Source organism: Sinohyriopsis cumingii, chromosome 5 (assembly GCF_028554795.1).
Source record: "Sinohyriopsis cumingii isolate HCF-2022 chromosome 5, ASM2855479v2, whole genome shotgun sequence".
Classification (NCBI taxonomy): domain Eukaryota; kingdom Metazoa; phylum Mollusca; class Bivalvia; order Unionida; family Unionidae; genus Sinohyriopsis; species Sinohyriopsis cumingii.
This window is the reverse complement of record NC_142965.1, coordinates 84,783,525-85,360,240: the sequence shown is the minus strand read 5'-3', so window position 1 is coordinate 85,360,240 and position 576,716 is coordinate 84,783,525. Positions and strand designations below refer to the sequence as shown.

The window sequence follows — 576,716 nt, the reverse complement described above, 5'->3', positions numbered from 1 at the left end:
TTTTCAAGGCAACTTCTCAGCTTTAATGATCTTTTAAGGTTGTATGAACTATGTCTAGTGTTGTTTATTGCATATGTTATGAAACAATATTGTCAAGGCTTATCAATTTTTTTTATATGAATCTAGTATCAAAGGCATATCAGCATCATTGGTCCATTAATGAAAAGCTTTTTGTTTTGTTTCAAAGCTGGTCAAAATTCAGCTGAGCAGCTTTTGCACAAGAACTTGTTTAAATATTTTTTATTTTTTTTTACTGATTGCCATTTTTAAAAAAATGTTATGGTGAACTGGAATCACCTATAAACATGTTAAAGCCCTTTATACCAAGGTGCCTTCTCACAAATTTGGTTGAATTCTTTTGAGTGGAATTTGCAAAAGATTCATATTTGTGGTACAGTAGCCATATATGGCAGATTGCAATTATTTGTACAATCTCTGCAGTAGTTACTTTAAAAAAAATAAAGTCATTTAAGGTTTTCTATTGCTAAGAATGGTTCCCATACATGATGGCAGATTTGCGTTATTTGTACAAAAACTACAAACCCTGTATTCTAGGATACTTTCAATCAAATTTTGTTAAATAATCTTTTCATTAATCTTTTTCAGAAGAAGTGTCTTCAATGTCTTCCTATGTTCAGAAGTGAAGAACATGTTTCATGGTGTACTGGCATCATGTGTGCAAATCTAAAGCTCTTCATGCAAATTTGGTGACATTTTTATAAGTTTGTGTAAAGAGGTTGTTAACAGGTTAACCTATTTACTTATATTTACTTATTTACTAAGTTCAGCCATACTTGATCGTGAATTAGCATAATGTTTACAAACCTGAAAGGCCTTTATGAAGGGTGGTTTCATTTAAAGGGTTATCTTGTATAGTAATGGCAGCTCTTTTGAAGGTAAATATCCATCATCTAAACCTATTTCATGCTTTCTTTCATATTTAGTCATTTTGTTGAGTAGTTGTTTAAACGTTTCCCTATCTTAATAACGGCAGCCATAATGGGTGACAGGTCAACATCATATAAACAAATCTGAAAGCTGCCATTAAAATCAGTTCAAGCTGGTCAAGTGGTTTAATAGTTGTAAATAACAATTACAAATGGATGCTGTGAGCTAAACATCATCAAAATTAGTGTACCAGGTAGCATATGCTGATAAAGTACATCATTGTTGATAGTTTATGGATTTATGACAATTATCAAACCAAAAACCAGAATTCTTTTGCAGCTGGGCCAAAAGAAAATAGATTCCAAAATTCTTAAGGAGGCAATTTATACACGGTTGAGTTTTCAAAACAAATACAACTGAGGAATTAATCTTTACCAATCAAAACTGAATTCATTACTTTTTTCTGGGGTAACAATTTTTGTGGATTTCATATTGGCTGTAATCCATAAATTTAAGTACCCAACAAATATCCTTCATTGAAGAGCACTGGATCCTTTCTTCAATCCACAAATTAAAATACCAAAGAAAGTGATCTTGTGTTTGTCTGGAATGAGTATACAACTGTCATATTGTTAAATTTACAATCTATTTTTATTTTGTATTTTCTTTTAATTTCTGTATTGCTGATCAGTACCGAAGACAAATTTTGAAACATTTATGAATTTCATTATGTACTCATGCAAAATATGTGAGAGGAATGAAATTTAACACAAACATATAAATCAAAACAGAAGGATAGATAAAGACATGCGTGCCTTCCTTAACCAAATACAAAGTCAGACACATTAATATAAGTTTATTTTAAAATAAAATACAGATCTTGAATCATATAAGAAAAGAAAATTATGAAATTCAAAGAAATGAAAAATTATTTTACTAACAAAAATGTAAAAGTTGCAGATAATAAACATTAACAATTAGTATGCACTTACTACGTAAATTCACAACATGTAGTTCATAATGCTTATTAGGAATGTCTTCTTGAAAGAAATTTGTACTAAAAGGATTCATTAATGTCAGAACATAAATAAACAAGGCTACCTTGAAGGGACTGATGATGTACTGTCTAATAAAATTCCCAGGAATGCAAGACAGGACTGATTCTTCAATCCAAGTCATTTCAGTTGCTGAGTATTGAAATGATCTCTGATATTCTTGAGAAATTCCAACATACCAAAACCTCTAGCTGAAGCAACCATAATGTGTATGAGTAGTTATAACAGCACATAGAAGATGGTTACCATGGTAGCCATATTGGATGACTATTGGGTACTATATGCATTTATGACTAACCAGATATAACAGAAAGTCTTTAAGTGAAATGGTCAAAATTCTATATTGTTATGACCATACACACAAAGAGAGTATAGAACATAAAAAAGACCACAATGCAGATCATATTGAATGTCATATTGACACCATTAGGAGCAACAATACATCATCTGAAGTCTTTTAATGAAAACCACATGGTATTTCCTTGCACAGCAAAGCTAAATTATCTTGACTGTTTATTATCTAAATATACTAAGTCACTTTTAAGACACTGCTAAAAGAGTCTGGTACCAAATGTTGTATTATCCTATGAATTGCTAATGGCAGAACCTACCATGCCCTTTTCCCTGAGTCAGATAACAGGACTTACAATGTCTGTTATGAGTCAGATACCAGGACTTACAATGTCTGCTATGAGTCTGATAACAGGACAAACAATGTCTGCTATGAGTCTGACAAAATGACATACAATGTCTGCTATGAGTCTGATAATAGGACATACAGTGTCTGCTATGAGTCTGATAATAGAATGTGCAATGTCTGCTATGAGTCTGACAAAAGGAGGACATATAATGTCTGCTATGAGTCAGATAACAGGACTTACAATATCTGCTATGAGTCTGACAAAAGGACATACAATGTCTGCTATGACTGATAATAGGACGTACACTGCCTGCTATGAGTCAGATAACAGGACATAAAATGTCTGCTATGAGTCAGATAACAGGACATACAATGTCTGCTATGAGTCAGATAACAGGACATACAATATCTGCAATGAGTCTGATAGCAGGACCTACAATGTCTGCTATGAGTCAGATAAAAGGACTTACAATGTCTATTATGAGTCTGACAAAAGGACATACAATGTCTGCTATGACTCTGATAATAGGACATACAGTGCCTGCTATGAGTCTGATAACAGGACATACAATGTCTGCTATGAGTCAGATAACAGGACATACAATGTCTGCTATGAGTCAGATAACAGGACTTACAATGTCTGCTATGAGTCTGATAATAGGATATACAATGTCTGCAATGAGTCTGATAATAGGACATACAGTGTCTGCTATGAGTCTGATAATAGAACATAAAATGTCTGCTACAAGTATGACAACAGGACATACAATGTCTGTTATGAGTCAGATACCAGGACTTACAATGTCTGCTATGACTCTGATAACAGGACATTCAGTGTCTGCTATGAGTCTGATAATAGGACATACAATGTCTGCTATGAGTCATATAACAGGACATACAATGTCTGCTATGAGTCAGATAACAGGACAGACAATGTCTGTTATGACTCTGATAATAGGACGTACAGTACCTGCTATGAGTCTGATAATAGGAGATTCTATGTCCAATAGCAGAAACTGGTTTTAAGGCCTTTTAATCTTTCCTAGCAAAGTCTAAAGACATGGTTTTCAAAATGTAATTAAAGGACCTTCCATGTTAAGTTATGAAGGACTCTGACTGGAAGTATGTATCTGAACAGCAGAATTTCTTGACACAACCTTTCCACCAACCAATTCCAGTAAAATGCTATTTTTGTAATACAAAGAAATCATTAAGGGGTCTACCTTCACATTATTATTTTTAATTATGTAATGATGCTGCATTAAGCAATAAATTCTATTTTTGATGCAGAGGTTATTCATGAATGATTAGAGTTGGACATGATTAGAGTTGGACATGATTTGAGTTGGACATGATTAGAGCTGGTCATGATTTGAGTTTAAAGCAGGGTTGAACTGAAAATGATAGTACCAAATGAAGATGAAACATACTGTATGATATCAAGACAGTGCATAACTACACAAATTAAGAAACCCATAACTACTTTACACAATCAACATTCATCCTTTAGGTGTATCTTCAGATAATATTTTACAATGGGACAGGCATATAATGACAGTATTGGTAACGCATATTCAATGCCCTACAAAGTAGAATAAAAGTAGAATAAAAATATGAACATAAATGCTTATTCCATGTCAATATTCTCTTCCAGCTCTGGAATATGTTTTCACTGATTGGGGGGAACTCTACAAAATCTCATCTTGATGGGATTTTTCATTTTCCAAAAATGGCAGCACATTCTATTGTTTGTCAAAGTTATACCAAAATTCAGTTTGATGAAGTTCATAAATTTTAAGTGGTATCACATTCTACTATTTGGGGAAGCTATACCAAATCTCAGCTTGGTGGGATTTATAAGTTTCAGAAAAGGGCAGCAACATTATACCAAAATTCAGTTTGATGAAATTCATAAATTTTAAGTGGTATCACATTCTACTATTTGGGGAAGCTATACCAAATCTCAGCTTGGTGGGATTTATATGTTTCAGAAATGGGCAGCACGTTCTACTGTTTGGTGAAACTTGTTCAAATCTCAGCTAGAGAAGAGCACCTTCTGATTCATTAATTTTTTTTTTTTACAAAATTTTGATCACTTAGAGCATTATGAAAGGACTAATTTTAACATGGCAATTTCATGTACATATTAATTGTCTACATGAAGCTGCATCAGGATACCAACAACACATTAGTACAGTATTACAAACACAAATCATATTTTGTTTCCAAAATATTCATATTTACATACAAACTTATTTTGCCAATCAAATGTTTTAAAAATAATTTGGTGCATTAAAGTTCAACCTAATAGGTAGTTCATGTCACTTGCAATAACAGTGACTTTTAATTTTTCTACAGAAATGCTGAATTTTGTTAAATTTATATTTTCTGTGAGAATACATGTTACTACTATAAGTACTCACTTATAAGTCAAGTCCAACTGCAAACTGCACAGACCCAGATTTTCTCTCACATAATGTACGTTCAGATCTGGGTCTGTGCACTTTGTTAGGAGCAATCAGTAGAACAAACAATATTGATCCTGGTCTGCAGGCACATTATGCTATGGCAGATTATGATCTTTGTTGTTTGCAGTATTGACATGACTTATAAGCGAGTAAATACAGAAATAAAAAAATACAACTAAAACTGACCTGCTTCAGATCCATGAATGCAATGGTAGAGTCCCACGTTTTATACCACATGTTATGACTCACAATGAATCATGACAGTGGTTGTACCCTAATGCTGTTTTGTGCATTATTAATGTCATTAGACATATTTCTCTAACACTAGATATTAAACATGTCACTGTAACTAGTTTTCATATATTTGACCTTTGAACCCATCACAGTCGCAAAGATCCCCTGGTGAGAAACCCCAAATCATTACCCTCTCATATATGGCAATGACATCGGTTGCTCATGTCAAGGTTGGAAAATTTCCACCTGGCAGTTTAGAAGCTGTAGTTACTGACAGACAGATGGAAAGATAATACTATTACAATATCTCTTACTAAAACATGAGGGAATTTAACACTGCAGGCAGAGCCAAGCAAATTTCCAGCTGAAGCATTTTAAAATATTTATAAAAATAATTATTATTAAAAGTTATTATCAACTATTACATGTCAGTAGTCATTACACTCTCCTAAAACCATTGACACTTCAAGTGTTGCATCTTGTATCACCATACCATCCATTTAAAGGAATTAATATTGATTTTCATTCTAAATAACAAAGAAGAGAATGCAATACTCCACTGGAGTTCCCAACAAGGACATTAAGAACATATTTTTAGTAAACTGTAAGTTTCTCAGCGAGTTCAATCGATGCTAATCGATTTACTACCCTACAACAGATACGTCTGCTGGAATCAAATCTTTAGTCAATAACAGTCTGAATTTTGTTACCGTATCAGTTGAATTGTAAGCGCACTTAATTTCTAATGTTTTACACTTTTGTCCTTCTCTATATTCATTTCATATTGATACACAGATAATAAAGTATTTAAAAGAAAACTGGCTAAACCTTTCTTGCACAGACTGGGAAATGAATCTGTACTTTGAATGACATCTCGAGACTTTCACTCTTTTCACTAAAAATACCATAAAAACGATTTCTCCAAAACTGCTGTAGAGAGTACATCAGAATATCAGTTGCCTCAATATATATTCTACCTGGGGTAAATCTGTTATCAGTGATATTTAAAATTTGCTTGATGCACTTCAAGCTTTCATGATACTTTTTAAAAATTAAATCATTCATTCTTTGAGGCTCTCAACTTGGTGTAATATTAACCTAACATGTATCTCATGAATAAATATATACCATCTTTACCCAATATCTTAACCAATCCAGTGGCCTAGTGGTTAGAGTGTCTGCCTCGGACACAGGGGCAGTGTCTCGGGTCATACTCCTGCCAAGTTATACCAAAGACTTATGAAAATGGTACTAACTGCTGCCTCACTAACTGCACAGCATTAAGAGGTTTGTGTTAGGACTGGTCGGCCTTGTGTCAGGATAATGTGACTGGTCGGACATTTTGCTTCAAGTCAGCGGAATGATTCCCCAGTGCTAGACATCACTATAAACTGCCACACTGCAGATATTATACCGATCTGATTGAAAAATTGTTAAAGCTATTTTAAAAATCCAAATGACACACACACAATATTTTTGGATTCCAGAAACTAATTACTTTTTTATGTCTGCAAAATAAATTAAAATGAAAATAATTAGCAAAATAACTCCAAATTTAGAGTTCTTTTTTTTTAGGGGGTCTGGTTTGATCAACAGTTATCTTCATTTCTGGAGTTGGCCAGTTAGCAATTTAAATTTATAATATTTTAATAGATACAACAAGAAACCTCTTCATAGTTTTTATCAATTTCTTTTGAAATATTTTATGTAAATAATATTGATTCTAAAACAAAAAGAAAATACCTATATCAAACAGCAGCTTGTCAAAGTCAATTAAGTATAGAATTTTCAGAACTGCTTGGATTATCAACTAAGATTAGAACATTTCAGCATAATCAGTAGATTTAAGACAGACTGTCAATGGCTAACAAAGCCTTCATTCCAAAAATATAGCTGACTTTTTAATATGTTTCTTCAGTTATTATAAAGTTCCAAATGTGCCCCACACAACTTACATTTTCATACATAACAAAATGGCCAGTCAGTACTTGTGTTGTAATATAGCGCTGCATCAACATGAGGTGCCAATAATATCGGCATGTGTTATTATGGAAATATAGGCTTCATGCTGACATCTGAATGGGCTGGTTGGTATTCAGATGGGTGAACATTAATCATTTTGAAGCATCTTTATACCACTGTCCAAGAAAATATGCTTAAATTAGGAAGAAACAGCCTTCAGTCACAAATATATTAGATTAGTGTTTACCTATACAAAGAAGTGATACAATGTATATTAATTGGCCTGATTAAAATTGGGATTCAAAATTCTTCAAGATCAGTTTGTACATAAGATTAAATGTTAATGCAGATTTTGTATCTATCTATTTAATGGCATTTTTTAGACTGGTAAAACTAATTCAAATTATGTAATACTTACCTGCCATTATTACATTTTCTGTATCTTCTCCTGGTACTAGTTTCTAGTCCACGAAGAAAATGCCTATACTGGAGGTCTAGAACAAAAAACAGCAAACAGCAAGATCCCAGTTTATTGTGACAAAAGGGAATAAATGCCTAAATTTTCATAGTGTGCAACATAATTTAAACAGATTTTCCTTTTGCGATTGATGACTAAAGGTCTCAAAAGATTATTGTAGAAAAGCTAAGAGCCATCTGAAATAAAGCTAATTCCATAATTTTTGCAGCAGACCAATTTTTATTAATGTCATTGTTGGTACAAAACCACATATTTAAAGACCCAATGAACAATGAATCTTTTCTTGATGTGATAGGATTCCTTCCTTACGTCCACAAATTCCAGTACCAATATAAATGTCATTTTTCTCAAAACCAAGAAATTAAGGTCACTGAAATAATTAAATTTCATAGTACCTTGTGAATGTGTATTATATGTTTCTATTATATGACAAATTTACAAATACACTCCGAATTTCACCAGATATGATATATGTAATTATTCATATGTGCGTGACTTTCTACAACTGTGTTATGTAGGTTTGTGCAGTTTGCGTTTGATGCTACGTATAAGTGAGTGTATACAGAGTGTATATAGCAAGGCAATTCATTTTCACCTGTCAGTCAATTTACTCCAGCTTAATGTCATTACACTACTATTTTTAGGATCTCATCTAATAAGTAATATTCCCCTGTCAATGTCAGCTCAGTATACTTCAATGTAATGTCATTACACTACTATTTTAGGATATGGTTCTCATCTAATAAATAATATTCCCCTGTCAATGTCAGCTCAGTATACTTCAATGTAATGTCATTACACTACTATTTTAGGATCTGGGCCTTATTTAATTTACACATACCATAAGATCCAAGGACATCCTGAAGGTCAAACCCTATAGTATTTATATTACACACACACACACACACACACACACATATATATATATATATATATATATATATATATATATATATATATATATATATATATATATATATATATCAAGCAACATGTTCTCACTGGTACATGTATGTACAGTACTTTCAATTCTTGGCTTTTGCTGGAATTGAATTAATTTACATCTTGCTATATGTATCAATGCTAACCTAAAATGTTAGCTTCCTGCAATATGGGCATGCATACCAGCCATAAATGGGGCCATATGATTACAGCTAATTACTGCTAATACTAAAATATATCCAAGCTGTTTATTTCCTTTCTGCTTAACTGTGCTTTTCTCACTTGATTCAAAGATTTTCTATAACATCTACATGTTAAGTAAAACTGAAGTGTAATCAACAGACATGGAAATCATCTTATGTATGGTAATCATCTTGTGTATGGTAATCATCTTGTGTATGGTAATTCTAATTATATATGGTAATCATCTTGTGTATGGTAATCATCTTGTGTATGGTAATCATCTTGTGTATGGAAATCATCTTGTGTATGGTAAGTCTAATTATGTATGGTAATCATCTTGTGTATGGTAATCATCTTGTGTATGGTAATTCTAATTATGTATGGTAATCATCTTGTGTATGGTAATCATCTTGTGTATGGTAATTCTAATTATGTATGGTAATCATCTTGTGTATGGTAATTCTAATTACAGAAGTTGATTTATAAAGGTAATTCATGAAAAATAAATGTAGGAAGTATACTTAGATAACAATGGCTCAATGTAAATTTAAAAGTCTTTTGAAATTACTTCATACACTATGTTTTATAAAATGTGCAATGTGCAGTTACTTACTAGCATTCGACTATGACATGATTTTACTATAGTATGTAAAAAATTGATGCATTTCAATTCTTTAGTACAAAAGAATATCCACCAGTTCCACTGCATTAACATGCTTAACAAAGCTAAAATTAAATTAATGTATACTGTGATGTATATTTAATCTGCATTGTTTGTTAGTTCTTTTTATTTTAATTTCATTGTCTACTATTGCAATGTAAAATTGCTTTGTTCAAAGTCAAGTTTATCTTCTACTTGATCTGAATTATTAGATTTTTATATTCTGTAAACAACTAATACAGAGCTAAAATATTCTCTATGTGTATGAGTTTAATATTAGGATCATTATTAATAGAAGTTAATATGTTTTTTTGGGTCTGGGTCTAGGATTTTGTAATTTCCCTACAATTTACCTGGCATACCTGACATAATCCATGTTATATACTATATTTTTAGTAACAGAATTCTAAATATAACTAACATTTTATTTTGTAAACAATAACAAAGTTCCCAGTGGGATATTTTCCATTAGGTAATAGGCTTTTTTAGAAAATGCTAATTGTGACCAGAGGTCATGTAGAGGACTATTTAATTTTGTCACTGAAAAGATTAATTTGCTATACCATTTGTTCATATTTTTTAAGTTTTACTTTGTATTCTGGGGAAATAAATTATTTGTTGAATTTTACAATGCTTATTGCTTTTCACTCTTTTCTGTTACTTATTTTAAGAGCATAGACTCATAACAATACAAATCCTAAATTGTTATAGAGCAACAAATTATATTCATTAATTATTGATATATACAAGATATGCACAAGATCACATACTCAGTTTGATATCTGACACATCCAACAAATTATAAGATACACAACCTAACATGTCAGAAATACACCATAACATGTCAGATACACAACCCAAGACATCAGATACACAGCCTGACATGTCAGATACACACCTTAACATGTATGCTACACAAAGTAGCATGTCAAGTACACAACCTAACACATCATTAATACACATCCTAACATGCCAGATCCACACCTTAACATGTCAGATACACACAGTAACATGTCAGATGCACAACTTTACAGATCAGAATTACAGCATAACAAGTTAGATAGACCTAAAATGTCAAATATACACACTAACATGCCAGATACACTACCTAACAACAGAGATATAGAACCAAATACATTAGATTTTCAACCTAACATGTCAGATACACAACCTGATGTGTCAGACATACAACCTAACATGTCAGATAAACATGTAACATGTCAGATACTTGGCCATTTATACCGATCAAAAGATGGAAGCTGATTAAGTCACCAAGTATTGAAAACAAATCCATTATATTTTCCCACATTTTCATGGTTTTGTTGAAACTTTTGGATATTACAATTCATAATTTCCATTAGAGCTTTTAAAGATTAGGTGCTATACAAAGTCTTCATTATTATATTTATTATTATTATTATTATTATTATTATTATTTAGGGGCAAAAAGGAATTCACTCCCTTACCCCATGATACATATATATTTGCCAGTAAGTCTTTCAGGAGTATACATCTACAGTAAAACTTGCTTCACACAATATTCACATCACTGTTCAGTAATTTTCTTGGTGTCCAGTAAAACATTACAGAAGGTGAAAATATTGATCTTCCTTAATTTCCTTCCTCCAAACAAATTATACTGTTTGTGATGAAGCTCAGTGGTAGGATGTAAGATAGTACATGTATCATTTTCATCAACAACAAACTGGACACCATTAGTAGACCTTTTGGCAAACATGACCATCCAGTCATCATAACTAGTTTCAAGATTTTCAATATGTTCATAATGGCAGCCATATCTGAAATTGTATTTGCACCATTTTCATTCAGGAACAACTAGATATCATAATTATATCATAATTAGGTTTCTGGAGAAAACCCCATATTGATATCACTTTCCAATTAAGATGAGTAGCAATCTCAAGATTTTCAAGATGACTGTCATGGTAGCTGTATTGGTTGTGAGATCTGCAATTTTCATTTATTACTAACTCAACAGAAAAGTCTTCTGGTGAAAAGCCAATGGTGACACAACATTCCATCTATATGGAGTAGTGCTGCAGTTTTCAAGATGGATACTGTGGCAATCATATTAGATATCAGATTGGCATACATATTTTATTTAAGACCAACCTGAGACACTGTGAAGACTTCTGGTGAAAACCCCATTCTGATATGACTTTCTGTTCAGAAGGAGTAACATAATTTGAAAGACTGCTGTTAAGCTGGCTGTCAGGACCAACTAGACATCATCAGTCTTTTTGTGGAAACCCCATGCTGATATGACTTTCTGTTCAGAAGAAGTAACATAATTTGAAAGACTGCTGTTAAGCTGGCTGTCAGGACCAACTAGACATCATCAGTCTTTTTGTGGAAACCCCATGCTGATATGACTTTCTGTTCAGAAGGAGTAACATAATCTGAAAGACTGCTGTTAAGCTGGCTGTCAGGACCAACTAGACATCATCAGTCTTTTTGTGGAAACCCCATGCTGATATAACCATCGATTCAGGAGAAGTGGCAACAATAAAATTTTCAAGATGTCTGCTATGGTGGCCCTCTAGGATGTCTGAGCAGCACTATTTTCATTTAGGACCAACTAGACTTTAGAATGGAAAGTGCATGCAAAGTTTCATGTGATCCTCCAAGTAGTTTAGGAGGCATGATGATATAAAACTTGTGCAAATGTATGGTCAGACAATGGAAAACTGGCAATTTCATGAGCTCTCCTGTAAACAGAGAGTAGAGCTAAAACCTGAACAGAAAATTAAAGGAATAGCAACAAACAAAACCCAAAAATGAATGAATTTTTTTTTAGTTTTACTAGAAACCATATTCTGATAAAAACAATCAACAAATCCCCTCCTTAATAATATGGGAATTGTACAAGTGTTACATTTTTACACACCATTCTGCCATATCAGTCAGCTCATGCCTCCAAAACCTAAGTGCTCCTATTACAATCTTGTGTTTCTAGAATGAAGAATGTCTCTAACATTCATCTGAGTTAAAAATTCGACTGGAATAAAAATAGGTTTTTGTTTTGCAGGATATTTGTCATCCCAATTTGCTGCCAGTCTCAACATCAACTTTAAGGCTTGATTCTGAGTGAATTATGAATCTGCAGTGATAATTGGACCTGTAAAGCATTCCTTGTGAAAAATTAAAGGGGAAAAAAAATAAGTTTGTAACTGAGATAAACATTTATGGTATTTGGATGACATATAGTCCTTTATTTTAATCTCTTTCAAACTGTGCAATGTACTTTATCCTCGCATTACTTTACACCGATATTGTTTTGAAGATACATTCTATCCAGTTATGTGTACTGGTACATGTATTTTGCGTGTCTTGATAGCAAAGTTTTAGTTTATCACTTTCTTTTGTTTACCACTGTGCAATATATGTGTTTGTTCATTTAAAGCTATCAACTTGCAAAACATTCATTATGCAAATCGCAGATCAGGGTCTGTGCAGTTTGCAGTTGGACTCGTCTTATAAGCAAGTATGTATGTCAGGCTGGAAGAATAAGCTGATAAAAGGGAACTGTTCCTTCACTTAAAGAGAAGCATATTTAATAGTTATTAGAAAAAAAATAAACACTCATCATTGCTTTTCATATTGAGAATGCAAAGCAGATGAGTATTTTGACATACAATGGGACCATATTTGCAGCATGCTTAAAGAGAAGACAAAATTCCATGCAAATATGTAAAATAGTTCTGTACACATACACAACAATTGCAATACCATTGCTATACAAGACACATCCAAGAAAAGGCCTGACTATATTGCCTACAATAAATGCATGATTACATCTACATCACAAATATAAATTGAAATAATTCCCGATGTGGAGACTATTTAATCCTGTGAGGGTGTTTCAGTATTGCTACACTTAGGTTGTCAGCTTACTGCACTCTCCATGACATAAAACTGCAATCAAAATACAGTAGCTAAAAGAACTTCATCTTTTGGAAAAACAGTTTCTTTAACAATTAGTTTCAGGAAGGTTGAGGTTATGACAGAAATAAAACTGCTACAAGCACTAAGTGGATCTTTTAAGCCAAACTCAAAAATCAAGACTTCCTAATCAAATGGTATGAACAATACAGTCAGTCAAACCCTTTTTTCTTTTCTTGAAGCTCGTAAATGGTCATTCATAGATGCTCTCTCTCTCTCTGTTCCCTGAAGTATATGTGTATTGGACAACTGGCAAAAAGCTACTATCAATTAAAAAAACTTTTTTATATAGGTCCAAAAGTTACTGAATATGTTGATAGAAATAAGAAATCAGTCATTACAAAAATGTGAACAAACAACATCCAGTAGATGTTTGAGAAATTCTATTTACTAAATGACTAACACAGCTTGAACAAGACATACTGAATGTTTAATATGACAACCAGATTGTATATGTATTGTTTCATTTCATAAAACTGAATTTAAATAACTTGACACAGGTACCACTCATAAAGACTTTCAACATACTGTGGTCTCTTAAGTTACCTCTTTATGTCACAGACTACATGCAGCATACCTCAGTGTATGTGATCTCAATAAAAATACTATACCCTTTTATAATGGTTTCCATGAGACTCATTAAGAAAAGGTAGTACAAGTACTGCATTTCATATATAAAAAATAATACTCCAATATAATAATAATAATGGATAGTGTAGATTAGCATGTACAATGTATCATCATTGCTAGTAGATCTGTGTGTTTGTTTATGTGTGGATTTTTAACAGAGCTTTAACAATTTTTAAGTCATATCGCTATGATGTATACATTATGGCAATTTATAGTGATGTCTAGCACTGGGGCACCAGGCCAAAGATATGTAGCACGATGTACCACTCAGTCACTTTATCCTGATACCAGGTCGACCAGTCCTAACACTAACCTCTTAATGCTGAGTGCATAGTGAGGCAGCTGTTAGTACCATTTTTATAAGTCTTTGGTATGACTTGGCTGGGATTCAATCCCAAATCCAAGTTGATGCTGTAACCACTAGGCCACCGGAGCGGTCACTAGTAAAACTGAGATTGTGTTTATTTCATTGGTACATCAGTTGGTGCATTTGTTGGATAACTGTTAATGGCATTCTCAGCACTTTACAGGTTATATCCTGCAGAGGAAATGAAAGCTACCTGCCTTTCCTTAAAGACAAATCAGGGCATTTGAATAGAGCTGGCCTGGTCAGGTATCAAACCTAAGATCCTGGGACAGTGAGTCTAAGCTCTACCAAGTGAGCTCCCACAGTTTCTATCAGAATGTTGGTCAACAAAAGCTGCTATCCAGAAAGTGGAACAATTTTTAGAACATAATGATTTGAAATCTGTCAAAACAAATAAGTTTACATCAAGGGATAATTTGGCACAAGCAGTTCTCTCTGTGATCACTTTAGTAAAGCTTTGACAACATCTAAGATTAAAACTGATGGATTTTCGATATTCCAACTGCAGTAAGCAGCTGTTTAGGGAGCTATACAATGGTTTCTAAAATCTGCCTTTATGAGGATCTCAGTGGCAAAAACACATAAAGCCCATTGGCATTTCAAAAATATATTTCCATTACCATATATACTCACTTGTGAGTTGAATCTAACTGCAAACTGCAAGGCCCATGTTTGCCATTAGATAATATTCTGGCATATCTTTTCCTACGCAGTTTGTTAGGATTTATCAGTAGAACAAATAACATAGACATTTAACTGCTAGTACATTATGTGATGGCAGATCACTGTGTTGTTTGAAGCTGGACTTCACTCACAAGCAAATATTGGTGGCATGCAGGTAGCAAAACCACAGGGAATTATGGTTTTTCTATGATTTGGTAAAATTCTTTACTTTCAAATGTTCATAATTTTTTATTCAATTAAAAATGGCCAACAATACTTTCATTTTTTGCAATGTCTTGGAATTTATTTTTTCCTCTATTTTTACCACATATACTCACTTTTAAGACAAGTCCAACTGCAAGCTGCACAGACCCAGATCTGTTGTCACATAATGCACTGGCAGATTGAAGTGTGTGTAATTTGTTAGGTGTAATCAGTAGAATAAATAACATAGACTCTATTCTGAAGGTGCATTATGCTACAGCAGATCAGGATGTTTGTTGTTTGCAGTTGTACTTGACTTATAAACAAGTTTATACTGTATCATATATAACAAAATATTAATAATACCCCCTACTATTAGATAAATGAATAGATTAGTGATAAGATGTCCTAATGTCTTTCAGAACATCTATCAAATATTAGTAAGCAATTACCACATTAATATTTCAGTAGCTCTCCAGGACTCCTAGGGAAGCTACTCTCATACATTGACATTTCCATTAATTAACGACAAAGAAAACAGTTGGGTCTTTTATTATGCTGCAGGAGATAACTACAAAGCCAAGAAAAATAATTGCAGACTGTTCTAAATTTAGAACATGTCAGAAGTCTCGAAAACTAGAATGCGATGTTTGCTCTAATAAGAAGTGGAATCTTCATTTAAAAAATTACGATGATGATCATGGCAATCATGATAATGAAAATAATGATGAAAATAATGGTGATAATAATGGTGATAATAATGATGAAAATAATGGTGATAATAATGGTTATAATAATGACGAAAATAATGGTGATAGTTCTTGTTGTGATCATTGCTGTTGTTACTGTTATGTGTTTTATATGCTCATAATTTTAACCTATGTCTAAGTGCAATAAATATGCAACAGAGAATAGCATCATTTCTATTTTGCAGTCTTATTTCCATGAGAAACTTCATAAGGATACAATCAGGAAATATTCACCAATCAGACATATCAAAATGGCTTGTGCTTAATCTAATCTCCAGAAGTGCAAAAGAAGTTGCATATGGTGACACTGAATAAAAAGGATCAAACCCTTGAGAGAATGACTGTTTATATGTTGAAGTGTGTATGTGTGTGATTTGGATTTTTAGTATAGCTTTAAAAAAATTCAGTCATATTGCTATGATGTCTGCAGTGTGGTAGTTTATAGTGATGTCTAGCAATGGGGCATCATGCTGCACACATGTAGCATCATGTCCCACCCAGTCACATTATCCTCACACCAGGCCGATTAGTCCTAACACTAACCTCTTAATGCTGAACACCAAGCGAGGCAGCTGTTAGTACCATTTTTATAAATCTTTGGTATGATTCGGTCGGGGATCGAACCCACTACCTCCCACATCCGAGACATATGCTCTAACCACTAGGCCACCCGATCGGTGGTTATGTGTTGAAGATAAAGCAATCCTGAAATTATTATTAAACAAGATACTGAAATGGGTCTGAGATTGATCAACTAACTGACATTTTACTTACCACTAAATGCAAGGGCAGTTTGCCAAGAAATCCTGGTAAAAGGCATTGTTACATCTAACTATATTTTTTTATTTCTTTTAGTATTGGCTGTTATAGGGAAAAACAGAAGTGAATTTCTGATGCAAACCTGAAAGGCCTTTTGCAAGGATGTTTTCTATAAAATTATGGTTAAATTCTGCTAAGAAATTTTTATAAGTCATTGTAAGTTTTGTTGTTTATTGTGACCAATGTGGCTAAATTTGATGGCACTCCAGCATCATTTGTATAAAATAAAAAGGACTTCTTGGAATAATGATTTGTCTCAAATTTAGTTAAATATTGCAAATTATGAAAATTTATTCAGTGTTTGTTTTGCTTTTAGTACCAGTGGTCATATTTTTATAGTGGATCAGCATCAATTAAAACACAGTTAAAACTTAGGCCTTCCTTGCCTGAATGCTTTACATTTTACTAGGATTTTGTTGATTTGTTTTAAACTAGTTAGAATCTCCCTAAAATGAGATTTGAATTCATTCAACTGACTTTACAACTCATTCAATCTACTTTTAAATGTGTTCATATAATGAGTTTTATTCTTTTTTTTTCATAAATGCGTTTCAGGGGCTATTCAAATGTGATTTTAGACCATTCAGTTGATTTCAAAAATCACCTGAGCAAGTCTTAAGTAACCTCATGTAAAAATGATTCATGTTAAATCTGATTAAATTCCAAAGTGTGCTTTTGTTGCTTTATACATATGTGTTGTTTATTTTTGTCTGCTTTTAAGGTCTTCATGCAAGACGTTTTCTGTTAAATTATTGGCCAAATTTTATTGAGTGGTTTCTCAGAAGTTGTTTTAAGGAGTTTTCTATTTTTAGTAATACCCTGTAGTGGCAATATTGGATGTCAGATCAGCACCACCTGTACACACCTGAACAATTCTCATGTGAGGACACATTTTACTTTAGTCCAGTTTTCTTGTGCACTTTTTGAGTTGTGTTTGTTGACAGGTTTTGACAAGTGTTCATACTAGGTTGCTTTCATTTCTCAAATTTGGACAAATTCTCTGATGTAGTTTTTGACAAGAAGTTGTTTAAAAGTTTATCTATTCTTAGTAACAGTGACCATATTTGAAGATGGATCAGCATCTTCTGTGTAAACTGGAGAGGTTTTCATTCCATGATACTCTGTGAAACGTTTGGCTGAAATTGATTTAGTGGTTTTTAGAAGCTAACAAAAGCAGTTGTTATGTACTTGACAGACAGCATACAGCAAGTCATGCACAATGGAGAAAGGGACATACCATAAACTCACATGACTTTATGGCCAAGTGAGTTTCAAATTAAAAATAACTCCAAATCCTTGATCTGTGCTTGTGATAATTAACCAATAAAGGTAGTACAATACAGATAATAAATTAAGACACATTTGTGTTTGGGAATTGGAGAAAGATTATGATCCTAAATATGATGCTCACCACAATTTTCCAATACGTCAAGCTCAAACAGAGGACCTAAAAATAACTTCAGGTCATATTGATCTCTTATCTCCAATAAGCAGATGATGAGGATCAAAAACAGCAAACAAGACAGAATAATTGCTATGATACCTATAAATTACATACAAAGTAGTTAATTCAAAATGCATTATTCAAGTGGAAATTGCAGCTCATGCAAGTCTAAAACAGGAAATGTAATAATTTGTTTTGGGGAATCGCATTCAAAATGAAAAGGCAAATTCCATTTTACCAGTTGTTACCTTTTCAATCTGCTATAAACCTGCTCCAGATCTATATAACAATGTACTATGTCATTACTGAAGGGCAAATTGTTTTCAGAAGCTTTGGTCTAAAATTTGCAACAATCTTTCATCAGAAGAAGATATATTTGAAGAATACTATATACAAGTTTAACGAAAGTCTATGACTAATATTTACCTTGTTCCATGTCCTGACTCACAGTGTGTATATCAAAGTCTGTGACTAATATTTACTTTGTTCCATGTCCTGACTGACCATGTGCATATCAAAGTCTGTGACTAATATTTACCTTGTTCCATGTCCTGACTCAGAGTGTGTATATCAAAGTCTGTGACTAATATTTACCTTGTTGCATGTCCTGACTCACAGTGTGTATATCAAAGTCTGTGACTAATATTTACCTTGTTCCATGTCCTGACTCACAGTGTGCATATCAAAGTCTGTGACTAATATTTACCTTGTTCCATGTCGTGACTCACAGTGTGTATATCAAAGTCTGTGACTAATATTTACCTTGTTCCATGTCCTGATTGACAGTGTGTATATCAAAGTCTGTGACTAATATTTACCTTGTTCCATGTCGTGACTCACAGTGTGTATATCAAAGTCTGTGACTAATATTTACCTTGTTCCATGTCCTGATTGACAGTGTGTATATCAAAGTCTGTGACTAATATTTACCTTGTTCCATGTCCTGACTGACAGTGTGTATATCAAAGACTGTGACTAATATTTACTTTGTTCCATGTCCTGACTGACAGTGTGCATATCAAAGTCTGTGACAAATATTTACCTTGTTCCATGTCCTGACTCAGAGTGTGCAGATCAAAGTCTGTGACTAATATTTACCTTGTTCCATGTCCTGATTGACAGTGTGCATATCAAAGTCTGTGACTAATATTTACCTTGTTCTATGTCCTGACTCAGAGTGTGCATATCAAAGTCTGTGACTAATATTTACCTTGTTCTATGTCCTGACTCAGAGTGTGCATATCAAAGTCTGTGACTAATATTTACCTTGTTCTATGTCCTGACTCAGAGTATGCGTATCAAAGTCTGTCACTAATATTTACCTTGTTCCATGTCCTGACTGATCAAAATCAAATACTAATGATATAGTATTTCAGGTTACTTTGACACAACTTCTGTCTGTTTGGTGAAACAAGTGTAAAAAATCTACAACTATCCGTTAAATCTGAAATTTAAATTTGTACTGAAAACTTTATTGAAAAGCCTAACCCGTACAGAACAATCTCACCAGTTTACATGAGCTGCTCATAAGCTGCACATGAGAACCTTGTTAGAAATGTATGCAAATTGGGTAGATTTTGCAGGCTCATGTGTGCAGTTTGTTAGATCTTGTGAGCCAAGGAAAAACTAACCTGATTCTCATGTGAGCAGATTTTGCTCACGTGAGAATCTAAATTGTCAAGCATCTCCATTATTGTCAAATAGACATCATCTCTATTTTGCACTTGCTGTTGCTTTGTTGTATTTTTTAAATTTGAAAACATCTTCAACTTATTTTCTTACAGTGAGTTTTAATCTTATTTTGACCCAACAGGCTCCTTGTATTTAAACATATTAAGGTTCATTTCACTGTTCATAAAATGACACAATTCAGAGTTAAGGTCTCTTATAACCAGACTTCCCATTAAACTTTAACAGCTGTCAAAGAATAGAGTTAATAACTTTCATACTGATCGTGGTTAATGTTTAATAAAGTAATCCGTAAAAAGGTGAAATGTTTCTCTCCCCCAAATACACAGTTTACAAATATAAAAAGGAAATAAAACTTTTGCCCTAAAATGAATCCTATTATCCATAAACATATGATGCAACTCATTTATTCACAAACTTCTAAAACCCCACTATAAAATTGTAAAAAAAATACATAGCCACAGATCTGGAGAAAAAAAATAAACACTGATGCACAGTCCTTTTGGCCTAATAAACTCTCAAGTCATTTTCCAGAAAAATTGGAGAATTACATAAACTACGTCGTTTTCTTCCATGCCTAACGTTCGCACAAAAGCCAATACAATCTTACACTTACTGAATTGTGTAATTCGGCTAAGGGGTCATCCATTTAGTACTTCAGCAAAAATCTGGCAAAGCTTGACCCCCCCCCCGTACGCATGCATACTTTTTTACGCACCCCCCACCCCCGCGTACGTACGCTTGATGCCCCCCTTCCCCATATTCTATAAAACGGCCTATGTTTAATCCACGCAGAAACCATAAAGGATTAATAATATTAACGTGTTTAATTAAACATTGTCCACCGACGTTGAATGTCTGGCATCAAAGAAATACGCGGGTTAACATTAAACATTTTGTCTAGTGTCCGCTAAAATTTAAACGCCGACTTAATAGTCGAGCAGGTTACGTATTAGACAAATTATTATCGAGGTTTCACCCCAACCCCGTTTCCTATGAATATGTACATTATCAGTAAAAAAAAAAAAAAAACAAACATGTACTGTACATAAAATTTAATAAATCCGTAAGAAACTGCAGTCGTGTTTGGTTGTATAGCTGTTTCGCACTGTTTTACACGTGTATATTCTTGGCAATGGAAACTTTTGCTTATTTGCAGCCTTTTCAATGTTCTAATCATGTCATTTCAAAGTTTATAAAAGAAGTTTCCTGTTGAAATAATCACAAAACAAATCACTGACGTTTCCGTTAACTTTTCTGTGACCCAGGTTATCAGAGTACACGGTGGAAGAATAGGCTTGTTAGAACCATTAGAGTGTCCTATGGGGCATGGCTCGGCACAAGCTAGTGTAAAAACATCAAAATTAACTAGGTCTATATTAATTAACTTATTAATGATATGAATTCACTTATAGCTCAGTTTTTATGAAACATCAGATAATAAGATAGCATTTATTTGATATATAAAATATAACATGAAGAAATACCCGAGTACATGTGTACAAAGGAGTGTAAAACCAGAAGGGCTCGCATCGTTGCTTACAATTTAAATGTCAGTTATACAGTAGTATAAAATAATAAAAGTATTATTTTTATACGACATGTATGACTGATTTGTATATTGCAATCAATGATACAAGCACCTATGCGTGCAACAACATGTTTACTAATAATTTACCCTTTATGACGCCTCAGATGAACTCAACAGATGCTGGATGTTGACCTACAGTGTACATGTAAAATAGCACTTTTAAACCGAACAGACAGAAATTTACGCGCGGACCATGTTCTCTTAGCAAGGGCCACGCTGTTTATGGAGAAAATTATTTAATATTCTCCTGCAACATGTTTGCTCTTAAAACATTCTGACAGCAAGAGCGTGGACATTAAAATATAGAAACCAACACCAACATCTAAAGATGTCCGCGTCGGTACTGATGTTAATGTCCAGTACGAAACAGAAGACGTCGACGTACTGTTAGGCAAGATTCAAGGATTATGAAAGACTGGTTCTTTGCCGAGAAAGAGGTAAGTTACTTTTACTCATTTCTTTTTACAATTTTCGCATATAGAATGATCAAAGTGGATAGCCTGAATCATCGACATTATAAGCATAAGCATAAATTCGCATGGTCGTTGAAAATTGAGCCAAGGGTTTGCTTCAGATTTTACTTAAAGATAATAATTCAACCTACTGTTTCTAAAAATGATATCTACATCACACTATCATCGAATATTTAAGCCTTCCACAATTCAACTGTGCAACCATGTCTGGCTCTTACCCCCACCCTCAATAATGCAGGCGCCTCAGTGAGGAGCACTTGCGTTACCGATTGAAACAATTTGTACAAACATAAATGTTCTTCGTATTATTTTATTGCTGATTGGGTGGATCAAGATAAGCATACACGATTGAGAACCAAATACAGTAGCTTAATTCATGATTTTATTCCTAAAAGACGTTTGCCTTGTCTGTCAAATATTTTGATTGGTAAATTTAAAATAGAGATTTAATTGGATAAGGATTACAGCTTTTCTTAATGCTTATATACACTAGGACTCTTTTGCCAACCAAATCGTTTTCTCATTTCAGTGCATTCTTTCTGTTATGCATAGATAAATAAAATGATCATGAAGGTCACAAAATTTAATCAACACAACAAAGTTAGCAATCATTTGAAAGAAGTGCAAAACATTGACAGCAACAGGAATAACCCCATTGCCATGCTAGAGGAAATTCCGACTCCAGTAAAGGGTATGTATAAGGTGCTTCAAATCTTTTGATGTAATACACATGATAACATATGCATTTCAGACTAAAATTTGACCCCCAATACATTTGTTTTTTTAAATATAAAAGTTGGAAACCAGATTCTGAATTTCTTTATATGTTGCAAATGTACATATTTTGGAAAAATGTATCCCAAAAGTTTTGGAGAAATCTTCCAGAGGACTGTTCCAGAGGTAGAGATGTCAATTTTTTTGCAAATTTCTAATGTGTACCCATCATTCCTGACGATTGGTTACTAGAGTATACAATCAAAAGGAAATTGTATTAAATGTGAAGCTGAACTGCTTTGTTATAGGTTCACATGTTCCAACCCCAAAAAGAGCTGTAAGCATACTTATTACTAATATAAGTGGCAAAAATCATAATCTGAGCACAACAAGAGTATAAATTACATGCCATTATTACAGAAAACTGTATGAAAAATGTATATGCAGTTATAATTTTTGTTACAAATCAGCTGAACTCGTGTGGATTAGTAGTATAGATGAGAATAGACACAAAAGAAATTGATAAATTATTTGTGCATAACAGTCATTTTGACTAGTGTACATGTCTACAGTAACTTTTGCGAATCGTCATAAAGTCCATAAATGTTGATTGTTGTATTATCCTCAACCTGCCATGGTTGATCCCAATATGACGGTCCAGTGCAACATGTTTTTAAGTTTAATAAAATATCTTTTCTCTAACATTTTTCAGTTACATAACATCCATCAGTTGCATTGATACATCCCGGGTTATTTTTGTTGTTGTTTTTTCTTCTTTTTGAAAAAATGATATATGGTGCCATTTATTTTCTATTTAAGCTGGACTGCTACGTGTGTAGTATCATAATAAAATGAATCTAGGGCAAATGGTTTCACATTCAAGAACCTGTTTTTTCAAAACTGTTATCAAGTAGCAAACTTTTTTTGATCTTTATATTTCAATCTGTATAGTTGTCCATTTCATTCATTTTTTTTTTGTCTAACATGGTGGTATAAGAAATGCATGTTACAGTAGCCAAGATGTCATACACGTAATTAAAGGGAGGTAATTCATGAAATATTACCACAATACCTAAAAACGTTAAAGGGAGGTTATTCGTGAAATATTACTATCTGATTGAAAAGTTTCATTGTAGAGACGAATATTCATTATTCAAATTTCTGTTAATCAACAAACTTGATCTCTAGCCTTTTCCTGGATAAATGATGAAAGCATAATTATTAACCTTGAACTGCTTATGCAAGAGAAATAGGTTTGCATACCAGCTGTGTACAGGTTTTTATCCTTTCACTTTATCAAGGCATTTATTATGATTTCAAATGATTGTAAAACCAACATTAGTAAGATCAATGTTCCAAATAAATATAAACATGGAGTTCTACAAGATAAATTCTAATATTACAATTCTTTAAAAGGTATAATAAATAAAAGATAAAGGATGAAGAAATCCTTGAAATAAAGGGTCAAATTGTGTTATATAAACCATATTCTTTTAAAGATTCCATTTTCTCAAGTAGTATACACTGTACACTTCTCAGGTATATACTGTACATTGCAGTCACTGAACACCTCCAAGGTATACACTGTAGTCAGTGGACACTTCCAATGTGTACATTGCAGTCACTGAACACCTCCAAGGTATACACTGTAGTCAGTTGACACTTCCAATGTGTACATTGCAGTCACTGAACACCTCCAAGGTATACACTGTAGTCAGTTGACACTTCCAATGTGTACATTGCAGTCACTGAACACCTCCAAGGTATACACTGTAGTCAGTTGACACTTCCAATGTGTACATTGCAGTCACTGAACACCTGCAAGGTATACACTGTAGTCGGTTGACACTTCCAGGATAAACTCTTAGTCAGCGAACACTTTCAAGGTATAAACTGTGGTATTAGACATGTTCAGTGTATACACTGTAGTCAGTGGATACTTCCAAGGTATAAACTGTGGTTAATGGACACTTCCAAGGTATAAGCAGTGGTTAGTGGGCACTTCCAAGATATAAATTGTAGTCAGTGGATACTTACAAGGTATAAACTGTAGTTTTTGGACACTTCCAACATATACACTGTAGTATGTGGACACTTCCAAGGAATATACTGTAGTCAGTGGACACCTGCAATGTGTACATTGTAGTCAGAGGATACATCTAAAGTATACACTGTAGTTAGTGGACACTTCCAAGGTATACACTGCAGTCAGTGGACACTTCCAAGGTATAAACTGTAGTAAATGGTGGACACTTCCAAAGTATACACTGTAGTCAGTGTGCACTTCCAAGGTATATACTGTAGTCAGTGGACACTTCCAAGGTATACACTGCAGTCAGTGGACACTTCCAATGTATGAACTGTGGTTAGTGAACACTTCCAAGGTATAAATGTAGTCAGTGGACACTTCCAAAGTATACACTGTAGTCAGTGTACACTTCCGAGGTATACACTGCAGTCGGTGGACACCTCCAAGGTATGAACTGTGTTTTGTGAACACTTCCAAGGTATAAACTGTAATCAGTGGACACTTCCAAGGTATCCACTGTGGTTAATGGACACTTCCAAGGTATAAACTGTAGTCAGTGGACACTTCCAAAGTATACACTGCAGTCAGTGTGCACTTCCAAAGTATATATAATAGTCAGTGGACACTTCCAAGGTATACACTGCAGTCGGTGGACACTTCCAAGGTATGAACTGTGGTTAGTAAACACTTCCATGGTATACACTGAATTTGGTGGACACTTCCAAGGTGTACACTTTAGTCACTGGACTTAAGCAAGGTATACACTGTAGTCAGTGGACACTTTCGAGGTATAGACTGTAGTTAGTGGACACTTCCAAGGTATAGACTGTAGTCAGTGGACACTTTCAAGGTATAGACTGTAATCAGTGGACACTTTCAAGATATTGACTGAAGTTAATGGACACTTCCAAGGTATAGACTGTAGTCAGTGGTCACTTTGAAGATATACACTGTAGTCAGTGGACACTTTCAAGCTATAGACTCTAGTTAATGGATACTTCCAAGGTATACACTTTAGTCAGTGGACACTTCCAAGGTATATGCTTTAGTCAGTGGATTCTTCCAAGGTATCCACTGTAGTCAGTTGAAACTTCCAAGATAAACTTTTAGTGAACACTTTCAAGGTATAAAATATGGTATTAGACATGTTCAGTGTATACACTGTAGTCAGTGGATACTTCCATGGTATAAACTGTGGCTAGTGGACACTTTCAAGGTATAGAGTAGAAACTTCCAAGGTATACACTGTAGTTAGTGGACACTTCCAAGGTATAAACTGTGGTAAGTGAACACTTCTAAAATCTAAACTGTAGTCAGCAGACACTTCCAAAGTATACACTGCAGTCAGTGGACACTTCCAAGGTATACACTGTAGTTAGTGGATACTTCCAAAGTATATACACTGTACTTAATGGATACTTCCAAAGTATAAACTGTGGTTAAAGGCTACTTCAAGGTATAAGCAGTGGTTAGTGGACACTTCCAAGATATAAATTGTAGCCAGTGGATACTTACAAGGTATAAACTGTAGTTTTTGGACACTTCCAACATATACATTGTAGTATGTGGACACTTCCAAGGAATACACTGTAGTCAGTGGACACCTGCAATGTGTACATTGTAGTCAGAGGATACATCTAAGGTATACACTGTAGTTAGTGGACACTTCCAAGGTATACACTGCAGTCAGTGGACACTTCCAAGGTATAAACTGTAGTAAATGGTGGACACTTCCAAAGTATACACTGTAGTCAGTGTGCACTTTCAATGTATGAACTGTGGTTAGTGAACACTTCCAAGGTATAAATGTAGTCAGTGGACACTTCCAAAGTATACACTGTAGTCAGTGTACACTTCCGAGGTATACACTGCAGTCGGTGGACACTTCCAAGGTATGAACTGTGTTTTGTGAACACTTCCAAGGTATAAACTGTAATCAGTGGACACTTCCAAGGTATCCACTGTGGTTAATGGACACTTCCAAGGTATAAACTGTAGTCAGTGGACACTTCCAAAGTATACACTGTAGTCAGTGTGCACTTCCAAAGTATATACAATAGTCAGTGGACACTTCCAAGGTATACACTGCAGTCAGTGAACACTTCCAAGGTATGAACTGTGGTTAATGAACACTTCCATGGTATACACTGAATTTGGTGGACACTTCCAAGGTGTACACTTTAGTCACTGGACTTATGCAAGGTATACACTGTAGTCAGTGGTCACTTTGAAGATATACACTGTAGTCAGTGGACACTTTCAAGGTATAGACTCTAGTTAATGAGCACTTCCAAGGTATACACTTTAGTCAGTGGACACTTCCAATGTATCCACTGTAGTCAGTGGACACTTCCAAGGTGTACCCTTTAGTCAGTGGACTTATGCAATGTATACACTGTAGTCAGTAGACACTTTCAAGATATAGACTGTAGTTAATGGACACTTCCAAGGTATAGACTGTAGTCAGTGGACACTTCCAAGGTATACACTGGTGTCAGTGGACACTTTGAATGTTTGCACTGTAGTCAGTGGACACTTTCAAGGTATAGACTCTAGTTAATGGATGCTTCCAAGGTATAGACTGTAGTCAGTGGACACTTCCAAAGTATACACTTTAGTCAGTGGACACTTCCAAGGTATACACTGTAGTCAGTAGACACTTCCAAGGTTTACACTGTAGTCAGTGGATACTTTCAAGGTATAGACTGTAGTTAATGGACACTTCCAATGTATATGCTTTAGTCAGTGGACACTTCCAAGGTATACACTGTAGTCAGTAGACATTTCCAAGGTATACACTGTAGTCAGTGGACACTTTCAAGGTATAGACTGTAGTTAATGGACACTTCCAAGGTATACACTGTAGTCAGTGGACACTTTGATGTATACACTGTAGTCAGTGGACACATTCAAGGTATAGACTGTAGTTAATGGACGCTTCCAAGGTATACACTTTAGTCAGTGGACACTTCCAAGGTATCCACTGTAGTCAGTGGACACTTCCAAGGTATAGACTCCAGTTAATGGACACTTCCAAGGTATACACTTTAGTCAGTGGACACTTCCAAGGTATACACTGCAGTCAGTAGACACTTCCAAGGTATACACTGTAGTCAGTGGACACTTTCAAGGTATACACTGTAGTTAATGGACACTTCCAAGGTATACACTTAAGTCAGTGGACACTTCCAAAGTATACACTGTAGTTAATGGACACTTCCAAGGTATACACTTTAGTCAGTAGACACTTCCAAGGTATATACTTTTGTCAATGGACACTTCCAAGGTACACACTGTAGTCAGTAGACACTTCCAAGGTATACACTGTAGTCAGTGGACACTTTCAAGGTATACACTGTAGTTGATGGACACTTCCAAGGTATACACTTTAGTCAGTAGACACTTCCAAGGTATACACTTTTGTCAATGGACACTTCCAAGGTACACACTGTAGTCAGTAGACACTTCCAAGGTATACACTGTAGTCAGTGGACACTTTCAAGGTATAGACTGTAGTTAATGGACACTTCCAAGGTATATACTGTAGTCAGTGGAATTTTTGAAGGTATACACTATAGTCAGTGGAGACATTAAAGGTATAGACTCTAGTTAATGGACATTTCCAAGGTATACACTTTAGTCAGTGGACACTTCCAAGGTATCCTCTGTAGTCAGTTGACACTTGCAAGGTATCCACTGTAGTCGGTGGACACATTCAAGGTATGGACTCTAGTTAATGGACACTTCCAAGGTATACACTGTAGTCAGTGGTCACTTCCAAGGTATACACTTCAGTCAGTGGACACTTGGAAGGTATACACTGTAGTCAGTAGATGCTTCTAAGGTATACACTGTAGTCAGTGGACACATTCAAGGTATAGACTCTAGTTAATGGACACTTCCAAGGTATACACCTTAGTCAGTGGACACTTCCATGGTATACGCTTAAGTCAGTGGACACTTCCAAGGTATTCACTGTCATCAGTAGACACTTCCAAGGTATCCACTGTAGTCAGTGGACAGTTCCAAGGTATAGACTCTAGTTAATGGACACTTCCAAGGTATACACTGTAGTCAGTGGACTCTTCCAAGGTATCCACTCTAGTCAGTAGACACTTCAAAGGGATACACTGTAGTCAGTAGACACTTTCATGGTATAGACTGTAGTTAATGGACACTTCGAAGGTACAGACTGTAGTCAGTGGACACTTCCAAGGGATACACTGTAGTCAGTAGACACTTCCAAGGTATCCACTGTAGTCATTAGACACTTCCAAATTATACACTGTAGTCAGTGGACACTTTCAAGGTATACACTCTTGTCAGTAGACACTTCTCACTGTGGTCAAGGTTCTTGATCATGATGATATCAAGGCATGCACATTACTCATCAGTTTGGTCTATGAATGAGGTATATTACTCCCCAGTGGGTGAGTAGGTTCAGTGCTCAAAGTGAACATCATATAGATCTCCAGATAACAATACATTGATGACAGGCACACTAGACTTGGACAACCCTTAGGCCAACAGTAGACCCACTGACATTAGATTGATATCCTAAATACACTATAATGCAACACATCATACACTATTCAACAGTTCAGACAAGATGGAGGCATGTTTATAGATGTGCCTGATGATCTCAGAATTTGGATCTGCCTGTTGGAGGCAGAGGTAGATGGGTGGTGTGATAGGACTGGAGGAGGCAGAGGTAGATGGGTGGGGTGATAGGACTGGAGGAGGCAGAGGTAGATGGGTGGGGTGATAGGACTGGAGGAGGCAGAGATTGATGATATGTAAGATAAGCATGGGGATGATGATTCTCAAAATTTGTAGCAATTTAAAGGATTTGTTGTTTCATTGCAAGTGTTATCTTCTGGGGTCTTTTACTTCCACATCTACTACAAAGAACGAGGAACATTCTAAAACTTTTGCAAAACTCATCAAACGTTGGAGAGATAAAAATAAAATCTTTTCGTGTAAAAATCTGGCCTTCTTGCAAATAAAACTGGCATTTTAACTTTCTGCAATGCATTATTGGTATTTGAAATGCAAGGTTTGCTTGCCTGTTTTTGCTGCCAGGTTATCAATCATGTCTGTGTCATAGTGGTCTGTTAACAATCAACATGATTATGATGGTCAGAAACAAGTGGACATAAAGCATCAAAAATTGAAAAGTGATGTAATGGGAATTAGTCTAACAGAAATCTGACCACTTTTCACTCACAAGACTGACCTACATTTCCATGATATATGGGAATTAAAGTTATCATCCTCTAAGTTCTTGAACTGGTATCTTTGTTCTCTTTTTCTGACAGCTCCTCAGCAAAATTAGTTAGATTACATTTCCATAATCCTGAGATTTTCTTTGGATGCAGCTCCTGTCAGTCCTCAAGAAAAGCAGATTACAGCATTATTGCAAACCTTGGTCATGTAATAATCGGATTTGTGGCTCTGTACACATTCACCATGAAAAATTAGGTCAATCTGCATTTCTGCCTTAACATACATTTACCTCATCAGCAGTTTATTACCAGAAAAGAAACAAATGCAAAATAATATAGTGAGTATAAATAGTAACATAGCAGAAAAATGTGTAGCATCTCAAATGTGGAAAAAAGAATGACGTGGAAAAAAAAATTGCATTGCATCTGGTGGGAAAATGCTCTAGCTGTTAAACAATTTCTTTGAAAGCTAGAAAAGCTGGTATACTTGAGATAGGATAAGTTGAACATTTATGTCCCCCAATGAATGTGATAAAAGTCAACTAGTACATGAACCAATAAGTCAAGTCACTGTAGTATATCCACCAATATGAAGAACTAACATATATACTCACTTATGAGTCCAACTGCAAACTGCAAAGACCAGATCTGCCTTGCAATATCCACTGGCAGATCTGGGTCTGTGCAGTCTGTTAGGAGTAATCAGTAGACCTTGAACTGCAGGCTTATTGTATAATGACAAATCAGGATCTTTGTTGTTTGCAGTTTGGCTGAGTATATGCTGTAAAAATGTCTAAATTAAAAGATACAATAAATATTCATGGAGTGTATGAGCTAACTGCAAAGCCAGCTTGACACAATCACATTAATTGGCCACGTATACAGCATAAAGACATTGAATCTTGAATTATTTCTCCTGGGATTAGCGATCCTCATATAATATAATCTGTAATTATTCCCCCATGGATTATCAATCTTCATATGGTATAATCTGAAATTATTCACCCTGGGATTAGCAATCCTCATATGGCATAATCTGGAATTATTCCCCCTGGGATTAGTGATCCTCATATGGTATAGTCAGCTGGGAAAAGTAACAAAATTAAGAAAAACACTCATACAAATATTAAATGTTGTTGTTGTTATAGGTATTAACACCATTTTTCAGCACAGGATAGGCTATACATAGCAGCCAGTATAAATGGTGGAGAAAGAACCAGTAAAACCCCAGAAAGAACCACCAACCCATGTGAAACTACCATCAAGCTTTCCCACATACCCACATTGCCTAAGCCTGAGACTTGAACCAATGCAAACAGAGGTGAGATGGCAGTGATCCATAGTGGTGAATGCCTTGGACCACTCAGCCACTTGCGGCCCACTAAATCTTAAATCCTGCTATTTCAAAAACTAGATGAGCAAAAAGTTCAAGAAAGATTTAAGGCAAGTTCTTTGGGACAAATGAGATTCCTGATGGTATAAATAGTGTATTGTTTTCCTTGGATCAATTAATTATTCTTATAAATAATAACCATTTACCATACAAAGAAAAACAAAGAACCAGATCAAATTCTGAGAAGTGGATTAATGATGATATCTTAGTCTATGCATACATGGGATTTCCTACTTGAGAAAACAAAAAAAGTAAATGTAATGATGACTGTACTATTTATAGTGCTTTTAGAAATAAGGTTGTTTTAAAATTTAGAGATGCAAAAAAGAAATTATTTAGATGATGCATTTTAGTTATCAAATAACCAAAGATATGTGGACAAAATTGAACGATTACTGTATGTGGACAAAATTGAATGATTACTGTATGTGGACAAAACTGAACAATTACTGTATGTGGACAAAATTGAATGATTACTGTATGTGGACAAAATTGAACGATTACTGTATGTGGACAACATTGAACAGTTACTGTATGTGGACAAAACTGAACGATTACTGTATGTGGACAAAATTGAATGATTACTGTATGTGGACAAAATTGAATGATTACTGCATGTGGACAAAACTGAATGATTACTGTATGTGGACAACATTGAATGATTACTGTATGTGGACAAAATTGAATGATTACTGTATGTGGACAAAATTGAACGATTACTGTATGTGGACAACATTGAACAGTTACTGTATGTGGACAAAACTAAACGATTACTGTATGTGGACAAAATTGAATGATTACTGTATGTGGACAAAATTGAATGATTACTGCATGTGGACAAAACTGAACGATTACTGTATGTGGACAAAATTGAATGATTACTGTATGTGGACAAAATTGAATGATTACTGTGTGTGGACAAAATTGAATGATTACTGTATGTGGACAAAACTGAACGATTACTGTATGTGGACAAAATTGAATGATTACTGTATGTGGACAAAATTGAATGATTACTGCATGTGGACAAAACTGAATGATTACTGTATGTGGACAACATTGAATGATTACTGTATGTGGACAAAATTGAATGATTACTGTATGTGGACAAAATTGAACGATTACTGTATGTGGACAACATTGAACAGTTACTGTATGTGGACAAAACTAAATGATTACTGTATGTGGACAAAATTGAATGATTACTGTATGTGGACAAAATTGAATGATTACTGCATGTGGACAAAACTGAACGATTACTGTATGTGGACAAAATTGAATGATTACTGTATGTGGACAAAATTGAATGATTACTGTGTGTGGACAAAATTGAATGATTACTGTATGTGGACAAAACTGAACGATTACTGTATGTGGACAACATTGAACAGTTACTGTATGTGGACAAAACTGAACGATTACTGTATGTGGACAAAATTGAATGATTACTGTATGTGGACAACATTGAACAGTTACTGTATGTGGACAAACTGAACGATTACTGTATGTGGACAAAATTGAATGATTACTGCATGTGGACAAAACTGAACGATTACTGTATGTGGACAAAATTGAATGATTACTGTATTTGGACAAAATTGAATGATTACTGTATGTGGACAAAATTGAACGATTACTGTATGTGGACAACATTGAACAGTTACTGTATGTGGACAAAACTGAACGATTACTGTATGTGGACAAAATTGAATGATTACTGTATGTGGACAAAATTGAATGATTACTGCATGTGGACAAAACTGAACGATTACTGTATGTGGACAACATTGAATGATTACTGTATGTGGACAAAATTGAATGATTACTGTATGTGGACAAAATTGAATGATTACTGTATGTGGACAAAATTGAACGATTACTGTATGTGGACAACATTGAACAGTTACTGTATGTGGACAAAACTGAACGATTACTGTATGTGGACAAAATTGAATGATTACTGTATGTGGACAAAATTGAATGATTACTGCATGTGGACAAAACTGAATGATTACTGTATGTGGACAACATTGAATGATTACTGTATGTGGACAAAATTGAATGATTACTGTATGTGGACAAAATTGAATGATTACTGTATGTGGACAAAATTGAATGATTACTGTATGTGGACAAAATTGAACGATTACTGTCTTTACTAAAATTGCAATAGTTTCAATAATTTCCCTTGTAGTATTGGGTTTAATTGTGGTACAGACTTTGATTCCTTATTGGCAGCTACTGAATGCATGTAAAATGAAACTTTCTTTCAGGTAAGAAATATAATAATTTACTCAAACATTTAACTCCAAAAAGGGGCATAACTCTTTTAAAGAATTAAACAGAGCAAGATGTAAATATTAAGTGGACATGATCACCTCATGTGAATAATGTAAGCCATATTTCAACACAGGCAATTGATAGATATGATAGCACTTGCAAAGAATATCAGGAAGTATGTATTCCTGTATGTACATATGGAATGGATGGGCATAGTATGTATTCCTGTATGTACATATGGGATGGATGGACAGAGTATATATTCCTGTATGTAAATATGGAATGGATGGGCAGAGTATGTATTCCTGTATGTACCTATGGGATGGATGGGCAGAGTATGTATTCCTGTATGTACATATGGGATGGATGGGCAGACAAGCCTGGAGCTGTATATCACATTCAGTCCAGGGAAAAAAGACGACCATGACAAGCTGCTAACAATAATTTCTTATTCACTTTAAAATGGGCTTAATTTATGTTAACAATTTATGTTATATGAAATCATCATTCACTCTTATCTATACCAGTGTTATTTTCAGCAATTAATAACAATTATGCACTTTTTAGCAGTAACAAGGATTGACTTTTCAGAAGTCAATAACATGCATTTACTTCAGTGTAATTAATTAGGTAAATGACATCAAATGTACTTAATGCAGAATGCACACAAAAACAATATGGGAAAAATTGTACAACAGTAATGTTTCTGACACATCTTTCACATGTGGCCTGATTGTACATTTCAAAACCAGTTTGATTCCTGCTGGTAGTCTGATTTGTCTATTATACCTTAAAGATTATTAGAGTTTTAAACTTGAAATTTAAGTATGTGAGGTCAGACATAGTATTCAAAAAATCAGCCAGGTTACTGACCAACCAGTGCCTTTTTAGTGGTCTTTTCACTGCCAGAATTTGAAAGAAAATGTCATAGATAAGTTTTAATCCTTCTTTTATAACTCGACTCTGTTGAAATGAAAATGTTAACCCCAGCCATATAATTGTCTAATCAATATTGTAGGCAAATTAAAGAAAATTAGGACATATAAACAAATAAACACTATCAATGCTGGGAGTTCTACAAATGTCATGCAGACAAGATAACAAATACGCAAATCATCTAAAAATATGGTAGGCCTATCACAGTTACCTAACTTCTGGTGTTGAGTGTTTTCTGGCACAACAACACAGGTAGGTTATATAGTGCCATGGCAATAGGAGAAAAGTGCTTTACACAAGGAAACACCATAATCAAAGAAAGGTTTATCCTATGATAGGATTCAAACCCACACCCTTCTGGGCACAAGTCCAGCATGTTAACCATTAATCAACCAAAGCTTGGGGATTGACTAGTCACCTCTTACAACATGTAATGAAAAGCATAAGGACTATTTTACATCTCTCGCTGCAATGGGTACCTAACGTTTGGATAACAGACCTAACTTTTAGATAATTAACTAATATTTCAATAATTTACCTAACTTTTGAATAACTGAGGTAACTTTTGGGTTATAAATTAACCTAACTTTTGGATAATTTACCCAACTCTTAGATAATTTACCTATCCCTTTAGATAATTTACCTAACCTTTGGATAATTGACCTAACTTTCAATAATTGACCTTTCTTTCTATAATTTACCAAATTTTTTGATAATTTTTTAACTTTTGGATAATTTACCTAACTGTTGTATGATTTATCTAACTTTTGTGTGATTTACATAGCTTTTGGATGATTTACCTAACTGTTGTATGATTTACAATCTTCTACAAATCTTTATGAGCTTTTTAAAAAGTAAAAATATTATAAAATTTCAATGATATAAGTTTTAATGATTGATTGTTCATATTTGTTCAACTTAGTCTACCCTTACGCTCTTTGACAGAGAATTAATGTGGGGCTGTATCTTTATTGCTATTGCACTGCATCTCAAAAAGATTATCTTCTCATCCTAAAGTTAGTAAGTAAATGGGTTTAATACTGGAACAACTTTATTGTGTGTAAGATTTGTATGCTCCTTTATTATAACAAGTGTTCTGCCACTTGCAATGTCTTGTGTGAAACATAATCCTGAGACAGTTCTGTTAAAGTCTTTTCAGTAAAAGTTAATGCAAAATCATTTTAGCAATATTCCAAGTAAAGCATCAATAATGATGACATCCAATGCTTTCCAAATTGCTTTCCAAAACAAGAACATTAACTATTTTAATATGTATTTTAGAGTATCTAAACTATTTTATTGCTTCCATGGCCCTATGTTGTACTTTTCCTAATCTGTTTAATCTGTATTTTAGAATATTTTGAACTATTTTTTTATTGTTTCCATGTTCTTATGTTGAACTTTTCTTAATCTGTATTTTAGAGCATTTAAACTTTTTCTTTGCTTCTATGGCCCTATGTTGTACTTTCTAACCATCACCTGTAACTTCCAGTGTAGACGTACTGTGATATTCTATCTAAAAAGTGCCCATGTACTGTGACATCTGATCTAAAAGATGCCCATATACTGTGACATTTGATCTAAAACGTGCCAATATACTGTGATATTTGATCTAAAAAGTGCCAATATACATGTACTGTGATATTTGATCCAAAAAGTGCCCATATACTGTGATATTCAATGTGAAAAGTGCCCATGATTTTAAAATTTCTTTTTAGGCAAATATTTTATAAGTACATTATAGTTCTTATGTGTACCACCAACCACTATATTAGGCTGTGTTAAGAACAGAATAGGCACTCATTAGAAATGTTTAATGGTGAATTTAATTCTTCCTTTAATTTGTGTTGGCTCTCAACTTTCTCCTATTTAATGATTATTATCAGTGTGAAATACTTGATGCTAGATCACTGATCAAGAACAAAGTACACCCCAATACAGCTGGCCAGGGTTGACCTGGGCAGATAACAAAACCATAACTCTTTGATTATGAGTTCAGTACTCTACCAACTGAGTTACCATGGTTACCACACACAGAAAAGGGCCTTGGTCTCTATAGCTTGCTCAGCAGGAACCTAAATAGAAGAACTTTTGTTCAAAAACCAGTTAAGTGTCGTATTGACTGTGACAAGGTTCACTCAGTGATGTGTTTCCATCTTTCAAACTTCACTCTGTTACCAGATTAGCTTGAAATCCAACAAAGCTTTATAAAAGTAATTACTACAAAATCCCAAGTAAGGTTCTTAATGAACTAGAATTAATTATACAAAATTATTCAAGTTATACTCACTGACTACTTCCACCAAGGACATTTATAACAATGTCTCTACTTCTGCTCAATAAAAGGTCATGACAGAAAACTCTATGCCAAGTCCCTGAACTTAACATATTCCATCATGTCCTAAAGTCTGTCATTCTAGTAGATAATGGTGCTGATACTCCACTGATTAATATTCTAATTGTATGTTTATCTATCGTGATTGTGTATAAAAGGCTTGTTTTTTTTCAATCTAATTTGCTGTCAGAATCTCACTTTTAATCAATCATTTCCTGCTGACTGGAATTAATTCATTTGAATGCAAATGCCTTTGCAAACACTTTAGAATCATACCATACATATTTCTTAGTAAAGGAGTACCTTACATCATTGCCTATAAGTTTGGTCCAACTACATTAACAACATAGACAAGCATCTGCCATCACATTATGTGATGGCAGATCAGGGTCTATGTTCTTTGTCCTGCCTACTAAAGCTAACTAACTGCACAGATCCAAATCTGTTGGCACATTATGTTATGATGGCAGATTTGGATCTGTGCAGTTTTTAGCAGCACTTGACTTATAAGAGAGTACATGTAGTACTTGATTCATTTAAAATCTGTCCACACAAAGCGAAATAATATCTGCACATTCAACAAGGAATCTGTATCACATTATTAAATCCTTTTTTGTCCCTTACATTTCATCAGCTATGACTCCGTATTATCCATTCCCACCTGATCCAGCAAGTAGCAACTAGTTTGGGGCACATTTTGTTAATGTTTTCAGACAGCAAAATATCACATGACTGTAACATGTGATCATTTAAGACCATGTGACATGATCTGCAAATGAATTTAAGTTAGGAAATCAAGCCAACACAGCTTGCAGTAACATTTGTAAATTACTACGTGAAGTGTTTTTGAACAGCTTTTCATAAAACTATGAAAAAATCCTCCACACAGTATGTTATAACAAGATGCCAAAATCGTCCTGTGATTTGCAACCTAACTTACAATGACCTTTAAAAAATCAAATATAACTTAGAGCAGTTGGCCAAATAATAAAGGTAAGATGGATCCTACTGGTCCATTTTGGTCAAATTCTTTTTAAGATTTGTGAGAAAATGTAACGTCAAGACTGTTTAAACTATTTTTTGTAACAGTGGCAATATCTTAAATGGAATCTACAACATTTCTAAAAAATGAAAGAACTTTATGCCAGAATAAATGGTTTTTGCTAAATCTCATCAAATTCGGCTGAACACTTTTGAGAATTATCTTTATCAAGGTTTTCTACATTTAGTAATGGCCACCATATTTAATGATGAAATGAGATTAAATTTGACACGTATTCATGAAAGAGTAAAGTTTTTTTTTATTCCCTGCCAAAATTTTGGTTTTCATCAGAAGCTGGACATAGCAAATGTCTGACAATGAACAATGCAAGCAGGGCTATGACATAAACTCACTAAATCACATGACTAAGTCAGCAGAAAACACAAATTCAAGATGATTTTGATAGAAAAAATATTTAATATGGGATCAGTGTAACTAAACACACCACTTATAAATGACTTGCTGGGTCATAACATTGGCCCGAATTCTTGGATAATCCTCTGGTTTTGCCCTTGAGTTCTGAATATTGAGCTGTGTTCATTTTGCAAACTGTGACTGGTCTACGTTATTTTTCTTTATATCATTAATAAATATTTTATATGCTCTCAGACCAGCCTTCCATGCATACCAGCATTAAATGTAAATCACCTACAATGAAGGCTGGGACAAATACAAAAGAAAATCAAATAAGTGAAACTTGATTGTAAAGCAGTAGAACATCTCATTGTGACAATCTCCAAAATAAAAACACCTCCTTATTATGACCTCATTTTTACTGGACCCATTCGCATCTCCTGGTGACCATCCCCAACATAAAAACACTCCCTTATTCCAACATCATTTTGGGCTGGACCCATTCACATCTTGTGACCAATTGCAAAATATAAACACTCCCTTATTCCAGCATCAATTTGGCTGGACCCATTCACATCTCCTTGTGACCATCCCTAAAATAAAAACACTCCCTTATTCCAACATCATTTTTGGCTGGACCCATTTCACATCATAAAATTCCAACTGTAACCTACATATACAACAACAGGCCACTCTTCCACAGTTCTATCAGTGGTATCAACTAGAAGTTTTCACATAGTCTATTTAGGTGTATTAAACCAAAATATTACAACTTTATAAAATTTTGTTCATAGATTTGATTGATCAAATTGATGAGATAAGGAGGTATAATATCTTTCAGAAATGATTGTTAGCATCTAAGTCTTTCACCATCAAAAATTCTTTCTATGGCCTTTTGCCATTAAATTTTTTTCCAAGGCCTTTTGCCATTAAAATTTTTTTCAAGGCCTTTGCCATTAAAAGTGTTTTCTAAGGCTTTCACCATCAAAAATGTTTGTTATCTCAGGCCTTTGCCATTTCAAATGCTTGTAAGCATCTAAGGCTTTCACCATCAAAAATGTTTGTCAGTATCTAAGGTTTTTGCCATCAAAAATGTTTGTTATCTCAGGCCATTGTCATTTAAAATGCTAGTAAGCATCAAATGGTTTCACCATCAAGAATGTTTGTTATCTCATTTCTTTGTCATTTAAAATGTTTGTCAGTGTCTAAGGCTTTCTCCATCAAAAATGCTTGTAAGCATCTAAGACTTTCACCATCACGAATATTTGTTATCTCTGGCCTTTGCTATTTAAAATGCTTGTAAGCATCTAAGACTTTCACCATCACAAATATTTGTTATCTCTGGCCTTTGCTATTTAAAATGCTTGTAAGCATCTAAGGATTTTACCATCACAAATATTTGTTATCTCTGGTCTTTGCTATTTAAAATGTTTGTAAGCATCAAAGGCTTTCTCCATCAAAAATGTTTGTTATCTCAGGAATTTGCCATTTAAAATGTTTGTCAGCATCTCAGGCTTTCACCATCACAAATATTTGTTATCTCAGGCCTTTGCCATTTAAAATGCTTGTAAGCATTAAAGGCTTTCACCATCAAAAATGTTTGTTATCTCACACCTTTGCCATTTAAAATGTTTGTCAGCATCTAAGGCTTTTGCCATCACAATATTTGTTATCTCAGGCCTTTGCCATTTAATAATGCTTGCAAGCATCTAAGGCTTTTACCATCAAGAAAAGCTAATGTAAAGAAATATTGATATTGAAAGTAAGCATGGTATGACCTTGACAACACATATGCTTTTTACAAAATTTAGGTTATTAGACAACATTAATTTTAGATAAACTGAGACAAAGACATAGACACAGATATAGACATAACCATAGACAGGTACAGACATAGACACATACACAGACATAGACACATACATAGACATAACCATAGACACAGATACAGACATAGACATAGACATAAACACAGACACAGATATAGACATAGACATACAGACATAGGCACAGACACAGACATCAATACAGACATAGACACAGACATAGACAGAGATACAGACATAGGCATAGAAACAGACATAGACACAGACACAGACATAGACACAGATAAAAACAGAGACACAAAGACAGAGACTCAAATTTTATTTAAAACCAGTCTGTAGTTACAAAAAAAGAAATATTAGCTAACTGGAGCAATATTACCAATTATAAACAATGAAATAGCAATTAACTTTAACATACATACATATATACATACATAAACACATACATGCATGCATGCTGTTGTTGTTGTTGTGGGGTTTAACGCCATTTTTCAGCACACGATAGGCTATACATGGCGGCCAGTATTAATGGTGGAGGAAGAACCCAGGAAAACCCAGGAAAGAACCACCAACCCACGAGAAGCTACTGGCAAGCTTTCTCACATACCCATGCATACATACACACACACACACACACACACACACACACACACACTCTCTCTGAATCAGAATAATTTAATGACTACACAATTCTGCTAGTTTTCTTTTTCTTGTTATTCAGCTCCGTTGACATCAATATAGCAAGGCTTGGAAAAACTGCTAGATACCAAAGAATTAATGGCAGAAACTGTTGATGCTGCATCTGCACAGATGCCAAGAAGGATGATTTCATAATTCAGTACATTCACATGAAATAGAACTTCTCTGAAAATAAAATTATAAATAAACCAACTCTTAATATTTAAATTTATGTAACTTCACAAAATTATAAATAATGTGGTAATCATATACTTTAATAGTTTCTAAAAAATAAAGATGATACTGTCACATTGCACATGTAATTCAAGTACCGAAATTTTTTATCAAACTTTGGGAAACGATTATCTAAACATATTTTCAGTTTGTTTAGCTGGCAGAAAAATCTTGTCAAGATAACATAATCTAATTAACAAATGCCTTGCTGGCAAATGTTTTACATCACAATATAATAAACCTGAATAATAAAGACCGTAGCTTCATATTTCCATTTTAATTTTATGAGCTATTCAATGCTGCTTTAGTCAATATTACAGTCCTAACATGGTGATATTGTCTCATTTAACCAGACTCTTGTGTGGCTCCGTGTGAGTTATGTAATATCAGTGTCTGTTTAAATGCTTAATTGATGCCTGTTACCTTGAGACAGGAACAGACAAAGTGTTGCACTGTAAATTTCATTTCCAGAATTTGTACATTTAAGTTTACTTTCATTGAATCTGACTGAATGTCTTACATGGGTTTCCAATTTTCCCCAGGTTCTGTGGGTTTCATCTTGCACAGTTTTAAATAGAATAGAGATGGACAGACATAAGCAAGAAGCGTTGTTGTGGATCCACCAACCAGAGACAAAATAGCACCAAAATGTGGGACTGTTTCTGCCACGAATAGTACACATATTACCACTGAAGTTCTTGAGATTATTCTCTTGTACGTGAATGCTGTAAAAACAAAGAAATCATGCACAGATAATGATGAAATACTAATAGATTATTCAGAAAAGTGAACACCTATTTAAGCAAAAACCACTAACAAGTTACTAGACAGATTTGAAACTGGTGCTTTAGAAACTGAAGGATGTTAATTCATACTGTTTAACTAACTGCCATTCATTTTACTGATTGCTTTAAAAATAATGTTGTTTGTGGAAAATTGTTCACATTTAGCTGCTTGAACTTTCTGTGATTTAGGTTTCTCAGAGCCTGGAATATGAGTGCCAACAGAAATTTGGAAGCATAGTTAAGGATACTTTTGATTAAATGTTTAAATATGGTGCTTTTCCACTTCTCTACTGGATAAATTTCAATTATTTTTGAGACAATATAACAAGCATAATAAAGACATTCTTGTAAGGAAAGCCCAGTCAGTGAAATAATATCAGAGATATAACAATACTTACTTTCAGGTATCTTGACCAAATGCTCCACTTCCTGACAGAATGGGTTGATGACGATGATAAACCCAAGCAGCAGATGGACGGTAATCAAAATCTGCACGATGTATTTCAGATACCCACTTGAGACCACATTTAGTACACTGTCCTGCACCAATTGGCCATACACAAAGTAACCCGCCAAGGAGACAGGCAAGTACATGGCCAATACAACTAGAATGGAAAAGACCAACTACAGCAAATTCACTATAACAAGGCAAGCACAAACATTTGACTGCATTATTGTGGAAGATTTGTTGTTTTAGGTTTTCTTTTAGATATCTTTGCTCCATGAAAAGTGATCACCATCGTTTAAATGCGAGGAAGAAAGATAATGCTACCACATTATTCCATGGTTGGTCATATTAACAGTAAAAGTTAATGTACCGAAACCACAAATAACTGAACTGATCTCTCATTCTTGTCTCTATCTATGATACAAAAAGGGCTATCATTAAAATAGCCAAACTCAATGTGTGTGCCTTGGGCAGATCTGATAAATGAAATTATGCCATATTTGGAAGGACGCATACAATGTATAAATTACTTACAAGTTATCATTTGTTAAACTAGATGCTTGCTATCACAAAATGTACTAACAATTTCAGGTAGACTTGAAAAATATGTCTGAAAATTATTCATTTCTCTTAATAAATTTGCACAACAAAGTTTCAAAATATATACTGCTAAACTAATGTTTATTTATGGGGTTGAAACAAACTTTAAAACTTAAATGTTAAAGAAAATATATTATTTAAAGATAACCTCAAATATCAAATAAATATGTTTATCATACTGCATTTTAATTATTTTTTTCTATTTTATCTTCATTTTGAGTTAAATGTCATGCCTATAAATCAAACTTTGCACACTGGTCTAAGTTTCATTCTTAGCTAATAAAAGTAAAGCAATATAACTGAAGTCCTTTGAGACTGATAGCTAATAAAAATGATGCTGTATAACTAAAGTCCTTTGAGACTTATAGCTAATAAAATGATGCTGTATAACTAAAGTCCTTTGAGACTTATAGCTAATAAAAATGATGCTGTATAACTAAAGTCCTTTGAGACTTATGGCTAATAAAATGATGCTGTATAACTAAAATCCTTTTGAGACTTTTAGCTAATAAAAATAAAGCAATATAACTAAAGTCCTTTGAGACTTATAGCTAATAAAAATGATGCTGTATAACTAAAGTCCTTTGAGACTCGTAGCTAATAAAATGATGCTGTATAACTAAAGTCCTTTGAGACTTATAGCTAATAAAATGATGCTGTATAACTAAAGTCCTTTGAGACTTAAAGCTAATAAAATAATGCTGTATAACTAAAGTCCTTTTGAGACTTTTAGCTAATAAAAATAAAGCAATATAACTAAAGTCCTTTGAGACTTATAGCTAATAAAAATGATGCTGTATAACTAAAGTCCTTTGAGACTTATAGCTAATAAAATGATGCTGTATAACTAAAGTCCTTTGAGACTCGTAGCTAATAAAAATGATGCTGTATAACTAGTCCTTTGAGACTTATAGCTAATAAATTGATGCTGTATAACTCAAGTCCTTTTGAGACTTTTAGCTAATAAAAATAAAGCAATATAACTAAAGTCCTTTGAGACTGATAGCTAATAAAAATAAAGCAATATAACTAAAGTCCTTTGAGACTTATAGCTAATAAAAATGATGCTGTATAACTAAAGTCCTTTGAGACTTATAGCTAATAAAATGATGCTGTATAACTAAAGTCCTTTGAGACTTATAGCTAATAAAAATGATGCTGTATAACTAAAGTCCTTTGAGACTTATAGCTAATAAAAATGATGCTGTATAACTAAAGTCCTTTGAGACTTATAGTTAATAAAATGATGCTGTATAACTAAAGTCCTTTGAGACTTATAGTTAATAAAATGATGCTGTATAACTAAAGTCCTTTGAGACTTATAGCTAATAAAAATGATGATGTATAACTAAAGTCCTTTGAGACTTATAGTTAATAAAAACAAAGCAATATAACTAAAGTCCTTTGAGACTTATAGCTAATAAAAATGATGCTGTATAACTAAAGTCTTTTGAGACTGATAGCTAATAAAAATGATGCTGTATAACTAAAGTCCTTTGAGACTTATAGCTAATAAAAATGATACTGTATAACTAAAGTCTTTTGAGACTGATAGCTAATAAAAATGATGCTGTATAACTAAAGTCTTTTGACACTGATAGCTGACAATCAAGATTCTTACTAAGATAGCCAAGAAGAACTGCCCTTCCAAAGTGTTTCAGATTCCTCATGTCGGTTTGAAATGTTGGGAAGGCAGGATGGCCACCAAACCCAAAGCAGATGACACCAAATACAGTGAAGAATGACAGGAAGTCAGGATTGCTATGTTCTATAGTGGGGTAGTTTGGATTGTCTTTTATCATGTTTGCTAACAATATGACACAGGCCACAGCAGTTGCACATGTTGCTCCCACTGCAACAAACCTACAAAGATAGGTTTAATTATACATGTATTTAGAAAATGGTCAATATTTACTGAGGTTGGTGCTGAAGGAATAAGGTTAGGTGCAAAACAATTTGTAGGATATGCAGCCATGTTTCAGAATAGGGCACAATATTTTGTATAAAAAGGTGGGGAAAAGGTTAAATTTACATGCTCTGTATTAAGAATGATCAAACAATTATCCTGATTCTCCTGCCAGAATCCCAGTAAAATCTGACTTCTCCTCTAATTTATTCAATCCATTAATGCTTAAATATAAATATTGTAAACATTAGAGAATAAAATTCATCATATATAATTAGCATAGTTAATTTTCAATAGTGGAAGGTAAAAACATGTATCACGCACACACACACACACACACACATACATACACACATATTTTGTTACTCAATACTCACCTACATATTTTGTTACTCAGTACTCACCTACAAATTGGATTTGACTGAAAACAATATCAACTCGGGTCTTCCATTACATAATACATTGGGAAATCATGGTCTATGTTGTTTGTTATTTATCCTAACAAACAGCATACATACACACTAATTTAATTACAGTATACACATGACTACAAGTTGAATCCAACTTGGAAAAACATAGACCCATATCTGCTGGCACAGTATGCAGTTTGGAGCTGAATCTGACTTATGCATGAGTATATATAGTATGTCAAATCATGTCCCTTGTATTTATTATCTCCTGCCAATTTTTTAAAAAAAATTTATACTAAGATTTTTCTTTTGGTCCAAGAGGTCTTAATATTAATGAGTTTGTACTTTTCTTATCTTCGATAGGAAAGAACAGAATCATATTGATCAGGATAAATGTTTTGAAAGATTCTTCAGTACTAAATCTGCAACATTTTGAGTAAATCATATTGCTCTCACAACAAGGCTGAATTATTAGCAAGTGATTATCATTTGATATATAACCCATTTGCCCAATTGTGCTGGATTGACAAGCCTCAAGGGTCTGTCTGTTGTTTATTAAAAAGTGTTACATTTATAAAGTTTATTTCCATGGAGTGGTCCAAAACACAAACAGTGTATTCCTGTTCCAATGGTTTCACTGAATGCATATAAGATGATTAGAACCATATTTTGTTTTATCAGATTCTGCAAAAAATTATTTGGCTAGTTTGTTAGATAACTTCATATGATTCGAAATCATCTCGTAATTTAATTATATCTGATGTGCAGCTTTAATATTTTCTCTTAATGCACACAGATCTCTATCCTGTGAATTTATTTTCTGAAAACAAGACAAAGCAATCAAGAGGACAACTGTAATTAAAATTTGTTAACAGGCTAATTTACATACTTGACAAAAATCAATAAATGGACAAATACAGACTGATTCAGAAATTTGTATTCAATCAAATTAAGAGCAAAACAAATATCACATGGCCAGTATAAAAACTAAGTAATATTTGTGATTCTAAAATGCAGCCTTGAAATTACAGAACGAAAATTATGTCTAATTTCTTATTAAAGGATTCACAACTTTTCCAAGGACTGAAAGATGGTGTTGCTAAATGTGCTTTGATGAAGTTCATTAAAATGATAATATGTACTATTATTGTGTATTATCAAAAGCGGTGTTCATTCTTGTGAATTCAAAATCTACATATAATTTGCAATTTAAAAAATATATAAATGTTCAAATTAAATACCATGCCATATGTGCATGCACATTTTTGCATTCAAATTAAACCTTTTTTAAAACTGGATAGTGCACTTAGCAATAAAATAATCACCCAGTCATTCAGTATAACAATAACCAAGTCATGCAATATGCAATATAGCAATCACCCAGTCATACAGTATAGCAATCACATCAAGCAATAAAACAATCAAGTATTTTGTTACAATTTCATCTTTACAAAAAAGCCTTTGCCAAAGTCTTCTTGATCAGTGTACTGGTGGACTGAAATATGCTTAAACATTCATAACTATAACAAAATTTAATTCTGCCATCTGTAATAAATGTAAAACAGGAACATTTAACAAAATGAATAAACTTTTCTCCATTTTTAGAAACAGAGAGAAATGATGGAATGAATTCATTCTTAACTGATATTGACAGCCTACATCAAACATCCTGTTGTTTATACTCTAGAAATGGGACCCCGAGTTGTCTAAAGCGCTCTCCATTATGGATCACTGCCATCTCACCTCTGTCAGTGTGGGTTCGAGTCCAGGATTCGGCCAATGTGAGTATGTGAGAAAGCTTGCCAGTAGCTTCTCGTGGGTCGGTGGTTCTTCTTGGGGTATTCCCGGGTTCTTCCTCCACCATTAATACTGGCCGCCATGAATAGCCTATCGTGTGCTGAAAAATGGCGTTAAACACCACAACAACAACAACAATATTCTGAAAGTTAAATGGCAATTCCTAAAAGAACCATTTTTGTCAGCTACAAAATTTTAAAAAGGCTGTCATTAAAATGTAAACATTTTTACCAGTAGCTTCCACAGCTTCAACAGTGATTTCAGCACTTAGGATGGAATGAAAGACAATAAGATTATGCTGAAGTGGATTATCATTGATAAAGTGTGTGAACAATTAACTGCTTTTCCAGTGTTTAAAATCAGAGTGGCTGGCAATATTTTCTTAATCGGAGTGATGGGTAATTTTTTCTTTCTTAATTGATTATCTACAAACAATGAGTGGAAATTTGAAAATACTTGAATCAAACAGTGTCAGTATCTTTTATTGACTTTAAAGAAACCACTCTGTTCACATTAAACTGAAGATTAGGAATAAAGTAATCAGTCCAATATTTATTAAGCATATTATGGAATGAAGCCAACAGTACTTGAATGAATTATTAAGTATGAATCTATCAGTTAATTTGACAGAACCAACCAGTCAATTTTACAATGAAAGAAACACAAAAATACAACAGACAAACTGTCTACTGATTGTGACAAAACCTTCAATAATGAGCAATACTACCTCTGTTTCATTCAGAAAACATATCAAGTTAAATATATGATTGGCAAATATCTCCCTACAAAACTGTCAACCTTGCTAATTTTACTTAAAACTGAAATTTCACTTCCAAAAATTAAATGAACACTTATGGTACTTTATAAAATGGATCAACTGAAAAATGTGTTTGCCATTTTAAGATGTGATGAACGTGTAGCATATAACAACGATTTCTTGAGATAAACATAACACTTCTATTCTTTTGATTTAATATTTTCTGCTTAACACCAAATTTCATTGGTAGGTTCTTGCCTCGTACAGCTTTCCAACCAATGACTGTACTTAATAAAACTTTCAGGGAATCAGATGGAGGCTGCAGATGCAGGCATTTCGAGGTATATGGTGTCACAGCCATTGGTTTTATTCCAGAACACTATGATAGCAGCTGGCTTTAACACAGTTTAATTTGATAATGTTACTGAAAATAACTCTTAACCACAACCATTGCAAATTCCCACTGCGGAAATGAAATGGAGAGGATTTTAGGGCCAATAATTCCACATCTAAACTCTAGGAAGATACATCAATCAATGGATATTAATAATACAATTTAACATTAAGTCTGAAATATTGGAAATAATGATTTTACTTCAACAGGGACTCTCAGCCTGAATTTTAAGTTGGGTTAAAATCTCTACATTCAAATACCAAAATCAAAACAATCAAAAATAGTGTATCATAGTTTGAGAGCAATGGTAAATAAGTCGCCCCCTGAAATGGGTATATTTCCTTAATGTTAATTAAGTAGAATTTCAAACTCAGCATGAATGCCTGAGTAAAATGTTCAACGGTGTGTGCCATCTTCACTGATTGTGTGTCTTATCCCATGAATCCCAACCAAAGCATCAAGAATATTGTGAAATCCCTATCTCCAATATGTCTGTCAGTTTCTAAGTCCCTCCTTTGTCAATCATGTCATCTCCTCCTACATGATCAGATTGTCACAAAGAAAACTTGGAAATATATTTGCAAATGTATCGGCCATTTGCAAAAAAGGTATTATTTTGGCACCACTGAAAAAAAGGAACCATTATTTAGATGTATAAACTATCAATCACACATTTTTTATACTATTTTTTAACAGAATTACTTTGAATCAATTTTATTTGTCAGATACCAATATTTATTGACTGAATGGTTGTTATAAAATATGAATTTAAAGATCTAAAATCAACTTTCATTTAGGAGAAAGAACATGAACCCTTCCTAAATTACTGGCAAAAATGTCATTTTTTTACAACAATGAAAACTGATACACATGAAAATAAATGGATTCACATCATTTAGTTCTATTTGTTTATTTTCCTTTTTAAAGTTTGATTATATGACAGAATGTATGCTAAAAAGTATATATAGCCATGATGGAGACATATTTTATGCTTTCAGAACTGCAAGAAAATTCCAGTGAATTCAGTTTATCCAGTGCCTTATAAAGATACGATTTCACCGTCAAATTACTTGAACATTGCATGAGAATCACCTGGAGAGCAGGTTTCATTAACATAAAAAGGCATTACTTCTTGACATAATTATAGATTCAAATACTCTGAACCTTGCATAAGGATCAGCTGGAAACTAGGGCTTCATTAATATGAAATGGCATCACTGCTAGATATGATTTCACTTAAAATGACCAGAACCCTGCACGAGGGTCAGATGGAAACTAGGTCTTCATAAATATGAATTGGCATTGCTTCTAAGTATGATTTCATTTTCAAATGACCTTAATATTGCATGAGATCAGCTGGAAACTAGGTGTTTATCAGTATGAAAAGGTATTGCTTCCAGTTATAATGTCACTTTTAAATGACATGAAACTTACATGTGGATCAGACAGAGAGCAGGTGTTCATCAATATGAAATGGCATTCCTTCTAAGTATGATGCCACTTCCAAATGACCTCAACCTTGCATAAGGTACAGATGGAAATTATTTCTTAAATTGCACTGCTTCTAAGTATGATGTCACTTCCAAATGTCCTCAACCTTGCATACGGGACAAATGGAAAGTGGGTCTTCATCAATATGCAATGGCATTTCTTCTAGATATGATTTCACATTCAAATTACCAACACAGCTGGAAGCAGGTGATTCATCAATATGAAATGGGCTTTACTTAATGATTCTACAGTCGATTCCATAACATGGTTATGGACCTATGACCATACAGAACTAGAGTACCATAAATGGTACACTGTACACCTGTCACGTGGTAAATAATAATATTGCAATTCATTTACTGAAAATCCTCTTTCATTTCTTACATGCTTGACCTTTTGGCTCTAAAATCAATAGATACTCTCCACATGAAAATGCAAGCCATCTTCAAAATAATGTCAAGGAATCAGACATTAACCTTAGTTACCGTGCTGAAGTCACTTTTCTTTATGTATTCTCAGTGTCTTTGGCATTTGTCCTACTACTTTTAACTTGTTTTCTCAAACAGCGATCTTCCTTGTCTCAAATGCAAGCCATCTACAAAACAAATTAGTCAAAGCATGTGATATCTAATTTAAGCAGTTTATTTAAATCATTTTGTATTGTTTCAGTTCATGTGACATTGACATTTTGATCCCATATGAATAGTTGTGTTCCTCGTCTCAAAAGCAATTTTGGCCTAGGTATATGATACAGATTTCAAGATGTCAGGCAGAAACCATATTTCTTCTTAGAGGTATTGTGACCTTGACCTTTTCACCCCAAAATCAACAGGTGTTTTCTTTGGTACCTGGATGTTTCGCCCCATGGACGTTTCGGCCCAAGACATTTCGCCCCGCTTCAATGGACATTTCGCCCCACATGGTACATGGACGTTTCGCCCCATGGACGTTTCGGCCCTTGGACGTTTCGCCCCACATTAAATAAAGTATGAACCCTCACTCGAGTACAGCCTGTCTCAGTATAATGGTAATGCGAGAAACGACACACATCATCAATCATACAAAACAATATGGTTTATTTGTCGTTTAAATATAATACACTATTTATTCACCCAAATTCTAAACTAAATTTAAAATAAAAACCGGACTAGGATTAACAACCCTATATATTATATACACTAGGGAAATACATAAATACCCCGACAAAATTTTGAATTTTTTTGTTCAGAAATCTTTTATAAAGCAAACAAATCTCATACCTTTGGGGAAAACATACACATATAAAACAACTTTATTTTTTTTATAAGTAGGGGCGTATGTATCTGGTGCCATAAAGAAAACAAATGTTCTGGCGTTCACTATTGCTCCCAGCAAGTGTTAATATGACTTAATTACATCCAGGTAACTTCTTTGATCTTCATATTTAAATAATCTACTAAATGTGATATCAAGGTAATTAAGCTGCAGCCAGAGTTTTGAGTAAGTCGTGTAAGCTTTTATGAAAAGGAAATTACTATTTAGCACATATGGTATGGCGTTCACTAATAACAAAAAATAAACAACGTTTGATCTTAGTATATCAAGTGCATTGTCCGACAGATAGTTTGGTATATAAGCTCGTGCACGTGTTTGCATTGAAATTTATCAGTGGCTCTATAAATTGCAGTCTTTCTTTTTCTTGGTACTAGTTGTTTTAATATCACGTAAATCAATAGATCGAACAATGTCTTCGTGCATTTACTGCAGAAAACCAGTTACCCGTCGTCAGCAAGCCATAGATTGCGATAGTTGCGGCCTATGGCAACACAGAACATGTGGAAATACTGGTAAGTTTATTTATTTATTTATTTCTACATCATATTACGATCATTCCGTAATTGATTGGGCATAACAAAATAAATACATTTTTTATATAATTTTATGTATCTAGTGACCCTTTCTCGCATGTTATTGTTCTTGTTTCAGTATATCAAATGTCTTTCAAAATAAATGTTATCATAAGACGTAGATAGAATTAACTAAATGATACTAAGAAATGGTTTCTATTTACAGGTTTATCAAGCTACAAGTATGGTCTCCTTAGACGTAAAAAGATATCTTTTCAGTTTGTGTGTGACCTGTGCAGTTCTAAACCTGAGGTAAGATTTCATTGCAAACAAAATATTTTAAGAATAAAGACATGTTACAGTAGCTGGTTCCCATTCGCATTCGATGTACTTAAGCTACGGTTAAATACAAATTGCGAACAAAACGTGGATCGCTGCCTACATTCTCCCTGTCACAAATGCTGGAAGATTAGTAAAAATAATTTTTCTTGTATCAAATATTTCGTTGTTTTTCTTGGGCTACACTTCGTTCCATTCTAGTAAGCGTTCTTATGTGTACTATTATAATTTTTTAATATTAATACTGTTTACAGGCAGATGGCTACGATATCGAAATGGACTTAAGCGGCATACCAAATACATCTGACAGATTTGAAATGTATGCCGGTACAGCACGGGAGCAGATGGAGAGCACGAGAAATTCGACGTCGATTTTTATCAATAAAGAGGATATTTCGACAAGGTGAATGTTATTTTATTTATTAGAATCGTACGGGTGCTTGCATACGTCTTTATGTTCAAATACCATATTCGGTATAGTTAAACTTGGTTTTCTCTATATTTGCTTGTATATTTTCAACATTTTCTGACAAGTTCAGACATATTTCTAATTACAGGCTGGATAGAATTCAACAAGTGAACGAGTTTATGGGCAACAATGATGCTGCATCAACACTTGCAGCCGATATGTCTTCATTTGACGTTGAGCGCCCACACAGATCTTTGACACCAGAAGAAGAAGAAGCGTAAGTTAAAAATCGAAGCGGACAAAAAAGCACAGAAAATCGCAACAATTTATTCCAGTAATATTGATGTTATAAATCGTGATAGAGTGTATCTTCTAATCAAATATTGATCATCTTTTACTGAATCTTGTTAAGTATCTTGTAAACATGTTATTTTACTGATGCATATTTTTTGTTCATGTAAAATAATCGTTTTTTGATAATCACGATTTTTCTCCTTTCTTTAGATCAGTTAGGAATGAAACTGTTTATGGAGAAGTGCCAGTGGATTCGGAGGATCGTATAACATTTGAGGTATTAGCCATATGATCCACTCGAGGAAAAAGGAAATTAATATCTAGTGCTGGATATAGTTTTGTTAAGCGTGAGCTGAAGAATGGAACCATCGAATGGCGTTGTAGCGTGCGTGGGAAGACTACGCAATGCCTAACAACCGTGCGACAGACAGAATCAGACTTTCTGCCAAGTCATCAGAGCCATAACCATACTGCCACTCCTGGGTTTTTAACAGCCGTCAAAATCAAAACCGAGGTATTTGGCATGAACATGATTAATCTGTCTAAATACTGGGTATATTCGTATATTCTATCAATATATTATCAACAGTATATAATGGTTAAATTGTAATCAATATACTTATAATTAATGTATGCTAATTCCAGAAATATCGCTTTATTATATACAGTAAAGATCGTCTTCCAAGCTTCTGCTATATTAAATAAGCATTTTTGATAAATTATACGCCGCTGCCAATAATGAACGACATTTCGTTATCCATCCATCCATCCATACAATGATCCGTCCTTACATACATACATACATACATACATACATACATGAATACATACATACAAACACAACATACATTAATACATACATACAAACACAACACACATTAATACATTGATCCGTACATATACTATATAAGGTTTTGTTTTCGTTTAGGCCAAGGCATTAGGGCAAGAGAATTTGTTTGAAACAGCCCATGCACTGGTTAATGAGGTTATAGACGTTCATGCAGAACCATTACAACCTGAGGCATCCAGGGTAGCGGAGACGAACCTAGTTAGAATGGTCAGGTCCGCAACCAGACCAGAAGATCCCAGAGATCTTACGTTTACTGTAAGTGAATGTTTTTTTCTGTATATAATATGTGGTTGCATTGTATATATATATATATATATATATATATATATATATATATATTAATTCCTACTCTACGTGTTATTTATTTATATTTATAAAATTCTGCGAAGTATTATCAAACATTCTCTTGAAGAAGCCAGTGATAGCTCTTCCCGTTCTGTTTCTTGTATCGTTATAACTCTCTCTCTCTCTCTCTCTCTCTCTCTCTCTCTCTATATATATATATATATATATATATATATATATTCCAGCTCGACGACGGATTTCTTAACTCGACCATCAGTGAACCGTTCTTTCGATTTGATGTCGTTGTTGGCAGGAAGCGTCACCTGATCTTTGCTACTAACAAACAGCTGGAGCTTCTCGGAATGGCCAAAACCTGGTATATTGATGGCACATTCAAATTGGTTAAGAAGCCATTTTATCAACTGCTATCTATACATGGATTTGTGAAATCTAGTGATGACTTAAAACAGATACCGCTGTGTTTTTGCATCATGTCAGGAAAGAAGAAGAGACATTACAAAAAGGTGTGTGTGTGTACTGAGGATGAGAGAAGATTATGATAATTACTTTAATATCATAATGTGTAAAATAATGAACAGTATTTTATCACAGAAAATATATTTTCAATTTATTTATCCTAAATATACACGTCCAGATCAAAAAGTGATTTAGAAATTCAGTAATCAAATTAATTATTGTACGAGCAAATAAAAGACACTAAACGATACTGAATAATCAGTATATCCATTAATAGTTTTACTTTTTCTCTTCCATTTTCAGGTTTTTCAGTCAATCAAGGACCTATTGCCTGAAACGAAAGTCCAGTCATTTGTTGTTGACTTCGAAAAGGGTCTTTGGCAAGGGATCAGAGCAACTTTTGAAACCCCGCAAATACATGGTTGCGCATTTCATTTTGGACAGGCCCTTTGGAGAAAGGTTTAGGAATTGGGATTACAGGTAAACACATTTCAGTCCACTCCATTGAGCTGCGATGTTAATATTCATTAGTCTAGTTACGATGTCTTTAAACTTTGGATAGCTAGTTCAAAACAATTTTCGAAATGCTGAAAATCACTTATAACTCAACAATTTTTTGGGAAATTCAATATCTTGAGAAGTCAAAATCTAAATTATTTACGAAAATGTATAAATCTGTTCATCCCAATTCCTTTTTTTAATTAAAAAATAATTGTATTTTCGTTTCCAATTCTAGCGGGTCTATCAGGAACACGACAGTATGTACAAACTTCTGCGAAAGGTTTTCGCGCTCCCCCTATTACCAGCAGACGACATACCACCGTCATTTGCAGAATTACAACGAAGAGTTGATCCAGAGGCAGTGAATTTGCAGTCGATATGTGGAAGACACCTGGATTCACAATGACATATGGACTGTTGACTCCTGGTCAGTTTATGGCAGAAGCATCCGAACCAATAATGATGTGGAAGGGTGGCATAATCGTATGAACAGGAGAGCAAGAAAGGGAAATTTGCCTTTCTATCTCCTCATAACTTTATTTTATAAGGAAGCCAGAGAAGTTGGATCTGTAGTTCGTCTGTTGCAAGAGGGGAAGATAAGACATCAAAAGAAACAGACAGCAAAAGTTCAGGGTCGCCTTATCAAGTTATGGGAGAAGTATGGAAACCACCAAATCAGCACGAACCCCTTGCTTAAATGCTGTGCCAGATTGTATGGTCCGACATAGCAACAGTAAAGCTGGACGGAGTATTGTTTTCCAAAACTGGACATATTTTACACGTGCCTTGTGCGTTGTCCATATGTTGAAAACATTATACTTCAGTAGAGATAATATGTATATTTGTATTTCAGTTTCGTATAGCAGTAGCTGATGTTTTACTTGCATGCATTAAAAAAGAAATCATAGTTACTGTTTAGAAGTATACTTTTGCACATCATAATTTGACACCTATACCTTGTCATGAGATGTAATTTTGATTAGTGATGTGTTTTGATTTAAAAATGCAAATACATGTTTCATATTTCAAAAATATAAATGTCTGAAACCATTTTTATATCTCTTTATTGTTAATTACAATTAACATTCCTCGCCCCTCCTCCTGTCTTTTCATTGCTCGCGATATGTCGGGCTATTCTGTGCACAGCTTTGAAAAGATGTAATGTATAACGATCGGGCTATAGAAATGAAATACATTAATTTGGACTGTTTCTGTCAGCAGTTCAGTCGAGTAATTAGGACCCGATTTATAGCTAGTTTTACAAAATTCAAAGTAACAATGCCAATAAATGGCAGGAGATAAAAAGTCAATTAACCCGAGCTGAATTGAAATAGGACAGAGATATTTGCATACCAATGGATGTACATCATAACATAGTACTCACTGCCATGTACCATTGTATAAAAATGTTTCTCATAAACTTAACCAAGATTTTCAAATTACCATGACCTTGCATTAGCATAAGAAGGATGAGTATGGGTGGATTGATGTAAACGGGTAAAGCTTCATGAGTCCAAACCCAAGTACAACAGCTATCCATTACTGGGTTTTAGACCAATGACAATGTTGTCAAACTTTAATGGTAAAACTTTACCAAGATGTTCAGATGACTTAGACACTACATATAATGAAGAGAGATGTCACAATACATTAATATTAAAGACCAGAGTAACCAGTTCAAATATGACAGATAAGTATTCTAGGAGAAACATAATTTACACACAAAAATGTATTTGTCCTTTGAATACATTCCACGATCACATTAACGTTAGGAGAATGGGTAATAGGAGGAGTCAATGCTGATATGTATACCTCTACCATGGTCACCCTCAAGGGAATAAGGATTACGCCCTGTATGAGAGCAAACCATACTCCTAGTGTCAGGCCAGCACAATTGATGGTCTTGTAAATTGTGACAACAATATATGGACAAGAGAAAAGAAAGCAAAAGAATTTTTCTTACTAAGTAAAACAACCAGATATTCTAGCAAAGTTGTTCTATGACCGTGGCAGGGCTGCGCTGATCAGACACCAGAATTTCTAACGTTTTGCACTAACTTTGTGGCGGCATGCCAGGCATTTTTGTTCACCTTATAAAATGGACAGTTGGTCATACTGACTGCCACAACACTGTTTTCTTGCAAGGACGACAGCTCAGTGCTAATCGACGATGAGAGAAAATGATGTATGCAGATAGCTTTTTGAAAATAAAGTCTTAGAGTTGCCCCATGTTTCATATTAATGAATTTGGCAGTCAAAGATTATATAACCTTTACTGACTTTGGAAGAAGACAGAAAGATGCCTACTTATCTTCCCGGTCAATTAAAGCTTTGACGTTATAGGCCTAGCTTGTAGTTGATGGGTTTCGACACTCTGAAATCAGCATAACTTTAACATTGCATTCGATATGCTCAGTTATTGGATCAGCATACGGCAAGACATCAAAATCATCCCCACATTAATTGTGGGGGTTATACTCATTGGGCATTCCGTCAACATCAAAATAAACCATCCTTGGGTCATGGATGAGGCTGTGCCATCATCCCTATGTACAGTTTGATCTCATCCCAAATGATAAGATATAAAAACTTGAGCCAAAAGTTGCATCAGCGACCAGGCAAATGACAACGTTTGCCTTGCTAATATAAAATGCTGTCTGTTCAGCTCGACTATCAGTCGGTCAGTCAGCTCAGTTCTTTTATCTTCCATATGCAACTGACTCAATACAGTGGTCAATGTGGGCATTGGACGCATCACTTTCATGTTGGAGGGACCCATCAAAGTGTCCCACACCACACTGACCTGTAACAACGTCTTCGGAAGAAAATTTAACATAATACATTCAATATCTCTGAATTTGCTGCATGTATCTCTTGTCCTTAGTCCTCATCGAAGAACCGTGGACCGTGTTTTTTCTGATCAGGATGTACACTGAAAGTCTTCACAAGCCCAAATAATCAATGCTTGTTAATGAATAAGCAAATCAGTATCGTTATTATTCATGAAAAACAAGCAATAATGGACACCAATGATATCATGTTGAAGAACAAGTTAACAAAAAACAACAAACATTAGGTTTGAAATACGATGTATGCCCTATGGCCTATCCAGCAAACGCTAAATACTGGTTAAAGAACCAAAACCTAGTGGTGGTGAGAGGAGGAGGATGGAAGGGTTGGAAAGAGTTTCTTCCCTTTGTCTATACCGAATATTTGAGAAGAAAAGTTGCATTAAGCAATTGATGGATCTTAGATGTAGCAGAGTCTGTTCTGAAAATTAATGTAATCGGAGAATTTCAAAGGAGAATTAAGATTTTCAAATCACCTTGACATTGCCTGGAAGGTAGGAATGCAAAGATATGTAGGCAGCTCTTCTAGATTCTATAATCCAGGTATGACATTTATCCCATGATTTGGAACTTATGGTCACATAGAAAAACCTTAATCAGAAACTTAATCAAAGCTGATGCAGACATTGCCAGGAACGAGTTATAGTTCGATATTGCTTAAGCTAAATCAGTTCAGACAAAATCCTAATGAAAAATCTGCAAACAAGATGAAGAGTTAAATATGCATAACGATGATGTCAGGTGAAGATAACATCCGTCAAATACGAAATAATTCACCTCTCGGGAGCGATGGATTTATCTAGCAAAGGTTATAATTTGGGATTACATTGGCAAGAAAGTTGGTATTTCACTGTAGAAACATATCAGGTGTATGTTTATGATAAGAGTTTTCTCTAACGTGTTCTGAAGCTTTTTGTTCGTCTCCTTCATGCCCTGGTCATTCTTGCTAACTAAGTAAGGTCAGATTGCCGACACTATCAGTATGATGTTGCTGTTTGTCGCCTGTCGTAGTCTGCAAAGATAAAAATATCAGACCGTCTCGCAGATTAGAACTATGATCCAAGCAACGCTTACGCATTCTTCTTGGAAAGTCAATAAGCAGCGAAATTTTCATCATACTAGTATATAAAGATTTATACACATTTACCACTGAGGTTTCATCATTATGTGGGCACGCTGCCATGGTGAATATGACTAGCTCACTATTCAACACGATCCACAAGAATGACTTTCATGCATTTTCATGCATAACATTGTGTCAGTATATATAGTATTAGACCAAGCATCATTGACCATTTTTGGCTTTTGAAAAAGCAGCAAGCGATTATGTACCGGAATCTACAGCTACGATCTCCAGTGTAATTAACAGGGTTACGCACCATTCTATGACTAACGCTCTCTGTATCTTTGCTCATCATAACTCAAACTGCCTCATTCCTTGGTACTCTGTGTGACACTATTTCGGTCTCTGTTACGTTTTGGCGGTTGAATAGAAGAAGTGAGGAGACGCACAGCACAGGAACTACCCTTTGAACTGACCATACCTTCAGTGCATGTGTTAAAGCTTAGTCAATCACATCCTCAACGGAGAGATGATTATCAGCCAAGAGATAAGAGGCTGAAAACTGTCCACCAGCAATAACAGTTACGACTTCAGTCAACTTTTGGGACACAACGTGCTCCTCACTTTAGGGGCCAGTTTTAGAAAGGGAGAGAAGAAACTCGGTTTACATTTCCTATGTTTCATGGCAACTGCCATTGACTTGTCACCTTGACTACCTACAGATAGCCTACAGACTCATTCATTTTCACCCGAGTTAGATCAAACTATTTTCAGGAAATGTAGGGCTTCATATTTTATTTATCTAGAACCCTCCCTTCTGTTGATTAGTTTTTTCGAGAAGCCATTCTAAGGGTTTTCCATTTTCAGATATTTGATAGTAAATTAGATATATTTGCAGGCTCTTTATGTCATGAGGCTTTCTATAAAGTCTGGTTTTATTCTGTTCCATATTTAAATGTTCTATTTACAGTGACATCGGCCGTATTTAATGGCAGATAGGCATCATATGTACATATGTGAAAGCTAGGATGTACAATTTGGTCAAATGCTGTCACTTTAATGCTCAATTTATAATGGTGACAATATTTGACTGCACATAAGTACTGTCTGTACAAAACTGTAGCACATTATGTCAGGTTGTTTTCTGTCTTGTTTTGTAAATTTTGGTTGAGCAGTTCCTAAGAAGTCATTTAAAGGTGTTTCTTGTTTTAATAACGGCAGCCATTTTTAAACATGGTTTGGTATTATTTGTATAAATCTGAAAACCATTCATGTCTGGATGCGTGTCAAGTAAAATTGTGTTGAGAAGTTTCTAATATATTTCATTTGGAATTTTTCTGCTTGTAACAACTGTGGTCATATTGTGATACAAATTGAGGTCACCTATATAAACCTGAACGTTGTCGATGCCAGGGTGCTTGCTGCTGAATATGATCAAATGTTGTTGAGTGTCTTCTTTAGAAGTTATTTATAGCTTTATCCATGTCAAGTGAAATGGCGACCAATTAACAGATGTACAAACTTAAAAAGATATTTTACCCGGATGTTTCTTGCCATGTTTGAAGGAGACATTTTCCAAAGATTTTTGAGAAATAAATGCTGATTGTTGAATGATTCGTGATAGAAGATGCATAGCGGACACGTAACATAAAATCGCGTTGGCATTATGTGCATGTGTAAAGGCAACTAAATCAACTTCTATAACATATGGTTTATTGCTCAATGGTACAGTTAATATGTTAAATATGTCGGTTATTTAGTGTCGATATTATTTAAGTAGGTTGCTTTCCAAAGGAAACATCCCTGTAGTTTACCTGGACTGCTCCTATGATAGTATTGATAGGATTTAAACTCGCACCAATATGGTCACAAGTCTGGCATGCTAACCACTAAGCCAATATGTTCCCAACTTCCGTTGCTTCTTATGACACACAAAAGGTCACACTACTTTACACTCCAGGGCCAAACGTTGGTCTGAAAGATATGGCATTGCAAAAAAAAAATTATGTACACATACAGACTGATCCAGAAGTAAATCATAAAACCACAACTATTCCCCAGCATTAACAGTTTCGAGAACATTACAATTTTTCTGAAACTTAACAACCCATAATAGTACTTCCGTTTCGTTATGAACACCTCAGAAAAACTGAACGGTATATAGAGACGTTATAACACATTCAATGTGTACACAGTAAGTTTGTTAATTTATGTAACTGGTTATTAAGGGAAAAAACATTATTCGTCAAAGTAAAGGGTGCGTATTGCCCCATGACTATTTAAGTGATGTACACTTTTGAACTAACCGTTTATATGCCTAAAATTATTCTATACTTATTTGCGTATGGTGCGAACTTACAGAAGAAAAACTGATCGACGAAATTATGGGACACCAGCTCTAAAAGCGGCTCGTGAAGCAATTTAATCTTCAACTTAACTGAAAGCTGCTGCCAGGAATTATGGAACACCAGCTAAAACTTTACGTAGACATAGAAATTTGAAGGTTTCGTAACCTGGAGTGTCAAAACTGGGAAGTAAGACTACTGTTTTCAAACCTGATTATGAGTTACTTCTAGTTTATTACATCCAGTCCATGGAAAAAGCATTGTTTGGACTTACCACTATTGATGTACAGCGTTTGGCATACGATTTAGCAGTTCATCTGAATATTAAAATTCATCCATTTCAAAGCAATGCAGCAGGTATTGATTGGCTGAAAGGCTTTATGAAAAGGCATCCAAATCTAGCCAATAGTGCTCCAGAAGCAACCAATGCCAGCAGAGCCTTTGGCTTTAACCAGCCACAGGTAGTCAATATTTATTAAGTATATAAGGAATATATTGACGCAACACTTGCTGATGGTCTCAGAATATGGAACATGGATGAAACAGGCATTAGTACTGTCCAAAGCCAGTAAACATCGTTGATTCAAAAGGTGTTAAATCAGTTGGTAAAGTTAAAAATGGTGAACGTGGTATAATTATTACTGTAAGATGTGCCATGAATGCGGCCGGTACCTATGCACCGCCAGCATTTATCTACCCACGTAAACGAATGGAATCCATCAATGATAAATGGCGCATCAGCCGGAGCACTGGGCTTGTGTAGCCCGAGTGGATGGACAGACAGTCATATTTTCTTGCAATGGCTCGAACATTTCACTTGTTTTGTGAAATGTACGAATTAGTCTCCACACATCCTTCTTCTTGATGGGCACCATAGCCATAAAACGTTGGAAACTGTCTTCATTGCACGCGAGAAAGGGATTGTGTTGATAACCTTTCCTCCCAATTGCACACATCAGCTCCATCCTTTGGATGTCAAAGTTTTCAAGGCACTACAAAGTGCGTTCAATTTGGAATCTGGAAACTGGATGACAAGCAATCTAGGAAGACGCAAAAGTACATTTAAAGTTGCTATAAACAATCTTCAGCGTATAACCGATCAGCTAGTTTGCATAATGCTGTCACTGGTTTTGAAGCCTGCAGACTTTGGCCTTTTAATCCAAATAGGTTCACCTATAGTGTGGTGCATCGGCCAGAAATGGTTGAGGCAATTGAGCTAAAACGGATAATTTGTACGTTTAACATCGAAAATATGACTATATACTGAAGGGAAGCCTTTACATGTGTATTTGAGTGAAAGGTATTTGTGCCAACACGGACCGGCTGTGGAAAATTGCATATTTATCTGTCCATTAAAGTTGTGTTCTCCCCTTGTCTCGGTCATGTAAGAACAGTGTTCCAATTTGAACAACCTAATTTTGATTGGATGTGGTGGCTTGCCGAATTTATTGGGATTGCCCTAGTCAAACCATGTTACCTAATTTATGATTGGTTATCTGCTAAAGGACCTGACCTCGTTGACAAGTAGAATATTCTGGAAATGATTATTCAACCCTCGTTCTGGTTCTAAAAACTGCGTCTTAGTCTTCTTTATAAAGGTTCGTTACCTCAGAATTAGTTATTACTTTCTTAAACATCAGTCTTAATGGAGTCATTTAGCTGTGTTTGGTCAAGAGGCTTTATTATTGGATTTATTGCAATTATTCAGTGGAATTACAATGTGCTTATGAACTTCTGGATGCTGCAACTTTGTTGGAACTACTGTGAAGTTAATTAAAGACGTTTTGGATTATATCATTGTTATACATCAATACTGGTAAGTATATCACACGATTCTAGACTATTAGCACATAAGCACAATAGATCGGACTTCATTTAGAACACCACGGGACTATTTGGAATATTCTGTACTTTCGGACTTGAGCTTGAACGTTTAGGACTATAAAGGATTTAATTGTACGTTATCTTTAAATCTTTACTTTCTTTTGTATGGAAATAAATTATTTGTTGAATTATACAAAATGTATTGTTGTTTAGTTTTAGTCTGCTTTGTTATTACGTTTAAAACCATAGAGTCCTAATAAAAAATGTATACAAAGAGTGGTAATTCGAAGATTCAGCGTAAGTACTATACATTTATTTTATTTATATCACACAAAAATGCACATTCTTCCGTTTCCAATGCATCTAAGATTGGCTACAGAATATTGTATATTAACGCAATGAATAAACTCTGCACATCCCTGCTCAGTGTGTCTGCTACAAAATGTAGTTCTTTACCAATTGAGGCTATTCGCATTCCTCTTTGCAAATAAATAAGTTTTTATTTTATTTTTTGAATTTCCTTTTTCATTCATATTGATGAAACAAATATAAGACACACCTGTGATGTAAACATGAAAGATGGTTTAGATAAAGGCAGTAGAATGGGAAATATAAACTAAGCAAAATGACGAACCAACAAGAGGTAATTCAAATATATTAATGTATTTACAGTTGATCTAAGTCACCGATTTTAATTAACATTGCTACCAACCATACACATGTTTCTATCCTTGTTTATATCTTTCCCCTTTTGATTGGTCCATGTGACTGTACATTTTACATTCATCAATGGCAAACGAAAATACGTCACTCTCTTTTCTCAACGGATTTTATCCGGTATTTTCCTACGATGGTCGAGAGAGAGAGAGAGAGAGAGAGAGAGAGAGAGAGAGAGAGAGAGATGTGGTTAGGGTGGGAAAACCTACCTTAAAAATATTTATTTATTGCCCGACCCCCATGTTCTTTAGTGACCGATTAGCCTAACCAACCAGTGAGAGAAAAAGGCTAGGAGGCGGGGGACGTAGCGGCCTTCGGACACAGATAATTATAAAATAAAAGATCAAAATCAAAATAAGCAGCAACAACAAAACACCCATTAAATAGATTATAGTAAGTGTGCCCCTCCTAAACAAGAAATGCACCGTATATTCTCGACAGGCAATTTTGTATCATTAGTATATTGAACACTGTATAAATATCATATGGAACGTGTACACATAACCATTACGATGACCCAGGTTCATGTGATTACTTGCATGTTCAGTTTTCCTTTTGCCTCTCACTCCACTGATTCCCCGTATGTTGTCCCTTATGCACGAGAGAGAGAGAGAGAGAGAGAGAGAGATTAATATCTTTCTATTCATTTTCTTAGGTCGCTAATGATTTTTCAGTAGAAATTTTTCATTGATTTAGAGAATATAGAAACGATTATCAGCTGTTGAAACTTAACCAAAGGCTGAAACAACATTTAGCCTATATATGTATATAATGAGCCATTGACGAATCACAGTTTGATATATCAACGGAATCGGTATATCAAATTGCTTTGTGCAAACACTTTAAAGCCATGTGATAGATAGATTGATTGATTGATTGATTGAGAGAAAGAAAGGTGTGTGTGTATGTGTGTGAAAATTACTATATTAAATGTATAATGCACTTAAGTCAAACGCTATCTCTGTTATTATGTTCATTTTTAAAACGTGTTTCAAATTTTTCAAGGAGTACACTATTTATTTTTCAATGTTCAGATGATTTATTTTTAATCCATCTGCTTTAGTAGAGTTATTTTTTATTTAAGCGAAATTTGTTGATTTCCTAAACAAATTTCAAAATTTTAAAGCAAGAACTAAATAAATTTGGTATTTCAATATTTGTACTTTGATTATTTTGGTTTCTTATATAATGCAACTAATACTATCATGCACGTTATAGAATTTTTCATTCGATCTCTAAGGAAATTCGAACCTAGGTCCACGGGTAAAAGGCACCCATCGCCTTGCCTGCAAGCACCATCCCATATTCCATCACGACTAACATTTGGGTTATGGGAGAAATCCTGTCAGTCATTAAATATTCATTTATGCAAATATGCAAAAAATGACCTTGTTAGAAACGAGGGGTTTCATAGGACATTTTAAAATAAAAAAAGAACCTAGTTCGTTTCGACATTGTGACATGTGCTGCTGGAAAACTATTATGGTATCACGATTCCAATTGGTTTTCCGTTGACCTCAATGCTAATGTTATGTGAAATTAATATACTTTCTGTCCTACCTCAGTATACATGTCACACACTGTCATAGAGAACAATGTTAAATTGTGAATTTGACTAAGACAAAAACCTGGTTCTCTATTGCATTTAAGAAAGACAACTCTGCTGGAACTAGACAGGGGTAAGAGTTATCTATTCACAACAGACATTTTCAGCCATGTGTACCACATTTGTAAAAAATATCATTAAAAATACAAAATAAGAGTTAGATATAAATTAACATAATCTCTCATGTTGCCAACATGCTCAACTTTTCTTAAGCCTAATAGAAAGTACAACTCTTGCATAATGCACCAAACACAGCTAGTATTCTTGTTTATTTATGAAGACAATGTTCCTACACCTTAAGCTCCGTCCACCTGGGGTTGTACAATTGGTACTGTTATACCTATAGCCAACCTTAATTTTTTCAGTAATCTGTGATATAGCTCAGGACTGTGCATGAAACAAGTGTACTTAGTCCAGCTTGTCAAAAACAATTGTCAGGCAGTTCGTCTAGGAAAAGGAAACTGATTCAGAACCCACCAAGTCCCATTAATTGGATGATGGTTCCACTGCCTTGTGGACATCTTCGGGAGAAGGAAAGGCTACGGGAGTAAACCCAGACAGAAAATCCGGAGTGGAGCCCCCAAGGCGGCTGGGTGTCGACTACAACTTCGTTTCGGCAGCTCCTGCATCCAAACTGGTGCTAAATGTCATGCTCAGCATTCCTTTGGATCCCACCAGCAAGGACGAGAGGGGGATCCTGACGTCTGGGCAGTCCAGGATCTCAATACTCCACACCCAGGTTTGCGCCCTGGAGAGGTCACTCCAGTCTCGCTACTGAGTGAGGAAACAACACGGAAGCTGACAGTTTACGGGTTATAAGTGCAACCCAATTGGCGTAAGGAAGGGGCGCCACAGATCAGCTTTGACGGTGGGAGGGATCATCGTGTCCCACTGACCGACTACCGCCCGCCTGAAGCCGGGTAGCCCTTGGTCCCCAAAACTCCATAGCATGATAATCTCTTTCCATGCAGATATGAAGGGAACATTCATGTATGATGGATCCTCCTCAACCTCCTTCCCAGTTAACAGCGGTGTGAAGCAGGGCTGCGTGCTGGCACCAACCCTTTTCGGGATCTTCTTCTCCCTGCTCCTGTACTACGCCTTCGACTTGTCCACTGATGGCATATATCTACACACCAGGTCGTCCGACGAGAGGCTGTTCAACCTGGCACGATTGCGCTCGAAGACTGAAGTGAGGGCTGTGCTCATCAGGAAGATGATTTTTGCAGATGACGAGGTTCTTCTGACCCCCATAGAGGAAGCCCTCCAGAGACTGTGAGACCGTTTCTCTGATGCCTGCATGCAGTTTGGGCTCACCATCAGCCTGGAAAAGAGAGATGTCAGCGTGCAAGATACCTTCATTGCCCTTTCCATTAAAATCGACGGTGTCAACAGTCAAGAACTTAACCTACCTGGGTTCAACCATCAGCAACACTCTCTCGTTTGCTATGGAGCTGGACAGAATGTTTGGAAAGGCAAGCACCATCATGGCACGACTAACGAAGAGGAAAACAACGCGCTGACAGAGTACACCAAGGTAAAAGTCTACCAGGCCTGCGTTCTCATCACCCTTCTATATGGAAGTGGGACCTGGAGTACCTGCACGAGGCAAGAGCGCCGGCTCAACTCCTTCCATATACGGTGCCTAAACGCATCCTGAAAATCAGCTGGCAAGACCGTGTCCCACACAGCGAGATTCTGCAGCGTGCAAGTACCCCCAGCATGTATTCCCTGCTCAGCAAACTCCGACTTCGATGGCTGGGACACGTTCGACGCATGGAGGATGGGAGGCTGCCAAAGGACATCCTATACTGACAGCTGGCCACTGGCATGAGACGAGTAGGCCGCCCCTCACTCCGTTTCAAGGATGTGTGCAAGAGGGACATGAAGGCATGCGACATTTTACCCGATGGCTGGGAAGTGCTGGTCGAGTACCGAGGCACCTGGAGACTGACGGTAAGCAGGGGCATATCAGTCGCTGATGCGACTAGAGGCCAGTTGGCGGCAGAAAAAAGTGAGAGAAAGAAGAACGCGGCAGCAATAACAGTAACTCAGACTTCCCAGTATATCTGCACCAACTGCAATAGGGACTCTCACTCGCGTATAGGCCTGCACATCCACCGCAGACGAAGCCAGCACCCCAGAGACAGATAACACCCCAAGGGCGCTATTCGCATGGTCTCTCGAGACTGAGTCGCCAATGATGAATGGTCTTGGAACAAGTTTTGCTGCTGTTTTAATATCTGTGCATTACTAACAAACTATATTTTGGGAATAAAATGAATCGTTTTAACTATGAGTTGTGTTTTATTCAAATCATCACTTACTGAACTTCACATGGGTGATATGGGATAAATCACATTTTATCATATTATGTAATAACTAAGTCAAAGGTCAATGTACCAACTAGTATGTGCCTCTTCTACTTCAAGAGCACAATTCACCTAAAATAAAGGTCTTTGTATTTGTTTGGTAGATGCAGAATTTGACATCAGAGACAGGTGGACATGAGCCAGTCTTATTATAGAGTATAAGCTTTGAACACTTTACACTGTCTGCAGATACATGAGGTCACTAACCCCAGTCCTCACACAAAGTTCAACCTACCCATCATCTTTGCAACACAATTAGAAAGCTTCCCTCCTATGTGTTGTGAATAAAATTGATTCAATAAGCCAATCAGTCACCAGGTATGGTAGATCACAGCTTCTAAGTGGGTATGTTGGATTGGGGTGAAATTTGCTGAATAAAATACAGAAAAATGCCAACTATAAACAATAAGTATAGCACATCAAATGGAGTTAAAAACAGGAGGAAAGTGTGTATCTAAAAGGTAGTTTACGATAAAGGAATTATAGGAGACAAAAGCAGCAATGAGAAAAAGGAGAACTTAGAATTTGATGACTATACCTTGCACAAATATATGGGGGGCAGGGCTCCATAGGTCCAAGGACAGTTCCAAGGCAACTGTGCCATAACATCACTTACAGGCACCCAAAATTCAGGTGAAGTTGTGTTCATTTCCATCTAATATAAATGAGTGAATAATTTAGATAATATAGATACATATAATGTATATTTCTTCTACGTAAGAAATTAACAATGAAGGGCTTAAGTTAGGCAGAAAAATATCGAAACCAAACAAAACATACTTGAGCAGTTTTTAAACTTGTAAACATTATTAAATTGCTTCTACTTAAATTTGCATCAACACCGAAGGCTAATATAATACTTCTAAAATCTCCTCTTTATTTTCATAACCAATCACTGAAAATGGGTTTTTATTTCTTAAAATGTTATGTATGGTGTAAGGGATGTAAAGTAGATACCATAAGACTTAAGGGTAGCAATAGAACAACCCCTGAATGGCGGAGTTTAAGGTGTAGGAAACATGTCTATATATCGAATAAAACTATGAAAGCTTAATATTTTTGTGACGAATGTTTACAAATAATAATAATAATAATAATAATAATAAAGGATTTTGTGAAGCGCCTAATCTTTAGAAGTTCTTAGCGTTTTACAACATTAGACAACACATATAACATAAAAAAAACTCTGTGTGTGTGTGTGTGTGTTTATGTGTGTGTGTGTGTGATTCGGACTTTTAGCGTAGCTTTAACAATTGTTCAGTCATATCGCTAAGATGTATGCTGTGTGGCAGTTTATAGTGATGTCTAGCACTGAGGCATCATGCCGCAGACAGGTAGCATGATGTCCCACCCAGTTATATTATCCTGACACCAGGCCGACCAGTCCTAACACTAACCTCTTAATGCTGAGCGCCAAGCGAGGCAGCTGTTCGTATCATTTTCCTAAGTCTTTGGTATGAATCGGCAGGGGATTGAATCCACGACCTTCCGCATCCGAGGCGGGCGCTCTAACCATTAGGCCACCGGAGTGGTCTTTAAAACATGTATAATGATATGATGACAAAAAGCAAACACCATGAAATTATAAAACATAAAAACAAGACAAAAATAATTAAGGTAGGAAACATTATTAGGTCCTTAAGTTTGTTCTTGCAGTCGAAATAAGTGTGTTTTAAGTGCACTCTTGAATGGGATCACTGTGTCTTTGTGTCTAAGTTCAGTGGGCAATTCGTTCCACGTTGCTGGGCCCTGGTATGCAAAAGAACGTTGTCCAAATGACTTCATTTTCATAGTGGGAATAATCAGTATACGATTGACAAAAGAGGAGCGTAAGTATCTTGCTAGTGTGTACACATTGGGTGAGATCGGATAAGTATGTTGGACTGGAGTCTGTCAGTGAAACGTAGCACAGAGAACAAATTTTGTGTTTGATTCTCGTTCGAATGGATAACCAGTGTAGGGTACAGAGCAGCAGGGATAAATAAACACGGCAAGAAATTCTGACCTTCCGAAAAGTATTATTATCGTCGTTTATTCAGTTGAAATTTACATATGCAATTAAGTGAAGAAATACGTGTTTGGTGTGTACAAGTAATGAGTTGCAATAGAAATATTGGAAGCAAATCACTAGTTAAAATACCCGTTTCGTTTGACTTATGGTTTACAATATTGCCAATCACTTTCTCTCTTGTAACCACTGTAGCACTAATTGTAGCTCTGGCCTTTCTTGGAGCATACTTCATCCAGCCTGCAACATCTATCCCAGTCTTTATTTAAGTTCACATAACGTCAATGGTAAGTGTCCTTTCCGTCTTCCTGGTGCAGGCCACAAGGATAATTATTAAGACATAGTCCTACTTGGATATCTACCGATCCACCCTTGCAACAGTATTGCCACTTGTCTCCAGAAGAACACCACAGGTATGAAGTACCTTTTTTAAAGGCACAGGAACCAGTGCAGCAGTAATCCCAGTTAATCTTGAAGTCCGTATAGCACCAACTGTATGATGTTCCCTGGTGATAATCGCACTTGTTATCGGATCTACACAGGGTATTTTCAGCTGTGAAACTGTCTTCGGTATTCTTCGAACAAAGGAAACCTTCAGTTCGAATATCTCTGCAGAAGCTTTATAGATCGGGTTTTGGGAACTCAGCAAGCTTCGAAAAACAAGTCAACAAGCCAGGAAACAACGAAGGATAGTGTAGCCAGAAAATATCATCTTTCTGAGGGAAAGGCTTACTTAACGAAGCATGAAATAAAAAGTAATGTCAAATATTTAGTAAAAGAATGTTATAGATAAAAGCGCTTTGGTTTTGATCTGTAAGTCTGTATCAGACTCTGACATAAAAGTAAACGAATTAGAATTAAAATACAAGATGGAATTGGAGTTGAGAAAGCTGGAACTTCCGAAAGTTAAAGAGAAAAAAAAGAAAAACCAAATAAAATTGGATAAAGTGAAAGAACAAATGAAATAGGAGAAAGTGAAATAACAAATGTTAGTACAAAAAGAAGAAAAACAAGTGCAGTTACAATTTGTGAAAGAGGAGAGAGACAAACAGGAAATAGAGAAACAAAGACAAATGCAGTTTCAGAAAGAGATGGAAGTAAGACGAATGCAGTTGCAAAAAGAGAGTGAGAAGCGAGAAAGACAGTAGCAAATGCAAAGGGAAAAGAATGAACGGGAATTTCAAATTCGGTTAAAAGAATTAGACCTGGCAAAAAGAAAACGTTCCCCAACTTTGATCTTTTATGAAATATCAAGTTAGTACCTCCTTTTCTGGAAAAAGAAGTAGGCAAATATTTTCATCGTTTTGAAAGAATAGCGAAAACTTTGAAATAGCCAAGAAAGCACTGGACTATGTTATTACAATGCGTACTCACTGGTAAGGATAGTGATATTTATAATTCACTGACACTAAAACAGAGTGCTGACTATACTGTAGTTAAGGACTATACCAAAATACAGAAACTATAACAAAAAGTCAACTGACCAGACCTATGTCGAATTTGCATGGGAAGAAGGACAATAATATGATAAGTGGTGCTCTTCTAGAAAGGTTAATAAAGATTACACAAGTCTCAGACAACTCATATTGGTTGAAGTGTTCAAGAAGTGTGTTCATAGTGACATTAAGACTTTGAATGACGAACATAAGATCGAAACCTTAAAAAATGCTGCCCGTGCTGCTGATGAGTATTCTTTAACTCATCAAGTTCCTTTTATAAATAAAACTTCCACTCAGCAGTCTTCTGGCAGAAAAGTATTTCAGCCTGATACAAGCTCTTCTAAATCTCAGACCGGCTCAACTTTTAAAATTCAAGTTTTAATTAAGCTCGATCAAAGATCCTTGTTTCTTCCTACGTGTACTTATTGCACGAAGAAAGGACACGTTATTTCTGATTGCTACAAAATTAAAAATAGGCATCAAAATCAAGACAGTCCTATTCCAAACGCTCTTATTTCAGAGAGGTCAAAGTCACGATCTGTATTGAAAGCAATACATTTGTTGGGTCTAATAAACCCCAGTCTGATTTTATTATGGAGAATTATGAGCCATTCATATCGAAGGGTTCTATATCACTCTTGGATGGTTTGGCTAATCGTATCCCTATTTATATTTTAAGGGACACATGATCTTCTCAGAGCCTTTTATTGTCAGATATTTTGCCTTTTCCTGAGAAGTCTACTTCAAACGGGAGTGTTCTTGTTCAGGGAGTAGAGTGCGGCTTTGTTAATATTCCTCTCCATTGTGTAAATTTGTCATCAGACTTAGTCTCAGGACCAGTGATTGTCGGAACAGTGTCAGTTGTACCCGTTGAGAGCATTCATTTATTACTAGGCAACGACCTAGCTGGAGACTAGCTTGTGGTTAATCCACTTGTAACTGACAAGCCTTGTTTGGATCAGAAAGTCGATCCAATTGGAAAAGAATTCCCTGTTTTATTCCCAGCTTGTGCAGTTACCAGAGCTATGGCAAAGAAAGCTCTTGAGAATGATGTAGATAATGAAAGTATTCCTTTAGCTGACACATGTATTGGTCATGCTTTTGATGAGGTCACCTTCACTCCTTGTTTGGATCATTCAAAAGAATTTGATCGCAGTCATCCTTTTTCAACTGCTCATTTTTTTTAAAAGTCTAATCAGGGTGGTAAACGAAATCACTTGACGTTTAACAGGAAATCCAACAAATCTTTGTAAAAGTGTACTACTGAATTCCACGTCAGGAGGATAGGCAATCGGGGGTCATACCTCTGATAAATGGCATGGAATATTGCGCAATAAAACTAATCTATCACCATCATTTTCCAATGATAAATGAACCTTTAAAATCGAAATTCATGCATATGGTCTGGGAAAAAGCCAAAAAATGCCACGAAGCTGTCTACGAGGGCAGGAGTGCTTCTTACATTATTTTCTACATTCAAATGGTTTCCCACATCACGATTTTGTACAAACGTTTCCATAAATGGATCTATATCATTTTAAAATGGAAAGATTTCAACTTCTTGTCTAATCCAGGCAAAGCGTCCATTGGAACAAAGAAAATATACGCCCATATGATATAAGTTGCTTGGTTTATGGAGATTCATTATGTACTTGGATTAATTACACAAATTATTCAAGTAAAACTTACTGTGGTTCAAGTCTTCCTTGGTCAACAGGACACAAATTGTGTCTGCAAATGGAATACACTCCACCCCAGTTAATCTATGTTGTGGTGTTCCACAGGCGTCTGTTCTTGGACATGTTCTCTTCATTCTATACACTCAACCGCTCTCAAGTGTCATAGATCATCATCCAGTGTCTCACCAATTGTACGTTGATGACACCCAAATATAAAACTCTAGCCACCCAACTGAAGTTGATGCTACACTCCAAGGTGTAGAGAGGTGCATTTCTGATGTGATATCATGCATGACATGTAACAAGCCGCAGATGAATGATGATAAATCTGATGCCATTCTGATCACAACACAAAGACTTTCTCATTCACATCCTTTACCTCAAACAATAAATATCACCAACACCAACATTAAATTCACACATTCAGTACGAAACCTAGGTGTTACTCTGGACAGTACTCTCACATTGCACCAACATGTCATGAATATATGCAAAACTGCATATCTTAAGATGACACGTATCAGCTCCATTCGCAAATATCTTTCAGTTAATGCCACTAAAACACTTGTTTGTTCATTAGTACTTTCCAGACTGGACTATTGTAACTCAATTCTGTCTGGTTCATCTCAATATCTACTCCAGAAACTACACAAAGTTCAAAACACAGCTGTTCGGATCATACTTTAGAGTACCACGATCATAGCACACCTCCCCGCTGATCTGTACACTATACTGGCTATCCATTCGAACCAGAATCAAACACAAAATTTGTTCTCTGTGCTACGTTTCACTGACAGACTCCAGTCCAACATACCTATCCGACCTCACCCATGTGTATACACCAGGAAGACACTTACGCTCCTCTTCTGACAATCGTATACTCATTATTCCCACTATGAAAACGAAGTCATTTGGACAAAGTTCTTTTGTATACCAGGGCCCAGCAACGTGAAATGAATTGCCCACTAAACTTAGACACAAAGGCACAGTGATCCCATTCAAGAGTGCCCTTAAAACACACTTATTTTGACTGCAAGAACAAACTTAAAGACCTAATAATGTTTCCTACCTTAAATATTTTCAGCATGTTTTTTATGTTTTCTAATTTCATGGTGTTTGTGTTTTGTAATCATTTCATTATATATGTTGTTGGTTTTTATCTTTTAGATGTTGTTTAATGTTGTAAATGGCTTAGAGCTTCTAAAGATTCGGCGCTAAACAAAGTCCTCGTTATTATTATTATTATTATTATACTCACTCACTAATTCCACCGAGGATATTCATAGCAATGTCTCTACTTCTGCTCAGTAAAGGTCATGAGAGAAAACTCTAGGCTGAGTCCTGAGCTTCACATGTTCCATCATGTTCTAAAAAGACTGCCATTCTAGTATATAGTGTTGCTGATACTCCGATAAATAGTATTCTGATTATGTGTTTATCTATCATGATGGTGTAGAAAAGGCTTGATTTTTTGCAGTCTGATTTGCTGTCAGAATTTCACTTTTAATCAATCACTTCCTGCTAACTGAATCAATTCTTTTGAATGCAGATGCCTTTGTAAAGACTTTAGAAGGATACCGTACATATTTCTTAAAACAAGAGTACCATACATCCTTGTTTGCAAGTTCGGTCCAACTGCAAGCAAAATAGACATATTTCTGCCATCGCATTATGTCATGGCATATCAGGGTCAATGTTTTTTGTCCTGCCTACTAAACATAACTAACTGCACAGATCCAGACCTGTTGGCACAGTTTGTTGTGATGGCAGATCTGGATCGATGAAGTTTGTAGCTGGACTTGACTTACAAGACAATACATATGATACCAGCTTAATTTAAAATCTGTCCACACAAAGCAAAATATCTGCACATTCAACAAGGAGTCTGTATCACATTACCTAATCCTTTTTTTTGTCCCTTACGTTCCGCTATGACTCCATATTATTCCTTATCATATGATCAAACAAGTAGCAACTAGTTTTTGACACATTTTGTTCATGTTCACAGACAGCAAAAAGTATTACATGACTGTAACACATGATCATATAAGACCATCTGACATGAGCTGCAAATGAATTCAAGTTGGGAAATAAAGCTAACACAACTTGCAGTGACATTTTTAAGTTACTATCTGAAGTGTTGTTTAGCAGCTTTTCATAAAACTATGAACAAATATGCTCCGTTCAGTATGTTATAAAAAGAAACCAAATGGGTATGTGATATGCCACCTAAGTTACAATGACCTTTACAAAATCAAATGTAACTTACAGCAGTTGGCCAGATAATTAAAATAAGATGGAAGCTATTGGTACATTTTAGTAAAATTCCGTTTAATATATGTGAGAAAATGTAAACATTAAGACTATTTCATCTGTTTAGTAAGACTGGCAATATATTTAATGACATCTGCAACATTTCTAAAAAATAAAAGGACTTTATGCCGGAATAAATGGGCTTTAGTAATCTCATCAAATTCAGCTGAACACTTTCAAAAATTAACTTTCTCAAGCTTTTCTAGTTTTAGTAATGGCAGCCATATTTAATGGTGGATTGACATTAAATTTGGCAAGTCTTCAAGTGGGGCTCACCAGTTTTGTATTTTGCATGGGTTAGACTTTTAGGGGAAAATAATGTCCACTGGTTTTCTCACTGGATTTACTGTTAAAATCGACCTTGTATATATAAGGTATTATTCAAAGAACCTTTCATTTTTCTTTTTTTTTTTGGTGTATGATTGCTGGGTGTAATATGGGTTATAGGGTATACAGCTTGGCTTTACTTCAAATGTGCATCTCAAAAAACTGCGATCTATGCTTGGTCATTTTCACCTCCTAAACTTAAGATATCAATTGTTAAAAAAGAGCCAATATATTTTATTACAGTTTATATACTGGATAATTCATTCATTGCACTTTCAGAAGGTGAAAATGTCTAGTCGGGCAAAATTATTTTTCAGTAACTGCTAAACAAACTGTACTTTAGGCTAATTCAAGCTGATTTATTTTAGAAAAAGAGAGCACTCATTTTAGTTATCTGTGCGCTTAGATCATTTGCAATTTCCACAAGTACAATAACCAATTAAATCTCAGCCACAGTACTTGAAAGTTACAAAGAGGTCTCCCAACATTCTCTATATTGTACATGATGGTGCAAATGTAAACAACTTCACATTATACCCACTCTCAGAAGTTCATAATATCTGTAGAGCGCTCCCATAATTCATGAAAGTGTAAAAAAATGTATTTCCTTTTTTAAGTAATAATATATGGTGTATTGTCAGCACCAATGTGTGCAAACTTTGAAAGTTCCACATGCCAATATACAAAGTTAAAAGTTAAATGAAATGAGTACTTGGGAATATACTGGAAAATGTATTGGCCAGCTGCAAGAAAGGTATTATTTTGGCACTACCCATTAAAAGAGGAGCCATGTATTTGAATACATAGACTGTCAATCATTTTTGGTACCACCCTGAAAAGGGAGATGTTTATTTGACTTAATACACTATCAATCACTTTTTGCACCACCGTTAAAAAGGGAACCATGTATTTTAACATATAAACTGTCAATCATTTTTGGCACCGCCGCTAAGAAGGGAGCCTTTATTTGGATATATAAACTGTCAATCACACATTTTTAACATTATGTTTAAACAGAATTACTGTGAATTCAATGTAATTTGTCAGATACCAGTATTGAATGACTGAATGGTTATTATAAAACACGAATTTAAAGATCCAAACAAACATTAATTCTTTAAGAAAAAGAACAAGAACCATTCCTAAATCTGCAAATTAAATTGCTGACACAAAAGGTCATTTTTGCAACCATGAAAACTTATGCACATAACAATAAATTGATTTTCATCATTGAGTGCTATTTGTTTATTTATTTATTTATTTATTTATTTGTTTGTTTGTTTTAAAAAGTTTGATTTTATGAAAGAATGTATACTAAGTATGCATAGTGATGATGGAGATTTTATGCTTTCAGCACAGCAAGAAAATTGCAATGAACTAAATTTAGTCTGTGCTTTATAAAGATATGATTTCACCTTCAAATGACCTGAACCTTTCAAGGTGGAGAGCAGGTTTTATCAATATCAAAGGTGTTACTTCTTGATATGATTTCCCTTTCAAGTAACCTGAAACTTGTATGAGTGTCAGCTGAAAACTATGGCTACATCAATATGATAGGGCGTTACTTCAGGATATGATTTCACCCTCAAGTGACCAGAACCATGCATGAAGGTATAATGGAAAGCAAGTCTTCATATATGAATGGGCATTAATTCTAAGTATGATGTCACTTTCAAATAACTTCAACGCTCCTCTAGACAATTTAGAACTACGGCCTACACGTACACTGTGATGTTTAACGATTTCAAGTCAGACGTACCCCTGGAGAAAGCAGAAGGGTTCATCACCGATTTGTGGGATTCTTTGTTAACCGAACTGAAACGACGATGCCAATACAAAGACAATGTCTTGAGACTCTCCATTTATCACGACGGTTTGAAGTCCCCTGTTTGGATCGAGTTTAGCAGCCCAGCAGAATTGTCACTTTCCACGGTCAACGACAAGACTCAACACTTTCAGCAATCCAACGACAAGTTTCACCTCACCGATGGAAAAGCGACACTGTGCATGACCCACGTTTATCTTCCCAAAGGGATCGAACAACGCATAAAAGTGTTATTGGTGGACGAACTTCGCAGCATCAAGCGCATCATCGTTCTAATTAACAACACTCAAGACAAGTTGTGTTTAACCCATGTCATCATCGTGGGACGAATGTATGCCAACAAGAACGACGCGGCAGAATGCACAAGAGCCTGGGAGAGCATTTGACAATCGGACCGAGTCAAACAATGAAGTGCAACAGAACTCCTGTCACAGCAAGACGGCCTATTCAAAGACACACCTTGTGGCCTTCCTGTAACGACAACATTGCAAGACGTCTTGGCTCCACGCTACACGTTGAAAGTGCATCCTCAAGAAGTGCGTAGAGAACTATTACTTCGAGGCAACAATTTCAAAGACGGAAAATACATTCATGTCTATCATCACAGTGAACATTTCGATGCCATTATCAGTATCACCGGTTTCCTGGGATATATTTATTACTGTGAGAAATGTGACTGGCTATAACAATCGAGAGCAACACAAACATTGTGGATAGAAATGTGAGGGAAGTGAAGCCTATAAACCCTGTCTTGACAAAGGACAAGAACGAGTGCATTGCCCTGCTTGTCAGCGAACTTGTGTCAGCCCTACCTGTTGCCAACAGCATCCACAGACGCAAGGTTCACATAAGAAAAGCGCTTGTCAACTGCTGAGATTGTGCCCTACTTGTAGACAAGTCATACTTACCAACAGTGCCAAGGCGCACGTATGTTCAGGAAAGAAACCATGTCCCATTTGTCGCCAAATCGTTTAGCTTTGTCGTACGGACTCGCCGATATTGGCCAGCATATAAAGTGGAAAACTTCCAAGACCGATACGTGATTGTGACTACAAATGCCAAGCGAGAAAGTTGAATCCTTTCACACAGCAATTATCAAGCGAGAGAATACTCGAGTGCGATGCTGTGCCTCACGGTCACGTCACCAATGCAGTACCAAATCTTAGTTGTTTATTTACTAACACCATGGAAAACTATGTGCAACCACTGCGACTTTCAGACTGCAAGGCTTTACCGTATGGACAGCTGATATCACCCAGTATAAAAAGGGACGACTTCCAAGAACGACACTTCATTGCGAGGACAAACGCTGAGAAAGATGAATCACTCCACGCAGATGAGAAAGAGAGAAGGAAAAATATAATTTACCTCGGTCACAACCATATCATCACAGCCAAGTGCTTCCAAGAAGGAAAAGGATTCGGTAGACCCGAAGGAGTATCTTAGCTTCCAAATGACTCAGACAGCGACTTCGAGAAAATTTAGGACGACAACTTACACCTACACGATGAAATTTAAAGACTTCGCGTCTGGCGTTCCAGCCGAGGAAGCACCAGGTTTCATTACGGACATATTTGGCTCACTGTTAGAGGAACTCAAACGTTAGTGTCAAGTCAAAGATCGAAGTCGTTTGAGCCTATCTATGTATCACGACAGTCTGAACTCTCTGGTATGTCTCGGGTTAAGTATACACCTACAGAATTAACTTCTTCCAAACTAGTGAGGGCTATTGAAGATGTGCAGACGATGAGAGAAAATTTGACATCACCGATGGAAAAGTGACCATTCATCTGGCATACGTTGTACCTCCATGGGAAGAAGATAATGACAGTCATTGATCTGCTTATCGATAAATGTACCTAGCACAATGGATATACCAACAGATCTATAAATGAAAGTGAGCACGTGATGGGAAACGTCTATGCTGGGACACAGGTGGTAGCTGACCAGATTTAAACAACGTATGTAACGGATAAAAAGAAAAGCACTAACTTTGTCCTATTTGATTGATTGTTTCTTGTTTTAGCTTTTTCTTAAAAATGGTCGTTAATTGTAGCATGAAAAATGACATTCTTTCATGAAATGCATAAACGTTGTATATGTTTTTTGAAGGTATGAACTTTAATTTTTAATAGTAGTTTTCTAGAACAAAGAAATGGGTAACCTTTGAATATGTTTGCTACATGTCCAAAGTTGTATGTATGTAGACCCGATAGTGCTTAGACCAAAGCACAGGCAATAGATCCGAAGTATATATTTTAATAACTTTTGTACAATAGACTTTTCTTTTGGGAGTCACTATTATGTATGTGAGTCCTTCTTTGGAACATCTATGTTCTCTTTTATGTGTGTTTCCATCGTCTCTGTTTGGATGTATATTTGTTTGTTTCTGGATGTCTATGTTTATCCCTATCAACCCTTTGTCCCAATAAATATATTTCATCCTATGCATAGTTTTGACCATATAAACCACATGACGTCACCAATGCTCGATTACCATTTACCCCCAGGGGGCATTCCCATGTTAAATTCCTAATTACCCTATAATGCAAACCTCCTCTTTTAACATAGAAGTCCCATAGATCCCCAGTCACCCCCATATACTACTTATGTTATTGCGGTACGTCAGGACATTCAAGACTTTTAGTAAATCGGGATATTCAGTATTATTGAAATTCATTCGGAACGTTCTATATTTTTGGACATGATAGAACATTTAAAATTATTAGGGATTTAATTCACAATACTACAAGTGTCTCTTGAATTTTAATTTTGTGTCCTCTGTAAAAAAAATTGTTTTATTGAATTTTGCTTAAATTGTTGTTGTTTTTTGTGTTGTTGTTTTGTTTTGGGGGTTTTTTTTTTTGTTTTTTTTTTTTTGTTCTTTACTGATACATAGTTTAAGACCATAGAGTGCTAACAGTAATCATAGAGTTATGGCCACTGATCTTTAGAGACCATGAGTTTACGTTTTTTGGGCGGGGATGTGCAAACATGAGTCGTCTTTTGAGACATTTTCGACTGGAACTGGGTTTCAATGTGGCAACATTGCTGTGGCTGCTTGTTTACCCCATGTGCAAAGCAAATTTTTCGAAGAATTGATTTAATGTGATCTTTGCCTATGGGATGATATGCGACTGTGAAATTGGTGGTGATACATGATTTTTGTCTTAAAATTCAGATTATTTACTTCTAACATTTTATCTCTCGTTGCAAGAAGCAATGTGGATGTCTGCTAATTTGTATTTAGATCATTGGCCAAATATTTCATTCATTTCATACGGTTATATTTCATTCATTTCATACGGTTCCTAAGAGACAGGCGTGCCATAAATAGACCTATGAATAATAATAAATACAAACATAGCCTCGCTATATCAAATCGTTCAGGCATGGAAAAATATTGTATGGGTCTGACTTGATTAGATACTGAACTTGAATATTTTGATGTATAGTGGTAGTAGTTGAAGTAGATCTAATATTACTAGTAGTAATGGTTGTGGTAATAACAGTAGTTGATTCGGCTGAGGTAGTGGTGGTAGTATGTGTTGCTGTAGCAGAAGAAAGAGTAGTATTACTGGTGGTGGAAGTTGAGATAGTGGTATTGGCGGAATTAAACTTAACAGTACCTGCTAATGATGCATCGTCAACATTATCCTCGAAATCACTCCCATCATCATACTGGTAATTACCATTGTCGTCCTAAATATCTACTTATCTTACTGCATGTTATTATTATTATTATTATTATTATTATTATTATTATTTAAACATTGTTGTCATCGTCCGACTAATACAACGATCATTATCATCATCGATTGTTCTTTAAAAATTGAAAACTTCAAGTCAGTAGTACAGTTTTCATCCCCTTGTACACTGACTGCGTACGTGCCAGTTTTGCTACACAGATATGAAAATAGGAAGATATTCACTATTATGCAGAAGTGGATCAGGGATGGGAGGGTGTGTTCTCACCCGGTCCCCAAGCCTACCCAAAATAGAGCGTAAAACAAACAGAAAGTTTCCTAGAGTAAGTTCCCTTTACAATTAGTATGTTACTAGTGTGCCCTGTTAACGCTCAAAATGCAGGAGATCACGGACACATACCACTTGGACCCCTAATGGTGGTTTCGTCCCACAAACCTCTCGCCTGCCTTGACTACTTGTTTATCCCTCCTTCAAATAAAATACCTAAACGATATTTCTGGATCCGCTCTTATTATCAAGTAGCTCGGCCAAAATATATCTTGCAACATTCTACGGTTCTTATTCTCCGTTCAACATAAACAAAGTTATTTGCTCAAACTGCGTTTATTGAGTGCTCAAAATACTAACAAAAATTGTTTCTAATGACGTTCAAATTGCCTAGAAATGTATTTAATTACAGCAAGGGGATTTGTTTGGGCAAAGCAGAAAACATGAAGTCATAAAATGTATATGTACATTAGAAAAAACAGAGCTCTTCAAATGCACATGGGAAGCGAAAAACATTTTTTTACCTTAACACAGTAAGCATAAAAAACAGATTCTTTTTTTGTAATTTAGACTTCTCTTTGTTAGCATCAATCCAGTCAACTTTTAAAAAATATTTTTTCAGTTCTAAATGTCGAATAAAACTAAGAAAGCTTAATACTATTGGGGAAAATGTTTACAAATAAACAAGGCAGGAAAGATTAAAGGCATGTATTCTTACATTCAGAAAGGTGTTACGACCATCGTGTATTCAGTTTAAATTTACAAATACAATCAAGTGAAGAAGATACTTGTTTGGTATGTACAACTAGTAATGAGCTGCAATAGAAACATTGGAAGCAAATCAGTATTTAAATTTCCCATTTCGTTTGACTTATGGTTTACAATATTTCCAATTCTTATTGTAATCAACGTAGCACCAATTGTAACTCTCGCCTTTCTTGGAGCATACATCACCCGGCCTGCAACATCTATCCCAGTTTTTATTGTGGTCCACATAGCACCAATAGTAATCCACCTTTCCGTACTCCTGGTGCCTGCCGCAAGGAAATGTAGGAAGACACATTCTTGCTTGGATATCTACCGATCCACCATTGCCACAGTATTGCCACTTGTCTCCAGAAGAACACCACTGGTATGAAGTACCTTCTCTGAAGCCACAGGATCCAGTGCAGCAGTAATCCCAGTTATTACTGAAGTCCGTATAGCACCAACTGTATGATGTTCCCTGGTGATAACCGCACTTGTTACCGGATCTACACAGAGTATTTCCAGCGGTAAAACTGTCTGCGGTATACTTTGAACAGAGGAAACCTTCAGTTCGAATATCTCTGCAGAAGCTTGATAGATCGGGTTTTGGTAACTCAGCAAGCTTCGAAAAACGAGTCAACAAACCAGGAAACGACGAAGGATAGTCTAGGTCCAGTGGATTCGACAAAGGTTTATCGTAGCAACGTAGGGCGCAGTTGTTCATTTGCTCCGACACTGCATCATGTCTGATGCACCCAGATGCAAGGCCGATATTTGTATCAATCCAGCTCTTTGCGCACTCTACAAATTCACTTGTCGCGCATGTGAATGTTAAGTTGTTTATCAGTGCTGCTTTCATTGCAGGTTTCTTGGATTCTTGACATAAGCAGCATATATTGGTATCAAAGCAACCATACAAGCAGCCTTGTAAAGTATCATCAAGTAGTTCGCATGTGTGTGTATCAGGATCGTCCCCAACAATACCATGTTTCTCGAGGAAAACTTCGCCGTATGTCTTTGTCTTTCTGTCGATGATTAGCGAAGTCAAATCTGGTTCAACTTTCTGTTTATTCGTGCTCTGAGACGTATATATCATCGGCTCGTTGCACCGTTGTTTCCAATAAAGCAGACTATTTTGTTTTAGAAGCTCTCTGCTGCGATTATTTGTAACTTCTGACATGTACGGCAAATTGAATCCTTCGGAAGTGTATACTATTACCCTATGCCGTACATTTATGAATGGATCTTGACGAAGATGGTTTATTATGTTAATTGTACAATCTGGACAAGGCATGAACCATGAGTACAAGAGTATAAAGTTGGGATTCTGTCCATAAATGTTGCGATAAGCATTCCATAGATTGTTTAACTGGTCCAGCAGAAGACTCTCAGCATGTACCATTGTCCCATCTACTCTTTCAGGTCTAGATGCTATGTAGTTCCCAAAATTGCTGCTGGTCGACGGCGATATAGGATTCGAATTATCAATGATTGGCCTTCCATCTACTTCTGGATAAAAATGTGGATCAAACTCGTTTAAACTTACTATGTTTCCCATATATATGCAGCCAAACTGAAACCTATTGTCCGCACGTTGTTGATAAAAATAGCGAATAATAGTCATCATAAATGAAGTCCACCATGGCATACGCAGTATGCGGGGATTGACCTGAAATGGACTGTCAGAACGTGGCACATTATGAGAACGAAATGGACGATCGTCTGAAGCAGTCAAGTTCTCTCTTGAAGTAGTTGTGTCATTGCAAGCAATCCCTCGTGTTTGAATACTGTTTGACTGGATAAGCAGCACACAGCAGAGTGTGAGGATTGTATAGGCCATCGTGGTTTAGAGCAATACCTGAAAAAACGTAGACCAGTCAATAAAATAAGTTAAAAATAGAATAACCAAACAATTTACCCGCCTAGTACTTATTAATCTGTATAACCATCGATTTATCTAACCAGACATCTATGTGTCTCTCTGTTCATATTTTATGATGTATGTATATACAGTTATCAATCGTTTGTACGTTTTATTGGTCTCTTAAAACAAAGGATAAACAAAATTATTCTGATTCCAACAATTTAAATATTGAAGTGAGATTTTGCGACCACCACTTACGCAATATCCGAGATATTCATCAGCCTAATTTTAAAGAGATATTAATCTTTGAATCTTTATCTTACACCATGTTGCATCATATCATCACATGCAGTGTAATAATCTCGAGTTAATAACCTATGTTGTGATGATATTTTTCTTTATTATTTGCTGTTTAAATTTTCAACTGTAAAAACTTTTAAAAATTACATCGCATATTTCAGATTTATAAATTCCATCCCATTTAACCTGCCAACTATTCTGGCACTTTTCTTTTTCTTATGTTTGCAACCCTAAAATCAGGAGTGAGTGAGGGCGATATCGAATTTAATTCTTGAATAATATCGAAATTTCCAACTATGGTGATAATATCTAGAACTATCTGGTACATAAGGAGTTTATGGCGTTCCTAACCCATTGGCTTTTCATGGAATATTTGTTCCTGCATTATATTGTCAAATGCCAAATATGATGCTAAAAAATCAAGAAAGACGACGAAGAAGAGTTATTTATTGCGAAGTGTGAGGTAACGAATTGTGTCACACGGATTGGCATTCATTTTATTACAAAATAAAAAGATTTTAAAGGTGCAATCTCGGTCAAGAGCGACTTGAAATCTATTATCATATAATAGGCATTTCAATCTCACAAAGAAGTGTAAATTTTTGCCAAATGTTCTACTCTTGCTTGTTTGCCGAGCGATCGTACGGGAAACTAGCCTCTAATCTGTATACTGCTTTTATACTGTATGTACGCATTGAAATCTTTATAATATCAACCTTTCTCGTCATTTTTTCCCGTACTGTTTCTTCCAAAAGTCTCGTGGATATTGTGATACATATGTCATACCGCCTATTTGTGTTTAACCTCTTCTTTTAATCCGCTTTGCTGAAATTCACTAACAGTAGTACATATGTTGTGACAATCTAAGAGAGTGGTTGAAATTTCGCGTTTAGGGGGTCACAGGTCATATATAAAAATTGAAATTTACAGTGCAATTTTTAAACAAATCTGTACCAAATTTTGTACAAGCATTTTTAGGAGTAGTGCACATAAAATGTTTTACAGGTTTGGTATTATAACCCGTGTGTAACGGTCCAGAAGACCATCTGGGAAGGGGATGCGGGTAAGGCGGCAAGCATGTAGTCATTTGTCTGCTCCTGAGCCCAAAGTCTCTGATCAAAGTAAAATTTCAATTACAATGACACTTGCAAATACGTTAAGAATTACTATTATTATTATTATTATTATTATTTTATATATATATATATATATATATATATATATATATATATATATATATATATATATATATATATATAACCAGTAGTATTTGAAAGCAGAATTGTTTACAAATTACAGACCAAAAAGCTACTGTTCTACCAATGAATAGGATATTTCCCATTGACTAGATTGCATTTCAACACTGGATTTGCGATAAAAAATTACGTGTGGTAACATCAATGTGAAGGGGACTGTCTGCATTGCAATAGATGGACGGTCGTTTTACTAAATAGTAAAGTCCTCTCTAGATCATCATATTTTCGCAGAAACACCAATTATCTTGCTTTCTGGCGAGATCGGCTGTGCATTTGAAGCAAATAAAAAGGTCATCAAATCTTATCTTGCTTCTGATCAAAGTTTTCATTGAATTGGATGTCTGCATTTTGAGGCATTAGCCACGAAGAGCTTTTATTATTCATATATCTCATCATTTTTCAAACAATAGCCTTGACATACATTCTATACGCGTTTATTGTAAATAAAATATCTTTTAATTTAAATTATCATGAGTCAATTTAATTTTTTTTTTTTTATCAATGTCATACATATATTGGTCGAATTATAACTAGAATAATGATGTTTCATGCTATGTAGTTCATGGGCTATCTGAAATTTGTTTTTGCCTATTTACAATAGCTAATAGAATTTCTCCCTTTCGTTTGTTTTGCGATACTGTAACGCCATGTTTTACATGATTTTATGATTTTGTCTAAAGGGGTGATCCAGACTAATCCAAAAAAACATAACACCCACCCACGCCTCTTCATCTCGTTAATCAATGTTCCTCTTGGCTGATTGTGCTCCTTTTTAACATATTAGAGGACGATTATTAGAAGACAGCTTTTAATCATTTAAATGATTGAAAATGCATACAGGAGAGAGAGAGAGAGAGAAAACAATTATTTTACACAAAAAGCATTTTCTAGGCATTTCAATTATTATATGCAATTTTCAACTCGTTTATTGCGAGTAAAATTATTACTCAGGGAAGATTAAATGCCATAATAATTAACATATATTATTATTACAATACAAACACTCGTCCAGGAATATAAGCAAAGTTGTAAAATCTTACTTCTGGTGTAATTGCTCTGTTTTATCCGCTATTTTCCTGCTGAATCCGCTATTTTAATGGTTTCGCTCAAAAGTTTGATATATTTTTAACCATGTGGTTGATACGAGATCCAAACCACAAATGGAAGTGTTTGACAACTTGAACACTATTTATAGCAGCATTGCACAATGTCACATGATCTAATCTAAGCATACAGTACCGAGTGTATGTTCGCAACCAGTCACAGTTGCTGCTACTCTTCATGTTATGCGCATATATAACAATTGTCACGCAATATCTAAGATATTAAACGCCACGGCACGGCCGACTTAAGGATTCACAGTACTAATTCAGTTCCCATAGTAAACCTATGCAAACACCATGATATTAAAAATTCAATAACTTAACATTCTGGAGTGCTCATGATCAAACCTATATTTATCAGCATAGAAGAAACCTGGATGCCAGCTTCTCTGTTGAGGAAAGGATATGAGCCGCGGCATTTTCTTGACCCGCTTGTGCTTGAAACATGTGCTGTCAATTCTGCACCAAAAAAGTCACGTGCTAATTTTAGTAATGAGTGTTCCAAACTCAAGACTGTTAAGGGACTGAAATTCCATCAATAAAACAATGTCTCTATTTTTGTTCACTTACAACTAGGATAAGCTCTCAAAAGATTAATTTTCCTACAACATGACTTACATTATTAACCAATCCTGGTCAGCCAATCCCATATATAATCTATTTTATGTTCACCCATTTCCAGGCTGGTTCCCATTTTTCCATATCATTAGTACCATATGTCCTATATTCACCCTTGATTTTCTTGACAGTCGTAGGACTAGTAGTTCATCAATACATAAGTAAGCAATGTGCATAGTTCTGCTAGTCAAAGATTACACTAGTGATTATTGCATTACATTGCAAGATCTTCTTCACCTAAAGACCAATGATGCATTTCAGGCAGCATTTAAATATTTAAGCTTTATTTAAGAAAATGAGAAAAAAAAATTAAAATAAAGCTGTCATAAAAGAATCATCTTTTTTAATAACACCATTTATCTCTCTTCAAGTTAATGCTGAAATATATTACCAGCTTTTCATATTATGCAATTATTGAGTAAAAGGTCAAGGTGACCATTTATATGTACATGTATTATTACCGAGAAAGATATTTAAATGACAAAAATTACCTAAAATCCCCCCCCCCAGAAGACGTATAATTTTAAAACTAAAGTGAGATAGACATAAGTCCATTAAAATGCAAAATATGAACTTTCAAAACATTCAATGAAAGAAATTAGTGGGATGAAAAATCATGAGAGTTCATCACCATTAAACACTGGTGGAAGACACCTAACTGATCATATATGAAGCATTATGTTTCAAAACACAACTAGGAACTATCATATTGCTTACTGTAATTACTGTATAGATGGTAAATTGTATAAATTGTATATATGTATTGCTTAGATATAAACCAAAGTGCAAAACACTCCACCTAACATAGTCAAATCTACACACTGTTCCCCTCACCCCTTCTTGGCAACAGTTGATATATCTGAATATGTGTATAATATCCCACTGAAAGTCACTCTGTGGTTTACAAAAGGTATTAATTTTGCTTGTTATTCACAAACAGCACCATATGATTGCATTTATAGTAAAGTTGATTGCACTTGCATGTGAGGAGACACTGTTTTGTAGTGGCCGTCTATAGGACTCATGATGCTAATAACGTAGAACATGCATCCCTTCATACACTCGTACCTCTAAGGCGCAATACGTAGAATTACAATAATACAAAATACAATACAATTAAAACAATGAAACGAACCGTTTTCCATCAGAAGTTAAAGTTTTTCCTCCATGCTGTATTTATATAATGGCAATTACGAATAAATACTGACGTATTAATGGACACCTCTATTCTGGTCTTTGTTCTTTATCTCATATCTAGATAATAATCAAAAAGAAATTCCTGGTCATGTAACATTCAACTTTCTAGGGATAGAACCAACATCGCTGTGTGGTCTGCGGAAGTTTTCATGAACCAGAACAGATGTATGTATGTATGCATGTATGTATGTATATACGCATGCATGCAACTATGTATGTATGTATGTATGCATGTATGTATGTATGTATATGTGTGTGTGCATGTATGTATGTATGTATGTATGTATGTGTAAATTCTATTCTGGATTGAATCTATCTTTTTGCACTTGTGAAGACTCTATGTATTGGCTGCATACTAGTTTGAAATTAGAAAACATTTTTGATAATACCAGGATACCGTTGATTACATGCACCATTGTGCAACATTAAATCTTCAGTTGATTGAAACATAGCATTACATATTACACCTTTGCTTGAACATCCCATAAGACTTTAAAATTCAATAATTTCTAGTAAACAATATACTTAACATAAGTGCGTATAAGGCTACTGGTTGCAAGATAATAAACAGAACTCTTGACGTAAGCGTTATTTATCTTACGTATTCATTATTCCTTTCGCATTAAGTACTTGACTAATTCAGGCAATTAGTACCTTATCATTTCCTTCCAGAAATCTAGCACATTGTTCACTCCCTAAGAAGATCCTGGAAGCTTCGACCGACCATTCACCAGGATATATCACATAAACTGTATTCGATATTAGAAAACTCGTAACATGTCCTACAGGTATAAACTACACATAAAAAATTTGAGCATGATTCTTTGTCTAAATGTTAGAATTGTTTCAGCAAATTAGGGAGTTATGGGATGGTCAAGGATGCTTTAAACAGTTAACATTATTAATACATCAAACTGTATACATTGACACTGCTTTCATAATTATCCTCTACTTTTGAACTAAGATAAATGTTGATTAGCTTAAACTATCTCGACCATGATATCTTGTGTGCATCTCGTCGTAAGTGGAAATTGTATGTCCGTCATCCATATGCATTTTAGTGTGTTTGTTTGCTTTGATGTGTAGGAAGGTGGGAGAGAGATACAAGAAACCTTGAACCTTTCCTAGGCTAGAAGCTCTCCTTATTTAAACCCATTGGGACGTTTTGGCAATCTGAATTTTTTCGGAATATATCTTCAACTCTTATTACAATTGGCATTGCCGTTTGATTTAATTAATGTGGTCTTTCCCATATGTGACGTGTGTGGGGCGTGATGGGTTTGGTGGTGTTGAAGGTGATAAACCGCAAAAGACTTTGTTATTTATGACTGCCATGAATGTTATGATCTATGCGTAATATTCTATGTAATTTAACAAACCTTTCGGACAAGTCAATCAAGAATGCTTATCATCCACTTATCTACTTCATTATGGCCAGTGATATGATTCCTGACCTGGTGAGAGTACTTGCATCATGCTGCATAACATGTGAAAACATTTGGGAAACCGTTCGCACATCTTGAATCAAAACTTTAAAATATTGAGTAATTTAGAACCACAGCATCGCCAAAACGACTGCTCAACTTTCCTCGACAGTTGAAGGTCACGTTTATTTTAATAGTGTAATTTTTAAATCTATACAATATTGTGATTATGATGCATTATAAAAGAAGTTGTTATTCAAATGAAGGTTGGCATGACTTAGAGCGGAGATCGGTAAGGTCTTTAGCATCAATGAATCCCAGAGATTAAATGCTGTGAAGTAACATCAACTCTCATGAGATCTTTACTTCTTGTTCAGCCCTTTTCCAAAAACACATCCCATGTTTGATATACGCAGCAGTAATAAGAAGAGATCGCTTAAAATGCAGCGCATAGAAATTGTAGCTACTTTTGATACCTTTCATGTTTAACTGATTTACGTTCATTGCGTATTACTTTTACTAGTACCGCATACTTAATAAGAAGCATACACCATAAAGAATGCTATATAAGAGTGTGATAGTGAGCGACAGGTATAGAGACAGATATAGAGGGTACGAGAGATTATTTTGGCAAACTTTAAATTAAGATAGATAGTCAGTATATTGGACAATGCGTTAAAAACGTGCTCTAGATAGAATGTGCATGTTATCCGTAATAGAGAGCTATTACTATAGAGGGTGGGATATTTTTGTGATAGTGTTTAAAACGGAGATCGTCGGCTATTCTCAAAATAAAGTTCCAAGAAACAGAAAAAATAAAAAATGGTACAAGTGAATGTGTGTATGAATTATGAATAATCATTTCCAGAATACACCAAAGGATATAAAGGTTCGGTCAATGTATTGAAAGCAATACATTTGTTGGGTCTAATACACCTCCAGTCTGATTTTGTTATGGACAATTGTGAACCATTCTTATCGAAGGGTTCTATATCACTCTTGGGTGATTCAGCAAATTATATCCCTCTTAAAATTTTAGGGAACACAGGAGCTTCTCAGAGTCTCTTATTGTCATTTAATTTCCTTTCTTCTGAGAATTCTTCTAATAAAAGTGTTCTTACTCAGGGAATAAAGTGTTGCTTTGTAATTGTTCCTCCCCATAGCGTAAATTTGTCATCAGACTTAGTCTCAGGACCCGTGACAGTCGGAACAGAGTGTGCTGTACCCGTTTAGGGCATTTATTGTTTAATATGCAACGACCTAGCTGGAGACAAGGTTGTGGTTAATACATTTGTAACTGACCAGCCCTGTTTGGATCACAAAGTCAATCCAATTGAAAAAGAACTCCCTGATTTATACCCAGCTTGTGCAGTTACCAAAGCTACGGCAAAGAAAGCTCTTGAGAATTATGTTGATAAGGATATTATTCCTTTAGCTGACACATATATGGTGTCACATAATAAGGCAAAGAAATAACTTGGTTTTGTCTTAAAACAATTAGACTATTTCTCGTTGTACATGTGTACAACGCTACATAGGGTGAATATGTTTTTCCAGGTAAGCGACTGTATATCATGTACCTAGCCACAGATTACTTGTGTCGGGTATCATGACTGACATGAGGTGCACGGGTATTCTACCCCGACTTGTATTCACTCTCCTATGGATTTAAGTAAGACGAATCACGAAAAACCACACTGGTCATTTTTGGATCACGTCAAGGAGTTATGCATAAAATATTATGTCCCATTTGGTTTTATTATAGCTGTGTATGTGAATCTGTAGCTGCGTCTGCGTCTGTGCGTCTGTGTGTCTGTGTTGGCAGCTGTGTCTGTGTTGGAAGCTGTAACTGTGTTGGAAGCTGTTTCTGACTGTGTTTGAAGATGATTCTGACTGTTTGTAGCTGACTGTTATAGTAGCTGTCTATTATGGTAGCTGACCGTGTCTGTAGCCGTGAATGTATATGAAATGTTATTGTGAATATAACTAGAGCGGTCCGAAGCTGTACGAAGCAGTCTAAAGTTTCTTGGAGTCATCTGGAGCTTCCAGAACAACGCTGTCTGTTGTGATAAGATTATTGTGAATCTTAGTCGTGATAAGATTATTGTGAATCTTAGTCGTGATAAGATTATTGTGAATCTTAGTCGTGATAAGATTATTGTGAATCTTAGTCGTGATAAGATTATTGTGAATATTAGTCGTGATACGATTATTGTGAATCTTTGGGTGTGTCAAAGATTATTGTGAATCTTTAGGTGTGTCAAAGATTATTTTGAATATTTAGTTGTGTCAAAGATTATTTTGAATCTTTTGTTGTATCGAGATTATTTTGAATCTTGAGGTGTGTTAAGAGTATTTTGAATCGTGTGTAAGATTATTTTTGAATCTTTATAATTTTGTTCTTGTTGAACAACACCCTGTTTAAGGGGTATGTGCAGCCCATGAGGGTTCTTGGATCTGCACTTCATTTTATTCAATATTTGTTTTGTTTATTTTCAATTGTATTTTTACATCATATATTTATCATTAACTCATTCATAAATTTCCATCTTTCTTACATTGTGTTTGGCTTGTTCATTTCGTCCAAAAACCCACTCGGTTACAATTCTGCGACAATGGTGTCAGAAGTGGAATATTTGGATTAAGTGAACCGTCATCACAGTAGTTGTGAAAGTAAACTCTGATCGTTTATACTCGTGTGTGACCTTCTTGAGAAAACAAGCAAGTAGGTGTTCATTTTGTTAAGTAGTTCTAGGTCTGTGGGTCTAGTATAAATACTTATTCATTTTTGTTTTGAGTTGCCTTCATTAGGAATAGTTTCTTTTGTTAAATTAAATTTTTGTTACTATTAATCATGTCATCACTTAAGGACTTGGTCGCCTTAGGTAAAGAACTTGGGTATGAGGGTGAAAGTTTAAGGGAATTTATTAAGGAAGAACAAGCCAGGGAGAGGGATGAAAGGGTTAGGGCGAGGGAATTAGAAAGGGAAGAACAAGCCCGGGAGAGGAATGAAAGGGTAAAGGAGATGGAAATGACCAAACAACTTGAAATGGAAAACAGGGAAACAGAGGAAAGGCGGGCAGAATTAGAAAAACAGTTCGAAAGGGAAAAGATAGAACTAGAAAAACAGGCCGAAAAAGAAAGGATAGAATGGGAAAGGGGAGCTGAGATAGAGTTAGAAAAACAAGCAAGGTTAGAAGCGTTGGAGGTAGAAGAAAGATTAAGGCAACGAGATCATGAACGTAAGATAGAGTTAGCAACAGCTAGAAAAGGAGAACACGATTCTGCCTCTAGTAAATTAAAGGGTCCCAAACTACCCCCCTTTGACGACGAGAAAGATAACATGGATAGTTATCTTCATCGGTTTGAGCGTTATGCCGAGAACCAGAAGTGGAGTCGGAATGACTGGGCACTGCATCTCAGTGCTTTATTAAAAAGTAAAACGCTGGATGTGTACTCGCGACTTCCTAGAGACGATGTGTTTAAATACGACGTTCTGAAGGAAGCACTTCTAAAAAGGTACGAGTTGACTGAACAGGGTTTTCGTAAAAAGTTCAGGAGTAGCAATCCCGAGAAGGGAGAAACCTTTGATCAGTTCATCGTTAGAATAGCGAACTATTTTCAGCGGTGGATTGAATGCGGCAAAGCGGTGAAAACGTTTGAAGGGTTGACTGATTTCTTGCTCAGAGATCAACTGTTGAACACAGTGGGGCGGGAACTAGGTCAGTTTCCGAAAGAGAAAGTCTATTCAAACGTTTAGGATATGGCTAAACAAGCCGATCTCTATGCCGAGGCTCAAGGGGAACCCAGAACGTGGTTTCAAAAGATTTTATGTCTGGAAACTAGTCTACGAGACCGATACCTAGGGAGCTTGTGAAATCATCTGAGGCAAGTTGGTCAGTTAGGGACACAGGTCGTCAGGGTGTACAATGTTTCTTGTGTAAGGAATGGGGTCATATTCAAGTAAAATGTCCTAAAAGAAAGGTAGCCGTGGCTATACAGAATAAAAGTGTATCTGGTAATATGGTGCAGGTAGAACCAGGTATTCATACACTTGGCACGTGTCTTTTTCCCGAAGCGCGAGTACCAACCGCGAGAGGTTTCGTGAACGGTCGAGAAACCGTAGCATTACGTGACACTGGTTGCACGGCTGTAGTGATCAAACGCAGTCTCGTGCAGGATAACCAAATGCTCGGGTGGGAGTCCCCATGCATGCTACTCGATCAAACGATCGGTCGCATCCCCGTAGCAAGGATCACGGTAGAAACACCTTTCTTAACCGGAACTGTAGATGCCCTTTGTATGGAAAACCCTATTTACGATCTGACGATCGGTAATGTTGAAGGTTCCCGTCTTCCAACCATGGCAGATTTCAGGATACCTTTGGCCCAGGCAGTCGAAACGCGAGCGCAAAACAGGCGAGAGAAAAACTCGTTTCAGAAATTAATAGTACCTGAATCGATCTCCGGAATTTCGCGTGATGAATTCAAACGAGAACAAGAACGTGATGAATCCATCAAGATTGTCATTGAGAAAATCGCGTCCGGCGCAATTAGACAGTGTAAGGGTGGGGGCAGCTCGAGATTCGTTAGTAGGAACGGGCTAATTCATAGGGAGTTTATCACGCCGGAGGGTAAGAGGTATTGGCAAGTGGTCGTACCCCAGAGATACAGATCTCAAGTACTTAGGGTGGCCCATGAGTCTAGCATGGCAGGACACCTAGGTAAGGCGAAGACCACCAGTAGAATAGTCGCTGAATTCTACTGGCCTAGTGTTAATGGCGATGTCACACGGTTCTGTAGGTCTTGTGACGTATGCCAGAAAACCGTATGTAAGGGAAGGGTTACAAGGGTACCATTGGGACAGATGCCATTAATAGATACACCGTTTAAAAGAGTGGCGGTAGATATTGTAGGCCCAATACAACCAGTTACCGAAAGGAAGAACCGGTATATTCTTACTCTTGTGGATTACGCAACCAGATATCCCGAAGCTGTAGCGTTACCAACTATTGAAACAGAACGGGTGGCTGAAGCATTGGTTGACATCTTCAGTAGGGTAGGGGTGCCAGAAGAAATCCAAACGGATTGTGGTGCCCAATTCACCTCAGACCTCATGGGTGAAATAAGTAGACTGCTATCAATCAAACAGCTAAACACTACCCCATACCATCCGATGTGCAATGGACTGGTAGAGAAATTTAATTGAACCCTTAAAAGTATGCTACGAAAGATGTGCGCGGAACGTCCGCAAGACTGGGACCGTTATTTGAACGCAGTTCTGTTCGCGTACCGTGAAGTACCGCAAGAAAGTTTAGGGTTTTTACCCTTCGAATTGCTGTACGGAAGAACAGTTCGAGGCCCGATGCGATTACTACGCGAACTGTGGACAGGTGACGTCGCGAGCGAGGAAATAAAAACTACATACCAGTACGTGTTAGATCTGCGAGAGAAACTGGAAAGTACATGCCAGATGGCACGCGACGAATTAATGAAATCGGGACGTAGATATGCCAAGTATTATAACCGCAGAGCGCTAAATAGGAAATTTCTTGTAGGAGATCAGGTTTTATTGCTTCTTCCTACCAGCACAAATAAATTACTAGTCCAGTGGAAAGGTCCCTACGAAGTTAAGGAGGTCAAGAATGACATGGACTACAAAATTGACGGCAATTTAAAGACATTCCATGCTAACATGCTTAAGTTGTACATCAAGAGACAGAGCGACAAAGTAGAAAAAGGAGTCTTGAATGTCGTTTGTACGGCAGTCATCGACGACGACTTGGGAGAATCAGAACACGAGGTTCCCCTTGAGTGTCCCTTGGGTGTTGCAAGGGAAGGGGTAGATCAAGTCGATGTGAGTGCAGAGTTGACCAATGACCAGCGTCAACAAATTAATGCGCTTTTGGTTGAATACTCTGATGTATTCACCGACAGACCAGGTTGTACAACCTTAGTAGACCTCAAAATTAAACTGAATACATCTGACCCCATTAGAATCAAAGGTTATCCGGTACCATACAACGCACGAGAAGCTGTGGACGAAGAGGTGAGTAAAATGTTAGATCTGGGGGTGATTGAACCCTCCAACTCGCCATATTCTTCTCCTGTAGTGCTAGTCAGAAAAAAAAGATGGGACGAACCGATTCTGTATCGACTTTCGACAGTCAAATAAAATCACGGTGTTCGATGCAGCACCAATGCCAGATATGGAGGGTCTATTTGCGAAGTTGTCGGGCAACCGATGGATTTCCAAATTAGATCTGTCCAAGGGATATTGGCAGGTTCCCATTGTTCAAGAGTCCCGTACATTGACAGCATTTGCGACCCAGAAAGGATTATATCAATCCAAAGTAATGCCATTCGGGTTAGTAGGTGCCAGTGCCACCTGTTGTCGTTTGATGCGCAAGTTGCTAAGGGGTTTAGCAAGCGTTGATAGCTTTGTAGATGACATATTTGTGTACACGAATACTTGGAGTGAGCACGTGTCCGTCTTTTGAACTCTTCGATAGACTCCGCAAAGCCAACCTCAGTCAGACCCACTAAATGCAGTATTGTCTATACAGATTTAGATTGTTTGGGTCATAGGGTCAGTGGTTTGGATCAGTTGAAACCTCACCCCAAGCAAGTGGAAGCGATTGGTAACGCACCTAAACCGGACACCAAAACGCAAGTTCGTTCGTTTCAAGGTCTAGTAGGGTTTTATAGAAAGTTTATACCAAACTTTGCAGCCATTGCTAGCCCACTGTCTGATCTGACAAAGAAGGGGCAACCCAACAAAGTAGAGTGGGGACCACCACAGGATATAGCTTTTTGCACGCTTAAAGAAAAACTCGTCAGTGCACCTATATTAATATTGCCAGATATTAGCAAACCCTTCATTTTAAGAACAGATGCCTCTGAAACTGGGTTGGGAGCAGTTTTACTGCAAGAGCAAGATAACAATAAGTTACCCGTAGCTTAATCGAGTAGAAAATTGCTACCCAGGGAGAAAAACTATTCAGTTATTGAGAAAGAGTGTTTGGCCGTAGTGTGGGGAATTGGGAAGTACCATGCATATCTTTTTGGGAGAGATTTTGTTCTCGAAACTGATCACCAACCCCTATTGTATTTAAACAAGGCCAAGGTCGCTAACGCCCGATTGATGCGTTGGGCGCTGACACTACAACCATATCGCTTCCGTGTAGAGGCAATAAGAGGGGTTGAGAATATGGGGCAGACGACTTGAGTAGGACATGATTAAACATTTGGATAAATTTTTTTAATATAGAAAATCCAAATTGCGGTATTGCCGGTGTAAATATCAAAAGTAGTTATTTTTCTTTTATTCTGTGAGGGTTTTTATAAAAAAAATGTGTGCATTTTTTTTCTTCTGAGGGGGGAGGTATTGTCACAGACTAAGGCAAAGAAAAACTTGGTTTTGTCTTAAAACAATTAGACTATTTCTCGTTGTACATGCGTACAACGTTATATAGGGTGAATATGTTTTTCCAGGTAAGCGACTGTATATCATGTACCTAGCCACAGATTACTTGTGTCGGGTATCATGACTAACATGAGGTGCACGGGTATTCTACCCCGACTTGTATTCACTCTCCTATGGACTTAAGTAAGACGAATCACGAAAAACCACACTGGTCATTTTTGGATCACGTCAAGGAGTATACACTCTCCTTTATCCTCCAGCCATAGGGGTAAGTGTTAAATTTACATTCTATTTATTTGATAGGCGAAGCTTATTCGGTTTGTACTGTGTTACCACGTAATAATGTTTATTACAACGCAGATTTTTAAAAGTAATATCATATATATAGAAATTATGCATAAACTATTATGTCCCATTTGGTTTTATTATAGCTGTGTATGTGAATCTGTAGCTGCGTCTGCGTCTGTGCGTCTGTGTGTCTGTGTTGGCAGCTGTGTCTGTGTTGGAAGCTGTAACTGTGTTGGAAGCTGTTTCTGGCTGTGTTTGAAGATGATTCTGACTGTTTGTAGCTGACTGTTATAGTAGCTGTCTATTATGGTAGTTGACCGTGTCTGTAGCCGTGAATGTATATGAAATTTTTTTGTGGAACTAGAGCGGTCCGAAGCTGTACGAAGCAGTCTAAAGTTTCTTGGAGTCATCTGGAGCTCCCAGAACAACGCTGTCTGTTGTGATAAGATTATTGTGAATCTTAGTCGTGATAAGATTATTGTGAATCTTAGTCGTGATAAGATTATTGTGAATCTTAGTCGTGATAAGATTATTGTGAATCTTAGTCGTGATAAGATTATTGTGAATATTAGTCGTGATAAGATTATTGTGAATCTTTGGGTGTGTCAAAGATTATTGTGAATCTTTGGGTGTGTCAAAGATTATTGTGAATCTTTAGGTGTGTCAAAGATTATTTTGAATATTTAGTTGTGTCAAAGATTATTTTGAATCTTTTGTTGTATCGAGATTATTTTGAATCTTGAGGTGTGTTAAGAGTATTTTGAATCGTGTGTAAGATTATTTTTGAATCTTTATAATTTTGTTCTTGTTGAACAACATACTGTTTAAGGGGTATGTGCAGCCCATGAGGGTTCTTGGATCTGCACTTCATTTTATTCAATATTTGTTTTGTTTATTTTCAATTGTATTTTTACATCATATATTTATCATTATTAACTCATTCATAAATTTCCATCTTTCTTACATTGTGTTTGGCTTGTTCATTTCGTCCAAAAACCCACTCGGTTACAATTCTGCGACATATGGGTCGGCTTTATTTATTCTCTTCTGTCTCAAAATACCACTGTTACGTCATAGTGGGATCATGTGTATAGATGTATGAAGTGTTTAACGCACTCCTATCATTTTCCTTGGTGTAAGGAATCTTGCTCACTTCCACAGTAATATAGTAATAGTTGGGTGTTTGATAGTATGTAAAAGTAGGTAATGGATCGTATATAAAAATGGGTAGTACTTAAAAAGTGTTGGTTAGATATTAGGCTGTGTGCGAGATTGTAATAACAGTAGGTGTTGGTTATAATATTAAACATAGGTGTTCAATATTATAGTTGATGATAGTATGTGTGGTCATTTTAGACATTACACAAGGCGTTTCGAATAGTGTTTACAGGATATTAGTTCGTAATGGTGATATGTTGGATAGTATGTTTGTGTGATTTCATCACTTCCATTACATCACACAATTTTCTTCGGATCGTAGGTGTGGGGATTTTAGACACTACGCAAGGCTTTAAGGGGTGTTGAATAATGAATAACTAAGCAATTGGATTGCCAATAAATTTTTCCATGTAAAATTCCCCAAGCTATATAATTTCAACTCTTTTTCCTATTTTAAATTCACGTGGACCCTTATATGTTTAAACTTAATGAAATAGCAAGTGCTGGATTGTATATGTTTAAATAGTAAAACTAGATTTTCGATTGTGGGGATGTATATTGTGATACTGATCAAATAGTGGGTTCTGCGTTGTATATGTGGTGTTTAGATTGTAATCAAAAAGTGGGTACTAGATAGTAAATTTGTGTTTGAACTTGAATCAAAGAGCTGAAGCTGGATTTAAGATCGGTGTTTGGATTGTAATCAAAAGATTGGTTCTGGATTGTATATGTGGTGTGTTGATTTGTAATCAAAATGTGGGTGCTGGAAAGTACTCATAATTGTGTGTGGTGGATAATATCTAACAAAGTCAACACTCTATTTCAATTACGACGCCATAAATTATTCGACAAAGTAACAATCCATAACAGTCACAAAATTATCATTACAGTTCCCGTGAAACTTTTCAAATAATTTTGTCCGCAAAATCAATTTTGACCCTTTAAACACATTTGACTGTGATCCTATAACAAATGTCTAACAAGTTTCCAATGCTATCCAAGATAAACAGCAGCTGATGCATATATTATTCTTTCGTTAATGTAGCACTTTACTAAATTTTTCTTGTACATGCTGAGTTTTCATTCTAACAATCTGATCTCTGTCGGGATTTAATAGCCTCAATTTCAGTTAGGAAGGATCTAAACATTTATAGCAGTGTCAACAGATTTAAAACAATTTTCAGTCCTCATATTTTTTTCTCAGATTTTATTCGTTTGTGTAAAAAGACCACAAAAAATGAACTGTAATTTGCAACATCTTGAAATATTTGACAAAAAATTAGGCGGAACATTTCTTTGTCATTTTCCAGACGAGTAGTAGATATGAACCACTTTGCAGTTTAAAATTTATATTTTTTGACACTTGTGATCCTTTTTCTTTGTACCTTTCTGGCAAAAGCTACTGTTCAGCATATTTAAGTTATATATTTTATTCTTCATTATATGCAATTGTAATGTAACATGGTATGTTAGACTTGACCTTGTCCAAAATTAAGTTCATTTTCTACTTTAATTGAATTATTTGGTTTTTCTATTCTGTAAACAACTATTACATAGCTAGTATATTCCTTCTGTGTACATTAATGTTAGGATCATTATTAAAAGACGTAATCGTATTTATCTGGCTCTGGGTCTAGTAAATAAATAAATATACCTAGAGTACGTGCAATATTACAAATCTTATATGATAATTTTAGTAATAGATTTGTCATAATGACTGCCATTTTATTTTGTAAACATTAACATGTTTCTATAATTTTCCATTAGGTAATAGTTATGGGTTTTTGGGGTTTTTTTTGAGAAATGTTAATTGTGACCGGAGGTCAGGTAGAGGACTATATAATCTTGTTTTTCTAGTAATTATATATTCGTGCCTTAAGATCTTGACACAGAGTCAATTCTTTGTGTTCAGTTTTTCATTTAGGATGGAATTTGTTTCTTCAAATTATTTCTTCTCTGGAAATACAAAAGTGCGTTGATAACATTCCTGGAAATAGATACTTGAATTTACAGTTAAATTTAAAGTAAGGATTTAATTCTTGAATTGTATTATTCTGTTCCAACAAAGACTGTTGGTAGATCGACACTTTTCGAGCCATTACAGACACATTGACACTTTCAGCGTTGGATTCAATTTGGACTTCCACTAAAGTTTATTATTAATTTTTATAGGAATCGTGTCTGAAATTCTATAATTATTTTGGGATATAATTCGCAATACCGTAAGTTCTTTTTGTTTTCTCTATCACATTGTATCCTAAAGAAATAAATTATTTGTTGAATTTTATAAAGCTTATTGCCTTTCACTTTTTTCTGTTACTTATTTTAAGAGCATAGACTCCTAACAATACACCGATCCTAGAAAATACATAATTTTGGAAAAGTTATAATTGAATGTTAATCATGTTTCCAGTTGGTCAGACCCTACTATGAAGGTGGAACCTCGTCCTTACTTATGCAGATGAAAAATTGATTTTATTGGTATATTTTGTAAACAATTGCTTGTGAAACATTATATTCCCTGCTATGGCATCATTATCTTTAAGCCTTTGCAATGTCTCGCCCATTCTAATTTCGACAGTTCGTACTCCCTTTTCTTCAGTTCTAAGTATTTTTCACCCTGATTTTTGGCAAATTATCCATTTGTTATCGTCAGCGCAAAGGCGACAAGTGAGACATTAAAGTTGAAGCGTACTGCATTCATCAGTTATCATTGCATGAAAGAAGTGAAGGAAAGTACACGATAACTGCGACACGCTGATGTTCATCTCGCTGAATTACATACTGGATAAGTTAACTGCTTGCATGCAAAAGCGGTTGCATACTTAATCCGGTGGCAGACACAACTGCAGTTTCAAGTTATCTTTTGACGTAATTAAAGCTTTGATGCAGTTTTTGATTCAAATGAGCTAATTAAAGGAGACCAGAAATAAAACTTTTCCTTTTATATATGCAATTCTCTAAAACAAATTTAGTTCGACTGTAATGTTTATAAATTAAATATGGTAGGCGGGTAGTGATCATACTGCGCGGAAGATACCACGATTCCGTAAGTTGCCGAGTTTTTCCGAGTTTTGATGAGACGACAGATCACGTGGTTCCGTGACGCGACGCAATACTAGCCAGTCCTCGAATACAAACAGAAATATGGCGAGTGAAACCGACAGGAGGAGACCAGATTTGGGTTGCATATTCAAATGTTGAATCTGCTTCCGAGATATCCTCATAAGTATATCGTTGAAATGTGTGTTAACAATGTGTTTAAGACCTGAAAGCAGAAAAGTACAACAGTAAGAAGGTGATCGTTTGTAATTTTAAAAAAAGGCAATGTAATTTTAAAATAAATATTTATACATTGTGTGCTTTGACAAAAATGTGATAAGAATTAAGTAACGGTGCCCAATGTAAAAATTAGAAATTTACCACAATGCAATAAATTCATTTAAGAAGGATGAGGTTCAATAGTACTATATGTAAATGGCATATGTATTACCTACTCCCAACACACACACACACACACCACCTAAGCACTAATATCTTGAGAATATACATCCAACACAGAAACACTGAGAGATAATACTGAATTATTGGGCAAAGACACTTGAACGGGGACCGATTTGTGTGAAACAATATCCATACTGGGGAGGTGTAAAAGGCACTGAGAACGGTTTTCATCGGTCGCAATTTCAGCATTAGTTTTTCAAAAGAAAAACCCACACAAAGAAATCCGCAAAGCAGAAATCATAAGTAATTAAATTAAATATTAAGAAGCTTCTTTCTTATGATTCAATTACAATGTATTGTACACGCAAGCTACAGTTAGCGTATTAACAAATCTGATAATTTATACATGTTTGGCATAAGGATTTATGTGCTGTACTGGTCAGTGCTCAAAGAAACAATTTAGGCTCAGGCCCCGGGCAGGTGACTTAAATAAACTCACAAGCCCTGACTGAAATTCTACAAGCCCGGACAATTCATACCTGTCAGCTCACAAGCCGGGAGAAAAACCTCCCGATTTTTAGGCTATTTCCACATCAACCTCCCGATCTCATAATACCTCCGGATTTTTCGCAAAAAACTCCCGATTATTACATTATGTCTGTCAATTTTCATTTCTCAGAAGAAGAAAGAAAATATACATCAATAGATATAACGTATGCAAGCCACAGATGGCATATCCTATCACCTGTGAATATAGAGATGAAATCAGTGCCATATTTAGGCGTAAGCTAAACAAGCTACCGCTTAGGGCCTCACAGTCTGAACTCAGTCTGAAGGGGTCTCTGAATTTTATTTTATACCAAATAGGGCTATGCTTCACATAGCTAAGGGCCTCGCTATGTCTAAATCCGGCACTAGACGAAATAATTAATATTGCATTACATTTTTTGTCTTCAGTAAATAGAATGTTAAGATTAAACATTATTTACGTAAATTTCAGATTTTTTTAAACCACTACAACTGTGCTATAGTGAACAAAAAGTACTTTTTTTAAAAAAAAAAAAACATTATCACCAATTAGCTTAAATCCCGTTAATTGTCATAATGATCACCGTGAACGCTGTGTAGTTTTCTCTGCAAGCAAAATCGCATCTCCATTTCCACCAAAGAAACTCAGCCAATTAACACCTGGTATGTGCCCCCAAAGAACTAATTCAGAATAAATATTGTATTCAGTAAACAGTGTTGCATGCCTTAAGACTTAAATCTTAGGACATAAAGGTGGGACGTAAAACGTGGGAAAAACAGTTGCCACATGTACGGTAAGTTGAAACTGCAGATTTGAACTATTAAAATGAAGTCCTTGGCATCGTAAGTTACAACAAATAGGGCATCGTTTATTTGCCAATCAATTGCTGGTGCTTACATACACACCGTGTCGAACATGGTTTCTTTTTGAAGTACGTCTGAAAGGCAGTCCTTTTCACAAGATAAATGCTAGAATAAGGATTAACTGTTAATTAGTCACACTGGCTTTATTGCTTGTGTACTTAAGTAAAAACTTTAGCCATTTTGCAGTTTAGCCACAAATGAACAGAATATGAAAAGGGGGCTTGTCCAGGGAAATAATAAGGCATATCAAAGGGAGAAATGGCATGTCCCATGGGCGCTCGCACATTTGGGAAAGGGGATGGGGTCAATAATAGTCCCCCCTCCTCATTTCTGTTGTCAGTCAGTTAATGTGGAACTTTGATTTTATACCTGACCTCTTTTCTTTTAATTGCTGCTATGTAAACTGACCAATGGATAGTTTTAAATCAGTTCCAATCATTACAGATTAACGTTTATACATACTACATGTAACAGGCATAAACTGAAATGGCTTTGATTTAGATTATGCAGTGTTAAGGCATGTATGTTAACATCTTGAAAATACACTTACTCATTTCATTAGCGCAATAAAATTTTCCTCAGGCAAACCATTCTTTCATTCTTTTTCGACAAGCCCGACGTGCACCTCACTTTTAATACAGGATAGACCCGAACTAAAATTAGAGGCACCCCGGGTGTCAATCTATCGGAATTTTTTAGCACTGTTGGTGTAGATAAAAGATCTGTGAATTGTTTGTTGCATTTTGTGGTCATTTACTCGGCCTTCTGTCTATATTCGTAACTCACATGTTTAACACTAGCATTTGCGTATCCTCGAGCTGACATACTTCCAGAATCCCAATCGTAACATTCCTTTAAGAAATTTAATGAGCACAGAGTGTTGTATGGTGTTGCTATGAAATCGACTCGCTTGCAATAATGTATCCATACTTTCTTTATGTCTGTATCTTTTAGGGGGGAAAAGAAATGTTGTCCACAGCCTCTTCTTGATGTGCTGTTACACCCGTAAGCGATTCAAAGCTGCATTGTCTTTTACTCTAACAACTGCCAGACGGGATGCTGAACAAATACATATGTATCAGTGTGGTTTTTTCTGACTTTTTCTTGCTAAATTTGATTCCAATTATTTAACTGTATACAATACAAAATGTAGAATGGTGGGGAAATAACCACTTCTAATCAATGCTCATAATTTCTAAGCGACCTGCTTTTAACTTTTTCCGTTGGGTGACATTTACTATTTTGGTACAGTTTTGAAATAAATATAATATTACCTTTCATACCTACATCGCATAGAAATATTCGTCCATTTTCCTTTTCAATGTTGATTCATTGAAAATGCAAAATAAAACAATATTTGTACATTTTAACCCTGGTGTCCATGGTTACACCGCCATTTGTTATAGTTATAGAATAGTTCGATCATAACAAAATATCTGACCAATTGTAACAAGTTATGACAACTGGTCGCCTTAAAGTCATATCTGAAAGCCATATTAGCGATAAGCCATTCCAGTATTATAAAGTATTTTCTAAGAAATATTGTTTAAAGATTTATATTATAAGATCTTAGACCGATTCAATAATTACCAGATTGTTATCATTTCGTTTCTGTTATACTCCAATCTTCAAGCGCTATATTTGCTGTCAATGTCATACAAGTAAATGCCAAACTCATTTTAGTGAATGAAAATGACCTCAATAATATGTAATCGCTCACAATCAACTGAGAATCGGCTAACGTATATGACCATCTTGCAAAACATTTTTCATTCGATTGGATACAATTTACTGTAATGGTTCATTTTTATGATGTCTGACCAATGGGACTAAAGGCAAAATCGGATCGTTTTATACAATGATGTGGCCTTTCAGACACATACAGTATCTAAATGGCTATTGAACTTTAAGCAGTTACATTTTAAAACTGTCTAACCAAATGCACCGTGAATGTTGCAATATAACAAGATATTGAATCAGGTGCAAGGTCAAGAAAATGTGTCACATATTTGTTTCAGCATTGCTCTAAAGTTGCCATTGACTTAGCACACTTACATGATGCTTCTTACATATTACCCTACGTATGACCACGCTATATAATCAGACTGACGAAATGAAGATTGATTACTAAATTAAACGGAGATAAAAAATAAAGTCCGCGTTTCTAAAATTTATTATTAATGACATTAAACGTTTCGAGCAATCCACAATGCACTAGGCGAAGTGCAAATATAATTGCAACATCCAAGGAAGTATATTTGGAGAGTATTATTTTGTGAGTGTAAGAGAGTAGAACCAAGTGTATCAAGAACTTCTTGTACCGTGTTATTGCTTTATATCAAACACATTTTCTGTTCTTTGGACGTGCCGGTTTAGAATTATTCAATCTGCTTCATGGGAACTTCAAACTTATATTAAGTCATACTAAGTTCCTATTTCGTGTCTTCCGAGAATTTTGTAATTAAATAGACAACGAGAAAAAAATAGCATGATGAGACACATATCCCTCTCACCCATGACATGCACGATCTACAGCTTGTCACATCGGGCCAGATGATGATGCATTCCGTTTCCTTTCCAAATTTTATTCAGCCATTAAGTGGGTACCATGAATCTGACAAACGTCAGCACAGGACAACATGCAAATCGGATGCTGACCATTGCGATAACCATGCAAAAATTGCTTCGTGAAGCATGCAACTTATCCACACATTTCTATTCTAAACTTATGTTTGTGTAAATGTGACTATCATTTAGCAAAACACTTGTTTTTACGTTGGAATAATCATTAAAAGAAATGAAGATAAAAGGCAAAAGGACAAACAATCCTTGGAAATAAATACATATCGTTTCAGCTGATATATTTCTCTAGCAGAACGATGTTTATCGATAATTATTTCACATCAAGATATTATGATTTCAGTAAAGTTTTGTTTCGTCTTATCGTCTACTAATCAAAACGTATGATAGAGTATCCACACCTGATACTGCCATGAAGCAATCATAGCATCATCCTCTGATTACATTTGATGACATTATTCCATGGGTTTATTTGTTGTTCGTTATTGCTGGACTTTCCTTGTCTTTACGTCATCATAAATTATACGCTTAAAGGTCTATTGCCCTATGTTGACTTTTCTTCTCTTTTCTTTACACTATCCATTCCAGTATTATAAAGTATTTTCTGTATTTGACTGTTTGTTCAAATATCGTGTTAGTGTCCATTTGTATGTGCCTTGGGTATTACTCTGCTATAACACAACTCAATGTTGGTCGTTCTGTATCAATTTCAACCTTTATTAGCAGTATTCATAGAACAGTGGTAAACGTCTCAGTGGTAATCAGATTTATACCAGCATGTCATGGTCTCTACACACAAATATAATAAGAATATTATAATCGTTTCTATTTTGGAGTCAATAAATAATATTACTACACTGAGTTGTCAAGAAATGGGGATCGTGAGAATAGAGATGTATTAAATGTTCTGAGGAACAAAAAGTATTCAATATACTTTCTTTAAGACACTCGCTTTATTTTTCTAAAAATGGAAAAAATTCCGTACGGGCCTCCCGGGACATGGATGGTTTTTTATATTTCATACTCTGCTAATTCAAGAGCCTATATTACATAATAATAACTTCCAGTTCACATTCCGTGTCATACAAAGAGATAATATGGACAAAAAGCTCATCATAGATGTAAGAATTCAAAACTATATATTTACACGTATTAATACATATGGACTAAAATACAGACGATTCAGATCTTTACCTTGAGATAAAAGCAATATACATTGCATGTTTAAGATGTTTTTCTTTTAATTTGGGGAGGATTTCAATCTTTTGATGGACCATGACAGTGATACTTTCATTTATAATACTGTAAATAACCCATGAGTAAGAGATGTTGTTTTAGGGATATGTATAGCTCATAATTTAGTAGATGTATGAAGAGAACATAATATATGGATTCACACACACACACACACACACACACACACACATGTATGTATATATATATATATATATATATATATATATATATATATATATATATATATATATATATATATATATATATAGATAGATAGATAGATAGATAGATAGATATATAACAGTAAATGTTCAGTAGGGAATCCAATGATCTGTTGATGACTAAAATACACACAATATTGTCCATTCTCGATGGAATCTTGTTTTGTTTAGCACACATTTATTGAACTGGGTCAAAACTGGAGTAATCTTTTCGGAGTCACTAAATCTTGTTGTCATTCCGAAAGTAGACAACGACGTAATGTGTTCATTGTCGAAGGCAGTCGCCGGTTACGATGACATCGGAATGTATTTGCGTCTTTGATGATAGAATTCGTCTTTCTCAAAGCCAGATGGAATGAACTAAACTGTATAGGAATTGTGAATCTTGAGGTAATTAATTACCCAGATGTTTATTCTTAGTCCAAATATATTGTTTATGGGAAATTGGAAATTTTACTTTTTATAAATTGATCCTTGAAGAATATTGATTGCGAAGAAAAGATTCATTCTCTGATGCAACATGGCTTAGGTGCTGGCTTAAGTTGGTTGAGAATGGTGGGAAGAAGTCATTAGAGCACCTGCTCAAGATCTTTTCTTGGATGGGAGTCCAAGCTTCCTCCAGATAATTATCCAACTTTCCTTCTTCACACATCTTCAGACCTTCTTTACCGATCAGTGACTTGAATATACCAGAGAAATAACAGCATAGATAAATACAATACAGTTAATTTGGTTGAATGAAGCAATTCGTAATTTTGAAATTGTAGATTGTATATATCGATAATTTTAAGAATAAATGTACAAAATAAATAATCAATAAATCTGTTTCCTAACTCAGAACTGTATTTATTTGTTTTCATTGGGTTTTTCGCCTTGTAAGAGATACAGACCTGTACGATTGAGTTCAACATGTTTTGTAACATAATATTTTCTACAAAGATGCAGAAAATATGGATACACGGTCTTCTTCTGCATATTTCTTTATTAATAACGAACACATGTTTAGAACATATTCTCCAGGAACCCGTAAACCAAATAGGAAATTGTTAGAAGCAACGTCTGTTTGCAAATAATATTTTTCATTCAGTAGTTACACGTGATGGTCACTTTTTACAGAGTAAGACTTGTTTTTTAATTCAGGAACCGTGATATAACAATGAATGTATAAAATTATGTGGGTTATTTGTGGTCATATTTTGCAATGCAGAGGTACATCCTGGAATCGAAAGAGGATTGTTAAACAGATCGATTTAATCTGTAGATAACCTATTCATAAATGGATTAGAGAGGTCAAATAACATATATATGTGAGTATCATCAATTACAAGATTTCCTAATGAATACATATTTGTATGCAACAGTTATATTCATGGAGATTAGTATTTCTGTGAGTTATCAAGAATTATTTTAGATGACGTCTTTCTTTAAAGCGTCTTCTTTTCCAACTTGCTAAAAAATGTCATTCTTTCTTCATCCTCAGTTTCATTTAGTATTTGTTTCTAAATTAGGATTTCATCATATTTGTCATCAGACTGATAACTGTCATGCAAATTTTTAAGTTTATCCTCTATATATCCTTACCATGTTCATCTGTTTTTTTTTCTTGAAGGATAATAAGATATTGTTTTAACAAAGATTACCCGTGACAAATACGGATCTTGAGATTATCACATCAAGCCAGATGATGATGACTTCTGTTACGTTTCCTGTTATTGTTAGGCCGTGAATCTAACAAGTTACCGAAATTTTAAAGCAGAATGACATGTAAACCGGAAGCTAACTATTGAGTTAGCCAGGCAGGATGCCTCCTAATGAAACATGAAACTTATTTACACATTGCTATTATATAATTATGTTCGTATACATGTGACCATAATTTAACAGCAGTGACTTTAACTTTGCCTTTATACTTTTCAATAATTGTTAAAATAAATGTAACAAAACAAACAATTCCTGAAACTAAATGATTACCATTTATGCTTATATACTTGTCGAACGTCAAATACATAAAGATTATCGGCGATTAGTTCACATGAAAATATTTGGATTTCAGTGGACTTTATTTTAGTCTAATAATCAGAGAATGTCACGGAAACGTGTCTGACGCGATTTCTCTTAAATATATTCATTCAAAACACTCATATTGTCTTTGATGGACGTGATCTGTGTGCAATATTTATTTCATCAAACTGACCATGAAAAAGAAATACTATTATGTAAAAACTGACAAATATTTAAAGGCTGTACACTCGATGTGTTAAGAAAGACAAGCCTGGCAAACTTATCTGACAGACCATTATAATTTCGTTTTCAGATATTCTGGATATAAAAATTTAAACATATAAATACTTGTTCGCGATTAATATCTAGTGTTAGGCCTAAAAACATAATGCTTGCAACATTCATAATTGAAATAATATATTATTGTAGAACAAGTTAGATTTGTTATCAACAGAGAGACAAGGAATATAACTGGATTTTTCAAAATAGACACATCTAAGCCATTTTGATGAGGAAGTCAATTCCTATTCATATTAGTGAATAGGCGCAGTCTTGTTCCAATTGTAATTCATTTTGTTTTAGAGGCATAAAAATGATAAATCATTTAACTTCAAATAAAGTGCATTTGAGAGCATTTGACAGCAAACGCAACAACATACACTTGTGTTAGCTGATTTTGTGGAATTTGCATATAATTGAGACTAATTCATGTTATGGAATCCTTTCAGGAATGCAACATATGTAGCCGAGATACTGTAAGTGGTAATCTGGATAGCCCGATTTCTATAATCCTATGTTTGAATGAGTCTTTTCATGCACATTTGACATATTTATGGTACATTGAAAGCAAATGATATTATGAATATATGTGTGTGACTGTGTGTTTACAGAGAGAAAAATGAAATTTTGAAAACTTTCTGGAAAACGACATATGTTTCTTCAGCATGGAGATTTCATAAATCATTAAAACTAACATTTAAACATTTGCTTTTATGCATTTAGGTGTTGTATGATCTCCCATTATGTTCTCTGAGATTTTGTTTGGTATCAAAGAGACTTTTTATGTCAAACTGAATTTCCTATACATAAGACACAGACAACTCAAACGAATTTTAGTGTATTTCCAATACGAAATCACAAAATTTCATTTGTATTAGAATAATATTCTGTTCAACATGACATCTAATTGGATGGATATGGGATGTCTGTTTCCAAAAGATATGTCTATGCGGATATGGAATGAAAATCTTAATGATGGGCGTGAATCACGTTATTGAAGTACTCATGCGGCTTTTAGTCACGTTTATTCTAGGGACGCCGAACCTCACCAATGACGATTTGGACATTGCATAAATGTATCGCAAGTACGAAAATGTGTTTAAGTCGATATAATCAATAGTATTGCTGTAGAGAGCAATATAAACTTTGCACCAAACTGTTATAATATATTTAAAATCCCTGAGCAAGAAAATCACAATGCATTTCTTCCCGTTAGCCAATCCTTAAAGTACTAACAGTTGAATTGTAATACGTATACAGTGCTAAATCTTTCTTAATCATGATTAGATATAAATTTGTCCGTGCTCGCGTCGTGCTGGGTCCGCCTTTTAGACATGTTCTTTTGTATATAACCTGATCCAGGCATTAATGACAAGTTGTGAATATCAATAGTTCATGGAGCAGTTTGGGCTAATTCGGTTGAGCTACGGGAATATAACTTGCGGAGAGAAATGTTTTAGTTTGTTAGCAGTGGGAGATAAACGCCATTTTTCAGCACATCATATGCTACACACGACGGCCATTGCATCTGGATGAGGAAAGGAACCGAAACCATCCCTGGAAGACCTACCGACCCACGGGAAGTTACTCACAATTTTTCTCACATGCTCACACTGGCCAAGCCTGAGAATCTAACTCACGACAACAGAGGCAAAATGTCACTGATGTGCAAGGCCAGCGCCTTAGATCACTCGGGTCACCAGTGTTTCAATGAAATGTCTTGTTTTCCAATAACAAAAATGCTTATTCTTTTTGTAATCCTTTTCTTTCAATTTCCTGTTGTCTCGGTATAACACCATTCAGGTTTTTCTACTTTACTACCAGTCAATCTTGTTTCTTCTTTCAAGTTTTTATTCCATCTTCTTCCCCTGTTGGTCTGCTCCTCTGTTTCTTCTTGAAAGATTAAAACAATATTGATTTTCACACCCCGGAATGACTGATTATAAATAAAAACATTCAAGGTATCCAAATTTCAATATTCATTCAATGTATCTATTGCATTGTTTATTGAACACACCCATTCATCTATTTCGATTTTAGCTGTATTTACCTCATGGCAATCATCAATAAGATTCAATGAATGCTATATATCTTCGTGCATAATTAACTGGGTCCATATCTTGACTATGATGGTCTACTTTGCATTCATAATAACGTGGTAGAGTAGAGTGATTCATTTAGCTCCGTGTTGAGTCTAGGAAAACATTTCAGCAAGCTCAGGGCTTTCTTATGTCTGTATCATCTTGCCAATAATGTTTTTTCTTCACCTGCATCTACATTCTTTCCTTCCTCTCCTATCAAGTTGTCAAAGTGTGAATTATCTTTTCACTTCAATGTTGCTTTTCAAGTATCAACGGAAACCACAAGGAACTGAAAATATAGGCAATTGAAAGGCTTGAACCAAAACATCAGCGTTAATGCTACTAGTAGATTATAGGATTTCTGGCGCCAGAAACCCTCTTTTTATTCCAACCAAATAACAATTGGTCATTTTGCCACATCCCTTATAGCACCCCCATGAAAATTCATTGCCAAAGGTTTCCCAGGTGGAGATATATTGTAGTGGCAAACTTTTGGTCGCCTTCGCTAATGTATTTGTTTGGAGTAAAATTAGGCTTACTGGGCCAAAAATTACCAGATATACTTACTAATATCATTGCTATCATCGGATAACTAAATATTTTTAAAGTTTAGATAAAATTTTATATTACTGATTATTGAACCTTCTCAAGTTCAGCTCGACTGTCACTGATACATTCCACCTAATATCGCCGCTGATAAAAGTGTTCGTATTTGCTAATTCTCATTGGCAAGATGTCAGTTAACATGCTGTCAATAATCCTGAATTCACGTGTTAAATCGTCCATATCGTATTTAACACCACGCAAATAAGATCGTATTTGATCAAGCAGCATTTCATAAGCTACACTAGCAGTTTTACAAGCACTTTTTTGTCTCAGATCGAGACCCTATTTTCTTGCATGCGGTTTCCAGGGAAACTCCAACACCCGATATTATCGACAACAACAAAAAAACAGATTTAATGCTGCTCCACTGGTGATAATACCAGATCCTTTCAACACCAATGGAATATAAGAAATTATTCGCAATATTTTCTTGTAGTATTTATAGCAATGATTTACGCACCAGAATTTTGTGGTAGTATACGTATTTTTGTGGTAGTATTTGTAATACTGCATTAGCGCATCAAGTTCGGTTTTTGAAATATATTCCGAAACATGATTTAAATCTATGATTAACTTCATTACGTGATAGTAAAAGCTGTAATACCAACACCTGAATCAAGTGACTAACGAAATTTATTGTTCTCAGGACCAGCGAGAAAATTTCTGTACTTGTCATAAACATCTGAGGATGTGTCATCATATCTTCGATCTGCTAAACCTTCATATTTTATTAGCCAGCTGTATGGATTAAAATTATTTTTTATTTCTGTCACATAATTTGCCAGATCTGCGTAATCTTTTTCTGTTTCATCAATAAATCCAATTACTAAACCTATATTTGGTGTACTAAACCTTTTAATTACAAGATATCTAAGAATTGCATATGCCGTTGCAAAAATATTCAGTATAAATTTCTTGATAATTGCCTAAGTTAATGTGGTTTCAAGAATGACCCAAATTTTAAAATAAATGGTGTAATTTATTTGATTAGATTGTGCTATGAAATTGTTGATTTCACTGAAATAATATTTCAACATTAATTTTCTAGATTGTTCGAGTGATGGCAATGGAACATCCTCAAATTCATTAATACCATGATACAAATATAAATTTCCTTTAATATTTACGTCCATCAACTCATCGAAATAGCATATTTTTTTAAAATCATCATATACACCAATCTCAGGATAAACATATGCAATTTTTTTCAGTGATTTATTAACAATAATAGGATCAAAGTTATTAATATGAGTTTGATCAGATTCTCTAATCTCCTTCATCAACATTGCTACCATTGTATTAACATATGTTTTTATTACAAGTTCATCATTACCGTTTCTGTAAAAAAAAATTAGCAACGTCTTTTTATCATGATAATCCATACCTAGCTCACGAAATACACGCCATTTTAAAAATTCATCTCTAAGTTTTGTATTTCTACTTAATCTTTTTTTTCTAGATTCGGCTAATTTGTCAAGGTCATCATGAGCTTTTCGTATTCGAACTTGTTCCGGTTTTATTTTCCAGCATGAATGCGAGATTTTATTAAATTTGATTGATTTATTCAAACTGTATTTTTCTTATTAAGTTCAACCAACACATTTTTTAACAAGTTTTCAACCTGTTTTGTTCTTCGCGACAATCATCAGTATTTGATGATAATATCAAAATCTTGTATTGAATCTTTTAGTTGAGGTCCTTGCATACGCATAACAAGAATAAAATTATCTTGCTTTTTTGTCAGTGTTGCACTGATGTAGTTTAGTGTCTCCAGTTTTAAGTTTTTAATTTTGTTGATTGCATTTGCCATATTTCCCTATGTAGCTGACAAAACATTTCATTGGTTATTTTTATTAAAATGCTATCGTAAAATTCTTTAGCGACTGTTATGATTGCTGTGTCTGAAATTTTATTCTGCAGCGTCAGATTAAATTTGACCATCGAGCGTATATATTTGAAATGCTGTAAGACCAGGATAAGTAATTTCTTCAGCAACAACGTATAATCGGAAATACAAAATATTTGTTGACAGTGTTAGCGGTTGGAATGGTAAAGAATGTTGTTGCACCAACATAAGTGTTAGTTGTGCTATACAAAGGTGTTCCCCAATTTACATTGTTGTTATATCCTTCCAACCACTAGTTATAAATGCACCCAACTCCAGAATTTAATCTTCCGCGCAAATGAAACTGCCAACTAGATACCGCAATAGGTTATTTAAACTTAATCGAAAAGTTAGAGGTTTCTCCGTTAGTCGTCCATTTCTGCGCACCAGCCACAACAAAACTAAAACGAACATCATGGTTTGGATTATTTACTTTGCATTGTGTGGACGCACTTGCGACAAATCCAACTCGGTTATCAGATGATTCAACAAGTATTGGCATATATCCGACATTGTTTTGAGTTCGTTCTACTCCACCACCTCATACACTGTCGACGTAAGCTTTGTTTGTTAGCTATTCTAGACTTTTGGACTTTAATTTTTTTGTTATGTTGTTGACTTCCATGTCAATAGAACAATTTTTAACGTCTCCGGCTTTATTGACGTACGCGGCATTAACTGTGGTATATACAGCTGTAATTGCTGCTGTTTTACTATCATGAACGTACTCTCTGTTCGCTAAATCTTCGTCTGCATTAGGAACAGAGTATGATTTTACTTTGTTAACGCCCATATTCAGCGTAACAGACATTGTGTCACCATTTAGTTAACAAAATTGTTTTTAACGAATCTGACATTAGTTGACCAAGTATCGTTGTCCAGCGTTATATTGTCGAGCTGTGTATTAAAAATTAACTTTTTCATCATGTCAATGCTTCCAGTCATTGATCTTCCAGACAAATGTAAATACGGGATTAAAGCGCCTTTAAGCTGATCATAACTTACTGCATCAGTATAATAGGCTGGTGATGATGTTATTGCTAGTTACTTTTGCCTTATTGCTCATCACCAAATTGCTGGACATTGCGTCACTGACTTTCTTCACAAAGGCATCATAGACTGACTTTAGTTGATTGTAACTTGTCGCTTGACTTTGATTTACATTTACTGGTGGAATATCATGTTCTAATCCAATATTCCTTTTGTTTGACTCCACTGTTAAATCACCTTTAAGTGTTCCACCAGACAGCGGTAACTTGTGCATAAAGTGCCGTTTGCATTTGCTAGCGGGTATGCAGTTCCTAAATGTATAATTATTTTCCTGTCCGTATAAAAGTTACCGGCGAATTTTTCGCCAGACAACGACAACTTGTTATCGTCGACGGTTTTCAACTGTGCATAACTTACTGCCTGCGTATTCTTTACGTTTACAGGAGGATATGCTGTTTCAAGCTCTAGTACACGCTGATTTGACATAAGCAAGTTGCAGGTCATTGTATTTTTTAAGGTATCCTGATAAATCTACAGTTCCGTTTGTCTGTTATGTCATTAGTAGTTGATCCGGTACTGCTGTTCCGAATAATAACTCATGTTTATTATTACTAACTGATAAAGTTCGTCCGACCTGTTTGGTAAGGAATTGTATCAGCTGCGTAAATATAAAACAAAGATGAGCATAATCAAAGTTGATATCGAAAGGCTAATCAAAAATGAACATAACAACGAACTACCAGGTTGCGGTTACTTGATTGTTGGTCGTACAGGATCTGGTAAAACTAATCTACTAATGAATTTACTTCTTAATGATAACATCAACTACGACCGGGAATATATTTACACAATAAATCCACAGCAGGCTAAAACCGGTTTGTTAAACGATTAAAACGAAACACTGCGCGATGAATTTAGTGCTGGTGAAGATATATTTTCGATCAAACAACCAGAAGATCTAATTGGTATAAATGAACTTGATTCCGACGAACAGAAAATAATCGTATTTGACGATATTCCGTTAAATAACAGCGAAATTAATAAAATTAGATCACATTTCTCATTGTTGCGTAATCGTAAATGTAACGCGCAAATTGTTTTATAAGGTTGACAGATTTATTTGACGTAATACTGGCTGTTTTATATCATTTCCAGGATTTCACAACGTTGATGTGCGATATATAGCGAACAAGCGATTCGAAGATTTGACCAAATATAAGTTTATCGAACTTTATCATCAAGCAGCCAAAGACAAATACAACATTTTAACTTGCACGAGATCCAGGGGAAAATGTTTAGATGTTGTATTAAGAAATGTCTGTAGACCACAGTTTTATCTGACGTTGTAGAATAAAAATCAACCAAGCGAAAGTTGATTTACTAAAGAAATTTGAGGTAATAAGATCCGCGTTTCAGGAAACGTTAAACAAGAACGACAAGGATAAGTGACCGCAGCTGAAGAAACCGCTTAACGTTTTTAACTTATTACCGAGACAGCACTTGGAAAACAAACTGATATAACAACAATATCTGCCGACAAACTTAACAAAATAGGAGAAAAATGTTTGTTAAGTTAACTTGGAGAACGACAACATGTGGAAACATTAAAAATTATAGAACAAGCTACACCGTATCAGCAATTATTGGGATGATTAGAAGATTCAACAGAAAACAAATAAGAAGTAGCTAAAGAAATTAAGCGTGAAATTGTTTTCAATAGTTAGATTAGTGGGTTATACAACAAAATTAAAGATTACGAGTATGATAATTTTGATGGTGGTTATAATACGATATATAAAGCCACTGAAATTAGAAGAATGAGTGAAGATTCAAATACAGTAATCGAGATGTTGGAAACAATACGCGTAAAAAATAAAAATAAAAATGAAGAAATCGAATCAGCTGGTCAGGATAAGATGCCTGGATTGTATAAAGATTACAGAGAAGTAATTATTTCCGGACTCAATATTGCGACCATTAGTAAGAGATTTTAATGAAGATTTTACAGATGGTAGTTAAGTTTTACAGCATTAGCTAACATCGTCGATGAAGATCGAGTTGAGAAAAAAAAGGGATATTGTATTAAAATATTTACATCAGCTGCGGAAATGGTTGACAGAATTATGTTACTGATATCGTCAAAAGAAACTGGAAATAAAAGCATGGAAATCGACAATGAAATTGTTGACATACTTGATCATCTTCGCGCAAACAGGTCATTGACAACTTTCGAGTATGAGATTTTACATAACGATCTCATTTAAGTTTTATATCGCCATGATAAATAAAAATTATGTCAACAACACTGCTACCTGATTCCTCACAATCAACTGCCGAAAGTTATAATCCGCCAATCCAATTTCCATAAAGGCTACAATTTTTCATTTCTAAAAGGCCCATAATGCCATCCAAATACTATATTTCCATGACGCAGATAATTTCCATAATGTTCAATTCACATAGTACAACGCCTGATGTTCATTTCTATTGGGAAGTGGGATCCATTCATAATCATAAACTGCATAAGTTTCATACGAGCATCTTTTGGTTCATATTACAACCCTATTTCATTCATATTTTCCACTGTTATTTACTTTCCATTCGAACATTGTAATCGCATACAAAGTGGGTATACACTGGTAACATTATTAAAAGTTAATGCAAAATAATAGCACAACATTGACGTGATGAAAATAAATTTTGACAGACCCAATGACCTTACAATTTCATCGCATTTCACCGAATTATTACACAAGGTATTTCAAATGATAAACTCCATTACAAATCGCATTGTTTGAAAACTTGACTAAAAATTACTTTGCTACAATGGATGCCAAACAACTAATTTGATTGGCTTGGAAAGAAGCCTAACTCTGATCCTACATGCCATGTCGACGTTGAAGTGTAAAGCAAGACTATCTGAGGACCGCATAAAAGCCATACTTGTTGGAGGGGGGGGGGTTGATTCTTCTATGAACTTTTACTCACTTCTGCAAATGCTTCCATGACAACTATTTGCGGGTTCAGATTGAAAAAGATGGTTTAATGATCTATTTTGCTTCGTGTAACACAAAATACAAACTAAAAGTCAGCATGCAATATGTCGTAATATCAAACGCATTCCATTAGCAAAAAGAACAGATGAACATACAAAATCGTTCTAATGTATGATAATGAGAGTACATTTATCGAGTAACTAGATCTATATATTATACTGGAATATAAAAAAGGTTCAGACTGCATCACTTATAACCTTTGGCACAGGCAACTATTGTCAACGTTTATAACAGCACCATAATGTAGCACGAACATTTGAAATAATTTTAATTTAATGCTGTATATCATAATATATCAGTAACCTTCCATGTAGACAAAAACAGATTTGTGGGTAAATGACTTGATAAACTTTATTAAATGAAACCTTCATATGTACATAATCTAATAAAACAACAAGTTTGGAGCTGATTGGTGTTTTACGACACAGCATCATAAATATGTGGTTTTTAGTGCAGAGGCAATCGTTGTAAGATGTCTTGCCCACGCATGGGCTAATATGAGAGTAGCGTTCGAACCCGCATCCAATTAGTTCCAAGTCTGGCATGCCAAAGACGGAGTCACCTTCACTCCTGTCTCCAATATCTTCCTCTTACGACACGAATGATGGTTTGATGATATGCCTCAGGGCCTACAGGGTGTTATGGTGGGAGTAAGTAACAATCACATGTTTATTTTATGAAGTCTACGAAAGTATATTAACAGCTTGTTTCATTTCTTTAGACGCACATGCATAGAAATCTGTCATATATGAATGAATAGAATTTCTAAAGTTTCAGTAAGGAATATTTTCCATATAATTGTTCACCTTTGCATGACATTAACAGTAATTACATTGAAAACAACACTGAATCTCACATATTACAAATACTACCTAACTTGACATAACAGTGATTAGACTGAAAACAACACAGTATCGTACGTATTCCAAATTATGCTTATCTTGACAGTAACAGCGATTAAACTGAAAACAACATAATATCGTACGTATTCCAAATTATGCTTAACTTGACAGTAACAGCGATTAGACTCAAAACAACATAATATCGGACGTATTCCAAATTATGCTTAACTTGACAGTAACAGTGGAATGCTAGACTTCTCGGCCCATGACGAAGTCGGCCTACCCAAATCGGCACATAACAAACCCGTTCCACAACATACTAGGCCCACATAACGAACTCGGCTAATTACGTACTTGGCCCATTATACGTTCCGTCAGCCTTTTTGTCCACGATTTATAATTTTTGGGACATCATTCAAAATATTCCTTTTTATTTTGCAATATTGTACGTTTATCGAAAATTACTGCATTTCTATTTGACAGCAATATGTATGATTGCTGTTCAACTTCTCTGTTCTGTCTTTCGATATAAACCAGAGAAGTTCCAGCTTTATTTTGTTTTTCGTGCTTTGAGGGCAATAAATTTCCAATATAATCTATGTATCATTTCGATGAAGTAAATATCCTTATCGACAATTAAAATCAGATTTTTATCTAGAATATATGTAATGACTAATGTTGACAAAGGCTTGTTATGGAATCAACACGGAGGCGCAAGGTGCACGAGCGTTGCATTGTGGGTATTTGCGTACATAATCTTGACATCTGGGAAAAGAGACCATGCAAACAGTACTTATATGTTTTATTTATATTTATTAATTGTCAGCGGTAAATATTCGACGTCCTCTTATCTTGATCCAATTTAGTACCTGTCCATATGATGAACAATGTTCGTGTGCTAGATTTTGGTGACATTTAAGGTGCCGAACATTCCACAATCAGGTTTTGATTAATTTGACTTAAGTATATTAGTATTAATATGTCCAACAAGTAATATTTAATTATTCTGCGCATTTGCGTATGAATGAATACGTTGATACATACTTTACTTAATTCCAAGAGTAAACTGTTGACAAGAAAAATAAAAACATACGACATCTTTACGTTTAAATTTCAGTGATAAATAACAATAAATAATTTTTAATTCAGTCGTTGGATGGACCATAGATTTGAGCGCACTGCTTCAGTAGTTTTGAAGCAGTTACCTCGCCCTTGGTATAATCCGCCCAATACTGGTGAAGTCGGCCCTCCATGTCCTTACATCGGTTACGCCGCTGAAGTCTCACTATTTGCTCTTCGCACATATATAAGTCACGACATGTGCAATATTTCTTCTTCCTGATGACCAGATGCCGGAAAGTACACTGTTCAGTTCATATCAATGACATGCGTGCATAATTTACAAGAAAAAAATAAAGTGTTATCACACAGTTCGTTCATTCTGGAGGTAATTTACAAGAAAAATTATTTTATAAACAACAGAACAGTAAAAAGAGAGCTTGAAATGCAAAGGTGATACGCATAAATAATAATTAATCGAAGTGACTAATCATTTCTATATCTTCTTAAGCAAGTTTCGTATTTTCTTCTTATCAATGCAAATCACCCATTGTACGAATGGGCATAATTATAAAAGAACTAATACAATTTCAATAAATTTTTATGTAACTTACATGCATAAATAGTACAAACGCACTTATATTTAAAATGTTAAATGACATCAACATAACGTAGAACATGTGTCTCTTCATACACTCGTACATCTTAGGCCAAAAACGTAGAACTACAATAATACAAAATACAATATAATTATAATTAAAACAACAAAAAGAAATGTTTCCCATCAGAAGTTACAGTTTTTTCTCCATACAATCTTTATATAATGGCAAATACTAATAAATACTGATGTATTGATGGACACCTCTACTCGGGTCTTAGTTCTTTATCTCATATCTATATAATAATCGGAAAGAAATTCCTGCCCATGTAACATTAAACTTTCTAGGGATAGAACAAACATACCTATGCGGTCTACGGAAGCCTTCATGAATCAGAGTAGATGTACGTACGTATGTATGTATGTATGTATGTATGTATGTGTAAATTCTGTTCTGGATTGAATCTATCTTTTTGCACTTTTGAAGAATCTATATATTGGCTGCAAACTAGTTTGCAATTAGAAAATATTTTTGATAATACCAGGATACCGTTGATTACATGCACCATAATGCAACAGTAAATCTTCAGTTGATTGAAACATGGCATTACATAATACATCTTTGCTTGAACATCCCATAAGACTTTAAAATTAAATAATTTCTAGTAAACAATATACTTAACATAAGTGCGTACAAGGCTACTGGTTGCAACATAATAAACAGAACTCTTGGCGTATTCATAGTACCGCATATTTAAAAAGAAGCATACACCATAAAGAATGCTATATAAGAGTGTGATAGTGAGCGACAGGTATATATACAGAGATAGAGAGTAGGAGAGATTATTTGGGGAAACTTGAAATTAAGAGAGACAGTATGTTGAATGTGTATTTTCCTTTGAGTCAGTATATTGATTAATGCGTAAAAAAATGTGCACTAGATTGACTGTGCATGTTATCCGTAATAGAGAGCTATTGCTATAGAGCTGGGATATTTTTGTGATAGTGTTTAAAACGGAGATGGTCAGCTGTTCTCCAAATAAAGTTCCAATAAACAGAAGAAAATGCAAAATGAAATTCTTGGGAAAAAATTTATTTGATAAATTTTACAACGCTTGTCATCTTAACTTTTTTCTTGTTACTGTTAATATGAGAGCCTCAATACGTAACTATATATATATATATATATATATATATATATATATATATATATATATATATATATATATATATATATATATATATATATATATATAAGTGATGAGACTGAAAACAACGCAGTATCGTACGTACTCCAAATACTCTTTAGTGACGTTCAGTTGCACATGCTTCTTCAACCTCACCTAACATTATTAACTAATAAATGTAGATTTTCTAATTTATGGACACGTTTATTATACATCTATAATAAATTGGGTAAAATTAGTAGCTTCAAAAATTTGTAAAGGACGCTTGTGCAGCATAAATATACACATCTTGCACATTGAAATTGTAATAGTAAAGTATGAATGTGAAAGTATAATGTGTAATAACATTATAAAAACAATTTCAGTAAGACATGTACGTAGAATTAACATAGCAAGTAGTAGAGAGGGTGAACAGAGCACCTTTTATAAGGTCCCATTGTGAAAACTAACGCTTCCTACGAAAATGAACAAAAATACGCCGATAACGTGAAACCGAAGCTTTTAACTTTCGAGAGTCACTCTCTACCGGTTAACTTTTTTGTTACTTTTTCACATCGGTGTTTTCGAGTAAATACGCGCGCGAGTTTACCCAGTGACACATATCCGTAGCTGCACTTACCCTGCTGCTATAATTAAATCATTGTTATATCAATAACGGCACCAGCGTTGGAGTCTCATACAGCTAGATTAGCTCGAGAACGACTAGAAGCAATTAAAAAATATCTTCCCGTGAGAGATTCTGTTAAAGAAAAGTTACAAGCGCGACAAGAATCTCAAGTTGAATTTGCAGAAAGTGCAGAAAAATTATTTAAACCCGTTCTTGCCCCGTTGGAGCAAACCGCTAAAGCAACTAAAAAAATAGCAAAAAGAACTAAGAAAACAGAAGAGATTTTACAAACACTTCCAGCTGATATAACTGCCGCGCAACCTCCACCTGAAGAAACACCTGAAGGTGATGTTGAAGAACCAAAAAAGGGAAAAGAAATTGGTTTTACGGAGAAATGTACTGAAGACGGTACACGAACAATAAAAAATAGATTAACGAAAACCAATAGGGATCTAATCGAGTTTGGTGCGTTTGCTGCTTAAAGTTATCGCTCAAGAAAACCATTTTAAAACCTGAACATGTTAAAATGTACGTCGTGAAATGTGGATCGATTGGGTGTTTAAAATAAACCGGAATATTAATCAGGTAGACAAACAAGATTATATTTATAGCAAATGTTTAGATGGGGTGGAACTTCTTGATAAAATGCAACAAAAAGAAAAAGGAAAGAAACAAAAAGAAAAAGAACACAAACGAGAACAGGAACAAAAAGAACAAGAACAGCGAAAACAAAAACGACAACAGCAAGAGCCTTCCTATCAACTTCCTCCACCTCTGCAACAAACAGAAGAAACGGATGAAGAATTTCGTAAACTATATGGAGAACCAGAAGAAGAGTTTTACGATGTACCTGATATGCGTGCAACTGGAAGTGGTATTACCCCGCGAGCAAGTTGTCTTACTGCATGCCCTAATAATATCCTCGATGACGTGCAACGACTAGAAGTTCTCATAGGTGGGAAACGAGCTGGTAATAATTATCCAGAAATTAGTAATGAAGCAGCTATTATTTGTCAACGATTATTTCAAGGCTCTCATCCATATTTCTATTTACCGGGAACTTATCAATGAACTCGTTGATGACTATCACAGTGATTAGATAAATGAATAACAAATAAGATGATCGTACACAATTCTCAGCGTAGACGCGTAATGGTCAGAGTAGTAAATTCACGATTACTCGTTTGTAAAGCGTTTTACGGAGATGGGCTCGGAAATGTTATCCAGGGATTATTTCCAAGTATGGCTCCCAAAGCAGCACCAATCGCAAAACAATTATCAAAGAAAGCTATCGACGTTATTTGAGAAAAAGCTGCTGGTGCAATCGGTAACGTTGCTGGTAAAGCGTTCTCGGCAATCAAAGACAGAATAGCACGATTAATGCGACGAAAACCACAACCAGTGACATTACCAAGCACCGAAGTTATGCCCCCGGGTATCAGTAAGATACTAAATCAGGCCGCAAATCAAAAACTAGCAGCCTTGGTAAATCAAGGCGAACTTTTACCTAAGGAGGAAAAAAAACACATGTTTTATTTCAGGAAGTGGTCTTCGTCTTGTAACAATGGCAATATCTTAAATGGTATCTACAACATTTCTAAAAAATGAAATGACTTCATGCCAGAATAAATGGGTTTTGCTAAATCTCATCAAATTCATCTGAACACCTTTGAGAAATGTGTTTCTCAAGGTTTTCTACTTTTAGTAATGGCAGCCATATTTAATGATGGATTGAGATTAAATTTGACAAGTCTTCATAAAAGAGTAAAGTTTTTTTTTATTTCCTGCCATATTTTTGGTTTTCATCAGAAGCTGGACATAGCAGATATCTGACAATGAAGAATGCAAGCAGGGCTATGACATAAATTCACTTAGTCACATGACTAAGTCAGCAGAAAACACAAATTCAAGATGATTTTCATAGAAAAAACATTTAATATGGGATCAGTATAACTAAACACACCACTTATAAACGACTTGCTGGGTCATAACATTGGCCCGAATTCTTGGATAATCCTCTCGTTTTGCCCTTGAGTTCTGAATCTAGAGCTGTGTTATTTTTGCAAACTGTGACTGTCTACCTAATTTTTCTTTATATCATTAATAAATATTTTATACGCTCTCAGACCAGCCTTCCATGCATACCAGCATTACATGTACATCACATACAATGAAGGCTGGGACAAATACAAAAGAAAATCAAATAAGTGAAACTTAATGGTAAAGCAGTAGAACATCTCATTGTGACAATCTCCATTTAAAATGCTTTTAAGCATCTAAGGCTTTCACCATCAAAAATGTTTGTTATCTCAATTCTTTCTCATATAAAATGTTTGTCAGCTTCTAAGGCTCTCACCAGCAAAAATGTTTGTTATCTCAGCCTTTGCCACTTAAAATGCTTGTAAGCACCAAGGCTTTTAACCATCAAAAATGTTTGTTATCTCAGGCCTTTGCCATTTAAATGGTTTGTCAGCATCTAAGGCTTTCACCATCACAAATATTTGTTATCTCTGGCCTTTGCCATTTAAATTGCTTGTAAGCATCAAAGGCTTTCACATCAAAAAAGTTTGTTATTTCAGGACATTGCCATTTAAAATGCTGGTAAGCATTAAAGGCTTTCACCATCAAAAATGTTTTATTATCTCACGCCTTAGCCATTTAAAATGTTTGTCAGCATCTAAGGCTTTTGCCATCACAGAAATTTGTTATCTCAGGCCTTCGCCATTTAATAATGCTTGTAAGCATCTAAAGCTTTCACCATCAAGAAAAGCTAATGTAAAGAAATATAGATATTGAAAGTAAGCATGGTAAGACCTTGACAATAATGCAGTAAAAATTAAAAACAAGCTACAACACATATGCTTATTAAAACATTTAGGTTATTAGACAACATTATTTTTAGTTAAACAGAGACACAGACATAGACATAACCGTAGACAGATACAGACATAGACACAGACACAAACATAGACACATACATAGATAAAACCATAGACACATATACAGACATAGACAGAGACATAAACACAGACACAGATACAGACATAGACATACACAGACATAGACATATACATACAGACATATGCACAGACACTGACATCAATACAGACATAGACACAGACATCGACACAGACATAGACACAGATACAGACATAGGCATAGAAACAGACAGACATAGACACAGACACAGACATAGACACATATAAAAACACAGACACAAAGACAGAGACTCAAACAAATTTTATTTAAAACCAGTCTGTAGTTACAAAAAAGAAATATTAGCTAACTGGAGCAATATTACCAATTACAAACATACATACATATATACATACATACACACATACATACATACATACATACATACATACATACATGCATGCGTACATACATACATACTTACATACATACATATTTTGTTACTCAATACTCACCTACATATTTTGTTACTCAGTACTCACCTACAAATTGGATTTGACTGAAAACAATATCGACTCGGGTCTTCCATTACATAATACATTGGGAAATCATGGTCTATGTTGTTTGTTATTTATCCTAACAAACAGCATACATACACACTAATTTAATTACAGTATACACTTGACAACAAGTTGAATCCAACTTGGAAAAACATAGACCCATATCTGCTGGCACAGTATGCGGTTTGGAGCTGAATCTGACTTATGCATGAGTATATATAGTATGTCAAATCATGTCCCTTGTATTTATTATCTCCTGCCAATTTTTAAAAAAAAAATTATACTAAGATTTTTCATTTGGTCCAAGAGGTCTTAATATTAATGAGTTTGTACTTTTCTTATCTTCAATAGGAAAGAACAGAATAATATTGATTAGGATAAATGTTGTGAAAGATTCTTCAGTACTAAATCTGCAACATTTTGAGTAAATTATATTGTTCTTACAACACAGCTGAATTATTAGCAAGTGATTATCATTTGATATATAACCCATTTACCCAACTGTGTTGGAATGATAAGCCTCAAGGGTCTGGCTGTTGTTTATTAAAAAGTATTACATTTATAAAGTTTATTTCCATGGAATGGTCCAAAACACATACACTGTATTCCTGTTCCAATTGTGTCACTGAATGCATACAAGATGATTAGAACCATATTTTGTTTTATCAGATTCTGCAAAAAATTATTTGGCTAGTTTGTTAGATAACTTCATATGATTCGAAAACATCTTGTAATTTAATTATATCGGACATGCAGCTTCAATCTTTTCTCTTAATGCACACAAATCTCTATCCTGTGAATTTAATTTCTGAAAACAAGACAAAGCAATCAAGAGGACAACTGTAATTAAAATTTGTTAACAGGCTAATTTACATACTTGACAAAATCAATAAATGGGCAAATACAGACTGATTCAGAAATTTGTATTCAATCAAATTAAGAGCAAAACAAATATCACATGGCCAGTATAAAAACTAAGTAATATTTGTGATTCTAAAATGCAGCCTTGAAATTAAAGAACGAAAATTATGTCTAATTTCTTATTAAAGGATTCACAACTTTTCCAAGGACTGAAAGACAGTGTTGCTAAATGTGCTTTGATGAAGTTCATTAAAATGATAATATGTACTACTATTGTGTATTATCAAACGTGGTGTTCATTCTTCTGAATTCAAAATGTACATCTAATTTGCAATTTAAAAAATATATAAATGCTCAAATTAAATACCATGCCATATGTGCATGCACATTTTTGCATTCAAATTAAACCTTTTTTAAAACTGGATAGTGCACTTAGCAATAAAATAATCACCCACTCATGCAATATAACAATAACCAAGTCATGCAATACGCAATATAGCAATCACCCAGTCATACAGTATAGCAATCACCCAGTCATACAGTAGAGCAATCACATCAAGCAATAAAACAATCAAGTATTTTGTTACAATGTCATCTTCACAAAAAAGTCTTTGCCAAAGTCTTTATGATCAGTGTACTGGTGGACTGAAATATGCTTAAACATTCATAATTATAACAAAATTTAATTCTGCCATCTGTAATAAATGTAAAACAGGAACATTTAAGAAAGAGAATAATCTTTTCTCCATTTATAGAAACAGAGAGAAATGTTGGAATGGATTCCTTCTTAACTGATATTGACAGCCTGCATCAAACATCCTGTTGTTTATATTCTAAAAAATAAATGGCAATTCCTATAAGAACCATTTTGTCAGCTACAAACTTTTAAAGAGGCTGTCATTAAAATGTAAACATTTTTACCAGTAGCTTTTACAGCTTCAACAGTGATTTCAGCCCTTATGATGCAAAGAAATACACTAAGATTATGCTGAGGTGGATTATCATTGATAAAGTGTGTGAATAATTAACTGCTTTTCTAGTGTATAAAATCAGGGTGGCTGGCAATATTTTCTTAATCGGAGTGATGGGTAATTTTTTCTTTCTTAATTGATTATCTACAAACAATGGGTGGAAATTTGAAAATACTTGAATTAAACAGTGTAAGAAGCTATTATTGACTTTAAAGAAACCACTCTGTTCACATTAAACTGAAGATTAGGAATAAAGTAATCAGTCCAATATTTACTAAGCATATTATGGAATGAAGCCAACAGTACTTGAATGAATTATTGAATATGAATCTATCAGTTAATTTGACAGAACCAACCAGTCAATTTTGCAGTGAAAGAAACACAAAAATACAACAGACGAACTGTCTACTGATTGTTACAAAACCTTCAATAATGAGCAATACTACCTCTGTTTCATTCAGAAAACATATCAAAATAAATATATGATTGGAAAATATCTCCCTACAACACTGACAACCTTGCTACTTTCATTAATTTTACTTAAAACTGAAATTTCACTTCTAAAAATTAAATGAACACTTATGGTACTTTATAAAATGGATCAAATGAAAAATGTGTTTACCATTTTAAGACGTGATGAACGTGTAGTATATAACAACGATCTCTTGTGATAAAAATAACTTATTTTCTTTTGATTTAATATTTTCTGCTTAACACCAAATTTCATTGGTAGGTTCTTGCCTCGTACGGGTTTCCAACCAATGACTGTACTTAATAAAACTTTCAGGGAATCAGATGGAGGCTGCAGATGCAGGCATTTTGAGGTATACGGTGTCACAGAAAACTATGATAGCAGCTGGCTTTAACAGTTTAATCTGATAGTGTTACTGAAAATAACTCTTAACCACAACCATTGCAAATTCCCACTGCAGAAATGAAATGGAGAGGATTTTAGGGCCAATAATTACACAGCTAAACTCTGGGAAGATAAGTCAATCAATGGATATTAATAATACAAATAAACATTAAGTCCGAAATATTGGAAATATTGCTTTTACTTCAACAGGGATTCTCAGCCTGAATTTTAAGTTGGGTGATTAAAATCTATACGTTCCAATTACCAAAATCAAAACAACCAAAAGTAGTGTATCATAGTTTGAGAACAATGGCAAATAAGTCGCCCACTGAAATGGGTATATTTCCTTAATGTTAATTAAGTAGAATTTCAAACTCAGTATGAATGCCTGAGTAAAATGTTCAAGGGTGTGTGCCATCTTCACTGATTGTCTGTCTTATCCCATGAATCCCAACAAAAGCATCAAGAATATTGTGAAATAACTATCTCCCATATGTCTGTCCGTTTCTAAGTCCATCCTTTGTCAATCATGATCAGATTGTCGCAAAGAAAACATGGGAATATATTTGCAAATGTACCGGCCATTTGCAAGAAAGATATTATTTTGGCACCACCGAAAAAAAGGAACCATTATTTAAATGTATAAACTATCAATCACACATTTTTTATATTATTTTTGAACAGAATTACTTTGAATCAATTTTGTTTGTCAGATACCAATATTTATTGACTGAATGATTGTTATAAAACATGAATTTAAAGATCTAAAAAACAACTTTCGTTTAGGAGAAAGAACATAAACCCTTCCTAAATTACTGGCAAAAATGTCATTTTTTACAACAGTGAAAACTGATACACATGAAAATAAATGGATTCACATCATTTAGCACTATTTGTTTATTTTCCTTTTTAAAGTTTGATTATATGACAGAATGTATGCTAAAAGGTATATATAGCCATGATGTAGACACATTTTATGCTTTCAGAACTGCAAATTTTTCCAGTGCTTTATAAAGATATCGTTTCACCTTCAAATTACTTGAACCTTGCATGAGGGTCAGGTGAAGAGCTGGTTTCATTAACATAAAAAGGCATCGATTCTTGATATAATTAAAGATTCAAATAGTCTGAACCTTGCATAAGGGTCAACTGGAAAATAGGCCTTCATTAATATGAAATGGCATCACTGCTAGATATGATTTCACTTAAAATGACCAGAACCCTGCAGATGGAAACTAGGTCTTCATAAATATGAATTGGCATTGCTTCTAAGTATGTTTTCATTTTCAAATAACCTTAATATTGCATGAGATCAGCTGGAAACTAGGTGTTTATCAGTATGAAAAGGTATTGCTTCCAGTTATAATGTCACTTTCAAATGACATGAAACTTACATGAGGATCAGACAGGGAGCAGGTGTTCATCAATATGAAATGGCATTCCTTCTAAGTATGATGTCACTTTCAAATGACCTCAACCTTGCATAAGGTACAGATGGAAATTATTTCTTAAATTCCATTGCTTCTAAGTATGATGTCACTTCCAAATGACCTCAACCCTGCATAAGGTACAGATGGAAATTATTTCTTAAATTGCACTGCTTCTAAGTATGATGTCAGTTTCAAATGTCCTCAACCTTGCATAAGGTACAGATGGAAATTATTTCTTAAATTGCACTGCTTCTAAGTATGATGTCACTTCCAAATGACCTCAACCTTGCATAAGGTACAGATGGAAATTATTTCTTAAATTGCACTGCTTCTAAGTATGATGTCACTTTCAAATGTCCTCAACCTTGCATAAGGTACAGATGGAAATTATTTCTTAAATTGCACTGCTTCTAAGTATGATGTCACTTCCAAATGACCTCAACCTTGCATAAGGTACAGATGGAAATTATTTCTTAAATTGCACTGCTTCTAAGTATGATGTCACTTCCAAATGACCTCAACCCTGCATAAGGTACAGATGGAAATTATTTCTTAAATTGCACTGCTTCTAAGTATGATGTCACTTCCAAATGACCTCAACCTTGCATAAGGTACAGATGGAAATTATTTCTTAAATTGCACTGCTTCTAAGTATGATGTCACTTCCAAATGACCTCAACCTTGCATAAGGTACAGATGGAAATTATTTCTTAAATTGCACTGCTTCTAAGTATGATGTCACTTCCAAATGTCCTCAACCTTGCATAAGGTACAGATGGAAATTATTTCTTAAATTGCACTGTTCTAAGTATGATGTCACTTCCAAATGACCTCAACCTTGCATAAGGTACAGATGGAAATTATTTCTTAAATTGCACTGCTTCTAAGTATGATGTCACTTCCAAATGACCTCAACCTTGCATAAGGTACAGATGGAAATTATTTCTTAAATTGCACTGCTTCTAAGTATGATGTCACTTCCAAATGACCTCAACCCTGCATAAGGTACAGATGGAAATTATTTCTTAAATTGCACTGTTCTAAGTATGATGTCACTTCCAAATGACCTCAACCTTGCATAAGGTACAGATGGAAATTATTTCTTAAATTGCACTGCTTCTAAGTATGATGTCACTTCCAAATGACCTCAACCTTGCATAAGGTACAGATGGAAATTATTTCTTAAATTGCACTGCTTCTAAGTATGATGTCACTTCCAAATGACCTCAACCCTGCATAAGGTACAGATGGAAATTATTTCTTAAATTGCACTGCTTCTAAGTATGATGTCACTTCCAAATGACCTCAACCCTGCATAAGGTACAGATGGAAATTATTTCTTAAATTGCACTGCTTCTAAGTATGATGTCACTTCCAAATGACCTCAACCCTGCATAAGGTACAGATGGAAATTATTTCTTAAATTGCACTGCTTCTAAGTATGATGTCACTTCCAAATGACCTCAACCTTGCATAAGGTACAGATGGAAATTATTTCTTAAATTGCACTGCTTCTAAGTATGATGTCACTTCCAAATGACATCAACCTTGCATAAGGTACAGATGGAAATTATTTCTTAAATTGCACTGCTTCTAAGTATGATGTCACTTCCAAATGTCCTCAACCTTGCATAAGGTACAGATGGAAATTATTTCTTAAATTGCACTGCTTCTAAGTATGATGTCACTTCCAAATGACCTCAACCTTGCATAAGGTACAGATGGAAATTATTTCTTAAATTGCACTGCTTCTAAGTATGATGTCACTTCCAAATGACCTCAACCTTGCATAAGGTACAGATGGAAATTATTTCTTAAATTGCACTGCTTCTAAGTATGATGTCACTTCCAAATGACCTCAACCCTGCATAAGGTACAGATGGAAATTATTTCTTAAATTGCACTGCTTCTAAGTATGATGTCACTTCCAAATGACCTCAACCTTGCATAAGGTACAGATGGAAATTATTTCTTAAATTGCACTGCTTCTAAGTATGATGTCACTTCCAAATGACCTCAACCCTGCATAAGGTACAGATGGAAATTATTTCTTAAATTGCACTGCTTCTAAGTATGATGTCACTTCCAAATGACCTCAACTTTGCATAAGGTACAGATGGAAATTATTTCTTACATTGCACTGCTTCTAAGTATGATGTCACTTCCAAATGACCTCAACCTTGCGTAAGGGACAAATGGAAAGTGGGTCTTCATCAATATGCAATGGCATTGTTTCTAGTTATGATTTCACTTCAAATGACTTGAACCTTATTTTAGCGTCTGATAGAGAGCAGATGTTCATCAATATGTAAGGGCCATGTTTCTTAAAATGATTTTACCTTCAAATCAACTGAGCCTGCATAAGGGTTAACTGGAATACAGGGATTTATAAATCTGAAAAGGGACTGCTCCTACTGATATTCTCATTTCAAATGACCTGAACTTTACACGAGGGTCAGATGGATCTTCATCAATATGAACTGGCATTGCTTCTAGATATGATTTCACATTCAAATTACCAACACAACTGGAAACAGATGATTCATCAATATGAAATGGGCTTTGCTTCATGATTCTACAGTCCATCTATAACAGCTATCCCTCTCATGGTTATGGCCCTATGACCATACAGAACTAGAGTACCATAAATGGTACATTTTACACCTGCCACGTGGCAAGTAATATTATTGCAATTCATTTACTAAAAATCCTCTTTCATTTCTTACATGCTTGACCTTTTGGCTCTAAAATCAATAGATAACTCTCCATATTAAAATGCAATGACGTCACTTTTCTTCTTCTATTCTCAGTGTCTTTGGCATTGTCCTAGTCCTCTTAACCTGTTTTCTCAAACAGCGGTCTTCCTTGTCTCATATGCAAGCCATCTACAAAACAAATTAGTCAAAACATGTGATATCTAATTTAAGCAGTTTATTTAAATCATTTTGTATTGTTTCAATTCATGTGACATTGACATTTTGACCCCATGTGAATAGTCGTGTTCCTCATCTCAAAAGCAATTTTGTCTAAGTATATAATACAGATTTCAAGATGTCAGGCAGAAACCATATTTCTTCTTAGAGGTAGTGTGACCTTGACCTTTTTAGCCCAAAATCAACATGTGTTTTTCTTTACACAAATACAAAACATTGATAAAGTTTGGTCTAGGTAGCTGATGCACAATTAAATTATAGCCTTTAAACAGTTTACTTTTTCATTCCTTGTTAGTCTGACCCTTGATCGTTGGATCCCAAAATCAGCTGGGTTTTTACTTGACCCGAAATGCATGCTACTTACCAAGTTTGGTCATGGAAGATGATTTATAATTTGATGTTATTGAGCTTAATTGAAATAGGAAATAGAGATATTTGCTTATCGATGGATGCACATCATAACATAGTACTCACTGCCAGACGCTATTGTATAAAAATGTTTCTCATAAACTTAACCAAGATTTTCAAATTGCCATGACCTTGCATTAGCATAAGAAGGATGAGTATGGGTGAATTGATGTAAACAGGTAAAGCTTCCCGAGTCCATGCCCAAGCCCAACAGCTCTCCTTTACTGGGTTTTAGATCAATGACAAAACTGTCAAACTTTCATGGTAAACTTTACCAAGATTCTCAGCTGACTTAGACCAGGGGTGGGCAAACTAAGGCCCGCGGGCCGCATGCGGCCCGCCAAGGGCTTTCATGCGGCCCTCCAAGGGTTTTCATGCGACCAAGTCATCATTCGCACTGACTCTATTTATGTTACTCTGTTTATCAAATAAATGTGCTTCTTTTGAAGTTTAAGTTTAAGTTTTAAAATATTAACAACATATAAGCAACTGAAAATTAATTAGATGTTATTTAGAAAAACCTTTTGTTTTTCCTATATCAAATATTAATTATTTTATTTAATGAACTATGCGGCCCGCGACAGGGTGTAAATTTATGTACGCGGCACTTGCACTGGAAAGTTTGCCCACCTCTGACTTAGACACTGCATAAGATGAAAAGGGATGTCACAATACATGAATATTAAAGACCAGAGTAACCAGTTCAAATATGACATATACGTATTCTAGTAGAAACATAATTTACACACACAAATGTATCTGTCCTTACATTCCACGATCACATTCACGTTAGAAGAATGGGTAACAGGTGGAGGCAATGCTGATCTTTATACATCTACCATGGTCACCCTCAAGGGAATAAGGATTATGCCCTGTATGGGAGCAAACCATACTCCTAGTGTCAGGCCAGCACAATTGATGGTCTTGTAAATTGTGACAACAATATCTGGACAAGAGAAAACAAAGCAAAAGAATTTTTCTTACTAAGTAAAACAAACAGATATTCTAGCAAAGTTGTTATATGACCGTGGTAGGGCTGTGCTGATCAAACACCAAAGATACAAACGTTTTGCACTAACTTTGTGCGGCATGCCAGGCATTTGTGTTCACCTTATAAAACGGACAGCTGGTCATACTGACTGCCACAACAATGTTTCCTTGCAAGGACGTCAGCTCAGTGCTAAACGAAGATGAGAGAGAATGATGCATGCAGATATCTTTTTGAAACTAAAGTCTTATAGTTGTCCAGATTTCATATTAATGAATTTGGCAGTCAAAGATTATATAACCTTTACTGACTTTGGAAGAAGACAGAAAGATGCTTACTTAGCTTCCCGATCAATTAAAGCCTTGACGTTATATGCCTGGCTTGTAGTTGATGGGGTTCAACACTCTAAAATCAGCAGAACTATGTAGATTTCCTCCATAGCCATTTATAAATTGCATTCCATATGCTCAATTATAGGATCAGCATACGGCAAGACATCAAGGTCATCCCCACATTAATTGTGGGGGTTATTTTCATTAGGCATTCCGTCAACATCAAAATAAACCATCCTTTGGTCATGGATGAGGCTGTGCCATTATCCCTATGTACAGTTTGATCTCATCCCAAAGGGTAAGCTATAAAAACTTGAGCCAAATGTTGCATCAGCGACCAGGCAAATGACAACGTTTGCCTTGCTAATATAAAATGCTGGCTGGTCAGCTTGACTATCAGTCGGTCAGTCAGCTCAGTTCTTTTATCTTCCATATACAACTGACTCAATACAATGGTCAATGTGGGCATTGGACGCATTACTTTTCATGCTGGAGGGAACCATCAAAGTGTCCCACACCACACTGCCCTGTAACAATGTCTTCGGAAGCAAATTTAACATAATACATTCAATGTCTCTGAATTTGCTGCATATATTTATTGTCCAGTTCTCATCGAAGAACCGTGGACCGTGTTGTTTCTGATCATGATGTACACAAATAGCCAATGCTCCAGTGCTTGTTAATAAATAAGCAAATAAATATCGTTAGCCGTCATGAAAAACAACCAATAATGGACACCAATGACATCATTTTGAAGAACAAGTTAACAAAAAACAACAAACATTAGGTTTGAAATACGATGTATGCCCTATGGCCTATCAAGCAAACGCTAAAGACTGGTTAAAGAACCAAAACCTAGTGGTGGTGAGAGGAGGAGGATGGAAGGGTTGGAAAGAGTTTCTTCCCTTCGTCTATATTTGAGGAGAAAGATTTGCATTTGTTTAAGCAATTGATGGATCGTAGCAGAGCCTGTTCTGAAAATTAATGTAATCGGAGAATGCATTCAAAGGAGAATTAAGTTTTCAAATCACCTTGACATTGCCTAGAAGGTAGGAATGCAAAGATATGTAGGCAGCTCTTCTAGATTATATAGTCCAGGTATGACATTTATCCCATGATTTGGAACTTATGACCACATAGTAAAACCTTAATCAGAAACTTAATCAAAACTGATGCAGACATTGCCAGGAACGAGTTATGGTTAGATATTGCTTAAGCTAAATCAGCTCAGACAAAATCCTAATGAAAAATCTGCAAACAAGGTGAAGAGGTAAATATACATAACGATGATGTCAGGTGAAGATAACATCCGTCAAATACGAAATAATTCACCTCTCGGGTGCGATGGATTTATATAGCAACGGTTATAATTTGGGATTACATTGATAATAAAGTTGGTATTTCGACTTAGGTGCAGGTGCATGTTTATAATTAAAGTTTTCTCTAACGTGTTCTGAAGCTTTCTGTTGTTCGTCTCCTTCATTCCCATGTTATTCTTTCTAACTAAGTAAGGTCAGATTGCCGACACTATCAGTATGATGTTGCTGTTTGTCGCCTGCCGCAGTCTGCAAAGATAAAAATATCAGACCGTCTCCCAGATTAGAACTATGATCCAAGCAACACTTACGCATTCTAATTGGAAAGTCAATAAGCAGCAAAATTTTCATCATAATAGTATATAAAGGATTGATACACATGTACCATTGAGGTTTCATCATTATGTGGGCACACTGCCATTGTGAATATGACTAGCCCACTATTAAACAAGATTCACAAGAATGACTTTCATGCATTTTCAAACATAACATTGTGTCAGTATATATAGTATTAGACCAAGCATCATTGGCCATTTTTGGCTTTTGAAAAAAGGAGAAAGCGATTATGTACCGGAATCAACAGCTACGATCTCAAATGTAATTAACAGGGTTACGTACCATTCTATGACTAACGCTCTCAGTATCTTTGCTCATCATAACTCAAACTGCCTCATTCCTTGGTACTCTGTGTGACATTCTTTCGGTCTCTGTTACGATTTGGCGGTTGAATAAAAGATGCGAGGAGACGCTCAGCACAGGAACTACCATTTGAACTGACCATACCTTCAGTGCATGTGTTAAAGATTAGTCAGTCACAGCCTGAATGGAGAGATGATTATCAGCCAAGAGATAAGAGACTGAAAATAATCCACCAGCAACAACAGTTACGACCTCAGTCAACTTTTGGGACACAACGTGCTCCTCACTTTAAGGGACAGTTTTAAAAAGGGAGGGAAGAAACTCGGTTTATATTTTATGTGCCTCATAGCAACTGCCATTGACTTGTCATCTTGACCACTCACAGATGCCTACAGACTCATTCATTTTCGTCTGGGTTAGATCAAACTATTTTCATGAAATGTAGGTCTTCAGATTTTATTTATCTAGTACCCTCCCTTCTGTTGATTAGTTTTTTAGAGAAGCCATTCTAAAGGTTTTCCATTTTCAGATATTTGATAGTAAATTATAATTATTTGCAGGCTCTCCGTGTCATTTATGTGGCTTTCTATAAAGTCTGGCTATATTCTGTTCCACAGGATTTGAAATCTTATTTAAATGGTCTATTTTCAGTGACATCGGCCGTATTGAATGGCAGATAGGCATCATATGTACAAATGTGAAAGCTAGGATGCACAATTTGGTCAAATGCTGTCACTTTAATGCTTAATGTTTAGCAGTTTTTGAGAAGTCACTTTAATGCTCAATTTATAATGGTAACACTATTTGACTGCACATAAGTACTGTCTGTACAAAACTGAATCACATCATGCCAGGGTGTTTTCTGTCTTGTTTGGTAAATTTTGGATGAGCATTTCCTAAGAAGTCATTTAAAGGTGTTTCTTGTTTTAATAACGGCAGCCATATTTAAACATGGTTTGGTATTATTTGTATAAATCTGAAAACCATTCATGTCTGGATGCCTGTCAGGTCAAATTCTGTTGAGCAGTTTTTAATATATGTCATTTGGAATTTTTCTGCTTGTAACAACTGTGGTCATATTGTGTAGCAAATTAAGGTCACCTATATAAACCTGGAAGTTCTCGATGCCAGGATGCTTGCTGCTGAATTTGGTCAAATGTTGCTGAGTGTCTTCTTTAAAAGTTATTTATAGCTTTATCCATGTCAAGTAAAATAGCGACCAATTATCAGATGTACAAACTTAAAAGGATATTTTACTCGGATGTTTCTTGCCATGTTTGAAGGAGACATTGTCCAAAGATTTTTGAGAAATAAATGCTGATTGTTGAATGATTCGTGATAGAAGATGCATAGCGGACACGTAACATAAAATCGCGTTGGCATTATGTGCATGTGTAAAGGCAACAAAATCAACTTCTATAACATATGGTTTATTGCTCAATGGTACAGTTAATATGTTAAATATGTCGGTTATTTAGTGTCGATATTATTTAATAAAAAAGATTCAAGATCTTGTGATACGTATTAGTGACTCCTGAATAACCAGCCAAGGGAGTTTCATAGGCCACACATAGAATGTCCTGTCGATATGACATCGGAACAACAATTTAATAGCTCACTGACCAAACGTCACCAGATGGTACGTCAAGTGGTCTCCACTTTCTCATATGTACATATTGTTTCACAAAATACAAGCTGGTACTCGTATGGCTTCAAGTTCGCTAATAACTCTCTGAAACAAAAAGGAGATCACGGGATGTTGTTCCTGTTTGACAATTAGTGGTTATCATTTGTTACCCTGGTTAGCAAAAGAGAGAATAAGTAGTAAAAAGAGGACCACTTTGAACAAGATGTATTGATTAATCAATACTGTGAGCAAAGTTGACCGCATCAAAAGACTGACCAATACATGTGTCTGTACAAGCAATATTTTCATGATCAACATTATTCTCGAGAGCTCTTTTGCCATTGCTCTGGTACCTTAATAAGTAGGATATAAATCAGCTATTTAACTCTCAGCAGGATCAACCTTTTTATCCAAACACGGCTTGTCAGCTAAATTAATCACCATTTCGTCTCCAGCAATTTCATGACCTAATACAAATTGGATATCCTCAATACCCAGAGAAGTCAGTGCTCCAACAGTCATGGATCCTGAATCCATGACTGTTGGAGCATTGTCTTCTCTGGGTATTGAGGATATTCAATTATTATTAGGCCATGAAATTAGTCTCAGGGACTATAGAGTCCTAATGAAAAATGTATACAAAGAGTGGTAGTTCGAAGATACAACGTACGTACTATACGTATATTTTATTTATATCACACACAAATGAACATTCTTGCGTTTCCAATGTATCTAAGACTGGCTACAGAAAACTGTATATTAACGCAATGAATAAACTCTGCACATCCCTGTCCAGTGTGTCTGCTACAAAATGTAGTTCTTTACCGATTGAGATTATTCGCATTCCTCTTTGCAAATAAATACGTTTTCTATTTAGTTTTTGAACTTCCTCTCTCATTCATATTGATTAAACAAATATAAGGTTTAGATAAAGACAGTAGAATGGGAAATACAAACTAAGCAAAATGTTACTTAAGTTACTGTTATGATTTTAAGTAACATTGCTCCCAACCATACACATGTTTCTATCCTTATTTCTATCTTTCCCCTTTTGATTGATCCGTGCGACTGTACATTTTACCATCATCAATGGCAAACGAAAATCCGTCACTCTCTTTTCTCAACGGATTTTCTCCGGTATTTTCCTGCGATGGTCGAGAGAGAGAGCGAGAGAGAGATGTGGTTAGGGTGGGAAAACCTAACTTAAAAACATTTATTTATTGCCCGACCCCCATGTTCTTTAGTGACCGATTAGTCTGCAGCCTTACCAACCAGTGAGAGAGAAAGGCTAGGAGGCGGGGGACAGAGTAGCCTTCGGACATAGATAATTATAAAATAAAAGATCAAAATCAAAATAAGCAGCAGCAACAAAACACCCATTAAATAGATTATAGTAAGTGTGCTCCTCCTAAACAAAAAATGCACCGTACGTTCTCGACAGGCAATTTTGTATCATTGGTATATTGAACACTGTATAAATATCCTATGGAACGTGTACACATAACCATTACGATGACCCAGGTTCATGTGATCACTTGCATGTTCGGTTTTCTTTTTGCCTCTCACTCCACTGATTCGCCGTATGTTGTCCCTTATGCATGAGAGAGAGAGAGAGAGAGAGAGAGAGAGAGAGAGAGACGGGGATATTAATATCTTTCTATTCATTTTCTTAGGTCGCTAATGATTTTTCAGTAGAAGTTTGTCATTGATTTAGAGAATATAGAAACGATTATCAACTGTTGAAGCATGACTAAAGGCTGAAACAACATTTAGCCTATATATGTGTTTAATGCGCCATTGACGAATCACAGTTTGATATATCAAGGGAATTTGTATATCAGATTGCTTTATGCAAACACTTTAAAGCCATGTGATAGATAGATAGATAGATAGATAGATAGATAGATAGATAGATAGATAGATAGATACTTTGATAGATAGATTGATTGATTGATTGATTGATTAATTAATTGACTGATTGAGAGAAATAAAGATAGGTGTGTGTATGAGTGTGAAAATTACTATATTAAATGTATAATGCACTTAAGTCAAACGCCAACTCTGTTATTATGTACTTTTTTAAAACGTGTTTCAAATTTTTCAAGGAGTACACTGTTTTTTTTTCAATGTTCAGATGATTCATTTTTTAATCCATCTGCTTTAGCAAAGTTATCATTTGTTTAAGCAAAATTTGTTGATTTCCAAAACAAATTTCAAAATTTTAAAGCAAGAACTAAATAAATTTGGTATTTCAATATTTGTACTTTGATGCACTAATACTATCATGCAGGTTATAGAATTTTTCATTCGATCTCTAAGGAAATTCGAACCTAGGTCCACGGGTAAAAGGCACCCATCGCCTTGCCTGCACGCACCATCCCATATTCCATCACGACTAACATTTGGGTTATGGGAGAAATCCTGTCAGTCATTAAATATTCATTTATGCAAATATGCAAAAAATGACCTTGTTAGAAACGAGGGGTTTCATAGGACATTGTTGATTTTTAAAAAAAAGAGCCTAGTTCGTTTCGACATTGTGACATGTGCTGCTGGAAAATTAGTATGGTATCACGATTCCAATTGGTTTTCCGTTGACCTCAATGCTAATGTTTTGTGAAATGAATATACTTTCTGTCCTACCTCAGCATGCATGTCACACACTGTCATAGAGAACAATGTTAGATTGTGAATTTCACAAGGACAAAACCTGATACGCAATTGCATTTAAGAAAGACAACTCTGCTGGAACTAGACAGGGGTAAGAGTTATCTATTCACAACAGACATTTTCAGCCATGTGTACCACATTTTTAAAGAATCATAAAAATACAAAATAAGATCTTGATATAAATTAACATAATCTCTCATGTTGCCAACATGCTCAACTTTTCTTAAGCCTAACAGAAAGTGCAGCTCTTGCATAATGCACCAAACACGGCTAGTATTCTTGTTTGTTTATGAAGACAATGTTCCTACACCTTAAGCTCCGCCCACCTGGGGCTGTACAATTGGTACAATTGTTATACCTATAGCGAGCCTTAATTTTTTCAGTAATCTGTGATATAGCTCGGGACTGTGCATGAAACAAGTGTACTTAGTGCAGTTTGTCAAAAACAATTGTCAGGCAGTTCGTCTAGGAGAAGGAAACTCTGATTGCTGCCAAATGTCATGCTCAGCATTCCTTTGGACCCCACCAGCAAGGACGAGAGGGGGATCCTGACGTCTGGGCAGTCCAGGATCTCCATACTCCACGCCCAGGCTTGCACACTGGAGAGGTCACTCCAGTCTCGCTACTGAGTGAGGAAACAGCACGGAAGCTGACAGTTTACGGGTTATAAGTGCAACACAATTGGCGTAAGGAAGGGGCGCAACGGGTCAGTTTTGACGGTGGGAGGGATCATCGTGTCCCACTGGCCGACTACGGCCCGCCCAAAACCGGGCAGCCCCCGGTCCCCAAAACTCCGCAGCATGATAATCTCTTTCCACGCAGATAAGAAGGGAATAGTCCTGTATTATGGATCCTCCTCAACCTCCTTCCCAATTAACAGCGGTGTAAAGCAGGGCTGCGTGCTGGCACAAACCCTTTTCGGGATCTTCTTCTCCCTGCTCCTGTACTACACCTTCGACGTATCCACTGATGGCATATATCTACACACCAGGCCCGACGGGAGGCTGTTCAACCTGGCACGACTGCGCTCGAAGACTAAAGTGAGGGCTGTGCTCATCATTGAGATGCGTTTTGCAGATGACGCGGCTCTTGTGACCCATGCCGAGGAAGCCCTCCATAGACTGGGAGGCCGTTTCGCAGTTTGGGCTCACCATCAGCCTGGAAAAGACAGATGTCAGCGTGCAAGATACCACCATTGCCCTTTCCATCAAAATCGACGGTGTCACCCTGGAAGCAGTCAAGAACATGACCTACCTGGGGTGAACCATCAGCAACACTCTCGCGCTTGATATGGAGCTGGACAGAAAGCGTGGAAAGGCAAGCACCATCATGGCACGACTAACGAAGAAGGTGTGGAAAAACAACGCGCAGACAGAGGACACCAAGGTCCAAGTCTACCAGGCCCGGGTTCTTATTACCCTTCTATATGGAAGTGAGACCTGGAGTACCTACATGAGGCAAGAGCGCCGGCTCAACTCCTTCCATATACGGTGCCTAAAACGCATCCTGAAAATAAGCTGGCAAGACCGTGTCCCACACAGCGAGATCCTGCAGCGTGCAAGTACCCCCAGCATGTACTCCCTGCTGAACATACGCCGACTTCGATGGCTGGGACACGTCCGACGCATGAAGAATGGGAGACTGCCAAAGGACATCCTTTATGGACAGCTGGCAAGGATGTGTGCAAGAGGGACCTGAAGGCATGCGACATTTCACCCGTTGGCTGGGAAGTGCTGGCCGAGGACCGAGGCACCTGGAGACTGACGGTAAGCAAGGGCATATCAGTCGCTGATGCAAGGAAAGGCCAGTTTTCGGCAGAGAAACGCGAGAAAAAGAACGCGGCAGCAACCACAGTAACTCAGACTTCCCAGTATGTCTGCACCAACTGCAATAGGGACTGTCACTCGCGTATAGGCCTGCACAGCCACAGCAGACGATGCCAATACCCCAGAAACAGACAACACGCCAAGGGCGCTATTCGCATGGTCTCTCGAGACTGAGTCGCCAATGATGAATGGTCTTGAAACAAATTTAGCTGCTGTTTTAATATTTGTGCATTACTAACAAACTACATTTTGGGAATAAAATTAATTGTTTTATCTATGAGTTGTGTTTTATTCATATCAGCACTTACTGAACTTCACATGGGTGATATGGGATAAATCACATTATTTCATATTATATAATAACTAAATCAAAGGTCAATCTACCAACTAGTATGTATCTCTTCTACTTCAAAAAGTACAATTCACCTAAAATAAAGGCCTTTGTGTTTGTTTGGTAGATGCAGAACTTGACATCAGAGACAGGTGGATATGACCCAGTCTTATTTTAAAGTATAAGCTTTGAACACTTTACACTAGCTGCAGATACATGAGGTCACTAACCCCCAGTCCTCACACAAAGTTCAACCTACCCATCATCTTGTGTTGTGAATAAAATTGATTTAGTAAGCCAATCAGTCACCAGGTACAGTAGATCACAGCTTCTAAGTGGTTATGCTGGATTGGGGTGAAATTTGGTGAATAAAATACAGAAAAATGACAATTATAAACAATAAGTATAGCGAGTCAAATGGAGTTAAAAACAGGATGAAAGTGTGTATCTAAAAGGGAGATGTAGTTTACGATAAAGGAATTATAGGAGACAAAAGCAGCACTCAGAAAAACGAGAAGTGCAAATTTGATGAATATACCTTGCAAAAATATATGGGGGGGCAGAGCTCCATAGGTCCAAGGACAGTTCGAAGGCAACTGTGCTATAACACAGGCGCCAGAATTTCAGGTGAAGTGGTGTTCATTTCCATCTAACATAAAAGGGTGAATAATTTAGATAATATAGATACATATAATGTATATTTCTTCTACATAAGAAATTAACAATAATGGGCTTAAATTAGGCAGAAAATATCTAAACCAAACAAAAACATACTTGATCTGTTTTTAAACATGTAAACATTACTGTGAGAAATTAATAAATTGCTTCAACTTAAATTTGCATCAACACCGAAGGCTAATATAATACTACTCAAATCTCCTCTTTATTTTCATAACCAATCACTGAAAATGGGTTTTTATTTCTTGAAATGTTATGTCTGGTGTAAGGGATGTAAAGGAGATACCATAAGGCATAACGGTACCAATAGAACAGCCCCAGAATGGCGGAGTTTAAGGTGTAGGGAACATGTCTATATATCGAATAAAATTATGAATGCTTAATACTTTTGTGAAGAATATTTACAAATAATAATAATAATAATAATAATAATAATAAAGGACTAGCGCCTAATCTTTAGAAGCTATTAGCGGTTTACATCTTTAAAGGCAACACCTATAACATAAAAAACATGTGTGTGTGTGTGTGTGTGTGTGTGTGTGTGTGTGATTCGGACATTAAGCGTAGATTTAACAATTGTTCAGATATCGCTAAGATGTCTGCAGTGTGGCAGTTTATAGTGATGTCTAGCACTGGGGCATCATGCAGCAGACATGTAGCATGATGTCCCACCTAGTCATATTATCCTGACACCAGGCCGACCAGTCGTAACACTAACCTCGTAATGCTGAGCAACAAATGTTCTTATTTCAGAGAGGTCAAGGTCACGGTCATATATTGAAAGCAATACATTTGTTAGGTCTAATACACCCCGGTCTGATTTTATTATGGAGAATTATGAGCCATTCATATCGATGGGTTCTATATCACTCTTGGGTGATTTGGCTAATCCTATCCCTATTTATATTTTAAGGGACACATGAGCTTCTCAGAGTCTTTTATTGTCAGGTACTTTGCCTTTTCCTGAGAAGTCTGCTTCAAACGGGGGTGTTCTTGTTCAAGGAGTAGAGTGCGGCTTTGTTAATATTCTTCTCCATTGTGTAAATTTCTCATCAGACTTAGTCTCAGGACCAGTGACAGTCGGAATAGTGTCAACTGTACCCTTTGAGGGTATTCATTTATTACTAGGCAACGACCTAGCTGGAGACTAGGTTGTGGTTAATCCACATGTAACTGACAAGCCTTGTTTGGATCAGAAAGTCGATCCAATTATAAAAGAATTCCCTGATTTATTCTCAGCTTGTGCAGTTAACAGATCTATGGCAAAGAAAGCTCTTGAGAATGATTTTGATAACGAAAGTATTCCTTTAGCTGACACATGTATTGGCCATGCTTTTGATGAGGTCACTTTCACTTCCTTGTTTGGATCAATCAAAAATTTTTGACCGCAGTCGTCCTCTTTCAAATACTCATTTTCTTTATTCTAATCAGGGTGATAAACGACAATCAATTGACGTTTAACAGGAAATCCAAAAAATCTTTGTAAAAGTATACTACTGAATCCCAGGTCAGGAGGATAGGCATTCGGGGGTCATACCTCTGATAAATGACATGGAATATTGCGCAATAAAACTAATCTATCACCATCATTTTTCAATGATAAATAAACTTTTAAATTCGAAATTCATGCAAATGACGTGGGAAAAAAGCCAAAAATGCCACGAATCTGTCTACGAGGGCAGGAGTGCTTCTTACATTATTTTCTACATTCAAATGGATTCCCACATCACAATTTGTGTGCAAACATTTCCATAAATGAATCTATATCATTTTAAAATGGAAAACTTTCAACCTCTTGTCTAATCCAGGCAAAGCGTCCATTGGAACAAAGAAAATATACGACCATATGATAAAAGTTGCTTGGTTTTTTGGAGCTTCTTTATGTACTTGGAAGAATTACACAAATTATTCAAGTTATACTTAATGTGGTTCAAATCTTACTTGGTCAACAGGACACAAATTGTGTCTGCAAATGGAATACACTCCAGCCCAGTTAATCTCTGTTGTGGTGTTCCACAGGTGTCTGTTCTTGGACATGCTCTCTTCATTCTATACACTCAACCGCTCTCAAGTGTCATAGATCATCATCCAGTGTCTCACCAATTGTACGTTGATGACACCTAAATATACAAATCTAGCCACCCAGCTGACGTTGATGCTACCATCCAAGGTGTAGAGAGTTGCATTTCTGATGTGAAATCATGGATGACATGTAACAAGCTGCAGATGAATGATGAGGCCATTCTAATCACAATACAAAGACTTTCTCATTGACATCCTTTACCTCAATCAATAAATATCAGCAACATCAACATTAAATTCACAGTGTCAGTACGAAACCTAGGTGTTACTCTGTACAGTACTCTCACATTGCACCAACATGTCATGAACATATGCATGGCCGCATATCTTGAGTTGAGATGCATCAGCTCCATTTGCAAATATCTTTCAGTTGATGCCACTAAAATACTTGTGTGTTCCTTAGCACTTTCAAGACTGGACTATTGTAACTCATTTATGTCTGGTTCTTCTCAATATCTACTCCAGAAACTTCAAAAAGTTCAAAACACAGCTGCTTGGATCACACTTTAGAGTACCATGATCATAGCACACATCGCCGCTGATCTGTATCCTACACTGGCTATCCATTCGATCCAGAATCAAACACAAAATGTGTTATCTGTGCTACCTTTCACTGACAGACTCCAGTCCTACATACCTATCCGACCTCACCCATGTGTATAAACCAGGAAGATACTTACGCACTCTTCTGACAATCGTATACTAATTATTCCCACTATGAAAACGAAGTCATTTAGACAACGTTCTTTTTGGATTCCATGGCCCAGCAACGTGGAATGAATTTGCCACTAAACACAGTGATCCCATTCAAGAGTGCCCTTAAAACACACTTATTTCGACTGCAAGAACAAACTTAAAGGCCTAATAATGTTTCCTACCTTAATATTTTCAGCATGTTTTTTATGTTTTCTAATTTCATTGTGTTTGTGTTTTGTAATCATATCATTATATATGTTTTTATGTTATAGGTTTTGTCTGATGTTGTAAAGCGCTTAGAGCTTCTAAAGATTAGGCGCTATACAAAGTCCTCATTATTTGTTTTATTATTATACTCACTAATTCCACCATGGATATTCATAGCAATGTCTCTACTTCTGCTCAGTAAAGGTCATGAGAGAAAACTCTAGGCTGAGTCCTTAGCTTAACATACTCCATCATGTCCTAAAAAGACTGCCATTCTAGTATATAGTGCTGCTGATACTCCGATAAACAGTATTCTAATTATGTGTTTATCATGATGGTGTAGAAAAGGCTTGATTTTTGCAGTCTGATTTGCTGTCAGAATGTCACTTTTAATCAATCACTTCCTGCTAACTAAATCTTTTCATTTCAATGCAAATGCCTGTGTAAACACTTTAGAAGGATACCGTACATATTTCTTAAAATAAGAGTACCATACATCTTTGTTTGCAAGTTCGGTCCAACTGCAAGCAAAATAGACAAATATCTGCCATCGCATTATGTGATGGCATATCAGGGTCTATGTTTTTTGTCCTGCCTACTAAACAGTTTTTGTGATGGCAGATCTGGATGGATGAAGTTTGTAGCAAGTACATGAAGTACTTGATGTTTACAATCTGTCCACACAAAGCAAAATAATATCTGCACATTCAACAAGGAGTCTGTATCACATTATTAAATACTTTTTTGACCATTACGTTCAGTTCTGACTCCATATTATTCCTTCTCATATGATCAAACAAGTAGCAACTAGTATTGGACACATTTTGTTCATGTTTACAGACAGCAAAATATCACATGACTGTAACACGTGATCATATAAGGTCATCTGACATGAGCTGCAAATGAATTCAAGTTGGGAAATCAAGCTAACACAGCTTGAAGTAACATTTGTAAGTTACTATCTGAAGTGTTGTTTAACAGCTTTTCATAAAACTATGAACAAATATGCTCCGTTCAGTATTTTATAAAAAGAAACCTGTGATGGGCCTGTGATATGCCACTTAAGTTTGAATGACCTTTAGAAAAATCAAATCGAACTTATAGCAGTTGGCCAGGTAATTATGATAAGATGGATGCTATTGGTACATTTTAGTAAAGTCCGTTTAATATATGTGAGAAAATGTAAACATTAAGAATATTTCATCTGTTTTAGTAAGACTGGCAATATATTTAATGACATCTGCTACATTTCTAAAAATGAAAGGACTTTATGCCAGAATAAATGGGCTTTAGTAATCTCATCAAATTCGGCTGAACACTTTCAAAAATTAACTTTCTGAAGCATTTTTAGTTTTGTAATGGCAGCCATATTTAATGGTGGATTGAGATTAAATTTGGCAAGTCTTAAGGTGAGGCTCACCAGTTTTGTATTTTGCATGGGTTAGGCTTCTAAAGGATAATAATTTTCCCTGGTTTCCTCACTGGATTTACTGTTAAAATCTACCATGTCTATCTAAGGTAATTTTCAAAAAACCATTCATTTTACCTTTTTTTTTTTTTTTTTTTGGTGTATGATTGCTGGGTGTAAATACTGTATAAAAGGTATTATTTTGGCACTACCGATGAAAAGAGGAGCCATGTATTTAAATACATAGACTGTCATTCATTTCTGGTGCCACCCTGAAAAAGGAGATGTGTATTTCAATTAATACACTGTCAATCACTTTTCGTACCACCGTTAAAAAGGGAACCATGTATTTTAATATATGAACTGTCAATCATTTTTGGCACCGCCCCTAAGAAGGGAGCCATTATTTGGATATATAAATTGTCAATCACACATTTTTAGCATTATGTTTAAACAGAATTACTGTGAATTCAATGTAATTTGTCAGATAAAAATATTGAATGACTGAATGGTTGTTATAAAACACGAATTTAAAGATCCAAGCAAACATTAATCCTTTAAGAGAACCGTTCCTAAATCTGTAAATTAAATTGCTGACAAAAAATATCATTTTGCGACCATGAAAACTTATACACATAGCAATAAATGGATTTTCATCATTGAGTGCTATTTGTTTATTTTATATTTATTTATTTTTTATTTTTTTTCAAAAAGATGGATTTTATGAAAGAATGTATACTAAGTATGCATAGTGATGATGGAGACACATTTTATGCTTTCAGCACAGCAAAAAAATTGCAATGAATTAAATTTAGTCTGTGCTTTATAAATATATGACTTCACCTACAACTGACCTGAACCTAGCAAGGCGGAGAGCAGGTTTTATCAATATGAAAGGTGTTACTTCTTGATATGATTTCCCTTCAAGCAACCTGAAACTTGTATGAGTGTCAGCTGAAAACTATGGCTACATCAATATGATAGTGCGTTGCTTCTATATATGATTTCACCTTCAAGTGACCAGAACCATGCATGAGGGTATAAAGGAAAGCAAGTCTTCATATATGAATGGGCATTGCTTCTAAATATGATGTCACTTTCAAATGACTTCAACTCTCCTCCAGAAAATTTAAAACTGCGGCCTACACGTACACTGTGATGTTTAAAGATTTCAAGTCAGACGTACCGCTGGAGAGAGCAGAAGGGTTCATCACCGATTTGTGGGATTCTTTGTTAACCGAACTGAAACGACGATGCCAGTGCAAAGACGATATCTTGAGACTCTCAATTTATCAAGACGGTTTGAAGTCCCCTGTTTGGATCGAGTTTAGCAGCCCAGCAGAATTGATACTTTCCACGGTCATCGACAAGACTCAACACGTTCAGCAATCCAACGACAACTTTCACCTCACAGATGGAAAAGCAACACTGTGCATGACCCACGTTTCTCTTCCCAAAGGGATCGGACAACGCAGAAAAGTGTTACTGGTGGACGAACTTCGCAGCGCATCATCGTTCTAATCAACAACACTCAAGACAAGATGTGTTTAACCCATGCAATCGTCGTGGGACGAATGTATGCCGACAAGAACGAGGCGGCAGAATGCAAAAGAGCCTGTGAGAGCATTTGACAATCGAACCGAGCCAAACAATGAAGTGAAACAGAACTCCTGTTAAAGCAAGCGGGGCAATCCAAAAACGCATATTGTGGCCTTCGTTAAATGAAAACAATGCAAGACGTCTTGGCTCCACGCTACACGTTGAAAGTGCATCCTCAAGAAGATCGTGGAGAACTATTGTTTCGAGGCAACAATTTCAAAGACGGAAAATACATTCATGTCTATCATCACAGTGAACATTTCGATGCCATTACCAGTATCACCGGCTACCTGGGATATAGTTATTTCTGTGAGAAATGTGACCGGCTAAAACGATCGAGAGCAACACAAACATTGTGGAACGAAATGTGAAGGGAGTGTAGCCTCTAAACCCTGTCTTGACAAAGGACAAGAACGAGTGCATTGCCCTGCTTGTCCGCGAACTTGTGTCAGCCCTACCTGTTGCCAACAACATCCAAAGACGCAAGGTTCACAGAAGAAAAGTGCTTGTCAACTGCTAAGATTGTTCCCTACTTGTAGACAAGTCATACTTACCAACAGTGCCAAGGCGCACGTATGTTCAGGAAAGAAACCATGTCCCATTTGTTGCCAAATCGTTTAACTTCATCGTACGGACACGCCGATATTGACCAGCATATCAAGTGGAAAACTTCCAAGACCGATACGTGATTGTAACTATAAATGCCAGGCGAGAAAGTTGAACCCTTTAGCACAGCAATTATCAAGCGAGAGAAAACTCGAGTGCGATGCTGTGCCTCACGGGAACTTCACCAATGCAGTACCAAATCTTAGTTGTTTATTTACTAACGCCATGGAAAACTATGTGCAACCACTGCGACTTCCAGACTGCAAGACTTTACCTTATGGACAAGCTGATATCACCCAGAATAAAAAGGGACGACTTCCAAGAACGACACTTCATTGCGAGGACAAACGCTGAGAAAGATGAATCACTCTACAAAGATGAGAAAAAGAGAAGGAAAAATATAATTTACCTCTTTCACAACCGTATCATCACAGCCAAGTGCTTCCAATAAGGAAAAGGAATCAGCAGACCTGAAGAAGTATTTTTGGTTCCAAATGGCTCAGACAGCGACTTCGAGAAAATTTAGGACAACTTACACATACACGATGAAATTTAAAGACTTCGCGTCTGGCGTTCCAGCCGAGGAAGCACCGGGTTTCATTACGGACATATTCGACTCACTGTTAGAGGAACTCAAACGTCAGTGTCAACTCAAAGATCGAAGTCGTTTGAGCCTATCTATGTATCACGACAGTCTGAACTCTCTGGTATGTCTCGGGTTAAGTATACACCTACAGAATTAACTTCTTCCAAACTAGTGAGGGCTATTGAAGATGTGCAGACGATGAGAGAAACATTTGACATCACCGATGGAAAAGTGACCATTCATATGGCATACGTTGTACCTCCATGGGAAGAAGATAATGACCGCCATTGATCTGCTTATCGATAAATGTACCTAGCACGATGGATATACCAACAGATATACAAATGAAAGGGAGTACGTGATAGGAAACATCTATGCTGAGACACAGGTGGTAGCGGACCAGATTTAAACAACGAATGTAACGGATACAAATAAAAGCACTAACTTTGTCCTATTTAATTGTTTGTTTCTTGTTTTAGCTTTTTCTTAAAAACGGTCGTTAATTGTAGCATGAAACATGACATTCTTTCATGAAATGCATATACGTTGTATATACATTTTTTTAAGGCATGAACTTTGATTTTTAATAGTTGTTTTCTAGAACCAAGAAATAGGTAACCTGTGAATAGGTTTGCTCCATGTCCCAAGTTGTATGCATTAAATGGATAGTACTTAGACCAAAGCACAGGCCATAGAGCCCAGGTATATATTTTAATAACTTTTGTACAATAGACTTTTCTTTTGGGAGTCTCTATTATGTATGTGGGTCTTTCTTTGGAACATCTATGTCCTCTTTTATGTATGTTTCCATCTTCTTTGTTTGGGTGTATATTTGTTTGTTTCTGGACGTCTGTCTTTGTCCCTATCAACCCTTTGTCCCTATAAATACATTTCATCCTATACATAGTTTTGAATATATAAACCACATGACGTCACCAATGCTCGATTTCCATTTACCCCCAGGGGACATTCCCATGTTAAATTCCCAACGACCCTATAATGCAAACCTCCTCTTTTAACATAAAAGTCCATAGACCCCAGTCACCCCTATATACTACTTATGTTATTGCGGTACCTCAGGACATTCAAGACTTTTAGTAAATCGGGATATTCAGTATTATTGAAATTCATTCGGAACGTTCTATATTTTTGGACATGATAGAACATTTAAAATTATTAGGGATTTAATTCACAATACTACAAGTGTCTCTTGAATTTTAATTTTGTGTCCTCTGTATAAAAAATTGTTTTATTGAATTTTGCTTAAATTGTTGTTGCTTTTTGTGTTGTTGTTTTTTGTTTTTTTTCGTTTTTTTTTTGTTTTTATTTTTCTTTTTTTTTTGTTCTTTATTGATACATAGTTTAAGACCATAGAGTGCTAACAGTAATCATAGAGTTATGGCCACTGGTCTTTAGAGACCATGAGTTTATGTTTTTTGGGCGGGGATGTGCAAACATGAGTCGTCTTTTGAGACATTTTCGATTGGAACTGGGTTTCAATGTGGCAACATTGCTGTGGCTGCTTGTTTACCCCATGTGCATAGCAAATATTTCGAAGAATTGATTTAATGTGATCTTTGCCTATGGGATGATATGCGACTGTGAAATTGTTGGTGATACATGATTTTTGTCTTAAAATTCAGATTATTTACTTCTAACATTTTATCTCTCGTTGCGAGAAGCAATGTGGATGTCTGCTAATTTGTATTTAGATCATTGGCCAAATATTTCATTCATTTTATACGGTTATATTTCATTCATTTCATACGGTTATATTTCATTCATTTCATACGGTTATATTTCATTAATTTCATACGGTTCCTAAGAGACAGGCTTGCCATAAATAGACCCATGAATAATAAATACAAACGTAGCCTTGCCATATCAAATCGTTCGGGCATGGAAAACTATTGTATGGGTCTGACTTGATTAAATACTGAACTTGAATATTTTGATGTATAGTGGTAGTAGTTGAAGTAGATCTAATATTACTAGTAGTAAGGGTTGTGGTAATAGCAGTAGTTGCTTCGGCTGAGGTAGTGGTGGTAGTATGTGTTGCTGTAGCAGAAGAAGGAGTAGTATTACTGGTGGTGGAAGTTGAGATAGTGGTAGTGGCGGAGTTAAACTTAACAGTACCTGTTGATGATGCATCGTCAACATTATCCTCGAAATCACCCCCATCATCATCCCGATAATTACCATTGTCGTCCTAAATATCTACTTATCTTACTGCATGTCATAATGCAGAGTATTATTATTATTATTATTATTATTATTTAAACATTGTTGCCATCGACCGACTACTACAACCATCATTATCATCATCGGTTGTTCTTAAAAGTTTGAAAACTTCAAGTCAGTACTGCATTTTTCAGCCCCTTGTACACTGACTGCTTACATGCCAGTTCGGCTACACAGATATGAAAATAGGAAGATATTCACTATTACGCAGAAGTGGATCAGGGATGGGAGGGTGTGTTCTCAGCCGGTCCCCAAGCCTACCAAAAATTGAGCGCAAAACAAACAGAATGTTTCCTAGAGTAAGTTTCCTTTACAGTTAGGTTGTTACTAGTGTTCCCTGTTCATGCTCAAAATGTAGGAGATTACGGACACATGCCACTTGGGCGCCTATTGGTGGTTTCGTCCCACAAACATGTCGCCTACCTTGACTACTTGTTTATCCCTCCTTCAAAAAAAATGCATAAACGATAGTTCTGGATCCACTCTTATTATCATGTAGCTCGGCCCAAATATCTTGCAACATTCTGCGGTTCTTATTCTCCGTTCAACATAAACAAAGTTATTTCCTCAAACTGAGTTTATTGAGTGATCAAAATGCTAATAAAAAAATATTTCTAATCACATTGAAATTGCCTAGAAATGTATTTCATTACAGCAAAGGGATTTGTTTGGTCAAAGCAGAAAACATGAAGTCATACAATTAATATGTACATTAGAAAAAACAAAGCTCTTCAAATGCAAATGGGAAGCGGGAAACTTTTTTACCTTAACACAGTAAGCATAAATTACAGATTATTTTTATGTAATTGAGACTTCTCTTTGTTAGCATCAATCCAGTCAACTTTTAAAAATGATTTTGTCAGTTCTAAATGTCGAATAAAACTAGGAAAGCTTAATACTATTGGGGAAAATGTTTACAAATAAACAAGGCAGGAAAGATAAAAGGCATGTATTCTTACATTCAGAAAGGTGTTACGACCATCGTGTATTCAGTTTAAATTTACAAATACAATCAAGTGAAGAAGATACTTGTTTGGTATGTACAACTAGTAATGAGCTGCAATAGAAACATTGGAAGCAAATCAGTAGTTAAGTTTCCCATTTCGTTTGACTTATGGTTTACAATATTGCCAATTCTTATTGTAACCAACGTAGCACCAACTGTAGCTCTCGCCTTTCTTGGAGCATACATCATCCGGCCTGCAACATCTATCCCAGTTTTTATTGTGGTCCACATAGCACCAATAGTAATCCACCTTTCCGTACTCCTGGTGCCTGCCGCAAGGAAATGTAGGAAGACACATTCTTGCTTGGATATCTACCGATCCACCATTGCCACAGTATTGCCACTTGTCTCCAGAAGAACACCACTGGTATGAAGTACCTTCTCTGAAGCCACAGGATCCAGTGCAGCAGTAATCCCAGTTATTACTGAAGTCCGTATAGCACCAACTGTATGATGTTCCCTGGTGATAACCGCACTTGTTATCGGATCTACACAGAGTATTTCCAGCGGTAAAACTGTCTGCGGTATACTTTGAACAGAGGAAACCTTCAGTTCGAATATCTCTGCAGAAGCTTGATAGATCGGGTTTTGGGAACTCAGCAAGATTCGAAAAACGAGTCAACAAACCAGGAAACAACGAAGGATCGTCTAGGTCCAGTGGATTCGACAAAGGTTTATCGTAGCAACGTAGGGCGCAGTTGTTCATTTGCTCCGACACTGCATCATGTCTGATGCACCCAGATGCAATGCCGATATTTTTATCAGTCCAGCTCTTTGCGCACTCTGCAAATTCACTTGTCGCGCATGTGAATGTTAACTCGTTTATCATTGCTGCTTTCATTGCAGGTTTCTTGGATTCTTGACATAAGCAGCATATATTGGTATCTAAGCAACCATACAAGCAGCCTTGTAAAGTATCATCAAGTTTGCATGTGTGCGTATCTGGGTCGTCCCCAACAATACCATGTTTCTCAAGGAAAACTTCGCCGTATGTCTTTGTGGTTCTGTCGATGATTGGCGAAGTCAAATCTGGTTCAACTTTTTGTTTATTCGTGCTCTGAGACGGAATTATCATCGGCTCGTTGCACTTTTGTTTCCAATAAAGCAGACTATTGTTTTTTAGAAGCTCTCTGCTGCGTTTATTTGTAACTTCTGACATGTACGGCAAATTGAATCCTTCGGAAGTGTATGCTATTACCCTATGCCGTACATTTATGAATGGATCTTGACGAAGATGGTTTATTATGTTAATTGTACAATCTGGACAAGGCATGAACCATGAATACAAGAGTATAAAGTTGGGATTGTCTCCATAAATGTTGCGATAAGCATTCCATAGATTGTTTAACTGGTCCAGCAGAAGACTCTCAGCATGCACCATGGTCCCGTGTACTCTTTCAGGTCTAGATGCTATGTAGTTCCCAAAATTGCGGCTGGTGGACGGCGATATAGGATTCGAATTATCAATGATTGGCCTTCCATCTACTTCTGGATAAAAATGTGGATCAAACTCGTTCAAATTTACTATGTTTCCCATATATATGCAGCCAAACTGAAACCTATTGTCCGCACGTTGTTGATAAAAATAGCGAATAATAGTCATCATAAATGAAGTCCACCATGGCATACGCAGTATGCGGGGATTGACCTGAAATGGACTGTCAGAACGTGGCACATTATGAAAACGAAATGGACGATCGTCTGAAGCAGTCAAGTTCTCTCTTGAAGTAGTTGTGTCATTGCAAGCAATCCCTCGTGTTTGAATACTGTTTGAATGGATAAGCAGCACACAGCAGAGTGTGAGGATTGTATAGGCCATCGTGGTTTAGAGCAATACCTGAAAAAACGTAGACCAGTCAATAAAATAAGTTAAAAATATAATAACCAAACAATTTACCCGCCAAGTACTTATCAATATGTATACCCATCGATTTATCTCACCAGACATCTATGTGTGTCTCTGTTCATATTTTATGATGTATGTATATACAGTTATCAATCGTTTGTACGTTTTATTTGACTCTTAAAACAAGGGATAAATAAAATTATTCTGATGCCAACAATTTAAATATTGAAGTGTGATTTTGCGACCACCACTTACGCAATATAAGAGATATTCATCAGCCTAATTTTAAAGAGATATTAATCTTTGAATCTTTATTTTACACCATGTTGCATCAGAGCATCACATGAAGTGTCATAACCTCGAGTTAATAACCTATGTTGTGATGATATTTTTCTTTATTATTTGCTGTTTAAATTTTCAACTGTAAAATCTTTAAAAATTACATCTCATATTTCAATTTTATAAATTCCATCCTATTTAACCTGCCAACTATTCTAGCACTTTTCTTTCTCTTATGTTTGCAACCCTAAGATCAGGAGTGAGTGAGGGTGATATAGAATTGAATTCTTGGATAATATCGAAATTACCAACTATTACGATAATATCTAGAACTATCTGGTATATAAGGAGTTTATGGCGTTCCTAATCCTTTGGTTTTTCATGGAATATTTGTTCCTGTAGTATAATGTCAAATGCCAAATATGATGCTAACAAATCAAGGTTCCAATGTCTCAAGAAAAAGGACGAAGAATAGTTATTTATTGCGAAGTGTGATGTAACGGACATTGTCACAGGGATTTTCATTAATTTTATTACCAAAAAAAAGACTTACATTCCTATAACATGTAATGGAATAACAAAATATTTAAACTAAGAATCAAACATTTAATTTAAAACAAATATGCATAACAATATATATAATCAAGAGCGACTTCCAATCTATTATCATATAACAGGCATTCCAATCTCACAAGGAATTTTAAATTTTTGCCAAATTTTCTACTCTTGCTTGACCGTACGGGAAATTAGCCTCTAATTTATATACTGCTTTTATTCTGCATGTACGCAATGAAATCATTATAATACCAACCTCTCTCGTCATTTTTTCCTGCACGGTTTATTTCAAAAGTCACTTGGATATTGTGATACTTATGTCCTACCGCCTGTCTGTGTTTAAGCTCTTCTCTTAATCCGCTTTGTTGAAATTCACTAACAATAGTACATAAGTTGTGACAATCTAAGAGAGTGGTTGAAATTTTGCGTTTAGGGGGCCACAGGTCATATATATAAAAAATTGAAATTTACAGTGCAATTTAAACATTTCTGGATCAAATTTTGTACAAGCATTTTTAGGAGTACTGCATATAAAATGTGTTAGGGTTTGGGGTTATAACCAGTGTGTAACGGTCCTGAAGACCATCTGGGAAGGGGATGCGGGTAAGGCGGCGAGCATATAGTAATTTGTTTGCTCCTGAGCCCAAAGTACCTGACCTAAGTAAAATTTCAGTTACACTTTCAAATACGTTAAGACTTATTATTATTATTATTACATATATATATATATATATATATATATATATATATATATATATATATATATATATATATATATATATATATATATAGTTAGACAGACAGACAGACAGTCAGACAAACAGAGAGTGGATAAGGACTATATATATGGTACGAGTTGAATAACTTCCACCTTTCTGCAGACCTAGGAGACAATCGCTGGAAAATATTCAACAAGTTTCATAAACTGAGTATTAAATACTTCTCCATTTGAGATACAATTTATCACATAGTTTTTATTCTTAGTAGACAAAGAGTGTTGATAGAAAAAGGCTTAAAGGCTGTACTTTTTCCATTCTTGAGTGTTACCAAATAACCCCTGATGCGAGTTCAAAAATCTTGCACAATTATATAACACAAAAAGCATTTTCCAGGCATTTCAATTATTATTTGCAATATTTTCAACTCGTTTATTGCAAGTTAAATTATCAATCAGGGAATGTTTAACGCGATAATAGTTAATATATATTATTATTACAATGAAACACACGTACAGGAATTTATGCAAAGTTCTAAAATCTTACCTCTGGTCTAATTGCTCTGTTTTATCCACTATTTTTCTGTTGAATCCACTATTTTTATGGTTTCGCTCAAATTTTAGATATATTTTTAACGATGTGGGTGATGCGATATCCGAACCACAAATGGAAGTGTTTGACAACTTGAACACTGTTTATAGCAGCACTGCACAGTGTCACATGATCTTATCTAAACATACGGTGCCGAGTGTATGTTTGCAACCAATCACAGTTGCTTTTACTCTTAATGTTATGCGCATATATAACAATTGTCACGCACTATCTAAGATAATGAACGCCACGGCACGGCCGACTTAAGCAATCACAGTACTAATTCAGTTCCCATAGTAAACCTATGCAAACACCATGATATTAAAAATTCAATAATTTTAAATTGCTGAGTGATCATGATCAAACCTATATTTATCAGCATAGATTAAACATGGATATCAGCTTCTCTGTTGTGGAAAGGATATGAGAAGCGGCATTTTCTGGACCCGCATGTGTTTGAAACGTGTGCTTTCAATTCCGGACCAAAGAGTCAGGTGCTAATTTTAGTAATGAATGTTCCAAACTCACGACTGTTAAAGAACTGCAATTCCATCAATAAAACAATGTCTCTATTTTTTCATTTACAACTAGGATAAGCTCTCAAAAGATTATGTTTTCTAAAACATGACTTACATTATTAATCTATTTGATGTTCACATATTTCCAGGCTGGTTCCCATTTTTCCATATCATTAGTACCGTGTGTCCCATATTCACCCTGGATTTTCTTGACATCCCTAGGAATAATAGTTCATCAATACCTAAGTAAGCAATGTGCATAGGTCTGCTTGTCAAAAATTACATTAGTGAATAGTACATTACATTGCAAGTTCACCTTCACCTAAAGACCAATGGTGCATTTCAGGCAACATTTAAATATTTGAGCTTTATTAAAAAATATCAGAAAAATATTAAAATAAAGCTACCTAATAAGAATCGTCTTTTTTAATATCGCCATTCGTCTCTCTTCAATTTAATGCTGAAATATATTGCCAGCCTTGTCAAATTATGTAATTAATGAGTAAAAGGTCAAGGTGACCATCTATATGTACGTGTCTTATTACCGAAAAAGAGATTCAAACGACAAAAAATTACCTAAAATTACCCCCAGAAGACATATATTTTAAAACTAAAGTGAGGTAGACATAAGGCGATTAAAATGCAAAATATGAACTTTCAAAACATTCAATGAAAGAAATTAGTGGGATGAAAAATCATGAGAGGTTATCACCATTAAGCATTGGTGGAAGACACCTAAGTGATCATCTCTGAAGCATTATGTTTCAAAATACAACTAGGAAATATGATATTGCTTACTGTAATTACTCTATAGATGGTAAATTGTATTAATCTTATATATGTATTGCTTAGATATAAACCAAAGTGCAATACACATAACCTAACATATTCAAATCTACACACTGTTCCCCCTCCCCCCTTCTTGGCAACAGCTGATATATCTGAATATGCATTTAATACCCTACCTAAAGTCACTATGTGGTTTACAAAATGTATTAATTTTGCTTGTTATCCACAAATAGAACCATGCGATTGCATTTATAGTAAAGCAAATTGCACTTGCATATGTGGAGTCACTGTATTGATGTGGCTGTCTATAGGACTCACGGTACTAATAACGTAGAACATGCGTCCCTTCATACACTCGCACCTCTTAGGCGCAATACGTAGAATTACAATAATACAAAATACAATATAATTATAATTAAAACAACAAAAAGAAATGTTTCCTATCAGAAGTTAAAGTTTTTGCTCCATGCTATATTTATATAATTGCAATTACGAATAAAAACTGATGTATTGATGGACACCTTTACTCTGGTCTTTGTTCTTTATCTCATATCTAGATAATAACCAGAAAGAAATTCCTGCCCATGTAACATTAAACTTTTTAGGGATAGAACCAACATACCTGCGGAAGTCTTCATGAACCAGAACAGATGTATGTATGCATGTATGTATGTATGTATGTATTTACGCATGCATGCAACTATGTATGTATGTATGTATATGTGTGTGTGTGCATGTCTACATGTATGTATGTATGCATGTATGTATGTATGTATGTATGTATGTATGTGTAAATTCTGTTCTGGATTGAATCTATCTTTTTGCACTTTTGAAGAATCTATGTATTGGCTGCAAACTAGTTTGCAATTAGAAAATAGTTTTGATAATACCAGGACACCGTTGATTACATGCACCATTATGCAACATTAAATCTTCAGTTGATTGAAACATAACATTACAAAACACATCTTTGCTTGAACAACCAATAAGACTTTAAAATTAAATAATTTCTAGTAAACAATATACTTAACATAAGTGCATACAAGGTTACTGGTTGCAGCATAATAAACACAACTCTTATCGTAAGCATTATTTTAAGTATTCATCTTTCTTTTCCCATTAAGTACTTGACTAATTCAGGCAACTTTTGCTTATCATTTCCTTCCAGGAAACCAGCACATCGTTCACTCCCTAAAAAGATCCTGGAACTTCGACCGACCGTGCACCAGGATATATCAAATAAACTGTATTCGATATTAAATAACCCGTAACATGTCCTACAGGTATAAACTCCAAATAACAAATTTGAACGTGATTCTTTGCTTAAAAGTTAGAATTGTTTCAGCAAATTATTGAGTTGTGGATGGTTAAGAATGCTTTAAACAGTTAATAGTATTAATTCATTAAACTTTATAAATCAACACTGCACACATTATTATCCTCTACTTTTGAACTACAATAACTGTCGATTAGCTTAAACTATATCAACCATGATAGCTAATGTGCATCCCGTCGTTTTTAATTGAAATTATAAGTCAGTCATCCGTATGCATTCTAGTGTGTTTGTTTGCTTTGATGTGCAGGAAGGCGGGAGAGAGATACAAGAAACCTAGAACCTTTCCTAAGCTAGAAGCTCTTATTATTTAAACCCATATGGACGTTTTGGCAATCTGAATTGTTTCGGAATATATGTTCAACTCAGATTACAATTGGCATTGGCGTTTAATTCAATTAATGTGATCTTTCCCATGTTTGAAGTGTGTGGGGCGTGATGGGTTTGGTGATATTGAAGGTGAAAACCGCGAAAGACTTTGATATCTATGACTGCCATGAGTGTTACGATCTATGTATAATATTCTATGTAATTTAACGAACCTTCGGACACGTCAATCAAGAATGCTTATCATCCACTTATCTACTTCATCATGGCCAGTGATATGATTCCTGACCTGGTGAGAGTACTTGCATCATGCTGCATAACATGCGACAACATTTGGGAAACTGCTCGCACAACCTGAATCAAAACTTTAAAATATTGAGTACTTTAGAACCACAGCATCGCCAAAACGACTGCTCTACTTTCCTCGACAGTTGAAGGTCACGTTTATTTTTATAGTGTAATTTTTAAATCTATACAATGATGTGATTATGATGCATTATAAAAGACTCAATTGAAGGATGACATGACTTAGAGCAGATATCTGTAAGGTCTTTTAGCATCAATGAATCCCAGAGATTAAATGCTGTGAAGTAACATCAACTCCCATGAGAACTTTTCTTCTTGTTTAGCCCTTTTCAAAAACATATATAGGGGTGTGATAGTGAGACAGACAGAGAAAGAATGTGTGTCTTTTGCATACTTGAGATGAAGATAGATACTATGTTGAATGTGTATTTTTCTTTGAGTCAGTATATTGGACACTGCATAAAGAACGTGCTCAAGATAGAATTTGCATGTTATCCGTAATAGAGAGTTATTAGTACAGAGTTGGGATATTTTTGTGATAGTGTTTAAAACGGAGATCGTCACCTATTCTCAAAATAAAGTTCCAAGAAACAGAAAATAATGCAAAATGATACAACTGCGTTTGTGTATGAATCATGAATTATCATTTCCAGAATACACCAAAGGGTATAGAGATTCTGTCGTTTTAAGACTTGTTGTTACGATCAAAGGAAGTGGAGAGGGTTGAAAGAAAAGGGTAATTAACGTCATATATGACCCTGAAATAAACGACCACGTAAAATCACAATAAACAGTATATTTTGTTCATTTCCAATGGACACAAACTATTACAAATTCTGTGTTGCCATCAGCTGCATGAATCGCAAGCAAGTGCCTGCTGCTTTGCAGTTACAACTCTTGAACACTCCACACAATGGTCTGGAAACCAAGGACGAGTTGATATGGTTATTTAAATTTGTGAGAATATATATATATATATATATATATATATATATATATATATATATATATATATATATATATATACTGTTATGTATATTTGCTTTAATTGTTTTATTCTTAGTTTAAATTTTTTGCTATTTCATTACATGTTATAGTAATGAAATTTTATTTACTAGAATTGCACATTTTTTAGCAATTAGTTTGAAGTGATTGTTTTTACGTAAACACCAAATGATAGAATTTGTATCTAAAAGCTGACCTAGTTCCTGACCTTGATACAGAATTAGTAAGAGCTGAAGTAAACAACTTCTTCTTTTCTTCGTTCTTAGTGTGGATTTATAGGGTGGAATTGAGTCTGAACTGGGTGTACGTAACTTTGCACATGTGAATAGCAACTATTTCAAAATTCTGGTTTTACTGGAATTGCACAGAAGTCAGATATAATACTGATGTTTCGAGAAATAATTTTATTTGGGATTTTAAACACTTCGACGTCAAGGTGGTGTTTTTTCTGTTGTCACCAGTTGGAGTTTAATACTTTAATTTTTCTTTAAATTATTTGGATTCTAACAGATTAATTCTTTTCCCTGAGAATATTTAAGTGCTCATATGTAATTCATGGACAAAGACATTTATTGAAATTTTATTCGGAATTCAAACAGTGGAATATTTTTTCTCTGTTACAACAAAGAACTGTTGACACGTCAATACCATATTGGCTGGAGTATACGTCATCGCCTCCCATTTTGAATTTTCTTTGGGACTCCAACTCAACCTCATCAGAACATTTTATTACTAGGACTTCTATATAAAAGTGATTAGACTGAAAACAACACAGTATCGTACGTATTATTTGAATAATGCTTAACTAGACAGTAACAGTGATTAGACTGAAAACAATACAGTATCGTACGTACTCCAAATACTCTTTAGTAACATTCAGTTGCACATGTTTCTTCAACCTCACCTAACATTATTAACTAATAAATGTACATTTTCTAATTTAAGGACACGTTTATTATACATCTATAATAATTTTGGTACAATTAGTAGCTTCAAAAAAATTTTGTAATGGACTTTTGTGCAGCATATATATGCACATATTGCACAACTGAAATTGTAATAGTAAGGTTTGAATGTGAAAGTATAATGTGTACTAACATTATAAAAACAATTTCAGTAATACATGTACGTAGAATTAACATGGCATCAATCTCGTGTGCTAACAAACGTGAAGTCTCATGAAAAAAACAGAGCATCGTCGTCAACAGTCGCCTTTGCATTTATGTCTTTTAAATACAAAATTGTGGTCAAAGAGCGCGCATCTTAAACATTTGGGGGAAAATAACATTGTATTAATGTATGAGGAAAAATTAAGTGTGTAGTACAAACGGGATTAGGCAAATGCTTCATTTAAAACGTATCAAAATAAGCAGCCGAATACAAACACAAGCACAAAGTACTGAAACTATAAACAATCAACTTTGGTTCCACTTATATTATATGTTGTAAAAGGTGTGCTTGAAAAGATAAAACAGTATCTGACTTACATAGAATGACTGTAATCTCCATCCCGCCTCGGCTGCACCAATGTTTACTTATCCTACGAATAGGAAATATAATATATCTTATATATTTTTCTTTTGTACACAAACATAGACCGTAATTTTGGGATTATTGGATTATACATTTAGGTTAAGACCAATATTGTAAAAAATGAGTCGCTGAAAACGCAGTATGCAAATTTAGGTTTTTGAAGAAGTATCCAAGTTTCCAAACCAACAGTAACTGAGACAATTTGTCTGTGTCAGAACTTTTAACGGAGCCCATACAATATTGTTATCATGTGTAAACGATTGTATGAACGGCAGGTTATACAATAACTGGTTGAATTGACTAGAAATAGATTACAAAAGTCAGTAAAATCCCGTATGTATTTCATTTAAGTTTTGATGAGTCGATATTTTGCTACTTGGTGTATAATGCCAATATTAGGTACAGATCACTTATCAATGTAATCACAATGGCTCAAATCTAGATATATGAGTTTTTATTATTAACACGATAATAACACTCAGCAAACTTACATCCTTTGTTTGTTGTTCTTTTTTCTTATTCTGTAAACATTAAAATATTAAAAATGTCACTTTATAATAACAGTTTTTTTCTACATTGTCAGCATCACGAGTATTGAAGTTATCATTGGCGTTTTAGCCTTTTCACTTTTCATATCCATTCATATATATATATGTTGTTGTTGTAGGGTTTAACGCCATTTTTCAGCACAAAATAGGCTATACATGGCGTCCAGTGTTAATGGTGAAGGGAGAACCAGGGAAATTCCCGGAAAGAACCACCGACCCTCTAGAAGCTACTGGCAAGCTTTCTCACATACCCACATTGGCCGAATCCGAGACTCGAACCTACGCAGACAGAGGTGAGATGGCAGTGATCTGTAACGGAAAGCGCTTTAGACCACTCCGCCATATATATATATATATATATATATATATATATATATATATATATATATATATATATAATTGGGGTACGTGTGTTAAATGTATAAATGTATATATAATTCTAGAATGGAAATCTTAACAATTTCATTGTTATGAGCCAGAATCAAGTTCCCAACATCAGGGTCACAACGTAGCTTCTGTGCTGGACACAGTTAATTTGTTTCCTCCTGCCCTTCAAACCTATATATAGCTATCGACCGGGAACCTCAACAGATTCCAAATGATGACCAAAGAGCAAGCCTCCTTCGTTATGGTCTATACTGGAAACGTGTCGGATTTCTTCTCATGTCATTCAACCAATATATTGTTAGGTGTAGATTTCTACTGTTTCCAAGCAATGTCTTAGGGGCAAATTCATAACCCATTGTCCATGCCCCACTGTCTGTATTGGATATACCAGTATGTCAAGCTCAACGGCCTGTCCATCAGAACGATATAATTTTGTTAACTGCTGATTTCAGCAGTTTCCAAGTTATGATCCCAGGGAGGTATACCCACAGGAACGTGAGGGTGAAGCACAAAAGCCCAATGCATATGTCTTGGCCCTGGCCTTGAAGAAGACACAACCAATGTTTGGATCTCCATTAACAAGACATAAAATACTGAGAATTTTTTTTTAAAAGACAATAATCTTTTCAACCTTTGATGCTATACCTAAAGTCATCATGAATTTTTTTAAAATACTGATTTTAAAAACTAACCGAACCACGCCCACCCCCAATCATATTTCAAAGTTTCCAGTCTGTGTCTCTCTAATGGTAATGGAGATACATTACATTACAAATGGTTAAAGCTGGGTACCGCGACATATTTTGTACCGTGTTATACCTTGGTATTTATCACTATACCACGATACGTACCACAGTATGAAGCAATTTTCTAGGATAGAGGTCCGACACTTGTTTTAAATTTCCATCTGTCAATAGCTGGAAAAATGTTTTGCTCTGAATTATACCAAAATGACTTTGTATTACATACATTAGATTATTTGAAGAAAAACTTAATTATCGTAAGATAAACGAAATTAAATATCTTAGCTCAAAAGAAAATCTACCCCTCTCCCATGTCAAGTGGTCAGTTCCTGAAGTAAATGAATTTGCTACATGTATGTTAATTTTTGTATAAGTTGTAATCTGAAAACTGTAACTAAAGTAGGATGATTAACCTTGCACCAAAAAACAAGAAGTGTCGACGCTAAAGGCTACAATTTACTAGCTACATTGTTGATATAATAAGCAGGGAAACTTTGAGTGGGATATCAACACCTAGGCAAGATACTATCAGAGAGGACCAATAAATGCAAAACAAACTTAATCAACAAAGGAGAAAGTATTTAGTGCACTTGAGAAATTACATAAAATTCAAAACGAAAACAGACGCTCTCCTAAAAATCTTAGCCTGCTTTATAGTCTTAGAAAGAAATATATTAACATACACTAGTAATAGACAAATATACATTTTTTAATTCAAAATTGCTCCAGAATTTGGATTTGACTGGAATATCTTTCACTATATTCCAATTGGCCTCCACGTTGGTATAGTGACACATGTCAAACGTGTGATTACAAGATCATTAATGTAATTATATTTGTAATATTCAAAATTAATTTGTGGTAAATACGACGGTTTCATATAAAAATCTTGATAATAACGTTTTGAATTATTTTGTAATGAAAACTGAAAACATGCTGTTTATCTCATTAAATTCGTAACAAGATTAATCGGGAATTTCCGTTCATTCCTTACAGACGGAACCAAAAGAAGTACCGGTACAGTGAAAAGGCACCTTAGTACGTACCACCAGAATAGAAAAGTACATAGAACCGGTATACCGGTAATACCGCTTACCTCTACTAATAGTGAGATAAACTGACAAACAAGAAGACAATCTCAAATTTTTTAAAAATAGTCATGAGTATACAAGTCACTGTTATTTTTAACTTAAATATTAGGACTCGCAATGATAATTATAAAACCTTTCAAACAATATCAAAACATACATATCTTTTGTGAAACACCTTTTAATGACATGATAAACACAAAACAAATTTATATTCATTTGATATAATCATACAACTAAAACCCACACACATAACTAAATCAGCAATACTTTTCTTTTAATTTACAATCCTAACTATACTTTATAACAACTATACACAACAGAAACTCTAGCTAAAACATTATTTTCCATCTACCATATTCATATGATGTTCAAACTATCCTCAATGTTTTATAAAATCTAATTGTCATGTCAATAGTCTTCTCTGGAAATACAAAGTGTTCTGCTACAGTATTCTTGCAGAGAAACATTTACTGTGAATTATAGTGAATTCGACCAAGCAAACCTTTGCTTATATTAATGTGATTCAACGAAAGGATGTTGCCTCATCATTACAATTTAGGTCATTGGTACATTGGTACATTAAAGACTACAGGCCACTACAGTCACATCAACACTTTCAGCGTTGGAACTTTTTTTAAATATCACTAAAATTTATTCAGAACTATACATGATTAAGACTCATGTGTAAAATGTTTGGTAGAAAAGAATATTTGGATAAAAGAGAGAGTAAATAAAAATAAAATTAAAATTGTAATGGACATACAAGCTTCTCAGAGTCTTTTATTATCAGGTACTTTGCCTTTAGCTGAAACGTCTTCCCCTAATGAAAGTGTTCTTCTTCGAGACGTAGAGTGCGGCTTTGTTAATGTTCATATCCACTGAGGCTTAGTCTCAGGACCCGTGGTACTCGGAACAGTGACGTTTTGATCCTTCGAGGGTATTCATTTATTACTATGCAATGACCTAGTTGGACTAAAGGTTGTGGTTAATCCACTGGTAACCAACAAGCCATGTTTGGATCAGAACGTCGATCCTACTGAAAAAGAATTCCCCCATGTATACCAAGCTTGTGTGATTTCAAGAGTTATTCCAAAGCAAGCTCTTGAGAGTGGTGTTGATTACGAAAGTATTCCTTAAACTGGCACATGTATCGTTCTTGCTTTCAATGAGCTCACATTTGCTCCTGGTATGGATCAAATCAATGGTATTGATCACAGTGATCTCCTCTTTAGTACTCATTCTATTTACTCTGATCATGGTGACATACGCCAATCACTTGTAAGAAGTACCGGTTTGTTATTATGTTAAAAAATGGGTTCCTTATGAGAAAATGGATGCCACATGAGGTAACCGCCTGTCACGAGTGGTCACGAGTGGTCAGTGAGCTATCAGAGTGGTCAGTGAGCTATCAGATTGTTGTTCCTAAGTCGTATAGACAGAAACTTCTTAGTCAAGCCGATGAAACTCCTTTGGCTGGTTATTTAAGGGTCTATAAGACTCATGACAAGATCTTGAATCATTTTGGTTGGCCAAAAATTAAAATTGGTGTTTGTAAATACTGTAGATATTGTTGCACTTCTCAAATGGTATGAAAACCCAATCATAAGATACTTACGGCACATTTGCAACCTATTCCTGCATCTGACGAACCATTTCGCAGAAAAATGGTACTGTGTTGGTCCCTTACCTAAGACCAAGTCAGGCAACCAATACTTGTTGACAACAATGTGTGCATTCACCACATGACTCCCAGAGGCTATTCCTTAGAGCAACATTAAAACTAAAACAATAATAAAAAACTTTGATTAAAAAAAAAAATTGCACAATTTGGCCTTCGCAAATGTGTCCAACATCATGGGCCAATTTTTGTCTGTAATTTTTCAGCAAGTTATGCATGAATTAGGCAATTTTAGTAATGAATGTTACAAACTCAAGACTGTTAAAGGACTGAAATTGCATCAATAAAACAATGTCACTGATTTTTTCATTTACAACTAGGATAAGCTCTCAAAAGATTATGTTTCCTAAAACATGACTTACATTATTAATCTATTTGATGTTCACATATTTCCAGGCTGGTTCCCATTTTTCCATATCATTAGTACCGTGTGTCCTATATTCACCCTTGATTTTTTTGATAGCCCTAGGAATAGTATTAGTTCAATACAAAAGTATGCAATGTGCATAGTTCTGCTTGTCAAAGATTACACTAGTGAATATTACATTACATTACAAGTTCATCTTCACCTAAAGACCAATGGTGCATTTCAGGCAACATTTAAATATTTTAGTTTTAAATTAGGAAAATCAGAAAAATGCTAAAATAAAGCTGTCTAATAAGAATTATCATTTTTAATATCACCATTTATCGCCCTTCAATTTAATGAGGAAATATGTTACCAGCTTTGTCAAATTATGTAATTAATGAGTCAAAGGTCAATGTGACCATCTATATGTACATGTATTATTACCGAAATAGAGATCAAAATGACAAAAATTACCTAGAATTCCCCGAGAAGACATATATTTTAAAACTGAAGTGAGGTAGACATAAGTCCATTAAAATGTAAAATATGAACTTTCAAAACATTCAATGAAAGAAATTAGTAGGATGAAAAATCATGAGAGGTTATCACCATTAAGCACTGGTGGAAGACACCTAAGTGATCATCTCTGAAGCATTATGTTTCAAAACACAACTAGGAAATATCATATTGCTTACTGTAATTACTCTATAGATGGTAAATTGTATTAATCTTATATATGTATTGCTTAGATATAAACCAAAGTGCTAAATAATCCACCTAACATAGTCAAATCTACACACTGTTCCTCCTCCCCGTTCTAGGCAACAGTTGATATATCTAAATATGCATTTAACATCCTACTGAAAGTCACTCTGTGGTTTACAAAATGTATTAATTTTGCTTGTTATCCACAAATAGAACCATGTGATTGCATTTATAGTAAAGTAAATTGCACCTGCATATGTGGAGTTACTGTATAAATGTGGCTGTCTATAGGACTCACGGTACTATTAACGTAGAACATGCGTCCCTTCATACACTCGCACCTCTTAGGCACAATACGTATAATTACAATAATGCAAAATACAATATAATTATAATTAAAACAACAAAAAGAAATGTTTCCTAACAGAAGTTAAAGTTTTTGCTCCATGCTATATTTATATAATGGCAATTACGAATAAATACTGATGTATTGATGGAAACCTCTATTCTGGTCTTTGTTCTTTATCTCATATCCAGATAATAATCAGAAAGAAATTCCTGCCCATGCAACTTTAATCTTTCTAGGGATAGAAACAACATACCTATGCGGTCTGCGGAAGTCTTCATGAACCAGAGTAGATGTATGTATGTATGTATGTATGTATGTATGAATGCATGTATGTATGTATGTATGTATGTATGTATGTATGTATGTGTAAATTCTGTTCTGGATTGAATCTATCTTTTTGCACTTTTAAAAAATCTATATATTGGCTGCAAACTAGTTTGCAATTAGAAAATATTTTTGATAATACCAGGATACTGTTGATTACATGCACCATAATGCAACATTAAATCTTCAGTTGATTGAAACATAACATTACAGAACACATCTTTGATTGAGCAGCCCATAAGACTTCAAAATTAAATAATTTCTAGTAAACAATATACTTAACATAAGCGCATACAAGGTTACTGGTTGCAGCATAATAAACACAACTCTTATCGTAAGCATTATTTTAAGCATTCATCTTTCTTTTCCCATTAAGTACTTGACTAATTCAGGCAACTAGTACTTAGCATTTCCTTCCAGGAAACCCTAACATCGTTCACTCCGTAAAAAGATCCTGGAAGCTTCGACCGACCGTGCACCAGATATTAAATAACTCGTAACATGTCCTACAGGTATAAACTCCAAATAACAAATTTGAACGTGATTCTGTGCTTAAAAGTTAGAATTGTGTCAGCAAATTATTGAGTTGTGGATGATTAAGAATGCTTTAAACAGTTAATAGTATTAATACATTAAAATTTATAAATTAACACGGCACACATCATTATCCTCTACTATTGAACTACAATAACTGTCGATTAGCTTAAACTATATCAACCATTATAGCTAATGTGCATCCCGTCGTTTTTAATTGAAATTATAAGTCAGTCATCCATATGCATTTTGGTGTGTTTGTTTGCTTTGATGTGCAGGAAGGCGGGAGAGAGATACAAGAAACCTAGAACCTTTCCTAAGCTAGAAGCTCTTCTTATTTAAACCCATATGGACGTTTTGGCAATCTGAATTGTTTCGGAATATATGTTCAACTCAGATTACAATTGGCATTGCCGTTTAATTCAATTAATGTGGTCTTTCCCATGTTTGAAGTGTGTGGGGAGTGATGGGTTTGGTGGTATTGAAGGTGAAAACCGCGAAAGACTTTGATATCTATGACTGCCATGAGTGTTACGATCTATGTATAATATTCTATGTAATTTAACGAACCTTCGGACACGTCAATCAAGAATGCTTATCACCCACTTATCTACTTCATCATGGCCAGTGATATGATTCCTGACCTGGTGAGAGTACTTGCATCATGCTGCATAACATTCGACAACATTTGGGAAACTGCTCGCACAACCTGAATCAAAACTTTAAAATATTGAGTACATTAGAACCACAGCATCGCCAAAACGACTGCTCTACTTTCTCGACAGTTGAAGGTCACGTTTATTTTTATAGTGTAATTTTTAAATCTATACAATGATGTGATTATGATGCATTATAAAAGACTCAAATGAAGGATGACATGACTTAGAGCAGATATCTGTAAGGTCTTTTAGCATCAATGAATCCCAGAGATTAAATGCTGTGAAGTAACATCAACTCCCATGAGAACTTTTCTTCTTGTTTAGCCCTTTTCAAAAACATATATAGGGGTGTGATAGTGAGACAGACAGAGAGAGAGTGTGTGTGTTTTGCATACTTGAGATGAAGATAGATAGTATGTTGAATGTGTATTTTTCTTTGAGTCAGTATATTGGACACTGCATAAAGAACGTGCTCAAGATAGAATTTGCATGTTATCCGTAATAGAGAGTTATTACTACAGAGTTGGGATATTTTTGTGATAGTGTTTAAGACGGAGATCGTCACCTATTCTCAAAATAAAGTTCCAAGAAACAGAAAAAAATGCAAAATGATACATGTACGTTTGTGTATGAATCATGAATTTCCAGAATACACCTAAGGTTATAGAGATTCTCTCGTTTTAAGACTTGTTGTTACGATCAAAGGAGGAGGAAAGGGTTGAAAGAAAAGGATAATTAACGTTATATATGACCCTGAAATAAACGAGCACGTAAAATCACAATAAACAGTATCTGTTATTCATTTCCAATGGACACAAACTATTACAAATTCTGTGTTGCCATCAGCTGCAAGTGCCTTTGCAGTTACAACTCTTGAACACTCCACACAATGGTCCGGAACCATGGACCAGTTCATATGGTTATATATATATATATATATATATATATATATATATATATATATATATATATATATATATATATATATATATATATTGTTATGTATATTATATTTGTTTTAATTTAATTGCTTGATTCTTAGTTTAATTTTTTATATTCCATTACATGTTATAGTAATGTAATTTTGTTTACTAGAATTGGACATTTTCCAGCAATTAGTTTGAACTGATTGTTATTTCGTAACACCAAATGATAGAATTTGTATCTAAAAGCTGACCTAGTTCCTGACCTTGATACAGAATTAGTAAGAGCTGAAGTAAACAACTTCTTCTTTTCTTCGTTCTTAGTGTGGATTTATAGAGTGGAATCGAGTCTTAACTGGGTGTACGTAACTTTGCACATGTGAATAGCAACTATTTCAAAATTCTGGTTTTACTGGAATTGCACAGTAGTCAGATATAATAGTGATGTTTAGAGAAATAATTTTATTTGGGATTTTAAACACTTCGACGTCAAGGTGGCGTTTTTTCTGTTGTCACCAGTTGGAGTTTAATACTTTAATTTTTCTTCAAATTATTTGGATTCTAACAGATTAATTCTTTTCCCTGAGAATATTTAAGTGCTTATATGTAATTCATGGACAAAGACATTTATTGAAATTTTATTCGGAATTCAAACAGTGAAATATTTTTTTCTCTGTTACAACAAAGAACTGTTGACACGTCAATACCATATTGGCTAGAGTATACGTCATCGCCTCCCATTTTGAATTTTCTTTGGGACTCCAACTCAACCTCATCAGAACATTTTATTACTAGGACTTCTATATAAAAGTGATTAGACTGAAAACAACACAGTATCGTACGTATTATTTGAATAATGCTTAACTAGACAGTAACAGTGATTAGACTGAAAACAATACAGTATCGTACGTACTCCAAATACTCTTTAGTAACATTCAGTTGCACATGTTTCTTCAACCTCACCTAACATTATTAACTAATAAATGTACATTTTCTAATTTAAGGACACGTTTATTATACATCTATAATAAATTTGGTACAATTAGTAGCTTCAAAAAAATTTTGCAATGGACTTTTGTGCAGCATATATATGCACATATTGCACAACTGAAATTGTAATAGTAAGGTTTGAATGTGAAAGTATAATGTGTACTAACATTATAAAAACAATTTCAGTAATACATGTACGTAGAATTAACATGGCATCAATCTCGTGTGCTAACAAACGTGAAGTCTCATGAAAAAAACAGAGCATCGTCGTCAACAGTCGCCTTTGCATTTATGTCTTTTAAATACAAAATTGTGGTCAAAGAGCGCGCATCTTAAACATTTGGGGGAAAATAACATTGTATTAATGTATGAGGAAAAATTAAGTGTGTAGTACAAACGGGATTAGGCAAATGCTTCATTTAAAACGTATCAAAATAAGCAGCCGAATACAAACACAAGCACAAAGTACTGAAACTATAAACAATCAACTTTGGTTCCACTTAAATTATATGTTGTAAAAGGTGTGCTTGAAAAGATAAAACAGTATCTGACTTACATAGAATGACTGTAATCTCCATCCCGCCTCGGCTGCATTAATGTTTGCTTATCCTATGAACAGGAAATGTAATATATCTTATTTATTTTCCTTTTGTACACAACCATAGACCGTAATTTTGGGATTATTGGATTATACATTTAGGTTAAGACCAGTATTGTACAAAAATGTGTCGCTGAAAACGCAGTATGCAAATTTAGGTTTTTGAAGAAGTATCCAAGTTTCCAAACCAACAGTAACTGAGACAATTTGTCTGTGTCAGAACTTTTAACGGAGCCCATACAATATTGTTATCATGTGTAAACGATTGTATGAACGGCAGGTTATACAATAACTGGTTGAATTGACTAGAAATAGATTACAAAAGTCAGTAAAATCCCGTATGTATTTCATTTAAGTTTTGATGAGTCGATATTTTGCTACTTGGTGTATAATGCCAATATTAGGTACAGATCACTTATCAATGTAATCACAATGGCTCAAATCTAGATATATGAGTTTTTGTTATTAACACGATAATAACACTCAGCAAACTTACATCCTTTGTTTGTTGTTCTTTTTTCTTATTCTGTAAACATTAAAATATTAAAAATGTCACTTTATAATAACAGTTTTTTTCTACATTGTCAGCATCACGAGTATTGAAGTTATCATTGGCGTTTTAGCCTTTTCACTTTTCATATCCATTCATATATATATATGTTGTTGTTGTAGGGTTTAACGCCATTTTTCAGCACAAAATAGGCTATACATGGCGTCCAGTGTTAATGGTGAAGGGAGAACCAGGGAAATTCCCGGAAAGAACCACCGACCCTCTAGAAGCTACTGGCAAGCTTTCTCACATACCCACATTGGCCGAATCCGAGACTCGAACCTACGCAGACAGAGGTGAGATGGCAGTGATCTGTAACGGAAAGCGCTTTAGACCACTCCGCCATATATATATATATATCATATATATATATATATATATATATATATATATATATATATATATATATATATATATATAATTGGGGTACGTGTGTTAAATGTATAAATGTATATATAATTCTAGAATGGAAATCTTAACAATTTCATTGTTATGAGCCAGAATCAAGTTCCCAACATCAGGGTCACAACGTAGCTTCTGTGCTGGACACAGTTAATTTGTTTCCTCCTGCCCTTCAAACCTATATATAGCTATCGACCGGGAACCTCAACAGATTCCAAATGATGACCAAAGAGCAAGCCTCCTTCGTTATGGTCTATACTGGAAACGTGTCGGATTTCTTCTCATGTCATTCAACCAATATATTGTTAGGTGTAGATTTCTACTGTTTCCAAGCAATGTCTTAGGGGCAAATTCATAACCTATGGTCCATGCCCCACTGTCTGTATTGGATATACCAGTATGTCAAGCTCAACGGCCTGTCCATCAGAACGATATAATGTTGTTAACTGCTGATTTCAGCAGTTTCCAAGTTATGATCCCAGGGAAGTATACGCATAGGAACTTGAGGGTGCGGCACGAAAGCCCAATGCATATGTCTTGGCCCTGGCCTTGAAGAAGACACAACCAACGTTTGGATCTCCATTTAACAAGACATAAAATACTGAGACTTTTTTTTAAAAAAGACAATAATCTTTTCAACCTTTGATGCTATACCTAAAGTCATCATGAAAATTTTTAAAATACTGTTTTTAAAAACTAACCGAACTACCCCCCAATCATATTTCAAAGTTTCAAGTCTGTGTCTCTCTAATGGTGATGGAGTTACATTACATTACAAATGGTTAAAGCTGGGTACCACGACATATTTGGTACTGTGGTATACCTCGGTTTGTATCACTGTACCACGATACGTACCACAGCATGAAGCATTTTTCTAGGATAGAGGTCTGACACTTGTTTTAAATTTCCGTCTGTCAATAGCTGGAAAAATATTTTGCTCTGATTTATACCAAAATGACTTTGTATTACATATTTTACATTATTTGAAGAAAAACTTAATTATCTTAAAATAAACGAAATTAAATATTTTAGCTCAAAGGAAAATCTAACCCTCCCCCCATGTCAAATGGTCAGTTCCTGAAGTAGATGAATTCCCTACATGTATGTTAATTGTTGTACAAGTTGTAATCTGAAAACTGTAACTAAAGTGGGATGATTAACCTTGCACCAAAAAAACAAGAAGTGTCGACGCTAAAGGCTACAATTTACTAGCTACACTGTTGATATAATAACCAGTGAAACTTCGAGTGAGATATCAACACCTAGGCAAGATACTATCAGAGAGGACCAATAAATGCAAAACAAACTTAATCAACAAAGGAGAAAGTATTTTAAGCACTTGAGAAATTACATAAAATTCAAAACGAAAACAGGCGCTGTCCTAAAAATCTTAGCCTGCTTTATTGTCTTAGAAAGAAATATATTAACATAATAGTAAGCTATGAGATTGTTGTTCCTAAGTCGTATAAACAGAAACTTCTTAGTCAAGCCGATAAGAGATCTATAAGACTCATTATAAGATTTTGAATCATTTTGGTTGGCCACAAATTAAAAGTAGTATTTGTAAATACTACTTCTCAAATGGTATGAAAACCCAATCATTAGATATTTAAGGCACATTTGCAACCTATTCCAGCATCTGACGAACCATTTAATGTTACTGTGTTGGTCCCTTACCTAAGACCAAGTCAGGCAACCAATACTTGTTGACCACAATGTGTGCATCCACCACATGATTCCCAGAGGATATTCCTTAGAGCAACATTACAACTAAAACATTAATTATAGCTTTGATATAAAACAATTACACAATTTGGCCTTCACAAATTTGTCCAAGATCAAGGGTCAAATTTTGTCTGTAATTTTTCAGCAAGTTATGCATGATTTATGCTTTCAGCAATTTATGTTTCCTACCTATCACCCTGAAAGCCATGGGGCTTCAGTATGATCTCATCAAACTTTGAAAAACTATGATTCGGTCATCTTGTTTTGGTACTGGAAAATATTTTGATGAAGGTGTTAATTTTCTGTTGTTTGCTGTTAGAGAATCAGTTCAAGACTCTTTAGGAATTAGTCTTTTCGAGCTAGTTTTGGGGCATAATGTCCGCTGACCATTGAAGTTATTACAAGGGAAACCTCTATTAAATAAAGACACAGAAATTAATCTTCTGGACTATGTTTCTAAATTCAAAAATACGTTGTAAAAGGCTTGTTAAATTGCAAGAATTCATCTGCACTCTACTCAGTCAAAAACGAAAGTATGGTTGAAAAAGGTAAAACAACAATACCAAGGGAAGTAGATTAAAGTCGATGATAGAGCTTTGTCTATCTTGCCTATACCTGAAAATCATTCTTCAGGCTAGGTAATATGGTCCTTACACAGTTGAAAAAAAAGTGAGTGATATTAGATCATTAATACTCGTAGGAGGCTAACAAAAGCAAGTTTGCCATATTAATATATTAAAGGAGTATGTTGATAGATAATAGCCATGTTAATCACGCAATCAGTTTAGTTATACCTGTCTCTCACAGTGAGGATTCAAGCGATGGAATGCAATCGGACTATAGTGACTTTGGGGTAAAAGGTCTCCGGAATTCAGAATCTATGAATAATCTGGACAAGAAACTTCCACATCTGCAGCAACACGAAAAGAATGAATTAAAACGGCTATATTTGCAAATGAGTTATTGTTTCCAGATGCTCTAACACGAACAAATAGAATCTACCATTACAGTGAAATTGTAGGTTTCATACCCGTGAAACAGCATCCTTACAGGATGAACCATCTCAAACAAGAATGTTTGAAAAAAGAAATTCGGTATTTCCTAGAGAATGATTTCGTTGAACTGAGTAACGAGTAAAAGTGACTGGAGTTCACTATGTATTCTTGAACCAAAACCAGATAATACTTTCCGCATGTGCACAGACTATAGCAAAGTGAATAGCGTGACCAAAACATATTCAATTCCATTACAAAAAATCGATGACTGCATTGACAAAATTGGAAATTTAAATGTCACCAAGTTTGACCTTTAGAAAGAATTCTGACAAATTCCACTGACGAAATGGGCAAAGGAAATTTTGACATTCGTAACTCCAGATGGACTTATCAATATAAAGTGAAGCCACTGAGGATGAAAGGTTCGCCTTGTATTATTCAATATTTAATTAGTATCTAGTCTAGATAATTGTGAGGCTTACATGGATGATGTCATCATCTACAATAACACCTGGAAAGATCACTTAGAGACGATTCGGAAATTGTTTATAGATCAAGTGATGCAATTTGACAACTAATTTATCCAGGAGTGAGTTTTCTGTGCCTGTGTTATATTTCTAGGACATAGCGTGGGACACGGACAAGTTAAACATATCGATGCTAAGGTCAATGCCATCTCTGAATTGCCTAGGCCTGTCTGTAAAAAGCAACTGATACGATTTTAGATATGGCTGAATATTATCGGAAATTTTGCTCAAATGTTTCCATAATCTTTGAACCACTGAAAAATGTGTTCAGTAAAAAGACCGAGTTTTATTGGTCTGGAAAATGTCAGGAGGCTTTTGTTAATGTAAAGACAAGACTTAACAGTGAACCAGTTCTTCCAGCTCCAAATTTCAGTCATTTAAAATGTCTGTTGATGCAAGTGATGCTGGGGTTAGTGCAGCATTGGTTCAAGAAGACAAAAATGGTGTAGATCATCCAGTGTGCTATTTATTCAAGAGTTTAAACAAAGACCAGATAAATTATTCCACAATCGAGAAGGAATGCTTGGCTTTGCTAAACTTTCAGGTGTATATTAGTTCAGTTCCTTCTCTGATTATTGTATTTAGTGAACACAACCTCCTTGCTTTCATTGGCATGATATATAAAAAAAATATTAAAGATCATTAAGGTCGAGTTTGATGTTACAGGAATACAACATTGACATCAGGCACATCAAAGGAAATGACAATTTAATAGCATATGTACTTTAACATTAGAAATATGATATTGTTCAATGTATACTTTGTGTCATTCATTAGGTTTCATCTTATGTAATTTTTTATCACATGTACATTTTACTATTAGTTAAAAGAAAGTTTTATGGCATAAGTCATTCGTTTTCTTTATGAGGGAAGGTGTGATGTATATTTAATTTGCATTGTTTGTTAGGTTTTTTATTCATTATATGCTATGGGTAATATAAAATTGTATCTAATAGCTAACCTTGTCCATGACGAGTGACATTTTTTTAAACAAAATTTGGTTATTATGATTATTATTTTACACCAAGTCCAGGAAATTTGTATTTTTCACACAGCTCGCTCTGGTGTACACGATGATTATCACATCATTTATTGTAACAGACCTTCTAAATATACTTAAGATTCTTCTAGAAAAATGAACTTTTAACCCTCATCTGGGTTATTCTTTTAGGTCTTAGTTTTCTTAATATAAATCTTGTTTATCTGATTAGTCGTTCGTGCAATAACATCTGGGCAAAAATAGTTGTTGTGTACAGTGTTTGATTTAGGCTGAAATTATTTAATTCAAATTAACCTTCTCTGGAAACACAAAACTGCTCCTCTATAATACTCCTGGAAAGAGACATTAACTGGGAATTATCACTATTCAAACATGGAAACCTTGGATTATAATAATATGATTCAACAAAAGTCTGTTGGCTCATCATTACAATTCAGGTCATTGGTCACCCCAGGCACTTCTACACTTTTAGCATTGAAAATTATTTGGAATATCACTAAAGTTTATTCAGAACTTGAATCATTACTACTTGTATTAGAAATTTTACGACTATTTGGGATTTAATTCACATTAACAAAAGATTTTTTTTTAAGGCCATAGAGTTGCAATAACTTGGAATCATAAGCTTCTACGGTAACAGTCACAAGTTGTTTGAATATGCAAACATTATTCCTGTATGCTATTTTTAGAACTCAAAATGCCATCACCACTTTTCAATTCTGGACTTTGTCAGATTATCTATGCAAGTACAAAAGTTTCCCATGTACTTTATTTGGCAAAAAGTTGTGTTTTTAGAAGGATACCAGACCTTTTGAGTTTCCTAGAATTTTATACATTTTCATATCATGCAGCAGTGCTTCTTTAATACCTACTAATTTAACATCTATGAATATAGATTTTATAATTGGGATTTCTGTTACAATACAGAAATCATGAATGTGTGCCCTTAGTAAATAATAATTCATTATGAATATGTATGTCTTATTATTTCAGTCATCACTTTTTGTTGGTAAATTTTCTTTGTTCTCAGGCTTTTGATCTAAATGATTGTTAAATCTTGTATTACTTTAAATGTTTGGTCAGATGCTGTGATTTCTTGTAATTCTTTTTCAATAAATGTTTTTATAACCAGATACTACATGATTTGTCAGAACAAAAAACAAATATTAAAGCTTGTGAATGTGCTGCGTTATTTCTGTCTACATTTACACTACATAATTTCTTGTAAGAAAAATATATTTTCTGAGACTCATATTCCTCCTTTATATCTTCTTGTATGACTAATATACAACAAAGAAATTAAGCATGTCAAATACTGTTACATCATAAATTAGATTAAAATATGGATGAAGATCTAGGAATAATTCATTTCCCCAGTGTGTTCTTAAAATAAGGTCATTGCAGTTAAACATTGTCAACAGCAACATTATTATCTCTGATGACCTTGCAGTAATATGTTGGGCTTTGAATCCTGTAGTCACAGATGCCACATTCCACTTCTAGTCTTTTGTACAAGATTTAAACCCAAGGTCAAATGGGATTCTGGCAAAGTGGTGTAAGACGTATGTCTTATGATCAATTGTCTCTCATCGTGCACGTTCAGATGCCAGTCGTATATAAGAATAGTGCCAGTTACTTGTGAAAGGTCTATGGTTCTACCCAGGTGGTCTTTGGTGCCATAAAAGTAATTGGGTTTATCTCCAACAGTAAAACTGGCTGCCATATATATATTCTATTTAGCTGAAAAGTATGTAAAACCCATAATGATCTACCAACAACCCATAGTCTCATCTCTAAATGACCTTGGGTGTTGGATAGACCTAAAACACCAAATCAACCAGTGCTTGCCTTTACAGATCACTTATACATTTCACCTCTGTCCATGTGAGTTTGAGTTTTAGTTCAACCAATGTGGGTATGTGAGTTGGTGATCTTTATGGGTTCTTCCTCCCTTGCCAAAATAAGGGGGAGGGAATAGTCAACAAAAAATAAGGGAGTAGGTGGAGGAGGTGGCCATAGTTAAAAATTTACCTAATACTTAAATAGTAGCAGTCTACTGATCATCAATGTGACATCATTGGGCATGGTCACAGGGGGGCTCTCCTGGTCTGGTTGACTCCATATTTGATGACTAACTGTGATGCTGTCAAGCAAACTATATCTCTCTTTTTCTAATCATTATTTAATCCAATTCAGATTACAAACTTGGTTTAATGTCAATAAAATTGGTTCTAAAACTGACAATGCTTTTTTTGGAGTGCCCATTCCATCAGATTCGAATTTTTATATATTAAAGCTGAAATTAATATGTTTTATCCTAAATTACAATGATGAATAAATGTTTTAATGTGAGACTTTAATGCCAAAACCCATAACGTCAGTACTTTTGGGGAGAAAAGATTAATTCCTTCTCAAATAATTCAATTTTAGTGCTGACTAGGTACATTTTTTAAATGATACCATGAAAATTCTTGACATGTATAAACTGCACAAGAAACAATATTAAAACAGGAAACTAATACCACTGGGAAAATACTGACAAGAATATGTACAAATAATAATCTTTTTTATATAAAATGGAATATGTGGTGAAGACATGAGTGCTGCTTCTACAACTTTCCAAAATACATTTGTTTACTATTCTGTTGTTTCTAGCAACACTGTGAAATATGACAATAATTTCTGCATACAGAAGTTGAACCACTTTCTACGTAGTTGCTTCTTGTTAATTACTAGTTTTAGGTTTTACTACAACATCAAGCAAATTTTACCTACTGACAATAATACATTATTACAAAAACTGAAAAGGTAAATAAATAGAAGGAACAATTTTATTAAAAATACTGGCACCAGTAAACTAGAAGAGATATAAAGAAAATTCAGGATGCACGTCATAGTATATAATCCATATTTCAGAACGACAACAGCCTTTATTCATCTCATTATTTAATGACATTGCTCCAAAACGTTTTGTGATAGATCATAGCAATCCAATTTTTAATAGAAATAACAAACAATGGTTGGAAACCAAAAGCCAAAAGGCTTGCTAAAATATCACCATGTGAGAAATATACATAACAATAACCAAACACAAGCAGGACAAATATTATCCATCCCGATTCAAGTTTACACACATCAGTCAGTCTTTATCATGTTTAAAGCCATAACTTTTGCATATAGCGAGCATGTTCTTCAATGGGTAATATCTCTGCATAATGTGAAAGTTTGTCTCATTCCATTGCTGCCATAGTGGTTCTACTAATTAGAGCTCTGCATTCTTAATTGAACAGGGATTCCCTGTTGATCCCTTTAAGCATTAATCTATCAATTTTTTTCTGAATTTAATATGATCCTCATCTGTGTATGTACTGAAAACCCTCTTTTGCAGTATACTGTCTGAAAAGGGATATGCACAACTAGATTAGTCAGTTTAAGCAAGTTATGAAACTGTTCTTTAGGATTATATACAATTTTTCACATCTCTTAGGTACTGTCTCTCGGATATCTCTGTTCCAAAATACAATTTTTCACTAACAAGAACTCTGCCAAAGTTTCACTTTCTTGAATCAGTGCTTTGCTGCCTACTATGCCAGATTTCTTTATGTTCTATAATGCAGTGTTAGGGTTTTAAGTCTATCAATGCTATTGTCTGCATGTTCAGACATAGGTATTTTAATCAAATAAACATGCCTTCTTTTAAATTTCTTTTGATATTCTTATTTATTAAATTTATTTCAACCCTTACCCTAAGTGCTGATTTTTTACAAATGAAATGAAAATTGCACTCTACTTTAATTTCTGTAATTTAATTTAGACAACATGCTGTCTGCTTGTCCATCCAGCATGTACATCCAACTTATATTCAACATCAATTCTGGCCTAAATATCACACGCTGATATATCCAGTAACACTTTCCCAAGTTCCAAGAGAATGACATACTTCAAAACTTTCAAAATCATTGTCATCACAGGTATAATCAACCAGTACTTCCAAATGAAATAGTCATTTGAAGAAAAACTATACTGAGATTTGGAGATTTGGGGTTTTCTAGGTGGCCTGTCTATTAAACACATATTTGTAAAATTTCATTGATGAATTTAAGGTTATACTATGAAGGAATGCATGTGCCAGGGCCCGATATACCAATCAAATTAAGTTTAATATCCATTCATGTTAAGCCAATGTATCCAGATCCATAGCCTGAACCCAGCCAGGTTTTGGCACTATGCAGTAAAAACCAACCCAGACCCCACACCCAGCAAAATCCTTACCTGTCCTTTCCTAGAAATATATGACTTACTTTTGATTTATGTGTAATAATCTTCTAAAACATTTACATACCAGTTTATGTGACCCAACAAGTAATAGTGTCTGAGAAATTACCCGTTATCCAAAATACAACTCTAACCTAGAAAAATTGAGCTTTGTTCTAATGTGAGCAGAAATCAATTATTAAATAGAGGTCACAGTGACCTAGTTTTCAAAGTTGGCTACAGCATTATTCATGAAACATTTACATACCAAACTAAGTAATTATGAGAAAATAAAGTAAACATAAACACTAACATCAGTGTTGACAGATGACAGACTTATGGATAGATATCCATAAACCAGAATTATTTTGTACACTGGCCAAAAATAGATTACAAAATTCTTAAGAAGTAATTTATAGAAAATACAGTATTCCAAATTTAATACAAGTCAGTAATTCACTCTTACAAATAAAAAACTGAATTCTCTATTTTTTCTGGTTACCAATTTTTGAGGGGATTTCATGTTAGCTGCAATCCATAAATGTAAACACCCAACAAACAAATATCCTTCACTGGAGAGCAATGGACTCTTTCCTCAAGCCAGAAATTAAAATACCAAAGAAAGTGAGCTTATTTTTGCCTGCATCAAAGCAGTATAAAGTCTAACTATCTAGAGTTGTTTTGAAGTGTCTTTGAAATTCCATGACTTTCAGATGGTTTCAAAACAATTAAAAACTGCAAATGAAAAAGAAAGTAAATAGAAGGATCTTGGATGTGCTTTGATTATCAAAAGTATCACATCTTCTTCAAGATTTGTATCATGTTTGGCATTTGAACTTCCACTATCTTCCATATATCCATCATATTTTCAGATGTCTTATAACTGATACATATTATAAGTCATAAAAAACATCCATTATTGTGGCATTTTAATAAAATAGCTGACAGCTATACAAAAATGACAATAAATCAACATTATAATGATACATGTCATCTCTTATTTAGTGACATACATTCTCAAAAGAAAGTAGTCTTTAAGAAATATTTTTAAAGTTTAACCCATCATGATGTCATAATCCTATTTATAAGTTATTTCAATAAAAAAAATGTTGGATTGTGCAGTTTTCAAAAGGTAACAACCTCATATTTAAAGAATCCAGAGTCACAACAAGAATGCTTTCTATGATAGCAGATCTAATCTACTGGATAACTGGTGTGGTTAGTTTTATGTGAATGTTCAAAAGTAAAATAGTCATTAACCATTCTAGCTGTCTCATAGAAGCTAGTGTTATGTATATCTATACTGTGTGTTTAACTTTTGTCCATGACTGTAGATCGTACTTTAAGATAATGGTCATCTGTAAACAATATCTTTACATTGCTTACTTTTCTCCATGATTGCAATTCGTAAATAAGCTATTCACATAGCTTTCTGAGTTAAGAATATTCAACAAACAAACTCATTTACAATTTGATGGAATGTTCCATTAGAATGACTGATATCTAGGTCAAGGAAGGGTGTGTGTGTGTGTGTGTGTGTGTGTGTGTGTGTGTGTGTGTGTTGTAATCAAATAATACAAAGTAGTACAGGTAAATATATAATTCATAGTAGTACAGCAGGACATTCAAGACTACTGAAATTCATTAGGAACATTTAATACTTTTGGAGTGTAATAGGACATTTAAGATTATTTGGGATTTAATTCATAATATTGAGTCTCTTAAAATTTCACTTTGTAACTCTGAGAACAAAATAAAGTGTTGCTTTTTCTTAAACTGTTGGCTTCAAATCTTTCTGTTACTTAATTTAAGACCTAGAGTTCTAACACTAGTCTCATGCAAATATTTCTCGCCATCGATCTTATTCAAACCATGCATATCTATCAAGAAATCCAGTATGAACAAATTAAATAAAGTGATAACATTGGCAAACAATATAATAAGCTTGTGAGGAGAAAAAAAAATTAGCAACAAAAGATTAAAAAATATTGTCAATTCACTATTTTCAGTTGGGTAGCCATTTTCATGGTATTTTTTGTGTTTCCTATAAATCACCAATTCAAACACTACTTTGAAATCATGGGTCCTTCTTCATTTGATAAATTTAACTAACAACTGTAAATCCTTACTTGACAACAAAAATTGTTATCTAAAAAATAACGAATTCAATGTAAAAACAACAGCATAAGTTACTTACAACATGTGTCACAAATTGAACTTTTCCTAAATGCTTTGTTACATCTCCAAACTCTATTTTTACAAGGGCTGTGGTTTCATTATATATTTAATGTTTTCAATATCTTTATTTTTCAATCAACAATGAAGACATTTTATGAAACTTTCATGAATTTAATTAATGCACTCATGAAAAATAATTGAAAGGAACAAAATTAAACATACACACACAAATCAAAACAAAAATGAACAGTTAAAGATACCTGTGCCATGCTTAACCAAATACAGAGGTTGGACATATATATATAGTTTATTTTAAAATAGAATACAACTCTTGAATCATACAAGAAAAGAAGATTATGCAAATCAAAGAAGTGAATAATTGCACTGATACACAAAAATGTAAGAGGTGCAACAGATAAATAATATAAACAATTATTATTCAATTACTATGTATATATTTGCAACATTTATTACATACTGTTAATTAGGAATGTCTTGTTCAAAACAAATGTGCTGAAGGGGTTTCAATTAATATCAGAACATAAACAAATAAGTCTCTCCAAGGGACTCATGCTGTACTGTCTCACAATTCACAGGAATGCAAGATATAACTGTTTCTTCAACTCTTTTATTCATTTCAAGTGCTGAGTATTTAAAAGATCTCCGATATTCTTGAAAAATTCCAGCATAGCAAAACCTCAAGATGAGGCAACCATCTGGTTCTGAGAAGTTCTAACAAACTTTTCAAGATGGTCACCATGGCAGCCATACTGAATGAATGGTAGGCACTATATTCCTTCTGGACCAACAAGACATCATAAGCATCATTTACTGATCACATAATCCATGTGACCATCCATTCAGCAATAGTAGCAATAACAAAATTTTCAAGATGTCATTGTGACAGTTATATTTCAAGTCATATCAGCACCAATTCCACTTAGGACTGCACATCACAAGACATTTTTAAATGAAGGCTCCATGTCAATATGACCATCCATTCAGAAGACGTAGCAAAAACAAGATTTCGAGATGATCACAGTGGTGGCCATTTTCATTTAGAAATAACTAGACATCATAAGAAGTCTTTTAGTGAAAACCTCATGTCAATATGACCATTCCTACAGGTGTACTGCTAACAAGATTTTCAAGATGGCCACCATTTTGACTTTATTAGGGCACTATTTTCCTTCAAGACCAACCAGACATTATAAAAAGTTTTTTGTGTAGATATGACCATATATAAAAGGAGCATAGATAATAACATTTTCAAGGACGCCACAATGCAAGTCATATTGAATGTCAAACTGGCATCATTTTCATTGAAGACCAGCTAGACATCATGAGAAATCTTTTAGTAAAATTCCCATCTCAATATGACCATCTGCTCAAGAAAAGTAGCCAAAAGATTTTTTAGAAGACCACATGTCAGCTGTCTGAAGGGAAACTATTTTCAGGACCAACTAGATATTATAATAAATTCTTTTTTGAAAATCCCATGTTGATATGACCATCCATTCTTGAGTAATGATAGAAAGATTTTAAAATTTGCCACAGTGGTGGCCACAATGAATGTCAGATTGGCACCATTTTCATTCTGGTCCAACAAGACATCATCATAAGAAGTTTTTTGTGTGGATATAACCATCTGTTTAGGAGTGTTATCAGATATACTATTTTCAAGATGGGCAATATGCTGGCCATAACTGAATATCCAAGGAGCATCAGTTTTGTCAGGACCACTTAGAAATTTGGATGAATGTGTATGTGTAAAGATTCATGCCAATCATCCCAGTAGTTTAAAGGGAGTGGCAATAACAAAAGTGTACTAATGGATGACAGACAAAAGGTCATTGCATAAGGTCTTTTGGCTTATGACCAATAAAGCTAATAACCACCTTGTCTTTAAGCAACAGTGAAGCAGAAGCAGTTAATGGTGTATATATTATTCTGCTGGTCAAATTGAATCAATGTACATTATAATATTGTGTCACTACAAAGTTCCAATGAAGCCCTGTTAAGGTATAGTTGGGCAGGATGTCACGGTCATAAACAAACTATCTTGGAATTATATCTTGGAAAGAAAGCAAAATACAATTAGTGACACTTTGAACATTTGCCTTGGGTAGCACAAGTGACTATTACAAATCTGCAAGTACAATGGTCTAGTGTTCTGGCAGTCCATGACATGGTGTGATGACCATTTTGATACATCAATGTGGACTGTCACCTTGCAGATGGTTGTGGTTCCACTGATTGCTGCAGTGGATCCTGTAGTAAACTGTTGGTAGTAGATGAGCCAAGCACAACAGGTACCTTACTAAGACGTACCAACTCTTGTGACATAGCTTCCAGATCCTGCAAAGACACAACACATGATACAGACAAACTTCTTTTCCATTTCCTACAATTTACAGTTTCAATTATCATGATAAAAACGATGCATGAAAAAACAAGATAAACAAACAAATCTGTTTTCTGTAAATCTGTTTGCACACAGTAATGTTCACATAGCACATACAGAAAAATGCCACCTGCCAGAACAATGTACCAGGATTAATATTTTCCCCAGGTCTATAATACCTACACATATACTACAGCATAATTTACAGATTAAAGACAATGTCAGCTCCGTGTACACAAGAATTAAACATTTACAAACTTCCTTATAAACATGATGACCTGGCCTCCTTCTATATATATATATATATATATATATATATATATATATATATATATATATATATATATATATATATATATATATATATATATATATATTCTCTTCTTCAAGAAGTGGCACAAATTATCTTGACTATGAGGCCTATTAATCCAAATATACAGAGTCATTCAATCTCTCCTAAAATAGTCGCATACCAAATATTTTGTTGTCCTATGAAAGCCTTCCCTGTCCTTTAGCCAAGTCTGATAACAGCACTTACAATGTCCACTGAGAGTCTGATGATGAGATATTCTATGTCCACTAGCATAAAACTGTTTCTGGGGACTTTGCTATTTCCAGGTAAAGTGTATTGACATGGTTTTCCATTTTCCCAGTGAAGGTCTAAAGATAGACATTCAATGCTATGTTAAAAAAGATATCTGATAGGAAGTCTGCATCAAAATAGCAACGTTTCCTGACAGACACTTTCATTACACCAGCAGTAAAAACCCTATTATTCTAATACAATGCATTCACTGAGGGGTCTCTAAAGGCCTTGTGTTAGACCCTCTCATCTTTCTTTATGTAAATAAAGTTCCATTCAGAAATGAATTCTAGTTTTAATGCAGAGGATACTTAGAATGATTAGACTTGGACATTATCTGAGTTTAAAGTAGGTTAGAACTAATAATGATAGTACCAAATGAAGATGAAACAAAATGTATGATATCAAGACAGCATATAAATCCAAAAGTTGGGGAACATATAGCTATTTTACACAATAAATATTCATCATTTTGGTTTTTGGGGAATCTAAACTAAGTCTTAGCTAGAGGGCAGTGCATATTACTTGAGATGCACATCACTGTTTATAAAACCAATCTTTCTTTCACCATATGAAAAGACCTCTTTAAACAAGACAAGTGCATGTGCATACCAAACATCTACATGAAGCTGCATCAGAGTAACTACAGGATTTATTAGGCCTTATCCTACACTAAATTTACCACTTGAGGACAAGACCACACTGAAACCTTCATCAACCATAACCAAGAAGAGAGCAATTGAACGAAAGATTTGAGTACTCTTGTATAATGCCACTGAATATTGTTCCAAGTCAAATTTAAAAACAATACTTATTTAATATTTAATGAAAGATATTATAAGCATGTGCATATTATTAATAGATTTAAACTTAATTTAGTATTTATATTACAAAATACATCTTAAATTAAATCACAGATACTATTAACTTCTTTTATTATGTACAGAGAAGGTATTTGCTTGAAACAAGTGACTAACATGAATTTCATCAAGTGGATGAAAATACCTAAGTTTTTCACCCATGAGATGAAATATATCCATTATTTACTGATAGCAAACAAATTTTCTTTTTATTTGATGCTCAAATGTATTGGCTAGCAAGATGTACAACAGACTGAAGTAGCCGATTCGTACTGGATCCTTATGTCATGTCAGTGGTTTAACGCTTATGTTCTGTGTTTTCGACAAATGGCCATGCAGAACAAGAGTACCGAAATCGTACATTCTACACCAGCTATGTGGTAAACTGTATCATGTATTTTACAATTTTGATGTAAAACCCTCTTTCACTTGTCATATACTTCATCTTCATCTTAAGTCACTAAGTATTCTCTATATCTTAATTGCAAGCAATCTGCAAAATCTCGTCAAGGTAACAGGCATAAACTTAGGTGACTTTTTGCTGAAACAATTTTTCTTCTCCAGTCTCAATGACCTTGACCATTTATCTATTTATAACTGACCCTGAATTTTGACCTACGGACTTCAATTTAATTGAAGCATTTTCTTAACTCAAATGCAAGCCATCCATAAAGTTTGGTCACAGTTTGTGGCACAGAGCTTGAGTTATGTTGTGCAAACCATTTTTGTTTTGGAGTCACACTGACCTAGACCTTTAACCTGTAAACCAAAAAATTATCGGCTGTCTTCCATGTCTCAAATGTAGGCCATATACAAAATTTAATCAAGGTATCTTGTACAAAATCTAAGAATTTTTATGGAAATCATTTTATATTCCTTAAATCCATGTCACAATGACATTTTGACCCCCTATGAATAGGTGTCTTCCTTGTCTCAAATGCAAGCCATCCATAAAGTTTGGTCACAGTTTGTCGAACAGAGCTTGAGTTATGTTGTGGAAACCATTTCCTTTTTGGAGTCACTCTGACCTTGACCATGAACCTGTAAATCCAAAAATTATCAGCTGTATTCCTTAAATCCATGTCTCATTGACATTTTGACCACCAAAAGAATAGGTGTCTTTCTTGTCTCAAATGCAAGCCATCCATAATATTTTGATCAAAACATGTGATACAAAGCTCAAGCCATCAGATAAAAACAATATTTATTAAAGGCATTATGATCAGACCTTTTCACCCCAAAAATCAACAGGTGTCTTTTCTAATCACAAACACAAGACATTGATAAAGTCTGGTCAAGGTATACACAAGTAAAATTATTTTGTGAAAATAGTCTTCCTTCTTAAATCACTGTGACCTTGACCTTTCACCTTTAGAGCCCAAAATTAACAGGTTTCTTCCTTGCCCCAAATGAAAGGTACTTACAAAGTTTGGAAATGGCAAATGATGGAAAATTCAAGTTACTGTGATATTAACCAGGGAATAGACAAGTGTACAAATAGTTGGATGAACATCATCACTTGATATGCTCTTCCTTATATCAGGCATATAAAACCTTTTACTGTAAACCAAGATTCTCAAATGTCCTTGACCTTACATGAGCATTAGAGCATACAGGTGCATCGATGTGAAAGGAGAGAGCTTCCTTATCTGACAGTACAAGTATGATAGCTATCCATTACTGGGTTGGAGACCAATGACAAGAGAGAAAAACATTCATGGAAAGCTTGACCAAGATTTTCTGATGACCTTTACGTTACAAAAAGATGAAAGGGAAGTCAGAGGTATATGGATATTAAAAGACAAATTCTACAGTCAAATATGATAATCCCTCCAAGTGTATAAAACATATAGTATAATAGACAGACTTGAACTGAAAACATCAAGGTTTCATCAAATTATGTTTCTCAAAGAATGTTTATCTGATCACATTAACATTGGGAAAAAGCTCCTCTACCGCTCAAATCCATTTCATCTTTCCAACAAATTTTTGATAAAGACATGGGTAGAAACTATTCCTACCATTCCCCTTTCCTCACCTCACCACCACAAGGCAGCTATGGCTGCTTACTAAGTTTTAGCTTAAGCTTAAAATTTGCACTGAGTCATGGGAGGATTTAGGAATGTCATCAGTTAAGTATTCCAAGAGAAACATAATTTACAAACAAATGTTCTTTATCCTTGTAACATATTCTCTGATCACACTAAAATTAGGAGAATAGGTAATAGGAGCATGCAATGCTGAGCATCCTACCTATACTTTGGTCACCCTCAAGGGAATAAGGTGTGTCTGTGCACATGTGTGCATGTGGGGTGGGGTGGGGGTGGGGTGTATTTTTAATGTAGCTTTAACAATATTCTAGTCATATTGCTATGATCTCTACAGTGTGGCAGTTTATAGTGATGTCTAGCAATGAAGCATCATGCTGCAGACATGTAGCACAATGTCCCACCCAATCACATTATCCTGACCAGTCTGTACACTATCTTCTTAATGCTGAGTGCCAAGCGAGGTAGCTGCTAGTACCATTTTTATAAGTCTTTGGTATGACTTGGCTGAGGTTCAAACCCACAACCTCCTGCATCTGAGGCAGATGTTATAACCACTTAGGCCACCAGAGCGGTCATCAAGGGAATAAAGATTCTTAATATCATACCAGAACTCTTTGCTTGCCTGTTGATGGCAGCCTGTCCTTCACTATAATGCTTAGTTGTACCATCAAAACTATGGAACCATTTGCTCTGAACATATGGTTCAGGTCCACGGAAAGGGCATGTAACTCACCCTGCATGCTTAAGTTAAAGAAATCAAGAAACACATTTTGTGTGATAGCAGCTTCTAGGAGGTGCAATACAAGGGCTCAAACTGATTTGAATTCAGCCACTTCATCACCCATAACAAATTCTGCTAGAGAAATAGGGTAAGGTACTTTGGCCAATTAAACTCAAACTTGGCTAATATGTCTGATAAATCCTTTGTGTGGCCTGTATCTGCTCTAAAAATGATGCCTAAATGTGTCTGAGGTCATTAATCAGAAGCCTAAGACCAAAGTAGGGATTAACATATTTCCTCTAAGGACCACACACAAATGTTAACCAATTGTCAGATTCATGTACTCGAAGAAAGGACACTGTTGCTGTTACACCAGTCCCTGTAAATCTGCCACTTCCCCTGCTCATCATATTCTCTCCATGACAGAAGTCTTGAATTCTTTTCTTCACTGGACTCTGCTGACAAGAGCCAGGTATGAAGGAGTAGCCTGTCTGGACATCGATGAAACACAAGCAGCAGTGGCAGTAGCTGTTTGATCAGGTTGGGCCTTGGTGATGAATTTTCCTGAAAATATCTCTTTCTAGACTGACCAGACCATTTCCCCAGGACCTGTTCCACTTGACAGGGGCTATTAGGATCACTTTGCATGCATGATCCCACACTTCTTGAATTATTTTCAGTACCAAGACTATAGGGGACATAAGCATATCCCCAAATCCCTCCAAAATGACTGTGAATACATCAATGGGCCATGTATATGGGTCAGGATGGGTGAGATGATGGTGGACAATTTTGTGAATCCACCTTATCATGAACAGATCTATCATCAGGTAGCCTCAAAATGCACAATTTGCTGAAGGATAGATGGGTCTTTGGACCACTCTGTGTGAAAGGTCTGGCCCCTTCTTGATAACAAATCAGCCAGGACATTGAGCTTGCCTGGAATATATCTGATTTGGGCACACCAGTGGAGAAAATACCAAAACGGAATGTATAGGTCTCGTAATTGGACACACACCCCAACACCACCCTCATTTCAGCAAGAAGGCCACCACCAAAGAAGTGTCCTGACCCTTCCAGAAATGAAGCTTGTAAGCTATGACCTTCAATTTTCGTAACTCTTCTGGATCCCATTCACCAATGCCCACAAAGAAACTGAACAACAGATAGGTGTTACAATCATTTAAGCAGATCTAAGTCTGATTGATCTTGCCATTAATAATAATAATGAGAACTTTGTATAGCGCTTAATCTGTAAAAGCTCTCAGTGCTTTACAACATTGGACAACACATAAGGACATGATTACAAGAAAGAAACACCATGAAATTAGAAAACAGAAAACATGCTGAAAATATTTAAGGAAAGGAAACATTATTAGGTCTTTAAGTCTGTTCTTGCAATTGAAATAGATGAGTTTTAAGAGTGCTCTTGAATGAGATCACTGTGCCTTTGTGTCTAAGTTCAGTGGGCAAGTTGTTCCACATTGATCGGCCCTCGTATGCAAAAGAACATTGTCCATATGACTTCATTTTCATAGTGGGAATAATGAGAATATGAGTGTCAGAAGAGGAACGTAAGTATCTTGCTGGTGTGTACACATGGGTGAGGTCAGATAGGTATGTTGGACTGAAACCCGTTAGTGAAACGTAGCACAGAGAACAAATTTTGTGCTTGATTCTGGATCAAATGGATAACCAGTGTAGGGTACAGAGCAGGGGGAGGTATTCTCTGATCGTGGTACTCTAAGTATGATCCGAGCAGCTATGTTTTGAACTTTTTGAAGTTACTGGAGTAAATATTGAGAAGAACCAGACAGAAGAAAGTAACAATAGTCCAGTCATGAAATTGCTAAGGAACACACAAGTATTTTAGTGGCATCAACTGAAAGATAATTGCAAATGGAGCTGATGCATCTCAGCTCAAGATATGCAGCCATGCATATGTTCATGACATGTTGGTGCAATGTGAGAGTACTATCAAGAGTAACACCTAGGTTTCGTACTGACTGTGTGAATTTAATGTTGGTGTTGCTGATATTTATTGTTTGAGGTAAAGGATGTCAATGAGAAAGTCTTTGCATTGTTATTAGAATGGCCTCATCATTCATCTGCAGCTTCTTACATGTCACCCATGATTTCACATCAGAAATGCACCTCTCTACACCTTGGATGGTAGCATCAACTTCAGTTGGGTGGCTAGATTTGTATATTTGGGTGTCATCAACTTACAATTGGTGAGACACTGGCTGGTGATCAATGACACATAAGAGCGGCTGAGTGTATAGAATGAAGAGAATAGGTCCAAGAACAGACCCCTGTAGAACACCCCACATAGTTCAACTGGGCAGGAGTGTATTCCATTTACGGACACAATTTGTGTCCTGTTGACCAAGCAGGACTTGAACCACAGTAAGAATGTATCATGAATGCCAAATACATGCTGGAGACGGTGAAGTAATATATCATGGTCATTTGTGTCAAATGCTGCAGACAAATCAAGGAGGGTGAGGACTGTAATCTTTCTGCTATCCAAAGCAGAGAGAAGGTCATTAACTACTTTCAAAAGAGTAGTTACAGTACTGTGGCAAGGGCAATATGCGGACTGTACATTGCTAAAAAGACGGTCTGAATTCAGATGAGATACAAATTGGGATAGAGCAACTTTTTCTAAGATTTTTTACATGAATAGGAGATTAGAAACTGGGTGGTAGTTCTTTAAATCACTATGGTCAAGTGTTGGTTTCTTCAGCAGAGGCTTTACAATGGCAGTTTTAAAAAATTATGGGAATTCCCATGGATGAGAGAGAGGTGTTAATAACATCAGTTAGTGAAGGCAATATTGGATCTAAAAACTCAAGCAGCAGTGACGTTGGAATTGGATCAAGTTCACATGACTTTGGTGCACTCTTCATCACGATTGTATATACTAAATCATAGAGACAGGTTCAAATGCTGCTAACGGTTGCCGCTGAAATTCTGTTTCGTAACTGTATGGTAACAATGAATCAATTGAAATTGTGTTGTCAAGATTATCCCTAATGTTTTGTACTTTGTCACATTGTCACAGAAGAAATTTGCAAACAGGTCTGGAAGGTCGACTGGAGAGAAGGTAGTTGGAAGTGGTGAACATTTGTTCCTTGACATCAGCTTATTAGTAATCTCGAAGAGCTCTTTGCAGCTGGAACTTTCTGAGATCTTAGTACTGTAGTGGGCTGATTTCGCTGCATGGACTATGTTTGTGACATTCTTCTTAGCTCTGCATATATTTGCTTATGAAAAGTGAGTCTGGTGGAAAGCCAAAACGTCGCATAAAGCAAGTCATCACACATTCACTGTGGAGATTTTCATTATCATGCATTCTATCAACATCAGAGTAAAACATATGGGTCAAGGCCACTGTCTCAGTGTACATTTTGATACCTCTCCAATGAATAAACTGTAAAGATGTAAGCCAACAGTTGCCATGGCAGCTGTGAAAGTGCCAAGGCTGCCCTTGCCCAGTAGAAAATGTTGGTAACTGTGCTAGCTGGTCTGCTTGGCTCTCAGATGGCCAGTCAGCTCAGCTTTTGGCTCTTCCATCTCCAGCTGACCCAACACAAAATTCACTGTAGGCACTGGATACATCACTTTTAATGAAAGAAGGACCCAACAAAGTCTCATCAATTACACTGGCCTGTAACAATATTTCTGAATGCAAACTTAGTAGCATTTCAGTCTACCTACCTGAACCTGCTGTATCTATCTTTTGTCCTTAGGAATACATGTTCTCTGATCATGATGCAAAAACACTGCATGTAGCTGTATAAAAACATTTGATATGCATGGCAGATCCCATGCATGTCCTCATTTGCCTTAAATCTTTTGTATTTTATGCATTTAATTAACATGGTTTATCAATGTTCAGAAACACGAGAATGCAGAAGAAGAAAAAATTCAGGAAAGAATAAACTGAAAATATCCATCTGCACAGATAATCAATACATGTTAATAAATAAGCAAATAAATATCAGAAGCAAGCATAAATGCAACCACTGGTACAAATGATACCATACTAGAGCACAAGGTTAAAAAAAAAAACATGAGACCCTTTAAGAAACTGATGTTCTATGAGCTGAAAAGAATTGCCAGGAATTCAAGATATGGCTATTTCATCCTTTTAAATGCAGATGGTTAAAACAATCTTTGATTCTTTACTAATAACAAAATTTTCATATCAGCTGCCCTGGTGAATATACTGGATGTCAACTTGGCACCCTTTTCATTTCAGACCAACAAGGCATCATAAAAAGTTTTCTGGTGGAAATCCCATATTGATATGACTTTCTGTTTTGGAGGAGAAATGAAACAAGATTTCAAGATGAATGCCATGGAAGCCATGTTCAACATCGTATCAGCACCATTTCTATTTAGTACCAACTAGACAACATAAGAAGTCCTCTGGTGAAAGCACAATTCTGATATAACCAGCCATTTCAAGACAGCCCCTGTGGAAGTCGTAAGTCAGATCAGCACCCTTTTCATTTATGACCAACTAGACTTCATAAGAGAACCCCATGGCAATATTACTTTTCATTCAGGAGGATTATCAATAATAAGAATTTCAGGATGGACAATGTGGTCGACATCAACTCAGCAGCATTTTCATTTAGGACTAACCAGACATTTTAAGATATCTTCTGATGAAAACTAATGGCAATATTACATTTCATTCAAGAGAAATAGGAACAAGAAGATTTTCAAAAATGGCCACTTTGGTGACCATATTGGAAATAACCTTGGTGCTGTTTTCATTAGGACCAACTAGACATCTGGTGAAAACCCCATGTCAATATGACTTTCTATTCATAAGGAATAGTGACAATAGGATTATTAACATGGCCACTGTGGCGGCCATAAAGACTTTGAATAAACCCTATTTACATGTAGCATGACTAGACATCCTTTTTATAAGTGAAAACTTCATGTTGACCATCCACTCAGAAGGAGTAACAATAAGATTTTCAAGCTATCAGATTCGCCCTATTCTGAGTTAGGATGCGTTAGGATCAGAGTTCATTTTTAGGTGAAAACCCCATGCTGATATGACCAGCCATTCAGGAGGAGAATTGATAAGATTCTCAAGCTGACTGCTGTGATAGCCATACTGGATATAAGAGCAGCACCATTTTCACTTTGGATGAAGCAGACCTTGGATGAATGTATTTGCAAAGTCTCATGGCAATCCTCCAAGTAGTTTTGAAGGAGTAGTGATAACAATTGTAACGGAGAGACACGTGATGAACCAGTACAGCCAAAACTGAGATATGAGATATGACATAGATCTTACTGAGCAAAAGCTAAAGACTTGGTAAACAACCAACAACTAGTGGTGGACAGGGGAATTAAGTTGAAGGGCTGGGAAGAGTTGTCTATATGAAGATAAATGGGAAAGATTTCATTTTTCTTTCTTTCCATGATTGCTGGATTCTACAAGTAACAAAGCATCTTCCTCAAGTTAATGAGATCAGTGAATGTATTCAAAAGGAGAATCAAGATTTTCAAATAAATGTGATCACTTGATATTGGTTTAAAGTCAGAGGGAAGATAGTGGTTCATGGCTGTAGAGCAGACCTTCCTGGTTCATTTATATAGTCCAAGTAAGACCTGTATCCCACCAAGAGTTGGGAATTTATCAACATAGTAATTTTAACTAAAACCTTAAAAAATGCTGATGCCAACACTACCCATGGAATGGATGACATCTAGATCTTGCCTAAGCTAAAGCAAGCCCGACAAAATATTTAAAGATAATGAAAAATCTGTATACAAAATACAAGGTTAAATATGCATATCAATAACAACAGGCAAGATAACAGTCACACATGAAATTATTTACCCCTAAGATGGGATGGTTTTACCTTCACAATTAATAACTTGAGGTAACTGTGACTGCTGGGCAAGAAAATTTACATTTCACTGTAGAAACAAACAGACCTACCTTCTGCAGATGCATGTTTTTGGTAAGAGTTTCCTCTAACATGTTCTGTAGTTTTTTGTTCATCTCCTTCATGCCCTGGTCATCCTTGCTAACCATATCCAATACTTTCTTCAACGTCAGTTTCTCTTCACTATAAGAATGATGTTGCCGTGTGTCTGAGGAAAGAAAAAGCAAAGTTTTTGGCATACTTATGCTTCTCTGATAATACTTACCTCATCACATTAACCAGGAAAATAAACTATGCTACCTCCCATGTACAGCATTATAAAAAATGAAAAATCATCTATCCTGTCTATCTAAATGAAACATATGTAAACTTTTATATATTATCTCATATTTACCACTAGTTGTAAGCACAACAATACATTAACTAAGATACATGCATTCAGAGGGAGGTTGGAAGGGTTTTATAATAATGTGAATGGCCTAAGTGGTTACAGCATCTGCCTTATATGCGGGAGGTTGCAGGTTCGAAGCCAAATGGACAATTCGAAAATAAAACAGTGTAATTGCATGGACCTTCTTGCACTTCAACACTCACCCTTTCTGTCAAAGAAGGCATATGGCATGCTTTAAAAGCCAATCTTTGGAAATTATTGCATTTCAGTTCAACAACATGTTACAGCAAGTGTTATTAATGGTCAGGGTTAATATGGCAAGCAAAGGATCTCACTACAAATGGACACAATTTTGTTTTTGAAAGATCAAAATGTGTTTAAAGTAACAACAACGAATGCTATAACAACATGTGCCATACACAAGTGTAATTTACAAAAAAAGGAATAGCCAGGTTTAAACAGCATCAACCATATATATATATATATATATATATATATATATATATATATATATATATATATATATATATATATATATATATATTACAATAATGATCATAACAATATATCACTGGCAACACCCGCAATGATACTGTACCCATTATTACTGTAAAAAGAATTGATGACTCATGGCTAGCGAAGATTGGGCTACGTATTCTGTCACAGTTAAGAGACTAATGAAAGAAAACTTTGATCTACATAAAGGTGACTGTTTTGATGATGAAACTTGCTGATCTGATTAAAGAAGGGATGTAACTTGGAATTCTAATGATTAAATGATCATGGTTGGGTATTAATTGATGTGTAAATTTTACCTAATCACTCATGAAGTAAATAAAGTCCTTGTGAGTGATTAGGTAAACTTTGCACATCGATAAATACCCAACCATGATCATTTAATCTATAAAAGGAATGCAGATATCTCCTATGTAGCATACCTGTGCGACTGTCCATCACATAGTGCTCAATAACTTTAGCTTTCTGTAACAAATCTTCTGCCATTGCTGAATTGCTGGTCTCCAGATGTGAGACCTAAAAAAAACATATCTCTTTACTTCACTGATATATCTAATGCACCATGATTATTTTTTTTATGGGTATCAATTTTCATGGTTTTATGAAAACTTACATTTTCATCTGTATTTAAATTTGACAACTTGGGAAGTAGTCCTATTGTTTCCATAGAAGAATAACCAATCACTGGCTCCTGAAATTCATGATTAGCAACGATAAAATCCATGAAATTTGATGCTAATGATTCAATATGGCCAAGTATTGTGTCTTTCTCCAACGATAACTGTGTGATGGCTGAATATAACAGCACACAATTTGCAGACAATCACAAAATCACTACAATTCTGCAGTAAATATTTTTCTATTTTTAGTAACAGCAGCCATGTCTAATTGCATTTTTTTAAAAGTCGCTTTTTACTTCTTTCTACACATTACTAAACACACAATATTTTCTATCTCTCTCACATACCTTTTCCTCTAGAGTCCATTTCTCTTGCTGGAGCACTGCCAGCCTGTTAAGAAGTTCCTGATGCTCTTGGTCTAAATCACTTGGAGAGTCAGGACTTTTTGATCTGTTTGGTGATACGGGGACCTGAAAGTATACATAAATTTGTGTTTGGCTTACATGCACTACAGGCCATAATCAAAACTTTTGAAATACATAAATTATTTGAAATATATTTAAACCTAAGATTTCTTGCTTGCTATTTCATCTTTGCAGATTTTCATGGGGAATCTGTCCAATACACAATTTTTTTTTTTTAAATATAAAATATGTAAGTAGTGGTAGAACTGAAAAATTTAATAGCATCCAAAATGTCTGGCATCAGAAAAATGCAAATTTTTGTACACTTTTAATAAAAGTAGGTTCACAGCACCATCACTAATAGCTAATTTTATTTAATGAAAAGCACGTGTTTTACATCAAAATATTTTAGAAACAGAATTTTCATGAATTTACATTTGATTTGTGAAACAAAAGTGTAACACAAAAAAGAAGCTTTCTTTAATCAACCAGAGCCACATTCTGTGGTGGATGTATATTCTGTGGTGGATGTGGATGTATATTCTGTGGTGGATGTATATTCTGTGGTGGATCTATATTCTGTGGTGGATCTATATTCTGTGGTGGATCTTTATCAACTGTATAAATTAAAAAGAACTTTTTGCCAGAATCTTTTCTGCTAAATTTAGTCAAGTCCTATCGAGCAGATTTTCAGAAGAAGCCATTTCAAGGTTTTTCTATTTTTAGAAATCACTACCATATTTGCTTCCTATAAAATCAGGAATATTGAGTAGTTTTTTAGAAGAATTATCAATTTTTGTATTTTTAGCAACAGAAGTTATATCTGATAGGGTAGATGGGTATAATTTGTACCAATATGAAAGCCCTTCATGCCAGGATAGCCCTTCAATGAATGCCAGGATGTCAAACTGGGAAAATTCTGTTCAGTGATTTTGTTTTAGAAGTCACTTCATGGAAGGGGGTTATGGTGACAATATTAAAATGCACCTAAGTATTGTTTGAACAAAACTGAAGCACTTTATGTCAGGATGTTTTCTGTCGACTTCGATTGTTGTTGTTGTTGTTGTTGTAGGGTTTAACATCAGTTTTAAGCACAAGATAGGCTATACATGGCGGCCAATAAAAATGGTGGAGGAAGAATCCTGGAAAACCTGGGGAACCATAAACCCACAAGAAGCTAATGGCAAACTTTCTCACGTACCCACGTTAGTCAAGCCCAAGACTCGAACCCATGCAGACACAGGTGAGCACTTTAGACTACTCAGCTACTTGGGCCCCCATCAAGTTAAGTAAAATTTGGTTCAGCAGTTACTGACAAGTCATTTAAATGTGTTTCTTGTTTTAGTAAAGTCAGTAATATTTAAAAATAAATTAGCATCATTTATATAAATCTGAACACCATTCAGCATTTTTTGAGATATCATTTGATGGTTTTTCTGCTTGTAGCAGTTGTGGCTATATTGTGTGGCAGAGTGGCATTATTTATGCAAACCTGAAAGTCTTGTCTGGGTTCTTTCTGCTAAATTTAGTCAAATTAGTTGATATTTGTTTTTAGCAGTTGTCTAAAGTTTTTTGTACTTTATCTAAACAGCAACCATATGTCAGATGTACAAAGCTTGAAAAGTCTTATTCCCAGGATGCTTCTTGCCTTTGTCTGGATGAAAGTGGTCCACAGCAGCCTTGGTGTGTCCAAGTGAAAGGCACAAAGATCCCATTTCTTCAACATGATTTAGCCAAATAATGTGTTAAAAGTGCTGTCATAACCAACAAAACAGTCAGAGATACCTCATATAAGTTTCTAATGATTCATACACAGCTGGATTGGGATTTGTCAGCAGTCCAGAAATTGGAAAATTAATTATGAGAAAAGATAATGTTTAAGAGCTTACCTGTTGACTGCTTGCCAGAGAATTATAAGTACCAGCCCCACTGACTGTGGGACTCCATGATGATACAGAACTGGAAGTACAAATTACATTACTTTAATAACTCAAGGATAGGAATGCACGTTATATTCTTTATTCTAAAATGAACTCATTTAGTCTCCCTTAACAATGTAGGAAGAAAAACAGACATTTATCTTACACAATAGCACTTTGTATGGTGTTTGCAAGCAGCATTAATGCTCAGAATGATTCAACAAATGTGACATGTTCACCAATGTACTCAGCCATGGTTTAGCAGATGTTCATGTCCTGCAGAACTACATCAACACAAATATGAGCCAATTTTTTAGCATTTTTGTTTTTTTAGAATTAATTCATTAAACCTGTGTGCCACATTTACATATCAAGAGTTTGTACCCTACTTCACAGTTCTGTACCACTGATACAATTTAAGATACACCAAAATGGGTGGTATTACTAAAAAGTAGACAAATGTAGCTTTACAATGATACCAAATAATGTAGACTTTTTCTACATGCATTACAAGATTACAGTGGAAAAAAACTAAATTTTTGAGACTTGATTATTTTAGGCCAAAAAATTACCAGGTGTTGGAATCAGAGTGTGTGTCTGGGTTTTATACTTTTTTGGTCCAAGATCTAAATCTAAAGCAGACTTGTCTGAAATGCACAATGACAGGTGAACCATTGCATAAAAAATGTCTGATAAGTTTGAAATTGGGAATAAAAAGTGGCCAGGACATGAAAATGATGGGTCCAATAAGCTGAAACAAAGAAGTCCAATTTTAACCCTTCTCCACATGCACAAGCAAAATAACCAATCCAAAACAACATCTTTAACACAACTAGGCACCCAGCTAAATGAAAAGCTCTTGGAAGCAGATGTATTTGCATGTATTCAGAAGTATCCCCAAAAATGTGTTTCATACACCCATTTCAGCCAAAAATGACAAAAATCTCCAGGGGTTAAATAGTTACAATATTGACTTGAAAAGGTATATATATTTCAAAAGATAAGTGCCTGGTTTTATTGTTGCAACTTTTTAAACAATCCCCTTATGTTTGTACATTGAGAAAAGGTATCTATCAACTGAAATGGACACCTCTTTTAAAGTCACTACTTTTTAAGAGTTAGTCTTATATTATTTGAACACTCCTGCTTTAATGTGTCTTACAAGTGCAATGGGGTAAGAGAAGATGGTGCTCAATTTATCCAAAGTGACAAAATAATTACTATTTTTGGGAAAACAGTGAGAGAAAAAATGAATGACAGCATTAACATTGCAGTATCAACCTATGTTTAGCATACACTGGTCCAGTGAAAACAATTCATGTACAAAGTAACATAGTTCAACCCATGACAAAATGGTGTAATAATCAGGATAGAAAAGTAAAACATTGTGTGATAAATCTGACAATAACATAAAACAGAAAGCAGCACTGAATTTCATGATTATTAAATATATATTAATTTCAGTGAACAGCAATCTAATTAAATTTAGTTGCAGAAAATGCCACATTACAAACAGAACAGATAAATGATTTTCATCCATTTAGGGATCCCATAATTAGGAGTTATCTCCCATTCTCTAAGTTCTAAGTTATCAAGTGAAACAGCTTGATAAAAACAAGTCGATATATATCTCACAAAGCATATTGACTAAATCACACCATTTTCATTTTTTTAAATGGAAAAATGACACAAAACAGAAATACCTCCGACTTCCAGTCTCCTCCTTATAGGAGTCATCGGGAGATCTAAAGAGATCCTCCATACCTGCAATCATATACAAACTAATATTAATCATATAATCACACCTTAAAAGTGTGCTGCTAGAATTATGCAAGATGTTGATTGCATCAAACATATTTCCATCCTAAAAGTGGCTTCCTTCTGACAAAAGAATCTTATCTCAGAAATGAATAAAGATTTTCAAAATGTAACACCCTTTTACCTAAGTATCTGCTAATCCAAATACCATTCAAATGTACTTGTTAAGATCAACATCAGATCTATGTTTAAAACTACTAAAAACTAACACTATGAAAATGTCATTTACATATACTGAATCTACTAACTGTAATCAGCTACAACTTGAACTAAAGCAAGCTAAGAATATTACCATATTCAAAACAGAATGTTTTAACTACCTAATCATATACCTCACTAAGTAGTAGATCAGTTTCTCTTTTATTTTTAAGGTTATGCAAAGATCTATTATGAACACAAATATATAGTATCAATGTGTGTTTTATTTGGATTTTGAACATAGCTTTAACAGTTTTTCCACCACCATTTTAGGGTTACAAAAAGCCAATTTCTCTATAAATGTCACCTTCTAGTAGTGCTATCTGATGCAAATTCCAAGAATTCATCCTCACTGTCAAATAAATTTCTGAAATCCTCCATCATTGTCTAGACAATTTTCATGGTCTAGTCATCATAAATATCATCCATTTCTTTAATTTCACTGTCTTATGCAGTTGTTTAAGTAGACAATGAGCTTGGGCTCTCTAACACTTTGATCATACAGTCTGTGAAATCTATTAAAGGTTGTAACTGAACACTTGTCAATTGTGTGGCTAGATCAAAGGAAGTTCAAATAACCACCCTCTATTACCTGGCACTAAGCAAGTATCAAACCTGCTGCTCAAAGGTTGTCACATGGGAAAATAAAGAGCGTGATGCCTTTACATGCTGAAAAGGAGCAAGGTCAAACATTCACTGGAAGATGTAGAACCTATTTGACACCAACCATGTACATATAATAAATTCATGGCTTGGTCACAAGGATTGTCAAGTTGAAGACAAATGAGTGAAGACTTTACAAACTACGGGCATACTGTGTCACGTACACTGACAGAAAACCTGGGAAATATCACTTGGGAATTAAAAATATAACTTGTGGATAAGAAAATATACAACTTAAATCAGAACTTTTACTGCATCAAACACAGTGTTTATACTGTAAGACACAAATATTAATACAAATACAGGTTGTTAGGACTTACTTGAAAATGGAAGCAATATACCCATGGTAATCAACACTGACAGACACGTCACTTTGCAGTGGGTAGTATTTAATTTATCCATAATATTTTTAAATCAAAATAACTGTAGATATAAGTCATTTATAATGAATACTGTCATGAAAATGGTAAACACAGTATATACAACATTTTTGGATGGAATAGTGGCACAGAAATGTAAGCGTCTTTGAATTCACAGTGTTTCTGTGTACTGCAAAAATCTCACATTTCCAACATTACCCTTTCATTATCTAATCTTTTTCATGTCACATTTATAAAATGACCTCTATTCTTCATGAATCAAATTATTTGTATAAAAGGTTGACTTATCAATACATATATAAGGTATTCTTCTGTTAAAAGAACAGGACTCCTTTCCAATTCATTAATTTAAAATACCAAAAACATTCATTCAAAATACATCAAACCACATGCATTAAATTCAAAATATTTTGTAAAAATAAAATTTGTGCACATTTCCAAACATTTTATTCACACTGGGTGCACAATAGTTTTAAAATATCCATATTTCCATGGAGTAAATTTCAACTATTTAATACTGTTTGCTAAGCTTGGTGAATACACCAAGATGAAATGAAGGTAATATATCAAATCAGTATTCTGATAACCTGTTAAGACAAAAGCACAAACTAAACTAAGCATCTACAATTTTTGTCACTGCTATTGGTGATGTCATAAATATAAATTTCTTTACATTTTTCTTCATATACTTCTCAAAATAATTACTCCTTACCTCTGGAATTCTTACTATCTGACAGCACTTCCTGTAATTTCTCTTGCAATTTTTCTGCCCTTTTCCGTTCTGCATGTAATTGCTTTTTCAGATCTTTTAGCTAGAAGAAAAAGCATTGACTGCTGTTCTATTAAAACATTCCCAAAGAAGGCAATATTAATATGATTACCCAGAGACGAAATTTATGTTTGTATCTTATTCATATGAACTCTTTGCGTTATTAGAGTAACCTGGCAAAGAGTTCTGAAATACTGTCTTCCCTGTATGTTTAAATGGAACAATCCTGATCAGCAAGGTAACAATTTATCTGCTAAAAATATCAATCTAAAATCTTACAAGTTACTGATAACTGTTTTGGCATCATACCAAACAATTTCTTTTTAAATAACCATGAAAATACATGTATAATCGCAACAGTGTACTTTGTGAGATTATGATCCTATATTTTGTAAAAATTAGCAAATGGCAAGAAACTTGTTTTTATATACATCCAGGATAATAACATGAAAAGTTTTTTATACAAAACATACATACTGTAAGGTCAAGATCTAATGAAGCCCATGGACAAAAAATGTATTATCATAACTGAATTTCATTTTAAACAGGAAAATAATAAATAAAACACAAGTGGTGACCTTCTTAGTAACATTCAATAATTTGCTACATCTGATCTGGTAATAAATAGTATTTAGAGTAATCAAAATCCAGCACACTAATTATGCAGAAAACTGAAGCCTAACTTATTCATAATTACCTACCCTGTATCCATGAATACAAATGCCAGTGAAGAGGAAAACAGCTAACAATATTAGGTACCACTTTTAGTGTACTCTTTATTTCCTTTTTGTGTTTCATCTATGTATTATCATCTCACTGTTTCTTCCCCCATCTTCCTAACTTTTTCTTTCTTCCTATCTCCTATTATTATTATCTTTTTATTTTTATGACAACTTATAACTCCACTGTGCACATTTCTCTCTCTACCTCTTACCACAGACTGGCCTTTCTTCTCATGCATTTTTTTGGCATATACACCATCTTTCACCTCCTGGAAAATTCAAAGAAGGACTTAAATAACAAAATGGATATATGGGCACCCAACATGGCACTAGTCTATCTACCTTATAATGATTTCATCTATGCATCTACAAAGCAAAACTTTTGAAGGAAACCCGACTATGGCATAATGGTCAGGGTCCACATCGTGTTATGAAACATATCCTGCAATCCTCAGACAAGTCAGTTAACTTAAGAAAATGTGTATCCTGTATGTTATACAGCTCTCCTACATTATAACGTGTCTCATTATAGCAGGATTCCAGATATAATGCAGTAGTCCTATTGACCCATGATGAAATTCATTCCAATGAATACCTATATGGGTTGAAAGGAAACAAGGTGAAACTTAGTCATATCTACATTTCCTTTTCAAAAGACCATCACTGAACAAAAATAAATAGTGCCTGCTATACCATGGTTCTGTATATTATGCTGTTCTCAATATATCACTGTCCCATACATATCATGGTCCTCAACATAATGTAGTTTGGGACATAATGCGGTGAGTGGTTATGGAGCCCAACTATTGCATGATAATGAGGGAAAGCTATATGAGGTAGGGGTAGGAGTGGGCACAAAATAATGGGCTTCAATGACATTTACTCATTTATATTGATAGATATTAAATGACAAATAGTGAACACAGTGATTATATCGTTATGAAATAGTTGATTTTATGCAGAAAGCCAGGTATTTTTACCATACATGTACATGAAAATTGGCAACTCTATAGCCTGACTTGTCCAAGTACACAGGTATTTCAAGGATATCTAAATTTTTGAGAAGATATATGAAAATATTTCATATGTGAAAAAAATTCCTTCCAAAACTGTTTCCATTTGACCAGTGAAATATTTCCATATATCTACTCCAAAAATATAGATTTTGTTTATTTTATATATTTCTTAATGGAAAAAAAAACATAGACTTGCACAGATTTTCTGCATTCTGTACAAATGCAATTAACAGCTGCATTACTAGATCAATAAAAAGAAGTTACAATTTACTATAATTTTTAAAACATGACATTTTAAAATATTTTTTGAACATACAGTGTATCATGCTTTGAATTGTGCATTTTGTCAAATAATGGCTATTTTTAACACATTCCATGTACAAACTGATACTGTTGGTGTGGGGTAATGTACAAATATCACATTGCAATTATATCTAACAGATGTCAGAGTTTAACATCTTTAAAGCCCCAATGCTACCATTTATCATAAATTTCACCATTCTTTGAATCTAACTAAAGTCTGGAAGGAAGGAAATGATTTGTAAGAAAAGTTATCTGACATAAACCATTTTTTTGAGATAATCAAGATTTTAGGTTTAAACAACATTCAAATATTCAGTTTAGAATTAAGAGTTGCCACCCCTTATTTCAGTCAAATGAAGTCACTCATAATTTCAATCTATTTTCCTGAGTGCTCCAAAAGTAGTGATGATGTGATACTTTCAACAAATTCAATTGACTAATCTAATAACATATGATGCATACACTAATTCAAGAAGAAATGAAGAGAGGCAGACAAGCTTTTTAAAGCACATCTCAGAATCTGAGAAGAAGTGTGCATTAGATAAAAATAAGATGAGTGAATAGTGATTATCAGCTGGGGTACTGGAATAACACAGTGAAGGGCAAACTTGGACAATCTGACTGAAATCAGCTGTTCCACAGATATCATCAGTCAACATTGGATTCATTCATACACGTGGAAATTGGTAGGGTATCTCAGTTCAAGTGAGAAATTACATGGCTCATAATGTAACAAAACTTCAACATAATCTTTTTTTAATGAAACCCAATGATGTTTAGTACCAATATCTTTCAAGATTCAGTGTTATTCAAATGATTTAGTTTATAAGACTTTTGCATGTAATAGTGACATTGGGTCTTTAATCAAAATATTTTAATAACTGTGAATATTTTGTGAGGATCTTCATTCTTTATCCTTTTCATTTCTACAATCAAACATGCGGTTCAGTAGCAAATACTACATTCAATTTTCAATTGTCATTTAATTCTGGTTTGCAAACAACACTAATCAACACCCAATGTATCCATCATTTTCAACCATGATTACTTAAAAAATGTTATTAATATACTCAATCACAAGTTTTTTCTCTTAAAAAATGTGTACCATTTGTCATATAGTATTACAGATATACAATACTATAAGAGTGATACATATCAACAGGTTATATAGTTCTGTCACTGACAGTTTCCATGATTCATGAATAAAAATTTAACGTTTTTGCTGTTTGGAGTATTTTTTGGCATTTCTTGTTGGCAACTCATTGATTGCATAAATATACACAAAAGGATCTACAAGTGATTGCATTTTAAGATAGGTACATCCTAATATGGAGGGAGAGAGGAAGGGAGGGAGGGAGGGAGAGAGAAAAAACAAGAAGAAAAATTAAATAGGCCTAAATATAGAAATACAGGTCTGAATAACATACACAAGAAAGACAGATTTCCTAAATGTGAAAAAAAAATCAAAGTGCACATGCTGAAAACTTTGGGATAATCTCTCTGTAAATTATTTTCCTATGTTCCTAATGCATTTTTAAAGTGTAATCAAAGTGCACATGCTGAAAACTTTGGGACAGTCTTGCTGTAAATCATTTTCTTATGTTCCTAATGCATTTTGAAAGTGTAATCAAAGTGCACATGCTAAAAACTTGGGGAGAGTCTTGCTGTAAATTAGTAAAATGTTCTCTATTGGATGTATGTACTTATGACATTGCATTTTACAGCACCTCACTACAATAGTGGCTATATGGTGCCAATTCATTCCACATGAATTTAGGAAGATAAACCCTTCTAAACATATGCAAACATTAAGTACAAGATAAAGTGTGCTTTAATGGAATAACAAATGCATAAAATGCATAAGACAGCACTAAATTAAGGATAAAATATAACCACAACTGCTTTAAGTGTAAAAATGTAATTTTTTAAAGTAAATTATGTAAATCGAACAACACTTATCCAATCACATTAATAGTAGGAATATAAGCTCACTAATACTTGAATCCATCCCTTCTAAAGATGAAAAAAATTGTTTCCATATTTATATAAAACAGAGACAAAGGGCAATAACCCTTGCATATTATCTCCCCTTCATACCACCGAGTGTAGCTTGTTTCAAGCTGAGCAATGGATCAATGAGTATGCTCACATGGCAGTAAGGATGGGAGGGTGTTAAAGTAATGTCATAACACTGCACAATATACACTAATAGACAAGTATTTTCACAGAAACATAATTTACTTAAAAATTTGCTTTCTCCTTTGAATATTTCTCCAATCACACTGCATTAGAATAATCATTAAGAGGAGAGGATGCTGAGCATCCGACCTCTACATCGGGTGTCCTTCTGGTGATGAGTAGCTGAAATGAAAGGTAACCCATTCTCCTAATGACACAAGCAACACAGTCCAGGATCCCAGGATCTGGGACTCTTATATATGGTTGAGAATGTGAAGTTGAGACCTTCTTACCAACTTAAATTTTCACTGGTGAATCCAACAAAGCTAACTGGATGTGTCAATTGATTCAGTTGGGTCTTGTGGCCATCTGTGCTACTGCCACTGGACCCACCAGATTCTAGGTTCCCTCTGTGGCACCAAATCTCTGAAATGAAGGCTTGTGAACATTGGCTCTGCCTACAGCCAACAGCTTCTATTATATCTCGGGTTGGAGCATTGCATCTGAATGCAAGGATTACAGAGATTGCTCAAAACTTCTGAGCAGTAAACTACGTGAGGTTACTCTGATCTGGTGAGACATCAGAGTACATGACCCACTTCAGCCAGGAATAAAGGGCAAGAAGCATGATATCCTGAGTTCTGGCAAACAGACATTACTCAAAAAATCAGAACAGTAAGCTACATCAGGCAACTCTGATCTGGTAAGATGCCATAGTACACCAGGTGTACAACCCACTTCAGATCCAAAAAAAGGGCTTAAAGGGTGATATTATGTGTTCCAGTTCACACTGAAAGGAAGAAGCATTTGCATGTGCCACAATATATGTGTGTGCTGCAAGTTAGTTCTTGAGAGCGTAAACAGGATCTTCCATGGCTGCTGTTCTTGACCCGACTACTGACTGTTTGACTAGCTACCAACAGACAGTAACCTATTTTGGACTACAAAGCCCAATGGTGTCATGAGAACCACCGAACCCTCCAATCTGAACTGATGGGAATTTGGGTCAACATAAAGGGATACACAGCTCCCTTAACCTGCATGCAGAAGCTAAAGCTATCAGGAAACATGGTCTATATGATAGTGACTTTAGCAACATGTAGGTTAGAAGTTCAAAGGGATTCAAAAAGAGCCATGTTAAAACCCAGGATAGGATCCTTTTAGAGACAAAAAGAGGAATACTGGTCAATGAGACCAATATAGTCTAACAGATCAGATAGATCTCCATCCCACCCAAAAACATGTTTGCCATGATGCCGGATTGTGTCCAATATCATGGGGTGGAAGCCTTTGTTAGTGATTAGGGCCCAACTGTTTCTCCTCAAAGTGCCAGAGAAAAGTCAGCTGAGGGATAGAGGCACACAGAGATTACTCTTGAGTGTCTCTCCACAACGGAAGGTTTGAATTGTTTGACTCACAAGGCTGTCCTGATAAGAGCCAAGCATGTAGAAAAAGAGGGCAGTCTGAGCAGAATTACCACCCATGACAGTTGATGCTGGAGAAGATTCAGGTTGTCCAGAATCTTCCTGGGTGTACTATTGCTAGAAAGAGTGGATCAGTGACCCAGGTCTTGTCCCATCAGAGAGGGGCTATCAGAATCATCTTGCCATTCTGACCCCGTAACGTCTGGGTTATTTTCAGTATCAGCACCGTGGGAGGGCAGGCAAAGGTCCATAACTCCTCACAAATGACTGACAGTGCATCCACGGCCCAATATTTTTGGGTCTGAAACTGGAAAGCTGAAGTTGGGTAGCTTTTGATTTCATCTCGTCATGAAGAGGCTGATCGTTGGATGCCCTTGAAGTACACAAATCCAAGTGAAGACCAACTGATGTAGGGATCATTCTGTTTAAAAGACATGACCCCCTCTGGACTGAATCTCAGCCAAGACAGTGAAGTTGCCATGAGTGCATCTGATTTGTATGTTGATACAGGGATTGTTGCACACAAATAGAAAAAGCCAAATAAGAACACACAAAGCGAAGTGATGTGGTGCTTCCATGTTTGAGGAGACAGGTTACCACCACAGAGATGTTTGACTGAATGAGGACCGTTATCGCCTCAGCAGCATCTTTTCAAAAATGAATGGTATTGATGACAGCCTTAATTTCTAGGATGTTGATGTGCAGAGGCCATTCCCCTGGCTCCATGGTGTTGTTGACTGTAGTCAAGGTCAGCAACTGGTCGCACCCCCAATAGTGTGCTGGCAAGGCCTGCAGAAAGAGACGCCCAAATGTGATCAAGTCCACTGCCATATAATAAACCAAGGAGTTGCAAGAACTCTCCCACTGAAATCCAAGTCCTGTTGGAAATGGACTTGATAAGTTCAATGACTCTGGTAACATCAACACAAGGGGTCGCACCAGATTCCAGTTCATTAAGAACTCCATACCCAAATGGATGGAAGATGGATGGAGGTCTGACTTTCCCAGTTCATTAAAAGACCTAGATAATCTAGAAGAGAGGGAAGGTTGTTCCTGCCTTGCAGTAGGATAGAGCATGTGTTTCTGTAGGATGCAGCCCAGGTACACTGATGTTGATGTAGAAGACATCAGCCAGAACAGGGAGATGACACAATCTGTAGTCTGAGTGAAAGCCCTGGTGCTGATGTTGAGGCCAAAGGGAAGAACAGTGAATTTTTATAAATGTTGTGATGGTAAGCAAAATGGAGAAACTAGCGAGAGATGGGGTGGATAGGGATGTGAAAGTATGTCTTTCAGATCGAGACTGATGGCATACTGACAGCATATTTGCCCTGTCTGATGGAGAGGTGGACTGACCTCCCTGTCTCCACCTTGAATTGGGTGAGGCGACTTCAGTCTATGGTGGGCCTAAACCTGCTGCCTGCATTCCCTAACAAGAAACAGCCTCGAGTAAAACGCTGGGGATTATGAAATTTACACAAGTTCCTGCTTTCAGTTGGTGTTTTTTGTGTGGACGACCGTACGTATATTCTGTGATAGAAATGCATCCATCTCCCAATCTGACAGTGTATTCATGAAGGGCAGAGAGGTGATTGTTGATAAACAAAACCCAAAGACCTTCAGAATGAGGTGAATCAGCCCCCCCCCCTCGCTTCTGTGGGAAGAGAGAGGTCCTGTGAGCTCAAAAATCAGTTTCATACTGCTACTGTATGATTGCAAGCTAGATGCATCCTAGGGATCAATGTTGGAGCACGTGTAACGAAGATGATCCCCTGTCTTGAGGTCGCTAAACATCCCTTAACACTGATGGGGACTGAGTGGTACAAATGCCCATGGCTTGAGAGTCAAGGTGGAGGAGCAGTTCCTGAGATGCCTGCCTCCAAAATTCCCCTATTCTTCCTCGAAAGCAGTGGTGACCCAAACAGGTTCATCCAGAAATGGTGGATATGTTAGGGTGGGAGCAATATGGATCACACACATGCTACACGTTGTATTAAGAGTAGACTGACCGAACCCATCAAAGAGTTGGCCATGGCATGGTAAGCAGCCCTGGTCAATGACTCTAGCAATTCTGGCCATTACCTCCCAAGCATGGCTGTTGCTGGGTGTCTGCAATGATACCCCTAACCAGCTCTGAGAGGTATGGAACAGATTTGTCTGCCCTAAAAAGTCAGACAAGCATACATGTGAACTGCTACTACATTCTTGTCAAGTGCAGAGAGATTGGTTCTGAAGGAATCTGTTGCCATAAGTCCATTTCTTCCAACTCAATGAGATCTACCAATTCTTTAGAACAGCGGTAAGGATGGAGGGATTCTGAAGTAGCCAACATCCAAAAAAAACAAAAGGTCCTTGATGGCAGTTTGAAAGCTAACATCAGTCCATACCAAGGTGGATTTGAGGAATTCCGCTGCACACACTGTGCATCGAGGCCTAAATGCATCTACTTGCAGCACTAGAGAAGACATACCAGGTGGTATGAAGACTCAATCACATCCTCAGTAAAACTTCACTAGCTCTGCCTTGTGGAAAAGCAGTGAAAATATGGAAGTCCAGCTGGTTTGCCAAGTGAATGGTCGGCCTGGAAGCTGGTGGTATAGGAGACAGTCAGGCTATCACTGGTACAGGTCGTTACAAAGGAATGGCTGGACAGACTGATTTCTCACTGAAATCTCCATCACAGAAAGAGCATGTCACTGACAGTAAGTTGGACACTAATATCCCCGTAAATCATATCTGGCTAGACCCCATGTTGGAATGGCTGGACGGATGGTGATAATTCATGTATAATATACATTAGAGCCAATGGATTGGGTGTGAACTGCATGGGGTCAGCTCGGATGCTGGCAGTATACAAAGGATCTGGCAATCACCAGAAATGGCCGCAACAAAGGCCTGGTTGAATAGACATAGTTCTCATTAAACTCTACAGTACAGTAATGATAAGATACCAATGGTGCGGCCAGACAGATGAATCTATCACTAAGATCCCCATATGAACTATCTGGCTGGACCATCTCAACAAAAAGGTTCCCATGCTGCTATGGCTGGACTGCTGGTGTCGGCTGGGTGGTCAGCAATATCAGGACGGCTGCTGACTGTTGGATGGCCAGTAATGATACAGAAGTATTAAGAGTTGAATTTAAAGGATCTGGCATGAACCCCATGCGCCCAGACTTACATGCCCAAAGGCCATGCTCTGACATGCAGAGAGATTTACGCCTCATGGACTGCCTAAAATTGGGGAATACTCCCCAATGTGCCAGGATCTTCAACAATGAACCGTAGGTTGTCTTCCTTAATTTATTCCTTCCTTCCATCCCTTCAATGCCAAAGGGACGATCTCTGTTGACGTGCATGTTATGCATAAAGTAAACATTCCTCCTGAAACAACACAAGAAGAATTAGCAAAGTAGTATGTGACTAACTAGCTAACTGCCAGTAAGTATATGAATAATTACCCTGACTTCCACTGACTATGCATTATAGATGCTGCATATCAGAAATAGTGTATACATTTTATAAACAAAACAGGAGTCATGGAGACTTCCATACTCTGAAGTTGCATATAGATCATTCAAACTGACATTCTGCTGAAATAATACAAAAAAACACAAACTAAAGCAGAAACTAGTAATGTGTTGAAATTATTAAGTCACTTAAACACTGTCAGAACTAACAGATCAGTGACACTGTTGTATCAGAAATCTATGACCCTGTTATAAACTTATGCACAATGCTTAGTTAATAATTAAACCATAATTCTATCAAAACAGTGTGAAAGAGGAATAAACTAACCATAATTATCAAGCAGCACAACAGAATTTTGCTAATAAGAGTTCTGTAACAGAGTAAGCAAACAATGTCAAAGGTACACTTACTCGTAATGACCTTGTATAAGGTCAACGATAGCATGGTGGGATGGTGATCTTACAAGACAAAGTCGCAACAAGTGACAAATCACTCAAAAATTGGCAGAAATTGTAAAATAAAGCATACAACCTACAGTATATCAATAAATCAGCATAATAAATCCAAAATGAACACTAAATGGGCCATTAGGAACACAATAAGGGCTGGACTGTCAGAGGCTATTGCACTACATATGCTCTGCACAGCAGCAAAGTTAAAAACTAGAAACACCTGGTGGTATCAAAGGATGGTTATGGGCAAGAGTTACTGCCCTTTGTCTACTTAAAAACAGGATAAGATGTTGTCTTTTAGCAGGCTAATGTTCCTAACGTTATGTGACTGAGGAACATATTCGAAAGATAAATATAAATTCTCAAATGCATTCATGTTCCATTCTTTTTTCAATTATCATTCATCTCTGTGTTCTGCATTTGTGCACCCTGATTTCATTTGTATTATCCTGCATTCTGTTTGGACTCATTCTGCATTCATGTTGCATTAGTCTGCATTCCATCTTTGTTTCAGTGGCAAAATTACCCATTTTCGGATATGTACGTAAAACATACATACCGGGACAGAAAGACAGATAGGAGATATACTAAAAATCCCAATTATCTAAAGCAATAATTACTATCTTAAAACATTGCATGCAGAAGGTCTGGAAATAAACATTAAACATTTTACAGGTTTTCAGTTGAGGTCAGTATGTTAGCAAAGAGATAATTAATGACACAACTGCATGGATAGATTTACAAAACAAAGACAAGTATAGAAGCATACATAATATCATTTGTCTAGATTTTTGTATAAATACTGCAAACTATTTCCCAGTAACTATATGAATTCCATGCATCCAGTAAGATACATAATGGAGTTTTTAAATCATATTTATAGGTTTAAGTCAAAATTAAAAGTGGTATAACAACTTACCTGTTCTAATTTCTTTATCTTTTCTGTCAATTCTTTAATCATGGCCTCTTGAGATTCTTCAAGTTTTTTACATTTCTATAAAGTATAAACATTTCAAATACTATTCCATGCATGTTTAACTCCATAATTTCAATTATTTTAATACAATACAAACTACATATCACTAAAGATTTATGTTTTAAGGAAGCGTCTGTGAGTATTCAATTTTCAACTTCCTCATTAAACCTATAAAACATGCATAATTAAAACAAAACTTTGATAAATCAAACATCAATCAGCTGAATGTTTGGCATTACTTTAATGACTTGCTAAGTCCTAGCACAGAGTTTTCTCCAGTCTGTAACACTCAAAAAACTTTGAACAGCCCCCGCCCCTTCTCAGGCTAACAACCCTCAAAACACTTCAAACTGCCCTCGCCCCTTCTCAGGCTAACAACCTTCAAACAGCCACGAGGACAAGGTATGGAGTAGGAATGACGAGACAATGGGGTGAATAAATGATTGCTCACATCAAGATAACTCCTCCTACATGCTCTGCCAAATCCCCTTCCTACCCAAAAGAAAGGATGAGTTTATATTAAAATAAGTGCATATTTTGTCTGAAAATAATCAGAGTATAATAACTGATCAACATATATGAATATTCTGATAAGGACTATATTATGTACTATGTTTTACAGTCATATGGTGAAAACTTGACTGCAGTTGCAGTCAGAAAATTCTGTCATATATCCATCTGTAAGACAAAAAGGGAATAACTCTTAAATTTGTACAAAGATTTATCAATATCAACATCTTTACATGAACATAAAAAAGACAAGTTGGATTCAAAATTCTAATTTATACTGCATTCGACTGAAGTAATTTGTCAAATGTGCATAATCAGGGCCATAACACGTACAAAGTCTCATGGAAATCCGTTGAAAAGTGTGAGACTAGTTGTATTCACAAAATTGTCTCATACACAACATACAGCTGCAAGACAAATTGGTTAAATCTCTGACGAAACTCAAATGAGCACAGTGATTTGTTGATATGTGCCTCTTTAGATAATAACTATAACATGTACCCAGTTCAACAGTAAGCCATCAAAACCATGTGACTTGCTGCATTTATGTGATTCTATCATACATTGCATTCATCTACAAGGGCAAAAATACAATAACTCTGACAAAAATTGTGGCAAAAAAGTGCTTTCTCAATATATGCATCTGATGATGATGATCCTAACATTTACCAAATACCATGGTGAGGCAGTGAAGCTACATTCACAAGATTCTTCCATATCCTTAACCCAACTGGAAGTATAAAAAAGCCAAAAAGCTAATATAAGATTAAATGCTCATGGTTGGGTATTAATCAAAGTTTACATTTTCACCTAATCACTCACTAATAATATTAAGTCACAAAATTCTTTATGTTAACTCTGTGAATAATGGTTACACAAAGTGAGAACAGGGGATCTCACTGAAAATGGATACAATTTTGGTTTTGAAAGATTGAAATGTGTTTAAAAAGCAGGAGCAACAAATGCTAAAACAACAGGTGCCAGACATACACTTAATGTTTAAAAAAAACAAAAAGGCAATAGCCAGGCAAAAACAAAGAGAAAAAAAAACACCTAGTGACAATGTTCTTCCCATTACTGCTATGACCAGCAATGATGTTCTACCATATCTATACTGATGACCCTTGGCTTGCCAAGATGGGGCCAGGTGTTCTGGCGCAGTGTGAAGAGGTTAATGAAAGAAAACCCAGAACTATCTAAAGTCACATATTTTGTTGATGAAATTTGCTGATCTGATGACAGAAAGGAGGAAAATTATTTATAAGGATTAAACAGTCCTGGCTGGTTATTATCAAAGTGTAAATTGTTACCTTTTAACAGTGGTGAAACATATTGTCCAAGCAAAAATGCATTAATTTATGAGGTGGGGGGCTTGTAAAGCCTGCCATAAGTATTATTTGGCTAAAGAAGTAAGTCTTGGAGTGCAGGAAGACTGTGCAACGACACTGTTTAAACTTCTGACTGCCAATTTTAACTGGAGCTGCAAATTTGATCTTATGTTGTGGGGTTGTGGGGCTTGTTATTATCCTGCTATCTGGAGTTGGTATAATAAACAAAGCATCACTTAAAGTATTGTGGAAACTGATTTGGAACCATAAGTATTTACTGATGTAAAAAACATCCAGATCAGTATCACATGACCATTTATATCCAACTGCACAGCACCAATATCGGTCAATTCATAACAACTGGAATAATTAACACTTACTACATTATGGAGCAATAATTTGTTGATATGCACATCTTCAGGTAATGACCATAATATTTATCAAGTTTCATCGCATATTCTCAAATTCTGCCTTAGATGATTCCTCACTGCAATTAAAACTCACCAAAAACAAGTTACATAAGTACCAGTTAATTATATAAGTACCAGTTAATTGTATAAGTTATTTTATCCTACAGAGAGGTTGATTCTTCAAACAACACTGGAAGCTCTGTTTTTTCATTTACCATATTTGCTGGCCTATAAGTCGATGCCGAATGAAATACGTTTTAACATTTTTTTTGTACTTTGGGAGAATATTTTTTGTACAAAAAATGATGTGTCATATGATAAGCGATTTGGATGACAAAATCCATATATAAGTCAATTCGGAGTATAAGATGAAGCTAAAATTTTCTGGTCAAAAAGTATCATCTTATAGGCCAGCAAATACAACATTCCCTTCTTGTAGCAATAACATGTCTTCACCAGAGTAACAAAAGAGTACAATCATGATGTTGTGTACAAAATACACTCACTTATAAGTCGAGTCAAACTGTATACAACAAAGATTTTGATCTGCCATAGCATAATGCACCTGCAGATCAAGGTCTATCTTGTTTGTTCTACAAATTACTTATAACAAACTGCATAGACACAGATCTGCAAGCACCTTATGCACCGGCAGATCTGGGTGTGTGCATTTTGAAGTTGGTTTCATCTTATAATTGAGTATATACAGTATATACCTGTATTTCTTCCATGTGAGATTTATTAAGATCATCCATTTCTTGAGTATGATTAGATGTAAGCTGAGATAACTCCTCATGATGCTCAGTCTGAAGACATGATATAGTGCTGTCCTTCTCATCTAGGGTCACATTCAGAGAATCCTGCATGAAAACTCAGACTGATAGAATATTTAAACTTTAGCAAATTTATGTAGACTGTACAACATATAACATATATTAAAGTAATTTCAATATGGTCCAATATCCGTAACTTGAGTTTTCTTAAAAAATGTCAGCTAATTAAATAATATACATGTAACAACAAAACATTATCAGGAAAGTTCTACTATTTTGGTTGTTGTTGTTGTTATTGTTGTTGTTGTAGGGTTTAACGCCATTTTTCAGCACATGATAGGCTATACATGGCGGCCAGTATTAATGGTGGAGGAAGAACCCGGGAAATCCTCGGAAAGAACCACCGACCCTCGAGAAGCTACTAGCAAACTTTCTCACATACCCACATTGGCCGAATCCAAGACTCGAACCTACACAGACAGAGGTGAGATGGCAGTGATCCGTAACGGCGAGCGCTTTAGACCACTTGGCCACTTGGGGCCCCCTACTATTTTGGTCAGGTACAGTTAAAATATAAAATTTATAGCAGCTGGTAGAAGATGTGGATCTTTAAACTTACCGACAGGACACCAAAGACAAAGGTTATTTTTATTACAAAGCAAGCTGACCTCGGAAGCTGACTTTGGATACTTTGAGGCCAGTTTTTCTGTTTTCTTTATTTATTTGTTTACAGGAGATCAATGCAAAGGTTATTTTATTGCAAAGCAAGCTAACCTTGGAAGTCAACTTTGGATTCTTTCTTTTTTTATATACAAAGATGTCCAAGATATGGAAGCTAACTTTGGTTCCTTTTCACTGGTATTCATGGGAATTTTGAAAATAAATTGAAACAATGTAACTATTCTTAAAGTGACACATTATTTCATGGATGGACATCAATGACCCAGCATCACTAAGATAAGTTGGAGAAAATGAAATCATTTGATGAATTTGTGAAGGTCAGAAGAGAAGCAGATGATTTTGCCAACAATATGATCATTAACATGGATGAAATTCTAGTGTACTTTGATCTCATTCCTGGATGGACTGACGATAAGATGGGGGGGGGGGGTCAAAAATGTGAGAGTTAACACAACTGATGCAGATTTTGTGAAAAAAATCTGACTTTAGTCATTGCAGTTTCCACTTCAGGTGATGTGTTCCCTCTACTGATAATTTTTCACTGTATCAGGAAGTTAAAGAAAAATATTCCTGCACCGAAAGAATGGACTGTACGTGTGCAGGAGATTAATTAATGAGATGATGATGCAGTGGATTAAAGAGTTCTATCTCAAGTACAGTTTTATATTTTTTTAAATAAAATTTCAGTTGGATTGCATTAACTGACACTTAATTTTCGAATGATTTGAAAGGCGTCCTACAACTTACAACTCGAAAAAAAGTGAGGGAAAAAAAAAATTACTTTCAAAATTAATTTATGGTATCCTAACAAATATGATGTCCCAACATATACAGTAAATACGATAAACCATAAATGCTTAAGCATGCACCAGCATACAAAGGACAGCCAATAAGACTGCTCAGGTAATGACAATATACATAATCTGAATTATGTACAGATGATAGCTTCCAGAGTGATACAAAACAGATCAAAAACTAATCCACTCATATCTCTAAAATTAAACAAGAATAAAATTAATGAAATAGCCCTCAATTTAACTTGATACAGAATTGATTTTCATTTCCTAAATAATAACAAGAAGAGGGGATTAAAATATAACAATTGCAAAAATGACTTTTTTTTAAACTTGAAAAATGACTTAAAAATCAATAGCAAGATCAATTGGTGCCAAAGATAATGTTGGCAATACACTAACTTCATCCAATGCACATTTTAGGATGTAAATGTTTTGCTGTTATGTTTATTGTGAAATAATGCTTTAGTGATGATGGAAATCAGGGTTTTTTTTATGCCAGTCTGTGTGCAATATGATTAGCAGAAGGTCAGCTAATTAAAGACAACAGTCCAATGGATAAAGCTTTATTCCTTATCATTGTTCCACAATGGAAAACATGATTACACACATGTAGGAATGTGACATGCAGTGTCCCACAAGGATTTCTCATATAGATACAAAAAGCTGGCCAAAGCCTGCATGTCGAGCCCACCTTTAAATTTCAAAATGAAATATAGGTCATATTAACCTTCCTTTGGTAAAAAGGAATTTGCACATACCAAAATACACTGACATATCAATCTAAATGACCAAGAGTACTAAGAAACTGACCAAAATGCAAACATTAAGCTTAATGAAGCTTGGATTCTAGGCCAAGCAAACTTTATGTTAATGATTTGGTACTTTACCCAACAAGATGCATCCAGAAACCAATTTGCATGACATAAGAAGCTGAGGTAGACCAAAAAAATAACTCTATGACCAACGTGCTTGAAAAACTGACCAAATTACTGAAGTATAACAAAAGAAAAAAACTATAATCTCTCACTGAATGGGTAAACACTTTGAAAAAAGGATAAACTCGCACCCTAAGGATAACCCATAAACCAACATAATAGGAGATAAAGTTAAGTGCATCCTTAAGTTTTATTCCAAATCTGAAGAGGATGGGTTAAAAAAATGGTATTGAAATAAAAATGAAGGAACAATACTTTAAGATTGAGGTTAATCCAGCATGTAGATGGATGCAGAGAGTATGTATGTCGGGAAGACAGATGTGCAAATGGAGATGCATAAAGACCCCAAACTGATAACTATGTCAAGCTTCCACCAAAGCAGGTTCAATAAAAAATATACCACACATGCTTCACAGTGAGAGGAAGCAGTCCAAATCACCTGCAATGAGTTGTTTCCCTTGCAGTGTCATATTCATGATTAAAATTGGTTGGTTTCACACACGTATGTGTGTGTGTGTGATTTGGATTTTTAATGTAGCTTTAACAATTTTTTAGTCATATCGCTACGATGTCTGCAGTGTGGCACTTTTAGTGATGTCTAGCACTGGGCATCATGCCGCAGACATGTGGCATGATGTCCCACCCAGTCACATTATCCTGACACCGGGCCGACCAGTCCTAACAATAACCTCTTAATGCCGAGCGCCAAGCGAGGCAGCTGTTAGTATCATTTCTGTAAGTCTTTGGTATGACTCGGCCGGAGATTCACACATGTAGACTGTGTTAAAGAACATCACTTATTCAACAGATACTCCAGGACTCTTAAAGTAACCTTACATTCAGTAATAAAATTTCTTAATAAACCCTCAAACTAAACAAAAATATTGTAAAAATGTTCATCTGATGTGGTATTTGTAATTATTTTCACTGCAAACACTTACTGCTTGTAAATTTAAAGAGAATTTCTGACAACTAAACTGATACAATACCACACAGATGAACATATTCTGTAACTGCAAGTACATTTATGTAAACTGCAATCTAATCATTAGATCTTTTATATGCCTTGAATCCTGTCATTTTAGAATTGCTATTTTATCGACATTTAGTATATGGTATTTTCACAGCCAAAACACAAGGATTACCTCTGTTTCATTCAGTCTTCTTTCCAACCAGCCATTCTTTTCCTCAAGGGAGGAAACTTTAGCCTGTAACTCTTCAACCACAGGTTTTAGCCTCTCTAACTCTGTTGACCTCTTCTGCAGAATTAAAAATAGCAATCTGAAGCACTTTGAAATTGATTTGAAATATTAAGTCATCCAAATAAGGAAATTTCTTCATTTCAGATAACTTAAAGTTCTGCTTAAAGAAAATTTGAACCCTTTTAGCTCATTTAAGAACAAAAGGCTTAAGTGGGATTGCGAGTGCTCACCTAGCTGACATCTGCTTAATAGCCAAAACATGATCAGCTGCTCAAGACATCAGGGTCTGTAGAAGGCTTTCTGTTGAAATTTCTTTTATTATATTCATTATATATGTTATGAAAACAATTTACTAAAGGCTGCTCTAATTTTGTCCTCTCATCCATCAACATCTTTGTTCGATAATCTTTATGCCAAGATGCTTGCTGTCAGCTTTAGTTCAGTACTGCTGAGAGTTCTTTTGCAATAAATTAACAAAAGGACTTTTTTATTTTTTATTATTTGTGGCCATATTTGACTGTGGATCAGCATCATTAATGATGTGAAAAGCATTTAAACTACAATGGATTCTTTTGGCCAAATTTGATCAAATTCTTCTGTGTGGTTTTTGAGAAGTCACTACAAGTTTCTTTGGAGGTGGGTTGTTTTTTAAGTGGCAGTCATATCTGACCTATAGGTGTCATTTGTACCAAACTGAATGGCCTTCTTGTCAGGATGATTTCTATCATACTTACTTTAATTCTGTTCAGCAGTTTGTGAGAATAATTCTTTTTTCTTTTTTAAGTAATGGTACCCATTATTTTCTGGGAGACCTGCATCATTTGGACAGATTTAAAGCCATCATGCTGGAACCTTTTGTCATCTTTATCAAATCTGTTCATTAGTTTTTATGAAGTTGTTTAAAGGTTTTTGCTTTAGTAACAGTGTTCACATTTATTGAAGGATTGGCATCATATTAAAAAACATGAAAGGTATTATGCCATAATGCTTTGCACCATATTCAGTAAAACTCTGTCAAATTTTAGGAATTTGTTTTAAGATTTCCTATTTATCGTACTGGTGGCTAAGTTTGATGCAAGACTGACATCATTTGTAAAAACGAAGAGGCTTTGATGCCAGGTGGCTTTCTTTCAAATTTTATTAACCTCTGTTTAGTGGTTTTGAGTTGTTTAAAGCTTTATCATCTTTTGGTAATAGCTGCCATATATGATGGCAGCTTGGCATAATTGGTACAAACCTGAAAGCCTTCATACCATGATGGTTTTTGCTAAATTCGGTCCAATTCTGTTTAGTGGTAATTGGGAAGTCGTTGTATTGTTTTTTTATTTTTTTTTTAACAATAGTGATATTTGATGACAAATCTGCATAATTTTACAGACTTGAAATGACTTCATGCCACAATGCTGTCAAAGGTCAAATTCTGGTGATAAGCAGTTCCTGAAAAGTTACTTGAAATGGATCTTCATCATTTGTACAAATATGAAAGACTTTCTGCTAGAATTCTTTGTGTTTAATCTTGTAAAATTCTGTTTAGCAATTGTTGTGAAGTAATCTGAAAGTTTTTATATTTTTAATAGCAGTTACTGTATTTGATGAAATAGGTGCATCAACTGTACATAATTAAGAAATTTTACATCTTGATGCTGTCAATTCTGGTCAAAATTATTATAGGATTAAATTATCATGGTTGGGTATTTATTGATGTGTAAATTTTACCTAATCACTCACAAAGTAAATAAAGTCCAAAGGTAAAAGTTACACATCGATAAATATCCAACCATGATCATTTAATCTTTATATTTCCAATTTACTTCCTTTCTAACATCAGATCAGCAGATTTAACCAACAAAACATTTACTTTTATGTACATCAAAGTTTTCTTTCATTAGTCTCTTAACTGCGATAGAATACATAGACCTATCTTTGCTGGCCAAGATCCATCGATTCTTTATACAATGATATGGGGTTGAATGTCATAGCGGGTCATGCCAGTGATATACTGTTATGATCATTATTTTAATATATAAAAAATGGTTGCTGCGGTCAAACTAGGAATATTCCTTTGTTTTGTTTTTTTAAATTACGCTTGCTAATAGCACGTGTTGTTATAGCAATGTCGTTATGTTCTACGCATTTCGATCTTTCAAAAGTAAAATAGTGTGCATTTTTAGTGACATCCCTTGGTTGACATATGACCCTGACCTTTAATAATCGCTGTTGTAACATGTTATCGTGGAGAAATGCAACAATTTCCAAAGATCGGCTTCTAAAGCCTGTCGTATGCTTTCTTCGTCAAAAGGGGTGAGTGTCAGAGTGCAGGAAGGTCTGTGCAATTACATTGTTTTAACTTCTAATGGTCGCTTTTAAGCTGTAGCCTGTCATTTTAGATTGGAAATCACAGGAGTGGGTGGGTGGGAGCTTGTTGTTATTATTATTATTAGGGTGTAAGGTGTTGATATAGATAAAACTTCACATCAAATGATCTGGTAAAAGGGAATCAAAAGTAGTCCGCAGAATTTATCAATGTGTAAAAAATTCCAGATCAATATCACATGATCGTTTACATCCAATCAAAGCGAAGAAAATGCAATCAATTTATAAAAATTGGAATTATATTTAGTTATCGTAAGAAGTTGTTGAAAGTTCATCTTTGTTTTTAGTAACAATGGCTAAATTTGTTAGCAGATCATCATAATTTGTACAGCCTGAAGGATAATTTTCCATGACACTCTTTCAAATTTGGTTTAAACTGGTTCAATGGTTTTTGCAAAGAAGTTGAAAATAACAATTGCAAACACATGATGGATTATGCATGATGCATGATGGACAATGCACAATGCATGACATAAAATTATGTTCACTTTGACCTGTGAGCTAACAAATACAAACCCTCAGAAGACAGTGCCCATCCAGTTGCAAACAACTTAACCTTAGCTATGCTATCACATTATGCGTGATCAGATCAGGGTCTACATTGTTTATTCTTAAGTTTTTTTTTGTGTGTGTGTGTGTGTGTGTGTGTGTGTGTGTGATTTGGATTTTTAATGTAGCTTTAGCAATATTTCAGTCATATCGCTACAATATATGCAGTGTGGCAGTTTATAGTGATGTCTAGCAATGGGACATCATGCCGCAGACATGTAGCATGATGTCCCACCCAGTCACATTATACTGACACCAGGCTGACCAGTCATAACACTAACCTCTTAATGCTGAGTGCCAAGCGAAGCAGCTGTTAGTACCATTTTTGTAAGCCTTTGGTATGACTTGGCCAGGGATCGAACCCATGACCTCCCACATCCGAGGCGTTCTAAGTTTGTATTTAAGCAAACAGCATAGACCCTGATTTGCTGGTCAATCATGTAAGAGCAAATGAAAAATTTAATCACCCTACTTATCTTTTGCCCTCTTCAAATGCTTTGTTTCGATGGTGCTCTGATAATCAACACAAACCATTATAAGCTGGCCGTGTTTTATACCCCGGTTGTGATTGTGTGATGTCAAATGTTAAGCCAAAATCTTTTCTATATCCTCTTTGGAGCAGTTAAAGAAATCAAGATAAGTTTGGGCAATATACAAGGCATTCTACTTGAACAATGAGTATTTTCACCTCTACATTGTTACAATGCTTCATCCAATACAACTGACCAAAGGTCAACTGAGTACTGACAACTGTTCTTCAACTTCTGCCCATGCTTTTTATATTGACATCACAGGAGTACTGAGATGGGGAAAAAATTACTGCAAAAAATGTACAAGTACCCAAATGAGTACTGACCTTCTCCTCTTCCAACTTTTGCTTGAGCATTTTGACCTCAGCATCATAGGAGTGCTCCATCTTGAGCATCTGTTCGCGATGAACATCACAATCCTTTTGGTATTTGATGGCAAGCTCATCCAACAGTGTTTTTCTCTTCTCCGCAACCTGAAACATTAATAAGGCCAATTTACAGAGTGAATTCAGAAGCTTTAAATACTTTAACACTGGGTCAGAGCTTGTCATAATAAGTAAAGAATAAATTAGCACCATATGCTTTACATGATCCACAAAGGTATAGACGTTCTTACATGTTAAATCACTCAATCCTTATACGTATTTTACACAGCAAACAACCTGTGCTCCAGATGATTGCAAATCATGAACAGCAAACAGTCTGATTTGCCACCCCATAATGCTGTAGCAGATCACAGATCATGAACAGCAAGCAACCTGATCTGCCATCATATAATGTTCTTGCAGATCACAGCTTGTGAACAGCTAGCTATCTGACCTGCAATCCCATAATAATATCTAGATTCCAAAGTAAGAACATCAAAGAAACTGATCAGCCATCCCATAATGATCCAGCAAATCATGGACTGTAAATAGCAAACAACCTGATCTGCCATTCCATAATGCTCTGAAGGAGAAAAGACCGCAAACAACAAAGAACCCGATCCGCCATCCCATAATGCTTTGGCAAATTTCAAACACCAAACCATCAGGCTGGACATCCTACAAAATGTAAATCAGACTCTGTGCTGCTACCATAACAATGTCAAGTCCTGGGACAGGAAAGAATAAAAATTGTGTCTCCCAAGACTTATATGGACAGAACAAATGTAATATTTTCAGTATCCGAATACTCAGAGACACAAAATTGGCAATATTAACCATTTGTCATACAGCAGTAACCAGTACTTGTTAAATTATGATGTCAATAAACAACTATAAACTACTAATTGGTTGTATGTTATTTATTTTGCATGTACATATTTTCTGATTTCTGCAACATTAAGTAAATTAAGACAAATAAAGACATCATAATTTGCAGGCCACTTAACGTTTACCAGAAGACCTGTACTATAGTGAACAGTACCTACACATCGCATATCGTGCTTAGCTTCACTTGTATCCTAGTTTATTCCTAAATATATTAGATGCAGATTTTGATTTATTCATGGTTTTTATCAAACCTCATTCTTTTAGCTATACATACATTGCTGTTTTATTTACTTTGTTTCATGCACTCGAGATTTACTGTTTTCAGTGATTTAAACAATCCAACAAAGTGATGTAATTTATATGAAAAGACATGTTTAATAAATATTTATAAATGTATTAGGCACATCACCAGCAAATTATTACCAAAAATGTCACATATTTATTTTAAAAAATTACCAAAATTGAGGTTAAAATTTTATATATAAAACAACTACAACATGATCAGTCCAATTAATTATGTACTCCACTTCCGACTTTGGCAGACTGGTTGTTTTGGCAGCTCCTCTTTTGTTTTCTGACAGAAATGCCAACCAATTAACTGTTTATGTAAAGAGGCAATGCCAGTACCCCATTGTTCTAATACATTATTCCTTTTAATCACCATGGACAGGATAAAATTAGCACAATTACTGTGGCTAAATAAACATGTACCACTTCATTATTATTGCAATCATTATAAATGGATTATTTTGGAAATTTCTTAATCATGCTTTAGAGAGATTACTGAAGTTTAGTACAGTGGTGCCTTTGATACAAAACCATGTACCTCATTCAGCACAAGTCAAAATCTTCAATGTACATCCAGTGGCACCATGATGTAAGCAATGTCACTATACAAGTCATGTGACCAATGAACCAAAACATTTTGTATTGTTTTAATACTTGTACCACATTTTATTGAGTTAGGTATTTAAATTTTCAAACTACAAAATTAATCACTGGTGACTTTTGACTATTTTAATGCAATAATGCATGAACTGACAATAGTCAACTAGAGCAAAACTTCAATACAAAACCTGATCATAATACCTTTTAAGAATAGATAGAATGTGGAGCAAGTTACATCGCCTTACCCCTTAAAAGGCCCATCTTCATTCCCACTAAAGGCATATGAGGCAGCTTTAACTCATGAGATATAACAATCCTGGAGTAGTGACTCCATATACCTTGATGCGGCTGACCAAGAACAAATTTTCCACTGCAGATCTCACAGAAACCACTGAGACATATCACTAAGAAACTGCCAAAGACCTGGAAATAATGTCTGTTGTGTTGCTGCTATAGGTCCCACAAGACAATCTGAGCCCTCTGGGATGAAAGATCTCAGAGGCCAAGCTAGAAAATGTTGTCTCTAATCTCCATCCCATGGTTAGTATAATATCAATTAAAGAACAGTTGCATTTGAATTCAATGCTGGTGGCAACTACTCAGGAGAGAATTTATAATAATAGTATTTAAATCTTGGATTAGTTCTCTGTATGCAGAGTGAATAATCCATCTTATCCAGGGCAATAAGGCTGAGCTGAAATATATCCCTCTTTCACTGGTAATAACAGACAAGGTCTCCCTCTTTGTACCAACTCAGCATCACATGAAGAGTCGAACCTAAAAGAGGTCACCACTAAAGACAGAATGCCATATGTGGAAGCCTGTTCTCAGTAATGAAAGTTGGGGTCATCTTGTGAAATCAAACCATCCTGATGGAACTGTAGATAGCTCAGGTCGACTGATAAGGCACACTGATCCTTCCTGCTATAGCTAGAATGGCCAGGTCCTATACAAGAACTGAACCAATGATACTCTAGACAGCGGTTCAAATGGTACATTATTCAACCCTGTCATAACCGATGGTAGATCCCCTTCTGGAAACAGGTCTAAAACCTTCAGTCATGACAGGTCAAAGGTCACCAGCTGGTCGGAGAGCTATCTGCCATATGCAGCAACAATTTTATCACTCATTCACTTTAAAAAGCAAGAGAGGAAAGTCAGCTATCTGGGATAATGATGCCTGAAGTAGACCTTGCTCAAACCACTGAGAAAATTATTCATTACTCATACACTTTCAAAGTGGTAGGCCTCCTCCCCCAAGTGATTCTCTCCACTACTTGTTCTGAGAGATGTTTGCCCTTAATGACTTGTTTGATATAATTTATATATGCATGTTCAACAGATCTGGGTTCAGATAAAGTCCTGGTGTCAAGGTTGTTTAAGCAGATGAGAAACAGCCATGATTTCCTTAAAATTCCCACTGCCCAATTGAACAAGTTACTTTTCATTGATTTTCCTCCTTTAGGGGAGCAATCAGGCCAAGATGGCACTCCAATTCCTTCTCTTTCTACAAGATCTTTGGGATCAAAAGTGTTGGACGATAACTGTAGGAGGTCATACCATTCCAATCATTGGAAAAAGTTTTCACTGCCCAAGTCTTTGGATCTGGATCTGGAGCGACAAAGGTTGGGAGTTTGTGTTCCACATTGTGTCAAATAGATCAATAAGTGGGTGATCCCAGCTTGTACAAATTTAACAAAATACCAAGGGGTGAAGCAATCAATCAGTTTAGATTAAGTGACTCTCGATGAGTCTGCTAATACATTTTGCCTGCCCATAATATGAAAGACTTGACTGAATTTTTTGTTGATGACACCACCTTAGAAAATCACATGCCAGGAGGCAGAAGTCTGGGGATCTGGTTGTCCCTCGCCTTCTCGTATAATTCAGCACAGTGGAGTCGTCAGACTGAATGGTGTGTCTTTCCATATAGCAGCTCCATCACATATGAAATGCTGTCACTACAGTATTCATCACTAGAATACTGATGTGTAAAATTCAGTCCTGAGGTCACAATCCACTGGCTTCTAGAAATGATGTTAGGGAGTGTGCATCCCAGCTTTCTGTGATGACATCTGTACAAAACTGTGATTCTCTGAGGATGGACATCCAAGGAAACACCTGGCATAAACCAAGCTTGGTTCTCCCATTTACTGAAATTGGTTTAGTTGTTCCTGCAGGCCAAGTTTTGGTCACCAATGGGACAACCAAATCCTTTGCAAGGGCTTTATAGGCCCAGGATACCAAGATACCACCATAAGGTGGAGACACAAATGGCAAGGAATTCTTGGCCTGAGATGTGATTCTTGTGAGGATTGAAGACTACATTGAGATCATTTCAAGACATGTTCTTGAGGAGGAGAGACCCTGGTACTTCTAAAGAAAGTTGGCCAGAAAGATGGAAATCACTGATGTGGAGGTGGCTGTAAGAGCAACATTATTCTGTTCATAATACGTTTCAAAACCCTGAAACTGATGTTCAAACCAGAGGGAAGTGCCCTGAATAGGTATATAAGTCCTTAAATGTCAGAACATACCATGAAGCCATATGATATGGGTCCATGATGGAAAGGACTTGGACGGATTCATAAAAGTCATGGACTATAAACATGTTATGGACTGAAATGGTTCCTAATGGTACATGGGTTTGAACTAGTACATAAATATTACCTTTATCTTTATTGTTTTCTCTTTTGTTTTGGTTTTTAAGGTATTTTTGAAACACAGTACCAAATAGATAATTTATCCCAAGGCTGGATAAATTTATCCCAAGGTATTGAACCAACAACTCTTATTAAAAGTCTGATGGTCTACAAACAGATCTACCATGGTTCAAACTGAGGTATAAAACTGGCCATGAACCAGAATGGGTCTCTTTTGGAACCTGGGTCTGTCATGGTACTTGAATAATGTGGTACTATACTGGCATGGGTCTGCTGTGGTACCTAGGGACAGTTATACCATTAGCCATGGACCAACATGTGCCTATGCTGGGTAGAATCCATGTGATCGGCAATACTGCAGCCAGTGTTATGGTGCCAGGCTGGGATATGTGATATTGGATAATAATCACCCATACCCTCTGGCATAAGATGACAAAGTCCAGTACTGATGGAACTCAGCCATCATTTTCTTCTTTCAGTGCCAAGGTCAAAATACCTATCATTGCATCGCTCTATGTCTGGGCAACCAGGACTGGAACATCGTGACAGATCATTATGGTGCCATTCAACATTCGTTGTTGAAGGCATTGGACTGCAAAAGATACATAAAGTAACCGGTAAATCGTGGCTATAGATTGCCCTGGGGAGATAGTAGGAACAGGACACAATGGCACTAAACTGGAAATGGACTGACATGAGACCATCTGACACTGTAGTGGATGACTCTTCCCTGTGAGTGCCTATGTTATTATGCCAGAACAGAATATATGACATTAGATTATCATAAGTGGTCCCCTCAGGCATATCTGAAGCCTGGATCAGCATTGGCATTGACCATGAGCAATCTATATCTAAAGGCAGAGTCAGGTCTCGACTGAACAGGGTCATTCCATTTGGGGGCAGGTTAATCAGCCTGTCCCTCCCTGCATTAGGTGAGGCCATGTCTGAGCTGGTGTTTACCACTGCTGATCTACTTTGAATATCATACGAAGTATAGACGGGTTGTCTTAACAGTACCACTGAAAATTTTCCAATCGAGATTCATGATGCTGGCATGGATAAGAGATACTGGATTGCATACAAGTCCAAACTGCATCGGATGAACCATGTCTAAGCTGGTGTTAAGCACTGTTGCTCTACCTCAGCTGTCATAGTACGTATAGATAGGATGCTGTACCAATGCAGAATCAATAGTAGTACTACTAATGGCATCATCCTCTTTCACTGATGTGCTATTTGCCTGTAGACCCATGATTCTCCATTCAATCTTGCATGTTACATGTCTGTCCCTGAAATGGATCCCAAACATTCCAGACATACTTCTGATTATCCTTATCCAGTCACAGCACTTAATCCTGGCCATTATGTTGAGTTTATATTGACACCTGTGAATACAGAGCAAAATAGAAAGGTGAGATCATCCAAGCATCATGATGTGGAATCTAATAAACAAAATAAACATCATTAGGAATTATCTACCTGATATTCCTGGTCTGTAATATTATGCCGTCAGTGACCAAATAGCCTAGCATTAACTTACAATCTACAGAAATTTATGTGCACTATAATAACATCCTGTCAATGACTGCAAAGTCACATGAATATTACTTAATGAATGTACTAGTTACCATGGCAGCAATAACAAAAAGGCGCTGATATGTATATCGTATGACAAGTCTGCTTCAATAACATTAGAAAACATTGAGACAGAAAAGATTGAGAAATGATACTCCAACTTATTCAGTAGTGTGGAAAAATACCAACTGATACTGGATATTTGTGAGGTGTCTAAAAGGGCATGCTTCAGAGCAAGAATAGAATTAGTAAGTGGAGCCTGGTCGGAATTTGATGACAATCCCTATATCCTTGTGGAGATCACTCTTATCTCCCACATATGTTGGTAGAAAACATTTAACTTTTGTAAAGCTAAAATTTAACTTGGGAGGGCTGGATTTAGGAGGTAGTGGTTGCACTTCTAAGGTATTATGAACCACTAAAGAATCTAAACAAGAAATAAGTTAAGAAATTGCTTAACTTGTGCAGTTTCTAGCATAGATGCCACCAATGAAGTGATTACAGGTGAGATAAAAACAGATACATGTGACCTAGTTTACTGACCTTGTTGGCTTCTTGGACAGCTTGAATCTGTTGATCTCTGTCATATTGTATTGCACATAACTGTTCTGAGGCTTCCTGACTAGCTTTCTGACTTTCCTGAAATATACACATGTAAAACAGCTATCACTTTCTGGTACCTTGAATGTTTGGGATGTGATGTTAGGTTTGATTTTTCCTGTCACAGGTTCTTGAGAATCATGTCTCTTCTACATCAGTCATGTACTCAAATGAAACTTTGGAATAACATTACCATGTGCAATTTGTATCCTAATATGCTGGGGTTCCTTGTCTTGTCTGTGACTGAGGCAATGATAGTGTTTTTAAAGACATATATTTCACACATTAGTTGTTGTATTCAACTGTAACTTTGGTGTAACATGACTAAATGCCAGAAGATGATACCCAGTTTGAATCCTGGTATGCAAAGGCTTCCCATGTCACTTGCTTGGACAGAAAGTTGTGTGATCATAGCAATTGAGTCTACAGGCAGAACACCACAATCTGCAGACAAGCTAAATTCTGATACGTACACATGCTGTATGCTCTGGAATCCTAACTGCAAGGCCTCAAGATTGAACCTCATTTCAGACTGGAATCCTAACTGCAAGGCCTCAAGATTGAACCTCATTTTAGACTGGAATCCTAACTGCAAGACCTCAAGATTGAACCTCATTTTAGACTGGAATCCTAACTGCAAGGCCTCAAGATTGAACCTCATTTCAGACTCATTTTTTGCCCTAGATATGGGAGATTATACATAAACTAACTTCCTTCATCTACCTCACTGTACATGGTGATTATATATTATTATTATTATTATTATTATTATTATTTATATTTTTATTTTTATTATTTCTGGCAAATGGCACAATTTCCTATACAGAATTCACCATATAAATTTATCACCCATTAATTCTGGTGGAAACGGTTTTATTTATACGTTTCTTGGAGCTTTCCCTCTAATTTTCATTTAACAAATATTTGCTTATACATATGGTAAGGAGATAGCTAGCTCAGATAAATATATATATATATATATATATATATATATATATATATATATATATATATATTGGAGCTGGCTGTCAAAAGTAACATGCTTTGTCCAAATAAAAAAGTGTCAACCCAATGACTGTCAGGTCAGATACTTGTGATGTCTTGTATGCTGAAACACTATCATCTATTTACTGTGCATGAAAGGAATTGTAGACACAGATGTACCTTTGTATTGCATATGAGCATAAATGTAAATGGGTTTCACTGTCGCATACAGCATTACAAATGGTGCATGGTTTTAGACCTAGTGATTTCAAAATACTGACTTCTGTTCATTCATTGATAACTGCATAAAGTGCAGGAAGTGGTGGGGTTGTTTACCCTTAGTTCTAAGGCTGTGGATCTGACCATGTCCATAGTACTTATAATGCTATTTTTCTCAACATCATGATAATGAAGACAACCTTTGTCAGGAAACTGTCCTCGTTACAGAAGTAATCTTCTGCTGTTGACTCAGGTATATGAAAATTCAAACTTTATCCTCTCTTACCATCTATTCTATGTGATAAACTTTATCCTCTCTTGCCATCCATTCTATGTGATAAACTTTATCCTCTCTTGCAATCCATTCTATGTGATAAACTTTATCCTCTCTTGCCATCCATTCTATGTGATAAAATTGTTTAATTTACTGATTGTTTTCAAATTTATTCTAAAATTATAGAAAATCAGACCTATGTCACATAGTGCTATGCTATCAGACCAAACATAATCTGTTTTAAGTTGGACATTTTACTGATGGACTGACAAGCTGAATTTGATCAAATGCTGTACATAATGAACAAATGAACAATATTCAACTTTTTATAATCCAGTTTGATTTTTTTGTTGTACAGATTCATGTATGAACATGATTATAATAATAACTGAATGTGTTTATAAAATTCAATTCATGAACAAGCATGCATGAAGTATATCATGGTACTAACCCTCAAACATGGCTCATGTATTACGCAGCTCAGTTATTGTATTTATAGCTGCTACAGGAAGTCATCAAGCTTCATGGGGAGGTTTAACCAGGCTACTAGGGTCAATGGTGACATTGGTTTAACATTGGTTCAAGGAACAATAATGATTAAAGCTGTGCGAGGAGCCAATGGTTCTGGACCAAGGAGTCTGCAGGTTAGGGAGGTTCCAGAGGGATCCTTCAGCAGGCTGGGAGGAGTAGACTACATGATATTATTTATCCAACCTTCATCAAGAATGGCAGATAATAAGTATTCATGCTACTTGCCTGGATGCCAAATGATAATGGCATCATATATGTTGATGGAATATACATTAAGCTTTGAACCAAAAGGTCAATGGCATTTTATGTTTGACACACTAATGCACCATCATACATACTGATGAACAACAAGATATTAATCATATTTGTTCAAAAATCTATATATGAATCATATCTGTTGACTAATTCATACATCAATCATACATGTTGACTACTTCATACATCAATCATATCTATTGACAAATTCATACATCAATCATATCTGTGGACTACTTCATACATTAATCATATATGTTGACTACTTCTTACATCAATGATATATGTTGACAATTTCATACATCATATCTGCTGACAAATTCATACATCATATCTGTTGACTACTTCATACATCAATCATATCTGTTGACTAATTCATACATCATACATGTTGATTAATTCATACATCAATCATATCTGTTGACTAATTCATACATCAATCATATGTTGACTAATTCATACTTCATATATGTTGACTAATTCATACATCATCTATGTTGACTACGTCATATATCAATCATATTTGTTGACTACTTCATACATCAATGATATATGTTGAAAATTTCATACATCATATCTGCTGACAAATTCATACATCATATCTGTTGACTACTTCATACATCAATCATATCTGTTGACTAATTCATACATCATATATGTTGATTAATTCATACATCAATCATATCTGTTGACTAATTCATACATCAATCATATCTGTTGATAAATTCATACATCAATCATATCTGTTGATAAATTCAAACATCAATCATATCTGTGGACTAATTCATACATCAGTCATATCTGCTGACTAATTCATACTTCATATATGTTGACTAATTCATACATCATCTATGTTGACTACTTCATACATCAATCATATCTGTGGACTAATTCATACATCAATCATATATGTTGATAAATTCAGACATCAATCATATCTGTTGATAAATTCATACATCAATCATATTTGTTGACTAATTCATACATCAATCATATCTGCTGACTAATTCATACATCAATCATATCTGTTGATAAATTCATACATCAATCATATCTGTGGACTAATTCATACATCAATCATATCTGTTGACAAATTCATACATCAATCACATATGTTGACTAATTCATACATCAATCATATCTGTTGACAAATTCATACATCAATCACATATGTTGACTAATTCATACATCAATCATATCTGTGGACTAATTCATACATCATATATGCTGACTAATTCATTCATCAATCATATTTGTTGACTAATTCATACATCAATCATATCTGTGGACTAATTCATACATCAATCATATCTGTTGATAAATTTATACATCAATCATATTTGTTGATAAAATCCATATATCAATCATATATTTTGATAAAATTCATGTACTGAAAACATTTAGTTACAAAAACAACATAATTTGAAATGGAAATGGAAATGGCTACTGTGACCACTACCACAATATAAAAGTAACAATTACTGCAGATTTAACAGTATAAACTGATTTCTATTTGCTTGTAAGAAAGAACATGACAAATTTAGTTTACACTAAACAATTAAGTGCAAAATCTGAGACCTGATTGAAACAAAGGTAGATAAACTTCAGTTCTAAAATCAAGCTGACAGAGAAATCATAGATGATATGTAGATGATTGTGTAGAAGACATAAAAACAGAATAAACTAATCAAAACATTATTGTGGCATCATGTGATGAAGGTTAACAGTCATATCTGAAGTTGGATAAGGCTTCTTCTGCATGGGTATTCTGCTTGGAAAAACTCTCTCGACACTGATAAGTGATGTGTTTTCATCCTATTATTGATAATAAGTCCATAAGTACCAGTATCAGTAATGTAATTTGCTTGTAGCTGAAACTTAATTTGTTAAAGAAACAAGAGTCCCTAGAAGTGACTGGCTGAAAATCATTGCAAGGAAATTGAAATAAGACCATTTTTGCCTTTTAACTGCTAAGTGTTGAAACCATCTCTTACATTATTCAACAACGACAAGAGTTTATAATTAGCTGCTGTGAATGTAAGGTTGGCACCATTTTCATTTAGGACCAACAATACATCATTTAAGACCAACAAGATATCATAATCTGGTGGAAACACCATATTGATAACAGTTTCAATTTTGGAGAAGTAACAATAAAAAGGTTTTCAAGATTGCTGCCATGGTGGCCTTAATGGACATCAGATTGGCACCATTTCAATTGCAGACCAACCATAAGAAGTTGTTTGGTGAAAGCACAATATCAATAAAATAAGCCATCAAGGAGAAGTAGCCATAACAAAGCTCTCAAGAAGGCCATTTTGTAGTGGCCAAAGTTTCATTTACAACCAACCAGACGTTATAACAAGTGTTACTGTGAAACTCCCATGTTATATGACCATGTTTTTCAGAAGTGACAATTAATATTCAAGATGGCCACTGTGGTGGCCATACTAGATATTTCATTTAGGGTCAACAAAATATCGTAAGAAGCCATTAGTAAAAAAAAAACATATTAATACAATGATCCATTCAGAAGTAGTGATAATAAGACTTTCATGATGGTCACTGTGGTGGCCATAATGGATGTGCACGAGGCACCCTTTTCACACAGGACAAACTGGACATCACAAGGCCATATTAGACATAGGATCAGTAGAGGTTTTCTAAGACCATGTAGACATCATGAGAACATCCATTCAGGAGAAGTGGCAATAAGATTTTCAAGATGGCCACTGTTGCAGCCCTAACTAACATCATATTACATAGTTTCACTTAGGATCAATAAGACATCATAAGAAGTTATCTGCCAAAAACCCAATGTCATAAATGCCAATCCCAAGAGAGGTATAAGTGTAATTACCACTAATATTGGAGGCAAAAAGGTGTAACTTGAGCATAAAAAGTGTAATCTATATATTACATGCCATAATTATGGTATATTGTATGAAAAATGTACATTTCTTTTTACTACAAACCTGGACCTGCTGCTGGTCAAAATTCTTGTGACAAATTGGCAAAACCCATTTTGATTAGAACCGAAAGACAAACACAAGACATGCCAATGAATTTTTTATATTCAAAATCACTTTAACTAATCTGTTATGTCCAACGTTCACTGAATGATGATGAAGTTCACAAGCTCTGCAATAAGCATGACAATGTGCTGAATCCCAATGCTGTATTACATCAGTCTCATAATCTCCTTTTCATATTTGTAAAGTTGATCTGTTGATTTTCTGACATGATTTGAAGTTGAAAAAGATCCATCTCCTCTAAAAATTTTCATTATAATATAGCATCCACAAGTCACACAGTGAAAGCATGCTTCACTTACATCTGGCACCATTTTCTTTAAAAGACTCATCTGCTACCTAACTATATGATAATATAATTAATCTGTCAAGCAAATTTTCATATTAAAACAACCCATCTGTTTTTGGGAAATTTGTCATATACAGTTGTTATAAATAGAAAATAAGGAAAACACTAAATGTACTCTTCCACAGCAGTCTTCTGTTTTAGAATATTTGCAAATTTATTTGAGTGGGTTTAAAGAGATAATAATGAAAATGACAAACATCTTTTCTTGCTTTTACTAGTAATGTATCAGAAACATGTTATAAATTTACAGGCAAACATAAGATGCAATTAGGTGAAAAAAACATAATGATTATGCCAAAAGCAGTGGTTAGCATGTATGCAATATGACTTTCAGTTCAGGAGGAGTAGCGATAACATTTTTAAGATGGCTGCCATGGTGGCCATAATGGATATCAGATCAGTACCAGTTTCATATAGGACCAACCAGGCATCATAAAAAGACGTTTAGTCCAAAACTCATACTGACAGAATCATGGTCATATTGGATTTCAGAGTGGAAACCTTTTCATTTAATATGAACTAGACCATGGCATGAATGTTCGTGTGTATAGTTTAATGGCAATTCTCTATGTGTTTAAAAGAGTAGTGATCATAAACTTGTGTTAGTGGACAGCTGGACTATGGACAGCAGTCCATTTCATAACAAGTAGAACTAAAACTTTAGAAACAAGGAGAGATAATATTTCTACGGAACAAATTTGTCTGTCCATCACTATTTCTTTCCCTCTATTTGTCGTTCCAAATGTTAAAGTAAGTGCAGTAATGTAGAAATTAGTCCGACCTATAGCTTAAAATCATCCCTCTGATGACTAAGACTAAGCTGATACTGGCATCCCCTCACCTGATGTAAATAATACCATCCATCTGTCTATAAAAAAAAACTTAAAGCACAGTAAAACATTATCTGGAGTGATGAGGAGACATGAATTTTGTCCAGATATTATTTGGTTGTCAACATAACTAATCAATTTACATAGAACAAGAAGGACAGGTCCTGCATATCGATCAGTGTAATCCTGTAAAACATATGACACTGACCCAAGGTCAAAAGCTTTTTTTAAAAAACATGTCACAGAATAAATTGTCTCAGTTTCATAATGATTCATCCAATGTATTAAGAAATTCCATCAAGGAGTTTAGGAAATATAAGCAAATTCTAAATCTTTGACCAATACCTTAAGGAAGATTTTCTAAGAGTGTGACCTTGAACCCTAAGATCAAAAAGGTTTGAAAGCATGTTGTATGTCCTATTTTAGAAGAAGATAAAATCCATTAGGAATTTAAGAAACATGAGCAAATGAAATGTTTTTAACTATACAATTAACACATATGTCCTGGAATTGTATAAATCCTTTAATTTATTAAATACGTGTACCCTGGTTTCATTTTTTTGTGTAGAACAATGCTTGAGAAAGATTTAAGTATATTGTACAATATTTCAAAACAGTGAGTTGGGTTCATCCTATGCGGCATGTTCGAAGTGCTTTCGATGGGAAGAACCAAATACTTCCAGTGCACAGACAATGTAGGGCAGCATCGTCTGTGTATAAATGCCTCACCGTAAAACTAAATCTACACATTACGGCATGTCTTGTCAGTGAGCAGTCTACTTTAAGGACTTGCACATCTTCAGCTGTAGAGGTATGTGAGTTATTTATTAATTTCTTGTGTATAAGTTATAACTATTGTACTACCATGTTTATTTTTTTATATTTTCTATGTAGTTTCGGCCTACGTGGTATAATGCAAATATTTTCTATTCTGGTTTGTGACTTAGCAAGAGATTTATATTAGCAAAATAAAGTTGCATTTTTAAGAAACGTTTAGTACAGTAGGATTCTTATCAGGCATGGGTTCGCTTCTGAACCTGTGTATTGTTTTGTACTTATTGTGCCAATAATGTAATGTGTATAGCTTACTGAACCTAATGTCATTATGTTTTATGGTATATGCCCATATCATGCATAGTACACGGTGTTAGATGTATTTTCAGCTGATTGGTGTTGCAGCTGTTAAGCTGATTAGAGTCGCAGCTGTAGAGCTGATCGGAGTTGCAGCTGTGGTGCTCATCGGAGTCAACATGGTACCAGCTGTAGAGCTAACCACAGAAGTTGACCATAGCAGCTGTAAAGTTGAACATAGCAGCCGTAGAGCTGAATTAGAAGTGTTGCTGGTGATAAGCAGGTGATCGGGTGTTGCTGACTGATTGGTGGGCACTCATTGCTTGATTGACCAAGGAAATGAATGGTGGTCAGTGACTACCTGGAATAATGACTACTTGACTGACCAGTGTGACTGGTAGCCAAGTGTGCTGGTGATGGAGTGTGTAACTCCATACAAGTAATCTTTTAGCCGTGGGCTCATTTTTGGGGGTTTGTAATACCCAGTGTTTTGGGATTGTTAAGATATTTGGTATATAAGTCCCTTTGTTTTCATTATTTTACTATTTGAGTAAAATAGCTCATTTTTTCACTAGTTGAGTAAATACATTTTACTATATGAGTAAAGTACAGTACACATCTTTCACTATCTGAGTAAAACACATCATTCTTTTCATCGTGTGAAATCACTGTGAATCATTCACCTTTGTCCTTGTACTGTGTAAGGTTGTTTATTTGTATTTTCATTTGCTGCATTATTAGATTCGTGCGGATCATGTTAATTCATCCAATATTTGGATCTTATACATGCACGTATTAATCATAATTCTTTCCTCATTCAAGTCATTCATCATTAAACATTGTATCTGTATCACCATCAAAAGTGTTCTATTGTAAATCCCAAATCCAACCTGGTTATCTTGTTTCAACAAATTTTTAATCACTGTGACCTTGACCTCTAGGTAAGAGGACAAGCATGACAGAATGAACTGTGTTAGCTTCATAATGATTCACCCAAAGTATGAAGAAAATCCATTAAGGTGTTTCAAAAATATTTAAAAAAAACGAATGAAAAATGGATAAGAAAAATTTATGAATGTGACCTCAACCCAAGGTTAAAAAAGGTCAGGCGCATTGGTATATGCAAATCAAAAACTGTAACTAACACCAGAAGAAAGTACTGACAGGAAAAGTAACTGCTATGTCTCACTTCTAACTAATGTGAGCTTGGGAATAACTCATGTCATCAGTGATTCTTTGTCATTCCACAAGACTGAAAACTATAGTAAAGTGTCATCCAAATAATCAATGCTTTACTGCAATGTGTAAAAGAGTCTCACCTGTAACTGAACCTGTGTAAAAGAGTCTCACCTGTAACTGAACCTGTGTAAAAGAGTCTCACCTGTAACTGAACCTGGAGGTCATCCCTATGTTGTGTAAGAAAGAGAAGCTTGGACTGAAGTTCTTTCACCTGCTGCTGATATTTCTGAGTCTGTTCTTTCAGCTGCTCATTACCTACGATGCTGGCTGCATCTACCTGGAGTTGACATAATTCAATATATGACTACTTGCCATCACCATAATTTTGAAAAGTGTGTGTGTGTGTGTGTGTGTGTGTGTGTGTGTGTCTGTTTGTGTGTGTCTGTATCTGTATGTTTCTTCTTATTTTGGTATAAATTTAAAGAACTGTGTAGATATGGCCTGGTAAGAGATGAATTTGCATTTAAAAGACAAGCAATTACTGGCTTTCAGAGATGGATGATATCAATACATGGGTATGGTCAGATTACTAGTGATAAGAATGCCTTAAAATATATTATAAAAAGTAAATCTTTCTGTGAGTACAATAATGATATATTTCCTTATATGTTTATACATTTGATCTTTGACCCCCTCCTCAATAGATGGATAGAAAGAAATGTAGAAAGATAAGTGGAATGTATCATAAAATACCAGACCCTGAAGTGTAGAAGTAATATTAATGCTCCATAGTGTACTAGTTCTAATACTATATTTAATACTGTACAACGTACTTTTCCTTTGTATATTTTAATTATCATTTTCTATATTCTCTGGTGAATAAATTCCAAGGTGAATGTGAAATACATAAGTTCAAATGATGTAATAGTCTAATTTTTTCAGTTTGTAACAAAACTGTATTATAATACATGAACTTGATGGCTGGAGTAAAACATTAAGAGTGTAACTTGCATGCTGCTGTAATGTTGCTGTTTTAGCCTCCAACTCTTTAATTTTCTGGTCCCGACTAGCTACTGAATCTTCAAGGCTCTGTAAGAGATATTAACAGCTAAATGAAACAAGGAGCTCACTTGTTAAGTAAAAAAAATATTCTTAGTTACCTAAAGTAAAACAGTCAAGCCCATGTGTTAGAATGAACTGTCATAGTTTCATAATGATTCATGCAATGAATGATGATCATCTAACAAGGAGTTTAAAATACATGCAAATCACAATAATGTAACCAATACCTGATGATCATCTAACAAGGAGTTTAAAATACATGCAAATCACAATAATGTAACCAATACCTGATGATCATCTAACAAGGAGTTTAAAATACATGCAAATCACAATAATGTAACCAATACCTGATGATCATCTAACAAGGAGTTTAAAATACATGCAAATCACAATAATGTAACCAATACCTGATGATCATCTAACAAGGAGTTTAAAATACATGCAAATCACAATAATGGAACCAATACCTGATGATCATCTAACAAGGAGTTTAAAATACATGCAAATCACAATAATGGAACCAATACCTGATGATCATCTAACAAGGAGTTTAAAATACATGCAAATCACAATAATGGAACCAATACCTGATGATCATCTAACAAGGAGTTTAAAATACATACAAATCACAATAATGTAACCAATACCTGATGATCATCTAACAAGGAGTTTAAAAATACATGCAAATCACAATAATGTAACCAATACCTGATGATCATCTAACAAGCAGTTTAAAATACATGCAAATCACAATAATGTAACCAATACCATTAGAAACTAATGACTGATGCTGCCAGAAAATTGACAGCTATGTCTTGCTTTCAACTACTGTGGGTTGACAATAATATGTGTATCAAAGGAGCTGGAGAATGTCATCTCTGACCTCCATACCATGGCTTGGATGCTATGAATTATTGAGCAGTTGCATTCAAATGCTATGCCATCGGCAAATCCAATTACCTCACAAGTCAATGAGTAGAAAACTCATCTGGTCTTGGGTTAGTTATTTGCATGCTGAGCAGAAAACACAACATATCCAAGTGGCTCAAGACAGTGGTTTCAAGTGTGTATTTTTCAACCATCCCAAACCAGGGATGGTTCCATTTTGGACAAAGAGAAAGTCTTTGTTCTAGCCAATATCCTCCCTTTGAAGATGATGAATATATCTGGAATGATGGAACAGTACCTCTTCATAGTGATAGGGGCTAACTTCCCATGAATAACTATGGGAGGAAGTTACCAGGTAAATGTGATACTGGGGCTTTTAAGGGAGGTATGTCATTCTGCTAGCATCAATGGGACTCAAATTTCCTCCTCATAAGCTTTCAAAGTAGTGCATCTTGTGACTGAGTAATTCTATCCATCAATTATTTTTTTAGACATGAGCCAGCATCATTGGAAAATCTCCATTTGCAGTTCAGCTTGTCAGCTAGTGGAGAGAAGACAGCACTGTACTGAAAATCACACTGCTAGGTTCAAGTGGTCATTAACCTTTGATTAGTAAGATCTGATTCCCCTGCTGTTTGGAAGACTCTGGGAATAAGAGGGGTTAGACATGAGGCATATGAATCAAGGCTATTCAAAAGTGTGTGTGTGTGTGTGTGTGTGTGTGTGTGTGTGTGTGTGTGTGTGTGTGTGTGTGTGTGTGTGTGTGTGTGTCTGATTTGAATTTTTAACTTAGCTTTAAAAAAAATTCCATCATATTGCTACGATGTCTGCAGTGTGACAATATATAGTGATGTTTAGCACTGGGGCATCAGGCCACAGACATGTAGGATCATGTCCCATCTAGTCATATTATCCTGACACCGTGCCAACCAGTCGTAACACTAACCTCTTAATGCTGAGCACCAAGGGAGGCAGCTGCTAGTACCATTTTTATAAGTCTTTAAAATGACTTGGCCAAGGTTCGAACCCATGGCCTCCTGCATCCAAGGTGGATGATCTAACCACTATCCAAAATATAGAATGAAGGCAAGGAGACTAGTAGCAGGGTTCATACAGAATTCTGAATGAAAAATTCAAAGACTTTTCCCAAACTTTCAAAGACCACAAACAGCGATTTCCAAGACCTATTTTTGCTAACATTTTGTATACAAGTTATGTTATATGAGAAAACAACCAATGCAAAATACTACAATATTGTTTAATGATGAAATTCAAACTATAATTAATGTAAAGAAAGAAAACAGGAAAACTTGATTGCATCTGAATCTAACAACCTTGGGGAATTTTATTTGTGATTATGGAAAGAAATTAAACTGTCTGGGTTTATTTCAATTTTTAAAACTTTTAAAGACCTCAGGGTAATCTGCTCGATTTTCCCAAACTTTCAAGGCCTTGTAAGTGCTACCTCATTTTTCCCAAACTGTCTAAGACCTTCAAAGACCATAAGAACCCTGTAGTAGTATTAGTAAAAGGGATTTCTGGACAACTTAAAATTAACACTATATTTTAATATTCTTTCAAGGTTAAATAGAAGATGGTTTTGCATTACAGAGGCTCAAAAATGATAAATTTTCACATTTTAGAGGGTGAAGAATGGTATAGCAATGGTGTTTTTTAGGTAAAGGAAGGCAGTTTTATATTGCCAGGATGGTTTAAAGTATGCCTGTACATTTTAAAGGAGAATGACATATGTTTTCAAAAGTATTCTAATATGATTTTGGAGATTTTGTAATTCACTTTATCTTTTTTTCAAAAAAAATTCTTGTCGACATTTTGTTTTAATTTTTTCAAAGTTTTGTATAACTGATATTGAGGATACTGAGGATGTTGAGGATATTGAGGATATTGAGGATTTGTATGTTTTCTATGTAGATATACAAAAATATTTCACAAGTGACAAAACAATGTTTCCATTTTACACGTAAAATATTTCCATATATCTACTAAAAACATGTACCTGTTCTTTTTATTATATATTTTTAAAAGACAAAAGCCATCAATTTACATGGGTTTTCTCCATTCTGTGCCAATGTGACTAACAGCTGCATTACTACATTGATAAAAATAAGTTACTAAACCTTAAAATAATTTTGGAACAGCAACATTTTAAAAATTTTAGGATGTACATATGATGTTTCAAATTTTGTATTTTGTCAAAAACATGACAATATTAACTTCATAATGAAGAGAATTTTTGTTAGCACATATCATGCATAGACTGATATTTTTGGGGTGGGGTAACTAGAAACAAAACAGAACAGCTGTATCTAACAGAGTTCAGACCATAACATCTTTAAACAAGAGATTTTAATGATTGTGAGTTTACTTGGACAGATTTTGGTTCTTCATTTTGATCATTTCTACATTAAAATATAAATATTTGTGCAGACTTGGCAAACCTGCAGTCTAGCTAGGTTGCAGAAGATGTATCCAATTTTCAACTGTCGCTTAATTTTGGTTTGTAATCAACATTAATCAATGCCTGATTTATCTATCATTTTCAAACTTGAATATGATGTGACTTAAAATTGTTACTTAAACATGTTTAGGAATATTATGCTCACAACTAGGTGCATACAATGTATTTAACTGTAAAATCGGCTGAAAACAATTTTTTTGAGCAATATGTTTCTTCATAGTTATCTAATCATAATAAATTAGGACTACATCTACTTTGCAAATCCAGTACTCCCTAACGTTTTCAGCCACAAAGGTCCCAAAGTTGTCTCCCAAACTAGGTGATAGAAAAGAATTATATCCCCTTGTGCAGAGGGTCTGGCACAAACTTCTGTTTATATATTAGTTACTACTGAAGTGATGAGCATACTCTATCAGGATTTTATGAAACTCCTGAGAGATTGGTGGGGTGTGCCCTTATTACAATGATGAAAACATTATGGAAGAAACGTATTATAATCCAAAAACTGGTTTCTTCTTCAAATACAATTATCTTATAGTACAGTAAGAGAATAGGTAAGAGGTGAAGGGAGTTGAATCCCCTTACCCAAAAGAAAGTCCAATCTCCTGTTACTTAATGTACATGAAGTAGATTCAAATTTTGTGAATGAAACAAGCTAGGGTTAGCATAACAATATGTTTGATTGCTGTTTGTAAAAATAAAATTCAGTAATGTAAGTTTAGTGACCTTATTGTCTTTCCTTCTTTTAAAGGTAAAAATAATCAAGGTCTAGTAGATACCCTTCAGGAAGAGATTTTCAAACAAAAAACTCCAGTTTCAATAAGCAGTAGCCTATTCCTAGTAAGGAAAGCAGAATGAATGTGTGAAATGAAACCATCATGGCACAACTGCAGACAGTTTGGATTGACCAATCAAGTTCTATCTCACTGGTTCTTCCTGCTGGAAGTAGAACAACTTGGACTTTGCTTTGAGACCAGCAATAATTCCATTTGCTTGAAAGTTGAGTCAAATAGGTTCTAGACACAGGTTCAAAAGGTATTTTAATTGCCAAGTCAGAACCCATGATAGATTCCATTTTGGACTCAGTGACAATGCCTTCAGTTATTCAGGTATTTGTTTTGGACTCTCTATTCACCTCCATGATGATGAAAATGTTTGAGATTGCAAAACAGTACTAGCCCGTGGGCCTTCTTACCTGAATGATTCTGTCCAGAACTTATTCTGAAACTTATTTTGCCCTGTGGGATTGATATAATCCAAGTAAGTGGATTCAATAATTCTAGGTTTTACTGAAATACCTGCATTTGTTGTTGCCTGAGCAGGTTAGGAAACACCAAGATTTTCTGGAAATCTCTACTTATAAGTTTAATAAATCATTTAGCCATAATTTTTCACACATGAAGATGCAATCAGAACCTGGTGGCACTTTCTACAAGACTTCTGAGACCAGACATGACATCAATTCCTCTGGATGGAGACTAACAGGGAGGGAAACTAGAGAGAAGTGATCCTTCTCTCACCATGTTTTGCTTTCCTTAGCCCTAGGAAACTGTGTTATCATGAGAAATGGGTTTCATATAACTGTTTCCCCATTTGACATACACTTGGATAATCAATGCTGTTTCTTGGGTCTCTCCTTTGAAACAAGGCCTGTGTGAGGCCTGCCTCTTTAAGTACCTTTTTACATACTTATTCTCCTTTGAAACAAGAGCTGAGCTCTATCTATTTGGTCTGTGTGAGGCCTGCCTCTTTTAGAGCCTTTTTACATACTTACTCTCCTTTGAAACAAGAGCTGAGCTCTGTGTATTTGGTCTGTGTGAGGCCTGCCTCTTTAAGTGCCTTTTTACATACTTACTCTCCTTTGAAACAAGAGCTGAGCTCTATGTATTTGGTCTGTGTGAGGCCTGCCTCTTTAAGTGCCTTTTTACATACTTACTCTACATGACCGTGGGAGAGCATGTTGAATAACATTAGCTGTGATCTAAGTATGGTCTTACAGTGGTCTTTAAAGATGGCAGATATGGAGAGAAAGGCATCTCTTTCTACAAGCTGTGTTTTCACTGACATCCTGTGGAATTGACAAGGATGTGTTCTGCTGATCTGTAAAGAACACATGCCATCCACAACACTGATTTCCAAGTGTAACCTACAGGATTATTGATAGAAAAGCCTGGGCTGTGTAATGATCTAGCTAAGTTGAGACACCATTATCTCCAAAATGTTCACTGGGCAAATTGTTGGTCTAGGATGGGTTCAAGGTACAAGCATTCAGACTGATGCACTGACTTAGACAGTTCATTCAATTGATACTATAACCCTATGAATTTTATATTACAACCTAATAAAAGCAAAGTTCCATTTGGTTGTTGTTGTTGTTGTTGTAGGGTTTAATGCCATTTTTCAGACACAATAGGCTATACATGGTGGCCAGTAATAATGGTGGAGGAAGAACCCGGAAAGAACCACTGACCCACAAGAAGCTACTGGCAAACTTTCTCACATACCCACACTGGCTGAATCCGAGACTCAAACTCATGCAGACAGAGGTGAGATGGAAGTAATCTGTAATGGAAAGCACTTTAGACCACTCGGGGCCCCCGAAACTCCCATTTGGAAAGAAATTATAAATTTCACAGGTCCAGTAGAATTTTTTCATTTTTCCCCCTGAAAGACTGATGATTGCATCAATCAGTGTTGTTCAAGTTGTGATAGACTGACTTGTAGCATATAAACTCCCTTGCAAGTCAGATCTGCCATCTCATAATGCACCGGGAGAACTGAGTCTATGAAGTTTGTCAGGAGGAATCAGTAGAAGAAAAAACATAGACTCTGATCTGCCAATTATTATGCATTCGTAGATCAGGATCTATTTTATTTGCACCTGGAATTATATGTGAGTAGAGGTGGTAACCAGATGGAAGTAATGACAATATATTTAATGTGGCTATACCCATCCACTGACCTTTTTAAGCTTGTCAATCTCTTGTTGCAGCTTATTAATTTGGTCTATGTAATATTTCTGATCTCTTTCCCTTGATGACTGAAGCTCTTCTATCTTTTTACTGAAACAAAATATATCACAGAAATATTAAAATGGGAATTGAAAAGCTGAGCCCAAAGCATAAAGCTAATATTGTATAGGAATTATTCATTGACATCTTTCAATATTTCTTTCCTGATATCATGTCAATTTAATCTGTAGTTCATCAAAATCCACAGATGAAAAAATACTTTTATTATCAAATCAAATTTGTTGAGGCAAATGAATTACCCTTGTGCTTGCAATGATTTTTTTACAAGTCTGCACTTTTTCAAGCACATTATGGAAATTGCTGCTAGGATTTCAGAATATAATTTCTTTTAAAATTATTTTGCTGCATTTTCCTGCATATTTCTGCAGAATGATTCTCAAAGCATTTCCACAGATTAATAGCATCATCTTGCACATTTTAGGAGTGGGGTACCTGATGACGAATAAATTAATTTTATGTGACTTGGGGAATAAATTATTGTAGCCCAGAAAACATAGTACATACTGAAGAAAATGATCAATGATTATGAAAAACAGGTTATGTTTATTGTGATAAGCCAATTTTTCTAAAGCAATAAATCTGTTCATGAATCAATTTTTATAACTAGAAAAGTCTAAATAATTATAGCTAAAATCAGGTCAACTAGAACCAAACAAATATTGACTTTATTTTTAAATATTTATTTTCACAGGTATCAAATTTCATGATTTTGCACAAATTACATTTTCACTGTACTCAAATTCAGATATAGCAGGTGCTTCTATTTTCTTTCTAGTCCATAGCTTTTTGATCAGTCTTTAAATTTCATGGTTTGTAGCAACAATATAAAACAAGAAGACTGGAACTCAAAAAAATATTATAGAATTCATGATAACATTTCTATATCAAATGCAATTCAAAGACCAGGGTGTAAATGTAAGACCATCTGTAACAAATATTCATTCAGAACTAGTCTTTCTGTAAATATTAACAACATAAACATAAAGTGTATTTTGGAGTAAGAGACATGTTTTGTGTTGAGTTTTAATCTTTGAAGAAACATGGTTCCCTGTCCCCTCTTAAACTTCCAAGAAGTTCAGATTGTTGAAATGAAGTAAGACAGGGAAGCTTACCCTCACATACGTTACAGATCACTGCCATGGATGTGAAAGGTTTGTATTTATAAAAGAACATGATCAATAGTGAATGATGACGACAACTGAACTGATTGATGTTAAGTTGCACTGACCTACTTGGTATGGTCATGCATTACTTCTCAGGATGAAAGCTCATATCCAGTTTCGTGACATACAAGCAAGATTGTCCCAGAAACATGAAAACTGTATGTAATCGCTAGAGCTATAAAGTTAATTAATGTGACCTACTCTTGGTATTGTGGTGAAGTACTGCTCAGGATGCATGTATATGATAAGCTCAATGATTGTAAGGGCAAGTGACTAAAAATTAACAAACATAAAAGATGTACATGATCACCAGAGCAAGAACAGTAGGTCACAATGACCCATTTTTGGTATAGTGGTATAGTACTTCCCAGAACGCATTTAAAAGTTTGAAGAATGTAAAAGCAACAGTATCTAACAAACTGACCAAAGCAGCATAAGAAGTTTACCTAATCAGTGGAATGTATAAAGTGACAGTGACCTACATTTGATGGTGTAGTACTCCTCTGCTGACTGTCGGTACAAGCAAGTAACAAAGAACAAATCTAAACATGAATAACACTGATGACTGATAAGAACATGGTAATTTATCCCTGATTGTGACACATCAATGCAAACAGTTCATCTTAAAATGCCCGAATGAGTGTGTCATTCTATTGCATAAATAAAAAACCTACATAAATCTTATGTATATAAATGAATGATGTGTAGACAAACCAAATATAAATATGACAAAGATAGTTAGTCCGTACAAATAGTAATGATCTGATCCTACCAGCTTTCAGAATTTCACCTTAAAAGAAAAACCACTTACTTGCTATCCTTGAATAATTGCTCTTTTTCTTCTTGTAACTGAACATAGCTGGAAAATAGTGCTCAACATAAACATGTGTAGAAACCTCTATTTCTTTTGTTTCATTTTTCAAGTTCAAATTTTTTTGAAAGTTTAAAGTTTGAGAGCTCTACTTTTCAGAAGTTAGAAAAAAATTATCCACATTAACAGGAAATTTACATGTCTGATGTGCCTATTTTTCCCTTTTTGATGTTAATTGGAAATGTTACAGAATGCACTTTGAATTAGGGTTTTATATATAGATGAGGAACAGACAGAATTTCTTGTGGTCTAAATGAAAATAGACAAAACCAGATGCACCCTGATTTCTGATTATACAAAGAACAAGTTTGATAAGGAATGTAATTTTTTGTAAAGAACATTCATTCGTCAAATCAAACAAGTTTGTTTTCCAGACAAATCAACTTTTGATTAGTATTTATTTAATTAAAAAAATTGAGATTTATAAAAGTCTCATACTGTGTATCAAAGAATAACTGATGTGCTGATGTCAGCAAAAACAGTGAAACCCTTAACACTTTCCATCTGGGTTGTGCTCATAAAATATTGATCAAACATCAGTATCAACAATGTAAGATTAAATGACTTAATTTGATAATGGTGTTTTATGGCACAGCAACACAAACAGTTTATTTAGTGCCAAGGCAATCAGAGTATAGTTCTTAGTCTTGGATGCACCATGGTAATCGACCCAGATGGAAACAAATGTAGGATTCAAACTCATGCCCTTTTGGTTGCAACTCTAGCACACTAAACTTGGAGCCATAACAGCACCTGCCTAGAACAGACATCTTTTATGACATGCATCAGAGTGAGACTATACTATATCCCAAAGCCTGCAGGAGATTAAATTGAAAAAATTAAAAAGTGTAATAAATGATTTGAACCTACCTTTCCTGCTTTTTCTTCAATTTGTCTGTTTGCTACAAAATAAACGGCATTTTCATGTTCGATTACTCTGAAACATATTGATAAAAACAAAAGAAGTTTTGCTTTCTGTGACTTTATGCAGTTATTTCAATTTAAAAATGTACAGAATAAATTTAATGAATGTACTTCAAAGTATATTAAAGAAACTGAAGCATGTTAATCGTACAAGACTTCACTCAATATATGAAATTATTCAGGTTTTGCCTAAGGCAAGCATGAACTTGATTTGTGTCCAAAAAACATCTGCTACCACTGCCAAGAAACAAGAACAAGTCCAAAAACATATTAAAACATGTCAAAAAGGGAAAAATTTCTTTCACCTATCTAAATTTTCATATACACATGCCTACCAAATTTAATTTGTCTAAATTATGTAGTTTTTCCTTAACTGTGCAAAACAAAGGTTTTAATTTAAACATTTTGAGGCCCCGAAAGTTCAAAATTATATTTTAAAAATTGAAAAATGGCTACATCTACTTACATCATTTACATATGCATACAAAATTTCATTTGTCAATGTCATGTGGGTTTTGAACAAAGCTGCTAACAAGCTTCTGAAGAAAGAGGGACAGATGTATGGATGTACAGATGTATACAAATTCATCAAGATGCATACAGATCGATACAGACCCATCAAGATGCAAACAGACTGATAGAAACCCATCAAGATGCCCTTGCTGCAAGCTGGGACTTCATAAAAACTGCAAACTTCTTCAAAATTTTGAAATGTGTTCTTGTGGAAATAGCCTGGAATGTGGTGATGCTTAAATGGTTATCTTTTAATACATGCCACATATATACTTATAGGAACATAATCTCAATCAGTAATTGTTATGAAAGAAAGCAGTCTACTTATACAATATTCCATAGATAAATAAAATAATAAAAGTTGCACATAGCCAATGTGAACCTAATTCAATAAAAATAAAAATATGAGGTGATCTCTGACCTCCTCCTCCACTCTACTCCAGAGGGATGGGGTTAATATGGATGACAAAAAGCAATCCCATTCCCTAAACATCAACTGCAGCAAGTTTCATCACATTCCTAGTGGTAGTTTATCAGTGAACAGCCTGCACAAAACTTTAAAACTGATCTGATGCCACCACTGCTATGAACAAAATCTGAAAAAAAAAGTGAGACAATAATTGTGGTATCTCACCTTTGCAACCTCATCCTTAAAGGTAGCTTCTTTCTCCAAATAATTTTTTTCACTACTTATAATTTTATTTTTTAATATCTTTTTCTCTTCAAGTTCTGTATCAAGGTTTAATCTCAACTCTGAAAAAAAAAAGAAATAAAATGAGTAAACTGAATAATGCAGAAAACAGACTCAACATAATAATTTGAATAATGCAGAAAACTGACTCAACATAAATTCCTTCGAATATGAACATGAAACTTATATTACCAGTATTCTGTCAAGGATTTTTTTATAAATCTTTACAATCAGCTATGAATATGTTATATTTTCCGCACAAACAGTCTGTGGCATGTTGAAGTATGAATTTCAAGATCTAAGTAGAGTACTTGTATTTTCTGTAACTTGGGAATGATACAAAGTTGAAGCTCTTGGTGTGCATTGTGGTACAGTTCACAAAGTCAGAAACAAAACTATAATGGGACAATTTAACTTCAGTAAGAATGGTACAAAACGACATTAAATACTTCAGTTACAGTAAAGGCTTTTAAAACACTATAAAAATGTCAAAACAAAAAGCTTCAAAATGGTATGCAAACAAAGGAACTGTTGGAAACCTGTAAAACCGTATTGCAATGGAACACAACCAAATGTTATACATCTGGCACATTACACAAATAACATGAAAAACGATTGTACTTTATAAACATCATTAGAGAAACTAATGGCTGACATAAGAAGTACCTTATACACTAGATGATAACTTGGGTCCTATTGCAAACAACATAGACCCTGATTTACAAACACATAATGTGACTGCACATAGACTTGAAATAAGTTTGAAAATCTTTTTATTGTTTAATGTATGTTCTACTGATTACTTAAAAAAACTGCATAGACCCAGATGTGTCAGCACATTATCTCATGGTAGATCTATGTCTATGCCGAGTACAATACAATTGCTAGAGATTCCATGACTCACCATTGAAACGCCACACATTTTTTTATCACTCTTACCCCTACCACACTACAGTACCCAACACCCAGACTATGACCAAACAAATGCATGTGTAAAGTATGGTCAGCATTTCTCTGAGCCGAGAACTTTGATAAATAGCCACTAAATCAATAGGATTCTTTCTTAACAACTTTGTAAAGACATCCACAAACTATGGTGAAAGTACATGGTTGATGACATTCTGTGCAACAAACATCTTTCTTCTTTCAGTCAGTGACCTTGTCATTTGAGCTTTTGACTCCAAATCCTTAACCCATGTTCAAGCCATCCACAAAGTGGTAATTGTAGATGATGGACCATTTTTGAGTCATTGTGTAAACTCCTGTAAGAAGCCTGCACTCATCACCTGAAATCATATTCTTATTCCTCAGGTAAAAACTAAATCTTTCACAGTTTGACAGCAGTGGTAACTAATCTGTCAGCAATGTGAGTGAAATCATAATGGGCCTTGCTGGAAATTTTCAAATCATCACCTGTACAAAGAATTGCAAGACTAGATGCATTCACTATGTCTTTCTTTCCTGATTTTTGTCTCTCTAATATAAAATATACACATATATTGCACACATCTATGCACACGCACACACACACATGCACACAAACACAAATGCATGCATGCACACAGACCAAAACTAATTCATACACACAATAATGATTGCAAATACCCATGTATCTACAAAAACAGGAGTCTCAAATGTGGCACAAAATGATTGGTGTCACAAGGTGTCATAAAAAAAAGTGCAGGCCTTGGGCCATCAAAAATTCCCTCATGCGGCCATCAGGGTGGTTTGAGTTTGAAACCTCTGTACTAAAAATAAGCATAAGAGACTGGCCTAAACCTGACTGAATCTGGCACATTACTTTTCTTTTCCTTTAAAATTCCTTCATTTACAGTTTGAAACCTGTATATTTTTTTAAAGGTCTTGTAATCGACCCTTATAAATGCTAATGTCCACCTGACAACTAAAGATTTAAGCCATAAAGTTATCACTTTGCACAAATCATAGTAGACAAAAAAGGAGTAAGTTTACCTTCTATGTGATGCTTTGCAAATTTCCAATAAGGTCCACTGCATAAAACTGCTAGAAATTAAAGTCTGATTTATGATGTGTATAATCTTACTTTCTATAATCTTACTTTCTATAATCTTACTTACTTTCTATAATCTTACCTTCTATAATCTTACCTTCTATAATCTTACTTTCTATAATCTTACCTTCTATAATCTTACATACTTTCTATAATCTTACCTTCTATAATCTTACTTTCTATAATCTTACCTTCTATAATCTTACTTTCTATAATCTTACCTTCTATAATCTTACTTTCTATAATCTTACCTTCTATAATCTTACTTTCTATAATCTTACCTTCTATAATCTTACTTCCATAATCTAACTTTCTATAATCTTACCTTCTATAATCTTTCTTTCTATAATCTTACTTTCTATAATCTTACTTTCTATAATCTTACCTTCTATAATCTTTCTTTCTATAATCTTACCTTCTATAATCTTACATACTTTCTATAATCTTACCTTCAATAATCTTACTTTCTATAATCTTACTTTCTATAATCTTACCTTCTATAATCTTACCTTCTATAATCATCTTACTTTCTATAATCTTACCTTCTATAATCTTACTTCCATAATCTTACTTTCTATAATCTTACCTTCTATAATCTTTCTTTCTATAATCTTACCTTCTATAATCTTTCTTTCTATAATCTTACCTTCTATAATCTTACCTTCTATAATCTTACTTTCTATAATCTTACCTTCTATAATCTTACTTTCTATAATCTTACCTTCTATAATCTTACTTTCTATAATCTTACCTTCTATAATCTTACTTTCTATAATCTTACTTTCTATAATCTTACCTTCTATAATCTTACTTTCTATAATCTTACCTTCTATAATCTTACTTTCTATAATCTTACCTTCTATAATCTTACTTTCTATAATCTTACTTTCTATAATCTTACTTTCTATAATCTTACCTTCTATAATCTTTCTTTCTATAATCTTACTTTCTATAATCTTACCTTATATAGTCTTATAGTCTTACTTTCTATATTCTTACCTTCTAGAATCTTACCTTCTATAATTTTCCTAAGACTATCTACATCACTATCTAGAGCACAGTTTGTCAAGTCATCTGTCTTTTCTGAAAAAGAAATGACTGTTGAAAATATGTCATCACTAATATTTTTAACACTCCAACTCGCAATAAACCTAAAAGAAAAATAGTTATTGCTGGAAAGCTACTTAAGTAACTCTCCTAATATTTTCTTTTCTTCCTTATCATCTAAATCATCCCCATATTTTACTATTATTACCACCTTAATGTTTGACTCCTGAAAATCAGACAAGTACAATAAGGAAGTAATTGTATAACATTGTGATAAGCTATTATTATATATACATTTTTCCCACCTGTTGGGAGCAATCAGGCAAATGTGGTGATGATTTCTTTGCTGCCTGTAAGACTTTAGCAATCAGATTGGTGGGAGGGAAGGTGAATGAATCAGAACATTCAGGCTCATGCAAAGTGTACCGACTACTCAGGCATTTGGGTCTGGGATTGTAGAGGCAAATGTGGGCAGCTTTACATACCTCACTGAAAACTGATGAATTTTCATTGGAATACCTAGGGGTGCACAGACCATTTGGTTTTGAGTTGGCTTCTTTTGCCAAGAGAGTGTGGTTGTTAAACAATTAGGGCAGACTTGAATGTGGATTTGTCATTAATAACACCACCTGAGAAATCCCACACTACAGAACAAAGAGCTGGTCCCTCCTTACCTCCTGATGTAATTTAGCACAATGGAGTTGTCAGACAGAATTATAGTGCCCTTTCCAGACAACATCTAATACCATGACTGAAATGCATTCACTGTAAATTCTGTCTCATAGAGAAATGTTAAGCACAGTCCTCCAAGATGTGCAAAAAAGGGTGGCATGAGTATGGGATCATTCTACCAAGAGGGAGGTTGATGGGGAGATAAACTGGGACAAAAGTGCTATCACCCCTCTTTGCATCACCAGAGGCCATTCAAAACTGTAACCTTAATGCATGAAGGGCTTATATGACTGCTTCGTTGTTTGTCATTTCCTAAGGGGGTCTGTCTTGTTTCTCTGCTTCCTGGTATGAAACGAGGGCCAAGGTCACAGTACTGCCTTCTGGTGATACTTCAGGAAGGTAGTTTTTCTCACTCTGTCTCTCTGGATCTCTCTCTTTGCCAGTTGTAAATTCACAGCTCTCTTTGCCAGGTGTAAATTCAAAGTTGCTGTAATGGAAGTGTGTGTTCACTGCCCCATTAACAACATGTGCCATCTGGAGACTGAATGGCTCGGCCAGGCTGTGTTTAGATTGCTGATATACAGCAATGGATACCCATTAAAGTACTGACCCTGCCACAACATTTTGAACCAGTTCTTGTGTGTTGAAGGAATGACTTCTGGTCCATATGAATCTAGGAGGATTTTGACATTCCAAAGAATGCAACATCTGGGACCTCTGTTTGAAAGACAGGCATGTATTCTATATTAAATATCTGGGTAAAGTTAGGATGTAGTCTTTCTTGTGAGAAACAAAGTTTGTTCATGCTTGAGTCTTCAAGTTACCTCCCTAAACAGTGAAATAAATCAATGACTCTATCAGACATTGGAAGCTGACTGCCAAAGATGGAGTAAGAGGCAAAATTCTGGAGTCAAGAGATGGAACACTTCCTCAGTCAATGCATGGAAGGCTTGTGAGCACCAGTCCTTAAATGCGAATGATCAGGATAACATTGAAGCCCCATATAACACATGTGAAGCTAGAAAAGTTGCCAAGATGGGCAGCAGAATAGAACACTGTGGTCTCCAGCCACTTCCTGAGTGAAACGTCAATTGTCAGAGAATGGTACTAGCAAGACAGGACTACACCTCTGCCACAGAAGGTGTCAAGATGTGATAGAGCTAGGCCTGGCACTATGGTTATCCAGTTAACTCTACTGGAGACCAGAGCTATATATAAGCCATTCTTTCACTGATGCTCGTACCAGTCATCTGATGTCAAGATGGGATAAGATGGGATATTTTATCATAATACTAAGTCCATTTAGACATGAGTTAAGGCTCTGTCAAAGCCTGTACTGACCTCAGCCAATCCACCTCTGACAGCAAAGTCCAGTTCTGATGGATAAAAGCAAATTGCTTTTCCACGCCAGTTCTGGTTTGCATGATGTAAGAGTTTGCCAAGATGGGATACTGCTCACTGTATCTGGTATCCTTGGGAAAATGTTGAGATTGTTCCAGAATCAGTACTGACTGTGGCCATTTAAACTCTGACATCATCGCTGGTCCAGCTGGGCCACCATACCAAACTGGAACTGGTTTTATAGGCAACACCAAGAAAATCTGTTCTTATGGTGGAGCTGTATGTGACGCCCATGATAATATGGCTTATACTGATGATATCCACATTCTTGATCCTGCTTTTTCATGCTTTCTCACTTTCCCAGGTACTTTGTTTTGCTAAGATGGTCACACATACATTTTCCATCCAATGTGCAATAAATGTGGCATATATAGCCTGAAATGCACCTAATACAAGTCAAACAGGAATCATGGTTATCTTCTGCCAGCTTAAAATGTTTGCACACAGTGTGCTTAGTCCTGCCAAATGTGCTGATACCTGTAATTACAAAGAACAAAACAAAAGCACATACAGGTGAAGACAGTGAAGCATCACATGAACTTACTGCAAGAGGACACAAACAACTGACATGAATGTCTAATACAAGTATATTAATGACCTTACAGCATGTAATACAAGTCAATTACTTTTAAAAATGTACATACTGAGTCAAGTACTACAACTGATTTAATGTACCCAAGAACTGGTTATAAAAGTGGTACTAATATGTGTCTCGAAAGACAAAGTTAAACCAATACATTGTGAATTCTTTGTCTCAGAATAGAGAGCAAAATATAAAAAAATATAGCTGAAGTGTACTTCCAGACATTAGAGAACTCTTTAAAATCAATCCAATGATGCAAGGGCACAAGTGGAAAATTGTTTTGAGAGGTCTCAACCAAAAATAAGAAAGCTTTGCAGCACTGGCAGAAGTATTAAATGAATTATGGATGGGATTAAGTGTCACCCTCCATCATAAGGGAGATCAGTCCTGTTTGAATCCTAAGGAAGGCAGCCAAAATTTGCACCTTTTATTGCCGAAGACTGACTTGAAATGGCTGAATTTAAAAGATAAAGGACATACTCCAAATGTATTTTGATTGGGTAGTGTATCTGAAGAGGAGACTCAAAGGCAAACCAAGTCTCACAATTCTGATTTCCAACCTGTGTGTTTTATTTCAGGATGACCTTAAACTGCTGCACTGTTTGATTCTTGTTCATAAATAATGTCATTTATGCCAGCAACAGAATTCAAACAGTGCATTAGACCTACCTTTTTCTGATTTTCTTCTGTCAGATTCAGGTTGATTTTCTTCATCTTGAGTTTCAACATCTTCAGAATAACTGAAAAAATTTAAAACCACCAAAATTATATCATTGATGAAATGTCTTTTCATACACTCATATATCTGCACAGCTTTGTATATGTATATGTAATTATATTTATTTATTGAAAACCTAAACAAACTGTTGGAAGTTGTAATAATAATAATAATAATAATAATAATTTTCTGTCCTGTACATATAACTAGTCTGTCACTAATGCAAAGATCAACTTAGTTATTTACATGTTTACAAATACAGCACTTTTCATGTTTTATGAAATAACAAATTTATTTTATTTTAAGTTTACTACAATTTATCAAAGATCTGAAAGATTACTGCTTGGTATATCTGACTGATCCATGACCAAATACAACAGGTCCCAGACCTCTAACAAAAATAATTTTCAGACTAAGTACTCAAAACTATCAATTACAACCTTTCATTCCTAGACTCCTGTGTTTCTGGTGTAGAGATTTGGTATGATTCATGTGAAGTTTCCTCACTTAGGCCACTGGAATGTATCTGTTCCCTCAAGTTAGCTACCTGTTTCTCATATTTCTCTTGGCAAGCTAAAAATAAAATTTTGACAAAATGTAAGATCAAACTCAACAGGTTTAGATACTAGAATACGTCTAATTTTGTCAAATTGGGCACATTTATTTAGGACCTGAAAAAGCACATTCTGACAGAGATGGCAGATGTATGATTCACAACATAAAAATGACAACAATGTATCATGTGTTCGCTATTATTTTTGAAAGACCAGTGCGTTTTTTCTTAAAACTCCTAAACCTGAAGCTCTGTATCAGCAGGCACATGACAACAATAATTAACTCTAAGTACAATTACATTTTTTAAATCAGAGGCAAGCATTATGAGCTCAAATCTTTCATGACATATCTTCTTCACTGGAGTATTTTCTTGCCAAGTCGTGAGTAAACGAACAAACTGGTGGTGTTTTTCAAGCACTCTGATTTTAAAATGGTAGAAAATATATCCCACGTGACACTAAGTAATTATATGGAACATCAATTCAAAGCCTGAGTTCAACTAATTCTAAGTTTTGGTTCTCTTTTTAAAAAACTATGAAGAAAAAAGTCTGATACAAAGTTTTCTATAAAAAAAAAAACACAAAGAAAACTGTTGTGTATATTGTCAAGGTTACTAATCCTTCCTGATTAAAGTATCTGTTTTAAATGAAAAGATCTTTTTCTAACTAAATGAATGTCACAAAAAAGCCAAATTCCAACAGGTTTTATTTGTTAAAGTTGACTGGATGAACACCTTCAGTGACCACTGGCATGGCCGATATCTACTAAATGGTAGAAAAACCAACAGTAAAAGTCATGTTTTATATATTGCCAATTCCTCCCTTTGTTGAGAGAATGAGTGAGATAAATTTCACTCAAACTTCAAACAGATGTTTTATACTTAAATTTCACTTCAATAAAAAAACATTCACAAAGACTGCTTCAGTGTGTAACCTGTCCAACATACCGTGGTGAAAATGCCAACTTAATTACTCCCTTATTCATACTTAACTTATTCTTACCTTATTTACACTTAATATACTAGTCAGTTTATGAGTAAAGAAGAGCATCATGAACTGTACATTACATACCCACCAAAGGTTGAATAGGCAGAATGCATGGATTACTGACCAAAAGGTCCCTATGTCACTGACCATGACTGTGAACACTGACCCTTAGACTTCAAAACCTATTGGTTTCTTTATTATGGTAAATGTGATTTATCCTTTAAGTGTGTTCAAAGAATTTACTTTATAGCAAAGATTATTCTGCAAAACTTGTTTTCCTTTCAGTTACAATGACTATGGCCTTTGACCTTCACACCCCCAAATCAACAGGCTTCTTCCACAAGTCAAGGCCACCACAAACTTTGGTCAAGGCATGTGATCAAGAACTGACGATATCATGCAAAACCAGTCACAGTGACAGTGACCTTCAACCTTTGGATCCCAAAATTGATAGGCATCAGTGTCATCCAAAGCATCAGACATTCCAAAGTTTGGTAACGGTAGATGATGGAGTTTCCATGTTAGGATAAGGAAACAAAACAGGAAATAAATGAGAGCATATATGGAGGGACAGACAAAATATAACAAAATATGCTTGCTGTATGGCCTGAGAAAAATAAACGTATTAAGTATTTTAGGTACACCAACACATACTAAAATACAGATCTAAGAATGAAACATATTTAGAAAATTAACATGGGCAAAACTACCAAAAATATGAACATATAAATAGTCTTGTTGTATGATGGTGCTTATTTGCAATGTAGTGCAAATATGTATGCATACAGTAATGTTTACTGCACCTCATTTTAACAAGTGGCTATGCACTGCCAACTAAAGGAAAGTATTAAAAATGTCAAAATTAACTGCACAAAAATTTAGAAAGATAAAGTTTTCCAAATAAATATAACATTAAGTATAAGATAAATACCAAACATAACAATGTTAAATTTCTGTAAAATGTACCCAAATTACATAAAAAAGTAACACATGTGAAATCCTTAAAATATGAATACACTGTAAAATAAAAGAAAAAATAACTAATTTTCAAAAAATGATATTTTTCTATATTTCTTTTTGATCTTTTTAACACAAAATACAAAGATTGGGTGTTAATGTATATTTGATATCAGAGACTTGTCTTATTGTGTGAATGATTAATCACAGGACATTATTTTATCTCTGAAAGTCACCAGTTATATTGACAATGGGGTCTTTAAGACTACAAGTCCAAGTTATACTGATAATGGAGACTTTAGGGCTACTAGTCCCTAGTTAAATTGACACTGGGTACTTATGGGCTACAAGTCCATTGTTATACTGATGATGGAGACTTTAGGACTACAAGTCCCTAGTTATATTGATGTTGGAGACTTTAGGGCTACAAGTCCCTAGTTAAACTGGCATTGGGTACTTTAGGATAAAAGTCCCTAGTTATACTGATGATGGAGACTTTCGGGCTACAAGTCCCTAGTTAAACTGACATTAGGTACTTTAGGGTTACAAGTCCATAGTTATACTGATGATGGAGACTTTAGGGCTACAAGTCCCTAGTTATATTGATGATGGAGACTTTAGGGCTACAAGTAGCTAGTTAAACTGACATTGGGTACTTTAGGGCTACAAGTCCCTAGTTATACTGATGATGGAGACTTTAGGGCTACAAGTCCTTAGTTAAACTGACATTGGGTACTTTAGGGTTACAAGTCCATAGTTATACTGAGGATGGAGGCTTTAGGGCTACAAGTCCCTAGTTATATTGATGATGGAGACTTTAGGGCTACAAGTCCCTAGTTAAACTGACACTGGGTACTTTAGGGCTACAAGTCCCTAGTTACAGTGATGATGGAGACTTTAAGGTCAAAGTCAAATGCATAGTGCTTATGGCAACCATATTTAAAAATGTTTCCTATCATTGAATACTTAACCAATTTTTGTTGCTGTACAGTGCTTAGAATCCACAACAAGGCTAGTACCAATGATCATGTAAGCAACCCAACCAGATTCTTGATGAATATATATGTGACCCAACACTGAATTAAAACTTCAGGATGATCAGATTTCTAACTTCTTAATGAATCTTCATTTTCTTTCTTGATATTTATCTCATTAAATAAATGTTTTTCAATTAAATACATTTATTTCAAAATTTAAGTATTTTTCAAAGACATCTGAGCATTTTTAAGTTTCATTCCAACCAGTTTTCAAACACTACTGAGTTTTTTCAAGCACTTTTCCAAACGTTTTTGGCGCTTAGCTCAAATTTAAGTACTTGTTTGTGCAAATCCTGTATGACCATTCATTCAGGAGCAGCAATGTCCAATGTGGCCACCACAGGGCCATCTTGAAAATCTTATTGCCATTCATCCTGAACATTTGGTTTGATTCTTAATTATATACTGTGCAACATAAGGCTATTACTAGTGTACAAAAGGTCCTCACAAACTGTGTGATTATTTATGGTAAAGAAATATATATGTCAGAGGTAATCAACCATACTTAGTGTAAATATACACATCATTTAGACAATGCTGCAAAACAAGAAGACAGATTTATACATATTATCACTATTATGCATACTTTGTGCAAATGCAGAATTTTATATGTATCTCTTTTTGACAGTCAGCTTCATGGTGGCTAATCCACAAAAATGTGTTCCATAAAGGGGAAAACCATTGGCTGTTTTAATCATCAATTTTCTTTATTAAAAGTGATCCGGGATAAGAATTAAATATACATTTTTGGAAAAGAGAGAGCGACCTCTTTTATCTGTAATAATTTCATAAAAATTTGATGGGGTGCCACAACCAGCCCTTATTAAACCTTATCCTTTAATTAATGCCATACCAGTCAACTTTTTCTGCAATGCTGCGTTTTGCGCCTGAAGTCTACGGATCTCATCATCCAGTTCTGCTGTAGCTACAGGTTTAATGGTCTCTGAAAATATCTGACTTCCACCCCGGTCCTTAACCTGCTTCTCGAGTTCCTCGTTCGTAGAAACAAGCTGTTGAGATTAAAATGGGTTAATTTCTCACAGTTAATCAACTTCTACAGAATTTTATTGAATGCTACATGCTGAAAACTATAGGTTCATAATTCTGACTATCAATCTTTCCTTATTCTGAGGTGTTCAAGTGAAAGACATTGGCTTAATCAAGTAAATAATGATCTCAACTAAAAATGTTAAACTTAGGAATGTATCACAGACCAATAGGAAATTCAGCATCAATGCTGAAAGTTTGCTATAACAGTATATCAACTGGAATAAAAAACCTTCATCATGCTTATGCTGCAGTTAATATATGGTCAACTCTTGTGACAATGACCATGTTAATTTCCTGCCATTTTTACTGCTGCAACAAATCTGAAGTGTAATGATGATACTTGGAATTTCTGGATAATTTCCTCCATTGTCTTCTAGGTTTCCAACCAGCAATTTGTCAATGAGAAGAAAAAAGTCAACAACAAAAAATCTTGATTTCTTATTTAATGTTACTGTCATCATTATCAAAATCTCTTTTATAAATGTTCTCATATTTAAAATACAATTTTCCAAAACCTAAAATCAAAATACAGGAGGAAATGAGTGATAATTAATTCAATCTCCAAGTGGAGTATTCCCTTTCTAAGCTCAAAATTTACCAGTTAACAAATTTGTCTCATGTTTTTTATGGAATTCATAATATTGACTGCCATTGTAATGAGATTTCACTGCATGGATGTAATCATCATCACAAATGACAAATACAGGTAAAAAGGAAACATGAAAAAAGCTTAATTCAAACATTTATTAAATACCCATTTAATTCTACATGATTGATTTGGCATTTGATACAAATGTATCCATATTTCTGCATCACAAACCAAGATGGAAACTACTTTGGTGTTTTCTTTGACACCCATGCATTAATATTTTTTGACAAAGTCAATCAAAGATTTTATAAACCCCAACCCATTTGTAAAAGAGGTTGTATGTATAAAAAATATTTACAAATGCATTCATATTTTGTTCCGAGTTATGGAAAAGAAAAGAACTTGTTTGATATAGCTTATGAATATGTCTCAGCTTGATGGCCTTAACATATACCTACACCAAATCCAACTCGTTCTTTCTGCCAACTCAAAACACATGCAGTTTTATGAATATATATGACTATAGTTAATCTATAATAGAAATTAGAAATTATTATATCCACTATGGATATCAACACGGCAAGAAAACTTCATTTTAGAAGGAAGTTTCTCATAAATTAATTGATATGGTGACTGATTATGCCAAAATTATTAGAATAAACAGTTTGAAAATTTCAGGTCTTTGCAAAAGCAGTTCTCAAACAGCTGGAACCCACAGACTATTGTTCCTAGTGTTCTGGCAAATGTTTAAAAATGGTCCATGATCTCTGTCAAGTAAAATAACAATTATATGTGTGTCCTTTCTCTTCACATTTCATGATAAGAATTTCAACCTACTGTACAATTTATTCTCTATAAATTCATCAATTATCAAGACAATCAGTGAACCAGACAACCAATTATCCAAACAACCTACTATCCAAGCAACCAATAATTATCCAAACAACCAATCATCCAGAACAAAAAACCATGTCTTTTGTATAATTGCTGCATTACTGCACTCGAACATGCTGCAGAGGCAGGATCTTACCCTGGAAAGTTCCTCCATCAGCGTCTGGTTCTGGAGACGGAAGTCTTCCTCCTGACTCTGTAGCTTCATCTGCAGACTGTCATTCTCTTGTATCAATGCCTCAACTTCCTATAAAAAACATACTTATTAAGGTGGCGCTCACCAGATAATATGTACTTTTGAGAGAGTGACGTATGTAAGGTGAAGTAGTTCGCATTTAAAACATGCACAGTGGAGAGAACGTTTGCATACCTCTATGCTACATTAATGTAATGTGGATGATATTTCTTTTGGATATTGTACTTTTGGAAATTTTACATGATTTAAGCACACTGCTAACTAAAATGACTGCTCCCTTGTGTTAAAAAATCAGTCTGAATTAGTCTAAAGTACACTATACATAGCAGCTATTAAAATAGGGAAAATGAATTTTGCCAGACTAGACAATACCAGCTTCTGAAAGTGCAATGAATGAATTACCAAATATATAAAATGTAAAAAAAGTTATCGGCTCTTTTTTATACAATTGACCTCTGAAGTTCAGGAAGTGAAAATGACCAAGTAGAGCTAGCACTTTTTTGAAAGGTGCACATTTGAAGTAAGGCCAAGCTGTATACTCTATAACCCATAGTACACCCATCAATCATACACCAAAATAAAGGGAATTAAAGGTTCTTTGCATTATACCTAAGATATACAAGGTCTTTTTTAAATAGCCAGTATAACCAGTGAGGAAAGCCGGGGACATTCTTTTTCTTTAAATTCCTAACCCTATGCAAAATGCGAAACTGTATAGCGCCACCTTAAAGAAAATAAAAAAATGTTTGCAATTATTTTTTTTTATTTTCATATAATTATGTATGATGTTCTGAATAAAATGGTACATTCATATTGCATTTAAGCATGAAAATAAGCTAATTATGATCATTTTTCTCTTGCTTACATAATTTGCCATGAGGTATATTTGTGTGAGTAGTGACTTTAATTATGGGGAAATTAGAAGACTTAGAATATAGGAATAGAGTCAACTTAAATTTAAAACTGTTGCAATAAGTGACAGAAATATATGGTGAAAATGTTTCTTTTCATTTATTTGCAATGAAATAAAAAAATAAATGAAGAGAAAGTGAATTCGCTTCTTCCATATTAAACAATAGGCAAATATTTTACACTTTGACCTTTGACCTTTATGAAGCTGATGAGTTACCTCCCTTTTCTAATTGTAAAATTCATTGTTGATATCTCAGAAATAATTCTGGCTAGTTTCATGTTCCTGTCATTCAGCATAACATTGGTTGCTATGTTTACAAAATGTAATGTGCATTCTTAAAATAGCTCACTTTTATCATGGGGGGGTAGGCTGGACTTATTAGAGACTCTGACTCTCATAAATACTGTTCTGTGTGGAAAAAGGCAGGAGAATTATTCATAAGGATTGTTTTGATGCTTGCGACTTAAATGTTTCAGCCATATAAACATAATTAAATCATAAAAAATAATACCTACATCTTCTTTATGGTGGCGCTCACCAGATAATATGTACTTTTGAGAGAGTGACGTATGTAAGGTGAAGTAGTTCGCATTTAAAACATGCACAGTGGAGAGAACGTTTGCATACCTCTATGCTACATTAATGTAATGTGGATGATATTTCTTTTGGATATTGTACTTTTGGAAATTTTACATGATTTAAGCACACTGCTAACTAAAATGACTGCTCCCTTGTGTTAAAAAATCAGTCTGAATTAGTCTAAAGTACACTATACATAGCAGCTATTAAAATAGGGAAAATGAATTTTGCCAGACTAGACAATACCAGCTTCTGAAAGTGCAATGAATGAATTACCAAATATATAAAATGTAAAAAAAGTTATCGGCTCTTTTTTATACAATTGACCTCTGAAGTTCAGGAAGTGAAAATGACCAAGTAGAGCTAGCACTTTTTTGAAAGGTGCACATTTGAAGTAAGGCCAAGCTGTATACTCTATAACCCATAGTACACCCATCAATCATACACCAAAATAAAGGGAATTAAAGGTTCTTTGCATTATACCTAAGATATACAAGGTCTTTTTTAAATAGCCAGTATAACCAGTGAGGAAAGCCGGGGACATTCTTTTTCTTTAAATTCCTAACCCTATGCAAAATGCGAAACTGTATAGCGCCACCTAAATGAGTGTTCTTTCAATTAGAAATGTGCCCAGTGGACACAGATACCCTGATCTTTCTGGCAAATAGTTCACCCATTTTGTGATCTATACCTAATTAATGACAGGTGTAGACCTGAGTAAGATTTCATCAGAATATATATTGGAATTGGAAAGTGATAGACTGAATAAGAAAACAGATGCTGGCCATATGTCACCCTGGCCTTGTGGGCAGGACTATAAATGAATAAGCAAGGCATTAAGTTTCATTAAAATATCCTAATTCACAGACTGGAAAACTGAACTATCCCTTGGGAAATTTGAGTTTGCCATCAAACATAATATCCAAACAAGAGTAAAAAATAAGATAAAATATGGGATCTTTTAAGGAAATCACACTATATTTATTTTAACTTTTGTTTCCTATTTATTTTTGTTGGCGCCTCAAGTCCAAGGCAAAAAAGTGAAGTTATAAAATATATATATGTCAGTAAAAGATGATATATATATATATATATATATATATATATATATATATATATGAAGATAAGAAAGTTTTCAGAATGCTGAAAATTAAGAAGTGCAAAAAGAAGCAAGTATATAGACAGATAAATGGAAAGACAGGAAAGGATGTGAAAATAGCTATATTTTCAAGAGTAAGAAAGAGCACAAGATGTTTATGTAAACCAATAACAATATTTTAGCCTGGGGTACTCAATAATCAATGATGACTGGAACTTTCTTACACATTTCAAAGCATCACGCTGGGGTTTTTTCTCTCCTTAAAACAGGTTCATAAAAGCTAGAAACTTCATAAAGTCTCCATTTATTTGCCTAGACAACATAAAATATTTATTTCATCAGCTACATCAACAATAATGAAAGCATGACTGTTTGTAATGATTTATTCATACTTACAAATGAAGTGTTTGTTAATATTTATTTAATTCACTTACTAAACAATTATCATCACATCACTTTGAAATAGTGACATGCATAGAAATATTTTACAAGCCAACTTTGAGATTGAAAACTACTTATTTTAATCCACTGTTGTGTATATAGTGTCTTTAACTTTTGGTCCATGACTATAGGTTGAAATGAACTATAAATATGTTGTTGACAAGTTTTAAACTCAGTCTTAATAATAAACCTGTAAACAAGTTTGGGATAATTTTCCATTGGATGATTAAGTCAGGTGGGTTCTGTTTCAACTTGAGGATGGATTGTGAAATATGTTGCATCTGAGATATTGCAACATAGATCAAGTAGGAAAATAATGTGATATAGAGCAAAAAGGTGTATATAAGGACAAAGAAGTCAACAATCAGTTCATTTCTATATCCTATGTAATTGTTTAAAAATCAGTTCCTAAGATTTTGTTTTAAAATCAGTCTGCAGATGTATTTAATGTTGTGTTTATATATAATTTGAGGAAACATTTATTTAAACTATTTACTGGAATTACAAAGTGCTTATATTACCAGATTTAAGCAATATTTCAAGATTATTGTAAATTCATTCAAATGAGTTTTTGACAATGCCATTGTGATACATCAAGCCATTTGACACTTCAGCATATTCAAGGATATTGGTACATCAGCACATTCAAGATTTTATATTTATTTGGAACACTCTATTATTTTGGACTTTATAGGTTTATTTTGTATTTAACTGACAATACTGTAAGTTCCTCTTAAAATTTAAATTTTCATTTTACAACTTAGAGAATTAATTTTAAAATTATTTGTTTGGTTTAAACAAAATCTTGTTGGTTAGGCTTCGTTCTGTTATTTAGTTGAAGACCATATAGTCATAACACCATTAAATTTTTTGCCATACAGAAAGTATGTATCAGTCTCCTGTAATTATCACGTAAACAACTGATCATAAACACCTCAAGTGGGTGTTACATTCTTGGTACGCAGATTATGCTTTGAACAAAATTCTCCTGGCAGTTAATTAGTTATGAATGCCTTTTATTTCCAACTATACCTGTAAAAGATATTTCATAAGTTACATTATTAACTCCTAAAAATCGGCAACATGCATCAAAACAATCTTTGACAAGCCAACTGTTTATAGAGTTGGCAAGCTCACACACTGCATGAGGCTTGGTTAGGCCATGAAAGTCCGAGAATCTTGGATACATATGAAAATGACAAGTAAAATGTAACTAACAAGTTGAAAAATATATATATATTCCTCATTTATCAAAACCTGCATAGGTTTTAAATAGCCAAATAGTAAATATTCACATTATCACATCTGCACAAAAACATGCGAGACTGACCTTGACACTGACTACAAGAGGAAAACAGCATACAATAGATGAAAGACACTGTGACAAGTTGTGTAATAGAAGACTGCTGTACATATAAAATTAAATAAAGGTATATATGTACTGTGGCAAGATCGCATGGTATAAAACCTGCAAAACATAAGACATTACGAGCAAAACATGATCCCTTTCTCTCTCCTCCTCTCTATCTCAATTTTTGGATTCAAGTTATGAGGCATGACTGTCTATACATGATGTGCAATGGGTTACAGTCTAATTGAGTATTTTTAGTGGTTAAAAAAACGTTACTCCTGAAAAGAGTATGAGCCACAAAATTACATTTTCCCTTGCCATGACTTTGACTGTCAGGAAGCACACACCATCTTTTCATGATATATATTTTGGCAAAGTTTATTAGTGGTTCAAAGATCAGACTCAGGTCAAGGGTTCAAATCTAAGAGTTACATTTCCCTTGCCATGACTTTCATCTTGAAGTAGGGGGCATGGCTACTGTGCATAACACACAAACTCGTCATGATATACACACGGGCAAAGTTTGATGCAAATCTCTCCAACCGTTACATAAGTATGGGCCAGACAAGCAAATGCCATAACATAATACACCAATCTTTTGATGACCATATAACTGCAAGAATTTAATAAAACATCATTTTCAGGATCAACATGGATACCAGTATTCATCCTCTTCACAGACAATGATAGAGGCACAAAGGGGCCATAACTATGTTGTGATATTTTGAGTGGAAAAAAAACAATAAAGAAATATATGAACTATTTCAATTTGTAAAAAAAGATACCTAGGCCTGAAATCAATATGAAAACAAAATGCTAAAATACAGCTCAGATGTATTTAAATCTTAAAGGGATAATTAAAACTTGATGAATGGTTGTGATTAAACAGGTGAAGTCTGAAGAACTAACTACTGGTATACTAAAAATTATTTTTACAGTTAATCTATGTCTAAACATGGATTTGTGTTTGATAATGTTTCAACTCTTAAACCACATACATGTACACAATAAAAATAGGAAGCTAACGTGAAGCATTTGTCTTCATACTAAAGACTTCATCAGCAGACTGATATATTCTCTATTGAGTTTGTAACAGACTCCATCCCTGTTCGGCATCAGTTTGTGCGCACAGATGTAGGCAGATTCTTAAACCCCAGCTCAAACCAGCCTTAATCTCAATCTAAGACTTTTACTGAGTTAGAAGATACAGTATGGCCAGGGCAAACATTGTGGATGTGCTGTGGTACCTCAGACAAGCTTGAATTTGGTCTTCTATGTTCATTAAATCTCACTTTCAATATCCTTTCCATTTCTCATATATAGTAAACAGACTGTCCCAGATATGTGGGATATAACAATATGCTGCACATCTGAGACAATCTGTTAACACTGCTCACTATTCCCTTAAGTGAAGTCAACCGTTAGTAGAGACTAGATCAGTCTGCTGATGAAGTCCTTAGTACACGGACAAAGCTTTCGGTTAGCTTTCTATATTTATTGTGTATGTGATTTAAAAAAAGTTAAAAACATTATCAAATATGAATAATACTACTCAGTTAAATTTTCACCAAATATATGGATTTGTGTATTTACACACTAAAATGTAACCTGAAAACAAGAATCTACATACTAGCTGGAAAAAAATATTGTTCTACCTTAGGATAAAAATAATTAGAAATGTAAACGAGAATTTCTATAAACACAACAGTGCATTATCATTCCCTACTTACATATATGTTGAACTGAACATTGTAAATGCTCACTAAAAGCAAACTTTTAAAAGATTTCTTTCAAAATAAATTTAGCTGGAGTATTACCTTGGCTTTCTTACTTTTGTTGACAGCCTGCAAAAGATTAAAAATGAACAATAAAATATTTAATTTTGTGCAATTTATATATATAAAGCTTAATATTACTGCCATCTCTTGCTTATTTCTAATGTCACTGGACCAATGACCAATCTTATCACAGACAATCAGTGAATAATTATGAAATTGCATCTGAAGAACTAAGTTTGACCCACTTCAGGCAAACACAGTTGCCTCTTTCCAAAACAAAATAATAAAAAATACATGTATCCCAAATGTCAAAATTGGAATATATCACACTAATTTGTTTAACTACATGGTACTATTTTCTGTCAGGAAGCTGATTATGGCTTACATATTTGCCTGCCCTCTAGTTTTAATTAATGTTAGGGGATATAAGCCTGCTACCTCATGAATCCAACCCTACTGGACAATAACTCTTGCCCATTACCTCCCCTTGCCACCACTAGGTTTGGTAGTTTTTAAGTTAAATGGTACACTAATGACTGGAAAAGTTTTCTCGGAGAAACACAAAAACATTTGGTTTCTCCTTCAAATACATTCCCAATTCACATTAACACAAGGAGACTGGGAAACTGGAGGGAATGCTAAGCATCTGACCTCTATCTTGGGTATCCTTCAAGGGAATGATGGCTGGATTCCAAATGCTAATGATAACATGTTCTCCTAATTACATAAGCAACAAAGCCTAGGGCCACTTGATCTGTGACCCCTACATATGGTTATGAAGATAATTATTAAAATCTTACTGACAGAATTTCACTGGCAAATGCAGTAAAGCTGATAAACTGTGTTGATTCTTTTAATTGGGTCTGGTGGTAATCTGGGCTGCCGCCACCAGACCTACAAGATTAAGAGTTTGCCTCTGCGAAGCTGAATCTCTGAGATAAAAACTTATGACTCAACAAAATTATTTGTCCTAAAATATAGAGTGCAAAAAAACTACTTTAAAAAGTAATCTATGGTGTCCCAACAAATACAGTGTACCAACATATATTGTAAATATGGTACATCTTTTGATAGGGCTGGATTTACGAGGTAGGAAGCTTATATCCCCTAATGTTAACTTTACTGGGGAGAGTAGTTAAAAGAGAAAAGAATCCTTCAACTTTTTCAATGGCCCACTGTGGATGCTCATACATCTAAGGAAAGTCAATGATAAATGCTGCATAGGTAAAAGTGATTTACTCTGGGCAAAATAGAGTTAAATTCATGCAAGCTGCATGACACAGTGCCAACAAAGGACTCAAAACTGACAGAAGTCAAAGAAGCATAAAATATAGGTTGCAGCTGCATACTTTTGGTAGAAAGATATACCCACTAAGACACATTGACATATCAATTTCGAAGATTCTATGGCCAATAATACTAACAAGAAAAACTGACCAAAGGACAAAACTTAAAGCCACAGTAGAAAGAAACCTAGGTCAAACTACTTTTGGCAGTTTGTTTTTTGTATCCACAAGCTAAGTTACGTGACCCCTTAACCAACTGTGCATAGCACACAGAGTTAAATGAAAATCTTAACTAAAATCAGTAAAGGGTGAAATGAAGGTCACACTGACCTCCTATTGGTAATTTCGTGTTTTTTTTCACATTAAGAAATATCCACATACCAAGTAACATGACTCTATGGACAACCGTACACAAGAAACTTACCAGATTACTAAAGTATAAGCAAATTTAAAACCTTTTACATCAAGATTAATATCTACCTGTAAGTGCTAACACTATGAAAAAAAGAGAAAAATCATAAACCCTTTCGATGTCCCACAATATGGGATGGAAAAATCATAAACCCTTTTGGATGTCCCATGAACCAGGATAGAAAAATCATAAATCCTTTGGATGACCCATGAGCCAGGATCAAAACAAAATCATAAACTCTTTGTATGACCCATGAAACAGGATGGAGAAAATCATGAACCTTTTTGGATGACCCATGCAATGGGATGAAAAAATCTTAAACCATTGGGATGAATCAAGGAACAGAATGGAAAACATCATAACCCTTTGGGTGACCCATGAACCTTCTGGATGACCCATAAACCAGGATGAAATATAATTCTACAATGAGCAATTGCAGGATTCATGCTAATATTTCACAAATGGCCAAAAGATTAATGGAATGCTCTAAAATAGCGCATTATGTCTGCAAGCCTCATTTTCATTTCTTTTGTTCTAAATGAGTTATTTAACTCTACTGGTTCTTAGTGCAAAAATAGTTTTGATATGCTGACAAAATAATGATCAGGTACCTTCTGTGCTTTGTTTAATTCTTTCTCAAGATTCTCATAGGATTCCTTAAATCCAACCAATTCTGGAAATAAAAGGAGACTTTTGAATTAAGTTGTTCCCTGTAATGATTTTTGGTAATGTTTTAGTAATGTGTTAGCACCTTTCTGGATGCTAACACCAGTAAAAGTTACCTATGAGATAAAAAATTGCATTTTGAGAAATATTACAAATTTGAAACATTGATTAATTACATTAAAAACACTATCCTATTAAAATAAAAAAGACTTGAATGAGCAACTTTATTCATGGGATGTCACTCAAAAAATCAAATACTGTTAACTGGAACAATTTAATGACAACTTCACTGTATTTTAACCAAAGTATGCATACAAACGAGTTTTGCCATACGAGCTGACTTTCTGTACATTAAGAAATAGGTTTCCAAGGTAAAAGACATATCAAACATCAATAACATTGAAATACTAACCTCTTTCCTGTTTCTTGCACTTAGCATCTAATTCATAGTTGATAGTCCTTAATTCAAGAAGATGTAGCTGTAAAAGCAAGCAAATGTAATTTTGAAATTACAATAAAGCTGGGTAAATATCAATTTAGATTGAATTATTTTCATTAAGACAAAAAATATCCACAAAATCTCCACCTAAATACAATTGTGTTCTATGCAAGTGATGCAATGAATCATCAAATTATCATATACAGTATATGAACCGGGCAGCCGAGTCATCTAAAGCACTCGCCATTATGTATAACTGGCATCTCACCACTGTCTGTGTGGGTTTGAATCTCGGGCTTACCCAAAGTGGGTAAGCAAGAATGCTTGCCAGGGTCTTCCAGTGGGTTGGTGGTTCTTCCCAGGGTTTTCCTGGGGTTCCTCCACCAGTCATACTGTCCTCTACCACAGCAATAATGTCACACATTTGATAAACTAATTCAAATTGATAGAAGACTGACAGAAGAGAAAAGTTTAAATTTCTTATAGTGATTGATATAGTCTTTTTTGACTGTTCGAATGTCTGTTGCTCTAAAACCCCAAAAAGATTTCTAAAACGTGTTTACCAAGAAAATGGTTGAAATGCATGTTATATGCCATCAATTGCATAGCAACAGCCCAAAAAGACATTTAGAATCTAGTCTTGTATGAGCTGGTGCCAAAAATGGCAAGATCACTTGTCTGGCAACATTTGAGGCTGAAATTCTCTAAGAAAGCTGGAAACTAATTGTTAACCATATCATTTGATAGGAATGTACTTCAAGTTTGTTCAAAACTGGATCTGAAATGTAGCTTTCAGAGTGGCAAAAAGCAAGATTAGGCAAACAGTTTATGTGCAACTCGTTCTCAAATTTGTCCAACATACATACCTATATTCCAAGTCTGGTTTAAATCCATGTTCATGTTCTTACAAATCAATCAATATTAACTATGCCACTGGGACATATTCTGGAATTTTCATGTACTTTAGAAATGAGATAACATGTTCATGATGATTGCAAGAACACTCATGCAAACCGAGCCACATAATTAAATTCACCTTAACTGAATTAGTCTTGGTCATTAAATCATTTTACATCTTCTAAAAGACTACAGTCAATTAAGTTCTTTGTTAAGACCAGCCTTTTTGTTAGCTATAAAATAACCAGCTCAAAATGAGAAGTTCAAGGCTAATTCAGTGCAACAATTTAACAAAAAATGTTAACAGTGCTGTAAAATTAGACAAATACATCATTAAAATTTGTACAAGTAAAAAAAAATTGAACCGGCTGCCAGCAGCAAATGAGATGGATTGATTAAGACTCAGTCTAGTATTGCAAGTTTGTGTCATAAATTCTTATTAAATGCAAATTTCCAAACAATCAACCCTAAAATATGCTGAATGTAGAAGGCTTACTCCCAAAAAAAAATTTCAAACCCCATACCCCAAATACATGCTAAAAAATTAAATTTAAAAAATACCAATTAAACATTTTGAACTGACCCAAACAGCATCCACCTTTTTAACCAAAAACTATTGAATGTAACCCACAACCTTGAGTTTCACATGACCAACATGAACTTAACTGCATAACTGCATCATCCTCATGCTTTTATTAATTAATATATTTAGCTACAATTCACAAAGAGACACTAGAAACTGGGGGTTCTGTTTTGAAAAATGGAGTGTTGGTTAAGTATTCTCCTCAGCCTAAATGCAGATTCAAACTCAGAATTTGATTCTTTGGGTACCATTAAAACATCTTTTATTTCCTTAAAACTCTTCTCCATATTTAAAAACATTCATCTGGGTGAATCACATCTCTGAAATCTCTTATATGCATATCAGTTCTGTAACTAATGAGAACTAAAATCTGTGTCAAACATCAGTCATTTATTTGTATGCATTCTCCCAGCATTTCTGCTATTTTCTTACTATCTTCTCTTGATCAAATTTATAACTGAACTCTATCCTGTCATCATATAATTTCTGATCTTTTGGTGGCGGCTGGATGCCTTGCAAAAACTGACATCTTTCCACTTGTCACCATGCAATTCACCAAATGCTTATCAGTGATATCAATATTAAAATACATTCTATATAATTCTTGATTATTTGTTGAGTCAGCCAATGTGACCTTTCCTGACTGAACTGTACTAGCCTGATGTTCTAGATACCCTGTTATGATTCATCATCAGTAATGAAATCAATATTCAGGTCCAGTACACTTGACTAGTTCCACATGCACAAAGACTGTTTTGAAAATAACAACACTAATTTACTTTCTGTGTTGGTAACACAGAACCATTTCAGTTGGAAGCATTTATTGTACCCCATCAAGTGCAGTATGTTGGTAGGTACTCAAATAGTATAACAAACAGACCAATTAACCATGAAAGGGAATTTAGTCTCATGTTTTACATAAAACATCTGACACAAGACGACTTCTTAACTGTTAAACAATTATATTTTGTAATTTCAACAAGTTGGAAGTCCAAGTTACCAGTTTGTGACAATCCTTACAAATCATGGACATCTATATGACATGGAAGGACCATTTCTGTCTGTGTGTTGTGACACTCCTTACAAATCATGGACATCTATGTGACATGGAAGGACCATTTATGTGTGTTGTGGCACTCCTTACAAATCATGGACATCTATATGACATGGTAGGACCATTTCTGTCTGTGTGTTGTGACACTCCTTACAAATCATGGACATATATATGACATGGAAGAACCATTTCCATCTGTGTGTTGTGCTCATCAAATCAGATGCCATGTTCAGAATGGTGGCGTATTATGCTTCAACTGTTTAGAGGACACTAATAATCTTTTTCAGTAAGACCTCGAGTTTAATGTTAGCTGGAAAAATGCATGTGTGCACTGTTATGAACATGAGCAAAGTGGGGGCCAAAAACACCCAGGTGTGAGCCACACCCAGCTGCTCCATGGATAAATAATGGATCCAATCAGTACCCCTTTGATGAAAAAAGTAAGCATGTTAATATCAATACTAGCTAATTATTCTGACTTCAACTGTAAGAAATTTTCGCTGCTCAAATGGAGTAGTGACAGCCAGCGTTTTAGTGATCTATTGGCAAAATCACTTACCTCATGTTAGGACGTTTCATATGTAAGTAAAAACAAGGCATATATTCACTGAAGACATAGCTATTTCTCCCAATCAACAAAAAATATATATATTGAAATCGAAAGGAGAAATTCATTGGGGTTTTTCTGTTCCTTTGATATTAATTTAATACAATGTATGATTTTAATTTAGAATGGGAGTTTTACTACGTATTTTGTATCTTTCGTTTTCATTAGAAGTGTTATAGCTAACCACATTCTCTAACCTAGATAAGTACACCTGGAATTTACACCGACGACACGGCAACTCTTCCTATTCATTTGATCTCGGTGTTAAACAGGTTACGGACAATATCATCTCCTGTCCCTTTACATTATTCCCAATTGATGTTGGATCTTATTATTTTCTTTAGTTTTTCCATAAAATCTATAATTAAAACGTAAGGTTCAGTCATGCGTATTATTAGATTATTTGTATCAGGAAAACTTCATCGAAGTCTGTTCAGACCTTCGTTTGTCACTGCAATGATAAATTTAAACATTAACAACCTGCATCCGATGAAACTCCTCCTCCGACAAGGACGACGCCATTTTGTTGTTTTGACGTTTAAACATTCAAGGGAAGAAATCCTTCCCGAAACTTCGTCACGGATTATTTGAGCACAAACGCAAATAACGTAAATCTGGCAAATAGAATTCCATGTAAATCAACAGCTGTGACAGAAAATGCAATTAATTTTAATGGAGATTATTGTGTTTACAAATCTTTTCTATTAGATGATGATAAAAACACAAGAAAATTGATTTTAATTACTTTCATTTTGTTATTGTATTTTTGTCACATCAAATGTGGAGATTTAATACAAACTTTTATGGGATTAAAATACAAGAAATGAAAACCAAAAACATAAAGGTAAAAATTACTGTGTGCATACATTCTGCTTTATGCTATCTAATGGTAATGCAAATAAAAAATGTAATATTATAAGTTGTGATGAACAAAAATAAATCTTGGAAAACTTGCGTCCATGGAGTATAGTGAAAATAACTGTCTGGTATATTAGCAGGTGAAAACTGTCATATCATGCAAATATGTGAAATTTGTAGGTCACAGTCACCTATTAAAATATGGACCAAAGTTATCTCGATGAAATTTAAAGTACGACGAACAAACTTAAAGACCTAATAATGTTTCCTACCTGAAATATTCTCAGCATGTTTTTCAATTTATTGTTTTAAATGTTTTTCTAATTTCATGTTGTTTGTTTTTGTAATAATATTATTATGTTTCTTATCTTATAGGTGTTGTCTAAAGTTGTAAAGCGCTTAGAGCTTCTAAAGATTAGGCGCTATACAAAGACCTCATTATTTTTATTATTATTATTATTATTATTATTATTATTATTACTATTATATAGCATGCAAATAAAGGAGTACATTGGATAAGAATGTAACATCAGGAGAATATGGGTGATGGGTGCTTAATGTTTAAACTGAAATACACATACACGCATTATATATTATTAATCTAAAAATTAATCTTCACACACACACACACACACACACACACACACACACACACACACACACATATATATATATATATATATATATATATATATATATATATATATATATATATATATATATATATATATATATATATATATCAGAGGAACATATAATTCAAATAGTTTCAACTGCACACTAGAAACGGATGCACACTAGATTAAACAGATAAATGACGTATACATTCAAAACAAGATAGAAAAATATTTTAGCCAAAAATAGAGAGAAATGCAGTGCATTTGTCAGTCACGCAAACGAAACGAGTGAGCCATGTACTCGGAGTGTAAACTAGTCTATGATCTGAGGTCAGTGAGTCTCTGACTTATTAGTAAACATTCAGCTATCTTCATTTACTTACCAACTTTATTTACACATCTCGCTCTATGTACATGACGCTCTTGCTTAGCAACAAGGCTTTCAGTATAGATCTATGACGAAACATTGGGTCATAGACCTTCTACAACCTTACCAGTATAAGACTAGGACATTATACATAACAGTGACTCTTTACAAATAGACAGTATTTTACCACCAGCTCAAACACTGTTAGCTTTAACAAAAAAAAAAAATAATTAGAATGCAGTGAGATGCTGAAACACAAGCAGACAGATAAACATATAATACGTTGATACCTGATCGAATTAATTCAGCATAGCGTACAAGCACGCGTGCAAATAAATTAATATTCACATAGACTAGAAGTTACAGAAATAGAAACTTAATACATAGATCTGGTCACACAAAAAACAAAGATCAAAGCTCCAATACTTTCAAGACAAATCCTGATAAAGTAGGACAAGAAAATAAATGGTATGTCAAATCATAAATAAATCATAATGCTGACTTCTTAAAAAGCAAGACACTGGAGGCTCGTGTAAATAAAGGAGCCTGAATGTGGATAGCAACATGAAGAGAAAAGTCCGAAAAATGAATTGCAGCCTCACTCTGTAGGTAATAAGTGGCTTCTTCATGTCTTATCTAGGTGGGGACGAGGCTTTAGGTATTCTTGCAAAAAAATTGTAATGCATCTTTTTCACGCACATTTTAAGATTTCTGTTTCTGATCTACCTCTTCTAAAATGTAAGAAAATCATCAGAAGGATCCTTTAATATCAATACGAAATAAACGTATGAATAAGCAAATAAGCAGGAGTATATATAGCAAATAAGCAAAATTGAAACAGAATCATCACGAGAAAAAAGCTTGTACATTGCCTCAAGGAAATATAAACGAGTTCAGATTTTTATTCCCGTAGCAATCCAGACAGTATGATTTTTTTTTTCCAGTGGCATTGAAAACTACGTGGGGAGAAAAGGTGGTATGTATGGAATTTTACACAGAACACGTTTTATGAACATGATAATTATATAAAAAAAACAGTGATGTAACTTAACGTTTGTTTTACATTTGACATACTATATTTGTCAGGAAATACGCTACAACGAGGTGGCTGTTTCATAGTACTGAACTGCAGAGTCACTTTTTGTGGTAAACATCCTGGGATGTAGATTTGGGGACTTGCAGCGGATATGCAGCAAATCATTCATCTCAACAAAAGTTCAAACGAATTTTAAGATGAGCTTATCCGCCCTTATATTTTATGAGAGTTACTGACCATTATTGAATTAGAATAGGCATCCGGATGGCCTGTAAACATCCTTGTATCGGCCACGACAAATGCCACACATTCGAGTAGTTGCATCCTCCGTGTCCGTCCGTCCGGTGTAAGGTTTTTGATTTAGCTGTTTTAAATGGGGAATATCTCTTGTTTTGTTCCATGGGTCATCATTAAACTTTGCACGCCGGGGGGTGAGGGTGGGGTGGTGTAAGGGAGGAGTGTCTCTTGAAATTAAGGTAGGAAAGGTCACGGTCACTGGCAGTACTTTTTAAATTTAGATAGCTGTTCAATGGTTAATAATTTTGATCCGATAATACTATTTATCATTGTCAAGGACAAATTGACAGTAGACAAAAAGTTATATAAATACTGATAGTGGTGTGGAGGCAAAAAGATCATAGGTTAAAGTCGAAATGATCGTTTACTTATTGGGGGTGAGGGGAGAAAAACATATAATAACAATAAAGCACCATCGTAACGCGAAAGAGTCCGATGATGGCCGTAATTAACATAGTTATTACTACTAGTAGACTAAAAAAATAGGCATTCAACTGGCTTGTAAACAATAGCATTAACATTTTGTGGTTTGTTTTCAAGCCAATTTGCTGTTAAACTTCACCTCATCAAGGCCTTAGACGAAGTAAACTGCTTTGTTGACAGAGCAGACAAAATTTATTTCTAACCCCAAAAAATACTTTCTTAACATCTTTGATTTTGCTAACAATCATTCATCAGTTTGTTCAGATTTACCAAATTCTCCACCCTGTACAGAACATGAACTAAATAAATACTTTTTCCAGTTTATTTTGTGGCGGTAAAGCAGAGAGGCGAGACTCGTATAGCTTCTTTCAAACGCATTAGTGTTACATGCAATTTTCCTGGATTATGTGTCTTTTCTAAATGAAGATGATTTATGACACAATTAGTTTCTAAACAAACATTTGGAATTTCAAGGTATACGATTCAAGCTGTGGAAAATAAAATTGAAAGAAAGTTATTTTATCCAATAAAAATACATTTTTGTACAATGTTATTTGTGCCATATCACTATGTAAAAACGTATCATCAACTGTTTAAGAATGCTTGGCTCAGTGGAAGTTTCATTTAGGCAATATAGACAATTGCAAGTCATACGAAAAATGGAGAACGAAATAGTGTTGTACTTATTCAAAATAGTTTGAATGCGCAGGGACATCCAATAAGCTTTGATGAGATAAAATGAAGAAAAAGAAAAAAATAAATAATAAACAAATAAGACAATACAATAAATAATTTGATACAGCACTTTGCTCTTACCTCAAATATATCAGCCAAGTGTAAAAAAAGAATTATGCTTTGTTTTGAAGTGGAAGTTGTTTGCTTGCAGTTTTAAACAAAGTTTCACTCCTCAGGGCAAGAGAACGTAGCACACTTATTAATAAAGACCTGATAAGAATTAAAGTACAAAAGTCAAATGGTCAAACGTGCAATTTTGTCCAGGCACAGAGAGCATGTAACTGGTACAATGAATGGACAAAAGATACCAAACTGACAAACTTTAATTTTAGATTTCTCTATGGACACCTTGCTTCCAAACCATTTTTGTAGAAACGTTTCTTTAGGTGAAAATGAAAAATACTCCTTTCTGTTACGGATGAATAGAACAGACTTGGGCCTTTTATGTGTGGACTTATGACTCTCCAGTTGCTGAGCACTCTCTGGGGTTATTTCTGGAGTGATCCGAAATTATAATTCTAAGTTTAGAATTACACGAAAAGATGGAGTTTATTGGATCTTTTTTTTTTTTTTTTTTGTTAATTATGTGTTATATACAGATCAGGTAGTGCATTAAACGTTCCTAATCTTACCAATTACGAAAAATTATATCTTCTCATGTAATTAAAACGATGGAAAATATGCAGCCAACGTAATCAAAGAACTGATGAGTTTAAGAAAAAGTGGACTTTTTGTCAACTTTTGGTATGTTATGGGTTTCTTTTATTTATATGCAATCATAAAGCTGTCTCTTACTTTAACGTGTGTTATATATGTTTTTATTATGTGTGTGCGCAATGGATATAATATCACAATTCAAGAAATGTAGTTTGCATGCGAGGATATCTTTATTTAAATGTGTGTGAATGCGCCCCCGCACGTATGTGAATGCATGTGGGCGCCCGCACACCTCTAAACATGTTTTGGCTTTCATCAGAAGAACTTAACAGCTGGTAAATGGCTGATTTAGGCTATGGCTGATTCGGACCAGGCTGATTCGGACCAGACTTCTGGCTGACTCGGACCAAATACCGGCCTGATTCAGACCATGTGAAATATTATTAAGTTTCGTCTGGGGTTTAAATATGTTTCAAAAAACATTTGTTTCAAGATGATATTTCTCATTTTCTCACAAGTAGGTTGAGCAATTCAAGTATGCATTTGAGGCAACAAAACCCCGATAGTACGCGTGATAATGCGCTTGTAATATATAATGAAACGAAATAACGTAAGACTGTTAGCAGCAGTGAGGGTGAACAGACCAAGTTTGTTTCCACATTTGAGGGTTCCTACGAAATAATTATTTTTAGAAATCTTTATTTTCAAAATTAAAAGCTGCTACGAGATGTTATTTTTGATCGAAAAGACGTATGTGACATTCTATAGGTACTCACCCTCACTGCTGCTCCTAGTAAAGAAAATTTTAAAATATTTGGTCAAGATCGATCCATAATTATCTTGTTATTATAAATTGAAATTATTTGCATATAAATAATGACATGTATCGGAGAACCACATTCTGCTTGATTAGCACGAGAACGATTAGCAGCAATAAAAAAATATCTTCCTGCGAGAGAATCTTTTAAAAGAAAAATAAGAGCAGTTGAAGATGCTAAACAGGGATTTACTGAGTCAAACGAGTCATTATTCAAACCAATAACTACAACCACAGAAAAAATCCTACTCGGAGATGTTGAAGATCCAGATGTGAGAAAAACAGGTATTCTTCCAATATTGAAAAAAATTGAGGAACAAACTCGACCTCAAGCTCAAGCTCAAGCTCAGCTTCAGGATCAAGATATATTTGAGAAATATGATGATGAAGAACCACTATCTGCAGCTATTTTTGCTTTAGCTAATAAATTTAAACCTGGCGCTGTTGATCAAATAAAATCAGTCAGGGATATGAATAATTTAGTTAAATTTGCTTATGAAAGTCATCGTGATAAAGGCAGATATGTAAAACCAGCATATACTGATAAATTTATTAATCCAGAAGATTGGGGTAAATGGATATTTCGTATCAGATACGATAAATATCATGCTAAGGGTGATAGTTATGATATATTTAAAAATATGTACGCTAATTATGTTCAATCACTACGGGAACAACAATTTCCTCCACCTCCACCACAACCTTCTCCACGACGTCCTAGACAACCTTCTCCACCACCTTCTCCACAACCTTCTCCACAACGTTCTAGACAACGTTCTAGACGACCTCCTCCTCCACCTTCTTCACAAAAACATCCTAAACAACGTCCTAGACTACCTTCTTCACCACCTCCTCCGCAAAAAATTCCACCACCTTTTTCACGAACACCTTTTCCACCTCCTAGAACACCACTCCTAGACCACTACTTTCTCTATCACCACCTAGACAACCTCCACCACGTACTCAATCACCTTCTCCACCACCTACTCCATCATCTAGATTATATTATCCACCTCCGCGACTTCCTCCACTACCTCCTCAGCAAGAATTAGAGGAAATAATCACTGAAGATGAACCTCCTGTTACTGGTAGCGGTTATAATTCTATTTGTCCTGATAGTGTTGTTAATGATGTATCTCGGCTAGAAGTTCTTATTGGGGGTAAGCGAGCTTTAAATAATTCACCAGAAATAATTAACGGGGCAGCTGACATTTATCAGCGATTATTTCGCGGTGGTATCGTGGACGTTCACGTTTACAGAAATCTCATCGATGAAATCAAAGACGAATACAGCGATTAGTTGTTAGATAAATAATTAATTAAATAAAATGATCGTTCACAAACATCATCGTAGACCTGTGCAAGCTCGAGTAGTAAATGTTCGGTTGCCCATGTACAAATTTACTCACGGTAACGGACTTAGTGACGTTGTTAAAGGTTTTATTTCAAGAATAGCTCCTAAAGCCGGATCTGTTGCAAAACAATTATCGATGAAAGCTATGAGCTTTGTTCGTGATAAAGCCGCTGCTGCTGCTAGTAATATTGCTAGTAAAGCTTTTGGTAACGTCAAGGATAAAATATTAAATTTAATACACAGAAAAAAAACAACCTGTTGAATTACCTAGCACCTCGGTGATGCCCAGCGACGTCAGTAAGATTAATAAATGGCGCGGCAAATCAAAAACTAACAGAATTAGTCAATCAAGAAACAAATAAATTAGTCAATCAGGAAGTTAATAAATTAATCATTCAGGAAGCTAATAAATTAACAAATCGAGAAATCAATCAAATAATAAATACTAGCGCGATATCGGGAAGTGGTCTTCGTTTTAGAAGGCAATCTTTATAATAAAATGTTTGCGAGGACATCTAATGAAGCATTTGACATGGATGAACCCATAAGCAAAGATACGTCAGTACGTGATTATCAGTATTTTTCGTACGACACAGTAACGCCAAATTGCGATAATAGAGTTGAAATTCAGGTTCATGATACAACCAGATATTTTCTACCATCTGAGGCGTTTATCGAGGTTGTAGGTGAAATTGTAAGAGTCGTACCAGCTGGTGGTCCTCCAGCTGTTGACACGTTCGCAAGTGATTTTAAAATAGGATTTGTCAATAACGGTATTATGGCGTTATTTAAGAGCGCCGCATACATGATTGATGGAAGAGAAATTGAGTCAATTACCGACAATGTTGATCTTACTACGACAATTATAGGCCTAGGTAGATACTCAGATGATTTTACTAGATCAGCTGGTCCAAGTATGATGTTTGCCAAGGATAATACTGACAAAGCTGATCATGAACAATTTCTTAGTGTACAATTAGCTGAAACTGCCGCTCATGATCAAGTACCCGGAACAATAGCTAAACCAGCCGCCCCGTTTTCATCGTTGCAAAAATATAATCCCGATTTTAATCTGGGATTTTCAACACGTAGAAATATGTTAACAAGTCTTCGTAGAAGATTTTCATGTGCAATTCCATTATCACATATATTTGGATTTTGTAGAAATTTTAGAAAGGTAGTTTTTGGAGCCAAACACACAATTGTCATTTATCGAAAAGGTAACAGTAATGATGCAATTTGGCGAGAAGCTGGTGCTGGTGATGGCGATAATGGCAAGGTGGTATTAACTAAAACTTACCTTGTGGATGCCAGCAATACCCCCATCAATATCTGAAGAACAAAAATTACTTTCCTTCATGGATCAAGGTGGTAAATCAATAATGTCGTGGTTAACAACAACCACCGATGCTAGTACTCCAAGTAAAATTGGAAGTAATTTTACCTGGCACATGGCATCACAGCAAGGTGTTTCTGCACCTAGACATATCTTTGTTGTTCTTCAAAATGTTAGTAGATATGATCAGCAGCATAGTCACATGATATTTGATCAATATAACGCCAGCGAAATATCATTGCGAATAAACGGACAACAGGAACTATCTGAAGAAATATCGATAGTTTTTTTTTAATTATTCAGTGGTTCGTGCATATCATCGATTGTTAAGTTTTATGGGGCGAGATCAAAATACTGATACTGGATTACAAATATCACAGTTAGATTTTGTAAATTTATATCCAATTTATTATTTTTAACTAGAACATCTCGATTTAGTAAAACAATCTGTCGTTGATATACATTTCAAAACCAAAATATCTAATCCCAAACAATCATGATATTAGAGCAGTTGCAGTCATACTGAGCGATAGAACTATGAATCTCGAAGGCATTAGCGGTCGAATGAGAATCGTTGACGCACCGGCGGAAAAAATGTAATCTAAATTTAAATCAACCATTTAACTATAAATGCCATACGATCATGTTAGTGTGACTCTGACTCCGGGTCAGATAAAAAAAACTTCAATCAAATATAACAAAAACATGCGGAGTAAGATTAACGTTAAAAAATGCTCAAATTCAGGGTGGACCAAATAAATTAGCGTTAACTAAAACTCAACATGGACATTTTACCAAAGCTAAATCAGCAAATACTGGCGTCAATGTAATCTTTCTGCGGGTGCCATTAAAGATATGGTTAAAGTTGGTGGATTTTTTTCCACTTTTAGGTTTATTACCGGCGTTAATTGCGAAAGTAGCTGCCGCTGCTCCGATAATAGCACCAAAAGCTGCTCCGATATTAGCGAAAGGTGCCTTATTAGGCGCTGCTGGCTACGCAGGTAGCAAAGTGGCAGAAAAAATAACCGGGGGGAGATATGGTAAAAAAAAGGTCGCGGCCTAAGATTGGGACCACCAAGAAACGGAAGAGGCCTTCGATTAGGACCGCCGCCATGGCAAGGAAACGGTCTAAGAGCTCGTTAAATATCACACCGATGTCAAATTTGATTTATCTAACGAGGTTAAAAATAAAAAAATAAAATTCTTCAGGGCGTATTTATGCGAGATCAGTTACCAGCTCGATCAAATTCTAACGAAACGGGAATTATAAATCTCGATGACAGTATTGGTCCAGGAACACACTGGGTATCTTACGCGATAAATCCGCGTGAAATTATTTATTTTGACTCGTACGGGTTAGCACCACCGAAAGAATTTCTAAGCTATGCAGGACAATTAAATGTTCCAGTTTGGTATTCAACATTACCAACACAGACATTAATTGATCCACCGATATGTGGCAGTGAAGCAATTAATGTTCTTGATGAAATATCAAAGTCGTCCAAACCGTACCATAAGGTCGTACTTGGGTACACATCTGATAAATTAAATCAATCGCGATTAAATAATGGTTGATATTTACGGAAGATCTTTGATATAAAAAAAAAAAAAAGGACTGGTTGACGTCGATTTGTCAAAATACGCAACAAAAGACGACCTTAATAATTTATTAGCAATATCAGGAATAGATCCTAACGAGGTTGTTATTTTTCAAGATCAACATGGGAAATTAAAAACGAGCAATATTAAATTAACTGATATAATTCGACGAATTGAGTACAGCGCACATGTGAGTCATTTTACAAAAGCTCAAGAAGAAATTAATGAGATCAATGAAAGAGATAACCAGGTTAACAAAGACGCCGCCAAAATTGTCAAAGATATCGTTGATGCTATCAAAAATATTAATGAATCTATCAGGCAGATTAATCAGGTAGCTGTCGAAACAAGCTCGGTAACTAACGTAGCTATTAGGCGAGTTGATGAAACAGCTGCTGATACAAACAGAAAAATATCCGACATTAACAAAAAAATTATTAACATCGAAGTATTGAAACACTAAAAGGATTTGAGGTTATGTTACCCGAGGTCATCTCGAAAACTAGTTTTATTAAGTTTCCTAGAGCAATAACGTCATCACAGGTTAATAATATGATATTTATCGCAGCAACGGGATCAGCAACGTGGACACCAGAAAATAACATTTTCAAATACACAGCACCAGTCACCGGCGTGTACCGGTTATATATATTCTCCAAGGCGAGATTTAGAATGATAACTAAGGAGTACGATTGGCGGCATCCCATAGATAGATTTCTTGGGTTTTTAACTATTTTAATGAATAAAAATGTCAAAGAAATATTTACGTTAGAACCTTTTGTTCCTGAGCGAGAAAAAGAAAAGTACGTAACACCGACATCATATTGGTGGTGTATGGAATTTATCGCTGAGACACCCAAATTGTTCATGTTGTAATAATATAATGACCGCGTCCGAGTACAGATATAATCAGGCACGCACATGGCAAGATTCGCTAAAACTCATCATAGATACGTACCAGGCAAAGATAAAAAAAATATCAGCGAAGATTAGTTATCATCGACGTAGTTGTTTATTCGGTATCAGCCGCTGTTGCCGGAGCCGGAATAATATTATCCGTGGTAACAATGATGGCGCCCGTCGCTGTTACAATTTGTGTTTGTGCAACTACGACGCTAGCAGGTGTTCTTAATATTATTGCGAAAAAAATATCCTCGTGCACAAATGAAAAATTATCCTCATATGTACTTAAATTGCACACGGCAACGACCGCGTACACAAAATTATCATCGCTGCTGTCAGAAAGTCTCAACGACGGGAATATATCTGATTTTGAGTTTTCCGCGATGATAAAAATTTACTCGCAAGCCGATATTAAAGCTACGAATATTAATAATGTCGGAGCTGCAACAGATTGTGACGAACACAACTCCCCATAGAACAATAATGATTTCGGCAAGCTCGACTAAGCCAGAATTTAGCATTAATTTTCCAACAGCAATTTTCGTCGACGAAATCGCGCTATCACATTTGCGAGTTTATTACAGTTGGCCCAATATCAGGTCAAAATCATTTGGCGGTTTATTATCAAATAATTCGCTCGTTTTTGCCAATAAAGATAAACTAGATGGTACTCCCGATTGGAACGTCGTTGGACTACCAACAGGTAGTTATGAGATCGAACAGATTAATGACGAATTATTTGTACAAGATAAAAAATATAACTGGAGATAGCGAACCCGGAATAAAAATATCTGTACACGAACCGACGTTAACTTCGACTATCGAGGTAAAATCACCATATGTCGTTGATATTTATGCTAGTTCAATCAGAACTGTACTAGGATGGCCTGAGATTGCGCGCCAGTACAACCAGCGCCACCAGAACCTAAAAAATCCGATTATTATGACCCAAATAATTTTCAAACAGACAATAGGATTAAAGCACTAAAATATAACGAATATTACGATAAAATGCAGATCAACGGACTTAATAATTGTATTGTCAGAAATAAAGACGATATATTATTTAATTATCGTTATTTTAATGTACCAAAATATAGCGATGACGGACTGAGTGTAACTATGCTTCATGGAGAACTATCTCTTGAATTAAGTGAAATTACTGAGTTCTTTAGAGAAATTAAACAATTTATTGAAGATGAAATACAGTTAATACGATAATATTTTCAAGAATGTATTTTTAACGTATCAAGTTCATGTAGGGAAATTTTACTTTCGTCATCGAAAATAAATTTTGTCGCAATATATATGAATTTGATTAACGAGAGAATAATTCAGACGATAATCAGCAATGAAACACCACAAAAACAAAAATTTTTAGACATATACGGGTTGACCGAAGCGACGCTGCCAAATTTTAAATTTCCCGGTTATGTTTCACCTGATGAATTAAGAAAATCCGTCACTGACATCATTGATGAATTATTTTCTCAACTAATCGCCTCGTGGAGAAGAACATTACCGCTTGCATCTGTACTTAGGCATGATAATAGTCAAGAAGGACTCGGAGGCATATTTCAACAGATATCGTAAATATAACAAACGTCGTCGCGGTTAATCTTCACTGTGACGTCGTCGAAAACAGTTATAGCGCGGATGCGTCTGTGTCAAATCAGGCTCAGCAGGGATTTATTCTTTACTCGTTCTCGCCAAAAGTATCACCGGGATATTTAATTATACAAGAACAGATTAATCCGATCTATCTGCGGTGTCATAATCGATTATTGTCAAGAATTAATTTCAGATTGACCGATCAGGAAGGAAATTTACTTGATCTATGAGGTGAAACGTTAAATATTAATTTATTAATAAAATCTTCAAGATACCTTACCGCCGTGAAAAAAATAACAAAAAAAAAAACAGATAAAAAAAGGTAAAAATTAACAAAAATAATATTTTTTAATTTTCAGGCAACAAATTACAATTTTTCGTTAGGTCAAACACCGAGCGGTTCTTGATTGATTTATCGATAAATTGTAAAACATGACGATTTTTTTCGAAAATTACCGGGAAAATCAGTAAAAATCGTATTAAAAATCTTATTTTTGAGCTAAATTTGCTGGGTTTTTTTACAATTTATCGATAAATCAATTTGAAAACCGCTCGGGGTTTGACCTAACGAAAAACTGTAATTTGACGACTTTTCCTTGACAAATCGACTAAAAATGACAAAAAAGCCCTTAAAAATTAAAAAAATATTACTTTTTTTTACAAATTTACAAATTTCATTTACCATTTACAAATTTTCATTTACTAATTTTCTTAACTCTCTCGCGCGAGTATTAACAATTTTTCTTGATTCGTACTCGTCAGACAACTCTGATCTGATTTTCTCGACGGTGCTTGATAATGTAACAAAATCCTTAATCTGTGATTCATTGACTGATGCTAACGACTGGTACATTGCCTGCTGAATTTTCCTTATATATTTATACTCAGCCGGCAGAACGTATCTACCTTCGTGTTTGTTTTGTACAAGCGTGTCAAAATCCGCGACGATTTTGTCAGTATGTAACTCGATTGAGAGTGATATTTTTTCTTTTTTAATTCTTCGACGGCGTCAATTATATTGTTGATATTTTCCTCGTTCATTATACTGAATATTATGTTTCTAAAAGTAAAAAAAAGGTATTTTTTAATGTTATTTATTCATCTAAAATCAGAAGAACGTAATAAAGTTCAATCCACTCATCAAACTTGTATGAAAATGCTGATTTAATTATTTTTTTCTGCAACATGTTGAACTGAGTGTGGATGAATATTAAAATATTTACCAGCAGCGCTTATGGACTGAAATACCATCTCCTCGCCAGTTTCTACGTTAACTGATTTAACTGCTTTGGCGCCGCTACGATGACGACGACCGGCATTACATCGTAAAGAATTTTCACTCGGAGTAACTGCTTGGAGGTTAGATAATTTATTATTTAATTTATCTCCATCAATATGATCAATTACAAGATTATCTTTGATTGGTCCGTTAAAACACTCGTATACAAATCGATGACAAGAATAACGTTTCTTTTCGTGATTTACAGTAAATCTGAGGTAACCAGCATTATCAATATTACCAACTGGATTTTTTTGTTTTGAAGCTTCTGACAACACCGTCGCACGATGCCTCGTGGTTATCGACTGTTGGATGCTTCATGAATACCGGATTCATATACTAAATATTATTTGTCTAAATCAAGGTTTGCTTGAAAATCTATTAAGATAATCTTCCTCGCATTTGATGGCATTATCACTAGTAATATTTTTTTGTCATAATGTCTCTTTAGTTCTCGATAGCGTTTGCCGCCGCATTTTATACATAAACGAGTTTTTCCTCGTAATCCAATGCTACATTTTATGCATCTAGTTGGTCCTGAACAACCCTTACGGATAGCTTGCATATGTTCGCCACAAAATTCATTTCTGCATGATTTATTGCAACAAGTCAACGAACCAACTAATATCCATCTGCATCGGTTCATTATTATTTAGATATTTGTCTAAAATATAATATGAAATTATTTGACCTTGACGAAGCTGAATATGATATACCCGACGCTGATAAAGCTAAGAAGGAGTTTTTTGATGATGGAGCGGTTCATACTTGGTCAACTTGGAAAACAAATTCCGTCGATAATACAATGACCGAAGAACGAGCAAAAAAAATAATTGATTATTTTCGAGTTAACCACGCTGACGAGAAATTTATATTTGGATTAAAATTTATCGCACAAATGTCCGACGAAGTTTGGGTTATTCGTGATAAACGCGATCCCATAATTGGAGGGAAAAAAATGTTATTTTAGCCGCGAGTAGTCGACCTGGATTATTAACCGGCGTAGATAAACCGTATTATGCTAGATCTTATCCGGTAACTGCGGTTGTTTATGGAATTTATCGGCTAAATAATAAACCAGATGTTAAAAATATGTCCTTGATGAAAGTGTCTTCGGTAATAAATTGTGTAGCTGAACGAATAATGGAATATTTAAAAAATACAAAACGCGGATCAGGTTTAACCTCGTTACGGTTAACAAAAATAAATACTTGGGCAAAATCTGTTGTTGATGGTGCATCGATAAATGACGTTGCTGCGTTATCAAGTAAACTAAAATTCCCAATAGTAGTAAAGACATTATCAGGATAAATTTTATACGAATCAGCTTATAAATCTCGGGGGGCGTCGATTGACATTGTTGATCATAATTCACATGCGTGGACATCCGCGGTAAGAATATTCCCACGAGATCGTGTTGTTAAATTCTATCCCGAGAATTCTGAAATGTTTGAATTTATTCACAAAATAAGTAAATCAGATCCAGTATCAGTGTGGTTATTTCGCAGCGAAGATAAATATGATCAGTTTGTGCGACCTAACGGTGACGTTTATAGGAATAAATTATTACACGATTCGATGAGTGAATTAGCAGAAAAATATTCAATAAATTCCGAGCAATTATTAACTAATTGTTTCACTGTTCCATCTGTTGCTGCTCACGCTGCTAGAGAAAAAAACTCATGGAAGCCAACTAGAGGTGAATTTCTCAAAGATATTCAGGATAGTTGTGTCGAATACGGACACGGCGGATTGTGGAACACTAAATATGACCACGATAATATGATATCTGTTGACATGGCCGCATGTTATCCTGGAAGTTTTTTGGGATACGGCGAGTGTGCAAATTATTTTGCTCAATTTGGGCATCCCTGCAGCGAAATGACTCTAGTGTCAATCAATGGTACTTTACCGGATTTTCCTTTAACCGGATTCGCTCGTGTGGTATCATTCGAATTTGCTGAAAATTTACATAAAATCTGCTACATTTGGTTTGGAAAACATTTTTCGTATCGACGTTGGGTTCATACGACGTTGTTAAAATATATGTTAGTTTCATCCATGTTAACGTCGTTGATAGTTAGTGAAGCAATTATTTCGTATAAAAAACAAACTAGCGTCTGGTTGCCAACTGATCACGACGAAAAAAACTGCAAAGGATTTAGGTAGAAAAATAATAGGTAAATTTACTCAAGGTGGCGCATATGATCATAAGCGACATCATTCTAGGTTAATCATGGATGATGCTGAATTAGATTTTATAATTGCGGATACAACATCGAGAGGTATATTTTATAACCAAGAAAGTATTTACCTCAACGACGAAACAAAATTAGGTACCGTAGTTAATTATCTTGACGGAGAATCACCACAATATACTCATTTAAGATCGTCGATGCTAGCATATGTAAGCATTAATCTACTTTCGATGATAAATAAATTTCCCGATCACGCAGTTAGAGTAGCAACTGATTCGTTCTACTTCATTGGTAAATACTCGTCGCTGTTGGAAAATTTGGTTGGCAATGGTGCATGGGGAACTTGGAGAATAAAAAATGAAGATATTCTTTGTTATTGTGAATCAGCTGACGTCGTTGACGATGAGGAATATCATCACGGTACAATACCAGAAATTTCTTCATCACCGTGTGTTTATGATCCAATTTCACGATATAAATTTGTGTACGTGAGATCACGGGCAACTAAATCCAATTGACGGTGAATCACCACATAACTGGCTAAAGAATTTTGTTGATTATTATGAAGAAGTTAATACCGATTATAGATCTCTTGATGTATCATTGACTGAGTTTAAGAAATTAATTCGATTGCAACCAAATAAAATTCAGTGTGACGTTATGAGAGAAATAATTAATGAAACATCGATGAAAAATTTCTTAAATTTATGGAGACCAGGTCATTTGGTAGTTGCAAGCAGAAAAATAGTTCGTGATAATCTTCAACGAGAATTTTTTCAACTACAATGTGAGAAATTTTCGTTATTACCGGTGCCGTTATGTTATCGACCAGCAGATACTCGACGACAAAATATTGACGTTGATGTACCGGGAAGAGGAAAAAAGAATTTGGTATTAAATGATATTGTCGCCGTTGATATTAATCTCGTCGAAGAGGCGTTAAATGCAGAAAAATCACCGTGGAAATTAGGATATGCTATGACAATTCACTCATCGCAGGGATTAACTATTTCATGGGAAAACAACAAAATAATCACTGCGCGATTTGTAATTGTATGATGTCATGGAAATTTCAGAAAAATGATCCCCGACAATTTACTGTCGACAGAAAAAATAATAATCTTGGTCATGCACGAGAAAATGTCACATTAGCGTGTTTAGAATGTAACAGACGTGTTATTTCAGTGATTTAGGCGGTAACTGAGTATCAGCGGAAATTATTTGTAATTCTTCGTGAGTAATTCCACGTTGAGGAGCCAACGAATCAAGAACATAAATTGCTGGCCTTCCCGATGACCTTGTCACGGTGGATATTTTATATGATGTTACGCTCCAAACTGGATCAGTTGCTCTTTTTCTGCCACCTTCAGCCTCACCTGGTGTATACAAATATCTCACAGTGATACTACCTAGCACGGGTTGTGTTGAAAAATTACGCCTTATTATTGGTATAATTGTTTTTGTAATAGCAATTGCTGGTCTCATTTTTATTGTTCGTGTTATTTCGTTATTAATCGCGCTAATTACGTCTGGTAATCTTTCTACCCACTCCTGAGATCTTTTGTCAGAAATAAATTCTCTCGCATATTGATATCCAAATAATCGCTCAGCTAATGTTCTATTAAATCGCTCATCAATTGCTTGATCTCGATGAATTCCAGTGTGACCGTGCCGTATATTAGTATTATCTTTTTTCATCAGCGATGAAACAGCACCTAAAAATTCTCTGCCGGGATCAACTTGAAGTAAATTTGGCCACGTTAGAACACGTTGATAAATTCTGGTAAATGCATCTGCAACCTCAGCAGCTGTTTTAGTTATTAGCGGCTCTGCTTCTTTGTATCTGCTAGCGATATCAATAACCGTCAACACATATTTGTAGATTTTACCGTCAACGGTGTCATGTGGAAGAAACATAATATCGGCCTGATGAACCTCATTAGGTACACTAACGTGAAAATGTGCGTGTTCAATTTTTTTTTAGGCGGAGGAAGATAAATTTGCCAAACAGCTTGTTTAGATAACCACGATGCTGCCACGGGAATTTTTACATGAGCAGCTTTTGCGAGCTTGCTAATTGCTGCTTTACCTCGCCAAAATCCTCATGGAGAATAATAAATCGATTCCATATTATTAATTACCACTCCGATACTTAATTTACTTTTCATCGCGCCCTTAATCAACCAACTAGCTAATCTTTCCCTGATAGATTTTCCTGGAATAGAATTTAACGCGTGAATTAAATTTACATCCGCGAGATGCCTTTGTTGTAAATCACCAATTCGGTAAGCAATATCATGAATATAACACGCATTATCGATAGCATTTACCGGATTTTCGTTTAATTTTGGTTTATCATTGCTGTCAAGTTTAATATCTAATCGAGTACCAGGACCACAATAATTATATCCGGGAAGATGTTTTTCTCCAGGATACTTTGCCCAAGGAGCACCAGGTATTCCAGCTAATTTTGCGGCGATATCACCACCGTGTTCCTTTTTTTTTTTAGATTGCTGTCCAGAAATAAATCTAAATTTTTTTCTGCAGCATCTTGCGCACTCACCTGTCATTGCTAATCTGTTATTGCGCGTCGTAACTTTAGTTAGGCCTATCGTTGAAGTGCGTGAACGACATTTTACACAATATAAATCCATAAATATTATTATATCATGAATGTAATTGATTTTTCAGCCACAAAAAACGAGAACAGGTTAAACATCACGCAGCGCTACCAAATTCCATTAGAATGATAATAATAGGACCATCAGGATCTGGTAAAACGCAGTTATTGTTAAATTTAATAATGCGGTGGCTAAAGTGAGATAAATTATATTTAGTTGCACCATCCGTCGACGATCAGCGATGTTATGAGGTACTAAAAGATTTTAACGAAAATGCATCCGCGATAAGCGATAACGTTATTGAATTTATCACAGATATCAATGATGCACCAGGCGTCGATGATCTTGACGGAGAAATTAATAATTTAGTTGTATACGACGACGGAATGTTAGACAAACAAGCAAATCCAGCGAGAATATTTTCTAGTGTAAGACATAAAAATACAGACGTTATTTATGTAACTCAGCGATATACACAAATACCAAAGGTAATTAGAGATAATTTTAACATTTTAGCGGTATTTAATGGTGTTGACACACACACGTTAAGGAATATTTATCAAACATGGTGTAACGGTGACATGGATATTGTTAAATTTAAAAATCTATTTAGTCGTGCTCAGTCAACTCCACACGGATTTATAACAATACATTTACATGATCCACGATCACGATATCGAGTTGGTCTCGACCAAATATTTTAAAATTTTCTTTACTAGGAGCAGCAGTGAGGGTGAGTACCTATGGGATGTCACATACGTCTTTTCGATCAAAAATAACATCCCGTAGCAGCTTTTAATTTTGAAAATAAAGATTTCTAAAAATTTCGTAGGAACCCTCAAATGTGGAAACAAACTTGGTCTGTTCACCCTCACTGCTGCTGACTGTTTATTTTGCATCGGCAATTTAGCAGTCAAATATTTTTTTAAAGCAGCTCATTCAACTGTGTGCAAACTTTAAATAGTTTATTTTATTGAGAAACAATAAAATTACGAACACTGCCAACAAGATTCCAAACAAAACTAGTATGAAATAGTATTCATGCAGTTCGAATTTTTGAACGGAAACGGCTGTGTGATCGTAGTCGAAAGATGTAAAATGTTTTAGCTATCGTTTAAAGCGCATCATTTTATTTGTCTTCTTTAATTTATATTGAATCATTTAATTGTATGCATATTACGGAAGGAAATAAAAAACGTGAAAACATCATCAGAACAGTAACATTATATATATATATATATATATATATATATATATATATATATATAGAGAGAGAGAGAGAGAGAGAGAGAGAGAGAGAGAGAGAGAGAGAGAGAGAGAGCAGAACTATGCTCTTCGTCTGGTTGTTTTCCCAAGATCACAGAAAGTATAAATGATAACAAATGAATAAAATAAATCATAGATCTAATATTTTTAAATTTACAAAGAAGGTATTTTTACATATTATCATATATATTCATATAGTTTTATCAGGATTGGAAATGGATGTGTTAATGGCTATTTTTTACCATTGTTATGGTCGATCAAGAGAGCAAATTTTTTGCTGTCATTCCCAATATAATAATGGGACATCCTCGGATAGAAAGAAAGAGAGAGAAACGATGCTAGCCTCTTTAAAGCGGCGGTGTCACTCTAGCAATGTAGGTGTTACATTGCTAATATGTGCGAAAAGTTACTTGGATTCGAACTGGAAATAGGAAGTCATAATCTAAAGTCTGCATATAGCAATTCTTTATTCAAATTAAACATCACTCGGTATAGAAAAAAAATGACACAAATCATTTAAAATATATAATAAAAATGTTATATTTGATTAGAGCTAACCAACTTCACACAATTCTATAATTTCTATATTTTGGAATTAAAAGCCGAATAAATTACCAGCAATGCAAAACTTCATAAGTAATACACATTTTTTATCAAAGCATTTCATCGAATGTTCGTATTAAAGAAAAACCTAAATTATTACTTTTTGCAATTTAAAAGTATTTTGTTTCTAAATAAATTATTTTGTATCATCAAGTTGGTAGCAAGCCATTTTTACAAAAACCAATCTTAATATTATAAATTAACACATATTCAAAATAAAGGAATATTCAACCTAGTGATAAGAGTGCTCGCCCTCTTGCTTACATCTCAAAATCCTCTTCAGGCTAAGTACTATGGTCCTTATACAGTTGAAAAGAAAGTAAGTGAGAAATTGTTTCATTAACACTCCTGGGAGATGAACAAAAAAAACGGCTTTGCCATATAAATATGTTAAATGAGTATGTTTATAGCGATAGCCCTATTAATCATAGTCAGTTTAGCTGTACTTGCTCCACATTGCGAGGATTTAAACGATGGAATGCAATCAGACTGTAACCAATCTTTGGAATTCAGAAATATTAAATATGGTAATCTGGACCAGAAACTTTCACATCTTCAGCCACAAGAAAAGAGTAATCTAAAACAGCTATTATTATTTGAATATGAGCACTTATTTCCAGATGTTCCAACATGAAGAAATAAAATATATCATGATGTTGAAATTATAGATTCCACACCTATGCAACAGCACCTGTACATCATGAATCCTCTTAAACAGGAATGTTTGAAAAAAGAAATTCAGCATTTGCTAGAGGATGATTTCATTGGACGATGTAAAAGTGACTGGAGTTCACCATGTATTCTTGTGCCGAAATCAGACTATAAAAATGTGAACAGTGTGATGAAAACATTCATTTCCATTGCCAAGAATCGATGACTTTATTGACAAAACAGAAAATGCAAAATATTTTACCAAATTCACCTTTGGAAATGATTCTGGCAAATTCCACACCCTGAAGGACAAAGGAAATTTCTGCATTCATAACTCCACATGGACTTTATCAATATAAAGTGATGCGGTTTTGAATGAAAGGTTCGCCTTCTACTTTCCAATGTTTAATGAACAGGATTACATCTGGTCGAGATAATTGTAATGCTTACACTGATGATGTAATCATTTACGACACCTGGAAAAGTCACATGGAAACAATTCAGAAATTCTTTGATAGACTCGGTGATGCAAATTTGATAAGAAAAAGTGAATTTTACCAAGCTTCTGTTACATTTCTAGGACATATCATGGGGCAAGGTCAAGTTTTTGGGTACAGCTGTATATTACAAAAAATTTTGCACCAATTTTCCCACAATTGCCGAATCCTTGACCAATTCGTTGAAAACCACAAAAACCAAGTTTCATTGGGTTTAAAAATTTCAGGAGGCCTTTGATGAGCTAAAGGCCATACTGAAGAGTGCACCAGTTCTTCCAATTTTCAATCATTTAAAATATCTCTTAGTGCAAGTGATGATGGGGTTAGTGGAGTGTAGATTCAAGAAGACAAAAATGGATCATCCAGTGTGCTATTTTTCTATAAAAAAAATTAAATAAGCACCAGAAAAATTATTCCACAATTGAGAAGGAATGTTTGGATTCAATATTGGCTTTGCAACTTTGAAGTGTATATTAGTTCAGCTTCTTCAATTGTTGTATTCAGTTAGCACAATCCCTTACTGTCAATAGCAAGATAAAACACAAAAAAAAAAACAGAGACTGTTAAAGTATTGTTAGATGTTGCAGGAATACGGTACTAACATCAGGCACCTGAACGGAAAAGGTAATATAACTGCAGATGCACTTTCAAATGTATAAAAGTATTATATACTTCATGTATATCTTCTGTCATTCATAAGACTTCATCTTGTGTAATTTTTAATATGTATATTTATTTGACTAATGTTTAAAAGGAAGCTTTCTTATATAAATATTTTTATTCTTTATGAGGGGAGGTGTTATGTGTATTTAACTTGTTTGTTGTTTTTAAAAAGTAATCTTGTTTTATATATCTGTATTTTATACTTTTTCGTTGTCCAAAATCAAATTATTGGTGTACCTGAACAGAGACATTTATTTTTGAAACATCATAGCTAATATTTATTATAGTATATATTAAATATTCAGATTATTATTAGCTGTAAATGGCACAGCTCCTGTGGCCTAGTGGTAAGAGCTTCCACCTTGGATGCTTGTTCGAACCCCAACAGAATCATCCCAAAGACTTACAAAAATGGTATGAACAGCTGCCTCACTAGGTGCTCAGCATTTAGAGGTTAGTGTTAGGACTGGGTAGCCTGGTGTCAGGATAATGTCACTGGGTGGGACAGGATTCTACAAGTCTGCAGCATGATGCCCCGGTGCTAGACATCACTAGAAACTTCCACACTACAGAAATTTTAACAATATGACTGAAAAATTGTTAAGGCTATGTTAAAAATCCAAATCACACATATTCACTGTAAACATGTTTACTTCAGTTTGAGGTAAAGATAGTCTTGATTCTGACCTTAGAAACTTCCACAAAGGAAATTTGCTATTAAGTTGATTATTTCCAGAAAATTGTAATTGCAACATAGGTCAAGTAGAGGGGTATATAATCTTGTTTACATTAGAATTATTTATTCTTGTCTTAACATCCAAAGCAGAATCAAGTCTTACTTTTGTGTTCAGTTTTTAAATTGGGTGGATTAATTTATTTATATTATTTTTTGCTGGAATTAAAAAGTGCTCAATAACAGTCTTGAACTAAAACATTAATTTGGAATAATAGTGAATTCAGACAAGGTCATTTTGGATTATATTATTGTGATACATCAAAAGACTATTAACACATCAACATATACAGACTATTAGCAAATTCAAGACTACAGGGCATATCAACACATTAAAGATCAGAATTTATTTGGAATACCATTGGAATTCAATTGGAACTTTATTCATTTGGACTTTTGATAGAACTCTGAAGACTATTTTGGATTTAAGTCATAATACTTTGAGTTCTTTTTAAATTTTCACTTTGTATTCTCAGGAAATATATATTATTTATTGAGTTTTACAAAACTTGCTGGTTTTTGCTCTTTTCTGTTATTTAGTTTTAGACCATGGAGTCACAACGGGCGTCATTGTAATGTATTCATTTATATGAATGTTACTGATATCTGTATCTGTTGATGGACTAAATTTACTTAGTGACTAGTCGTTTATCCTCTCTTCGCTGTTTTTTAACAGTATGTCATTATTTCTTCTTCATTATTCTTGAATTCATAATTTGGCGATGGATTGTTTTCATTATGTCAAAGGCAGTAATAGCCAAACATTTAAAGCACTTTAGCTTCATCAAGTCTGTAAAGCAATATTAAAGAATGTATGCTGAAGTGTGAACTGCAATAGCAGTAACTTTACTATGCTTTGGTATAGCTATTGAAGTGTGAACAGCAAAGCCATGCCATTATAGCAGTAACTTTACTATGCCTTGGTATAGCTACTGAAGTGTGAACAGCAAAGCCATGCCATTATAGCAGTAACTTTGCTATGCTTCTGTATACCTACTGAATTCTGTTTCATATCTATATACAATCTTCACTGAGAAGAGGCTTGCAGCAACAATCATGGAGTATGTTATTATTGCATCCTTAATTCTGATATCTATTGATCCTCAACTTGCAGTTTCATTTTTTACTTCAATTAAATGTTTCCTCAGTCTTGTTGTCCTACCTGATGTACACATACACACCTAACGAGAAAGTGATAATTAAACTGATACTCTGTCTATCAATCTGTTGGTCTCTCCAAAATATTTTCCTGGCCAAATATGTCTGATATATCATTGGAAAAAGTGACATAAAAGTTTGTCTCATTTTTTTCTCCTCTTTCATTAAATCATAATCACTATTCATAACTAAACATTTCAAGCAAACAATGATACAATTTTGAAAAAGGTGGTCAAGAACATTTAGAAGGCAACAAAAATGCTGGACATATTCATTCAGCCATTTTTTAAAGTTATCAATATAACAATTATTATACTTAATATTCTGGTGCAATTTATAGTCATGTGACTGAAAAATCACTTACCACAGTCTAATCAAACGATACAAGTAAAATCATAAAAGTTCATTTTCTAAAAAATCATTTTCATCACAAAGTTGCTAAACACATAATTTCTCCCCAACTACATACACCGGTGTGCATTTCTTTTATCTGTCAATTAGAACAACTGTTTTTTCAACATGAAGATGCTGACCTCCATTATTGTACTAACAGATTGCAGTCAAATGTTGTCTTATGGCACCAAGGATGTTACACACATTTGATGTGCCAGAATTCAGCTATGGGTAAAGTACTATGTAAAATCACATTTTTTCATCTCCGTCTTGCAAGAAGAAAAAATATTTTTCAACTCAAGGAGCTCATATAATACAAGTTATATATATGCCGAACTTAACTTTTAAATCAACTGGTAAATTCCAGTAATAGTGCATAAGTTCTGTGGTCATCAATGACAATACTAAATAATATGATCACCATTCTCTGCTTCGTGACAGAATCTTATTGCCATACAAACATCAAATTCAAGCTGAACTGTCTACAGAGCACCTGAAAAGACTTGCACTCTGAATCATGTTTTAAAATGGGAGCTATTGAGTACCATTGTACATGCCAAGTTATCATGTGCAATAATTATATTTTATACAAATTAAAAAGGATTTTGTATATTTTAGTGTGAGATCTTCAAGTTGTCTAATAGCTTTATTTTTGCCATATGACTTTGAAGATGATACAATTTCAAATAAGATTTGCATGAAGAAAACAATTATAAAAACAATCACCATATTCCACCCGTGACCATGCAATTAGTAAATTCAAATGACACTGTTCAAAGTCATCATGTGGATCAAAATTTATATTTGACATACATCAAATTCCATTGATCACTTAAGGACTGATAGAGAGCACACACACAGGTTCCAGTTTGTATCAGCTTCAGACAGCTACAAATGTGGAAAGTGGAAAAAGAAGTGTAAAGAATAATAATAATATAGCATAAACAAAATTAATGGAGTCAAATGTTACTAATTTTTATTTGATTGAAACAATCAGTCCACATTAGCCAATACTGAATATTAACAACTCTCTCAACAATCTCAAAGAAATTAATTACATGTAACTAGCTACAAGGAATAAGAGTGGATACTTCAAAATGGCACCATATAATGTAAGTGAATGTAGATAAAGAATGATTTTCATGACATCTACTATTGACAAAATATGATAAGGTACCGTACTAGCGTTATAAACACCTAGTTTGCTTCCTTAAATACAAAATATTACTTACACCAACTGCTTGCCTGTTAACTTTTATGTAAAACAAATTTGTATACTAAATAAAAATACTGGAACCTTCATTTCAATGACATCTCCAATGATAAGGGTGGAAAGGATTCTTGTCCTTAAAAGGTGGTTGACATAAAATATTGAGCAGTGACCTTGACCTTGAAGATAGCAATCACAATATGGTTACTACACATCTTCTAATGATGACGCTCTAGTATAATACATTTCATCCCTTCATCTAAATAATCTTTCAAGTTATAGAGTCGAAGAGAAAGTATGATGGAAAATGTAAAATACTGAGTTCTTGACCATGATGATAGGACGCCCAATATGGTATGCAAGAAGCCTCGTAATGACAACATACAAGTATACCAATATTTTTACCTTAATCACAAACATCTTTAAGGAGTGGATGAGAAAGCGTGATGGAAATAATGACCCTAAATGTAGCATCTGACACACCTTCTACTGTTGATGTTGTGTAAATATACCAAATTGCATCCAATAATCTCTAACATTATTGAGCTGAAGGAAAAGTATGGTCCAATGGACGAACAGAAGCAGAGAGAAGGAAGGGGACCAAAAAAGTTCTGTAAAGACATGCCAGAGAATTTACATTCAATCTTCAGACCTACAAATGGATGGAATGATATCAAAAGTTATCTTGTAACGCAAGTACCATTATCACTTATCAAATATCATGATGCAAAATGTTAAAATACAAATCATAATTAAATATTTATAGCTAATGAACCTTCAAGCACTTAATACTTAATGAGAAGCAAATGAGGTCAGACAGGGTAGGAAATGATTCCTGACTGGATTTACTGAAAATGAATTCAGACTATCTTCAAATGAATTCAGACTATCTTCAAATTCAGACTATCTTCAAATGAATTCAGATGCATTTGTGACTTTAATGACCCATTTTCCTCCTTCCCGATGTCTCCTGCCAGTTTACTACTGTTCACTGATGAATTTAGAAAAAAATTAAAACCAGAGAAAAATGGAATAAATGAATAATAACTAATTCTATAACAAGACATAAATATTATACTTTAATTTTTAATTTGACTTTTGATATGTTTAAGATTAACAACAGTTCATAAGAGATATGAAATATAGGTTACATTAAACCCTTTTAAATAATACATCAACTGACACTTCCACCAATTGATCCAGGTACATTCTCACTTGCATAGGAAAATCATTAATGCACACAAACTAACTGTAATGACTTAGAATTCAAAGAAGAAAATAAGCTTGTTCAAGTCAATACTATTTTTTTGAGTGAACTAAACACAAAGTTACCATATGTTCTCAATATTTCAGCACAAGAATAACACATCATTAGCACTATATATGTTGTGGGACACAAAGAAATTGTCATAAATTCAGGAAACATTTCTAATGATAACTATTTACTACACGTATAAATATGTGACTAACAAACATAAATAAATAGATAATAAATTAAACTAAAAACATGTTCTAATGTTTAAATATCTCAAATATGATTGCACACATTAACATATTTTTTAAAACATGTTCAATTCCACAATAAACTATGCATCCAACACTGAAAATACATTTCATTCTCAAAACCAACAACTTCCAATCACTCGAGTTTATACATGGTCATAGGTATCTGACTATAGAGACATACATTAAAAGCAAATTCAACAAAACTCTTTCCGTCCATAAGACATGTTAGTACAACTGAAACAAATATCCAAACACTTGAATAAGAACAGTTTTGGGTGAACATGGAAATAGAAAATAGGTAATCAAATAGTTGTTTACCCAGTTGGTTTGGTAACATTTTTATAAATAAAAAATCTAAGAAGGTGAAATGTAAACTATGCAATGCAAATTTAGTTTACAATGGAACAGCTTCAAACCTACTATATTTGTTGAAATTCAAATCCCAACTCACGTTCTTCACATCACTGCTAGTTACATTTGTGATATTCTTGAGAGGATAATGTATAACAAGTTTACGAAGAACAAAGTATTAACTATAGGTCATATCAAAAGTCAACAAAGCCAAAATAAATCCATCGACCAGAGCTCTAAAATGTTTTAACACTTTTGTTGGACTCCCTGTACTCCCCCTCCATCTTACCATAGAAAGTTAACTCCAATATATTGTAACATTTGGTGTCTTGAATTAATCCATTATGCAGCTTTTGTTTTAAAAGTGCTTTAAATCTGTCACAATCATTTTCTTGAAAGCCTCTAAAGTTAGTAATGCAGATTTCAGCTTACATATCAGCAAGATGTTGAACAGAATCATTTAAGTTGTAGAGGTAGCGAGTTTACTTTGTACTCTCAATGTTGCTGTTCATTAGTACAAATCCAAAATTATCAACATGTATTCCAGTTGGTGCAGGAATTATTTCGCCTTTTTCTTCTTGTGTCTTTTTTGATAATGACAACCATTTCTTGCTAATCACTCTTTTCTCATGAAAGCAAATGATCTACTCCCAGACTTGGCTGAGGCAGGGAACTAATTACTATGTACCTGGCCCTGGTATTGCTTGCATCACACTATTTACAGAACCTACAATGTCATTCCACACCTATTGCAGTCTACAGCTTGTGTAAAAAGTTGAGACAATAACAATGTAAAGGTTTCATTGGCACCCATTATTTATCAAGTATGAATGTGTGTTTAGTATGGCTTAACAGAATAACTGTATGCTGATTCAGGCAAAAAGTTAGCCCTGTCAGTGAAAACAAATCACTTCCCTGAGAAATTTTTCATATAGTGCCTGCTTTAATGGGACAGTTAATGAAGTTTCAGTCATTTTCCATATATCTTCAGCCCTAAAAAAAAAAAAAAAAAACAGTTCCATTTGTACTGAGTTTGAAGATAAACTGGGAAAATAACACTTAACATTGATTTAAGTTTTCATGTGAATCATGAAATTGTTTACTCAAGACCCTACGCTGTCATTTAATTGATTTAGGTGACTTAGTTCAGTTACAATGTGGTCTGACTTGGAGTGGTAGGTGGGTGTCAATAAATACCAAATGAGACAAAGGAAAAAGGATGGATTTGACATCAATAAATACTCAAACCCTATTTGGGCCCCGAGTGGCCGAGTGGTCTAAAGTGCTCTCCATTACGGATCACTGCCATCTCACCTCTGTCTGCGTCGGTTCGAGTCTCGAATTCAGCCAATGTGGGTATGTGAGAAAGCTTGCCATTAGCTTTTCGTGGGTCGGTGGTTCTTCCCGGGGTTTTCCCCCGTGTTCTTCCTCCACCATTAATACTGGCCGCCATGTATAGCCTAACGTGTATTGAAAAATGGTGTTAAACCCCACAACAACAACAACAATCAAACCCTATTCTGACTAATTCAACAAAAAAAAAGAACAGCAAAATTAAACATTTGTTTCAGCTCTACACCTGTCTAGAAATTGGTGTTTAATGTAAACAAAAATCCACTCACCAACAGATGAGTAGCTGGATAATATACAGACTAGTAAAGAGGAAAGTACCAGATTCCTACATGTCTGCAAATTACCTGTCAGTCACAGTGACTTATTTTTGGGATGGCTGATTTACTCTCGGAACTGCATCCACAAACTAATTTTTATAAGTGTATGTTAAATAGGGTTCAAGATATTTAGTGAACAGATGACTAAAAATGCAAAAGTCACAAAGGCATGAAAATTAGTTAGTGTCCTAGTTTTGGTATCGCTGAGTTATCTCATTGAGATACCTATACATATACAAGATTCATGAGTGCCGGTAAAATAGGGTCCAAGCTGTTGATTGTGTAACAAATGCATACACAAACACAAGTCACTTTAGTCAGAATAAACTAGTTTTTACACAAGATTACAAAACTTGATATGCGATCACACAGACTATGATATTGTGAATGTAATGAACAGATGGCCCAAAATAATTTTTAAAAAAGTCACTAATATGGGAATATATGGTTAGAATGAGTGTTCATTTGGAAGAGTTAATCTTGTTCAGATGTATTCACATACCAAATTTGTTTAGGCTGGGAAGATAGATTCCTATAAATTGAGGCTGTAACAGAATAATTGCTCAAAAGTTTAAAGTTACTAGTTTGAAAAACAGATTACATTAAACTAGTTTTTATATGGTTAAGTTACCTTTGTAACATGCAAAAACATACCAATTTTCCTATGTTGGCAAAATAGGGTCCAAATATAAAGTATACAGAAAAAGGAAAACTGAAATACAAAAGTCACTAAAGTGTGAAAATTTAGTCACACTGATTTGATTTTGATATAGCTCAGTTGCTTCTACTATAGTGCCCCCATACAAATGTGCATGAATGCTGACAAAGTAGGGTCCAAGATATTGTGTTTAATGAATGAACAGCTGAAAATATAAAAAGTCATTCAAGTATGAAAATTGGGTCAAGCTGGCCAAGTTTTTATATTGTTGAGATACTTTTCGTATGTGTGTGTGTGTGTGTGTGTGATATTTGGAATTTTAACATAGCTTTAACAATTTTTCAGTCATATCGCTATGATGTCTGCAGTGTGGCAGTTTAGGGATGTTTAGCACTGGGGCATCATGCCGCAGACATGTAGCAGGATGTCCCACCCAGTTACATTATATTGACAAAAGGCCGACCAGTCCTAACACTAACCTCTTAATGCTGAACACCAAGCGAGGCAGCTTTTAGTACCATTTATGTAAGTCTTTGGTATGACTCGGCCAGGGATCGAATCCACGACTTCCCACATTTGACAAGGACGCTCTAACCACTAAGCCACCAGAGCAGTCGATACTTTTTTTGAGTTGAATCCACATACCGATTTTCATGAAAGTATGTTAAATATGGGTCTTATATATTAGGAGCCATAATAAATGAATGTTCAAGCTGAATATAGAAAGTGTTTCTCATTCCTAAAAATTAGATCACAATGACCTAGTTTTCAAACTGATGAGTGTGCAATCCATGACATGACTCTACATATCAATTTTCAATGATGCTGATGATAGAGGGTTAAAAATATTGAGGGTGTGATGAACGAGCAGCTGAAAATAAGTCATAAAGCATGAATATTATGTCACATTGACCTAGTTTTTGTATGGTTGTGTTACTTAATGTCCAGCTGTATCTACACAGCAATTTTTATAAATGTATGTAAAATAATGTCCCAGATAATGAAAATGTAATGAACAAATGGCTGTAAAGTTAATCTTGGGTGCAAATCAGGTCAGACTGACCTGGTCTTGGTACAATTAATTTCTTCAAGAAGTACTGACATGCCAATTTGTATGTGAAAGTGAAAGAGACTGAGGATAAAATGAACAGCTAAAATAAAAATGTTGCTCAAGTTAGGTCATTCTGACCTTGTTTCAGTATGATTGAGCTAATGTCCTTGAGATTAGCCTAATTTTCAGGAATGTTGGTGAAATTGGGTCTAATATATTATATGTTAATCATTCATGTATGAAAATTAGACCACACAAGCCTAATTTAGCACTGTTGCATTACTTTTGTCCAAATGTATCAACATACCAATTTGCATAAGTGGAATAGGGTCCGAGGTATTGAGCATACAACAATACAAGTCACTTAGGCATGTAAATTAGGTCACAGTGATCTAGTCACTCTTTTAAGATGCATCCAAATAATAATGTTTAAATGTGTAGGTAAAATAGGGTCAGAGATGGGGGGGAGAGCAAAAAATGTTGTGAGGGTAATAAATGATCAAATGAGCACCTGAATGAATGGGGATAAAAAAATATAAAAAATAATGAAATTATAGTGACCTAATTCTGGCACAGCCCATGTGACCAAATATTTCTTTCATATTAAATGCCATGATGTATCATAAACCAATGTCTGAATAAATAGTACTGCAACTGTATTATGGTACATTTTTATCTTAAGATTATAAATTTCACAGGTCTGCTTGTTCATTAAATAACAATGGATACAAAGTGTTAGATGCATCTGACAAACATATAGTCATATAGTCCTGAACATGCTATGATACAAAAGTCAAGATACTGTAACAATCACGGAGTACATTTATCATAAAGCACTATATATTCAAATTAGTCACTGGCTATCTGAACTAAAATGAAAATCAAAAGGCTATGGGACTGAATCATGAACTTCAATGTATACTTTTAATGATCTAATACACCACAACAATTTAAAGACCTATACAATTATACAAAATTATCAATGAATCCACATATAACTCTTAATTCAAACTAGACATTTTCCATACAAACTATGAGTGTACAACTGCAATTCAAACACACATGTACATACACAATGAATCATGAATTTTTTGCATGAAAGTTCACAGCTATAAACATGTAACAAATGTTTTATAAGTAAATGAATTTGGTTTTGTGATATGACTAATAAAGATGTGTTACATGTCTGGGCAAATTCATTTTTTAAAGATACTGTTTGGAATAAGAATGAAACATAATAACTAAACTTCAAGCAAATAGTCAAGTACAAGTACCCTACTAAAAAAGTCTGAATCCTAAATCCACCATTATAAAACTTTTCTTGACTTCAATTCTTACTTGAAAATATTCAGATTGATCAATACACTGCATTTGTATAATTTATATTTTGAAGTAACACTTACCATATGTACTTGTTTATAAGTCAGGTCCCATTACAAACAACACAGACTCTTATCTACTGAGTAATGCATTGACAGATCACTTTGACCAAACTTATAATGAAGTATATACAGCATTACTCAAACCATGGAGTAAGTTTTATGACAGAGGGTCCAGATCTATTTGCAGGACAGACAAAAATATCAAGGTATATTCTCTTTTCCCAAAATCATATGTAAATGGAACAACTATGACCCTGATCTGTCATTGTGTTATGGGACAACCAGTCTGGGTCTACATTATTCACATTTAGGTACATGGCTAAATACAGTATAGTACATACTTGCATATAAATCAGACCAAATTGCAAACAGCATAGATCCAGATCTGCTAGCACATAATACACCAGCAGATCAATGTTGTGTTCTACTGATTATCTAAACAATCTGCATATATCCAGATCTGCAAGTGCATTGCGTGACAGCAGATTTGGGTCTATGAAGTTTGCAGTTGGATCCAACTTATAAGCAGGTATATATGGTACTCATCCCAATTTGAAACTCCGCTTCATGTCTTCATTACAATGAACATGTTGAGCGAGAATATCAAACACAATCATATGCATAAACAAGGCTGCAATGTTTACCAAAATGTCCAAATATGTACATGGTATATAATAACCCAAATGATGTTGTTAAATCAAAATGGTTCAAAACTCAGCCCTTCCATCAACCTCCATGTTACTCTTACAGCTGACGGCTATTTATATGTAAACCATTGACAAAGTACAAGCCAAACCTTCCACAACTTTCAATGATTTCATTTACTGCAAATAATATAACAGCAGAAATCAGTTTTCAAAACATGTCTTTGATGAATGTATCTGACAATTTAAATAAAGCATCTAAGGACTGTAATATTATTTCATGAATCCTTGTACTGAAAAAAAATCAAGTACGCAACTGGATGAACATCATGGTCATATGCATGAGATGCCTCTGTAGGATTTACCATGACTACAGAAAACTACAGTGGCTTGCAGACTTAAAATGTTGTTTCTTTCAAAAAAACTTGACTCATTAACAGCTCTGTTAGCAAACATGCTTTTCAAAGGTTAATAATGTTGCTTAAGAATACTGTGGGCAAGAAACTGATGCGTAACATGTGTTACAACTAATTCTCAACAAATCTGGCTTTTTCCAAGTTATGTCACATTCATTATGAATATATTACTTCAGTAGAATAGTTAGCTCCTGTGTCATTGACAGTTGCATGCATGTTCATTTATATCGTTACTAATTCTGTAAACTTTTACAGGCAGTAAAGTACACTAAACCATTTGCACATGTAAACATTGCAGCCTTCATTAGCAGTATAATGTAAAATGACATGCCATGATGGGTCAGGATTAACACTTGATTGTGGATCTATGCAGCTGGCACTGTAATCAAAGTTCCAGAAAATCCTTCAAGAGGGTCTGTCGCCTTTTCTCTGCTATATCCATTTGATTTTCAAGGTCCTGTTTATAGAAATATAAAGACATGTGAGTTTAACATCAGACCAGAAAGCTTGGGAAAAAAAGTAGTGTTCAAACTAAAATCTGAAAAGACAAGGTGCCAATCCCACAAAATGGGCACAGAGCATGTGAAATTCTCAGCTGTACAAGGGCACCTGCCATGATTTCATGTCAATGAACAGAAGACAATACATATTCAGATATACAATTTTATCAACTGAAAAATATACCAAATAGCCATTTTAAACTAGCTTTACATAATTTAGCTATCAAACATAACAAGAACCTTATTTACAACTGCTAGATATTAAGATTGTGACTAATTCATATAATGCATCAAGAGTAAGCAACAGTTAACATCACCTGGGGTTATATCTAATTCCTAAATATTTACAAGTGCTCTGATATGGGTTTCTGTGGAGTATCTTGAGACTTTCCCCAAATCTGTTCCAATTCAGACTTTACTTGAACTATAGAGATGATTTTTTAGGATCAAGTCACCAGTTTGTACAAAATAAGTTGATTTCCAAATTCCTCTATTGTGACCTGCTTTGAACAAATTCTGACCCCAGGTGCACATCACTTATTATTGGCTGACTTATCTACCCCTCAATTGTAAATTCTGTTTATAAAATGGTACAAAGAAAACATGCCAATCCAGAAGGAGCAAGATATCAGGAAAAAAAACAAGTACACATTTAACTTTACTATTCAAAATGACTTTGGTTTACAAAAGTAAAAACTGATAACATGAGAAAAAATATTAGCATAAAATGTCTTATTGCCCACACTGTTTGCAGAATGTAAACCTTTCTTATCAGCACTTACAATTGACTTTTTTCTTGATTTTTTATTAAAGTCAAGGGTATGTTCCCCAAACTATTATTTGCTACACAGAGATGGATATATCTATGTTTCAGGTTCAATAACAGCTGAATCAAAAGTTTGCCAACAAATTCAAGGTAACAATACCAGCATTTTTAAAAACATTTGTTCTGTGAAAAAAGTAGGCCATGAGAGATGCTGGGGAAAGTAGGCTATGAGAAATGCTGGGGAAAAGAGATGCTGGGGAAAAGAGTCACGGTAAACATAGGAACAACTGATTATAAACACATCTACAAGGAATAAACATCACTAAATGTTGTTGTTCTAGGGTTTAATGCCATTTTCCAGCACAAGATAGGCTATACATGGCGGCCAGTATAACTGGTGGAGGAAGAACCCTGGAAAACCCAAGAAAGAACCACCGACCCACGAGAAGCTACTGGCAGGCTTTCCCACGTACCCACGCTAGCCGAGCCTTGGACTTGAACCCACGCAGACAGAGGTGAGATGGCAGTGATCCGTAACGGTGAGCGCTTTAGACCACTCGGCCACTCAGGGCCCCATCACTGAATGTAAACATAGCACCTGCAGAATATTGTCAATAATCATTCAAGCATGAAAAGTTGATCCAAGAAGAAAAAATATGTTAGTGTAGTACATATCCAGATAATTTCACCCATATCTGTATGTTTCTTCATTCCGCTAAGTGTAAGCCATCAACAAAGTTTGGTCAAGAACTCACTCTAGAGCAAAGGTTATTATTTAAAAACTGTTTTTCTTTGAGCAGCAGTGACAATGACCTTAGACCTTTTGATGCCTAATCAAATGGTCTCTCCCATATCACAAGTGCAAAACCTCCAAAATTTGATCAATTTAATAAATTATTAAATAACTAAAAACTTTCAGCATACACAATTTTTCTTCTTTCAGTCAAAGTGATCTTGATGTGTGATGTTTAGACCATAAAACTGTTGTCTTCTTCCTTTCTGCAAACACATGCAACATAAAACGTTTAGTCCAGATCTGCAACACAGAACTAATGTTGTTGTGCAGACACCATTATTCTTCTTTCAGTCAGTGGCCCTGACCTTTGAACCGCTGACACCAAATCAATAAGTTTCTTACTTAATCGATGTACAAGCCATCCACAATGTTTGGTCCATGTCTGTGACATGGAAGTAATGTTTTTTCTTTTCTTCTATCAGCCACAGTGGTCTTGACCTCTGACATATTGACCACAAAATTGACAAGATTCTTCCTTATCCCATGTGCAAGCCATCTACCAATTTTATTAACTACAAATGGTGGAGACCTTGAGAATTTAGTGAAAAACATGTTTCTTCTCTAAGTCATAGTGATCTTGACCTTTGACATTTCGACACACAAAACTGAAAGGGTTCTTCCTTACCCCAAGTGAAAGCATGCACAAAGTTTGATAATGGTTGATGACTAGATACTTTAGCTATCTTAGCAAAGATGAAATTGATAACAGACAGATGGACATAAGAATGACTAGATGCGTGCTGGAAAACACCATAACATTATATGGTTCTCGTATAAAAACGGCAAACTTATCAATATAAAAGTCTTGCAGTTAATACTAAAAAAAAGCATCTGTTGATTTCATATTCGTTTTAATTTATTATAGCTACTGGGTTTGATATACATTTTTGTATATGGTTCCATCCACAGGCTGAAACCACATTTGTAGACATGGATATAATTTTCAATAATGATATCCACAAATATGAAAAGAAAATAATTCTAGAAAACCCAACGTTTCCATAACAGTTGCAAAATCTAGCATTCAATATATCAAAATCAGCATAATTCTATTTTTACAGAGAAATGTGTTAAATATTTTACAACACCAGTGACTAAAATCCACATCAAATTCTAATTCCGGTCATCTATTACAAAAATTTAAGAAAGAATCTATGAAATTCTTCTATCACGAAGAATATCAATGTTCTCACAAGAAAATATATAAAAAAATTCTTTCATACTGAAACAACAGATGAAATGCTATTATATGAATCAAAAGTCACAAAACTTAGGATTATTCCTACAAAGACTGATCCATCTGCCTACTATGATGTTTCCCCCAAGATCATGGACACAATAACCAGTGCAGACAACTCAGCTGCAATTTCTTTTCAGTTAAAAATGGCAGTTAAGTTACATTATTAGTACTGATAACCTACAGCTTATCCCAAGTTCCATTTAGAGCACAAAATATCTCTTGTTCAAAAACTCACATTATATTGTGAGGCCAAGGAGACTTTGATCAACATAAAACAGTCTTGTTTCACTAGATATTTACTGACTTGCAACTTCAGCCTTATGTTTTAGGAAACCAAAATAATGCTTTCACTTTTCTCTACATCTACACTATGCTGACAGACAGATTTCGTTGGGCATTTACATGTTTCAAACACTACATATATTTAAAATTTTGTTTACATTACGGGTTACGTAAAAGATTTTGTCTAAATTTAAGTTTTACTTTTAGAGAAGTATAATTTGACAAAATCTCCATGCAAGCCTGAGCAAATTCTGACCCATTAATTTAAATTGCATCCATGGCCATGCAATTATTGTAATTTCCTAGCTATGCTCCTTCATATTTTTTTTAGTTCAAAACTGAGCAATATGTGTATGATAATTCCAATTATAACATACTCCTCTGTCGGTAATTTCAGCCCGCTCAACCTTCCAGGACAAGTTCTCAACTTCTGCTTCTAGCTGAGCTTGCTGATATTCAAACTGAAAAAGAGAAGTATCCATTCTATGTGGCTGTCACAATAATACCTAATACTCATTCCACCTAGGTATAAAAACTTTGAAACTGCAGCAATCACACAAAATATACTCTGAAATTTATAGCTATAATTGTGCACAAAGGCTGCAAAGTAATATATTTCTAAATTGTATTGCTAGAAACAAGCTCCTCATCATCCTCTTTACATGTGATCCAGGAGCCCAGAGTGGCTGAGTGGTCTAAACCGCTCTCCGTTACGGATCACTGCCATCTCACCTCTATCTGTGTGGGTTCAAGTCTCAGATAGAGGCAAGATGTCAGTTATCTGTATTGGTGAGTGCTTTAGACCACTCAGCCACCTGGGGCACACTTTTAAGTAAGACCATATAGTTTGTTGCTATTATAAGCAATACAAACAATATTTGGTAAAAAAGAATAAACACTCTGCCATAAACATTGTGGGACTGAAATTACCCCAAGCCAAAAATATACCAAACTTTTTGCCTGTGAAGCCTATTATTAATATAATTTCCTACTTACCAGCTGTTTTCTGGCACTCTTTTCCATGTAGTATGCATAAGGATATGTATACTGAAGAGTATATCGACACTGAAACGGAATAAAATCAAAGTATTGAGAAACTGATGGCTTGCAGAGCTGCTGTGATATTAATTTATATAATATCAGATGGAAGAAAATAACTCCTAATGTTCTTAATGTATACATAATGAAATAAATAATCCTTATTATACTTTCCAAATTGTTTTTATGTTACAAAAGAATTTATATTACATTTGAAACATTATTTGAGAAATCATTGTAATTTCCTTAAAAAGCATTTTCAAACAAATTTTTTTAAAAGTGTTACCATCAGTGGAACAATTTCTAAGAACAATAACAATAATCTGGTCTAATAATTTACCTACATGTGATTTGCATACCTTGACATAAAATTGACATCATAGGCCAATGGCTATAATTTTGTTACTAATTTTAGTAAGACTATAAAATTTTGTAATTATTTTTAGAAATACAAACCTTTTGATAACAAAGAATGGATAATACATCATAACAGTGTGGAAAATTCGATTAAACTCCAGGAACCATATTGTTATAATACTGGAAGAAACATTACCTTTTTAATTTGTTTATTCACACTTCTACGTATTAATTCAATGGGTTCATGGTACATGGACTTTCCATTACAATGTCTGAAAACTGACCTAAAATGCAATACTTAAAAAACGTGCAACTGAATGATAGATGGTCGGATGGACAAGGAAAATACTGTATGCCCCTACCACTGGCATGCTGAGTATTTGCTCACATAGTCTCATTCCACGGGTCCTATACCAACACATATGATGGAATACTCATCTCTAATTTCTCGCTCAGAAATGATGTTCAACAAATCACATCACTGGTATAGACTCAGCAATAGGAACACACGAAATTTTTTGCAAAAAATGATAACTCATTAAGAAAAAAGCATAAAAAGTTTTACTTAATACAAAGTTTTATTTAAAACAAAGATTTTGTTATACACAAGAATAACTGTTAGTAAACCAGTAAATACTGTCTCTTCTACATTAAATCTGCAAAAAGTAGTTGCAGACATTCATGACATAAGCAAAATAACATCACCTTCACTGTCAAAAATTAAACTGTTGTGTATCCCACAAGGCTTTCTCAAATGGGCAGACTGTGTCACACATATACAACAATAAGAGAACAGAAATTCTCATTTCTATACATATATGATACAGCTTGCCCATTTGAGAAAGTCATGTGAGATCATCTATCCCATGTGAGTGTACTCACTGACAATGTAGATTTTGTTCATGATGTCAGCAACGTTTCTTGCAGTTTTAATATCTAAAGGAAACATTTTGTTAATTATTGTTTAGAATAAACTCTTTGCAGTAATGTAAACCATATTTACTGATTTATAACTTGGATCAATTACAAACTGCATAGACCCAGATCTGTCATAACATAAGATGCTAACAGGTCTGGGTTTAAGCAATTTGTCTGGACTAATCAGTATAACAAACAAAATAGACCCTGATTTGCTTACACGTTATGCAACAGCAGATCTGAGGTTGTTTGCAGTCGGACCCAACTTATAAAAGATTATATACTGTATATCCATACCATAGACAAGCCATATTATTTCCCAACACTATTTCCAAGTAAGAAGTGTCACCAAAGATATCTATCATATGCATTGGTCTAGAAAAGGCAAAAGCAACCCACAGGATCAAATCTGTGGACTGGAACTCTGCAAGACCTCACTCATACCTACAAATGCTGACCATTTGGTGGGATATCCCTCTCCCAGACAGATGCCGACCCTCAGTAGGGATTTTCCTATCCCAGACAGACACTGACCCTTAGGTGGGATTTCCCTATCCAGACAAATGCTAACCCTTAGGGGGGATTTCCCTATCCAGACAAATGCTAACCCTTAGGGGGTGGGGATTTCATTATCCCAGACAGATACTGACCTGGCCTTAGGTGGGCTTTCCCTATCATAGACAAATACATATCATAGTTATAGGCACCTTTTACCTTTGCTATGATCTACACTCCCTAATCTTGATGTGGATGACAGTTTCAACACATCCATTTCCACCGAAGGTGCTAACAATGTTTTAGTAAAAATCTGTTTTTGTCTGGTGTTTTATGGTGTTTGGTGTTTCATGGCACATCACCTAATGAAGACTGTAATATGCCATGCCCATGGACACACAAAGATAACTGATCCAATGGTGGGAACTTGACCCACATAGTCCAATGTCTTGTTTTACTATTGGCTAATGCAGGCAAGATATACAGTGTGGATAAGAACCAACCTTTTTAAGAAGGTGAGCAGCATCCAAGAGGTACTGCCAGTCAATCCAAGTCCCTGTGTTATTCATCACTTTATCATGGATCCGAGATGTTATCTTATGCAGTGTTTGTTCTTCCAACTGCAGACTCTTAGCATGATTTTCCCACTAAAAAAGAGACATTATTGCCTGATTATTTGTGAAAAAGGACAAGATCAGCATTTTAATGAAAAAAAGTAATCCGCTGAAATACAGTTTTAATTGAAGTCTGCAGGGGGATTCTGGGAATGACAGGGATCACAACGAAAAAACAATTTTGAAGGTGGTTTGGAAAGCGCAAACAAAATTAGAATTCCTGTGATTTAAAATTATGATGACAAAAGTATCTAAGTAATATCTATAAATAATTAAAACATAATTTTTTTTAAAGATATAAGATAAAATATTTGTTGTTTGACATACTGACTGCATGGTTCACATCCTTTTCTAATGATAGATTTCCGGGTCATTTCCAGTTCATTTCCAGGGTGAAATTAAGTTTTTCAAGGTTCACATATGACCATTACTGAATGGAATTAAAGAACATTTTTGAATGTAAAACATGCCTTTTCTGAATCTAAAGATGTTTCTTTCTCCAAAACATCTAAGTCTGAAAAGATGATTGTGTACAAAACCACAAAATGTATCACATGGAACAAGTTTGATTATATTCCTATAAATTGGCATGTGAAGTCATTTCAATGCAAAGAATAAAAATTCTAAGATTATTTTGCTGACCTGCATTATGTTGCCAAGTGGGAACTACATCATGAACATAAATTAGTTTTGTTTCCTTTTAAACCTTTAATTCTAAAGAATTCTATAGCAATATATATATATATATATATATATATATATATATATATATATATATATATGCGCCTTAAAGAAAGTAAACATTTCCTATTACAGTATATATAAAAAACAATGAAAGCAAATAATTAAAATCTTGTCTTGTAACAAAAAGAGTCTAACCCTAAATTTATCTGTGCCAATAAAATCCCAAACTAGATTTTTCAAACAATATAATCTGGTTAAAAATCCATCATTTAAAAACATTTTCAAATCGGTTGATTTAAATTTCGACACAAGGTCTTCAAAATTATATACTGTTGTATAAACAAGGACTGAATTTTCTGTAGAATCAACTTGTCTTCTTGTAATTCATTAAACTCGTTAAATCAATCCCCAAGCCTGTATTGATACAGGGGCTCGTATCATTTTTTAATATATACTACAAGGGATGACAATTTCTCATTACAGCTCTGAGATACAACAATTTGGACTACAAATCTGGCTTAAAATGAATATCAGTTTGTTTTCTAATCTGGGTTTCCTCCGAATATTCCCACCCCATTTTTCATATTTAGACATTTAGGTTGGGGTGTGTTGTCATTGCAATTGCATAACGAAAATTTGGAATTTGCTGCCACCGTGCATAGCGACATATGGTAGTCGCTTACCAGTGGGCCTAGCAAATTTAACCTTATGTTATATCGACTCATACCTCCATGAAATCAATAGGAAAATATTTATTTTCTCAGAAATGGCAAGTATTATAAACGTTATGTCTTTAATCTGCTGACAGACTAGACGAAACTACAGCATAGATGAAACCTGATCCTGTACTTGCCATTTGCACTACTAGTCACATGACTTCACAAATCTCAAATGATGACATCGGAAGTCCAATAGTCATGTGATATCAACAACAAACTCCTTTTTAGTGTTGTACAGAAATTCAATTATATTAAATGAAAGTCAGATACATTTTTAAAAACCAGCAATCTGCCCAGTCTTATTTATTAAGGAGAGAGCACATGATACAACAAAACTTCAGAAGTTGTTTTCAGAATATATAAATATGGAGAATTTTGTGTTCTTTCATTTTTGTATTTTTATTACAACCAGCATAAGACTTTCATTAAAAAAAATTCTCTACAACATTTGAAAATGTGGGTTGTTAGATTTGTGTACTCATGCGACTAACAATGCAAACTGTGAGTACCAGGTAACACTACATCAATGCCGTAGTTTTATCTTGTCTTTCAGCAGATTAAAGACATAACAATTTTAACACTCACAACTGCAATTTCCGAGAAATCTTACAATTTTTAAGTTTGCTCGGCCATCTGATAAGTGGCAACACCTTGCCATGACCATGTTGGCCTCTTGTAATGCTAGACTGGTTTTCATACCTTCTATGTAACGAAATATATGGATATCAAGCTGAGTTTGAAAATAAAAGTCTAATATATGAATCTAATCCACTGAGCAATTGGATTGACACAGCATATATCTTTATTCCAAGCACCCAAATGATCTGTACTTCACCCTCCAAATGTTCTGGTTAGAACTTGATAAATTTTACTCACAATCAGTTTAGTTATGACTCAATTATGTCATTGTTTCGAGCGTTAGATGGTGGCAGAAAATTCCCAGGTTTTTCTTGATTTTTATCAATATTTGTGAAATTCAAGGACTTTTCACGATCAGGAAAACAATTATCATTTCTCCCAATTTTTTCCCAATTTCCCGGTAGCGTGGGAACCCTGTGACTGTAATGATGCATATTTACCTTTAGATCATCTATTAATGAGATGTAAATTATTACTGTTGCCAGAGAAAGATGACTGACTGCCTGTATTGTGAGTTGGGGAAATGTCTGGTCTTAGTTTTTGTTGGTTTTAATAGCACTTTTAACACATCAACTGCCACATCATGTTAAGGATATAAGGAGCAAATTGCCTTTCCCAAGGACACAATGACCTGGACTGGGCATGCAAATAAAATTAAGAATACTTTCCATTATGTATTTCAGATTAAAATACAAAGAAAACTGTAATGCTTATGTGTAGATACTGCAGAAGTTATATCAAAGGAACAGCAATGTAATGTATTTATGACTCTTGAAATACATTTTTATACTCTCTCTTTGCAGTGAATTGCAGCAATGAACAGAACAACTTCTTTTAGCCAAAATAGCCAAAAATTTGAACGTTTTGCTCTAGATTTGTTGTTGCCAAATCTCTAATTTCATTATGCTTTTGACACAAATACCAAGATCTCATCTTATTTTTAAGCATATTCTTTCAATGCAACCAAATAGACACTGCCAAACTTAATGTGCATCACTGTGATTATGTTTAATAAAAATCGATGAATGCCAAGTTGCCAAATAACATGGAACAATGAAATCTAAAGGAACTTGAAACTAAATTCAGAACAAAGTACAGTAAGACTAAAAAAGCTTGAATGATCCTTCACTTTCTTTTTTTTATGTTGTTCATTGAGCAATAATTTGTGTTTAGAACATTTCAGCTTTTCCTCTGCGCACCACTGCCAACATTATAACTATCACATGTGAATTAACCAGAATGTTATCAATGATTACATAGCTCACGCCTATGAAGCTCCTAGCAGTCTCCAGCATCCATTGTAAACACTGATATTCATGCAGAAAATGTATTCAGACTAACATGATCTTGACCACAAAATGTTGGACCTTTATCTAAGATTTTTAAAAACAGACATAGACTGAGCATAAAAACTAAAAACAGTATTAAAAAAACATTCTTTGCTAAGTCAAACTAGAGTACCATAATGAGTGAAGAAAAGAAAAGAGATTAATTGTTTTTAATTTTTTTTTTATTTGCTTGCATTGTAATAATAGCTAATTATTATTGTCCATCCCTAGAAATCCAGATTTTGCTTAGTGAATGTCACAGGCTCTGAGTAACCTTGGAGTGACAGCCTGTGATACAAGTGACTACCTTGATTAGCCACTTCAGCTGACACCTCACATGAAATGCATGCAATCCACTAATCTAATTTTATTCACATGTACAATACAGTTAACCTGCTGAAAGTAACCTATCACGATTTACACTGCACACTTATTAATATGGAAAGTTTATTCCTGAAAAAAAAAATATTTATACCAACTTCCAGCAGTACTGGTCAAAAAGGACCATCTGTGAAGGCTAGGAAGTACAGAGCATGGAAAAATCTATGTGGTCATGAGCTAAATACAAATCCTTATCTATGTTAGTAAAGCATAAAATGTAGGTTACAGCAATCTTTGGTTGTACTGGGGTAGTACTAACAAAGATGTGTCCAATTATCAAGTTTCCTGATTCAAACATGAGCAACACTTGATAAATAAATTTTACACCCAAACTTGCAACAAAAGTTTCATGAAGGGAATGATGTTCTACTAACGAAAAGAATTTCCAGGAATTCAATATAAAGACCATTTCTTCCTTTTAACTGCTGAGATGAAATCATCTCTGATTTCTTCAGAGATGACAAGATTTTAAAATTAGCTGCTGTGGTGAAATTGCTGTAATAAGTGAAATCTAATCAGGTCATCCAAACAAGCATGTAAATATGCCAACCAAATTTCATTTGTCAATCTCAAGCACTTCTTGCTTAATTATAATAACATGGCTTTTTCCAAAATGATCCAAAATCTGTAAAAAAAATGTTCTGGGGGTGGATATAAATACATTCGGACATAAGGACAACAGCAATGCAACATTCCCCCTTTTCCTTTGACAGCGAGAGCATAATTCAACATATCGCATATCTTACCCTCTCAAAGTAGAAGAGGTATTTCTTCAAAGCTTCTCTGGCCTGAGCATGTACTGACTCATTGGCAATGTTTGGATTCTCCTTATATCTGCTGCACTCATAATACTCGCTACCATGTGTCTTCCAGTCTCCCAAACACATCCAACAAAAGTCATATTTACACTTGGAACATTGCTGTAACAAGAAAACACTTCGCAAATGCAGTTGCAGATACTGTCTATACTTGCTTATAAATTGAGTCAAACTACAAACAACAAAGATCCTGATCTGCCATAGCATAATTCGCCTAGAGAAGAGCGTATATGTTGTTGGCACTACTGATTACTCCTACAGTAAAAGTTATATAAGTCATGTATGCATTCAGTAATGGGTGTCAGTTTTTAGAATTTATTGCTACATAACTTAAAATGGCAGTTATACACTTTATTTAGATCATTATACATTCACATTCCTTTGGAAAGTCATTTGGCAGCATCTGTGTTAACACTGACTTAATGTAAGGAGTGTTTGCTTTGGTTGTTAATTTCTAACCATTACCATAGTCTATAACACATAAATCTTAACAATTCATCAGATACCTATAACATGCCAAGTCATATGATCTACTTATCTTGTTCTGGGCAGCAATTTTTAATTTGGCCATTACCTCAACAACAGACTCATCATATGTACATTTTTGCTTTACAGTGGGTGACAATATTTTCTAATAAATTACACTGCACAATCTGCATTAGTGAAATAAGAAGCCACTACACTCATCTTGCATAACATGGTCACCTAGGTAGTTACGTAAACGAACAAACAATATCACTGGATAATGATGTACTCAGCAACTCATGGCTGTGCATCTTGGTCTACAAGCTGCTCAATATGCAGTCTAGCAGACTAGAGACAAGCAGCCAGTCAATAATGATTACAAATTTGCATAAGCATATGGTGTCAACTTTTTAAAGTGTGCCAGAAATGTTTTGAATGTTTGCTACAAATTTGATAATGTATGTACAGAGCTTACTTGATGCACACACCCTCTGATTTCTGTATGTGCAAATACATAGTCATCTTTTGAAGCCTATACAAAATCAATTTTTGCACATGAATTAGATACTGTAGCATGTGAATGAAAATGTCTAGCAGCAGTAGCAGTAGTTGTGGTGGTAGTATTCCTTCTGATATTTTGGTTTAAATAATGTTCTCCCAAACTAAATGTTTTATTCCAATTCACTATATTTTGTGTTGATCTTATTTAAATAATGACAGTTGCATGGATTTAGAAATATGTAACATATCTAATAGCATAATGTTAACCTTTCAACAATATATTTATAGATATACTGAAAATACTCATGAATTTCCATAAAGCATTTCAATAATAAAATGTCATTTTAAATCAAGAACTTTTTGCTAAAGTACTGTTTAAATCCTCCATCTAATATACTCACCATATGATTACAACCACCATTCTTTTCTATACACACATGACACTTTGGACACTGTAAAAAAAAGACAAGAATGGGTATGTAAACTGTAAAAATAAAATTTATGCAACACAAAATTATTAGCAACAAACATTTTCAGCCCATCAGCTCAAGTTGATGACAGTGTTCCAGCCAAAAAGATATAGATGGGCACCCCAGCACTCAAAGGCCCTCCTATCTGCCCATACTTTTGTGTCCCTCTGCCCTCTTTAGAACATCTTTCTCACTCATATACACCCTTAAGTGCCCCGTTCTGCCTTCTTAAAACGGCACAATTAGAATCTTATAAATACTGTCATTTTCTATGCCTCATTACAAACCACACTGTAATGCTGTCAATATTTTTCCATACGTTAGACCGATTTTCTGCACTTGTATAAAAATATAATTTACTTCTATTGTCAATTTGGAAAACATGCGTTTAAAAAGATCAGAAATATGATCTGGGGCTGCTTAAGTTTGTAAAGTACACTTAAACCCTAATCATCCCATGTACAGATTCACAAACTGCAGTTTTAAACCCTATGGAGCTAAATGGCTTTCTAATATCTCTCAACTTGACACAATCCTTAGCTTTTCTTTTTTCCATTTCACGTGGCAATGACAATAATCTCTCCTGTCATAAGATATGCTCAAATCAACACATGATGTAAATTAATGCAGATATTTCTTTATATTCTTCCATGCTGTGCGTTTAATCTTGAGAGGCTAATAGTCCTGTTCATCTTGAACTTGTATCTATATGCAACAGTTTGATCATCAGTTTGATCATTCAGATGTTTTGTATGAAACAATAAGTGCAGTTTAAAGTGTCTGAGGTACTCCTGTAAAGTTAATCTGCTTCCCTGACAATGTCCATTGAATCTAATATGAAACTCAGATCAAAATCATGCCAGTATCTGGATTCTACTGTAGCAATCATATTTCTGTATTTTAAGGGTCATTACCATGAGACTACCAGTCGAGTCATAAGGGTTAGTAGGTCTGTTGTTAGTTTAACTTTTTTTTCTTCAAAATTGTAGCACTTGACTGATTGATTGCTGATCAAATTCTACTCAGATTAAACACCTATTTACAGATGCGTGTTAGCCTGGGCATAAATTTAAGATCAAAGGTGTTGCTGCAAGCATCCTGGCATAAAAGTGTCTGTCCCATTAAAGATCACTAATCTCAAAGATGACTTTGTTATTTCTGTCACAATGAGTAAAAAATCTTCAAGCCTAAATATACAGAGTATAAGCCACTTTTACAATAAAAACCCAAAGCAACTACATGTATAAACCTTGCTATTTCATAAAGGTTGCTTGAGGGATTTATACAATCATGCAGAGTGAAAAACTTTCTAAGTCTGAAAATCAGATAGGTTTCTCTGAAGAACATCCATTCAAGAATCTCCTACTTTAAGGTAACATCTCTTCCAACTATTTTATTTATTTTCAATGAATTTCTTATCTAGTTCAATACTGTCACTATTTATCAATACCTACCATGTTAGCTGAGACACAACCCAGCTGTCAGCCTAGTTTTCATGTAGAATGAAGAATAAGGCTGAGGCTATATATAAATCTGACGTATGACATATTACATTAATAAATATAAAGGACTGACATATTACATCAATTTTTTTACATTTAAAAACAGTTGTTAATGATCTTGATATATATTTTTGACATTACAACTGATGTTGCGAGTGTTGATTGTGAAGAATAATTCCTGTGTAATGTGAATACCTACATCACACAACTTATAAATAATATAAGTACCATGCATAATCTATTATTATATACTATATCATTGACATATAGTATTTATAAACAAATTTTAAGCAATGATATGAGCCCCTGTGGTACAACTTGTCCCTATTTCATCACCAATAACAACAGCATCTCATATACCTGACCTTTTTAAGAAACTTTTATGATGTAGTCACACTAGTCTTAAATGTCTTATTCAATTTTGGAGTTTGTACTTTGAGGTAAAATGTCATTCTTGAAAGCTCCCTCTTGCACATTTCATACATGTAACAAATTTAGCAGGGGCCCCAAGTGGCCGAGTGGTCTAAAGTGCTCTCCGTTATGGATCACGGCCATCTCACCTCTGTCTGCATGGGTTCGAGTCTCGGATTCAGCCAATGTGGGTATGTGAGAAAGCTTGCCAGTAGCTTCTCATGGCTCGGTGGTTCTTACCGGGGTTTTCCCGGGTTCTTCAGCCACCATTAATACTGGCCGCCATGTATAGCCTATCATGTGCTGAAAAATGGCATTAAACCCTACAAAAACAATAACAACAACAAATTTAGCAACTACATGGTTAGAACAATGTATACAGTACAAACATAAGTGCCACAGGGTAGACAATTTCTATTTTTGGTCTAGCTCTGTTAAAAGGAAGCTACAATATGCAATCAGTACAGAGTGACCCCGCTATAACATGGTGATTTTGGTCCATAGAACCTGTTTTGTATACCAAACCCTGTTATAACCAACCAAATCAGTTAGCTAAAGAAAATGTGGCATGTACCAAATAACAAAAAGATGAATGAGGGTGGTGAGTTGGGGGGGGGGGATAATAAAAGTGAGCACAAAAATGTGATTTTGATTAAATGATAACAAAACTACTCTGAAATACATCTGCATATTGACAACTTACATTTGTGTAGTATATTCAATAATGTCTTAAGTACTGTACATGTGTATTAAAAAATTCCATGAAATTAAGTACAGATCACATATTATAAAATTGGGGCCCCGAGTGGCCGAGTGGACTAAAGCGCTCTTTGTTACAGATCACTGCCATCTCACCTCTGTCTGCGTGGGTTTGATTCTCGGATTCGGCTAATGTGGATATGTGAAAAAGCTTGCCAGTAGCTTCTTGTGGTCGGTGGTTCTTTCTGGGATTTTCCTGGGTTCTTCCTCCACCATTAATACTGGCCACTATGTATAGCCTATCGTGTGCTGAAAAATGGTGTTAAACCCTACAACAACAACATATTATAAAATTCATGTTATCAGTCACATTCCATTAGAAAACACAAATAATACATACATAAAGAGTGTTAATCCTCATTTGATCTATAACCTATTGTCAACAAACACTTGTCACTAAACAATTCATGACAATATTGTTGCCAGTAGCACAAGGTTATAGTTGTTTACATGCTACATGTACATGTACTTAAACTGGTCTAGATTTTGGTCAGCTGGAGACAGCTATCATCTTGCTGAGGCTACCCAAGGGATCAGGCTATTAATTGAGAAACGAAAACATTTAAACAAATTTAAAAGTAACCCGACAGCCAGATATTTATGGTTTCAAAAGACTGGAAAATTACTTTGCATTTTATGCCACTACTGGTAGTGATCATAAGCATACAAGTTTTTTTCATACTTTTAAGAAGAAATATTTTTTTTTTGCGTACGAGAAAAATACATGCATACACAACCATGTTATATCCGAAGCTGTGTTATAATGAAGCCTGCTATAACGGGGTTACACTGTACTTGCTAGCCTTTACTGCATATATCAAAATGAAGACATACAATATAAAAAATTAATGATGTAGACAACTTGCTGACATCTATTAACAAATACATATTTACCAATAATTTTGTAATGGTAAATAAATCCTTTATGTAGAACCAGTAAACATGTAAACTGGTCATGGTTGGAACTTAATTTGCACTGAATATTCTCTGTTTCTTAATAAATACTATTAATTACTTTATAGCTACTGTTATATCCACAATGTTAACTCAGCTTTGCTTTATTTTATATATAAATTCTTTTAATTTAATTACAATTTGAGATGAAAACAAGTCACTGTAAAAATTACAAATATCATTATAACAATGCAACTCTTGACAAATCCCGTTCTAGTAAAAAAAGTGCCCTGACAGCATTAAGTGTTCTTCACCCCCACCCAACCCCATTTTAAATTTCTGGCTTAACACTGAATGACATGGAAACATATGGGAAGTTGCTAATCAAGTACATCATTCTCACACATCATTGGGAATCCTGAAATCTTGATTTTCCTAGAAGATAAGTGAAACAAAATATCACTACTATTAGTTCACAAGTATATGACTTATGCTTGATGAATGAGAAATAGACAAGCAGCAGTTAGATGGGAAAATTAAAGAACAAAATAATTGGAAAAAATACTTCTTAGGTAATAAGCATCAATGCTGAGAATTCACGGGCCAAAACTGGAAGGAGCCATTAAATTCTCCAATATATTAATTTCACTGTACCCAAGGAGTAAACTGACACTTAATATTATATAGTATGCACAAATGAGTGAAAACCAGGACTCTAACTAATTCAGTGTAAAAAAAAGCAAAAAGGGAACAAATTTGAAAATGGTTGCTTACATCTTTTGTATGAGCACTAATGTAGTTGGCTGTCTCTGAGTCATCAGCACACTTTGTCAGCCACTTCTTGATCACATCACAATCTGTTGGAGCATGATATTCTATCCCACATTTAAAGCTGTAAGCATAAAAAAGTGAACTATTTTCCAAATGTAACAATCATTTACACCAAGATACTCTGTGTTCTATTTAATATATCCATTGAAAACAAAAACTCTTGATTTAACATATAGGTTGGAACACTGTATACCATATACATGGTACACTCAACTTTACCCTAAGATTCATGATAATTATTAACTCATTACTACCTGGTAATTGGCAAAATAAATTTTACATAAATATTATAAAATGAAAAACTAAACATTCTGCCATGTTTTTAATGATGGGATACAGTATTTTCCCACCCATCCAATAAAGCAAGGTTATCTGATGGCTTGGCTGTCATTGATGCAATACCAACACTGTACAATTATTACCTGGGTAAATTTTGTGAGGATGAAGTGACCCCAGATTGTAATAAAGACAGCATGGGTACAAATCGTACCAGCTGACCAATCCAGTGTGGCTACCATGGTATACTTGGGCAAATAAGTGTACTCCATGCGCACCAGCACTAAATAACCAACTTGTGTTAATGTGCCATAAATAAGGAAATCAAACCAAACTGTCATAATCAGCACCCACTAATAATATCATCTCACTCTATCACATATATGTTAGTTCCCTTTAGAAGCTGCATTGTCTCTTTCCCAATAAGGTCAAAGTAATAAAGCATTATGTACGATTCATATCTGAGACTGGCGTAAACCATTGATTTGAAGTAAAGTGCCACTGTGACATCCAAAATGTATAGTTACAAGTTGAAGAAAACAATAGTCCTACATGGGTTTTGCTATGTTTACCTCCTAAAGTTTGACCCAAAAAGTGGGGGCTGCTCTTACGCTGAACAAATTACTTATCCGCAAAGGCAGAGGATAACTGATCATTGAGTCACCTCTTCCAATGAATGAAAAATTAATTCTGACTGGTTATTGCCCTGTTATTGATATCCCCAATGAAGTCTGGCTTATACTAGGGAAAGTGTATTGTTTGAAAATGAGTGTTGTACTTGGATATAAGCCAAAGTCCATAAAGGGACACAACTCATAATAGCTTCTTCAAAATTCTGTTTATGTAATATTAGATCGAATATTATCTGTATCAGCATCAAAATTTTGACATAAAAATTTAAATTAATTCTAACAAATCTGCAAATGTAACATGTAATCTGATCAGTAGAATATTATATTCTAACAAAATGATACACATAACGTGACTTCTCATTGGTAGAATATTAAATTCCGTAACAGTAAAATCCAGACTGCACTGTTGGAAAGTCTAAGTCAATAGACTTCATGAATTCTCTTGTGACTCAGTCATATCGACATCAATATTTGGCTTTATTTCAATTTTTTGTGTTTGTGGACTGAATGATTTAATGATGATTTCAATGCCAAGTAAATTTGTTTTTACTGGTTGTACTGACTGGTCAAAAATAAATCCATTTTACTCTTTATGCTGATTGGTCATAAATAAATGTTTTCCTGGTTGTGCTGTCTGGTCACCAGCATATCTGGTTTTTGAAACAGTAATACCGTCATTTGCAAGCTTCAAACTTTCAAACATTAGATTATCATTTAATGGAGTCTACACTTCTAGATTAAGGACCAGTCAAAATATATTTCTTAAAAGAAAATAAGACACCCCCCCCAAATCAACAGGCACTAACATACAACTCTCTCCCCCATTATAATGCCATAGTTGGGGTCCATACCTGCCAAATGCATTATGTACCAAACAGACATATAGTGAAAATGAGCAAAAATGTTGGGTGTTTTTGTGTATTCGGGAGGGTGTAAACAAAACACTAGTCAAATGTATAGTAATACTGTCAGTTTATGTAAATTATATTTATTTCACTGCATGGTATTTATGCATTTAATTATGTCCTATAATAATATTAAAAAAAGTAAATTAAAATATTCCAAGCTTTAGATTGCTTTCTTTCAACCCATCTTTTCATAAATATGATGAAGAACAATGCTAAAAACATCTCATTTTAAGAAACATACTTGCCAGCTTACCTGAATCAAGATTAAAGTGATCAAAAATGTTGTAATCATATGCAAAAAATCATTAAATTTAGGCTGATATCAGACCAATGCATCCAGACATTCTTTTTTAATTAGGAGATCACAATCACACATTTACCACTTCAACACCCATTTTGCAATTAATTATATGAACACCTACCTGTCTATAACAAGTGCAATGTGTAATGTAGTCAGTGACTGAGTAACATCATATTATTTGCAGCACACTTTTAGTTATTCCAGAACATGGAATAACAGAAGAAAAAAGTTACAAACTTAAAAACATGAATGTAATCCATTTATAATCCAAATACTGTCCCAAACAAACATATTTGTACATAAAAAGTACTAATCCAAGTAGAATAACTCTATTCACTCATATGATGTGCATTTCCAACTAGAAGTATTTCATGGTTTTAGCTTTTTTTTATATACCAGATCGTTTTTCTTGGGTATTTACATTTATTTTGTTAGCAAAGTCTATGATATTTTTCAGCTGCATAATGTTCATAGTCACATCAGTCCTTTCCCGAAGGCAAATATGGCTTTGGAAACAGCGTTTGGTGTTTCTGGCAGGTCCTGCTGGCCACTGCCAATAGTAGTTCCAACTTCCTGTTGATTGGGATCTAAAATTTCTCTTTTGGTGCCTAGGAAGAACTGGATGATACCCACATCAGTCTAACATTTAACAGTGAAGCAGTCCTCATAAATTTGATCACATGCTGAACATCGTCAAATGAGTTAAAATGTCCCCGTAGCAAAGCTTTAGCCTCTTCGACATCCTCCTCCATGAATCCCTTAAAATCACAATCCTGTTGACAAAATAGGCTTTCCTGGGCATCTTCGTTGCCAGATTAAATGTCTTAATTCAATCATAAATACTCATAAGATCAAACTCACTTTTAAATATGATTTCACAACAAGCTGTATGAATAATCCTTTTTTGTACTGCAGCTACAATATGCAAATGAACATTTATCTCTTCTGGAAAACACTGCAACAGAAAACAGAAAGCAGCAGAAAGTTCAAACGACATGCTGTTACTACTGCTTTCTGTGATCTGTTTCCATGTGTCAATAAGCAAAGGTTGAAAATAAGCTGGTCTTCTGTGTAATCAGTGAGCTGTGTTTACAAGGTAAAGTCACTGATTTGCTGTAGTGGCTTTAATGTGTACTTTAGCCAAATACAATAGTTGATATGGACCAATGACAATTATGGCTTATCAGAGACATGGGTACTTTCAGGTGTTCAATTGCTTGTTAGGAATACAATATTTTACATTGCCTGAATACAACAGAGATTAACCATAAAGGTAAAAACATGTTCTGGTAATTTCAAAATAAAGTACAGTAGTTTTTTATTATGTAAAGGTTTCAACTTTCTTTTTTTATAAATTACTATTTTTATCATTTTGATTTTGTGGTCCATAGCGCTACCACTTTACATCTAGAATTGTGTCATAGCAAAGAACATTATAAAGGAGATAGCTGTATATCCTATATAGGCAATTAGAATCCAGATCATAATCAGAATATATACATAAATACCTACACATCTCAGTTTTGAGTCATTTAACATGATCTAATTACAATGTTAAAAAAATCTGCATATGAAATTATCCTACCAAAATGTAGTTTTACACCTGGAACATTCCACTTTCTTTGCTTTGCACACTGGAGCTCGCACAATTATGGGACAGTTTGCTCCTGGACAGAATCGTAGATCAGGGTGACTCTGAAAGTATTTAAAGACATAATGTGTAGATGTTTTTCATCTGACATCTGAATGACTTCAAAATCAATGTCTGCGATTAAACCAAAAATGTGTGTGCTAGATATGGATATGCATAACATCATGGTACAATTTAAGAAATCTTGATTCAAATACACCATTTATTCTTCCTTGTAAGTCAAGTCCAACTGCAAAATGCATAGACCAAAATCTGCAATTGTATAATGTATAATCAATTATGGGTCTATGCATTTTGTTAGGAGTGATCAGTAAAAAAAAAACAACACAGACCTTGATCAGCCAGTGAATCCTGTGAGGGCAGATCAGGGTATGTACTGTTTGCAACTGGACTTGACTTTAAGCATGTATATATGTTACAAGTGTGTGTGTAGAGATATTAAACCAGATACCATATTTGGTTTGAATCAAAAAAGTCTTCAATCCATCAAGTTTAGAATCTATTAAGTTTTTAAAAAGTTAATGTCATGAGTAATACCCATAGAATATAACTGAAGCATACTAATGTGTAGCAGAAATCATTCCATAAAATATCTCATTATCTCCACGAACCCATGACTTAAAATATATACTACTGTAAATGTGTGGTCAAGGATACCTTCCAATTATACTGTATTTCTATAACTCATTCACTCTATTCTCATTACTAACAATACTACAGAAGAGTTTACCCTGAAAATGACCAACACTTTTTTCCCCAAGGTAAATCAAAATGTAACCAGACATATTAGCGTGGAGTTTGTGAGCTTCTTAGTTTCCTTCTGAATCTTTTAAGAAGCAGCCACTGAAAAATGAAGTACCAGATACTGCTGGTTTTTTTTGGTTCAAATTACCATTTAAATAAAAAAATCTTAATTTACAAAAATGTATCTCTTTTATCAACTTTTAATAAAAAATATGATGATATTGTCAGTTATTTCTGTGTATAAAATAGTGACAGACCAAGCTCAAAATTTCATATCAAAGTCAGAACTTTGGAGATTTTATTGGTCAAACTTACATTGTATCCATCTAATATCCAAGTTTCTAAACTTAAGTGTACTCAAATTCTGTCATTGAAATCCTGATGAGATCTATAATAAGTCTTAAAATGATTAGCAATGATTAATATCCCAACCCTTCTGTCTTCCTGTCCGACCAAATTTCTCCTCTCACTCCCCAACTACCACAACAACCCTAATCACTAAACTGAATCGTTTGGTCATGTTATGCCCTTCTACAAATGAAATACAAAGATTTAAAGAATGTACATAAATTGTGTAGAAGCTTTGCAAGCCACACTTGCACACAAACACATTAAACGGAATGATTCTGAGTTACCAGCATTGCTGATAGGTTGCTGGTAAGGCTCCACTGGTAATAGTAACACCATCCATAAACGTCTTCCTATTTTTTAATACGAGAATATGATTTCTATATTGTGTTAGAAAAAAGAAATGTTTATTGTAAATTATAACATACTTACCCAATCACATTAACATTAGGAATTATGCTGCTTCCTCCAGAATCCAGCCCTTCCATAGACTTGTAAAAGTTTCTGTCCAAATGTGTACAGATAAGGGAAGTAACTCTTACATATTACCTCCCCTTAACCTGCTAGGTGGCACTCTATATACCAAGTGAGGACAGTCACTTGCAATGGGCACATGTAGAAGCAGGCAAGATTCATAAGATTCACTGGTGCATTCAAGAGGCTGGAGACTTAAAGGAACTCCCTTTTTGAAGAAGTTCTTTCCAAATAAAGTCTTTGCATTTGGGTGGAAGACACAGCAGGTTCATCTTGGTAAGGAACTTCATCCCAAATGAATGTTGGGAAGGGACAAGCACTGACTTTTACATATTTAGTATCCACCCTAAATTTCAAATGGGATAGAGAAGGTTGTGCATGTCATGAAGTAAAACTGAACTTCTGTAGGATGTCATCTAGGTACTTAAGTCCCCGATGAAGATATCCAGAAAGAGTGATGATGGTGTCCAATGTTTAGGTAAAGACCAAGAACCGAGGTTGAGGCTGAAAGGTCGGGCACAAAACTGATATATTGCTCCCCTGATGGTATAATGAAGGTATTTTCTTGATATTACATGGATAGGAATGTGGAAGTATGCATCAGACAGGTCCATAGTTATTGTGTACTCATAGGGTCATATGGACAAATTGACTAACCTAGCCATTTCCATTTTGAACTTTGTGGCTTTTTGAACAAGATGGCTTAAATCTATAATTGGGTGCAATTCCTGCTGGCTTTGTGGACAGTCTTGAAGAGAAGCATAGTCTTCCAGTTTTCAAATGATCTCTACTGCTAATTTGCCTAATAATGCTTTTATCTCCTTCTGCAATACATTGGTTTTTATGGGGTCAGTCAGAGTATCTGTCATGAAGGGGATAGTTGGGCTGACTGAATGTGACGCAAAGCCCCTTCAAAACCAACTGTATCAACCACTCATCATGAAGGAATCAACAGGTCCACGAGCTGCGGGACAGATGGAGTCTGGCACCCAACCGAGGGTTGCCGGGGGGTGGTAAAGAAGGTATGTCTTTATCTGTTTTCTCTCTCCCCTTCTGCTTGTCTGTAGAAAGCTGGGTGACATGATCTCCTGCTTACTGTCCCATCTCTAATGATGCTCATGATGAAGGTAAGCTGAGAAGAGACTTTGTACTGACAACTGAAGAGGCAACTCATGTGCAGTCTGTTTTCTGATTTCATCAATATGTCACCCAAACGTGAGTGGGGACACAGAAGGAAAGGACCACAAAGTCACTAAATGGTGCGGCTGAGTGATGCAGTAAGCAATAGAGTATCCATTCATATTAGATATATATTTGAGGAGGCTGTTAGGGCATTAGCCATAACATGAGAGGTTGCCCTAATAATCTCTTTGGAGATAAGACTGACTGCATTCAGAGCACAACTGTTCTCAGCCTCCTGACATTCGTGGCTGTGAAATCATTGTCAAGGCTAGGAACTATGATAGCTGTTTCCGTGCAACCTGTATCATTACCAATAAAGGTGGCTAACGTTGACTTGTTAATAAAAAAAGGGCCTTGTTATTATCTGGATCACTGATTTCTGGTTATTTCCACAATCTTCAAAGACTGAGGTAAAAGTCTTTAGGACTTCATCTTCATCCTTATCAACTAAAATCTTGACTTTCTAAGGTGTAATAATAACCAGCAGTGGGGAACATTCTGTAGAGGGTATGATAAGAAAAATTTCTTCAATGGCAGCTTTGAAATTGATCCAGTTCCCTCCATGATAGGATCAGAATTATCATGTGTCTCAAAGTTGGGATGGTCACTGACTCTGAGGGTCATCGACCTCCAGTTTGTGAAAGGATATGTTACACCAGATAGAAAAGATGACTGTTATCCCGTAAGCATCCATTACCAAATATATTCCAAACTGTAAGGCTATGAAAGGTAGTTTTGGGATGTCTTGGACCGCTTGTTAACAAATATGATTATTTGGCATGGCTGACTGCACTGGCTGGTATAACTGGAATGGGGTGGAAGGCTTAGTCAGTACAGCTAGCCAGCTTGGCTGGATAGACTGCTTTTATTTGTGGGTGTTAAGCCAGTATTATGTGTGCAGCCAGGTCAGACCAGAAGATGACATAATGGTTTTCAGATATCAAATTGGCAGTTTTCAGCAAAAGTTAAAACTAAAGGGGGTTGGGGGGGGTGAGAGGAGATAATCAGCATGTGTTACATCCCTTTTTGTATACAAATGTAGACAGATTTTTCAAGTCGAATGAGGAGAAGCTGGGTTTTGGAGGTAGCAGAAGTAATTCCTAATTTTACCATGATTGGGTAATGCATCTGATGGAGAAACAATCTTAGTTTGAAAAATTCAAACATTTCTGAGAATGCTATGGAATGATCTGCAAATTTCAAACATTCTCTTTCATGCAATAAATTTTATTTGAAGTTCTTTGAAATCTTCCCTCATGTGCCTGAAAAAACAGGAAATCTCAATATCACATATGATTTTTATATAACCCATGTACATTCCCCAAAATATTTGTTCAATAATTTTATGAAATGGTGACACATTTGCTCTAGATTTGGATTTTTAAAAATTTGCTGTCATAAAAATGTTTTTCCATCTAATCTATCATACCTTAACATGATCTGAAAATGAGAGCTGGGAATATCTGTCTCGTAGCTCTGGCTTCTGCATAACACTACACAAGAAATCCTCAGGGACAAGAATGTTACAGTCTTTAGCCATGCATTCAATACCTGAAATGCAAAATGAAATAAGTGTACCATAAAACAAGAAATGTATTCATAGACCATGGATGCCCCACCCCAGTTCCACAAAACACATCTAAATGTAAAAGGGTGTGAACAACTGAGAAATGTTGTATACACTCACTTACAAGTGGGATTAAACTGCAAACAATAAAGATCCTTACCTGCCATAGCATTATGCGTCTGCAGATCAGGGTCTATGTTATTTGTTCTACTGATTACTCCTAACAAACTGCACAGACCCAGATCTGGTGGCACATTATGTGAGGTCAGATCTGGGTCTCTGAAGTCTGCAGCTGGACTTGACTTGTAAGCAAGTATATACAGTAAAGGTATGAACCTATGGATGGATTGAAGAACAGATGGATGGAAAAGGGTAACATTATGTCCCAACAACTGTCGTGAATGGGCATTAAAAAAATACTTTCCACACATTTTTGACTCTTAATATACAGACTTATGTTCAAAGTTGATATCTTTAGTTACTTTTCATATACAGACTAATGTTCCAAAATCATATATTCAGTGACTTTAAACATATAGACTGATGTTCCAGATTTATATATTTAGTGACTTTTAACATGCTGACTATAATTCCAAATTGATATATTTAGTAACTTTTAACATACTCACTGGTGTTTCAAATATATATTTTAGTGAGTTTTAACATGCAGACTGATGTGCAACATTCACATATTTATTGAGTTTTAACAGACCAATGTTACAAAAAACACTGAACATACATACTAATGTTTCAAATTTATATATTTAGTCATTTTTAACATTTTGGATTAAAAAAACAAACACAAACTCCAATAATTCCGTGCAACTAGTTTCGCATTTACTGTATGCTTCTTCTGGCACAAAATGTTTTAAAACATACCAAATAACATGGTTTAGTTTCTTAAAAATTGGAAAACAATTTTTACAAATTTAGTTTCAAAACAATTTAGTTTTATAAAAAAATATAATTGTATCTATGACTGTTTGTCTCTATTTTATTGTTTTACTGAGTCATTTTTAACATAAAGACTGATGTTCACCATTCATTAATTTGGTGAATTTTACCATACAATTGTTCCAAACTCATATATTTAGTGACTTTTAAAATAGTGACTATTGTTCCAAATTCATATATTTTGTGACTTTTAACACACTAGCTGATGTTCCAAATCCATATATTTTGTGACTGTAATTGGAAAAAAGCTGCTCTATTACAAGTAAGTACCGATCAGTATTGCCCATTGCAACAACAGCCCTTGTATGATCTTCCTGAAAAAGATTTCCAAAAAAAAGTTCCACTTTAAAAATGGACATTTCACCACAAAAATGGTTACTCTCTTAAACGAAAATGGTTAGACCACACTATCAAACTTCTGTAGCAATATGATGTTCTAATTCACAATTTAAGTGGCTATTTCAAAGTTTAATGGTCATAGGCTAATAAATTGGTTACCTTAGAAAGTAAGGCTGATATCCATTTAGTAATTAATGGAAGATAACAAATGGTTAAGATTATGTCAAATTAAACAGTAATTACAAAAAAGCATTATGCTGCTTTTATTAGTATACCAAGATCTATCTGATAAAACAATAGTCAACTTCAACATTAAGAGACACTATCTGGAGTTCTAACCATCCCTCTGGCCTTAAATTCACTGATAAAAGGACCTTGAAGGAGACCAGAAACCAATGGAAATATAGAATAATAATAAAAGTACTATGGCAGAAAACCTTATTCTGAAGTATCATCTGCGACTATAATGCCAATATTTAAATATTGGCCTATCTTCTAGGAGCTGAATTTCCGTGACCTCGTATGCAAAATTTAAGTGTCTATTCGGTTACTTTCAGGATGTGACGTCATAGTAGCGACTCCAGCAGCCCAAGTGGGAGTGGCCAGAGTAAAAGACAATGCTGTTTTGTGTTGCTTACAGGTGTAATAGAACATTAAGAAAAGCCTGTGGACAACATTTTTTTTCTTTTCCGAAAGATAAAGGCATAATAAAAGAATGGATACATTATTACAAACGAGTCGATTTCAAAGCAACACCATACAGCACTCTGTGCTCGTTACATTTTTAAAAGGAATGTTACAAGAGGGATCATGAAAAAATGGAAGCTCAAGGATATGCAAATGCTAGGCCTAGACTAAAAGTTGGCGAAACATGCAAGTTACGAAAATAGGCAGAAGGCTGAGTAAGTGACCACAAAATGCAATAATCAATTCACAGATCTTTTATCTACACCAGCAGTGCTAAAAACAAATCTGATAGCCCGACACCCTGGGCCCCTCTGGTTTTAGTTTCGGCCCATCCTCCCATCCTGTATTCAAAGTGAGGTGCCCGTCGGGCTTGTCAAAACAAAAATTGTTTGCCTGAGGAAACTTTGATCGCACTGGTGAAATGAGTAAATGTATTTTCAAGAGGTTGACATACATGCCTTAACATGGCACACTCTAAATCAAATCACCACTGTCCTATGTGAACTTTAGATCTGATTTTAATCAAATGGAAGCTTTGCTAAAAATTATGATTCTAAACCTGTCGTGTTTCGAGAAAACACAAAATTCAGTAATCTTAAAAAATTAATAATTAAAAACAAAAAAATTTCAGTGTATGCCTGTTACATGTAGTATGCATAAACGGTAACCTGTAATGATTGGAAATGATATAAAACTATCCCTCTGGCAGTTTAAATAGCAGCGATTAAATGAAAAGAGGTAAAAGTTTCACATTAACTGGCTGACAATATAAACTGGGGAGAGGAGGAGACTATTGACCCAACCCCTTGCCCCAATGTGCAAGCGCCCATGGGACATGCCTTTTCTCCCTGTGATACGCCTTATTATTCAAACAGGTCAAGCCCGGTTTGCATATTCTGGTCAGCTCTGGCTAAATTGCAAAATAGCTAAAATTTTGATTTAAGTAAGCAAACAATAAAGCCGGTGTGACTAATGAACATAATCCTTATCCTTGCATTGATCTTGTGAAAACGACTGCCCTTCAGACATACTTCAAAGAAACCATGTTCGACAGTGTGCGTATGTAAGCACCAGCAATTGATTGCCAAATAAACGATGCCTATTTTGTTGTTACTTACGATGCCATGGACTTCATTTTAACTGTTCAAATCTGCAGTCACAAGTTACCGTATGTGTGGCAACTGTTTTTCCCACGTTTTATGCCCCACCTTATTTCCTTAGGTTTAAGTCTTAATCCATGTAACACTGTTTGCTGAATAAAATATTTATTCTGAATTAGTTCTTTAAGGGCACATATACTGTGTGGTATATTTTGTTTTATTCCTTATTTTAATTTAATCATAGTGATTAAACTTTACATATACGGTAGAGGAATGTCAGGTGTTAATTGGCCAAGTTTCTTTGGCGGAAATGGAGATGTGATTTTGTTGGCAGAGAAAATTTCACAGTGATCATTCGTTTAAGCTAATTGGTGACAACTTTTTTTTATATTATTTTTTTGTTACTATAGTACTGTTGTAGTTGTTTAAAAACATCTGAAATTTACTTGAATAATGTTTAATCTTCACGTTCTATTTACTTAAGAAAAACAAAACTGTTGTGTGAGGTTAATTATTTCGTCCAGTGCCAGATTTAGAAGTGTGTGCGTGTGTTTTTAACTTTTAACGTAGCTTTAACAATTTTTCAGTCAGATCGCTACGGTGTCTGCAGTGTGGCAGTTTAGACTGGATTGCATACATTATGTCTATTTATAAATAGTTTGGGGTTGGGCTTTTTCTTCTGACAAATGAAAAATTGACAGACATAATGTAATAGACTTCGCTGAGAAAAATCAATGAGATAATATGAGATCGGGAGGTAGATGAGGAAATACCCCAAAAATCGGGAGGTATTTCTCCCAGCTTGAGAGTTGACAAGTATGAACTGTCCGGGCTTGTGGAATTTCAGTCAGGGCTTGAGTTTATTTAAGTCACCGGTGCATGTGCCTAAAAAAATTTGTTTAGCACTGACCAGTACAGTACATAAACTATTATATCAGACAGCAGATTCAACTTTTGAATGTGCAACCCAAATGTGGTCTCCTCCTGTCTGTCTCGCTCGCCAAGTTTATGTTTGTATTTGAGGACTGGCTAGTATTGCGTAACGGGACCACATGATCTGTCATCTCATCAAAACTTGGAAAAACTCGGCAATTTACGGAATCGTGGTATCTTCCACGCAATATAATCACTACCCGCTTACGATATTTAATTTATAAACATGACAGTCGAATTAAAATCTCTAGAGAATTACATATGTAAAAGGAAAATTTTGATTTCTGGTCTCCTTTAACCTTCATTTTCTTTTGATGATGGTTTATATTAATAAAACCCTAAACAATAACCACATCTATGTTAATTGGATTAAGAGTAATTTTACTGCTGACTTTATTTCTGTATCTGTCTCCAAAAAATGAATTTTTCTGTTTCTTTTCTAAAGATTTGCAAGTAAACTTTTAACCACCATGTCAACCTCTATACTTAAAAACAAACTTTTTTTCTGATATTGAGAGATGTCTTAAAGGATAATAAAAGGCAAGCAAATTTCCAAACTAAAGGAAAGAGAAACAAACCTGTTGTAATGCCCTGCTGGATCTGAACCTGACAAAACTCATCCCAGCATTCTCCACAAAAGGAATGACCACATGACAAACTGTAGAAGTAATCCTGGGGCCTTCTCAAAAGACAGACTGAACAAACAGCTGAATTCCCGACTATCTGTTCCTGTAACATAATTTTAAATTAATAAAACACAGACTCAGATGAAAAGGACAAACTATAAAACCAAACATACTAAACAAATTCATGTGCTGTCATCCCTCACCATATTTCCATCTATGTTAGCCATAAAAATGTACTGTGCTACTGGTCAGGTTACCTTATACAATGGTAAATTACAAGGAAAAAGCAATTTTTAAACTATTTGTCTCAGAGAATACTTACCCAATCACATTAAAAATAATATTGTGGATTTTGGACTAAGCTTAATCATTAGAAGCTCTAAGCACTTTACAATATTGGTTTAAAAAATTAAGGGCAATAATATATATATATATATATATATATATATATATATATATATATATATATATATATATATATATATATATATATACTCAAACAAGATTGCACACAAAAAAACAGTAAATTTTTAAATTAAAACTTGCTCAGAATAATTAACATAAAAATAATTTCTTAAGTCTTAAATCTGTTCTTGCAGTCAAAAAAGGTGAGTTTAAAGAACATTTCTGAACAAGGTTATTGTCTATAAGTTCCAGAAGCAATTTGTTCCAGGTAGCTGAGCTCTAGTAGGCAAAACAAGGTTGTCCATAGGACTTGGTTTTGATAGTGGGAATAATGAGAATATGAGTGTCAGAAGAGAAGTGTAATTATCTAGAAGTGGGGTACATGTAGGTGAGATCAGAAAGGAATCTTGGACTGGAGGCAGTCAATGAAATGCAGCATAAAGATCTTTTTGATTCTCAAGTGGACTGGCAGCAAGTGGATGATAGAGAGCAAGGGGAGGAGCATTTAGTTCTTGGTACTCTATGGATGATCCAAGCAGATGTGCTTTGAACTTTTTTGAAGTTTCTGTGCTAGAATTGGAGATGAACCAGACTGAACAGTATGACAGTATTTTCTCTACGTACTTAGGTTACCATTAAAGAATCAAACCAGAGGGCTGACATCTGTGTCATCCCTCTGTCCACTCTTATATCTTTAATGCAATTAAGAAGGGTTCATCATAAAATAAATGTGTAGAAAGGACAATGTCATACAATGTTGGCATATCCAATGTCAATTACAGTCAATGGGGCAAGACTGGGAAAAAAATCTAATAGTTCTGTTTCAAAAGAAGCAGATGAAGAAACACATTCCAACAAAACAGCCAATGCATGATAAATACAATAACATAGAGGAAGACATTCAACGAACACATATATCATTAAAAACAGAACAAAAATCAGGAGTAGCTGGCGCAAGCCTGTTAATCAATCGTGGCCATTCCAATGAATGAATTAATTAATGTTAGGAAAAAAGCTCAGCTACCTCAAATCCAGTAACTGTGAATTGAAGGTTTGCAGAGATCGCTCTAATTTCATAAGCTTCTTGAGGCATATCTGATTTTTTTAAACTTCTGAGTATGCAAAGAAATTAACCCTCTTCAGCCATGATACTCAAGTGTGTGTGTGCTTTACATTTTTTAACATAGCTTTAACAATTTTAGTGATATGCTATGATGTATGCAGTGTGGCAGTTTATAGTTATGTCTAGCACTGGCACATCATGCCACATACATGTAGCGTCATGTCCCATCAGTCAAATTATCCTGATACCAGGCCAAACTAGTCCTAACACTAACCTCTTAATGCTGAGTGCCAAGCATGGCAGCTGCAAGTACCATTTTTACAAGTCTTTGGTATGACTCAGCTGGGGTTTGAACCTGTGACCTCCCACATTCATCCAGTTAGACCAATGGAGTGGTCACCTTGATGCTAAGTCTGTTGGGTTATATCCTCTTTCCCAGACTCCACCAGAACATAAAAGAAGTGCTGTATGACTCTTTTTTTCTTCTTCTTCCTACGAGCTTCAAATAATGCTTGAGAGGATGAACACAGTCATGCATCACTGACTCTCTTGATGCATCAATTGAAATGAGAGAAAATACGACCACTCTCTGATTGCCAGCCAATGGCCACATATTCTTAGCTACAAAGCCTGGTTGCATCAATAGGAACACTATAATATTCCATCTAAACTGGGGATAGTTTACGTTCATTAAAAGGTCATGCAACTCACTCACTCTGCATACTGAAAGTTATCAGAAAGCAAACCTTGTTGGGTACTGGATAAAAGACTAGAACTGAGTGACATCAGAAGCCATGGAAGATTAAATAAAGGGCATAGGGTGAGAATTTCTGGCCTATTAATGTCAAAACTGGCTAACAGATCTGACATATTTTTATCATGACCAACATCTCCTCTGCCTTAATGCCTGAAAGTGTCAGATACCATGGATCAGTAACACTTGACAGTAATAAGAGCTAACTCTTATTTGTCAACAAGCCTGAGGAAAAAGTCAGTCAAATGTGAAATCAAGCACTAAAAGGAATGATACTGTTGACCTATTTGATGTTCACTGACTGCTGTAGTAGACAGAATGAATGATGTTCATCTTCATCTTCCAAGTCTACCAAATATTTTTTTCATATACACTTGGCTTGCATTCCAAACCTAACAAAGCTTTCATCATAGAGATTTGGCTTGCATTCCCTGCCAAAACTTTCATAATAAAGATTTGGCTTGCATTCCCTGCCAAAGCTTTCATCACATAGTCTTAGCTTGCATTCCTTGTCTACCTAAGCTTTTATCATATAGCCTTGGCATGCATGCCAAGTCTACCTAAGCTTTTATCATATAGCCTTGGCATGCATGCCAAGTCTACCTAAGCTATTATCGTATAGCCTGGCATGCATTCCAAGTCTAAGCTTTTATCATATAGCCTTGGCATGCATTCCAAGTCTACCTAAGCTTTTATCATATAGCCCTGGCATGCATTCCAAGACTACCTAAGCTTTTATCATATAGCCCTGGCATGCATTCCAAGTCTACCTAAGCTTTTATCATATAGCCCTGGCATGCATTCTAAGTCTACCTAAGCTTTTATCATATAGCCCTGGCATGCATCCCAAGTCTACCTAAGCTTTTATCATATAGCCCTGGCATGCATTCCAAGTCTACCTAAGCTTTTATCATATAGCCCATTGATGCATTCCAAGTCTACATAAGCTTTTGTCAGATAGGCTTGGCTTGCATTCCAAGTCTACCAAATTTTCTGTCATATAGGCTTGGCTTGCATTCCAAGTCTTTCATCATATACACATTCCAAGTTCTGCCAAAGCTTTCAACATATAGATTTGGCTTGCAATCGAAGTCTACCAAAGCTTTCATCATACAGGCTTGGCTTGCAGATGACAGAGTTGGGCACACATAGATTAGTTAAACTATAAATTTCTTCAAAAGCCACAATAAAGCTGAAACTCCATTTGTTTCATGGTAAGGCAGGTGTACACCGACTGAGATTATCCCTGCATATCCTATGGGGCTGTCCACATCAGGCATGTTTCCAGGTACAGCATGGTGTCTAGCCAACAGATATGACGCAAACAACTGGCCTGTGTATGATTTGGTGTCTCCCCCATGGGTAAGCAATAAAGAATTGAGTGAGCTATTACATCGGTGGCCAGGCAACTGCTGCAGTTTGTCTTACTGGTATAATGGTTGAAAGGCTATTCTGGCTGGTCACAGTTGCAGAGAGTTTCCTAGCATCTGTATGCTACATATTTAGGAAAGACTAAAATGTTTGTTTCCACTCTTGTAAATTAGGTGGATTGCTAAAAAGGGAATGGATTCAATTTCTCATCAATGTAAAGATCCATACCAAATTTGGTTGAAATCCAACAAAACTCAGTCAAATATTGTTACAGAAACTACACTTAGGAGAACAATCTTGGGGCATAACTCATGCAAATGTTATCACAGATTGCTGGAGATGGAAATCAAGATCTCATAAGTGTAAAGCTCCATACCAAATCTGGTTGAAATTCAATAATCTGCAGACAACAAAAAGGAAAAGATGGGCAATCAAGGGGAATAACTATTCTAAAGGAAGCTATGGAATACTGGATTCCAAACTCATTCAAGGTCTAATCAACATAAAACTCCATACTAAATTTACCTGAAATCCAACAAAAGCTGGTATATTTATACGGTGAAAACCAAAGTGAAGACAACTAGCAATCAGGGGGCATAACTCGGTAAATGATTTAATGGATACAGGAAATCACTCTCATTCAAGGTCTTATCAATATAGATTTGCATGTCAAATATGCTTAAGCCCAACAATCCTTAGCAAATATAAACTGCAGAAATGAAAAGTTAATGGTGACTGGCAATTATGGTCCATAATGCATGTAAAAGATGACACAGAAGGCTTGAAATCTAAATCTTTCAAGGTTGGATCACTGTAATACTGAATACCAAATCTGGTTAAAATCCAAGAATTTATAGTAAAATTATCTTGCAAAAACCAAACTAATGACAGATATACAGATAGTCAGACAGGATTACTATAGAGCTCTGCTGACTTCACCAAGACAGGCCACAATTAACCTTTTTGTGTGTTTCAAATATCATTTGTGTGGACAAAATCAGGAGGCAATACATAGTCACTATGAATGGATGAACTTGTAAATCACACATGTATGAACTTGCATAATGGTCAAAAATTGAGGTTTCCATTTACACTTGGTACTGAATCCCCCATATACTGGTCAGAATGTCCACCTCAAATACGAGGTTGCAGGTCTGAAACTTGGCCGAGTCATACCAAAGACTCATAAAAATGGTACTATAGCTGCCTCACTTGGTGCTCAGCATTAAGAGGTTAGTCTTAGGACTGATTGGCCTGGTGTCAAAATAATGTGACTAGGTGGGACACGATGCTAAACGTCTGCTGCATGATACCCAATGCTACACATCACTATAAACTGCCTTACCACAGACAACGTAGTGATGTCACTAAAATTGTTCAAGCTATGTTAAAAATCTAAATCACACAAACACATTACACAGTTAATGATCTACTGCATTTCAAACTGTTACTCTCACTTAGGCTGAAACAAGCATTACCTCCCACTGATATGTATGCAGAAGTGACATCAGTGGAACATTAGAGATTTGAAATAGGCAATGGAACGTACAGTGATCATGTGGAAATTTAAGAACATGAAACAACCAATGCTACAAAGTGTTCATCTCTCTGTCTCTGTTTCCCTCATATCATCTTAAAGTTAAGGTGACACCAAAGTTTTGTTGAAATTAATGTCTAAATCCATTTTAAAAGTAGAATAAGAATTATTCACAATGCTCTTTATACACTTCACAGTGTGAGTTTCTTTTAAAATTTCTTATCAACTGATTTCTCCAGAATACACAAATACCTCCTAAATTTTAGGAATCTGCCTTAAAAATGAACTACTGCAAATAAATTCCCTGCAGTCATTTTGGTGTGAGTGTAATGAAATCTGAAACATTTATTACAATTAATAATGCCCAGTCTGATCATGTGAGCACTTCACTTCAATATCAACCCTGATAAACAAACGTTTATTAAGCAACTTTTTGCAACCGACCAATGAGATGCTTCATTGATTTATCTAGTTACTATAAGAAATTGCTCATGCCAAGATCGCACAATGGCAGAAGTGCATGAGGAACTGACTGAAAATCCTGAGGAAATTAATGAATCAGTTTTTCTGTTTGCCTTTTTTCCTCAAGAGATTTTCAAAAAATATACAATTGTTCCAATGTAGTTTTGATTCACAAATTGTGACCACAAAAACAATTATTTTCATTTTAAATGATGGTTCACCAATAATCTTCTACAACAAAATAACACTCATTCTTATGTAATACGTAACATCAAACCAATAATAAATCTTTAACCAATTTTACCATTAAATTTCAGGAATTTCATGGAAATGAATCAACCAGGAGAAGCCGATTTTTAGTTTACACATATTTATTGTACTAAAAGTATGAAAAACATGTAAATGGTAATTTCCCCTGTATTTGATCTTGTAAATAAACGTAGCAAGACAAAAAAAGATCCTGCAATATAGTGAAAATGTACAAGCAGTTTTCATATCAATGTCTTCTAATACTTACAGTTACTTTTCGTTCTGGCATGAGTTTGGAATCAATTAAAAGCCTATCAGGTTCTTTCTTGCATCTGAAACAAAAATGTTTGGACAACTGTGCTTTATATATATATATATATATATATATATATATATATATATATATATATATATATATATATTACACAAGGGCATTAAAATTTTTATAAAAGTCAAGGTGATTGGAAAACTTGCCCAAAAATAATATCTCAACTTGAGTAAAACAGTAAGATAAAATATGGTATATTTTAAGGTAAGTGCATTATCTTTTGTTTCCTTTAAATCTCTGTCGGCTGATAGCTAAAGTTTTCTAAAAAAATATGGAAATAATACATGTGGAGAATGTAGATGGAAGAGCAGATAGAGACATGTACACATATACATTTTTAAGAAAGAGAGAGAATATTAAAGCAATACTGTAATGATTTATTTTAACTCACAACTCAAGGATTTGTGAACATTAATTTTATCCATTTAAAGAACAATTATCATGCAGTCACCTTCAAATCAGTGAAATGCATCAAAGTATTTGCAACTCTCACATCTGAGAGTGATTAGAGAACACAAATTTTTCTCCATTTAACTGTTTGCCTAGCAGTCTGTATCCTGTAATTATTAGCTATATAAGGATTATAAATGCCACTTGTGGATGCTACATTTTCCTAATATCAATCACTCTCTCAATGACATACTCTTGATATTTAATCGTTAGAGATTAGCGCCTTTAATTTCCAAGAATACACCTATCAAAGAAATCTCACGAGTTGTATCTATAGCAATTAACACCTATTTCCTAAAAATTTGGCGAGAGGCATCAAAATAGTCTTTGAAAAGCTGATTGTTTAGAGCTGGCAATTTGACAAACTGCTAGAGGCTAATGTAGGACCGGAAACATGGCAAATCTTTGATACAAACAAATTTCTTGTAACTTGTATCCCTCTCTCAATCTTATGGACATTGCCTGTGGGCTAGTGTGTTGCAGATCTGAGCTTACCCACATTGCACTGAGCCTAGCCCAGGAGTGAGCAAGTAGATTTGGGTAACTCCTGAATATATACATACATATACATACAAACATCACACCCACCCACCCCCAACACATAAAATTTGGAAACTGCATAGAGTAAATAACAGTTTCCCTTCATTTTTACCTAAAGCAAGGTCTTCCTCATATTTTTACAAGTAAAAAAGAATAATAATCACCAGAAAAGCAACTAGAACTTTTCATCTGGAGAAAAACATTGAAACATTACCATGCAAGTATTCTTTTTGGGAAAGCAAGGATTTAATCCATGTGGTTTCCTGCCCTAAACACTGTACTTGCCAGGATCATTGACACACAACTGTGACGAATAAAGATATTACGTTTCCTTATGATGTTCATGAAAACTGACAAGTTTTACTGGTGCATGAATTATCCAGACAGACCAAAAAGTATTTTTTTATAGTGTCCAGATATTTTGGTCAATAAGAGAACCTTAACTTAAACGTACAGGCAATTTAATCTCCTGAGTATACACTACCATGTAATTTTATCCATATCCTTGTCATCCTATGCCTCAACAGCTGACCACACTGTTGCTCTAATGGTTAGAGCATCTGCCTATGATCAAGATAATTTGAATGATGTATTTTAAGGAAAACTGTTAACATTTTTGGATTTATTCTCATTATTACATACTTATGTTTTTGTTTTCTTTTTCCACTCTTAAACCTTAAGATATTATGCAGAAAACATTTTAAATATTTAAAGTACAATTTTCCCAGACTTTGAAAATTTGCAAATGTTAAAAATATAAAGACTTTTTATAGTACACTAAAATAAATTTATGATATCCCTACATTTCTTCAAGTGAATTAAGAAGACAGCGAAAACATATATCCCTATTCACATGTGCTCGACAAGAGCTTCATGCTGAGAGAAAAAAAAAAAACAATATTCTGAAGGAAAATAAATTAAACAGAGTGACAAAAAAATCTTAGATTACCCCCATGACCCGTTCTGACATAGGACCCTCTCTATCATACTATATAGTATATATTATATTCTTATATAGTATGATAGAGAGGGTCCTATGTCAGAACGGGTCATGGGGGTAATCTAAGGTATTTTTGTCACTCTGTATGATTTATTTTCTTTCAGATTATTGTTTTTTTTCTCAATATCAAGCTTGCGTCAAGCACCTGTGTCCCCATTTTATTCCTATCTTGGATCAAATCTGGTGGTAAATCATCCCAATTGTACATTAGACTTCACCTTGCATTGATTTACTCCAAAAAATATAATCCATGTGAATCAAAGAATATGAATCCGTGTTACTATTCATTGTTTAAATCACACTCATTCTTCTACCTGGAAGCTAAGGAGTAAATAAAATATCCAGGCAATACATTAAAACACTCCTCAAGAATAAGACTGAGTTAATCTGTGTTTATAAATCCAGAGATATTTGCTTTTTTGTTGTTGTTGTTGTAGGGTTTAATGCCATTTTTCAGCACACGATAGGCTATACATGGCGGCCAGTATTAATGGTGGAGGAAGAACTCGGGAAAACCCCAGAAAGAACCACCGACCCATGAGAAGCTACTGGCAAGCTCTCTCACATACCCACATTAGCCGAATCCGAGACTCGAACTTATGCAGACAGAGGTGAGATGGCAGTGATCCGTAACGAAGAGCGCTTTAGACCACTCGGGGCCCCCGAGATATTTGCTAACAATTGCCAAATGAATAGTAAAGAAGTTGGCACCTTGTATGCTGGTGATCAGACCTATTAAAATTACATATCTAGTGTTTGAAAAGTTATGAATTTGTTTATGGTGTGCCGAATTTGGTCAAAAAGTTGACATAAATTTGCAGTGTAACATATTTTCAAGCTTTCAAAATGATGCCCATTCTGGTTCTGATTATATGCGTGACCCACTCAAATCAAAGCTCAATTGCAGTAAAGCTGCATAAACTAAAATTCTCACTTTTAACACTTTTCTAGCTCCAATAATTTGATGTAATTCATAGCTTTAAAATAAAATGCCATCACTATCATCAGCCAGTAGGCCTATTTGCCAGACTGAATCAACCAGTATGAACCGCACTAGAATTCTACCTTGAGGACTGTCTAGGTATCCTGTATTGTAAACATGTATTTGTAAAACTTTCTCAATGCAAGGCTCAAACTACAACAGAAAGTCTTGTCCAGGACCCAATGTGACAGTTAAACTTAGTGAAGGGAAAGAATGTTAATGACATCATGTGAAAGGGAACAACGAAAATTTAAGACTTTTTCCAGATTTTTAAGTCATTTTGAAATTTTTCCAGATCTTTTCGAGGCCTGGAAAGCAATTTTAAAATTTAAGACTTTTTCCAGAAATCTAGACCCGTGCAGGAACCAAGCTGATGTCATGATAATGTGACTGGGTGGGACATGATGCCACATGTCTGCTGCATTATGCCCCAGAGCTAGAAATCACTATAAACTGCCACAGTGCAGACATCACAGCAATATAACTCAAATTGTTAAAGCTACATTAAAATCCAAAACACACTCACCTTGACAGCTACTAAAAACCAACATTCAAGTATAGCTTCTTCGCACACAAAAAGATATAGGGAATGAAGAACATCAGTAGACCAGATACTAAAGCAAATTCCACATGTAAGGCTTATAACTGAGAAAGTACTCAATAAAACATGTTTATTAAGTAAATTATACCTGTCTATTATATAATCTTTCCTCCATCCATGAGCAAGAAGTAGCATTTTGGCAAGCCCTGGTTGAATCTGAAACAAAGAATTGTTATCTTTGACACAAATTGATACAGGCATCATTTATTAGAGAAATATTAAAATGTCAGAGCGAACACTTTGTACAGTTTAAAAATCTGTTATCTACTACAACTTTGTTGATCATAAACCAGAGCAACTGCAACGGCTAACCATCATAAATCCACACTCTTTTCACTGCTTTTTGCAAAACCACCACTCTCAACTCTTCCCCATACAGAATACTCACATCCACCTCAAGACCATGACTCATGGTCATAATCCATCACACAAATGATGCATCATTCTTCTACATGTAGGAACTCTGCAAAATATTTTAAATGTCATATTAACTGACATTTCTGCACATCTGGGAGGCATGGTACCCCAGTTGATATAACAACAGACTTGCAATCCATGAATCACAGGTTCAATCACTCACCAAACCCTGCCCCAGTGAAAGGCACTTAGCTCCCATTTCCTTGACATGATATCCATAACTAATAATGTGTTAAAAGTACCATTAAAACCAACACAATTTTTATTTATTTTCATAGCCTAAAGGGATTCAGCAAGATGAAACTCCTTTTGCACATGGTTAATATATGAACATAAGTACAATGTTGTATGCATTTCAAAAGCAGTTTAGAACGAGATGTGGTATTGTACCGATGGAGGTGGGGTGGGAGTCACAAAATACAATGATGCTTTGGTTTTTTTTAAAGTGTGGGGATAATAAGTTGAACAATACAATAGATACAATAGGACTTGAATCCAGGGCATGAAGTCTACTATGACATCTCTGTAAATATTATATTAGAAGTACACTCAGAAATTAACAGCCAGTCAAAGACAGCTTTTACTGCATCAATACAGTGCTAAAATTTTTGCAATAATCTGATGGCCTGAGGCAAGTAAATTTCCTGTCTTAATAGCAGTTTTCATAATATCATTAGTCTAATAGCTAGTTGAGTTTTAGTTGTCACAAAGCAACTAGTGAAGAAGGAATAGTGAAGATTCAACAGGATTACTTATTTCTAAACCAATCTACTCATTCTGGTTTTAAAATATCCAATGTAGTATGCTAGGTAAATACCGTGGGCAAGAATACTTCAACTTCAAAGTTGGTGACAGAAATTGGACACACAAACAAATTAATAAGCTGAATATTTACCTTTGCTAACTATAATTTTGAGTTAAGAAAGTAATTTTATAACATACCATAATAAAGTTAAAGGTCAACAAAAATCAGTATTTTGACACACACACAAGTCTATATGCAATCAGATTCAGATGAAATGCAAATCTGCTAACAAAACTAGTTCATTCTTTTTGTCACAAATGACTCATCAGATCATGTACACATGGTGAAATTAAGAAATATTTTGACTGGTGGCTCAGAACATCTATAGCTTCAGGAAACATCACTCATGATCAGCTGTCTAAAATGCAGCTGAAATTTGTTTCATGCATAGTAACCTACCATCTATATTTGCTTATGAGTCCAACTGTAAACTGCACACACATCTGCCATCACATAATGCACTAGCAGATCTGGGTCTGTGCAGTTTGTCAGGAGTAATTGGTAGAACAAAAAAAATATAGTCCCAGATTGTCCAGTGCATTATGCTATGGCAGATTAGGATTTCTGTTGTTTGCAGTTGGACTCGATTTATAAGTCAGTACATATGGTAGGTGTATTTGATGTTTTCATAAGCTGGTCAAGGACTTTGAAACCTAGAAAAGTTGGAGACCAAGCAAAAAACTTGGAGTCATATTTCTAAAACTGAAATGCCAAATCTAGTTATCAAAAGTGATTTTCGCATACACGAAATTGCTGAATATAAAGGTGGGGGAATGTAGTAATCCTGGCTTAAGTTCATCTTTCCATACAGCACACAATATAATTAGGACAACTAGTCCTGCTTTTTTTTTTAGATGGCCATGAAACTTATAAAATATTATGGTTATCACCTGATGATCCACAAAGCCCTTTTAGACTTGCTGATAGCAGTGCAAAACAGAATCTTGCAAAAAAATACAACTCGCCTTACAGATTTCAATGGACTGCCATGAAACTTTAGAAATGTTATGATCATCATTTGAAGATGTGCACATTATAGAAATTGTGTCCCAGAACTTTTTGCAAGAGTTATTGCCCTACTTAATTCTGTACCTTCATTAGTGACACAATTAAGTGGACAATAACTCTAAGAGAATCTTGTACAACTAATTAGTCTGTTTTCCATGGAACATAGGGAAACTTTGAAAACATTATAGTCATTATTTGAAGACAAACAGATGAACAAATTACTTTCCTAACTCCTATTTAGATAGAGTTATTGCCCTTTTTGTACTGTAGCCGAATGCAGTGTAAGACATGATCTTGTTAACACAACCAGTCCTGAAGTTTATGGTGCATCAATGTTAAACTTGCATAGTTAGGTCATCATAGCACATAACAACAAATCAGTGTCCCTGAGATTTATTATGGAGTTACTGCTCTTTGTAACTTGAAGCTGGATGTAGTATATATGATAGAATATTGTGCATGCCACTAGTATCAAATTTTCAATGGACTGCCTTCTCTTTCAATTATTTGTTAGTGTTATTTCCCATTTTGTCATGCTGCTGAATGCAGTGCAAGACAGAAACTTGTGAATGGAAAATGTAAAGCAGTTTTTTTTTAATGGTTCACTACGAAACTTGACACATATTAAGGGGAGGTTAAAAAAATAACCCCCATCTGCTTATCCAATGTCAGTGATTTATTTTAAATGGACCATGACTGGGAAAAGATGTAAAATTAAACCAAGAAAATATCAAAGCATCAAAGAGGAGAGAACAAACTGCAAATGAAAGGATTCAAATTGGGGACTGAATGACTGGATGCATGCAGTCTCAACGTTAATAAAACAATTATCAAAAAGTATTGCTTTCATTATCAGCTGAAAGTCAACTAAAAATACCACTTACTGAATCCTCAAATTTGTTTGCGAGAGACCTGTATGCAGAACTGCTAAATACAGACTACTACGTGATTGCACTTATTTTCACTACCATCTTGGATAAAATGTACGTAAAACAGTCTGGATACTGGTTCTTTTTCTTGGCAGAATCTAAACACATACATGCACTGACATATGTTTGGAGTTTTGCAGCACAGGAAAAAATGAATTCAAGGCAGGGACATAGACTGGTGGTCTAGCACCATCCCCCTCCTAAAATTCCTGGCAATTTCAGATACCAGACAGTTGTCATTTGGAATGTAACTGACCATATCTCATTGTATTACTTTACCTTTGTAATAATGGGATAAACAAAAGATGTGCCTCTCATCAAGTCAGTGTATACAACATAAAATTATTTTAAGTGTCACTGTTCATTATTTTAAATTTTTAGGCTAAATTGTTTAAACTGATATAGAAATTTTTTACGTTGGCAAAAACTTCAAATATATGTTGTGTATAAAAACAGAACAACACATATGAACTAATTACATGACTCATTGGAAAATGGATTTTTTTGGGTCCAATTATCCACATAAAGACAATTGAGTCTTTGTTTGGTATCCAAGTGAAAATCACTTGGACATCATATTCTTTCCATGGCTGATTTCCATGCATTTACTAAATGTCAATCAATAATGTATACCAGTCCAATCAACAGTGGAGTAGCACAACATAACCATGCCAAGCTGAAGTGGTGATATGCAAAGTAATTACCCATCTCCCATAGAACTTCACAGTGGAGCAAGCATGGAGATATTAAATGCCCCAATGCATTATGTCAACAAATAAACAAGAGTCCCTCAATGGACTGACACTCTACTGGATGAAGAAAAAAAAGAAACTACAGAATTTGTCCAGAAATTCAAGACATGACCAGAACTGCTGAACATTGGAACCATCTTTGATATTCTTCAGCTATAACAAGATTTTTAAATTAGCTGCTTTGATGGACATATTTGGATATCAAATTAACACCATTTACATTTATGATGAAGCTAGCATCATTATATATCTTGGTGAAAACCCCAACAGTGACAAGTTTTTCAATAAGGGTGTCATGGCAGCCATATCAGATATACAACTGGTGGTACCATTTTCATTCAGAACCAACTAGATATATCACAAGAAATCTACTAGTGAAAACTCCATGTTAATATAGTCATTAATTTTTAAGGAGCATCTATAACAACATTTTCAAGATGGCATACATGGTAATTAACCTGAGGGTCAGTTTGTATCATTTTCATTTCAGACCAACTAGATGCCATACAAATTCTGATGAAAAACCCAAATAACTTTCCATTTAAGAGGATTAGCAATAATAAGATTTTCAAGATTGACACCATGGTGGCCATATTGGACATCAGATCAGCACCATTTTAATACAGTCTTCGGGTGAAAACCCAATTATGAGATGACTTTCCATTTTGGAAGAGTAACAATAACAAATGTTTCAAGGTGGTCAACATGCTGGCTATACAGGATATCAGATTTGAACTTCTAAGCATCATAACAAGTGTTCTGGTGAATGCATTATACGATATGACTTTCAAGATGGTGATTGTAGCAGACACATCAAAAGACATAGTTGCCATTAACAATTAGGACCAACTAGACATCATATGAAGCTTTTCGGTGAAAACCCCCTGTTGATAGGACCATCTATTCTGAAGCAGCGATAACAATATTGTCAAAATGGCCAATGTGTTGGCTGTACTGGACATCAGATCGAAACAATTTTTATAAAGGACCAACTAGACATCATAGGAAATCTTACAATGAACATCCCACATCAATATGCTCTTTCATTCTGAAGGGGTAGCAATAAAACTTTCAAAACAGTTGCTGTGGCAGTCATATTGGAAGGCAGATTAGAACTATTTTCATTCACAACAAACTAGAAATCATAAGAAGTCTTTCAGCAAAAACATAAAGCTGATATGATCATCCATTCAGGAGGAGTAATGACAACAAAATTTTCAAGATGGCCATGGTGGTGGCAATATTGGACATCAGATCAGAGCCATTTTCATATAGCACCAACAAGACATCATAAGAAGTCTTATTTTTAAAACATCATGTCAATAACTTTCCACCTGAGAATTGATAACAAGATGTTCAAGATGGCTGCTGTGGTGACCATACTGAATATCATATCAGCACCATTTTCATTTAGGACCATCTAGATACCATTAGAAGTCTTTTGGTGAAAATCCCATAGTAATATAACCATCCATTCAGGAAGAGTAGCAATAACAAGATTTTCAAGACTGAAACTGTTATCACCAAAATGGATGTCCATGTAGCACCATTTTGATTTAAGATAAGCAGACCATGGGTGTGTAATCCTCCAAGTGGTTTTGGAGGAATTGTTGTTGTTGTTGGGTTTAGCGCCATTTTTCAGCACACGATAGCTATACATGGCGCACAGTATTAATGGTGGAGGAAGAAACCGGGAAAACCCCGGAAAGAACCACCGACCCATGAGAAGCTACTGGCAAGCTTTCTCACATACCACATTGGCAGAATCCGAGACTCGAACCCACGCAGACAGAGGTTAGATGGCAGTGATCTGTAACGGAGAGCGCTTTAGACCACTCGGCCGTTCGGGGTCCGGTTTTGGAGGAATAGCAGTAACAAACTTGTGATAACAGACAGACTGGCAATGGCAACAGACCACACCATAAGCTCTCATTGTTTATAACCAGTAGAGCTAAAAAATTCAAATAAAAGGACAACCAAATTGTGGATCTTACTTGAAAGCCATAACATTGTTTCAATGTTAAATCCCTCCTGTATTTGGAAAATCCCACTCCTTTCAAAATAAGAAATATAATTTCCCCCAACATTTCAGTTTTAAAGCAGACCCTGGTTAAGCACCACCCTGCTTTTTGCAGTTAACTGTACTTACAAAAATCAATTCTTCAGTTGATTTGAATATGAAAAATTTCAATATACCAAATTACCTGCAAAGTACTGTGCAGTACTTCCACTTCCTCGTTGAGAAATCTCTCTACATCTTCTATCTCTAACAGTTCATATTCAAAATACTCTGGATCATCACTTTTCTTAGGTTTATCAATGTCAAGGTCACCTGTGTCATTGTCATAGTAACCACCATAATCATCATCGTCATCCATGTGATCAGACTCTTCTAAATCAGAATCATTATCAGAATCCTGACTCTTCATTTCCTCCGACATTTTTTACAGCCTCCTTGCAGCGGATGTATTGTTCAATTAAAATCTCCTCAAACCTGAAATAAAAAAGCATAAATTAAAGGCAAAGATTTAACAGTAATAATTAAAATATAAACTGGAGAATAAGAATTACTTACTATGCTTTGCAGAGCTTTCTATAGGATTTTAAAAACAGTCAAGTAACACTTTCCACAAAATGGAGAGGCTACCATATTGAAAACTGAAGGCAAATTTACAAAATCTGAGGGTCTTAAAAACTGCAGGATCTGTAAGCAGGGACTCATACTATTGAGAGTTGACTATGGGGCAATATGGTGTGTAGTCTGCACACTGACCTTCCTCATATTTTATGTAGTGAAAGACTCCATACTTTCCTTTGTCCCTACGAGTTTCATATGAAAGAACCTTCTTAATTTACTATTGAAGTCATAAATGGATATTTAAAAAAATTAAATATTAAAAATTAGTACAATCTGATATCAACTAAGACTATAGGCCACAAATATCAAGCATATATGATAATTAAATCCCATTTATGTCGTGCTTGGAAAAGGGTAATTAATTATAGGCATGGCATGCTGTCCAATTCTGGCCTTTTTTAAAACAATATAAATCCATCAATCAATCAATAAATCAACACATTAACTGAGCCAAACTGGAAACAGTGTGAACACATGCATGAGGCATTCAAAGTACCTAGACATGGATCTTTTTCATACTATCTGGACCTAGATGAGGCACTGTATGTTTCAAAGAGTAAGTGTAAGACTCATGTCAGAAGTGTTGCCCCCAGTATAATAGTCATGCTTCACCTCATGGATACAAGCGCTACAATGGAATTTTCATTTCTTTCCAAGAATGTTCTTGTACAAAGTTGCACTCATGAAAATTATAGTTAATGATTAACAGCAACACAGAGTGAAATTTTAAAATATCCAAATATTGATATCATTAATTTCTTCAAAGTGATGAATGTTATCTGCAATTTCAAATACTGCAAGACATACATACCAGAACATGATGCCTATTTTTCTGTCTCCATTCAAAAAAAAACAAACATTATAAAATGGAAAAACTACTCCATGTACATATATCATACCATATATACTTGCTTATATGTCTAGTCCAACTAAAGTAAACACCCAGATATGCTGTAGCATAATATACTGGTAGATCAAGGCATATGCAGTTCTTCAGGATTTTTATACCAATGAGATGATAACTCCTGGGTGACCAATTCTACCCGAAAGCATGTCTTTGATCTCCTTAATTTTATCCAACTGGGGAAGAAACCGAAAGGACGGTGTTTCTTCCTCCTCCTCAAAATCTACTGATGCTTTAACTTTATAGTCTCAAGTAGCAGTAGGAGGGGGAGAGCACTCTGAAATTGTCAACATCCTATACATTTCCTTGACTGCAGCCTGAAGCTAAATTCAGTCCATTCCATGGTCAGATCTGAGTAAAGCTGATTTGTTCGAGCTTATCACATTCACTGTGTGTCAAGTCATGGCCTGGTTATGCTTACAGTTCTGGATAAGCCATACCAGGTGGCATCAACAACTCAATTCCACCCTCTAGTGTATGGTCAGCCTGGATGCTGGCCGTATAGAAGACAGTCCAGTTATCAATGGACAGATCTGTCACTAAGATCCCTGTAAATTCTAGATGGCCAGACCATTTTATCAAAAAAGTCCCCAAAATGGGATGGCTGGACAGCCAATGATGGTGAGGCTGTATTATGAAATGGATCACATGGTTCCAGTGCGAACAGATTTATAGGCCCAAAGGCCATGCTTGGACATGCAGGGGGACTTATGCCCACTGGGCAGCCTAAAACTGGTGGGACATTCCCACTTATGACCACTGAGTCAGAAACTGCAAGCTACAAACTTTGGGGGCGGGGGGACCACAAGACTCACAAAAGAGGCTGACTGTATATATAATGAGGATGTCAATAATATCTTTCCTTGACAATCAGTCTTTCCTTCCCTTCTGATGTCTTCTGGACTATTGATTTGAATCATCTGTATTTCATGGATTTAGATGAGAAAACAAAGCACAAATTAGCAATTCAGCATGTTGCTAACTCACAGATACAGTAATCAAGACTACCTCTGTCCACATATTACACATGCTGCATGGCACAGACAATGTATACTTAGTACTGTACACACCATACAAGAATCTACATGGCACAGACAATGTATACTTAGTACTGTGCACACCATACAAGAATCATGGTTGTCTTCGTTTGCTTTGAACTTTTTGCATTTCATGCATTTAGTTGACATTTCAACAGAAACAACACAAGAAGAGAAACAAAGCATAAATTATCAAGTCAGCATGTTACTAACTTGCTAATACCACCCCTGTTACTAACGAAGCAAGTGAAAATAGTATCCCGCTAACTCATAAATGATGACATCAGTTCAATGATAGTATGTTGCAATGTGGTCTTAAATAGACAAAGTCTGTTGACAAAGTCACTCAAATTTGGACAAACTTGAGCATGTGTGGTTTTGATTTTTAACAAAGCTTTAACAAATTTTAGTCATATCACAATGTCTAGCACTGGGGCATCACACTGCAGACATGTAGCATGATGGTCAACCCAGTCCCATTATCCTGACACCAGGCCGACCAGTCCTAACACTAACCTCTTAATGCTGAGTGCCAAGCAAGGTAGCTGCTAGTACCATTTCTGTAAATCTTTGATATGACTCAGCTGGAGTTCGAACCCATGACCTCCTGCATCAAAGGCAGATGCTCTAACCACTTAGGGAACCGTATTGGTTATGTTAATAATTGTAAAAATAATGTAAACAACCTGTAGAAGAATGATTGTCCAACACAATATATCCAAATTTAAAGCTGGAAGGTCCAATATTAACACTAAGATGGCTTGGACTGCTGGAGGTATAAAGTATGTGTTATTAGTACAGCAGCAAAGCACAGAATCTGGAAACACTTGGCAGTGACAAGGGGAGGAAATAAGCAAGTTAGTGCCCTTTGTCTATATTAGCTAGACAGGAAATGACAATTTTTGTCTTTTAGTAGGACTGGAATTGCAAGGCAGCTGGCGTATATCCCCTCATGTTAATGTGATTGGGGAACATATTTGATGGAGAATATGAAGAAAGTCAAGTTTCATCTCACTCAACAGTTAAAATGGTTGCTTTGGTTGCTTCTTTTAAATGGCACTTTGAGCACAGCACTGGTTTATGTACTATAATTTTCCTTCATCTCTCTAAAATGTCCCCAAAATTTTGATGGTGGAGGATACTGTCACCAGCCCATGGGATTCTGTGTGCAACACAGTATCACTGTATGTGATATATTCTCTTATCATATTAAAAAGTGCATTTTCAAATAATTCTGAAGGTCATCACAGATACCCATTTGACCATTTTTTTCACCAATTTCTGAATGTTTAATCACAAATATGACCATCTTAATCACAACTTGGAGTGCTGTGAATTTTTAACAATAAATTCTACAAGTTTCTCACTGTGAATGACACAAGTACTTTTCCCTACTTTCCGATTCTCAATCTGGATAGCAATAGAAATGATATAAACACACATAAACATATACATACAAATCCACTCAGAGAATTTGCAGTCTTGCTGTTTTACTTTCACACATTACATACAAAGAATTGACTTTTAATGAGAATGGATGATGGCATAAATAGATTGAATAAAGGTTTCGCTCATATATATAATAAGTACAAAGGTACATACATTAGAGACATAAAATGCATTACATGTACATTGATAGGAATTTTATGCAAAGCTTTAATTCTTTATATTTAAATAAATACAGCAATTTACTTTAACTGCAAGTTTTTGACTTAAATTTAAAATCTGACTGTTCCAATCTAGGATTTGACTGTCCAATCTTAGACATTTGGATATATGACCTCTGTGTGTGTGTGTGTGTGTGTGTGTGTGTGTGTGTGTGATTTGGATATTTTAACATAGCTTTAAAAAAAATTTAGTCATATCGCTACAATGTCTGTAGTGTGGCAGCTTACAGTGATGTCTAGCACTGGGGCATCATGCCACAAACATGTAGCATGATGTCCCACCGAGTCACATTATCCTTACACCAGGCTGACCAGTCATAACACTAACCTCCTAATGCTGAGAACACAGTGAGGCAGCCGTTAGTACCATTTTTGTAAGTCTTTGGTGTGACTTGGCCAGGGTTCAAACTCACAACCTCCTGCTTCCAAAACAGACTCTCCAACCACTAGGCCACCGGAGCGGTTGATATATGACCTGCCATCCCAATATGTATCAAGATCATTGACTGAGGGTGTTAGAAAATGAGACTATTGACAAGGAGTTACAATTCAATGAGAAGTGAGTTAGGTACCTTTTGTTGACTGGAGATGGAAAAGTAACTGTCTGGAATTTTTGCATATTTTACGGAAAGAGACAACTATCTGTGCAGTAACATTAGTTGTTAATGTTCTTGTATATAAATTAAAGTATTATATACATAAAATTTCAACCCCTAAAACATGAAATGCATATGCGATCTTAAATGAATCTTTATTTTACTTGGGGATTCAGTTATCTGAATATTATTATAAGTCATAAGTTGCTGGCAGATGCACCCTTAGATATCATACAGTAACTTAATTCTATGCAAAGGGTGCATTTAACAGTTAACAGAGTTAAGTTGTAACAAAGAAAGAATTGGTATAATAAAGAGCAAGATCTATAACTAAAAGATAAAATGGACTAGGATTTTGGAGGAAGAAAATGTTTATTTACACAGCCACTGTGTACGAATTTTTGGAAAGACTATCTGCACAGCACACAAGAGACAAGACAATCCACACGGCAACCAGAGGTCTCACTAGGATTTTAAAAAATGGGAGTCCAGGACTCCTATTTTGGGACAAATAGGAGTCTCATCAGCAAAAGCTGCAGACCCTTCCAGAAGCATGCTGAAGTGACTAAATGTCTATTATAATGCCAGGACACAAACACTTATCAGTTTTATTTATTTGTAATTCTTAAAATATTGATATGTAAAATTTTATATCATGTACAAATTTATTATTAACTAAAATGTAGTTCACTTTTGTCTATTCTCATTTTGCAAAATCTTCTGATGTTGGCTTTGGGTCATATTCCTCCACACTAGGTGTCTCTTCTTTCACTCAATCAACTGAATTAAAGTCTCTGTTCTGCACAATTAAGTCCCTCTCCCATGCCACAGATATCACTGGTGACACTAACACAATTGCAGCTAGGACTGCATAGTCTAGAAATACATCTCTATTCCTTTGCAGCAGACTTGTATGGGCTACTATCAGTGTGCAGTTCAATGGTTTTATAACTGCCTTCACTTGGTAGAAACCAGCTTGTGCTCTGTTACTATCAAGAACTCTACCCTCACCACCATAAATGTTGATAATTTCTGTAGTTCATTTTCACCATGTTCATCAAGATTGCTGGAATTTCTTGGGACTCTGGATGGGTTCAGTGCAATGTTCAGAAGCTGAAGGTTCATTGATTGTTCATGAAGCCTCTCATCTAAGTTCTCAAGAAGCTTGTCCAGATAGTTGTTTACAGCACTCTGAAACTTCACTCTTGAGTTGTTCTCTGTTGGTTACCCTCACCCTATGATGTAAAGACTTTGATTTTGAGTTCATCATCAACTTTGGCTAATTTTATCTCATTCTTGGTTTTGAACTGGGTGATTTTCAATAGAGTAGATTCCACCATAATGTTCAAAGTCTCAATGCCAACACTGTCTCGATGAAACTCTTTAGATAGTTTTCCTACTAATCCAAGAACGCCTTTAAAGACTCCTGAAATGAGTACCAATGTCACACACATCACCCTATTTAAATGTCTTTTTGCCTCAGAAACACCCTTTGCAGCATCATGTTCAAGGATGGCATAAACAAATGGGTAACAGTATACATCTGCTCTCACTGCCCACTGCAGAGAAAGAGTCATCATAAACTTGCTAGTTCCTTCAGTCACATATTTCAAATTTTCATTCTCCATAATTTCCACCATGGCTCTCAGTTCACTGTAGAATACTGCAGAATTGATGAAACACCTATAGACCTTCTCAATACTCTGAGAGAGTGCTGATATTCATTAAAGAGTGTAATGTCCCTACATGATTGGCCTGCAGCAACACAGTGTATCTACATTACATGCTTGGAGTGATGTTGTTTTAGTATAGCTCCAACACCACTAAGTATGCCAGTCATGACAGATACAATGTCACCAGCTAAGGTCATCAGCTTGCTCAGTGGGATTTTCTTTCTCTCATACAACTTCACTAATTCACAAACAATCGCTGTGGCTTTTCCATCTATAACTCCAATGCAATCCACAAAATGAATCACTGATGTATTGTCACTACTCAGACACTACACATAAACCTTTAGCTTTTTGTCGACAGTCACTTCATTACTTTCATCAATAATAAGTCCCAAAAATTCAGAAACAGTCATGTTGGTGTCTACTACTTCTAAAGTAGAGTTTATGGCCTCCAACATGTCTATCCTATTTCTTCACTAGTGTACAATTTCTGGTCTTGAAGGTCTGGACATTTGCTCTGGAAAACACCATAAAAAAGGAAATTGTTCCATAGTATCTGATTCCTATGTCAGCCATGAGCTAAATTTCACAAAACCATTCACATGGCTGACACTTGCTAACAATATTCAGACCATGACTAGTGTCTTTCTCATAGTTTGGAGTATAATAATTAAGAAATAGTGTGCAAACAATTAGACACTAGTCTGTGAATCAGTTGTTTTCCCATGAGAAAAAAGTTTGAGAAAACAATTTAAGCGTAACAGTCCAGAAATTTTGTATCAATAGACAGCCATAACATAAGCGAAAAGATATATCCCCTTCCAATGTATTAATCACTGTAGTCAGCGAAAACATGTCATACAAAAGATCCAGGATCTAATTTGAATGTCTGCTTTGTTTTGCTTGAATTACTATAGAATTATGCTACTCAGATTTACTGTGCTAATGAACAAAAAAACAATGCACCTGACATTACCATAGAAATAGGCTATTTTCAAACTCTTCTACACTTGACCTATCTAACTCATCTGACTAAAAAATAAAAACATAATGTTTTTGTTCTGAGATAGTAGGATAAATAAAATCAGGATCATTTTCTTCACAAATATAATATTTGTTGATGTTAATATTAATGATTTTTTTTTTCATTAATATTTAGAGACTTCCATCGTGTGAATTGGACAGTCCGATAAAATAATTTCATACATAAGATCATATATGATTATTCACTGACATCATATATATAAATATTTATACAGAATTTATATCTAATTCAAAACTGAATATTTGTTTGTACAATATTAAACATGCCAGTTCCAATCAAAATGAATAAATGTAAATGCATCTTACAAGGATCATTAAGAATTTAGTGATAAAAGCTGTTATGGAAAATACTGTGGCATACATAATCAATCAATCAAGAAAGGTTGTACAGGACCTAGACCATGTCTAGGTTGTGGAAAAGGTTTACAAGGTAAGTTGGATATTTGTAAAAAAGTGTGGTGGAAATAAATACAGAACAATGCTGATTTATTATGAAAAAAGGAATCCAAACTATTTTAGATCAAAAGTAAAACCCCTTACTGTTGAAGAATTTCCAAAAATATCCAAAAACACACCAGAAAAACGAACAAACGGATTGTGGGTCATTATAAAATAAAATATTATTGATTTCCATGTATCGCACGTTTTATCCGTAAAGCAACATAGCTGTTGTCTCTTTTTGTCTGGAAGACTTCTTACTGCGTGTTCAAATACATCAGTGAAAGGACCAGGCATCCAGTCTTCTAATTTCTCATCATCCACCCGAAAAACGATCCAAAATGATTCATCGAATGTTCGAAAATAATCATAACTGCCAGACGACTTATCAATTGCACCTATAATAACACCAAGATAAGCAACTGTTGGTTTCTTTGACTCAAATTCTACAATCTGTTTCTTCATCTGATTTAAACATATCATCTTAATACGGTTATCAGGAAAGTCACCATATGATGTTTCTCTAATTTTTCCTGACCAGTATCCTGGTGGAGCCACCTTATAATTTGATCTTAAAACATCTTGCGCAGACTGCAAATGATTTTGCTCTCTGGGATAAAATATTCTCTGCCATAACCAAATGCCGTAACCAAATGACATTTATTCTATTTTGTTAAATTTATCCCTTCAATTCTGATGGAAACTGCTTTATATCCCATATTTGCTGATAAAAAACTATAAGGTGTCCTAGTACCCAAAAAATCCTAATTCTTCTCCTGGTAGTAGATGTTATTTGATGAAAGAAAAGGTTTCTAAACCTGGGTGAGCCAGAATTGGCATATCATCATAGTTTTTCATCTTTTCTTTCCTATATGAATCATGACTGGTGAAACGAGATAATATTATAATATTACAGTAATTGTCTCATTTCACCATCAACAATAGAAGCCTCAGAATAAATAAATAACTGTTTTATCACGACATTTTACCTGCCTTGCACAAGGATGGTAATGGTATTATTGATTTTATCACCGATATTGATGAAGCCCCAGCTGTAGATGACCTTGATGGATTTAATAATAATCTTGTAGTATATGATGATGTGATGCTGGACAAACAATCAAATCCAGCTCAGATATTTTCTCAAGGCAGACACAAAAACATATATGATTTACGTTACTCAGCAGTATACACAAATACCTAAAGTGACCAAAAATAACTGGAGTTGATACACATACTCTGTGAAACATTCATCAGACTTAGTGTTCAGGGGATATGGATATGATTAAATTAAAAACTCTTTTTCAAAAGCACAAGCTACCCCCCACAGATTTATCACGATAAATTTGCATGATCCTGTCATGATAATGTAGGTCTTGATAAAAAAATAGCAGCAGGGAGGGTACGACCAAAACTGAGTGTCTGAAAGGTAAACAAAACACACATACAAATTTGAAAACACAAGCAATAAAGTAACAAAATGAGCTAATACAATTAGAGAAAATCTTGGTCAGTTAGAGGCTTCTGTTTGACATTACTGACCTTGTATTTTCATTTTTTTCATAAGAAGCTTTATTTTCAAAGAAGACTTGCTTCAAAATTGGTCTGTCCACCCTACCCTCCCTGCTGCTCATCAATTTCAGTATGTTAGAAAATTCATGCACTGGACACATCCCACCAGAGATCACATAAACAAAAAACAGTAATCATTTGATTTGTATTCCATAGTCAATGAACATGTGTCACTAAACAATTCAGTGTGATATTCATCTAATTTACATTTTTTGATGCAGTTGGTGGCCATCATAGGCATAAATAAAGTTACTTTATTCCAGCAGAAGAGGAAACTTTCATGGCATAATAAACATGTTCCAATCACCAATCACTTTGGAAAATGGGACAATCAATCTGATTCCACTGCCTTTATTCCTTTTAAGAAGTTTGCAATTTTTTTTTATTTTTTTTAAGACTGAAGCCAGCTTGCTCTGATAAAGGGTGGATGTGTAACTGAAGTTGCCATGAAAGGTAAACTTTGAAGGACCAGTGCTAAATGAAAAACTTTTCTGAGCACAGACTCAGGGTTGGTTACTTCAAAAAAAATCACAAGCTTGATTCAACTTCCTTAAGCCCTTGACTACAAATAACGTATGCCCAAAATTGTCCTAATGTTTTTTTAACTATTATTTGTCACAAATCATTGCAATTGTTGTACTTCAATTATGAAACAACAAAAAAACTAAATCATTAAACTGACTTTTATGTTTATTCAAATCTCAATATATTTCATGTACAGTAATATTTTCCTTAATGTCCTGTTGTTGTTGTTATTGTTGTAGGGTTTTACGCCATTTTTCAGCACACGATAGGCTATGCACGGAGGCCAGTATTAATGGTGGAGGAAGAACCCGGAAAAACCCCAGGAAGAACCACTGACGCACGAGAAGCTAATGGCAAGCTCTCTCACATAACAATATTGGCTGAATCCTAGACTCAAACCCAAGCAGACAGGTGAGATGGCAGTGATCCATAACAGAGCGCTTTAGACCACTCGGCCACTCGGGGCCCCTCCTTAATGTCCTGAGGTCAGGTATTGTCTAAATGCTCTATCAATGTTGTCTTTATTCATCTAGCCAGCAATGTTTATGTTCACTAGCATATGAAGCATGCCTTGCTTTATACCGTTTCTCATTATACTTTTGATATTGCACATAGGTGCCACTTACGTTTAACCAATGTTGTATTACACTAGTGTAAACATGAGCAAGACACGGGTCAATTACTATTCATTAAACTTTAACTTGAAACATCTTGAGGTTGAACAAAGCAACAGCAATTATACAAGACCATTTTTTTTAAAAATGCAAAATATTTATTGAAGTATTCTTGTTGAAATTATTTTTAGGTGGTCTTTCCTTTTATATTATACTTGTGTCAATGGATGGCCAGTTTTTAGTTAAAGACATATAATACCTCAAAATACATCCTACATTTGGAATAAACTCCTGATTATAACAATAAAGCAATTAATTAGTATCTTGTTGTAAATACATGCAAGCAATAATTCCATTACTCTGTCATGCATCATTGCACCCATTGCAAGAACTCCTGGAACAGTTCCAGTATCATTAGATTGGTTCTGGCTGGTTTCTGTACTGCACATAAATAACCAAAATGGTATTTTATCCCCTCTCCAGTAGAATCAAATGTATGTAAAGTCAAGCGAGCATTAGCTATTGGTAATCCAGGTAATCTGTTCCCCATTCACAGTTCAAATGCTTCACTTAATACACAAGGTTTACAGCTTTCAACAGAAGTATAATCCTAAGTGGCATGCAGCTTTTACTGAAACAGACTATTCTAGAAAATGGAAATGGAAATCAAGCAGTCTGACTGCTTGTTTACATCATAAGCTTCCTTTTGCATTGAATCACCAATAATTTTACGGTTCTGGGACCTCCTTGTGACAATCAGGTTAGACATTATAAATCAATGAATGTATTATACTCTTGATGTTTTCGTTTTTAAAATTGGTATGAGATACAAACAGGAGGGTATGCAAATACCATAGTATTTCAATCTGGAAAATAAAAGTTTGCATTTCATCAGCAGGACCAACCTTTTCTCAGGTAAATTATTTGTTGGGCCAAGCCCGAAACACAACTCACCTGGAATACAGGAAGCGCATGAGCTCAAATTAGATGGGACACAGGTGCTGGGCTATCGGATTATTTTGAGCACTGACGACCAAATAAACACCCGTTTGTTAATGTGACAGCATCAGCAAAGTATGGCAACAACATCGAATAATTGTAGAACAAAATATGGGTCGGAAATGGCAGCTTGTCAATATAAACAATTTTTTTATAAAAAAATAAAACATCAGTTCAAGGTGTGACCTACGACAGGACTTCTGTCGACACGCACGTCATTTTTTTTTTTTTTCTCTACTTCGATACAAGATAAATTTGATAGCACAATTGACAATGGGCCCGGGAATGTGCACTTCGTCGACATAAGTAGTTTTTCGACATAAGTGATGTCGATATAATTGTTTAGGAATGTATATGTATAGTACACGAGTATGTAAATGTAAGCAACTACACGAGCCCCCTGTTCAGGCAAGAACGAATTAGGTCCAAAACTTACATCAGAAAAGCCTTTAAAAAATGTTATATTAAAAAAGAAAAAGGCTTTCTCACAAATAAAGATCACGTAAATAAAGTTACCGAAGCTGAATAAATAAAACTGAAATAGGCTTCTTCCAACCACACAGATCAATTCACTTACGGAGAACAACAAAGACAGGTCATGTAACACCGGAAGTGACGTTAAAACAGCCCCTCCATTTACGACACAAGTAATGAAGAGAGAATAACATTTTCTAAATTATTTAAGAATATAATATAGTAATATACCATAACGGATACTGAATACTGAATAAACGTAACATTATATTTCAATTAATGTTGTCATAAAATGTTCATCTCATTATGTTTATCCTGAGGTATATTATTAAACAAATCCCAATACAAGCACCGGCCAAAGCACCGGATTCTCATTGGCTCGTTCGCAGGATGTTGTTGACTGGCAAAGCCGCTGAATCACAAGACGCTGAGGAAAAAAATATATAGAAAAGTAAGAGGTAAAATAACGACGATAATTGTTTCAACTAAAGTCTTGCCAGTCCAGATTATTTACTGGTCTGCACCTTAACTGTCATCAAGAAACTGACAGATTAAACTTATATATCGCTGTCGTCTGTTACAATTGTGACCGAAATAGGCCACACAAAACAACGGGTCTTATTTAATCATCACAAAATAGGGTAGTAGGAATTTGTTTTATCACAGGTACAGATTGTGACATTACAGCGTACGACATTCAATCCGGATTGTATTGTATCACACCTTCAGGTTGATACCGTCCAAAAATATACTTTAGTATATATTTTGACCCGTGTACTTGGCGCATGTAAATATTGATCTTTGAAAGGAATATAGATGTATTTAGGTTCCACTGAAGCGAATAACTTAAATTTAAATGCATGTAGAACCAAATTCTAAAAATTTACACGTTACCGAAATAATCAGTCTTGAACACATACATGCCCAGTATAAATTTTGCTATATAAAAAAAAAACGTTTTACAAATGTGATGCTAATCCACATAAAATATAATGTACAACTTCTCAGATTTTTGCACCATTTCATCATAATTGATATCAAACATTCTAACACAAGGCCTTTCCGATTGTACGATGTGGTCTATGTGCCCTTATACAGACCATTTTCTCTCTCAAAAAGAAATATATGAACAGCTGAATAAATTGAATTTTTGAGAGCATCTGATTATTTAAAATTTCTTTACTAACTTCATTCATTTTGTGTTAAAATTTATATTAGGTACGCAAACTCAACTGAAATGACAAAATTAAGTAGAATTGGACAACTATTATGTGAATATTTCATATTTTTGCTTTGTCAGATTCCTGAAAATGTCTACTAGTGCAGACTAGTGTTCCAAGGTAAGTTTGTTTTAATACTTCATGTTCAATTTTAATTAGTATATAGGCCAAGTCTGTCTAGTGTCTCATTATAAATTCATGCCATTAAAATTCATCCTTTGAGAAAAAGTAATGATTTTTGCTGCATTTTTACAACCCTGATCATTTTGTCAGTTCCATGAACATTCTATTTATAACAACTTGTAACATATTTTATTGTTCAAAAGTTGTTGCATGGGATTTATTTTAAAAATAGGTTAGTATATGTATGGGTGTCATGTTCTTGACATACTAGAACATAGGATTGCAGTAGAGTTTTTTTGTTTTGAGAGAGACTTTCAGTAAAGAATTCATTAAAGAATGGATTGTCAGGTAGGCTGGGTAAAATCCCTCACTAAAAGAGCTGTAGGGTGCTGAAAACAATTTGTAAATTAGTTGGTGATGATACATTCATATATTTATAACATGGTTTTTCTATGTATAATTTTTTTTAAATAATTGAAAACAAAATATAATGCACTGATCAGCAATAATGTTTTCCCTTTTCCAAAACTTTCCTATAGTTATGGTTACATTTTTGGTCATTAAGTAATTACTGTAGAATATGTCTTTATGTCAACATTGTTGAAATTTATTTTGCTGGATAAGGCAAATCAGACACTGGCTGAAAATGAAATGATTATCGTTAAGGTGGGTGATCATTATGCCGGTGTGAACTTTCTATTTTCATTTCTGGTCTTTAGCCATACAGTATTTTATTCTTTTAGTGAAAAATAGTCTGAGATCGCAGCATAAGATTAAATTTTGAATGGCACATAAACTATACAACTTAATGAACAAATACAAATGTGACTTTCAGTTAATAAAAGCTGAGTACCTCTATGAAGATTCTGTTTTGACAGATAATATGCATTATAAATTTGTTTCATTTTTAGCCTGTACAATACAAATGTAGAACAGAGTGGTACAGAGATCCTATCTCTCTTGACGGCACCGTACCATACGACCTTGATAAAATTCCATTGAGGAGGAGACGTCATGTTAAGAGGGAGACAATATCTCCACATGCAACTAGAACAAACAGTTCAGAAATATCAGCCATATTGGAACCGTCACAGGTATATATATATATATCTCATCTATTGTTTAATTGCTCAGAAGGGGGCCCCGAGTGGTCTAAAGCGCTCACCAATACAGATCACTGCCGTCTCACCTCAGTCTGCGTGGGTTTGAGTCCAAGGTTTGGCTAGAGTGGGTACGTGGGAAAGCCTGCCAGTAGCTTCTCATGGGTTGGTGGTTCTTCCCTGGGTTTTCCAGAGTTCTTCCTCCACCAGTTATACTGGCTGCCATGTATAGCCTATATTGTGCTGAAAAATGGCATTAAACCCTAAAACAGCTACAAAAACAACAACAATTGCTCAGAAATGTTGCAGTCATTAATTGTTAAGTTCATCTGAACTTGTTACATGTTGTTTCCTTGTCTCACATGATTTTCTTTTCTTTATAAATATTCAAAATAGAGGTGAGTGTAAGGCATCCCTGTCCAATGGACACACAGAATTATGTTTCCAAATATTTGTTTATTCATCATTTTATCCTTTACATGCTTGAGCCATATGCTTTGTTTAATCAAATTTATATGTAACACTTGCAAATCATTTCCAGACCATTATCTTAGGAGACATTCCTATTACACCAGATGATGAGGATGAAGGATGGCTTTACAGGCACACATTGAAACATGAGCATGCCTATCAAGAATTGGATGAGAGAATGAAGGTTTTTGCAGTGGCTGGATGGGATGATAGTAAGAAGACTCTACAAGTAGGTTTTACTCCTAGAATATTGGTTGCATTTCATTGTTCTAGAAATAGTTCTTTTGTAATACTATTATCAGTGTTGTCTCTGTTAATAAATTATGTAATAAATTAGAGGGACCTTATTATAGTGTACCCAGCTGTACTGATAATTAAATTGCTTATGTACAAGGTGAAATACAAAATGTTTTCAATTAAATCTGTCTTAAGTAATCAATTTATGGAATGCAAAAATTATGGCAACATGTGATAGGTAGGTATTTAATGGTGGTTGATTTCAACAGAAATTTTGGTGTATATGACTGTGATTGACATGTAGCAGTGACCTTCCTGTTTTTAAAACAAATATTCAAGATGTATGTTATATACACTGATTTATTCTCATATATAATGCCATTAAACTTTACTTAAATACATGGATTTTTGTTAGAGAAGATAAGCAATAATGCAGTGGATTGCATTTTTTTGCCAAACCACAGAACAATTTGGCCCTTCAGTGTGAAACTATCATGCTCAAACTGCCTCACTATGTGCTTCCTGCATACATTTTTTTCAAAAGGGACAACCTGATGATCTGTATTCAGGTTGTTTTAAGTACATTTATAGGTTCATTTTTCATTCTGATTTCAAGTGAAGGACATATTTTATAACTTGTTCATTTTCTGCACCAATTGATGATTTCATGAAGCTCTTATAATGCTTGTAATTGCCACCATGATTATGGAATGCAACAGTTGATATTTACACAGTGACAAATTTATATGTACATATACTTGAAGGTACATTGTAATATTTGGCAGAAAAGTTACTTAAGTTATTTCTACCCAATTTACTGTTTACAGAATGAGTTATCAAGGTTTATTGTATGATGTAGATTGTTCATTGTTGTTGGATAAAGCTTCTTTATTTTTAATTTTGAAATAGTTTTATTAGATTTGAACAATTGTTTTTTTAAATAATTAGAATTTAGTCAGGTTTGGTACTGCATTTGTGATAGGGTCCCCAGGTGACCAAGTGGTCTTAAGTGCTCACCTTTACAGACCACTATTTTGTCACCTCTCTGCGTGGTTTTGAGTATTGTGCTCAATCTGTGTGATTATGTGAGAAAGATGACACTACTTTCTCTTGGCTGGTGGTTCTTACTGGGTTTTCTTAAATTCTTCCTCCATCAGTTGTACTGGCAGCCATGTGTGTCCTATCTTGAACAGAGAGATGGTGTTGAACACAAAACGGCAACACAGAGTGACACCTGTCAACAAGAATGGGTTAAATGACTCAATCTTTTATGATGCGAAAAAACAAATGCAAATCTGGTATGAAACTTGTGTAGATTACAAGTTAAATACACATATAAATAAAGTCCATAAAAGTATGTACTATTATTGAAAAGATTAATTATGCTATTATGAGCTTCCATGATTACTATTAAATCTTTATCCATAGAGGTCTCTGCCAGTATTGATCAACATCTGTCAAGATACATGTAATGAAGAAGTTTTGTTAACCTGCAGCTGTGACTTGGGACGGGTTTCTTTTTGCAACCTTTTACATCGTGGTCATTCCAGACAAGGTGCAGAACTTCCCTCATATCTCAGAATATTCTTATAAGTAAAGTTTTCTTATATATATATATATATATATATATATATATATATATATATATATATATATATATATTTTTTTTCATCCAGTACTGATAAAATGATTTTTACTAAAGTAAACAATGTGGAATTAAATGTTACAATAAACCTTATTTGAATCACCACAATATAATTCATTAAATATAAGATATAAGATACTTTTAAACATTTGTAATTATTGTTGCATTTATTAACATAATGTAATACATTTAATTTTGTTCTGCCTACAAAGAAACTATCAGTACTAGTAGATACATAAATTCAATTTCTTACAATTTTATTCATGAACATACCATAAATTAATTAGTTAATAAATCTAATACTTAGGTAATACTGAGTCTTTTGAGGATTTTAGCATTGTACAATATTTTTGCTTTGTTTATTACGTCAAGCTTATATAAGGATAATGACTTGTTAAAAAAAAACACAGATGAAGAATTCTCATTCTGTTATCATGAGCTGTAACATGTTAAGATATTGAATTAAGTCCAATTCTTTAAATTCATTACATGCGTTGTGTTAGGACTTTTTTCCAACCATTAGATTTATTACTATCAGATATAGATTCTTTGCATCCACCCTGCATCCATATCAATGCTTTTAGAGCTGTGTTTAATGAACTACCAGTTTATACAAGTTTAAGCACAGAAGGTAATTAATAGTAAACTTTTTCTGAAACTGTAAAGAAGGTTCTGGAACCCCGAGTGGCAAAGTGGTCTAAAGCGCTCACTGTTACGGATCACCGTCATCTCACCTCTTTATGTGTGGGTTTGAGTCTCGGGCTTGGCCAACAGGCACATGAGAAAGTTTCTAAGTAGCTTCTCAGTGGTTGTTGAATCTTCCATGTGTTCTCCAGGTTCTTCCTTCAGCAGTTATACTGGCCGCCATAGCCTATCATGTGCCAAAAAATGGGATTAAACCCCATAACAAAATGAAAACAGCAAAGAAAGTTCCATATACAAAGATTAAAACTGCATATGTTGTCTATTATTCTTTACCTCACTATTATACCAGCCTTAATAAATGTAAAATAATTTTCTTGTTTGTCTAATATCTTGTATTCATGGTTCATTACTATGTTTCATATTGTCTTTTTCTGCAAATAAATATACTTCAGATTATATTCCTCATGTGTATTTTATGTTCATGCATTTATTCTATGAAAGTGATCAAGAGTACTTAATTTGTTAATCTTTTCACAGGTAGTCACAAATGTTTCCCTTTTTTCATTAATGGATGCTATCTATAACATTATTCATTTTTGTTCATTAACTTCTTTACATCAGTGTTAAAATATTATACTCTAACAGATTGAGAGAAAGCTGTAATAACTTCTTTGCAGTCATCAGAAAGATCAATGTCCAAAATATGTTAATTGAGTTTACCAATTGTGCATTATGTTTTGTCACATACTAACCAATTATGATGCTGTTTTTTTAGAGTTCTGAGCCCTTGGTCTTGCTACCTGCTTTGTTATCAACATTGAATGAACTATTGTAAATTATGCTGTTGAAAAACTAACATTTCATGGCATGTTTCTGAAAGAAGCTCTTTGAGTATATCCTAGCCATTGTCATTTAGTACTCATTTTACAGCTATGTTTTACAGTCTATTTAATTATTACATGAGTATCATATTATTTAGTATTATGTCCTAATCTTTGTATCTGCAATATGTCTCATAACACCCCATGATGTCACAGATGACATCACAATATTATGTACAGCACAGATGCAATGTCTGGCTTTTGTGTATTACATCAGTCGTTTTACGAAACTGATTTTTCATCATGTCACAAATGTGTAGAAGAAATTAGCTTGAAATTTTGAATAATCTATATATTTTACTTAAATTTTTCGCCCATGAGATGAAATATAACTTATTCACTCATAGCAAGCAAAGTTTCTTTTTCATTTTTAATCAAACATATTGACTAGCAAGGTTTATTATGGTACAAAGGCTTTTTACTGGATATTACATGATGTGCATGGTTTCTTGTTTATGTTTGGCTGTGGTTTGTGACTATTGGCACAGAAAATATAAGCAGTTATGGTGTTGGATTTTAACTTTGTATGTGGACATAAGGCATCCATCAATACCACTTGGCCATGTATGTATCTAAGAACAACTTTGAATTTTGAGTTTATCTTTTTATCGACTTGGCAGTGAAATAATTGCAGTTGGCTCCAGTGAATTATCACAATTATTCTGCATGGAAAATTCAGTAATTACAGACTATTATAACATAAACCCTTATGTTTTTTTTTGTTTCAGTTGAAATTTATGAATATTATTGAACAGTTTCAATCTCTAGCTTGCTTATACTCACAAAAGATTGAAACTTTTCAAATCATTTGATAACTTCTTATTTGACACTTATACTTTTGTAACATTCTCTATATATGCTTTCAGATGACCATGCTTACTTTGAGCAATCCTTCAGGGAATCTGATGTAAGTATTCTACATTCAATTAAATTGCTAATTATAATTTGTGTCATTATTTCATATGTGTCTGCAGTCATTTTATATACTATTTTTGGTACATGTTTCTTTGACCTGTCATATTATTTGTTTCCTGACTAGGTTTTAAATCATTATGCTTGTGTTCCATTGTCACAGTTTCATAAGGTATTTTGCTGCAGGTACTTACATGCTGCAGCATTAACTGAAACTTCACCATTTGCTATTTTCATGACATGGTGCATCATTTGAGCTTAAGACTCAATTTTACATTTTACACACCAATTAAGAGAGTTTCATGCTTTATTTACTATAACATTGGTAACAGTTATTCATATTCCAAAGACCATTATGAAAAACAAATAATCTGTTTTGACTTAAATCTTTACATATTGTTAATGATATAATTTAACCTGAATACAAAATAGTTTGGTGGCATCTATTTGAATGATACCTTGGTCATTATGCTTTCCATTGCATGACATTTCATTTGTATGCCTTGAGATTATTACACGTTACATATTTTCAATTTATTATGTTGTATTAGCATGAATAACAGTAGGCATGTAATGAATGAATAAATTATTGTCATTATTAAGAAACAATGATATAAAATGATTTCTTTGACATTATAATCATACTACTTGACAAATTATCAATGACTCAGTGTGAACTCAACATCATCACATATTGTATTATTTCATTTTGAATTCCATATTGAGCACATGCTATCTGATGTAGTATTTCCAAATAATCAATGAACAGTAAATGTCTTTTACATGTCTCTGTTTTGCTGCAGTTTTTCAGCTCAAATTCAAATATATCTATTACTTATTTAATCATATATTTACAGTGTGCAGCTATACAAGAGATTTTTTTTGCTCCAAACTGTTTTGCAGTTCATGTACCGTTACATGGTTATGCTGTAATAACAGTTAGAAACAAGTCACTGTTCTGCCTTCAGTGTAAAAAAATATGTCTACATGTGCACAGGGTGGAGAACCTTATTACCGACAGTTTGGACAAAGACATGCCAGATAGTGTGGATCGTATACTTGAATTGTTGGCGTATAAACCAGAGTACAGCCAGTACATGCTAAAAGTAGTATCTAGTAAGAAAATTCCATTTAACCCAGATGAAAACATGAAAACAAAACTATGGCAAAATCCAAAGAATTTATTTCCTGCAGCTGCTGGTATCCTTCAAGCCATACCATTAGATTTACATTGCCCTAAATGCAGTGGTCAACTCCATAATGAGGAAGTATATATGTCTGGTGCTAGGGTCTAGGAAGTATGTTCATCTGGTGCTAGGTTCGAGGATGCATGTTTATCTGGTGCTAGGGTCTAGGAAGTATATATGTCTGGTGCTAGGCTCTTTGATGAATATACGTCTGGTGTTAGGGTCTATTAAGTGTACATGTCTAGTGCTAGGGTCTTGGACGCTTATACGTCAGGTGCTAGGGTCTATGAAGTATATTCATCTGGTGCTAGGGTCTTGGATGCTTATACGTCTGGTGCTAGGGTCTAGGAATTATGTTCATCTGGTGCTAGGGTCTAGGAAGTATATGTCTGGTGCTATCATCTATGAAGTATGTATGTCTGGTGCTAGGTTCTAGGATGCATATACGTTTGGTACTAGGGTCTATGAAGTATATATGACTGGTGATAGGGTCTAGGAAGTATATATGACTGGTGATAAGGTCTAGGAAGTAAATACATCTTGTGCTAGGTTGTATGATGCATATACGTCAGGTGCTAGGGTCTAGGAAGTATATTCATCTGGTGCTATGATCTTTGAAGTATATATGTCTAGTGCTAGGTTCTAGGATGCATATACGTCTGGTGCTAGGGTCTATGAAGTATATATGACTGGTGCTTTGATCTATGAAGTATATATGACTGGTGATAGGGTCTAGGAAGTATATATGTCTGGTGCTAGGTTATATGATGCATATACGTCTGGTGCTAGGGTCCAGAAAGTATATACTTTTGGTTCTAGGGTAGAGATTGATTCGGCTCTCTGTGGTTTGTGGAATCTGTCAGATATCATGCAGAATATTGCCTTAACTTACGATAAAATATTGTTATAAAGTGAAAACTGAAAGAATGTGGTGCCTACCCCCACCCACCCTATCTGCTGATATGGTTGATACATTTCTTCAACTAATCACTTTATTTTGTCAGCGAGAGGTTTATATACCCCCTTGGTCGCCGGTGCAGACGGTATTAATACATGTTATATAATATGAAAATCATATTGATGCGTCCTTTTATTGCAGCATCTGGGTTTTGAATGATACCATTTGTCTTGCAGCAATGATTTGGATAAAATGATGGATAAAACAATTGAAGATGACTATGTTTAAATAAGGGTATAAACAAAGAAATGACTAGGAAACACGTTTGAATTTTTAATTTAATTTAAATTACAATTGCTTTGTTTTCTATATTGTAGTTAAAGAAGAGGGCATAAATTGAACTGTGGTATATTTTATAAAATTTCTAGAGGTCATCCTTTTTTGGAAGATTTTATTAACAAATTTGTTTAAATATTGTTACTGTACTAAAGCAGCAGAGGGGGCGAATCTGACATTTTGTCCAATCGTTATTTGGCTTAATTAATACTTTCTGCAACTCAACGATCTAGTGTCGTCAGCGCCTGGTAAAAAAAAAAACGACGTCGTCGTTGGGGGATCGTCCAATCGTCATTTGGTTTAATTAACACCTTCTGCGCGCCGATCCCCAGCGTCGTCAGCGTCCGGTAAGCACATCGACGACCGCGTCGATGTCATCGCCCCCTCTGCTGCTAAGGAGTTATTTACAATAAAGATCTTTATGATCTTACAAACAGAGTGATCACTAACTCCTCCTCCTGTAGATCAATTAGGTTATTTGACTGATCGGTAAGTCTAAAATTAATTCTCGTTAAAAACCGATTATGGCATCTCATATAGACCGGATTAATCGGACTCTCAACGATTAAAAATCCTGGAGGGGCTGTTGGTGAAAATGAATAAAGGATATACCCCTTTTGAGCTTGATTTGATTGCTTGGTATCCACCTGGTAACTCCCTTCGATAGCATCACACACTAGATTAATTGCTATCACCGATGCGATATTTACGTTGTATGGAGCAATATGCCTACCATCATCTCCGTTATCGTGTCTGAGGATATGAGTTGATGAACTGAGAAAATCATTAAGAGACTTTCTTAGTTCTGGCGCGTTGTATCCTGGAAACCTGAAATCGGGTAAATCGGCTTCTGCGATATTATACTCGGTTAGGAATTGTTGTTTATTATCATTGCTGTTAGCGTATGTTACTTCAAGGATTCGTTCATTGATATATTCCATGTCTGATATAAGTTGATTTAACACCTCAACGTGTTTTCGTGCTTTTGTTTTCCGTAGCTGTTCTAGTTGTAATTGGTAATAATGATTAATCTCGATAAAAAACCTATTAATATCACTTAAACTAATTACGAATGTGGCGAGCAATTCAGGAGTTTTCCTATACTGAAAATACCATTGTATGATATCTCTGTTTTGAAATACAAATATACTGGGTAATAATGCGTTTTTTATAGTCGACAAACTATCTCGATAACTGGGATCAATCTCATGATACGATTGCGCATTCGTGTGCAAGTCTGCGGCGATTCCATGAGGTGGATTCTCAGGCCATCCTAGTATGGTTCTTATTGAACTGTTATAAATATCAACCATATACCCCGGTGTGCTTATTTCAATCGTGGACGATAACGTCGGTTCATGAACCGTAATAGCGATTTTTGATTCCTTTCCTGTGATCGGTTTTATCCTGCATTGAAATTCTTTATTGATTTGTTCTATTTGGTATGACCCAGTTGGTATTGTAACCTCCTCCCAGTCTGGGGCCCCATCGGGTTTATTTGTCCGTGCAAAAACCAGCGAGTTATTAGGTTGTTGTCCGTTAAATGCGTCCGCTCGGATATTAGGCCAACTGTGATATACTCGCAATTTTGCCAGCGCTATTTCCTTCACTGGAACCGGTGATGGAAAGTTCACACTGAATTCGGGTTTCGTCGACGTTATCGATATCATACTTGTTTGTACCGGAGTGGTGTTCTCCGCGATCCGTTGAAGCAAGTGAAACCCTTCGGGGTTCAGCGACATTATTATTATTCGTTGTTTTTAGTGTTTAATATTAATAACCAGAGCCCATTGAAGTGGTTCCGGCTTCCAGTTGAAAATCCTCAATTTTTGACATCGCGGAGCTATACAACTGGACCATCATGGAGAATTCAACATCGGATACGAACAAATTATCAATCGACAACGAGATCAACCCGGATAATTTCGAGTACGCGTCGGATACTATTTGATGTTTTACTGTATACTCGTTGAGTTTTTTCTGAAAACACGATGATATCTTCCTAGTGATTGCGTTGGCGACTCCAGCAATTGTTGTCATCGCGGAGATAGCGATTGGAACAGCGATCGGGGCTATCGTGGTCACCGTGGATAAAATAACACCGGTACCGGCTACTATACCTGACACCGAGTACACGACCGCGTCGATGGCGGTTATTTTTCGGCGGTATTTTTTTATTTTTGCACGGTATTGTTCGGAAAGCGTTTTCAAATTCGCGGAGAATTCTTTTGCGGTATCGAATCGATATTGATGTGACGTTGGTGATACCTCTGATTCAATTACCCTGGTGGTCATTTTTATTCTAAAAGAACTATTGTTTTCAATTACTCGCTTAGATCCACTACAAATTCCGCATACCATGTGATGTTTGCCCTAAATAGACTGCTATCAACGGCTTCAATTATAAACCGTTCGATTGTATCCTTGTCAATGATTGTTGATATTGTATTGTTAAACCCGGATGAACTCGGCGATGATATACTGAACTGCATCGCCGAAATCAATGTCAATCGATAAATGCCCTTAACAACTGCGGTGACATCTATTGCATTACGCGTAGGAGTCCAATCGAATGATCCGTATTGAACCGTGTATACGCCACTGCCGATGATCCCATGAGGTGTTTTCATTTTTTCGAGTTGCTCTGTCATTCTAGGTAGTCTGTCCTTAATCGCTTCAACATCAGTTTTGATTGTTTTTATTTCCCCTCCATACGCGTCCATATTCCTTCTGTTTGCTTCAATATTAGTTTTGATTGCTCTTATTTCCCCTCCATACCCGTCTATATTCCCTTTGTTCGCTGCAACATTATTTTTGAGCGTTACTATTTCCCCTGTATGCGCGTCTATATTATTCTTGTTCGCTGCAACATTAGTTTTGATTGTTTCTATTTCCCGTGTATTCTCGGTCATACTTTTTTTGTTCGCTGCAACATCAAGTTTGATTGTTCCTATTTCATATGTATGCACGTCTATACCTTTTTTTGTTCGCTGCAACATCAGTTTTGATTAATCCTATTCCCCGCCAATACGCGTCTACATTTTTTTTGTTCGCTTCAATATCGGTTTTGATTGTTCCTATTTCCTGTGTATGCGCGTCCACACCCTTTTTGTTCGCTTCAACATCAGCTCTGATTGTTCCTATTTCCTGTGTATGCGCGTCCATATTATTTATGATCGTTGTAACATCAGTTTTGATTGTTTCTATTTTCCGTCCATGCGAGTCTACATTATTTATGATCGTTGCAACATTAGCGCCGATTATTTCTATTTCCCGTTCATGCGCGTCTACACTCCTTTTGTTCGTTGCAACATCAGTTTTGATTGTTTCTATTTCCTGTCCATACGCAGTGATATCATTTATAGTTATTGTGATTTCATCCGGTGTGGCATTTTTTTTACCAAGGAATTTATCAAAGTTGTCATCGATCCTGTTAACATTTTTTCGTAACGAGATAAATTGGCCCGACAGCGTTGCAAAATCCAAAATAGCACCCCCTATTGTTGCAAGATTCGGTTCGGTCACCGTCGGGGTCCCAAAAAAACTAGCAGTAGTGAGTTGTATATCGGTGACAGATTTTTTCACCTCGGTGACAGATTTTTTCACCTCGGTGGCAGATTTTTTCACCTGCGCGTCGAGTTCGGCCACCGATCTATCCAACTTTATAAAACCGCTCTGGGCTAATCTTACCGCCGATATATGTTCACCCGGTTTGAGTCGTCCGTCGCCGGTATACAACGCGATAGTGTTCTCGGCGGCATCACGCTGTCGTATTAAAACGTCATTCAGCGACACATTACCGGATTTCAATTTACCCTGGCGGTTTTGAAATACAACTATTTCGCCCGGGTCAACACTTGTTAGATTCAACGTATCAGCGATTTCATCCTCGATTAGTTTTTTTATGTCGGCGGCGGCCGTTTCCGTGGATTCTTTCAGCGCCGAAATAGGTCGTCCCCAAATATCAATCATCGTTATTGTAAAAAAAAACGGTGTTTTTAATTAACCCGCCGGGCCTCTACGACCCCACTAGTGTATTCGTTTACAACCACATGAGGTGGTTTCCGCGCTGATGAAATCGCCGCGAGTACGTTCAATACCTCACGGCCACATATCGGTGGGTCACTTAACTGCTGTGTTGGCAGCGTGGAATAAAAAACCCGGGCTGAACACGCCCGGATATACCGCATGAACTCGTTTGGCGGGGCTAACCCGTATGAATCAAAATAGACGATCGCACGCGGATCAATCGCGTATGCAACCCAATGAGTTCCCGCTCCGGAGGACCCATCGAGGTTAATTATGCCGGTTTCAATATTCCTTGGTGCCGCCGGTAATTGATCCCTCATAAAAACACCTCTGAAGTTTTTTATCGCTAGCGCGTTTGCGGCGTCTATTAAATCAAAATTAGACATTGGAGTCATAGACTCTTGAGTTAATAAACGGTTCCCGGTAGTCTTAGACCCTTTTCCCGAGTACCATGAATACGGGGTTCCCGGTAGTCTTAGACCCTTTCCGGCCACGGGTCGTTTTTTTTTTTTGTAGCCTTTCCCGGTTGCCTTCTTCAATGCCATCCCCGCCGCGGTACCAACGGCCCCCAACGCCGCCGCCTTCGCCACTGCTGGGGCCGCCGCGGCAATCAACGCTGGAATCGCAGCTAACAGCGGAAATATCCCACCGGTCTTTTCCATGTTTTTAATCGCTGCGGCTGAAAAATCTATTTGAACACCCTTTTTATTCTTCATCGCATCATTGAAATGTTTTATTTGACGCGCCGTCAACGATATCTTATGATTACCACCCGCCATCTGTGACGGCTTCAGCGTTATTGTGGTTCCGCATTGTTTAGCCGACTTTGATCGTAATTTCTTGACTTGACCATCAGTTAGTGTAACGCCGACAACACTATACGACATTTTATTGTAAACGCGTTTGTGTTTTCAATTACATGTTTTCCACTGGTGCATCAACGATTCTCATTCGTCCACCAACGCCTTCTAGCAGCATTGATTTATCGCTGAGAATGACAGCAACCGCTCTGTAATTGGCACCAGCCGGGACTATACGAGCTCGGAAGTGTATATCAACGACGGATTGTCTCGTTAAATCAAGATGTTCCAACGAAAAGTAATAAATCGGATACAGGTTTTTAAAGTCAAGTTGTGATATTTGCAAACCAGTGTCGACGTTTTGATCACGACCCATATATGACAGCAATCGATGATACACACGTGCGATATGGTTGTCACCGTAATTAAGCTGTATATCCTCGGATGGTTCCTGTTGTCCGTTTATTCTCAGCGAAACATCCCTGACTCCTAATTGATCAAATATCATATGGCTGCGTTCTTGATTACCCAATCGTTCCCTATTCTGTAGCGCTATGAATATATGACGCGGGGCTGAAACACCCTGTTTTGATGCCAAGTGCCATGTAAACGTATCGGCGACGTTATCCTCTTTAGCATCAGTTGTTACCGCTAGCCAACTCAACAACGATTTTCCTCCCTGTTCCATAAATGATAACAATCGTGCTTCCGTGGTAACTGATGGAGTCAACACCGGCATCCACAATGCCATTTTAGTTAAAACAACCTTACCGGCAGCGACGCCAGCAGCACGCCATATTGCATTGTTATCATCGCCCCTTCGCGTTAGCGCGATTGTATGCTTAGCCCCATAGATAACTTTTCTGACATTTCTGCAAAACCCAAATATGTGATGGAGTGGAATCGCGCATGAAAACTGTCGGCGTGGTCTTTTCAACATCATTACTCGTGCTGCGAATCCTAGATTGAAATCATTGTTGGTGCTTTTTATAATATTGAAATTAGCGCCTGGTCTTGCTCTGCGGTCTGGGTTATTTGCTTCAGCCTGTGGGTCAACTGCGGTATCTCTTTCCGCCAGCACGTTAACGTACTGAAGATGATCAGCGTTATCGGTGGAGTCCTTTGCGAACATCATAGATGGGCCCGCCGATCTTGTATAATCATCCGAGTATCTCGCTAACCCAATTATCGTTGTTGCAACATCAACCTCGCGTTCTATCGATTCAATTTCTCGCCCGTCAATAAGATATCTGGCGCTCTCAAATAACGCCATGATACCGTTGTTAACGAAGCCAACTCGAACACGATCGTCATCTGCGTATGGTGCATTATCGGCGGCATTTGTCACGAGTTCTCCCTCAATTTCGATAAACGCTTCACACGGCAAAAAATATTTACTGGTATCTTGGACTTGAAGTTCAATTCGCGATCGTAGGTCAGGTTGCGCTGCATAATAAGAATAATATTGATAATCACGGACAGAATCATCCCTGCGCACTGGGGCATCCATATCAAACGCGGGATCAGCGGTTCGCGCAAACATTTTATTATTATTCATGTCGGTGTTTTCAATTGAAATCCATCAACGTCGTTTTCGTCGTAGACCACTTCCCGCTATCGCGTTAATGATCGCGTTGGTTGACGCATCGGTGGATGGCGAAGTCGCCATTGGCGAAGTCGTCGCCGCCAATGACTCTAGTTTTTCTTCCACGGCGTTATTTATTAATTTACTGACATTTGCAGGCATTACTGTCGTTGATGGCATCTGTTTTCGTTTTGAAAATCTCCTGGATTTCACCAACGACATTAGTTTGTCCCGCGCGGCTGAAAGCGCCTTTCCGGCAACATCTCCAATAGCACTAATACCCCTATCACGAATAACATCAATAGCCTTCATTCCTAATTGTTTGGCTAACGGCGCTACTTTTGGAGCCATTCTTGTAAATAACCCCGCAATGGTGCTACCAAGACCATCTCCATAGTACGCGCGGTAAACAGGCAATCGCGAGTTTACCACGTAGACGAGTACTGGTTTATCGTGGTTGTAGTGTATGATCATCCTTATTATAAAAACACCAGTTTTCCAATTAGTGATTGTGATCACCAGTGATTGATCACCCCCCCCCCCCACCGAATCAAAAACCGGAATAAATTTTGATAAAATTTCCTTGGGTTTTTGCCCTCGATAAAAATCCGGTTTTTTCTGGTTTTTTCTTGATTTTTAGTCATTTTTGGTCGTTTTTTGTTGCCTATAGTCGTTTTTTTCTCGATTTTTCAGAAAAACATCGATTTTCTCTAAATGATTTCCTTGGGTTTTTGCCCTCAAAAAATGGCAAAAAACAGTCAAAAAATGGCAAAAAATGGCAAAAAACAGTCAAAAAATGGCAAAAAAATGGCCAAAAACAGTCAAAAAACGGTCAAAAATTAACAAAAACGATAATTTTATAATTTTATAATTTTATAATTTTTTTAATCATCCACGAGTTCGTCTATGAGCGTTCGATATGCATTAATGTCCATGATACCGCCTGCAAATAACCGCTTGCAAATATCAGCGGCCTCATTGATTATTTCCGGAGAGTTATTTCCGGCTCGTTTTCCTCCAATTAGTACCTCTAGCCGTGATATATCACTGAGAACACTACCAGGACAGGTAACGCCGTAGGATTCTTTACCAACAGAGTATCCTTTTCCTTTTTTTGGTCTTCTGCTTTCAACTTTCTTGTGGAATGCGTCGTAATTGGGATCACCACTATGTGGTAATGCGTCTCTATGTTTACTCGCTAAATACACCATTCTTGTCCAATCCTTTAACGTCTTTATATTTTTCTCGTAACCGCTATTGATATGCTTTTTATCTCGTATGCCCTTAGTAAAATTTGTATCGGCAAAATCAATTAATTCTTCATCGCTGAAGGCCCTGATTTGATCTATTGCGGACTTTCTAAGCACATTACGGGGTATATTCCCCTCTTTCTGTATTTCTTCCGATGCTTCTTCCGGTATTTCTTCCGGTATTTCTTCTTCTGGTTCTCTTGCGGTGGCGCCTAGTTCTTCCTCGTCGGCCATTGTAACATAAGGTTCTTGTGGTTCGGTTATAGCGAGTGGTGGTGGCCTCCGTGTTGTAGCAGCCACTATTTTTGCAGGGAGTGTTTCTAAAGACCTTTTTGTTTGTTTTGTCTCTGCCGCTATCTTTTCAAGCGCACCAAGAACGGGTACAGTTGCCGCCGTAACATCCTTAGTCGCTTTAGTTACCGGGGCAAATAACTGTTTACTTCCAACAGCAAAATCAGTTTGCATTTGTTGCCGCGTTTGAAGTTTCTCTCTCACTCTGTCTCGTAACGGTATAAACGTTCTAAGCGCTGCTAGCCGCTCTCTGGCTAGCCGAGTAGTAAGTGATTCACCTACCATTATTGTAAATTGATCCGCAATTTCAAATAAAATTTTCCGCCGGGTCTTTCCATGGTGGCAGAAATATATCAAAGCAAAAGTTGTGTCATTGTGTACATCACATATATATAATGTTACATTGGTATGCCGACTTCGTCACGCGACGTGGGCACAGGTAACTTCAAGCTGAGGCTCCCCACAGGGGTTTCGTCTATGATCCTCCTAATGTTTTTAATCTTACTAGAGATCTCGCGGCGTTTTTCATAAAGCTGCCCGAGTTTTTTTCGTATTGTTTCAACGGCAGTGAATAACCCAATGAATACGCTTACGTCATTACCATACAGGTTCTCATTAATTGTATGTTGTAATCGTTTTATAAAAGAATACTCGCGGGCTAGCGTAAAACGCCCCCGCTTCGATTGCTCGTTTATAACCTCATAATCGGATAATATTTCCTCGCTGTTGAGCCTATCAGATAATACAATTCCTTGATTTTTTAATTTTGAAATCTCAGTTAATATATTATTGATGTCTTGGGGATCCATATTCTTATAAACATCTTATTTCTAATATCAAAAATTTTAATAAAATTATTGGGGGTCATTTTTGACCCCGTTTTTTGTATGGACAGTACAATGCCGTAAATCTCCACTCGAGTGTTGTGGCAGATTGCAGGCATACATGGACAGTACAATGCCGTAAATCTCCACTCGAGTGTTGTGGCAGATTGCAGGCATACATGGACAGTACAATGCCGTAAATTTCCACTCGAGTGTTGTGGCAGATTGCAGGCATACATGGACAGTACAAACAATGACGGGGGCGTGGTTTGCACTCAACCGAACCAAAACGCAACCCATAAAAATCAATCATGGTTGCGTAGTTGGAAAAAACCAACCGCGCACACTATGAATGATAGTGTGGGCTGCGTTTTGGTTCGTTTTGAACTTCAACGAAGGGGGCTTTATCCCCTCCCCTCCAATTATATAGAAAAAAAAAACATCTAACCGTTTCCCGCCAGGCAGTTGCCCGCTGCGAGGCGCGAACCCGTAAATTGTTGACTCGAGTTTCATAGTCAAACATGTTTGCATCGGACTACGGACGCACCTAACAAATAACGAGTTTTTAAAAAATATAAGCACGTGGTGCGTTCCAGGTGAACGCGCATAGGTAACTCATTTACATTGAAACAGACGACTATTTGCAATCACGTGACAGCATAACTCTATCATGGTGACTTCGTCATACCCTCACGAGTTATCCCCCTTCAGATATGAAAATCGAATTCTATGTCCGTTTTTACTTGAGAAAGCTGTTTGATATACTCGTTCTGCAACAAATCGTACTGAGGCGCTACAAATGTCAAAATATTTTCCTGCCTCATTCATTGACTGAAATATTTTTTCCTCGTGCGTTGACGTATCAAATGATTTGACGCCCCTTGCTGCTTTTGAGTATTTACCAGTCTGGCCTTTTTTAATATTTTCACTCTGAGAGATAGCTTGCAGATTACACAGTCTGTTATTTTGATAATTAGAATCAATGTGATCAATAACGAGACTATCTTTGATCAATCCGTGGAAACATTCATAGATGATTCTGTGACAGAGATATTTTTTCCCTCCAGCAGTAAACATTAAATACCCGTGATTGTTTTTCCATCCAACCGGTTTCTTCAGTCTGCGGTTTCTAACAATGCCGTCGCGAGATGCCTCGTAATTGACGAGCAGGGGATGCGGCTGAAATTCTTGGTCCATTTATATAATAATACTACTTGTCTAATTTATTATTTGGTTTAATTATAAATCTTTCAACATAGTCTTGGGGGGTTTTGATGACGGAGTCAGCGGTGGGGTCAATGACGGCGTTTTTAATTCGTTTGTCATAATAGCGTTTTAGTTCCCTGTATCGCTTTCCGCCACAATTAATACATAACTGCGATTTTCCTCTTACACCAACGCGGCAAACCAAGCACGGGAGGGGGCCAAGAGAACCATTACGAACGCTTTGTAAATGATACCCGCAGAATTCACCTCTACATGATTTATTGCACGGGGTTGTCGACCCAATCATCAACCATTTGCATTTATTCATTATACTATAGTCTTTTATTTAAATACTTGTTTTATTTATATGGATGAGTTCAAGAGATTAGCAGCAATTAAGTCCTGGAAAAATATTAAATTCAATCTCGATAGAGTCCTCAAGGACGTACCAAAAGCGTTAATAAACGATAGAACCCTGTTGAATAAAATACGCGATTGTATCGATGAATTCAAGCGTGATGGTGCATCTCATAGTTGGTCAACATTTCGAATTGATGGTGTTGTTGATGCTACCATGAACGACAACCGCGCAGCAACGATAATATCACAACTTGATGGTAAAAAGTATTTCTTCAGAGTAAAATTCATTGTCCGGGTGGAATCAGGTGATTGGATCATACGTGATAAATTTGAACCAGTTCTCAGCGACAAGAAAACAGTCATTGTCAGCCGCGACTCCAAGCCGGGGTTGTTAACCGGAATTGACAAACCATACTATGAACGAGCGTATCCTGAAACAGCAGTTGTTTATGGAATATACCCGTTAAATAAGAAACCTGATATCGGAAAACTGAAACCAATGAGACAGTCAACGGGGATAAATTGTGTAGCAGAACGAGTAATAGAGCATTTTACAAATGCATGTCGAGGAAACAAATTGACTGATTTACGACGTAGCAAAATCAACCAGTGGGAACTAACCGTAAAAGAGCGTGGAGCAACCATCAGCGACATAGCGAGATTAGAAACATCGCTGAGATTTCCAATAACCGTTACAACGATAACCGGTGAAGTATTATACGAATCAAAGTACAAATCAAATGGAGCCCCAATCAAAATTATTGATCATAACGAACACGCATGGACGCCCGCGATCACAATATTTCCACGGGATAGAACAGTAAAGTATATACCCGAAGAATTCTCCAAGGATGGTTTTCTCGCGGAGAGGAAACTATTTGATGCTATTGCCTACTTGTGTAAAAACGACCCTGTATCAGTGTGGTTACTTCGCAGCGCTAAAAACGATGCGGATACTTTGATCAGTTTGTAAGACCAAACGGTGAATTATATCGCACTGAAGCATTTCACAACAGGATGAAAAAAACCGCCATAGAATTTGAGGAGCATGATGAACAACTGCTAACAAATTGTTTTACGATTCCATCGGTTGTAGCTCATGTTGCAGCAAGGAAAAATGCGTGGAGACCAACGCGCAAGGAATTTCTACCAGATGTACAATCCAGTTGTTTGGAATACTATCACGGTGGACTATGGAACACTGAATACAACCGCGACGCTATGATCTCGGTTGATATGGTTGCCTGTTATTCAGCGAGTTTTCTCGGGTATGGATCCGCCGCTGAGTATTTCAAACGATTTGGACACCCCAGACATGAAATGACTCGTGTTGCTATTAATGGACCACTGCCTAATTTTGATTTAACCGGATTCGCTCGCATAGTATCATTTGAATTCGCGGCAGGACTTCATCGCTGTTGCTATATTTGGATCGGTAGACACATGGCTGAAAAGAAGTGGCTGCCAGTAGCGCTGCTATGGTATATGATTGATTGTAAAATGCTAGTTTCGTTGATTGTCAGTGACGCGATTATATCATACCGGGCGCAGACTGAAGTCTGGTTACCAGAACCGGAGCGTCTAGATAGCATAATTGACGAATTCAGAAAACACATCGATGCCGACGAGGAATATATCATCGAATGGTCCAGGAGGATATTCAACCAACGAAACAGAGAGGCAAAAGATCTCGGTAGAAGAATAATCGGTAAGTTCACACAAGGTGGAAAAAACTGCGATTACAAACGATATTGCTCACGGCTGATTATAGATGACGCAGAATATGATTTCGTAATCAAGGACGCAGTGGCGAAAAATAGATACGTGAACTGTAAAACAGCTTTCTTGTCCAATGGAACAAGGTTGGGTACAGTTGTTACCTACAGCGATGGAGACAGCCCGGCATACCCGCATTTGAGGGCGTCTATGCTGGGTTACGCCGCTATCAATTTATTCTCGATGATAAATAGATTTCCCGACACCGCGGTTAGAGTAGCCGTTGATTCATTTTATATTAACGTAAAGTATAAGGGAAACATAGCCGAGTTTACTAGTCCGGACGAGAGTTGGGGTACATGGAGAATTAAAAAAGAAATACGACGCGATTATTCCCCGTCAGCAGATGTCACCGTTGAGAATGACTACTTACGCGGTAATGATCTATCAGAATGGTCTAATGCACCACCGTGTTCTGATCCAATTTGTAGGCACAAAACAGTTTATTTAAGCGGCTGTGGCGGGTCAGGAAAGACGACTCGGGCAATTGAATTATTTCGAACGCGGGCAAGTATAATCGTGCTTACACCGACCCATAGACTAGCGCGAGAGATAAAACAACGAAATGTTGACGCCGTTACTTATCACAGCTTTTTTCGATACAGCGGCGGTGAGTGGACTCCTGATCGAATGGGGGAAAAATTTATTCCTGAGGTTATCATCTGGGATGAGATATGTACTGTTTCGTTAGACGTTTTACAAATGTTTCTTGAGTGGTTGCTGCTCGCGAATACAGCGGTAATCATGTGTGGGGATCATGGCCAACCACCACCATTTGTCGGCGAGGGTCCACATGATTGGTTGAGCGGGTTCGTGGACTATTATGAAGAAACCGATACTGATTACCGAGCACTTGATGAACAACTGCGCGAGGTTAAAAAATTAATCAGATTACAGCCGGATAGAATTCAGTGTGAAATAATCCGCGAGGTGATTCCGGAAACGCCGTTAAATGAATTCTGGGAAACATGGAGACCAAACGATTTGATTGTAGCGAGCAGAAAGAGAGTCAGAGACACACTTCAGCGGAGGTTGTTTACGTTGCATAAGGAAAAGTTTCCAACGCGTCCAGTGCCGTTATGTTATAGACCCGCGGACACACGGCAGCAAAACATTGAAGTTGAAATCCCGGCCCCGACAGCGTCAGGGACAAAAAAACAAATTCTCGTGCTGAATGATATCGTGCTCGTTGATATCAGCGTCGTCGAGGACGCGCTACGTGCTGATAAATCCCCGTGGACGCTAGGATACGCAACAACAATACATTCCTCGCAGGGACTAACCATCACGGACACAATTGTTTGGATGGTTGATAATCGCATCGAATGGTCGAATCTAGTCTATCTTGGAGTGTCCCGAGTACGAAGGATAAATCAGCTTCGAAGAATTGTTGTTGACGAAGTCAGTGACGGAGTCACCAACGACAACGACATCATCGATGCAAGCGTCATTAATAGAAAACTCTCGGTTTACCGCCAACAAGATAAAAAAAAACAGCGGCGTTTTGATATTGATGCCGAATTAATAATTGCGTTACGACAACAACAGAATAATCACTGCGCGAGTTGCAATTGTATAATGAGTTGGCGCTATTCGGATAAAGACGCTCGCCAATTTACCATGGACAGAATCGATAACAGTCTCGGTCATGTTAAAAACAATGTAAGGTTGACCTGTCTTGAGTGCAATAGACGCAACGGCGCTAGTTAAGACCACGCGGGGGTAATTGAGTATCGTCAGGTATCACTTGTAGTTGCTCGCGTGTAAACCCGCGCTGAGGAGCAGTTGAATCCAGTCTATAGATCGGTGGTCTACCAGTTGATCGTGTTATCGTTGATATGTTATGTGTGGTAACACTCCAAATAGGATCAGTAGCTCTTTTTTTACCGCCCTCAAGCTCTCCTGGTTCATATAGATATCTAACAGTGACATCGCCGAGAATCGGCTTGGAAACGCTATCTATTTTTGATCTTCCGGGTATATACTCGTATTTAATCGCGTCGCTGGGCTTCATGTTGATTGCTCGGGTAATCTCGTTATTTAACGCGGCAATTACGCCTGGCAACCTTTTGACCCATTCACGAGATCGTTTTTCTTGGATGAATTCCTTCGCGTATTGATATCCAAATAACCGTTCAGCAAGAGTCCGATTGAATCGTTCAACAATTGCCTGATCACGATGTAGCGCAGTATGACCTCGTCGTATCGCGACGCTATGATGTTTCAGCGTTGATAAAACAGCGCCGCGAAATTCACTACCAGGATCAACTTGTAATAGATTTGGCCAGCGCAGAGGGCCTCTTCGATAAATTCTTTCAAACGCAGCGGCTACTTCAGTTGCTGACTTTGTTTTTAACGGCTCCGCTTGTTTGTATCGACTCGCAACATCAACTACGGTTAGCGCGTATTTGTAACCGTTGTCATGCGGCAGAAATAGTATATCAGCCTGATGAACTTCATTAGGTACGCTGACATCAAAGCGCGAGAAGTTAATTTGACGGGGCGGTGGTAGATAAATTTGCCATATAGCCTGTTTGGATAACCAATTAGCCGCAGTGGCCTTTGTTACTTTTGCAGCGCTTGCAAGCTTACCAATTGCGGCCTTCCCCTTCCAGTATCCTCTCGGAGAATAATAGATGGATTCCATGTTGTTATTAATTACCAGCGCCCATCATTAATTTACCTTTCATAGCCGATTTTACCAACCATGAGGCCAATTTTTCTTTGACGGATTTATCAGGAATAGCATTTAATGCGTGAATTAATTTTACGTCCGCGATATGACGCTGTTGCAGATCGCTACTTTTGTAAGCAACATCATGAGCATGACACGCCTTATCAATAGCGTTTATTGGATACTCACCGGGTTTGGGCTGATTTTGATCATCGAGTCTGATATCTAATCGTGTTCCGGGGCCACAGTAGCTATATCCTGGGAGGTGCTTTTCTCCTGGATACTTTGCCCACGGTGTTCCGGGGAGTTTTGATAACCTGGCTGCAATATCACCTCCTCGCTTTTTTTTAAAACATCCCCGGGTTTAATAGAAATAAATCTAAATTTCTTTGTACCGCATTGTGCACACTTACCAGTAAGGGCCGATCTGTTATTTCTTGTTGTAGCGGTTGTCGTATCATTTGTGCCAGTACGTACTCTACACTTCACACAATATAGATCCATAATTTATGTATAGAGATATGAATATAATTGATTTTTCGGCGACTAAAACAAGAGAACCAGTTAAGCATGTTGCAGCGTTACCAAACTCGATCCGGATGATTATCATCGGACCATCTGGATCCGGCAAGACGCAATTGTTACTCAATTTAATAATGAGATGGATGAAGTGGGATAAGTTGTATTTGGTTGCTCCTAGCATAGATGATCAACGATGCTACGAGGTGTTGAAAGATTTCAACGAGAATGCATCAGCGATCGCTAAAAAAAATGTTATTGAGTTTATTACAGATATCAATGATGCACCAGGTATTGATGATATTGATGGCGACGTTAACAATCTAGTCGTGTACGATGATGTTATGTTAGACAATCAAAAAAACCCAGCTAGGATATTTTCCAGAGGCAGGCATAAAAACACTGACGTGATATATGTCACTCAACGATACACTCAGATTCCAAAAGTAATCAGAGACAACTGCAATATTCTTGCTGTATTCAACGGCTACGAAATATTTGGCAGACATGGTGCGGCGGTGACATGGACTTCAATGTTTTTCGAAACTTTTTTAGTCATGCTCAGTCGACCCCACATGGATTCGTAACGATAAATTTACATGATCCTCGGACACGATATCGTATCGGACTTGACCAAATATTCGGTTAGTTGTAAATAATTTTCATTGTAAATAGCCACTTAGCAGCAGAGCGGGCGATGACATCGACGCGGTCGTCGATGTGCTTACAGGACGCTGACGACGCTGGGGATCGGCGCGCAGAAGGTGTTAATTAAACCAAATGACGATTGGACAATCCCCCAACGACGACGTCATTTTTTTTTTACCAGGCGCTGACGACACTAGATCGTTGAGTTGCAGAAAGTATTAATTAAGCCAAATAACGATTGGACAAAATGTCGGATTCGCCCCCTCTGCTGCTACTAAGACCCATCTATATTGCATTTTGATGTGTAGCAGTCATGATGCAAATTGACAAAGTATTCAGTAAAGTACTTGGGTAGTCATTGGAGGAAAATGTTTCCCCATAAGGTTTACACTCACTTCCAGCAATTAACTATAGGACCAAAACATCTATACATCTGGTTCTAATATTTGGTAAGTTCATAACTCTGGTGCTAAAGTCTAGGAAATAAATAAGCCTGGTGCTAAGGTGAAGGTACGTGTCAGGTGATAGAGCGAAGTGTCAGGAAAGGATATTTGTATAGTGCTAAGGTCAAGGATTATAAAATTGTGTGAATACATTTCAAGAACATTTTAATGAGTATAAATGAATGATGAGCGAAATTCACTTTAATATTTTTAATCCAGTTTTACATTCAAATTAAACACACCCCATACCATCTTTGGTCCTCTTTTGGTTAAGGGTTATCCTGAAATATATGAATTTGATAAAAGTTATAGAACATCAAACTGTTATGTCTTTCTCCCTGTTATTCTCAGGTCGCTCTGTTATCATAACAATATAAAATATGTAAGTATAAATATTCATTCATACTGACATTATTGGACAGAAGGTGTAGAATATGATGGATGGTTACCAGTCTTTATGTACTGACCTTTATAATGCTATAGAACATATCCATTATAATTATACCTAACACCATGTCACTTGGATAATTATAAAACAGAGTAATATTGAATTGAAATTAGCATAAAGTCGGTTTCCTGATGAGCAGGTGTAAACAAACTTTTGTAAGTGGTATACAATGTTATGACTGTATAATATAAGTATGAGGCAACGAAAGACAGTAGTGCGCCCATAAAAGAATACATCAGCAGGAAAATGTAAATTGAGAAAATATAGACATACAACTGAAAGCATTAGCAGACAGCAAAACAGATAAACAGAAGATATACCTGGATGGGAATCAAGGGAACAACATGCCCCACCTCATCCCCAGCTTCATTTATCCACAGGATATGAATTGGATCCTTAGTAATTGTCTGCTGCTGGCAAGTACAAGGGTGAATGCGCTCATTGTACCCTTTAAGTTTGTTGATTGAGTGCATTTGGATCTTCTGATCCAGGTAGCCTGCCAGAAAACGCACCTGAATAGGCCCTATGAAAAAAATATTAATATAATTTAACTGGAGAGTGGTCTGTTTCATTATTAGTATTTGACATCAATACATACATACATACATGCATGCAAATTGATACATGCATGCATAGTAAAGATTATACAACTATAATCAAACATGCTCATTTGACTGGATGTTAAGGCATGATCATTTTTTATATTCAACTGCTTTAGTTCATAACAGGTAACTGGTTAAATTGCATGTCAAAAGCTAGTTACTGAATATTAATTTCAACAGAATTAGGAACTGATATATGTACTTCAAGCATATGATAAGTTTACTTGACATGTAAAATGTGACTATTGAACTCTGATACCTATTTTGTGTGACACTAAGGATTAATTTTTAAAAAGAGTGAAAACCATCAAAACGAAACGTGTTATACCATATAAATATAAATCTTTACACATATGAAATCCTAAGTGAATGGAAACCTTCTCAAAACAAAAAATACTTTTTTTTTTCAAGTGTTTTACTGTATCAACCAGAGTGTAAAGATAGTAAACATTGTGTAGATTTATGTTACATTTTGAAGTAAATATACTGAATGGATTCTATTCAAAAACGAATTAATAATGAAAGAAACTAAAAGCAATAAAATTTAAAAAGTGACACTATTAATCATAAATGTAAAACAAAAACACGAAAAGGCACACAATGAACAATAGAGCCATAAAATGACAAAATGGAAAGACAGAAAAGTGAAATTATCAGCCACTTTTGTAATAGCCATAATAGTCAAAGTTAATATTCACATTTAACAAGCTACAGCAACAATAAGAAAGAAATAAAAATAAAAAATCATTGTAATGTTGACAATTTTTGTACCACTCTCTGGAAAAATGTAGGAGTCAAGACATTTGTTGCTATCTACATCAAACACTAGTACTTAACACAACTCAGCTGCTCTCCAGCCATCACACACCTGCATAACAATTAGGTTTTGCTGTTAATCTTGCCTCTTCTTATAATAAGAATGTCAATAATTGTTCTGGATTCTCTGTATCCATACATTTCTGCCGCACTTCTTCTGGGCAGAAGCTCTCCATCAGCATCCTCACATCATCAACGGAAGAGAAACCTTCAGAGATGAGCTAAGAAACAAGGAAAGAAAGATAAAATACATTAGTACATATGTATCTATTGACAAAACTGTACATAAATGTATAATTATATTAACTGATCAATGTGATAACAAATTGCATCAAGAACACGTTTCCTTCACGAAAATAATGAATGCAATGTGCCACAGATATAGGAAGTGAAAAAGCAGCACATAAAATGGATGAAATTTATCATAAAGTCTGTAAATTAAAAATAAAATATAACGAGTGCTTAAAGTTAAACAAGGTTAACATTAAACAATTAGTGACTTCATTTGTGGCTGATGGCCTCAATGAAAACAATTTTCTTTCCCCGAGTTGCCAAATCATTGTAGCAACAAAAAGTATACCATTTTGTTACACAAATGTAAATTTTCAAGTTCTTTTTGTGTTACTGATAAATGATGCACACACACTTAACATAAACATCACGTTCAACAGTCTGAGGTCTGATTTTCCTATGCCAATATTATCAGGGATTCCAAATTTTGGAGTAAAAAATGTTTCTTTCACAATACTTGTCTGATCCTAATACCTTAGGATCATAAACACTAACTCACCCACCCACCCCCAGGCAATAAGTTTTAGTTATGACAGCTAAAAGTTGTCTGCTCACCTAGGTGGCACTCAGACAGTGATCTTCAGACCAACTGCTATGTGTCATTATACAGCTTCCAGTATATTACTGCTGAATTAATTTCAATGATGTTCATGTAAAGGTTGTTGTTGTTGTTGTAGGGTTTAATGCCAATTTTCAGCACAAGATAGGCTATACATGGCCAGTATTAATGGTGCAGGAAGAACCCGGGAAAAACCCAGAAATAACCACCGACCCATGAGAAGCTACTGGCAAGCTTTCTCACATACCCACATTGGCCGAACCCAAGAATCGAACCAATGCAGACAGAGGATGGGATGGCAGTGATCCGTAACAGTGAGCACTTTAGACCACTTGGACACTAGGGACCCCTCATATAAAGGTTAAGAACTGATGAAAAATATCACAAAGAAGAACAAATGATTGCCTGAAAATTGTATCATATCCTATACATATGTATATCAACATGTCTACAGAATTTAATTTAGCCATTTACAATACTTGCTAAGTGTATTTACAAGGAACACTTCCAAAAAGTATTAGTAAACGAAATATTGAAAACCATAACAAAAAATTGTATAAATTGCAGAATTTGCCTCAGAATGTAGCCAAGGCATTTACATATTCATCACAAATTGCATTTGTCTGTGTTAGGCATGTTTTGAGCAATTGCGTTCACAAAGTATTCTGGATGTTATATGATGATGTACAATTCTCATGATGCAGTGTACAGTGAGGATATATATGACCTATGATCAGATGCTTCATGCTGTTATTATTTAAGCAAACAGATAAAATTACTGAATAAAATGTATACTTCAAATACCTTATAAACTCCAAACAAATAGCATTCTCCTTAGGTATACTCTTTATGAATATTTGTATGTTCTGAGCAACATTAACAAAACAATAAATACAATTTGTAATAAATTATAAAACAAATAAAAGTAATATAAAAAACAAACAAATACCAAACAAGATCAGCAGTATAACTGCTCAAACCTTTCTTAAATGATGATCAAGATGCAATGCTGCATGTGCTGCAGCCCCTATTCTTAGTTCATGAACCATCTGGCTCATATCGCCGGTCCACAAATAGGATATTGATGAAAACAGGCAATCTCCCTGCGTGAGACTGTAGCCTGGAACGAATCCAGGAATATGGACATTTCTGAAATGAATGAAATCATTATGGAAAGGACAATTATTGGAAGCAGGCAAAGTGTTTTCAACTTTTGACAAGTCAAGCGCCACAAAATGAATGTGGCTTTTCATACTAAGAGAAATTATCAGACACTGGGTTACCTAAATAACCTCCATACTATGGTTGTTGCAACCGTGTTGAGAGAAATTTCATCTGCTTGATATCTAAACATTTATACATCTGGATAAATTATACTTTTATTAAATACCTCAGAGGTCTTAATAATAAGCACAGATATAATATCTTTAACAGCTATTAGTTCCAATAATCCTCTCTGGACCGTACTACACTTGTAAGAGAAGAAACCTATAGCCAGTAAAAGATTTTTGTGTACTAAAAAGAGCTTTGTTTTATAATTCAGCAACCATATTGAACATTAAAGAAAATAGCTTCTTATCTTTACTGCCAAACATGTTAAATTGCAATAAACATGTTAAACAATTTTTACAGAATATTTCGTTTTACAGCATCCTAAAAATGTGATAAAATACATGTCCCATGAAGAGCTGTGAAATGACAGCTTTGACTTCAAACATGTCGTGCTTAGATTATATTTCATTTTGAATTTGACTTTGAAGATGATACAGTAAACAAAAAACAATGAACAGACACTGTATGACAGAGTAACATTATATATAATCAAACCTAAAAACAATAAAGTAAATAAGCTATCAATCTTTGAAACGCAAAGACTTTTTTGAAGTCTTATTTACAAACCATAGCCTTATGAATATGGTTACATGTGTGGCATGGGGTTGTCCATAAAGGACGTCTGCAGATAACACCTGTTTTCCTCCCATTCTTTCCCCCTTGTCCGCATGTGGCTTACCCACCCCCCACTGTGGAAGTCCCCTTCTAGCATTATACACTGCTCTATGGTCTGGCAGTGTAATAGCTGGTGCTCTCAAAATAAAATGCTTACTGATCTCATCACAACATGTAGCTCAAAACAAAGAAAAATCAAACAGAAAGTTCTTTCTTTAAAAAAGTCTTTACTCAGGACATAGAATTAAAGTTGTCATCTCACAGAAAGCTAAGTTCGATAGACTGTCAATGTCTTACTCCACTTCAACAAACGCAGACTGTAGAAAGTCAAATAAGTTGCAAACAACTGACAGACTATAATCACTGCTTTCAGTTGTGGAACTGGATGATGCAGTTGACAGAATAGCGCTAACAGATTCAGGTTCCACAGCACATATGTCTGCCACTTCAGCTTGTGTACTCACTTCTGCATGCCTGTGAATATGGGCATGACTGCGCTTCGCAGCCAGATATGGAAAGTACATGACACACTGATTACAAATGCGCTTCTTTTATTAGCTGGAAAAATAAAGATATTAAAAACTCTATTAAACAGTAAATTGCACATGTTACTGATTAACACACAAGTGTGCAGAATGCAGCTGGAGTCAATGCTTTCAGATGTACTGTGTGTAGCAGCAGTGTAGTGGTGGCTACTGGAGCCAGTCACCTGCTTCGAGGGAGGCTGTCACTAGCTCTGCAATCGCATGGTCAGTCTGGCTCTTCATCACAGGCCAGGCACTGTATTGTCTGAATTGAGAGCATTATACAGGCAGTGGTGCATCTTACTTGGATATTTCTATACTCGCTCAGGTCTGCAGGGCCGCTGTGTGGGCCATGTAATCAACCTCAGGCACTGGGAGTCAGACCTATGTATTAATACAAACCCATTCATATATATTATGTGGCACGAATCGTACAAATTGAAATTGACAAAACGTACTGGAATACATGCAGCAGGCATAAAGTAGCTGTTCAGCACAGAATATCTTAACAAATACTAGCTTGCAGAAGTCCACAAGGTCCTTTACACACCCTCCCCCCCCGTCCGCATTTGATCAACCTCCCCATCCCCCATCTTTGCGCATGTTCTTTATGGATGATACCCATGGCAACTGGGTTTTTTGAAAGAAGCATTACCTGCTACCAAAACAATATATTTCATTTAAAAAAATCCAGAACTATCATTATTATTATAACACTATCCTAGTTATGATATTGTGTGTGATGTTTTACCCCAACCCCTTGTATTATACATGTATTTATAAGTCTGTAAGTGGAGCCAGGTAAGCTTTGTTTTTCCAAGTACCTACGTCGGCTAATCCTCTTACGTAACCCAGTCTTTGTTTGAGCTCTTGAGTGGAAATCTGGCGGGAATCTTTGTACATGGGAACACGTGACGTAGACAACTTCAAAGAGCCGGAAGCCAACAATGGTAGGCTGGACAGTACATGGGGACACACAGACTGACATTTTTATGATTGACAGTTCGATCAAATGACCAGAGTCCGTCGCCATCCAATCGGGATGCGTTGTAGGTGGGACTTGATTCGAGAAACTGGCACTTCAGCTTGTGTACTCACTTCTGCATGCCTGTGAAACTGGCATTTAACTGTCGGCATTGCTGACTGGGGGCTCGTAGCCATAAATATATTTAGTCAATAAATAATATAGTGTCCAGAATTAACTTTCTGAATAAGGACCAGGGGAATTCTCATAATTCGTTAAAGTCTATAAGAAGAACCCCACCCCTAGACAACCACTACACCTTTACAGTGGGCGCTTCGTCCGGGATATGAATTAGACATATATATTATTTTGGGACTTAAAGTTATTGGTAGAAGTATTAGTGAACAGTGTGAGATATTTTCCATTCTTTGTATTTGAAATTTTGTGATTTTCTCATCTTGTATTTTTATCGTCATATGTGCAGGCTTTGTAGATCTTCCATTCATAGCAGTACGTGTGAAGCAGATATCGAGCAAATATCTTACCTGAACGAAACTAGTTGTTGTCGACAGGTAAGTATTTAAACGGGTATTACAAATATCTGTATATTGTTTGAATTTTGAGACAAGGTATCACTTTACATTAGTATAATGGCTACCAAACGACAAATGATAAAGGAATACCGCGCCATGGGGTCGGAAGATCTTGGATACGAGGGAGATCGCCTGGCAACCTTTATAGAAGAAAGGATCAAGGAATGGAAGGCCGAAAAAGCAGCGGAAAGAGAAGCCCAGAGAGAACTAGCCAAGATAGCAGCAGACCAAGAGTTAGCCAAGATCGCAGCGGATCAAGCCAAGATAGCCGCGGACCGAGAAGCAGCGGACCGAGACGCCCAGAAAGAGCTGGAGCTAGCCAGACTCGCTCACACTCTGGAGATGGAAAAGGTCAGAGTTGAAGCTAGGACCAACGGACGGGACGACGCCAGTACAAGCTCTGGAACAACCGGCCGACCTTTCATCGACCACCGGATAGTCCAGATCAACATGTCACGCTTCAATGATAGGGAGGAGGCTATTGACGATTTTCTCGTCCAGTTTGAGAAACTCGCACGCGCTCATCAGGTCCCTGAACAGCACTGGGCCATTAATGTCTCAGCCTTTTTGCAAGGTGCAGCTCGGGAAGTCTACCACGGCTTAACTGCAGAAGAGGCTGATGACTACACTGCCCTCAAGAAGGTGCTTCTCTGCCATTACCGGCTGACCGCCGAGACTTACCGGAAACTTTTCCGGGACTCGGTGAAAAAGGTAACAGAGACCCACTCTCAATTCCACAACCGTGTTCGAGGTTTATTTGAGAAGTGGATGAAAATGGCCGAAGTCGAACGCACGTACGAAGGGCTACGCGAGGTAATACTCAAGGAACATGTCCTGGGTACTTACCGTCACGAGTTGACAGTTTTCTTAGCAGAAAGAGAACACCGGACGCTCGAAGAGATCGCTAACATGGCGGAGCGATACGAGCAGGCGCACTCGAAGAGTGGAGGTTCCGGGGTTGCTGACCGACCCCGACCCTCTGAGTCGCGTCGTATGGGGGAGGTTGAGCCGTCTGTCCGTAACCGTCAGGGCAACGGGAAGGTCGGAGGGGCATCTACAGGTAGGGATGCCGCCTATCGACCTGGACAGGCCTCACCCACGAAACCAGGACTTGCAAGTCGGCGAGGGCCGCCGACATGTTTTAATTGCAAGCGCCTGGGGCATTTTGCCAGGGACTGTCCCAAGGGCAGGCAGACCCAGGTGAATGTCGTAGCTAAGAAGGAATGTGTGCCGGAAGCGAGTCGCAACCCAGCCAACCTTGCGGCCGCAACTGTCAATGGTGAAGGCGCCACCATCTTGTATGACACTGGGTGCAGCGTCCCCGCGCTTGTCGACAAGAAATATGTCAAGCCGGAGGACTATACAGGGGAGGTAATAGAAGTTCAGTACGCGAACTGCGCGCGTGACTCATTACCAGTAGCTGTCATTGACCTCGATTCACCATACGTGAAGGGGAAAATTGAAGCTGCTTGCTTGGAGGGGCTATCACATGACGTCATATTGGGTTGCCGTTATGTGTTACTCCAGCCGAACCCCGAAACCTGCACACCTATGCCAGTGAGTGCTGTTGAAACCAGGGCCATGAGTCGACAGCCGAAACAAAAGCCAATCCAAGTTACATCGACACCGGTTAGTAATGTTATTCCAGCGGAGTTAAGGAAGCTGCAACAGGAGGACGCAACTCTGGCGCAGTTGCACAAACACGCAGAAGCGGGAACAGAAAGGGAAACTCCGAACGGCGCGGTGAAGTTTGTCTACAAGAAGGGAATCTTGTATCGCCACGCCTGGAAACACAACGAACACTTCAAGCAAGTCGTCGTGCCAAAGGAAAAGCATTGCGAAGTACTGAAACTTGCACACGAGAGTCTCATGGGTGGACACATGGGAATTGCTAAGACGCGTGACCGTCTTGTAAAAGAGTTTTACTGGCCAGGGGTCCAGGGAGACGTAAAACGGTTCTGTCTCTCCTGTGACAAATGCCAGAGAATGGCACCGAAAACGGATCAGCGACCCATCCCTTTGGGGAGTACGCCCCTTATCGATGAACCATTTAGACGTGTTGCCATGGATTTAATCGGACCGATAAAACCCGCGTCTGCGCACGGAAATCGATATATTTTAACGGTTGTCGATTATGCTACACGCTATCCGGAGGCCGTTGCGTTGCGTAACATTGACACGGAAACCGTTGCGGAAGCTCTGTTTGCGATCTGGTCAAGAGTTGGAGTGCCCGACGAGATCTTGACCGATCAAGGAACACAATTTATGAGTCGTGTGATGGCGGAGGTGAATCGTCTCATGTCGATTAAACACCTCACGACTACACCATATCACCCCCAATGTAACGGATTGGTCGAACGGTTTAATGGGACCTTGAAAAACATGCTCAAGAAATTGTGCGAAGGCCGCCCCAAGGATTGGGACCGGTATATTCCGGCCATGCTTTTTGCATACCGGGAAGTACCGCAAGCGAGTTTGGGGTTCTCTCCCTTTGAACTCTTGTACGGGAGAACCGTACGCGGCCCAATCGCCGTACTGAGACAGCTGTGGACAGACGACCACGCTGTAGAGGAAGTACGCACTACCTACCAGTACGTCGCGGACTTGCGCAACAAACTGGAGGAGGTTTGTTCTCTCGCGCAAGAAAATCTCAAACAAGCTAAGGCGCAACAGGCGAAAAATTACAATAAGCGCGCAAAACCACGTCAGTTTGAGGTAGGGGACAAAGTGTTGTTGTTGTTGCCCCAGGAACACAACAAGTTGCAAGTTTCCTGGAGGGGTCCATACGTCGTCACCAAGAAGGTCGGAGGTCAAACCTACCGGATACAGCTACCAACGAAAGAGAAATTGTACCATGCCAATTTGCTCAAGAGGTACCGGGAAAGGGAGACCGCCAGCGATTTTGTTGTCGCAGCGATAGTCACCGAGGATATCGAAGGCGATACGGAAGGTGCTAACACTGTCCCGAGCTGTCCATTAACGAGGGCCGAGACTCCGTCGGACGTGGAGTGTGACCCCATGTTAACTGAAGGGCAGCGGAACGAGATAGAGACCTTGCTGGCCGGATATTCCGACGTGCTAACCCGGGAGGACGACACTTGTCGAGTTCGGGTTAAAGATGGTGGACGACCGACCAGTTCAGTGTAAACCCTACCCCTTGCCCCACGCGAAACGACAAGTTGTAAGGGAAGAAATCGGGCAGATGATTGCTCTGGGAGTAATCGAACCTGCCGACTCTCCGTACAGCTCACCAGTAGTCTTAGTGCAGAAGAAGGACGGCACCCATCGGTTCTGCGTCGACTACCGGAAGCTGAATCAGGTGACAGAATTTCAAGTTGAAATGCTACCTGACCCCGAACATATCTTCGCTTCGGTCTCGAAAGCGAAATATTTTTCCAAACTGGATTTGTCCAAGGGGTATTGGCAAATTCCGGTAAGGAAAGAAGACCGACCGAAGCTTGCTTTTGCTACTCCCGACGGGACATACCAATGGTTGGTGATGCTGTTCGGGGTACAAAACGCGCCCAGCGTCTTTACCAGAATGATGCGGAAGTTGTTGGAGCCCTTGCGCGATAGGGGTGTCCACAACTTCATGGATGACCTCTTGTTAGCTACAGAGACATGGGGTGAACACCTCGCTCTGTTAGCTGACGTTTTGGAGCGGCTACGTCAGGAGGGCTTGACAGCCCGCCCTTCCAAATGTCACCTTGGTTTCAGGACATTAGACTATTTAGGACATACCCTGAGCCAAGGCACGCTGTCTCCAGAGAAGTCGAAGGTGGAGCAGTTGAGAAACGCCGCACGCCCCACCACGAAAACGGAAGTGAGGTCATTCCTGGGACTGGCCGGATATTACCGGAGGTATGTCGCTAATTTCAGCGCGATTGCGGGCCCGTTGTCTGACCTAACCAAGAAACGGACCCCGAGTAAGTTCATTTGGACAGATGCGTGTGAGCACGCATTCCAAACGCTAAAGGATAGACTTACATCCGACGCAGTTGTTCGTCTACCGGACTTGGATAAAGAATTCGTTCTGCGCACCGATGCATGCGACACGGGACTGGGAGCAGTACTGCTCCAGGAGCATGACAAGACGCTTTTTCCTGTCGCATACGGCAGCCGGAAGTTGTCTGCTGCCGAGAAGAATTACTCAGTATCAGAGAGGGAATGTCTCGGAATCGTGTTCGGCATATCACGGTTCGAGCGATACCTATATGGACGTAAGTTCATATTGGAGACCGACCACCAACCACTCGCCTATCTGGCGCAGGCAAAGTTGTCCAATGGTCGATTGATGCGATGGTCGCTGTTTTTACAGCAGTACCAGATGCAGATCAGATACGTGAAAGGATCTGAAAACGTAGGCGCAGATTTCATGAGTAGAAGCGCCGAAATGATATAGATCATTTGTTATATTTTCGTGTTCATACTCAGTTTAGCATTTAGTTCATTTTGCTGATTTTGTTCTTTATATCGTGTAACACTTTTGCTTTTGTAGTTTGAGTGAATAAAATCCTGATTTTATTCTCAAGCGTGGGGGGATGTGATGTTTTACCCCAACCCCTTGTATTATACATGTATTTATAAGTCTGTAAGTGGAGCCAGGTAAGCTTTGTTTTTCCAAGTACCTACGTCGGCTAATCCTCTTACGTAACCCAGTCTTTGTTTGAGCTCTTGAGTGGAAATCTGGCGGGAATCTTTGTACATGGGAACACGTGACGTAGACAACTTCAAAGAGCCGGAAGCCGACAATGGTAGGCTGGACAGTACATGGGGACACACAGACTGACATTTTTATGATTGACAGTTCGATCAAATGACCAGAGTCCGTCGCCATCCAATCGGGATGCGTTGTAGGTGGGACTTGATTCGAGAAACTGGCATAAGACTTGTACAAGCCTGAAATTCGTCAGTTGGTGTTTAAGAGTCGCAGTGACACACACTCCGTTAGCCATTCGTAAAAATTGGTGGAATTTAGGAAATTCATGAAATAGCTTCGATCAGGTAAGTTTGATGTTACGTTGATTCTGCTTGATACGACTGCTGTTAATTGAAGAGAATTTGTCGTATGTATACATTTTACTTGTATTGAAGTATGAATAGTTAATTATGACCTTAATATTTTGCATTTTTTTCATGACTTTAGCTAGTACTTTTGTTTACGATTGATTACGATGTTGATTCGTTGCATCATTATTCATAATGTTACTATGTACACCTTATTTTGTGAGGCGAAAATGTTCTCTCTTTCGCTAGTAATATGTGTGCATATTATTTCGTGGATTATTACGTTTACGCCCTTTTGAAAGGACGATTTGTATTTGTGAAGAATTGTATTGCTCGCTAGCCGCTATAAGAATTAATATTGTAATTCTTTGCGTAGTTATATTTTGGTAGACAAGAAATTTGTTTACGTAATGATAGATTTTGCCATTGAGTAACGGATTGCCGTTTATCACCATTTGAATGTGAATATTGTGGATTTGGTACGCTTGTGTAGGAAATATATATAAATATATATAAATATATAGATAGTCATATTACTAATCGTAGTAATATTTTAGTACAATCATATTTGAAATATTTTGTATGTATATACTGATAGGGCTCAGTATGTAGATATTGGAATCCTTTGTGTGATTGTGTTATGGCGCCATTTTTGTAAGCGGCGGAAGTGTATGGGAATTTCGATGTGTGCGCATGCGCGACCCAAATGTCCCGCCTTAAACTGATGGTTCAGTTCAGTGATGTAGTGTGAGGGAAGATTTTTATAACCCTATGCTAATGCATTATACCTTTCAACAGGAAGCTTTCGGGGGACGAAAGAATTTCAGAGAATTTCGGGGGACGAAAGAATTTCAGAGAATTTCGGGTGACGGTGAGAGATACTGAGTGAATTTCGGGTGACCTCAAGGGATACCGTCAAGGGTTCCGGATACTAGAAGAGGAACCGGAAGTCAAGATAACGGCAAGGAACAAGGATTATAGAAGAGGAAGCGGAAGTGGAGATCACGAAAGGAGAGAAAGACAAGGGAACGAAGAGATTTAGATGAGTAGCACTCAAGAAGGGAAAAATCTCCTCACACTGTGAACTCAAATGATGATCAAAGGGATCATTGGGGGAAAGAGAGACATTGATTACTGTAAATTCTTTTAAATTTCATTTATTAAATTGTTATTGTTTAGATTTCATCCTTGTATTTCTTTTAATTTAACTGTCGGCATTGCTGACTGGGGGCTCGTAGCCATAAATATATTTAGTCAATAAATAATATAGTGTCCAGAATTAACTTTCTGAATAAGGACCAGGGGAACTTCTCATAATTCGTTAAAGTCTATAAGAAGAACCCCACCCCTAGACAACCACTACACCTTTACATTGTGCTTGTCTCTCAATTAAGGGCTGTTATCTTTAAACATAGATGGTACCATAAGAAGAATGTTTAAAAATGATGCCAGGGTACTTTCATTATTCAAAAGTTCAGATGAAAATGATACAAAAACTAAATCGCATCCTGCTAACTCCTACGTACTGAAAGTGACTTCCATGCACCTCGTGTAAGTTTCACTGGAACAGCTGGAACAAGTAATGGTAACCTTTAGCAAGAAATATTACTTTCTATAAAATAATACTGTAAGCAAATAACTTACACACAGTTATCATGTTCCATGCTACTCCTCAGTCTTTCCATAACGTTTGGCAGCATTGTGGCAATCACCTGGGCCAAATTTAAAAACACTTCCCATGTGGCTGATGACAACATCCTTCCCACTTCTGCATAGTTCTTATGCTGAGAATAAAAATGAAATCTTTAATTAAAAAAACTAATAAATATAACCCAAGCCTATTAAACTGAAATATATATATATATATATATATATATATATATATATATATATATATATATATATTGGGGACATTGCATTTAACAATAAGTCAGCAACTGTATTTTAAGTATCTGACAGTTACAATATTTTAATATTTTGTATTGGCATGAAATGAGATTAAACAGTTAGAAATGCTAAATTCATGAATGAAATAACTAAGTATTGTGAAATGTTATATCCTTGATGATTTTCAACTTTGAGGAAGATCGCAACAGGCATATAAAGTACTCGGGGGAGGCAAATATTAAATTGCTCATTATAACTGTCTTATAATGCACTATAGTAATGATCTTATTTTGAATTGTAATTGTACATTACAAACTTGTAAAAATTCCTGTATGTCCATTGTCCTCGGTCGTGATTGGACACTACTAAGCAGTCTTTTTTTGGGTGCCAACTTTCTTAAGGCATCATTCTGCGGTGGCTGGATTTGGCCATGTCTCTGGATTCCTCACAATTTTGCTGCTGCTGGTCATTGGTGGTGATTAATTGCCTATACCCTCTATAGGCATTGATAATCTTTCCCAGATCTGCATGATTTAAACTGCATCCTAAATATAAAAAGATCAAAACAACATGTTAGCAAATGTATATATGCATCTGTCAAGTCTTACCTGTCCATACATAATGATTTCAGGTACTAGTTTTTTATTTTAATTTGAAAAACATAAATGTATTTTAATTAGAAACAAAACTATATATCCCACAAAAATTGAATCACAAATTAGCTACCAAGACATTTTGTAAGATAAAGCTAACTTATACACACCTATTAAAAGTATATCTGATGATTTAGCAGAAAAGTGGGTTACTAGTTTCAATGAATTATGAACACTGAATTATGAACATCAACATCAATGATGTGAACATCTGTAAGCCAATGAAATGTGGATGTGTGCTTGTGTGTAATTTAGATTTTTAAAGTAGCTTAAACAGTTTTTCAGTCATATTGTTACAATGTCTGTATTGTGGCAGTTTAAAGCTGACCATTCCTAACACTAACCTCTTAATGCTGAGCGCATAGCAAGGCAACTGACAGTAACATTTATAAAAGTCTTTGGTATGACTCAGCTGGGGTTCAAACCCACAACCTCACACATCTGTGGTGGTCACTCTAGCCCCTAGGCAACCAGAGCAGTAAGTCAATGAAGTTAAGAACACTGAAAGGAGAGGAATAAAACCCACAAAGAATCATGCCTTTATTGCACAATAATACATAATAAAATTAAAATATTGTTTGATTTCAAAAGACATAATCTGTGTTACAGGTTTTAGATTGATCTTATAATAACATTGAGAAAGATAAGATTCATAGGATGGATGACACACTCACCTTTTGTCCAATTTCAAACATTTTTCTTCACTGATCAAAAGAAATGAACATTTGCTCTTATAGTGACATTGACTGTCATATATTTTCATATTGTTGTATTATATAAGTAGGGTACAAGAACAAAGATGCACTAAATCATTTGAAGTGTACTTAACAACAAAATGCAAAAACAATGGTAAAAAACATACAGTATCTATTCGCAAATAGGCATGTTTGCATATATAGGCCTACCACACCAAACACAATAGGAAAAGTGCACAACCCATGCATAAGCTGATCCATAAGTCCAGCTGTACTGAAAATCTTGTTATTGCTAATCCGAGAGGATAGTCATACCAACATGGAGATGCAGTACAGGATGTACTAGAGTTCAGGTAAGGTATGTGATATAATTCTGGGTTAACTACAACAATATATGCCAGTGGTAAAGAAGAAAACATAAATCTTCAAGTTTGGACCATGTCCCACAAATAAGGCAACCTTTCTTCTCACACAGATTTCTTTTGTTCTAAATTCTTTGGCTTATACACACAATTATAATGTGAATTAAGATACTTATCTGAACAGAACTCAGCAAAGCATGCAAAACAATATAACTGACTGGCAAGAAAGGCTGAAATGAAAGACAAAATTACACATAAACATTGGGATGAATAAACTATAGACATGTATGCCATTTAAAGTGTTACAAGTCGAATCATCAAAGGTCTCTCATTAAAGCCGACTGTCTTTGATCTTAGTGAGTTTGAGCAACTGCTTCAGCCATCAACTTTTGAAGTGTTAACACATATTTTCATGCCTAATTACAGTAGCTGGCTTAACAAAAAGTCTCATGTTTCCCAATCACAGGTTATGCTTTGGATGCAAGTTAAAGGAACTGCTAATAATTAATCAAAACTTTGACAGATGTGACAATGATAGGAGAATCAGTGATGATGTAAAATACATTAGGGATTGGAGTAAGCATACAGTAATCTTGTGTATAACTTTATCTGTTATTACTTTGTTAGTTTTGCTAAATAGCTACACCAAATACTGGTCTTTTGATAGCATAATATTAATGTTAATAATAATGCATACAAAATAATAATAATGATACTGTTACTACTACTAATAATAATGCAAATGCTATTCAGTTTATAGTGCATGCATTTGTCATGCACCTAAAGTTTTTTTTATATAGCAAAACCTGTATTCAATGGTCAATGTGTGTCTGCTGTAGTAAGGTTTGACTCTCTCTCTCTCTGTGATATATATGTATATTATGTGTGTGTGTGTGTGTATATATAGAGAGAGAGAGATGCAGAGAGAGAGAGAGAGAGTACACATATTAATAATAATAATGAGGACTATGTATAGCGCCTAATCTTTAAGCGCTTTACAACATCTGTAAGATAAAAAAAATAATATTATTACAAAAACAAACAACATGAAATTAGAAAAACATTAAAAAGTAAAAAGACTAGCTGAGAATATTTCAGGTAGGAAACATTATTAGGTCTTTAAGTTTGTTCTTGCAGTCGAAATAAGTGAGTTTTGAGAGCCCTCTTGAATGGGATCACTGTGCCCTTTTTTCTAAGTTCAGTGGGCAATTCATTCCACATTGCTGGGCCCTGGTATGCAAAAGAACGCTGTCCATATGACTTTGTTTTCATAGTGGGAATAATGAGTATACGATTGTCAGAAGAGGAGCGTAAGTATCTTGCTGGTGTGTACACATGAGTGAGGTCAGATAGGTATGTTGGACCAGAGTCCAACAGTGAAATGTAGCACAGAGAACAAATTTTGTGTTTGATTCTGGATCGAATGGATAGCCAGTGTAGGGTAGAGAACCGCGGGGAGGTGTGCTCTGATTGTGGTACTCTAAGTATGATCCGAGCAGCTGTGCTTTGAACTTTTTGAAGTTTCTGGAGTAGATATTGAAATGAACCAGACAGAATTGAGTTACAATAGTCCAGTCTTGAAAGTACTAATGAACACACAAGTGTTTTAGTGGCATCAACTGAAAGATATTTGCAAATTGAGCTGATGCGTCTCAGCTCAAGATATGCAGCCTTGCATATGTTCATGACATGTTGGTGCAATGTGAGAGTACTGTCCACAGTAACAACTAGGTTTCGTACTGACTGCGTGAATTTAATGTTGGTGTTGCTGATATTTATTGTTTTAGGTAAAGAATGTGAATGAGAAAGTCTTTGTGTTGTGATCAGAATGGCCTCAGTTTTATCATCATTCATCTGCAGCTTGTTACAAGTCATCCATGCTTTCACATCAGAAATGCACCTCTCTACACCTTGGATGATAGCATCAACTTCAGTTGGGTGGCTAGATTGGTATATTTGGGTGTCATCAGCGTACAATTGGTGAGACACTCGATGATGATCTATGACACTTGAGAGCGACTGAGTGTACAGAATGAAGAGAACAGGTCCAAGAACAGACCCCTGTGGAACACCACAACATAGATCAACTGGGCTGGAGTGTATTCCATTTGCAGATACAATTTGTGTCCTGTTGACCAAGTAGGACTTTAACCACAGTAAGGTTGTATCATGAATGCCAAATACATGCTGGAGATGGTGAAGTAATATATCATGGTCTATTGTGTCAAATGCTGCAGACAAATCAAGGAAGGTGAGGACTAATCGTTCCGCTATCCAACGCATAGAGAACGTCATTAACTACTTTTAGAAGAGTAGCTTCAGTACTGCGATATGCAGATTGTACATTGCTGAAAAGACTCTTTGAATTTAGATGAGATACAAGCTGGGATAGAACAACCTTTTCTAAGATTCTTTAAATGAATGGGAGATTAGAAACTGGGTGGAAGTTCTTTAAATCGTTATGGTCTAGGGTTGGTTTCTTCAGCAGAGGCTTTACAATGGCAGTTTTGAAAAATGATGGGAATTCCCCAGATGAGAGAGAGGTATTAATATCATCAGTTAGTGAAGGCAATACTGGATCTAAGCACTTAAGCAGCAGCGATGTTGGAATTGGATCAAGTTCACATGACTTTGGTGCACTCTTCGTCACGACTGTACGTACGAAATCCATAGAGACAGGTTCAAATGCTGCTAATGGTTGCTACTCAAATTCTGTATCCCAACTGTATGGTGACGACGAGTCAATTGAAATTGTGGTGTCAAGCTTATCTCTAATGGTTTGTACTTTGTCACGGAAGAAATTTGCAAACATGTCCGGAAGGTGGACTGGAGAGAAGGTAGTTGTAAGTGGTGTTTATTTGTTCCTTGACATTAACTTGTTAGTAATCTTGAAGAGTTCTTTGCAGCTGGAATTTTCCATGATCTTAGTAGTGTGGTGGGCTGATTTTGCTGCATGGACTATATTTGTGACATTCTTCTTAGCGACTTCATAGATTTGCTTATGAATAGTGAGTCTGGTGGAAAGCCAGAGCCTCTCAGCTTTATGGCAGTCTCTTTTAGCAGTGCAAAGCTGGTCCCTAACACTGTTATACCATGGAGAACACTTTTGAATTGATACTCTGCACTTGGTAGCTGGGGCATGTTTGTCAAGTAATGAATGCAGAAAGTTATCGAGTTGCTCTGTGGTAGGAGGTAAGCAAGTTGTTAGGTTAGCTTGGATGTCGTGCATTAGTTTGGTTCTTTTTATTATACGGAGGTTTCTCTTAGTAGCAGATAAAGGTGGAGGGTTAGAGACTGATACGTCAAGATGGCATATAATCCTGAGGTGATCTGATGCAAGGTCATGGGATACCAAGGAGGACTGCAGAATGTTATCATCAGGTCTATGTACCAAAGAGAATTGAAATTGTTATCATTTGATTTTACAGAGCAATGCAGGATAATACAAGCAGATGTTTTATAAAATAAATACATAATATTATCATACACATTAGAGATTTTTGAATTGGTACTCTACAGAGATTTGAACCTGACTGTGGGTCAACAGAACAAATCCAAATATCATCACAGCCATATAAATAAATATAGACACATTTTTGGGTCAAAATCAGATCGAAATTGTGGACTCATCTATGTTAACCTATTAAAACAATGTGATGTAAAATCATCTAATAAAGATCATATATTTCACTGATTATTGAACTTCAACAATATTACTATCATCTTAAAAAGTTTAATTGAAATCAGAGATATAGCCGTTTGAGTGGTAAGTAGTAACAGCTAATAGGCATTCAGATACTCTAGACTATAACAAAACTGAGAAAAACAGGTGGTAGCCTTTCTGCACTTACATTCATGCATTGCAAAAAGTACCAAACAATTACTGCATATTAAATACAAATACCTTTTCGTCTCTCATGTGGGGACTGGAATTTCACATTATCGGGCCACCATTCTGGCCTATAAATGGAAATCCCCCAAAAATCTCGACTGACTCCATGCTTGAAAGAAACTAGTATTGAAAGAAAATAATAGCTGTGAGAAAATTACATGATTTCTCTGATAAATAATAATAAAAGATTTTAAATATATGGAACAAAATACTGTTGCTGAGTGAAAGTCTATAATATTATTTACTACAATGAAAGAATCAGTTGTAACGGTTTGAGAGAAGGCTCATGAAACAAAATGATAATGCGCAAACTGTAGCAACAGAAATTCTGGAACTAAAAAATCATTTGCTTTATTTCGTAATTATGTATATAACTGTTTTCATTCTTGCTATGACATGTGTGTGTCTTAGTGACAATAATGGGTCAGATTTTCAAACAATAATCGATTCGACATAACCAACTAATAATCAATTATAATCGGTTAATAAGAGCAAATTTTAATGTTTGTTTGCTATACTGTTATATATTTGCTTAAGAGTTCAAAAGATTCATAAATGTACAGGAGTAATCTCTTTTTAATGGCATGCATACTTTAACCTGATAAAAATAATTTTAAAACTAATATTGTGTTTTGTTACCACATAGTCAGTATAGATTTCCTATAATATGTGCAGTTTCATACTTTTTATATTATAACATATGAACATATCACTTTATGTGATTCTGATTGGTCCAATAAAGGCCCTGAAATTATGGAGAAGCATTCTATTTACTGATTGACTGTGATTGTGGAGAAACTCTTTTTAACTCCACATTCTGTAACTTTTTGTGTTCAATGAAATTTTATGGCTGTCATGGTGTCCTGTTTCAATATGGTTAATTTGGTTTGTTATATCAAATATAACATCTCATAACATGAAAAATGGCTAAAACCACCAAAACATGAACAATAACAACAAGTACAACTATTGGTATTGCTCAGTTGATATCAGGGATGGGTGGGTGGGTGGAGGTAAATTTGTAGTATGGAATCCACCCTGCAAATTGCCTACAGAAATGTTATAATCAGCAGTCGGGTGTCTTCTGTGGTCAATGGCCATGTCACTATTAACCTATTAACCAAATAGTGGTTTCACCTTGTCTTCCATTGGTGGCAGCCCGGTGTTTCTTAACCAAACAGTGGTGTCACCCTGCCTTCAACTATGTGTTTGTGTGGGTGTGTATATATGTGTCTGTGTGCACAACAATTTTTTAAAAAACCATCATATACAGGCTGAAGCTTTATCAAACAAAATTTCAATAAAGTAGCAATATCTGATTACACCAATGCTGCTCATTATCAATAATTATTAATTATTATTTTCCAGTTGTATTAATTCCTACTACTTGCCAATTAGAACGTGATTTAAAGTGATATAATGTACCATTAAAACATGTCTACCATTAAAAGATATCTAACAAAATACAATGCCAGTAATAATATGGACAATTAACCAATGTACCTGAATCAAATCGATGAAAAAATTCAAAACATTTGTATCAAGCAAAATTTTCATGGATTACTTAAAAATTTCATTCTACAACCTACCTTCTTCTCTCACCAGACAGCTTGCAAAGATACGGAGATCATCCATTGTGTATGTGTCCGGCTCACGAGGATGAAACACTATAATGAAAATGAAAACGAAAAAAGCTCAGTTCCAAAAAATACATAATGCTTGTCTTTTTGGTACAAAAATCTTTCAACTGCTCCAAATTTCTATCATATGCAGACTTGACTCAATGAAAGTGTCATAATTATTTAAGATCATTTCACCTTACACTCAGTAAATAGTGATAAGTTATTTTCTCTTATTTTTAAGTGCAATTGGCAGTGTAAGAAATGTCAAAGATTTTAATTCTGTACTTTAAAACTTAAATCATTTTTAATACAATAAAAACAAGTATAGGGACTATGGAACATAAATTTAACAAATAGATTAATGTTCCACCAAAATGCAGGTAAAAGAACCATTAATGCTACGAATAATGTGATACATTTTCAAGTTTAGAAATATGGCATACATGCCAGGTTAGACATAGGTTTTCATACACTTGTATTTGAGAAATTAAATGATATCTGAAGACAGTTTTGATTGTATAGTAGTCCTTCTCTTATATATATATATATATATATATATATATATATATATATATATATATATATATATATATAGATATATAGAGGCACCCAATTGGCACCAGAAAAGAGAGAAAGGGACTATATGTAATATGTAGTAAGAAAGCTATATGTTGTTGTCGTAGGGTTTAAAACCATTTTTCAGCACTTGGTAGGCTATACATGGTGGCCAGTATAAATGGTGGAAGAAGAACCCGGGTAAACCCGGAAAGAACCACCGGCCCACGAGAAGCTACTGGCAAGCTTTCTCACATACCCACATTGGCAGAGCCTGAGACTCAGAACCCATGCAGACAGACGTGAGATAGCTATAACTAACTTCAATGCATTTAATATCTTTGTTTCAAAGGAATATTAAGTATTAAAAGGTTCTTCCTGTCATAAGAACAGACTTATTTCAACCAAACATACATTAATAACTTAAGTTTTAAGCATGATAAGCAGGTGGAGATTTATTTGCATGTACATTGAAAAAACCATTCAAAAACTCCATGTAAATCTTGGTACAAACATCAGCTGGCATTTAGAATCATTCTCTTTCCATTTACCCCCTATTACTCGATACTGCTTAATAATCTTACCTGGTACACTAATGTTTATTGGAGTCTTTCCAACATTTACATTGTTCATAATTCTTCTACAAAAACTATCAAACTCTCCCGATTGTTGAAGAGTCAAATAACTTTAACGTTTTCTATTAAATTATTGCTTTTCTGTTTACATGACGAAATGTACAAGTTTTGTGATGATTTATTCCTATACTGCTAACTGTACAGTAACATAATTTAATCATGTCGAGCTACAATCATCAAAGCAAAATTTTCATAGCTGTGCAAAGACAATTATTTTATCACAACATTGCTGAACCAACTCCTGTAAATGGATCTTTTTTTAAAATAGAATTTGATATAATTATATAATAATAACCATTTTTGGTACATGTTATAATGTAGTTTGGAAAACAATTCTTTAATTATTGATAACCTGAAATTGGGAAACAGACATCAGTAACTAATAGGATTAATTACCTTAATTAACAAATTAAGATTGGTTCTGGACACATTGAAATAAAAATTGGCTGCATGTGAGTGAGAAATTGAGCCTAAAATGATGACCACATGCTTCAGCAGAGGGAATTTTTGTACAAAAAATCTTAACTGCTGAGAAAACTGGCCTTGTAAAGGAGGTGGCCATTGGTGATGGTGGGAGTCATATATGGGGAAGGGGGTCATTGTATTTCTTTTTCATTAATGAGTATAACATTTTGTATGCCTAGTACAGAATCGAGAGTTAGAAAGGTATTTATTTAAGACACATTACCTTTAAGCTTTTTAGGTTCTTCAACTTCAATGGGCTTTTCACAAGCCTCAACAAACTTAGTTCGCACTACTACATCCTCTACGAATTTCTTCATGTTGGATGAACCTGAAGATAGTGTATATGATATTGTTTTTAATAAACCAATACCTTCAAACCTGGTGGTAATATAAAAAAAAAAAATGAATGCAATTTATAGCCCAGTTTGATAACATTATTTACCTCACTGAAAGAGCAACTGCAGAGTTATCATTCTTGCATGAGCGAACATCAGTCACTTCTGGAGAGCATTGTAACAATGGATTTAAACAAAGGAAAAGGCCATCCATCAAAATGAAACATTACGAGTACGTAACATAAACGCTCTGAAAAATACCATTCTTTACTTGAATCATAAAACGTTGATTGATTTAAAACCTCTGATGCTTTTGAAATCTTCTTTCAACAGGAAATAAATTCTAAAATGTTTCATTTGCTGTCACTTTACAATTTTAAGTTGAATGAAACATGATAATTTATTGCTACCAAACTTAATCACGTTCAGACAATTGGGACTTCACGCTTAATAATATGAATCTTTGAACTAGATTTAAAATGTATTTTAGTAGAATTGTATGTGTAGTTTGGTTGCTTACATAAATGTTTACCATAGTTTTATTTCAAGTAATGGAAAGTTTACATACTCTTGAGGGGCTGAAAATTTTAAATATGTGGGAGAAATAAAGAAACAAACATCATTGATAAATATACCAAAGCAATTATCCTTCCTTTTGGGCAATGAAAAAACAGATCTTGAAAATACTAATTACCCAAGAACAACAATAACATAGCAAACTTGTGAAGAAATATGGGGTTCGAATTTACATGAGTACATCAAAGAAAACTAATATACATTATGATGGTGTGTATATATATATATATATATATATATATATATATATATATACATTCATAATACTACATTGTAGATACAAATTAAATCATAGCTATGTGCATATCTTTTCTAATTTTTCATGATTATTTCCACAATAGCCCGACATAAAAGTTCATAGCAGTAATTGATATTTTTAATGTAAGCATCCGTCTATAAATAATTTATACAATCTGAAAGTTTTAATCTTGATTTGGAGTTTTGTGCTCAGGAGATTGATACGTATTAGCCATTGTTGCGGCTGAGAAATCATGCAACTCGTATTGCTTCCTCTCCAACCCCTTTAAATAGGGATGTAAGCCATGTGTTCCTGTAAGTCCATCTATTCACTAGGCTATAGGATATTTGTTTGATATATATGATGGTATTTTTCGCCCAAGATATACCTTTGATAAGTAAAAAAGAAAATCAGTTTAATATAATTTGTGTTATTTCCAACAAAATTGTTCCTATGTAAGCATAAATAATATAAAAAGTAAGTATTCCTCGAACATGTGTAATTTTTTCCTTTTCACACAATATAATGCTTAGATTGTTTTCGTACAATGTCTCAACACAAAAAATGAATATCATGTACACTTTCTGTGTGTTATCATCACTCTAAGGATGAATAGTCTTGATGGAATGGCTTACCCTCTATGAAAATTAGAAGTGCTGTTACTATTTACATAGTGTACAAAATATGTAAGCTGTAGAAACTACAATATAAACATTAAAACTTACAATAAATATAACTTATTTGTATTTTCACTCTAAACCACATATTAAATTTAATACATACATACTTGTGTGCATGCCTTTTTTGTAGGATGGGGATACTCAAATTTACTTAGAAATTTTATAGCATTTAGATGCTAAACTTTATGACTCTTCAATAAGATGGAAGCTCATAATAAAGAATAACAAATATGCCAGGTATGACACTCTTATAAACTAAAAGATGATTTAACTGACCGACATATATAAGACCTCTAAATATATGAGATTAAATACAATCCTAACATAACCACTTACCAAAAAATTTAATTTGTGGTACTGGCCTTGTCTTGTTTGGCTTTGGCAAATACAACATCACAAAGCTTGGCTCATCATCTGAATTTTCCATCCAAATCTTAGCCTGCAAAAATAAAAGGCACATTATTAGCATACATCTTTCAGCTATTTAAAAATATAAAATAAAAATAATTTTAAATTAAATATAAATTGTTCTTTAAAAATTTAACACTACCTTTCTTTAACCAGTCTTTTCAATCCTGATTTTAGAATGATCTGCATCTTAAGTGTCACCAAGAAACATTCCTGATGAAAATGATTCATCTCTATGAGTTTTTTTTTACGATTGTGGCCATGTACTAAAAATTGGATGAAGAAAAAAGGACTTTGAGTGGAATCATCACAATATAGAGCAGTAAGAATTTGAATATGTGCAGCATTCACTGTGACATACTAGCATGCAACATTCAATCAGGACTATATTGGATCACACCTTCAGCTTCATTTCGTCCAAAAATGTCTATGTAATAAAACATTGATTTTGCTACATGAACTTCTAGTGGTGTCTAAATTATAACCTTCCAAAGAAACGTGGGTGTACAAAAATCCAAATGAAGTGAACACTTGCCACTTAAAGGTATGTAATCAAATTCTATAAAATGACACCCATTTCTGAAATAATCAGTGTTGAATGTCTACATGACCTGTGTGACTTTTACTATACTATAAAACATGAGTATGAAAAATCCAGGGGACCATGAAATATTATTTTAAGCTATAGATAAGGAAGGGGCCCATCAGTACGATTTGCATCGGTGCACAAATATCCTAGCTATGTCAATGATTTTAAGACTTGGATTTGCCAAGAAAATGATGCATCAGTTACACGGCAATTTAATATAAACAAATTCAACCAATGTCATCTTATGCCTAAACCTGTGTTATACAAGGCACAGCAGTGTTCTGTGGGGATCTGTGAAGAGACCATTAATATTTTCCTATGAACTTGTGACTTGTCCCTTGGGCCACAGGGGCTCGTATCGTTGTTTAAAATTGACCTGTCATACATGTACTATATAATAACTACAAAGGCGGGAAAATGATTTGGCATTCATTAAAGGTACGATGTGAAGTCAAACTTTTGATAGGGATACATAGTCGAATGCCTGAGCTAAACATTGGTACCAAATGTATTACGCTACGAGAAATGTGGCTTGAAATAACTGCGTTTATTTATTAATGGGTCGCGCGCGAAAAGAGAGAAGTGTCCTCCCTTGTAGTTATTATATAGTACATGTATGACAGATCAATTTTAAGCAACGATTCGAGCCCCTGTCCCTCGGCAAGCTACCTGGAAAAAAAACTGGAATAACAGTACATTGGTCAGATACCTTTAATGCTCCTTGACAAGCATAAAAACACAAGAAATAAGTTAAGCAAGAAGGAAAACAAAACAGTTTAGTCATTTAAATCGTTTATATGGCATTATGTACAGATCAAAAAATAAACTTGTAGCTTGTTTTCTTTAACCATCTTATACTAAAAATTATAACTGTTTAAAACAGTGTTTTATCCTAACAATTATATAATATTATTGATAAGAAGAAATACTACTGTACCTTCTTCTCCAAAGCTCTCCAAAATCTAGCGTCCTGGTTTTCCATTGTTTGACTTCTGCAACACTTAAACTGAATATGGTTAAACGAAAAAATTCAATATTTGACAATTTCTTTCTTTAAAGTACATGAGCGGCTTTGCCAGTCAACAACATCCTGCGAACAAGCCAATGAGAATCCGGTGCTTTGTCCGGTGCTTGTATTGGGATTTGTTTAATAATATACCTCTTATCCTGCCAGCGATAGCCGTAGATTTTAAAGTTGGCGTCTTTCACAAGTTCAGTCTTCCATTTTATAAAACGCGCAGACATTAAAGAAAGTTTTATACGTTGCAACCACGTGTGTGCGCGCGTGTGTGTGTGTGTCTGTGATTTAACATCGGCATGATTTAAAACAGCAATTGATCATAAACTCTAATGAGCTTGTCAAACTTTTTATGCAATTTTATAACTAATAACATTTAAAAGCACATTTTATTTTACAAATGAAAATTCAAAGAGCAACTGTCCTTTCGAATAAATAAAACATTTCACTCAGACATCATTTTTCAACACAGAATGTTCAATGTAAGTTTCGTGTGATGTCATACGGCTTGATTCATTTCAGTTAGATGATCAATGTAACAATGTTTACACCTAAGGTATTTCAGTTTTACTGCTGGACGTTGTTGGATACTCATGTGAAAAGATGATTACTGGATGAAGAATTTCCATATTTACTGTAATGTATTTGTGACCGGATATTTGATTTAGTTCATTTGGCAAAGGAGACAGTCGGAATTGCATCACATAAGAAACATTAAATTGTTGTACTGTTGTGGATTGAGCCAACGTCCTGTCAGTTTGGGAGACCGGTTTATGTCCAACTTCATATATCCTATTCGTCTTCGCTAGCCAAAGCTCCGTTATTTTTACCCTGTCTACAACGTGGCGTATGGAGCTGTGCTTCGGGTTCATGAATTTCATGGCTGCGGCAGCAAGTCACTGCATGCAATCAGAATTATCAGAATTATTTTGTTCAGATTTGATCGAGATAAGGGGAGCACACAACTTGAATGAACTCGTGAATAAGCGATTTTCCACTGCCGGTACAAATATCTTTCACTCAAATAAACCTGTATGACTTGTCTCTGGTACGTAGTCATACTTTCGATGATAAACTTACAAAGTATTCTGTTTGAAGTCAATTGCCTCCACCATATTTGGCCGATGTACAATGCACCGCTGTTACACGCTATTGGTTAGTTGGTGTTACATAATAAGGGAGGCAACTCTTAAAATCCAATAGATGTTGCTTGATCCGCCAAGGTGTAGATAGGGTTAACATTTCAGAACCTTGGCTAACGAAGATGTCTTCCATGACCAGAGGTGGATTTATTTACTTCTAGAAGTTAACATTTAAACCACTGTTATATACAGGGCGGATTCCATATTACAGGATTACCGCCCACAACCCACTCACGATCACTATCAATTGACCAATAATTTTGTTTCATTTGTTGTTGTTTGTGTGTGTGTGTGTGTGTGTTATTCCTGTTCTTGTTTGGGGTTTAATGTTATTTTACAGCCCATGATAGGCAATACATGACGTAACGAGCCCCTCTGGGGTAAATTCGCCATATTCAGAAAGATGTCACCTTTTTCCCTAATTCCCTTTGAACAGTCAATTCGGAAATGGCCGCCAAAATATCCATAGTATTAGTTAAAAAGAAAAAGTTCCATAAGACGGGATAAAGAAAATTTTCCCAAGATCGCAGACAATCATTGTAGAGAATACAGCGCAAGAATTTCATGGGCTTATTTGAACCTATCATAACCACAAAAAATATGATATGTTAATGTATTGAAATTAACTGTTTGACATTATGGTCTGGAAATTATATGCTAGGTATAAACTTCACGGTATTATATGCTAGATAGTATGTTCTTGGTACTATCTATCGGATATTCCGGCTATTATTTATTGCATAGTATCTTCTGGATACTATCTGTTGAATATTATATTGTCTATCGTTTGAATATTAATTTCTGGATATTATCGGTTGGAAATCATCTTCTAGATTGCATGTTCTGGACATTGGATATTTTGCTTTGGGTATAACTTTTATGTTATTTTTATTTGGGACATTATTAATTATCGAAATTTGTGAGAATGCGTATCTCGATCTGCAAAAGCAGTAGTCTAAATAGCTGAAAAAGTCTGAGTGAGCTATTGTTTTTCGTTAAAGAATAATTTAGTTAGAGTCATCGTGGCCAGTGATTTGGATCGTGTTTTTATCGTGTGTGGGTAGGTCGGTAGGTGGGTATGTGCGGAAAAATATTTTAAGCACAAAAAAGTGACCCAGTTAATTGATGCATCTAACTACTTCCATTGTTGTACTTATAACATGATTTCATACCAAGAATGTCTGGCAGACACTCGCTTTCCATGCGACTAACTTGGACCTTTTTCTCAAACAAATATTTTCTAGCTCGCTTCTGTAGTGCATGAGTAGATCGTTTATTTCACCGTTTTATCAGAATTTCTCCTAGTAATTGTACTTTAACCACTGTTATATCGGTTGCTCTTCAAAGTCCCCAACACAATTTATTTAAAACAGTATATATATACGCACCCATTGAATGCACATAACAAATAGTCTATGGGCCTTATTAACAACCACTGAGACATCCATGGACATATGAGGGGAAGCTTTGTTTCAGCAATTTGCAACGTTTTTCCATTCCTTTAAACCTTTACTGTACAGTTATGTTTGAAATCTTGCAAATAAAACATTTATACTCTATTGTATCTTGATTTACAACACGACTAGCTTTAAAAACGCTTTTACTCCATCAAAACTTATCTCTTGTTAGTGAGATTTTTGTTTACCTTAAATTCATTAAACATTTATACCACCTCCACGAAAATCGAATCTTGATGACTGATTAACAAAAATAATTCATATATCGAATCGAATAGGCTGTTCTAATTCAAGTTTGTTTTCTATCATTTCTATCTCCGTTTGTTTCCGAATCATTTTAGATTGGTAACGTAATGTTTACAAAATCATCTAATTATGCTGTAAATTTAGCCCAACACATAACCATGTAATTACTAACATCAAGGGGACCCTGATGGTCGAGCTGTCTAAAGTACTCGCCTTTACCGATCACTGTCACATCACCTTTGTCTGCGTGGGATCAAATACTTCATTTATTCGCTCTGCGTACCCTGCTGAATGATTAGTCTTGATACTAGAATTTATTAATCTTGATATTAGAATTTACTATTCTTATTTCGATATTTTCATTACTGAATGCAATTGGTACATTTTCATTATTTTTAAACATTGTGGGACATCCTGTTTGATGTTACAAATCGACAAATACATTATTTTATTCTCTTTTGCTGTTTTGTAATCTCATTTAGCCTTGACCACACGTTTATGCCATCCAAACTTGTAAACAAATACACGTTATCTCTTGACGCCGAGACTATAGCTTTCATATCGAGCTCGTTAGAGATTTATATCACCTGTAGGGAAACGGTACAGTTTATCACACTGTTTTTTTGCTGTGCAAAACAAACACACACGCGCACGCACATCACAATCTAGAGACCAGAATGCGTCCTATGACTATACGCAGTGCCGGATTTAGGACAAATGAGGCCCTGTGCTAGTTAAGTTATGAGGCCCCTTACTTGGGCCCTGAAAGAGGTAGGCCCGGAAGGCCTACACAGGTAGTCAGGCATACATACTCAGGGCCCTGAAAGAGGTAGGCCCGGAAGGCCTACACAGGTAGTCAGTCATACATACTCAGGAAGTTTAGGAGTAGTTAAAATAGTACGTGTTACCTGATCAATCATCATTTTACAATGATGATTGATGAAGAAGTTTACTGTTTACACAAAACAGTCAAATAATCAAATTGCCATGTTTTTGTATTACCCTGTTAAGGCCTGTTTACATTTTTACAATAGGCTATTTAATGTCAGAACATCTTCCTTCGAGCTTTCCTGACTGCAAACTCATCAATGATTTCACCAAAATCAATAAGTCGCAGTTTATCATTCTCTATACAGAGAATACTCAGACCAGACAGCCGCTCTTGTGACATTGTTGAACGAAAGTCACTTTTGATCCTTTTCAGCCTAGAAAATGATCTCTCTCCAGAACAGTTAGTGACCATCAAACAAAGGAACAATCTAAAAATTGTTTCCACATTTGGGAAAGCAGCCTGAATTTTCTCCTGTTTTATTATCTGGTACACGTCTTGGTGGCTGAAACTTTCTTTTTCTGCATGATCCTGTTTGACATACAAGTGGAAAGTCAAGTTCATCAACAAGACTGAGATCAACATCCTTTGGATATTCTTGTTCAAGTCTATTGACACCATGGAGAATTTGTTCCCTCTGTAACATCCTTTGGATATTCTTGTTCTAGTCTCTCGACACCCTGGATAATTTGTTCCCTCGTTGCTTGCAGATCATTTAAAAACGAGAAATTGTCAGTAACACTCCTATACACAATATCTCTTCTTTCTAAATTTGAGTGAATAGCATCATTTACAGGGATAAATGAATGTATCCTAAACTTATCTTTTGGAGGAATTTCAATTTCATTCAAGGCTTCAGTTGCACTGCCATCATTGTGTTGTCGTTTTCGTACTCTACGCCTTCTTTGGAGAGTTTTGTACTGTACATTAGGTAGAGTAGTTTTTGCTTGCTCTTCAGTCTCATCAAAGTTTTCCCTCGTGTTGGAAACAAATTGCAGAAGTGATCTGTATAGGTTTGCACACGTGGTCAATGAAATATGTGTACTTTGAAGGGCATTACTTACTTTGTGAATCTGCTCAAGCAAACCTGTTCATAGATGAAGCATGAACACAAATTCAAATTCTTCCATTTTCTGCAACAGATTTTGAACTTGTCGTTTAGTATCATCCTTTTCAGTGTCATCATCATGGCTGTGACTGAGTGCTTCAAGAATGTGAGCATAGCTTTCACTGATGGCTGTCGTAGCTCTGGCATGGGCCTCCCATCTTGTGTCAGATAAATGTTGCAAAACATTTGACTGTGGTGGCAAGAAGTTTTTCAGCACTGCCCACCGTCTTGTAGAGGCTGCGAAAAAGCAATAAAGTTCATTGACCACGCCAAAGAAATTCACTGCATCCAGGCAAGAGTCATCTGCAGCTCTTCCAACCAGATTTAAAGAATGTCCAGCACAGGGAATACATTTTGCAAACTTATTCTTTTCCAGAATTTTCTGTTGAATGCCATTATACTTTCCAGCCATGTTAGATGCATTGTCATATGACTGACCCCTGCATTTACTGAAATCAGTTTCAAGTTCTTCAAAGAAGTTCAGTATCAATTCAGCCATTCCTTTACCTGTGTGATACTTCAGTTCAATAAATGTCAAAAATCGTTTAACTGGTATTCCATCAAGGGGAGAAATATATCTAACAATTACAGTGAGTTGATCAACATTGGAAACATCAGGTGTTGAATCGACCGATACACTAAAATACCCTGCTTCTTTGACTTCTTTCACTATTTCGTCAAGAACTTTTTTAGCCATTAGCTGGATAACTTCTACACATATGGTTTTGGATAGGTATGGTGGATGGCCAGATCCTTTATTTCCATACTGGTTTATGTGGGTACTAAGAAGGGATCAAATTTGGCAATCAATTCCAGCAAACCGAGAAAGTTTCCGTTGTTTGGTGAGCCAAAGGTTTCATCATCTCCTCTAAAAACCAATCTGCGTTCTGCCAACAGACAAATCACTGCCATCACTCGTTGAAGTACATGCCTCCAGTATTCCTGTTCTGCTTTGACTTGCTCATCAAGTTTTGTTGTAAGCGTCTGACCACGTTTTCTTGTTAAGTAGGTCAACATAGAGTCCATATGACTTTTTGAATTTTCATGGGTCTTAATAATTTGAGGATGAGACCAGTTATCAAATCCTGAAGAAGCTAGAGCTGTATTTGAAGAAACATTCTTAGAGAATTTTGAGAAACATTTCCACACAAAACAGCAGACTTTACCTTCTGTTGGAGAATATACTAGCCATTCCCGAGGGTAGGTTTCTCCATTTATTTTAGTGGAGAAGAATAAACTTCTTGAGCATGAACGAGTTTGGTTTTTGTAGGTTCGCTTCGAAGTTGTGAAAGGTTTATCCCAGTGTTGACATTACAAAGAGCCTTTCTCAATCCAGTATGAAATTTCTTCATTGCTCAATGTGGTCCATAAACCTATATCATTCTTGACAATGAAATCAGTAGAAGAGCCAACACTTGCTTCTGTACATTTGGTGGTGGAAACTGAAGCTTCCGTGTCTGTGGATCTACTTGTACTTGGAGTTACTGACAAATGTTCCTGGGTGCCACTGATACTTGGAGTTACTGACGAAGGTTTTTGAGTGCCACTGGTACTTGGAGTTACTAAAATATGTTTTTGGGTGCCACTGGTAATTGGAGTCACTAAAAAATGTTCCTGGGTGCCAAGTAACGCATCTGAATCTTCTGTATCTGCTGCTGATCTTGTTTGTCCCGGGTATGCAAAGCCAAATGATGTGATTGGCTTTAAATGTTTGACTATATATTTTTGTTCTTTCTGGCGTTTTCTTTTACTTGTACCACTTTCATATCGTCTACTCATTGTTAGGATTAAAGAGCTGGAGCAGTAATATCAGTTGTTTGGATTCGATTCTGGGAACTGAATAATACAAATTTAAAATCAATATGTAATAAATTAACAAAAGAAATTAACAATATAATATCAAAAATTAAAACAGACGGTTGGATAAAAACATGCAACAAACTAGATCGAACTTACAAAAACTACACCAGAAAATTTTGGCACCACTTTAATATCATTACTCAATGAAAAACAATGACACACACAAACACTCCTATACAACATAACAATCATAGATTCATAAATCATACCGCATATTCTTCGCAGCAAAAAAAGCCATCTTACTAGCAGATTTCTGTAAACAACTATCTACTCCGGCTATACTTCACAAAAGAACAACATAATAACATAACCAAACATATAAATCAACTATCCTCAGCACACAACACAGACACAATACTAACAGACCCAATCACTACATCTGATATACAAGAAGCAATACAAAATCACAAAGACACCACGCCAGGTTCAGCCGGAGTTAATCAGACCACTCAGAAAAGCCGCCACAGGTGGTACTGCACCCAAACACTACAGACCAATTTCACTTTTATAACTTTTAGGAAAAACATTTGGACGTTTTGACTTTTGAAAAACATTTGAAAAATTCATCGTAAAATTTAATTTTTTGCCAGAAAGATGGGGCCCCCTGGCCAACGGGGCCCTGTGCTTAAGCACACCTAAGCACAGTGGTAAATCCGGTACTGACTATAGGGTATTTATTTTTTAAGTAGTAATGAAAATAATAATGATCAATCTTTAAAATAATATAATGAGGTCAAAAGTTGAGCGTAATTTCTTTGTAAAATATGGCGGGTTCAACTATTAAGTAAGGTCAATGACCAATGCTATGCTTTTTTTTTTGTCCTTTTTTTTTTAGTGGCTAGATTTTCTTGTTGTAAATAAATAATTGGTCAAGATATTCTGTCATACAGGGTCACGAGATTTAAAAAAAATGGAATACAGCCTCATTAACTATCACATACTATGAGCATTTAGCGTCATGTGCAGAACATATTTTTAGTATAAAATTTGAGCTTTTCTTGGCTCGCAATCTTTGCACTTCGATGTGCATGCCATTGTTTCAGTAATGTACAGCTGCAAGTGGAAAAAAGAAAGACTGCTCGTGTGGACATACTATTGACTCAAAAGACAGGTTGAATCTGACATTACGTAACCATTATTAGTAGTTGATGATACAGGCACACGCATGTCATTTTATTTTCTAAAGCTGTTGCTGTTATTATTATTATTATTATCGACACCATCATGAATGTCCGTAGTAAAACAGACATGCGACTATTCCTATGATTCACACTAAGTGAATGAATCACAAAGAGTACACAATGCCTAGAACTTGTACATTTTAAAAGATGGATCCATTCTGCTCGATCGGAAATAACAAGAAAATAAACGAACCTGAATATGTCATCACAAAAGTCAATTACAGGTAGAAAATATGCAATTTGCCAAAGGTCAGTATTTTCAAAAACAAGTAGTTTCAAATACACATTCAGGAATAATCGTGATCGTGAAAAATACTTTTTTATGGGTGTGTGTGTGTGTGTGTGTTTTTGGCGTGTGTGTGTGTGTGTGTGTGTGTGAGGAGATTAAACTTTAAGAAACATTGCTTTACTCATTTATGCAGCTTTATTAGATCATTATTCATAACAAACTCTATATCAACGTAATAGGTGGATGAATAATGGAGATATGAGTCATCTGCAAAGAGACGGGTGAGAGAGCTCATACCATCGGGAATATCGTTCACATTAATAGAAGCAATAAAGGCCCAAGTACGCATACTTGTAGCACACCAGCATTAATACTCTTTTCTCGTGAATAAGTATCGTGCAAAAGGAACGTGTGTTTTGTATTATTTAGATCCTTTTCAAGCCATTTTATTAGATTATCTGAAACACCGAATTTGTTGAATTTAAATAATAAGCCTACGTGCCAGACCCGATAAAAAGTTTTCGATAAATCACAAAATACAATGCAAGAAATTTTGAATTATTCTAGTGACTTGCATATTTCTGTAAATAAGTTTACACTTGTTTAAAAATGCATCTTTGAAGATTTTCTGTGACACAGCTAAGTACAGAGATTGGTCTCTAATTAGCAACCTCGTGTAAATCACATATTTAGGAATGGGAAGAATGTGTGCAAGTTTCCATTTATCTGGAAATTCGCTTTCCTTCAAAGATCGATTCAAACGAATTGTTATTAGTGCTCCTGGTGTTTAACTGACGCCTTTAAGCATTCTATGATTTATGTCATCATGCCAAGTGGCTTTATTGACAAAAATGGAGTTATTTAATCTTTAATTTATTTTTCAGAGGTGAGGAGGAGTTGTGGGTGCTGTATGAAGATGCGCTCTCTTGACAGGGGAACCCTCTTTCCCCATAAATTTGTATCATGTGTGCAGAGATTTTAGCCCACATGATAAGAAAAAAAATAAGGATATTAGGTAAATGAATAAATACAGGTGACATTCAGTCTTTCTCAATATGCGGATGATATGTCACTTACTCTTGATGCTTCAAAGAAATCTGTAATGTCTGTTTTACATCTTTTATATCAACATTCCAATTTTTCCGGCTTTAAGACAAATATTTAAACAAGAGGTGATTGCGATCGGAAGTTTACCTGATAGTAATATGAAATATTGTTCGGAATATAAACTTAATTGGGGATATACTAAGTTTGATGCCTTAGATGTTAAGTTTTCAACTAATTTGGAAACAATTACATCTTTTATTTACTCATCTAAAGTTCGAGAAATGAAAAACCTGCTAGTTCAGTGGAATAAAAAGTTTTTAACATCATTTGGAAGGACAATAGTAATAAAAAGTTTAATCATCTCCGGAATTAATCATTTTTTATTCAGTAGAAACTAACAGGGGCCAACGATTTTCCTTCGACTTAATTTTTAAACTTGGTGAGTTAGAAGCACAAAAAAAGATTGTCAGTGTTGTTTCTTATTACAATATAAAACTAAAAGACGTCCAAATCTTAGATGGTTGTAGTTTAAAATGCTAGATATAATTTTGTCTATGAATGTATTTCTCAAAAGAATTACAATTATTTAAAACGAGCTCTGTTATTGCTGTATGTTGCGTGAAAGGCAATATCTCATATATTTTGGGATTGGCGAGTAGCAAAGATTTTTTCTTCTCCATTTCACCCAATGATGGATAAAACGTAAGCATTGTCACACGCATAATTTGGAATTAAAAACATATATCATCTTTCATCTTCGGAAATAAAGACAACGCTCAGACTTATGATATAATAAACTTAATAAATATATATGCAAAATAGTATATCATACAGGTTAGATAGTTTTTAATTCTTACTCTACAGAGATTCCAACCCACGTCAGCACTGGTGTGTGCAGGCAAGGCGATGAATGCTGTGTATCTGTGGACCTGGGTTCGAATCTCCATAGAGTACGAATTACAAATTCTCTAACCTGTATGATATTATTATTTGTATTAAATATATATTCTGCCTTCTATTATCAAGCAGTCTCATATAGAATCCAGGGATAACAATTTCCATTTTGTCTGGTGTATATTTATAATATTTATAATTCTCTCTGTCTCTGTCTGTCTGTCTCTGTCTGTCACTTTATATATATATATATATATATATATATATATATATATATATATACACATTTATTTAGGATGCAGGCTCGAATCTTTACATCAGTTCAGCCTAGGTGGACTACATTGGTGTGTCTTTGGGTATGTCGCCTTACCTCAATTGCCTCAGCACCAAATAAGCCACGTGTGATGCTTTGCTGTAAAACACCACCCCAACCGAAAAATGAGCCAGATTTTCGTCCAGGATGATGGAATGCCTTTGAGTGGAGTACATGACATCTATAAGGCGTGTTAACAATATCAGTTGATAGACTATAGGAATATAAAGAGCGCATTAACTCTATTTCATTAGGATTGAAACATCGTGCATATTGGCATTTCGGCAGAACAAACATCCAATTTATATATATATATATATATATATATATATATATATAACCATCTTTTGTCAGACTTTTCCCATTTACAGTGTCTATAAACATAATATTTTTCCACAATGAAATTAAAAAGAACGCTCATTTCGAACTGTAACATGGCTTTAAGCTCTCTTTCGCGCCACTGTAATTACATCCGGGGATCTCACTTGTCGTAAATATTATCACTGATTTATTGTAATGAAAATATACTTATATTATTGTTATGTTTACTACTTCTTTGTTCAGTTTGTAACGGATTATGAATTTTCGTACTTCCATTTTGATATTAATTTTTTAGTTTAATTGCCATTGGTTGTCATTACAAATTCATTTATTTTTTTAATTAAATATTATCAGCATTGTTGTTGTTCTTGTTACTGCTGCTGTTGAAACTGCTTGTTACTGACGTTGCTTACTTTTTATTAAATTTTGAAGTACATGTAGTTGAAAATTTATTTTTCGAAGTAATTTTAAATATGAAACATTTACTAGTAGTAACATCAAATTACGTCAGTAAACGATAACTGCAAAAGACACCCGAATCGTCCACAAGAAGCTCTTGCGTTCGTTTTAAACAGCGTGAGAAACATTTTTCCTTTCTTTCTCTCTTTGATTATGAAAAACACGATATGATCTCTTTGATGAACAAATTTTAACCCATAGTCAGCATTTTGTTTCGTTACTGAAATTATACACTTCTGGTGTTATTAGCTCTGTAAGTTTGAATGTTTTAGCTGGCGTTTAGAGTGTAACATAATTTGGAGTCGTTGAGTAGCTCGTCAAGGTTAGTTCCTCACAGACAAAGAGGTATAAGAAGAAGTAGGTCTTTATGTTATCTGAATACCCTTAACCTTAGTGAAAAAATAATTGTTACTGTTCTATATAAGGTGAATTTTTACCACCCCATCAGTCTATTGTCTCGCTAAAATATAGAATAGATGCATAATATCCAATTTTCATGCAAACAATTTACTTCATTTTTAATACTGTTTGAGATAAGGGTGAGAGAATTTTTTATTTTTAAAAAATCTGATTATCGGACCTCATGCGTCTGTCATCTTTGACCTTATAATGTCATTTATATGTCAATATTTTAGAACAAAGCTTAATAGATAGGTGTAGTCCTCTAATGTAAGATGCCTCCCCTGATGTCTGATGTCTTTTTTCTCATAAATCAAATTCATACACAAGCAAAAAATGTGTTTATAAGTTCTGTTATCCTACAGTTCAGTTGGCCGGAATGTGATGGAAGCAGAGAATGCCAATTTTTTTTAAAAAGTATGATAAGTATTTTGAATGAAACAAAGCTGTAATAACACTTTATTCTATATTAGTATATTTTTATTCATTTGAATGAAACAAAGCTATATGAACACTTTATTCAATATTAGTATATTTTTATTCATTTGAATGAAACAAAGCTATATGAACACTTTATTCAATATTAGTATATTTTTATTCACTTGAACGAAACAAAGTTATATGAACACTTTATTCAATATTAGTACATTTTTATTCATTTCATAATAGAAACATACTTAAGCTTAATCTGATTTCAGCATTCCTGGCTTCCATCACAACTGAATTGTAGGTCAAATGAAATTGAACATATTTTTTTGTTGTTGCTTATATAGATCAGCTGAGATAATCATCAGTCTATTTTCCTTTTGTGGTTTTGCTGAACAAAATCATAATTTTCCACACAGTGGAAAGTTGGATGTTTCTGCATCTGCTTTGTTTATAATTTGCAGATTTGTCATTTGTTACCCAACAGCAATACAGGCCAGTTAATCATTAAAACCCTGTTGAGAGGGAATTTTCACGGGTAACTATACCAGTACTTTGATGTGTAATTGCCTCTCTTTCTATAATATAAGCATGACTACCATAGTTTTGTAAAACAGGGTGTAAGGTCGCTTACATCAAAGCAAACTACAACTCAATTTTTATGGTATTAGTATAATTTTCAAAGCATTATTTCTGAAACTTCATTATTGTATTTTGGAGATATCATTAAAGTTTAGTGCAGTGGTGCCCATGATTCGAGTCCAGGGATGTACTTCATTCAGCATGTGCCCAAACCTACAATGTGCATGCACTCGTGCCATTGTGTAAATACGCTATCTAGACTAATTGTGAGCATTGAATCAAACCCTATTGTTGTTTATCGTTATCATACTCGGATCACATTTTAATTAATTAGTTATTTACAATTTCAAGGCAGTACAAAATAATAATTACTAGTGCATAAACAAACAATAATTGGGTCAAAAAATGGAGAGGTAGTGTTACAGCAACCTGCGAATGCTCATTTCTTGTCATCATCCGATCAAGTTATACACAAATCTGAATTAAGCAAAAACAATATGAAAACAGAAAATTAAATGAATTTCTTGACTTTTCAAATAAATTTATACTGTTTCTTTGTAATAATCAAACATGCCAACCCCAAGAGCGATATGCATGTAATTTTTGCCAATGTAAGTTTGCCTAAATAAATGCATTTGGAACTTACCACATGCATTTTGTGATCTCATCTCTGACTTGTGGGTTGGCTTATACGCGGGTCATGTACTTTATAGTGTTCATACCTGTTCAGTTTGGGAGGATGGCTTATATACGAATGGGTTTATATGTGAGTAAACGCAACATCATTGCTGCTCTTCATAAATTAGTAAGTTGTTAAATTGAAGAATCTGATTTTATTTTGTTCTTGTTATTTTGTTATTATATCATCTTTAAACTTCTAATGTAGCTGAAATGTAAAATGTAATTGTATAGTCAACGTTAGAATTGTTCACTATTTCGAACTTGGTGTGTTGTTTGAAATAGGAAATGAGTTTTAAAATATTGCTAGAACATAGTAACATGACTAAGAATCAAATTGTATTATAAGCAGACATATATGCTCCACATGTATTGTGTGGTAGGGAAAAACTTGGATAACTCAAAGGCTCTATTAACTAATTTATGGAAAGCCTGAACAGTACTGCAGCGTCAGTGCCCATATATAAGCCTGTGGTCATTGTACTTTAGCATCATTACCCATATACAAGCCTGTGGTCATTGTTTCTATGAAGGCAAAACCTAGAATCAAATAAAAAAGTATATTGTTGCAATAACTAATGTTCTGAAGTATTAGCAAAAAAAGAAGAAAATATGTCAGAGGTCAGACCAGCATTATGCAAGCTGCATTGGCAACATTGAACGATAAAGTTCATGTACTGTTGTTTACTCAAAAGAGTATATATACAACATTTGATCATACTGTTTCAGTGGCGATCAGACCTGGCACTCCTTATGGTTTGATTACATCTTACAGAAATGACCCTTAAAATATGGACTTAAAGGGTTAAAGCAAAAATTATAGAAATATTCATGTTGTGGTAAAATCAGGATACTGGCTTGTCTTTGTTTGATTTGGAGTTGAGTTTAATATTAGATTCAATGGAATTGGTCAGGGAACCAGGCTATCTTTATTGGAGCACATCAGATGCTTTAAACTGCACATATATTTTCATGCAAAACATCTGCATGATCAAGCTGTCGCTTAGGTGTCACTCCACATATGTACTTCTGGCATTGTGACAGGTGTTTGCATTTGCAACATGCAACATGCACAATGGAGAAACTGTTAGCAATCCTGTGCTACTTTTATGTATAGTGGCTGAAATTTCTTACAAGTTGTTGTTGTAGAAATCACGCATGATCTGAGCACATGCTCATGACAGTGGCTGCTCCACTGTGTTCAAAACACCAGCATGAACTAGTCCAAAGTACTCTAACTAAAGCAGTTTTTAAGATAGGGAAAACAAATTTTGCTAGTGAAAGCAATATGAGCTTCTCAAAGTGCAGTGAATGAATTATAAAATATGTAGAAAAATGTTATGGGCTCATTTTTTGTAAACAATTTACCTTTAAAGTCCAGGTAATGAAAATAGCCAAGCGGAGCTAGCAGTTTTTTTATATATAGATGCATATCTAAGTAAGGTCAATCTGTCCTTGGGATCTGATGGCATGATAAGGCTACCAACCTAGAAATCATTAATGTAGCCAAGACAACAACTATTGAGGCAATGCTGCTTAAGACCCAACTTCACTGGTCAGGCCACGTCATCAGAATGGATGGCACCCACTTGCTGAAATATATCTTCTTTAGGAAACAGGCACAAGGCAGAAGAAACAATGGCTAAAGATTCCAATGGGTACTCCATTGATAGTAACCTGGGTAATAAAATGGGCAACCAGATAACCCTTAAAAAAAGTTTCAGGTTCAGATCAAGACACAGAATAATGATAACAGTTCAAGACTCTTCTTGTGTGTGGATTTATTCATTGTCACAGGGGCATGTAACATTGCTTACAATTTACTTGTCATGCATGTACTATATAATAATACAGGGGAGGATACTTTTCTTCTTTCTCATGTCACCTATTTAAGAATCAACACTGAAATTTCAAGCTAGAGTACATAATACATTTAGTACCAATGCTTAGCTCATTCATTCGACTTTGTATTCCTGTCCAAAGTTTGACTTTCTATGATACCTGTAAGGAAAGCCAGACAGTTTTCCCATGCTGCCACTTGACATTGCCATGATTGCACCCACTTAGCATGCAAGTGCAGCTCACTGAATGGAATACTGCCTACTCATTGGCCAAAAGAAAATGATGTTCCAAACCTGTTTACAACTTATTTTTGTATTATTGTATAGTACATATATAACTGATCATTAAATTGGAAACAACGATACAAGCCCCTGTGTTCATTATTAGACCTCCATCTAATTTCCTTATTTTCTGCTTATAGTATGTACATAAAACAGTTCCAAGAAAACAGATGGGTTTCTTGAATGTGATACCACGAGTCAGAGATTCATTTTATTTTGATACCACATACGTATCAGACCAGTCCAAATTGAAAATAAATGGCACCAGATATTGTAATAAATGGACTTTATCGATGTGACTGATAGATGTTATATGACTTATAAATTTTAGAGGCAAGGGATTTTGTTAAATTTAAAACCCTATTGAATCCGGAAAAGGACAAATCAATAGCACTTTAAAAAAAATTGAAATAAGAATTTTGATAGTCATGTTTGTGAACTTTACTACTATTTGCAAAAGTTACTGTAGACATGTAGACTAGTTAAAGTGAGTGTTATTCATAAATAATTTATCAGTTTCTTTTTGTGTCTGCACTCTTATACTAACTACTAATCCACATGGATTTAGCTGATTTGTGAAAAAAAATTTAACTGAAGATCCACTCAAGTAGCAAAAATAAATGTACATTTTTGACACAGTTTTCTGTAATTATGTCATGTAATATATAGATTGCTCTTTTATTGCTCAGATCACGCTTTTTTGCCACTTATATTAGTAATAATTATACTTATTCCTTTCTGGGGGTTGGCATGTGTGAACCTACAACAAAGCAGTTCAGGTTTACATTAAATACAATTTCCCTCTGATAGGGTATCCAGGTAACTGTTTGTTAGGATCAATGGATAACTGGTAGAACTTTCCTAAAATTTTGAAATCTCTATCAAAGGCCGATCATGCAGGTGCTAAATTGAAAGACTGCTAATGTGGTGCAGCCTCAAACCTTCGAAGCTAGAAAGAACAGCAAAAGAATGAACCCGCTGACCTTGAAAATGAAAGCTGAAGCCAGCTGGAGGCAGACCAGGAGAGTCGCCACAGGTCAGCATCCGTCGCTGTAACTACAACAGACTTCCAATGTTCCATCTGTCATCAAATATGCAAATCAAGACTGGGACTTCAGAGACATGACCATAGATTACTGCACAGAACCCATTCTTTTTCAGTCACGAAGGACTGCTTTATTTTGAACAGCCAGAATAACCAGTGAGGAAAACCAGGGCAATTCTTTTCTTTAAAAAAATTGAATTCTCTGTAAAGTATGAAACTGTAAATTGTAACCTTATAGAAGTTGATAAAAATGGCATCAAACAAGCAATACATGGACATGTTCATATTGAAAGGGACGAGAAGCCTCTTAAATAGTTTTAAACAGAATATTCAGATTCTGGGGGGGGGGGAGCAGAAAGGGCAAAAATTAAGTTCATTGGATATCATGTGTTGATTGGAGTAAGTCTCAAGATGGGAGATATGATTATTGTAACCACATGAAATTGAAAAGCAAAAGCTGAGGATTACATCAGGTTGAGAGATAGCAAAAAGCTATAGCAATCCACGTACAGGTTCTATTAAATACTTTTATTTTAAAAAGATCCTTGGAAAGAAATAACCCATATGTCTGGCAACATGTCAAATGCCGCAACTGTGATTTGAAACTAGTGTGTGGATAAGTTGGCTTTTAATTGAAGATTGCATGACCCTCTAAAACAAGCCATGGGCATTTAATGCAAGTCACTGGTGGCAATTTAAAACAATCCATGGGCACTTGCAGTGTAAGCACTGGTGGCAATTTAAAACAATCCATGGGCACTTGCAATGTAAGCACTGGTGGCAGTTTAAAACAATCCATGGGCACTTGCAATGTAAGCACTGGTGGCAATTTAAAACAATCCATGGGCACTTGCAATGTAAGCACTGGTGGCAGTTTAAAACAATCCATGGGCACTTGCAATGTAAGCACTGGTGGCAATTTAAAACAATCCATGGGCACTTGCAATGTAAGCACTGGTGGCAATTTAAAACAATCCATGGGCACTTGCAATGTAAGCACTGGTGGCAGTTCAAAACAAATCATAGGCACATACAATATAGGGCACTGGTGGCTTTTCAGAACAAAACCTGCTGCATGTGTGGGACATTTAGAATTGGTTGTATAAATGCTGAAATTGCATGATGCCATTGGGATTTCTTGCTCATTTTTAACTTGTGCAATGGAAATGAAACTAAGTTATATAAAATATCCATAAATTTTTTTTTGTACAACTCTCCATTTTTGGCATGACAAAAATAAATTTTGTTTGCTATTTATAGCAGCTTAAATGTTTTCAAAAAACTATTTGGTGATTGTGGTGTAAATTCTGAATCATTCCAATCAATTTATTTAAGGTTTCAGCTTTTTTGTACAAGGCTGTTTTCAAAATCTCCATATATACAAAGTATTGGTTGACAAAACAATTTCAAATTATTCTTTCTGGAGCTTTGGATAAATGCAGTGTTGGCATTAATACTCTCCAAAATCACCCAAAGAGCATTAAACAGTAATCAAAATGGTAATTTATTTTACAGGAGAAGAAAAATTCAATGTCAAGCAGCCTTGGACAAGTCCAAATCTTGATATGTAAAATTTGTTGTTATTTGCCAAGAATAAGATATAGGGTATAAAGAAAAAGTCCAGACTTTTATTGCCTTTCATATAAATCTTGGTTCTGGGCAAATAGAATATATTTGGATGATTTCAGTCATTATTTAGTTAAAACTACAAATCTGGTATTGTGAGGCTTGTTCTCATGTAACAAAAATCCATTTTAGCAGGCTCAGTAAGTTACACATATCTATTTTCAAAAAAACATATTTCACTGAATTCAGTATGAACATTACAAACCATCAAACAAGGAGTCCAGTAGTGAGCAATATGAACACTGTGAACCTTAACAAATGGTTTAGTATGAATAATAAACTTTAACAAACATTGAGTCCAGTAATTTTATACCAGTAAATTTATTTTAAACACAACAGAAATTCCTATATCATTTGGTACCATTTGTATATTCACTGGTGGATAGTTTTCAGTAAGGAATTATTGACTGGCAATAGGTTATCATTGCTAATAATTTTGGTGAGGTGCTGGTAGCCAAAATCAACCATGACACCTATTTTGCCACAATATCTTGCTGACAGTTACCATAAAAACTGTTGAAAGTGGCCAGTTTGTACAGTAAATTATTTGCTTGCCTTCATCCACTGCATATCATACTTCTATGCAAAATTGAAATGTATTTACTTTCTCAGATTAATTGGGTCTCTTATTTTTGAAACTTGTAAATATAATTTTGAATTTGAAGGATATGTATTTTTTTAAGAGATTTTTGGCCATGGGAATACACTAATGACCACCGGTGTAACATTTTCAAGGTTGTGAAGATGTGAAAGGGGTTACATTACCAACAAAAACATGTTGCACATAATGTAGCATAAAGCCAAATACTAGTTAGTTTTAAAATAATATAAATTAGAGAAAGGGGAATTATTGAAGGAAACACTAGTAGATTATAGACAAAGATTACAGCTAAATGAGGGCATGATTCGGAACAGATAATGCCTTAAGGAAGTCCTTTTCCTGTACACTGAATAATCAAACATTTTGGGGCAAAATTTGATTACTTATAAAATTTTGTGCCAATTCAGATATGATTTAATGCATACACTATCATAAAAGCTTATTTCCACTTAGGCTGCATTTGCACTCAAGTTGCACTTGAAATGTCTTTGTAGGAAACACATAAGTGTCTTTTTTTTCGTCCTTGTTATCTGCTATCACCATCAACTACCAGCATGAGATGGATCTTGTCTGTATTCATTGTCAAATTTAGTGTTACACACCAACTCCCATGTACCCTTAAAATGAAAATTAAGCAATTTTCCACAACTTTTCACACAAGTAATCTACATTTCCTTTGATAACGATTTACTCTGAACAGGTTTCTTTTTCTGTATGTTTTGACAAAGTATAGAACATGGTCCACTACACTATATACACTACTACTACACTACATAGTATACACTTTTAGTAAAGTGTATATTTACTAGCAATACATCTTTTTCTGTGAACAAGACAAAGTATAGAACATGGTCCACTACACTATATACACTACTACTACACTACATAGTATACACTTTTAGTAAAGTGTATATTTACTAGCAATACATCTTTTTCTGTGAACAAGACAAAGTATAGAACATGGTCCACTACACTATATACACTACTACTACACTACATAGTATACACTTTTAGTAAAGTGTATATTTACTAGCAATACATCTTTTTCTGTGAACAAGACAAAGTATAGAATATGGACCACTACACCATATACACTACTACTACACTACATAGTATACACTTTTAGTAAAGTGTATATTTACTAGCAATACATCTTTTTCTGTGAACAAGACAAAGTATAGAACATGGTCCACTACACTATATACACTACTACTACACTACATAGTATACACTTTTAGTAAAGTGTATATTTACTAGCAATACATCTTTTTCTGTGAACAAGACAAAGTATAGAATATGGACCACTTTTTGGAAAGTGCATATTTTCCACATCTGCAGTTGCATAACAAGTAAAAACTGCATATTATATATGTCACTGCTTTATTTATATCTTTTTTCAAGAAACCCAATTTAAGTGGGATATCAAAATCTTATATTTTTGTTTCTTCTCGTTATTGTGTGTAATTTGTTTAATTTGAAGAATCAGCCAATTCAGCCATGGTACATTCAGTTTTCTGTAGTGAATTAAGAAATATTATCGACTGGAGATTATTTGTCTGGTTTTTTATTTTGATTTGTAAGTTTTCCATTTCTTTTTTTTTAGAGAAAACCACTATGTTCAGTGCTGTTGGAAAGTTAGTTGGCTATTTCTGGAACAAGGAAGAGAAAGAAAGTGTTGTTGTTGATACTTCAGTCAATGGGCAATCAGACTCTAGGGATTCTCATGCAGATAAAAATGGTTGTCAAAAAGAATTAGATGGCAAGATCACACATATTTTTTCCACTCATGGGATGATTAATGATGAAATTTACTTCTCCTTTGAAGATGTGATTGGTGGAGTCCGACCAAAACTTGGTGCTTCTGTTAGTCTTAAAGCTGTTCAGGAACATAAAGGTGGAGGTTGGCATGCAGAAAATGTTTATATCACAAATAAGTGGAGTGATGATGAAGACGAGCCAGCTGATAATGGCAGACCAACAGATGTCGTTGGAATTATCACAGAATTTGATGGCAGAATCTGGTATGTCAATGACTGTCACATATCTTTTTGTCTTGAGGATTGTGAAAAAGGTTTCCTGCCAAGTAAAGGGGACTGGATAAAAGCTGATCTGAAGTACACAGACTCCCCATTTCCACTAGCGTTAAATGTACAGCCGTTACGAGTGAAGCACACAGAAGGAGTTGTGTCAGCATTCCAGCATGATCACGGTTATATCGATGGTCAAATATTCTTCACGCCTGATATGTGTACTGATAACTACCAACCTCGAAAATGGGACCCCGTTAAGGTTAAGGCCATTGAGAGCAACCAAGGGGGTTGTAACTGGAGAGCTGTTTCAGTCACTAAGGCCGATGTTACATCTACAGCAGGGTAATTTTTTTTCTGTCTTTGCTTGCTAATGGCAGGACATAGATCGGGGTCCATGCTAGGCAAAGTTGCATCTTTTGATTCTGTCATCTTATTTAAACTTGCCCAAAAGAGTGGAGTTCATTTTGTCTTAACTTGATTTCTTGCCTTTTTCTCAGTCCATGAATATGTGGAGAAATCTCTGCTCTGGTAACACTGTAAGAAATACCCACCCTTTAAAGAAGTCAAGTGATATTAGTATTTTAATTTTAAATTTTAATTTACTTTCACTGTGTAAACATGAATGTGATGTGTCTTCTATTATTCAAATGAGAATAGAGTCAGTCAGCTGTCAGCTTCGATAAAAAAAAACCTATTTAGATTCTTGCTCGATGCCAAAGCTGGATTGATTTAGTAACTGTGAAGAACTTCATGGTTCTTTGGCATGAGCTGATTACAATATATGTTAAGTGCTGACATCTTATGAATATCATTGTGTGCAGTCAGTGCAATATCTTGCCTAACTCGTACATCATACCATGCAAATACAGAATGCTTTCCTTTTATCAGTACAGATATTATGATTGTTGTCAGTCATTGTCGTGAGGTATCGATTAAGAAGTATAGGATTGCTATCTTGAGGAACTCACCCATGCAGAGATATTGATGAATTTGGCACCAGTGATTTATGAATGTAATTCTTGTTTTTAAGCTGTAGTTCATGTTTACTTACAATAGAAACATAGTATGACTTTAAAAGGGAAGCAACTCTAACTTTGCTGTCCCATGAAATTGTGAGTGTTGCATGTCAATTTGATTTATGATCAAAGTTTCATAATTTTGCTGACTTGAACTTCGGCCAATATGGGTATGTGAGAAAGCTTGCCAGTAGCTTCTTGTGGGTCAGTGGTTCTTCTCGGGGTTTTCCCAGGTTCTTCCTCCACCATTAATACTGGCCGCCATGCATAGCCTATCGTGTGCTGAAAAATGGCGTTAAAGCCCACAACAACAACAACAACAAGAAGCTGACTTGAACTGAGTCCTTGAGAATGGATATTGTTAAATAGTAAAATACATTATTTGTGTAGGACAAGGGAGGTAATAATTTTGATTTATCAATGTAAGTTGAAGCACACATAGTCAGTGTACAAAACTTGAATCTCCATTGCTGTCTTGTGAGAGGTCTTAGTATGCCTTCATTGACAAGTTTATGAATGACCTCTTATTCCAGTCATAAGTTCACCCCAATACTACTACAACCATTTTGGAGGCTTGCATCCTGTTCGTCCTTGTAATGGTAGCATTCTTTATGTTTTTACCGGGTATATGCATTTTGAAGGTTTGATTTGCACCATTTTGAACATTTTGAGAGCACATGAACAATACCCAAGTCTGTTTTCAAACCAAAAGAAACAACATTGTATATCAGACCCAGTAAATATAGTCACACTATAATAATCCAAATGTCTCTTTCTAATATCAGTTCGCCATCTGAGCACACCAGCCATGTTTCCATATTGGTACAGCAAATCATTGACTTTTAGTTAAAAGAATTTTAAACCAGTGTTTGTTATCAGTAATACAGCCCCTGTCCGTATTGTGTTGCTTACCTTTATACAATGCAAATTATCCATGTAAGAAAATTCCATACCCACATTAGATGGAATGTTCTAGATGTCCGGAACTAGAAAGAAGACAGACCAAGACTGCTGCCAATTGTCATAGGTCCATGTCTTATGGATGACATCCTGTTCAGTTGAAATTTCATTACATTTGTAGAAAATTTGTCTTTGTTCATCTAAAGATTTGTTCTAGCGTTAAATTATGCCCTTGCCTATTGCTAAAGTGTTTTTGCTTCAATCTGTTGTGTTTTTAATCATAATATAAGCTGTCTTGTAGAGTTCTGCGCATTGTTTTGTCAGTAGTGCATTTATGTTACCCTTCCCCTTCGATGATACGGTAGGCCATAACTATTATAACCCTAGTTCATTACTTATTGATTTTTTTCTCTCAGTCTTCTGGTTAGGTATTTATCATTCCCTTCATATCCTGAATTGGTCTTGACCTCCATTTGTCATCTACATTACATTTTTTGAAAAATCTTGTTTGTCAGTTGACTGATATTACTTTATGAGTTGTAAACTTTCATGGTAGGTCTCATACCCTCAGTATCATAGTGAATTTGTGTGGTCGTACACCAGTAATTTAAAAATTGTAGTGAGTTTTGGTGGCCACATAAAACTTTTTATTAACCGTTATCTTAATGGTGATATTTGCTGGCCTCACATCGTTCATTATCGTCATATGACATAGTGTTGATGGTATTGATTGTGTCAGTCATCAGGAAAATCAGCATTTTTGAGTGTCGTTTTTTTCTTTCGTAGATTTTTGTTTTTACAGCAACAATTGTCACAGCATGAGCAGATTCTCGTATAGGAAAGATCCATGGAATTCATATTCAACCTGTCTTTCTTGTACTAGCTGAAAATGTCTGTCCTGTTGATTATGGTCAGAAGAGATATGGGAAGAAACTGAAAGCAGATGAACTTACAAGGGATGGAGGAAAGACCCTTATTTCTCCTCATATCTGGAACACATGGGATCCTTCTCTGAGTCCCATGTGACTCAGAAGAAGATAATAACTTCTCAATTCCAGGAGAAAATGGGGTCCTTCTATGGGCCCATTGGGTCGAGAAGAAGATGATCTCTTCACTGGAGAAGAGCATTCTCAGATCCCAGGAGGATTTGGGATCATTTTCTTCAGAAAGATATAAGGCCCTTTGATCCAATTCGATCAGTGCTGATGAGGATTCAGTCCAGAGTCCCTCCCAAGGGAAGAAATACTAGGGTGGAGAGTGAGTCACACCCCACACATAAGGGATGAACAGCATCCTGTCCGATGTCCATAGCCCAGTGTTAACAGAGAGTTAGTTGCAAGCTCCTGTTGGGGAGGATCATCATCCTCAACAAGTCCATAGCCAAGTGTTAACAGAGAGTTTGTTGCATGCCCCTGTTGGGGAGGATCATCATCCTCAACAAGACCATAGCCCAGTGTTAACAGAGTTAGTTGCATGTCCCTCTTGGAGAGGATCATCATCCTCAACAAGACCATAGCCCAGCAGTGATCCCACTCAATAGCTTGAGTAGAGCTCCTTCATCAGTTTGCAGTCACATTACTGGTCATTGCCCAGTGAATGGTCACCATTTCAGTGCATAACTGGCACTGGGCATGTGTCACAGGTCGTAAAGTACTGGGAAGCGGTCAATAGAGCCCCATTGGTACAGGGACAGGTATTGGGTCAAGACCCCCTACCCACCCACCCTTCCATGATAATAATAATAATGAAAACAATTTATGCTTGTTATTACTTAATATACTTTATCACAAGTAAATTTACTTCTCCCTGAATTCACAGATATTATGTGCTTGTAAACATTTGGCTCATTCAGTTACCATAAACAGATATATCTGTTTATTATTTACATTTAAGCTTGAAACTGTTTGGTGGTCCTCTGCAGAAGTCATTCATACAGGAACTGTGTGCTGACAAGAAAGGAATTAACATTACAAATGAGGTAGATTTTGGAGATGTTGCCATTGGCAATCAGCATACACTTGTTCTTTGGATCACCAACACCAATCCAGACTCTGCTTGGATCCTCAAAAAGTGTCACCTGACAGCTGACTGTTCCCAGATAGAAATTGTCCAGATTCGACATGGACGGGGAAAGAATTTTTCATTGGCAGAGGGGTGCAGGATATTTGAAGAGGAGATAACCTTACACCCTCAAATGCCACTTGCTGTTGATATTAGGCTAACAGGAAGGTATTACTGAGATTTATTGCTTGAAATTTGAAAGAAGTTTTCAGAGTCAAATTTGCATTATTAGCACATTATAGATGATTCAATCAGTGTTATAAATTGCTCAAGTGAAACTTAGTATTCTTTGCACATTATTATTGTTTTGAAATATTAGTCAGTGTAACTTGCTTCAGTGTACCCTCTCATTTTTATCCAGTGTCTAGTTAAACAATGTTTTAGTTTTAAATGGGAATTTTATCTCCCTAAATAGCCATGTCCTTTAAATAGCCACGTGTTTTATTCCAGTGTGTGGCTGGTCAAGAGGTTGCTATTTCAGTACCTTATATACTGTCTTATAAGTCCAACTGCAAGCAACATAGACCCTTATCTGGCATCACTTAATGCATTGGTAGATCATGGTCTGTGTTCTACTGAGTGCTTCTTACAAAGTGCATTCATCCAGATTTGCCAGTGCATTATGTAATGGCTCTATACAGTTTGCAGTTAGACTTAAATTATAAGTGAGTATATACGGTATATAAAAAATAGGATCCCTCTTCATTCAAAAAAATATTCCCATGTGGTGTCCAATATTCTTTTTATAATTATAATTATTTATATTATTTGCACAAAACAAGAACTCAGTTTACCTTGTGTAATAAAAAATTTCATGTTTACCATATATGTATGAACCTGCTAAACATTAAAAAAATATTTTTGGAAAATTTTAATTAATATAGAGAATTGTATTAAGTGATTTATGGTATATTTTATTGTTTAACAAGATTAATAATTTCATGCTAAATAACTCTTTTTGCATTACTCTCTGTGATTGTTATGTGACATTGCTGTATGTTATGCCATAGTGTGGCATATGCTTTTTCTGAGATGAGGTTATGATGCAAATAAGGTAATTATTTTGTGATAATCATTGTATCATGTCTTGGAAAATGTGCACAAATGCAGTTGTCTCAAGAAGTTTTTTACTACTTTTATTTCATAATTCATGCTACTATTTAAAAACCTGATACTTTTTTGGGGCCATTTTTTTATACAACTGTCATGTGTTGAGGTTATTATGTTGTGATGTTATCTGTCCATATGTCAATCTCTCCATCTGTTACCTGTTTTTTTTCTGCACAATAACTTGGGTTCTTTAGTATATTCAGTTACCAAACTTTGCAAACAGTTTGCACAAAAAGTAAGGAAGAAGCCTATGTAATAAAAATGTTTAACTTTCAGGAACACAGATTGTTGTTGTTGTTGTTGTAGGGTTTAACGCCATTTTTCAGCACACGATAGGCTATACATGGCGGCCAGTATTAATGGTGGAGGAAGAACCCGGTAAAACCCCAGGAAGAACCATTGACCCACGAGAAGCTACTGGCAAGCTTTCTCACATACCCACATTGGCCGAATCCTAGACTCTAACTCACGCAGACAGAGGTGAGATGGCAGTGATCCATAATGGAGAGCGCTTTAGACCACTCTGCCACTCAGGGCCCCAGGAACACGAATTGTAAAAAAATGAAAAAATGAAGGTTCTTGAAATTCAGTTGTGACACTGGAACCATTTCTGCATTAATTTAAAGCCATATACCATGCAAAATGAAGTCAGTGACCAGTTTAAAACTGTTTATAGTATTTTCCAGTTATACAGAGAAAATATTCCATTCACAATTGGTGATTTACATAGATACAACTGTGGCAAGAAAGTGAGAATGCTTGACTTGTGTGATTCTAAAAACATAAAAACATGTGCTTTGTATGATGTTGAGCTATTGTAAATGGGTAGTATATAACTTTCATAGAATGAACACTGATGTAAACAAATTTGGAAAATTATGTTGGAAATTCTATTGGAGTTATCCTTTTACAGCATCAGGAATTTGGTCAACATGTACCTTTCTTGCAGTGTCCAATATGGTCGGAAGTTTAAGAGATTGACATTGAATTTATCTGATTTTGGGATGTAACACATATAACATGAATGTCACATCCAAACATTGTGAAGAATACCTGATAATTTATTGTTTATTTCATTCTGAGGATCTCTGCATGATTTTAGATGTGCATATTTATACATTGAATGCCATTACTGTTCACTAATTCCATTGACTGTTTCCTAATACCACTGACTGCTCACTTCATGCCATTGACTGCTTACTTCATGCCTTTGACTGCTATCTTCATGCCTTTGACTGCTATCTTCATGCCATTGACTGCTCTCTTCATGTCATTGACTGCTCTCTCCATGCCATTGACTGCTCACTTCTTGCCATTGACTGCTCACTTCATGCCATTGATTGCTCTCTTCGTGTCATTGACTGCTCTCTTTGTGTCATTGACTGCTCACTTCATGCCATTGACTGCTTTCTTCATGCCATTGACTGCTCACTTCTTGCCATTGACTGTTCACTTAATGCCATTGTTTACTTAATGACATTGGCTACTCACTTCATGCCATTGACTGCTCACTTCTTGCCATTGACTGCTATCTGCATGTCATTGTTTACTTAATGCCATTGACTGCTCCCTAATACCATTGACTGTTCACTTAATGTCATTGACTGCTCACTTCATGCCATTGGGTGTTCACTTAATGCCTTTGACTGCTCACTTCATGCCATTGACTGTTCACTTCATGCCATTGACTGTTCACTTAATGCCTTTGACTGATGTCAACAGCTGGGCATTATGATGGCAAGTAATCATGATACCGGTATTTTGGAAATGATAAGACTTGAAAAAGTCCTTAACATTTTCCTTGAATATTTTAGTTTTTAAATTTGTTTTACTAATAATTAAAAAGATATTAATGTTATCTGTCTACTATTGACTATAAATGGCATAAGCATTTGTTGTCTAGTTCAGGAAATAATGACATACTGCCATTTTTTACAGACATGACACTTATTTTGTGATATTGAATTCTGTACCATATTTGAGTTGTTCTTCTTTGCTTCACATTCATTTAAGAAAACCTTCTGAGGCTGTGTCATCATCTGCCTTCCTTTTTGAAGTAATGGTGCAATTTTTCTTCCTAATCTCAATCTCTCCTATGTTTTTCTAGGTCTCCAGGCAAGGAAAAACAGCTCATGGTCTTTACTTTTGATGATTTCAAGATTGGCCGATACATTACTGCTAATGTATTAGACAGTATGCAGGTTATGGTAAACTCTTTCAGTCAGTACACAGGGGGACAAAGAGGAGGTTACTCCAGATACAGAGAGGCAGCAGAAAAAAAGACAACACCATGGGTGGTCCCTGGGGAGAGAACGAGGTTATTTCAGTTTACAAATTGGAAATGGAAGAATACATTCTCAATGAGTGTGTGTGTATGTGTGATTTGGATTTTTAACGTAGCTTTAACAATTTTTCAGTCATATCGCTATGATGTCTGCAGTGTGGCAGTTTATAGTGATGTCTAGCACTGGGGCATCATGTCACAGACATGTAGCGTGATTTCTCACCCAGTCATATTTTCCTGACACCAGGCCGACCAGTCCTAACACTAACCTCATAATGCTGAGCACCAAGCGAGGAAGCTGTTAGTACCATTTTTGTAAGTCTTTTGGTAAGACTCAGCCGGGGATCGAACCCGCATCCGAGGGAGACGCTTTAACCACTAGGCCACTGGAGCGGTCAATCTCAATGAAAGTAATGTTTGAGGAAATGGATATACAGTGTAGTGGATATTATTCATGGGTACAAAATTTGGCAGTTTTGTTCATGAGATTTTAATTTATCAATTATAATATTTAAGATGGTAACATTTTGATGGAAGTTAGTTTTTCAATCCTACTTTGAAACTTATTAATTGCTTAAGTTCTTCACCACTAAACATTCCCACTATATATGTTGCACATAAGTAGATAAGTGTTTTACTTCAATGTATAAATATTGTTTTTTTGTTGTTGAGAAGTTAAGTTAAAAATATAAAGGCATATGGTGGCATGTGAATTTTAAATGAAATCTTTACCTTGGAAATATATATATCTTATGTGTACAGCTCTCTGTTATGGATAATTTCTTCATAAATACTGTTTGCAATTATAAATAGATGATAAGTTATGGAAGGGACAAATCACAATAGAGAAGATTTGGCCTGTATATAATGCATGTAGGTACTACAGTGTTTCTTTTCTTTAAGTAGATTTAAAAGGAAGATCCAGCTCCCACAATTTCCAATTCCACCACATTTGAGAGACTGTGTATTGCAGAGGGAGGACCTGGTCACAATTTCTCCAGCCCTTGGAAAGGTAAGATAAATGTTCGAGGACACATTTGATTTGACTAAGTGTTAAAACATAAATGTAAAGTTTCCCATTCAAATACCAAAACGCTTCATGGGGAAGCATTGCCAATATTGACTTTCTTTAGAAATGCCAGCCATTCTTGGCATAATTATTCCCATTTTTAACCTTGAATTAAACCATTATTATTACTTCTCTCAATTTCCAATGTTCTGATTAGACAAAATTGTATATAGCAAACATCATCATTAACAGCAGTAAAAGTGCCCAAGCTTTTGTATCGTGCAGTTAGAAATCATATTAACTTAGCACAATGATCTACCAGAGAAAGTTAGAGATGTTGGAACAAATGGCAGCTGATTACACTTCACTGAAAATGTGTATTTTAGAAATTCAAAATGGATTATGAATTATATAAAAATTGGATGAATCTTATTCATCTGCAGTCTTTTCTAGATGGACTTGATTGTGTCACATGGCAAGATAGCTGGCTGCAGATGGTATTTTCAAGCAAAAATGTACTTTGAATCATTAAGGTCTTGTAAACGAAAAACATTGATAAAAATTGCAAGTATTTTTTATATATTTAAATTAAGTTTTTATAAATATGGCATTTGTATTTCATATTAGTTGGGGTTGGTATTGGCTGCTAGCTTAGCACAGAGGATGCATGGAAATGTTGTGTCAAAATTAGACTTTTTGCATTTGTATAAAATGTGAACTTGTTGCATCTTGAAACCTCACCCTATGACATTGTTAGTTTTGAGTATGGTTTAGGATGCCATGATGCCACCTTACATCCAACCAATGTACTAAGTGAGGATGGTAGTTATGTTGGTCCAGCTTGAATTGGACAATCAGTGCATTTCAGAGATGCTGCAAACAATGTGTGTACTGCACTCACCACAAATGCTATTGGATTTGCAAACATGAAGACTTGTACAAGAAATGATGTTGCAAATAATGGCCCAGGCAGTTGGCAGAATGTATACCCTTCCATTGTTTGAGTCTGTCCAATGAAGGTATGAAGTTAATGGGCATCAGTACCCCCATCCGATCCACACCCTCAGCATGTCTTAGCATGACCTTTGGTCCTGCAAGCCTAGGTACATGGGGTATGATACCAATCTTGATGGTCTGCTTCATCAGTCTTCTATACAATATACTGCCACTCTAGTTGGTGTCAGCTGTCCAGTCCAGATTTCCAGCTGCTCAGTTGGCTGTGCTTTTGGACTAGTGACCAGAGGTTCACCACATTGGCAATCTGTTCTGCATACAGACTGATTGTTGTTGTTGTTGTTCAGGGTTAAATGCCATTTTTCAGCACAAGATAGGCTATACATGGCGGCCAGTATAACTAGTGGAGGAAGAACCCTGGAAAACCCAGGGAAGAACCACCGACCCACGAGAAGCTACTGGCAGGCTTTCCCACTTACCCATGCCAGTCGAGCCTTGGACTTGAACCCATGCAGACAGAGGAAAGATGGCAGTGATCCGGAATTGTGAGCGCTTTAGACCACTTGGCCACTCGGGGCCCCCAGACTGATTGTACTTTTATATGTGAAGTCATGTGGATCCATTGAATCAGTATGTCCATTTCATGCCTGTGCCATACAGCTGACCTCAGATCCAACCATCCAGCTACTGATCCTGAAGCTTTCTGGCCATTCCTCCAGCTGTCTGTACCACTTGCTTAATTGCCAATTCAGCTGGCATGCCCAGTGTGCAAATCGTATCTGGTGGATGGATACCATACTTTACATAGTGACAGTGGCACAGCCATATCCATGCTGCTAGGAATAATTGACGAGGACAGCCTCGATTAATTGACTCACTTTGACCCACCGTATAGCATATAGAGTTTAGTGTCTAGTATCAAAGTAGCTGGTTAAGAAATTTACAGGATTTATCATCGTCAGAATGCTTACAACTTACCTTCTGTCTTCAGCCCAAGACAGTATAGGATAAAGAAATCACTGATCATCATTTGGACAAGGTCAAGGACCAGGAAAATTATTATGCTTTGCTTTCAGAGAAAAGTTGGCAGCATTGTGTTTGTCCCACTGATACCACACGCACCCAGATGTGTATATTGTAAACTTTCTAGGCTTGGATAAAAAAAATCAGGGTGGTGAACTTTTGCCCGACATATTGGATGCATCAGGGACATATGTTAAAAGTCCTGGATTTAATAAAAGAATTAACAAATACAGATTAGGAAGCAGATTGGAAGGTTTTTCCAGTACATTTCAGCATTATGGTAAAGAGGATAAGGATCAGTCAGACTTGAATTGGCCACAGTCACTCACCTTGTTCCACACGTGGAACATCTCATGGGCTCTGACATGGCTCAGCTCAGATAAGTTCAAGTCCTTGGCCAGAACCTTGCTGGAGATGCTATCTTAAATAACATAATTTTTTTTTTGCTGCTTTATCTTCAGCATGCATTGTGAGCAAGTTGAATGTTCTTTTGATGGACCTCAACTATCTTTAGTATGGATCAGACTTTTCTCAGTTCCTAATGATGTAGCCAAGGCTCCTAGCCTGGAATGGGGTACCGTTTTGCAGGCAATCAGAAGCTGGTCATTGGCTCACTCTTTTCATTTGAAAACCAAAAGAGGCTTCAATCCCAAATCTTATCTGTGCTTTTATGCACAACCTGAAATGCATGGAAAATGTGTGGGATCAGTTAATGCTTCATTCCTCAGGTGATGGCTGGGAAACAACAGTGTAATCATTTAATACTTGGCAACTTGGCTTAAGCAGGAAATATGATCAGTGACTCTGATCAGGACGAGATACACTGCATGATTTAAGTGGTCTCTGCAAGACTCAAATTCTAATTTATCATTTCAATCTGAGACATCATTGAAACTGTTAGCTGGGATTCACAGTCAACCTTCTTGAGTTTCTTTCTTCAGATTTAGGGTTACAAAGAAGGGAATTGAACCCGTAGGGTCCAGTGGTGGTGGCAGCTGAGACAGCCACCAAACCCATTTAATGATAGCACAATTTTGTTATTGTCTTGGGTTTACACCTTTCTGTGAGGTAACAACTAGAAAATGTCATTCATTTCGTATGGTCATTGTATTGGTATAATGTGACCATTTGTTTTGCTGCTTTGACATTAGGGTGTGGTTATCATTTATAGACTGAATCCAGCCATTATTACCTTGAAGGGTACCTAGGGTAGAAGTTGGATGCTATTACATTTTCCTTCTCCTTTTATCTATTCTCCTAACATTAATATGATCAGGGAAAGTATTCAATGGAGAAAGTATGTTGTTTTTGTAAATTATGTTTCTCCAAATATAATGACCTGATCATACTACTCTATAGCCACCACCCCCCATCCCAAAAATATGAGCATCGTAACTGGTATTTTACTCAAGTTTACCCTAGATAAACATCATGCATATAGGTGAAGGAATAAAAGGTAATTTGTGGGAGTTTCATTCCTCATTCCATGAGGGCTGAATTGAAAACTAAGAGAATTTATTTCCTAAGATTAATATGATCTGATAAGTATTCTCAGAGAAACAAAATTTTAAAAAATTCTACTATGTTTTAATTTCTTTAATGGATGTGTCTCAGTGAAGGTAGACACTTGCTTAGACCCCCGAAAAATATATGTGTTCTGGTTGGATAACTGTCCCTGTTTTTCATTGCCATCTCTAGCAAATTTTTTTGCCCATGGTTAAAAAAAATCCCAAATTTGATTTGTGCATATAATTGAGCTAGTTTACCCCAATATTTAAAGTGCCTAGTACATTATATATACTAACCATTATAATATATATAAATATTTAAATAAAACAAAGAAGACCCTAGCTACCTACCCTAATTTTAAAACCAGTGCAGCAGAAAACACATTTTTTTTCTTCTTTTAATTAAGGGGAGTGGTGTTGAGGTAGGTCATATGCATTTTAATAATTAGTATTTGGAATTATTTAAGCATTCTTTGTCCCCTGACAAGTGATATTATTGATTTTTCACTCTATTTCTTAATGTTTTAGATTTTGTTTAGTTTATATTATTTTATAAAATCAGTTTTATTTATAAGCCTTAAATGTTAAGTGTATAAGTTAAAATGGATTAGAGGATATTGAAATATATCAAGGTAATTTTTTATATGAACTGAGCTGTAAGCTGCAGATAGATTGGACCTTTATGCTAATGTTAAACGTCCAGAAAAAGGGGGCAAAGGTCAAAGTGTAACATTAGGGCATCCTCAGCATTCCAGAAAGGATACTAATAAACAAAATATTGTCCTTAATGGATAGGTATCCTTTGCATAGCAGTGAAATATTTAGGTAGACTTAGGAAAATGGGTTTAAAGAGTATACATTATACTCCTGTACCTTAGTAATTTATAAATATCTTTGTTGTGTGATTATGTATATTGTAGGAGCTGAGTTTTGAGAATTATTTGGAGAGGTTTCATGATTTGCTTCACCTTGAGGAAATACAGAATGAGATAGACATAAGGGACTTTGATATGGACAGGGTAAGGAATATTAATGAAAATACTCGGCAATAAATAAATGAATTGGATTGCCAATCTATACACAAAACTTCTTATGTGTTTCAGTCCAAGCTGGCAGAAAGAAGAGTTTGATATGGCTTCAGACAATGTCAAAGCCTCGATGCTGAGACAAATAAATCAGTTGTGAAAGATAATTACCTCATGACAAATAGATCAATTGTGAAAGATAATTACCTCATGACAAATAGATCAATTGTGAAAGATAATTACCTCATGACAAATAGATCAATTGTGAAAGATAACTAGCTTGTGATAAGTAGATTGACCGTGAAAGATAAATACCTTGTGATATAGATCAATTATCTTGTGACAGATCTATTCTGAAAGATAAATACCTCATGACAAATAGATCAAATATAAATGAAATATTCCTTGTGACTAACAGATCAATTTTGAAAGAAAAATACTCTTGACAGATGGATCGATTGTGAAAGATATATACCTCATGACAAATAGGCCAATATTTATGCATGCAAAGAAATGTCACTAAAGACTACAAATATTGAGTGTATTTTCTTATCTGTTGCAGGTGTGTATGAGGAGAGTTGGAGAGTACCTGGGGCTCAAGGTCCCAGGTCTGGCCGAGGGGAGACCATCAGTGCTAATAGGGGACAAGATTCTTCTTACTGATCCCACAGATCCTGACGGTCCCTGTTTTGAGGGATTTGTACATGAGGTATGTTTTATTGTTGGATCTAGAATAGAGGTGTGTGAATGAGAACTCTATTCATAAAATAGGAATTATGAATATTATAGAATAATTGTCCTGTTTTCCCATACCCAGCAAGAAGGCAATTGAAATTAGTAATTGAGTTTTATAAATTTCATAGAAAATATATAAAGTTGTATAATTCTGTTTAACACATGCTGTATACTGATTCAATTAGTAAAATGCAGTACTTTGATTTTGATATAATTTTTAGGATGCCTTGGACATTATGCTTGTACCAGTTTGGCATAATAATGTCATACTACTCATGCAGTGATTGTATTTCATTTGGCATAATAATGTCATATTACTCATGCTGTGATTGTATTTGATTTGGCATAGTAATGTGATATTACTCATGTAGTAATTGTACCTGTTTTGGCATAATAATGTGATATTACTCATATAGTGATTGTACCTGTTTTGGCATAATAATGTGATATTACTCATGTAGTAATTTTACCTGTTTTGACATAATTAATGTGATATTACTCATGCAGTAATTCTACCTGTTTTGACATAATTAATGTGATATTACTCATGTAGTAATTCTACCTGTTTTGACATAATAATGTGAATACAAGACCTCCAAGCATAAATATAGTACCACCCCACTAGATTGCATTAATTCGGTTATAATGTGGTTTTGTTATGGCTCCTGTACTTTTACAACCTCCTCACAAATTTCTCCTGACTGATTTTTGAATTACTAAGAAGCCTTGCTAATGAAAGTCAATGAGACCTGGATTTCTTAATTTTAGAGGTGTGTTGAAATGTTAATAAAATATTTGTCAGTGAACATTTTCTTTCAGTGAATAAAGATGTTTCAATTTTCATGAATGTTCATTGAAATATGTCAATAGTTTGTCTCTGTTTTTTGTTAACGTTTGAATTTTAAGAGACATCAGCACTGGAAAACCTGATAATTGTTGACCATTTTTGGACTGACCTTTAACAGTAAAGCTAATAAGTCTTCCTTGTGCTCTTGTAAATAATATGGAATTTGATGTCACAAATTCTTGCTACTTTATTTTGAAACGACTGACTTGGGGCAATTTATTTCCATATGGATGGAGATCATTCTTCATAGGTATCGCATACAAAATTAAATTTTTTGTTCAGCTAAAAATGTAACATAAGACACCAATGGGATTTTGGTTCAACAGTTTTACCAATATCATTGGAAATATCCAACTGATGTAATTTGTGATAAGAGACAGCAGAAAACTTATCTTATTTGCTACATTGAACAATAATGTCAATATTCAAAAATTGTAATTATTTGGTGGGTCGAAGCAATGGGAGGGGACACTTAAGATTATGAGACAGTGGATGGTTCTCTAAATGAATAATCATCAGATGGAGAAATTTAATGACAGAATTTGTTAACATCCATGTTTAACTGAGTTAATGTTCTTAATTTGGGCAATTATAATTTTTTTTGTTATTTTTAATGTGAGGTCAAACACACTTACATTTTATCTCTTTATTGTACAGAGTTATCTAGGTGCGAGTCAATAAGTTGAATTTTAATGTGTATATAACAAACTTATATGCATATTGTATGGAAACAGTAAAAGGAAATTTGTGTCAACCAATCACCAGAGAGACAAAATCTATTGAAAGGTCTATTATGCAAATTATCCAGTGGATAATTGATCATGAAGTGATTCTAAAGTGAGTCCATTATGATTTAAACAGTCACTATGATCAAAATACAAAATACTCAGGTGCTAGATTATGCTGGTTCCACTTTAATGTGAATTATTGCATAGGATACTTTAAAACAAAAATGAAGTCCTTTTTGTGATTAATACCTGAGTAAGATTTATCACAAACACTTTGCAATACATAACAGTAGACATACAGAAACTAGTTACCATCTGTGCTCACTTATAAGTCAAGTCCAACTACAGAGACTCAGATTGGCCAGTACGTTATGTACCAGCAGATTGAGGTCTGTTCAGTTTGTTAGGAGTAATTAGTAGAACAAACAACATTGACCATGATCTGCAGGTGCATTATGTTGCATCATATCAGGGTCTTTGTTGTTTTCAGTTTCTACTTGACTTATAAGCATGTATATATGATATCAAGTAGGAACAAAGAACTGGAAAATCCAGAATTCTTGAAAATCTATTGTGACACTTGAAGAGTTTCCACAGGTACCTTGTAAAGTGAAATTTTTCCATAATTTATTACTATTGATACCATTTTTTTTTTTTTGTTTTTTTTTTTTTTGTCCATGTTTACTGAGCAAAAATTCAGTTCAGAAATGTTGTTTACACAGATGTAGCTGTGGCAAGAAAGTAGACATGCATTACTTCCATCAGCCAATGAACAAAAGTTTTTGCTTTGTCTGAAGTCAGGATGTCATAAATGGATAGTTTATAAATTTCTTTTAAAAAGTACCGCTGTTACCCATTACAACACACCTCATTATAATGTGAATCCAGATATAATGCGGTATTACTATTGACACCATGACAACAATCATGCTGATCTGATGTAGCATAATGCACCTGCAGATCATGATCAGTGTTGTTTGTTCTACTGATTACTTCTTACAAACTGAACAGACCTCAATCTGCTGGTAAAATAATGTACTGGCCAATCTGAGTCTCTGTAGTTGGACTTGACTTAACAGTTAGGGTTGAAAGAAAACAAGGTGAAGCTCATTCTTTTTTCTTCATTACTTTTTCTAAATGCAGTTATTTATCAAATTCTGATAGTTCTCACTATACCATTGTCCCATATCTTAACATATTTTTGTACACTGTATTATACAGTTCAATACATAATGTGGTTTCTTGGTGATGGACCGCAGCTAATGAATTATAACAAGGGAGAGCTTTATGTAGATAATGCCTCCTATTTTTCCAGTTCCTGCCAGTGTTTCATAACATTATGGCACCAAATCAATTTACAAAACTTGAAACATTTTGTCAAAATTCCATCAGGTTTCATATAAAAAAATTGTGTCATGAATTGGGTCAACAAATGTACTTTCCATACAAGGTCACACTTGGTCAGGATCTTATGATTTTTGGATAAAATTGGTCTGATTTTGGGATATATATATATATATCTCTGTGTGATTTAGATGTGCATTGTTATGCTTAGGCAACTACTATGTAAGCTAAGTCAGCAGGAAATGGCAATTGTATATACCTTCATGCTTTCTATGGTCATATATGAAACTGTCATAATGATCATATTATGTGGAACATAATGGCACCTTTTACAAGTACAGTAAAATATTCATTTTTATGTCTTATATGGAGAGACTACTCTGGTGGCCTAGTTGTTAGAGCATCTGCCTCAGATGCAGGAGGTCACAGGTTTGAACCCCAGCCGAGTTATACCAAAGGCTTATTAAAATGGTACTAACAGTTGCCTTGCTAGGCACTCAGCATTAAGAGGTTAGTGTTTGGACTGGTTAGCCTGGTGTCAGGATAATGTGGCATGATGCCCAAGTGTTAGACATCACTATAAACTGTCACACTGCAGGCATCAATATGACGGAAAATTATTAAAGCTACATTAAAATTCCAAATCACTCACACACACATATACCCTTATTTGGAGACTTGGATTTTGTCAAAATGATTGAAGTAAAGGTGTGTGTGTGATTTAGATTTTTAAGGTAGCTTTAACAATTTTTCAGTCATATCGCTATGATGTCCGCAGTGTGACAGTTTATAGTGATGTCTAGTACTGGGGCATCATGCTGCAGATATGTTGCACGATGTACCACCCAGTCACTTTTTCCTAACACCAGGCCAACTAGTAGTGTTGAAATAGCCCTGCTATATTGCTGCAAAATAAATGTTGTTATTAATGATGATTAGTATAATTAATAATAATGATCTATTTAATTGTTTTAAGTTAATTAATGATAACCAATATAATTGTTTTAGGTTCTGAGTGATGAAGTTTTGCTGAAGTTCAATCCTGAGTTTCAAAAGTCATATACAGGCAAGGACTACAATGTACAGTTCACTTTTAACAGGTAGGAACCTGTACTATTGAACATTCAAGTCTCTCTAATCAGAAGTTCAGTACCTTTTAACAGGTAGGAACCTGTAGTATTAAACAGTCAGGTCTCTCTGATCAGAAGTACAGTACCTTTTAACAGGTAGGAACCTGTACTATTAAACAGTCAGGTCTCTCTGATCAGAAGTACAGTACCTTTTAACAGGTAGGAACCTGTACTATTAAACAGTCAGGTCTCTCTGATCAGAAGTACAGTACCTTTTAACAGGTAGGAACCTGTACTATTAAACAGTCAGGTCTCTCTGATCAGAAGTACAGTACCTTTTAACAGGTAGGAACCTGTACTATTAAACAGTCAGGTCTCTCTGATCAGAAGTACAGTACCTTTTAACAGGTAGGAACCTGTACTATTAAACAGTCAGGTCTCTCTGATCAGAAGTACAGTACCTTTTTACAGGTAGGAACCTGTACTATTTTAAACAGTCAGGTCTCTCTGATCAGAAGTACAGTACAGTATCTAATACTATGCATTAGGTGGTTTTGATTTCTTTAAAGTCAGTTAAAAATTAAAGTAGATCAGTTCATCCTTCTGATGGTCTTAAGTTTTCAGAACAGTTTCTGTTCAATTAAGGAGACAATGCCTCTTATTTTATATTATTGTATAGTAAGGTAGATGCCCTGTCCTACAGTTGGGTTGGGATTGCAATGGCTTTATATTTTATATTATTTTATATTAAGGTAGATGCCCTGTCCTACAATTGGGTTGGGATTGCAATGGCTTTATATTTTATATTATTGTATAGTAAGGTAGATGCCCTGTCCTACGGTTGGGTTGGGATTGCAATGGCTTCATATTTTATATTATTGTATAGTAAGGTAGATGCCCTGTCCTACGGTTGGGTTGGGATTGCAATGGCTTCATATTTTATATTATTGTATAGTAAGGTGGATGCCTTGTCATACAATTGGGTTGGGATTGCAATGGCTTTATATTTTATATTATTGTATAGTAAGATGGATGCCCTGTCCTACAGTTGGGTTGGGATTGCAATGGCTTCATATTTTATATTATTGTATAGTAAGGTAGATGCCCTGTCCTACAGTTGGGTTGGGATTGCAATGGCTTCATATTTTATATTATTGTATAGTAAGGTAGATGCTCTGTCCTACGGTTGGGTTGGGATTGCAATGGCTTCATATTTTATATTATTGTATAGTAAGGTAGATGCCCTGTCCTACAGTTGGGCTGGGATTGCAATGGCTTCATATTTTATATTATTGTATAGTAAGGTAGATGCCCTGTCCTACAGTTGGGTTGTTATCGCAATGGCTTCACATTTTATATTATTGTATATTAAGGTAGATGCCCTGTCCTACTGTTGGACTGCTCTGGTGGCCTAGTGGTTATATATGACTGAAAAATTGTTAAAGCTACGTTAAAAATCCAAATCACACACACACACTCTGTCCTACGGTTGGGTTGGGATCGCAATGGCTTCATATTTTATATTATTGTATATTAAGGTAGATGCCCTGTCCTACGGTTGGACCGCTCCGGTGGCCTAGTGGTTAGGTATGACTGAATTTCTTTTAAAGCTACATTAAAAATCCAAATCACACACACACACACACTGTCCTACAGTTGGGTTGGGATTGCAGTGGCTTCATATTTTATATTATTGCATATTAAGGTAGATGCCCTGTCCTACAGTTGGGTTGGGATTGCAGTGGCTTCATATTTTATATTATTGCATATTAAGGTAGATGCCCTGTCCTACGGTTGGGTTGGGATTGCAATGGCTTCATATTTTATATTATTGTATAGTAAGGTAGATGCCCTGTCCTACAATTGGGTTGGGATTGCAGTGACTTCACATTTTATATTATTGCATATTAAGGTAGATGCCCTGTCCTACAGTTGGGTTGGGATTGCATTGGCTTCACATTTTATATTACTGTATAGTAAGTTAGATGACCTGTCCAACGGTTGGGTTGGGATTGCAATGGCTTCTCGTTCTTTTCAGGTTTAATATATGTCATAGGTGATCTAAGGCAGAACATTTAATGTATGACATAAATTAATGTATTCCATAAGGTTTAATGTATGGTATAGGGTAATGTTTGGCATAATGTGTAATGTATGACCAAGTTAATATATGCCATAACGTTTAATGTATGGCACAGGGTAATGTATCGCATAATATTTAATGAATGACCTTAATTAATACATACCATAAGGTTTAATGTATGGCATAGGGTAATGTATTGCATAATGTTTAATGTATGACCTAAGTTAATATGCCATAAGGTTTCATGTATGGCATAGGGTAATGTATGGCATAATGTTTAATGTATGACCCAAGTTAATATGCCATAAGGTTTAATGTATGGCATAGGGTAATGTATGGCATAATGTTTAATGTATGACCCAAGTTAATATATAAGGTTTAATGTATGGCATAGGGTAATGTATGGCATAATGTTTAATGTATGACCCAGGTTAATATGCCATAAGGTTTAATGTATGGCATAGAGTAATGTATGACATAATGTTTAATGTATGACCCAAGTTAATATGCCATAAGGTTTAATGTATGGCATAGGGTAATGTATGGCATAAGGTTTAATATATGGCATAGGGTAATGTATGGCATAAAGTTTAATGTATTTCATCGTGGCCATCTTGGAAATCTTGTTATCAGTAATCCTCAGAAATGGAAAGGTCATTTTGACATGGGAGTTTGTATGGTTTGTAGCTTGCACAAAATGGAAAATGATGCAAATTTACCCTTACCATGATAGCCATCTTGAAAATACTATCTCGGGGGTTTTCACAAGTATATTTCTTAAGATACCTAATTAGTCTTAAATGTGAATGGTGACATTTGCACATCCAGTATAGCTGCCGCTATGGTTGTCTTGAAAATCTTCTTGTCACTACTCCTTCTGAATGGATGATCATAATGACATGGTGTTTTCAGTTGTCCACCACAGTAGTTAATGTGAAAAGCTTGCTGAAAAATATCAGAGATGGTTTCAACACTTAGCAAGTAAAAGGAAGAAATGGTCTTATCTTTAATCCATGGAAATTTTTATGCACATTAGAGCATTATTTCCTTTGAGGGACTATTTCACTTTTGTTATCAATATAACCTAACACTGATAGACTGTTGTAGAATTTCAAGAAGGAATCTTCAATTTGCCATATAATTACTAATCACACCATCATTATAGTGGTGGTTAATTTGGAGAGCATAATGAAACAGCTTTTATAGCAACTCCATTTAACAAATGCTTCTTCATGAGAAAATTTTGGTTGTTTTTTTACATAACTTAGGAAGGCTTTTGAAAGGGGAAGTAACTATATATTTACCATTTGCCTTCAGATTTTTATTTTAAATGCAGGGTTATGAGAGATCATAGGAATGCAGGCGTGCTTTCCTAATTGTCAAATAAAATCTAGTTATTCCAGATATGATCAGTCTAATTTGGAAACAATTATGCAAACAAAGCCCTGAACAGTAAACATTTATGAAAATGTTAAAGCATTTAATCAAATAGGTAAGATAAATATGACCCTAATTTGTATCATGTATTCAGGAAATGTATCCTTCCATTTTAATAGAGTAACAGCAATAACATTGTTTTACTGTAGAGACATTAACAGTTGATGAATGTTTGGGAACGATTAAATGTACTATGTCTGATTAATTTACAGACAGTTAGACACCAATTGGAGATTTAATTTGGGTGATTTTATTTTGTGAATAAAATATTTTATGTAAACTGATGTTGAGTGCAGAAAAGATTCTGAGACAATAATATTTTGAAGTTCAAAAAGAACTTTATTTCCAAACATTTTGTCCACATCTCTTTTAAATATATGTGTCTGTTCCCTAGATTGTTTCGACAGGATAACTCAAGTTTCCACTATCTGCTTTTTCCAATCTTTGTTATGGTTTGCATTTGGGGTCAAGAAGAAGCCTGTACATTTTGGGGACAAAAATTGTATAATCTAGGCCAAAGTAACTTTAGTAAAATAGTTTCCATACAATAACATATGTTTGGAACTACAGACCTGGAGCAGACTTTGTGGATATCTTGCATTTTGGGTATGGAAAAAGTCTATAAATTTTGGGGTCAAAAGGTTAAATATATGGGTCACTGTGCCTTAAGAAAGAAAAGTGGTTTCCATACAGTACATTTGTTCCACTTAACAGACCTGGACTACACTCACTTTGTAGATGACTTGTAGTCACTTGTACTGGGGAAAAGGAAGACGCTTGGGTATTGTGGGTGGATAAATAGTCAGAAGCTAAAATTAACATGTCTGAAAAACGAAACATGGTTTCCATTTAAAACAATTCAACTCTCAACCATGTACCTTAATCAGAGTTTGTCAATGACTTGAGCTTTGGGTAAAAACGAAGCGTACTGATTTGGTGGTGAGAGATCAAGGTCACAGTTATTGAAAGGTCAAGGTCATGATGACTTAGAGAAAAATGGGTACTGGAAAATAACTTGTCCTAGAGTAAGTTCCTTGATGGAGCTGTTTGAATGGGTTTCACATAGAACAATATAGAAACCTATTGATTTGGGGATCAAAAATCATGGCAATGGTAATTCTAATAAGAAAATAATGGTTTCTGCACAATATTAGTTCATGCCACATGCCTTGACCAAAGATTCAGGTCATTGAGACGTATTGGTCATTAATCTCTAGTCAACCATAACCTGCTATTGCTTTCATAGAGACTTACTAAGTACAGGGCAGGCACATAATGTACATTCACGGTACTTTGGTTAAGTTTTAGAAGCCATGTGGACTTTTATAATCCTTTTCTGGAAAATTATTATTATTATTATTATTATTATTATTATTATTATTATTATTCCCCACCATGACAGTAGTAGCATTATATTGTGTCCGCCACACTGATCCACAAAATCTATTGTGTTTTATCCTAAATGCATATCAGACGAAATTGGCAATAAGGGAAAGAATAGCCAGTAACCAAATTTTTATTGAGAGAAGAGCATGAGTGACATACAGACATACTTTATTTGTATATTAGTCCCTCGTTATATTGCTGTTTATAATGAGGGAACTTTAAGCTGAGGGATGTCCCAACAAGACTATCTTGATATTACATTGAAACTAAACAATGGAGTATATAAAGATGTGAATTATATTACATTTGGTTCTCATGAGCTGAGAATCAGGCTAAAGTGAAATGAATAGCAGTGATAAAGGAAAATTTACCAAGTTAATAATTGTAATACTTGTGTTATAATAGGGGTAACAGTATATAGAGGGATTTTTAGAGAGCAACATACATACATCCATTATTTTCATTTTTTGTAGTTATCACTTTTTTAATTGGGTAGTTGTGTATACTTATGAGAATAAGCTAAAGCCATCATAAATTCTGTGCTTTTGTGTTACTTGAATACTCTTCAGTCTGTCTTATGAATAGGAAATTGAATGGTGAATAATGATAAATCAATAATCCTATTGTACATTGAACAAATATGAATTAATTATGATAAATATGTGTCAGTTAACATTTAATGCAGGCTATTTGTACTGCCATTATACATTTCACAATGAATAACACATTCTACTGCCACTATGCATTTCACAATGAATAACACATTCTACTGCCACTATGCATTTCACAGTGAATAACACATTTTACTGCCACTATGCATTTCACAGTGAATAACGCATTCTACTGCCACTATGCATTTCACAGTGAATAACACATTCTACTGCCACTGTGCATTTCACAATGAATAACACATTCTACTGCCACTATGCATTTCACAATGAATAACACATTCTACTGCCACTATGCATTTCACAATGAATAACACATTCTACTGCCACTATGCATTTCACAATGAATAACACATTCTACTGCCACTGTGCATTTCACAATGAATAACACATTCTACTGCCACTATGCATTTCACAATGAATAACACATTCTACTGCCACTATGCATTTCACAATGAATAACACATTTTACTGCCACTATGCATTTCACAGTGAATAATGCATTCTACTGCCACTATGCATTTCACAGTGAATAACGCATTCTACTGCCACTATGCATTTCACAGTGAATAACGCATTCTACTGCCACTATGCATTTCACAGAGAATAACACATTCTACTGCCACTGTGCATTTCACAATAAATAACACATTCTACTGCCACAATGCATTTCTTAAGGAAAAGTGTTGTATGCATTTTATCTTCATAATAAAACACTTGTATTTAATTTATAATAAAGGTATGTAAATTATGAAGATGGGGATTACAAATGTGTTTGTGTTAGGTGAAAATTTGTCTTATCCAAGTTCTGTAATTTTCATACAAGTTACAAAGAGTTTGGTCTTGGATTTTTTCATAATAAGCAGACATTTTCATTTTCGATGAATTAAATGGTGTAGATTGATTGTATGATGCATTTGTTAAATAATGCCCTTTTTATTGTTCATTCTTTTGTCAGAGGTCCAATGAGGAGATGTCATCAGGCTGTGGATTTTGCAATTCAGTTGGGTGAAAATGGTAAGCAATAAGTTGACAGATGATGGTTTCTGTTGTTTACAATTGGACTGGACTTGTAAGCAAGTATATACAGTAGATATTGTCATTGTTATGGTTGGATAGAGATTACAGTATAACTGAGTTGGCAGGATGATGCTAAAGAAGAGGTTAAACCCTGTGGGTCACTCCTACTTTAGGCCAAACATTGTAACTTCAGACATATATATATAATTTCATTGATTATAGGTGCTTTTCATTATTATGTTGAGCAAACAGAACACAAGAGCACATTATTATTACTAAATATATTTCATAAATATAACTAACTGCTGGAAAAACAATCTGTGGACTAATCCCATTTTCTCACCTCCATTTCAGGGTTGCATCTAGGATGCACAATTGTGCAATTCTCCTCCTCCCCTCCCCCCCCCCCCCGATTTTTAATCCTATGTGGGCAAAATCGTGCAAAAAATAAGAATTGTGGGCCTTTTTTTTAAGAATGCATTATTTTATTATTATTTTTGTGCTGTAAAATTCCTGGTTGTCACTTTCAGCGAATGTGTTGTACTTGTATAGTTGTAAATATGTCATATTTCTTTGTGTCATGTGCTCAATTCTGATTTGTTAATAACAAAGGTCAGAAGAGCATGTTTGATACAGAGGCTGGCTTGGCGGGACGTGTTAAATGGCTAAATCAGTTAAAACTGTCATTTTTTCATTATTTTAGCAGTAACACTTCTAATAAGAGTCAAGGTGCAGAAGTTTCTGTCAATAGGCACAATGACAGCGAACAAACACTTCCTCAGGCTAATCCCGTATCGGACAATGCTAGCGATGATGTGCTTAAAGATGGTGGCGATGAAACTAAGGGTCCATCTAATGCCAAGAAAAAAAAGTACTCTTTCAATTCAGACTGGAAACAAAATCGACCATGGCTGGAAATGAATAAAAAAAATGAGATGCTTTGTAGATGGTGTGTAAAAATTGGCAAAAAGTTTCTTTCACACTTGGAAATGCTAATTTCAGGACATCAATTTTTTACAGACATGTGGAATTACCAGCTCACAAACAGGCGATTCAGGATTTGAAACTAAGTGAAAATCTTAACACTACATGCATGGCAGCTATCAGCAAGAAATCTGAATCAATTATTCATGCTATGTCAATTGCCTATTACTTGGCAAAGGAGAATATTGCTTTCTAAAATATGTCTCACTGTTGGATTTTGTTGACTTTCTGGTTGTGTTATGTATATTTGATTTAATTATATCTAATTTAATATATATATATTTATTTCAATTTAATTGTTTGTCAGTTTTTAAAAAAAAATTATGTTTCATTACATGCTATTGTAATGTTAATTTATTCACTAAAGATGATACTTTTTCCAGAAAATAATTGGACATTGACTGTTCGTTTTGTAAACAACCAGGTGTTTTGTAGCAACCACCAAGTAAACAAGTTCTGTTTTTATTTTAAAATGATTGGTTGTTGTCAAGGTCATGATGGGACTACATGTTTAAGATGTGAACAATATTTTTATAGTTTATTTTTTTGAGTAAAATGATTGGGTTTCATCAGGGCCACACTAGGTGTACATGATCTTTAACAAATACCTAATTTCTACAGGATTCTGGAGCATGATCATGTGATCCCCTTTTTGCATTTTAGAAGACGAAATAACCTTTGTTTTGGAGAGCTATTCTTAGTAGAAGCTGGGCTTTTTCTTATACTGGAAGGTGTATGTTGTGCTGTTTGGAGTTATTTCAAATTACTTGGATTGGAGTTATTTCAAATTACTTGGATTCAAAAGGATTGATTATTTTTCTTGGAAAATACATGTGCTCATGTGAAATTGTTGAACAAGGACAGTTTTTATAAAAATTTATTCAGATTTCCAAAACCAGAGTGATAATTCTTGTTTCTACAAGGAACTGTAGACTTCAGCGCTACAGGTTACAGCATACATCATCGTTTTCCATGTTGGATTCTTCATCGGGACTCGAACTTAAAATTATTAGAACATTTTGTTATTAGGACTTCAAAATTATTATTCGTGGATTATTCTTGGATTATTTTTGGATTTGATTCTTAAAACCGTAACTTCATATATTTTTTTCATTTTTACAGAATTTTCCAGGGAAATTAATTATTATATTTTTTCATAGCTTGTTGTTTTCACTCTTTCTTGTGTTACTGTTTATTCGAGCCTAAACACGTAATGTAAGAGGGTGTTGGTGTTGGCAACATGAGAGTAGGAGGAAACGCAACATATTTCTCAAGGGCTTCTGAGAGGAATTTCAGGTAAGTTCTTTTATTATATTTACATTTTTTCTCTTGAAATTTAGATGGAGAAATGGTGTATACTAACAAGCAACCAAAACATGATCAGTTAGGTTCCGATCAGTGCATATCTTGAGAAATCCCTATGTTACTAAAAATAGCACCTAGCATCATGATTGGCCAGTGAAATTGCGTTCAGTAGCTAGTTTTCATAACTTCCTGTCAATGTTTAATGGTGGATAACGTTTTTCTTCTTTAATCAATCTGGATTATTGGTACTTATTTCTTTTGTCATGAAATTCTTTCCTGTCTAGACAGGTCACATTTCACTATCACTGTAACGAGTTTTCGTGTGTTTGAAATGATGATACAGTCGCTGTTGTTTGAATAATTTCATGAGCATGTAAGGTGTTGCTGTCGACATCGTGATACAGTAAAGTAGTCAGACAAATCCCACCGCTTGAAACTTATATAATGCTTTAGTAAATAAGTTATTATTATTATTTGCTCTGAAGATCATTGCAGCAAATGACATTGACCCTGATCTGCTTATATCACAACTGTGCATATGTAGGGACCCATCAATGATGTATATAATACCAACATTTTTTGTTTTTAAAATCATTTTATATAGATAGGCATAATCACTTCCTTCATTACTATAATTGAATGACTTTAATTAATGGAGAGAGAGACTGTAGTGCCATATTATTTTAGCATTTAAACACCTTGATGGGATTTCTTAAAACAACCGAGTTATCACAAGGCAACATCCTTGGACACTTCATAGTCTTAGGTTAAGGTTCATGCACAATTTGCATCTGATTCTGGTCATTTTACTTTGGGTTTTTTAAATAATATATTTGTTTTACATTTCTCAAATACTTTAATAATAAAATAATAATAATGATAATAAAATACTTTTATACTTTTATTGAACTTTATTTTTTTCCAGGATTGCATAGCAACAGTGATAGAATCTGAGTTAGTGCAGAAAGTATGATGTAGTCCATTCATTAGCATCTTAATTGATGAGAGTACAGACATTTCAAATACCAAGAAGCTGGTCATTTATGCCAGAATCATTGAACCAACCATGTTTTGTTTCTACAACTCATTTTCTTGGTAATGTGTCAGTGGAAGGCCAATCACACACTGCTGAAAGTCTTTTCAAAGAAGTTGTCCATTTCTTGGAAAAGAAGGAGATTCCTCTTGAAAAAGTTGTTGGTTTTATCAGTGATGGGGCATCAGTGATGACAGGTCGCAAAAGTGGTGTAGCAACACAGTTCAAGGAGAACAGCCCTCACTTGATCAGCATTCATTGTATGACTCATAGATTGAATTTGTGTATCTATCATGCATCGAAAAACCTTCCATACCTCAAGGAAACCATTAAAGGCACAGTTAAAGACCTGTACAATTTTTTTAATAAATCTGCCAACAGAACAGCTGAATTGAAGGAAATCCAGAATGTTCTAGACAGTCCTCAACTGAAAGTCAGAGAGGTGCATGAAATAAGATGGCTGGCATTTTATGATGCAATTTTTCACAGCTGGGGGGGGTTTGTAAATTATTTCAGAAAGAATAACAAGAAAAAAGAGTGTCAAGACTTGTTGAATAAACTCATAGACTACAGATTTGTGGTATGCATGAATATTATGTGGTATGCACGAATATTATGATGGATATCATATCTCACTTAGCACAGCTAAATATTCTTTTACAGAAATATGACTTGGATATAGCAGCTGTGTCACCGGCACTTGATATTTTGAATTCTATCTTACAGAAAGCAGACACGGGAAAATCCTATCACCAGACCTGTATGTCTGAAAAATTTAAATCATCTAAGGATGGAGATAAAACTAAAATCACTTACAGTGGTGTTGAACTAAAGTGACATAGGAGCACTTTAAAAAAAGTTTCAGATGATATGTCAAACATTTGCCACTAGTTTGTTACAAATTTGCAGGCGGAGATGGCTGCAAGATTTCCAAAGAGCAGCACACAGGTGGCAACAGCATTTGAGGTTCTTGGTCTACGTGACCTCACATTCCTATCTTCTGAAGAACAAGAAATGTATTGTTATGACCAGATAAAAATTATCTGTGATCATTTTGGTCAGGAGAAGAAATCAGAAGAAGTTATCAGTCCCCCCTTTGTGTGACCCAAAACATGTTTTGACAGAGTGGTCTCTTGCTAAGACTATCATGTAAAAGAAATGTACCCTAGAGACAAAATGTGTTGACTCTGGCAGATTTTACATCAACATCATGCAGACACATTTCCAAATCTTCTTCAGTTTGCATCAGTGGCCATGATTATGCCACACCAAACTGCTGACAGTGAGAGAGGATTCAGCAATCAAAATCAAACCAAAACTGCAGGAAGAAGCTGTCTAGAAGAAAGGGTTCTCAACAGACTCTTGATGATTTCAAGTATCAAGACCTCTTCTGAGAGACTTCATCTTTAACAAGGCGTTGGTAGAGGGGACGATGAGGATGGACAGGAGGCTATGTAGGAAATAGTGATCATATTTGCAGAATAATGCAGTCACAATTACAGTCTGTCTGGATGCAGTTGTATATATGTTCCAGTAAAAAGTTAACTATTATAGAAACTGTATATATACATATACTTTTCCTAATTCATTTTGAGCTTTGGACTTTTCCTTAAAAATTATTTTTTTGTCATCCATGAAAGGAAAAATGTGCTCGTCTGATCTTTCTTAGTATGGATTTGTGACCAATCAGAATTGAGCATGTGACATGCAGGAAGTAGATGACACTTTTTTAAGATTGGCCAGAGGAGTGACACTATTTGCAGTCTATGGTTTGATTTTTTAATGGTTAGTGTGTAGACAGAATGTTATTAGAAACCATAAGACTTTTATTTCAGTTTTAAGTGTTATACCATAATATACAGAAGACATGATATGCATTTATCAGATTCAGTGGGGGCAAGTACCCACATTTATCAAATCCTAGATGCAGCCCTGCATTTTAGTCATGTCCTTTCATGTGTGTAAATTGTCCACAGCATGCATTGGGTAGATGTTTTCAGTCATTTTTGTATTATCTTGTCTAAGAGTATATATCCACAGTTCTCCCATTCTGTTACTTGAGCAGTGGCCCAATGCCATGACATAATAGCCCCATGCCATGACATAATGGCCTAATGCCAGGACATAATGGCCCATTGCCATGACATAATGGCCCAATGCCATGGCATGGAAATCAGATGGCAGATGGCATCGTAGTATTATGCCAATTAGGCAAAACAAGATTTAGAAAAATGCATACATGTGAATTTCAAGCTATCAAATTTTTGAAAAAAGATCCAACTAATCTACATGATTCCATGACCTGAATGTAAAATGCATGTTGCAAACTATGTATGCAATGAAGTCACTGTGACCTCACTTTTGGACTTTTAATATGTATCATGTACTTTGGTAGCTAGCTTTTTGGGATTTAGTATGTCTCAATTATTCTATGGAGACCTATCACCAGCTTTAATAAAACAATGCTTCTAAAATGCTATATTATGGGAATTCCTTCATGACTATTATCAATTTAAACAATAAAGATCATTTAAGTGAAGTCAAAGATATTCTTGCAGTTTCAGTTTTTAACCTTGGGTTTTTTTTAACAACATGGGGGGGGGGGGCATAAGAGTTTAGATTCCACATAAGCAGTATGCATTTGAAAGGAAGTAAGGATGAATCATTGTTCAGAATGTTGCAAATATTATTGTTACAGCCAAAATTGTATAGGTCATCAGAACTGTTGTTTGTAGATGTGTATATTCAACTTGTTTCTTACACATTGCAGTATTATTTCCAACCAGTCTTATACCAAAGCTACCTCGGGATTGCCAACATGCAGACAGACAGACATACAGAAACCATTGCAATGAATCCAGTCTAAACAAATCCAACTTAGGTCACAAGTTTTTCAATGAAAGATTAAATGATCGACAGAAAGCAGCAGTCAGACGGATTATTCAGGGTCAAGGCAGGCCACTACCATACATTTTATTTGGACCACCAGGTAAAGCATGGATATTTACAAGGTCTATTCTAGGATGCACAATTATAGGATTCATGTTTATTCCTTAAAAAAATAATTACACTCAAAAATCAATCTAAATTGGGAATTATAGTTTCAAGTCCTACCTATATTCATTAAACCACTCCTAAATAAATTTTAAAAAATTCTTTGTTTTTCTTCAAATGGATGGGGCAGTTTTCCCACTTAAATTTTACATTTCTAAAGTAGATTCTTCATTTATTGAAAGAAAATAAATGACATCTTTGAAGAAAATTAAAATCATTATATCATATATTTTACATTTATTTTCTCAGTTCTATTTTCTTTGTTATTCTTTTTAAACTTTGATTTTCTCAATAGTCCTTTACCAGGGAATGCAAGTTTCTTGTAATTTATCCATTTTGCTTCAGTGAGAACCTTAGTCACAAAATATAGGGCACATAATATGGTCTATTCTCATTAATCAGAGTCCATTATATTAAAGTTCATAAGGCTACAGATTGAGTAATGGAATAGACCATATTGATTTTGGTTGCATTTAGATTGAATAGTGGAATAAGCCGTATTGATTTTGGTTATACACAGATTGAATAGTGGAATAGGCTGTGTTGATTTTGGTTATACACAGATTGAATAGTGGAATAGCCTGTGTTGATTGTGAAATTTATTGTTCATAGGTTTAATTTTGCATTTTTCTAGGAACAGGCAAGACAATGACTGTGGTGGAATCTATACTTCAGATATTCACTTTGATACCATCAAGTCGTATAATTGCTTGTACACCTTCAAACAGTGCTGCTGATCTCCTGGTAAGGTATAGTTTGTAATGCAGTATGAAACAATAAGGTTGATAGGAACAACTCATAAGGTGATTTGCCATCAGTGAATATTATTCACCTGTTTTCAGGAAAAGTTACCAGTCTTTAAGGTCTCTGTTTAATGCTTTTAACAGATTCATTCAGCAGTTTTGTAGAGTTAAGATGGAAAGTTCTTGATATTTTTATAAACCGTAATGAGTATTTTGTGTATTGTAATGCTATTTTACCTGCAGAGTCAGCAATATTTTATATTTTCTTATACTATTTGACTTGCAGAGCCAGGAGTATTTTGTATATTGTAATACTATTTGACTTGCAGAGCCAGGAGTATTTTGTATATTGTAATACTATTTGACTTGCAGAGCCAGGAGTATTTTGTGTATTGTAATACTATTTTACCTGCAGAGTCAGCAATATTTTATATTTTGTTATACTATTTGACTTGCAGAGCCAGGAGTATTTTGTATATTGTAATACTATTTGACTTGCAGAGCCAGGAGTATTTTGTGTATTGTAATACTATTTTACCTGCAGAGTCAGCAATATTTTATATTTTGTTATACTATTTGACTTGCAGAGCCAGGAGTATTTTGTATATTGTAATACTATTTGACTTGCAGAGCCAGGAGTATTTTGTATATTGTAATACTATTTGACTTGCAGAGCCAGGAGTATTTTGTATATTGTAATACTCATTGACTTGCAGAGCCAGGAGTATTTTGTGTATTGTAATGCTATTTGACTTGCAAAGTCAGGAAAATACCAATTGTTGATGAACTTATTTTGCCATTATAATGTTTGACCCCTGAGTCACTTTTACCATTTCCTAATTACTTTGGCCTATTAACATAAGAGGGAAAAGTCATTCACTTGAAATTTTGAGTCCTGCTTGACCTCTTTTGGTCAGTCAAAATCATAGTGAACAAGGTCAGGTGATGACATTATTTGCAAGTAAGACAGTATTTCCATCTGAAAAATTCATAATGTTTTGTTACAGACTGAACGACTTCTGCAGAGTGGTTTGCTAAAGAAATCTGATCTGGTCAGGCTTAATGCAGTTCAAAGATCCAATGAGGTAAAGTTGGTTTATGTGTCCTGTTCAATATGTGACAAATAAAAAAATAGAACTTAAAAATTATGACTGACAACATTACTCATTTTTTTAAAACTCTTTAAAAGAAATGTTGTATTGATTCCTGAATGAACCAACACACAGATTATTATTCGCTTTATTTATGCATGCATAACATGTATGTTGTAGATGTAAATATACCTTTCAATGTTTTTTTATCTGTTACTCTTATTGTTGTCATTTCTATCAATGGGCCATTGGGATTCTAGAAGTAACTGAATAAATTGATTATTTTAATAAACAAATAAATCGCTGGTTAGATAAAACTGTCCAGATTTTGATCTTTATTACGGATTCAACATTTATATTTTTCCATTGCAGTTGTTGTTTTATCCAAACAGAATTGGCCGTTAGTAGGTTTGGTTACATGCAGTTTTTAAATATTAATGTTTTTGTTTCACATAGAAATATAGTATCATGGATAAAGTTAGAAATGCTTGCTGAATGATGGCTTTGGTCAGACTGATATGTGGATTGAGAAAAAGATAAACAGGAAGTTCCTTCAATGGCACCAGTAGGGCACCTAAAAAAGACCCAAGAAAATAAAAATAAAAGATGATTACTGTGGATTTTAAAGGGAATGCATGAAGCTCATCATCCAAAGAAAAAAAGATGCTCAGTTTCACTAATTGACAGAAATGTCTTGCTGATTTTGATTGACGTATGTCACAGATTTGAGAGTACATAGTTATGATCATTGATAGACTGTGTAAGATAAAATCTTGAGCATATCATTGATAGACTGTGTAAGATAAGATCTTAAGCATATCATTGATAGACTGTGTAAGATAAAATCCTTAGCATATCATTGATAGACTGTGTAAGATAAAATCTTAAGCATATCATTGATAGACTGTGTAAGATAAAATCTTAAGCATATCATTGATAGACTGTGTAAGATAAAATCTTAAGCATATCATTGATAGACTGTGTAAGATAAAATCTTGAGCATATCATTGATAGACTGTGTAAGATAAAATCCTTAGCATATCATTGATAGACTGTGTAAGATAAAATCTTGAGCATATCATTGATAGACTGTGTAAGATAAGATCCTTAGCATATCATTGATAGACTGTGTAAGATAAAATCTTGAGCATATCATTAATAGACTGTGTAAGATAAGATCTTGAGCATATCATTGATAGACTGTAAGATAAGATCTTGAGCATATCATTGATAGACTGTGTAAGATAAAATCTTAAGCATATCATTGATAGACTGTGTAAGATAAAATCTTAAGCATATCATTGATAGACTGTGTAAGATAAGATCTTGAGCATATCATTGATAGACTGTGTAAGATAAAATCTTAAGCATATCATTGATAGACTGTGTAAGATAAAATCTTAAGCATAAACACTGCATTTATTTCCAAAGTAACATACATGGAGGATAAAAAGTAGATTCTGTTATGTATATCTCTATTGTGTGTTTAACATTTCTCCATGATTATAGATTGTACGGGTCATTTGTAAGCAACATTTCACATAGCTTTTGTCCATGATTGTAGATTATATTTTAAGATAATGATTATTTGTAAACAACATGTTTACTTGGATTTGAGTTCAGAACATTGGATTTCTCCTTGGAAATTCTTTGGACTACCTGATTTCTATCAGTTTGTTTGCTAAAATGTAGGTAAACAGACCTGACCTTTTTTTATGAATTTGACGGAAATTTCCATTTAAAATTACCCACATTCTGGTCATCTTATTGTGTATTAGTTTTTATATATGTTTTGTTTACATAAGAAATTATTCATTAATTTTATAAACATCTGTCAAATGGAATCACTTTTAGTTGTGTTCAGTTATAATTTCCGAGGAATAATTTTTTCAAATTATTAACTGGACTTACAAAGTTCTTACTGACATTTTGGACTAAAATATATTTTGGGATTATTGTGAATTCATTCAGAGACATTCTGGATTATATTATTGTGATACATCAAGACTCTTGGCACATCAGCACTTTCAATGCACTTGGCACATCAGCAGGTTCAAGATTGGTATTCATTTGGAACACAACTAGATTTCATACGGAGCACTCTGTGCATTTGGACTTGTGATGAAACTGTTAGATTGTTTTAGATTTGATTCACAATGCTGTAAGTTCCTTTTAAATTTTCATATTATAAATTACTTAATTAAAATTTTGATTTTGCTAATCTTGTTGGTTTTGCCTCATTTCATTGCTTCGTTTAATACCATGGTGTCAGAACAATTCAAATGTCCAAAATGAAATCTGGAAGGGAACGGTTAGTCAGGTTTGGGAAATTCAAATCCCAGTATATAAAGCTCTCAATAGAGGTGGCTAATAATGATCACAGGCACTTGACCATGGATTTATTAATTGCTTTAATAAATTTTCAATTATCCAGGATTATATATGTTGAAAGCATTGGTTGCTACACTTCCATTATACCACTAAAATAACTGTGTCCATAATAGTGGACAAAATTGTAGAAATTGTACTATATTCTTGACTCTGCAATGACTGATGTAAAGCATATAATGCTTGTTACATGAATATTCATTGCAGAAATTAATTAATCCACAACCTTAGTGCGTTTGATAATGATATGCCCTTGAACTTCTTGAATATACACGAAACAAGTAAGATAGATTTATGACCATTGCACTTTTTTCTAAATGACTCCACTTTTGTAGTGGTAGGAAATGGAAAATATTTCTTTTCTGGAATGAAAACTGGATTTGGTTAGACACATGCAGATGAATGGATAGGAACTGAAGAATCACTTTATCAATAGATGGACATATTTTGTGATAGACAATGACTAATTAATGATATAATTTTACAAAGTACATTTTATTTCACACAGAACATCCCTGAGATCCTGAAGCCCTACTGCTCTACTGGCGAGAACCTGGACATCACATCACATTACAAGATCCTTGTTTGTACCTGTGTGACAGCTGGAGCACTCTTTAGCAATAGAATACGGGCAGGACACTTCTCACATGTCTTCATTGATGAGGTCGGACAGAAGACATAAAAACATGTACCTTTTTGTTCATTTGTTAAATTATAGAAAAACATTGTGTTCACTTTGTTGGTAAGAGTGTCATCATCAGTGTTTTCATCACTTACTTCATCTTAACTTCTTTAACACATAATTTTTATGCCTCCACAACATCTATGGAAGGGGTAGGTAGTGTTGCCAATGCCCATCAGTTCTTTTGCATCATGTGACAGCCATCAAAAATTTAATTTTTGTTAAGTAACTTTTAAAGGACTTAATTTAAATGATATTTGATATGAGGCTTTATAATAAGAAGACCTTAGACATGTTCAGTTTTGACATTTTTATGCAGAACTTAACAGAGTTATGTCCCCTGTTTGAGAACTTGACCTTCAATTTTGTCTCTGCTCAAAAGCTTTCAGATGAATTTTTGAATTAGAATAAAATTGGATATATTAGGCTTTGGATTAAAAAGGCCTAAATTGAGTTAAAATTTTCACCATTTTCTGGCCCTTGTTTTAATTGTAGTTTGGCCCATTGTTTCTGCACAAAAATTTTTGAAAGACTTCATATATTGAAATTGAATTTAGGCTTACATGACCTGTTTCAATTTCAGTTTAAACCTTTTACCATCAAAGAGCTATGGCCCCTTTTTGACTTGCAACTTTGTTCTTCAGTTTTTCATCGAATAACCTTTGAAAGTTTCATTAATTAAAACCAAATTTCCAACTTTGTATTAAAAAATATCTAGGTCAAGTAACTGTTTGATCTTTTATATTTTATTTTTATATGTTCTGGAAAAATTTATGGAGTTATGAACCCTGTTAAACTTAAGAATTTACACTTGAATTGCATCCTATTGGCAGATGTATCTATGGTCAAAGATGCATTTCTCAGTCTTAAAATGTGCTGGGATTCATTTTAGCTGATGATATACTGTGTGAAAATGGTCTTTGATTCTCTATTGGCAGATGTATCTATGGTCAAAGATGCATTTCTCAGTCTTAAAATGTGCTGGGATTCATTTTAGCTGATGATATACTGTGTGAAAATGGTCTTTGATTCTCTAACAGTTGATATTTTGCCAATGTATTCATAGGAGTGTTATACAAGTTAATAGGCCCATATGTTATGGCACCATCCAGAGTGGGGGAGTAGGAAAGCATTATGTAAAATTCAGTGCTTTAAGTTATAAGAAACTGTACTTGAAAATGATACTAGTGTAACTAAGGATTGATGAAAGCAAATCAAAGGTGATGGTCAAAGAGGTTGTGATTCATAATATTTGGCAGTTAATTCTTAGGTTTTACTTTATACAGTATGTTGGGCTTATTGCTACTAATTGTACATATATTTTTGTATATCCTGTTTAAGCGGATCAATAAACCTCTAAATATGAAAGCATTCATCGTGCATTTTTGTGCCATGAAATAAAAAGAAACCTTTCTATAAATGACACTCATGGGTCCCAAAATGTTTTACTTTATCTACAGGTGTCCTTTGTTAAGAGGTTAAATTTGTAAATGAAACTTGTAAATTTGACTATCAGATGGCATCTTTTATGAGTAGGTGTTCTTGTAATAGAGGTTCCATTAAGATGTGTTTTGCAGTTCATCTTCAATCCATAAAGCATTTACATGATTTTAACTCTTGTAATTTTGGTTATGTAGCATTTTTACAGTTTTCCAGTACTAGTATGCAATATTCTGTAACTTCCAGGCAGGTCAATCAACAGAACCTGAATGTATGATCTCAGCAGGTCTGGTTGCCTACACAGATGGTCAGGTAAACATTATGAAGCCACTGTATTTATGATTGTGCATAAGCCTTCAATTATGAGAAAAATACTACTGCTTTTTGAGTGTGTATGTATGTAAATAGGGTTTAATAGCACACAAGCACAATCCTTGTTGTACAGAGTCAAGTAGAAGTTAGGCTGAAAAAATTTAAAGGTAAATGATTGTTAGATAGATAAACTGTTTAAATTTATAAAAATGCAAAAAGCAATAGATATGATGCTAAAATTCATAAGTATCTGTATAAAGTACAGAAAGGTACACTTAATAATACCATGCAGAAACTCACAGACCATAAACTAGTAACTTTTGCAGCTTACATTTTTTGCAGTTCTTTATTTATTTGTTCATTCATTTATTCATTCATTCATTCATTCATTCATTCATTCATTCATTCATTCCCATCCCTCTCCCCTCCCTCCCTCCCTCTCTCCCTCCTAATGATATAGCGTGCTGTCTACTCATTGTTACCAAGAAGAGTTTGTATTTCTAATAATGTCACATACTATATTTAGCTCTAAAGGCCAGTTAGTATATCTATCAGGACTTAACTCATGTTTTAAGCTGAATAGGAAAATAAGAAGTCAGAGTGATTGGCTCCCCGGCATAGTTTGAAAGCATTTGTGCAGTTCTATAAACAATATGCAATAATTTTGATAGAAATTGCTTATTAAAGGTAACCGCAATAATATTTTTCTCAAAATATTTTAATCAGTTTTCTGTCATTAGCTAAAGACAAGCAAACACTTCACATGTTTATAGCTAAGACTACATGAATTTAGAGGGAGATTTGTATTTGCCTATGATATAAAAAGGAACACAATTATCAGTAAGTTACATTGATCATTTGGATTCTGTTTTAACTTATTATTACTTTAACCTGCCCAAGCCATCTGGATTTAAAAGCCTGTCACAGTTTTGTAAAAGTACGTTATTTTATTTTCTTAATTTTGGAAGAATGAAATTTAGTTTCCTGAGTGATTAATAATTTTCAATTGTTGCATTCAGAGAGTAGTAACAAGTGAAAATTAGACAACTGCAAAAATTACTGGTTATGCATTATGACATAAATATTGAAGTACATAAAATAAGCATGAACAGTCAGTACATCAAAGTTAATCAAAGTTCTAGAAATTAATTAACCTACATTTGATTGCACGTCCTGTAATAATAATAATAATAATAATGATAATAATAATTACACACAATTCTTAGGACCCCAAAAAAACAAGTTAGGGGTGCATTTTCTAATAAAGAAATAGTATATTATTTAAGGTATATGATAGAAAAAGGGAGACAACTAAACAGCAAGAAAGATACTAAATACCAATTTAGATACATAGATCTATATTTAAATATTTACTAGCCACCAACTGACCTGTCTGTCAATCTACAAAAGAATGTGCATGAATCGACAGATGGATAGATATAAAACCAACAGGCAGATAGATGTAGATGCATATCTAGGTTGATCAATAGATGAATTGATATTTACTATTAACTTGCATTCTAAGATGCTACTAATGGCATGTTACTATTTCAGATTGTACTGGCAGGTGATCCACTTCAGCTGGGTCCTGTATTACGATCCAGTTGTGCATTGACATATGGACTAAATCTGTCCTGGTTAGAGAGGTTGATAAGTCTGCCACTGTACGAGCGCAATGAAATGTTTGCCAACCATGGCTCTTATGACCCACTTCTGGTAAGTCAGGGATTTAACAAAACCCAGCTAATACTCGTCATTTTATAACCCACTTCTGGTAAGCCAGGGATTTAGCAAAACCCAGCTAATGCTCATCATTTTATAAGCCACTTATGGTAAGCCAGGGATTTAGCAAAATCCGTTAATACTGCTCATTTTATAACCCACTTCTGGTAAGCCAGGGATTTAGCAAAACCCAGCTAATGCTCATCATTTTATAAGCCACTTATGGTAAGCCAGGGATTTAGCAAAATCCGTTAATACTGCTCATTTTATAACCCATTTCTGGTAAGCTAGGGATTTAGTAAAACCCAGCTAATACTCCTCATTTTATAACCCACTTCTGGTAAGCCAGGGATTTAGCAAAACCCAGCTAATGCTCATCATTTTATAACCCACTTCTGGTAAGCCAGGGATTTAGCAAAACGCAGCTAATTCTCCTCATTTTATAACCCACTTCTGGTAAGCCAGGGATTTAGCAAAACCCAGCTAATTCTCCTCATTGTATAACCCACTTCTGGTAAGCCAGGGATTTAGCAAAACCCAGCTAATTCTCCTCATTTTATAACCCACTTCTGGTAAGCCGGGGATTTAGCAAAACCCAGCTAATACTCATCATTTTATGCACCAAGGAAGACTCTTAATTTGTACCCCTGGAACAAGTCTGTTAAATATTTTCATCTTTATCTTTAGCTGTTTTGATTATGCAGAGAAAAGGAGTGAGGTGATACATGGAAGAACATATGTATATAACAATCAGTTAATGCAGTGTTGATTGAAAAGTGATTACAGAGTCTTCAGCTGTTGCAGTATACTTGTTTGTTTTTTTTAAACATTGTAAAGTACAGAGTGATGAAATTTGAGGAGATCATGTATTCTGTAGATGGTACACTATTAAAACAAATGGAATTCCAGGTGGCACACTATTAAAACAAATGGAATTCCAGGTGGTACACTATTAAAGCAAATGGAATTCCAGGTGGTACACTATTAAAACAAATGGAATTCCAGGTGGTACACTATTAATAGAAATCGAATTCCCATTGGTACACTATTAAAACAAATGGAGCTTTAGGTAACATAATGTCCTGGCTGTCAGTACATGATACTGTCCATGAATAGCCTGGTCATCTTCAGCTATTTTATCGGTCAAGATGCAGTACTTATTAATATAGTTTAGGTCTTACATGGACAAGTTGGTTTGGTATTTTGCTGATGAGCTTGTAAATCTTGTATGCACAAGTTGGTTTGGCATTTGGCTGATGATCTTGCCAGCCTTGCATGAACAAGTTGATTTATCATTTGGCTGATGATTTTGCAAGTCTTGTACAGTGGAGCCTCGTTAATCCGGACTCCGTTTATCCGGAAACCTCGCTATCCGGACATAATTCAACGAGAACAGAATTCCTAAACGTTAATTTGCTCCGTTAATCAAGAAATCCGTGTTCCGGATCCGGAAATCAAAATTGGGGACCAAAGTGTAAAATTACTTTAAAACTTTTATCAATAATCCGGAAATAATCTGTCCAAAAATAAGAAAAATAGAAAAATCGTATATGAAAATACAATCAGTCGGATAATACAGATTCACCTACGCAAATTTGGAGGTGTGCCAATGTATCAGTCTCTGATTGTTAAAATTCTAGTGGTATGTTAAAGTTATCCATTAATCACGTGATCATGTGTGTGGAAAAACTAGGTAGCGTGACCATGTTGTAACCAGCGATTGTATAAACAATGTCTGTTTTAGCTAGTCGCCGACAGGGGTGTTAATAATTAAATAATCACACTGGGATCAAATTGTCCACACTTTTTGTCATAACATATGGTAAATAAATTAAGTGTGTTATTAAGCCTCTTTGTTGTTTACCAATTGTATGTAACAATCATAGTTTATTGATGGCTGTACAAATACAGTTGATTGATTTAAGCTGTGGACAGTATAGGGCTTCATATCAGAATAAAACATGGATGTCAATTATCAGCTCATTAGCAACAATAACAGCTGTAAAATATGACTAATAGAAATGACTGCATTTCATTAGTTTACCGTAACATGAGATATCAGTTTGTATTCGTTGTACATTTTACATATATTATGGCGACACCATCAAGCAAGCGTAGACGAGTAGAGATACTGGCCAGCATAAAAAAGATTTGACAGCACAAAGATCACCCAAAAGCTACCATTCAAGATATACATCAGCATGTTATGGCTTATTCATCCTTAGTCATTGGCATGTCGACAGTTGCGGACATCATAAAAAAAACACGGGCAAATGATTTTCCATACCTGCCGACTCAGCAGACCTAACTTGCGCTTGCCACGCCAAATATCAACAAGTCGATGATGCCCGTCTTCTTGTGGTTCTCAGACATGTGGACCCACCACGCCGCCGTCACCGATGAAATGCTCATTGCCAAGGCAAAGATACTCGGAGACCAACTCGGCATCACTGACTTTGCCTATTCTCGTGGTTGGCTACAAAATTCCAAGAATCGGCGGGGCATCAAAGGCAAATTGTATGAGGGAGAAGCAGAGAGTGTCGACATGAACAAAGTGTTCATTGTCTAAACTTATATTTACTGTACATATATGTACAATCGCATGTTATAATAATATGAAATAAACACACGTCAGTTGAAGTGTTCATTAATTTATTTCAACCATTATTGAATATACAGTACAATTACAGCTAGCATATACAAGTACATGTATACAGTGTGATGACATCATAAAATAAAAATGTGCATGATTCAATTATCCAGAAAGCTCATTAATCCGGACATATTCACTGAGAACGAATGTGTCCGGATTAACGAGGCTCCACTGTATATACAGGATGTTTGGTACATGGCTAATGAACTTGCAAGTCTGCTACACCCAAACAGATATTAAACAGTACTGTTATCTTTTTATTAGGTAATAGATATACTCACTTATAAGTCAAGTCCATCTGCAAGGAACATAGGCCCTGATTTGCAGTTTCATAATGTGCTTGCTGGCCTGTGTTGCTTCAGGGTCTTTGTTGTTTGTTCTACAGTTACTCCTAACAAACTGCAGACATCCAGATCCACCAGCTCATTATGTGATTGCCAATCTAGGTCTGTGCATTTTCTTATTAATAATTAGTATCAGTTGATGATCTCCAAACATGTATCAAAAATACAAATATTACAGTAAAATTGCTCTTTTGTTTTCCTCACTCAGCTTCATTCATAATTTCATTGATGATGTCATTGATACAACGGACAAGTTCATGTATGTTCTGAAAGTTGGGTAATGTCAAAGGGTACATAGTTGAATCACATAATTTAGTCGTGTGTAAACATGACATGCACCAATTGACCATGAAGTGCATGCAAAACTACTGTTTAGTGACCTCATATGTTGACTCTGTGGAACACAATTAAAATATCTAATGAAGTAAAGTCTCTAAAATTAATCCTATTATTTAATCATCCAGCTATCAGTTTTTAATCAGAGTGATTCAGCAGTTAGTGTGCCAGACTTGTAACCATTGGTGTATGGATTCAGATCCTACAGTCTCATCATACCAGGTGTGTGTACTGTGGTGTATCACTAGGCAAGACGCTTCAGTTATATTGCATTGGCTCTACATAGCCATCTTGTGTTGCTGTGCTGTAACGCTGCACCAAACCAAACCAAACCAAACCAAAGACTTTCCAACTTCAATATTGTTTTAGTATGTCATGATTGTGAATGATCTGTTGAAAGCTATTGAGAATCAAGTTTGTTTAGGGGACACTTAGCTTTAGACAGTAAGAAGAGAGTCACATTAGTTCAGTTGTTGGAATAGCAATCCAAAGGTCATGGGTTTGATACCTACCTGGACAGTTTGAGTCCATTGCCGTGTCCTTTGGATAGGCATATATAATGTGTTAAAAGGTAAGCCATTAAATTCCTACAATCCACTAGGTGCCAGAGATCATTTTCAGTTTGTATTTTGCCTGACAAATAGATTTTATGATAACCTAGGATATAGTTTATATGATAGTGTAATGAAAACCTTGTTATGCTTGTTGTAAATATGAGAATTCATTTGTACCACAAATGCCAGATGCAAACAAGGCAGTGCCTATTTTTCCCTTATGAATATGGCACTAAACTTTGAAATTGCCTTGTGATTGTTTCACCATTTTTCCCCACCACCAAATTACTTGTTGACTGATTCAATATATTTTACCCTCACCATATTCTCTTGTGACTGATTCACCAACTGTATTTTTCCTCCATATTATGTGGCTACTGATACCATATTGTCTAGTGACTGGTTCAGCAAGTTTTTGCTCCTAATAGGGTCTGTAGAGGAGACATACAGAGTATTAGCCATAATCCTATCTATCCATCACAAATTTTGTTTAACCGCTCTGGTGGCCTAGTGGTTAAACTGTCTGCCTTGGATGGGGGAGGTCGTGGCTTCGACCCCTGGCCGAGTCAAACCAAAGACATAAAAATGATACTAACAGCTGCCCCGCTTGGTGCTCAGCATTAAAAGGTTAGTGTTAGGATTGGTCGGCCTGGTGTCAGGATAATGTGACTGGGTGGGACATCATGCTACATGTTTGCGGCATGATGCCCCAGTGCTAGACATCACTATAAACTGCCACACTGCAGACATCGTAGTGATATGACTGAAAAATTGTTAAAGCTACGTTAAAAAATCCAAATTACACACAAATTTTGTTTCTGCTCCAAAATGTTTTCCAAAACTTTTTAATGACCCTGTGAATTAAAACAAATTTGTTATAGACTTTATATTATGATGACCTAGCTAAATGTTAATTTGTGTCAGAATTTGACCCAGCCATTGCTCCTGTTTGACTTAAAATTTTGCCCTTGCTTACTGAACCAAGCTTTCTTAAATTGTGAAACACTGGCTGAGGCATCCATGTCACAAAGGCCAAATTCTAGTTTCCATTACATTTTCTTTTTTTAAGGTTACAAAGTTGGTTGTCAACTACCGGTCTCACAGTGCCATCCTGAGTTTACCATCACAACTTTTCTACCATGATGAGTTGAAAGAACAAGCAGACAGACAGCTGACACACACATTTGTAGGCTGGAAGGAGCTACCCAACCCAAATGTTCCTGTTATTTTCCATGGTGTCAGAGTGGGTATTTTGTTAAATTTTAAAAATTATAAAATTATATTTCTCATCATGTTTGTAACAAGTTTTCACAGCTAATGCTGTGTTGTTGATCTAGGTTGTTAGATTTTGTCAGAAATCGAACAAAAAGTGAATGGTTTAATTAATTACCTTTCTTTATTTCATGAATATAAGAGGTCTGTATATGTGGATGCATGGTTTTATTCATACTTACCTACATATATATTTACTTACATATATATATAGAGAGAGAGAGACAGAGAGAGAGAGAATTATAAATATACACCAGACAGAATGGAAAGTGCTATCCCTGGATTCCTATAGAAGAATTCTTGATAACATTAGGCAGAATTATTATTTTAATGCAATTAATACTACATAATCATACAGGTTAGAATTTTTTTAATTCGTACTCTGCGGAGATTCGAACCAAGGTCCATGGGTAAATGGCACCCATATATATATATATATATATATATATATATATATATATATATATATATATATATATATATATATATATATATATGAAGAGATCTATATATTAAATCTACACTTACAATAACAAATTTCCCTATCAAATACATTCCGTAATGACAATAATATTAAGAAAATAATCACTGCAACCTCTCACACGTCATTTTTTCTGTCTATATACTATGTGGACAAAGGGAAAAAACTCTTACATATTACCTCCCTATACGACACATCAACAGGATGTTCATAGGTTTAAGCTTTTGCTTGTTACAGTCAACATCATACAACTTGGCCACTCCAAATCCAAGGATATCTTGGTTATTTTGACCTATTCATATGGAAAATTATTCAACAGTTGTGTACGGGTATTGGTATATTTGCTACAAGTTCCTCTCATTGTTTTTTTATTTTTTTTTTCAATATTTATGTGAATATTTTGCAGTTGTGGACTTCATTATTTAGAAGGTATCATTGGTTAACATTGTTGATTGGTTGTTAGTGTACATTGCTTATATTGTTTTCTTGTTTAGATAACAAGTGTGGTTATTGTTATGGGGTGATACGATTAATTAATATATTGATGTATTGATACCTTTTCAATATTGATCCCATATTGATACAAGAGGCGAAGAATGGATACGAAATTATAATTACATGTACATGTTACTTTAATCTTCGTCAGTGTTGAATAAGTATTAGTTGTTGGCCTTTTCTATTCTTGAAAATGAGAATTCTTCTCACATGGCTGTGGGAAGTGTATACACTCATTTCTGGGAAATTAAAAACAAAGCAAAATATTATATTGACAATACTCACTTGCCTTCTACAAATTAACACAAAAGATGACTAACTCCCGTGAAAATCTGCTCTCCCACCCTCACCCAGGCACTTCTGGTAATTATTTTATCTCATCAGCATGTTCTTATTACTGTATGAATGTAAAAGAGACATTCCAGACTTGTTCCTCATGTGTGTTTTAAATACTTAACTGAGTTTTTCAGTTGTTTTGTATCTTGTCTACTTGAACTGAACTTGAAGGCAGGCTGTGTTGCCATTGTGTGAGTCTAAAGACTGGGAAAGTTGAGATAACCCTTCAGGCCCTGGCATCAGTGATTAATTTGCTCAGCCTACTTTATGGTGTCACATTGGCAGATACACCATACGATTTGCAGCTCATCATATGAGAAAAATCTTGGTGAGCCTCATGTCTGAATTTGACGTTTTGATCCAAAACATTATAGAAGCTGTTGGCTGGTGCACACAGCCAACCTTCTCAAGATTATATCATATATCTGGTGCTGTAGAGATGAGAATTGAATCTGGTGGATCAGGTGACTTCAGCCCAGATGACCACAGACCTAGTTGACATCAGCACATTTTCCATTCAGGTACAGGTTTAGCATTTTCACTCGATTCACCCAGATTGGTAAGGAAAGGTCATTCTTTTCTTATGTATTGTCATCATGATTTATGTGACCATCAGTTGTGATGTCCTCATTTTAGAAGAGTGGTTTATCCTTTATGTAGGGAATTCAGTTATTCTTGCCTTGAAATGTTCCCATGGTAGATTTTGGATGTTCACGTATTTCTTTCTCTTTTTGCCAATTCTCCTAATGTTTCTCTGAAAATGCTTATATGATCACATTATCATTTAAGCAAATACCTGTTCACATTACTATTAAACCGTCCATCACCTCCCCACATATGTGAGCACCCTGGTTGATGCATTGCTCAGCTAAAAGTGCTCAACTTCTTGATGGGTAGCTACAAAGTAGTGGTAAAGGGAGATAATGTGTAAGGGTTCCTTTCCTTTGTATATATGGTATGTAGAGAGGACAGACAACTTTACAGGAGGTCTGACTTGAAGAGGCTGTGGAGTTTTTTTCCAAATGTTAATATAGTTGGGTAAGTATTCTCAGAGACACATAATTTACAAAACAATGTGCTTTTAGGAAGGTAAGCATCTATAGAGGCATAGATTGTAATATATTTAATTCAAGTTATGTTACTTAGGGTGAGGATATGCGAGAAGGAGACAGTCCATCTTGGTTTAATCCTGTGGAGACACTTCAGGTGGTTCGCTACCTCCAGATAGTTCTTCAGGATCCTAGCTTTAAAATTAGACCTGAGGACATTGGAGTTATCACCCCTTACAGAAAACAGGTAGGTCAATCTGGTTTCCTACAGTACTGAATAACAAAATAATCAGAAATATTATGAAATTTGATATTTTCATGGCTTGGTAATGGAAATATATTGTAATGGTATTCAAGAAGCATTGGCTGCAAATTCTGGTACCAAGTAAAGAAAATTTTCATTTGCAACATTCGGTTAATGATAACAGGGTTATAATGTTTAAATGGTTTTAGACAGAAAACAAAGTTGGGTCTTTGCAAAATTTCTGAGGGTTAAAAAAATATTTATTTGCTTTTCCAACAACACCATAATACTTCGATGCATTAAGCATTTCAGATATTAAAACATACTTTTGTTTACAAATAAGTTTGAATGCCTTGCATGTTAATATTAATAAATATTTTTATTAAAATATAAATAATTGGGTCAATGATGCATATTCGCTTAACGATTAGGTGTTTTTATCAATGATCTTGTTCACTGGCTGCGTGCATGTCAAATGATGTATGTGTTTTCTCAATGTGGTATTGTAGATTGTCCTGCATGACACATCTATATTGACCTTTCATCAGAATAGTTAATTAGAGTCTGGTCAAAGTGATGAATACTGTATATACTCTCTGACAAGTCCAATCCAACTGCAAACAACATAGACCTTGATCTGCCTTTGGATAACGTGCCAGCAGATAGGTGTCCATGTTTGTTGTAGCAAGCTGTATAGACCCAGATCTACCAGTGCATTATGTGACAGCTGAGTCTATGCAGTTTGCTTTTGGACCCACTTATAAGCAAGTATATATAGTAGGTATAGTGGTGTAAATGCACTGTGCAAGGTTATTTGAATAAAATAATTCTACCATGCTATCACATATGATTAAGTCATTGCAAAACTTTTTTCCTGCAGTGGAACAAGCTCGTAATGAAAATTCCACTGAAGTTCAAACATATGAGTCATTCAGGTCAACCTGGCTCATTCTGGTTGACTTCTATCTTTGTTTCTTCGGATACATAAATAAATGTTGAATAGAAATGAATAAAAAAGGATACACAAATTATTTCACTGCTTTTTCCTTTTTCAAACTTTCTTATATATTTGGCACATGCTGAGCCAAAAATGTCAGAAAATACAAAAGTAACCCTGCTTTAACATGTTTCATTAAGTAGCTTCTAGAAATGTTTACAGTATTTAAATTTCAAGGTATTATTGCTGAATCATCTTCACCAAAGTTTATATCCAAGTATATTTTATTATATTAGAAATAATAAGTTTTTTATTTATGCCCTACATAATTTAGGCATCTGTACCTTTCAATGACAATATCAGCGTCATTTTGGTGTAATTTGTAGCACACATTTGTTCAGTTTATTAATCAATTTTATTTCTGCATTATAATTGATATTCAGTACCAATTTTGACCAACTGTGGCAGAGAGCATCTAGTCATATTAGATTTCAGATATAGAGGCCATTACTAAAGATAGAAATAAAAGTTCTTAAAAATTGCTTAAAATAATTTTTTACCAAATTTGACATTTGATATAAAGGTTTTCAGTTTTATGCAAATGATGCCAATCCATCATTATATATGTACATCATTCCTTATAAAGAGGAAAATCTTTAATATTCTTCTTATAAACAGTTCAGAAGAATTTGGCAATTTTTTAACTACCCAAAAGAAATGACTGCCTTGACTACCATTTTTTTGAAAAAGCTTAAAATTATTTCTTCTCAAAAAGCACATGGCATAATTTGGCAGAATGTAACTGTCAGAAAAGGGCCTGGGTGAGAGTGGGAGGGCAGATTTTCACGGGAGTTTGTACAAGTGATGCTGGTCAGTCATTAAATATGGCCAGCATTACTAAAAACATAAAGATAACTTCAATTGACTTGTACTCAAAAACTGCTCAAAGGTTTGACAGAAAGAATCTCGGCTTTCATTTGTATATGATGCTGATCTGCCATAAAAAATTGGCGGCCATTAGTAAAGACAGAATTTATTTATTTGTGGCTGGGTTTTTATATGCAAAAACCAATCAGTAGAATTTGATCCAACTTCAACAGAAATTCTCCATTTATAAAAAGCCCTTCAGTGTTGGATGGATGATGAAGATACACTAACCCACCTTAAAAGCATAAATGATCAGGCATTTGGCTCTTGTGCGTGAGATAGCCAGGTGTGCAATCTCATGCTTTTAGATGAAAATTTTCAATCCTAAGTATAGATGTGAAGTGCACAGGCTGTGATGGTTGTTTTTTTTTACTTTGGTTTTTAACGATTTTTTTTACATTTTAACAGATTGAATATTTATTATGGAAACTCTCAAATTCATCTCTCCATTTTGCAGTTCTTTACAGTTTTAGAACACAAATTTTAATCAGCACTATATAATATATAGTCTATATTGTGCTTATGTTCTGTTAAACCCAATACCTGCATACAGAATATCATGCTCTCATCAGAAATATAAATTTCTTTGACCTATACCAGAAATCATTAATTTTTGTTATTATTTAAGAGTACCAGTATATTATATAATGGTATATACTTTGGAGAGAATTTTCTAATTGTAATTCCGTGACAGGCTAACTTCTTCACAAAAGTGTCACTAGTTCAAGTTCTGACTGCTCTAGTGGCCTAAATGGTTAGAGCATCCACCTCGGATACAGGAGGTCGCAGGTTTGAACCCTGGCCAAGTCATGTCAGAGACTTATGAAAATGCTACTAGCAGTTGCCTCAATTGATGCACTGCATTAAGAGACTAGTGTTAAGACTGGTGGGCCTGGTATCAGGATAATGGGACTGGTTGGGACAGGATGCTATATGTCTGGAGCATGATGCCACAGTGCTATACATCACTATAAACTGCCACACTGCAAACATCGTAGCAATATGACTAAAATTGTTGAAAAGCTTAGTTAAAAATCCAAAAACACACAGTTTAAGGTTGCAGTAAAATGCATGAATTAATCAGTTTTATTTGTTTATATGGCAACATTTTGTGTCCTTTTTATTTTGCATTAATTTAAAAATGTGAGCTTTCACAAGAGCAAGCTGACTGGAAAAATAAACTTACCCTTTCTTTATTTGAGTTCACTCCAAAAAATGACAGGATACTATGTTTTCATTTATTATCATTGGTATTAGTTTTCATGGTTTCGTAAAAATCAACATTTTGGTAATTAAATTTATGGATTTATCAAGGTGTAAGTATTTATGGGTATTTAATTACATGGATTAAGATATATGAACACCCAAAATAAAGAGTAAAAACAGAACAAAGATATGTCAACAGCAAACAATAGTCACTTGAATGGTTTCAGCAGTACTACCACCATTATGAGCACAAAGCAAACAACTGTCAAGATAATTCCCATACACTGTTTTCTTTCATCAGCTGATGCTGAATGGTTATTGAAGCATATCAATATGATCTTTGACTTAAACCACTGTCTATATAATTGCACCATCGGGACACTCCGATGATCATGTTATGTGATTAATGTCATCATTCTGTATGTGAAGGTCAATCATTACCAGCAGCCTTTTGCTCAATGCAGTCAGCTTGCAGTTGCAATTTTTGTACGTGTAGTGAAGGAAAACAGCTCACAATGCAATGTTTGTGAGAGATCAGTCCTAATTATCCTTGGCTTTCAGAAAGCTATATTTGTGTGTAATTTTGCAATTATGGAATCATTGACAAATGTTTGTGTATACCAAGAAACTTGATTGACACGATGTTTATCTGATGGTTTTGTTCCATAAATCTTTGAAGTCTTAATTGTCCTGTAATTAGTTTATATGCATAGTGTTTAATTAGTACTTCCAGGTAAGGTTATTGTCTCTTAATGTATTGTTGTTCTTCTGGATTAAAGATACATGGATAAAATAAGTCATATAAGGCGATAGAATATGACTGGAATATCAATTTTGATTAAAAGAAAATAGAACATTTGTTTTACTTTAAGCACTTAATGCACTTTCAAACAGAATACAGTTGGCAGACTTAGGGACAGACCATTTAATTTTTGTAGCTGGGGGTGTGGAGGGAGCATGGTCTTTCTTTTGATGCAGGATATATTTTTTTTTTAGCTCTATTGTCATAGACCATAACAGCTTATAGGATGACTATATAACAGCTTATAGGATGACTATGTTCATTGATGATAGTATGATAATTGTGAGTGTGCCCTTTTGCACAAGTTTGTTATTGCTACACTTCATATACTACTTGGAGGATTGCTGTAAAATTTTTAAAAAAACACTCATCCCATTGTCTAGTTCAACCTAATTTCAAATGGTACTGCTTAGACCAACAGTATGAATGCCACATCAGCACTTAAAAAATCACTACTTCTCATGTATGGATGGACATATCAACATGGGATTTCACTACAAGACTTGATATCATGTTTGGTTGGTCCTAGATGAAAATGGGGCTGATCTGATGTCCAATATGGCCACCACAGCAGCCATCTTGAAAATCTTGTTATTGCTACTCCCATATGGAAAGTCATATTGGCATAGGATTTTCACCAAAAGACTTCTTATGGTGTCTAGTTGGTTCAGAATGAAAATGATGCTGCCCCAATTTCCAGTGTAACCACAGCAGTGGCCATCTTGAAAATATTGTTAATGCTTCTCCTTCTGAATGGATGGTTATATCAGCTTAAGGTTTCACTCAAAGATTACTTATGATGTTTTGTTGGGCCTAATAAAAATGATAATGATCTGACTACCACTATGATCACCACAGCAGCCATCTAGGATATCTTGTTACTCCTTCTGAACAGCATGGGTTTTCACTAGAAGACTTCTTATAGTATCTAGTTGGTCCTGTTTAAAAATCTATTATCCAAAATGGTTGCCACAATGGTTGATTGTTTGTGCCTACCAATGTTGTACTTGCACCATTAAAAATGAGTACTGTGTTATCTAGAACAAACAAATTGAAACTGCCTTACATATAAGACATGGAAATTAGTCGCTGATAAAGAAATGCGACCAGACAGTTCACATCTCTCTGAATTTATTTTCCCTAAACTTAATTGATAAAAACAACAAAAACACACTGTGATACATTGCTGAATCGGACTTGCATTATTTTCATATAGGAAGAAATAATTCACAAAATGACAAAATGTAATATACTGCAACAGTATAGGTCAGTCCAATCCTTCTGCTTTCATAATTCTAGTATATTTATAGGATCAGTCCATGAAAGGGAAGTCAGTTTATGAAAAATGAATGGGAGTGGGCATGTTGTGCCAAAGAGTGATTTTAATCACCTAAACTTTGATTCTGGAGTAAGTTTGGTATATAGTAAAAAGAAAAAGAAACCTTTCTTTTCCTATATTTAAGTCGTAGCTTTGCCACTGGTTAAAATATGTATTTGGTACCACACAATGAAATATATCCAGAATATCTATTCCATAGTATTTATTCTCAGAAGCAGTGATTGCACACCACAGTTGTCTTCATTGCTTGACAGCACTGCAACATCCTAAATAATAATTTTGTCACATGGTTATACACACTGCTTCCATTCTTAATGCACATATAAATACATTTTATATTTTCCACAAAACCATAAGTCTTAGACCTAATTGTGTAATAGAAGAGCTTCATTTTTCTGACATTTTGGTTGCTAAAAATGTACTTGGCAGAATGAATTTGATTTTGTCTTGTTGGAGAAGAATCGAAGCAACATGTGTATCACATTTCCAATGACATTGTTGTAATAGCCATATACATCAATACTAAATTGTTACATTTAGCTGAGTTTTTCTGACACTGTGTGCACAGCTCTAAACTTGATGTGGAGGGTAAATAGATGGTCACATTGACCTACTTTAAATGTTCCATTGATTTTACTGCACATGTGGAGAACCTTGTTGGTCCCTAATTTTTAATTACCATAATTCTTGTAATATTTTCATACATGCAAAAAGAATCACAAAATATTATTTTTAAAAAAATGTATATTATTTTGGAATACTGACTTGCATGAAAGAAACAGAGATGAGATCCAAACAATGTCCATGTGACTAAAAATACTCACCAACCTAACTGTAATAATTTAAAAAAATGTATGTGCAATGTTGTCTCATTTCGCTCTCATCTCATAAGTCTAATTATAATAGATAATAAGATACTGATAAGACTTTTACTGTTATTAGTAAATGTATATAAAGGAAAGAGACATGAATCAATAATGTTCTGTTGGTTCATACGATCATGTATATTCAGAACTTATTTCTTCGTAGCTACAAAGGTGTCTTATGTTGACAATGTGATTAAGCTGGTCGGAGTCACAGGGTTCATATTTCTGCATACAATTCAACTTGCATCCTTGTAATATTTATTGGCAAATTATAAATAGTGATATAAGCCCTTATTGTACAAGTTATGTTGTATTCATACTTACAGCAACAGTAACATCTTTATCAAATTACAAAATTAATAATGAATGTTTAAAGAATTTTGTTGCATTTAACAAGTGTGGGAGTGGGTGGGAGAGAGAGATGAATGAAACAACATTGTCAAAGTGTTGGATTGCGGAGTAGTATAGATTTGTAACTTCTGGAGAGAGATAATCTGAATAAAGAGTTAATTCTTGTTTTAAATACAGTATCCTTGTTCACAAGAACCATGTGGTTATGCAGTGCTAATACATGCCATTTAAATAATCCAGAGCTTTGGCTAGCTGATTCTATTCAAGACCGAAATGAGAAAAAGATTCCCACAGACAAGATCAAATTAGTCAGGCTATAAGCAGGGAAATGAGGATATCCATTGGGAAATGAAAGTGTGTGTGTGTGTGTGTGTGTGTGTGTGTGTGTGTGTGTGTGTGTGTGTGTGTGTGTGTGTGTGTGTGTGTGTGTGTGTGTGTGTGTGCATGCATGCATACATACATGCGTGTATGCGATTTGGATTTTTAATGTAGCTTTTTAAAAAATTCAGTCATATTGCTACGATGTCTGCAGTGTTGCAGTTTATAGTGATGTCTGGCACTGGGGCATCATGCTGCAGACATTATCCTAATGCCAGGCCAACCAGTCCTAACACTAACCTCTTAATGCTGAGCACCAATCACGGCAGCTGTTAGTACCATTTTTATACAACTTTCATATGACTCGGCTGGTGGTTCGAACCCACGAACTCCCGCATCCATGAAAATATGTACAGTATATGAGATCTAAAGACAGTTGCCGAAACAACAGTAGATATGAGAAGGTGTCATAGAATAGATTGTCAATAAAGTTTTAAACATTTGATAAGAAAACGTTAAATGGCTGCAGCATTCTTGATTTGAAGTGTGTGAGCTAATCAGGTGCTTGTGACCATGACGTCCTTAGTAAAAGGGTACTAATTAAAAAGATTGTTTATAGAATGAAACCAAGAATTTTGTATGAAGGCGTCTCCAAGTAATAAGATGTACAAGATATAAGAATCAATTTCAGAGGCAATGACTTTTGCATTTATAATAGGAAATTAACAGGTTTTTATATTTCATTTTTGTATTACTTTGTGTACAATGAAACTAAGACTTACGGTATTTGACTGATCTTTATTTCGTCATGCAGTACAATTTTTACTGGATATACTTTGTTTTAAATGCTTATGGTGTTTTGTTACAGTGACCAACATTGTTTTAAATGCTTAAGGTATTTTGTTACAGTGACTAATATTAATATTATTTTAAAATACTTATTTTGTTTTGCTACAGTGACCAGTATTGTTTTAAATTGCTTTGTTACAGTGACCGATGTTGTTAAAGGATTAGAGGTCATTGTTTGATTGCTAATGAACAGCAGTAGATATTGTAATGACAACAAGAGATTATACATGTCAGTCATTATATTTCTCACAGTAATATAACATTAGAAGGGCAGATCAAAATAAGAGAGATTGACAATTGACAAAACATGTACCCTTTCAAAATGAGAAGAGTAAAAGCCTTCAGCACAGTCAAAATTTGGAGGATATTTCATTATTTCTTTAATCTCCTGTTTCATTATTTTGATGCATCAGTTAACACTTACCCAAAGTTATCACATATTGATACATTTTATATGAGATTATATTAAACATGTACTTAGTAAAACCTAGATTGGTTATTTGATGTACTAAATATACATTGTTATTTTTTCAAAGTTGTAATTCTTTTATTTCATAATCTCCTGTTTCATTATTTGATGCCTCTGTTAAAAGTAACACAAAGTTAACAAATATTTATGTTTATCAAGCATTTACATAGCAAACAATATATTGGTCATTTAAGGTATCTAGATCAGACATGTTCAAACTACAGGCTATATGACCATGTTTTATCTGCTTTTATACAGTGTAGGGTGTGGCTATAAATATTGCTTATCTGGCCTATGCCCTGGAGGAAGTTGCACATGGCTGATCTAGATCATGAAGAGGTATTCTTTGAAGCCATTTGAAACATAAACTTCTTGATTCAGATGGTGATTGTTTTATTTTTTAATCTCCAGTTTCATTATTCAGTGTCTCGATTTTTTTAAAACTTACCCAAAGTGAATCACCATTTAAAACATACACTTAACAAACAGTACATTGGCCATTGGACATATCTCAGTCATACATTGGTGTATTTTATAAACCATTTTGAAAGTTGAACTTCTCTTATTGTTTTAATTATATAACATCAGAATCTGAGGTAAACAAATAATATAAATTATATAAAAATAAATTTACACAAAAAACCCACAAAATAACATTTTTTAAAATATAAATCTTCTCAAAAGAACTTTTTTTGTAGAAAGATTTATAGGATTTGACCAAATATGTGAAGTGCTATATATAATTTGTTCAGGTGGTGACAAGTATTTTATTTATTGATGTTTAAGTGAATGAGTGCCTATGGCATTTCATTACTACTAGGTATGTTTGCTACAAGGGGAACCACTATATATATTTAAATGCATTTTATAATCTTTAGGTGGAGAAGATCCGGTTGCTGATAAACAAGCTGGGGATGGACATGATGAAGGTTGGATCTGTTGAAGAGTTTCAGGGTCAGGAAAGACCTGTTATCATTATTTCAACTGTAGGTGTCCATTTACTTATTAGAAATATTGATGTCAGTTTCATTATTTTTACCCATTGTCTCTGTTTAGACTGCAAGTTTGAAATTGTTCTTTACTTGTGTTCACCCTTTCTGGATTTATTATTTGCATGCTTAGCATGTGTTTACTAATGTCATTTATACTAACCTTTATTAACTCACCTTCAGAAAAAGCTAGTGATGTAAGTAGCATTGATTTTTCATACAGGCTGTGACTCTAAATGATATATTGTGTGATGAATGAGAACTTACAAAACAGTCAGCCAGTCAGCCAGATAGCAACTATATGTCTTGCCTAACACTATGATTGGATCTGTGGATTCCATTTTGTTTTATAATGTTGGCAACAAAATAAATAAATAAATGGATGGTTGCAAAGAATGTTTGGCAAAATTACAATCGTACTAAATAGCCAGCATCACACATTTTTGTTTTTAAAATGTCAGATTGTCTTTTGATAATAATGGAGAATAAAAAGATAAATATATGAACATATTAGCATATAATTGTTTATTCTGACACAAGATGGCTTTGTCTCGTGTCTGATGACTAGGGTATTGATGACATTATGAACTCAGAAGGATAAAAAAGCAGTTCTGATAAACTCAATCAGCAACTAATCTTGGTCTATTTTGACAACTGTTTATGACTAAACGATCCTTTGAATTGATGAAATAAGCTAATTAACAGATTCAGTGTCTCCAATTATTTACAGGTCATGAAAGTGGCAACATATAGTAAAATCCAGGTGTATGGTCAGCCTGTTGTCTTGTTATCTAGGTGTATGGTCAGCCTGTTCTCTTGTGAAATAAAAATTCCATGGATAACTTTTTAGCTAATCTGTAAATTGTTTTTAAAAATTTGTATTGATACATCTGAAAACAAGTTGTTACTTCTAATAAAATTTATGTATTATTGATTTCTTTGGATTATTTTTTTGTATCTGAATGTAGTGTTTTTGTGACTATGACTGTTTCATGCTATGTTTATTACTTCAAACAACATGGAGTTTTTCATTTTAATCATTGTAATGTGATGTGAAGAATAAACTTATATGATATTTAAAATCTATAACTTGAGGAATAAAACAGTAAAAACATATTAATGGATTCAGCTCCAGCAGTGTATAAATGTAATTCTGATTATGAAGCTTTTAGTTCATTCGTTGTTCAAGATAGGGAACTTTATTGGATACACAATTTATGTACTCAGCTAACTGGTAGGGATCAACTTAGCTGTTCAAGTAGGAGTCCAGGTATTTTTATCTTACGTTGCATTACCTCTATGCTTGTTAATAAGAAAAAACACTTTTATGATAAAATTCCGGAGTTTTCTTTTACAATAAAGAATTCTGGTGTGTTTTTCTTTCTGTTTTTAAGATTGTGTATGATATGCGGCATAACCACTCAAATGAATGTTCATTTCATGTGACACATTAATTATGGGGCATAACTGATTATATGAATGCGGATTTCATGGGACAGTCATTAAATATATGACATCTGATAACATGAATGTTCATTTCATGTGACAGTCATTAAATATGTGACATCTAATCACATGAATGTTCATTTCATGTGACAATCATTAAATATGTGACATCTGATCAAATGACTGTTCATTTCATGTGACAGTCATTAAATATATAACATCTGATCACATGAATGTTCATTTCATGTGACAGTCATTAAATGTGTCATATGATCACAAGATTGTTCATTTCATGTGATATTAAATATGTGGCATAACGGATCACATTAGTTTTTATTTAATGAAATAAGTGGAATTTCATCGAATATATGGAATAATCTTAATCTCTTGCAAGTCTTGGTAAGCAAAAATGATCAACATCATGCATAAATTTAATGTCTAATATGAAATGAATGCTTATGTTATGTTTAATTTGCAACATTAATCAAACTAATTCTGCTTAATAAACTGAAAGAAATACTTTTTTTATACTTTAAAGTACAGCTTGATGCTACATCTTCACCATATTTGACTTGAGTATGTTACACATATTTTTTTATTCAATATGATGAGATGTTTCATTGGAAGATAATAGAATTACACTGTAATATTTCAAGTCTTTCTTAGATACTAACACGGTAAATCTTTGCTATTACAGATTCTTTAACAAAATCAGTACCATACTGGACATCAGAGAGCACTTGTACATACAGAGAATACCTTTTTAAATAAATTCCTGATTATAATAAATAAGTCAAGAACCCAAATTGTTCTAGTGTTTTTTCCATATTGAAACGACATATTTCTGGTTAATATGCATCATATTTCTATGTAAGTCAAAACAGGGGAAACACTTGTGAAGACAAACTTTTAAATTTGAAGTCATCTTGTATTTATCTTTTTCAGGTCAGATCCAATGAAGATTTGATTGGTTTTGATCAGAAACACAGCCTGGGTTTCCTTAGCAACCCAAAACGCTTCAATGTATCCATTACCAGGGCTCAAGCTCTGCTTGTCATCATCGGAAACCCTTATGTACTTATGCAGGTGAGGTCATTGAGAAAAAAAACATGTTATAGTAACAAATCTAAATGTAGTGTAGTGCATGAATAACATAGATGATATAATTAAATTCCATGACAGTATATTTTATCCATCATATGACCTTGGACTCATACAGATACATGAATTGCCATTGACAGACATTGCACTTGATGTACTTTACAAAAACATCCTAAGCTTGCATTAACAGCTATGTGAGACTGAAATTTATATTTGAAGCACTTTGCAAATTTATGCCAAGATAAATATTACATGAAATATGAGTAATTTTCAGTCGCTGAAGGTAAACACTTTTATAGCAGTAACAGTTATGATAAACTGCTAGAAGCTTTTGTGTCATTGTGCTTTGTTTAGTGTAGCACCACAAAGAATAACATTTTGAAGTTTTTTTAACAGAGTTTTAAAGTGTGTTACAACTTAGGGAGCAGTATTAAATTGAAAGAATGGTCTTTTATTAGTGGATTCAAGATCAGTAATGGAGGTCTTTTCCAACAGATATTAGATTTAATGGCCTTGTTGGCAGATTGCCAGCACCCCTTAATGCATAACACTAAAATAAAACATTAATGTCGTCAAATTCTGACATGCAAAACCATTATCTTCTGACACAGAAAGTTTTGTAATGTTAAATTTTCATGAGTGTGTTGTAGAATAGGTAATTTGGAATTAATGTTGATGTAAGGTTGTAATCATAACAGGATTAGGATATTAGAGATGAATTCAGTGTATTCATATTACGTGGCAAATACCTTTCATTGTGTTTATTTAATGAAAAAATTCTAAAGAATAATTCATATAAATTTTTCATCCAGCAAGGCATGAAGAAGGTGGAAACATTTTAATTATGTTTACAAAATTTTATCTGAAAGGTTAACTTGTGTAATATAGAACAAAACTTATAAATTAAGCCAACATCAAAACTCAGCTTCCCTTTTAAAAAAAAAAGCTAAGTCAGCTGTTGTTCTGCTTTTGTTTGTAATCTAGCCTCCAAAATTATCCATTTAATTAGCTGACAGCTCTGAGTCAATGGATTTTGCTGAGCTAATTGGTCAAAGAGAAAACAGACCATTATTTGCCAGTGCATTATGCAATGCCAGATCAGGGTCTAATAGCAGTTGGATCCATTTGTATTCAGTGCATATCTTGTATCCATTAATTTGAAAAGTGGACAAAGCAACTTATGACTTCTTTGAAGAAACACAGCATATCTGAATTACATGATAAATCTAATTGTGAAATCATCTGTCAGTTAGAACTGATCTTTTCTTCACCAATGCTGAATTTAGAAACATTTTTTTAAATCATAAAGACTCTTGTCTTACAAGTAATGTTTTATATACAGAAACCTTTTCCTCTATCATCTGCCAATATATTTATGTGAAAATATGCCTACCTCAGAAGTACCTTAAATACTTGCACATAAACTGCACACTGCATAGAGTAGGGGTCGGCAACCTATGGCACGTGTGCCACAAGGTTGCATGTCAAGAGATCTTGTGTGGCACTCAAAGGGCAGCCAAAAATCTTGAATTTAATAGTGTTACTCTCTTACTAGGGCATGCGCTCGTTCATTTTGTAATTAATCCAGAAAAAAGTGGCATGCTATGTAAAATAGGTTGCCGGCCCCTGGCATAGAGCCAAATCTGCTGTAGCATAAGGCACTGGTAGATCTGGGTCTATACTGTTTATTAGGACTAATCGAGTAAACAGACAATATATACCCTGATCTGCCAGTGAATTATATGACAGCATGTTAGGGTCTGTATTTATTTTTGCAGTTGGACCCCACTTATAAGCAAGTATATATGGTAAACCATCGTCGTCATTAAGCTAAAGATTATTGTCATCATCTTAGGTTATAACGTATGTAGGGTTTAAAGTATGTAACAATCTAACAGTAAAACGAAGAGACCTGGATTGGTTTAAATTTCTGTTGATATTCCAATAACATTGTTATTTTTTAAAGCAAACAATATTGTTTTAAAATACCCAGAATTAAGAACACTGTTTTATATTTTTGTAGGATGTGTATTGGAAGGCTTTGATTGAGTACTGTGTGAAGATTGGAGCCTACAAAGGATGTGATCTCCCATCATCAAGCTTCCATCTGTAATGAGGTATATTGCCATTGTATCCATCTGTAATGAGGTATATTGCCATGGTATCCATCTGTAATGAGGTATATTGCCATGGTATCCATCTGTAATGAGGTATATTACCATGGTATCCATCTGTAATGAAGCATATTGCCATGGTATCCATCTGTAATGAAGCATGGTATTCTGGATTTTTGATTCTGTGGAGTCATTAATAACACAGTCCAAAAACTGTCAGTTTTACTGGCACTGACATGGTCCAAAAGCCTAGTCAGTTTCACCAGCACTTGCGTGAGCCTGCATGCCATTTGACATGGATAGATGAAGGAAAAAATATCAAGATCACAGTTCTCTAGGATGCAGAAATATACATCAAAGCACACCATTTTGATTTTGGATGCAAGAAAATTCAGACAGTCAAGTTCTCTATGCACATTAAGATTTGGACAAACTTGACTTTTTTTTACAAAGCAAGTATCAGTCATATAGTGCCCAGGTTATTTGAAAGCTGTCCAATTGATTGTAAAAAGATAAGTGAAGTCACATAGGCCAGACCTAAGTAGGAAAAGAGATTAAAGCACGTGTTGGTTGTCATTGCCTTATCATAATCATGGTCAGTTGACTTTTTATATACATGTGCTTTGAAACTTCATTTTGATAGGCACCATATGACCTCCTTGAATTCTGCAAAATAGTGTTTTACAAATGTTCGGAAATAGCATGCATGCTGTATTGAGAATGAGGCAAATTAGTGATAGTTTTATGCGGTAACTGTCCAATTAGTGAAGCACTTGTCTGTTATCACATGAACCTGCTACCTGATACTTTTATATACATGTGTCACTACCAAATGTACAATGAAAACAAATCACACTTTAAAACAATTATTCTACAGTGAAGTATGTTCTTGCAGTAAATAGTATATGGTTGTTTTTAATAGTTTTTTCGTAATTCTGTTTAACTATCAACATATTTGGGAATCCCAAAATACAGTGGACCCCTTCCTTAATGGTCCTCACTTTTTATGTCCAGAATCCCATGGCACTGACAAGCTTGTGTTCAAAACTACCTTTTTAAGGTTGTCCCTCACCCCTCTTGTGTGACAGTAGTCAGTAAATTAGTGCGAAACAATTCAAATTTACCATTCATGAATGGACACATCTTTGGATCTGCAGACGGAAATCTCACAAATGATTATTATTTTCTAAATTGAACATATCCAAGAAACTGACTAAGTACCTAACTTTATACTAAAAGATAATCTGATTAGCCTTGCTGATGTGTGTTCTTCAGATGTAAGGTTTTTGTCACATTATGATTCAAAGTTATTATTATTATTATTATTATTATTGCCAATAATTATCAATATGACAACAGTTAACTGCTGTGAACCACAGTTTTGTTCAGCTCAAGTCTTTGTGATGTCTGTTCAGCATGAAGTAATAAAGATATGTTAGGAGCAGTTCCATTTAAATATACATGGTACCCAGGGAAGGCAGATTCTTAAATATACATGCCAGGGTAATTTGATTTCACAGAGTTCATATTAAAATGATAAGAAAATTCTATATACGGGTGAGTACCCCATATTTAAAGTGCCTTCCCTGGGTCCCATGTATGTTTTACTGGAACAGTCCTAGCCATTGTGGATTCACTCAGGTTGATTAGGACATGTTAATGAAAGGATACAAGTCTGTAACCGGTCAATCAAGTGACTACATTACTTCCTTTGTAAACACTAAATATTTTGAGTAATTGTTAGGTAGATTTGGGAGTTTACCGAAAGAGCTGCAGTTTAGTTTGAAAGTGGTATCATTGCAAATGAAGTACAGGTAAAACCCGTTATAACGCGATGCTCAGGGTCCAAAGAATAACATCGTTATATAGGATGGATCATGTTAACAAATTGTCCAAAAACTTCCCAACAGAAAATGTGCATTGAAATTTCAATGTCATCAGTTTTAACTAGCCTTTTGATCATATATCTTTTGTTTTAGAAAATTTTGGAAGTCAAGGCAACATTAAATGCAGTGCTGGGATTAAAAATCTAGAGCATGTATTTAGGATGTTAAAAAAAAGAGGTCACCTTAAATTAAGATATGGGAGCCATGCTGCCATCTCATTATAAATGAAATCACGTTACAACAAATCGTGTTATAATGAGGTTTTTGTCTGTAATAAGCTGCTGCAAATAATGCAAAATCTCATCAGACATTCTCTGTTAAGAAGGAAAAGTTATCGCAACTGAACTGAATGGAAAAATGTAGTCCTGTGATTATTACTGATAAATTTGACATCAGAAAGATTAAAATAAACATTGTCAGTATAGATTCTGCAGCAGTGAGAGAATGGAATGGATAGAGATAGCTACGTATTGTACCCATGACTAGGTTGAGGAAAGAGTGAATTGTTTGCACTCTGATTTTATTGGTTAGGTTTTTATAAGGTTTTGCACTGCAATTGATAATTATTCACAATTATTTTAAGTAACATTAAACTAATGTTGCTGGCAATTTTTGAAAGGACTACATCAAGGGAGTCCGATTAAATATGTTTCTAGCCTTTTGACAAGTACAGACACTACTGCTTTAAATCCTTCCAGAATGTTTGGAACACCTACATTTTATTATCTACCATGTTTAGAAAAATAGTGCAGAGTTTTTTTGTCTTCTTGATATTTTTCAGTAAAATGTACTCTTTTTTTTGTTTGCTGCCAATGGAATAGCCATTAAATCAGCTTGCATGTGCAGATATACTTTTTTGGGTAGGGGTGATTGTCAGATGTGAGCTTTTCTGATGGCAGCCTTATGTGCCATATGTACCTGCTTATAAGAGAAGCAGCTGCAAATATAATGCACCAGCAGATCAGGGTCTGTGTTGTCTCTGCTGATTACTCATAACAAACTGCAGAGACCCATATCTGCCTGTGCGTTATGTGATGGCAGATCTAGGTCTTTGCAGTTTGCAGTTGAACTCGACTTCTAAGTATATACAGTACTTTCTTTGTTACTTAACAGTAGACTGCAGAATTTCACAAGACTGTCTGACAGAAAATATGTGTGTGATTTGGATTTTTAACATGGCTTTAACAATTTTTCAGTCATATCACTACAATGTTTGCAGTGTCACAGTTTATAGTGATGTCTAGCACTGGGGCATCATGCTGCAGATATGTTGCTTGATGTACCACCCAATCACTTTATCCTAACACCAGGCCTAACAATCCTAACACTAACCTCTTAATGCTGAGTGCCTAGCGAAGCAGCTGCTAGTATCATTTTTTAAATAAGTCTTTGGTATGACTCAGCGGGGTTCAAACCCGTAACCTCCCACAACTGAGGTGTATGTTCTAACCGCTAGGCCACCTGAGCAGTCGACAGAAAGTAAGTAATGGATCAAAGTCAGATGAAGTAAACAGAATGCTTAAAAAATTTAGAGATTTGTGGAATGAATAATGGAATCGGACATTCCCATGGGCTGCATAATTGATTTATGTTGGTTAAGGACTGAATGAAAAAGTAAATATAGTATGCTGATGTTTTTAAGAATTTTGGATTAAAGATAAAATGGAATTAAATAATGAAATAAATGTTGAGAAAAAAATATGTAATCTCTTTTTTGTTTCCTTCTTGCTGCACACAGAATTAAAGAATGGCAATGTTTTTATTCTTGTAGCATCATAAAGCAGCAGAGGGGGCGAATCGGACATTTTGTCCAATCGTTATTTTGCTTAATTATTACTTTCTGCACTCAACGATCTAGTGTCGTCAGCGCCTGGTAAAAAAAAAACGACGACGTCGTTGGGGGATCGTCGCGTCGTCATTTGGTTTAATTAACACCTTCTGCGCGCCGATTCCCAGCGTCGTCAGCGTCCGGTAAGCACGTCGACGACCGCGTCGATGTCATTGCCCCCTCTGCTGCTAAGAGGTTATTTACAATGATCTTACAAACAGAGTGATCACTAACTCCTCCTCCTGTAGATCAATTAGGTTATTTGACTGATCGGTGAGTTTAAAATTAATTCTCGTTAAAAACCGATCATGGCATCGCATATAGACCGGATTAATCGGATTCTCAACGATTAAAAATCCCGGAGGGGCTGTTGGTGAAAATGAATAAAGGATATATCCCTGTTGAGCTTGATTTGATTGATTGGTATCTACCTGGTAACTCCCTTCGATAACATCACACACTAGATTGATTGCTATCACCGATGCGATATTTACGTTGTATGGAGCAATATGCATACCATCATCCCCGTTATCGTGTCTGAGGATATAAGTTGATGGACTGAGAAAATCATTAAGAGACTTTCTTAGTTCAGGTGCGTTGTATCCTGGAAACTTGAAATCGGGTAAATCGGCTTCTGTGATATTATACCCGGTTAGGAATTTTTGTTTATTATCATCGCTGCTATCGGATATTGTCTTAACGATTCGCTCATTAATATATTCCATGTCTGATATAAGTTGATTTAACACCTCAACGTGTTTTCGTGCTTTTGTTTTCCGTAGCTGTTCTAGTTGTGATTGGTAATTACGATTAATCTCGGCAAACGCACCAGTGATATCATCTAAACGAACTGTGACCTTGGCTGACAATTCAGGAGTTTTCTTATACGGAAAAAACCATTGCATGGTATTCCTGTCTTGAAATATAAACTCGCTGGGTAATAACGTGTTTCTTATAATAGACAAATCATTCAGATAACTGGGATTAATCTCATGATACGATTGCACATTTGTGTGCAAATCCGCGGGTGGATTCTTAGGCCATCCTAGTATGGTTCTTATTGAACTGTTATAAATATCAACCATATACCCCGGTGTGCTTATTTCAATCGTCGACGATAACGTCGGTTCATGAACCGTAATAGCGATTTTTGATTCCTTTCCTGTGATCGATTTTATCCTGCGTTGAAATTCTTTATTGATTTGCTCTATTTGGTATGACCCAGTTGGTATTGTAACCTCCTCCCAGTCTGGGGTCCCATCGGGTTTATTTTTCCGTGCAAAAACCAGCGAGTTATTAGGTTGTTGTCCGTTAAATGCGTCCGCTCGAATATTAGGCCAACTGTGATATACTCGCAATTTTGCCAGCGCTATTTCCTTCACTGGAACCGGCGACGGGAAGTTCACACTGAATTCGGGTTTCGTTGACGTTATTGATATCATATTTGTTTGTACCGGAGTGGTGTTCTCCGCGATCCGCTGAAGTAATTGAAACCCTTCGGGGTTCAGCGACATTATTATTATTTGTTGTCTTTAGTGTCTAATTTCAACAACCAGGTGGTTTCGGCTTCCAGTTGAAAATCCTCGATTTTTGACATCGCGGAGCTATATAACTGGACCATCGTGGAGAATTCAACATCGGATACGAACAAATTATCAATCGATAACGAGATCAACCCGGATAATTTCGAGTATGCGTCGGATACTATTTGATGTTTTACTGTATACTCGTTGAGTTTTTTCTGAAAACACGATGATATCTTCCTAGTGATTGCGTTGGCGACTCCAGCAACTGTTGTCATCGCGGAGACAGCGATTGGAACAGCGATCGGGGCTATCGTGGTCACCGTGGATAAAATAACACCGGTACCGGCCACTATACCCGACACCGAGTACACGACCGCGTCGATGGCGGTTATTTTTCGGCGGTATTTTTTTATTTTTGCACGGTATTGTTCGGAAAGCGTTTTCAAGTTCGCGGAGAATTCTTTTGCGGTATCGAATCGATATTGATGTGACGTCGGTGATACCTCTGATTCAATTTCCTTGGTGGTCATTTTTATTTTAAAAGAACTAGTGTTTTTAATTACTTAGATTCGCTACAAATTCCACATACCATGTAATGTTTGCCCCGGCTAGATTTCTATCAACGGCTTTAATTATAAACCGTTCGATTGTATCCTTGTCGATGATTGTTGATATTGTATTGTTAAACCCGGATGAACTCGGCGATGATATACTGAACTGCATCGCCGAAATCAATGTCAATCGATAAATACCCTTAACAATTGCGGTGACATCTATTGCATTACGCGTAGGAGTCCAATCGAATGATCCGTATTGAACCGTGTATACGCCACTGCCGATGATCCCATGAGGTGTTTTCATTTTTTCGAGTTGCTCTGTCATTCTAGGTAGTCTGTCCTTAATCGCTTCAACATCAGTTTTGATTGTTTTTATTTCCCCTCCATACGCGTCTACATTTTTTTTGTTCGCTTCAATATTAGTTTCGAGTTGCTCTGTTATTCTCGGTAGTCCGTCTTTAATCGCTTCAACATCAGTTTTGATTATTTCTATTCTCCGCAAATTCGCGTCTATATTATTCTTGTTCGTTGCAACATTAGTTTTGATTGTTTCTATTTCCCGTGTATTCTCGGTCATACTTTTTTTGTTCGCTGCAACATCAAGTTTGATTGTTCCTATTTCATATGTATGCACGTCTATACCTTTTTTGTTCGCTGCAACATCAGTTTTGATTAATCCTATTCCCCGCCAATACGTGTCTACATTTTTTTTGTTCGCTTCAATATCGGTTTTGATTGTTCCTATTTCCTGTGTATGCGCGTCCACACCCTTTTTGTTCGCTTCAACATCAGTTTTGATTGTTCCTATTTCCTGTGTATGCGCGTCTACACTCTTTTTGTTCGCTTCAATATCAGTTTTGATTATTCCTATTTCTTGTGTATGCGTGTCCATATTATTTATGATCGTTGTAACATCAGTTTTGATTGTTTCTATTTTCCGTCCATGCGAGTCTACATTATTTATGATCCTTGCAACATTAGCGCCGATTATTTCTATTTCCCGCTCATGTACTACTACACCATTTCTGTTCTCTGCAACATCAAGTTTGATTGTTTTTATTTCCTGTCCATACGCAGTGATATCATTTATAGTTGTTGTAATCTCATCCGGTCTGGTATTTTTTTTACCAAAGAATTTATCAAAGTTGTCATCGATCCTGTTAACATTTTTCCGTAACGAGACAAATTGGCCCGACAGCGTTGCAAAATCCAAAATAGCACCCATTATTGCTGCAAGATTTGGTTCGGTTACCGCCGGGGTCCCGAAAAAACTAGCGGTAGTGAGTTGTATATCGGTGATAGATTTTTTCACCTCGGTGACAGATTTTTTCACCTGCGCGTCAAGTTCGGTCACCGATCTATCCAACCTTATAAAACCGTCTTTGACTAATGTTACCGCCGATATATGTTCACCCGGTTTGAGTCGTCCGTCGCCGGTATATAACGCGATAGTGTCCTCGGCGGCATCACGCTGTCGTGTTAAAACATCATTCAGTGACACATTACCGGATTTCAATTTACCCTGGCGGTCTTGAAATACAACTATTTCGCCTGGGTCAACACTGATTAAATTTAACATATCAGCGATTTCATCCTCAATTAGTTTTTTTATGTCGGCGGCGGCCGTTTCCGTGGATTCTTTCAGCGCCGAAACCGGTCGTCCCCAAATATCAATCATCGTTATTGTAGAAAAAACCAGCGTTTCTAATTAACCCGCCGGGCCTCTACGACCCCACTAGTGTATTCGTTTACAACCACATGAGGTGGTTTTCGCGATGATGAAATCGCCGCGAGTACGTTCAATACCTCACGGCCGCATATCGGTGGGTCACTTAACTGCTGTGTTGGCAGCGTGGAATAAAAAACCCGGGCTGAACACGCCGGGGCTGAACACGCCCGGATATACCGCATAAACTCTTTCGGCGGGGCTAACCCGTATGAATCAAAATAGACGATCGCACGCGGATCAATCGCGTATGCAACCCAATGAGTTCCCGCTCCGGAGGACCCATCGAGGTTAATTATACCGGTTTCAGTATTCCTTGGGGCCGCCGGTAATTGATCCCTCATAAAAACACCTCTGAAGTTTTTTATCGCTAACGCGTTTGCGGCGTCTATTAAATCAAAATTAGACATGGGAGTCATTGACTCAGGAGTCATAGACTCAGGAGTCATTGACTCCCGAGTCAATAAACGGTTCCCGGTAGTCTTAGACCCTTTCCCGAATACCATGAATACGGGGTTCCCGGTAGTCTTAGACCCTTTCCGGCTACGGGTCGTTTTTTTTTGTAGCCTTTCCCGGTTGCCTTCTTCAATGCCATTCCCGCCGCGGTACCAACGGCCCCCAACGCCGCCGCCTTAGCCACTGCTGGTGCGGCCGCGGCAATCAACGCTGGAATCGCAGCTAACAGTGGAAATATCCCACCGGTCCTTTCCATGTTTTTAATTGCTGCGGCTGAAAAATCTATTTGAACACCCTTTTTATTCTTCATCGCATCATTGAAATGTTTTATTTGACGCGCCGTCAACGATATCTTATGATTACCACCTGCCATCTGTGACGGCTTCAGCGTTATTGTGGTTCCGCATTGTTTAGCCGACTTTGATCGTAATTTCTTGACTTGACCATCAGTCAACTCTACACTGACGACACTATACGACATTTTATTGTAAACGCGTTTTGTGCTTTCAATTACATGTTTTCCACTGGCGCATCAACGATTCTCATTCGTCCACCAACGCCTTCTAGCAGCATTGATTTATCGCTGAGAATGACAGCAACCGCTCTATAATTAACACCACCCGGGGCTATACGAGCTCGGAAGTGTATATCAACGACGGATTGTCTCGTTAAATCAAGATGTTCCAGCGAAAAATAATAAATCGGATACAGGTTTTTAAAATCAAGTTGTGATATTTGCAAACCAGTGTCGACGTTTTGATCACGACCCATATACGACAGCAATCGATGATACACACGTGCGATATGGTTGTCGCCGTAATTAAGCTGTATATCCTCGGATGGTTCCTGTTGTCCGTTTATTCTCAGTGAAACATCCCTGACTCCTAATTGATCAAATATCATATGGCTGCGTTCTTGACTGCCCAATCGTTCCCTATTCTGTAGCGCTATGAATATATGACGCGGGGCTGAAACACCTTGTTTTGATGCCAGGTGCCATGTAAACGTATCGGCGACGTTATCCTCTTTAGCATCAGTTGTTACCGCTAGCCAACTCAACAACGATTTCCCTCCCTGTTCCATAAATGCTAACAATCGTGCTTCCGTGGTAACTGATGGAGTCAGCACCGGCATCCACAATGCCATTTTAGTTAAAATGACTTTACCGGCAGCGACGCCAGCAGCACGCCATATTGCATTGTTATCATCGCCCCTTCGCGTCAGCGCGATTGTATGCTTAGCCCCATAGACAACTTTTCTGACATTTCTGCAGAATCCAAATATGTGATGGAGTGGAATCGCGCATGAAAACTGTCGGCGTGGTCCTTGCAACATTCCTACTCGTGCTGCGAATCCTAGATTGTAATCATTGTTGGTGCTTTTTATAATATTAAAATTAGCACCTGGTCTTGCTCTGCGGTCTGGATTGGCTGCTTCAGCCTGTGGGTCAGTTGCGGTATCTCTTTCCGCCAGCACGTTGATGTACTGAATATGGTCAGCGTTATTGGTGGTGTCCTTCGCAAACATCATAGATGGGCCCGCCGATCTTGTATAATCATCCGAGTATCTCGCCAACCCAATTATCGTCGTTGCAACATCAACCTCGCGTTCTATTGATTCAATTTCTCGCCCGTCAATAAGATATCTGGCGCTCTCAAATAACGCCATGATACCGTTGTTGACGAAGCCAACTCGAACACGATGGTCATCTGCGTATGGTGTATTATCGGCGGCATTTGTCACGAGTTCTCCCTCAATTTCGATAAACGCTTCACACGGCAGAAAGTATTTACTGGTATCTTGGACCTGAAGTTCAATTCGCGATCGTAGGTCGGGTTGCGCTGCATAATAAGAATAATATTGATAATCACGGACAGAATCATCCCTGCGCACTGGGGCATCCATATCAAACGCGGGATCAGCGGTACGCGCAAACATTCTATTATTTATCATGTTGATGTTTTCAATTGCGATTTTTTCGTCGTAAATTCTTTGAATTTAAACCACTCCCCGCTATCGAGTTCATGAGCGCGTTGGTTGCCGCATCGGCGGATGGCGAAGTCGCCAACGACGGAGTCGTCGCCAACGACTCTAATTTTTCTTCCACGGCGTTATTTATTACTTTACTGACATTTGCAGGCATCACTGTCGTTGATGGCATCACCGGTGGTTTCTGTTTTTTTCTCCTGGATTTCACCAACGACATTAGTTTGTCTCGCGCGGCAGAAAGCGCCTTTCCGGCAACATCTCCAATAGCACTAATACCCTTATCACGAATAACATCAATAGCCTTCATTCCTAATTGTTTGGCTAACGGCGCTACTTTTGGAGCCATTCTTGTAAATAACCCCGCAATGGTGCTACCGAGACCATCTCCATAGTACGCGCGGTAAACAGGCAATCGCGAGTTTACCACGTAGACGAGTACTGGTTTATCATGGTTGTAGTGTATGATCATCCTTATTAAAAACACCAGTTTTCCAATTAATCATCCACGAGCTCGTCTATGAGCGTTCGATATGCATTAATGTCCATAATACCGCCTGCAAATAAACGCTTGCAAATATCAGCGGCCTCATTGATTATTTCCGTAGAGTTATTTCCGGCTCGTTTTCCTCCGATTAGTACTTCCAGCCGTGATATATCACTGAGAACACTATTAGGACAGGTAACGCCATAGGATTCTTTACCAACAGAGTATCCTTTTCCTTTTTTTGGTGTTATAATCTTAACTTCCTTGTGGAATGCGTCGTAATCGGATTTACTATGATGTGGTAATGCATCTTTATGTTTACTTGCTAAATACACTATTCTTGCCCAGTCTTTTAACGACTTTATATTTTTCTCGTAACCGCTATTGATATGCTTCTTATCTCGTATGTTCTTAGCAAAATTGTTGGCAGTAAAATTAATTAATTCTTCCCTGTTGCTGAAGCCTCTAATTTGATCTATTGTGCTCTTCTTGAGTACAATACGGGGTATATTCCCCTCTTTTTCTTCCGGTATTTCTTCTTCTGGTGTTTCTTCGGGTATTTCTTCTTCTGGTTCTCTTGCGGTGGCGCCTGGTTCTTCTTCGTCGGCCATTGTAACATAAGGTTCTTGTGGTTCGGTTATAGCGAGTGGTGGTGGCCTCCGTGTTGTAGCAGCCGCTATTTTTGCAGGGAGTGTTTCTAAAGACCTTTTTGTTTGTTTTGTCTCTGCCGCTATCTTTTCAAGCGCACCAAGAACGGGTACAGTTGCCGCCGTAACATCCTTAGTCGCTTTAGTTACCGGGGCAAATAACTGTTCGCTTCCAACAGTAAAATCGGTTTGCATTTGTTGTCGCGTTTGAAGTTTCTCTCTCACTCTGTCTCGTAACGGTATAAACTTTTTAAGCGCTGCTAGCCGCTCTCTGGCTAGCCGAGTAGTAAGTGATTCACCTACCATTATTGTAAATTGATCCGCAATTTTCTAATTTTCCGCCGAGTGTACCATCGGGAGCTCCACGGAGTTTTCGTCTATAATCCTTCTAATGTTTTTGATCTTACTAGAAATCTCCCGGCGTCGTTCATAAACACGTCCGAGTTTTTTTCGTATTATTTCAACGGCAGTAAATAGTCCAATGAATGCATTTGCGTCATTGTGGTACAGGTTCTCATTAATCGTATGTTGTAATCGTTTTATAAAAAAATACTCGCGGGCCAGGGTAAAACGCCCCCGTTTCGACTGTTCGTTAATAATCTCATAATCGGATAATATTTTTTCACTGTCGAGACCATCAGATAATTCAATTCCTTGATTTTTTAATTTTGAAATCTCAGTTAATATATTATTGATGTCTTCGATATTCATTATTCTTATAAAACATCTTATTTCTAATATCAAAAATTTTAATAAAATTATTGGGGCCATTTTTGACCCCGTTTTTTGTATGGACAGTACAATGCCGTAGATCTCCACTCGAGTGGTGTGGCAGATTGCAGGCATACATGGACAGTACAATGCCGTAGATCTCCACTCGAGTGTTGTGGCAGATTACAGGCATATACATATACTTAATTAAGGACATTCACATCTTGGAACCCCAAAGCATACATCTCCGGGAGGGAGGCCTAGGGTGACAAACGTCATCGTAGACCGCCCAGAAGATATGCTTGGGGGACATCACTACATGTACTTAATTAAGGATGAATATATTTACAATGAAATGATTGATGGATGATGGGACGGCACAAGACAGCACAAACATAAAACGGCGGGGCGGAACTCTACGGCCAATTCAACCAATCAAAAGCAACCCAATTAAATTAACCCGGTTGCATGATTGTGAACAAAAGACAACCACACGCCCGGGTCAAGAGCGTGGGTTAGTTTTGATTAGTTGAATTGGCTTTCGAAAGCCCCAGGCTTATAACGAGTCATCTTGTATATAAAGTGACTAATACAGCGGCGTCAGTCACAAGGTGTGTGTTAATTTGAATTCCCTTGAATCGTTTGAATCCTTAAATACTTATTAATGGTGTTTCACGGCATTTAAATGAAACCAAATACTCAAATAAAACATTAAAAAAAAGAATACAGCTGTTAGATAATAGCGTGTATTTCATTAGTTTTCATCGTAAAATGATTAATTGATCGCAACATTAATTGGACTTCAAGGGACGCAACATTAATTAGACTTCAAGGGACGTAACTCTTGTCATGCGACGCTATCACAAAACGAGTTATCTCCCTTTGATGTTATATATGAAAATCGAATTCTATGACCCGTCTTTTTTGAGATCGCTGTTTGATATATTCGTTCTGCAACAAATTGTATTGAGGCGATACAAATGTCAAAATATTTTCCTGCCTCATTCATCGACTGAAATATTTTTTCCTCGTGAGTTGTTGTATCAAATGACTTTACGGGTTTTGCTTTCTTTGAGTATTTACCAGTTTGGCCTTTTTTACTATTTTCACTCTGAGAGATGGCTTGCAGATTACACAGTCTATTATTTTGATAATTAGAATCAATGTGATCAATAACGAGAGTATCTTTGATCAATCCGTGGAAACATTCATAGATGATTCTGTGACAGAGATATTTTTTCCCTCCAGCAGTAAACATTAAATACCCGTGATTGTTTTTCCATCCAACCGGCTTCTTCAGTCTACGATTTCTAACAATACCGTCGCGAGATGCCTCGTAATTGACGAGCAGGGGATGCGGCTGAAATTCTTGGTCCATTTGTATAATAATACTACTTGTCTAATTTATTATTTGGTTTAATTATGAATCTTTCAACGTAGTCTTGGGGGGTTTTGATGACGAAGTCGGCGGTGGGGTTGATGACGGCGTTTTTAATTCGCTTGTCATAATAGCGTTTTAGTTCCCTGTATCGCTTTCCGCCACAATTGATACACAACTGTGATTTTCCTCTTACACCGACGTGGCAAACCAAGCACGGGAGGGGGCCAAGAGAACCATTACGAACGCTTTGTAAATGATACCCGCAGAATTCACCTCTACATGATTTATTGCACGGGGTTGTCGACCCAATCATCAACCATTTGCAGTGATTCATTATACTATATTCTTTCATTTAAATACTTGTTTTAATTATATGGATGAGTTCGAGAGATTGGCAGCAATTAAGCCCCGGAAAAATATTAGGTTTAATCTCGATAGAGTCCTCAAGGACACACCAAAAGCGTTAATAAACGATAAAACCCTGTTGAGTAAAATACGCGATTGTATCAATGAATTCAAGCGTGATGGCGCATCTCACAGTTGGTCAACATTTCGAATTGATGGCATTGTTGATGCTACCATGAACGACAACCGCGCAGCAATGATAATATCACAACTTGACGGTAAAAGGTATTTCTTCAGAGTAAAATTCATTGTCCGGGTGGAATCAGGCGATTGGATCATGCGTGATAAATTTGAACCAGTTCTCAGCGACAAGAAAACAGTCACTGTCAGCCGCGACTCCAAGCCGGGGTTGTTAACCGGAATTGACAAACCATACTATGAACGAGCGTATCCTGAAACAGCAGTTGTTTATGGAATATACCCGTTAAATAAGAAACCTGATATCGGAAAACTGAAACCGATGAAACAGTCAACTGGGATAAATTGTGTAGCAGAACGAATAATAGAGCATTTTACAAATGCATGTCGAGGAAACAAATTGACTGATTTACGACGTAGCAAAATCAACCAGTGGGAACTAACCGTAAAAGAGCGTGGAGCAACCATCAGCGACATAGCGAGATTAGAAACATCGCTGAGATTTCCAATAACCGTTACAACGATAACCGGTGAAGTATTATACGAATCGAAGTATAAATCGAAGGGAGCCCCAATCAAAATTATTGATCATAACGAACACGCATGGACGCCCGTGATCACAATATTTCCACGGGATAGAACAGTAAAGTATATCCCCGAAGAATTCCTGGGAGAACAATTCTCCAAGGACGGTTTTCTCGCGGAGAGGAAACTATTTGATGCTATTGCCTACTTGTGTAAAAACGACCCTGTATCAATGTGGTTACTTCGCAGCGCTGAAAACGATGCGGATACCTTTGATCAGTTTGTAAGACCAAACGGTGAATTATATCGCACTGAAGCATTTCACAACAGGATGAAAAAAACCGCCATAGAATTTGAGGAGCATGATGAACAACTGCTAACAAATTGTTTTACGATTCCATCGGTTGTAGCTCATGTTGCAGCAAGGAAAAATGCGTGGAGACCAACGCGCAGAGAATTTCTACCGGATGTACAATCCAGTTGTTTGGAATACTATCACGGTGGACTATGGAACACTGAATACAACCGCGACGCTATGATCTCGGTTGATATGGTTGCCTGTTATCCAGCGAGTTTTCTCGGGTATGGATCCGCCGCTGAGTACTTTAGACGATTTGGACACCCCAGTCATGAAATGATTCGTGTTGCTATTAATGGACCACTGCCTGATTTTGATTTAACCGGATTCGCTCGCATAGTATCATTTGAATTCGCGGCAGGACTCCATCGCTGTTGCTATATTTGGATCGGTAGACACATGGCTGAAAAGAGATGGCTGCCAATAGCGCTGCTACGGTATATGATTGATTGTAGCATGCTAGTTTCGTTGATTGTCAGTGACGCGATTATATCATACCGGGCACAGACTGAAGTCTGGTTACCAGAACCGGAGCGTCTAGATAGCATAATTGACGAGTCCAGAAAAAACATTGATGCCGACGAGGAATATATCATCGAATGGTCCAGGAGGATATTTAACCAACGAAACCGCGAGGCAAAAGATCTCGGTAGAAGAATAATTGGTAAGTTCACACAAGGTGGAAAAAACCACGACTACAAACGATATTGCTCACGGCTGATTATAGATGACGCAGAATATGATTTCGTAATCAAGGACACAGTGGCAAAAAATAGATACGTGAACTGCAAAACAGCTTTCTTGTCCAATGGAACGAGGTTGGGTACAGTTGTTACCTACAGCGATGGAGACAGCCCGGCGTATCCACATTTGAGGGCGTCTATGCTGGGATATGCCGCTATCAATTTATTCTCGATGATAAATAGATTCCCCGATACCGCGGTTAGAGTAGCCGTTGATTCGTTTTATGTTGACGTAGCGTATAAAGGAAACGTAGCCGAGTTTACTAGTCCGGACGAGAGTTGGGGTACATGGAGAATTAAAAATGAAATACGACGCGATTATTCCCCGTCAGCAGATGTCACCGTTGAGAACAACTACTTACGCGGTGATAAATTGTCAGAATGGTCTAATGCACCATCGTGTTCTGATCCAATTTGTAGACACAAGACGGTTTATTTAAGCGGCTGTGGCGGGTCAGGAAAGACGACTCGGGCAATTGAATTATTTCGAACGCGGGCAAGTATAATCGTGCTTACACCGACCCATAGACTAGCGCGAGAGATAAAACAACGAAATGTTGACGCCGTTACTTATCACAGCTTTTTTCGATACAGCGGCGGTGAGTGGACTCCTGATCGAATGGGTGAAAAATTTATTCCCGACATTATCATCTGGGATGAGATATGTACTGTTTCGTTAGATACTTTACAAATGTTTCTTGAGTGGTTGCTGCGCGCGAATACAGCGGTAATCATGTGTGGGGACCATGGCCAACCACCACCATTTGTCGGCGAGGGTCCACATGATTGGTTAAGGGGTTTTGTGGACTATTATGAAGAAACCGATACTGATTACCGAGCACTTGATGAACAACTGCGCGAGGTTAAGAAATTAATCAGATTACAGCCGGATAGAATTCAATGTGAAATAATTCGCGAGGTGATTCCGGAAACGCCGTTAAATGAATTCTGGGAAACATGGAGACCAAACGATTTGATTGTAGCGAGTAGAAAGATAGTCAGAGACACACTTCAGCGGAAGTTGTTTACGTTGCATAAGGAAAAGTTTCCAACGCGTCCAGTGCCGTTATGTTATAGACCCGCGGACACACGGCGGCAGAACATTGAAGTTGAAATTCCAGGTCGGACAGAAAAACAAATTCTCGTGCTGAATGATATCGTGCTCGTTGATATCAGCGTCGTCGAGGACGCGCTACGTGCTGATAAATCCCCGTGGACGCTAGGATACGCAACAACAATACATTCCTCGCAGGGACTAACCATCACGGACACAATTGTTTGGATAGTTGATAATCGCATCGAATGGTCGAATCTAGTCTATCTTGCAGTGTCCAGAGTACGAAGGATAAATCAGCTTCGAAGAATTGTTATTGACGAAGCCACCGACGAAGCCGGCGACAAAGTCACCATCGATGCAAGCGTCATTGATAGAAAACTCTCGGGTTACCGCCAACAGGATAAAAAAAAACAGCGGCGTTTTGATATTGATGCCGAATTAATAATCTCGCTACGACAACAACAGAATAATCACTGCGCGAGTTGCAATTGTATAATGAGTTGGCGTTATTCGGATAAAGACACTCGCCAATTTACCGTGGATAGGATCGATAACAGTCTCGGTCATGTCAAAAACAATGTGAGGTTGACCTGTCTTGAGTGTAATAGACGCAACGGCGCTAGTTAAGACCACGCGGGGGTAATTGAGTATCGTTAGGTATCACTTGTAGTTGCTCGCGTGTAAATCCGCGCTGAGGAGCAGTTGAATCCAGTCTATAGATCGGTGGTCTACCAGTTGATCGTGTTATCGTTGATATGTTATGTGTGGTAACACTCCAAATAGGATCGGTAGCCCTTTTTTTACCGCCTTCAAGCTCTCCTGGTTCATATAGATATCTAACAGTGACATCGCCAAGAATCGGCTTAGAAACGCTATTTATTTTTAATTTTCCGGGTATATACTCGTATTTAATCGCGTCGCTGGGCTTCATGTTGATTACTCGGGTAATCTCGTTATTTAACGCTGCAATTACACCTGGCAACCTTTTAACCCATTCACGAGATCGTTTTTCTTGGATGAATTCCTTCGCGTATTGATATCCAAATAACCGTTCAGCGAGAGTCCGATTGAATCGTTCAACAATTGCCTGATCACGATGTAGCGCAGTATGACCTCGTCGTATCGCGACGCTATGATGTTTCAGCGTTGATAAAACAGCGCCGCGAAATTCACTACCAGGATCAACTTGTAATAGATTTGGCCAGCGCAGAGGACCTCTTCGATAAATCCGCTCAAACGCATCGGCTACTTCAGTTGCTGACTTTGTTTTCAACGGTTCCGCTTGTTTGTATCGACTCGCAACATCAACTACGGTTAGCGCGTATTTGTAACCGTTGTCATGCGGCAGAAATAGTATATCAGCCTGATGAACTTCATTAGGTACGCTGACATCAAAGCGCGAGAAGTTGATTTGTTTAGGCGGTGGTAGATAGATTTGCCATATAGCCTGTTTGGATAACCAATTAGCCGCAGTGGTCTTTGTTACCTTTGCAGCGCTTGCAAGCTTACCAATTGCGGCCTTCCCCTTCCAGTATCCTCTCGGAGAATAATAGATGGAATCCATCGTTTTTCTTGGATGATTGTTATTAATTACCAGCGCCAATCATTAATTTACCTTTCATAGCCGATTTTACCAACCATGAGGCCAATTTTTCCTTGAAGGATTTATCAGGAATAGCATTTAGCGCGTGAATTAATTTTACATCCGCGATATGACGCTGTTGCAGATCGCTACTTTTGTAAGCAACATCATGAGCATGACACGCCTTATCGATAGCGTTTATTGGATACTCACCGGGTTTGGGCTGATTTTGATCATCGAGTCTGATATCTAATCGTGTTCCGGGGCCACAGTAGCTATATCCTGGGAGGTGTTTTTCTCCTGGATACTTTGCCCACGGGGTTCCGGGGAGTTTTGATAACTTGGCTGCAATATCACCTCCTCGCTTTTTTTTAAAACATCCCCGGGTTTAATAGAAATAAATCTAAATTTCTTTGTACCGCATTGTGCACACTTACCAGTAAGGGCCGATCTGTTATTTCTTGTTGTAGCGGTTGTCATATCATTTGTGCCAGTACGTACTCTACACTTCACACAATATAGATCCATAATTTATGTATAGAGATATGAATATAATTGATTTTTCGGCGACTAAAACAAGAGAACCAGTTAAGCATGTTGCAGCGTTACCAAACTCGATCCGGATGATTATCATCGGACCATCTGGATCCGGCAAGACGCAATTGTTACTCAATTTAATAATGAGATGGATGAAGTGGGATAAGTTGTATTTGGTTGCTCCTAGCGTGGATGATCAACGATGCTACGAGGTGTTGAAAGATTTCAACGAGAATGCATCAGCGATCGCTAAAAAAAATGTCATCGAGTTTATTACAGATATCAATGATGCACCGGGTATTGATGATATTGATGGCGACGTTAACAATCTAGTCGTGTACGATGATGTTATGTTAGACAATCAAAAAAACCCAGCTAGGATATTTTCCAGAGGCAGGCATAAAAACACTGACGTGATATATGTCACTCAACGATACACTCAGATTCCAAAAGTAATTAGAGACAACTGTAATATTCTTGCTGTGTTCAACGGCGTTGATACACACACGCTACGAAATATTTGGCAGACATGGTGCGGCGGTGACATGGACTTTAATGTTTTTCGAAACTTTTTTAGTCATGCTCAGTCGACCCCACATGGATTCGTAACGATAAATTTACATGATCCTCGGACACGATATCGTATCGGACTTGACCAAATATTCGGTTAGTTGTAAATAATTTTCATTGTAAATAACCACTTAGCAGCAGAGGGGGCAATGACATCGACGCGGTCGTCGACGTGCTTACCGGACGCTGACGACGCTGGGAATCGGCGCGCAGAAGGTGTTAATTAAACCAAATGACGACGCGACGATCCCCCAACGACGTCGTCGTTTTTTTTTTACCAGGCGCTGACGACACTAGATCGTTGAGTGCAGAAAGTAATAATTAAGCAAAATAACGATTGGACAAAATGTCCGATTCGCCCCCTCTGCTGCTCATAATGGCATGTATCACTGCTCTCACTTGCCTTAGATTTTCATTCTTATATAATACTCACATAATGCCCAAAATTGCTGCCAAGAAAGTGAAAGGTCCCATTATTGGGACTCCTAATTTTAGGGCCAGGGATCAAACTGTTTCAAGGAATGAATCATGGAGTCCAAGTTTAAAAATTGATTTGAGAATCGTGAAGCTACCATTAACATTGGCTTATGAGTCAGGTCCAGCTGCAGTCTGCATAGACCTAGATCTGCTGATGCATTATGCATTGGTAGATCTGGGTCTGTGTTATATATGTAGGTGTCTTTCCATTCAAAAATCATCTCATAACTGATTATGAAACTCTTTAGTGCTACCTTAAGGAAAATTTAGAAATTTGTCAGATCCTATATTACCCTTCTCTACTTGAAAATGAATTATATTAAAGCTATTTGTTTTTGCTATGCACAAAAAAATCTTCCTTTGGACACATCTAAAAAACTATTTAGTAGTGTATTTTCTTGCATTTGCATTACCCAGTCTAGGAAACCTCAGCTGCAGATCACCACAGAAATCTGTGTCCCATTAATGTGTGACATGGCAATAAAGATCATTAAAATAAACCAAAAGATAAAAAATTTCTTGTTTCAACATAAAAGAGTATACAGATATTTCATAAAGTGCACAGGAATAAAAATTTCTAAGCTGGTGTATCACAAAGTTTGATTCAGACTTGGGTGAAGTATTATGATCTTGCACATTATGACCTTTGACTCTGGTGACCATGTGATTAGTTTCCAATGGTAACACTGTAATTTGTATCTTGTACAGCTGAGAGATAAGAGATGATCTATTAATATTACATTGCTGTGGTGAGTTGTTGTTGCTTTGGGGTTTAAGGCCATTTTATGGCACATTATAAGCTATACATGGGGGCTGGGATAATTGGTGGATGAAAAACCAGGGAAAACCCCAGTAAGAACCACCAACCCATGGGAAGCTACTGGCAAGCTCATGTAACAACACTGCCCAAGCCTGAGACTCAAACCTATGCAGACAGAGTTGAATAAATATTTTATTTCTGACTTTCATCCTATCAGTTATTTTATATTTCTTTTATCATCCTCTGTTTTGTCAATCAATGCATCACTTTTACAGTTACATCTACCCAATGTTCATCCGTATCACTCTATTCATCCAGCTTTTCTTTCTTTGTGTGTGTGTATATATATATATATATATATATATATAGAAAGTGTTTAACATTAATCAAAAGTTACAATGAAATTAAACAATAGTAATTCAATGAGTCAGAAAGAGTTACTATAATAATAAAATCTTTCCTTTTCCTTAATGAGTCGTCTTGTCAATGGAATCCCAATTTTCTAATCAGGGACCCTGGTTTTCTATCAGGACACTATTTGGGAGAATAAGGGTTCTGGTTGCTCTGAGAAAAGCCTACAGACAGCTGACAGGCAATGTTTCTATCATATAAAGGCCGTCTATTCGAAAAGCCCATTTTCAGCTAGCCCAAAGAGTGACCATTACATGAATGTTTGACTACAGTGTATCGGCTATAAATTGCTCCACTATTTGATATATTCAGTGTGTCATAGAAATGTGTATACTTAATGATTGTACATTATATCTTGAATTAAAATGTGCTCAGGGTTTTGTTTCTGTGTACATTGTTACTCAAGAGTGCCTCATCTGCATCTCACATTATTTCAAAACACTGAATAACAGTTCACCCTATACTGCACAAGTAAGTTGCTTGCACTGAGAAAACCAGTAAAGGTAAGCTGTCAAGTCATGGATTGCACCACAGCCAGGGTACTTATAAACTTGAGTTAGTAACTTCACCACAAGAAAGGTTTAGTCAGGAAGCTGGCCACTTTATGGTATCACGGTACCAATTGTTTTTCCATATACCTCAATGCTAATGTTTTGTGAAATAAATATACTTTCTGTCCTACTTGGGCATGCATGTCACACACTGTCATATAGAACAATGCGAGATTGTCAATTTGACAATGACATAACCAGGTACTCCATTGCATTTAAGAGAGATAACTCTACTGGAACTAGACAGGGGTAAGAGTTATCTAGTCACAACAAGCACATTTTCAGCCATGTGTACCATATTTTAAAAAAATCATAAAAAATATAAAATATGATCTAGATAGAAATTAACACAAACTCACATGTTGCCAAGAGGCTCAACTTTTTTTTAAGCCAAACAGAAAGTACAACTCTTACATAATGCACCAATCACAGCTAGTGTTGTTCTTTAATTCTGAATACAATGTTCCATACACCTTAAGCTCCGCCCACCTGGACTTGCGCAACTGGTACCGTTATACCTATAGCAAACCTTAATTTTTCCAATAATCTGTGAAATAGTTCAGGACTGTATAAGTAACAAATATACTTAGTCTCACTTGTGAAAAACAATTTGATGAGGTACTAAGCTATGTGTTATATGAATGTGTATAGAAATCTCATTGAGCTGTTTTGAACTATTGTTTTCATACTTTTGCTTCACTATCAAAATCATCTTTTGAAATAAAATGAATTCTTTCAACTATGAGTTGTATCTTATTCATATCAGCACTTATTGAACTTCACATAGGTGATATGGGATAAATCGCATTATGTCATATTATGTAATAACTAGGTCAAAGGTCAATGTACCAAATAGTATGTACCTGTCCTACTTCAAAATGTACAATTCACCTAAAAGATAGGAATTTATATTTGTTTGGTAGGTGCAGAACTTAACATCAGAGACAGGTGGACATGACCCAATCTTATTATAAAGTATAAGCTTTGACCATTTTACACTATCTGCAGATACAAGAGGTCACTAACCACCAGTCCTCACACAAAGGTCCACCTACCCATCCTCTTTGTAACACAGATAGTAAGCTTTCCTCCTTTGTAATGTGAATAAAATTGTTTCAATAAGCCAATCAGTCACCAAATATAGTAAATTGCACCTTCTAAGTGGTTATGTTGGATTGGGGGTGAAATTAGGGGAATAAAATACAGAAAAATGCCAAATATAAACACTAAGTATAGCACATCAAATGGAGTTAAAAACAGGAGGAAAGTGTTTATCTAAAAGGGAGAGGTAGCTTATGATAAAGGAATTAAAGGAGGCAAAATCAGCAATGCAAAAAATGAGAAGTGAAAGTTTTATGACCTTACCTTGGACAAATATATGGGGCAGGGCCCAACAGGTCGAAGGACAGCCCAAAGGCAACTGTGCTATAACTTCCCTTACAGGTACCCAAATTTCAAGTGAAGTTGTGTTCATTTCCATCTAATATAAAAGGGTGAATAATTTAGATAATATAGATACATATAAAGTATATTTCTTCTACATAAGAATTTAATAATAATTGGCATAAGATAGAGAGAAACTCATCTCAGATCCAAGCAGAACATACCTTATCAGTTTTTAAGCTTGTAAACTTTACTGTGAGAAATTATTAAATTGCTTCTACTTACATTTGCATCAAGATTGAGGGCTAATATAATACTTCACAAATCTTCTCTTTATTTTCATAACCAGTCACTGAAAATGTGAGATTTTATTTCCTTGAAATGTTATGACTGGTGTAAGGGAGATAACTGAATGATATACATAAGGTGTGGTAACCTCTAATACATTATCCATGTAATTTTGGTAACCTCTAATACATTATCCATGTAATATAGATGAGTTCATCAACAACCTGTATTAACTTCATTGCAATTAAATTATCTCAAAATACATTACTGATAAAGTGAGAACCTAACATTTAGACTCCTATATTTAGTGGAGACCTCAAGAGTCATGTAATTTTAATTTCTAAGATGACACACCTCTTTCATATCACATAGTTCATATTTTCTACAATGCCGGCATGTAGAGTGCAGCCTTCCATAACCATGCAGATATCATCTGATGCCAATTTGGATTCTTGCGATGGGATGCAAAGTTAGTCTGAGTGTGGATTTCAATGGAATGAATATGCACTGTGTGACTAAAATGTTTATCATTCTGTAATGTTGGACCAAACATGGAAATTCCACAAGAGCAGCTTGATGGAAAGAAATAGGATTAATTGAAAGTCAATAGTAGATTATAATTGGGCTTATACAAATGCTGACTTAAGGAAACTGTTCTTGTTTGTTGGTATTCACTGCTTCTTCAACAAAAGGGAATGCAAGAGAACTGAACTAACTACATGAACAATTTCAAAGCAGGAGAGTGTAAAAAAAAAAAGGACAATTAGAGCAGGACAGTTCAAATCAAAATGGGAAGGAATACCATATCCTTAATAAATTACCTAAAAATTACTCATGCCAGAATATCCCACATGGTACAAGTGATCTATGTACTTAGAGTGTTCTCTATCCTGGTTTATGGCACGCCTTACAAGAACAAGATAGCTGTTTTTGTATGCATGATTTTTCATCTTTTGCAGGTAAAATAGCCAATATTTGACCAAAATCAACTATATTATGTTTACATAACTTATTTTATTGCATGCATTCCAATCTAGGAGGTAACATCACATACATAAAGGCATCAGGTAACACAAGCCTATATCTATCATAGCTATAGTTATCAAAAGTCCCCATCCAAAGCCATCTTGTGCTATTTTCTGAAGATTTCATACATTTTATTCTTAAAGAACTTTCAATATTTGACCAAAAAGTGTTCAGCACACATTTGTTTTCCTACATCAAACTAGTATAGTTCATAAATGCCGCCCACATGTATGCGTTTCTATGGATACACTGTGAGGCTATTCTTTCCTTTAGGTATCACGGTACCAATTGTTTTTCCATATACCTCAATGCTAATGTTTTGTGAAATAAATATACTTTCTGTCCTACTTGGGCATGCATGTCACACACTGTCATATAGAACAATGCGAGATTGTCAATTTGACAATGACATAACCAGGTACTCCATTGCATTTAAGAGAGATAACTCTACTGGAACTAGACAGGGGTAAGAGTTATCTTGTCACAACAAGCACATTTTCAGCCATGTGTACCATATTTTAAAAAAATCATAAAAAATATAAAATATGATCTAGACAGAAATTAACACAAACTCACATGTTGCCAAGAGGCTCAACTTTTTTTTAAGCCAAACAGAAAGTACAACTCTTACATAATGCACCAATCACAGCTAGTGTTGTTCTTTAATTCTGAATACAATGTTCCATACACCTTAAGCTCCGCCCACCTGGACTTGCGCAATTGGTACCGTTATACCTTATGGGAGCAAAATCATAAGCTGTAGATGTGCATGAAATATATAATTTTATTCTCTTTTTCCTATCTGTATTATTAGAATCATTTAAGATATCAAATGTTCTAATATTTACTCTAAATTTTTACAGTTAGACTTATCTTATATAATGTCATCTTATTAGATGCACTATAGTCTGTTTTCAAATTAGCTATTTATAACTAAACTTATGAATTAAATTTGTTTAAATGTTGCATTTATTGAAGGAAGAGAAAATTTTTGAGTTCTTAAAGTTCTTTAAAATTCTTATTGCCAAATGCAGATCTACATACAAACCTGGTTATTATGATAATAATCCTGTACAGTAGTCCAGATGAAATAATTTAATATGAATTAATACACTCCAGATGCATGCACATATGATGTACATCATATCATTTTGTACATGACCGTGTCGCATAGTTGCAGCAACCATTGTTTCAAGTGTTGTTATCTATACATATATATTCTTTTATTTTATATATTATTTATTTTTTATTTTGGTAAATGATAAGAGCATTTGATAATATATTTTTTATTTAACATTTACTTTCACACCCTTAAAGTCCAATTTAAGCATATTGCTAGGATACTCAGTTACATGTACTGTTCATTTGAAACATAATAAAGTCCATTTATTCACTTGTGTGTTTTGAGTGGTTTTTTTTGCTGATCTTTATCATTTTCTTCTTTCTTGTCCTATTATTATTATTATTATTATTATTAATTTCTTATCAACTCTAAAACCTTACATACTTTTCATCAAAGCAATTTGCAAGAATGTTTTATGAAGTCAACATGTCCTCTTGTAGGTCAATTATGTTTTCACTGTTTCATTTTCTTTTCAAAACCATTTATTGGACTGCTTTGGTGGCCTAAGTGGTTACAGCATCTGCCTCAGACGCAGGAGGTCACAGGATCAAACCCTGGCCGACTCATATCAAAAACATATAAAAATGGTACTAGCAGCTGCTTTGCTTGGCACACAGTATTAAGATGTTAGTGCCAGGACTGGTCAGCATGGTGTCAGGATAATGTGACTGGGTGGGACATGATGATGCATGTCTGTGGCATGATGCCCCAAAGCTAGATATCGCTATAAACTGTCCCACTGCAAACATCATAGCGATATGGCTGAATTTTTTTAAAAGTTATGTTAAAAATCCAAATCACACACACACACGCACCATTTATTGGTTAGGTTTTTGGAGATGGGGTTGTTTATGTGTCACGTCAGACTAAACTGTTAAAGAAACCGTAGATAGTACCATCTGCAGCTGTTCACCCAGAGAGGACATCTACCCTGACTCATTCTAGAAAATCCTCTCTAATTTATCAGCGATCGGGCAGCTGTGCATATGTGCTCATCCCCCAACTGTGAAGGCAGATAGCTATGTGTACAGCATAGGGCATTGGCCCAGAGGGGCAGTAGGACCTGATAGCTATTTACTGCATTCAAACTTGTCTTCAGACATTTCAATATTTTCATGCCACGGGATTCAGACAGGCATAGGCAACAACTGAGGTTGACTTTGCACAACTTTTCTTTCATTTAAATCCAAGTCAGGTGTAGGTCATGACATCATCCCCCTCTAAGTTCTGTAGCAGGTATGGATACAGAGAGCTATAGTTGCAGACCTGCAAACAGGTGACTCATGGTATAGGGTCACTTTTCACTGGATTGATGCTGCAGTGGAACTTGGCAATCATCTGTTTGACTAAGTGGCCCTCTTTAGGATCACAGTGCTCACCTGTGTAGCATTGCCAGCTTCACCTTAACCCTGGGCAGCATACCACGACTGATATGTATCTTACCTTGGTGGTTGAAAATCACACAAGCAGACAAAGGTGATGCCTTTCAGTATCAGCACCAGGAATGTGCTCACACTAAAGGACAGTACATAGCAGATAGAGCAGAGAGAACAGCTCTAGTTAGTAAAGAACTGGCCAGATTCAACATCCAGATAGCAGCCCAGAGTGAAATTCTCCTAGCTGAGGAACTTACAGCCTGCAACCTTTCTTATAGAGTGGCCAAAGTAGAGAAGAGTGATACGAGGCTGGTGTTGAGTTTGCCATCAAATCACAGCTTGACAGCAAGCCTCCAGATCTCCATAAAGACAAGAATGACACACTCATACACATTAAACTCAACTTGTTTGGAAACAGTGCTATGTACCCACCATGACTAACCCAAATATGATAAAGGACAAATTTTAAGAAGACCTGCAGTTATTTATTGCAGAAGTGCCAAAGGAAGACAAGGTCATCATCCTTGGTGACTTCATTGCAGATCACAAAACATTGCCCAACATCATTGGGAAAATGATTTTGGCAAATGCAACAACAATACTCATTCAAAGGAAATGTGCTGAAAATTTCCACCTAATCACCAACACAATCTTCTGACTCAAACTGAAGCAAGAAATATTGAATGCACCCATGCTCCAAGCACTGGCATCTCACTGACTACGTCATCAATAGGAATAGAGACGGGCAGAATGTTAGATTGGCAAAGGCCATGAGAAGTGAAGAAAACTGGGCTGACCACATGGTCATAGACTCCAAGCACAATATCTGATAGCAGACAACCACAAAATAAAAAGTCACATAGAAAGCTCAATGACTCCAAATTAAAATAGAAGAATGTTAAACGTGTGTCTATTGAAGAACTGTGAAGCCAACTAGAAACAATTCATGCGAACGCTAAAAATGTCTGGGAAAACTGGTATCCTTCAGAGGTTCTGTGTACTCAGCTGCATCCGAAATCCTTGGTCTCGACATGCGTAAAAATCAAGATTGGTTTGATGAGAATGATGCTGACACAGAGACTACTGAACAAGAAATAGAAGTTCCTGAAGACTTGTTGGAGACCTCACTTCATCTTCTAAGAACACAGCTTTCAGCAACATCAAGAGGACTATCCAATGCAAGATTCATGTCTGAGCAATAAGGCTGATGATATTCAGCCCCACACAGTCAGGCATGAAGTGAAGAACTTCTATAATGCTTTCGAGATAATCAGCAGGCCACAGTCATAAGAAACATCTCCAATACTCAGTACTGATGGCACGACAAGACTCACAAAGAAACATACTTCAAAAATTGATCACACACTTTAATAACATCTTCAGCCATCAACATATATTATTAAGGATGCAATATATCGATTGTTCCTGGTGGAAATCAATATATCATTTGTTGCCCCTCAAATGCTAAACGAAACTAAAATCAATTGACCTGCTGTCAAATGACAAAGCACGTGGATCAGATGCCATACCGGCAAAAATCTACCACTGTGGATGCTCACACATGGCTCAAGAACTGACTGAACTCTTTCAGTCAGCGTGGACAAAAGGAACTATACCCAGGGAGTACAATGATGCATCCATCGTCTACATGTACAAGCGGAAAGGCAACAGAAACTCATGTAGCAATCATTGGGGCATTTTCTTACCAGAATCCTGTAGAATTGAAGTGTTCGTAACATTTATCAAAGTCTCATGCCTGAGAGTCGATATGTCTTCAGTTAAGGGCAAATGACCATAGACACGATGTTTGCAGCCAGTCAACTCCAAGCAAAATGCTAAGAACAGAACCTATACACAACTTTTCATCGACCTGACAAAAGTCTCTGATACAGTCAGTCTTATAAAAACTGTAAGAGCATTAAAAAAATTAGGTTGCCCAGAGATATGCATCATAATGGTTCGGCAACTGGACGATGACGTGCTCTGTTTTTTCTTGGACGACGGTGAGTCATAAGAATCACTGCCAGATACCAGTGGAGTCAAGCAAGGCTGCATGTTAGCCCCAACCCTTTTCAGTATGATGTTCTCTGCTACAGTTACGAATATCTTAAGTGACCATGACAATAGGATCGACATCAGATATGGAACTGATGGCAAGCTTTTCAATCTCAGGAGACCACATGGGGGCAAATATTAAGTTAAGGACAGTGACTGTTCATGATTTCGAATTTGCTGACGACTGTTCTCCAAATTCCAGATCCAAGTCTGACATACAACAGTGTATGGACCATTTGCCATCAGCTTGTAACAATATTGGTCTGATAATCAGTATCTAGAGGACATGGGTAATGCACCAGGACAACCTTAGGCAGAACCTGCCATCAGAGCGAATAGCTAAACCCTTCACATCTATGGACCAGTTGACCCACCTCGGTAACCCACCTCGGTAATACCCTGCTATGTGCAGTCCACATTGACAGTGAAAGCAATGACATAATTACCAAAGAAAATGTGTCTCTCAGCAAAATAAGCGCAACTGTATGGGAGTGCATATGCATCAGTCTGAAAAAATATGAAGGTCCACAAAGTCATATTCATGCCGGACCTGCTGTATGCATGTGGAACTTGGACGTTGTACAAACACCATGCTCGGGGACTGAAAATTGTAAGATGGATCTGCATAATGAAACTGACGAGGATAAGATGGCAAGATAAGGTTCCAGACACTGAGGTTCTCACACGGGGATGCATTCCTAGCATCCACTTTCTGCTGATGAAATCACAGCTTAAGCAGGCCACATCATTATAATGTGAGACAATCGACATTCACAGAATATATACAGCAAGCTGAAGGAGAAAAAGTGATCACGTGGAAGTCAGAAGGAAAAGTGATCACGTTGAAGTCAGAAGACTCGAGTCATCGTTTAAACACTTAAGCACAGACCCGAGTCTTTGGAAGATCTCTTACAGGAGCGTTCCACCTGGCTCAGTCTCAGTTCATACTGGAGTTACAGATTATGAGCTGGAAGAATTGCAGAGGCAATATAGAAGCGCAAGCAGAGCAAACTCAGGACTGTAGCACGTCCTCTTGATCAAGTAGCCCAAAACAGCATCTCCTGCTAGTGTGCCACATAAAGTTCAGAACACAAATTAGTCTTCCCAGCCACTAATGTGCTTAAAAAAAAAAAAAAACAGGTAGTAATGTCATCTTCAGACTTGAAGGACAAACACCAAACGTGAAATATTCTTTTTTCTTCTTGTCAAAGTAACTGAAAATAAGATACTAGACCTGTTTAGCCATTTTTACAAATTTGGCAGAGTATGAATTGCTTTGCACATGAGAATTTTACAGTGGAAATCTATAAACATAAGCTACTATAGTCACGCATTATTTGTGAAGGCAAACACAAATGCACACACAAACTTTTACCTACCTTCATATACTCTATTCTTTTACATACAAGTATAATATTTGTTTCATATCTTTACTTATTTCTTCTTATTAAGTTCACAAATACTACTACTACTACTACTAATAATAATAATAATGATAATAATAATAATAATAATAGCAATAATGATAATAAATTATTATTATTATTATTATTATTATTATTATTATTACAACATTAACGCAAATCTAATCGGGGCCCCGAGTGGCCGAGTGGTCTAAAGCGCTCTCCATTACGGATCACTGCCATCTCTCCTCCGTCTGCGTGGGTTCGAGTCTCGGATTCGGCTAATGTGGGTATGTGAGAAAGCTTGCCAGTAGCTTCTCGTGGGTCGGTGGTTCTTTCCGGGGTTTTCCAGGGTTCTTCCTCCACCATTAATACTGGCCGCCATGTATAGCCTATCGTATGCTGAAAAATGGCGTTAAACCCTACAACAACAACAGCAAATCTAATCAGCACAATAGAAAACCTTTATAACATGGCGACTAAAGAGTTCTCGTCAATGGCAAAACAGGAGAATGGCATTGAATAAAGTCAGAGTTCAACAGGAGTGCCTTCTCTCACCCACTCTCTTTAAGATGTGCCTGGAAAGGATCATGTCTGATGCCTTGGAAAGGATCATGTCTGATGCTTTGGAAACCCATGAGGGCAGAGTCCATGTTGGAGGCAGAATAATCACCAACCTTCGCTTCGCTGATGAAATGTATGGCTTAAGATAAGAGATAAGAAGAAGATAAGAATTCTTGATTTCAGACTGCATAGTCCATACATCTAAATTAAAATATAAAGTAAAAACATTGTAAACATCAAAGAACATGTATATCATATGTACAAGTATACAGATACATCTACACAATTAACTGCACCCTGCATTGTTAAGAATGAAATTAAATGGCACATTTAAAGAGTAACTTGTTCCATCTACTAATATGAGAATTTAAATGAATGTCATAGTTCCAAAGAGATTTCAATATACAGTTTTTACTATTAGATATTCTTGTCATCATTGAGAATACATACTTTCTCATTACTTAATCAAAATTGAATACATAATAATTTACAAACAGTTGGAGGCACTGTTCCATCTAGGAAGACCTAATAGAAAACGAACACTATTATTATAACCAATAACTAGTTTTCTTCTCATACATTCACTAAAGTTTGTCCACAGAGGAGCACAACACATAGTGCAGCAATAATATTTTAATAATCTAATTTATGAACAGTTCTTAAATTTATGTAGAAGCATGTTTGTTCGAGTACACAAAAATCGGTAATGTCTCATCATATCTTCGTTATCAGACCGATTGGATTTCAAAATATGACCCAAATACGTATAACTGTTGGCATACGTAAGAGCATTGCCGTTATGATGTGGAGGCGGGGGGGGGATGGTAATTTGAAAGAAGTTGGCTGAAAGACCATGAATACTGATTTTTTTATATTATAGATGATAGCATTCTCAAATGCCTATTGTTCACATATCTTTGAAAATTTAAACCTGTGTTAGAAGGACTTATCAATGACATATCAGCAAAGCTAAAATTGTTAAGAAACAACACGTTTGGTGGCAGACGTAACCACGGTTCAGCTCGTGTATATATATATATATATATATATATATATATATATATATATATATATATATATATATATATATATATATATATATATATTAAATAACAAAGGGGAAAGAATACCCCCTGCTTCACCCCATTGGTTACGTGTAAAGCGATGGATATTACACTTCCAAATCGCACATAATACAATTGTTTGCCGTACCAGTTAACTCAAATATGAACTATGTAGACAGGTGTTTTAATATCAATCAACTTATTAAAGAGTGTCCAATGATTGACCCTATCAAATGCCTTATGATCGTATATATAAGGCATGCAAACACTGGGCTGCCATGTTCTACATAATAGCTGACAGTTTCCTTAAAGGCATATAGGCATAAATCTGTTGAATGCTGCTTTTTAAAACCAAACTGATTATCGGAGATTGTGACTTCACATCTTTGTAGTATGATGCATTCAAATATTTTTTTAAATAATAGTCTAAAGAGCTATAGGTCCTGTAGTTATTGCTGTCTGCCAGGTTACCAATTGTGCTTTTTAGTAGCGGTATAATTGTAACTTTTGTGAAATCATCTGGTACAAAGTTATGTACAAACATACAATTAAATAAAATCATCAATAGCACATGATGTCTAGTACCTGAAAATTAAAAATGTTCCACAAATAAAAAAATCTGATCCTGGACATTTACCACAGTTTGTCTTGTTACTGCACTTTGGATCTCAGATGTGATTACCCCAATACGAGCAGAACGGGTATCAATGTTGAAGCACATGCTTCTTATTCGATTCATTTTTAACACTAATGAGTAAGTCTTCAAAATGATTTTCCACATGGTGCATATATTATTCTGACCATGGTTCCCATCAATAAAAATTGGTAGTTTATTGGAAGTTGTCGTAGTATTTTGTTTAACTTGCTTCCAGAATTCACGTTGGTCGACATTTTCAAATGTTTGTGCTAGCGAGTCTGCTCTGTGATTTACTTCCTCCTTCTTACATAATCTAAGAGCATACTTAAATTGTACTCTTATTTGGCGCATTTGGTTACAGAGTTGGCCATGACGAGGTCTACCGATATCACGCCACATAAGGTAAGCATTTCGTGCAAAATCGTGTAGTTCTTTGACACAATCATTCTAGCCTGGTATAACCCGGTGACCACGTTTGGATTTACTAGTGAAGCTATTACCGGAGTTGGACAAAGCTTTTACTATATCAGTATATAATCCATTTATTTGTTTCATATGCACCTGATTAGTGCAGCCGTGATCGTGTGTGTGTGTGTGTGTGTGTGTGTATGTGTGTATTTTTAACGTAGTTTTAATAATTTTTCAATCATATCGTTACGATGTCTGCATTGTGGCAGTTTTATAGTGATGTCTAGCACTGGGGCATCATGCCGCACACATGTAGCATGATGTCCCACCCAGTCACATTATCCTGACACCAGGCCGACCAGTCCTAACACTAACCTCTTAGTGCTTAGCGCCAAGTGAGGCAGCTGTTAGTACCATTTTTGTAAGTCTTTGATATGACTAGGCAGGGGATCGAACCACGACCTCCGGCATCAGAGGCGGACGCTCTAATCACTGGGCGGCCGGAGCGGTTCAGCCGTGGTCATTACAGATCGCAACACAACTTGGGATCTCAGTCTTGTTTAATAAGAATGCAGATGTCTGAGAATAATTCAGTTTTTCGTCAGGATTAAGGTCTGACCAATTGATGTTGTATTTCACGTTTAAGAGTTCATTGGGGCAAGAATCAAATCTGGGAAGTAGATCAGTCATTAAGACTGATTAAAGTCATTAAAGTCGGACGATGGTCGGACCCTTATATCGAGATGCACAAGAATTGGGAACCTAGGTGAACCGTCTCAAACAAGCACTACTAAAGTATGGGAAAGAGATCAGTGTTGAAAAGACCAAGCTGATGACAAACAATCCGAGTAGTATCCAAAAGGAAATAAGAGTGAAAGGACTGAGGCTGGGCACGGTGACGAGCCTCGAATATCTAGGTGTTATCACCTCTTATGAAGGTCCAAAACCTGATGTTCTTTCCGGGATTGTGCTATTTGTACGCATGGGTCCAAGATCGTGCTTATGTGCACCCTCGTGATTTCCATATTCCTGTATGAATGTGAGACATTGACCCTGACAGCAGAACTAGAGAGAAAAAACCAAGCTCTAGAGATGAGATATTATCGAAGAATCCTGAAAATCTCATATTTAGACCACGTCTCCAATGAGGAGATGTGCATTAGAATCCAGTGCGCAATTGGACCATATGGAGATCTGCTCACTACCGGAAAAGAACGCAAACTAATACGGTATGGTCAGTTTTCACGCTTATCTAGTCTGTCAAAGACAATCTTTCGTGGCCCAGTGAGAGGATAGTGAAAAAAAAGGCAGACAGAGGAAAAGATGGGAAGATAGCACCAAAGACTATAAAGATGAAGACTTTGCAAAGTCCTAAAGAGTGGTGGAAAACTGGGCAAAATGGAGAGAGATTGTCGCACAGTCATCAATGGCGCCCCCAACGACCAGCCAGGTTACAGGAGAAATTAATGAAAATTGAAAAGTTAATGAATTAATATTTAAAAATTATTGTCTTAGTGCTGAGACATGCAAAGGGGTCCAAAGTAAGTCCGCTACTCAAAAAATAAAAGATGTCAAAACAAGAGCACATGTGCTATGTGACAAAGACTAGACTGTGAAACATGCATATTCGCTGGTAATACAATATACATAGCATTTTCTGTTTTGCTTTTCATGAATAGGGTAGTCTGTTTTACAGGTAAATATGAGTTTTTCTTACTGCATTTATGAGCTCCGTGAGATGTTTATTTTGTTAGCTTTTCATTTTTATACGCCCGCCATAATGCAGAGAGTATTATGTTCTCCGTTCATTTATGTCTATAAATTTCGTACCGCAAATTAAAACGTTTTCCCCACCATCTATTGTTACCAAGCTGTGTTGATGGTTTGCACTTTTGGTACGTAAGCAACATAGCGATTTCTTGATCAAAAGGTCAAAGGTCAGTGTGACTGTGACTGAAAAAAGAAAAATGTTTTTCTGCACAATGGCGCTAGTTGTCCACCTATTATAGTTACCAAACTTTGCAGATGGCTTGTAATTTTGGGATAAGGAAGAAGGCTATTATTTCGTGTGATATAAACAGCCAACGGTTAAGGTCATTGACTGAGAAAAGAAAAATGTGTTTGCACAGTAACTCAAATTATCCACCATCTATCGTTATTAATCCTTGTAGATGACTTACACTTGGGGTAAAGAATAAGGCTAAACATTTTAAGGTCAAAAGGTCAAATGTCAGTGTCACTGACCAAAAGAAAAATGGTGTCTGCACAATAATTTCGGATCTCGGCCTTGCATTGTCATCACATTTTGAGTATGACTTGCGCATTGGGTACGAAAGTGGGGTCAAAAGTTCAGATGACATGGTCATTGTGGCTGAAAGATAAAAATAACTTGTTGTAATCTATGTCCTTTTAATAAATCGTTGAGGGCTTGCGCTGAACAGTGGAAGAGGCCTGTTATTTTGGGGCTCAAAATGGTCATTATAGGTCTAAGAAAAATATATTTTCAAGTCTAATTTATATTCTGGAGTAAGTTCAATGAGCATAACTTGTGGAAGGATTACTCTTGGGATAATACAGAAGCATGTCACAGTCATGGAAGTCTGATAAGAATGTATTGGATGTAGACCCGTTGTTCATTAATCTCCAGAGCAACCATATCCTACCTGTGCCTACAATGAGTATATTAAATACGGCACTATTGTTTTCCATCATGATATATTTAATGCAATATACACCATGCTTTAGATATATTGTCTCAAGAATATATACGCTCTTAGATGGAGCGGGCGATCAATCGATAGAGGTAGAGCGAGCGATCAGTCGATAGCTCTCTCGCACTGTTTCCTGCAAACAATATAACGTTTATCTATTTAGAGACAATAAAGTTAATAGATTTAATATATTAAAGTTTATCTATTTAAAGACAATAAATTTAATAGATTAAATTTATTAAAGTTTATATATTTAAAGACAATAAAGTTAATAGATTAAATATATTAAACTAGAGCTGCGATATAGATGTATATAATTAATGTAAAACTCATATTAGGGTAGATTTATCTTAGGAAACAAAAGAGTGCGGCAACTTCGGTAATATGTTATATGTACTAAGATTAGTAATTTTACTCTCTTTATAATGTGAGCATGTGCACGTGTCTGTGTGTATGTACATTGTATGCCTATGCCTAACAGACCAGCAATTGTTTCTTTTGTAGATCTGCACAGACTAAACACCATCCTAAACGTACTCGGTCAGTGCTAGTTACACACACACACACACTTACATGCTAACATACATACATACATACATACATATATATATATATATATATATATATATATATATATATATATATATATATATATATATATATATATATATATATATATATATAATGGCTGGGTGTCTTAGAACGATTTTGTAAAATTTTACTGTTTCAAATCAGTTACTAAGTAAAAACTTTAGGATTTTTTATTACAGTCCGTTCTAGTTTGAAGATATGACATAGTAATTATAAGTTTTAACTGCGAAGATGAAATTCAATATGACTTTAAGCTCCCTTTGATTGAACATAGGATTATGTTAATGTGTGAAAACGGTATGTGTATGCGAAACTATCAAGCTGAACAAATTTGATATCAGTTTTCACCGCTTTCAGTGAATGAAAATGAGTGTCGAATGCATGCACCAACTGTTTAATAGGATTTGAATAACGGCTACTTATATCCAGCAAATGATAATTATACCAAAATTTTACCATTGGTTTCTTCACCAGTGATGTCAGATTACCTGAACTTTGAGTACAAATACCTAATGACCTATGGTCGAGGTTATTAAAGGTTTAATGACCCATGTTCTATTGTGTTTAAAATGGCATTTAGGTGGAGCAAACCAGAAACGTTTCTCTTGGCAAATACACAGAAGAAAGAACTAATTTTATGTCAAGTAATAATATGCTTAGAGACGAACAAACATGCAGACGAAGAAAAGGGTCAACCAATTAACCACTACACAATATAGCAGACTATTCTTTTCACGAAAGGTAAACTGTAAAGTATGATTCATTAATAACGTTCTCTTAGCAAAGAAATAACGAAGTTATATTTTTTCTGTGGCCAGCTTTTTTCTTCTTCAGTTTTCGATTTGTTTTATAATTTATTGAGCTAATTACCGGTACATATCTATTCAACCAGTTCAACCAGTCTTGCCTGCTTGTAGGAGGTTTTGGATGTTGCCTTTTTTAGGGTTTCAGTCACGCATGTGCGTTTTGGTGCCCCTTAATTCATCATCCGCTGCTATGTAATGCTAACTGAAATCGTCATGTACAAAATAAAAACGGAAAGTTCACACACTTTAAGAAATGTGATAAACTAAGGGACATAAATTATTGTTCATAATATTTCTGGAATATGTGATCTCAAATCGGCTTTCCGACTGACTTTAACTAGTACATGTACACTGAAGCGGAACTCGGATTAACCGTCCTCACTTATTTAATTACGAAGTTAACAATTTCGATTTGTGATTCAGAACGAACAAACGTAAATTTGATTTATTATATCAAGTTCTGGCTGTTTTAAGCAATGATACCCAACAAAAACTTGATTTTATATACGATGGACCGAATAACAGATTTCACTGCTCTTCCTACCCATCTTTTTAAACTGGACTAAATAACAGATTTCGCTGCTCTCCTTATCCATCGTTTTGATCTGGACTAAATAACAAATTTTACTGCTCTTTCTACCCATTTTTTTTTATCTTGACTAAATAACAGATTTCACTGCTCTTCATACACATCTTTTTGAGCTGAACTAAATAACAAATTTTGCTGCTCTTCCTACCCATTTTTTTGATCTGATCTAAATAACAGATTTCAATGCTCTTCCTACCCATCTTTTTGATTTGGAATAAATAATAGATTTCGCTACTCTTCCTACCCTATCTTTTTGATCTGGACTAAATAACAGATTTAACTGCTCTCCTTGCCCATCATTTTGATCTGGACTGAATAACAGATTTCTCTGCTCTCCTTACCCATCTTTTTGATATAAACTGAATAACAGATTTCGCTGCTCTTCTTTTTGAACTGTCGTTTAAAGCTATTTGAATTTCCTATTCACTTATAACACTGCGTGTCAATTTGCTGTGTCAAGTGGAAGATCCCGAAGAGTTATATTTGTTTTGTTAGTTGTATAAACAGCTCTATCAAAACGAATTTCAATATTACATAAATATTTATGTTTCACTACGTGTCAGCTAACTGTCCACAAAAATCTCTTTAATTGGTTCTAAGGGTGTCCACATTTTCGTAACCTTTATAAATATTTCTTTGCTATTGTTTTAATTGTCAACCTTTTTTCGAATTTTTTAAAAAACATTTTTAATTAGATTAGTCTCTATGGATACTTGTTCTCAGCGCTTTCTTTCTCAGTCGATCGCTTTTTCTAGAGTTGTTATAGAGGACGCTCTTATATCAAGCTTTCTTGGAAGGTCAAAAAGATGCTAGTCTTGTAGGGATGCATCTGTCTGCCATATCTAATAAAGTGGATTAAATATTTTTGATGGATCGTTAACATTAGAGTACGGACTAAATTTGTGTACCTAATCAAAGTTTATGTGTTAAGTTTATGAAAGTCCGCGCAGTAATATGGCCATACTTTCCGCCTCAAACATGAATTTGAGTTGTCATATATAGTTTGGTTATCAAATAATTTGCCCGATGGTCACTTATTAATTGGTAAGTTAAAAAAATCTCTAATTAACAATTCTATATTAGATGATGCAATAACAGGGCCGAACAAGGATGCTGAGTGAAATTTACCCTGAAATGTTTGTTTATTCACTTTTTTAAATTGTTAGCACAATAATATGAGGTTTTTGAGATTGGAATTTATCACGTATCATTTAGGTCATCAAGAATGATTACGTTTCCAAGGCAACAATCTGTCTTGAAACGTATTGGTCAAAACTTAATTAGATCCCACCAAAACACCAACAATCTTGCAAATATTTATACTTCCCAATTACAACTTCTGTCCCTTAGCCTGGCATATTTTTTTTAATTGACATGAGCGCTACTAGACTTTTAAAAAAACAATGCGTGGTATGTGATTTTTGTATGATGATTACATAAGTTGTTATCATAAACTCTTAATATAGGCAAAAATGACAACCATGAAAGCTGTGGGTTTATACACTTTTCAAATTAAGAATAAGCGTTCTCCCAAATGTATGGGTGACTATTTTTTTTTAAAAATACAATAAATACAGTTTTAGATATTCAAATATTTTAGATGTCCCTAGAATTCAAAATCCAACATACGGTAAAGATCTTCAAGATATGCAGCTGTCAGCTTGAGAGAACAATACAATTTTAATTAATATAGATCATCAATATTAGCTTTCACTATTAAAGACTGCAAATTAATAGTAATCAATAATACACCGCTACTCCCACACACAACTATCGTGCCGTGATGGTGACAACTAATGTGTTGTCGTTTTGTTTTATTCCTTTGTCTTAAATACCATCTAGTGCTCACCTGTTCGCTCCTTTTTTGTTGTTGTCTTTTTGGGGGGGGGGGGGTGTTTTATGGGGGGGGGGGCGGGTAAGCAAGGCATAATATGCATCTAGGTATACTTTGATCATCTTAACCTGTGGGGATTTTTAGTTACCAAAATACTAAATTCACGTTTAATTACTGCTATTTTGAAATGCTTTGCATGCTTACATTTTAAGTTACGCGCTATGCGTTTTCTCCAATTGTGCCTATGTATTATGCTGTAGTTTTTTGTCGTGCAAACCACATTTATTTTATGTCTTTTTTTTATAATGTCATGTCGGTTATAAACTCTTTAGAGCTTATTGTGAAATGTTATTTTAAATTCGACTACAAATAAATCTTATTTTTTCATATGTTAGCATACGTCTAATTTAATATCGTCATCGTCGACAGCGTTATCGAGATGAATCTACGTTAAATTAATTTGATGAAATTCATCGAAATTCAGTCTTGTTTCGAACAGATCTAATGTTTAAGTAAAAATAGGAAAGTGCGTCTTCTGTTCTTACCGAGAAAAATTCAAATTAATTTTAAAAAAAAAATATTTGCAACCCATTTTGCTGAATTGTTTGAAACACGCACTTTGGTTACTGCCTACACACCAAATAAGAACATAGTTGCATTCATTAGTGAAATCAAACTACCGAGTATCGACATACCTGGTTGTTTGAAGTGTCATCTTGATGGCTATACGCTAGCCAATGTTCTGTCTTTTAGTTCAGACATAATACCAAATCTATAAACATGTAGACATTTTAAAAGTAAGCAACACATATCATGTGATACGCAAAATAGTAAAGCAGCATGCAGGGGAAACCCAAACAAATGTACGCGTTAGGATGAAGGTGCATTTTCGGACATGCGATTGCAAAGACAAATAAAACAGCTGTCATAACAGTTTCATACAAATTCTAGTGAAAGATTATTTGAGAGTGATTTACACTCAACAGAAAATTTGCTGGTCAAAAACGGATATACGAAACAAAAATTATTGGTTAACCATTTACGACCGGAAATGATTATTTTTAGATTCTACCAGTGGTGTAACCTCGGCATTAGTCTTCTGACTTTGAGGGTTTTCTTCTGTCAAAACCTTATTTTGCTGTTGTTGTTGTTTTGCTAAATATTTTGTGGGACCATTGAGATATATAAATTCAATAGAGTATTTTTATCTTTTTTAGCTATATACACACGTTCGTCGATTAGCACATAACGGAGTGCGTATTGGTTTTTTGTTGCATAGACCTTCAATTTTATTTTTGGGGTTTAAAGTCTTGACCAATAAACCCAAGTACTTCAGGTTGTACCCCATTTTTATTTGCCTTTTAAATGTTGAAAGGGTAGTTACTCACATGCACTGATCGAACGGTTGATGTCACGAATTACCTGGATTCACAAAATGAACATGTTTCACATGTTAAAGGCGTTAATAGTATTAAACAGTCAAAACTGTCCATATTAGGTTCACATTAACCACTGTATCAAAGCGTCTTTTGATTTAAAAAAAAAAAAAGCAAACACCCACAGGTACATTTTCATGGAATAATAGTGATATTTATAGATTTTCAATAAATTTATAACTAAAATTTTTAGCATAAACTTGAATCATTTATTGTCTACTTGTCTATTCCAGTTATTATCAACTGATACAAAATGTACAAGCTACTTATGTATATAATGGGAAACTAGCTTTTTTTCATTCCGTTTAATGATTCAAGTCCATACCTGATTAAATAAATTGGACTGAAGACAGGTACTGAATAATTGCAGGCATGAGATTTTAAGGTCGGGTGGGTATCATGACCCACTCTTCGAACTCTTTCAACAGTATCGGGTTTCAGCTTTACCGTGAAACTCTAAGGTGTTAGTATTTTGCTCTTGATTGACAGCGATACTGTTTTGATTACATACATTTAACATATGTAGATTTTCATTTATACGGATACGATATGCGTAAGAAGAGTTGTCACGACTAGGTAGGTAATATATATACATTTATTTATTGATACAGATTGTTTTTTTCCGTTCATTCATTATCATCGATTTCTTTATCTTGAACAGCTTGAAATATGAATTGTTATAGAAGATTAGACACACTACGTTGTCGTTGTATGTATGTATGTATGTATGTATGTATGTATGTATGTATGTATGTATTTTATAGGTAGATAGATAGATAGGTAGGTAGGTAGGTAGGCAGATAGGTAAGCAGGCAGATAGGTAGGGAATTTTGAAAAAACAGTATTATGGATACTCAAATCATTTTTATTTTTTTCATTTTCTGTGTTTTACTTAGTATGTCCGGATGCGGGAGGTCGTGGCTTCGATCCCCGGACGAGTCATACCAAAGTCTTACAAAAATGGTACTAACAGCTACCTCGCTTGGCGCTCAGCTTGAACGGGTTAGTGTTAGGACTGGTCGGCCTGGTGTCAGGATAATGTGAATGGGTGGGACATAATGCTACATGTCTGCGGCATGATACCCCAGTGCTAGACATCACTATAAACTGCCACACTGCGGGCATCGAAGCGACATGACTGAATTCCAAATAACACACACACACACACACACACACACACACACACACACATTAATTTGCCTGCAGTGAACGAATATATCTCTACGAACATGATTGAAGGGACTATTGAGAAATTACTCGAAGCAAATAAGCGATTAGGATAGATTGTTTATATCATTAGATATAATTGCTAACATTAAGTAAATATCGTATTGTGGTTCTGCTGTGACCATCTATCGACTTTACCGTTTGCTTTCTGGGCCTAGGGTGGCGGAGTGGTCTAAGACCTGGGATGGCGGAGTGGTCGAAGGCGCTCGCCTTTATAGACCACTCACACATCTCTCCTCAGTTCTCCTCAGGTATGTGAGAAAGCTTGCCAGTAGCTTCCCGTGGGTTAGTTGGTCTTCCTGAGGTTTTGCTACACCAAATATACTGACCGCCACATACCTTGTGCTAGACAAAGGCATTAAACACCGCCAAATTAGCCCAAACCTACACTTTACTTCCACTTCGTATCGAACCAAGGTTGATTATGTTCATTAGAGATGCATAACCAGGTTTGGTTGTACAAAGCCCGCTTTTATGGCCAACTTGGTGTCATTTGCCTTTCCTACTGCAAACTCGTAAAAAGAAATATCTAAGACCTCACTCTCGTATCGTTGATTCTACTGTAATAGTGCCGGTAAACGTCTCTAATTTATGTGCTATACGTTTAAGAATCGTTAATGTAACAAAATAAATCCCGTGTAATACATTACTTCTGTGTTTTTTATTGTGAAAATAATAAAATTATTTATACAGAATGAATATAGAGTGGACATATCCTATCCCTCGCTTTTGTAGGCTCGTTCGGAAAGTACCGTATGGTTACTTATATGTTTCGACCATTATGCTAGTACCGTACGGTCAGTTACCCTCCAGTTTTATACTATGTATGCTCCACTTTTCATTCACGGTAACATAAACAATATAGAATAAGGATGTGTACCAATTCTATCTTAAATACATTGATAGACTGGAAAATTATTTCAGGAAACTTGTGTACGTGGTGGGGGTGGGTTTTCATCATAAGAAACATGCTGCTGTTAATACGTTCTGAGTATGCTAAACGATTTTCATTGCAACGAGACAGACTATATCCCTAATAAGATATCAAATAGTCTATCAATCAATCTTAGATGATCATGAGAGAGAGAGAGAGAGAGAGAGAGAGAGAGAGATTAAGTGTACGGTGATAGTTGTTGCATAGTAGATACTGAAACCAACAATGGTTACAATCCTAATTCCAAAGATTTATAGTTCGGAAACCCATATTGCCGTCGTCGTTGTTGTTGCTTGTTATTTTTATTTATTTATTTATTTTTATTGTTTCGGTCACAAGGTTGTAATAATCTTAGGATGTTCATGTACTTTACACTCTTTTGGCAACTTATCATCAGCAACATCATCGTCATCAGTTTAAAATTGCTAAGAGACTATGATGATTTCAACATTTTATTTTCAACAAAAAAAAAGGACAAGGGAGGTGTAATATGCACATTAATAATTATTTTCTTGTCTTTTTTAGTTTAGGGAAGTGTTAAAGTATGTTTCTATTGGTATATGTCTAAAAACAAAACATGGTCAATCCTTCGAATATATTTTTGTCACACATTAGTTAGTATAATATACCAAATCAAATAGAGATTCATTTGAATGGCATTCAACCATTGAATATCCCTTGGATTAGACAAGTAAACAATGCAGTCTATTAATGTATGTTTTGACTGGTTGCTCTGTTCACAAAGAACAAACAAACCACGTTGGCCGGTTTCAATACATGATCACAATTGCGTTAGTGTTGACTCATGTTACATATATTTATATTCTATACAATCGCCTCTCTCTCGCTTTCTCTCTCTCTCTCTCTCTCTCTCTCTCTCTCTCACACACACACACACAAGTAAGCACCACACGTTTTATATCCGCACGTTTGCTAATATATTTTAAATTGCCACGCTCGTTCCTCTGTCCATTTGTCCGTTTACATTGAAACCTCAACTCCATCTACATCGTTTCAGGGAGAGAGATCATATATGAGAACGAGGCTTTTAGTTGGTTTGTTTTTAACAGCACCTTTTACATATTATTGGCTACATCATCTTGAGGAAACGAGAGCTAAGTGCTTTTCCAGAGGACATATTAAGGCAGCCGATATTTCCCCATCTTCATAAAACTTTACTTGACTCCAACTTTTAATAGAAAATAAATGTTACGCCAAATATTTATACTAATTAAACTGCAGCATTTGTCCTTTTCGAGTAAGATGTATACGTTTGGCGTAACATTTATTTTTCGAAAAAATGTCGAGACAAGGATTATGGCGGAAAAGCCTCTGTAAACATCGAACCTGCAATCCTTCCAGCTGAGCCACCTCATCGGTTCGTGGATGCTCTGCGGAAAGATGGAGTATGGAGCGAAGGGTCACATTTTCCATAGAAAAAATATGAACTATTCTTTATAACTCCATCTACACCACATTGTGATAGAGGTCATATTATGCATGGCGTTTCACAAGGACGAATAGATGACGACGATATTTATCTGTAGTGGCCTCCATTTTTAGTTAAGAGGCTGCATTACTTACAGTGTGTGTGTGTGTGTGTGTGTGTGTGTGTGTGTGTGTGTGATCAGTTTTACAGCAATTTTTAACGATTTAACTTAAGCAGACTCGACCATTCAGATCTTGGTTATTTGTGCTCTTTTTGAGGTTCAAGAAAATCGACTGCAGATATTGAACCAATCACCACATGTGCTCCCTAAAATTCCTAGAATGAATCAGAGATCGCAGAGGTGCAAAAATTAGTATCTCATCAGTCAGGCTGTATGTAGTAAAATTTGCCACCAAACCTTTCAGGCTATAGTAAAATTTACCACCAAGCCAGTCAGGCTGTTTTGACAAAATTCCATCAAAGCATCCAGACTGAGGTAAAAATGAATAATTTTGAATCTTTCATTCATACTTGTATACTTTCAGTAGGTGATTCTCGTGTTGTATATTATAAAGGCAAGTTCCGGAGTAAGGAATCGAATTCGAGATAAATTCGTCTATCTCAAGCATTTGACTTTCGAATTAGATTTCTAGCATGTACAACGAATGTTTAATTGGGCTAGATAGAAAATAATGCAAATAACAAGGAGTTAATTTGATTTCACCCACAGGCCGCAATGTAACGTAATTAGAAATAATTTTGTGATAGCACATGCTGTTAATGCTATTTTGTTGGTTTTCTTTGTGTGCTTGCTTATATTTTGTAATCAGGGAGATTTCTCGTCATCTTATGTCACTCTTTATGTCATCAAGTTATGCCCTCTTTTAGCTTTTAATAATAATTTGACCCTCGTTGTATTTTGTATTACCCTCGTTGTATCTTGTGTATAAACGTTGTATTTTGTATTACCCCGCTTGTATCTTGTGTATATACGTTATATCTTGTGTTATACCAGCGTATGTTGTATTAAAGTCACCACAGTACTGGCACTTGTTGGTTTGTTGAAATATCGTGATCGTTATATCTGCTTCTTGAAACCCGTCCCTTACTGATCTAAAGTTCTTTTTTTTTCTCAAAGAATATTTGTTGGATAGTTAATAGATTAAGTTGCTTCCTCATCTCGCCACTGAAGCACGTACGTAGCGGAAGCAAACTAAAGATATTAAAGACTGCGCTGTTGTTCTTTTTTTAATATAAGACACAAGGGAACTAATCACATTAGCTTACAAGATAGACTTTTGTTTAATGCCTCTTGATTCATACCTTTCTACGAGCACGGTATGCAAGATATACTCAGGCAGTATGGATATTTACATAAAATGTTCGTTGTTATCTTACCGTATTATGAAGCAAAATGTAGCGGAACCTTTTTTCTGTTTGTGTATTTTACCGGCATAAAGACAGATGGAGGGTACACGTGTCATACAATTAGCTACAGGTACAGTATATCAAATCAATCAACACAGCAATATTGTTATTTACCAGGACCATTTTACTTTATTGTGCCATTATTTATTATGCTTAAATGATATTACATTATTACTGTGAGTTCGCGAGGCTAATTGTCTTCGTTGTTTTAAAAGTGTGAAATAATATCACTATGTGCAACTGGTCTATCCAAGTTTCATTTTGATTTTTCCTTTTCTCGTATCCCTCTATATAGATGGTATTTTACAAAAGTATGAGTGGTCTAGTGATTTCGTGTTCTAATATCCATAGAGAACATCACACACACACACACACACACACACAAACACACACACGCACACACGCACTTATTGTTCCAGAAATCCCCAAAATGTGTGCCACTCTATCCATGAGTACAATTTAAATGGCTGTTATAAATACAAAAAGGAAATTATATAAAATGAAAATATGCCAAGCAATTGTTATTGTGATAACCATGTATGTCCAATCTATTTACTCCACACAACGCTTGTATAATCAGGATCATTAAAGTGTTCATATAAATTATATTCTAATAACGTTAATTGCTTGAACCGATCATTCACAAAATTGATGGCTTGATCCTGTTTGTCGCTTAATTGTTCTAACTCAACTGGCATCGGTAATCCAGCTGCCCAGGACAGTCTTTTATATTGTAAAAATATTTTAAAAAATTTAAAGTATGCTCTTATGAAGCAGATATCCATCTATATAAAACAGCGCTATCGCGATCGCTTTGCGCCTCGTAGGTACTGGATTCGAGTCCCCAGTCAATTAACAACAAGAGTTTGTTGTGGCATATGAACGTCGGGGAGGGACAGCGGTTGACTCCAGCTTCTTCGGTTTCCATCGCACCATAAGCCAGTCAATTAGTCCTCACTAATACGATATATAAGTATCTGGAACTTTTTATGCATCTGAATTAGCCCATCTGATTTTTAAGTAGTTTAAACACCTCTGCATTTTCTGATGCACTCTGCTAGAAAAGCCTCATGTGGTTCAAAAGCTTCGTTTTGCACGTCTTCAGCTGTTATCCAGCTAAAATTGGCAAGCCATTATCACAGGCCGGAAACTAGGGCAGCTTGTGTACTCGATAAGTTAAGTAGTGCAGTGATTTGCAGGGAGCATACAAAGCGGTCGGATACAGGTCGGCCATTTCCGTCAGGTCGATAATTAACCTCAGATGTAATTGTAAGAATCCACATATGGACATTTGTTATTCGCCTCCGGCAGAATGCGCTATGTATGTTGCGACAGAATAGGCCATCAATGTTTCAAGCGTGAATTGTTTTCTTCCGCCAATATGCTGTGCCAGATAAACAGAAGTAACTCAAAATTTACTTTTCAGTGGCGACGAATTACCTCATGGGTTTTTTCTCGATTTCACGGGAAAGTCCAAGGATGTTCCGACTGCATGATAAGCCGTTACATAAAAGAAACCTGAAGGGATCTTTTATAAATTTTTCCCAAAAATGTAAATTTCAGCTTCTTCCATTTATACGATTAAAGAATACAGTAATTTCCAAATATTATGGACAGCAAATAGAGATGCCTTCAAGTTAAATATTTCTTAAACCTTGACAAATTCAGTACAGTTTTTATTTATACCATTGACTCGGGATTGCAGGGTGGGGTGGAGGATGGGATCCAGACGTTAATCTGTCATGGGGGAATGAGAGCTTTCTGTTTGTCATGAATTCACCCCTCGTAACTCCGATTCTGTTCAATATTTTGATATTTTCAGAACACAGTTTAATTTGGACTCTAGGAACTAGAAAACATGGGATGTGGACACTCCAAAAGTGACGACGCCGTAAGTCGGGTCCCCAGCGCCGTAAGTCGGGTCCCCAGCGCCGTAAAACGGGTCCCCAGCGCTCATGTCAGGAAAGAACTTATAAAACGACGAAATAGCACCAAGAGCACAAGTAGCAGCAGTAGTAGCAGCAGTGATGACAGCAAACACGTCAGTAAAAAAGGAAAAAAGAAAAAGGGGAAAAAAGATAATATCGTGAGTCCGGTTATAAAGGCAAATGAAGACAACATCTTAAACAATGAGAAGCAGAAACCATTAACTCCTACACCAAAATCTGCAAGCAGCAGAGGCAGCATAACCAGGAAGAGCAGCAGCAGTGGATTCTCAGGTAGTAGTAATCTCCTTTTGTGGGCATTAAATGAACTTCCACTTCCAAAAAATTATATAAATATATATATATATATATATATATATATATATATATATATATATATATATATATATATATATATATATATATATATATATACACACATTGTTATTTACATCTCAGTCTTTTGAAAAGTATTTATTGCATTTATCTTAATCCCTGACACACGTGATCCCTTGCTGGATCCAGTGCACTTGAAAGGATTGTCATTCGCCATATGATTGATTTGTATTCTTTATATATATATATATATATATATATATATATATATATATATATATATATATATATATATATATATATATATATATATATATATATATGTGTGTGTGTGTGTGTGTGTGTGTGTGTGTGTGTGTGTGTGTGTATATATGTCACCAATCTGATGGAGGTAGCGATTAGCGACTCAAGTTAATAAAGCACAAAATCTGAAGTTAATTTAGGTGAACAATGTAGACGAAGTTTTCTCAATGGTAAATAATAAAAATAGAAATATCTCAGAAACAAAACCTTTGCATATTATTGAAAACTTGGAGGGTATGAACTCAAATAACCCACGCCTCCTTATAAATAAAAAAAAAAACATAAAATGAAGTTGTAGGAACGCATATATAATTGATGGGGTTTGATGGTTCGACTCTGGCGAAGTACACTACATTTATCGCAACAGTAAAGGTCGACAAAATTACATTATGTTTTTTCACACTCAGCTTCTCTGTTCAATTTACTGTGCTGTGATGGATAAAATACCTTGTTTTTACGTCATACGTTTTTGTATAAGTATCTGAAAGACAATCCAAAAAAAGAAGCACGCTCCTACTTAAAGTGGTGCTCAACTTTTTTTTTTTTTTGTATAGGGTTAGATTTCCTTAAGAATTTCCTCATTGGTTATACTGATTATTTAATAAAGACCTTGTATTTCTTAAGCATTGCTAAAATAATTTTTAATTCCCTTTATTTGGTATGTGATTGATGGGTGTAACATGGGTTATGAATATACAATACAGCTTGGCCTTACTTCAGATGTGTATCTTTAACACAACATTTTATATATGTGATAATTTTTTCAGTGCACATTCAGAAACTTGTATTGTTTCGTCTGGAAAAATATAGTGCCCTTTTTTTAAACTATTTTTAAAGATAGTGTTCTTTAGACTAATTCAGGCCGATGTTTCTAGTACATGGGATCGTTCATTTTGGTCGGATGTTTGCTTAGATTAGGTATTGTTTCCATAAGTACAATATCCAAAGACATTTCAGTGACAGTACATAAACATAGAGGTATGCCAACATTCTCTCCACTGTTTATGATGCAAATGCAAACATCTTCACTTTACACCTGTCACTCTCTCGGAAGTTCATAATATCTGTGGAGCTCACGAATATAATATAGACCCAAATTACCAGGATCCCCCCCCCCCACACACACACACCCCATATAATAAAGGTTGCTCTCATGCGTCCTCTAACAGTTATTACCCCTATCTCGAACTTATATGACACATTGTTCAAGCTAGTCATGTGGTTTAATTTTAGTGTCTGGACCGACGAACGTCAGATGGCGTTGAAGGACAATTTGTCACATAACTTAAAAAAGAGCAATATTGTTTTATACTAAAGAAACTGATCAACAATGATTTAACGACAAAATGTAATAAAACATGACGTTAAGGAGAATAAAAATTCAGTTGAGAAGACAGAATGTTTACTTTCGGGAAATATAACTCGTGTAGAATGTCACTTGTTTTGAATTTCGTTAGGGTTCTATTGTCGAAGAATAAAAAAAATTCGGATAGAACTAACGCTCTCTCTCTCTCTCTCTCTCTCTCTCTCTCATATTCATACTTGATACAATGATAACGCTTGAGCAGGTAGGTGAAGACACTTCGCTCTCGACCTAGTAGAGTTTTACTGTTTTGTTTTACTCAGCATTTCTGATAAGAAGAAAATAAACAATGGTGAAATCAATTTTTGGTGGATAAAGTTATCTTCAGTATCCTGTTGCAAATATTTCTGTGCAAATTGAGTCACCTGACAGTATTGATGAAAAATGATGTATGCTTTCCTTAAATGCTATGATTATTTATATTATTTGTTCGGGGTATGTATGGCATTTTATAGCGAACTAATTCAAACGGTCTAAAAAAGTTGACATTATCACTAGACAGCAGCTCATTCATATATATATATATATATATATATATATATATATATATATATATATATATATATATATATATATATATATATATATATATGATTGTGATTAAATTTGAATCAAAATGAAGTTATGGTGTGTGTTTGCTACAGTTATCTGAAAATGATCTGAAATATAGCTTTGCTATCGTACCCAGCAATCTGATTTCATCAGTCAGACCAAATATTATCAGTCTAGACTTAATCTTGACGACATGGGAGAAATATGATGCTCAGTTATCTTCCATGTATGTTATGTACTTCAGAAATTGTCAAACTGTTCTGTTCAGTACGTTAAAAAGAACCGCGATGACATTTAATATTTATAATTATGATATGCTCATTTTTCTCTCCATTTACTTTAAATATCAGAATCTTGTATTGTTTTTAGATACAATACGGCGTCATACTCTACGACACGCGTGTCTAAAAATAGTATCGTGTATTAGATACCACTTTGTAAACAACAATGTACACTCATGTAGTAAATGCTTTAACGCATATCTATCAGAGACGTACCATTTTGCAAGGAAGTAAAAACACTAAATTCGAGAAAAAATGGAATTGAATGTTTTGGTAGGAAACTAAGAGCATCGGAGCCAATAAACCAAGACGACGAAAAAGTATTTTTTCCGCTGACTAAATGGACTGTCAAACAATAGCTGCTTTGCAATTTTATTCAAATCCGAATGACATGACCCATGGCATTTGTTCCAATATTTGAACTGTACTGTAATTTCGACTACATTTCCAACTGTAGTCACATTCTCCTAACGGCATTCAAAACGAAATGAATGTGATATTCCATAGCGTATTTTTGATAATTTAAATTTAAAAAATTAATATGTTTCGCACATTATGATTCCAAACAATGACATAGCATAAAAACAGAGGTGCGGTTGATTCAATTCCAGCCCACTGCTCAAATCACATGTACTTCTTACGTATTAACTCAGCTATAAGCAAAACTGAGTTGGATCAACATGAAAACACTGGGCCTGATTTAGCCATAACTAAAGCTATGGGCCTCACATTCTGTGAGGGCCTATACAAATTTCGGAATTTTATTTAATTTGTTACATTTTTATTATAATTTATATTTAAGAAATAATTTAACCCGTGATTGTTTGGCATATGTTCACTGTTATTATCTATGTAATATATTTTACATAAATTACATAATTTACATTGTAATAATTATCACAAAAAATTGCCATGTTCAGTTGTTTCACAGCCTTATTCTCTGTTAACACTTACCAAACAGGTCCTCTACAGCTTTCCCATAACTTAGAGCCTCACCATGTCTAAATCGACCCTGGGAAAACAAAATCCACCAATTCCAGACGAACTGGAAAAGTTGTTTCAATGCGCATTGATTCACAGTATGACCCTAAATTGAAAATTTAGGTAGAACAAAACAATATTTTTTTAATAACTAATATCGAGCGTGCGACGAAGTTCAAAGGTCGTTGGGTGGTGATATATGTGCAATAAAATTGTTACTGTGTGTTGATGAATCTACGATTGTGTATTAATTAAATTACTTTTGTTCATTATCAAATCAATTTCTTTCTTGTAGTGTATTAATTTTATTATTAAGCCTTTGGTAGAAAAACAAAATGGACATATCATAAAAAGGTTACGATATTTGTATGGGAAAATATGAACTCGTTTCTTTTCAGACTAATACTGCACTCTCAAGGTCATGCAGTTTTACTCAGAAATACTCGTTCGTATTTTGCCATACAAACAACGCAGTAACATGTAAAGCTATATTTCTAATGACTCATACTAGCATATGTATGAGAGATGAGTTAATGACTCATACTAGCAAATGTATGACAAATGAGAAATTGTATGACTTTCAGAACACGAGAAAGACGCTTCCTCCATCGATCAATACGAGGTCGAGAGAAAAGCAGACGATGAGGATGGAGAAAAAAGACCTGCAACCTTTTCAATCGGCGGGAATGACGAGGAGGACATAAACGCCACACAGAAAGACACGGGACCAACGGATGAGAATGTAACAGACATCAAAGAAGACGTTGGTGAAGAAAATCAAATGGGTAATGATGTTGAAATGTCTCAGCCTGGAATCAATGCTGACGACGAAGAAGACGAAGAAGACGACGAAGACAACGTAGATGGCAAAAGTGGCAATAACGAAAATGATAACGATACGCAACAGATCAAAGAACAACACGTTGAAGACGAAGACCTTGGTATTTATGAAGATAATGGCAATAATGATGATATAGATGATGAAATTGACAAAACTCAGGAATCCGTAAGAGAGGATGATTTCGATGACACCGAACAACAAATGAATGGCTATGGCGAAGATGTACCAGATTCATTTCGAGTGCATAATGATAACGACACCGAGCATAACAAAAACATAGAGCCATCGCATGATGCTGTGAAACATGAGTCAAACGAGGATTACGATAGAAGTGACGAAGGTGACAAAATTCTAACGCCGGCACCCAGAAGTGAAAACGAGAGTGAAGCGGAGGAAGACAATCTAGATGTACCTGATACCTTCCTAATGCAGTTAAATATCGGTCCACTTGAAGTGGAAATAAAGTCATCATAAACTGAAATTAAAAAAGACACTCCCCCATCCCAGTTTATAATTATCAACCAAGTTGACAGGACGTTTCTATCTTTCGGTATTATTCTTTTCAAATCGTAGTATATTTAATTAATCAACATTGCAAACATTCTTGAAATTTTTTATTTACAGCTTAGCTGGAAATATTTGTTGGTAAATTTTCTTCCTTAGATTAAACCAAAAGCTCAAAAACCGAAAGAAAAACACAGTCATTGAAAGGAGTTTACATGTCCAGCAGCAATGTATTCATATTGCAGTAAACTGTAAGGTTACAAATACACCTGTCATTTAGCCACAAAAATAAACACGTGTCGCATAAAACACTTCCAAGACAATACAATGTTTTAAATTCGAGGAAGAAACCAGTTGAAGCTTCGCCAGCTGCCAATGTATTAACTGTGATAGAAAAATTGCATTAATCTATATTTCAAACAACTTGGAAGGAGCCATGGCTACTCAGCGGTTAGCGTGCCGGACTCATGACCGAAAGGGCGGAGGTTAAAATTCTACCATCTGATGAGCACTGGTTGGATACATAGAATTTGCCTACAGTAAAAAAAACATAATCAATTAAAATCAACCAAACTGAAACAGGAGGCGTAAATATAGATATACCATGGGTTTGTTAAATAAAAATACACCTTAGGTTTATTACAATAGCTTGAATATCGTTTAATATAAACCAGTTTGATTAGTTTAACTACTTGCACGTGAACTCAGTGCTTGCTTTGAGATAACTCTTGATGGAAACACACAAGACTTTATCTTCGTAAACTACAGCTTTATTCCCTATAAATCTAGAATAAATATTACAGTTGTCACAGAATGGTCGCATTAATGATCGTTTCGTCTTATAAATCGTTCGATACTTTGTGGCGTAACACTTTGCAAAGTTATATCAACCTTAGTTGGTAATAATAAATCCTTAAGATCACGTGAATAATATAATCTCAAACTGATTTTAATTTGACATGAAAGTTATAAAACTCATTGAATGATGTGTAATTCATAGCATGCAGTTAGTGACATCAAATATTATATATAAAATTCGCATAAAGTGAAAACTTGTGCAGATTAAAAAAAAAAAACAACAAAAAAAACAAAACACCACTCTAACCACCACGCCATATTAAATGAAGACTTGTATAAGATTTCAAGCACTAACCATCACGTCATGTCGAATTTAGACTTGTGTAAAATTTAAAGCCTTAACCACAGCGTCATATCAAATGAAGACTTGTTTAAGATTTAAAGTTCTATGAACTATGACATATCAAATGAAGACTTGTTTAAGAGTTAAAAAATAATCAACACGTTAGTTTGGTGTTTCATTACTAGCTGGGTGTTTGGGCAGTGGAGAGATTGATATACTGAGGAACTATAAATAGTTTTTATAAGATGATTTTGAAATGGCGACCAGCATATCTGGCGAGGAAGAACATAGGCAAACCCCAAGTAAGAACCACCGACCAACTCGAATTCACTGACAAGGTTTCTCACATACCCGTGTTGGCCGAGTCCGAGACTCGAACACAAGTCGTGAGAGGTGAAATATCAGGATCTGTAAAACGAGCGCGTTCGATCACTTGGCTACCTGGATCCCCTCACACACACACACACACACACACACACACACACACACACACACACATACATACATACATACATACATACAGGCATACAGGCATACACACAAACATATATACATGCGTGCATGCATGCATACATGCATGCATACATACATACATACATACATACATACATACACATCAATCAATAATCCATAATCTATTAGGTTTGCAAGATACACTTTGTTACCGTGTCCCAAATTTCTCTAAATGATATTGCTAGTGAACGTTTACACGATGTCGAACACAATTTTGGGAACAGATGTGTGTAAATGGAAGTGGACGTTAACTCTGCTGAGTATACTTTTTCATTGCTTCTCTTTTGTGTAATCGTATTAACATATGATATGCAAGATCTTGATGTTCTCTTCCTGGAAAATGTTGCCCTCCAAAAAATTTACACTTTCCACACTTTAAACATCATTATAATCCATGGCACATGTCTATCATATCATTATTGTTCACAGTTAATATGTATTAAATAATCTATTTCAAAAGATTTTAATTATATAACTTTCTTTCGTATTTCTCTTTCGCAATACACTAAAATATGTGTAACCTGTTGGATTGGTTAGACAGTCTGTGTTTAGGTTCTTGTGATGTTTCTCCGGTGTTTCAGGGGTTTCAGGCAAATATTTCACAATAATCTGGTAGCTCTGAGCGGCGAAACTAAAGTCAACGTAATTTTGATAACGGATCGAATTGCCTTGTCTCTCGAGTAAATACCCAACCATCACACATAATTCGTAAAACTCTTCCTTGCCCGGGCTGGGCCTACACCAAACAGAAGCTTCATTTAATCTGATTCATAGCAACTGCACTTCGTAAACACACACACACACACACAGAACCTTGGAATGTTTATTCTGGATCTACCATGACTCCTGCCTTATCCAGGCAAGTACAACTCCGTATGAGAAATCTGTGAAAATAACAACAAAATATGCTAGAGCTACAGTGATTCCTGCCTTATCCGAGCAATTTTAACGTCCTTATGGTAACCAATGACAATAACCACAGAACATCCTAGAGCTACAGTGATCCCATATACATGCAAGTACAACTCCGTAAAAGAAAGGTGGACACTGTCACCGAAGGATAATATTCATGGTTAGTTAGTGTTAGCCCTATTCTGGCATCTTTCTAATATTTTATATCAAGCCACTCATTGCTTAGCGCCTGTCTTTTTCATTTGTGGACAATTTCCAGTCCCGTCCAAACGTGTTTTCACTGACTGGGACTTGAGAGATGACCGCCACCTCCACTCTTCTTCCCACCGTCTGAAATACAAAGGCTATTATACATTTTTACTCTGTCCCATCCAAGGCTTTTTATGTATTGGGTTTATCCTAAAAATCCTGAAAAGGATTTTGAAAATAGAATTTTATTTTGGGGTTAGACTTTGGTTTAATTTTTGGTAATGTACATTGCTGGGTTCAAACCCCCTATTTTTCTCTTTTTTTAGATATAAATGTGTAGGCAAAGTTTCACAAGGTCTACATTCCTTATTTACAGATGGTCATAGCTACCTGTCTATTGTGTGTACAAGTTTTGTCTACCTAATCATTTGTTTCACATATGTCAGTCAGGCATTCATATTTTTTATATATATATTATTGTGTTAACTAAATATCTGTCTCAGCATAGGTCATGAAATAAACTCGAGGAACTCGGGTCAAAGATGTAATGTTGACGAGTGATTATTATTTGTTTGGTTTTTTTGTTGTTGTTTGGGGGTTCTGTGTTAAACAGTAATACTTGTTATTAGATATGCGTTTATTACGTTATTTAGATATAAGCAGCGAAAGTTTAAAAAATTAAAAATTCCGTGATGAGGTTTTGTCGTGTATTTCATCCTCTTCTCTCTCTCTCTCTCTCTCTCTCTCTCTCTCTCTCTCCTGATTGACTTAACTTCGAATCATTGCTGACAATCAATAAAAGATGGACTGGGTTTTAAAACTTAATTTGAAATTATATCTGATAAATATCATTAAATATGCAGTAAAGCCACATAGTTAATTTTTGTTTGCCCCTTTTTTTTTATCTCCACCCCGATCCATTGTAGTGGTCAGTATACTCCTAGGTGTTGTATATATTCGTTATTTACAGTCAACGGAATTGGAGTTTGCACGGGTGATCTATTTGATGTTTATACTAGTATGGTCGTTTTGGTTTCTTGGATTGTTTTGCTGTCTTGGCCATATATATGGAATTTTGTATCGATTGCATGTATATCAGTGTAATGGATTCTATATAAAATGTCTGTTGTTAACGTACCAACAAAAGAACATGTCATAGAATTTAGTCCTGAAACATGCTATATATTAATCGACCAGGACTTGATGGAGTTATGCTGAGTTGCACATATTGGGTTCTTTCACTAAGATAAAAGTGTTTCCAGATTTTTTTTCCCCCAAAGCAATTATAACAGAAGAGCTTTCCAATAAGTGTGATATGATCAATTAAGTATAATGCCTTCTTTGGATGCAAAAATATTGATCTTAATATGTTGCCCTTAATGACATGTATCTTTATCTTTATCGATTGGTTTAATCGAAATCCTGATTAGTGTCCATATTGGAAGTTATTTGCTTGTAAGAAACTACTGATTTGTTTTTGCTGTTTCTAAATAAACTTGCATTTGTGGTGAAGGCTGAGATGGGTCTGTAATTTTCTGAAAGATCTCTCTTTGTCTCTGATTGTACTATTCTTGCTTTATTGTAAAACATAAAGATATTTTTATTATATTTTCGGCTTAATGTCAGAATTTTTAATATTGATTTGAGTATCATATTTCCACTTAGTTTTCAACAATATAGGAATAGGGTTATTGATTTACTTCTTTGTTAGCTTTTTAAATTGATTTTTAGGGTTGTTCTGAACTATAGAGCCATGCCTTCTTCTCATTTTATAGAGTTAGACATGTGATAATTTATTTTGATACGTATTCTTTAAATTTAGAGTGGATGAAAATAGTGGAATTTAAAGGTACGATATTTTCTCGCCCGTGCGTAATAAACAAAAACATATGACTATTTCGAGAATTTCAAATTCAAGTAATATCTATTTATGTATATGATTCGGTGGTCTCAATTTATGAAAATCAGTCCTCACTGAAAGCAGTAAAGCTATTCATTATTTAACCAAAAATTGCCAGTTACTGTAGTATATGAAGAATTGGTATTTGTTGCAGACATAAAATGCATTAGGTGTCAATGTTTCACTCTACTAGTTCTAAATACGCTCCATCGAATCTAGAACAAGTTACCGTTTGCACGACAACAGGTACAAACTTTCTTCGGCAAGCATATTGTTACGCTCAAGGGTATCACACCATGTGCGGCTTGATATGCCATCTTTCTCCTATTGCCAAAACCTTCGATACAGCATTCGTTGTCAATTGAAAGGTTCTTAATAGCGCAAATAACTAAGTAGCTGTTCCCTAATCACCTAATTACTACACATCACGAAACTCTAATACTAACCAATACCCAATTCAAAGTACTAATGCTATCTAAAATGACTAAACACGTATATTTGAAACTAATTCAGAGAATTACCTATGTTACGAAATTAGGGAGGATCCATTTTATAACGCTAACCCACGTTGTCATAAAGTCGTGAGTACAGCAAATTATCGAATCTGCTCATAGATATTAGCTAATTACTCAGATATAGCACATACCCTAGGTTTATGACATAACCAGCGCCTCTCAAAATCACGCGTCCCTTTGAGTGATCACGAATATCACACTTGTGGTCATGAATCAAGCTTGATTACTGCTCTAGAAGCAACCATCAACCCGATTCACGATCCCCAAACAAGATTACAGATCGGACTCAGAATCATTGGATCTGATCCCCAAGATCCGCCACTCTTCATCGAAATAAAAATAAAGCAGAATCAAACATCACCTTAAAATTAAATGCATATAAGCGATGAACGCAAACTAATAAATTGCAACGAAACATGATACTACTTTGAATAGGCTATCAAGGCTGCAAATTATCTTATATTACCAGAAGGTTACAAGTTCATTCAAACAAATAAAGTTCTTCTTAAGATAGCTTATTAAAACAAAAAGACGATAGGCACGTCAGAGTAACGCCGATAACTAACCATCTGATCGACAAGTCTACCTAAGTAAACTGCAACAGAATGACGACTTCTCCCTGCTTCTACAACGGGTATGCCAGGACTGTGTCCTGTATAATCAGAAGGCCATCAAACAAATGGCCCAACACGTAGGCAACTCCTTCTATCACAAGGAAGATGCTACAGTTAGAGCGATAATGATACTTATTGATTACCCAACAGTTCACCAAACAAACCGTCGCACAATTTCAGCTTCATACTGTTGACAGTCTTCTGGCATCATATCTCCTTTACCGGCCACAAGCCGACCCAGCATGCGACAAAGAATCCTAGCGCTCCCAAACAAACTCGGCACGCAAAACACCCAGTCGGCTTCAGACTATGTCAGGTCACACAGTTATTGACACCTATATGCATAAGCTAATATAACAGCTAAGACGTTAAAACTATCTGATCAGCACCCACACGACCAACAGTCATTATATCAGTCCTGAATGTATTTACAAAAGCTATACGAGTTATCCGTGTGGATCTTTCTATTCAAACAGTTTGACATCAGTGTCCATAACCCAATCATTCAACAGCCTAGGTGCCGCAACAGTTATCCACCCTTATTGAAGATACTGAAGAAAAGAAACCTGGGATTCAAATTCGTCCCAAAAACCTTGTCGTAGACTCAGCGCACCCTCCTACGCTAAACTAACCTGGTTCTCTGACCAGATATATAATCGGCCACAGACACCCCGGTACTCCCATTGGTATAAATCTCATGTACGTTTCCTTCTGCTAGTGGAGTGCTCTCATCCATGCCGCAAGCTAAGATCTTTGAGCCTTAGTGAGACATGGCGATATTTCCTCTTCCTGCTCTGTCTTATCACCACCATTATGGTACTCTTCCTGGCTGTTGGTGTAACCCCATAGGTCACCATCACCGAAAGACTGACAATAAACCTTGAGATCATAGGTGGAGTTATGATGCAAAATAGTGGTGGCTAATTTTTCTCGCGCTTCCTCTTTGACCGACCACGTTGCCATTCTATATTCTGACACGAATCGAGATAGATTCTTTGGAGCCTCGTCTGGTATCTAGCCAACCAAAAGAACGGCAGGAAATTCTCTTCTCGATCTAGAACAAACTTGTTTACGGTGATTCCGGAAGAAGCATGTTTAGATGCAAGACAGGCAATGCTCTTAAGAGGAAGGTACTGGTCCCAGTTTTCTGGTTTACCTTCAAGGTATGTAGTATCTAGCACAAAGTTCAGATTATTGGGAGACGTCGCTCCTTCTTAATTTGTTTTGGTCAGAAAACAACATACGGAGCACGCTAGATATACAAATAAAATTGTCATGCAACGCTTCTGCACCTGTGGTGGCCTCAATATCAGGCAAATGCGCCGCCTCAACCCACTTGATGAAATGATTCCCGGTCATAAAAATGTAAGCGTTTTCCTCATCCGTCTTTGTAAGAGGTCCTAACATTCGAGAGTTATGAGCTTTACTACTTCAATAGCTGTTATGTACTGCAACAATACTCTCGAATAGCATCCCTTGTACCAGGGTAGTAGTAACGTTTGCGTAATTTACTGTGGGTTTATCAACCCATAAATATCCCCCACCCCAGCTGATCACTCATGACATTGTTTTATGATTTCTCACCGCCAGTTGTACGGTACGACGATGAAAGGTTTTATTGGCTTTCCCGAACTATCAAGCCAAAATCTCACTAGCATCTCGTCGGACATTTCCAACAACGTATACGCTCCTGATATAACCTTGGCTTTACGCTTCTGATATGGCCTTGACCTCACCACTGTCTACAGATACTTCTTCATAAGAGCGGCACTGCCGAGTCTCAACCGATCAGCCTTGACAAAGTTGTATCTTGTCTCTCCACCTCTCCAAAATGAACAGCACTATCCAGCCATCTAGTGGAGAACTTATCAGTACGTTTCTTACAGTTTTTTGCAACCTTTGCAGGGCAAGTGGCTTAAATCATCGGCATTGGCATGGTGAGTTCTAGGGTTGTGTTCTATTACGAAGTCAAATAATGATAGCTGTTCCAAACAACGGACCATTCTCCTTTGGGCTCTTCGAATTCATGAGCCACGCAGGCTACTGTGCTCAGAGTGAACACTGAGTATGCTGTTGTAAAGTACCAAATATAATGTACGACGGCCAACAGCTCACGACGAGTAACACAATAATGTCGTTCCGTCTTGTCCAGGTACTGATTAGTGTAAAGATATCACTATTTTTCCCCTCATTTTTCTGGGGAACGACCGCTCATTTTGCTTCACTTCTTCCGTCTGAGATCTAGCATTTAGAAACACTTGAATTCGGGTACATCCAGAACTGATCATGTGACAATCATTTGACGTAACTCTTAGAATGTCGCCTGATGCTTACCTGTTCAGCGGAAAATGGCATCCTTTTACGTAAGCTGGTGTAAGCGAGACGCAATTTGAGCAATGTGACCTACGAACCGCCAATAATAGCTACAAAACGTAAGGAATTTCCATACCGCAATAACTGATTTCCAGAGACCTACGTCTAAAATAAGACTAATGAATTGGTGAGAGAAAGACTTATTTGCATGTTAATCGTATTTCATTCTGGTGGTCTTTTTACTATAGAGGTGAATTGAACCATTGCGTTGGAATGAAATAGTGGTGCCGTCATGTGGAAAATGTACATAATGAACACACACACACACACACACGTTAAGTGTTCTTTCAATCAGAAGCATTATCAGATCACAAATCACTGATATCGATAACTTGATAGACATCGCTCCCTACAATGGCTCGGTTGTAAAATTGTTTTAAAAAACCCTATTATTACCAGCTGAATGGTCCGTATATTATTTATTGTTATTTGAAGATATCATCATGTTACAGATTGAAACTTGTACCCAACAAGAATGCCAGAGCCAATGTGTACGAGCGTTAGAATCTACGAGAATGCCAGAGTCAATGTGTACGAGAGTTAGAATCTACGAGAATGCCAGAGACAATGTGTACGAGAGTTAGAATCTACGAGAATGCCAGAGCCAATGTGTACGAGAGTTAGAATCTAATTTATCCTCAACAATCCAAATATCACAACACATTCCAGATATAATGTCAGATGCTTCGAGTAAAGTCGCAAAATTAGTGTAATAAACAAATCAGATAATAAGAAAATGCAAAATATCTGGTGTTCAAGTTCACATTTAAAGATGAGAAATATTTTGATTCAACACACGTGTTATGTTTGTTGAAAAAAAATGTAACTGATGATAAATGTGAAAGCCCGTGATTACATAACAGACTTGTACAAAAGTTCATCACACAATTACTGCAATCTGAACATCAAACATCAAAACTGGTATATCATTGTTTACTCATAACATTTCTAGTTATGACAGTCACATGTTCATTAAAACATTGCTTAAAAAACGAACCAGATGAAGTGGTATAAATCATACCAAACAACATATGAAATTACTGCTTTCCTTGCTGTTGCCCAAAGCATGTATCTTACTGTGTATCCTGTTGCTTGTAAACGCCATTGAATATATAGGCAGAGACCCTTGCAGGGCCAATTCACCATTTTATTATATTTAAAGGTCATATGCATCAGCAGACATGAGTTTGTGTTCCTTTAGAGAGGAAATATAATGCATTTAAAACCATGCTTTCATAAATTTGTTTTTGTTTGTTTTTGCTGTTTCAAAAAAAAAATGGTTAGCTTTTTTATTTGCGACACTAATCAGTTACAGTCAACTGATAGTCAGCCTGCTCGTGGATGTCTTTACGTCTTTCAAATCATTACCATCATCAAGTCATGCATATTTGAGTATCAATACTTCTTTGTACAAAACTACTACTAGCTGTTTCGTTAATTTAACATGATCATGTAAATGTATCTTATTATTATTGCTATGGTTTAATTAATTTTTAATGGCTTATGTAGTGTTGGACTTTATTCAGCTTCTGCATAAAATATTTTCCTCTATTTTGTCACAATGTTTACATGTAAGTAAAAGTTACTAGGTCATCCCATTTATGGTTTTCTCATCATGGTGTTATTTTCTTTAACAAAACCATTTTAGTATTTCATAATATTTAACACTTTGTTGACGAATGCTTCTGATTAAAAGCTTGTGCAACAATTCTTATCAATTGTGCACTAAACTTAATAAAAGAAACAGGAGCAACCTCACTCGTAGCTATTTGTGCAACACGTAATACAATTGCTGTGCAACACGTAATACAATTGGTTGTGCAACACGTAATACAATTGCTGTGCAACACGTAATACAATTGCTTGTGCAACACGTAATACAATTGCTGTGCAACACGTAATACAATTGCTGTTATTCTCATACAACCTGAAACTTAAGCTCACTTCAAATACTACTTTTGTCTTGAGGAAATCCATTTATCAGACGATCAATTGGCTCAACAGACGCCACGTTTAGCCAGTCTGTTATAAGCCTCACTAAAATCTGGCATAATAATAATAACAATAGAAACTTTAAATCCGAACACATGAAACCTGGCGAAGTTGGTATACTAATCCAATTTGGTGAAATCTTTCAACTACCCGAAGACGTGCTTCCTGGCTCAGAAATATGTTATAGTGAAGACATAAACCAAAGGATTTTTTCCTGGAGTTCAGTGTGTTGTATTCCTACCGAAAAATGGCACAGGTTGGGACTTGCAGCGTTGAGCTTAATAATAAAGTTGTACTGAATTCCTTTATTGAAGGTAAAGAGACAACTACAAGCCTATTATTACATGTTGTCTATACAGACATCTCTTAAAACGGAGAGACTAACTGGCATCTATCTTTAGTATAGGCCAGTAGTTCACTTGACTGACATACTCATAAGAGCTTTTAAATATCGTGCATGAACACGGTTTTGATAAAGTTAGTGAACATCCAACAAAAATAGCACAAAAATGAATGAGAGGTTATACTCTTATGTCTGTTACAGATCATTTAATGAATTTTATTATTTTATATGTCAACCTACCGAAGAATTTGCACATATTGCTACTAGAAACCTTTTAAAAAATAGTCATAAAAACAAATGAACTGGATACAAACTCTCTCCCTGACCTTAGAAATGCTCTTTGGGATTCAGAGAAATAAGAAAATGCAGATTCTTTCTATTCTGTATAGTATAATATTTTCAAAAATATCCCGGATACATATTTCCCTGCTACGAAGATAAGGATCTCTGGTAAGAAGCCCCTCACCCCACCCACCCCCCCCAAAAAAAATGCAACCCTGAAACTGATCAAGAACGGCACTGTGATAAATAACCCATTCCGAAAAAGAAACAAAATAAACCTTTCCTTTTTTTTACTGTTCTGACAATAATTTTTGCTTAGATGACAGCCAACATACGTGGTCTGTTATAAAAGAACTTCTCCCACAAAGCAAAATACGTTGGTGCCAATTCTCTTGAATTAAATGAATAAAATAATGCTGACTTAATGCATATTGCTGATATCTTCGATATATTCTGAAATGAAGTACTACATCCACCTCTCGGGTCGTATTTGCAATAAGCTGTATAGCATACTGAGAACACAAATCTTCCCCGACAACAAAGGCACTGATATTGACAACCATTAATATAAACCCCTGCAAATACATGCCCTTGTGATTTCTGAAAACCGTAATAAATTATTAATCTCTCATAACATTCCAAATATCTTGGAAAATGCAGATGTTTCAGCTATCTGTAGGAGACCAAGTTTAACAGATCCAGATAACAATCGCTTAACTGACACTACGTTGGACGTTTTTTGAGCGAATTGTTTTAATTTTTATTTGACAGATACCGAAATGGTTACCCCCATCCAACCTAGCTTTTAAAAGAGGCATTCAACTGATCTGCATTTCTAATACTAACTGAATATGAGTTTACATTTAAGAATACCTTATTGATAACAATGGCTACTGATCAAAAGAAAGATTTTGACATTGTCAATGACTTAATTTATTTACAAAGTAAAACAATATGGCGTTAAGGACAACAGATAAATGAAGTTTACTGCATAGCTGTCAAACAGAAAGTAATTTACTGTAACTAATGGTAACCTTTGTTATTCGAAAATCATCAATACAGGTGTACACAAGTATCTATCACGGGATCTCTTTTTGTTCGATTTTTATGTAAATACAATAATGCACCTATTTCGCGGATAATACTGCTATTTACTTTGTAGACAAATGAGTTCAAAAACAAGACCAGTTCAAAGTTTAATAATGTCTACAATTGACTGAACGCCAACAAACTAGGTCTTCACATTGGCTCAACAAAATAGGAAGCAAATATTTTTGACAATTACCTACCTCTTCCACAAAAGTTAGAGAAAGTCCCACGAATAAAGAATCACTAATACTTTGAGATTACTTTACAGGACAATTTAACTTTTAAATACCAGTTACAGAAAGCAACTGATCAACCAAAACAAAGTACTGTGCTTCTAAAGTATTTCATTCCAATCCACACTCCAAAATTTTTGCATATCACTCTCAGTTCTTTCCCCAAATCGATTATGATTTGAAAATGTGGACGTGTCTGCCAAAGATTGGCATTGACTGAGTATAAAAAAAATCGCAACATGCGCATAATTTTAAACAGTCCTTACCACGTGCACTGTTGATAAGCTGTATCATCTCATTTTGCAAACATAAACTCTATTTCATGGGAAAGGGCGTGCATGGTGAGGCTCCAGAACAATTACGCAACCATTTCACATTAAAGGGACTACAGACTTCACATAATGATATATCAGTTTCAAAGTGTGTGTGTGTGTGTGTGTGTGTGTTTTCAGCTTCTTTTCGCCACCAGGCGATTTCTTCTTGCCTTCGGTTGCAGGTGGAGGTTCGGTGTGTGTGTGTGTGTGGGGGGGGTCGAGTACAGAGGACCTTTCAACTGAAATGTCGATATCCGATAAACGGTCAGATGAGGGTTAGCTTAGCATCTTTTTAGATCGCCTTTGTTGTTGTTTTCCTTTAGCTTCTTATGATCCCTGTATGTTAACTAGAGAGCACGCTATTGGTCGGGGATAATTTCTACTACTGGATGTTTACATTTGGGTTTAGGTTCAGGTGGAAGGTCTGGAAGTATTGGAAGTATAGACTGGTATAATGTTCGCATTCGTGTAATTGTCCGGGTTCGGATTCGTACGATGGACCGGGTAGTGGTGAACTTACTTGTGTTCTCGTTTCTTGTGTCTTCCTTCCTGGACTAGTTTCATAAAATCTTCAAAAACTGCGTTACCTTGGTCAAAGTCTTCAGTCTGAAATTTATCAACTATTTTATCATATCTCCTTGGCTCGCGAGAGGCGTGTCGATACCCAATAGTCTTCTTGAATATCCACTTGGGCCTTATTTCGTCCTTGCCTATATCATTTCATCTCAAGCTGAAACTTTTAATACGAGCTTGCGCCAGTTGAGGGTCTGGTAAGAGCGGCACGTACATGATTTTCAAAAATCCCATGGCAGCCTAGTTCTTTAAATAATTGCTTGATTTCATCTTTGACTTGTGTACGGGTGATTGTGTCGGTGGAATATTTTCAAATACCACTTTGACGTCTTCGTTGAGTACACAGGTGCGTTTGGAGATCACACAATGAACGCATTAGCAAGCGTGCGTATCAATTTGTGTCATACAGAGCACGCCTGCTTATTTATTGTTTTGTTGTTTTTGCTTGTTTTTTTTTTTGCCGGCCAAGAGAAAATATTCTCGGGGTGGGATGGGGTGTCTTGCCGGTCAATCTTCACATTTCGTACACCACAAGATTATTATGCTCTAGACCATGGTTGTCAACGTGTGGGTTCTTCATCGATATGTGGAAAAGAAATTGATGGTGGAAGACGAAGACGTTTATGACGACGCAAGAGCTTCCTTAAAGTCTCTGAGTACATAATATAACGGTTGATCGTCCCAAGAATGATGGGATCAAATACAAACGATCCCACGTCGGCTATCGCATAATCAGATTCAGCAACAATTGGGTCAATGATCAGCACATGAACCGAGTTTGGAAACACGGAGCCATGCTTAGGCGGTCGATACTTCACGAACACATAGAAGTCTTTGATGGTGAAATCTTGTCTTGTTCGTGGTGTCATGGTGAATATGTATTGTTTCATAACTTGTTGTATAACTCTGCCATGCCTTCATGCCTTCATATTGTGTCTGATGTCGCATGAGAACAGGTACCGCAAAGATACCTTGATTGTAACGCGTAAAGGTAGAGCCAGGACCGCTGTATCTTGCGTTTACGAACAGGTTGTTCGCGCGCGCGTTCAACGACTCTACATCGATAAACCGCCACGAATTCCGCGTTCAACATTAGATGCGCACCGATATCAGTAAATAGCTCCAAGTCGACCATGGTTTTAGTAGTAATGCACCCCATGCCATTTCTGGCAACGATAATTAATGCGTGATCAAGCTTGCAAACGCGCATGGCTGTATTACGAAGGGTCGCAAAGACATCAGCGAGCAGCAAACACGTCCGTATGCAGACACAGATTGTAATTGTCGCAAGATTTTGAGAACTCAACGCGAAATCAGACATTATTCGTGTGCGTATTGTCGTTTTAGGAAATACTTTTTCGAGACAGCGGGGAATACAATCAAGCGGTTGCAGCTGAGTCTCGACAAACCTGTTCCAGTCGTACATGTTATACTCGTACTGGTACACACCGAGGATAAGCAAACCGAACTTGTCAATGCTGATATTCGGGAAATGCAACTTGCCCAGTCCAAACGTCATGGTGACGTTTATTGTCGCTCTCAATGAGGCTGCGATACCTTGCATTATGATATGGCAATCACACCAACGAAGGTTATGAAGCACACGTAAATTCGTGTTTCCTTGGATAAATTCTCAGCTGAAGTTTGCATGCGCTGTGTGCGCTAGTGATGTGACCATGATCGCGATCTTTAGAGGTAATAACAGCCGTCGGACCCAAAGGGACCATCACAGATCCAGTAAGGAGTGGCTATCGAAAACTCACAAATATCATAATGGTCATGAGCATGTCCGTCGGCGAGGATAGCTGTTGCCGGATCCATGTCGCTGTAACTTCGAGCAATTTAATAAACACGTCAGCCAAATCTTTTGCCACATTACAACAGTGGTGACACAATTGCTCCACCGCATCTGAAGGCATTGTAGCAAAACTTGTTCAGCAACTTGCAAATAAGCTATATAGTTTGTTGTTTATAAATAATCATTACAATCTGCAATCACATATACAAATTAAGCACACAGTATAGGTATGCATAACAGCAGTTTAGACACATATTTTGGAATACTACATAATTCGTTTTTATTTTCACTGGTATTCTTCTATGCCTTTTGCGTTGCCATGTGTCAGACATTTTTATTAACACAATGGCGCTAATAAGTAGATAAATGAAACCAGCTCGTATTATGCTGATTGGACGAAGATTTTAAATGAATGCACTGCAGTTCAGTTTTCAAAATTTTGAAAGATTGGTAAATTTTTAGATCTCATCAAAATTAGTTCATTTTAAACTACTGTTTTGTTGTCTTTCTTCTGACGGACCCTTCAAAAATTACTTTGATTTCATCCATTCCTTCCAGGGAACGTCTTTTATACAACTTTTAACGTCAACTGTTGCAAATTGTTAAAATCATGTAGTAGCAATAGGAAAAATAATTAAAATAATAAAACAAATAACACAACTCAAAACGACTGGCTGAAAAATATTCTGGGTCGGAAGATAACGACAATATCTTTTTAATGCATGGCCGTGTTATTAAAGCAAGAACGCCAATGGAAGACGGCCCAGCATTGAGAATGGCTGTAGTTCCATTTCGAAAAAAGAAAAAAGAAAGAAAGAAAGCAGCATAGTGTTTTTGTTAGGTCCAATTCCCTGTTTACAAGAAAATATTGTCCGTACAATCTGATAAATTTCCATCATTGAAATGTTAACAATTTTAAAATATTAATGTATAACATATCAATTACTTGACTACTCCCATCCAGATGCTATCCGACACCAATATTCAAAGCTCCAACGATTGTTAGCTCTACTGGCTATAGACCAAAAGAACTTATTTGATGGATTGCTGTCCGTCGTCCGTCAGCACAAATCTTGTTTATTGTTCCTCCTGAGAAACTATTTGGAGGATATCAGTGAAACTTTATAACCATTTTCATCCCGAGGTCTACGTGGTTTTAAATGAAAATAGTGCTGCTCAGACATCCAGTATGGCTGCCATGTGGCCATCTTGAAAATCGTGTTATTGCTGCTACTCTTCAACGGATCATCATAACAATAGGAAGATTTCACTGAAAGACTTCATTCATATGATGTCTTGTGGGTTCTGCATCAAAATGGCACCGATCTGACAACCGATATGGCCGCCACTTTGGCCATCTTGAATGTGCAATCCCCCCACCCACACTTTCTCAAGGATTTTCCTTAAAGCGAGAATATTATCATTATCATTCATTTTTAAGGACCAATAGCTTTTGACCGAGTTTCATTGTTTCATGATATGTCAGATAGCAGAATGAGAGAACAGGTTTGTTTTTCAGGAAGAAATAATATCCTATATCCCCACTCTAAAAATTGACAAGTTGGAAAAGGTTGGTGTTTAAAGGAAAAAGTTGCTTTCTGCCACTTTTTAAATAATTATTTTCCGTCATTAAATGGCCACGACATTTTAAACATTAAGTGGCCACATCGATCGACATTGCTTTTGACCTGATTCAGGGGAAATCACACGGAAAATACATTCTTTCTTAACAAGAGTTATTTCCCTTAAATAATCCGAAAAGTATTTAATGGGCACTCTTCAAAATAAAGGTTAACTCATAACGTCTTGAAACGATGAACATTCCGATATTTTCAAAAGAAATATAGCGTAATCGTGTATTGCATATATTCTACAAATGTTTTAGAAGGTGCTCGGGGTCCTCATTTATGTGATAAAACTTGATAATAATACATCGAATCCTCGATAAAGTTTACAGAAGTCGTTGAATCAAATTGAAAGCGTTTAATATTGAAAACAAGTTTATAATTTTTGTGTGCCTAAAATGAAATGTATGTTTGCACAAATAAAAGCATTTAAACCTTGAAAGTAGAGCCTGCACTATTAATTATCCTCATAGTACCCCGTTATACAAAAGTACGTGCATCTTAGATTTGCATGCGTGGTATTGAGGTATTGAGGTATGTATGTATGTATGTATGCCTATGCAAAAGATCTGCATACAAAAACACATTCGTAAGACTGATGAAATCAGTAAGCACTCTTCACAGTCCGAGGTTAAATAAAACAAACAAACAAAAATTGAAAAATCTGGACAGAAATGCGCTGGATACAGGCCCTGTACTGTATGTTATGAAAGTGCATCAAGATACTGATACCTTGTATCAAGTGGTCCATGCAAATTAAAACAACCACTAAAGATTTCCTACGGTCTAGTTAAGAAAATATATTTTAAAAAATCTGCGTCAGTCTGGCTTAAGGCCGATTGTTTTCACCAATTCTCGAGGGCTTTAACTGAAAGGTTCTTAAAGTGCGAATGCCATAAATAAGTTTCTTTTAATCACCTAATGACCATATATGCCGAAACTTTAAATTCACACTTTACGTGGTTTTCTCTTGTTTCCCATTTGTACGACTTATCAGTTAGTTATTCGGAGCCGAATATTAGGATTTCGCGAAATGCAATGCAAAAATAATCCAAAACAATGAAACGAATTATTCCTATCTCAAATTATTAAATACTTATGATGAACAAGTATCCATATATTGTTTTGTGTAAAGAAAGAATTCGGGCGGGTCCATTTTTCGAGATTGATTCATGCCGTCATATAGTGTCGTGATTGTGGTACATTATGACGTCTGTTCCTAGAAATGGACTAATTACTCTTGATGAGAAATATGTTCCCAAAACTGACTCCCCTTAATAAGCAAATAATCATTAAAATCTAACAAACGGAGACGTAAATACAAATAGCATATAGCCTAGGTCCATTCCATTACCCATGCCTCTGAAAAAATATTTCGTCTGCTGCTGCTGCTTCGTTTGAATTTCAGCAGTCGTGTCTGTTGTTGGTCTCAGTCCATCATTTTTTAAAGTTTTTGTTGTTGCTTTTATTTAAGGTCGTCTTGGGAAGTTTTATTTTTCTTCTTTTTAACCATCAACAATTCTGTCTGAGTGTTTAGCTCTGTTGACTTGTATCACTTCCTGAGAGTGTGAGTGTTTAAACCTCTGTTGCTTTTTTCGCTTCCTGAGGTTGTTGTGAAGCATATCTTTTAGTTTTGCTGTCGCATGCTTTGTCGGTTTTGCTAAAGCATTCGTCATCGTTTGTTTTTGTCAGTTTGTCTTCTAGTTTCTTGTAGTTGAATTTCTTAGAAGTCAACATGTCTACATGTATTCATGCCTGATACAGCGTCTGCTAGTACCATAGTTAAAGTAAAGGTGGCTTCTGATGTTTGACAAAGAGGGCTGGATGATTGGATAAATTATATGGTAGTACAAAAGCGCGAAAATAACTTTTTCGTGAAAAGAAGAAACAAACGCGAAAAGAACTCCTATTTAAAAAAAAATTAGATTCAGTAATTCTTTTCTTAAATGTAAGATAAGGAAAAAACACACTGACCAATGCATTTACAACATGTTTTTCATGACATTTTTGTCATACGACCAGTCAGTACGTACTGTGATATATTAAATAACTTGCGAAAAGAAGAATATGTGCGAAAAGAACTCTTATTGTCTTTATTTGTTTTATATAAATCAAATTCAAAGAATCTTCTTTTAAATGAAAGATAATGACAAAACACACTGACCAAGGCATTTGAAACATGTATTTTCATTACATTTTGGTCATACGACCAGTCAGTACGTACTGCGTATGTGAATTGGCTTGCGAAAAGAAAAAAAAGTACAAAAATAACTCGTATTTTCTTTACTTCTTTATCAAATTAAATAATTATATTTTTTAAATGAAAGATAGTGAGAGAAAGAAAAAAAAACACATTGACCAATGCATTTGCAATATGACTTTTCGTGACATTTTTGTCCTACGACCAGTCAGTACGTACTTTGTATCCAAGTGTTAACCGGACCAAACATAATGTATTAAAGTGCATGAACGTGATCTTCAACCTTCCTTTTAGGACCCTGAAAAAGTAACAATAAAAATAATGTGGACTAACACAGTGGAGCCCGACCGCGAAAACTTCAATTTAGGAGGGAAACCCAAGTGGGAATGGATCCCAAATCATTTTGTGCCCTTGGTAGCCTTGCAAAGGAAAAATGTTGCTGACGCTAACCACATGAATACGGAGAAGAAAACAAGTGTAACGGAAACTGAACCATTATCTGTCAATCAAGGAAGCAATCTTTCAACAATCATAGAAGATTCAATGGATGAAAATACATCATTTTTGTCTACAAATGACATACATATATATAATATCTGCAAGAAATGCCAGTGTCAACAGATGATACTGACCGAAATCCTATTGAAACTGATTTAGACAGTTCCATACAATATGTACAGGAAGAGCCAATATTCAATCCGGGACACCTTGGAAACCCGTTCATAGACAAAAATGACACTTTCAATGTTCTCAAAGGTCCCTTCATAATTTTAAATAAAATACGAGCACACTAAAAGGATGGCTATTATTTTGTGATACATAATATATCCAACGTACAAAGACGGAAACAAGGGAAACATTATAAATATTGGGGCCGTTTCTGGGCATGGAACCATGGCTCTGCTCCAGAAACCACAGCTCTAGAGAAAACCGGAAAGGTGATTTATGTTATCAAATGAAATGATCAATACTGCATGCAATAAGAAAGCAAGGGAAAGAAGGTTTGTGTTGCTATAAAACCACAGCTTCTTGGAGGTGAGGTCACATTACTCCGACGTCTTTATCAATCTCTGAAGTCTTCTCCCGATGGAAAGGGAACATTTAAAAGGAGAATTACATGAATTGAAAATTGCTCCACTTTCTCAAGACATAGTCATTGCAGAATACATAGGCACATTTCCGCATAGAGACTGTCAATGGCGTGCAATAAAGGAAAGCAACAACTACATCCGGATGAAGCCGTCGGTGCGAACGGAATTGACAAAAGAAATAAAGCAAAAACCTGTAAATATAGGGGATAGGTCAATGAATAGTGGTAACAATAATGAATACAATAATAAATGCAATGTTAGACAGTTGATAAATATGAAATAATCTATCAATAAAATAAAAAAGAAACCTAATGAGGGATCAAACAAAGGCACAGACCACATAATCAGCGTCAAAGAGATGACAAAGGTATATCCATTTGTAAAAGTTGTAAAGCAAATGAATGGTTCAAAATATCCAATGATAGCACTATTTACGGCACAACACATTAAAGATATTTAAAGGTTTCGTTTTAAATTAACTGGGCTTGTTTTATATATTGATAAAACTTAAAACCTAGGAGAGTTCCACGTGACGTCTACGGGGTGTAAAGACTTTTCAGTTGTAAGAAGATCAAACAAAGATCATTCACTGTGTTTCGGATCGACTTATCTACACACAAACTCGTCAGCGAAGACCTATTCATCATTCCTGCATGATAGTGCGGATAACTTATGTGATTATGAACTTTCAACATAAGTTGTAGGCAGTGACGAGGAATTGGCATTCAAAAATGCCTTTCCAGATGTCTACCGGGAAG

At 35.5% G+C, this 576,716-nt stretch overlaps 12 protein-coding genes and 2 pseudogenes across 25 annotated transcripts; 7 read left to right on the top strand and 7 right to left on the bottom strand.

The window, feature by feature from the left end:
- Positions 1 to 40,700: 40,700 nt before the first annotated feature.
- LOC149799664 (uncharacterized) lies at positions 40,701 to 50,180 on the bottom strand. Its single transcript, XM_089958248.1, has 5 exons — positions 50,122 to 50,180; positions 44,604 to 44,845; positions 42,333 to 42,539; positions 41,670 to 41,874; positions 40,701 to 41,101 (listed from the first exon to the last, which is right to left on the bottom strand). Exons 1-5 carry the CDS (start codon positions 50,178 to 50,180, stop codon positions 40,951 to 40,953), a joined length of 864 nt encoding a protein of 287 aa, XP_089814374.1. The 3' UTR covers positions 40,701 to 40,950.
- A 3,796-nt stretch (positions 50,181 to 53,976) lies between these two features.
- Positions 53,977 to 55,446, top strand: LOC149799663 (uncharacterized; annotated as a pseudogene). The gene is made up of 3 exons (XR_016421093.1): positions 53,977 to 54,264; positions 54,521 to 54,697; positions 54,954 to 55,446. The product of XR_016421093.1 is annotated as an uncharacterized LOC149799663 (transcript).
- Positions 55,447 to 81,753: 26,307 nt separating this feature from the next.
- Positions 81,754 to 86,445, bottom strand: LOC149799662 (uncharacterized). The gene is made up of 2 exons (XM_089959018.1): positions 86,268 to 86,445; positions 81,754 to 83,665 (listed from the first exon to the last, which is right to left on the bottom strand). The coding sequence occupies exon 2, from the start codon at positions 83,645 to 83,647 to the stop codon at positions 81,932 to 81,934; it is 1,716 nt and encodes a 571-aa protein (XP_089815144.1). The 5' UTR covers positions 83,648 to 83,665; positions 86,268 to 86,445; the 3' UTR covers positions 81,754 to 81,931.
- Positions 86,446 to 92,408: 5,963 nt separating this feature from the next.
- Positions 92,409 to 93,329, top strand: LOC149799661 (uncharacterized). Its single transcript, XM_089958246.1, has one exon. The coding sequence runs from the start codon at positions 92,424 to 92,426 to the stop codon at positions 93,327 to 93,329; it is 906 nt and encodes a 301-aa protein (XP_089814372.1). The 5' UTR covers positions 92,409 to 92,423.
- Positions 93,330 to 94,933: 1,604 nt separating this feature from the next.
- On the top strand, positions 94,934 to 96,796 carry LOC149799660 (uncharacterized; annotated as a pseudogene).
- Positions 96,797 to 154,205: 57,409 nt separating this feature from the next.
- Positions 154,206 to 158,329, bottom strand: LOC149799659 (uncharacterized). Its single transcript, XM_089959017.1, has 2 exons — positions 158,220 to 158,329; positions 154,206 to 156,114 (listed from the first exon to the last, which is right to left on the bottom strand). Exon 2 carries the CDS (start codon positions 156,094 to 156,096, stop codon positions 154,384 to 154,386), a length of 1,713 nt encoding a protein of 570 aa, XP_089815143.1. The 5' UTR covers positions 156,097 to 156,114; positions 158,220 to 158,329; the 3' UTR covers positions 154,206 to 154,383.
- A 23,640-nt stretch (positions 158,330 to 181,969) lies between these two features.
- Positions 181,970 to 279,107, bottom strand: LOC149799658 (GRIP1-associated protein 1-like). Its single transcript, XM_089959016.1, has 28 exons — positions 279,058 to 279,107; positions 275,410 to 275,476; positions 274,943 to 275,004; positions 272,673 to 272,699; positions 266,416 to 266,523; positions 264,600 to 264,756; positions 260,652 to 260,784; positions 260,163 to 260,233; positions 256,805 to 256,873; positions 253,705 to 253,823; positions 252,504 to 252,535; positions 251,574 to 251,621; positions 249,530 to 249,629; positions 243,146 to 243,227; positions 242,341 to 242,471; positions 233,358 to 233,453; positions 226,762 to 226,908; positions 222,927 to 223,040; positions 219,312 to 219,455; positions 216,291 to 216,365; positions 206,740 to 206,796; positions 205,749 to 205,848; positions 203,681 to 203,741; positions 201,948 to 202,017; positions 200,002 to 200,124; positions 199,457 to 199,550; positions 198,181 to 198,335; positions 181,970 to 187,942 (listed from the first exon to the last, which is right to left on the bottom strand). The coding sequence occupies exons 1-28, from the start codon at positions 279,097 to 279,099 to the stop codon at positions 187,811 to 187,813; spliced, it is 2,616 nt and encodes an 871-aa protein (XP_089815142.1). The 5' UTR covers positions 279,100 to 279,107; the 3' UTR covers positions 181,970 to 187,810.
- Positions 279,108 to 304,211: 25,104 nt separating this feature from the next.
- Positions 304,212 to 370,555, bottom strand: LOC149799657 (putative E3 ubiquitin-protein ligase ariadne-2). Of its 2 annotated transcripts, none has more exons than XM_089959003.1 (14): positions 370,144 to 370,555; positions 358,125 to 358,414; positions 352,098 to 352,165; positions 348,377 to 348,440; positions 342,220 to 342,370; positions 337,491 to 337,612; positions 333,248 to 333,357; positions 329,489 to 329,606; positions 325,080 to 325,130; positions 323,641 to 323,814; positions 319,033 to 319,176; positions 316,718 to 316,786; positions 316,099 to 316,182; positions 304,212 to 312,594 (listed from the first exon to the last, which is right to left on the bottom strand). In XM_089959003.1, exons 2-14 carry the CDS (start codon positions 358,359 to 358,361, stop codon positions 312,523 to 312,525), a joined length of 1,464 nt encoding a protein of 487 aa, XP_089815129.1. In that variant the 5' UTR covers positions 358,362 to 358,414; positions 370,144 to 370,555; the 3' UTR covers positions 304,212 to 312,522. The 2 variants fall into 2 exon arrangements, with proteins under 2 accessions (XP_089815129.1, XP_089815130.1); XM_089959004.1 differs by having other exon boundaries at positions 370,205 to 370,555.
- A 1,225-nt stretch (positions 370,556 to 371,780) lies between these two features.
- Positions 371,781 to 378,799, top strand: LOC149799656 (uncharacterized). The gene is made up of 7 exons (XM_089958245.1): positions 371,781 to 371,792; positions 372,356 to 372,538; positions 373,086 to 373,244; positions 374,681 to 374,807; positions 375,436 to 375,528; positions 377,290 to 377,330; positions 378,193 to 378,799. The coding sequence occupies exons 1-7, from the start codon at positions 371,781 to 371,783 to the stop codon at positions 378,628 to 378,630; spliced, it is 1,053 nt and encodes a 350-aa protein (XP_089814371.1). The 3' UTR covers positions 378,631 to 378,799.
- An 18,264-nt stretch (positions 378,800 to 397,063) lies between these two features.
- On the bottom strand, positions 397,064 to 410,250 carry LOC149799655 (uncharacterized). Its single transcript, XM_089959014.1, has 4 exons — positions 410,116 to 410,250; positions 409,557 to 409,696; positions 399,858 to 400,026; positions 397,064 to 398,248 (listed from the first exon to the last, which is right to left on the bottom strand). The coding sequence occupies exons 1-4, from the start codon at positions 410,137 to 410,139 to the stop codon at positions 398,120 to 398,122; spliced, it is 462 nt and encodes a 153-aa protein (XP_089815140.1). The 5' UTR covers positions 410,140 to 410,250; the 3' UTR covers positions 397,064 to 398,119.
- Positions 402,454 to 417,095, top strand: LOC149799654 (uncharacterized). Of its 2 annotated transcripts, none has more exons than XM_089959002.1 (2): positions 402,454 to 409,048; positions 417,011 to 417,095. In XM_089959002.1, exon 1 carries the CDS (start codon positions 402,963 to 402,965, stop codon positions 406,050 to 406,052), a length of 3,090 nt encoding a protein of 1,029 aa, XP_089815128.1. In that variant the 5' UTR covers positions 402,454 to 402,962; the 3' UTR covers positions 406,053 to 409,048; positions 417,011 to 417,095. The 2 variants fall into 2 exon arrangements, with proteins under 2 accessions (XP_089815128.1, XP_089815127.1); XM_089959001.1 differs by having other exon boundaries at positions 417,007 to 417,095.
- On the bottom strand, positions 410,232 to 433,016 carry LOC149799653 (zinc finger MYM-type protein 1-like). 4 transcript variants are annotated; one of them, XR_016421196.1, is made up of 8 exons: positions 432,886 to 433,016; positions 422,442 to 429,140; positions 420,844 to 420,946; positions 418,902 to 419,006; positions 416,991 to 417,068; positions 415,414 to 415,521; positions 410,797 to 410,953; positions 410,232 to 410,344 (listed from the first exon to the last, which is right to left on the bottom strand). XR_016421196.1 is itself a non-coding variant. In XM_089959012.1 (7 exons), exons 2-7 carry the CDS (start codon positions 422,484 to 422,486, stop codon positions 411,615 to 411,617), a joined length of 564 nt encoding a protein of 187 aa, XP_089815138.1. In that variant the 5' UTR covers positions 422,487 to 429,140; positions 432,886 to 433,016; the 3' UTR covers positions 410,355 to 411,614. The 4 variants fall into 4 exon arrangements, 3 of the variants coding, with proteins under 3 accessions (XP_089815138.1, XP_089815139.1, XP_089815137.1); XM_089959012.1 differs by lacking the exon at positions 410,232 to 410,344 and having other exon boundaries at positions 410,355 to 411,739; XM_089959013.1 differs by lacking the exon at positions 410,232 to 410,344 and having other exon boundaries at positions 410,355 to 410,953.
- A 573-nt stretch (positions 433,017 to 433,589) lies between these two features.
- Positions 433,590 to 507,145, top strand: LOC149799652 (RNA helicase Mov10l1-like). Of its 4 annotated transcripts, none has more exons than XM_089958998.1 (21): positions 433,683 to 433,725; positions 438,704 to 438,852; positions 442,692 to 443,460; positions 446,928 to 447,263; positions 450,313 to 450,522; positions 451,396 to 451,501; positions 455,904 to 456,002; positions 456,571 to 456,717; positions 460,671 to 460,762; positions 467,265 to 467,323; positions 473,419 to 473,637; positions 474,337 to 474,446; positions 475,453 to 475,530; positions 478,433 to 478,588; positions 480,293 to 480,358; positions 481,913 to 482,074; positions 487,037 to 487,210; positions 489,698 to 489,847; positions 498,787 to 498,894; positions 501,289 to 501,429; positions 503,468 to 507,145. In XM_089958998.1, exons 2-21 carry the CDS (start codon positions 438,786 to 438,788, stop codon positions 503,555 to 503,557), a joined length of 3,339 nt encoding a protein of 1,112 aa, XP_089815124.1. In that variant the 5' UTR covers positions 433,683 to 433,725; positions 438,704 to 438,785; the 3' UTR covers positions 503,558 to 507,145. The 4 variants fall into 4 exon arrangements, with proteins under 4 accessions (XP_089815125.1, XP_089815124.1, XP_089815123.1 ...); XM_089958997.1 differs by having other exon boundaries at positions 451,393 to 451,501; XM_089958999.1 differs by lacking the exon at positions 438,704 to 438,852 and having other exon boundaries at positions 433,590 to 433,725; positions 451,393 to 451,501.
- LOC149799651 (uncharacterized) lies at positions 503,487 to 557,348 on the top strand. Of its 5 annotated transcripts, none has more exons than XM_089959010.1 (3): positions 503,487 to 503,561; positions 550,998 to 551,394; positions 555,501 to 557,348. In XM_089959010.1, the coding sequence occupies exons 2-3, from the start codon at positions 551,034 to 551,036 to the stop codon at positions 556,229 to 556,231; spliced, it is 1,092 nt and encodes a 363-aa protein (XP_089815136.1). In that variant the 5' UTR covers positions 503,487 to 503,561; positions 550,998 to 551,033; the 3' UTR covers positions 556,232 to 557,348. The 5 variants fall into 5 exon arrangements, with proteins under 5 accessions (XP_089815136.1, XP_089815134.1, XP_089815132.1 ...); XM_089959008.1 differs by lacking the exon at positions 503,487 to 503,561 and adding an exon at positions 536,101 to 536,184; XM_089959006.1 differs by lacking the exon at positions 503,487 to 503,561 and adding an exon at positions 544,543 to 544,733.
- The last annotated feature ends 19,368 nt before the right edge of the window (positions 557,349 to 576,716 follow it).

Coding starts and splice junctions, on each gene's coding strand:
- LOC149799664 (XM_089958248.1), bottom strand. CDS start 50,180: ATGGCTTGCATTTTCATGTGGAGAGTATCTATTGATTTTAGAGCCAAA. Junction 41,875..42,332: donor TTTGGTCAAGATACCTGAAA/GTAAGTATTGTT, acceptor TTGTTTTTACAG/CATTCACGTACAAGAGAATA. Junction 41,102..41,669: donor GGGGAAAATTGGAAACCCAT/GTAAGACATTCA, acceptor TTTTATTTTCAG/AGAAGTTCTATTTCATGTGA.
- LOC149799662 (XM_089959018.1), bottom strand. CDS start 83,647: ATGGCCTATACAATCCTCACACTCTGCTGTGTGCTGCTTATCCAGTCA.
- LOC149799661 (XM_089958246.1), top strand. CDS start 92,424: ATGTCATCACTTAAGGACTTGGTCGCCTTAGGTAAAGAACTTGGGTAT.
- LOC149799659 (XM_089959017.1), bottom strand. CDS start 156,096: ATGGCCTATACAATCCTCACACTCTGCTGTGTGCTGCTTATCCATTCA.
- LOC149799658 (XM_089959016.1), bottom strand. CDS start 279,099: ATGGCGTCGTCCTTGTCGGAGGAGGAGTTTCATCGGATGCAG. Junction 223,041..226,761: donor AAAAGTTGGAAGAGGAGAAG/GTCAGTACTCAT, acceptor TTAATTCTGCAG/AAGAGGTCAACAGAGTTAGA. Junction 199,551..200,001: donor AATGGACTCTAGAGGAAAAG/GTATGTGAGAGA, acceptor TGTTTTTTTTAG/GTCTCACATCTGGAGACCAG.
- LOC149799657 (XM_089959003.1), bottom strand. CDS start 358,361: ATGTCGGAGGAAATGAAGAGTCAGGATTCTGATAATGATTCTGATTTA. Junction 348,441..352,097: donor AAAGATTATATAATAGACAG/GTATAATTTACT, acceptor TTTTTGTTTCAG/ATGCAAGAAAGAACCTGATA. Junction 329,607..333,247: donor AGGTGTAAAACTACATTTTG/GTAGGATAATTT, acceptor TTATGCTTACAG/CTTTAAATGTGGGATAGAAT.
- LOC149799656 (XM_089958245.1), top strand. Junction 373,245..374,680: donor ATAGTAAGAAGACTCTACAA/GTAGGTTTTACT, acceptor CTTTATCCATAG/AGGTCTCTGCCAGTATTGAT. Junction 377,331..378,192: donor AATCCTTCAGGGAATCTGAT/GTAAGTATTCTA, acceptor ATATATTTACAG/TGTGCAGCTATACAAGAGAT.
- LOC149799654 (XM_089959002.1), top strand. CDS start 402,963: ATGGCTACCAAACGACAAATGATAAAGGAATACCGCGCCATGGGGTCG.
- LOC149799655 (XM_089959014.1), bottom strand. CDS start 410,139: ATGGACATACAGGAATTTTTACAA. Junction 409,697..410,115: donor ACATACAGGAATTTTTACAA/GTTTGTAATGTA, acceptor TTTTATTCTCAG/CATAAGAACTATGCAGAAGT. Junction 400,027..409,556: donor ATGGAACATGATAACTGTGT/GTAAGTTATTTG, acceptor CATTCATTTCAG/AAATGTCCATATTCCTGGAT.
- LOC149799653 (XM_089959011.1), bottom strand. CDS start 428,001: ATGGCTAAAAAAGTTCTTGACGAAATAGTGAAAGAAGTCAAAGAAGCA.
- LOC149799652 (XM_089958997.1), top strand. CDS start 438,786: ATGAACCCGCTGACCTTGAAAATGAAAGCTGAAGCCAGCTGGAGGCAG. Junction 443,461..446,927: donor GATGTTACATCTACAGCAGG/GTAATTTTTTTT, acceptor TTTACATTTAAG/CTTGAAACTGTTTGGTGGTC. Junction 450,523..451,392: donor GTCCCTGGGGAGAGAACGAG/GTTATTTCAGTT, acceptor CTTTTCTTTAAG/TAGATTTAAAAGGAAGATCC.
- LOC149799651 (XM_089959010.1), top strand. CDS start 551,034: ATGGGATGTGGACACTCCAAAAGTGACGACGCCGTAAGTCGGGTCCCC. Junction 551,395..555,500: donor CAGCAGCAGTGGATTCTCAG/GTAGTAGTAATC, acceptor TATGACTTTCAG/AACACGAGAAAGACGCTTCC.